Source organism: Stigmatopora nigra, chromosome 13 (genome assembly GCF_051989575.1).
Source record: "Stigmatopora nigra isolate UIUO_SnigA chromosome 13, RoL_Snig_1.1, whole genome shotgun sequence".
Classification (NCBI taxonomy): Eukaryota; Metazoa; Chordata; class Actinopteri; order Syngnathiformes; family Syngnathidae; genus Stigmatopora; species Stigmatopora nigra.
The window spans coordinates 7,675,618-8,215,000 of NC_135520.1; the positions used below are offsets into that span (position 1 = coordinate 7,675,618).

General features: G+C 40.6%; 40 protein-coding genes and 6 long non-coding RNA genes across 88 annotated transcripts in view; 21 read left to right on the forward strand and 25 right to left on the reverse strand.

Moving 5' to 3' along the window:
• Positions 1-1,048: 1,048 nt before the first annotated feature.
• On the reverse strand, positions 1,049-4,534 carry LOC144206233 (eukaryotic translation initiation factor 5A-1-like). The gene is made up of 5 exons (XM_077731070.1): positions 4,451-4,534; positions 3,278-3,440; positions 3,062-3,166; positions 2,171-2,302; positions 1,049-1,988 (listed from the first exon to the last, which is right to left on the reverse strand). The coding sequence occupies exons 2-5, from the start codon at positions 3,434-3,436 to the stop codon at positions 1,926-1,928; spliced, it is 459 nt and encodes a 152-aa protein (XP_077587196.1). The 5' UTR covers positions 3,437-3,440; positions 4,451-4,534; the 3' UTR covers positions 1,049-1,925.
• Positions 4,535-4,679: 145 nt separating this feature from the next.
• slc2a2 (solute carrier family 2 member 2) lies at positions 4,680-8,409 on the reverse strand. The gene is made up of 12 exons (XM_077731069.1): positions 8,346-8,409; positions 8,173-8,268; positions 7,574-7,785; positions 7,362-7,486; positions 6,927-7,042; positions 6,699-6,861; positions 6,441-6,547; positions 6,292-6,372; positions 6,091-6,195; positions 5,902-6,003; positions 5,634-5,837; positions 4,680-5,202 (listed from the first exon to the last, which is right to left on the reverse strand). The coding sequence occupies exons 1-12, from the start codon at positions 8,358-8,360 to the stop codon at positions 4,996-4,998; spliced, it is 1,533 nt and encodes a 510-aa protein (XP_077587195.1). The 5' UTR covers positions 8,361-8,409; the 3' UTR covers positions 4,680-4,995.
• A 776-nt stretch (positions 8,410-9,185) lies between these two features.
• On the reverse strand, positions 9,186-44,839 carry tnika (TRAF2 and NCK interacting kinase a). 23 transcript variants are annotated; one of them, XM_077730547.1, is made up of 36 exons: positions 44,490-44,839; positions 38,893-38,958; positions 27,417-27,473; positions 26,901-27,026; positions 26,299-26,409; positions 25,140-25,230; positions 24,707-24,837; positions 24,566-24,620; positions 23,941-24,019; positions 23,681-23,856; positions 22,346-22,412; positions 22,064-22,262; positions 21,491-21,607; positions 21,220-21,306; positions 20,368-20,556; positions 19,273-19,776; positions 18,119-18,277; positions 17,611-17,832; positions 17,408-17,514; positions 16,740-16,855; positions 16,238-16,335; positions 16,108-16,131; positions 15,748-15,816; positions 15,315-15,421; positions 15,095-15,197; positions 14,887-15,033; positions 14,630-14,726; positions 14,386-14,556; positions 14,157-14,300; positions 13,613-13,747; positions 13,438-13,538; positions 13,209-13,358; positions 12,691-12,708; positions 11,791-11,950; positions 11,561-11,700; positions 9,186-11,043 (listed from the first exon to the last, which is right to left on the reverse strand). In XM_077730547.1, exons 1-36 carry the CDS (start codon positions 44,544-44,546, stop codon positions 10,960-10,962), a joined length of 4,464 nt encoding a protein of 1,487 aa, XP_077586673.1. In that variant the 5' UTR covers positions 44,547-44,839; the 3' UTR covers positions 9,186-10,959. The 23 variants fall into 23 exon arrangements, with proteins under 23 accessions (XP_077586673.1, XP_077586671.1, XP_077586677.1 ...); XM_077730545.1 differs by having other exon boundaries at positions 21,211-21,306; XM_077730551.1 differs by lacking the exon at positions 21,220-21,306.
• Positions 44,840-45,294: 455 nt separating this feature from the next.
• On the reverse strand, positions 45,295-60,215 carry pld1a (phospholipase D1a). The gene is made up of 26 exons (XM_077731076.1): positions 60,056-60,215; positions 55,399-55,608; positions 54,927-55,096; positions 54,550-54,692; positions 54,117-54,228; positions 53,929-53,994; positions 53,688-53,746; positions 53,262-53,354; positions 52,608-52,760; positions 52,376-52,525; positions 51,792-51,875; positions 51,621-51,702; positions 51,325-51,435; positions 51,074-51,259; positions 50,780-50,972; positions 50,573-50,701; positions 50,156-50,274; positions 49,703-49,816; positions 48,967-49,077; positions 48,766-48,854; positions 48,543-48,656; positions 48,069-48,118; positions 47,809-47,943; positions 47,487-47,640; positions 47,034-47,151; positions 45,295-46,954 (listed from the first exon to the last, which is right to left on the reverse strand). Exons 2-26 carry the CDS (start codon positions 55,571-55,573, stop codon positions 46,730-46,732), a joined length of 3,135 nt encoding a protein of 1,044 aa, XP_077587202.1. The 5' UTR covers positions 55,574-55,608; positions 60,056-60,215; the 3' UTR covers positions 45,295-46,729.
• Positions 60,216-62,257: 2,042 nt separating this feature from the next.
• ghsra (growth hormone secretagogue receptor a) lies at positions 62,258-65,416 on the forward strand. The gene is made up of 2 exons (XM_077731074.1): positions 62,258-64,249; positions 64,760-65,416. The coding sequence occupies exons 1-2, from the start codon at positions 63,421-63,423 to the stop codon at positions 65,068-65,070; spliced, it is 1,140 nt and encodes a 379-aa protein (XP_077587200.1). The 5' UTR covers positions 62,258-63,420; the 3' UTR covers positions 65,071-65,416.
• Positions 65,417-68,779: 3,363 nt separating this feature from the next.
• Positions 68,780-115,983, reverse strand: fndc3ba (fibronectin type III domain containing 3Ba). Of its 3 annotated transcripts, none has more exons than XM_077731916.1 (27): positions 115,791-115,983; positions 100,610-100,755; positions 98,325-98,400; positions 87,028-87,104; positions 85,427-85,658; positions 85,177-85,345; positions 84,668-84,795; positions 80,329-80,387; positions 79,709-79,860; positions 79,531-79,590; positions 79,296-79,440; positions 79,022-79,075; positions 78,824-78,948; positions 78,247-78,421; positions 78,067-78,153; positions 77,488-77,623; positions 77,080-77,151; positions 76,881-76,999; positions 76,468-76,573; positions 75,719-75,891; positions 75,539-75,652; positions 74,679-74,828; positions 74,149-74,429; positions 72,899-73,120; positions 70,453-70,619; positions 70,231-70,358; positions 68,780-69,948 (listed from the first exon to the last, which is right to left on the reverse strand). In XM_077731916.1, exons 2-27 carry the CDS (start codon positions 100,724-100,726, stop codon positions 69,622-69,624), a joined length of 3,651 nt encoding a protein of 1,216 aa, XP_077588042.1. In that variant the 5' UTR covers positions 100,727-100,755; positions 115,791-115,983; the 3' UTR covers positions 68,780-69,621. The 3 variants fall into 3 exon arrangements, with proteins under 3 accessions (XP_077588042.1, XP_077588041.1, XP_077588043.1); XM_077731915.1 differs by having other exon boundaries at positions 84,668-84,798; XM_077731917.1 differs by lacking the exons at positions 100,610-100,755; positions 115,791-115,983 and adding an exon at positions 98,525-98,679 and having other exon boundaries at positions 84,668-84,798.
• A 2,601-nt stretch (positions 115,984-118,584) lies between these two features.
• Positions 118,585-147,796, reverse strand: ppp2r3a (protein phosphatase 2, regulatory subunit B'', alpha). Of its 5 annotated transcripts, XM_077732052.1 has the most exons (15): positions 145,846-146,293; positions 145,569-145,641; positions 131,674-133,771; positions 130,679-131,595; positions 123,733-124,020; positions 123,469-123,572; positions 123,298-123,400; positions 122,991-123,065; positions 122,680-122,923; positions 122,223-122,271; positions 122,039-122,128; positions 121,250-121,425; positions 121,069-121,187; positions 120,801-120,907; positions 118,585-120,729 (listed from the first exon to the last, which is right to left on the reverse strand). In XM_077732052.1, the coding sequence occupies exons 3-15, from the start codon at positions 133,130-133,132 to the stop codon at positions 120,633-120,635; spliced, it is 3,828 nt and encodes a 1,275-aa protein (XP_077588178.1). In that variant the 5' UTR covers positions 133,133-133,771; positions 145,569-145,641; positions 145,846-146,293; the 3' UTR covers positions 118,585-120,632. The 5 variants fall into 5 exon arrangements, with proteins under 5 accessions (XP_077588178.1, XP_077588175.1, XP_077588177.1 ...); XM_077732049.1 differs by having other exon boundaries at positions 130,679-133,771; XM_077732051.1 differs by lacking the exons at positions 145,569-145,641; positions 145,846-146,293 and adding an exon at positions 147,719-147,796 and having other exon boundaries at positions 130,679-133,771.
• Positions 145,736-160,295, forward strand: nceh1a (neutral cholesterol ester hydrolase 1a). Its single transcript, XM_077731585.1, is given in 15 exon segments — positions 145,736-145,956; positions 146,043-146,162; positions 148,329-148,534; positions 148,944-149,178; positions 150,443-150,512; positions 150,583-150,754; positions 151,016-151,271; positions 151,274-151,324; positions 151,405-151,469; positions 157,555-157,758; positions 158,332-158,575; positions 158,647-158,716; positions 158,786-158,957; positions 159,104-159,413; positions 159,488-160,295. Coding segments are annotated over 13 exon segments (2,295 nt in total). The 5' UTR covers positions 145,736-145,956; positions 146,043-146,162; positions 148,329-148,396; the 3' UTR covers positions 159,796-160,295.
• Positions 151,493-154,841, forward strand: LOC144206860 (uncharacterized). Its single transcript, XR_013328458.1, has 5 exons — positions 151,493-152,856; positions 153,692-153,780; positions 154,218-154,299; positions 154,511-154,598; positions 154,675-154,841. It is a non-coding gene; the product is annotated as an uncharacterized LOC144206860 (long non-coding RNA).
• A 1,662-nt stretch (positions 160,296-161,957) lies between the features above and the next one.
• LOC144206859 (tumor necrosis factor ligand superfamily member 10-like) lies at positions 161,958-165,461 on the forward strand. The gene is made up of 6 exons (XM_077732057.1): positions 161,958-162,151; positions 162,890-163,015; positions 163,555-163,600; positions 163,688-163,795; positions 164,621-164,874; positions 165,033-165,461. The coding sequence occupies exons 1-6, from the start codon at positions 162,035-162,037 to the stop codon at positions 165,240-165,242; spliced, it is 861 nt and encodes a 286-aa protein (XP_077588183.1). The 5' UTR covers positions 161,958-162,034; the 3' UTR covers positions 165,243-165,461.
• Positions 165,462-166,210: 749 nt separating this feature from the next.
• Positions 166,211-170,830, reverse strand: LOC144206857 (E3 ubiquitin-protein ligase MSL2-like). Its single transcript, XM_077732055.1, has 4 exons — positions 169,826-170,830; positions 169,045-169,350; positions 167,727-168,796; positions 166,211-167,528 (listed from the first exon to the last, which is right to left on the reverse strand). The coding sequence occupies exons 1-4, from the start codon at positions 169,998-170,000 to the stop codon at positions 167,223-167,225; spliced, it is 1,857 nt and encodes a 618-aa protein (XP_077588181.1). The 5' UTR covers positions 170,001-170,830; the 3' UTR covers positions 166,211-167,222.
• On the forward strand, positions 170,293-175,053 carry pccb (propionyl-CoA carboxylase subunit beta). Its single transcript, XM_077732056.1, has 14 exons — positions 170,293-171,365; positions 171,975-172,094; positions 172,162-172,230; positions 172,307-172,363; positions 172,429-172,542; positions 172,625-172,735; positions 172,811-172,919; positions 173,006-173,126; positions 173,370-173,451; positions 173,530-173,653; positions 173,730-173,938; positions 174,021-174,119; positions 174,205-174,304; positions 174,624-175,053. Exons 1-14 carry the CDS (start codon positions 171,144-171,146, stop codon positions 174,743-174,745), a joined length of 1,659 nt encoding a protein of 552 aa, XP_077588182.1. The 5' UTR covers positions 170,293-171,143; the 3' UTR covers positions 174,746-175,053.
• A 287-nt stretch (positions 175,054-175,340) lies between these two features.
• stag1a (STAG1 cohesin complex component a) lies at positions 175,341-193,751 on the reverse strand. Its single transcript, XM_077731472.1, has 33 exons — positions 193,571-193,751; positions 192,803-192,909; positions 183,764-183,950; positions 183,560-183,680; positions 183,135-183,281; positions 182,966-183,062; positions 182,780-182,856; positions 182,510-182,714; positions 182,280-182,431; positions 182,121-182,194; positions 181,895-182,018; positions 181,725-181,823; positions 181,576-181,655; positions 181,132-181,239; positions 180,938-181,052; positions 180,730-180,847; positions 180,528-180,631; positions 180,044-180,136; positions 179,671-179,964; positions 179,538-179,608; positions 179,277-179,445; positions 178,854-178,946; positions 178,606-178,780; positions 178,378-178,517; positions 178,097-178,198; positions 177,878-178,026; positions 177,667-177,795; positions 177,393-177,595; positions 177,146-177,314; positions 176,870-176,986; positions 176,574-176,688; positions 176,402-176,482; positions 175,341-176,176 (listed from the first exon to the last, which is right to left on the reverse strand). Exons 3-33 carry the CDS (start codon positions 183,790-183,792, stop codon positions 176,153-176,155), a joined length of 3,774 nt encoding a protein of 1,257 aa, XP_077587598.1. The 5' UTR covers positions 183,793-183,950; positions 192,803-192,909; positions 193,571-193,751; the 3' UTR covers positions 175,341-176,152.
• Positions 193,752-197,092: 3,341 nt separating this feature from the next.
• LOC144206732 (solute carrier family 35 member G2-like) lies at positions 197,093-202,812 on the forward strand. The gene is made up of 2 exons (XM_077731859.1): positions 197,093-197,383; positions 200,590-202,812. Exon 2 carries the CDS (start codon positions 200,614-200,616, stop codon positions 201,961-201,963), a length of 1,350 nt encoding a protein of 449 aa, XP_077587985.1. The 5' UTR covers positions 197,093-197,383; positions 200,590-200,613; the 3' UTR covers positions 201,964-202,812.
• A 1,103-nt stretch (positions 202,813-203,915) lies between these two features.
• On the reverse strand, positions 203,916-205,967 carry LOC144206696 (pentraxin-related protein PTX3-like). The gene is made up of 2 exons (XM_077731799.1): positions 205,728-205,967; positions 203,916-204,892 (listed from the first exon to the last, which is right to left on the reverse strand). Exons 1-2 carry the CDS (start codon positions 205,867-205,869, stop codon positions 204,438-204,440), a joined length of 597 nt encoding a protein of 198 aa, XP_077587925.1. The 5' UTR covers positions 205,870-205,967; the 3' UTR covers positions 203,916-204,437.
• A 2,773-nt stretch (positions 205,968-208,740) lies between these two features.
• LOC144206695 (endophilin-B1-like) lies at positions 208,741-213,171 on the reverse strand. The gene is made up of 11 exons (XM_077731798.1): positions 213,103-213,171; positions 212,757-212,968; positions 212,249-212,390; positions 211,984-212,112; positions 211,789-211,922; positions 211,561-211,653; positions 211,389-211,475; positions 211,300-211,323; positions 210,705-210,794; positions 210,510-210,610; positions 208,741-210,315 (listed from the first exon to the last, which is right to left on the reverse strand). The coding sequence occupies exons 2-11, from the start codon at positions 212,811-212,813 to the stop codon at positions 210,057-210,059; spliced, it is 1,116 nt and encodes a 371-aa protein (XP_077587924.1). The 5' UTR covers positions 212,814-212,968; positions 213,103-213,171; the 3' UTR covers positions 208,741-210,056.
• Positions 213,172-214,030: 859 nt separating this feature from the next.
• Positions 214,031-229,337, reverse strand: atr (ATR checkpoint kinase). The gene is made up of 48 exons (XM_077731784.1): positions 229,165-229,337; positions 228,422-228,513; positions 228,082-228,234; positions 227,321-228,004; positions 226,955-227,133; positions 226,715-226,836; positions 226,484-226,657; positions 226,217-226,380; positions 225,949-226,101; positions 225,637-225,838; positions 225,223-225,470; positions 224,829-225,019; positions 224,620-224,720; positions 224,381-224,552; positions 224,089-224,244; positions 223,816-224,010; positions 223,477-223,662; positions 223,303-223,398; positions 222,993-223,123; positions 222,763-222,906; positions 222,553-222,646; positions 222,069-222,194; positions 221,557-221,763; positions 221,303-221,416; positions 221,077-221,192; positions 220,822-220,942; positions 220,412-220,549; positions 220,170-220,329; positions 219,887-220,053; positions 219,491-219,655; positions 219,319-219,410; positions 219,020-219,111; positions 218,776-218,953; positions 218,402-218,572; positions 217,989-218,148; positions 217,739-217,918; positions 217,514-217,656; positions 217,289-217,386; positions 216,973-217,202; positions 216,768-216,902; positions 216,231-216,434; positions 215,979-216,122; positions 215,540-215,690; positions 215,323-215,479; positions 215,104-215,257; positions 214,660-214,811; positions 214,457-214,562; positions 214,031-214,387 (listed from the first exon to the last, which is right to left on the reverse strand). The coding sequence occupies exons 1-48, from the start codon at positions 229,215-229,217 to the stop codon at positions 214,214-214,216; spliced, it is 7,725 nt and encodes a 2,574-aa protein (XP_077587910.1). The 5' UTR covers positions 229,218-229,337; the 3' UTR covers positions 214,031-214,213.
• A 319-nt stretch (positions 229,338-229,656) lies between these two features.
• Positions 229,657-243,473, reverse strand: pls1 (plastin 1 (I isoform)). Of its 3 annotated transcripts, none has more exons than XM_077730522.1 (17): positions 243,153-243,473; positions 234,905-235,457; positions 234,387-234,462; positions 233,848-234,008; positions 233,641-233,770; positions 233,345-233,477; positions 233,187-233,268; positions 232,619-232,784; positions 232,039-232,181; positions 231,824-231,919; positions 231,562-231,757; positions 231,413-231,491; positions 230,947-231,061; positions 230,716-230,849; positions 230,502-230,625; positions 230,245-230,378; positions 229,657-230,075 (listed from the first exon to the last, which is right to left on the reverse strand). In XM_077730522.1, the coding sequence occupies exons 3-17, from the start codon at positions 234,454-234,456 to the stop codon at positions 229,898-229,900; spliced, it is 1,941 nt and encodes a 646-aa protein (XP_077586648.1). In that variant the 5' UTR covers positions 234,457-234,462; positions 234,905-235,457; positions 243,153-243,473; the 3' UTR covers positions 229,657-229,897. The 3 variants fall into 3 exon arrangements, with proteins under 3 accessions (XP_077586648.1, XP_077586649.1, XP_077586647.1); XM_077730523.1 differs by lacking the exon at positions 243,153-243,473 and adding an exon at positions 238,533-238,624 and having other exon boundaries at positions 233,641-233,761; positions 233,926-234,008; positions 234,905-235,596; XM_077730521.1 differs by lacking the exon at positions 243,153-243,473 and adding an exon at positions 238,533-238,624 and having other exon boundaries at positions 234,905-235,596.
• Positions 236,404-239,664, forward strand: LOC144205927 (pituitary tumor-transforming gene 1 protein-interacting protein-like). The gene is made up of 7 exons (XM_077730524.1): positions 236,404-236,599; positions 237,505-237,557; positions 237,846-237,954; positions 238,540-238,642; positions 238,900-238,965; positions 239,110-239,156; positions 239,252-239,664. Exons 1-7 carry the CDS (start codon positions 236,515-236,517, stop codon positions 239,287-239,289), a joined length of 501 nt encoding a protein of 166 aa, XP_077586650.1. The 5' UTR covers positions 236,404-236,514; the 3' UTR covers positions 239,290-239,664.
• On the forward strand, positions 239,998-242,818 carry LOC144205928 (small ubiquitin-related modifier 3). The gene is made up of 4 exons (XM_077730526.1): positions 239,998-240,166; positions 241,079-241,207; positions 241,337-241,408; positions 241,667-242,818. Exons 1-4 carry the CDS (start codon positions 240,146-240,148, stop codon positions 241,727-241,729), a joined length of 285 nt encoding a protein of 94 aa, XP_077586652.1. The 5' UTR covers positions 239,998-240,145; the 3' UTR covers positions 241,730-242,818.
• On the forward strand, positions 243,232-253,972 carry tspeara (thrombospondin-type laminin G domain and EAR repeats a). The gene is made up of 14 exons (XM_077730520.1): positions 243,232-243,499; positions 246,952-247,143; positions 247,898-248,106; positions 248,174-248,499; positions 249,517-249,607; positions 249,745-249,916; positions 250,580-250,711; positions 250,778-250,851; positions 250,917-251,081; positions 251,244-251,439; positions 251,547-251,779; positions 253,037-253,215; positions 253,313-253,414; positions 253,586-253,972. Exons 2-14 carry the CDS (start codon positions 247,056-247,058, stop codon positions 253,737-253,739), a joined length of 2,121 nt encoding a protein of 706 aa, XP_077586646.1. The 5' UTR covers positions 243,232-243,499; positions 246,952-247,055; the 3' UTR covers positions 253,740-253,972.
• On the forward strand, positions 243,433-246,046 carry LOC144205924 (U3 small nucleolar RNA-associated protein 14 homolog A). Its single transcript, XM_077730519.1, has one exon. It carries the CDS (start codon positions 243,583-243,585, stop codon positions 245,731-245,733), a length of 2,151 nt encoding a protein of 716 aa, XP_077586645.1. The 5' UTR covers positions 243,433-243,582; the 3' UTR covers positions 245,734-246,046.
• A 361-nt stretch (positions 253,973-254,333) lies between the features above and the next one.
• On the forward strand, positions 254,334-264,517 carry usp40 (ubiquitin specific peptidase 40). Of its 2 annotated transcripts, none has more exons than XR_013328409.1 (31): positions 254,334-254,939; positions 255,007-255,074; positions 255,453-255,566; positions 256,397-256,561; positions 256,634-256,780; positions 256,874-257,017; positions 257,096-257,224; positions 257,299-257,418; positions 257,490-257,597; positions 257,897-258,067; positions 258,136-258,271; positions 258,336-258,417; positions 258,520-258,691; positions 258,767-258,851; positions 258,937-259,007; positions 259,359-259,744; positions 260,104-260,236; positions 260,316-260,364; positions 260,450-260,503; positions 260,705-260,793; positions 260,884-260,970; positions 261,125-261,161; positions 261,658-261,722; positions 261,823-261,897; positions 261,963-262,148; positions 262,236-262,351; positions 262,790-262,855; positions 262,934-263,144; positions 263,236-263,326; positions 263,410-263,504; positions 263,655-263,707. XR_013328409.1 is itself a non-coding variant. In XM_077731742.1 (31 exons), exons 1-31 carry the CDS (start codon positions 254,756-254,758, stop codon positions 263,761-263,763), a joined length of 3,750 nt encoding a protein of 1,249 aa, XP_077587868.1. In that variant the 5' UTR covers positions 254,334-254,755; the 3' UTR covers positions 263,764-264,517. The 2 variants fall into 2 exon arrangements, 1 of the variants encoding a protein (XP_077587868.1); XM_077731742.1 differs by having other exon boundaries at positions 263,231-263,326; positions 263,655-264,517.
• A 281-nt stretch (positions 264,518-264,798) lies between these two features.
• LOC144206615 (fatty acid-binding protein, brain-like) lies at positions 264,799-266,390 on the forward strand. Its single transcript, XM_077731677.1, has 4 exons — positions 264,799-264,966; positions 265,307-265,479; positions 265,963-266,064; positions 266,176-266,390. The coding sequence occupies exons 1-4, from the start codon at positions 264,894-264,896 to the stop codon at positions 266,224-266,226; spliced, it is 399 nt and encodes a 132-aa protein (XP_077587803.1). The 5' UTR covers positions 264,799-264,893; the 3' UTR covers positions 266,227-266,390.
• A 1,085-nt stretch (positions 266,391-267,475) lies between these two features.
• Positions 267,476-281,960, reverse strand: LOC144206556 (uncharacterized). The gene is made up of 26 exons (XM_077731586.1): positions 281,804-281,960; positions 281,115-281,270; positions 280,964-281,047; positions 280,757-280,861; positions 280,535-280,690; positions 280,246-280,401; positions 279,627-279,770; positions 279,150-279,368; positions 279,003-279,074; positions 275,995-277,686; positions 275,638-275,697; positions 275,437-275,550; positions 272,203-275,250; positions 272,044-272,082; positions 271,885-271,953; positions 271,770-271,817; positions 271,442-271,477; positions 271,313-271,351; positions 271,183-271,251; positions 271,007-271,060; positions 270,876-270,926; positions 269,213-269,257; positions 269,112-269,147; positions 269,011-269,040; positions 268,894-268,920; positions 267,476-268,828 (listed from the first exon to the last, which is right to left on the reverse strand). The coding sequence occupies exons 1-26, from the start codon at positions 281,811-281,813 to the stop codon at positions 268,743-268,745; spliced, it is 6,645 nt and encodes a 2,214-aa protein (XP_077587712.1). The 5' UTR covers positions 281,814-281,960; the 3' UTR covers positions 267,476-268,742.
• A 633-nt stretch (positions 281,961-282,593) lies between these two features.
• Positions 282,594-284,306, reverse strand: LOC144206557 (E3 ubiquitin ligase TRAF3IP2-like). The gene is made up of 7 exons (XM_077731587.1): positions 284,275-284,306; positions 283,979-284,118; positions 283,690-283,778; positions 283,524-283,592; positions 283,063-283,167; positions 282,919-282,993; positions 282,594-282,824 (listed from the first exon to the last, which is right to left on the reverse strand). Exons 1-7 carry the CDS (start codon positions 284,304-284,306, stop codon positions 282,654-282,656), a joined length of 681 nt encoding a protein of 226 aa, XP_077587713.1. The 3' UTR covers positions 282,594-282,653.
• A 2,224-nt stretch (positions 284,307-286,530) lies between these two features.
• Positions 286,531-299,730, reverse strand: LOC144206613 (tyrosine-protein kinase fyna). The gene is made up of 12 exons (XM_077731675.1): positions 299,434-299,730; positions 293,824-294,098; positions 292,372-292,468; positions 291,770-291,868; positions 291,492-291,595; positions 291,239-291,388; positions 290,982-291,146; positions 290,719-290,898; positions 289,817-289,893; positions 289,336-289,489; positions 288,868-288,999; positions 286,531-288,383 (listed from the first exon to the last, which is right to left on the reverse strand). Exons 2-12 carry the CDS (start codon positions 294,086-294,088, stop codon positions 288,175-288,177), a joined length of 1,632 nt encoding a protein of 543 aa, XP_077587801.1. The 5' UTR covers positions 294,089-294,098; positions 299,434-299,730; the 3' UTR covers positions 286,531-288,174.
• On the forward strand, positions 299,079-335,532 carry LOC144206617 (uncharacterized). The gene is made up of 6 exons (XR_013328404.1): positions 299,079-299,720; positions 300,269-300,355; positions 314,952-315,027; positions 329,503-329,585; positions 333,139-333,277; positions 335,344-335,532. It is a non-coding gene; the product is annotated as an uncharacterized LOC144206617 (long non-coding RNA).
• Positions 302,082-305,741, forward strand: LOC144206689 (uncharacterized). The gene is made up of 2 exons (XM_077731790.1): positions 302,082-302,494; positions 304,303-305,741. Exons 1-2 carry the CDS (start codon positions 302,393-302,395, stop codon positions 304,879-304,881), a joined length of 681 nt encoding a protein of 226 aa, XP_077587916.1. The 5' UTR covers positions 302,082-302,392; the 3' UTR covers positions 304,882-305,741.
• col10a1a (collagen, type X, alpha 1a) lies at positions 308,108-312,903 on the reverse strand. Its single transcript, XM_077731900.1, has 3 exons — positions 312,610-312,903; positions 312,253-312,398; positions 308,108-310,589 (listed from the first exon to the last, which is right to left on the reverse strand). The coding sequence occupies exons 2-3, from the start codon at positions 312,380-312,382 to the stop codon at positions 308,755-308,757; spliced, it is 1,965 nt and encodes a 654-aa protein (XP_077588026.1). The 5' UTR covers positions 312,383-312,398; positions 312,610-312,903; the 3' UTR covers positions 308,108-308,754.
• On the reverse strand, positions 332,246-337,127 carry fhl5 (four and a half LIM domains 5). Its single transcript, XM_077731676.1, has 5 exons — positions 335,230-337,127; positions 334,313-334,487; positions 334,000-334,169; positions 333,736-333,922; positions 332,246-332,949 (listed from the first exon to the last, which is right to left on the reverse strand). Exons 1-5 carry the CDS (start codon positions 335,389-335,391, stop codon positions 332,798-332,800), a joined length of 846 nt encoding a protein of 281 aa, XP_077587802.1. The 5' UTR covers positions 335,392-337,127; the 3' UTR covers positions 332,246-332,797.
• Positions 335,598-341,015, forward strand: LOC144206616 (uncharacterized). Of its 4 annotated transcripts, none has more exons than XR_013328400.1 (9): positions 335,598-335,721; positions 337,623-337,683; positions 337,764-337,974; positions 339,317-339,510; positions 339,701-339,769; positions 340,374-340,451; positions 340,535-340,641; positions 340,791-340,840; positions 340,927-341,015. It is a non-coding gene; the product is annotated as an uncharacterized LOC144206616 (long non-coding RNA). The 4 variants fall into 4 exon arrangements; XR_013328403.1 differs by having other exon boundaries at positions 340,535-340,629; XR_013328401.1 differs by lacking the exon at positions 335,598-335,721 and adding an exon at positions 336,936-337,445.
• Positions 341,016-341,328: 313 nt separating this feature from the next.
• LOC144206262 (uncharacterized) lies at positions 341,329-342,538 on the reverse strand. Its single transcript, XR_013328322.1, has 3 exons — positions 342,425-342,538; positions 341,718-341,761; positions 341,329-341,634 (listed from the first exon to the last, which is right to left on the reverse strand). It is a non-coding gene; the product is annotated as an uncharacterized LOC144206262 (long non-coding RNA).
• A 2,468-nt stretch (positions 342,539-345,006) lies between these two features.
• Positions 345,007-349,453, reverse strand: fut9a (fucosyltransferase 9a). 2 transcript variants are annotated; one of them, XM_077731131.1, is made up of 3 exons: positions 349,098-349,453; positions 347,269-347,406; positions 345,007-346,683 (listed from the first exon to the last, which is right to left on the reverse strand). In XM_077731131.1, the coding sequence occupies exon 3, from the start codon at positions 346,679-346,681 to the stop codon at positions 345,605-345,607; it is 1,077 nt and encodes a 358-aa protein (XP_077587257.1). In that variant the 5' UTR covers positions 346,682-346,683; positions 347,269-347,406; positions 349,098-349,453; the 3' UTR covers positions 345,007-345,604. The 2 variants fall into 2 exon arrangements, with proteins under 2 accessions (XP_077587257.1, XP_077587256.1); XM_077731130.1 differs by having other exon boundaries at positions 345,007-346,687; positions 349,098-349,450.
• A 517-nt stretch (positions 349,454-349,970) lies between these two features.
• manea (mannosidase, endo-alpha) lies at positions 349,971-353,638 on the reverse strand. The gene is made up of 5 exons (XM_077731129.1): positions 353,353-353,638; positions 352,576-353,089; positions 352,399-352,508; positions 351,847-351,923; positions 349,971-351,143 (listed from the first exon to the last, which is right to left on the reverse strand). Exons 2-5 carry the CDS (start codon positions 353,045-353,047, stop codon positions 350,510-350,512), a joined length of 1,293 nt encoding a protein of 430 aa, XP_077587255.1. The 5' UTR covers positions 353,048-353,089; positions 353,353-353,638; the 3' UTR covers positions 349,971-350,509.
• A 1,049-nt stretch (positions 353,639-354,687) lies between these two features.
• On the reverse strand, positions 354,688-359,845 carry LOC144206118 (serine/threonine-protein phosphatase PP1-beta catalytic subunit-like). Its single transcript, XM_077730871.1, has 8 exons — positions 359,699-359,845; positions 358,295-358,426; positions 356,708-356,938; positions 356,536-356,640; positions 356,380-356,451; positions 356,045-356,196; positions 355,843-355,977; positions 354,688-355,756 (listed from the first exon to the last, which is right to left on the reverse strand). The coding sequence occupies exons 1-8, from the start codon at positions 359,748-359,750 to the stop codon at positions 355,652-355,654; spliced, it is 984 nt and encodes a 327-aa protein (XP_077586997.1). The 5' UTR covers positions 359,751-359,845; the 3' UTR covers positions 354,688-355,651.
• Positions 359,202-361,025, forward strand: LOC144206120 (uncharacterized). The gene is made up of 3 exons (XR_013328299.1): positions 359,202-360,253; positions 360,500-360,633; positions 360,726-361,025. It is a non-coding gene; the product is annotated as an uncharacterized LOC144206120 (long non-coding RNA).
• plb1 (phospholipase B1) lies at positions 359,945-369,008 on the reverse strand. The gene is made up of 41 exons (XM_077730872.1): positions 368,945-369,008; positions 368,816-368,879; positions 368,696-368,730; positions 368,475-368,538; positions 368,363-368,411; positions 368,215-368,280; positions 368,031-368,084; positions 367,698-367,750; positions 367,539-367,590; positions 367,363-367,461; positions 367,247-367,291; positions 366,595-366,648; positions 366,450-366,521; positions 366,285-366,345; positions 366,164-366,222; positions 365,739-365,812; positions 365,625-365,668; positions 365,326-365,434; positions 364,947-364,998; positions 364,623-364,703; positions 364,490-364,555; positions 364,316-364,416; positions 364,044-364,125; positions 363,696-363,800; positions 363,502-363,597; positions 363,346-363,417; positions 362,918-362,995; positions 362,771-362,831; positions 362,652-362,710; positions 362,512-362,579; positions 362,347-362,390; positions 362,172-362,271; positions 362,050-362,101; positions 361,842-361,922; positions 361,662-361,727; positions 361,512-361,606; positions 361,348-361,429; positions 361,125-361,229; positions 360,870-360,965; positions 360,718-360,792; positions 359,945-360,645 (listed from the first exon to the last, which is right to left on the reverse strand). Exons 1-41 carry the CDS (start codon positions 368,997-368,999, stop codon positions 360,433-360,435), a joined length of 3,039 nt encoding a protein of 1,012 aa, XP_077586998.1. The 5' UTR covers positions 369,000-369,008; the 3' UTR covers positions 359,945-360,432.
• Positions 369,009-371,134: 2,126 nt separating this feature from the next.
• ypel5 (yippee-like 5) lies at positions 371,135-372,780 on the forward strand. The gene is made up of 2 exons (XM_077731953.1): positions 371,135-371,311; positions 371,438-372,780. The coding sequence occupies exons 1-2, from the start codon at positions 371,171-371,173 to the stop codon at positions 371,660-371,662; spliced, it is 366 nt and encodes a 121-aa protein (XP_077588079.1). The 5' UTR covers positions 371,135-371,170; the 3' UTR covers positions 371,663-372,780.
• A 3,046-nt stretch (positions 372,781-375,826) lies between these two features.
• lclat1 (lysocardiolipin acyltransferase 1) lies at positions 375,827-382,292 on the reverse strand. Of its 2 annotated transcripts, XM_077731999.1 has the most exons (7): positions 381,965-382,292; positions 381,087-381,272; positions 380,371-380,538; positions 379,868-380,066; positions 379,659-379,805; positions 378,635-378,751; positions 375,827-377,776 (listed from the first exon to the last, which is right to left on the reverse strand). In XM_077731999.1, the coding sequence occupies exons 3-7, from the start codon at positions 380,536-380,538 to the stop codon at positions 377,256-377,258; spliced, it is 1,152 nt and encodes a 383-aa protein (XP_077588125.1). In that variant the 5' UTR covers positions 381,087-381,272; positions 381,965-382,292; the 3' UTR covers positions 375,827-377,255. The 2 variants fall into 2 exon arrangements, with proteins under 2 accessions (XP_077588125.1, XP_077588124.1); XM_077731998.1 differs by lacking the exon at positions 381,087-381,272.
• Positions 382,293-386,129: 3,837 nt separating this feature from the next.
• Positions 386,130-394,716, reverse strand: lbh (LBH regulator of WNT signaling pathway). Its single transcript, XM_077731858.1, has 3 exons — positions 394,463-394,716; positions 389,385-389,487; positions 386,130-387,467 (listed from the first exon to the last, which is right to left on the reverse strand). The coding sequence occupies exons 2-3, from the start codon at positions 389,460-389,462 to the stop codon at positions 387,255-387,257; spliced, it is 291 nt and encodes a 96-aa protein (XP_077587984.1). The 5' UTR covers positions 389,463-389,487; positions 394,463-394,716; the 3' UTR covers positions 386,130-387,254.
• A 26,518-nt stretch (positions 394,717-421,234) lies between these two features.
• bmp4 (bone morphogenetic protein 4) lies at positions 421,235-430,058 on the reverse strand. The gene is made up of 4 exons (XM_077731668.1): positions 429,737-430,058; positions 425,192-425,314; positions 424,410-424,777; positions 421,235-422,225 (listed from the first exon to the last, which is right to left on the reverse strand). The coding sequence occupies exons 3-4, from the start codon at positions 424,768-424,770 to the stop codon at positions 421,375-421,377; spliced, it is 1,212 nt and encodes a 403-aa protein (XP_077587794.1). The 5' UTR covers positions 424,771-424,777; positions 425,192-425,314; positions 429,737-430,058; the 3' UTR covers positions 421,235-421,374.
• A 31,512-nt stretch (positions 430,059-461,570) lies between these two features.
• On the forward strand, positions 461,571-472,736 carry ddhd1a (DDHD domain containing 1a). 2 transcript variants are annotated; one of them, XM_077731533.1, is made up of 14 exons: positions 461,571-462,558; positions 463,879-464,058; positions 464,858-464,959; positions 467,309-467,437; positions 467,562-467,709; positions 468,387-468,496; positions 468,581-468,687; positions 468,778-469,040; positions 469,279-469,354; positions 469,428-469,577; positions 469,666-469,730; positions 469,844-470,016; positions 470,112-470,312; positions 470,518-472,736. In XM_077731533.1, the coding sequence occupies exons 1-14, from the start codon at positions 461,898-461,900 to the stop codon at positions 470,703-470,705; spliced, it is 2,553 nt and encodes an 850-aa protein (XP_077587659.1). In that variant the 5' UTR covers positions 461,571-461,897; the 3' UTR covers positions 470,706-472,736. The 2 variants fall into 2 exon arrangements, with proteins under 2 accessions (XP_077587659.1, XP_077587660.1); XM_077731534.1 differs by lacking the exon at positions 464,858-464,959 and having other exon boundaries at positions 461,572-462,558.
• A 1,169-nt stretch (positions 472,737-473,905) lies between these two features.
• fermt2 (FERM domain containing kindlin 2) lies at positions 473,906-498,049 on the forward strand. 5 transcript variants are annotated; one of them, XM_077731502.1, is made up of 17 exons: positions 473,906-474,130; positions 475,379-475,537; positions 483,630-483,863; positions 487,830-487,958; positions 489,385-489,417; positions 491,439-491,664; positions 491,748-491,850; positions 492,194-492,301; positions 493,206-493,340; positions 493,567-493,616; positions 494,198-494,322; positions 494,394-494,500; positions 494,579-494,797; positions 496,003-496,023; positions 496,787-496,911; positions 496,992-497,133; positions 497,205-498,049. In XM_077731502.1, exons 2-17 carry the CDS (start codon positions 475,381-475,383, stop codon positions 497,376-497,378), a joined length of 2,088 nt encoding a protein of 695 aa, XP_077587628.1. In that variant the 5' UTR covers positions 473,906-474,130; positions 475,379-475,380; the 3' UTR covers positions 497,379-498,049. The 5 variants fall into 5 exon arrangements, with proteins under 5 accessions (XP_077587628.1, XP_077587631.1, XP_077587632.1 ...); XM_077731504.1 differs by lacking the exon at positions 473,906-474,130 and adding an exon at positions 474,211-474,312; XM_077731505.1 differs by lacking the exon at positions 496,003-496,023.
• Positions 498,050-503,941: 5,892 nt separating this feature from the next.
• On the forward strand, positions 503,942-529,183 carry stxbp6 (syntaxin binding protein 6 (amisyn)). 2 transcript variants are annotated; one of them, XM_077731839.1, is made up of 7 exons: positions 503,942-504,176; positions 509,554-509,754; positions 522,513-522,643; positions 522,728-522,893; positions 524,340-524,438; positions 526,061-526,218; positions 527,939-529,183. In XM_077731839.1, the coding sequence occupies exons 2-7, from the start codon at positions 509,601-509,603 to the stop codon at positions 527,960-527,962; spliced, it is 732 nt and encodes a 243-aa protein (XP_077587965.1). In that variant the 5' UTR covers positions 503,942-504,176; positions 509,554-509,600; the 3' UTR covers positions 527,963-529,183. The 2 variants fall into 2 exon arrangements, with proteins under 2 accessions (XP_077587965.1, XP_077587967.1); XM_077731841.1 differs by lacking the exon at positions 524,340-524,438 and having other exon boundaries at positions 503,950-504,176.
• Positions 529,184-530,103: 920 nt separating this feature from the next.
• Positions 530,104-539,383, forward strand: part of LOC144206633 (uncharacterized) — a 40,832-nt gene continuing 31,552 nt past the window's right edge. Inside the window, exons 1-2 of the long non-coding RNA XR_013328406.1 lie at positions 530,104-530,217; positions 532,098-532,246. This is a non-coding gene — a long non-coding RNA (uncharacterized LOC144206633). The remainder of the gene's footprint in view (positions 530,218-532,097; positions 532,247-539,383) is intronic.

Below are 539,383 nucleotides of genomic sequence, written 5' to 3' on the forward strand. Positions count from 1 at the left end.
AATAATACTTTCCTTAAATGATAGGTTTCAACCATTGAATGCCAAACTTTGCCTGATTGTCATGTAATTCAAGAATCTGGAACACATACACACAAACAAAACAGTTTACCATGTTTTCATGCAATATAAAATGTGAACTGACCTGTTATATGTACAGCAGGTATTGTGACACCTCTTACCATTAGTTTTATTATATTATTTACTGTTACACCAATACTGTGAATTCAAATAACGAAATTCAAGCTTCCAGTCATATGACATAACAAGACTCCCTCACATTTTATGTATAAAATTGTCAGGAAAAGTTACAAAATAACTCCCTCCTGCTTCTGTTACCATCAAAATATCATTTCTGGAGAACATGGAGGGGGGGTCCTTGCACTTAAACATAACTGAACAGAGGACCCTAGTGGCCACAGTCAAGGAAATAATTGCAAATCTATGGTATCCAATGATTTACTTCACCAAACTGCACAGCAGTGAGAAAAAGAGGAAATTTGATATGGTTTCTGATCAAGTAGTTCAAATAACTGGCCTTTGCTGCCATCTTGCGGACATCTGCAGTAGTTTTATTGAATGTATGTAACTCATTCTCTACCATTGAGGGCAAGTCAGTGTTAAGATGCTTTTTGCCATCAATGAAACGTGATAAGTCACTGCGTTCAAGTGAAATTGCATTTTTACCTGTTAATGAAAGTTAACAAAACTTTTGAGTCTTAAGTATAACTACTTAATATAAAACACATTACAGGCTGGTATTTTGGCATCTTGCATTGTTTAGGCCTTGGGGCAAACGGATCGGGTTGCGGTGACTGGGCCGGCAGAACCTGACATGGAATGTTCTGGCGTTGGACTCAGTTTACCAACGGACTAGTGATTATTAATCTTTTCTCTTTGGCTACCTTTTATTTCTCATTGCCCAATTTCACAAAGCAACTGTTGCCATCCTGCAATATGAACCATTACAAAGTATGTTTGTTTAGGTATATCACATAAATGGTGGCAAAAATAGTATAAATAAATCAATAAAAATCCGAATTTCACATAGTACTGGAGTAACTACAAATCTTTATTTGTATTTAGTAGGCATAACAGTGGAGACATCCCAGTTGATTCTGGCATGGAAATAAATGTAAACTTCAGCCAAGGTCCAATAACCATGCAAAACACCACAAAAAACAGCAAAAACCAACTACTAAAATATTAAACAGTCAAAGAACACCCATCCCTTAAGTATTCGACATTCAATATGTACGACTAAATCTCCCTCCCTCCACCCACAACCTTAAATATAGATTTTTTTTAATGAACGTTGGAAAACAAGATTTCAAGCTCTAACTGTGCTCAGTTGGCATTTCATAATTACAAATTAAGACTATAACAGTGGTCTTAAGTTAAAATTAACCAAGTACACATGAAAAACACTGCTATTAAACAACAGTTGACATTTTGATATACTTTTTAACACATGACTCGAATTTTCTGGTACTCAAATTTCCTCATATGGCAATTTAAAGTGGTGGTTTGAAATTTCCTGTCCATAAAAAAGAAAATATCGAAGCCCAGGTAACCTACATGTAACTCTTATTTAAAGGCGAAATGAGAACAAACAACCAATCAAAGGGGCTTGTAAAAACTTGTTAATTGTCGAGCTTCTGGAGCTTTCTTTCAACCCTGGCAGTTATGATTTCACATGAAAATGTGGTACACAAATAAGTCCATAAATGGTCTCCAATAAGTGTACGAATTGGTCGGATACCGAAAGATAAAACCCCATACCTCAGGTGAAATGTTATGCTTAGTTCATTGATTGCCAGTCACTCCAGCCCAGGCAGTGAGGTTTTAGAGGAACCCACCCCAATCCAGCTCCACATTTGAGGTAACTTTAACATGGGAGAATAAATGGTGAATGGCGAACAGTCAGTTCATTTTGTGTGCATCTTTAGACTGATAACTTGTTCCTCATCTAAAGCCTTCAGCACTGTGATCTAGAGGGAAAAAAAACAGACAACAAATTCATCAGAGCTTGCATTCAACTATCCAGACTTTGGCCCATTATAAATTGACATTACACTATGTAGCTACAGTAAAGCACATGAGAAGACAGCCAGGGAAACATTTGGTTTTCCGCACAAAATAAAAAGCAAGATGAAAATAGAAAAACACTTACCGTGATCGACTCATCATCTTCGATTTTTTTATTAATGGAGTCGCCCAACTCGCCTTCTGGCAATTTAAGGTCATCTCTCTGCTCTGAATGTTCATCCAGCAGGGTCAAAAAACCATCATTATTACCAAGGACCTAAAAAAATAGAAATAACAAAGGGATGCTTCTTTGAATTGAAAAGTTGTGTAAAGTATGAAAACTTAAAAAGTACACAAATGTCTACACTCACTGTTTTGGAACTATATTTAGATCGCGAAACATAATAGTTTTGTTCTCAGGCTTTTTAAAAGATTGAGCAAGGGTGAAGAAAGCAGTGAAACTAACAGACCAATCTGGCAAGGCTAATAAGAATTTAACCCATTTAAAGATAAGTTTCAGCCTAAAAACGACTCTGTATCAAGTCATTCAGAATGATTGCTGCCGAGTTTTCCAGGTCAAGTCAATTGGGCGTCAACGGGAACCAATGAGTAAAAAAATAGATCCCAGGGATTTACTGCCTAAGAACCAGTTGACAGGGCTTGTTAGCCGAGAGGGAACCTGTCCAACAGGTTTCCAACCTGTGCATTGCAATTTTGCACAGATAGAACACACCCTGTGAGCAATAGTGCAAGCATGTTCAATTTAAACCAGGCAGAATACAGCTTTAATTATAAAGCGCTTTCCATGCACAGGAAGAACAAGATGATGCCTTACGGCGTAACGCCAATATATGGCTGTATGTCGCCTGTGTAACTAACTTCAAATTAATCCATAATCATTAAGCACGGGAAGCTTTTCGAGCAATGTGTCAGCATTAAAGCAGTTGCACTCAATTGGCAATTCGCAAAATTGCAACTAAAAGAGTCCCAATTTTTGTACCAGACCTGATTTTGCATTGATCGACCGATATCTTACCATGTAGTCAGTCCTCAGCACGCGAGGGACATTCATGTTATGAGTCGATGGACAAATATCTTCATATTTCTTGCCAGTGAAAATGTCAAGTCCAACAAGATGAACCTATAAAAAGAATAATAGACCTTTTGTTTTGTGTTATGCGCCATTTTGAGCATTCTCAATCATTTAAAGCACAAGACAAATGCTAGTAAAAACGATTAACAAAAGTTTTACCTTGGCATGCCCGTGTTTGCCAGTCTTGGAGGTAGACATGTCAACTATCTTACAAGGACGGCTTTTAAGCATGACAAAGCCATTCTTCCTCAAGGCAGAAGCCTGCATGGGGTATGTGGCAGATGCCCCAGATGATCCAACTTCAAAGTCGTCTTCCATGATTCTGCTCGGTGAACAAAACAAAGTCAAATGCCTCTTCGTTACCACAAATTAAAAACAAGAAGCAAAACAACAGTGAGGTCAAATAAACTGACTTGAAAGCACCCAAATAGGTCGGTAGGTTTCAAATTAATGGTCCTGGACATGCATCATATGAATAATTGGTTACACAGGCACTCATATTAAGTGATATAAAACACACATACATATTTCAGAGATGAAATAATGTAAACCAATCCAAAGGAAACGAATATATTAATTTAAAAAAAAGGTGTTTTTAGTCTAAAAAGACATAAAACAAAGATTAGAGGGTAGAAGTCCCTAAATGCTCCGGTTAAAAAGGGAAAAAATGTACAAAAATAAATAAATACATTCCTATAATCCATTATATTGCTATTTAATCCAAACCCAAATGATTTACAGTACAATAAAGTACTTCAAATAGTCAAAATGGAAACTGCGTCCATTTTGTGACGTCAACCACCTAACCAGCTGAGACGCGACACTTGTGAAAGGTTTTGTATTGATGTCGATCCTTAACCTTTAATCCTTTAACACAATAATATAATGAGTGAAATGTCTTTCATCAGAACTTTTCCGCACTTTGCGCGTCTATCGCTCCGCGCGCGTGACTCATGACAGGGCGACCGTGTAACCCGATCGACGCTCGTTGTCTCATTAGAGGTATGCTTTATAAGCCATTATTACAACATCATCAATATGGAAAACAGTTGTCAATATAATGTCACAAGGCAACATATACGTTTTGACCAATTAAAACCTGAAGCGCTACTATTTTAAAAACACAAGAAAAATGGGTACAATCGCCGTCTCGTCGCGTCGGGGACAACACCCAAATTACATAAAGTGCTAAATATTAGTCAAAGACACGCTTCTAAGTCACAAAGCCACTTCCGGGCCAAGTTATTCATTAACAGCGATCGTTTTAAAGTCACAGACAGGATAAGATAGGACGCATTTGCTTTAGGATCGCCATAAATAATATGCCCTTACCTTTGTTACCAGAATAAAAAGAGGGCGCACCCTGCCTGCGACAAAGTTTTTGAACGGCGGAAGTCCAGGTAAATTCTCACGTGACCAAAGTGGGCGGGTGTAGATGATCACCTTACGTCTCTTTGGGGAACTGGTGACCAAATATGGGCAAAGAGAACAAGCATTTTTGAGGGAATTGGATTGGAATCATCTATTCACAGCATGAGAATAAATGACTGAGAACAATGAAGCAAGTAATCTACAATTTAATGTAAAAGAAATGTTTTTATGACATTGTTAAAAACAAGTCAAATGGGTGATATTGTAAGTAAAAGAAATAACTACATATAACACTTACTCCTTTTTATATTGTGTACACTTATAATAATACTTCATTTATTCAAAAATAATACAATTAGATTCATATGATATACTGTTGGTAAACTGAGTTAGAATGATCACTCAATGTGACCCCTCTAAATTCAAATGGATGAGACATCTATTGCCATCAATGATGGCAAACGAGTGAATAAAATCCCCAAAACTATAAATTCGTGAACCATCCTTCAAGCGGTTACCGGGGTTTTGAGATGCTGCAATTCAACGTCGTCGTTCTTACTGCTAGGCGCCGCCTTTTTCCCATCCTTCTGGAATAGGATGGCAATCTCCTCGAAGCTCTTGCCTTTGGTCTCCGGCATTTTTAGGTACATGAAGACGATGAAGCCGAAAAGGAGCCCGGCAAATAAGACGAAGACGTACACGCCCAGCCACTTCTGATGGGTAAGTGATAAGTGACATGCAGTTTTAAAAAAAAAAAAACATTTTGTTCTATATTCCACTTGCTGTCATGGGGATGTAAATAGTCAGTATCCCACAATGAAGTAGTGCTTGAATTAGAACCACATTTGGCTGTATTTTTGGCAGCAGACAAAAATAAAACCAATCAGAAGCCTGTATGTTCGTAGATCAACTAGCTATGCTGGTATTAATAGGAATATAATAGAAAAACTTACCCATGTAATTTTAGGTCATAACAATGTAGAACTATTAAAATTGGTATATTATATCTGCAAATTTGGGATTCCCCATTAGTATTCTTGATATCTATGTACCTTTTAGAAACTGCCATGTTTATTTCATGTAACTTTGATAACAGGTGTTTATAGAACATTTAATATGGAAATATACCTTGTAAACATCTTACCTGTATGTAGGCAAAGGTCATCCCTACGATGAAGTTGCTGGTCCAATTGCAGCAGCCTGCAAGAGCGATGGCCGCCGGTCGGGGCCCTTGGCTGAACAGCTCAGCCACAATGAACCAAGGAATGGGACCAGGCCCGATTTCAAAGAAGGCCACGAAAAGGAAGATGGCCGACATGCTGACATAGCTCATCCAAGAGTATTCACTCTGGAAGAAAAGCAGCAAGAGTAGAAAAATGGTCGCCGTTTTCCAGGGTCGGGATCGAACCCACCTGGTAATTGAGGCCAATCGTCATGATGGCGGCGCAGAAGCACATTCCGCCGAGGCCAGTGAGCATCAATGTTCGTCGGCCTGCCCGATCCACTAGCGCCACCTAAGATACAGTCAAAAAGGACATTGCATTTAAGAGGTTGTTAAAAACAGGCTGTAAGATGGCAAAAAAAACAACTAAAATACTCACAGACACCAGAGTGAAGATGGTGTTAATGGCACCAACGCCAATGGTGGCATAGACTGGCTGACTGACGCCGGCTCCAGTGAAGATAGCCGTGGAGTAGTAAAAGATCTACTAGAGAAATTTGACTTCTTACCCAACTTAAGAGGGAAAATAGATGCTCAGCACTCTGACCTTTTTTTTTTCAAAGCACTGAATGTGACCTACCGCGTTAATCCCCGACAACTGCTGGGACAAGTGCATCATGAGGGCCACAACGAGCTGCCGCCTGTATGCCGACGAGCGGATCTTGAGAGAGAATACCCACGTCATGTGGGAAAATTGCCTCGGTCCAAATGTCGGAAGCGGAGACCAACCAAAGACCAGATGGAGACTCGAGGGACCTTGTCTGCCTCCTCCTTTTCTCGCCTCATTTCTTCCATATCTGCCGAAGCGTCGTACTGGCCCTTCAGGCGATGGAGACCTGTTGCAAAATACGCCATTGGGTAAAAAATACCATCTTTTCCTATTCAAATAATTGATTTTTATTGAATCTCATGTTTCTATTCAAGTTTATCCAAGTTAAAATGCGAATACAATTTGAAAAAAACAATGAAAGAAGAATTACTACATACTTTCTTTAGCCTCATCTTCCTTTCCCAGCACAATATACAGATAACGCGGGCTCTCGGGACACAGCGGCAGCAGGAGGGACTGTAACACGGCGGGGGCCCCCGAGAGCCCTAGTAACAGGGGCCACATGTCGTCATTACCCAGGATGAAGTCCAAGCCGATGACCTGTAAATGCAGATTACATCAAGTTATCGTCATCATGTGTGTGTATTGTGGGTGAGATCATGTACCTGGCTGATGAGGATGCCAATGACAATAGCCAACTGGTGTAATGTTCCCAGAGCTCCTCGGTAAGCTTTTGGCGCTATCTCTCCAATGTACATGGGCACCAGGCCAGATGTCAAGCCTGAAAACACACGACATGTACATTAAAATTGGTTTGGAAGGTTCAAATGGACGACCCAGTATGCAAGTTATGTTGTCACAGTTTAACGAGAACTATAGTAAATTGTACGATTTAAGAAACATCATGTAAAAGGTAAAACACCATGAAGGAAAAACTGTTATTACAGGAGTACATTTTGATTTTCATAAAAACAAAGCCATAATATAATGAGGTCCATGTAGAAAAATAGCTGTAAAATTACAAGAACAGGAGAAATCATCTTTTTCTACATTAACAGAGTTAAATTAGACTTTTCCTGAAAGAATGTGCTAATGTTTACCGCAGTAGAATCCCATGATGGCACGACCGGCGATGACCATGATGTGAGGCTTCCACATTTTACACAATCCCATTAGGAGGCCACTGGCCACAGCCAGAACATTTACCACCAACATGCCTTTCACCCTGCGTTGAACACATAATAAATAGACCACATGCGTACAATTTTCAAGAGCACACAACTGCAAAATCCCAAACCGCACATTTTCTCACCTGCCTCTCAGGTCGCCCACAAATCCCACCAGGAAGGAGGAGAGCACGCCACCGACCGAAAAGATGGCGACAGACAGAGACCAGTATATGACTACGTCGGGATGGGTCATTTCTTCTGGGATGCCTCGAGTGAGGAGGCTTTCGTTTGATGACATCCGGGCGGCTTCCTGGGGCAGCACGCCTAGAGAGCGCCCATAGTGTCTTTCAATGACCTAACATGCAAAATTATCCAAGTTCAACTCCAGATTAAGTCACAATAATTTCAAAGTGGCTTTTCAAACTATCTATTTGGTTTAAAATCAAAGATAAAGCATAAATATCCCCAAATTAAAATGACTTATTAAAATTTAAATAACAAAAAAAAAATGCTACTTAAAGGTAGATAGGCTCGTCATTGTTCCTGTATTATTTCCCTTGGTCTTTTTTACACCGAGTCAAAAAATTTTGCCAAATGGAAGGCTACTACTACCCCCCACCCCCTCAAATCTTATTGATTAAAAAAAAAATCAGATGAAAAGAAAAAACAAACAAACTGGGCACCATGCACTGCAATATGATTGAAGAAAATGGCAAAATCTGCAAAAGGTATTTGATCTTACTCGTTGAGGCGCGTTGATGACTCCCATGCTGTATCCAAACTGCAGGGAGCCCAACGCCGCCGTAAATATGGCAAACGCCAACGTGCCCGTCACCTCCTGCAGAAGGACAACATTTAAAACCAAACATATTTTTTTATACCGCAAAGACACATTTTGGAAGAATACATGCTTACCTTCCCTGGCTCCATTATCAAGAGTGCAAAAGTGTCAACGGGCAGAGTTCAGGCTGCAGGATAGCTAATCATCAATTACCATTGACCAGCCCCCAAGATGTAATGATCCATGAACACTACTAAGTGGATATACTTTTAGAAAAAAATATAAAACACTGTATTAAAAGGACAAAAGTGTAAACTAGCATTCCAAATTAAATCACTGGCTGCCATTGACAGTGTCAGATGTCTAATTCTGAGAGGCTGGCAGCAAATGATCACTGCAAGATTATTACCCTAAAAATAAAAAATAAAAAAGGAAATGTTGAGAACTAAAATTAAGAATCTATTTTCTTTAATCTACATAAAAATTGTAAAGATAATTTTGTATATATATATTAAAAAAGAACTGAAATTCAGAAAAAAGGTTTAAAATTAGAAAAAAGAACAACAAACATGCTGTATTCTATCCATACAACCTAAACTACTAATTTTTATTAAAATTCAAACAAAAACATGGAAATCAGTGGAGTGTAATGGGGGCTAAATTATACTGATATGAAAGATCCATAATCAATCACAAATGATGTAAACACAACACTAAAAACAAAAGCAAAATGCATGTTTAATTTGGTAAAAAGGCTTCAGGGGGGAAAAAACAGTAGCTGACACAATCAATCTTTTAGTTAATGATACACTCACAAGAAGAACTGTGTGCTTTGCACAAAAACACTCCACATGGCTCAACCCTCTTATTTCTCTTAAAGTGCTACCAAAAAAAAAACAAATCCCCATTGAAGGATAATGACTTTCCCCCCAAAAATAAGACAAGAACAAAAAAAAATAACACACGCATATAAATTAAAAGATTACAGTGTTTTTTATTTATTTTTGCGAGTCCTCAGTGTAAATGCCTGGAATGGACAAACACAAACTTGCGTACACACGCGCACACACACATAGACGTCATTGTTCCTAAGCCAGTGACTTTCTCAAAGTTAATGTTCCTGACAGCTTATTCCAGCAAAGTCATCATTCCAGACAAGTTAATTTCCATCTTATTGATCGATTAATTTAGCAAACAGGTTATTGTTGCAATGATTGCAATGCAATCTGGCAGAAAGGAAAAACAAAAACAACAACAAAAACATACACAAGGCAACGTGGCTCTACTCTTGCATTTATTTCTCTTGCAGTGTGTCCTTTACAAAATAAAACAAATCCCCAAACAGGATGTTTAGTCTTTTTGGAAATAAAAGAGGAAGGAGAAAAAGATTAGCACAAATACAAAATAAAAGATTAGAGTGGTTTTATATTTGTCTTTGAGAGTCTTCAAGTGTAATCGACCAATACACGCACGCACACACGCACAAAGTGGGAAGACTGCTGGGCTTTTTATTGCTAAAATGTCAGCCTTTTTGTGCATCTACAGCCTTTTTTCTTCTTTTTTTTTTTAATACAGTACACGACGACATGTTGAGGTGCTCGTTAGTTCATCTTCACTAGCGATATTCACAAAATAATAAGAAATGTGTCAAATTAAGATTAAAGAGTTGGCCACATTTGTATGCAGACGTTATTCACGTTAAGGTCAATATCCCGATTTTTCTTGAAACTTTTAATAATTACATGCGATGGCACAACAACTGGTCACTTTGGGCTAAATCTCACTACCTCTATATTTAATAAAAGACCTCAGGATGCTGATTTTTAATCCAATTTGTATTGTTTATCGGCATTTATTAAACAGTAATGACGTCTTCCAGGTATGGAAAGACCAAGTTTCCTTACAAATGGAGCATATAAAGATTACATTTTTCCTTGTTGACCTTTCTATTCCAGTACTTCATAAAATAATTCTTTTTAATGATATTTATTTGCATAATAAGGTTAAAAAATACTTTGAAAGGGTTATTGGCTGCATGTAAATGTGGCCAATGTTACTGAGGTTTGGTCATGTTCTTGACCAGCGACTGATCTTGTTCTTCATAAGCGACTTTCAATTGCATGTACATTTACAGAATTATTATAAAATGGCAATTTAGGAAAAATGTATGATTCTGAAAGATTTGAACCAAGTTTTTTTTTTGTTTTTCAACTGACGGAAGCAAAGTTTTTACCCCTGATTGATTAGGAGTGAAACCTTTCAAGGGAGAACAGACAATATCTTCATCCTGTGAATCTCAGTGGATGGAATGTCTTTTCTAAAATTCTTCTTAATTGGGAATTTAACCAATGAGGTCAACTCTCACAACTGTTTTTTTTAAATGCAGGCATATGATGAAAAAGTTACAAACTGACGCACTCTGTTGATTGACAGCTGAGATTTGATGCAGCACCTTTAAAGAGTGAAAGGACGACCGAGAGGAGAGACAGAGTGAAGAGAATCGGAAGTGTGCCATTTGTTTCTTAAAGGGACCCGGACGACATCTTTTCAATGGGTGGGAGGAAGAAAAGGAGGAGGAGGAGGAGGAGGAGGAGGAGGAAGAGGAAGAGGAGGAAGACTGTGGAGCGGTCAATGGGCTGCCCTGGAGTGGTTCAAGTCATGAGGGCGGCGCAACAGGAAAAGGAAGAAGAAGGAGGAAAAAAAGTGTGCAAAGAGAAGGGAGGAGGCTCTGGAAAGGGGGTGGGGCTATCACCAGTTCATCATGGAGCTCCTGTTGAGGGTCATGAAGAACACTTGGCTGCTGCCTCCTGAGCGCACCGACGCAAAGAACACCTGACAAGACGTACAAAGAGAAATTATTGGCATGTATACTATGCTTTGGAAATGTTTTACTGATATGCTGTGTAACAAGAACTGCTTTCTTTTACTTGCAGATGAGCTGCGTGGGGAAAAAAAAAACAATCAAATATGGTTTGGGGCAAATTCTACTTGATTTGGGACTATAGTAGCATGATTCATGTTCCATAAAATGTTTGTGTTTTTCTAAAAAAAAAAAAAGGTCTTGTTTACTACAGGTTCCATTAGCAAATCTATTGTTCTTGTTCCTGACAGTTGATTTTAGTTTAGTTATTAATACCTGCAGTTTTCTTTAGTATTATACTTATAGTTTCTGACAGATGACTTTATCAAGGTTCTTGTTCCTGTATGTTAAACACATTTATTTTTCCTGACAGTTGACTTTAGTAAATGTATTGTTCTTGACAGGTGACCTTGTTAGTGTAAAATACTTTAACAAATGACATTTGACGTCATTTACATTCCACCCTCTCCTCATTGTGTGTTGGCCTACCTTGTCGTTGCGCTCACACAGGAACTTGAGTCTCTGTGCCCGCTTGTGCATGAAGACTCCGTCCAGGTGACCCGTCTCCACCGAGCGGATCTCGATGGCTTTTTCGCCCCAACCCATGATTTGATTGGAGTGAATGTAGGCTGAGGGACATGACAGTGAGACTTGACTTAATGGCGCTAAACGAGCAAATATGGCTCATCATTTTTGGATGTTGCTGATGTTTCACTTACCGACAGAGGTGGGCATCTCCCCCCACTGCAGCACCACATCTTTGGTGATCCTGCCGTAGGTGTTGACGTAGACGCCCTCGTCTTCGTAGCACAGCAGCATCTCCATGCCGTCCGTCTTGGGCAACACCACGATGGCGTGCGGCGTCACCTGGCTCTGAATCTAACACGCATCAGAGGGAATCAAAAGCTGTCAACTGAAATCATCACCCTTTTCCGATTAAAACGCCCTGCCGGGTATTTAACGGCCTATTTGGTGGCTTTAATCCCCTGTAAGTGTTGAGGCATCAGCCGCTTAAATGCAGCATTAAAAGCCAAAACCCAAATGTGAGCAGGTATTACATAATTATTATACATGGAGGAATTAGTAGGGATAGCTGACAAAAAAAAATAGGCACAAAAACGTTAAGTTTTACCCAATCACAAATCAGTAACAACAAGTAAAAATACAGCCAAAAAACTCATCTCAACCCATGAAAATTATAGCAAAGCATTATTCTATTTATGTGTATTTTACAGTCATAATGACCCGTTTTATTAAGTGTTTGCCATTTTGTGAAGATAAAATATTTGACCAAAAAAAAAAAAACATGCAAATTGAATACAAAGAAATGGGATTTAAAAAAGTAATGAACTCAAAGTTAAAAACAAATACATTATAAGTAACTCACTGAAGAAAATAAGAAAAATACAAGACCCTAAACATGTATCAGCGCTTTGAATTACAAGCTTTTGCTTTAGGGTTGAAATGAGTTTGATGACATCGCTATTATTCTGTGCTACGTTATCTACAAGTGGACAAGTGCACATGGAAATGTGGCACAACTAGGGCGCTTTTGGACTATGTCACTACGCATCTACACAGACTACACAAGAGGTGGATGGAGGAAGGCAGCGGGTCACCTTGCTCTCTTTGGCACACTGCAAGAAAAAAGAACAGTTGGCAGGGAAGGAGTAGGAGAGAGAGGGGTTGTTTGTCAATAAAGCAGTGGCCTCACATTTCACAGCACTCCATTTCAACTAGGAGGCGCCAGCACTGACAGATCATCTTTCAATATCCACTGACAATGATAGACATCCAAGCCTTTTGACAGAGTGGCGATCATTCGCTGCCATCTCTCCCTGACTAAATGGATTTAATGTCTGAATGGTATCCAAAGAGCAAAACTGTTTCTGAAAACTGCTTTGAAGACAGTTTGGAGTAGTGTTTTATTTCATAAGGAAAATATATACTATTATCTGTATTATATGAGTGAAAGTAGACCAATAACCATGATGAAACTCAAATGGGTGTAATTTAAGGAACAATTATGATAAGTTATCTTACTTTTAATTCTTGAAAATTTCAAGTAAACTTGTATTTGCAGGTGCTGCAGTGTCATTATGACGTTAATGTTTTCGTTCTTTTGCCGTGAACTTACATGCGACGGGATGTAGATGTCATAGGGGTTTCCCGAATCCACGTCGATAACGTGGAAGCCCACACTGGAGCCATAGATGACTTTCAGCCTTTGGCCTTCCTCCACAGTCAAGTCCACCAGCTGTGGACGGTGCTGCAGCTCGGCAAATGACTGTCAGAGCAAAAAAAAAGGCACAACTTTGTCTTTTGTTGTTTGGTTTGGATCATACCCATCTTACTGTCTAGCGTACCTTAAAGGCCATGAACTTGTGGTACGGCTTGGGAGCCCACGCGTAAATCTCCACCGAGTTCTTCAGTGCAATCACCAGAAACTTGATCCTCTCGTACTTAACTGTAAGGCAATATGCATGTGTGATAACCTTCCTAAGTTTGCCAACGTTCAACGTCGACGTGGCTTGCGCTTACCAACTTTATAATGCACACATCCCTCGAGCTCTCCCACTGTGATCCAGCCTTGCTTCTTCTCCACTTCTGGATCATTGTGCAGTATTCGGTTCCTCAACCACGACAGGTAATAGACGCGTAACTTGTTCTTTTTGCCTAAAACCCAAGACAAAAAGACACAGTAATGATTTTATAGACCATTGAATGAGTTCAAAATTAGCATAAGGTTTCAGCCCCATATGTGGTGATCTTTAAATGTGATATTTACACATTTATACTGTATTTACCAGACTTTAAGTCACACTTTTTTATATTAAGGCTTGGCCTAATTTATATTAAAGTTCAAATTGTGTCTTTTTTTTTCACTTTGACTGCCAACAATGCATGTTGTGCTTTTTAATGTAATAGTTATCCAAAAAGCTGTTAATATATTACATTAACTTAATATGATGTTCCTAGTACTTTAACACATGTTCTATATCCAATTCGGGAATTTCCCAAAAGGTAAGTTTGTGCAAGTCTGGGCTAGAATGTCCCATTAAAAAGGAGCTCAAACGAGGCCTACCGGATATAGTGACGAGCACATTGAGGCCCTCCAGCACATCCATCTGAAGAAACCGCCGCCTGGTGATTAGGTTATAAACTTTTCCCTGACCACTTCGGTCCAGCAGCATGAGGCCGTTCTCTGTCCCCACCAGTAGATTCACGCCTACATGTTGTTTACACATATCAAGTGTGTAAGTCAAGTGTGTAATGTCGGGGAGCAGTTTTGGCACTTAAGGTCGCAGACATACCCCATAGCGCGGCGCAAAGGATTTCCGAGTTGAAACGTTTCTTGTACTTGCGGATCTCGGGCGTGTCACTGTGCGGTCGAATGTTGGTGGGATTCACATTGACCACCGAGATTTTTCTGGCTTCGTTGAGCCGTGCCTGTTCTTGCCGTAGCAACTCGTTGGCAAACATGGCTGTGGAGACAAAGGATAACGCGAAACGGTAAATAGGGGAGTTGTCTTTTTGGATGCTACGAGTTGACCTCACCAGCTGCGGAGTTCTCATTTTCATCATTTGGGGATGTTTGATAGACACGAGGGTCAACGAATGGGGTGAAGGACGCTTTGGAGCCACCCAGACCAAACTGGAAGGTAGAAACAAACATGACAGCGATGAATGTCAAAAGTCATTTAAACCCACTTGCTGTGTTCTCAATGCAAAAAAAAAAAATCATTGATAGAGCAGAACTTGTCCATCCATGACTTTAGATCTACTCATGTGTTGAAAAAAGAAATAAGAATAACCTCGGGCATGTCACCCAATTCCTGCAAGGCAGAGGGCACAGCCGTGGGTGAATTACTCTGCCGCACCAGGTCGGGCAGGTTGCCGTGGTTACTGTGATTCCCAAAGCCGTTGCTGTCGGCGTGGCCGCCTCGCCTCTTCCCCTCGGCCTGCACGAGAGAAGAAAGGTTAACCAATGGCCGGCAGTCAAAAGGTCACATCTTCCGTCACCTCTCTCACGACCAGCGTGCCGTCCTTGGAGTTACTGTAAGGCTCTCCTGGGGAGTCCTCGCTTAGTCCTTTGTATGACTCGTTGCTGCTTTGCACTGCTGGCCTACAGCGCATAACACAAATTCACACACCCACGCAAGCCCATAATATTTACAAAGCCCAAATGACAGTGCCCAGCAAAGCTGTAGTAGCAACAGGACATGATTGTGGGTCAGCTTACATGATGCGAGGGATGTCACTGACGGCTACAGTGCCATCATTTCCCACCGTCTCGCCATCCTCGTCGCTGCTATCCGACTCCTCGCTGGAGGATGAATAATCAGTCACCTAATTCGCCAGAAGAATTATGCAGACATTTTTTGAATTGAAATGACAAGTATTTTTGGCTTATAAATCACACTGGAATGCAACAATAGGGAGAAAAGAAAAAATATATAAGACAACACCACACAAAATGGTGGTCTGTTAACGTAACTGTTATTCCGATAACTATAGCCGAAATAGGACAACATGACTTATTTACCAATCTCAGCCTGACTTGAAATGATTACATCCATTTATCCTAAGCATCTTATCAACATTTCAGTGTGAAAAAACAACTTAAATAAGTGTAAAAAAATAGGGTATGTTATTTCTGTTATTGGAAAGCTCACCTTGACTGGAGGCCGGCTCCCCTCCTCAACCCTCAACTCTCGCAATTCCTTCGCCAGAGCGCTGAGGTCCTAGAGGGAGACACACAACCAAAGTTGATTTACTTTTCCCACACCTCAGATGACCCATCGAGCACTTTACATGGTAAATATTTGGACCATGGCAACTCCTATTAGAAAGTTTTTCCTGCCTGTGGTGAAAGAATAAGAGAGAGAGAGGGGTTGCAGTGGCAATTCCGACAATACGGTGAAAGATATTCACAGATGCTCAGATTCCCCATCTGGTACGTGCACATACAAACATGCACCCTCTGCTCCTCCTTAAAAAAAGGGGAAAAGTGGGGAACTAAAGTGGAGACTAACCTCATCTATGGCTTTCTTATAGCTCTGAAGGATGGCAAGAGACAGACAGAGAGGCAGAGAACAGATTCGCTATAGAATTTCCTACAATAAAGCGGAATTGTTTCTTAACTGTCATTGTATTTGGACTCACTGCAGGCCTGCTGGGTCTGCTCGATTCACGGCCCTCCTCCTGCTTGGGTTTGGCCTCCTGATTGGCTCCCAATGGTGATGCTTCCTGTGTGTTCTGACCTGTTTAAATGAAATGATGTATTGTGAATTCGAAAGATACCTTGAAAAATGAACAAAAAAAAAAACAAATGTTTCCAATCCTAATTTTCTCATCAATACAAAAATTGCAAGAGACATTTTTTTAAATAATCCGCAATAAGCTGCAGCAAAAGCTTACCCCATCTGTCACTGTCTTTCACTTCAAGCGTATCGCCACAAGCCCCTAAACTTTTGTTTGACATTTCCCTCTACGTTTCCATCTATCTTCTCTCATTTCCTGACTCCTCTTTACCCCCACCCCTGAGGCTGACTGACTGTAACGATGCAAGTCGGACAGGTTGATCCAAGCAGAACTGAGAGAAAATTCCGATCAAGGTGAAAAGAGGGCTTGGAGGCCATGATGTGTACAGGAAGGGAAAATGTACCTCTTCTTTCAACTGAGCCTCCCTGAGACGAGGGTGAGGAAGAAGAAGACGAGTTGGAGGAAGTTCTTTGCAGCATGGCGTCCAGAGAGAGCTCGGAACGGTGTAGGTCTGGATTGCTGAAAATAATAGAAGGAGAAAATTACTTTAACTTGTATATATATATACACATGTATAAATAATATATATATATAAAAGAAATATATATATACACATGTATAAATAATATATAAGAAGAAAAAAATATATATATATATAATTCTTTCATTTTGCTTAGTGGCATGATGTGTCATAGTGAGGTTGACGTATTAGATAAAACCATTTACCTAACTACACTCGCGCTTGAGTACAACAGCGTGTATTTGAGTGCATGGTCCAATTCATCTTTAGCTCTAGCAATGCCGACTTTCTGTCGAGATAAGAGCTACAGTTTGCTACAACAAACCTGCTATGCTTTGAAGGTTCCAGCCAAAACTGGGTTTCGGTATAGAATAACAAGTTAAAGCTAGCCACGATTGAGTGCTTCTGACAGATATAAAAAAAATGGATGTCCACTTTGTGTGAAAACTGTGCTGCTCTGCTCAGGCTTGCAGTTTGCCATTTCATCGGGCACTTTTGCAAAAGTAAATTGGAGACTATGAAGTGTACAATATCAGGCTAATGATGTTCACCTTGCACGAATAAGATGAGGGCCCGTGCGAGGTCCCAAACCGACACCTCCGTTGGGGGAATCCTTTCTGACCAAAGCTGGGGAAATGGGGGCGGTCCTCTGAGGGATCTGAATGGACCGTTAATGGAACGAGAATCAGCATTTTATGTAGAGAAACATTTCAAGGTACCCCAAGCAAAGTCATAGCAATAGGGATTCTCTGACCTTGGGCAGGAGGTCTTCCTCTCTCTGCCAGGCGGTCCGATCCCGGTCATTGATGCGTAGAGGCGGTGTTTGAGTGTCTGGTGTCGGGTCAGAGTTCTGCCTTGGAATGTCGGACCTGGGTGAGCCCGCACCCTCGCCCAGAGCAGATACTTTCTGCTCCTGAAGGGACTGAGAACCCGACATGGAGCTGGAGTGCGTCTTGACTGGAACAAGGTGGGCCATCTGAGGTATGGAGAAAGAAGCGAGTTAAATTAAGAAGGAAATATAGTTAAAATCAGGGTGGAACAAAAACCTATTATTGTCCGAACCCCAATAAAAAAAACCTGCAAAAATAATAACTTTGGTTAAGTCACCTTTCAGAAACAAGGACTTTCATCATTTGCTGAAAACGCCTCAGCAATTTGATCAACCACAAAGCGTCAGTCAGGTATTAAAAACCAATCAAAAGATCACAAACTGGTCATCCTCAAGGCACAAGTGTTCCTTTCGCACACCCACACACACACACCTGGGGTTCGATGGGACGATGGGTAGGTGGAGTTCGGGTGGCTTGCATGCTGCTGAAGGACTCAGATCGGGAAGGGAGGGAAGGGTCGGAGATCCGGTTAGACACTTTGGGGTGCTGTGCTGGAGAACTCTGTCTGTTCATCTTAGACCTTTCCTCCACCTGACACACATACACACATACCATTGTCACTAGTATCCTAGCAGTGTTTGCTAGTAGTGAAACGGGATTTGGGGGGAGTAATTTCTGCTCCCATTTAGTTTCAATTGGCAAAATGAAGTCCAGGAGCCATTTGCATTCTAACAACCTGTTCCATCAGAGCACTTTAGCAATTTCTGGAGTCATTCAAAACCCTAATAAGACTGTGAAGACAGCTTTACTAAGCAACATTACACTTTGTAAAGATATCTGTCGTACAATAAAATCTACAGGAGCCAAGCCTGAAAACAGCAGGTCAGCAATTCTACTTCAAGGGGTTATTTTAGTCATTAAAAAAGCCATTACAATGAATTTTTTCCAATATATAAATCAAATACAGAGGGTCAGATTTTCATCAAAGATAATGTGTGATGACAATCTTCTGTATCTTGAGTCAGGGCTCTGCATTTGAGTCCTGCCTTAAATTATATTGCATGTGCAATGTGAACGATCCCCTTTGGAGGATTTCTTTAAATCCTTATGAGCTCATAATCTATTCAGGGATTATTCAAGATAATAACTTGGGTCATCACAACTACAGTATGCATGCGGCTCTATTCATGAGTCACAACTACAGTAATAGAGGCAGGGGACAAGCTCTGAGAAAAAAGATTGTTAGCAGTCAGGATGAAGGAACTGAAAGGGGAAACAAAATGTCAAAAGGTAGAGAGAGGGTTAGCATCATCACCTACAAAATTAAGAGAAAATTGTGTAAGTGCTTGTCTATTGGAAGCCTTTTGGGTTTATATTTCCGTGTCTTTGCACCCAAAAGATTTGTAAAAAAAATGGACAATTACATCTTTGGAAATGAGAGGGTTTAAAAAAGCAATGCTGGTACTAAAAGAGTAGAAAAGTTCTTGATTAGATGGTCTATAAAGGTTGACGATTTTCTGATTCTACGTCTACGTCTATTCTACGGCGGGTAGTGAGTACGAGCTGCAGCGACGGTGAGCACTAACCAGTTTTTGGACCTGCGGGGGACCCTTACTAACAACTTGGGAGATGTCGGCGTGATTGGGCGCGGAGAGGGGCCTGCCTGGGGACCTGTCTTTAGGATGGTCTCCAGGGTGGTCAGCTGCAGTGTTTGACTGTCTGACAGGCACACGACTGGAAGATTCTTTCTCAGTGTTAGCAAGCTTGGTGCGAGGGTCCTTATTGTCTTCCTTAACAGCAGCCGGGCTGTGTTTCCTCTGACTGCGTTTCTGAGCCCTCAACTCTCGGACCTGCTGACTTATCTCCTGCTTTAGCTGTGGGTCGAGAGGTTCCCCTGGGTCTAGCGCAATGCGGATCTGAGGGACGTGCCCGGAGAGAATCTGAGCCCCAATGGACGGGGTACGTCTAGGGGTTTGATTTCGAGATTGGCCCTGTGAGGCCGGGGATGACGGCGGATGGTTGAAAGACTGGTGGTGGCGTAGGTTAGAGCGAGGCGGGTTACCGCGTTGAACTTGAGCTTGCTGCGGCACCTGGGTGTCAAAGTCAGAGTGAGAAAGCGGACAATAAAATCAACAGAAGTTAGGGCAGAGTTCCGAGTCCTGACGATTCCTGTTAATGAAAATTGTTAGCATTAGAGAAGGCCACAGATAAGAGTTTGGTCCTGATCGGGGCAAATAAGTACAAAGCCATCACATTAAACTGTGTGCCGGGTACTTCTACTGAATTGGCTCCTTGCATTTTGTCAAAATAAAACATTTTTTTGCAATACAATGCAGCTGCTACCTGGGGCTTTAGGTTGGGTAGTGCTTTTAAAGGAGTCAATCATTTTGTCCTGGCAAAACTGAAGTCTTATTCTACACACCTTTGAAACACTAATCCAGTGCCTTCATCACATTTCGGTTGGATTACTGGAATGCAATTTCCATTGGAGTCAAAAATCCATCCCTCAAATAACAAAAAATGGTTTGAAACACAGTGGCTTTCCTCACAACTTGAACTAGACTCCTTCTTCCAGCTGGATGAGAAATCTGAAGTTTATTTTAGGATCAAGCCTGGCCTGATATCGATCTGATATAACCTATTTCTGTCTCTTTATATCTATGAAGCTTTTGATCACATACCTCTTTCGCCCAGTTTGGCTTGTCATTGGGATTAATGAGGTCTTTGTAATGGTAAAGCTGTTTCTTCTCCGCCTGCCGTCCCTCCTGCTGCTGTTGCTGCAGAGACACCAGGTAGGCCCTCTCCTGCTGAAGTTGCCTCTGCAGACGTTCGGCCTGCCGCTGCTCCTCCACCTGCTTGCGTTTGTACTCCTTTCAAGGAAGGAAAATAAAATGTCAAATGCAGATAAATAAAAAGGGGACTTAATGGATGAACGACGGGATAAAAAAAGGGAAAAAGCCACAGAGGTAAAGAAGATACTGTATGGATGGGTGGGTGGGAATAAGTACAGTATTTTCTTGCACTAACTCCTGTGCAGTTTATATGGTGACATTCTTATTTAGCTTTTACTATGATGTTTAATATTTGTTCTTCAGTTGTATGCAGCTCCAGTGTGGATTTCCTTTTCATGTCTTTTTTGATGGCCAAACGTACTCAAGTAGTTAAAAAAAATCGTGTAATCATATGATTTGATCGCACAATATCATTGGATGTGACTGCAAAACCTAATGAGATTCCATTAGAAACAGCTTTCAGTATGAGACAGATCAAAATTACAACCACAGTAATAAACATGAATCGCCTTCAAAGCTTAACCTCTCTTTTATTGGAGCTCATTAGACTAGTGATTCCTGACATTTATCGCAGGGCATAGGTCACATTAAAAATAAATCGTGCGGCATGCCACTAAATAAAATCATTCGGTTCACTTCCACTGTCTCACTGTCTCAATCGTAATAACTGGCTTGCTCTCGAGGTGGGGGGCAAACCTCTGGAGGGTGATGGGCATGCAATCATTGATTGACCTGGGTTACCATCAGAAGCGCTTGCTCCTGTAGAAGCTGTTGCTGGAGAATCTCTAACTGCCTTTGCTCCTCTTCCAGCTGTCTACGGATATATTCCTGAGCAGCGTGCGGGGAAGAACAGCAGTAACGTTGAGAAATGGTAGCGTTAGTGACATCTAATGAGGGGGACAAGTGAAGAAGGGGGACGTGGTCTGGAACTTTTGGGCTGGAAACGGGTCATTCTAAGGTGAGAGTTCTAAAAATGTCTACGCAAGGCAGATTTCTGTAGATTGAAACCAACCTGCTCTCTTTCAGCATGCCGCCGTTCCTCCTCTCTGCGGAGCTGCTCCATTTCCTCATAGCGCCTCCGCTGTTCCCTTTCGTGTTGCTTTCTCAGCTCTCGCTCGCGTTGCTGCTGCTGCGGGGGTAATTATTGGGCAACTCAGGAACAAAATACGGAGACGTGGGAAATTTGTTCGGAGAAGGTCATTTGTGAACATCCATTGTCGTCAGTAGCAGTAAATGAGTTCATTCGTATGTAATATTTTTGTCAATGGGGATAAAAATTGATCAGAAATGTCATTTTTAATCATTCTTCACAAAGGATAAAGAATATACTGTCGCTCTCATTTGTTTTTTCATGTTTTACAGCCCCTCTATCTTTTTTTAAATTACATTTTAATATTTCTTAATACATTCCTTTTTACTTTACTTTGTACTTTTTACTTATTACTTTAATGATGAGTATGTTAATACTCGAGTCCTTATTTTCTGTTTCATATGTACTGTTAACGGATGCACTTTTTTATATGTATCGTATCTTTAAAGTCAATGTGGCCCCCGGGCCGAAAAGTTTGCCCACCCCTGGTCTAACCTCCTCAAGGCGCCTCCGCTGCTCCTTCTGCTCCTCAATGCGCTTCTGCCTCTCAGCCAGTAGCAGGCGCTTGTGCTCTTCATTCTGCTGCTGCTCCAGCTGCTGTCGTCGTTGCGCCTCCGACCGCTCCTTATTGGCCAACTGCAGGCGCAGGAAGTCACGCCGCAGGGTTGACTCGCCGGGGATGTTGATGATGGAACTTGAGGTGGGAGGAAGCAGCGAGATGACGAGTGATGAAACACCACTTCAGAAAGAGTGGGGGGCTTTTCCGTTGGCACTGACCTGGGTTCACCCGTGTCTCGTTCCTCGTCTTCTTCTTCGCTGCCACTGTATTCGTACTCGGTCTCATCTGACGAGAGAAATACACATGCAGAATAAAATTAGTCACCTGCTGAGATCAAAGCGGAGTTCTTGTTCACACGCTCTTCACCGAAAGCCAGAACGCTTCTAACATTAGCAAATCCTCTACTCAACACTTCTTTTTCCATTTCAGAATACAATGATCACATTTCGCAGCGTAAAGGGCACAAGACAAGGACAAATGGACAAAAAAGTGAGGTTTTAACTTGATTTTAGCTTTTTTAGTCGTTGGTTTTATGTTCGGACATTTTTTGCCAATTGTTTTACATCATAATTTATGTGATGGGATTTTGGTACTTGGTACTTATGTTTTGTTTACAATTTTTCATTGTATGTTAACTTGTTACATGTTTTGTATATCTGTATGTGTTGCATTTTTATTGAATGCAATTACATTTTTAAGGAAATAGTTTGTATTTTTTGGTCTGTAATATTTCAGTAGGTTATTCATTTGATATTATAAAACAAACATACTCAATACAAAACATTTTAGTCATCTTTTTCCTATTATTGTGATATTCTAATATAGTACTTATGTATTTTTATACAATACTTCAGGACATCAATCTATTATCATTTTTGTTCACCATTTTCCGACAATTCGAAGTCTTTATACAACATTCTCAAGTATTTCTTTTCTTATTTGTTTTATCCACTTTGTGAGCAATGTACAGGGGGGGAAAAAGCTTCTGCAATGAAAATAAAAAATAAAAAAATCTGACATTTCTATATATCATCGACCGGCCTGCAGCGCCTGTGTTGTGAAGCGATTAATCTGCTTGGTAATGACGCAGCAACGACGTGTGTGGCAAGGCCATCATTCGGAGCATTTTAAGCAGAACTGAGGTCTGTCGTTGGATATTTACCGTGTGACAAAGTTTGAGTCCATTATGTCGTCTTCGGGGCTGCTTTGCTACAATGAGTCTTAAAAAACATGTTTTTAAATAAACATGAATTTGTTACTAAGGATAAGTGGTTTAGAAACACTGATTTCTGACTCCCAGCCTTCAGAAAATGACCAATTTTAGAGTGATCTTATGATTTTAGGCTCCCTATTGAAATTCAGTTAAGTGAAACCTTTAGTGGGCAAGTGTCTATGTTCGTTCATTCATTCATCTTCCATACTGACCATTGTCAAATGAGTTGACACAACTGTCTTTAGGCGAAAGGCAGACAAAACCCTAGATTGGTCGCCAGTAAGTGGTAGGGCAAACAGAGAGACAGACAACCACTCACACATTATTCAGCAAATCTCACCTCTTTCGCCTCGCTTCTTCTTGGTGCGATCAATGTGGTCCTTGAGCTGAATGCGGACCTGCCTCTCATTGGGTAGGTCCCTGATGAAGGGGTGCTTGAGGAGCTGTTCTGTGCTGGGTCGTTGGCTGTGGCTCTTCACCAAGCAGCTCTCGATGAATAACTGGAACTTCTTTGACCTGTCCACACAGGCCGTGAATTAATTTGGGTATGCAATAATCCTGAGTAATAGTTTAAACAGTGCAGTTGAATGCATTTCTCACCATTTCTTTGACTTGAGTCTTGGTGCTGGGTTTCGTGGGATGAGGAAGAGGGCTCTCATGGGGTGCATGTCACACAGTGCTGCAGGGTCACACATGAAACAGCAGAATAGTCAGTCATGGTTTTTGGTGGTATGATGGTAACCTGCTTAATTCTGACAAAATCTTTACTACACAACAGAATTTGAGCATGTGAAGCCATCTTCTATCCATCTGCTAAAATAAGTCATAAATATCAGTTAAAAATACAATGTTTTGTTATTAACTGCCATTTGTTTTAATCAGCATCTTTTTAAAGTTGTTACTAGGCAGAAACACTATTGTTTGCCTATAGTGCAAAGTATTTACTACAGTAAAATATCAAGAACAAATACAGAGTGTCGACGCACTAATCAGTTTTATATCAGTTGGAATATAAAGTACACAATAATAATGATTCCTATATTTTGCAGATTGGCATGGCAGAGCAATTCTCATTCCAAAAGCCCTTCAAAAATGACAGACTTTAGACCAATCCAGTTCAAGTAAAATTATCGTCAATGGCATTGAATGAGTTAATGAGAAAACAAATAAGCAATGGCCTTGCATATGGAACATATAGAAGACTTATAGAAGGGACGTTGCTTACGTGGTGCTCCTTCAGCCATCTCGATGGCCGTGATGCCCAGTGACCATAAATCACTCTGCAACGAGACAACCACATCAGTCCAGAAGGTGACCCCCATCACGCCATAAACCGCAAGTCCAATAAGAGAGGCCGCCGCAGCACCTTGAAGTCGTACGTCGCGTCGGGATTCTCATCGCAGGCGATCACCTCCGGCGCCATCCAATACGGCGTTCCAATAAATGTGTTCCTCCTTCCCACCGTACGATCCAACTGAGCCGAAACGCCAAAGTCCACTACGAGGAGACCTTTACTGTCATTTTTGGGCTATACATTGTTTCATAGTTTGGCTGGTCCTACGGCTTATGTATTCTCTGGTGTGAATTATATACAATTATTGAAATATGTTCTTCTAGAGTGACATGTTTTTTTGCCCTTTTCTTCATGATGCTTATATTTACTGGTGGAAGTCACTTCTAGATCACAGAAAATGGCACCACCTAATCACATTAACCGTTGCCTTGCACAATTTTCAAAGCCTATTTATACCACTCAGCCCCAACCAACCCGTGAGGGGCTTTTACATGACACCACCCACCTAGTTTGACTTCGGCATTCTCCGTCAGCAGGACGTTCTGCCCCTTGATGTCTCGGTGGATGACCTTGTGCTGATGGAGATGAGTCAGGCCCTGAACACACAGACGTGGGTGCACACACACAAACACACACACACACACACACACACACACACACACACACACACACACACACACACACACACACACTCATTTAGTGAAGGACGCCAGAGCCACGAGCCAAGTGGACATGATTACCAAGATGGAAAGAGCCTCATTTTCAAGAGGACCTCATATCCTTGTGTCCCCGACCGACCACTACCTGAATAAAAGCTTCACTTAACTCTTTCGCTACCATTGACAGTGAGTTTTAGCATCCCATTTGACATGGCAGAAAACGATCACATTTTAGAATGATGGTGATAGGCGTCCATTCCATTTTGGCTGGGACGGAGGGGCTTATCTTTACATTTTTTTCCCCTCGCATAGACACAATTTTACACAATGAAGTACAACTTCATATTTTAGGAATTTAAGTTCTCCCAGGTAAAATGTGACTTACAAGACTCAAACTAAGGACCAACAAGCTTATTTCTTTTTCTTATTTCTAGGCTCCTAATAGATTTGGACAGAGAGTGTTGGTTCAAAATGATTATATGACTTTTTCTTTCAATGGCAGTAAATAATTCCAAAAAGGTAATGACAGCAATCTTGGCCTGGTGAGCCGATTACTTTTCGTAAAAGGCACATCAGTTTTCTTGAAAGGAACTCTACTGCAGTCACAGAGCGATAAATGATGCAGTCAGTAACATCAAACACTGAGAATAGTTCAGAAAAAGATATATATGACACACAGAATGAAAGTAATGTGTGTGTGTATATATATACATATATATATCTATGTATATATAAATATTTGTGTGTATATACACAAATAGATATATACACATATAGATATAGGGGTGAAAAAGGAAACGGAAGCAATTGTAGACAGGCAAGGAAGAGGATAGATAAAAATAAGAAAAGAAAGCCGCCAGTGTTTGAGAAAAGATAACTAAAGAGATGTGGCGGCGATAACGCTGCCCTCAGCAAAAACAAGCCAGATGAACATCAGTGAGTCGCGCGCCGCACCGCTCGCCGTCAATTACGAGAGGCCGTGGATAAAATATGAATGACGCGCACCCTGAGAATCTCTCGGCAGATGTAAGCCGTCCACTCTTCTTTCAGAGAGTTGCCCTTGGTGTTCTTGATCAGATCTGTCACCGAACCGGCACCGCAGAACTCCATGACCAACTGAGGACAAAAACAACAACAAAAACACAAGAACGTTACCTAATTTGTCAAGTATCAAATTCATAGTAGGTCGCAAAATCAAAAGCTCCTCAAAAGGACAAAAACTGTGCTGTTTTTTTTTTTTTTCCCCCCAAGCGAGATCAGCGTCACATTTTTGCCAGCATTAGCGGCTGGCTCAAGGGTTGTGTTGTTTACACACAAGAGCTAATCCGTGTGGTGTACCGTAGGGACACTGTGTAAAAGAACAACTTAACGCATTTTCTTCCTGGAGACGTCGTGTCCCAATTCGGCCCCGGCCGAGAAAAGAAAAGAAATCATTTGCTGAAGTCAATGACTTCTCTTGTTGAAGAATAGTAAATAGTTTTAGTTTCTTGACTTCATTGCTTCCGTGATACCTTCGCGGGTCAGAATTTTCATAGTCTTTTAAGCGCACAAGCTTCCTTACTTTTGAAAAATCATTTCAGGACAATATTTGAGTAGGAAAAGCTCACCCATAGCTGATCATCGATCCCCGGTGGGTTCTTCTTGATGAAGGCACCATAGTAGGTAGCGATGTTACGATGGTGGCTGTACTTTTTAAGCATGTTTATTTCTGCTTTGATCTCTTCTTCCTCATCCTAAAATACACACAAAAAACACATGGAGGGTTAAAAAAAAAAGAACATTTTGTAGCAGCCAATACCACAACTTAGAGTGACTTTCAACTAATTGTCTGCCACTGAAATCCATGCTGGCACTGAGTAGTGTTTTTTGACTATAAATAAGCTTGAGATCTAAATGTCTTGCTTTACAGACAAGCTTGAGACCAAACTGCTGGCCTAAAAGCGGCAGATAATATTACCATGGTGATTGGCCTGTCCTCGTTTTCTTCGCTGCTACTGACTCATCGCTCTTAATTAGATGACACGGTAGTGGGAGATGACGGTTAATGTGAGAGTGTGTGAGAGTGTGTGTGTGTGTGTGTGTGTGTGTGTGTGTGTGTGAGTGGGTGGGAGTGTGTTTCTTACGCCAGTGACATCCATGACCTTGATGGCCGCCAGCTGTCCTGTTTTAACATGGCGACCCTGGAGAAAGGACAAAAACAAAAGAAATTAATGACATAATGGCAGAAGATTTGTGTTTAGCTTTTGAAATTGAAATGGAATACTAGAACTATTCAAATTACAATTTTTTTAAAGTAAAGAAAGTTGTTTTGGGAGAAACTCAATGTATTTTACAGTAGTTGTAACTGTACAGAAAAATACAAATTCAGTTCAGAACATATTTGAAACCATAAATTCACTATTGTTGGATTATATACGTTGCGTGCTACTAGGTCAACAGGACGCCTGAGTTATGACGATTCTGATCCGACCGCTCAGTCAGTTAGAAAATGCCTGGAAGAAGTGGGCCAGGAGCCTCATCAAACGCTCTTATAACCAAACAAGGACAAGACTGTTATCCAGGAGGAATTGCTCAATGGCAGATGGTATGGTGGGGGTCTAACTCCAATGCACCCCTTGAGGGCTTTCACCCAAGGGTCACTGTGATAACGGGCCAATGCAGAGTGGGCTGCCCCAGTTAAACAGCAGTGGGTTGTTCTGATACTTTGCAATTCATTCATAAAAAAAACAAGCTACTGTACTTGAACGTTAAATGGAAAAAGTGATTATTTTCTGTACTTTTCCACAAAAATTTAAATTTCACTGCTCTTTTTTTTTTAAATGAAGCATTATTATCATCCTGGAATTAAAGTGCAAAACTCTTTCAATCCTATTGCCTCCTATTTGTGCTGTCAGCCTCCATAAAAAAAGCAATAACTTGGTAATCAATATCTTTCTTGCTTCTGTACAAATAGGATTTGGAAACTTTTTGAATAAATGACTCCAAAAGTCAGGCTGTCAATTTGAAAAGGTAGAGATAAAAAACCCTTTAAAGACAGCAGATAATATTTAAGAATTGAAGCAGTGAGCAGGATGTTTGACGGACTACGTTCTCACGCTAAAAGAATCTGAAAGAGGAAAATCTGAGCAGGAATTGCTCATTAGGATCAGACTGCCCCAATTCCAAGGGCACAAGGGCTGTCTTTGTTGGTGGCCGACAAAGAGAATTGCGTCCGCTTAGAGGCCAGTTTTTTTACTGACTTGTACTGGACATTGACCAGACAAACCAAAAATTTAAATCTGTCAAAGTAAAACTGTGGTTTCAGAGCTATCAATCTGCATGTCCAAGCAGAAAAAAAATAATGTTAGGAATGTTTTTTTCCCCTTAAAATTATTTACACTCTTCAGTGAACCAAATAGTACTTTTGTGAATGTGGCAGAGAACTTGTGCTCTATTGAAATCATACTGCCATGTTTTTGCAAAACAAAAACAATTTAGTCTTCAAAATAAAACTAACAATCGACACTCTAAATCCCGAAATTTGTAGGGAAAGAGCAAAGCAAAGCACTCATCCGCAAAGCTGCCTATACTCATAAATCCCATTTTAAAAGAGTTCACACACACAAACACACACATACACACACACACACACAAAAGATAAAACATGTCAATGTGTTGAATCCTGTGAGAAAAACTCAGCGTCTGTATCCATCCAAATCTCTGGCATCGACATGTCCTCTGCCTGACCTTGAGACCTGCAAAATAACATGTCGCACGCAAATGATCTCCTGCCAGGGTTGCCTGGCTTGAAAAGCACATCACTTTCTGCCAGATGGAACAAGAATGATACTTGCTGGGGCCGATCTTAATATGTATGGTTCAGGGCCAGGTTGTTACCTTTATAGGTGTAGTAGAAACCATTTTTTTAATAGTTTGGCTGGTTTTGACTTCAGGTGTGACTTATTGTTTTCTGTCGAGAATTGATATTTAATATGGATATATAAATGAATTAGTTTTTGAGTTGGAGTCAAAGTCAAATAAGATATAATGTGTTGTTAAGGTTATGTGAATAAGTGTTAATATTTTTTCTTAGTTTCTGCTGCCGTCAAATTCTGTCTAAAATAAGAATTATGCATTTTTACTCCTTTTGCATTATTTGGCGGGCGTCATTTAAATTATAGTGTGATTTATAGTCAGAAAAATATGCTAAATAAAAAAATTGTGCATGCAGAATGTAGGATATATTCCAGTTCTTGTATTGGATTACAATAGATTGTATTGCTTAATAAAAGGCATATAATGGAAAAAAATGGTAGCATGCAGTATTAATATTGGCCATCTCTCGTCCCAGTGCAAAGAGCTTTGAGGCTCGTCCCCATCCTCCACCCGTTTGTGACTCTGTGACCTAAATCTGCAGTTTTTCCCTCTCGCACTTATCCCACTGATTCTCTCTCATTATCCAACCCTCTTAACCCCTCTTTATGCCTTTGATTATCGCTTGCTTCCATTCCTCTAAATGCCTCGCTCATATTTCCAGCCGTTCTTTTTGTGTCGCAGCTCAGAGGCGACGTCTCGGCCGGACAGACGCTAAAGCCTGCGAAAACAACCGTGGGCTCAGAGCTGTCCATCTCCGATTGGGACTATACTTGTGTGTAGACGACCAAAACAAAAACACACACACACACATCTGTTTCACTCCTCCGGCATCAGCGTCATCAACATCACCACCGTCATAACAGTCTGTCCAATTCTCCCTTCATTGTTAATCAAACACATTGAGAGAAAAACATGTCACTCCCACATGATGACCAAAAGCAATGCAGAGGCTTGGCAGGCCAGGTGTATTAGTGTGATAACGCAACCAATTGGAAATGTGGGTTCCGCTTGGATGACTGCGCTTGGGAAGCAGACAACAAACTGATAGCAAACTGATATTCAATCAGCCTCCGGGCGGCGGCATCATAGGAGAGTCAATACTGCAGGAGTTCAAGTATAAATAGAGGTACTGAGCGGACATGCCTCAACCGCCATTTGTCTCCAGATGGCATTAAGGTGACTGTCAAGCATTTTGTCTGAACCATAAGTAATTTAAAGCAAAATGACTGACTTATTGGGACATTTTTGGCTAAAAATGGCTACCAGTTTTCATTTGCATTATTTTAATGGTCTAAAAATATAGATGTAGGATCAGAATCAGATCAGCAAAATATATCACAATAAAATGGGATCAATTATAAAAAAAAAAACAGAAGAGGACATCCATAAATAGAACCAATGTGGCTTTTTGAGACTTTTTTTGTGGGTCTACTGTACGAACCAGGTTTCACGTTTCCCAAGTCAACCTGACTTTAAGGCCTGTTTTTGGGTGTGTTTTTAAAAAGGTTACTATGGAGCCAAAATGGGTACATTGAACCAAAACGCCCATCTTTTCAACCATGGCTTCTTGAGACTTTTTTCTGAGATTCTATACATGATAAACATGGGTATCAAGTATCACGTTGCTAGGGCAAAACTGACTTTTAAAACTGCCAATTAAGAAAAAACATGCAATGACTGGTATTCAGCCATAATAGTTACTTTCAACCAAAATAGCTGACACCCTCTTTCTTGCTTACTCATAATAAGCATGCGTACCAAATTCTCCGTTACTAGATCATAGATGACTTTTCACTATATTCTTGTAAACCACACAGTATGCAGAATATACAGAATTATTTCCCCTCTAACTGCTTACTGTATAGACGTAAATGACTAAAAGTGGTAGTACAAGGATGTGTATGAGTGTGTGGTGGTATCATGGGATGCATAAGATGAACACCAGCGTGTGCACATGATGATTCACTTTTACGAGGTGTCCTGCTATATGGGGAGGTTGAGGATAATATGGTCACACACACACACACACACACACACACACACACACACACACACACACACACACACACACACACACACACACACACACACACACATATATTCATGCTGCAGGCAATGGAATGAAGGATTTCTTCATCATTCCCAGCTTGCAGCTCGACTTCAGTGGGACTGGGATGCCTGCCACTGCCTTAATATAACCTGCTGCTGGATATCAGTGCATGTATGTGTGTGTTTTCATCGTTGGTGTGCACGACTGTTTGTGCCCTTGCCAAGTCAATTACACACAAAACACACACACACACACACAAGCACTATCAGCAGGACACATTTACAATGCAGGACACTTCCTGTGGTATCTTAGCAACAGTGTTGGTTGGGCATGAAACTTAAGGACACACACACATAAAGAGGAAAGCGGGGTGAGTATTTTGCATGAGAGATCACTGTCCTGAACCTTGACATGGTTCTAGAATGCGGCAAGGTGAGGCTGTGGACAGGAAGGAAGGAAGGAGCAACAGGAAGAAGCACAAGAAGTGATTTTTGAATGACAGGAAACTTTTACTTGTTTATTTCCTTCCTGGCTTGTTATTCTCAAAGACTCACAACAAATCACTTAAACCTAACCAGATCTGCCTTGAAAAATTTAAGAGTTTTTGTATGACCCACATAGTAATACAGATCAACAACTGTCCTAGTTTTAATGTTATTTCATATCATCAATTAATTCACTGATATTGACAGTGATACATGAAGCAGATTTGCTAAAAAAAATAATAATAAAATGGCGAATTTTATGCTGTTGGAACTACTTTTATCTTATTTCATAAATGAACTGGTTTTCTACTGACAGTGATAGCTGTCCAATCCATTTGGACTGGGAGGCTGCTAGACATCCCACCTGTCCCAGTTTAAAATAATGATGAACATTACTGTGATTGAATAAATTGAAATTTCAATCTTCACATCTGTCCTTCTTTTAAATGATTGTCTTGAAAAAGTATAACCATGAATGAACACGCACGCTTGCAAAACTTGCGGAAATTCTTTGTCAAGAAGAGGAAGTGGGTTACACCCTAATCCTAATCCTAATCCAGGCCATCCTGATAATCCGTGCATACAAACACAAACACAAGGCCACATTTACTGAAGGGAGCGGGACTAAGGTAACTAAGATTTATAATGAGCTATCCAAACGGAAATTGCTGCCAAAAAAATAATACAATGTTAATTTATGACATTCTAAAAAAAGACATGTTTTGCTATGCATTTTGTGATGACACGTTTATTTTTTGACCTTTTCTTTCCCGTAAGCCCCAAAGAGGAAGTAGATCTCTATCCGATTTTTAGACAGGAAAACAAGCCAAAACTCATCAAAGCGTAACCGAGAAGTGACAGCAATGTTTCAGCCTTCACCCCCGAGCGTCAATACTGAACTCTGTTGACCTTCACTCCCATCATACTCGGCAGCAGGTGCTGGGAATTACAGCCACTTTCAACAAAAGAATGGCCCAAAAAACACTGTTCTGCCTGGCGGAACGCAAAGAAATAAGGGAGCAATCAAACTCCTTGCCGCAGTTAAAGACACCTGCAATCTTCCCTCCAACACACACGCGTAGCCACTAAACACACACTGCTGTGGAATCAGTGAGGCAGTAAATAAAAGTGACAAAGGCCTCCATTCCAATCTAATACTGCCAAGGAAACACAAGAGTTGGCCTCAGGCGGCTCACAAGAGTGAGAAGAAAAGAGATACGTTCAAAAAGGGGAACTCGGAGAATATAGGCGATGAGAAAAGACTGAAGAAAGGAATTGTTCGGCATCTTTTTTTGTTGATGATGGTTACAGGTGAGGGAGGGCAGACGACGAGGCAATCGGCACGTGTTGATTGTGTTATCCACTAAAGCCTCCTGAAACTGTAATCCGTCAGCGGCCCGTGATGCGCACTCGTCCGAGAAGAAAATGAGCAAGGCAGCGGTTGCACGATTGTTCAACAAAATCCAGTAAAAAGAGATCTCAAAAAAAGATATAGCGCATTCGGTTTATTAGAAGTAAAGACGAACAGGTAGAAATGTGAAAAAGAGACAAACATGGCCAAGAACAAGATATAGTCGAGAACAAGTGAAGTATATTTGAGTCACATAGAGGTGAACCGTACAATAGAATTTTAAAGTTTTTTTTATAGAATATTGGTTGGTTGATTCTTTGTTTACATCCTTATATGGGACTACAAAACAGAGGTGTGCAAAAAAAGTATTTTTCACTACTTGATTTAAATTACTAAAACCCAAGAAAAACATAAATATCATCACCTTGAGATGGATTTTAAAAAGCTAATGTTATAGTATTTTCTCTACCAAAGAAGAAAAATTTGAGACAAAAGTAATGAAGAACTTACTCAAATATCATGCTACACACAATCACTGCCAGTCCTCCCTTTCAAAACGAATTCTATCACCGTCAATGGCTGCCATGATACTACTGTCTTACTACCATGCTTTTCTAGCATTGTACTAACACGGTACTACATCAGTGACTTGCTAATTCATTTACACAGATTAGGTCACAAGTGTGCTCCCTTTGTAATTCACTCACTTAGCAAGATGACCCATCCACTTATCCACTCATCCCCGACTTGGAACCCACCTGCCTGATTTCTTCTACACCCACGCCCACCGCAACAGAAAAATGAGAAGAAAGAGGAAGGAAGACAAGGGTGGCGGCGAGCAGAGCAGAGCGGGGTGGGTGGATTTGACGTGCTGGCGTCACGCTCCTGTGCCATTGAAGAGGGCGGAGATGTATACCAGGTATATATTGGATGGGAAAATGGAACGGATAAGTGTAATGTGTGGCAACAAAAAGAAACGATAGTAGTGAGGGTTGAGCAATCAAATTCATTAAAAGTGTATTGCATTAGGTATTATTAGGTACATGTGGGCTATAGGGAACAAAGTGTCTTGTTTTAAATATATTTTAATACACAACAAGTATAATTTTGTTGGTTTTGTTTGAATTAACCTCAATTATTATGAGATGAATGGCTTGAAAACCTTTATAGCTGTTTTCTTTTTTAAGGTCTGTAGTCAGGCTCCATTTCCACCATGTGTGATCAGTTCAACATCTCATGGCTAATTACCGAAATGGACCTCAAGTTTTTCAATCTCGATCCAAAATTCATTCTGGCTGAGGTGAAAGCTATCCAGAATTGATGTAAGAGAAGTAAAAGGTCGTTTACAGTGTAAAATTTCCATTTAAAAGTTTGACAAACAAGGTATCACAGTGCATTTTGGGTAAGTGGGGCGTGAGGCCTCGGGTCAAGTCAGAGCTAGTGAGGATGTCCGTTAATGAATGTGCTGCCAGGTGCTCGTGTGCGTGCGTGTCGCAACAGAATGGGCACATCTGCTGTTCCCACGGTAACAAGCGGCATCCGCCTCGGTCACGGTTCAGGGAGCTCGTCCGTGCGGACACCGGAGATTCAAGTGTGTGTTCATGCATATGTGAATGCGTGAAAAAAAGGCAATAACGCGACAGCATTGTGGGGGGGGGAAATGACACGGTGTCACTAGACATCAAGAGGCGGACGGGTCCAATTGTTGTCAACAGTACTTTTTTTGCTCGCGATCCCAATGGTGATCATGACAGCATCTAATTACCCAGTGCTATTTATGGATGTTTTTCGATGCAAGTACGGATGTACTCTCTTGCATAGGAGGTGCAGTAACACATTAGTTGCTCATTACTGTTACAGCTACAAAAATGTCTTGCTATTATCACAATCAGAATCATTGTATTGGTTAAGTGCTGTATAATGGAAGCACAATGTGAAATTTGTCTCCACCGGATTACTTTTTTTTGGTTTAGGATAATTGTCATTTTAGGGTTAATGTCAATTTTCAGTTAGGATTAGGGTTCTTCCTTTTTGCTTATTGTCACAAGGGGCAAAGGGCAATGATAATCATATTATGTACAGAACAATGACTTCTTCATGACTGTTAGACAATTGCTCCTCACTATTGTTACTTGTTGACCCAATATTTTACTGCCTTTACACAACCTTGACTTCTTTTTTGCATCTACTTATGAGAGCTACCGTAGACTGGTGTAATACTTGATCAAAATGACCCACATACAAATAACCTTCCCGGCCTGTTCGCCACTAAGTAGGCACCAAAGAGCTGCTCTTTGTGTGCAAGAGGGAGAGAAAGCAATCTCTGAATATTTAAATAGCAAACCCGGCGCCTCGCCCTAAGAGCCGACTGAAAGTGTCTACCATCGGGAAGAAAGGGCGGAGGTGGGGGGGGGGGGGGGGGGGGGGTGGGGGGCGATCTGTTACTGCATGGAGACAAACGCGTCAAGAAAAGCGTGTGAAATATGCAAATGACTGGCACACGAGTGACCGACATGTTTTGGCGCGTAACTAAAGGTGAGCAGGATTTAGCCGTCGGGGAAAGATGGCATTCTTCACGCTCGCCAGTTGCTATTAGTCGTGCTCGCCACTTGTCCTTGCGGCCATCAAGAGAGAAAGATGACTTTCCCTGCAGGAATGGCCAAGCAGAGAGCAATTAATCAATTAGCCGATCAATAAGTCGCCTTGCTGGGGGGAGTACAGCTGTGTTTTTCAGACATTGCTATGGCTTCTGTTTTCAACCAGTTAAGACATTTGGAACTTCGAACATTATGCACACTATAACATTTTATTTCTGATATGATGGCCCCATTATATCCTTCTGGATGAGATTTTTTGTAGTTTATCAGTTAATTAAACCCTAAATATATGTAGTGTAATCCTCATCATATTATAAGTAATAGTATTTTCTATTGCCAATTTTTTCCCTTTCAAACTGTTTAAAGTTACATTTCTTGAACTAAAACTGCCCTGTATGTCTTTAACATTTTCTTATAAGAGTTATTTTGTGAAATGGAAAAAAGAGGAAAACAATCCTGCACAAAATACAATTATTTTAATAATCTAAATGTAATATTCTTCAATAAAATTGATTTTTTTAAGTTAAATATTCCAAAACAAAAAATTCTCAACCATCTGCATGATAAAAAAATTGACTAGTACAACTGACTGATGATTATTCTAAAAAAAAGTTTGAAAAATACTATTGACAAATAAAACGACCCCAAAAACAGATTATCTAACAAAAATACCCTTAGTATTTTATTGTTAGAAAATATATGGATTTCCATGCAACTAAATCTACCAATCAATCTAACCCCTTCAAATCAAAAAATGTGTTTTTTTCACTTTCTTTTATTCCTGTATCTCTTTACCACACTCTTAATAGTGTTTTATTAGGACACTCTAGCAGCTCCACTATTGATTCATTTCATTTACGTGTGAACATTTTACCGGTTTCCCATTTTCGTGTGAACGTATTGACTATGAGCCGTCGCGGGAGAAATTAGACGAGAAAGTACGAACGGGAGAGGACCAACGGGAGAGCTGAAGATAGAGAAAGCGTTTAATTATTCAACATTACTCGTGTTCTCTATTTATGGGTCCTTTTAGAGCCAGGGGAATCTATCCATCCATTTCTATATCCTAGATATACACACACACACATTCCCACTGTGAGACCCTGCAGGCTGCTCCCTTTAGAAGCCCTCACAAGGGAGGATTCAACCCCTGAAAAGTGGGGAAAAAGGAAGAACAACCTGATTACTTATTGATAGCGAGATGAACAGATAGAGCAGGGATGAGGAAGAAAAGCTCAAATGATCTCAGATGAGACGTTTGTGCCGAATGGAATGGAAAGGAGCAGACGTGTTTCTTTTAAGTACACGCGCGTACAGTAGCTGTTATCGCTCACGCGCAGGCAAACACAAAGGCAGCTATAGTCAGCAATTGGTGCATTATAGGCCTGCTGTCACATCAAAACTCTAACTGTGCCTATACGTGTATCTATAGCAATCTTACAAGGGAAAAAAAAGATACATTCTCAGAGATATTTCTGCAAATGTAGGACATGCTATGGATCTAAAACTCAGTGTATTGGGAATTGCGGTTCGGGTGACTATGGGCTAGATCAGGAAATCATCCTAGAGATTAATATTGGAATATTTTATGTTAATATTGTTGAGTGGCCTGGCGGATGAGTGGGTAGTTAGCGGGTCGGGCTAACAGTTGTAAGATCCTGGGTTCAAATCCAGGTCGGTCCACCTGTGTGGAGTTTGGATGTTCTCCCCAGGCCTATGTGGTACTTTGGTTTCCTCCTACATTCCAAAAGCATGCATGGTAGGCTGATTTGAGACTCTAAATTGCCCCTAGGTATGGGTGTGAGTCTGCCTGGTTGTCCATCTCCTTATGCCCTATATGTCAGCTGGGATAGGATCCAGCACCCCCCAACGACCCGAACAAGGATAAACCAGTTCAGAAAATGAATGAATGAAAAATATTGTTGAAGGAATATGTTACTTTTGGACAAAAGTTGTCTGGAATCATTATTTTTTTGAAGAGTAAACCTTTTTTTGAACACAATCACTTTTTTAACAAATTAAAAACAATAAATTCTTACCAACTGATGAGCCAATCAAAATGCCCATCCGAAAAAACATCAATCATAATACAAATGTGCTCATTGGATCCCACTAATGAGCGCCGTGGAAAATCAAACTCTTAATTGTAAAAGCACATTCCTCAAAGCATTTCCACCCAATCAGAGGCTCTTAGAACAACTTAACATTCTATTGATCTCTACTGAGATAATTAAGTCCACTAATATTTCTTTTTTCCCACACGCAGTGTCTAAAAATGGTTCGGCGGCAACACTGGTGCAACACTCAGCTCATGCCCGCCAGACTGAAGGTCAATTCCTCTTCTCACACTCTCAGATTGAGCTGCTAACAGGATGATCATCCTTTTTGGGTTTATGGGGGCTGAGACGGATCCTTGTAAGCGTTTTTAAAATAGAAGACTTTTTTGCCGCTATATCGCCTCTCTCTCTTTATCGCCATGACGAACAGACTCTCTTTGCTCTGGAACTTAGATGAATAAACAGTCACATGCCAGAAATAGTACAAAGATGACAAATTGGCTATGCAGTAAATCCATTCCATAGCCCGAAAAAGTCTAGCAATAATGTTTTTAATGCTTTAGAGTAAAGATGTTCCAGATCCGATAATGTGATCGGAAATCGGGCCCAGATCACGTAATTTTCAAAGGTTAAAAAAGATGGGGTCTTTGGGATGTATTTGTTTTAAAGTATTAACTTAATGATGTTGACAACCATTCAAACTCACAATCAAAGTCAAACGAATATACCAACACATCATCAGAAATCGTATAAAATTGACAGTTAAAAAAGACAACAACAAAATTTGAAACACATTTGAAACCAAAAACAAATCAGGAAAGGAATCAACATCATATGAATAACCTCCTTAATCGTAGTTTGCATATTGTTACACTTCAACGGGCATCGCACTGCTCCTTCCAGTGTGCCATTTGGCCACCAGGGGACAGTATAAGGTATAGGCTTTCCTCAGTCAAGTCCAATATTGATTCTCTGTGGTGGTTATAGTCAGCAAGGACATGAGGCAACAGGCTGTTGCCATATCCCTGCTGGGTAATGCATAGGCAGTAAATGAACTGCGACTTTCAAGCACACAGCAGATATGAAGCGCAATGTTGTGACACAGTACCAGCTGAGCTCAGCCACTTCCTGTATCACGCGTGGACACACACTTCCCCTTTCAGCCTACTCATCAAAGACACACACACAAAAGACATTGTCTTACCTTATACACTTGGCCATAGGTACCGTTTCCCACCAGCTCCACCAGTTCAAAGATCCCAGCTGGGTCCTAATAAAAAAAATAAAAAAACATAACAATATTTAGTCAGCAGCAACACTTTTCAGGTTTTACATCACACCCAAAGTGAAGAAAATGTGTTTTCACTTCATGTTTCTTCCTGAAACTAAATTGATATTAACAGAGTGTTGCAAAAATCTTAAAATATTTGTTTTTATGCTTTTTTATATTGAAGGTTGGAAAATATTTCATGCAAAAAATGTAAATAAAGATGAATAAAATCATTATCAAAATAATTAGTTGGGGATTAGTCAGTTCATCTATACCTAAGTTGGTTAAGGAAACTATAATTGTGATGGGGCCTTTGAGAAAGATGTATTTGACGCCTGCTTGAAGTAGATGTGGATCCAAGATGTCATTTGACAGTAATTACTCATTTCCAGTAATAAAGGCATAGCAAGAAAGAGGAATAAAGTTGAAAGGTGGTCAAAACCATGAGATCAAGTCCACCAATTTTCCACTTTGTCCTTTCCAAGATTATGTGACACAGTCACTGGAATGTAAAAGGCAAAAAGTGTCTTTCACAAGCACATGAAGACATTTCACATTCATACTTAACAAGTAGACCACATTTTTAATAAAGATGAAACACTCCCAAGGTTTAAAACACACAACCAACATGTTGCCAAGATTCAACACAACAGTATGAGAAACCCAGTGACCCCCCAAATCACACTTACACCTCCCCCTGCCAATCTGGTGCACGTTGCTACGGCATTCCAACAATAGCTGGTATTCGGCCTCTGCTTCCTACTCAAGTCCATCTAAGGCTCTCAATCACAGCTGTTGTCAAGTTCAACTCAATAGCTGCCACTGACAGCACTAGACGTCCAGTCCATTATGCCAAGTTGGGTGGGCAGCAAATGATCTGTGCCGGCAGGCCTCTCCCAGTCGAAATAAACTGAACATTTAGCACCTTCAATGGCAGCCAATGGCTTTTTTAAAAAAATATTCTTTAAACAAATTTAACATTGTTGTGCAATGTTAAGTCTTTAAGTCATGTGATTGGCTGGCCACCAATTCCAGGAGTCCCCTGCCTGGTGTCCATAGTTGGCCTGGAATAGGCTCACGCACCCCCGCGAACCTTGAGGATAATCAGAACGAAAAATGACATAGTTGATTAATTTTCAAGAGTTTTTGGTCAGGTTTTATTGGGAAAAAACTATTAGATTTATCAAAGTAATGAGAAGAAGTAAAACTAATGTTATAAATTATTTTTAGCTCTACATTAAAATCATTACAAAAGCAGGATTGTTGAAGCGGATGTCATTCCATGGCATGTGCGCATGTTTATTTGAAAGATTTCCCGTCCTTCGTCTCTGTAGGTTTGTGTGGGGCTCAGCAAGGCTGTCAAGCTGTCAAGGCCCTTTTTTTCTTCTTTTTCCCCTTCCTTTTTATTCTTTGTCTCCGCTACATGACATCTTGAACACAAAAGGCGAGCGGGTCTCAAGTACATCCTCAAATCGGTCTTGCGGCGAACACCACACAACGACATTCAGACGAGTGTTAAATGTACGTCAGCGACAAAATAGGACAAAGCGAGACTTCATTTTTTTTCTCAGGCCACTTTCTGTGTCAGGGCAAACCTCATTGATTTTATATAAATGCTCAACTCTTGGTTTTCAAATTAATCAACTATTTTGACTCAGGATTTGTCATTAAGACACAGTCAAAATCTGTTTTTTACAACAAGGATTTCCAAACCCATGTCAATTCAAAAACCTGAATTTGCAGAAAAGAAGTCTCTTTAGAATTCCCACCACTACCTCCACCCATTTGTCATTGTGCATTCCCTTGGAGTCACATGACCTCAGCAGAGGAATCAGACTCTTGATTAATAGCCTTAATTAGAGGAAGGGCAACAGAACAAATTGAATGCCCGGAGAGAAAACTGACGAAATTGGACGAATGGTAAACCACGATGAAACTTTAAAATGTAATGTGGGACGATAACAAATTTTGGGATTTAAAAAAAAAACCAAAATACATGATTTCAATGGTCCGTTTGAAAGACAAACATCAAAACAATTCAAAATATAAGATTTTTTGGTGATAAAAAAGTCTGAAAATCACCAAATTTGAAAATGAACTGCAAACCAACTCTTGTCATCGAACGGGGATTTTATCGAGGACTGCAAAAAATAAATAAAAAACACATTGACCTACTAAAAAAATGAGGCGTGAGACACAACCGCCGCAGCGCTTGAACTTTCTTCTTTTTTTATCTAAACAGGGGATATTTGTCCCAGGGAGGCATTAGGGAGAGGCCATTATGAATAATGGTTTTCAGAGTGCAAGCCTGCAGTTCTTGCCAAAGCCACTTTACGTGAGAGTGACTGCGCCTCAACGGACCCTATAATCCCTCCATGTCAACTCTTACCTAACCCAAGGCTCTAAGATTTCATCTGTTCTTACCAAACAGGTCATCAAAACCATTTCATGCAAGAAAGATTTTTTTTTCGTGTGCCTTTCATGATAGGCCGGCCACTGTGGAGTCAAGTTATAGGCAATATGTAGTAATTTTACCATTTATTAGACTATAAAATGTCTGGGTACCTCATGATAGAATTTCTGATGCAAGGCTCACAATAAACTTATCTCACGATAGGGCTATACAATTACAATTATCGATATAGGAGTTGGGAAATCAATCTATATTATGATGTGGTAATAATAACATCAAAAAAGGGTTTTCTCAATAGAAAGAGTTCATGTTTTTGCACTTTTTCAGGCAATCTTGATATTAAAAAGATGAAACCCAAATTCCATTTTAAGGTTTGTTGTGTTAGGCAAAAAAAATAAATGGCAATGACGATAAATTTTTGAAAAGTTTATCCTTACCTGTAACCTGTGAAAAGTCACTAGAGGTCAAATCATGACTAAGTTTAAACTAGAGACATATTTTTAAGCATTATCTCCTCTTTCTCTCTAGATAGTGAATTCCACACAAGTGGGGTGGATTAAATTAGAGACCTTAGAGAGGAAGGAGGCTGTCATAGTAGATGGTGGGGGTGCTGGGGTCCAATCTTCACTTAGAACACAAAAGCCATGTAGTGCGAGTGTAAATTCCCAGCACTTCCCGCCTACATCTCGCCGCTGCATTATTCATCAGGCACGAGTCGAGTCTTAATCACACATTTACAAGAAAATTTGGTGTGATGCACCCTTGGTTGGCCTGTAAATGATCATGTTTTACTGGATGTATCTTGCCATCAATTGAAGCCAATGAGTGAGTTAACATGGATATGTTCATGATAATGTTCATTAGTATTAAACTAGGCAGCACTAGCTGCGAATCTTGGGGAATTAAAGTTCACATGGGACAAGTCGGCTAACTGAACTGAAATAGGTCATTGAAAATGATGAAAACAAGCAATTCAACTATCCTAGATATCTAACTAGCTCCCATTGTCGGCAAAAGAAATCAAATCCATTTCAACAGACAGACTCAGTTAACATGGATTGGACATCTATCATGGTCAGTGTCGGCAAATGCTGTGTTCATGCTGATAGCAAATGTTGGAAGAGGGGTTAGAAATAGGTCAAGTGGAGATGGGATGGCCGAGTGAAGAGGAGGGAGGACAGACTTCCATACAGTATATAGACAAATCATGAATAAGCCTTGTGTAAGCCCCCGGGCACTGACGTGGCCCCGTTACCATGGCGTCTGCGGTGCGAGGGGCAGAGGAATGCGGTCGTGGTGGGCAGCGGGCATTGAGAGGGTGACCTGGAAGGGGGGCTGCACTTGACAAGTGTTTGCCTTGAACTACTTTAGTCGCTGGTCACATCATCACCTTTACGTGACAGCAATTAACTCATCGTGACAATATTAGCACGCCGGAGCTAATAGAAATGTGCACAAATCATGCTCAGTCAAACGATGGAGTGCAATGTACAGAGCCACTATGAGATGAGATTATTATTAATTCACTGGTCAACAACTCATCAACATTTGGATTAATCTACAACTATTTTGATGGTTGATGATGAATTTGTTCCTCTTTTTTTACCCTTTTTAGTATTTTATTTATTTATTTTCATTTTCCATTCATTCATTCGCCATTTTGCTTATTTTCACAAGGGTGCTGGATCTTATCCCAGCCTCCTTAATTGGATGCCAGCCAATCGGAGGGTACAATGTGACAAACAACCATGGACGTTTTTTGGGGGGGATGGAGTACCCTGAAAAAAACCCACACAAGGATGGTTAACTCTTAATGTTGTGATTCCTGTAGTCCTGAATGAAAGGGATCAATACAAATGACATATTAGAAAAGAATTGTTTTTGCTTTGCAAAAGAATAGGACAGTACATAAATTATAAGAGGCGATTAGTCAAATAGGAGCAAAAATAGTTGTTGATTATCTGATGATGAATCATTTAGGCAGCCCTTGGTGTCGCTGTTCACATCACAATATTTAACTGATGTAACTATCAAGATTGATATATGCGGGTGATAGATGCTACATTAAAAATTGCATAAGGGCACACATAAAAATCCCTAAGACATCAAAGAGCAAAATCGACTAGTATCGCCGACTGTGTTTTTTGCATCTTTGTGCACAGACATAAAAATCTCACAACCCCCAAACCAACACAACTAAACCCCCTCCCAACCCTCGGCAGACCCAGCTGACCTACTTCCTGTCTAGTCAGTGGATGACTGTACACTCATCTGACAGTGTGTCTGTGATTGGGGGGGGAGCTTGTTGTTATTTGGGTTTTAAAAGCCAGCATATGCATAACAGCCGAGCCTGTAAACGATCATGTTTCAAGTCCATTGACACGGATGGATGTCCAATCTATTTCGACTAAGAGGGTCTAGCAGCGGATGTACAGTGAAAATGGATTGGATGTCACCAATTAGCTTGTGCTTTGAAATGAATGCTCTATTTTTTTAGGTCAACAATGTCTCTTAATTCATCGACTCTCAAAGCAAGTGCCCAGTAATTTGATTCAATTAGTCGTTGATTAGCCATGGCAGTCCTACTTGAGATACAAGTGCAAAATATAAAAGACCCACATCACCACTATCGCCTGGTATTTATTCTAAGGGATTAACGTAATTTCTATTAACAAATCGGCGCTGCGATTCCTCCCAGTCAAACAGTATTGGACGTCCAATGCCGTCAATCGTACTGAAAGATGAGAATTGCCCATCAGCCATCTAAATCAATTGGGCATCCATCCTTGTCATGATGAAAGATGACTTGAGATAAGAGCAGGAGACATGTATTAAAATACAATGACTGGAATTAGATCAGAGTTAAAAATTAGATTGTGGGAAAATTGCATTTTAGGGTCGTTTATAAACAACAACAACCGGAACACACAAACACGCGCGCTCACACACGCACATGCGATCTCGCACACGCACACGCGATCTCACACACGCACACGCGATCTCACACACATATACACACACACTTTAATATTACACTGTATTATTTGATCATGGCACCTGCAGTTCGAGTGTAAGGTGCACCCAAGTAGTAAGTAGGACGTAAGAGAATGTGGCTCACCCTCAAAGCAGACAGGTCGATTTCATCCAGACTCCGAGCCGGGGAATCACTCGCCATGACGGAAGGACTCGAGTCATACACACCCCAAAAAAATATCCTTTAAAAAAAATAGATCTCTTTAATGTCCGACGTAATGCTGGTGATCCTGCCTTTGACAGCCGCCCCGCCGTGTTTGATTCGCTTCCGGTTAAAGCGAAGGAACAACGACGGCGGTCGCTTTCCGGTGCATATCGGCGCGACAGAGGCGAGAACGAACCCGGACTTGTGGTCTCGTGGGTCGGCGTTGAATCTGACTGCGAGTCGCCACCGCCGTGCGCTGTGACACCCAGCCTAGCGGATGAAGAGCGGATAGGGCGGAGTTTAAAGGGGCGGGGTCTGGCAGCAGGGGGTCTCCCCCTCGATGAGTTCTGGGCACGAAGTCTCCCGAAGTTACTCGGCTTTTTCCGGTCTTTGACCAAAATACTACATCTATTCCAAGTGTTGATTAAAATACTGTAATCTCCAGTGAGTATAAATACCATTAAAAGTACCATTGTTTTGCTATGATCTATTTTCTTTGCATTTTAAGAATAACATTCTGAAAAGAAAGTGATTTAAATGCATTAAAATGTTAGAAAATAATGACAGCAATATTTGAATTGGAAGGAATGTTACTAAATTGTTATTTTACATTATCACTATGGATCACAATTGGAGTTTTTTGTTCAAATTCAATAAATGCTCAATGAAATAAATTAAGATCTTTCTATAAAATTTTAATGAACTTAAAATCCAATTTTTCCAGAAAAGCTCCAAGCATCAGTAGTTTGATCATTTGATTTTTATTTGTTATCTATAACAGTAAAGTACAGTGAGTGCATTGCAGAAAAAAGACTGTCCTGTACAACCAATGACAGATAAATTGAAGTTAAACATCCTTTACACACAAAAAATACCAAGCAGTTGACCGCTCGCAAATGAAGATTATCACACGTAAATAAAGATAACCGAAAAACACACAGTTCATGGTCCCAATTAAGAAATAATTAGTGTAAATAGTTATTACATACTTCTAGAAATTCACTCTTCTTTCCAGCATCTTAAAAGCAGCTGTTTTTGTTTCACACTTGTTTACACTACGTTAAAATTGTGGTTTAGAAGTGATTTTTAGCATTCACATTGAAATGGGAAAGGGAAAACAGTCTGGTGTTAAAAGTTACATTATAATACAAAATGACCTTCCGCAGCATTCATTCATTCATTTACTGCCTTTGACGGCAATGGACTTCCAAACTATTCCATTTGGAAGTGATGGGAGAGTGATCAGTCTTTATGTCTCTCCCAGTTCAAATAGATTGGACGACCATCGCTGTCAATGGTAGGCAATGATTTAATACACAAGTTAATTATAATAAATGGTGCAATTAAAATAGAGCATTTTCTTCACCGAGATAAGTTAAATACTATGTTAAAGTGTACAAATTGTACTTGTAAGAAAACGGCATCACCTGCAGAGCAAAATATGGAATTGCAGGAGGAAAGATTGTCCTGATACTTTCTCATACAAGCCGACGCAATAGTCCAGCAAAAACACATGTTCAGCTCTGCCGTTCCAAAGTGGGTACAGTACATTAAACTTTCCTTTCAAAGTGCCCCAAATAAGGTGGTTAAAGGCAAAAGTTTGCCATTTTCCAGGTTTTTCGAGGGAATTTCTGCCCCTGAAACCACTTACTGACACAACAATTGGTATGTATATCAATCAGGAGTAATCCCACAAATCAGTCTGAAGAAGTCATGCCACAAAAGATAAATATCTCGTTAAAAGTGCACATTTAGGGTCAATTTCCATCATGTCAAGGTGTCCTGCAAAAACCAATTCAGATCTAAAAAGCAGTTCCACTTAGCAGTTTGACATTCAGTCATCTATTCCCTCATAAGCCAATAAAATGCAGCGATTTGAAATGGATGGTATGCATGTCTATCGTGAATAGACTCGCAAAAAGGTTTCAGGAAACCATACCCAAATATAGACGTAGGGTTTTGGATTGAAATGTCTGGATTGCACCATGTTTTTCAAACGTCAGCCACAAAGCCAGATAAATATCCAATCTAACGCCCTCTCAGCACAACATAGCCTGTAAACTAAGAACTGGTCCCATTGTGGAAACATGGCTTGTCAGGAAGTGTCATCCCATCATGCATTGCACCTCGGAAACGCTGCAACTTCCAGATAGCGTGGCAGTATCTAGCTTATAATAGACCTACGTCCATATCTCTGTAGGCACCATGGCTTCCTTGGTCCCGACCGAGGGCATGAGGTTGTGCTCCGACAGGAAGTCCAGAGGAAACTGCACCAGGAATCCACGGATCTTGCGCAGCTCCTCCTGGGCGCGGACCTGGTCGGTCTGAGCCAAGCCGGGCTTAGACTGGTAATGCTCCAGTTCAGACATGTTGCGCACCAGCGAGGAAGGAAGGCAACGAAACACCTATGGTGGAATGTTTTTTTTCTCTTTTAATCGGACAGTTTTAGATTTAAAAGCAAAGAAGAAAAAGGATGTCTCCCACCTTCTCGTAAATGGTTGCATTCCGGCCAGCCGTGGTCATCCACACCTCCTTGTAGAAGCGGTCACTAATCGGGTCAGACAAATCGATGCCGACATCACTATGATCGCCCAAGATTGTCCTGGAAAGAAAATAAGGAACCATTATAGTGAAAAAGAGACTCCAGCACATTTTGAAGTGCTTTAGCTCTGATCATCAGAAGGAAAAACTCCTGAAAGTGTGTTTGAATTCTTTCGCAAAATGTGATGATAAGCATAGAAGTAGAAAGCACTGCAACCCAGTAGAATAAGGGCAAAAGCAATGACAATACACAAAAGTGTTCTAGTATTTTGGCATGTTTTTAGGCAGTGATGTTAAAATAAACGTTGTCATTAAAGTTCTGATTTCATTCAGAAGGCTATATTATATATTTGTCTATGGCGTCCAATGAGGTAATGTGGGCGATAAATCTCTCACCGAAAGCACTCCATACGCAGGCCAAGCGCATACGGACCAGCCTCGTACTCTTGCCCGTCCATCACTGACGCCACTTTCTCCGTGTCCTCCACGATGACCGCCACTTCGCTGTCACGCTTCCCCAGCATGCTTCTGTCGTTGATGTTGGCAGAGCCTGGAAGGCAATGGATGACGTGTTAATTCAAATCATCAACCAACCGCCATGCACTCGCTTTTTCTAGCCAGTAGGTGGCCTAAGAATATAAAACTATAGGCCTTGAGACAGTCATATTATGCAACCGTTGACGGCAGTGCACCGGTGTCTAAAATAGCGGCGACGCACCAATGATGACGGTGTGGTCATCAGCGATGAGCATCTTGCTGTGGACGTAGATGAGCTCCGTCACCAGGCGGCCTTCCAACTCCGCGTGCGTACGCAAACCAGCGAAGGAGATGTAGTTCATCCAATGGTCATCCACTGCAGTGGGGGGGATGAACAGAATATCAGTCTCCAGCGTCAAACAGGAAGCTGGGAATAACTTCTCCCTGTTTCCTTGTTATGGGAGTCATGATATTTAAGTAAACACATCAGCCAGTACTTACTCTCTTTCTTCAGTTGGGAGATAATGGAGAAGTCCCCACGTATCATGGTTCTTCAACAAAAAAAAAAAAGGAACAGTCATTTGAAACACTCTTTATGGTAATAATCCCAGTGGTTCATCTAAAAGACTAGAAAATCCCACGAGCAGACCATTGGATGAAGAAATGTAAAAGATAAATATGTGGACACGAATCTTAAAATTATGCCCGTTATTAAAAAGAATAATTTAAATAATACTTCAATGTGGAGCCTACCAAAAAAAGGTAAAGTCTTGAAATATAATCATAACAAAAAAAAATCCAATTAAATCTAATGGCAAAGAGCTGGCATAGGCTTATTCACATATCGACCATAAAATGTCACCATTCCACTTTCACATGAATCAACTGAGGCGAATAAAATATGCATACGTTATGTACGGAATTTTGTGACACAATTTTAAGCCTGGGTGTGTCTGTATCAACATGGTGATTTACCTGTAATTGAAGTGCATGACAGCCTGGAGGGCGCTTCCCCCACCTGTTGTAATGTCCCCCTCAAAGCCAGGAAGAAGGGGCGTCACCACATACACTCGATACTTCTTGCCCTCCCTGTCAATACACATCAGTTCTCATAAGACTAAATACTCCATTAGGTACTGAAATTTCCATCGACATGAATGGCACAGAAACATGATCATTTAAAAATGTTTGTAAGTACTTGTACGCTCTGAGGATCCTCTCGATTATGGCATCGCCAATCTTGTTGTACACTGTCCGGTTGTCAGCACAGCTGATGAAGAACTGGTTCTGAGATTACATAATCGTGCTTTATTTATCCATACCTGTACATAATGTCTACTGTACACTGAAGTAGTTCTAAAGTAGAGACCTTTTGGTGTTTTTTTTGTTTGTTTTTTACCTCAATGTAGATGTAGTGTTTGCTCTTTGCGATGACTTGAATGTATGCGTTGTGGATGGACTCTTCATGGTACTTTATGCCGGCCGACCAATCGGCTGCTGACCGCAAAATCTAACAGAGGGAAAAAAAAGGCAATTGCATAGTGTTTAATCCATGTACAATCCTTTAACACTTCAAATTATAAATATAAGTAATTCTTTCAAACTAAATACTTGCAGCAGACAGTACAATTGTGAAAGTAGGAAAATACCCAGTGCACTTAATTTCTCATATTAATGGCCACAAATGTGTTACACAAAATACTAGCAAGTTCATGTGCCCTTAGATGTAATCAAGACTAGTTATCATTTGTGATCCACTGATCACTGTTCCCCCAAAATGTATGAAATCCACCCTGATCGATTGATGTACATCAAAATTAAATCATGACAGGCACATGGTCCAAAATAAAAGAGGAAAAAAGTAGCATATTGTCAAAGAAATGCACTAAGTGACAAGAAAGAACACAAAACAAGCCTGCTTGTTTTTTTTATAGTAGTTACATAATATTGCTTTTGCCCTACGGGCTCCCTTTTGTCCTTCCAGCAGCTCTTCCCGGCATGCCTGTAATGCTCATATTGGAGCATAATATAATGCTCTATTAAGGTTTTTTTTTTTTTTAAATTGTAGTGATTACTAAACACACAAATGCAGCACTGCAGCAGTGAAATTGGCCCCGTTCACACCCTTTTCTTACCTGTACTTTGGCCTTGACACAATCGGGCACTTGGTATTTGAGCTCAGTAGCGGTGGAGTGAGACTTTGGCAGCAGGAATGGATAAGACAGGGAGCGGTACTTTGGCTTCATGATCTAGAGTAGAGAAAGGTGAGATTGTGTGACCTCACAGTACACTGGAAAGAGAGTTAACGTGAAAGTGCTTTTTCTACAATCATAGTGAAACATTCCTTTGTATCTAATATTGACCTCTAGTCAATGATTATCTGTTGTGCAATCAATCCATTCCAAAGAGAAAGAGGGCAAGCTAGTCACCCATATTCTTCAATGTTTTGAACTCTCATGTTTAACTCTTCCACTGCAAAATTGACGCAATGGAGGTCCAAGTGGTTTGGAAATTCCAGATGAATTGCACACCTATTAATGCCAATGGCAATGAAAGGACATTAAAAAATGTTGTAATGCTGCACTTGCCTTAGTAAAGTTCCAACGCTGAATGAAGTGACGAGCCACATCTCTTGCAGCTCTGCCATGCATTGCTGAGGCGATGTCATGCCATGGCATTCTTGGAGTGGCGTACCTGTCGATGAAGTCTGCCAAGAAGAATTAGAACAGGCCAAAACACCATCAGTCAATGGTTGACTTGTAAAAAATATACACAAAATATAGATATTGTTTTCAATAGAAGTGTTTTATTTTGATTTGTCCAAAACTGCATTTGACTAAATGTTTGTGATTGTATTCTGACAACAAAAAAAGGTTATAATGCATTTTTTTTTTTTTTGGATTGAACACTCAAAATTAGATTTTTTTTGCAACTGATGTATTTTGTCGAGCTGTACTTTTCTTTTTTTAGTCATTTCTGGATCATACACAAAAACTTGTACTCACCGTCAAATGGTTTTTCCAGCTGGATCCAGTCCTTGTAGACAAAGTTGCAGTAGTCTTTTCCATGCCAAAAGCGAGTGTTCCCCTGCAACTCTCCCACACCCGTTTTGAGGCTTCGCACTGAGCCACTTCCTGTTAAAGCAAACGTATCCAATCACAAATCTGGGAAATTGAGCGAATATCCGATCTGAATGAAGATTGGTGTCGGACCCGAGCTGTCCACACTGCTGACACTTTCCGCGTGCTGCAAGGTGTGTTTGTGCAGGTGCCGATACAAAGTAAAACGAGAGCGGCGACTGCGGCCCACGCCCTTCAGCTTGGGCAGGTCGACAGGGTCTCCGGCCGACGTCCCCCGTCCGTTGCTTTGTGGCGCGCCGTGGACATGGGTGGTTGCCTTGCCAGCCTGAGAGTTGGCACAAGAGACCCAGAAAGGAAAACGGATGGATGAACATCACAATGCATTGTTTATTCTAAGTTAAAATTCTTGTTTTTTCGGCATGTGACCTGTTCTAACGCCACGGAGCGCGTCACGCTGCCAACATCAGTCAGCCGATGCTGCCCGTCATCCCAACGACCGTACGCCAGGTCGATCCCGCCCACAAAGGCCACCGACTGGTCAATGATGACAATCTTCTCGTGATGAGCCCACAGGTAGACAGAGGAGGAGACATGGTCCGGATGACGCATCACCTGACAAGCAAAATACACTTGAAAAGGACATAAATGCAATAGACTCATTTGTTGGCTAAACTTACCTTGATATTGGGGTGCAAGTGCATCAGTGTTCTCTTGCTGTAGCCTGAGTTGATGCCCAAAGCCAGCTCCACCTCCTTGTACAGCATCACAAATATGTGCACTCCTTGTTGCTGCCAGTAAACACAAAAAATATGGTCAAGAGTTTTTTTCTTGGACAATTAAGTCTCACTACTTTTGGAAATATTTGCTTATAAAGTGGCTTTTCATCCCTAATTACATTTTATATGGAGGGCACACACTATGGCAACAAGTGTTAAAAAAAACACGTCTCATTGACTTGGTGTACTTTACTTACCGCTTTTCTTTTGAGGATACAGTCCAGCCTCCAACGATTCCCCTCTACTACAGGTCTCTTAAGGAAGATCTCTGGACTCAGCCTATGTCAAATATTGGAATAACATTTCAACATTTCTTGTTCCACAGAATGGTCGCTCCCGTGTGCAAACAAGCGCCTGGAGTGACTCACCACCAGTCAGTGATGAAGATTTCCTCTCTGGCCTCTTCCAAAGCATCAGCCAACTCCTCCATGTAAGCTTTTCCATTCACGTACCTGGATTGCAACATTACTCAGTCATTTACTACCTTTGCCTAGGCCTATTTATTTGAAATTAAAATGGGCCAAACCCACCTGTTTTGAGCCCCCTAATAGCAAATATATACTGCTTTGCTTTAGGTGCATTTCTTTTACTTAAAAAAGGAAAAACTAAGTATGCTGAGGAACTAAGGAACATATTTTTTTAATTTCAATTATGTTTTTAAACTAATAAACAGCAAACACATGCCGTGTAACTCCTCAATGAAACCAAATGTAAATGAGGTATTAGAAAATCTCCAACTTTTGCCAATATAAATGTAATTGCTGTTGATATCAAACAAAGAGGAGTTGCTCTAAAATTGACAGTCAATGAGTTAGGGTAAGATACTGTAGGGTACAAAAACTATATAAAATTTTAGATGGCATGTGGAACACTGCAAAAAGGGTCTGGCCAGCCAAATATGTCGCTGCCAACCCTCCCAGTCCATTCATTTCAGTCGTGTGGTTGCACTAACCATTTGGTAGGAATGTTTTCTTGCTCTTGTGCAAAAGAGCCAAAGCGGTGATCCCGCAGGAATGCTTTTCCGTGATTCCTGACGAAGCTCTCGATGCTCTGACCCCACCAACGGGCGTGTCTGTAGCTGCTGCATTTGAACACCAGCGTCCTACAAGTAACAAATATCCTGGGCAGTCAGGCATAAACTCATTTTGAGAATTACAATTGTCTTTGGGAATCTAGTCATTCACCTGGAAAGACTGTCGATTCTGACCCCGTGCCTAGTTTCGGTCTCTTTGGAGTCCATTTTGATGCTGAAGTCTTTATCCATCAGCATTACAAAGGAGATGGCCCCCGAGTCGGGCTTCATGTACAGCAGAAAGGAGTCCTTCACTACAAGCCACCTAATATGCCACGCAAACACGCCAATTATCATTGTGTGTGGATTTGTGTCCACTCTACTCCAGTAGACTTGAGATCAATTGTTTATGTGTTGTTGTTTTTTGCGAAGCGTGGACCGTGGGAAGCCACTCATCGCGGAGCCGTAGGAGGCTTGTCGGAGCCTTCCAAATGTGTGGGATTATTGCTACGCGTCTTCTTGCATTATACATTGTAAAAATGCTCATATAATCTTCTGGTTGTGATAAACAGAAGGAAGCAGCGATTAAATTGGATTAGACGAAGAGCTAAAACAATAACAATAATTGAAAAAAAACCCACTCTCAGGGTGTATATCTCTATAGTACTGATCTTTGAACCCTTCCCTTATATTACCCATTCTGGAAATTTTAGTTAAATGCGAGATATTGAACTGTACCCACTAATAATAAAAAATATAAATTTGCATAAGTGTGTAAACTGAATGGGAAATAAACTGGTTTATGGACAAAAAGAGGAGCACAAACCGTTTGGACCAGCGGTAGCATGCTCGTGTGTGACCACAGCAGTTCATGCCGGGGATGCGATGGCCCCCGGAGCGCTTGTAGATCATTCCTTCCCTAAGACACATGCAAAGTAAGAGAAAAGCACACATTAGAATAAAATGTTCAGTGTAAAAGGCAGTCATTGCGCCATTGTGTCATTGCTTTGGATCAGTAACACAGGTCAAATAAAAACACCTAAAATAAGTCAAATAAAAAGGTGCGAAATACATTTAAAATTAGCTATTGACATACAACTTTTGAGTAGAAATTACAAATTATTCATTAATATTGGCAAAGTGCCTATGTAGGGTGAATGAATGTATTAATTGAAAATAAAACCAAAAATCTTAAAATTTGGATTTAACACAGATTTGTTTCCATTGAGAATAAAAATGCAAAAGCACACACAGTCCTTTGGGTCCCAGATCGTGAATGAAGGACAGCTGGCTGACGTCAATGAACTCCATCTGCAAAAAAAAACGAGAGATGACGGCATCACACTGAGTGGAAGTTGTAATCCTGCTCAGGTGTTAAACATTGCTTTTAATAGGGCACCAAACAGATTAATTGACAGTACAAGCGTGAACATTACTAAGACAAGTGATGCCTGCCTGCATCCACTTGCTCATGTGATGGAATGAATACTCACAGTGTGGTGATATTTGCGGTACAAGGCCATTTTTAGCAGCTTGTTCAAATAGTCTTCCAATTGTCTCTGGAAAAGAATAAAAAAAAAACATGACATAATCGTATTGCCATCTTTTTTGGACCAAATCACTTAGCCCTAATCCAAACATGTTGTCAATTGTGCTTTATTTTTTTTGTTTTTTGACATACCCGCCGACTAGAGACCTGCTCATCCCGCACCAGCTCGTCACCTCCACCCCTGGGCAGCGAAGGCATCTCCCTCACCTCACTCTTCCGTACCGTCCTCCTTTTAACCGTGTGGCTGTGACACAAGGACAAGGCCGGTGAGAATCCATTTTATTTGCTCATTCAAAGCATTTCTGAGGTGCAAGGCAACAGTGAGTCAGTTCGTGACACACACGTACTAAACATAAGTCAACAACACCAAGAAAACTCAATGTTGTTTTTTCCTAGTTGCCTAACCATAAATTGTGGGGGGAAAAATCATTGGAAGTTTTGCACGTTTAAATAAAAATGATCCATTGAGGCTGCCTGAACTAAATAAAACGAATTGGATATAAAGGAGAAAAAGTAATTTGTTGTTTAAATCTTATCAATATGGATAACTAATATGTTGTGCAACCTGCGTGAAGGTAAAGGTATCCTCATGAAGGTCTTGTACGTCCTCAGCTCTCGATGCAGCTCCAAAAAGTGCTTTTCCTTCCTTTTCACCATCCAAGTGAATTCACCGTGCTTCATTTCAATCTTGAACACGGCGGGCATACTCTGCATGGAGGAAATTTATGAGCTATGACTTAATGATTAAATTTGTAGCAATAGTAATAAAGTATAGTCATGTTTCGTTTAGAAAATGTTCAAACATCTTAGACAAGATTATTTGACGTTTACATTATTCCTTGCAATTTAAATTAGGGAAATGACAACCATAGACCAACCCTTTTAATGGGATGCCAGTATACAATTGACCACCATTGTTGGTAATAGAATATGCGTCTTCACCTTATTGACGCTTCTTTGCTGGGACATGTTGAAGCGATCTTGGGCTGCCGTGAAGCGCTCCACCTCCAGGATGCGGGCGGTGACGGACACTTTGGGAAGGAAGACCTTGGCATTGCCCTCCTTGAAACCCAACGTGCCGTACACGGCGTAGAAGGGGATGCGGCACTCCCCTGGGAGAAGAGACGGCAGAGAGAGTGTGAGAGAGAGGAGTCGTGCGCGTAGGAGGTTTTAGTGAGTGGGATGCTTCGCTCAACAATCTTGGCTTTCCATCTGAGATTTGGAGACTCTCGATGCTTCTACGCTCGAGTTAAATTGGCCAAGTGTCAATTCTCTGCAACGTTATTTTTCTCTGCTAAAGTTACCGTCGGATTGATGAGCTAAGTAAGTGTGAAATAAAGGCTTATATAGAAAAGTGATATAATATATGTATATGTATACTTATAATCATGTGTTTGTTCCCTAGTAGGATTACCCAGGCAGCTTCCATCGTAGTCCGCTTCCTCCCAATCACCGATGTCCTCCAGTTCTCGGGCATCTAAGCTCTCCACCAGTTCGGCCATATTGACTTCGTCAGTAATCTCGTGGTCTGAATTTTCGGCCTTCACTAAATCCAGTTTGCTGGTCGTAGGTGGTGCCTTCGCCAGCATTCTCAGCAGCCGTTACCGCCAAGAGCAAGGCGTGCCTGAAAAGATGAATGTAGTCGTCATTTGCTGAAATGTAGACCTCCACCATGGTCGAATCATAGTACCGATAAATTTGAATTGAAGAGATATTGAGGCTTTTAACAGGCGTGATCAGTGAGACGTGTTTTAAAGCTGCACCCAAATGAGTCAGAGACATGACTTCATTGTATACAGGCAATTGAGCCATAAGCATGGAGTTGTTCTTAAGATAACACACTGTCACTGTTATGCCCAAGGACAATAAATGGCCATACATATAGACACACACACACACACATATATATACTATATCATTCTTTTTAATGTAATTTTATTTAATGATTTTTAAACTAACCCATTTAAGTTGTCTTGTTTTGTCAGAATTAACAGTATTTTTACTTTATTTTATAAAATTAGAGGATTCTTTCTCATAATTAATGAAAAATGGAAAATCCGTATTGTAAATTGTCAACCCTGCACTTGTTTTTGTTTGTCCTAGCATCTATTTTTAAAAGAAATAGTTATAAAACAGCATCAAGTCATTGGCTGCCAGTGTCACGTGATTGAGTTTTGGATGGATTGGACATCTATCGCCGTCAACGGCAGCCTAAGAGCTGACGGAAGCTGAACAGTTACATTTCATATTAGCCAATGCTTACAAAGCACACGGACACTTGTTGCCATTACCACATTAAAAAAAAGGAAAAATAAACAGCTGTTTCAGTAAAGGGGGAAAAAAGACAAGCATAAATAAAATAACAACTGCCAATCCAATCATAAACTTCCAGTTCAAATGAATTGAACGTCTCACACCATCAATTGTTGTTTTTGTTATTGTTGTTGTTGTTGTTGTCGTTTTTTAAACACTTGAGATACATGGGAAAAGTAAAAGGAGCGTGGGCGTATATTAAGTTTCATTGTCATTACCGGAACAAAGATTAAAAAAAAAAAAGGGCCGTCTTTTCAACATTAAATAGAGCAGAAAGAGGGAAGGGCAAAGAGTAATATTACTTCAACACAAAATGACACAAACTGATTCCCACGAGAAGAGCAGTGTAATAATCTACTAGTTTGACCCTGGGAAGTGGCCACACATTCATATTCCTCTGAATATTCAACACTAAATATACCTGCAAATTTCTCTATATGCCAAAAGGCACAACAAAACAGTTTGGAAATAAACATTCCTGACTTCCAGACACGTTTAGACACGTTCACAACACCTACTCAGTCTAGAGTCGCGTGGTGGTAGTTAAATCGCTCAGGGTTCTCAATCAGTGCAAACTTGTTCAAGTGATCATTGGCTGCTACCTCATGAAGTGCAATTGAACACTATTTTTTAATCAAATGGATTCTTATGGCCCTAATTTAGTGCTTACTTTGCCCACAAAAAATAATAATAATTGTAAAGTAATTTGCACCTTGATTTGGCTGTGTATGTTACACAAAGGCAATGAAGATTTGATTCTATATCTCCTTAATTTGAGTTAAAACTGAATAAAAAGTGCATACACAGTCCCTGCAAATATTTTTGACAGGGCTTCGTTATCTCCCTACTCTAAATATAACAGTGACCTCCCGTCTACTGGACCCGCCTAGAGGTTAACTCCTGGGGGTGCTGGAATGCTGGGCAAGGTCTTACTTACCATTCCACAATAATAATTAAAAAAAAAGTACACACGCATAACCTGGAATTCCACAACGTTTATGAGGAAAAAAAAATGGCTTATCGTTCAAGTTCTGTGACTTCCTGCTTCCTGTCTTGTTGGCATGGCAATTTACAGTTTACAGTGCAATCAGCTTTTCAGTTCCACATGTGAATATTCCCAACACATACTTAGAGGTCACCTGCAGGGTGTTAAAAGACGGGGAATAAAGGTTGAGCGCTTGACTATTAATGGTCTACCGGTGGCCAATGTGTGTCTTTCGAGTTGTGATGATAGCTGATAAATCTAGTCAATGTTAGGTGCCCCGCATGTGAAAAAGCAGGATTGTTCTCTTCCAAAAGCTGGGTGGAGAGTGTTTATATATCAACTGAGCTCCACAATACGATTCTGCTCCACTGCTTCAGGACATCCTGGCGACGGAGTAAATGTCAGAGGTGGTCACACCCCTTCACTTACTTGCATACGGTTTGCTACCCCAAAATGTGGAAAAAAAACAACTCTTGGGCTGTTTTTTTAGTGTCAAGCAGGGGGTCACCAACTAAAGTCCTCAAGTGCACCTATCCAGGCTTTTTTCTATATCTTCCTTCTCCAACAAACCTGAATCAATGAACTAGGATCGTTATTAGGGGTCTGCAGATTGCTGAGGAGTTAATCATTTGAGTTAGGTCAGTTTCAGGAAGAAAACATGACTGTAAATGGACTAATAATTGTGGTAGCCTCAACTGAAACAAAGAAGACAAGACTGTCAATGGGTTTTCTGGGATGTCTGCTTGTTATAGGTAAGCTAATTAATGGCAGTCTTCTTGAAATAAACCGACTACAGTGAATCATCATGTTCCAGTCCCATTGACACCATAAGAAGCAAATGGGTTCATGCTATGGGGTCAATAGGATCTTAGTGTGCATCACATTGTTGCACAATTACACATAGCTCCAGAGTTACAATACAGAGCTCATCAATGTCGCATTAAGAAAGCGTGCAGTGCCAAGCTCTGCATGGCACAGATGGTACTAATGGAGAAGATGGATGAAAAAAAGAAGGAGGTCTCTGACACCTCTCTCTCTCTCTCTTTCTCTACCCACACTAAAGCTGCCTATTATCTAACCCACGGGCAAAAAAAAAAAGAAGGGTGGTTGACAAGGACGCTCGAACACAGGCGCCAGCAACAACGAGGGAGTAGTTATGCTCGTCACTGTAACGGTGCCAACACAAAGAGCCATTGTACCGAAAGAGGGGAGGGGGGGTAAGGCTCGTACCGTCTTTTCGGTCATCGTGGTCGTCGCTCATGTCATCGTGACTGCGACGAGCCAAAATTTAAAACCCCGACGCTGACTCTTTAGGGATACTCCCTGGTTACTGGAACATAACAGTGAGTGTGAAAAGCTCTCTGTTTAAACGACAACAAAAACTAGTTTGACCCATTAGACTTTTTAGGTAAAATATATAAATAATGTCTTTGAATTGATTGACGATTTGATTGATGTTTCAAGGCATGACCTTGCACTGACAGCAGCAAAATGTCGCAAGGTCTTGCAATTTTAGATAAATCTCCAGCGCTTGCCTTTCAAAGCATTTATCGCTCTTCTTCTGTGGTACAAAAAGTTTTCCATTTTCAGCTGGACATCTGGAATACATTAAACTCAAGTTGCTTTTATGAGATCCACATATTCAGCCCCATTGAACATATTGAAATGAACCATTCATCCTTTTTTACAGTCTTCTTGTCCTCTCTAAAGAAATTAACATGCAAGCACAGCACAAGCTGAACCCCAGATTCGAACTATCCACTACTCCACTGTGTCACTCCTCCCATAATAGCAAAAAAATGACGGCGATAAAGTAAATACAATGAAATTTGAAAATAATATTAAAAACTGTTGGGTGTAATTTGGAGGCCATAACCATTATAATGCATTTCCTATTTTATTCATTTTGTTTTCCTTAACATTTCTTTCAGCCATTTATCTTCTGTGGAGTAATACTTCTCATGAGGGTTGCAGGGGTGCTGGAACCTTGTTCACTCAGTCTATCCAGCATGTATTTGGGATGTGGGAGAAAACTGGAGCACCCAGGGGAAACCCACGAAGGCAATGGGTGAACATGCAAACTCTGCTGGGGAAGGGGAACTATGACAATAAATATTTATAAATACAAATTATTATTACTATTATACTACCATATTTTACTTGAAACCCACATAAACGTCACATTTTGGCTCATCTAGTCCAGACTTGACCCAAAATGTGATGTCCACATATGTGCATGCTATCTCTTTATTATTATTTTTCTTTAATGACCAAAACGAATCACTTGCTTAAGAATCCATATGCTGGTTTGTGAATTTACAAACCAATCATAACACAGAAAAAAAAATCTAGCAGAATGTTGCTGGATTGGTTGCAGAGACATACTGGTTTTGCTGCTGCAGAAAATCAGAATATGCGGGTGCAGAACATCTGAATACACTGATTTTCTTAGCATAGCCTAAAAGTGTTCAATCACATGCATGCAATAATAATAGTTTGGAGCTGAAGTAAGAATGCATGACTGTAATATTCAGTATTCCCATGACATTCCAGCAATTTGATTCCCCAGAGTGAGCAACTGGGGAAGAGCAAACACCTGTGGAATCTTACACAACTTTTCACACACGCAAATAGTATAAAAAACAAAGCTGCATGAGCAACTGGACAATTATGACAGAACATTTTCTGCAGCAAAGGTGTCCATTTTGAGTGACACCCCCAAAATAGAACTACTACAACCACCAAACGAGAAATCGGGTAAATCTTCACCAACCTGCTCTTTGGGTGGACGCGATGTCCACATTTTGGCTTTGTATTCAGTCCACTAGTTGAGAAAAGACACGGTGAAAGTAAAGAACCGGAGAATGCAGCAACTTTTAAGCTGCGTCCCCACTTAGGAGTGTCAGTAAAAAGTGTGACAAGCATCAAGAGTCAACTGCGAAAGATTCCTCCAAGGGGGCGTGACGAGGAACTCCAAGCCAATCATAGATGAGAGGCGGAATGTCGTTTGTCTCCCCAATCAGAGAGGAGCGCTTCTCTCAGGGAGTCAAATACCGAAGAATTGGGAGGAGCCATTAGGAAAGATGAGAACCGCAGTTATGTCATCTCGTCAACTCTTCTGTTTTGTCCACATCATTTTATTATTTTTATGTGTAAAATTACTGGGTTAGGGGTTAGGGTTAAGGTTAGGGTTGGGGTTAGGGTTAGACTCTAACCCTAATAACTCCAAAATGACACTAACAGTATACAGAAAAAAACACAAATTGTCCATTAAACTCGACTCGACAGTCTAACTCTACCCCATCCTTGCATTTAACTGACCTGTTACAGTAACAGTTTGTTCTCGACTTATTGAGAACTATAGAGATGAATGATGTTGTCAGCATTGGTTGTAATTAGTAGCAGTTATTTTTAATCATTTATATAGCAAGTGATTATATTTGAGCATTTAAAAAACAACCACTAGTGTGATATAAAAGCTGGAGAATGTGCATAAATGCACATCACTTCGAGCCTACAGGCAAATATATAAGTGCACAATTAATAAATTATCTCTTGTGCAAAACATAATAAATGAATCAATATGTATATGTTCCTTATCCTTGAACATACTTTGCATGTGCCTACTAAATACCATCATGATCTGTCAGGAATAGCCCATATATAGGCCACAATATTATGATAGGGTAACAATACTAATAAAATCGTATTTGATATCATTTTGAATTCATTCATGGGGATCCATTTTATCATTAAAATGGTAAACAAAATACAGAGTAGAAATGTTCTAAATAAACAGCACTTGTAATAATTTTTACAACTGCTCTCTTCTACCCTCGTGTGGACACAGTTCCACACTGTATACCACTCAATTGCCTTCTAAAGTAGTTTTAATATAATATATTACAAATATATAATAATATATATAGATATAACTTCAGTTCCCTACTATTCCAGCAACTCATAAAAAACATGTCCATCATATGAATTCAAATATATGTGGAACACATATTTTCAAAACATTTTTATATAATAATATTTAAACACCTCTCACCACACTCATAGACAGTACAACTAGTACATACCAATATATAAAGAAAAAGTCTCTTACCCCCAAAAAATATAATATTATATCCCAAATCCCCGGTTTGTGCTGCGTACGGCTATCCTGTCCGTGTTGTGAATCACTATTACACTGCTCATAAAGATATATAATACGCCCAGCTGTAAACTGTGCAAAGGCCACATTGATAAGCGCTCATAGCTAAAGCATGAAGAGCCCATATGAGTAATACAAAAGGTGGATCCTTCCTCCTATCTCCTCTCTTTGCAAGGATTCACTCTTTATTAAAATATCTCCATTCCTACTACAAAAGAGAACTACTATTGTGATGATGGAAGAGGAAGTGGTGAGTGAACATGAAGAATTTACATGGGTAAATTTACTAAAAAGGAGCAATGCAAAATGACTTTTGGTTTAAACTTGTTTCCTTTAATGAGGATGATAGACTTATAATCGAATTTAAAATAAGAGAGTCAAAATGCAATGCCTGGCAAAGAGTTAATTTTTTAAATGTTTTCAATATCATTTGTCTACAACAACACATTTCTTGTACACAAAATGAAGTAAAATATTACTTGCAAGTATTTTGTAATAATAAAATGAATGAATTATCTGAATTTTGGGGGCAAAAAATCTATGATTTAAATAGTAACTAGATAATCCATTTTAAAAACTAAATAAATTAAAGCATAGCTGTATAAAAAGAAATTAGTCCTAAAGATATAAATAATTTAGTAGTAAAGTCAAATGAATTTAAAAGAAAACATCCACTATAGTGACCACTATCCCTGATAAGTATAAGTACAGTTTAAGGTAAAGTTCATTACATTGAAGTCAATGACGACAAAAATTTAAATAAAACAAAAGCAAAATAATAGCGTTCATTTGCTTTGTCCAAAAGTTATTTTTATTGATAATTGCACCGGGTACCCTGTAGGTGGCGTTACAACCTCGACCTCCCAATCGATCAACCCCTCCCTCTGCAGTTTTGGACACGCTCACCGATTAGGGTTGTTTTGGTGCACATGCGAGATGCGCAGGAGTCAGAGAAGCATTGACCTTCTTTACCTGCTACTATGCGTCGCTCCTACGTCGTACTGGTGACTTGGATTCGAGTCTCTCCTCCTTTTCCACACATCTTGTTTGTGTTCACCATCGCTGTGGTCTTTGGATGACTTTTGGAGAAAACTCACTTTTGATGGATTTTGTGGATTAGTCCAACAAATTTTTATTTTTTATTTAATGTCTTGGGAAAAGTCCAAATCTTGTCTTGTGCTGCGTATTTGTTGGATTCTTAAAGCAGCAAGCTCTGATGATCCATCCATTGTGCGAATTTAGGGGGATTTGGCAATTGGACGCACTGTACTGGCATGAAATGTACTGTTCTGGTGTCTTTAAAAAATCTTCAAAGTGACTTTGTTCTGGTGGAAAATTGTTCCTGAATGGGGATTGGACTTTGATATTATTGTCTTTCCTTGTGAAGCTAATAACATCATAATGGAGATTTGGGGTTAGAGTAAGATGGACAGTCAGAACGACTCAATGACATTTTGACCAGTTTGCTTTAAGATGTGAATTTTAGCTGTGGAAGGCATCCAAATTGATACTGAAATTGGCAGTGATGCTTGAAATGGGCAGTCTCTAAACTGCTTGTCATCATGACGACGAAAACACTCATCAGAGAACAAACAACATGGGTAATTATTTATTTGCTATTTTTTTATTTCCTCACTATCATTGCTCCCTGTAAACCATTAAATTGGATTAATGTCATGTTTACAATAGTGTCTATGGAAGGTTTTTGAGACCTCTTCTCGACAGCTTGGTGTCACGATGCGTCTTTCTGGATTGATATATTGATTGGTTATTCTTTAGAAATTGATCAAAGGTCAATTTAGGTTCTCAAACCTGCACATATTATCGTATTCAATCGATCAAAGGCAACAGACTTTGCAATATCTACAAATGCCAATGAACAGACATCATATTGTCATGAAATATCATCATTCCCACCCATACTAAACCATCCCCGTCAAGTGATGAGAGGACGGTGAGGACCACCGCTGCACACCAGCATGCCAATGTGGCCCAACGTGTCCTCCTGCCTCCCCCTAACCCCAAACTGCAGCCTGCCTGACGCTGACCTGGAGGCGGCTGACCTGAACCCTGACCAGGGTGTCCCGCTAAGTTACTACAGCCTCCCCCTGCTGGCCCTCATCACGGCGGCGTGCACGCTTCTGTCGGCAGTGGGCGTGAGCGGCAACGTCTTGACCATCCTAGTGGTGGGCAAGTGCCGTGACATGCGCACCACCACAAACTTGTACCTGTGCAGCATGGCCGTTTCGGACCTGCTCATCTTCCTGTGCATGCCGCTGGACCTCTACCGAATGTGGCGCTACCGTCCATGGCGCTTGGGTGACGCGCTTTGCAAGCTCTTCCAGTTCGTGTCCGAATCCAGCACCTACTCGACAATCCTGAGCATCACGGCACTGTCTGTGGAACGCTACGTCGCCATTTGCTTCCCACTGCGTGCCAAAGCCCTGGTGACCAAACGGCGGGTGCGCGGGCTCATCCTGGCCCTCTGGTGTGTGGCCCTGGTCAGCGCCGGGCCCGTCTTCGTCATGGTGGGCGTGGAGCGCGACCATCCTGGCTTCGGCGCTAACCACACCCAGGCGTTGGATGACGACACACGGGAGTGTAAAATGACGCACTACGCCGTGGAGTCGGGTTTGATGGGCGCCATGGTGTGGCTCAGCTCCATCTTCTTCTTCATGCCCGTCTTCTGCCTCACCGTGCTGTACAGCCTCATTGGACGCCGTCTGTGGCGAAGGCGCCGGGAGACTAACGTTGGTTCATGCGTGGCGCACCGGGACAGGAGCAACAGGCAGACTGTCAAGATGCTGGGTGAGTGGCAGACAAGTTTTCTTTAATATATTGATGTAAATGTTGATGGTAGTGACATCACATCATACCTTTTCTCTCTATGACTTGCAATCAAACCTGCTAACACAGATTAGGATGAAGTGCTATGCATATATAAAAAAAAAAACTTACCGCATGAAAACAAAGTACTATGGGACCTGAAGCAATCCTGTGGAATTGGTTCAGTAGTCCACACCTGACGACCATAATGAGCGGGTTCAAGCCCCATTTGGAAAAGAGAAAAGACAAGGGAGAGCTGCAATGTTCTCTATATTAGATACTTTTTTATATCTATTGATCTAAAACAACAGTTTAAAACTTTTATAGGTATAATTTTGGTTGGGCAGGCAATTGCCAGCCTCTCACAGCTAAAATGGACCTTCAGTGGTCGCCAAAGGTTAAAGACTGCCCACTATTTTTTTGCTCAGCCAATGAGTAGAAAAGAACAATAATGCTTGTTATACATATGAATAGTATGTTATTTTTGTGCAGTGGTGGTGGTTCTGGCTTTCGTCCTGTGCTGGCTTCCCTTCCACGTGTGCCGTTACCTTCAGTTCCGCTCGCTGGACGCGCCGTCCCCACTCCTGTCCGCCGTGTCCGAGCACTGCAGCATGGTGTCGGTGGTCCTCTTCTACCTGAGCGCCGCCATCAATCCCATCCTCTACAACACCATGTCGTGGAAGTACCGCGGGGCGGCGGCGCGCCTCTTTGGCCTGGGTGACCAGCGGCTGCCTAGGACCCGCACGGCCAGCACGCTTAAGGCTGTTGCGGATGGATGGTTGGAATCTAGCACCAGCTTCTAAAGTCATTCGAGTTGACCATTTGGATCCGATTTGGCTCTTAAAATAAGTATTGCACCGAATGTATTTTCTGGATGACATTGGAAAGCACTGTAGAAGTTGTGAATTTGTTTTTTTTTTATATGGTGTCAGTATTGTTAAGAGTACTGCAGTATTTGTTTTGCATTAATGTTCCCCTTGTGTCACTGATAATCTAATAATCTCATAGATTTTTGGATTCTTTATTGTAAATAAAATAGTGAAACTTGGAAAATTGTTCATTGATGTACATTCCACGATGCCTTACTATATGTGCTGACTAATTTCTTGTAAAAAGATGCTGTGCAGTGATTAAAAGGTGTAAACATGAGTTTCATTTGATTTCCTTTTAGCAACATAAACACTCCACTTCAGAAAAAATTAAAACATTTATTGGGCATAAATATATTATATATACGCTACGATACGGTTACGTCTTACATACATAGGGTAGTATTTGCCAAAAAAAAAGACCTATACATTAAAATCGATATGGCAGTTTCTTTTTATATAATGCATATGAAATTGTCTAACATTTACAATAACAAGAAAAAAATGCATGAATTTCTCTTTCAAAATCTCAAATTGGTAGACCATGACAACCTGGAATGTTAACTCTTAAAATTGTGAGGTACAAACACTGAGTTTCTTTTAAAAAGTGTTTTTCTTTGTGTGTGTGTGTGTGTGTGTGTGTGTGTGTGTGTGTGTGTGTGTGTGTGTCTGTGTGTGTGTGTGTGTGTGTATGTGTGTTTCCGCACCCTGTGGCCAATTGCTCAGTCCAAAAAAAAAAAAAAAGAAATAGATTACGAATTGTTAAAAACAAACAAAAAGAAAACAGAAAACAAAAGAAACAGATCAGAAGGCACAGGTGTATATGTGTGGAAAGGATTGTAAAATGATTTTTCCTTAAAGTGGAATTAACACAACAGGGAGTAACCTGTCATCCTCCATCACTTCTATGTTCTTGCACTCAACTCACTGGCTACCAATGACGGGGATGACCAAGTCAAATCAATCATGTCAAAGGCAACCAATTGGCAGTAGTGTTTTGGATCAAAAAGCAACCCCCACCATTCAAGACTACTAATGCTCATGGTGATAGAAAAGTGCTTCAACTTAGGTTAGTCGTAAATGTACTTACCACCTCTATAGCTCTATAGATATCTCTGTACTGTATATCATCTCTTAGCAAAAAAAAAAAAAAAAAAATACAAATACTGGATACAAAACACTCACTATTACTGGCTAAGCCCAACAAGATCTCGTCGATAAACTCGCCCGCCTACGCTCGTGTGATTGATTGGACCTTTTTAATCCCCCTTTTCGTTAGTCACCACCCTCCTTATTTCAAGGGGGGGATACGACGTGTTTCCACAATGGCACATTTTGCGCAACCCGAAACAAGAACAGTCTTAAACGCTAATATTGAAAATAAGCATAATCACAGATCAAGTTAATGTTTTTTTTTTGTCCTTTTCGTCAGAGGATAATAGTAACAATAATAATAATAATAAAAAATAATAATGCTGCTGTGTCGTTAAAGAATATCACAGAACCCTTGGTCAGAAAACATTGAAGCCTGCGCGTTTTTTTTGCTTGAAAAAGTCAACCGGCAGGAACATTTGCGTTTGCTACATGTCTTTCTCTCTCCGAGCAATTTGAAAACTACGACGACTCAGCCCAGAGATGACATTAAAATAATAATTAAAAAAAAACAGTACATACATATTTGGTTACAAGATTTATAACTGCGGGATCCCAACAACTGCATGAGAAGTACTCAAAAGGTTACTGAGGGAGGAAGAAGGAATGCTGGCCTTAAAAATCATTCTAACATACAAAAAAAAAAAGCATGCTACCAGGAAGGAGAGAAATTAGTATAGAACTACACTTAATCTTTTTTAACAATAAATAAATGAAGATTGCACTGTAATTGGCATTGTAAAGTACTGTATGCAAATATATAGTATAAATAAAAAAAATACTAGAAAAACTACCATCATTTTCCCATAGACTTTGGCAAAAAAAACAAAAACAAAAAAGAAAAGGCATTGAGCGAGTAAACCTGCTGACGAGGCACGACATCATCCAAAGACGGGAACATAAGCGGAAGACGAGATGAGCGAGCGGCGGCTATAAAAGGGAAAGTGTGGGACGGGGGTCTTTTTTAACCCTCCTGTACTGTAATGAAGCCTAAGAACAGCAAACAATAGCTAAGAAACTTGCAGTCTATTCATGAATTAAATGATTTAAATGGAGGCATTTGCAATAAATTGATTGGTTAGGCAGAGTATAATGTTGCAATATTTTTTTGTGCTGTCAAATTTTTCATCAACAAATGAAAATATTTTGCTTTAAGATACTTTGAGATCTGCAATACAGTTAGGTCTATTTTTTTAAGATAAGTGGCTCAAATTGACCCATTTTAACTCTCAATTCATCCTGTTAAAAATGTTAATTGACAAAAACAGCTTTTTTTTTTAATTTTTGAAAAATCAAATTGACCCCCAAATATGCTGTTCATGACTAAGGAAACTAACAGGAGGGTTAAGGACCCTTATTTATCCTTTTTTGTCTTTTTTTTGGTCTTTTTTTGTATTTTTTTTTAAAATAAATTTTGTTTTTCTATTTCCCTGAGGTACGGTACAGGCCTCATGTGCGGATTCCACTTCTTACGGGTCGGGGTGACCTCTTTGGACTGCGTTTCTTGGCTTTGTGTTTTGTTGGAGGGAGGATGCCCTGCATATCATTTGAGGAAAGGTTTGAGAGGAAACAAAAAAAGACAGTCGGCTTGATTGAAAAAGGAAAACCACAAAATGGTAGTCCGACGGAGCGGCCAAGGATTTGGGGTGCGAAAGCCATTATTGGTTTAACCAAAGCAGGTGAAGAGAAACAACACACAAGGTTGTAGACCAAGTTCACCCGGTGATTTTACGCCTTTCGAGGTAGTAACAGAGCCGTCACGTAAGGAATGCCAGAAAGGCGGCTACGTTTTGGTGAAAAAAGGTGGCACATTTCCATCTTTCTGCCATCTGTAGCTTAGTCAGTTTGGCAATTTTCCGCCTTCTGAGGTAGCATCAGAGCCGTAAATGCGCATGTAAGGTTTTGGTGGTGAAATTCTCACATTGATTGACAGGAAATTGCCAACATGAACGTGCAAACTGTTGTGGCGATACACCATCTTTTCTGCATTCTTTACAGAATAGGAGCAAACTCCTACCTCAGAAAACTTCACTTCAAGGTTTACATTCTAGAGTTGCGATTGTAAACATTTACTGCAAGGGCTTCTAGATCATCTATGTTTTAACGCCATTGACAGAGAGATATACGTACAATTCATTTGATATGCGGAGGATAGCAAAGACCCTCCCATATAAAATGGGTTGGACGTTTATTTCTGTAAATGCCGAGGAATGAAGAATGAAAAGCAAAAAAAAAAAAAAAAAAAACGGGCTAAATGCTGGGCTTTCTGTTACGGCTCTGACACGACAGTTTTTGAAGGACATCCGAGTACAAAAAAACATTAGCTAATGCTAGGATTTTTTTTCTGGATTGGATATTTAAGGCAAAATTACGATAAGAGTAGACCCCTGTAATAGTTTACATTGACAAAGAATGCAGGGGTCCACCGTACCCTCTCCTCCTTGTGTCGAAAGTAAGAACGCCGTCGCATCGAACTGACAATGAGAAAAAAGCGCACCGAGTTGCAGCAAAATCCCGACGTATTATGGGTTGAAATAATAACACCCCAACGGGAGAGAAAGCGAATATAACAAGGTTGCAGGGGGATCTGCGTGGAAGGGCCCAAATAGCAAATGGAGGCTGTGAAACTGGGCTCCAGTTTAATGCCCCAAACTTGGCTCTGATCTGATCCAGAATCAGGATATTTGTTTCAAAAATACACATTAATTTCTGCTCTGTGTGTGTATGTATATCTCTATATATTTCTGTCTTATATTTATATTAGATAACTGGTTTCCACACAGAAAAATATGAAAAAAAACATAAATCAAGAGGATAGCAGCATCTTACATCATACGTGGATTGCATCACTTTGGCGAGCGTAAGCGTGTGCGAGCGTGACACCGGTTGAGTCATTGTCCACGCACAAGTGTGTGTGTATATTTGTGTGTGTGTGTGTAAATGTATCATTCAATATGCTAAAGCTTTGAATGCCTAAATTAGAATATGGCTGAGTGAATAAAGACTGCAGAAAACAAACAAAAACGTAAATGTAAAAGAAAACAAAAATCAAATAAACAACGAACCAGGAAATATACACGCCCTCTAAAAGAAATATGATTTTTAAAGAAAAACAAATTGAAGACAGTCTGACAGCTATTTAAGGCTTGTGGATGAATGTTCTCGCCGTCATTGCGTAGGTTGAGCTCAGCTACAAACACACTAGAATAAAAGCCTTAAGAAGAAGAAGAGCGTCTTAAGTGTTTATCTTGACGATCTGATATAAAAAGTTTCTCTTGGATTTCGCTTTCTCTTTCTATCCTGTTGTTTAAAAAAAAAGAAAAAAAGATTCCCTCACTTCATGAAGAAGTACTGCAGCAAGCAAGCGATGAGGATGGAGAGGCCGGCGAAGGCGCACACAATCAGCGCGGCGAAGCGCTCGTCGCTCGACATCAGGCCGGCCGCCGGACGGGCAAAAGGAGCACAGGCTCCACCCCCTGCCGCCCCCGTGGACGCCGAAACCTCCTGGCGTCGCGGCGTGAACTGCGACGAGGGGCTGAGCGGCCCGCACAGTTCTTGGCTCGAGTCCTGGCAGCGGCGGCAGGCGCCCACGCGGAAGCGGTAGTCCGAGTTGCCCTGCAGGCCCGAAATCTGGAAGGTTCCGTCCTCGCCCTTGAACACCTGCCACACAATCACGGGGTCACTAATTTGCCGCGTTAATTATATCGCAGCCAAAATTTCTAATCCAAAATGATTAGTTTTTTTGGACTAACACTGCACTTCCATTTTCATTATTTTTATCTTCTTTCTGAGGACATTGGTAAACAGTGACATGCCTGCTAAGAATATAAATGAACCAATCCTCTGGCAGACTTTGTAACATTGGCAAATATTGTATCCTGTCCAAAAACTTGTTATAGTAAAGTAAAAGTATGCTCTTAGTTAATGGTCTGTAAAATGTACCTGCTTATATTCTGACTCACGGCCCACCAGCACTTGCAACACGTAGCTTATGGGGTCTCCCCTCATTGGCGGGATGGTCTCCCACGTGACTTCGCACATGTTCCCTTCCAGTTGTTGCACCTTGGGAGCTGTCATGTGATCAATATATATGTATCAATACGATGCTGGTGCATGGAAACGTGAGTGTGAAGAAAAGAGAAGTGGGATCAGGCAGGGTTTTACCTTTGAGGACGGGCGGCAGGGACTTGGTAGTGCAGAAGGTGTAGCTGTTAGAGAAGGGCCCATCACCGGCATCACTGAAGGCCTGTATTCTGAAGGTGTAGCTGCTGGACTCTGTAAGCCGCTGGACCTTGTAGGTGCGACTGGGGCCCCGGTAGATGGTCACGAACCTGCCGATAATATTTTCAAAATTGGACATTCTCTGTGGGGTTCATTTCAGGGAATTCATTTGGCCAGGCCTTTTATTTTTGTGTTGCTTTGTTTTTGTATTGTTATGTTGCTGCAAATCTTTTAACTCATGTTTAGACTTTGATGGCTATGTAATATACCATGATTTTAATTCATAGGGTGCCCTTGGCATCAATCTGCCTCCAGTCTATTAAAACTGGAAGGGTTGAGATTGCTGGATATTGATTGATGTCAATGGTAGTGAATTCATACCTTACTTATTCTAAGATATTTGCTTGTGAAGAACCGTGAACCATTTTTCTGCAGTCACAGTGCTGACTAATGCTGTTTTTTTGTTTTGATTTGTTGTTTATAATCTTCCTCTGTGGACTCATTTCAACTCACACTGCCAATTCTTTGCTATAAATACTAAATCAGTTGACACCATTCTAATTAGATTGCAAATGGGCTTTTTCACTGATTGTAATGTACATTTCATCTTCCTTTTGAATTGTATTCAGCTTTATTAGGTGTTATACAAATAAAGATAAAGGTAATAACACTAATAGAGCAAGCAACTACTTAAAAACGAAACACGTTTTAAAATCAATTATACATTTAAAAAAATAACACCCTTTGACAGTTTTCCCATAAAATATTGAAATGTTTTTAAAGATTAAAATAAATACAGGATTATTTAAAATTAAGAGGGCCAAAAGAGAGGGTTTGGAACATTTCATCCCAAAAAAAGATGTCTATTAATGTGTTAATGAATAAATCTGGGATTATTTGATTAAGATAGCCAGTAATGGAGCACATCAATATTAATTCTGATATGTGACTGTGGTAAACATAAACAAACAAACAAAAACATGATGATACAATTGATGCTATGCCCTCATACAAAGTCAGGTGCTTAAAATAGACAATATATCTATCCCAACCTCATCTGGTAAACTATCCATCATCATCACGTCACTGATTAACACCCGACTGAATTGAGATGAGATATTTAACAAGTCCTTGACTGGAGGCCAAGCTTGCCTGACTAACCGACAGTAACTCTGATGTGAGGCAAAAGTAGGAGAGCAGAACGAAATGTTATTGTTATGTTATATCAGTTGTTTGTTATCATCCTCGATTAAGTTCTACCTGCAACAATCTCTCAACGTATTTTTGAACTCAGAAGGCTTTTAGTCTGGGTTGCCATGGAGCTTACAGAAGCGCAAAGGAAATGAGAAAAATCAAGTCGTGGGATTTTGAAGGCCAGTAATGAGATGGAGCCAAGCGAGGAAAGAACAAATATAGTAGAACATCACAACACATACATACAAGATATATCTGAACTTTCCACAGCTGTGACAACATCAATTATTTGGTATTTACCAATTTCAGGAATAGTAATGGTATGCTATTTTAATCTTTTTTTTCCCCTCCAAGATAAAATACTACTACTACATTCCATGTTTACTTTATGCCATGGGATAAACACATTTCAAAATGTGAACCATCTAAAACAATATTCATAATATATTTTGAACACACACCTCTTTATTAGATTCTGCAGCAAATTAGATTTTCCTAAAATATGATTAGAGTAATAAAAATGCATGAGGTGGCACAAAGAGTCAATCAAATAGGTTATTAAATGCGACTTCCAAAGCCCTAAAATTACATTTTCACCATTTGCATCCAATCATTCGATATGTTTGCATATATTTTTGCCTGGCGTGTTACTTTCGGGCATACTTGAAGCACGGTGAATTATGTTTTTTTTTATTTTTAGCAAAAGGGCAAAAGAAATAGAAATATTCTGTAACTATAGGTCTACTGCGCAACACCACATAATTGAGGATACCTCTAAAAGAGGAAGTGAAGCGAACATCGACCGAAATGGTTTTCCCATGTTTATCTCCTCCTCCTCCTCCCTGACTGAGCCTCAACGTGACTCCTGTGTGGTACATCTGGTTACATGGCACACACTCGGGGCTTTTAATGAGCTGCTCATGATTTGAGTGTGCTTTCTGTGTAGTATTGACGTTCCTGCGTTTGACAAGAAGCAAGTGGAGTACTTGCTTAACTCGACTGGTCATTTGATTAAGTACAGCTGCAAAACCATAAATCTAAAACAAGGGAATATACTGCAATATTGTTCATTCTCTGTGGGGTTCACGTCGGGGAGTAGATTATCATTTCAGTGAATCTAAGTTCGTAAATTTCAAGACAGGTTGAACACATTAAGGTTATTTGCTGTATTGATGCATAATATTACTAATCTCACCTGTGGTTTTTATCCTGCATCTGTAGTATGTAGTGAATATCGTCGGTAAGCAGGGATGAGCGAGAGTTGCTGGCGTTTTCCCCCCACTTCAGCTTGAGGCTCTGTGGCCCATTGGCGCCGCACTCCAGTGGGGGCGGGGCCGGGGGCAGGGGTCGAGTCCTCACCAGCATCGGTGGGCCGGTTGGACCACAGCCGATGGCGTTCACCGCCCGGATCTCCACGCTGAACGGAAATAAAAACGTTAGCTTATTCAAATGCAGTTGTTACTTGTTATACATATACATGATAACTAAAGGCTTTTTTTACACATGCTTCACAGTGGATAAAATTACTCTTTTCCTGGCATAGACTGATGAAGTGATTAGCATGGGAGGCGAATATCATGACAGGGGCACACGTGACATTTGGATGCTAATGTGGTTGACCTTTGATTGAAATTGACGACACCACGAGCACCTGTTCGTTGGCATGGTGATAATGAAAAAAAATCTGAGCAATTGTATTGCTGCTACATAGTCTAAATTCTTAATATATATATATATATATATATATATATATATATATATATATATATATATATATATATATATATATATATATATAACAGAAAATGCCTATAGTGAGGCCACAGACTTATGAATCAAACATAAAGTACCCCTCTCATTTGTAAAACTTCCATACGTACTCACACTCTACCTGCCATTTGTTTCATATTGGCAATATTTGGTCATCCATCTCAATTTTTTTTTTTAATCAAATATTGAACCACTTTTTGAAACACCATCTAGGTAGTGCACCACAAACAGGAAAATCATTGCGAATGGCGCGAATATTAAGATACTTTTGATGTATCCATTAGCTGTAAATAAACAAGAACTACCGTCAGTGCCACGCGAAAGGACAGGCAGACAAACATGCACACAGAGGTGTGCTTCAGTGGCAGCCATTACGCAAGAGAGCAGAGTGACATGGGAACAAAAACAAGCTGAGATTGAAAACACGACATGCAGACACACAAACACAGGTACAGGTAATAACAGAATGGCTTATGAAAGAATAACAACAGCAAATTGTCATTCACAGGATGAGTTGTTATTTAGTGCAGGATATTTTGTCCTTGAATGTACTTTGACAGACTACTACAATTTGACTGATCATCCCTCTCAGTCAAAATGTTAGATGTTTATCAATGTCTATGCAGATGAAACATGATGGCTATTTGCCATTTTTGAGTTAACCAATAGCAGTACCTGTACTCGCTGTCCGGCTGCAGACCGCTAACCAGGTGACTGGTCGCCGGCTCCACCGTGATTGTTCGTTCGTCCAGGGAAATTACGTACGAAGAGATTTCCGCTCCATTGCTGCTAGGCTCCTCCCATTTGAGAAAGAGGCACGTGGAACGCGAGTGGCCCGACTCCGAGGAGGACGGCAAGTCCAAGAGGCCGAGGGAGGAGACTGCGTCAGGAATGGTCGCAGGCGTCTGGAAATTGACCTGCTCGCTGTGAGGCCCTGCTCCGGCTTGATTTACAGCCTGAAAAGAGAAATCCAAGGGTCAACGTTTGGAAGAAACCTGCTCGCAAGGTTATGATGGCCTTATAAGAGCCATAATAATAATAATATAAAGAATAAACTGAAAAGTAATTAATGTCAAAATGGTAAGTTTTCCATGCATGAGAAGAAGATGTAGTTACATCCATATTGTATTGTCGATATACAACTATCTATTCTCAGTGCTCTTAAAGCCCGACAAATTAAGTATAGCACGGCGGTGGCAGCTTACCTGTAACCTGCAGCAGTAACTGGTTGCGGGCGTAAGATCGGAGACTTCGCACTGCGTGGCCGAGCCGCTGTAAATGAGCTCCATAGGCTCGTCTTCCCGACCCCATTCCAGACGAAACTCTGATATGTCGCTGCCGGACCCCTCGGGACTCTGACGGGAACACACATAAAATTAAAAAAATAATTATAATCTATTACCCACCTTGTTGGAGTTGTATATGTATAGATGTATGTACCATATGTATAGATGTATGTACTATATGTATAGATGTATGTAATATATGTATAGATGTATGTACTATATGTATAGATGTATGTAATATATGTATAGATGTATGTACAATATGAATAGATGTATGTACTATATGAATAGTTGTATGTTCTATATGTATAGATGTATGTACTATATGTATAGATGTATGTACTATATGTATAGATGTATGTACTATATGTATAGATGTATGTACTATATGTATAGATGTATGTACTATATGTATAGATGTATGTACTATATGTATAGATGTATGTACTATGATAATAATAAATAAATAGAAAATGTAGAATTGGATTTAACTGAAAAAATGGATTCATCCATAAAGAGACTGACTCCCAATGTGATGTAAGACAAATTGCCGCAATTAAAGCAGTGAGCAAGCTGGATTGCTGTGACCATCGCTTGAGTCAGACAGACATTGTAAACAACATTAGCAACCTTATTTCATGTAATGATGGGAAAAAAATCTCTCGGGAGCTCGGTTTCCACAACGACGGAACCGCATTTTGCAACCTTTCTAGTCACCCTACTCACAAACAATTTGCATCAAAGTTAGATGCAACATTTCATTCGTCAATGTTTCTTACCTCCCAGTTGAGTGATACGGAGGTATTGCTGATAAGCATGATTAACGGAGCCCCACACTGGCCCGGAGGACCAGCTGCAGTTGCAACCACAGTTGGGTCGGAGTACTCGCCAAACTAAAAAAAATAATGACAGGGGGTAAATACCTTGTGTAATTTACATTGGAAAACTATTTTCCTTACCCCAGCTTCATTGGCAGCCCTCAGTCGGAAAGTGTAGGTGGCGCCGGGCAGCAAACTACCCACGGTGCACTGCAGTTCTGGTCCCTGGAACACTTGGGCCGGCCTGGCGTCTCCCTCGCTCATTTCCAGGCTGAACATGTACGGCTCGCTCGTGCCCTCGGTAGTGGGGGAATCTGTTAAAAGAACAACAAACAATTAACCAAAAAAGAATAATAATAAAAGAATCTAAAAAGTATCACCCCATCATACATATAAACACTGAAACTAAATAATGATGTTCATTCATATAAAGCTAACTTATAAAACACTCCCCAAAAATGTTAAAAACTTCAATGCAAAATGTACACAAGAAAATAAAAATAGAATTTAATTGAAAAGGATAAACAAAGTCATTTCTCATTGTTATAATAAATAATTCATAAATGGAATGTGTTTTTACTACAAGCAGCTACTTTTTTTGATTTGAATGTAATTTGTTCAATTTCATTATATCAAAAGTGAATAAAACGGGAGCTTTCAGGGGCTTGACTTCTTGGAAAAGCGCTTCTGCCGACATCCGGCCAGTGCCCCCAGACGACACGTTATTCTCTTAAATGAATTCCCGATTAAGTGGTGAGCGTGCTTTGACCGCCGAGTGTCCATTAGAGCGGGCTGGGAAAACGCAGTAGAGGCAGCCAGAGGGTGATTAAGCCAGCTGACAGCAATAAATCACAAATAATCAACCATCCAAACGCAGTGTGCGCGCTCACCCCATTCTAACTGCACCTCCTTGTGCTTGGCTTTACCCACAATCCTTGGCGGCTGGCAGGGCCCAGGTGGAACACTTAACGTGCGTACGGGAACGCTGACGGTGCACTTGAGGGGAAACCAAAAAAAGTGTTAAGCCATGGTAAAAGTCATGGGTGCGATTCATTGACTACCTACCATTGATGGTGATAACACTGAATCAATTTTAATACATAATTAAATGACAACTAAAAATTTCTACATATGACCTTAAATAAAAGGTGCATACAAATACAAAATTCACAATTACAATGTTTTATAAAAATCTTTAGTTCAGGATCACATTTTAAATTTTGGGGGGGTTAATTGTTTCGTCAGTGCCATCCGTCCCAGGTTAAATGGCTTGGGTATCACTGTCAATGACTTAATTGTGTACCTGACTGTGTCCCCCAGTGGTGATGCTGCACACGCGGAGGCGGTACACACTACCCGGCGTCAGCCGTTCACACACGCACTCAGTCGCCGGCCCGCTGCACGCCACTTCCCATTGGCCGGCTGCAAAAGTGCGCACACACATAACATACAAATTTAGAATCTTGAATTAAAAAAAACAAAAAAAGCAGGGAGATTCGTACATTCCGAGCACCCTTCGCTGATCTCCAACAAATATGTTAGTGCCTCAGAGCCGCCATTGTCCTGCGGGGGATCTGAAAGACATGCAGAAAGAAAAGACAGGTTTGAGAACGTTAACGCAATTGATTTTAACCGCGGGCCGTCCCCGTCTGGTACAATGAGAAAATTGACATGCATGCTATTAACATTTGCTGGGATTAAGAAGTCAACTGGATACACTTGATACAATATTACATACAATTTGCGACAAATGCTGCAATAAACATTAACACAATTTGACTCTAATAGCAAAAAAAATATTATAATTTGCTGTCCATTTGAATTAAGACAACGCCTGATTGGAGGTCCACTGAATTGGAAATCTATTGTCGTCCATGTCACAAAATATTTTTAAAATGGCTCTTCCTTACCCCATGTGACTGTGAGGGAGTAAGGCGTGGACACCAAAACGCACGGTGTGGACGGTGGTCCCGGCTTGTCGGGATTGGTGGTGCACACCAGCACCTCGCTGGGACTGCTCTTGCCTTCCATGTTCGACGCAATCAGCTGTGTGTGAGATAATAATGGCATTTTTAGTAGCCATAGGAGAAAATGGTGCATTTATATGCGCTGTATATATCCCGGCTGTCATTATATGTCATTACCAAACAATGTATATAGACTCTCTCTTGTCGGAGGTACTATTATGCGAAATAATTTCGCCACAAATAAGAGCCCATGGACAAAAGAAAAATAATAATAATGCCGGTAAAATAAAATACCATAAAACCAAAAAGTCAAATAAATGAATAAATGCATTAACATTATATTAAAAAAAACAGCCTGTATACTTTTAAAGAATTGGTTTTAGTACTCCACCCCAATATCAACTGATTGGCTGCTCTTTGGCTGATATCCAAATCATTTAAAAATTGATTGGACTACCCTGATGCATTTTTCAGGATAGTTTTGTAGATGTGTTGTAATTTCTATGCAAGAAATTAACTCACCCTGAATTTATACTGCGTGCTCCTTTTCAAGCCTTGTACAGTACAGGTCAAGTGTTCTCCAGTGTACTTCGGATGAAAGTCCACTCCCTACAACAGGTTCATTAGCTATAACCTGTTAACTAGCACTTCATCGCACATTTTGAGATTTCACCGCCATGAACAAAGAACCCGGCTACTCACGCTGTTGTCCTCCTGGATCTCCAGAGTGTATTTTAGCTGCTCCTCATTGGGGCTGCCCTCAGGTCGCACCCACTCCAGGTTCACCCAGGATACGCCAGCTCGCACCAGACGGGGCGCCACAGGCAAAGCGGGCAGGGTTCCCATTGTGTAGAACACTGCTTCTGAACTAAAGCCGCTACAAGCAGTATTTAAAAAAAAAAAATCGTGAAGAAGGCCAGTCCCTACTATAGGAAAGCAACCACAAAGCTCAGTTTAAATTGTATTCCTCTGTTCTTGAAATTATTTTTTAAATAGTCCAAAAATCAGATCTAGTTCAAATGGATTGGATGTCCTCAATGGGACTCATTGAGTTAACTTATTAGAAGGGTACTTCATTAAAATTAGATAATTGTACGTCCTTACTTTTTGCGTTGGAAAACAATTACACACCTAAATAGTTACATGATGTTCATAATACAAGTTATATAAAGGTTAAATAAGGTGATTGATTTAAATTGATTAGATGACTCATTGCAGGATAGCATCCATACGGAAAAATGTCTGGTCACTAATCACGAGGCTTTGTTGTTGCTGTTACCTTGTGCCCATGTCGTTGTGTGCCGCCACCCTGAATGTGTAAGCGCAGGCGGGGAACAGACGTGTCAGCTTATAGTGTCGCTGGCTCCCAAAGTAACATTCCCGGAAAACACTGTTCTTCTTCCCCTGCGTGGCAGCCACAAAACAAATGAGCAAATATTCAACAGGTATCATTTGGACAAAAAAAAATTGTACTCACCTCATCCCACTCGAGAAGGTAGTTTGTGATTTTAGAGCCATTGTCACCTGGTGGCTAAATGTGGACAAACAATAGATTGGATTGTAAAAATAAATTTGATTTTTCTTTACAGTTAATAACTATTTTTTGAAGGAAATGTATTAATCCCATCAAACGATTAACTTGTCAAATGACTTAAACCATTGATTTTACCAAAATATGTCAATACTTCACGTATGCCAACATCAAATTTAGTTAAAAGTAACATTCTAAAAAGCAATTATGGTAGGATTACCTTCCACTGTAAAGAAAGGGTGCTTTTGGTGCGATGGGAAAGCTTGGGCGCCAGCGGGACGTCGGGAACGCTGACACTGCAGTGTGTGGTGAAGGAGGACGCCTCGGAGCTCGAACCACGCACCGAGTTGTACGTGGCGCACACTCTGAAAGCCAACGCACACACATCAAAAAGGTCATCCATCGGCAGATTCAACCTACCAAAAAAATTGTCTTCCATAACTGAGCGTACATACCGTACGTAGTAGTCGGTCGCTGGCCTTAAATCTTTGAGATGATACTCCAGTTCTTCACCACTATGAATCATCACAAAATGATTGTTTTTAACAATTCATGCTAAATCTTTTTGCTTTTCTACCCCTAAAAAACTTTCAAAATGAATCATTTTCATGTTTTAACCAACAAGGAGACTACCTGTAGATGAGGCGAAACTTCCCGTCCCGCCCTTTATCCGAGAGGGACACTTCATAGGAGCACGACACGGGCATGCCGTTGCTGTGCCTACTTGCCAGGCCTGTGGGCGGCGCCCAAGATAGGCGAACGGCTCGTGATTGCAGATTGGACACCTACAAAATGGATCCATATGTTTAATTATATAGCTGTGTTCAGAATTCTTCTTTCTGATACATTTTTTTCAGTCGATTAAAAAAAAAAAACAGGAGGCTTAGTATTTACTATTTGAAAATTAGGGAGAATTTTTATTCAACTAGCGATCAGAGTCGTTTTCAATTGATTTGCAATTCAATTTGCTGTAAGTGTAATGTTTTTTTTCTGACATTGTATTACAGTGCACCCCCACTTAGCTTGAAATATAATGGTATGTTGCTCTCTTGTGGACACTTAGAGTTCTACAGCGACCCCCAATGCAAACTCAAAGAGAAAATAAAAAGAAGAGTTTACGATCCAAGTCTTATTTTCCGGGCCTTAAGCATCTGATTTTTCCGTTAGCAATAGAGGGAGAATGGAAATACGGGAAAAAAAGCCATCATAAGTCGTCAAAGAAAGTGCAAGACGAGGAGCTGAGTGACACCAACCTGTGGTTTGTCGATTGTAGACAGCATGTCTTGAACACGTTTCGCCTCTGAATCGTGATCTGGAGAAAGAAAAGAAGTGTTTCATGAATACGCACAACTTTTCAAAAAGAGAACATAACTCATTCTTAGTTTTAGAAAAAGTTAAAAACACTATTTGAATAGCGAGTTCGACTGGAACATATTTAAAAAGGTAAATGTATTACAATATATATTAAATATAACTACCAAAATATTTCATTTACAATTCACACAGCAGTAAAATAAACAATACTGCATACAGAAGTGTTTCATTAATGTAAGTTAAATAATAGAAATAACATTATTAAAATAAATGTCTTAAATAAAGTCAATACATTTAGGTAAATACAAAAAAATATATATATTATTAGAGAAACCTGAGGCGGTTTCAGAATTAAGGTTGTTGAACCACAAAGGAAAATACAGAAAAATACTTCCTTAAAATATTTTGTTTTGTTAAATGTATATAAAGTTAAGCATATTTTATTACTTTTACAACAATAGCATTTTCATTCATTTGAATAAATAGAACTTTTCACCTTTTGCATGAGGAATTTTGTATCTCATAGCCCGGTAGTATTATTCAAATTATAATAGATTAAATCATTAGCAGCTGCACACGTAACTGACTGGGGGACCCCCGACTTTCCCAAGCCCTCAAGACACTTTCCATCATCACTCTCTGCACGGGGTCCCCCAAATTTTCCAAGCAAAAGAGGCCTGCCTTCTCACTTTCCAGCTTCAACTACTGTAAATCACAATGTGCAATTTGTGTGTGTGTGTGTGTGTGTTTGCAGAGCTGCCTGGGGCGACACATGTGAGTCATGGCAACCGTGATGTCATGGAAGTTCAACCTCGGGTTGACCTCACTTTGATGCCAGAGTGCGTTGAAAAAACTCACAGCAGAGCTACTGTATGCATTTCACCTGTTCCACTAGGGATGATCATGTGACAGTGTTCCAAAACAATGGTCAAATTATCACATTGAGGAAGAAAAATGTCGCTTTTCTTGTTTTTTTTTGTTTAAAACAAATTCCAATTCATATTTAAATAAGTAAAACTACTATCTTAAGATGCGTAGATGCAACGATTTAAAGAAAGACAGAAAAATGTTAAGTGTTGTGATTTGCGGTCACTGAGGGCAGCTGTTAAAGTCTTTAATAAGAACCACAAGGAGTCCAAGGCACACACAGAAATGTGTTCATATGCTGCCCACACTTCCTCTTTAGTGTCTGACCTCACATCCTGTCGGAGCGTAAGACGATAAGCGCGGAAAGACGTTGGCAGCAGGAAAATGTGGGAACATTTGTGGTGGTGGTCAAACTTCAACCCCAACCAAGTCTTCAATAAAAGGAACTTGTATTGCTAACGTTTCCACTGGATCTCGCATTGACGTAATCTTTCATTTCTACTGTCGAAATAGTATCAAGCCACCTCAACATGCCCAAGCATCAACAGGATGTGCAAAAAAGGAATTGTGCAAACATCAAAAGCATGTTAGCCACAAATAGACAAGAATTAACAGGAAATAAAACCAAAATGTACAGCAGAATGCCTTAAAATCAACAGCAAGTAAACTACAAGAGTTTTTTCAATCTCATTTTGTATTTGTCAGGCAATTCTGCCTAGCCAGTCTTCCCCATTCAAATAGATTGGACGCCATCATCATCAATGGCAGTCATTGAGTTAATTTGGCTGTAAATTAACCTAGGAATGATACCAATGTAATTCTTTTTGCGGTTGGGCTGGCACCATATTTTATATTTATATACACACACGGAGGAGAAGAGAGGAATAGAGAGGAGGGAAGAGAGGTCACATTCCTGCAGAATGACGGCCTGCAGCTCCGGTTTAGACTCTGTCTGGGCCTAGACAGAAAAAGACCTTTAAGGCCTGGAGGGGGAGGGAGAAAAATGTGAAAAATGCAACCGTGTAGGCACGCGCTGCATTAAGAAAAAAAAATGTGAAATGATCTTTGAGGTCTGTAATCGATGGAGAATGAAGTTGCTCGGTCAAGAGGAAGGAGGCGTGAGGATCACAGCAATTATAAATTTAAAAAAAAAAGGCCAAGAAATAACAAACTCGGCATGTGTTCAACAGCTGGGCCACAAACACAAACATTCGCACACCTGCAATGTTGGTTGTCATGGTGACAGTTTGCTACGTACATATAAAAGAGGAGAGTTTATGGTCCAAAAGATGTTTGAAATTTTAGAACTGTAATCTTTTTGTTAGGCAAAAATGAAAAAATAAAAGATCCAATGTAATTCTAATTGTTGTCATTGAAATAATGCAAGTGCAATTACATTTTTTAACTACTACATTTAACCATTCCCTTTGTTTGCGGATTAGCTGAGCCAAACAAGATGCTTGGCATACAGAGTCCATTTCCCTTTAAGAGTGCAAATCTGCATCCTATTAAAGCTGCAAGTTTCGTGATGTGGAATGGAGAGCCCCAAAAAGATCAGCGCCTGTGAGCCATCTCCACTTAAAAGGAGCCCACAAATTGTGTTCTTTCTGTTTGCGACTTCCCATCAACAAGCAGGCCCTTCCCCTCGCGCATCCAGGGACCGCGGGAGTTGGCTTTCCCCGGAACCCTGACCCCATCCGACCCCGCTCAGCCGGCCCGCTTTACAGTACTTAAGAGAGAGAGAGAAATAAAAGCAGTTTGTCATCAATGGCAGCCAATGAGTTAGCAAAATTTTGGGGGGAGGAAAACTATGTCAGCAAACTGAGGGGTCCATTTCTTTTTTCTCACTTGTTTTGAACAGTGACACCTTTTTAAAATGATGTATTGGTATAGAACAAAGTATTCTGATATTCCAGTTTGGGTCTAAAAAAAACAATTTTGAGGACATGTGAATATTGAGTGCTAATCTGATACCTTGGAAATAAAAACTGAGGAAATCACAATTCAAATGGTAACTATTTCCATATTTGGGACATTATCACTCTTAAATGATGCTGTCATAATGTTAGCTTTCTGTCACTAGCATAATGTTCTGATTTTGCGTAGTACAATGTTTTATTTTGGTTCGTTTCTATTTCTTGCCTTTAAAAAAAATGGCCTGAACCTCTGAAATTAATGTGATCAGGCCCAGTTTCCGGCCACCTGATTGGATCAGGGACATCCCGACAACTACTCTATTTTCTGGACTATGAGTCCCACTTTTCTTTTCATCCAATCCAAATCACGACAAATCAACAGAATTTCCGTGTCAACCATACTCGGCTCTAACTCAATGCACCGTGATTGGCAGCAACAGCCGTCCTGGTTTAACCTAACACATGATGTCATCATTTTTCCTTCATATTTCTCATCTCATCCGTGTCATTGCTTCCTCCGGCCCTCGCATAGCCCTATTTGGAATCCGTGGGAAGAGTGCAGACATCGGCCCGGGATGAGATTATCGCCATGGCGATGCACATCCAAACAAGGAAGGGGGACGAATGGGAAATTGGGGGGTCTTAAGATGTTAATATGGAAGTATGAGTCAAGACTTGGTAAAAAGTTGAGTAGCACGAGTGAATGACGATGACATCCCAGAAATAAAGATGAACTTTAACTTTTTTTCATCACTGTATTTGTCACTATGTGAGGCAATCATCTTCTGGAGAATAATATGATATCTTAAAAATAGTTTGCAACTAATAACCCTGGATTCTTGATCTTGGAAATATTGCATATATGTAAGTGTTTTTCTGAGTTTATTCATTCATTGATTTTCTGTGCTGCTTAACCTAACAAGGTTTATAAGGGGTGCTGGAGCTTATCCCAGCTAGTTCGGGCACCAGGCAGTTGAAGTTTTGCTGTGATTATTTTCTAATGAACCCAATAGGATTTCAGCACAACACATTGTATGTTCAGTACAAATAGATTGGACATTATATCACCGATAATGGTATTAAATCAGTTGGAGAACAAGCACAACCAGAAACATCAAATGATGTTGATAACACAGGCCTCCTCAAAACAAGGTTTCCTTCATCTCAGGTATGCACAACTACTATGAGCCATTTCTGAGACTAAAGACCCCCCCCCCACCCTCCTCCATCAACAAGGCGTGTATTGTGGTTGGTGGTAAAGTGATAGCGCTCTGGGATGGCCTCAGCTATGTGGCTCATCAGAAAAGCCCCCTTTTTTCCCACCCGGGGATGCATTCATGCAATCTTGAAAGGAAAGGTGCGTTTTAAGTCATCAAAAAAAGGGTCAGTGAGGTTACTGTTGTTACTTGAGGTTAACTGTTGTGATGGCTGTTTTTCAAAAAGTGGACTGTGAGGGACATCCTCTTGATTAAATGGAAAAATGCAAATGATGTACCTTGCGTGTGGGGCTCTGGTTCGCCATTGCGTGGGCTGCTGCGAAGTCGCCGCTCTGGTTTCTTGCCACCCGGACTGCCGACTCCGCCACCCGGACCCACCGACCCGAGCGTGGTCGCGTGGGACTTGCTGCTGTGACAAATCACCATTTTGAAAATGTGGAGAAATTTTCGTAAGATTGTAGAAAATAGCAGCTTATTGTATATGATTTGAATAATTCCCAGTCATAATAATTGCATTTCTATGTTCAAAACGTAGCCTTGGAAAAAATCCTTTTAAGGCACCACTGTGTAGTATTTTAAATACCACTATTAACTGTGAGTTGTGTTTACTTGACTTATCACATTTTAAGGCAAAGGTGAAATCTGTACATAAGTACAATGTGGAATGTTAAGTTGGAGAACTTGTGAGAAGTCCAAATGCCTTCAAATTTTAAATTAATATTTGAAGTACTAACTTCATTTTGATTTGAAAGTGTACTTGCAGCATAAGGATAATAAGCGTGGTCACCTGTAGCCATTGTGAGCTGGCCCCAGGCTGCCTTTATAAAGCGTGGAAGGCGGCGAGTTGAGGCGGTTCTGTCGCTCCAATTGCCTCTGTTCTTTTATTTTCTTGGGTGGGGGCTTAGTGTAGGTCTCCTCTCGGATATAGTTGGACATGCCGTAGGCCGGAATGATTTCTAGAAAGAAAAAGCATGGCGACTTAGTGCTCAAATCAAAATTAAGTGCATTTTTTAGGGTAGGCCGGGTGGCGTCGGTACCTTGGTCGCCGTACATGGGGGGGAGATGGTGCTGGTAGTATTGGTGGTGGGTCAGCTCACCCGGGCTGACTGGCGGGTAAAACGAGGGGGAGTTGTGAATGAAGTGGGGCGGGGCCAGGTAGGGGGGAAGGTGATGCGTGGGGGACAATGCAGGGGAGTAGGAGGGAGGATAGCACTCCGGAGACTGAGGGGTCACCACCACCCGTCGGACACCTGTGGTATCTTCCAGGACCTGCACAAACATATCACCGGGTTGACAAATCTATGATCAATTTGCCTATTTTGGCAATTGTTATAAAAACTATTATTTTGTCTTTAATATGCTTGTTGATTTTAAAGTACAGTTCAAGTAAATTCTACATTGAAGACAACTAGGGTTTCTTTTTTCTTCACTCATTTTCTGAACCGCTTTATCCTCACTAGCCGTGGGGGTGTTGGAGCCTATCCCAATTAGAGTGTTCAATCAGCCTGCCATGCATGTTTTTGGGAAGTTGGGAGGAAACCGGAGTACTCGGAGAAAACCCACGCAGGCCTGGGGAGAACATGCTAACTCCATTCAGGTAGACCGACCTGGATTTGAACCCACGATCCCAGAGCTGTGAGGCCAACACCCTAACCACCCAATATGGAACACAATATAAGATTAATTCATTTATATTAATTTTCACAATGTTATATTAAAATTAGACGCGGGAATGAATCTATTTGCTGATCATCCCTGAACTTTCAGCGATGTAATAAAGAGTGTTTGTTTCCAATCTATTTTGAATGGAGTATGTGTAAACTTAAGAATAATTGGCATTAAATAATCACCTTCCGCTTCCAACAGGCCCTCCTTTCCCCAAAAAAACACCCCCTTATGCAGAAGGGGAGTCACCCCAAAACCAATGAAAAGGGGACCCCAAACATGACAGTGGGGGAAAAAAAGATCTGAAAATAACAAACCCTCCCAGTCTAGTATCACTCTGTCCACCAGTAATACACACGCAAACACTCTCCGTGTTTACAAAGGCCAAAGTCCGAGAATGACTACATGTGGACTCGACCTCATGCAATATTTACTGGTCACACGCACACAAAAGTACACAAAAGCACACACGGCATAACAACCCTAGCACCCTGTGTGTGTGTGTGTCCTATCAGACGTGTTTATGTAAGAGTGACAGTGTTTCCCGCTCACACCCCCCCCCCCCACCCCCCACATATGGCAGGGCAATGACCTGCCTATCTGTGGCTGAAATGCAGACCACACACTTTACTTAACTGACCTTCATGTGACCATATTCTTATGTAAAAGACCTTCTAACCTGTTCATAGGTAATGAGACATTCTGTACATTCTTCGTCGCTCAGCCCACCGGGGATAACCGTTGTTGTGTTTATTGTACAATGACGCTTATCATATTAACGCGTGTCGGCCGATTTTTGCCAAGGTGGAATTTAGAGGCCGATTAGTTGAATAATTCAAAGACTCTTTCGTATGTGGCATTCACTTATCGCTGAAAAAAATGGCACCTTGTAACTTCTGTGCTTGAGAGTTATTCATATTTTTGCATTTATATCGACGGCAAAAGACTGGGGAGTATAAGGATATGACCCAACCTGTGAGATGTATCCTGGGGGGACGTGGATGGGTGGAATGGAGCCGTTGGGGGACATCATGGGAACCTCGGCAGGACCTGCATAGGAAACACTGAGTCAATTGAGTATAGATTGGTGATTTCTCAGGCATCTCTGCCATTGACATTTATAGAAGTCCAATTCATTCTACTATTCCTACTGCCCAGGGTTGGGTTGGAATAAGCTCCAGCACCCCCATCACCCTTGAGAGGATAAGAGATCCATAAAATGAAGGAATTTTTAAAGAAAAGAATTCACAGACCATGTTTAGGTCAATGTTTCTAAATGATTCATTGACTATGAAAGAAGTTGTCATTTGCTAATCCATTTGTTGTCAATTAGTTCCTTAACTGTGGCAGCCAGCTTGGCCAACATCATGGAATGAAACCATAACTGCAATGTGGCCCGTGACAGTTCTGCCTGAAACCATTTTCAGCACAGCTGCATTTCATTAATAAACAAATAAAATAAAACACTGCAGCAGGGAAAGAGACACATTCTGTTGTTCTCAGTATCACCGTGTTCAATTCCCATGAAAAACCAAGGCAAGAAAATATAATAGAAGGAACAGATTGAATACGTTGATTTTTCCGCCCTTGCCTGAAAACACAGGCCATCTCCTCCTCCATCCTCGGCGAGATGGAGGTCTGGTTCTGGTAAAGTCATCGGCATCCCAGTGGGAACGTTAGACGGAATAAATCAAGTGGGGGGGGATACAGACTCTGAATGCACCCCAAATTTGGTGAGGGGGTTTCAAGCAGCGATTCTCCATTGCTGGGTCAGGGACAGGTAGTAAAAATATGACAGGCAGACCCAAGTTTAGGAATGAGTTGCCTTCCCTTCCAGCCATTAGTCACATCCTTCGTATATTACTCACTTGGTCCTCCATCTTTTCCTTCCTTTCATCCCTGAACCATTCCCTCTTTCCCCTCCTTGCTTCCAGTCAGGTTGACGCACTCACACAAGGGTAGTGTGTTGAAGTGTGTCAGTGTGGTGAGAAGGTCACATGTAGCGTGTAGACAGACCTCCTTCAGTCTGGTCTGCTCCAGCACCGCCAAGACTGGCATGAAAGTCCTCTTTGAGGTCAATCAAACACACAGGCCCGAAAACACACCCGGCGATAGCCTTGTGCTCTTCCCTCGGCAAACAGCAGCATTCCTTGAAACACACACACATTCCCAACCGCGGCCCCCTGGACTGGACCCAACAGGCCCGAATGCCCCCCTTCCAAAATACAAGACACTCTTTGTGAGCTGCCCATCACATACACACACAGCTGTAAGCCACATGCCTTCTTCCTGCCATTTAGAAAAGCGCAGCATAATTGACTGCTTGTATGGATGTGTACGCGCGCGGGAACGTACGTGCACTTCTAAACAAACGGCGCGCCCGATGCGCCACGATGGTCACGTCACTTGTTGCACTTGCCCTTTGAGAGTCCGAACTTCTTGTGCCTAATCCGGGTGGAATTCTGTACAGTACTACAGAACCAAGGCGCCTTGGAGGGACCCAGATGGTATCAAGACTAAAGAACATCCACTCACCACTTTGGGACAACCCCTTAATGGCAATACCCTACTTTTTGTTCAAATTTAGAGAAAATCATCGGGTGACAAGGACCTCGAGGAGGAGATACCAACTCACATCTTTAAAGATGTGCTGTGTTCAGAACCAAGTCTGAAAATGTCTTGGTCATCGCCAAATAGAGATTTTTGATCACGGAGACTTAAAAAATAAAGCTAAAAATAAAGAGAATAATGTAATGCCGGCTGGCATGTATGCTTCATGTTGCAATGTTGATGTATTGAGTGCTATGTTTTCTGAACTGTTCCTAAACGACTGACTCAAGTGGTTGTGTTGAAGAGTAAATAACGATATTTGTAGATGCAATACCATCGCTTTCCTCTAACGTTATTCAAGGAAATATAAAAGGACTGTACATCCTTTAACTGACACCCAATGTAATACAGGATAGTCACGTCTACTGTCTTTGAACAAACAAGCCTGTGATCCTGCACAGCTGTCTTACATCCATACTTCACAGCACACACACAGAAGAGGTGATGTAACATTTCATCAGACATTTCCTATGATGCAGCTGTCAAAGCCAGCTGCCAGTGGGCCCCAAAATCACAACACACACACACACACACACACACACACACACACACACACACACACACACACAGGGAACCCAAAAAGACCCTCACACTGTCTGTCTGTCACCACAGTGTTAACACACACTCGACTCATATTACTATGGAAGGTACCTATTCATTGTATTAATATGTCGAAACTCTTAACTGTATATGATCATGTTTCAGGGCCATTGACGACAATAGACATCCCAATTATGAATGATTGTTCTACTGCTCTTGATAATTTACTTGCAAATATAAGTCCAGCATCAATTAATCAGCTCTGATACCAAAACTATTCAAATAGGGATCCGATAATCGATTGTTATTGGCCCATGCCATATAGCAAGTTTCAAGACTATCGTTTTGTGTAAAACGGAGGAGTAGGATTTCAAAGTTAGTTTCCATAAGAACAAGAAAAACAACTATTGGAGTGGCGACTTGACAGGACTTCAGCCTGTAAAAACATACAAACACACGCACACCCTCAACAGGAAACACGGGAGACAGCTTTAAAATAGTCGCATCACATCCCGTTTCAAACATTAGATCCAATTTGGAGAGTTGAATCCGGCAGACATCTTTGCTGAGGGCAGAAAAGTGTGGTTTGGGAGGAGGGGGTGCACCCAAGGAGGAAGTGGGGGACTTCCTGTGCGCGCCACTGCCCTGCACTGCTAACAATGCAAAAGAGCATGCAAGAAACTGGCAGCATATGCGATAAAGGAAAGACAAAATAAAAAAGAGATAAGTTGGCAGTCTGAGCCAGCCCCTGATTTGGTTGGGAATGTAAATCATAACCTGCAGAGTTTGCACATGGAGTCTTACGGTAAGCTCACTACTGTAAGACTACCTTCTATTGTGTGTGTGTGTAAGGTATGTGTAAGCACATTCCAGCTTGCGAATGGTTTTCATAACATAACCGCGTCACAGCTGGCGACCTGAGCAAAGCATCCTCAGTGACTTTTTGCATAGCAGGGAATTAAGGTTACAAAATTACCGGATTTTGCAACATGGGACATTTTCGATGTGTAGTCATTGGAATAATGGGAGGAACAGGAGTGTGTATAAATTGAGTCAGATTTCTGAAAAGACTGACCTGGAGTATGTCATTTTTATGTTCCAATCAATCTTGTCTTATTATAAATTACCCATGAAAGTTGATGAGTTAAATAAACCAAAAAATATTGATTTTTTCATTCTATCATTGAGCCGCAATTTTGGGCAACAAATTGAATGCTTATTGTAATTGTGATTTTCTAGACTTTTATTGTGTTGCTGGACAGATAAATAGTAGAGTACCCTAATATGTATTTGTATGAAGCTCGCCAAGTTTGCCCTTACATGATATTTTTGTGGTATTAGTCATTTCCAAAGAACCTAAGCTAAATATGTTTTCCCCTCATGACTGAATCAGCACAATCCGTGCACCATAAAAATGATATTGTCACGGATGTGTCACTGCCACTCAGTCACCGACCGACCGGGCGGACTTTCCAGGCAAGGCTCTGGTTGCAGGCGAGCAGCAACTGCTGCTCCTACGAGCCGGGGGAACAATTACCACGCAAACGGATGTAAATTTTTACTTTCTGACTGGCTTTAAAGCGGGAAAGCTGCATCCAGTTTATGGATTTTGCTTTTCTTTGTATTGAACCTGCAGAAGTCATATCCTCTGTAATTTAATCATATGAGCTCTCGTAGGAAATCAACCTGTGTTTACTCAGGTTGAAACGCTCTGTTTTGTAGAAAAGGGAGAACGTGAAGAGAAAAGTTTATTATGTGAACATGATTTGACGGGGGCTTTTCAATAGTCCACACACTTGACCTCTGGAAGGAGTGGAATACCAGAAAGGTGGGGTTCAGGAAATTGAAGATATATATATTTTAAAAAAGGAAATTGCAGACATTATTATTGTTCCTATAATACTTAAACTTACAGTATGTAAGTATATAGAATGTAAAATGAGAAATAACATTAAGAAACTGGTTAAAATTGGAAAAATTGTAAGAACTTATTGAATAAAAAATAAATTCAATCTATAAAACTAATAATATCAACACATACATAAATGCATGTTAAAATTAAAAAAAAATCAATACCAAAAATTTAAAATATATGTAAACGAAACTGCGAATTGTGGGGCATAGACACAAGCATCCAATAAAAGAAAAATGTAATTCACTGACAACAAAAGATTGTTGCCAGCAGTCCCAGTTCAAGCAGATTGAATTTCCATTGCTGTCAATGGTAGAATAGGAGTTAAAAAAAAAAAGAAAATAAAAAAACACATGCCAGGCCACATCCATCCAGGGCCAGAATCTCCAAGTCCCTTGCCCCACCCTGAGCTGGCTTTCTGCAGACCGACCTAGTTGCAGTGTTGGTCCAGCTCCAGAGTAGAGCAACGTAATGTCTGGAGGGACTTAGCCACTCTTACTTTGTTCTCTCAGAAACACACAAATACACACACACACACACACACACACACCAGCCCAGCTGCACACACACACACAGATGTGTACACAATTGAGCATGTAGAAGCTCATACACTAAGACAAACATGTCTGGGAAGAAAAAAAATGCAGACAAAAGCAGTGCAACACCTGCACACTTGTGCCTAAACTCTTCAAGGAGTCACGCTGACACACACACAAACACATGCAAACACTTTAATTTTGGAACATGCTGACATTTGTGAAGTTTACACTGAAAAAAAAAAACACAAATGGCTGACTTCAAAAAACCCAGAAACACACTGAAAAGTTTCTCGGAATTATCGTGCTATTCTCTGAAAATTTGAGGCCCAAAGTCAGTCTCTGTTGATCATTTTTCATTTCAATGACAACTTTTATATTCCTTCCACAAACAATGAAAAAAAAATAAACTTGATTCATGATATATACCTAATATTTGCAAATATTCCATTTTTTTCTCACTGCAGTTGTTATTGTTTTATTTGTAAAATGGAAACAGTTTGACACAAATTTAAAAAGAGTTAAAATTGGCAACTTAAGTCCGACTTAAGTCAAGCGACTCAATCCCCCCCGACTGCGGTTATTCCGACGTGAGGGGATATATGTATGTTTTGCCTGCGGTTGCCAGACGACGGCGGGTGGGTGACACACTTCACTGGTCCCCCGCTAGCGACACGGCAACTGTGCTTTGGCGTGCACGAGGCCCAACGTACACAAACCAGATGACTATGACTCATTATATCCATTCGCTAATCAGACGGGCGCATCTATCGAAGAGGCGCAACAGCTGTCGGCGAGTAAACACACACGGAGGAGTCTAATAATCGTTTCCTGCTTCTCCTCCTCAAACCTTGACCCCGTAAAAGAGCAGCTTTTTGTGTAAACCCCGATTCCTTCCCCCCCATTCCTTTAGGATGAGTCACGGCCTTTGACAAGCATTTTACAGCTCCACTCTTCCCGGTTTGATCAAAAGTAAGCGCCAGCTCTGCTCTCTCACAACACCAATAGCCCCGTTTCTTGGTCAGTACAAGTTCTACATGAGCAGGGGACTTTCCCAGAATCCCCCAACTGCTACCAATCTCGCCATCTACCATTCAGCATGCAGCTTCAGATGATGCGGACGGTTATATTTGCAAGGACAACTGGGGAACGACAAAAAAAAGTTCATGCCATTACGGCCCCTCCCGCTCCATCTGTCCAATGGAACGCTCGCATGTAAACAATTTAATGTGGGAACTGTCAAGAATCCCAAAACATTTTGGGAAGAGGTCAGTTAACCCTATACACAGCCGTGAAGGCATATTTAAAGTAAGTAAGTGTTATTATAAGCATCAGAATCATAAACTAAATAAAGTCATTCCATCCTGGCACATAAACAATTTATAATAATACCTTAATTTTAGTAGATTTAAATGAAAATCCTAAAAAAAATGATAATAACATGGTATATTTATTGCAATGTGGGGCATGGTTTTAGTTGAGTAAGTTCTTTTTTAGCTGATTTTTTTGTTAGAAGAATCCAAAACTGATGTCATGGTTTTCTTTCTTTACTTTTGGATCTTTATTTTTTTTAAACAAGTTAAAATATATATTTTTTAAAGGGTTTACCGGTTCTCACCAGTCATTAACAATGAATTAGTTGAGATTAATTGCGTCATAAGCATCAATATTTCATTAAATTTGATGCACAATGAATTGAGTGATCACATATGGAGTATTGTTTACTTGTTTTGTGTGAAAAAGAATAAAACCAAGATGACAACAAGGAAGTCAATGAAAGGATAGAAAAGGAGAAGAAACAGGAGAAGAGTCCACTGCAGACAGAAAGCCAGTCAGGAATTCCAGCCCTGGAAAAGACTGCCCTTTTTTTTCTCTCCTTCTGGAAAATTCTCGCCTTTTTTTCCCTCACTCACATTTGAGAAGACAGATGCAAATCCTTCTCTTTCTGATCCCTGATCGCTCCCAACACCCTGCTGTCTCTGAAAACTTCCCGACAGCGAATCGGCGGGGGTGACCGGGGTCAGCTGGGGTAAAAAAAAAAAAAAAAAAGGAAGCGGCCTCGCCCTGAGCGAACGCGGCAGACACGACCAGACACGCTTGGTCTGATTCGCTCCCTTTTACTGTTTACCTTTACTCCTTCTTTCGTTTTTATTTCCACTTGCCTGCCTCACCGTTGCCTCTTCATGCCCCTCACGGTGAGGGCATCGGGTTCATATGTGAGCTGGGCAGGGCATAATACAACAATGAACGCTATTTCTCTATGCAGTAGGTGGCAAAGCTCAGATTCTTAGCTCATTGGCTGCCATGACAGTGATGGACAAAATACGTCTCCTCTAAAAATGAACTTACATTGACCACAGAGTAATTTCAACATACTACATGAAGAATCATTTTACTATTGTAATACATTTAAGATAATTTAATACATTTACTCATTGGATACCATGGATCTATTTGGACAAAATTGCCAATAGTATAAAGACTCAGTTCCATTCAAAGGCCTTTAATGGCTTTAATGCAATATATGTGCAGATTATTATGTTATGTTACAACGAAAATGAAACTTTTTGGGGAGGATTCTTTTTCTGGAAGATTTTAGATAGTACTAGTTCTCATTGGTCCAATTTATGGCGGAAATTGTCAATAGCACCGACCCATGATTGTTCTCTGCCAACCCTCCCACTTTAAATAGACTGGACACCTATCAAAGCAAATGGCAGCCAAAAAGTTTTTTTGTATTCGTAAAGTGAACCACGCCTGGTCATTTGAATGCAGGGTGCACTATTTGGTGCAAAAAGTCTTAAGTGCACAATAACTGCCTGGGGGAGGGGTTGGTTTGGGGTAGTGATGGGCTGTGGGTGGGGCGAGGGTGAAGCATTCCATCGCACAACGCCTGGAGTCAGGGATGGTTTCCAGGGCGACCGGTGTTTCCAAAATGAGCGAACACTTAGGACGCACCCGTTAAGAGGTGGGTCGCTAAAATAGGAGCATCAGAAAAATTATATAGTCTTAATTTTACCCGAAAGAATGTGCTTACTTTTTGTATTTTCTCAGATAATATGACAAAAATCAATAAAATTGGGGATTTTTTTAAATTTAAACTAACTGTTGAATTGAAATTTATTGTTAATATACATTCTTCAAAAATGTCATTCCGTTTTTGTTAAGGGGGACCGCAGCTGGACCACGGGCTGTAGTTTGGATACCACTGGTCTAAAAAAGGTCCCATTTGCATACTGTAAAACTGTATTTCACATGTTAATTTAAACTAAGTGTTGTCTTTTATTTTAAAATGAGAGCACAGTAACAATTGAGCTTTTGATTCTCCCTTGCTGACACGTCGTCACGGGGGATCGCAAAGGTCATATTGACACTAGTTCGAATAATTAAAAGACTGCATGCGCGCGCCTGTAAGCTGTGAGGTGCGATTTATTACATAACTGTCATAACAGCAGCAAAATATAACCTTGTTCACTCGCACCACAACAGATGCACGTGCATTTTCACTATTGGTATTGCAGTCCAGTTAGGGCCACAGACCTTCTAGTGGCAGAGAATAAGTTAACATTTTTGCCAAATGCAAAGAAGATGAGCAGTGCGATAAGTTTAGTGCACTCGTCGCGCCACCTTAACGCAGAGCATCATCTTTTCCACAATACGTACATCTCTCACTAGCAGCTATTTCCACACGTCCTATCCAAAGCCACGGAGGGGCAGAAGTGCACACTCAGGCAAAAAAAAAAGTGAGACGAAAGCGAGAGCCGTCCAGCCAAGTGAGACAAAAATAGAAGAAGACTAAATATATTAAAAAAAAAAAAAGTAGGCGGAGATGAGACAGGCAGACGCGTCCACTTTAAAACTGAAGGGAGCAAAACATATTGCACAACCAGATTCCAATTGTGTTTTTTTTTTGTAGGATTGTTTCCTGACACGTCAGTGGACAATATATGAAATATAACATTTTAAGAGAAATCAGGATTTCCCTTTCGGAAACAACACACAATGAAATGAAAACCTAGCAACAATTGACAAACAAGGAAATGGGACTTCTGAACAATTCAATTTTGAGGACTTTTATTTATATAACTCATTTAGGAATTGGAATTTTCGATTTTTTTGTTTGTTTTGGATTAAAATAGTGTTCTTAAATTGAGACAAAAACACCATTTAAAATAAATAACTCAAATTATACAGTAGTCGATCAATTGGAAACTAATCAGTGATTATTAGACTATCAAAAAAGTCATTTAGAGCACCTCAAAATGGAATTTATCAATTTAATACAAAGCACTTAACAATGAAGACAATTATGTCACATTCTGCCAAGTTGGCTGCAGTTTCCCTCTCTCCCGCATTTACCCCCGACTACTGCACCCCCATCCAGGCCTCATCAACCCGCAAAAAAAGTCCAACAAAGAGCAAACAACACAGTAAACCAACACAGCCTTGTAAAACACACACACACGCGCACAGGCGCATTCCAGAGCCGGGTGCTCGAACACACCCTCCAGAGTGTTGCCCTTTGATGTGAGTGTGGGAAAGCTCTGGGGAATGGTCTTGGGTGGGAGGGGGCTGATTGGGAAGAGGGGGTTCAGGTTGGTGGGGAGGGGGTAACCCAAAGAGTTGGGGTGGGTGGTGATGCTAATTAGCAGACAGAGAGCCAGAGAGGCCTGAGATGGAGACACATTTCTAACTAGGAGTCATTTTGGAAGGGAAAAAAAACTTTTCAGTCTCTGCCAATTCCAGGAAAGGAGCAAAAGAAGTCTATAAATCTAAAATGAATTTAAAAATGCCTAAAGAGTGACATTTTGATGGCTGGCATTGATGCTGATAAATGTCTATTACATTTGAACTGGGAGAGCTGGACAATCTAATAAACAAAAAATAAAAAGGGATATGAACTTTTAGCTCCTGATGTCCAATGTCAATAAAAATAATAAATGTTGGAGTAATGTAAGCAAAGTCTAAAGCTTATTTATGAAGTTAACTATATTTATGCTGTTAGCCCCCTGAAAACCAATAAAAACTAAGCAAAGAAACAATTCCATCCAACCAAAAACCAACAAAACCATTCACTACAGTCAACGAGGGATAATTTGTCAGGGAGGGGGGGCTTCTCTAGCCTGAGGGTTATGTTTGAATGCACGTATTATTAATGTGGAGGGCCACACACGCACATACACAGTCTGAGGAGGTCAGCAAGTTTAAAAGGTAGGCGTTGGGGGGGTTGTCGGCATCAGTCAAGGCAAAACCCAAACTGAGAATTCAGTGTGATGCCTGAAACCTCCGTGTTTGCACACACAGTTGTGTGTTTGCACCCTGCTGGGAGACAGGGGGGTGGGAGGGGGTACCTGGGGCGCACAACCGAGGCAGCAACTTTTTATATAAAATACCCTCTGTTTTACATGCAGAGGTGCACAGACTGATGTGGATGCTCTACAAACCAAGCAGATTTCTTTTTGTAATCCCAATAACATACACACAAAGTGACACATTGCCCTTTGGCCCCGCAGCTCATTACCGATGAAAGGCTTGTTAAAACTAATATTGAAAAGAACATGGATTTTTATTCTTCACTCCGCCCTAACAAACACGCAATTACATAACCTGGGGGGGCACTTGCAAAGATTTTATAGGCAAATAATTCACTCGTGCTTGTAAATATTGAAGAAAGAGGGAGGGATTTGAGTTTTTACAATGAAACGGGTTCAGCCGGCAACACTTCACTTTGTCTGAGCTCGTAACTCAAAACAATTCTGGTTGAAATTGTCTTTCATCACCATCTGTTCCAACTCCAAATAACATTTTTGTATTGTGTATTTTGACTCATTGAATAGACGATTAATCCATTTCAAAGAGCGCTCTGAAAATCTGCTGACATCATCAACATGAGATCCAGTGATGCAAGATTAAGGGGAATCCCCCGGCTTACGTTTCACTTTTTTGCCCTCCCCCGCACAAAGAAAAAGTGTCCGAGACTTTCTTTGACTTTGGCGCGCTTGGCACAAAGAAAGCAGTTACTGTATTGTACTGAATGGACAGTGTTCACTGTGTCTACTTGCATGACTGCCATGCATTCAAGGTGTCCTTAACAGAGATTTTACTCAAAACCAAGTTGGGGAAAGTTGTGTTTTTCCCACAAACGCTGATAGACATCCAATCCATTTGAACTGTGAGGTGAATCAGGGCAGCCACAATTCATCAACTAATCACTTTTCAAATGAATAGAAATCAGAGTAATCATTTACAGACACATTCAAATTAATAATGTCCCAAATCCTGGATAGAACTTCATCATTGTAAATATTCTTTCACTCATTCATCATTTATCATAGGAACAGATTGTCCCAATACTATTTACTCATAAAGGATCACTTATTTATTGACATAATTTCTATTGTTTACATTTTTTAACGTTAAAAAATAACCGAACCTAACTGAAATTTACATTTACTGTTACAATCCTAGTATACCATAGAAGAAAACGACAATGGGACTCAATGAGTTAAAAATAAATAAATAAATAAATAAATAAATACGATACTAGTACTTTTTAAAGAAAAGGACAAACTGCTGTCTTTACCAACTTCAATCTATTGTACTCAATGCGAAGCAAACCATGAACTCAAAGACACACTCAAATCACTATGACAACCAGCAAAAGATACTGACCCTGGATGCATTGCAGCGAGCCGTCCTCTGCCCGGATGGTGAACGTCTCCCCCGGGTTCACCTGTACCAGGATCACCTGTGTCAAAGCACAAATCCCACTTAAGATGTGTGGAAAATATCCTAATTAAAGCATTGATAGGCACCAATAACATGACACAACCATTAAAAGCTACGCCATGCGCCCCACGTCCCCGCCTTACCGTCATATTGTCGGCGTACGGGTGGTTAAGCGTGTACACGTGGCTGTAGACATGAAACAGGTGACCCTCCATTGCACGCACGCACGCCGCCTATGCGCTACAGGTGTCCCTCCTTAAGAAAAAAGCCATCATATCCTGCCTTCGGAGTCAGCGTGCTCGCCCATCACAGCGCCAAGCCGCTCCTCACAATCACACACTTTCTGCTCTATCCGCTGCAGCAGCGGTAGCGGCAGCTGGTGTTGCTATGGGAACCACAGTCGAGTAGAGGGCGACCCGCGTTCGCCAAGGACTGAGAATACCCCTCTGTCAGACCATGTGAGCGCACTTCGAGACTGGACTTAGTTTTTTATATAAAGAACATATTTTGTTCTTATTTCTTTTATTTCAATATTAAAATGGTAATAAAAATTGACTAACGAGGAAGATGCTGCCTGTTTGTTGATTAAATTGACAGTCTTTCATTGCTGAAAAACTAGGGATGTATATGTATGTATGTATGTATATATATATACATATATATACGTATATATATGTGTATGTATATATGTGTATGTATATATATACATATATATACGTATATATATGTGTATGTATATATGTGTGTGTGTATATATATATATATATATATATATATATATATATATATATATATATATATATATATATATATATATATATATATATATATATACACATACACATATATATATACATATATATACATACAAACATAGTATATACATTTTGGGATAATTCATAATTTATAGCTAGTTTTTGGTAATCTGAAGGCAATTCCAGGTCACTTTGACCTGGATTTTTTTAATAAGAGCATGTAATATGTTTGCCAATTCCTGAGTCCTGATTTAGAAAGGCCATCTCGGGAAGATGACAGACAAGCCTTCAGACTCAACACACACATGCGGAGATAAATATGTATAATCATTGGTCTCCATCTCTGGTTGCACACTAAGTTTAGGCTGCAGCGCTTTGGAGTTGAAAAATAAAAATGACAACAACAAAAAAAGCCCTTTAAGTGCTAGCGTTATGGTGCCAAAAACACCCCCATCACCTCTAACCACCACCATCAGTGGGGGAGAAGATATTCTGCCTAGAAGACGTGGCCTACTCCATGTTAAAAGTAGTTTTTAGTTCAGTTTAGTACACAGACTTGGAGGTAGAATGAAGTCATTGATTAAGTAGCAAAACCCAATAGTAGCAAACATGACACAAGCGCTTAGTCAAGAAACTAAAAATAGCTATTTTATAAATGTATGCATATGTCAGTGTCCCACAGGATGTGACTCAGCTCCAAGTGACTGTGCTACATGTGGGAAATGTGTGTTCTGCTAAGTAAGTCAGTGTAAAAGACACCCTTAACGCCCAAACTTTGATTAGCTGAACAATATCCAACCTTTTGAAGTGGCTATTTTGATTTACACAAGAAAACTTGGTGTATTTCAATATTAGGATGGGTAACACTTGGCATCTCCCTACTACCCAGAGGGTGTAATAACCAAAAAAATGATTTGTTTCTCCTACCCTATACTTTAGACATCAATCAAAATAAAAGATTTCATGTAGTTAAATGCTGAACAAAGTAACCACTATTTCCATCCAGGAATTGTGTGCAAAACCTCTGTTTTGAATTGAATCTGTCTGTCCTCATTGTCTCCTATTTGTCATCCCCCACAAATATTAAATTATAAATACAGGCAAAACAACAAGAACTCATTATTCTCGCCAGATTTCTATTCTCTCTAGTGCACTCGGTTTAAATCTTAACATTTGCACTAGATGATTCATTGACAACTTCATCACTATTAGCTTTAAACACATGATTCTTTCCATTTTTTAGATGAGTACATTTTTCATGCATTCATCTTCCTATCTACAGTAATAAAGAGAACTTAACACTACTCTTGCAATCAAGCAATAAAAAAAATGAGCGGTTCTCTTTAGTACATACAATGGACCATTTTTGCTAAACCCTGTGTGTTCTGTTCACATTTTATTCACACTTCATTAACACTGTATCTTTATGTCTACGTAAATGTTACAAGCTGAGGCATTGACGTGAATTTTTACCTGTTGCGCTGCGTCACCGTTAACCATGTGCGGCATGAGCGGGACCTCCCCGTTTAGGAGAGGCGGCGGAGCCAAGTCCAGTGGAATCTGGTCTGTCATCATCATTGTGACGTACATTCATGGAGAAATTCACTCAACTGCCCTACCTGGAAAATATGTACACAAAGAAACACACGTCAGATACGAAGGTATGCAAAGCATGACATTTTATGCCAAGTGTATTTCTCTTTACGTCATACATTTAAATATGTTCCCATCACTGTTAAAATGTTAATTCATGAATCATTATGATTCTACAACTTGAATTTTTTGCAATAATGGAAAGTTATGGTTTTCTTAAGGATCTCCTGATGCTGATTATCCCAGGTAAAACTCATTTTCTGTCTTTGGTTGTCAATGGCAGTGAAGGAGTTAAACAGGTGCCTCATCTGCAGTTTAGCAAATAAACAGCACTTAGTCGAGGTTAGTAATGCGTATAAACAGCACATTTATCATTATGATAGAAGATGACACATACAAACACACACAGCTGTGTGTCACTGCCCATCTTCGCTTTCAACCTCACATAATCTCGCACCAACAAGTCTTCAAGGAGGTTAGGAGATCACACAGCTGTGGCTCGCACTGTTGCACCATAAATACACGCACCCCACCGTCACCCTTGCCACGCTGGCACCGCCTCCGCCGTTTTAATCGCACGTTCGGCCTCAAGAGCTGCTACGTTTCTTTCTCCGGCAAAGCCACGCTCCCAGCTCGACCTGGCCATCCTGCCTCGAAACACTTGCATGTTTATGTCGTTTCCCGGGACACAACGCCGATAGACACTAATAAAAAAGCGGTGCAACCAGGAAAAAGTAAAGAGTAAGAACAGAGAAGATTGAGAAAAGTTGTGGCTTATAGCCTGATATGTGCAAATGTGGCATAACCACAACAAAATTATGTTTAAACTCAGTAAATGTCCAAATAATGAGTTTCCTTTAGTGCTGAACCGACCGATACATGTCTGCACAAGAGCAATACAAGGTATAACTCCAACTAGAACCATTCAAAATGCCATTGATATCTTAAATGTGATTTCCCAGGTGGATAAAATGTTCCTTTGAGAAAAATTCCACCAAGCACCATCAATCCCCCGCTTGATGTGAGTAAAAGTAACAAACACACGCAGACGTCCCAAGACGGCCATGACCTCAGCGCACGTCTTACTCATACAAACAGTCACACACACATTGAGTGTAATTTAAATATTCCCAAGCAAAACTGCACGTAGCAGGCTAAAGAGCTTTGTTGGCCAATTTTAAGAGCATTTACAGCAAATAGAAAAAAAGGTTAAATCCAACTTAGCCTGGAAATGAATAGGTGAGCATTTGTCTGGTGGAGGTGCAAAGCTTGCTCTAATCTCATTTTTGTTGTGTCTTAAGCCATTAGTGGCCTTCCAGGAAACGTGCTGATCACTGCAAATGATGCGGTTAATTTACGGACACGCTCGGCAGTAAATGAAACTCACCTCACAAAAAGCAACAGGTTATGCAGATAGTGCACATCGTTTTGGTCTACTTTCAGTCATTTTCTGCCAAAATCTAGTTCATTTGAACTAGTGGGCTGGCAGTGAATGATCTTGTTTCAGTGGCCTGGATAACAATAGACGTCCAATCCATTTGGACTGGGAAAATTTAGTAACAAACTATCACTATTTTCAATTTCACTGCCCGTCTCACAATCTTCACGCAACTAGTGGTTTGGCTTTCAGATTACTTCAGATTATTCAACCCAGTCACACTACATATCGAGTGCATCATTCACCTATTGATTAGCACACTTGACTTTAGATAACACGTATGTCAAACTCACTTCCTGTGTGTGTATTGCTCTCAGGTGTCACTGCCTGGAACTCTAATGACAGAATGATCAAGTCAAATGCACATCCAAATACACCCATGACAGTGATGCATTAAAGTCCCTTTAACATCCTTTTATCAAAAGACAAATTGGAATTCAATAAGCAATGGAAATGTATGCATGCATGTGTGTGTGTGTGTGTGTGTGTGTGTTGCAAAAAAAAAAATAGGAGTGGGCGGCGCTACTAAATATGGTGGGAAACTGCCACTGACACCACTCCCATTCAAGCCTGGCTCCTTTTACAAAAGGTATTCAGTGAAGGAGGGACCCTCTCTCACACACATACTCGGATTGTGTGAGTACCTTCTTAGCAGAGGTGGTGTGGAGGAGACATGGAGATGCAGTGAAGGGGGGGTTGAAGGGAAAGCAGGGTGGAAAGGAATGCTTTGCTCAAGTGAAAACACACACTAGGGCAAGACAGAGGGAGGATTTAGAAAAGATGGAGCTTTTCCCACATAGGGCAGCAGCCCATATGCAGCCAGTGTGTTTGCATTGGGCAACTAAATAAGTGTGTGTCTGTGAATGTACTATATATGCGTGAGTGTGGGGGTGTTACCATCCTCCTGCCTTGTGATTGCAGTAATGATACGTCGTCTATGTTGAAGAAAGGGTGGCGCGGAATGCAAATGGACACGCAAACAAATAAACACACAATCAGGCAAAACTCCTAAAACCGTGTACCAACAAGCACCTTCTCGGACTGGACTAAAAAACCCACCTCAGGTGTTTGCAGCTCGTGAGATAAGAACGGAACACCAATCAAATGTAAGGAAGGTGTTCCATTACCTCGTTCCCTGCCATTGATATACTGATTGCTGTCTTAATTATCTCCGAGTCAAAATGGATTAAGATTTCTTACGCCGCCAATGGCCATCCAATGAGTTCCCTACGGAAGGAATAAACTTGTTTTGACTTTTGTCAGGAAAAAAATTGTCAAGTGAATTTGTGGAGGGGGAAAAAAATGGACATTATATTTTCAGGCTCTTAAATTGTTTAGGCATGGTGGAGGTCTATGTTTTGCTGCATCCACCCTAAATGAGTGGGCGCATTTGCATGCAGTCAGAGAGAAATACTCATTTGTGGTAGGAATGTGTGACGGGGCCCCACAAGTCTGAGGTCCCTTGCTAACTGCAATGGAGATTGCAAAAAAACCTCCCAAGTTCACCTTTTTTGTCTGAAAAAAAATCTAAACAGTTCACTTTATTGTCTAGTTTATCTAGAAAGTACGAATTAAATACACTGCAGTGCTTCTAAATTACTGTCATGAAATTTTCCAGGGTGTCCACAGTTCTTTAAAAAGCCTTAGCTATCCTAAAAAAGAACAAGTAATCCTTCAATGTGCCATTCAAAGGTCCAAAGAAATGCACAATAAACAATGCAGCATTGGTTATGGTTATATTCAAGGGATGGGAGGTGTTAATCTGATTAAAGTGGACTTTATGTCTATAAATGGAATTGACAGTGATAAGTGTCCATTTCGTTTGAAGTTAAAGGACTTTTAGTGAAAAAAAATTGGATTTCTATCAGAATGAATTGGGCTGAAGAAGACCCACTTGGAAATGATTATCCGAGTTGTTCAAAAGCTGCTTCTTTGTGGCTGGAATCAGCCACGTCAAACACATATGAGGGGGGAATGGTGAAGTTCCAAGGACAAAATTATGTATTTTGTTTTTGGTCGTGAAAGATCTGGCCCTAGTTCTGAGGAAGTGTTCGGTTTCTGTTCCATTCTCAGTTTCAGACTCCCACAGAAGATCCGTAAGAAATGGAAGTTAATTTAACCCAACTTTTAAATATGTGGCTTCACATTGTTTGCAAGTGGTCTTCTGCAATTGATTTTGTTCTTCAAACGTCAAGGAAGCTTTTGGATAATAAACAATGCAGCATTGGTTATGGTTATTTTCAGGAATGGGAGGTGTTAATCTGATTAAAGTGGACTTTATGTCTATAAATGGAAGTATGAATGACTGATCTCTGAATTTCCAGAACTTCTGAGAGATTTTTCTTTTAACAAATGACTGACATTGACAATGAAAAATGAACCAGATCTGCTCTAAAAATGAATTACACTTTTTATATTGGCCACATAGTATCTTTTAAAAAATGCATTTAGTTGGTTTAACTCAAATTGTTGGGGTTAATTGGCAGCCATTGATGGCAAAAGACATTTAATTCACTTAGATTCAAATGGGCTTGTTGTGATTAATTATTTTTAAATCATTCTAAATTTACATCTATATCAAGACAGAAGAGTTGAGTGTTTATCTTTTTAGCCTTCCCGTAGCCCGAATAAGAAGCTCTCAAGAAAGGTGTAACAGACTCGTGCAGGCTAGGAAGTTGCACACAAATAAACGTACCCACGCTCATTCAAAAATAACTTCCCTGTTGGAGGTAACATTGTCCGTTTTTCAAACCCCAAAAAGTTTATCGCCTTTGCAGTTGACTGGTCCATAGAGGAACATTCCGGAACGCAAAGCTGCACTGCAGATTAGAGGGAGTCTCAGTCGTAGCAATTATACTTTCCCTGGATGACTCTTTCATAGGGCTTTGCTCTCTGCTTGGCTCTTTCATTTGCTGCCTTTTTTTTTTTAGACACCAAGTATTCTGAACAGTCGGCGGCCGACAAGTCAGGGCATGAACTGATTTTTTTTCCCTTTCTTTTTTTTTAAATGATGTCCTCAAAACTTCTGTGCCACTTTTGGACTGGTAGTAGAGCATGCACTACTTTCACCAAGCCTGGTTTCTAGGAATATCAACATACAACAATGTTTTTGTTACATTCTAAAACAGATTGTGCTTCTATGCGTATCACATGACCTTTAAAGGAAAAACAGGACATTGTTAGACCAGCGAGGGTGTGTACGTTTCTTTACCACCTTAGAAAAAAAGTATCCCACATCCAATGCAATGCTCTCATTAAGCCTGGTTTCCTAGGATCCTTTGAAAATAATTTTAATTGCTTACATACAAAGAGCTGGATTTCTGAAGTGCCCAACCAGTTGTTAGACATAAAATTAATCATCTCATTTTGTTGAATTACCTAAGAAATCTTTTAAGAAATGACTGGAAAATTTGCTAAATTAAAGCAAGAAGTGTGCCAACTATTAAGGTGATATATTGTTATTTAATGAATTAACCTACTGCCATTTGCAATTAAAGACATCTAACCCATTTTAACTGGGAATCCTGGCAGCGACCAATCACTGAAAAAACAGTAGAAAGGCTACTTTCCAACAAAATAATTCTACAAAGAAGATTTTAAAAGCTGCAAAAATGGCGATTATTAAACTATATATATCGGTCAGAATGTATTGGATGTCTATTGCCATAAATAAGGCTGAAACATAACCACCATTATAAATTCTGAAAGTTAAATCCAACATATTTCTCTTAAAAATCTCAACCTACAAGTAAAATTCTCCATCGCAGGATGCAAAAACAGAACATCATCTTCCTATTAAAAGCCTGTTTTTTCCAGGGAACCAAGCACAACCAAAAGAATCCCGGATCCCTTTCTATTGCCATGCACTTCCTGGAAAGACCCCGCCTCCTTCGCATTCCAGCTCCCTGTCAAAACACGGCGCTCTGACTCCAAAACGACTGCCGGGAAAAAAGCCTGTCGGCGGGGCCTCAACGGGCTGCCGGCAGCGCCAAAGAAGAAGAAGAAGAGGCAGTGGCAATCTCGCTCTCAGGAAGAGACGACGGTTACATAACAGAGAGTGAGAGAGACGTTCTGGACAACACCCTCCACACACATACTTAAACACATATGGAGACAGACTTTTGGAGCTATTGTCCACAGTCACATGAACAGAACACGGTCATTTAATCACCCACAAAAAGCCCACCGATATCTCGTAAATCAAATGGGCAATTTCAGTCAGTCACATGCAAAGGAAACTTGGAAAAGAAACCTTCCTGTTTCCCTCGGATAGGCGTCTCCATAGGAAGGAGTGCAATGAACACCAGCGTAGAGTGATAAGTCATTTATATCTCGCTTGATGTTCTAAAAATTACCCGCTAAGGACAAAATCTGACAAGTAATCACAATGACTTTTTACAATTACCATGTCTTAAGGCCCTAAAACGAAAGTTACATATATGTGACTACAGTACTATGAATGAATGACAATGAAATCCAACCCATATAACTAAAACAGTGTTAGAAGAAAGAACCTTTATCTCAAGGCCCAAAACAAAAATGAATATTCTTTAGTATATTTTACTTTCAAGTTAACAGAATGCCCAGTTGGTTAAATGACGAATAGAACTCGTGCCATTGTATATTATTTCTACTTGACAGCATCGCCAACAGCTATAAAAAAATCACAAACATAACTTGGCGGCAGTCTGCCTTCTCGACGGGATCTCGGCTTCAATGCGTGTGGAGTGAGAAATGCGAGGAATCCTAATTGTGTTATTGCTTCTGCGCTAACATTATTTCTGCCTTTCTCAGTGCAGACTGTCAGCAAGTCTATTCGTCAATCAAGGGTCATGATAATCAAACCTGTGCTGACTGACTTCACACTTATGAACGCCAAAAGGCACAGAAGACAAAATGCTTGAGATAGAGGAGAAAAGGAATAAAGATAATAATAATAAGAGTTTAAAGAAAACCTTCAAAAGAATCAAGACGGGATGATATATGAACTATGTCGTATGGAGGATGAATAAAGTACTTCTTTAGGACCTAGAATTTTTAATTTGTGTTTTTATATGTTTTGGGTATGAATGTTCCAACATGAATGATATCAATCTCTTGTACATTAGCTTTAAGCTTATGAATTTTCATGAGCAAATAAACGCCAACTATGTTTTGCACCTGAACACACACCAACCATGTATCATTTTCCCTATGTCTGTCTAGTTTGACAATTTATTTCAACAGGAGTAGCATTAACAGCAACAAGGGACTCTTAGCTATCTGCCCCAAAAAAAACTAGAAGGAGAAAAGAAGGAAAAAATTGCCTAAAAGGAGGACAAGTAAAGAGTTATGTAGGTCAGCGAGTGGGCGTGGAGTCATCCAAGTCTAAACACAACATGACAAAGTGACCTAACAACAACATTCATTCAAGCACAAGTCAGGTTTCCAGCTCTTACATCAGCCAAGACCACCCCATCCGTCCCACATAACCCCACGCACGCTTGAGTCCAGCTATCAAGCACCACTGATGCCCCGACAACCTCTGTTTCCTGTCATCATGACCACTACTTGTGTCCATATTTGGAAACAATTACTGTCCTGCTGTAAGATCCCCAGAACTCCTGTACTCTTCAGGTGTTATTGTTGTCGTGTATCTCCAATGCAGAAGTAGTGACAGCCCCAACCAGCACATGATCATGACTCACTGGGAATTATTCTTTCCAGATTGTCTTCCCCTTTTCAGTTCTCATTGAAATCTAAACTCTCAGTTGTCTACAAATACAAAAGAAATGCAACAGTAAAATAGAGAAGCTACGATTATAGGTAGACATAACTCAAATTCTTCAGTCATTTTAGGTAACTTGCTGGATTAAGTATTCCTAACACATTAAATCAAGTGAATATTGGGAACTAGATCAAAATACTTGTCAGATTTGAGCGCCATACTTAATGTTCGGAACTTTTGGGGGCTTGGCTATAAAGTGTGGGTCATGTGTTTTAGGGTAGAGAGGTTGGGGGTGGTCCGGTAAAGTGGATTTGGCAAGTTCTTAACGCTAAATTGTCCCACATGGACGACCGTGCCCGGTTTAAACAAACACAGCCACTTCCTCCTCAACACGCCAAGCCATCACAAAAGGAGGTTAGGTCCAAAACACAACTGCATGTACATACTACAAACATATGGTAAATGCTATATAATATGTGTGTGTGTATGCTGGCAGAGAGTGAGCAATCTTCCACACAGCTGAGGGCTTGAGCAAGAGGAGTGCACACTCAGCATTTTTGCAACATATGATTTGGAATCCACTTTTTGACACCGAGCGTGCAACAATAAAGCTCACAGCTGACCGACTCGCCTGTGACTGCCATGCACCGCAATCATTGACCGCCAGGTATATACACACATTGAATGTTACAATTATTGCCCTTATGCTTATTTGTTCAATAAAAGCGAATATGTTAATTCAGCCTATTAAACCGCATTCAACATTGTAGAGTAAATGTTTATTTTTGGTGTAATGGATTTTTTTTTTTTAGCCCTAAGTAATGGCCAGCAGTAAATAACATGTCATTTATACATTTAGGTAGATTTTTTAACTTCCCATATAATCCAAATCCAAAAGCCATAGTTTTATACAGTTAGAAAATGCAATCAATAGATGGCAAATCTTTTTTTTCTGCATTATATTGAGCCCTGATGCCAACTTGAGAAATGTTCTATTCCCAACTATTACACAATGCTTGGATTGGTCTTCTATCACAGTCAATAGCCCTGAAACATCATCCTTCCCAATGGCAGCCAATTTTCTAAAAATGTCTAATCCAAGACCTGGGATGGATAAAATTAAAAGCTAAGTAAAAATTAATTACAAACATTAAGACAAACCAAACAAATTACCATCACATCATAAAGTTATTTAGAAAATTACTATTGACGTGCCAGGCAGCTCAGCAAGGCCTCATTGACCTCCTCTGCCCGACACCCCAAAATAACGCCATTGTTTCGTCTGCATTTCAGTGAAACAGATATGCTCCAATGGAGAGCGTACTGTACGCCCCTAAGCCTTGCCTGAAGACAGACATGACGGTTGGACTTTTCCGTGCCGTTTATGCAGAGCGGCGAGGCGGAAACAGGGGTGGCTAATGATTTTGTCGCGCCTTCGTGACACGGCTCTTAAGATGCCCAGTGGAGAACACACGCGCAGTTTTATGGACCGTGAAAAAGCATGCTCACTTGTTCAAAAAAAGGCTGTTCGCAGTTGCTTGACAAACACGCGCAACTTGCTCTAATAGGGTGAAAGATATTTTTCTTCCACTGGCTTTAAAATCATGAATGGTTATTTACAAGCCTCAGTCTATGACTAACTCCTCCTCCTACTGCTGATGCTGTGTTTATGAATGAGAGTGTGTTCCTGTGTATGTGTGTCAATCTATGGAAAATTCATGCGTAGCATTTTTCCACAACAGTCGACACAGCTTTGTTGTGGTAAAAATGTGTATGAACCTGTCGCAGACCCATGCACAAATACATCTAATAGCCCAAGTACCACCCCCCCCCCATGGCCTTGGGGTCACAAGGTTGCACCCCCCCCCTCCTCAAAGCACCTCAGGATTTCACAGTCATACAAAGATGTCGCTGTATATTTCCGCCAAGCACACCTGTTACTAAACCTTTCCTGTGATGCTGTGATTGACTTAAAAGATCAAAATCATAAACCAAATTATCAGTATAAAAGTAAAGTTTAAAATGATTTAAATGATATAGTTTACATAATAAATAATAAAATTATACAGCAAATAAGGTTGGTTCCCCAATGTGATGAATTGAGCTATTTTAGTCATGATTTCTAGAATTTTTGGGGGCTTTGCTCAACATTATGGAAGATTTTATTTTTCAATATTAGTATGAATACAAATATATAAACAATGCTGTGAATATAAGTTTTGTAAGTTAAGTGGATTATTTTGTTACGTGTCATTTTAACTCAGTCACTGCTATAAGAGTAATCAGAGAATACTTAAAAATCTTAACAAAGACATTTTTGGACAGGATATTTCAGATAATTAGACCTGAATCCCATGTCATAGTGCAGGGCAATGTAAGAGTTTCAAGTGGAACTAAAGGAGAGCCTTTTGAAGGCCAAAAGAGGCTCAAGGAGTAGACTTAAAAAATGACAGGTATGTGGGGATGGGAGTGGTGGGGGTGAATAAGGACTGGGGGCACTCTAGTATGCATGCCTCAGAGGGGGGAGGATGGAGGATGGGTGTTGGAACAAGGGAAAGCAATAAAACAAGTGGCTTTGCATTCAATAACAACTACTTCCTCCTGTTGCATGAACACTCAACCCTACCATATAATGAGAAGAAAATAAGCATCAGCAAAAGGAGGAAGATAATGGCTTCTGAGTCTGAATATGTATACATACTTGGACAATCATCTCCATTTAATATATGTGGTACTTGAATAACAACCACAGTGTTGTGTATTTGTACACAATATACATAAAATACATAAATAAACACAGGTTTGAATGAAAGCAAACGTTTTTATGTTGACTAGTGTGATCAAAAACTGTTGTCAATTATTTGGACAGTGCCAACTAGTCAAAAAAAAGAATACAGAATACATGAATAGGTTTTACAGGCTTTTGAGTCACAAACTAGGAAGTATAATTTTTATTACACACCACTAATTTGGGGATTTAAACAAGGGTGTGTAGATTCAGGAAGAAGTAGCCCATAATTGTTATGCACCAGCAATCTGCTACTTGATAAAAGGTGTCAAGATTTCTGATAACATTTTTTACATTCTTCATCTGGTCACACACAAAATAACGCCTCTTTTCCCATCATTTAATTGACAAATATTTTTGAAGAAGTTTTTATCATACACTCTCAATCGTCAAGTGCAAATAAAGTCATTCATAAGTGCTTTCATGTTCCATTACGGAGGGGAAGGAACATGAAAAAGCTTCTTTTTTATCCCCCCCCCCCTGAACTGGTGGTCAACAATGCAGGAAATTATCGAGGGGGGCCCTGTGGGGAATGTGCAAGGGGGTGCTATGGTGGAGTCGAAAAGAAAGGCGGAGGAGGGCAAACATCGCAGATCGGTGCCAAGCAAACATGAGATGCTGGGATACTTCAACACAGCACAAGAGGACGCTGGGAAATGGAAAGTGAAAGCAGCGGCAAGGTTATCAAGAACACACATTCAGATACAAATGCCCTTTTCTTTCTTACGTAGTCGGGTTTTTTTAAGGCCAATATCACCCATAGAGCCTCTCCTGTTGCTTTCTTTCACACCAGCACACTTGATATCCAGCACGGGATGCATTGTCTTATCCGCGAAACCCGAGAGCTGCTACATCTTCCTTTCCTGACAACACATTAGCAACTAACACAAAGCACTGCTCGGCTTTGGATAATATGTTCTAGGTTACAGGCGTCATCGCAACCCCTCCCTGACCTTTTTACCTGCGCAACACACAGTAAGTCTTGGGAAAACATTTGGACAACTTTGGTGGGGAATGATAAACAAATGTAATCCTTTATAGGGGAATTGTTGAACTCATTGGCTGCTATTGAAAGTCCTAGACATGCAATCTATTTTGACTGGGAGAGGTTGGAGATGAATGGCATCGTCAATGGCATCGTAAGATGAGCTAGGTCTCCCAGTTGAAGTGAATTGGACATCTATTGTTGTCAATGGCATGCAGAGTACAAAAGTATGCATTAACAAAAATAATTTGGCATTCTTTGGAGGCCATCTTGTAAAATTAAGGTTTTTTAAAACAGATATTATGATCATTTCAGACATTTAGTTTGAACTTTGTGGTTTCCATCAATTTAAACAGTTTTTAATAGTCACTTTTACTGCATTTTTTTTTCTTGCGAGAAGCCACTGCCCATTTTAACACAAAAGAAAATAAGCGGAATCAATTTCACATTGTTTGTTCTTGTGAACAAAAAAAAAAGCCCAGCATAGACAGAAGCCAACACTAGAATATATTCTGACAGAAGATAAGATTTAATCATGATTCCTGATCACCATCTAAAAAAGTCACAAATGAGAGCAGGCGGCATTTTAGCTTAGGAAAAGAATTAAGACAAGACAAACCTTTTCCTGTACAAAATATCTCATTTACATTTCTTTGAATCACAGCAAAAGGGTTTCCGAGGGCACTACGACCTCAGTGTCATTTATCACCCCAAATGTTGTGTTTCTATTAAGAATCAAGGTTGCCATTCATTTGCGGCTCAAAACGTCCGTGCACAGCTTAAGCAAACAAACGTCGCACGGACTTTTCCAGACCTCCCCACAAGGGTCGCATACCATAACGCTGCGTGTGTATTCAACACTCTCAGATTATGCTATTGAGTAGTGATGTCCAAACTACAGTCAGCGGGCCACCTGTGGTGACCAGTTTTTATTGGCCCGGAGCAAATTATGAAAATATAATTGAACATGACCAAAGAAAGCTTACGTTCTGTTGCATTTTTCATTGAATACTCAAAATGCCATTGATGGCGCTAGTAGGGTTAAAAGATCACATTCAATGGCAGAAAATGAGTTATTATTGTTACACATAGAATTCACAGTAGACATTACTACTTATTCTTATGTCAAAAAAACATAAAACATATTTTTAAGACCACTTACAAAAGAGTTAAAAGCAAATTCCAGAGCAAATTTCCCAGCCGGCAGCGCAAAATATAAAAACACACCCGTAATTCTGAGAATGTCAGAAAATACCTCGAGACATAATTTCTTGCAATTGAGCCCAATTTCAAATTCAAGGAATCTAAACACAATGACATTAAATGAAATTAGATGAAATGAGTTGTCGAGTTAACTGAAACTAAACTTAATATGCAGAAAATACTTTCAAGGGCCAAATAAAATAATAAAAAGGATAAATCTGGCCCCGGGCCTTGAGTTTTACGCCTGTGATCGAAAGGGCAAGCTTTTAATCGCTCCGCCTGTTAAGTTAAGTTGCTAGATATCCGTAAAATACTATTTGAAATGCATTATTTTCCAACCAAATGGGTAAAATGGGATTTGTGAAAGGATACTGAGAAAAGGGATTTTGACAGAAAAGCATGATTAATGACAGGCTTCTTAGTTAAAATAGATTGGACACCTACAACAATTCCTAAAAAAAAAAAAAAAAAGTATAAAAGTGGAGACATTCATTCATTCATTTTCTGTATCCTCACAAGTTTCGCAGGGGGCGCTGGAGTCTACCCCAGCTAATCACAGGCACCTAGCGGGGGACACCCTTAATAGGTGGCCATCCAATCGCAAGGCACAACGAGACAATCAGCCCGCAAGCCGTAGTTTGGATAGCTGTGATATAAAATTAAGCCACGCTGCCCACTCAGCACAACAAGGGAGGGTGGCTACAGAACTCAGGTCGTTGACTTATATAAAGTGTTATTCAACCCGCTGACCTATGCACACTGAAGAAAAAAGGCCAAAGAAATCCGACTCCGCCGTGAACAGCAGCTTCTGTGCTCGTACCACAAAAAAAAGGAGGTAGATTATTATTATTGAAACGTTGCGTACATCCTGCAGCTGTACGCATTCCCAGCTATGCCGCAAAAGCCAGACCATACTGGAGACAAAAAAAGGTTAAAAATAAATAAATAAGTCACGCTCAAAAAAGTTTCAGCAAGCAGATCCAAGCATTCGCCTTTGTTTACATTACGATTGTGCAGAAATGCTGAAGTTTTACATCAAGACAAAAAAAGGAATTACCCGAGGCTCCTGAACGAGGCTCCTTCAGTCAGAGCCAAGATCACTGCGGTGACAATAATTACTCTTAAAGAGCCACAATATTAATAAGCGGTTGTGTCAGAGAGGTGCATTGAAACATCATGTAGACACGCCGTCTTTATAATATTTTGATGTTATTCTTCAGTGCCATTGACAGCAATGGGTGTCCAAACCATTTAGACTAAGATAGCCTTGCATCAGGTAATCCAAAAGCATTGGACGTCCATTGCAGTCTATGGCAGTGAAAGAGTGGCCCAATAAAACTTTTTATAAACACATTTAAAAACAATATCCACCCATATTGGCTTGTCTCACCTGTTTGATTACGCTTTGACGCAGCTGCAGTAAAAACTTGTCACCAGGAAGTAAACTATGAAACTACACTAAACCCTAAAAAGTGAATGTGCCATAAAAAAGCAAAACAAAGAAACAAGTATCCTAGAAGCTTCTCGAGAAACTAGTCAAGTGACAGATGTCCCAAACAATTAGACATTAAAATACATTTACATAAAAGCACAATGACCTGATGTAGAAATTCCAGATTGATAAAACATGATAGCACATTAATTTATTTGCCGTATTGAACATAATAGAAAGACATATGACATTGCACGTTTCTTGTGAGTCTACAAAAAAAATGCCTTACCTCACTGGCTGCCATTGACAGCAATAAACGTCCAATCATTAAGACTGAGAGGATTAATTATGATGTCTGTCACCATCAATGGCATTCAAACATCATTCCACATTAGCTCCCCATATGAATTTCTATCAGAAAACAATTACTTTGTTACATCATCATCATCCTCATCATTATCATCCCCTTTCTGTCCCCCATTTTAGTCTTAAACTAAGAAAAAAAGGGCCCAAAAAACAGCCACATCAGCCTTGCACCTAAGGAATGTCATCTGACGTCATGTATTTGGGATCAGATTTCTCCTTCTCTTTCTCCACTGACAAACTTGTGCATGCGTGTGATTTCTTTTCTCCAACGTGCCCCCTGGATCCAGAGTCCACTATTTAGCAAGGGGAGGTGAGTTAAAAAATGGGCTTCTACTTGATAAAGAAGATTCCCAGATTTTTTTATTCAGATCCAACCTCTAACATATACAGATTTTTTGCATCATGGTTTGGTTTTTGGGAGAATTTCTGCAGGGAAATGAAGGACAGGCTTGAAATAAGCAGAGGGATCGATTGATAGATGTGAGAGTTGGTGCACAAACAGACACGTAGTCGTTTCTGAGAGGTGGAGGCAAAAAAAAGAGAGAGGGAGGCTGGCTGGAAGGAATGCTAGGATCTGCTGGAGTGGAGACTTTTTTCCTTCCCTGAACGCCTCATTGTGCATTGGAGGGGGGAAAAACCCAAAGTGACTCCAAAAAGAAGCAGAGAATCGCGATTAAATCGCCCCAAAAATGATCAGAGATAACCAAATGATGTTATGTAACAGTTTGATGATCGATTCCAATTGATTTGACGCACTGAGGGAATCTCTTTAGGAAAGTTTGCGTGTCTTCAAATAGTAAATTTGCAACAAAAAACGAGATCTTTGGCTCTGTCAGCATCTTGGACGCAGTCGGGTTGACTTTAAAGCAAAGGAGTTGAAATCTATGACGATCTTGCTCACTCTCCATCATATACTAAAACAATCTAAAGTTGCAACAAAAGTGCACTTTTCTACACTATTAAAAGTCATCCAAAAGTAACTTTCTTCGCCCCCTCTTTTCTGACAGTACACTTCAAGTAAGTGAGACTGCCGGCGTCAGCGCTACCGACAGACTCGCACGCGCAAGCGCACACACACGCACTTTTATAAAAGTTTCCCTCTCCAACATGGCTTCCTTTGTTTCGACAGAAATGAAACTTACCTCGCTGCGAATGAAACAACGTGAGGCGCGATGTCTGTTGCTCGGAGGGTTTCGGTCTCGTGGAAGCTGGTGGATGGCTGGGTTTTTTTTTTTGGTTGTTGTTTTTTTTTTTTTTAAGTCCCAGGCGCTCCAGGTCTCGCCTGCCTGCCTGCCTTCTCGCCTGTCTGCTGGCGCGGCGCGACGCGGACTAGAGCGAACGAAGCTTCGCCATGTCAATCAAACGCCAGACTCACATGGAGGGCTGGGACCCCGCCCACAAATTTCCTCCTCTTTTACCGTAATGCCCACACTAAAAAAAGCGCACTGAAGGAAGTACCGCTGTAAATCTATGTCAGGGTTTACGAATAAGTTAGATCCAAAGAGCAAACTTTTTAAACTGACTGTTAAAAAGCTACACCACACAGTGACCTGCCAAAACAGACAGACACACACACACAAACACACAATGAAAACCATATTATTCCCCATCACACTTTCTTCCCCTTTACAGAACATTCATTGATTTTTAAGCACTTTTTCCTCACTAGGCTTGCAAGGGGTGCTGGAGCCTATCCCAGCTGACTTTGCAGGGCACGAGGAGACGGACCACCATTCACTCTTATCCTGTAACGTGGCAAAAAAGCCACAAAATATACACAGAATATGATAACAGCAAAGATAATTAGTGATAGACGGCATTGAAAAAGAATATATGTCAAAAAAAAACATGAATAAAATCTCAACATTTTATCAAAATCCCTAAAGTCAAGTAGTGAAACATCAACCAAAACAGCCCTCATCGCTGCCAAACAAAATGAATCGGAAGCCAATCCCCATGAGGGGCAGCCAACAAGTGCATAGGTCAGAGGTCACCAACACCGGTGTAACTGCAAGGCGTCTCGTGGAGGAGGGTGGGGGGCGCTTGTCAGGAAGTGCTAAATGAAATTCCACTCGCTGCAATGATCATTGTCAGCTGACATATGAAAATCCTCAACATAGGTCATGTACACTTAGTGCTAACAAGGAAAGTCTCGTGTTCAGCCAAGACAGAACATCAAATAAGAATACAGCATATGAGATAATCAACCAAAACACATTGATATACCTCAAATGCATTTGAAATGAATTCATTTAAAATTAGGAGCGTCCCGCTCGAGTAAAACTGTTTTTTTGTCTACTAGCATCAATTGCAGTAAAAGAGTTGATGTTTTGATGCATTTAATATCTTTACATTCTGCTGAATTCTAGTTTTCCTTTAACTCCTTTGCTGTCATGGAAGACAATTGACGTCCAATCTATTCACTCGTCAAAGGGCCTGGTCATCTATTGCAGTCGATGGCAATTAAACACGATCATTCCCGATAACCAGCCCTCGGACAAGACCTGAAAAGGAGGGAGAGCGGTTGCGGAAGCTTGGGTTCTTGGCTTCAATGTCAACTAGCGCCAGATGTTTAGTAGCCATCCAGCCAGCTGCTCGCTTGCTCTCTTTCGCTCGCTCTCATTTTTCAACTTGAAAGCCGTCCGCTTCCCTATAATCAACAGAGCCGTATTTAACTAAACTGAACATGACTTGGAGTGTAGATTTTATTTTCAATAGCCTACAGAATGTCAGCTTAGAAAGTGAGCAAGTTTTTTTTTTAAATTCACCAAAATTTAAGAGAAAAATCCATCGCCAAGTTTAAGAGTTTTGGGGAAGAATTGTATTATTTTCTTTTCTTTAGGGTGCCTGCATATTTGTATGTACATGTATATCCCTACAGGCCGTGGAAAGTTAAATTATCTCCGCATTTTGCTTTTAATGACGCCCTGAAGCCTGGCCGGTGTGCGTGTTGAGTCTATGAGGGGTTGTGATGCGGGACCGCCGGCTGATGGACGATAACGAGGTCGTACGAGTGTGAGCTCAAGATGGAATTTTCACTTCAAAAGAGTCGAGCAAGAGCGGGCATGTGTCTATGCTCTCTTTCTCTCTGTTTTTTTTGTTGGGCTTGCTAGAGCTACTTTTTTTCTTCCCCATTGCTTCTGTTAATGGAAAGATGGCATCATTGATTAAGCTAATATTTGCATAACGACACTAAAATATGAGCAAAAACTGGCAAATCTGTCAATTTTGGGTTGGAAATATAGTTAGTTCAATTGGAAAATTTCTCATTTTAGCAAGTCCACCTTGATTAAATGAATTGGGATTGCTCACAATAAGATATTGGAACAAATTTGAATATGGGCTACTTCAAATCTTAAGTTCACATGACTAATAGGAAGTTGTATTTCAGGCAGTGTCCTGGTCTAAACTTCAGAGGAGATGAAGGAGGCAAATATTTCCTCTTGGAAGTGCGCCTCTCCCTCCTGGTGAAAGGTGGCACATCCTTGGCTGACTTCTCACTGGGTGTGTTGCAAATCAGCAAAAGGGTCACTGTGACGACAGTGTGCGGACAACAAGCAACAATGCGCCACATTCGCCACTTCCTGCCTTTGGTTGGGTGCGTTTTTTTTTTTAACACGCCTTCAGCTGATGCCAGTGTCGGGTGACTCAACTGCACACCCACTTACAGACATTTGTATGGATCAACTGGCAATGATTTGAGTTCATGTCTTTTGGGAGGGTTGAAGAAAAGCTTCCTGAAATTAGAATTCAAAGTATATATGTTGCCTAACATTGCTGTTTGAATGTGTATGATAGGAGGAAAAACCTGCAATGGTTGGTCTTTTTAAAAGAGATTCTCAGAATAATAATAACAATAATAATAGTAATAAAAACGCTTTATGAAGAGACCTATTTTATCAAATTTTAAACTGGACAAAAATCCACAAAGAAATGGACATTTTAAAAATGCGTCTACAATTTTCTTAAAATGTTTACATTCCAATCTATAAAAATAAAAGCAGGAAAAGCTTTGAACATAGCAAAAACCCGACTTTGTTTTTATCTTTATTGGACTTATCCAAAAGCAGTCTAGACAGAAAATTCAGGACGCAAAAGAAAGGCACACCCACAATCGCCAACATGGGAAACTCCTCCAAAATAAAAAGCTCTCACAGTAGTTTCAGTCTAAAACCCCTTGTGTGACATAACTTTAACAATACTGACAATGTATATTAGTGTTGGTTGTCATAGCGATTGTCAGTTCCACACTTTAAAAGGTAAAAGAACCTGAGCCACACAGTGGCACTGCAATACAACACGTATCAACAAAAAAGGCATTTACAATGGCTTCTTGTTACTCCTATTATTATAATAATCAAGTTCAATAAATACACAGCCTGACAGATTTACAGTGACTATGTAACTACAAAATATGACACAAGAATGTCAACACAAAATGAAAAATCACATCATTTTTTTTGTATTCTATATATTTAAGTGTCTAGCTGCATTTTCCATTGAAAGTAGCTTTAAAAAAGTTAAAAGATAATTTGTGTTGATTTGTGGGCAATAAAAATTATATTTTATCATCAACAGTCCTTAGAGGTAATTGCAAAGATTTTAATTAATTTGATGTAATTTAGAAATAGTAAGTTCATAGCCATTAAATCTAAAAAAGAAGAATTCTTTGGCAAAAATATGAAGAAAACTCAAATTTTGGGAGAAAAACACGTGCATAACTTTTGAGTTTGAAGAAAAAGCTAAAGAATTTTTAAAAGAAGTCACACACAAATAGTTATATTTTGGCAAAATAAACACTTTTTAAAATTCCGCTGTCATCAAATTCATATAAAATGGTGAAAAAAATGTAGAAAAATATAGAAGTAATAGCAGTAGAAAAAAACTATATTTACCACTTCCCCCCAAAAAAAATCTGACCTGGCATAGGTGTTTGTGTCACGGTATTTTATCTTTAAGTGAAGGTTTAAATGTATATAGTAATTATTCAGTCCATGTTATTGCGTTATTAATACATTGGTGATGCCATGTTGCATTCCAAATGTCGGCAGCTACCATGCAAGCTGGCTGTGTCTGTATACAACCTTCCGGGCAATGCAATTAGCCAGCGGGTCTACACTCCGGTAAAGCCGCACTAAGAATAGAAGGAAAGAATACTGCATGGATGACAACTTCTCGGAAGGGGAAGACGGAATTTTTTCGCTTGCAGAAACATAAAGTAGCCACAGGGAGGCACTTTTTCAAAACTGAAAAAGAATTTCATTACTATTTTTTCAGAGGTCAATGCCAATTAAATGTAAAGATGATGAATAATGATGAATTTTGCTATGTTTTGCTTGGGACTGGGATTTTTTGGTGATTTGTTGTGATTAAGGTATTTTTCTTAATTGTTGTATACTGACAACTTGCAAACTTTTGGTGTCATATGATTATGAGTCTGATATATTATTTCTTTTAAAAAGAGTTGTCGATTTTTTTGAGAATTGTAATCTTTTTATTCTGCTAAAGAACCAAACAATTTATATATATTTGAGTTTTTGAGCTACGAAACGCAAAGCTTGTGATGCTTTGGTGGGTAGGGTCTGCTTTCTGAGTGCTACAAAATAATACAGCTTGTTTTCAAACATTTTATTTAAAATTTGCTAAACTTTCAGAAATGTTTAAAAAAATAAGTTAACATTGCATGTATTTTTTTCTTTTCTGTGTCATGTGATTGTCTATTCTCATGATTGTCGTATGTTTGATCCAAAAAAACAAATCTATTACCTTTATATTTCCTTTTCTTCAATGATTTTCTAATAGCTTATCAAACAAAGGCTGCTTCTTTGTCGTACACGTGTGAGACGCACCTCCACACGTACGTCAACATGAGTCCATTCTCGCTGCAAAAAAAAGTCATCATAAGACAGATGTCCTGTTTCGCTGAAATGTCCTTTTCTTTGGCATTTTTCCATTCAAAAACATCCCATAAGGCAATCTTGTTTTCACGCTGAAAGATCCGAAATAATGAGTTTTTCCATCTTATTCCCCATCTCGGATGACACCTGAAGATCGTCCACTTCGTAGTCGTCCTCAAACGATCTGAAATTACATGGAGCACGTTGAGCAAAAGTCCTTGAATGAGTAATTTGAAAAAAAATAACTTTTTGTACCCTTCGTGAATCTGGTCGTTGGCAGTTTCCTCCGCCACCAGGATTTCGTACTCTTCCGAGGCGTATTTGTCCCAGTCGGATGGCTCCGGACCGTCGCTGTCCAGGTCCTGAAATGCCCAAGTGAGTTTTAACAAACACATGAATGGTAAATAAGTCCAAATAGATACCATTTTTTTCCAAACTTTTTTAAAAGGTGACTTAGAATCGGCTCGATGGACAAGCTTCATATTGCTAAGTAAAAAAAGTTTGGTCAATATTCCCTGCCCACCTTCTGTACTGCAAATGGATCTCTCTGTTCATGGTCCAAGTACTTCTCCAAGTTGAAAAACGTGTCCAAGAAGATGTGAGCCATGCGGCAGCGCTTCAAGTCACCCAGCATTATTTTGCCTGCCAAAAGGAGGTGGGTGTCAACCAGGGGCCTGGGGCCATTTGAAGGAACAGCATTTTACCTGGACTCTCCGGCTTCACCAAGTCCAGCATTTGGCACAGCAAGTCTTGGAAGGGCAGCGGTTCGATGCCCATTCGCTCCATTCGCTCGCACTGCTCCTCGTAGAAATACTCTAACTCGAACATGGACAGGACGCCGTCGCCGTCAACGTCCATGCAGCGGAACCAGTACTCTATACTGAAGGAGTATAAAATAGTATTATAGTATACTGTATACACTACATGATATACAGTATACTGTATACACTACATGATATACAGTATACTGTGTACACTACATGATGTACAGTATACTATATACTGTACACACTACATGATATACATACAGTATACTGTGTACACTACATGATGTACAGTATACTATATACTGTACACACTACATGATATACAGTATTCTATATACAGTACACACTACAGGATATACAGTATACTATATACAGTACATATTACATGATATAAAGTATACTATATACAGTCACTACATAATCTACAGTATACTATATACAGTACAGACTGCATGATATACAGTGTACCTACCGTTCAGTATACTGTGTAATGTATACACTACATGATATACAGTGTACCTACCATACAGTATACTGTGTAATGTATACACTACATGATATACAGTGTACTGTATACACTACATGATATACAGTGTACTGTATACACTACATGATATACAGTGTACTGTATACACTACAATATATACAGTATACTGTATACACTAGATGTTATACAGTGTACCATACAGTATACATACACTACATGAAATTGACTTTAGTAGTCACCTGGTGGGATTTTTCTTGTCTTCTTCAGATATGAGAAACCAGACAAATTCAGCGTAGCTCATGCGTCCTTCCCTCTGCACTGCATTTCCCCTGGCGACCAATCAAACAGTTTATCGCCTGAAGTTTTGGTTGCATCTATGTGTGATGGGACTGATCAGCAGACATTTGTCCCTTTAACGCTTACCGTGTGACAGCGCCTGAAAACAACCTCTCGATGATTCTGTTGGATGACGCTACAAAGGAAACCACAAAACACATGTCAACAATGATGACCATACTTGCCAGATTTACGCGGTTTGTGAGGGTTTGAATGATGTGGCATTGAAGTCTGGGAAGTGGTTTATATATATTTTTGGTCAAAAAGGAGAACAAGAGTTCATTCGTAAGTTTTGAAACATTTCAAACCTGAAGAGCATTAACATATTGGGGGTAAACTTTTTTTTTAAATCAGGAAAAATCTATGAGAACTTGAGAAATTCAAATAAAATACAAAATATTATTGTTATGGTCAAATGTTATGTATAATAATCATAATATTTGCTTAAGGCTGCCATTGACAGCAACAGAATTCCAATCCATTTGAATTTAAATGGATTGGACGTCTACTAGTCAAAAATTCATTTTTAAAAAGGGGGCAGTACCATGGTCGTTGTAGCGCGCCAGGTCCTTTTGGTCGATGTACAGGTCATGGTCGCCGTCCAGCTCCCAGAACTTGCAGTAGATGACATAGAAGTGCTCATAGGAGAAGTAGTCGGTGATCTGGTTGATGTCGTCCTCCTCCTCCAGCAGCGCCAGCGTCTGCAGAAAGTTGCTGCGCCGGAGCTCTGTGGTGGACACGCGACCCGTCCACGAGCGGTTCACCACGTAGAAGATCCGCTGGATCACCTGAGTTGCCAGCGCACATTAGTCAACTTTCATATCGTATGTCTGTCGTCATTGGCGTTTGAAATACCGTTGTGATGTAGCGGGAATGAAACTCGGGCGCGTCCTTTAGAAAGGTGAGCCCTGGATGCGTGTCCACAATGTCCTAAATAACACAATAAGGTTCAGTAAAAGAGGACTAAAGTTCATTTTGGATTTCCTTTTCTCTAATATCGATACATTGCAATTTCGAAAAAAGCCAAACAATTTAGAAGAATTCTAGATAATCTGCCAAATATTAACATTCACGATAAGTAAATAGGCATGAAGTTAAATACATACATAGTCATTCAAATGTAAAAAAGAAATATAATATTTAGTAATGGATTAAAATGGACCTGCAAAAGAGGAATGAAGTCCTCCTGCTCGAGGTATTGACAGCCAGGTTTGGCCAGCAGGCTGATGAACCTGGAGGCGTCGTCGTGGCAACCGTGCAGCAACCTGCAGGACAATGAATTTACATCTTTAGCTCGTCAGGTCGCTTCAACCACGGTCGGGTGGTAACCTACTTCCTCCAGGTGGCGACGAAGGCATGAACTGACACGAAGCCAGTTCGTTCGCCACCGGCTCCATTGAACATGGCCGCCTTCCAATAGAGTGGGCATTCGCATGCCTGCAGGGGAAGAAGATTCTAACCTGGTCATGCGGTTCCTAACACGCATGTAAGAATGGGTCATTGTACAACGTGGTTAAATTTTCGAATTGGGACATCAAGACTCAGGATATACAAAGTAAAGAGTCATCTGAACAGCGTTCAAGTTAACCTTTCTTACCTTAGCGACCTTTCCCATCTCATAAATGTCAGCCTTCTCCTCTTCAAACTCGGAGAAAGAAGCTTCAATGGCGGCGATAGCAGCGTCATGGTCAGGCAGTAGGCCCGGGGAGGGGAGACCGCGAGGGTAGTAGAACCTGGGAATGTTGATAGCGATGGGAGGTGGAGGAGGTGTGATGACAACGGGGGTCAGCGGAGGTGGGACGGGTGAGACGGCCTGTGGTACAGTAGAAGCCTGGGCAAGGGACGAGGTTGCCAGGTCAGGTTTTTTCTCCGCTTTGGACTGGACCTGAAGTGAAACAGATCATTTCAAAGCATTTATTTTTGCCTGGCTTCCTGCGAGTGATGCCAATAGATGTCCAATCCATTTAAACTGATAAGCTTTTATTGCTCCCTTCCAGTTCAAATGGATTGGACATCTGACCAATGGTAGTCATTGACTTAGGTACTTCATCAGAAAAACATTTTTTCGACAATTTTCAGACAATTGGTTAATCATTTATGTTCTATGAGGGTAACAAGACAAGAACTTGTCAAAAGATCAAAATTGAATTCCTGCGCTTCATAACCCAAACAAAAGGACAGGAAATTGTTAGGAAACAAAACTTCCTCCCGGAAGGCCATCTTGCATAGGACACATATTGAACCTGACAGCTGTGACACCCCCACCCCCCTGCAAGAACACCCTTGCCCTCCTTTACCCTTTGCATTCATTCTATCACTCTATTCCTGCACCATCTATTAATATCCTGCTGGTATCTGCCCCGGGATAGTTTGTGCTTCCCAGCAAGTCCGTCAAGAAAGAAGCTATATTTTAATGTTTTATTTTCTTATTCCATGTTAACTTGTCATAAGGCCTGTTGCTCCAACTAACCTGCTGCTGTTGTTGTTGCTGCTGAAAAAATTTGAGTCTTTTCTTGAAGCGTGACGGCAGGACAAAATCGCAGCCCCGTGCCAGAAAGGCCAACTCGCCCCTCAAATCGGGGTCCTGGCGCAACGACGTCTCCTTGATCATCATGGTCGGGGATCCAAAAGATGCCCCCCACCTGGCCACCGAGATCTAGTTAGATATCCAACCAAAGCTCCAGAAAGTATGGGAAAACTTTCCGCCGTGGTAGTAATCCAACATGTGAGAAAACCATCTAAGCATGGTCCAGCAAACTCGGAGTTGCACCCTCCCTTTGCACACGGATTTTCAGGTGGTTGCCACTCCAAAAACTGGACTCGGATGCGAGCACACTCAGAAAAATGAGCCACGAGGAGTCGGGCAAAATGCACATACACAGAGTTTACCAGCTGAGGGGGAGTGGGGGGTATTTGGAAGCTGTTTCTGTGTGAGTGGGTGGGGCTGGCGCAGGGCGAATATTTAATTTTAGGATGGCCTGATCAACCAGTATGTGTTCATACTGTGCTTATAGCTATATATAAATATTGGATGATATATACCATGTTTTGTTACAGGATACTGTATATTCCAATATGAAATACAGGTGGAACAAAGTATTAGTATTAAGATATTGCCTAAGTCAATAATGTGTCCATTTGTAGACTGATTGGATCATGTATACAAATAAGTATATGACACATTTTTATTAGTTTTATTAGATGTTAACGCCCCCAGGGCCATTGTAAACTGACATATTACTCTGTACTGATTAAACCCAATTATAATGATATCATTTGTAAATATATTTAATAAATATTAAAAATATAGTCTAATATGAAACATTGTGGAAAAATGTCATATATCTTTAATTTAATTTAACAATGCCTTAATCCCAATTGGATTAAATAAGCAATATTATTATAATAAACGGTTACCATTGCACTTTGTAATATTTCTTCAACTACTGTTTTGGAGACTGCTGACAGCATAAAAATACTTTTTGAAGATTATGACATTTATGTTGAATGCTTCCCCCAAATTCGGATCCAATGACTTTATGAAGGGGTTCCTAAAGAATTGGCCTATTAGAGTCCCAAACATCTGCACTGCAGCTGCTCGCACATTCCATAACACAAGTAAAGTTTCTGGAATAAACATCTTATCCTTCACAAGGGGAAAATGCAGCGCCTTCTTGCGGGCCTAGTGATCACTTTCACAAATAGCAACATCTCTCTTATTGTCCAAAACAACCCATGAATAATTGTTTTGTATCATATCCTAATTATTTTGCAGAATGTCTCCTGTGACTTTTCCGGATACACACGCGACTGTGGTGTGTTTTTAAAGAGTAACTCCAGTGTGTGCACCCCTGCTGAATTTTTTGGAACAACTCTACTCTGTACTGAAGCCAAGGTCGCATACCAATCCCACGCACACACACACAAACACACACTTTTCCTGATGTGCTGCAGGAGGAACCATGAATCAGTGTATCTTTTGACTATCAACAAAAGGCGACCTGCAAAAACGATGTGATACCGTCGCTTTTATTAAAATATAACCAACATTTAAAAAATAAAACCATAAGGCCACCCTTAAAATACTCCCCAAATAGTCACCACTTATAAATATGACATTTGATGGTCATATTTGTGTATATGAACAGAAACATGAAGCCATTCCCAAAAAGAAAAGCAAAACAAGCAATCTATTTTGGCTTGCTTGTTGTTTGTTTTAGAAAAGTCAGCCGCCAAAGCATATTTAATATAGCAACTAGAAAGGTGGTCGTCATTCTTTTCAATAGAAAATCTAAAAAATAAAAGTCTTAAGAAGCCAAAATGGAAGACATTTATAAAATATCCATTTCATTTTCATCACTTGTGGTGGTCCCTCAAAGATGGCCTTAAAGAATGCCACTAAATTGTGAAGAATCTGCTTTATCATCAGCTAGAGTGTCAAAAAATTGTTCAATAGTTAAAACAATAACAACTGCAAAGTGATTCAAAGTCAAAGGAATTATATGGCCATCTGATTCTAACAATTGTTTTGTCCAGGTAGGGCCTTAATGGAGAAGACGGTGGACAGTTTGATAGTTTATTCAGACTTTAACTGCAAATGTACCGAAACCGCACTCATCAAAGAATTTGGTGCGGCTGTTGCTTGCAACTCGGCATGCACAAATTTTCCACAGTCTGTATTAAAGTTTGACTGGAAATCCTTTGTTAAAATGCAGACCTGCCACAAGATAGAGCTAAAGACCAGCTCCACAAAATTCATTTTATCCACTAGAAGGCAGCAAATGACTTCTCGGGAAAGAATCCATGATGTAATATAAAGCTTTGAATTTAGGACTTCTCTCCCAGAGTGCCTCTGCAATTACAATTTCACTAGTATAAACTATTCTATTCTTTTTCTCTGTTTGTTTTGTATATTCCTGAAAGGCCTGTTCCATATTCTTTAGAGTAAAGTATGTTAATGTATGTTTATGGAATGGATTACCGTGAAAAATGAGGGAATACTGTAATTGCTATTGAAATTTCAATTTCTCATTTAATATACTAATTCTTTTTAAAGTTCACGATGTTTTTACTGTGCTTTTTTTGAAAAGCTTTGCATACTTTTGATATTATATGATATTTTCAAACTCTTAAAAAACGTTTTTCCTTTTTTTATTCTTTTGATTAACTCATTGTTTGACAGCAATAGGCTTCTAATGCATTCCAACTAGGAGAGAAAGTAAATAGTATGTAATTGCGACACTATATGAATCAGAGCCAATGGTAGATCAGGCCAAAACTTTTTTTTTTTTGCTGTATGCATGGACCATGCAAAAAAAAAGGATGTCCTAGATTTAGAGGCTTTCCTTTCCCCTCCAAAACACTGTTTGCAAGCTCTCAAGGGGGAGTCTCAGCATTGTGCAAATATTATAACACGGGGAGTCCCATTTAGCCTCCCGCCCACCTCCTGTAATGCCAAAACATGTTTTGGTGGTTGTCATGGTAATCCAGCCTCCAGCTAGGTTAAAAGCTTCCAGATGAAAAGGTGACTCGCTTACAAAAAAAAAAATCTTAAATAAGAACAGCAGTTTGGAAGACATCCCAGCCTGCAACGATGATGTCATCGACTTAATAGCGACCAATCCGAGGAGTGTTTCATCTCAACCACAGGCGAGGGACACCCTGAATCGGTGGCCAGCCAATCATAGGGCACAAGGAGACAACCATGCACACTCATACTCATACCTAGGGGCAATTTAGAGTGTCCAATCAGCCTACCATGCAGTTTTATGAAATGTCAGAGGAAACTGCAACACATAGAGGAAACCCACGCGAGACCAGGGAGGGAGAACAATCAAACTCCACACAGGTGGATCGATGGACTGGATTTGAACCCAGCACCCAGGAGCTGTGAGGCTGACGCGCTAACCCCTCGCTCACTGGGCCACCATATTTTCTTAATCATACAAAATAAATGAGTAACTAATTTCCGTGTTATATCAATGGTAGTAGTACTTTTTATTACTAAGGGAGGGCTATTTCAAAGCACTATTGTTGGCCTGCTTGTCTTCCCCCACTTGGCTTGCGTTCCTGCTGTGACCTTATTTCCTGTAGAAGGAGTGATGTCATTCTCCAGCGAAGCAGAGTCAACAACTGCACAGTGTTGGAAAGCCCCCCGCCCACCTAAACTACGGCGACCCCACCCATTAATCTAACTCTCTGTTATGGAAAGCATATTTTTTCCCCAAAAAACTTTAGCTCTAACTGACAGAGATTACTGTCATATCTGCATACTTTTCTTAAGTCTCCCTTTCATCCCAACCCCCAAAATCCTTTGTGCCAAAATGCAGTAGGCTTTTCTCTGACATATCAACAGTCTGAGAAAAGCAAATTTTGTATTATAATGCACAGGGTGTGATATTTTATGTTACTTTTGAATCATTCTTAAAGGCTAGCTATGTATATGTATTTTATTTTTTTATTTTTTTAAATGCCTTGTAAAATGTGTCATATTATTGTTGAAAGTGTCAGATGCGGTACTTCAAATTATGCGACATAGAGTGTTAGCATCAATGCAATACATTTATGTTAGCCAGTCTATTTAATACTACTTCACTCATCTACTACTCTAAAACAGCTCATATCCTGATAACCTATTGAATTTCACCAGCACTGAAATGCACAGGTGTCACAATCCTACACAGTATGTGCTTCAATCATCTGTGCATTCATTCTTGTATTCCAGTGCGCTGATCAAGTTCAGGGTCAAAGCACTTAAATCCACCATGTGAACCACTATACCCACCTCTTCAATTCCCCCCATAAATCCCAAATGTGAAAGAGGGGCACACAGCGGCCCGAGATTTCCACGACTCCACTTACGAGCTCCCGCTGAGTGGGGCTCAGTTGGGCCTACCTAGAATACTTGCTCACAAGTGGGTGTCATTTGACATGTGGAGCATTGCACTAAGTGAGGATAGCAACACTGCAAAAGGCTTTACAGTCATCCCGAGCGGTTCAAAAGTGGCTAATTAAGATTTTTGTACAGTTGGCATTGAGTCAGAAAGCTTGTATCAAATCAAGCTGTGATCATTGGTATAGTGATGGGAAGTTGTGGCTTATTTTATTGTTATTATTGTGGTTATCGATTGATTGGCTTTGAGTCAGGGGATGCGTCGGTGTGAGTTTTTTCCTCTTGTTGCTTGCTGTTGGGCATGTGTTTTATTAACATGTTTATATTTTGTTTTTTTTCTTTGTGTGTAATATAGATAGAATTTGTTTTTGGTCTCCAGCTCATTATGGAAAATCTACACATTATAGAAAATAAGTAAGCAAAGGATTAACTTTAAGAATGTGTGTGCTGTGTATTTTGGTTGTGTTCAAATATTTTCATAAAAACTGTATGCGAAAAAAACGGCAAAACATAAACAACAACATACGGAGCAGGAAAAAAACGCGCGCAAAACCCAAGCAGGTCATTTTACCCTGTGGCGACAGAGAGTCTGTTAGCGGGATTCCATAGTGTGAGGGGGGTGGACAGATTTAGGCTCCCCCACACACACACACTCATGACTCTTTTTGCCAGGGGAGGAGGCTAACCATACAGTTAACACTCATGGTGCCAACAGACACCCCCTGCTAACCCCTGCAAAGCCGCCGCATCCTTTAACAAGCGCCTCTCATTGGGTCGAACTGCCTGCACGGCAACAAGAGTAACTCAACACACCCAAAATACTAGACAAGTAAGGGCCAATCATAGAACTGGACCATACAGTGGGCAAAGGTGCTGCCATTTGCCAAGACAATACAGATGCTTATTGTCTTTAAATCAATTGAGATGTTCATGTTTCAATGTATAGAAGATAAAAGATGACCAATCAATTTTTTATATATATAACCACTCATTGTGAGCCAACCTACCATCGTTAAAGGCAGTAGATGAGTTATATAGTGCCTGCAAGTAACCATGGTAACTTAAGAAAGAGATGCTTTTTACATGGTGCTTTTCAGAACGCGAGCTGGCACAGTGCAGTAAAAGACTTAAAGCTAAAGAAAAATAATATAATGGTTGAAAACCAAATATATTTGATGCATCCGTCACACATTCTGTTCAATGAGTCAAAGCGCAAACGGACCGCACTGACTCATCAACACACTTAATTAACGCAATTCAGCAGCAACTATCAATTACATTCAACAACCCTGTCGTGCAATGAAAAATAATTATTCCTCCAGGCTGTTGAACGTTGACGTGTTTTACAAGTTTTTTTTCTCTCTTTGACCACATAAAGCCTTTTATGTTGGGGGTTTTAGGCTATAGTTATTCAAAATACTGAAAAAAATTACATTAACAGATGCATATTTAGGCTTTTTATATCCATTTAACTATATTAACTTTAAAGTTCATTTGTTCTTGGTTTCTAAACAAACAAAAAAAATAGTCCTCCCTAAAATGCAACTTATTATATACTTCCCTCTAGCATGCATTATTTGGTTGGTTAGACTTATACACAGGGTCAACTTATAGTCCGATAAATACGGTAAAAAAAAATGTTGGGGCCTACCTTGATTACTTCAGGAGTCTGTTGGATGAGCAAGGTCGAACCAGTGTCTCCCAAGGCTGGCGTGTCTCCAAAAGCAACGGAAGGATCTCTCTCGATAACTGTAGGCAGGCTGGAAGTGGTGGGCGGCACTTTTAGCACAACATTGTTCACTAGATCAGGATGCAAGCTCACAAGTCCAGGAGTTGATCTTGGATGAACCTTAAGACATTCTGACACAGTGTTTGTAGCTGCTGATGTAGGGACGGAGGCAGCCTCAAGTGTGGCTTGAGGCTCGGATTTAGCTACGCACAACTCTTCAGATGCAAGTTTTTGTGTGAGAACAGGTGTAGCAGAGGATGTTCGGATAAAGAGCTTTGGCGGTATGGCTGGAACTGTTGCTGCCGCAATGGTTTCCATTTCACTGCCAGGTGGAACAATTTTTACATTCGTACCATGCGCGGGGGTGTCAGGCCTACCTGTTGAGGCCATAGTGCCCTGTAAAAGCTTCATCACCTCACGTTCCTTCCCGCTGTTTCTCTCAGCACTTCCGGAACTCCCGGCCCCCGAGTCTACCAGTTCCTGGGCAAAATTCTCTATACTCTCCAAGATTCTCAAGAGCAACGCTCCATCCTCCTGCGCCTCACCGCCCGGAGTGTTGCGCTTGTCTCCCAGGGGGGCTTCGGAAACAGTGAGGTGGCTTGCAGGGGATTTGACCTGGAACTGGGGCATTTTGAGTTGAGACTGAGGGTCTGTGGACAAAGTCCCCAGGCCACCTCGCTTGCGGGTCTTGACCGGAAGAGGTGGTTCAGTACTCTTGGGGTTGCTCATACTCTGAGACAAATTCTCTAGATCCATCAGCAATTTGTCGATGTCATCGTTTCGGTGTGGTTGCGTAGAGGGTGACGCCTTCGTTGGGTTGTAAACAGTGCTTGTAGTTTCTAATTGAAATGGATACATGGGTTTACTTGATATGTTTTTGTGATATGATGTATAAGTAATTGGTTGGGACATCTTACCCATATCTGGCTCCTCTTCTTCAATGTAGAGTGCCTCCATGGGGGATCCTGGAGGGGTGTGGGTATATGGTGGTGTAGGGGAGATCCGGAGATGGGACGGAGAGGGTGTCGAAGAGTGATTACAAGGCGAACTCGAGACGGAAAGATTGTGAGGAACGACAACAGTTGACGGAGGATGGGAATGCTGTAGGCCATTGGTGAGGGGTTTGGACGGGATCCGGACGGATACGTAAGGAGTGGAATTGGGAGCATTCTTTGCATTAGGAGGCGACTGTACAACATCCTCATAACGAGGAGGCTGCTCGCTTCCAAATATTGGTGAGAAGGGTGCCTTCTGGAGCGAGTGTAGACTGTTTACAAGCTCCACGAGATCGCCATGCCCACTTCCAGGTGTGCCTTGTCCTATCCCCTCCAGATCTAGAGGTAGTCTCTTTAGGTACATGCTCAATCGGGTCATCAAGGCCCGGTATACGCTGTCCGGGCTGGCCCCTCCATCCTGAGGCCCTCCTTTTCGTCGAATACACTGCTTGATGATGTCAGTGCATTTCTTCAGGTCTTCTGAGCATTTGAGCAGGATGTCGAGGCAGGCTCGGATATCCTCTCCACCGGCACCCCCGGCGGATCCCTCTGCCCATGTTTTCTCCAGAAGACGGGTAATCAGGTTCTCATCCCCGAGAGTATTGCGATAAAGCGAGGCTAGAGTGTTCATGCTTTGGTCCAATGAGCTGCTGCCACTCGTGGAACCGCTGACTTTTGTAACATTAGAGAGACAGCTCGAACTGCCATTGAGTTTTGTCTCCAACAACGGCAGCGTGTTGTCAACGTTGGTAGTGGTGGCAGTACCGTTTGTTGTGGCGTTACTTGAGCTGTTGGAGCTATAGTGGCCATAGATGATCTCCAGATCGGTGGACCGACGGCTGAAAGAATCAGGGCGGACCTTGCGGCCTTTCCGGAAGGTGACGTGGCTAGATGAGGAGAGACGAAGCTTGTCAAAGGAAAACTCTTTGAGCTTACCACTGGCTAAGTTGATGGCCTCTTCAGTGATGTCTTTTAAGCTACCATAGGTACCACAGCTAAGACTTCCCATTGATCCTCCGACACTGGTGACCTTTTTCCCCCGCCACATGTTGCTCTCCTCCCCTATGAACAAATTGCTACTACTCCCAGCTCTCTCCAGAGCACCACAGTTGTACCCCGCATCTAGCGTACCACTTGTTTTACCATGGTGAGGAACCTGACACCTGGAGTGTCCAGAAGGACCATTCAGGTAGGGCGAGTCTGGTGCAACCAGCAGCTCGGAACAGGTGCCATGATGTGCCACAGCGCACTCCAGTCCCTGTGCGAGAGCTCTGCAAGGGCCTGAACAATAGTGTACGGCATGAGAGTAAGTACGCCGATCCACCACCACACTGTTGTAGCAGCTTACACTGCTCACTACTACACGGTAGGCTGCTGCCATGGTGACCAATGTCGCCAAACTAATCGCTCAGGGCATGAACCCCAATGAAAAATCAAAATAGTTCCATTTTGCAGAGAAAAATGAAAGGTCTTCTTTAGTTTTGGCCAAAGTATCTGATTCTGCAGTATCTGGTATCCTTCAAAAAGTCTTGTTGCAAAGGAGAGATGAAAGTATTAATAACAGCTGCAATGTTCTTCCCCTTCGTGCCACAGGCCACTTCTCTGCTTGCTTTCTTGCAGTAGCTCGTTATCCACTAATGACAGCTAAGCAACACGGTGACAGCGGAACAGCCAGCTGGGCTATCAACCTTCCCTCCAAAGAAGAACCCCCCACGGGCCTCAACCACTGCCAATGAGGTTTTAACATGGCTACAGATTCGGCTCATCTGAGAGCTGTGGAACGCTGCGAGAAATTCTTTATGTCCTCCTGCTTTTAAAAAGTCCCGAAGCAGCTGAGAAGTATTCGCCGACTCGGACGCAGCTGCGGAATAGCAGGGGACGCAACACAGATGGCCCACTGCCCTTTTCTAGCACATGCTTGTACTGCATATGTTGCGTCCGGATGTCTGCCGCCGCTCTCTTTTCTCGAGTCTCTCCTCTGCGGGTGGGTGTTTGACTTTTTGGACCGGAGGGATGCCACCTGCGATTCAGGAAAAGGGAGGGCATGGGGGGGATGTGGAAAGAAAAAAAGAGAAAAGAGAAGAGTAAGGAAACCATTATTATCACAAATATACTGAATAGCTGAATCCACGATAGTACAGAGCAGTTGAAACCTTGAAATCTTTGTTTTAAAGGAGGAATGTGAAACTCCACTTTGTCCCAAAATCTATTTAGTCAACACAGACATGTGAAGAAATACCTGAGATGTTTTGCTTTGAAACTCAATCGATAACAGATGCCATGTCACCAGGGTTCTTTTTTTACCTCCTGACTAAATAATAAATCACTGTTGATCTAAAGTCAGACACATTTTAAAGTCAAGGAATGTGTTAATAAAGTAACAGTGACAAAGTAACAAGGTGTTACACCATCTGTGCATTGAAAATTATTTAACCGTGGCGTAAAAGAAATAAAGTACCCTCCAAAGTAATAAATAAAAAAATTCAGTTATTGTACTGAGATTCTTGCACCATTTTCTTACAGTTGCCTTGACTCAGCACATTCCCATACATAATAAATCAACATGAGTAGTCCTTACAGCTGCAGCAAGATGATACTAGATATTCAAGTATCACAAGAAACCTTCTGATATAAATTCTTCATTTCTCAGGACGGAACGCAAACAAAAGAGAATTAAAAAATGTATTTATTATATTTTTTTCAAATTGATTGGGTGTCTTTCATGGTCAATGGCAACCAATGAGTTAAAAAGGTCCAGACACGTGAGATGGAGAACATTGAAAGCAGAGTTATGTTGACCATGAGAGTTATGAATCCCAGCGTCTGGGCGCACAAACACTTTGTCGTTAGTTGTGACAGCTGCATGCTGCTGATTCATGAGCTGAAAGTCACACTTCCTGACAACATACCCTTGAATCATGACAGACGCACAGGAGTCGACTCCTACGGAATAGTAATTGCATGCCCGTGAAAACCAGACAAGCTTACAAAACACACTAGCGAGAGAAATAAAGAATTTACAACAACAACAACAACAACAACAAATATTAGTAGGTAAATACATTTAAAAAAAATAAAAAAATAGGGTTTTTTTTCTTTCTTAGGGGCTTAAGAAAACTGAATTAGGTCCATTTTTAATTGTTCAATATCTCAAAGATTCAGCACTGCAACAGCCTTAGTTGAAAAACATAATAGTCCTCCAAAACAAATAAGATTTGAGAAGCCTGATCTAAAAAAGTAGCCAATCTTGCAAAAAAAGGCCCTATGGAGTTGCCTTATTTAGACATAGTGGAAACAAAAAGTGGGACCTCCTTTAATGGCTCATTCATTTCTAGTTGGCCCCTCTTTTCATTCCTTCTCAAAGTTTTTCATTCAGCCTGTTCTGAACCAAGAAGTACTAAATCACATCCCTCCAATCAAGTCCATGCCTGTCTACCTCTTGTTCCACTTCATCCATAACACTGGGTCTTCTTTGTTGGGGTGTCGAAAAACAAACAAAAGTATTGACACATGGAACAACTAAAAACACTATAATCTGAACAAAAACTGCAGGTTTAACCTGAGGTTACATTATTTAAGTGCATTTCTGAATCTTTAAGTTGAGAAAAAACAAAAAAAAATGAAATAAAAATGATATTTGCAGTAAATTCTGCGTTGTTGTTGTTGTGAGTTCCCCACCTTATGAACACGGTTTTGACATCACCTGTTCCCGTGTGAATAGCTCCACACCTCGTTATGAGTGTGCAGTCTTTAAAGTCCGGCTTGGAAATTCACACCACATCTAGCCTTTGGGGAGGAGAGGGGGGCAAATTAGAGGATGTGTGTGCCTCTGAGCAGGCAGCTGACTCACAGCTTCTTATCTTGAAATGAAACTAAACCTTATAAGGTGCTCAGACACTTACACAAAAGACGAGAGCATGTGAAAAATTATGAGTAATGGTGTTTTCTTAAGAGCATATAGGCAATGCTATTGACAAAGTGTCCCTAGATGTCCCTTGTGGAGACAGTCTTGTCCAATTGGGGGGTTTTGTGCTCAACACTGATGCGTATTTAGATGCATTTTGATGAATACATGTTAAAAAGATTCATGTACACATTTAACTGCATTTGCAATAGCTTAGTGAAAAGTAAAGACGATTTTCGGCAAATTTTGCATTTAATTGCGACTCAATTTGGGTTTCCATTGCGTTCGTCTGCTATAAATTGAAATTGCTCAGTTGAGGAACAGATTAGGGTTTCTAACCGCAAACCCCGGTCACCGCCACCCGACGGCGGCAACCCCCACTCCCACATCGTCAAGACCACCAACTGAAAATCTAAACTGGGACTCTGGAGGGCCCCATCACCTTGCTAGCGCCAGACTTCTCAGCCATTTACGATTGGATCATGATACAGGAATGCTGCCGTCACGGGATGATTCACTGGGAACACTTGCATCATCAAGTGACCGCCTGTCAAGGATAAAGTCCAGCTTTTGCTTTTTGCCTTAACTCTATCAATCCCCAGGGACAGCGAGCAACGTCCAATTCAAATAGCCAATCACACACTTCCATCGAATGGGAATCGACCACAGACCCTAGAACCATCACATGGCCAATAAAGTGTTTTTTGATCAAATATTTCCATGTAACATCTATATAAATATCCTATATTAAGACAACATGTGGCTTAAAGTCAGGTTTGGTGTATTTATGTTTTTTTTCTCTTAGATTTGGTGACATTTTGGCTAAGTGGCATGAAATTATGGTACATTTAAAATCAAGAAATACAAAACATAAACTTTTGACCTGAGGTTTTATGCTGAGCTGAGTAGTTTTAAATCAACCTGACAAAAAGGTACGAGAGACTCCCACTGGGCTTAAAGTTAGCCTATGCTCGAAGCTGTTTAATGATTCGTTTTGTGAAGCAAAACTGTTGGGCGTATCGTGTTTACAAATTATTTCTTGTGGAAAAAAAATCCCAGAGGTAACAGTTAAATCCTAGAAGGTATAAAAACAAAAGACAGACTTGTTTTAAAACATCCCTCCTCTACACCAGCTTATCTTTTTTTGCAAGGTTGTGCTGGAATCTCTCAGCTGACTTTAGATGAAAGGTGAATATAATAAGAACTGGTGGCCAGTCAGTCACAAGGCACTTACAGTGACAGCCAAACATTCTGACTTTTTTTTACAGTTCACATGCAATTATGGTGTGAACTGAAATGACATTTTAATCCTTCCGTTTGCTTCGGTATCGACTTTGATATTGAGGTTTTGGGGGATTTCGCAAATTAGATCTTGATTTTCTACACTGTGACAGTAATTTGCACATGAAAGGGTTTCATACTTTGAGGTACCATTGTATATATGGTGTTCCTAAATATTTGAACATCGTTTTAAAACATCCAATATGAATCTTTTGAGTTTTAAGAGTGAACCATACTTAAAAAAAATGCCAGAGGCGGTGAAGTGTTGATATAAGTGAGAGGACAAAAGAAGAGGAATGCCCTTGAGGGGCTGTAGTATGACAAGAGGGGAGATGCATTTCTGTGATACAAAGCTAAAAGGTGTCAACGTGGACCGCTCTCTTAGGATGAACACACACGTATATATAACACATAACTTGAGATGAAAAGCCAGACGGGCATTTGGCCATGGGGGGGTGCGACTCAGGTCACATGCACAAACACTAGTCCGAGAATAGCCTCTAAACACCGGGGAAGAAAATAGCCCAGTAACAGAGAATGTGGCAATTTGTGCACGCGCATTTGTGTCATCTCTTTATTCCACCAGTTTCAAAGCTTGCCTGTATGAAAGTTTTAAAAAAAGTATTTCATCTTTGACTGCATTGAATCCAGAAGTGCCTGATTTAATATTTCACAAAAAGAGAAAAAGAACGTCTTGATTTGTGTGCGCTAATTGTCACCAGTAGACTTTTATACAAGTTGTCATATGGCATATTTTCCATCTGAATATTTTAAAAAAAGCCTTTAAATTTTAACTCAAAACACTAGTTTCAGTGACTATCAGTGTTTGTATACCTTTTCATGACCAAACCAAAGTTTTAAGACCAATTCTTGCAGGGAACAAACTATACTTTTGTCTAAATGGAGATTGTGTTCAATTGTAAGGGATTTATTATTCTTTATCTGCCAGTTGGAAATGTTTTAGCACTGACTCACGGGAAGCGTACAGTAAACGGACAGCTCATATGGCTGTGGGCTGCACACATCTGTTTGTAATGCGTCCGTGCAAATGGCAAAGATTCACAGCGTGAGATGTGTTGGCTTATTGAGCGCCCATCGTGTCACTTGAGGACTCTAATCACACACACACACACACACAAGCTGACCTCATGCAAGATACAGTATCTACTGTATGATATATATGTGAGGGTAGTCACTGCCTTGGATAAGATGTATTTGTGAAATCCATCACTCCCTAAATTGGCTAGATTGAATGTCTACCACCAGCAATGGCACTGAAAAATGACCATCCATTGTCATTGTTGTTATCTGTTTTCCTGTTTGAACTTCCTATAGAAGACTTGAAAAGGAGGAGGGAAAAAAAATCGCTTGGTAACAAGATTTTATGAGAAAAAAACATTTTATTTTACGGCCCAGCGGCAGTACACAATTATTTCAAATGCTCTAACTCCTACGTGAGGCTGAAGCGCAAACACAACACCCACACACATAAATTTTGTGGACTATCCAACTTGTAATATTAGCATCAAGTCAAGAAAAGGCTGTAATTTGCACACTTTAAGGAGTCATCACCATGAACTCCTCCCTTACCCTAGTCTTGATGGTTTGTTAATGAAAAACAGCCTGTACTACACTTGGTGTTTAAATCAATAGGTTCTTTTTAATTGATTTGTGAAGGTCCCAACTAAAGGAGGTTTTCTATGCATTGTCATCAATAAGCTTCTTCCATCAAGTGCTTTCTACAACTTTCTCGGTAAGCACTTTTAAGCCATTTAACCAAGTTGCATATCAATTCAAATCAATTGTGCCCTTCCTTTTAAATGCAAAGAAAAATTGACTGAGGTTTGCAAATATTTAAAATTTATGTTTTCTATCGTAGCCTTGAATGGTCGACATATGATCGATTCTAAGTGCTCGGGACAGAAAATAAATAAATAAATCCAGCGGCCAAACCAGTACGACTGCTGACTTCAGCTACCTTCAAAAGGATCACATATGTCATAACGCTTACTAATCAGTCATGTGCAGATGCTCGCGCTCACACACAAGCACGCCTTTGATCCTGATGGATTTTGGTGGCGGCCTGACTATTGCATCTTTGAAGTAGAAAGTCGGCGAGGCCTGCCTACATCCAATTCATCAACTATTTAAAAGCTCCAATCCAAAGTTGTCATCCTCTCTTGGCAAAAAAGTTGGACTAGCACATGTGGTTTATTTATTTGAGTTACTTCTCTGACTAAAAAGCACTGTTTGGGATTAAAGTCGGGCGGGAGATGGTTTTAGCGTCAATGCTGGAATTGACAAAGCCTATCAAGCTCAGCCAGTCAGACGTTATTAGGAGATGGAAAAAACACCTTGTCTGAAGAGCTCCTTATATTCCAGATTCTTTCTGGCGGGCTCTTTAACCGTGGATATTATAGACTGTAATAAAAAAAAGTAGACAGACTCTAAGTGACATCAATCATAGTGTTAACTGGCCTCCATTTGCTCCCATTTCTCAGGGCAAGGCACAATAGGTACCATTTTTTCTATCCATTTTCTCGTCCCGCGATTCAACGAGGTCTTAGTTCAAATTGGTTTGAGATCTCACCAAGCCAAAGGCATGGAATCATAATCATCCACAAGCAGTTCAAATGTTGTGTTGCTGAAAATGATCCAATGAGGCACTGCATAATCAACATCTAACCACAATGAAATTACAGATTCAACACACAAGCCACGTCGATGCGGTCGTTGGTTCTTTCTCTGTGCTTCGAGGCCTAACCTTTAATTAGCATGCCATCAAAAAGGCTGCAACAAATAACCATAAACTTGTCATTGTAGATTATTCTCTTAGAAAATGCTCAAACGTGGTTCTCAGTACGCACCACAAACATAAGGACGTAATACGTTTTGGGTCGAATAGACGCCAATACCCGAGCACACAACATCCGAAACAATCCCGTTTTCGTTTTCCCACAATCTCTGTTCAGCCGCAAGCGGTTGACCAACCATCAGAGCAGGCAAGTCAACATTCACGCAACAGTTATTGAACTATTCTTTGCCATTGACAGTGACGACCCATCATTTTGTAAGGTTGAAAATGTGGGGAAAGACAGAATGACTTATTAAAGGGACTTGTGGTTGCCTTTACAAACAGCTGGGTATTGAGGGGGGAGTAATGTTTCCATCCAAATGCCGGGGGGATTTGAAAGAAACTTTCCAAATGTCACGGGAGTAGAAAATGCTGAAAAGTCTGGAGGCCCTGAAACAGCTGGGATAAAACGGACAAAGAGAATGGAAATATGAACAATTTTGACAAACAAAAACATGTACGTACAGTCTTTACAATTACTGTATTTTCCACACTATTAGGTGCAACCAATATGTGGATCAATATTGGTTAATCATTGTGTAAAATTGTAATTTACGTCTAACACAACCCACAACTACTACTACCACTACTACTACTACTACTACTACCACCACTACTACTACCACTACTACTACTACCACTACTACTACCACTACTACTACCACTACTACCACTACTACCACTACTACTACTACCATTACTACTACTACCACTAATTCAGCCCCATCTAGTGGATGTATTCTTTTAGAATGAACGATTTATGTCGCAAGTCAAAACAGAAAGCGCGTCTATCTCATTCAATGGCCGTGAGCAAGTTATCTAAGTGTCTAGCTCGAGACAAAAACAAAGCAAAGGAGCTTTGTGTTAGGGTTTCATAATCCTAAAAATGACTCACTGGAGAGCCTTCAAAGTTCCTCTGATGCTCTCGCCTGACGTCGGTGTGTATGTATGACAAGGGGGAGATCCGGGAGTGTCTGTAACCATGGTAACTTCAAGGATGCAGGATTTCAAACACATTGCAAAACACACGCAGACTTCCCAGTGCGACACAAGATTCTTCCGTTGCTGCTTCCTGTGGATACCTTTTGTCCTGTTATTTTTATAAATATGTGGCTTGGCATAACAGAATGAGTCAGAAGTCTCACAATTGATATGGAAAAAAATGCTTCACTACTTCAAAATGGTTCAAACAATACATTTTCTGATCAAATCTCTTATCTAAGAGCTAAGTTTCATTATCTTGATATAGTTGCCCGGTATTTAAAAGACCAGAAATGATCTCAAAACTACTGTTCATTTCCTTGCCACTTTTTTTTAACATCCACATCAGTATTTAGATGTAGATCCCCATTTTGTAGCCTATCTAGTTTAATTTCTGGGCTACAAATGAATGGCGGTAGACTGAACATTGTGGTCGTATCAATTTGAATGCCACTTGCCTTTCAAAAGCTGACGAGCTAACTACTCTGTCAAAACAGTGCATCTACATACATCCTCATGCGGAAAATTGCAGTATCCCCAATCCTTTTGTGCACAAATCTCCCGCTTGAGCGTCTTTGTGTTCATGACAGCATTAGTGTCCTCTGAATGGTGGCCGCGTGTGTTTACTGACCGAGATAAAGGCTGGCGCTCTTATCTTCCCATCGGCCCGCTTCTGCATTCAGCCAATCGAAGCAATCAAAGTAATTAAGGCCCTGCACTGTGTCAAAGCAATCTTCATCTGGTCAATAAAAAGCCTCTGAAATGTGAAACTCTCCTCCCACTTCATATGTTAATGTACTTAGCTTGTATTCAGATGCTGACTGGCACATCCCAAGCGGACCTCTGTGGTGAAGCAGATTCCACCACAGAGGAGATTTACTGTCTTTCAGAAGCCTTTCCTGTTCTGTTCTATCACTCTTCATTTTTATCCTTTTTTTGGGGGGTGCCATCTTTTAGCTGCTGCGGTGGAAAGTAAGACGAATGGTCTACCCGCAGCAGGCAGTAAGAGCAGCCCGTGGACTCTTGCCGTTTTAGACCAGACGGTCAAAGCGTGTCTGTAACTCAACTCGGGATGTGGTAAATGCCGGTCCATACGTGAAAGTCATAAAACACAATTACCAGTGGCGAGAAAGAGGTGACGGTGTCATGGTAGGTAACATAATGGCTGCCAGTCATGGGGATAGATGTCCAAATCGTTTGTATGAGGTTGAGCTGGGAATGCCAGGCCTTCCCGGTTAAAAAAAGACTGAAGGTCTATTGCTGTCTAGGTCATAGAAATATGATTTTGGACTGCCGGGCTTTCAAGGAAAAGCGTATTGGACATTGACTTTACAAATTTGATTTTGCACTGGTAAAAAAAAAAGTAGGCAGGACTTGAAATTGCAAGTCAAACAATGTCAAAAAAGTTATTCATTTTTTAATCAAGTTGGATTTTTTTCGAGTCTATTCCGGTCACTTGAGAGAATTAACACGTTTTTCCACTCGATTTTTTCGAGTAGTCAGCAACAATTGAATTACGCTCTTATGAGCTCACAAAAACCAAGTGGGAGAGTAAGGCTCACTCACAAAGCAAAAAAAAGGCAATAAAATATTTTTAGCTGACCGTGCCTTAAAGTGAGGGGCCACAGTGAAACCACACCAACATGACCGTGAATGGTACTGCTATTTATTGCCGTCTTTTTTTTCCTTCTTGGCAAGTGGTGGCCTAAGTGGGAGGAATGCTGGGTTCAGATACTCAGTCTGTGCACCCAGACAAAGAGCGCCAGTGTGGACTACAGAACACAATCAAACGCGCGACACACAGCCGAGCAACTCATCACACGTACACACACCAACGAACGCATTCCACGGCGCAGGGACGAGAAGCAGTGACATTCAGATGCCACCAACCAATCGGTGCATTCCACTACGTTCACAATGGAGCCAGTCAAGGAAGGAGTGGTGATTGATTTTGGGAGTGGGGGGCTCTGAACATCTCCCAGTCACACTTATTTACTTCGGCACTCTTTCCATTCATGTATTTTTGCTTTCCTTCAATGTCTGGCGGTAGATCTTGCAGTAGTGTCAATGTGTTTTACAATAAGGCGCCGAGGAGTCTGTTATGTTACAGCTGGGGTGTCAAACTCATTTTTTTTAGCTGTTATGTCTTCCAACTGGGCCTCAGAATTTAATCAATTATTGGATTGACAGCTTTTCTGATTGTGCTGATCAATAAGTCATTTTTGAACATTGAAATTAGAGCAGATCTGCAGTTATGTATTTAAAAAGGGGAATCACAGGAAATATTCCCTATACATCTATAATCTTTATTTGAATTTGATCAGAAAACTTTTTCGAGTGTTACAGCCTGTTATGTTGCTTTATTGGGATAAAGTTATCTAGAAAAAATGGTTGGTTATATTGACAGATCTCTATTTAGCCTCTTGTTCTCCATTTTACTATTGTTACTTTAAGATTTGTCTTTTCTTGGTTTCTGATAAAAAGAAAAAAACAATTTGTACATTTCCACAACCACACAGAATCTTCCACATGCATGGACTAAAAATGATTCAATGATCTTTGATTGCTTTTAACACCATCAGATTTGACATAAAGCCCCAAAGATATAAAGCAATTTTGACATCTCCATCTGAAAGATATTTTCGTCAAATTTCTTTGTATCGTTGCTTAACCCATGGGTTTAATGATGTTTCAGCATTACAGAAGATGGATGGGCCTTACTGAGTAAACTGAAGCGTGAGCCGAGGTAAGACGATTCGAGTACATGTCATGACAGTGTCACGAGACGATTATAACTGTATCATTACACCTGTCCGTGACCATGAATGATTGCTAATGACAGATGCCATTCAGTGTTGTAATCCTAACCGTTAACCCTAACCCATGACATTTGAAACAATGTCAACTTTATATCAAAAGTGATATGAATTACTAAATGACAGATTAGGACATCTGTCATAGGCAGTTATTTCTTCTGATGACAGGTCTCCTGTTTTGATGATGAAAATCTTTCTACACAGTCCAAAGAAGCACTCAAATTGCAAGCCAGATCAGTTAGTTATTAAATTGTTTCCAGCCAGAACAGTCAAGGAATGAAACAATTAGCTTACGCCCACATTTAACTCATTTACCACGTGTTGGATATCACTCCAACTCTTTAGAAATTTTTGCAAATGCTTTTAAATAAAAGGCAACTGGACAATCTGACAATTTCAACCATTTTGCATTCTTTCCAACAAAGACCATATGTGTTTATCATTCCAACTGTACACCAAAGAATCGCAACCTTGGCTGTCAAAAGAACAAGACAAACACATGCTCAGCCTTCGCTCCTTGACACTCACTTTCCCTTTTGCATCTTCATTTTTAGCAGCCAGCAGCACGACATGGAATATGACACGACCACCCACACACACATACACATACGCTGCTGGGAAATGTGAATGACTGTATCCTTCCCTGAAAGTGCCATGTAGATGCTAGACACAATAGTAGCACTGTGCTGCGTGCTGTTGACCCCCCCCCCCCCCCCCACAGACATGCAATCTGTTCATGCGTGGGTGCTTTTTGCCCAATTAAAATTAAGGAAGCAAAAGTCTTACAGTATCCACGTGAACGTGCCTCACAAATTATAAAAGGGAGGAGGTCCTAGGGGCTAAATTGTAAGGGTGCGCCTTCCATTTTTAGTTAAAGAAAAGTGCCCCACCTCAATTATTTCCCCAATTACAGCCAGTGTTATATAACATGTTGCCACCGCATAAGTTGCAGCAAGTTGGGTGTTATGTAATAAAAATAAACAAATGCACAGTACTAATAGCTCAGTTTAGAATAGAACATTTGGGATTAGAATTTCTTCAGAAAGCCACCTTCAGTTTTCTGATTTATACATTACAGTATTAAGTGTGAAAGACTTGATTACAGCAGCACAGTTTGGAGATCAATTGTATTTTTTATTTTAATATTTGGCAGAGTTACAGAGTTACAAAATCTGTCCTAATGTAAACTTTTTCTCCAAGTAGCTCTTTAAATGCTAAGTGCACATCACAAACTCTGGCATGATGTGACAACTGGTTCTTTATGTAGAGAAGCGACGTTCAGGATGATCCATACGACATGCCAGACATCACTCTCCCAAAATGGATTGGACGTCTATGGCCGTCAGCGGCTCTGAAACATGATCGTAAACTTCCCTTAACACAACATCGACCCATTGGTCCTCAAGGCCTTGATGGTCGAGCTTGGGTTACAAAGACACAAGTTCCCCTCACTGAAGTTCCCATCATCACCAGACACTAATTTAGTTCTTCTTTTCATTGCGTCTAAATGTGTGTGTGTGTGTGTGTATACGTGTGTTCATGCATGTGTCTGTTCATGCATGTGTGTGTTCATGCATGCATGCGTGTGTGTGTGTGTGTGTGTGTGTGTGTGTGTGTGTGTGTGTGTGTGTGTGTGTTTGTGTGTGTTTGTGTGTGTTTGTGTGTGTTCATGCATGTGTGTGTGTGGAATCTATTCTAGGAGAATTCCACAGAGACGACCTAGTGACTGACCCCCACCACACAGGATCTGACAAGAAATCACTCTCACGCACACACACGTGCACACAGACACACACACACACTTGCATACACACGCACACACCACAAATGCAACATATAATTGAGGGAAACACACATTAAGAGGACAGTTTTTACAGTATCACAACAGTGAGGCGTTTGAGTGTCGCAAAAACGAGTGGGATTTTCTACAACCAGTACTCAAACCCATAACTTCATAGAGAAACAATATACGAGCTTTTACCTGAGGTGTTCTCCAGCAAGTCATACGTTACATGTGATGGGTTCTGCTCGATCAGAGTGCAGTCCAAAGTTACCTGAACATAACAGGCGAACCCCTCATTTCAGTGTCACGGAGATCTGAAAGCGTGATTTCCAGGCAGAGTCGTGACCCATAAACTAGCAAACATTGTTAGGAAAAAACGCGACCAGGTGTTTTTAAATGATTTCCGCAAACACGCCCAAAAACACACTGCAGGTTTGAGAACGAATGCAAGGTAAAACACACCATCGCCATTTACCTCTTTTTCCTCTTCGTCCTCCTCCACCTCTACCGGCGAAGCTCTTTTCGGCCGTGTCACGACCGCCGGCAGACGCGCAAGCCGAGCGGCTGGCAGCGTTTCGGCGAACCGGTAAGAACCTTCCCAGATCTGGGCTAACGAACACGCGTGGGAATCTTTTCAAGAGTGGGTCCGTGCAATGTTTGTGTGCCTGACAGCTCCCGGAGCAAGTGAGCCGAGTGAGAATGAGGAGAGCCGGGGGAACTTAGGGGGAGTTCCCGAAATCAACGCGTCGGGGCGGGGGCTCCTCCAGAGCGACAGGCCGGTCAGCTTGTAAGGTAAACTGCATAGTTCTGATCTTCATCCGTAAAAAAAAACCGATACCTAAACGTGCATCCGCACGAAAAGTGTATTTTCCTTTGGGTATGTCTATATAGATTCGGATTAGGGGTGTCCAAACTATTCCACAAAGGTGGGTGCAGGCTTTTATTCCATCTTGAAACAATGAGGTTTCTCCATTCTCCAGCAGATGGAATGAAAACATGCATGGTGCACCCATTGCAGGCCCTGAGGACTGGTTGCAGATATGCATTATCTAGATCAAGAGTGGGCAATTAAATGAAAACTTGCATGATGCATCCACTACAGGCCTTTTGGGGCTGGTTGCAGATACATGGTGTTGGTTGCAGATACATGGTGTTGATCAAGGGTGGGCAATTAGTCCACAAAGGGCTGCCTGCAATGGTTGCAGGTTTTCATTCCAACCACACAAAACAAGTCATTTTTACCAACCCAGAGTTTTAAAAGTTGAATTGAGTTGATTGCAGACAGGTGCTATGATGTTAAATTGTTGTCAAAACCCACAATCGTAATTTGAAATAACTAACGTAAGTTTAAAATGTGTTCCATTATGTGGAAAACCCACATACATATTCCATCTGTAGTAAATCCATGTTTGGGGAAAAATTGCTTGCTCAATTTTAAATGTGGTGATAAATGGTTCAAAACAACAACAAGGCCGATCGGCATGAAATTGAAAACCAGAGCATGCGCCTCCTGCATTTAAATGAGCATTAAGTGTCATTCCAGTCAATGACACCAGAGAGGCCTTCCCTTCATACCACAGACTGAAAGCAGCGCCATTTCTAATGCTCGGCATGCACACGGTATATCACATTTAAGTTTATACTCTGCATTCTGCTGACTCTCTTGCTCAAGACACATTTTTGGCATGGGATTTCCAACTTGATGAAATGGATCCCAAGAGCAGAACATACTGTCATTTAAGGTTTACATAGACGGACGCTCCACGCAAATATTGAGCATGATTTGCTTCCTTTTTCAGCAGATTTCATGACGTTTCATTGGCTATTCTCACTTTTCAAGGACACCTCCCTAGGGAGCCCCAAAGGTTAATCTGACACGGGTCAGTCGGGCGCGCTCGCCGCGGCTTGTTTTGGAAAATCTGTCCGTGACGGGGGTTGGGTCCTCGACCCGGCGCTGTTTATGTTCTCACAAGGGAAAGCGCGAGGAACGAGTATCCGCGTGAACTCGTGGGAAGAGACGACCCGAAGGGAGCGGGAACGGAAGACTGCCACATGCTTTCTTTGCTGTGATTATAGTAGTTAGGTCACTGGGGAAAGAAAAAAATAACTCTGGACCAGACTGACAACAACAATCTAAATTTAATTCTTGGTCCCCCTGAAGAAGTAATGACAACTTCTTTTTTTTGGATACATGTCCTTAAAAATGTGCTGTAGTCTCACATCAGAGTAAATTTACAAAGTAAACATTATTGTAATTTTTCGGATTGTTTTCGCAGTACACTCATACCTCTACCTAAATTATTTGGTTACAGAACTTTTTTGGGTTAAGTTGAAAATTTCAATCTTACCATGCATGTCTTTGCAATGCAGGAAGACACCACAAACCCACGCAGGCCCGACTGACTTACTGACAACATGCAAACTCCACACAGCTGGACATGACCTGGATTTGAACCCAGCACCCCAGAGCTTTGAGGCCGATGTGCTAACCACCCACACCACCCGACCGCCCCCTACATAATAATATAAACAATATACTAAAAATGTTTTTAAAAAAAACAATTTTTAGAAGTCTCAACTCTTGATATCTCTCAAAAAACACAAAACCTTTTGTTTTTACTGCAAAATCGTCTCACATATTCAACTGCTCACGCCCGCCCTCCTGTGGCAACTAAAGAACAATGCAACTCGCTCAAAAGTTCCCTTACACTCCTCCGGATGTTTCCTCGCCTTTTCCCCAAAAATATAAAAGCACACAGGTAGAAAGCTAACAGTCATCTTCCTCCAAGTGCATATAAACCGTTATCGACCATCCAAAGCACCATTCTGCTTTTTGAAACAAATATGTCTTTTTTGTATAAAATAATTAGACAATGGACATTTTCAAAACTTGCTCTAGTGCTTCTTCCTGTCTTACCACATTCCCCATTTTGACCTTTGCCCCTTTTCCCCCCTCAGTTTAACTGGTCCAGGGGAAAAAGCACTTGTTTATCGGTGCTGGTGGAAGCCTGAGAGACGAATTCAAAATGTGGCTGCTGTCAACCGCTGTCGTCGTGATCGTGGCTGTGGCTCTCCGCTACTTGATGTCGCCTCTTCCTGCCAATATTCGCCAGAAATGGAAACTTTTGCTATTGGACGCTTATGTCAAGATTCTAGTGAGCTTTGTAAGTATGCCAATGGGTGGCCATGGTGATGTGCACCAGTTAATTTATAATTGTCAATTTTATTTGCACGTCTTCTTGCGCCCTGTGATTGACTCGCCACCGGGGCAAATTTGCCACAAACGAAACGTGCAGAACAGGTTTTTCAGTCAACATATCATCATAGCACTTGATATACTCTTACGCTTAAGTGAATGAAGCATGATAATAGGGCCCTTTGTTTAGATAGTTGGAGGATTTGTCTTTTCTTTTTTTTTGCCAATTCACACGTTACACCCAATTTACCAAGATCTGTGAAGTGATGCAAATGTAAGACCAAGGGAGAGCAAAAGTAGCCAGGAAAACATTTTGGCTCTTTAGACTCTGGCTTCTGAAATGATGAGTTGACCGTTTTTTTGCCTTTTAACCTCAGGCTATAGTGATGGAGTGGCTGGGTTTGGGGAACCACATCAAGCTGACCCGAGAAATGGCCCGGAGGCTTGAAGACCCCAAAACTAAAGCTGGTGAGGACACCATGGCGATCTGCGACGTAAATTTCAACGGCGTCCCCGTGCGAGTTTTCCAGCCTCCAGCGACAGCTGGCGAGAGTCGCCACAAGAGGGGGCTTCTGTATATTCACGGCGGAGGCTGGGCCTACGGGAGTCCAAGTAAGTTGCACCCATTTTGTCCATTAGTCCAATTAGACCGATCGGTAGTCCAAAAAAAATGCAAATCCTCTATATTGAACCTCACATTAGCAAGGATATTTCTTTATTCATGAAAGAGGACAAAAGTAATATAAAAATGTACAGCACCTGATAATACCAGGCCAGGATTTGAACCCACGCATCCAGAGCTGTTAGGATCTGAGGGCAAAGCACTAACACTCAAACCACAAGATCCCAATGCTTCTCACATGCAAAGTGAGAACTCTAGCTTTTGAGCTAATTCCCCTTAGTCCAATTAGACCAATCGGTAGTCCAAAAAAAATCCAAATCCTCTATATTGAACCTCACATTAGCAAGGATATTTCTTTATTCATGAAAGAGGACAAAAGTAATTCAAAAATGTACAGCACCTGATAATACCAGGTCAGGATTTGAACCCACGCATCCAGAGCTGTTGGGATCTGAGGGCAAAGCACTAACACTCAAACCACAAGATCCCAATGCTTCTCACATGCAAAGTGAGAACTTTAGCTTTTGAGCTAATTCCCCTTGGTAACATAAGAATTTACAGCCCCTGGTATTCACAGTCAGTCTGCCATCTAAGTACTAACCACAACCAACCCTGCTTAGCTTTAAGCAACTAGACATGACAGGGCATCTTCACAGTAGCATGCCACAAGCTCAAGTAGATCATTAGATTTGATATTTTGAGTAGCACCTATAATTTAAGCAAAAAACAACTTTTTTTCCTGTTTAGTGCAAATTTTTTATTGAGTTTGGCCAACAAATTAAGTGTTCAAGTTGGTGCCTTTTTTGCAAAATTTGTGAAGATGGGATGCTGCACTGTCTCAGGTGACTGAGTCCGAGCATATGGCAACACGCAATCATTCAAAGTGAATGGCATTTATGAATCTGAAAAGGTAGATATGCCAAACGTTACACACAAAAACTTGAAACATTTCTACCCAAGTTGTGAAAATTTGAGGTCTTTCCAACAAAAATTCAAATCAAACTTATTGGCCCACGAAATGGGGTCAAACATTTTGGAACACCCTGCATATGCATGCACACACACCATTTTTAAAAAAGCAAAAAATACAATAGATGGGAAAGGGTTTCTGTAATAAAAACAGTAAATAAAGTGATCTATGCATATGAAATGAACTAACTGCTCACTATGATGAACTCATTGCAAATACAATTGGTGATTAGGTGACTGTCAATCCTGGTTTCTCTGTGTATTAATATCAATTGTGATCCACAGAGGTCAACGCGTACAATTACGGCTGCTGCAAAATGTCCAAAGATCTCCACATGGTTGTGGTTTCTGTTGAGTAAGTTGGAAATATCTTGCAAGATTTTCACTACAAGTATACTGTGTTGACGTCTCGTCCACCCTCAAAGTTATCGTTTGTATCCCGATGTACGATTCCCGACGCCGTACCTGGACTGCCTCACGGCCGCCAAGCACTTCTTGTCCCCGGAGGTCCTGGCCCAGTACGGCGTGGACCGGCAGAGAGTGGGCGTGGCAGGTGACAGCGCTGGTGGCAACATGTCAGCGGCAATCGCTCAGGCAGTGAGTGGTCTCCATTTAAGAAACGGGTGGAATAGAAAAAAAAGAGATAAGTGGTGGTTTCTCATGAAAATTTGAATCTAATACTTGATGATGAGAATACTTTGTTTTAAATTTGCAGTGCATGTTTTGAAGATATGTTGAAAAAAAAGAACCAGGTCAGAAATATGCTGCTTTGAATTTGGGTGCCAAGATGAAAGTCTGCTCTCTCAATGTTCCTCTAGTTTAAATTTGAAAATAGATGTCCATGTATCCGTTCTCTAGATTGCCACAGATGACAGCATGAACATCAAGTTCAGTGTGCAGGCCTTGATCTACCCGGCCTTGCAGGCCTTGGACTTCAAAACGCCGTCCTACCAGCAGAATGGGGACATGGCCCTCCTCACCTCGCCACTCATGGCTCAGTTTTGGCTGCAGTACCTGGGCGGCGACCTCTCTCTCAAGTCACGGCTCCTCGCTAACAAGCACAGCGGCAAGCTCGCGCCAGAGCTGAGGTCTCGCCTGGACTGGACCGTCCTCCTCCCCCCGAGTACCGGGAAGGCTTCTTTCCTGTGCGTGGCGAGGAGATGAAACGTAAGGAAACGTTTAATATTCAGTTTGCTACGAAAGAAAACATTTCAAACGTGTGCTATTTTGTGATGTGAATCTCGCAGGAATCCAGGATGAAATTCCCAATTTGCTGGACGTACGGGCATCCCCCCTGCTGGCGGGATCGGAGGTTCTGGCCAAGTGCCAGACGTCGGGGTCAAGGTTTTTGATGCCTACCTCCGATGGCTTCGTGATAATTTGTAGTTTGAGCGCTATGATGAGAAATTGTCCAGTTTAAGTGCCATTAACATGCTGTCACAATGCCTTTGTGCAGAGGATAAAGGACATAGGCGTATTGTTAAATGATTCATCTACAGGTTTTGCAACACGGTAAGTCTTTTGTTTCACAAAAATAAACAGCCCAAAACTGTCTTTTGGAGCCAAAAGTGATCATGTTTTCAACACACGTCCTGACACGCTGCCATACTTGAGAAGGCAAAGGAGACTCTCTCAGGGTGATAATTTACTCTGCTGGGGCAATACAGGCATGGCAGAATGCGTAATGATAAGTCATTCAGTATTAAAAAGAGAAAGAAGACGCAGTATCGGCAAAAGCTTGACTATATCTGCCGTTAAAGTTTAAAAAAAATAATAGCTTACAGTGTTTAAATATTTTCTCATTATCATAGTCCAAAGAAATTCTTAACTTGGGTCAGTATTCTTTGCACATCCTTTCACATAAAAGTTATTGGTACCAAAAGATTACCATGGCTTTAAAGGTATCATTTAAATGTCTAGAGATAAAAACAAACACTAAAGTGCATGTCATCACTATGTTCATAATGTGCAATACTGTATCTTAAAGGATTAAAGCTCAACCAAAAAGTATTTACAGCTAACTGACTAATGCACATTATGATGAAAACAATGTATTTTTTGAACTATGAAAGTCCAGTCAACAAGTATTTACAGACCCGCCCCACCCACTGCTTAATGCGTGTTATTATGAAAACAATGTATTTCTTTTTTTTAAGGATTAAAGTCCAATCTAAAACAATTTAAAGACCCTCCAGCAGACACACACACACTTACTAATGCACGTTATTATGAAAATAATTTGTATTTTTTGTGTGTCTATTTTTAATAGGCGTGGCCGAGTCAGAGTTGAAATAGTCGACGTCAAACTCCAAGATGGCTGATCGGCCGTTATGCTGCACGGGCGTGCGTTGCAGAGCAGCTCAAAAGTGACGATTTTCAGAAGAAAGCTTGACAAGCTTCTCACAAAACGATGCAGCACATTCGCTATGTTGTCATTTGGGGATTTCGAAGCCCCCGTTCTCGTCTTAAGAGTGAATTTTGACGGGATCAAGCTTCGATCGCGTGATGTAGCCACATGTGGATGCAGACATAAAATGTTTGCAAACAATTTGGCTACATTGCGTTACCGATCGCTCTTTGTTTAAAAAGAAATAATTCCTTTGTGTGTTTCAGTCCCTCAACGAGCACAAACTGCTGGGAAACCTCAAAAATGTGGCTAAAACGACCAGAAAGGAGCAGCTTGTCGACGCCATAACAAAGTGAGTCATTTTAAATACCTAGCTCCGATTTTCTTTATCCGTGTAATATTTAAACGTCAGCTTTCAGTATTCAAGGCTTTGCGCAATTGGCTCGTTTTTTTGTCATGATACATTCATATTTTGAATGAAAACACTACCTAGCCTGGTGTTTTTAATAGCCAAAACCTGTGGATAAGTTATCCACAAATGCTATTAGTGGATGTGTAAGGAATAAACGGCAATCCCTCGATTATCGCGGTTAATGTAGACCAAACATGGCTATGATAAATGACAACCTGTAAAGTGGGATCAGCCCTAATGAATTTAATTTAAAAAACAAAATACTTTAGTGACAAGTGAAGGAGTAGCTTCAATGTGGATTTCACATCTTTCTGAACTTGCAAAGAAATCTGCCATGTAGTGGAACTATTTGAGGGATTACCATGCACTTAAATAAATTGTATACTTTTACCCCCTTAACTTTCTTAAAGACCTCGGCTAGGACCTTTTCATTTTTAGTTTTAAATGTGGTTTTGACAACCTAAGTGAGAGACTTATTCAACAATAGTGCAGATGTCATTTTTCCCCCTTGGTACAAGAGAAAAAAATGAAGCTTTTTAAGATGATTTTTTTTAATTACTGGATTTGAAATGATTGACTGAAAAACTCAAGGCAGAAGTAGTTTTATTTCCATGTAATGTGGACCCCAGTCCAGTATGTTTTCCATATTTCCCACCATATCCTGATTTCTTCTAGGAGGAAGACATAGAAAATAGTGTCTACCCTTCGGATGTTTTATAGGGGGAAAAAGCTAAATATATTATTTTTATGCCTTGATCCTGTTTTTGTTTTCTAGAATTCCACCCGTGGGGTACAAGGTCTGCTGCCTATGTAAAGAGGCTCAAGCACCTCCACAGCCAGTCTATGGATTTTTAAAAATAAAAGGTAAGCCCTTGCGAAGCCTTTTTTACCCAACTTTGTGTATCGACCCCTTTGTTGTTTTCCAGAATCCACCCAAGGGGGACCAGGTTTCCTGCCTATGTTGAGATTGGTTCTGCCTGAGCCTATCTTGACATGGGCAGGAAACCTGCTCCCCTTTGCTGGAATTCTGAAAAAGGGGGTCAATACATAGAGTTAAATGAAAACATTTCCTAGGTCTTAACTTTTATTTTGAAAAAACTCATTTGTTCTGCCTGAGCATATCTGAGTTTTTTCAAAATAAAAGGTAAGACCTTGTGAATGTTTTTCATTTTTCAGAAATCCACCAGGTTTCTGCCTATGTACAGAGGCTCAGGCACCCCCATCTATGCATTTTTTCAAAATAAAAGGTGAGCCTTTCCCAATGTTTTTTTTATTTAACTGTATTGTCCCCTTTTTTTCAGAATCCACCAGGGGGACCTGGTTTCTGCATATGAACAGATAGCCTCAGAAACCCACAATCTATGAAGTTTTTCAAAATAAAAGGTGAGCCCTTCTCAATGGTTTTTTATTTAACTCTGTCCTAACCCACTTTTTTGTTTTCCAAAATTCCACCAGGGGGGAGAAGATTTCATTTTTTATGATGCTGGACCACCAATGGGAACCAGTCTATGAAGTTTTTCAAAATAAAAGGTGAGCCCTTCTCATTTCTTTTTTATTTAACTCTGTGTACTGACCCCTTTTTTTTGTTTTCCAGAATTCCACCAGGGGGTGGAGAAGATTTCATTTTTTACGATGCCGGACCACCAACGGGAACCAATCTATGAAGTTTTTCAAAATAAAAGGTGAGCCCTTCTCATTGTTTTTTGAACTAACTGTGTACTAACCCCCCTTTTTCATTTTTCGAATCTTCTCCACCAGAGGGTGGAGAAGATTCGATTTTTTACGATGCTGGACCACCAACGGGAACCAATCTACAAACTTTTTCAAAATAAAAGCTGATTTCCTGTTTTCCAGATTTCCTGCTGGTGACTAGAGGAATTACTTCATTTTATTTAAGTTTTTCAAAATAAAAGCTTTGAAATGTATTCATGTGTTGGTCTTTATCTAACAAAAAATGCAAGTCACAATTGAAGTTCAAAAAATTTATTTACAAGCAAACATTTGAAGTTCAGCATACTTAAAACATTTGTAGATTAACAAAAAACAGCAAAATACTTAGAAAATAAAAAGTTAACAAGCAGGGGGATAAACACTTAGAAAAAGAATTGACAAAAAAAAGAGGGGGATAAACACTTAGAAAAAAAATTGACAAAAAAAAGAGGGGGATAAACACTTAGAAAAAAAATTGACATAAAAAAGAGGGGGATAAACACTTAGAAAAAAAATTGACATAAAAAAGAGGGGGATAAACACTTGGAAATTTTTTTTTGAAAAAAGCAGGGGGGAGGATAAACACTTAGGGAAAAAAAAAAGGGGGATACACACTTGGAAATTTTTTTTGGAAAAAAGCAGGGGGAGGATAAATACTTGGAAAATAAAATTTGAAAAAAGCAGGGGGGGATAATTAGGAAAAAAAATTGACAAAAAGCAGGGGGAATAAATACTTAGAAAATAAAATTTGAAAAAAGCAGGGGGAATAAATGCTTAGAAAATAAAATTTGAAAAAAGCAGGGGGGGATAAACGCTCAGATAATAAAATTTGAAAAAAGCAGGGGGGGATAAATACTTAGAAAATCAAATTTGAAAGGGCAGAAATATTTGGAAAATAATTTAGAATAAACATGGAAAAAATAATTGAGCAATAAATACTTAGAAAATAAAATTTGAAAAAAAACTAGGGGCATATACACTTGGGTAAAATAATGGGGAAATAAATACTTGGAAAATATCATTAGAAAGATACGGGAAATCAAATGTGAATAAACACTTGGAAAATAAAATTAGAAAAAAACGGGGAGAATAAACACTCAGAATTCCAGCTCCATTAAATGAGATTCTTACCTTAAAGATCTAGTTAAAGAGTTGTGGAAATAAAGGGCCAGTGAAAAGTCACCATAATGATTAAGGCTTTTATTTAATTTGGATTTTCAGAAGTACAGACAACATATGATGCAAGAGAGACATCAAGTGGGCAACCTGCGAGGGACATCTCTTTCTTGAACCTGTTGCGTGCACACACAAAAAAAGCAAATGTTAGAATATATAAAGACTGGAGATTCAACAGAAAGGTTTAGTTTTTTTTAATTGATGCTTAACAGGGAAAAAAATGATTTAACCAAGGTAATTGAGGGTTGCTAAACAATACAGGATAGAGAAATCTAACAAGAAATTGAATAAACAATCAAGCTAAAGAATGAAAATAAGTTAGTGAGTATTAAGTGCTATTTTCCCTTTTCCAGACAAGGCGATCCAATATACAGACTGACGTTAATAGTTTTGCACAAGTGATTCTTTTGTAAAAACAGAACAATTACAAATCGCAATAGGGTATTTAGCACTAGCAATAAAAAATATCATTAAATACAACAGCAGGAACTAAGTCGTGCCTCTGGATGGCATTTCAGAAATTTAGAGCGATCATTTACCCAGCAAACTGTCGGTTGATGTCACGGCGTTGTTAGATTAAATGTAAAGTCTTGCTACACCACTCAATAATAGAGAGAAAACGGACAACGTACCTTTTAAGCCAAATCGTGACGCTAATGCTAACGAGTTACATACGGCACACAGAAAAAGAAGCCGAAACTTAAATCGCCGACGGTGTGTTACACCTGGCATTAAAGTAAGAGATTTGTTGGCGTTTTGGGTTCAATTGATTGCTTAAAAGATCTCCCGATAGTTTGATTAAAAACGCATTTAGGCCAGTAAATTGCTAGAAGCCTTACCTTGCTGGCGTGGTCGTCGCCGGTCAGCGTGGGAATGAAAAGAAAGACCAATGCGCATGCGCTTACTTAAATCACATACGTCATCAATCCACGCCTATGTGTTTCCGCCACATTCAAAGTGGAAAAGATGGTGGCTTGATTACCGTATTCCAAGAGGTAACTTGTCCTTCTTTTTTAATCATTGTCTATGTTTTGAAGATGACGTAGTAAAGTCGTGGGTTGATGACGTGGAAAGTTGTGGTCCTGATGCGAGAAAACAGTACGTATTAGTAAACACATTTCACCAGATATTGAGTAATATTTGATTAGTATCTTATTTACATCAACTCACCATTATTCCAAGCCATCTGACGCCATTAGAAGTCTAAATTTGACACGCAAAGAATGCTTCATTGACTTATGTTTATTATATTTTATGTATATATAATATATTTATGATGAACATTTTCTTGGAAAATGACCATGTATAGTAAGGCTTTTTTTCCTTGCAGAAATGACCATGTATACTAAGGCTTTTTTCAAGTATTCATGGACAAAATATAATTAACATCAGTCTGTGATTCAAATATTTCTTAGGCCAGCAGAGAAGGTCTGGAATGCCCTGACGGGACACCACTGCCTTAAACTGGAGCATGATAAGTTTTACTATTTTGTTGTCATTATTCCATTTTGCTTGAATGTTTTTGAAGTTGTGTACATGTAATCATTAACCTTTGGATGTGTTTGAAAAAAAATATGTGGGAGAATATAACCAAGCAAAATAATAATATTTTAGAAGCTGTTTAATTCTGGTAATGATTAATAAGACATGGCTTTGTTTGAACTGGAAAGGCCGGCCTTAGCCCCTCCCAGTCTTGGGATATTTACCTCTGTTATCTTTGTCCCAGTTAAGACAATTATTACACTTTCATAGTGTCAGCGGGGCAAACCTGCACTACGAGAGTACCTCCAGTTTCCAGGATGTGTCTGCTCCCGTGCTTGCTGTCGGCGGCCTTGGTCGGCAGCCTGGCCGTGGCTTTCCGCTACTCGCTTTACAAGCCGCTCGCTGCCTGCTGCCATTCGACAGCAGGGGAAGATTTTGCTGCTGGACGACATACTCCGATTTTTCAAAGGCCTGGTGAGTGAGCAAGAAAGTGGTCTCTACAAAATGCTGTTCCACTAATTAGCTGCTTTGGATTGACAGTAATAAGACCAAATAATACAAACATTACCAACTATGGCACTACTAGAGCAAATTTACCCTGAAAACTGAATTTTACCACAAATTCAGACATAAAGACGTGCTGAAAGGGTACATTTACAAAGAATGCCGTTTATTTTTCTGATTAACAATGCAGCAATGGCAGTTAACATGGGGACAGATGGTCACCTTTGCTTCTCGTGGCGACATCGGCTTTGTGGTTAAAGGCACAATTAGTCAAAGGTTGGGCACTCTTCTAAATACCAGATAAATAAAAGAAATAATAACAAAGAAATCCTGTTAATCAAGTTTCAGATTGATTTCAGAATGTTTTAACCCCTGACCTGATGGACAGACAATGCTTCAAGTGACAAGCACCCTCTAGTGTTAAAACTAAGAATTACAAGAGAAGGCAGGCTGAATGGAGGCATCTTGTGTGGGCCAAATTCAAAAATATGTTCACAAAATAAAATATCCTCCGATTTTGGCATGGCCTTCCTTTTGCTTCAGGGTCTCGTTTTGGAGTGGCTGGGTATTGTAAACCACGTCAAACTGACCCGTATGAACTCCGAGACCCCGGGCACCATCAAGAAACGGAAAACGCAGACTGATAAGGATGGAGGCTCAGTCAGCGATGCAGATTTTGATGGCGTGCCCGTGCTGGTTTACCAGCCTTCGCCAGAAGCTGGCCAGGGCAGTCTGAAGAGGGGGCTGATGTACATCCACGGAGGAGGCTGGGCTTATGGAAGCCCTGGTTAGTCACCACATCTCACCTTCGTTCATTTCATGCTATTTGTGTGAAATCTATTCTTTTTGTTTTTGCAGCTGATCAAGAATACGATTACAACAGTCGCCAAATGTCCAAAGAACTCCACGCGGTCGTGGTTTCGGTCGAGTGAGTTTAAAATTGGCTGCGGAGTTTGAAATATTTAGTCTCATGTTGACATCTTATACTCTTGCAAAGTTATCGTATGTATCCCGAGACACGCTTCCCGACGGCGTACCTGGACTGCTTGGCGGCTGCTAGGTTTTTCCTTTCCACCGAGGTGCTGGCCCAGTACGGCGTGGATCCGCTGCGAGTGGCGGTGGCCGGGGATAGCGCGGGCGGCAACTTGTCAGCGGCCATCGCTCAGACTGTGAGTAGCCTTGTGATGAAGACCTCTGATAGGGTTAGAAAAGTCAAATATGTTGAAATTGCCTATGACATTATACACATATACAATGGCAGAAATCCACCTTCATAATATTATAAAATTGGATATGTCATTTCTCTTTGTTAAAGGTTGCTACTGATGACAGCATGCCCGTAAAGTTCAGCGTTCAGGCCTTAATCTACCCGGTCCTTCAAGCCTTGGATTTCAACACTCCGTCCTACCAACAAAACCGTGACATGGTCATCCTTAGCCGTTCCTTCATGATGCAGTTATGGCTGCAGTACCTGGACGTCGACCTTTCCCTGGAGCCGCGCTTCCTCGCCAACGAAGTCATCTCCGAGCTCTCGCCGGAGCTGAGGGCCCGTGTAGACTGGACCGTCCTTCTCGATCCCGAGTACCAGAAAGGCTTTCTTCCTGTGCGGGAGGAGAGCATGAAAAGTAGGCAAAAATATATATATTGAGAGATTCAGATGAATAGAAATGATGTGAATCCCATTGCAAATTTTGCTTAGTTACCCGCAAAGGACTCCTGCAAACTATCCCGACTCTGCTGGACGTGCGCGTGTCGCCACTTTTGGCAGACGCCAAAGTCCTGGCCAAGTGCCCCAAGGCCTACGTCATGACGTGCGAGTACGACGTGCTGCGAGACGACGGCTTGATGTATGCGCGGCGCCTGAGGGACGCCGGTGTGGCGGTCACCACCGAGCACCACCTGGATGGCTTTCACGTGTGCTTCAGCCTTACAACTGGCTTCTTCAGTTTAGACATGGGGGCGAGGTCCTTTAACTCCTACCTCCGATGGCTTGGCGACAATTTATAGCCACGGCGAGTGAGTTCAAAGCAGTGTGCTGTAAGAAATCCAAATTGGACAATTTTATTCAAAAGTCCCAGTATGTGAATTGAAGGCACAATTGAGAAATGTCACATTTCATAAAAATATATTAATAAATAATTTTAAAAAATGTCATACGAATCAGTGATAACCATTATTTTATAGGTTGAGATGTTTTAATGTTTGTATAACCTGAATAAAACCTAACCGGGACTCAAACCACTTCTTCTTTGGCGGCGTAAGGGAAACTACTACATTTTAAAAAACATTTTTTCTTAATGCACCAGATACTAATGACTTCATTTTAGTCCCGTATCGGTTTACTTTCCGATACTAGTATCGGTGCACCACTTATCATTAATCAGTCTGCAAGTGTTGCGCCACTATTTGTGTTCCTCCATCAGTTACAAAAAACTCCCTCAAAGCTTACTATCTTAATCTTTCTGTATAATACATATTTTTCAATTAAAGGGAATAAAATAAATGCACTCATGTGACCCTGCCAGAAAAATGACAAGTTTTGTGGGCGGCAAAGCAAGGAATGTCTTCTTTCAATTGCATTAAGCACCTAGTTGTTATTGTTTAAGGAATACATGTGCTAACTCGCTGCTATAATTTGGGAGGCAGGGTGGGGGGGCCTCTCTCAGGGTGTCAACTTCCCTCCCTGAGGGGAAACAGCCTTTCCTTCAGAAGTCAACAACTGGAGGCCATGACAGATTAACTCTTTGTCTGCCATTGACAGCAATTGACAACCAATCTCTTGACAGGGAGGATTCAAATGAGCATTTATTTGTTAATTCGCTCCTCCCACTAGAAAGGGATTGGACGCCCAGAGTCGACAATGGGATGGGAAGGTTCACATTTAACGCCAACTCTCCCAGTTGTGTTCAGATTTTCATTTTTTTTGCCTAACATTGTAAAACTTGGTTGTGTGTGTGTGTAAACTTTTTAGAAAAATGTTGGAATTCCCTGTTTGCACACTTTGTACCTTTTTTTGACGGTTCCCCTGCCAATGATAACTATGGCGACCACCCCTAAACAATGTCGAGGTCATTCGGGAAAAAGTTGTAGATCACAATTGAAGGAAGTACATTTTTTCCCCCCCAAGTACTTTTCATTCTGATGTGAAAATGTGCTGCCTTTGCACCGCAGACATAAATCTACGTTCACAGAAATTACTCACAGACGACTAACACGCATGAAAGAACTCCAGAAGAATTAAAAAATAAAAATAAATAAATAAGGGAACGTGCGGTGTATATTCAAGCTGACATTAATGATTATTTTTTCCAATTCGTCACGGTGTCTTATGAACTCGTAAGAACTTTTAACCTTCCAAATCGTAGGAGTGTAAATGACTTACACATTGCTCAAAATATTAGTCAATGGAAAACATTTGTCAGTAATACTTAATTATAGTACAAGTACAGAAGAGGATGGGTTTTAATGACATCATGATGGTGGGACATCTGGAATTCACATCCACATTTGAAGGAAAAATACAATCATAATTCAGGTCTACGTACCTTATTAAATAAGATGAAGCTGTAATCTCTTTCCCTTTAATTTGCTGCTCGCCTCTCACTGGAAAAACAGATTGGACATCATTCAGCATCAAACGTACCCCAAAAAAGGATGTGATTTATAGATTAAAATGTGCCCTATTGATTCCAATGGTTAATATTTTTTCCCATTTTTTAATTGCATTATTTTTTGGGTGAGTTTATCCAATTTTAGTCACTGCTTTCAAATTTCCCACCATTTTTTTTCTATAAACTTTCATCTTCAAGTAATTGGCATTTTTCTACATAACATTCATATTTTTTCAGTCTTCTTGCATAGTTTTATACATTTCTCAGAATCATCAATTTATATAGGCACACTTTGTCATTTTTCACATGATGGAGAACTTTGGCTATTTGTTGACTTTCTTAAAAAATATTGCTTTAAACTCTTTTTTTTTTACATTCCTCCAAATATTTCAATCTTGATTTGCAGGAAAATCCAAACTTGGCTGCCTTAATTCCCATAACGCCTTTAAATCTTCGCCTTCCTTCCAACATGAATTGCTATAATGAGGCAGTCAAACCCCAAAGAGTGACACCCTACCGCTGCTCCTCCTCCTCCTCCTCCTCCTCCTTCTTCTTTCTCTCTCCCTCCTGTTCTTCTTCTTCTTCTTCTTCCTCCTCCTCGTGGCGTCCGCTGGACTTGGCGGCGCGGCATCGAAATGAGCACTTCCTGGGCTTCCCCGCACTGCTTCTGGCTGGTGGCCCTGGGCGCCGTGCTACTGCAGACCCTCGCCCTGGTGGTCAGCGTCGTCTTCTTCAACAGAGTCCTGCACACGGTAGGCGGATCCTAACCTTCCTTCCTTCCTTCCTTCCTTCCTTCCTGCTGGACTATATGAACACAGTCAAAGTGCGGAAGTTAAAGGCGCTGTCATGAGTTTCACCTCATCAAACAGGAATGCAAGCACTTCGCGGAAAAGGGAGCGCGTGGAAGGCCATCTTCAATAGGACGCACAGTTTTTCAGGAAAATGTCAAGATTTGGATCATCAGTTCAAGAAGCTCTTTGGTTTCAGTTGAAAGAATTTAATTGGAAGCGTGTGTTGAAATTAGGGATAGTATCATTATTTTGATAGACGAGTCGCACAATGTTTTGGTTGACTAACCGGCTCAAATAAATGAGCGGGGCTTTACATTTTAGCTGGAAATGTTCATTAGAGACAAAATTGATCGTTTGTGGGACTGCAGAAATTTGAGAATGTTTACCTTTTGCCTTAAAGTATGTTCCTAAAATTTAAAACAATACAGTAATCCCTCGAATATCATGGTTTATGTAGACCAGACATGTCCGCGATAAACAAAGTCAAATGGATCACCCCCATAATGACTACCACAATAGAACTAAATAAGTATTGTTTTCTTAACTTTGTTTTGGCTGACTTTACTTTGAATAAGCTTTTAAAAATGGGGGAATAATTGGGAAATACACTTTTAAAGTCTAAAAAAAGAGGATTTGGATAATTTGATTATTGACGATCATTGAATGTTCGATAAGGTTTCCATTGACGCTTGTTTACAGATGCAGGACGGCTTTTCCGAAGGGAGTCTGTCATGTTTGACTGACGTCGATCTCAACTTTCCACCCAACCAGAAAAACGACCCCTGCTGGCAAGTCCTGCAACAACTTCGCTACCACATTGAGAAGGTTTTCTTTCCGTTTTAGAATAGTTTTGTTTCGAAATGATTGCATTACACTCAAAATAGCTACTTGAGTTTTTGTGTGTGTGTTCATAGTTTGGGTTCAATCCCAGGTTATCAGCTAACTATGTGAAGTACACATGTTCTCCCCAGGGCTATGTGGGTTTTGTTTGGGTACTCTAGTTTCCTCCCACATTCCAAAAACATGCAAAGTGATGACTCTTCCAAAACACGGGTTCTTGAGACTTTTAGTAGTAGTCCTGTTATGATCAACATTCAGATTTTAGAAGCCTTATTTTATGATGATGACTCAAACTAGTGGGTGGAAAATGTTTTCCAAACCTTTAAAACGTGGACCCCCCCCCCCCCCCCCCCATGCAGTTTGCTTCCAACTAAAATGGCCAATTTCCTTTTAAACAAGATTGCCCCAATTTTATAACAATCAGTATAACTGGTGACAGGAGCAAGTTTTTTCTTCTTCTTAAGGCCTCCATTTAGGACATTCTTCTTTAGTGCTAAAGTACGTGGTTGTGGTATTTGTTGCAGGCGATGGCGACGAGATTAGAGAAGGAAATATCTTCAGGCGTGACAAGTAAGAGCTTATCCGGCCGGCCTTAACCCAAAGAAGACAAACGATCTTTCCCACCTCAACGAATTGGCGTGATTGTGTGGTTGGCAGATAAGCTGACAGACGTCCTGCCTTTCCTTCCCGATGGCCACGTAGGCCCCTCCGACGTGGCGGCCCATGTGACTGCCACCGCCACTACTTCTTCCCAGACGCAAGAAGGTAAAAACACTGATGTTTTTTCTCAAGTACTTTTAAAAGTGAACTTTTGCACGAGGTGAAGAATGGGCTGGGAGCTTTTTTTGATCTTATCTCTTTACAGCCTGCGGCTAAGTTGCACAGTCATTCGCTTCAAATTTCTTTCTCTGTGGGAAGTTTGCTGGGTCACCCGGGGGAATCTTTTTAAACCGTTTTTTTTTGTGAAAATGAAAAATATATAGATTTTCTGACGTAAAAATGGCCCAACTTTGACGACAACATATATTGTGTTATTTTTAACTGGAAACTATTGATCCAATGAACCAAAACAGATATCAAATATTACGTTTTAAAAAGTCTTATATGGGAAAACAAGGAAAAAATGACTATTTTTAAAGTCAAATATTTTTTGCCACATTTTTGTGCCTTTTAAATATATTTTTGTCGAGGTTATTTTACCTTTTGTTATTTAAAAGGAGTAACTTTTTTATTTAAAAATATTACAAATGAAATGAACAGTAAATATTTTCTGATGATGTTGATTAATGTTTTCTACAAGTAACTATCTTAAAGATCTCTTAGTTGTTAATAGTTTTTTGTCATTTAAAAAAAGTCATGATTCTTAAGTTTCATTCTTCAAATGTTCTATAATCAAAAAAATTAAGAACCACCATATAATGGATAACTTTGAAATATAGGCTCTATTCAATTTGACAGGGTAAATGACCAAATACATGGTTTGTGTGCACTTAAATTAAATGATGGAAGTATATGTGGAAAAAAGAAGTAACCGGCATTGAATGAAAACTAAACATACCCAAACTTAAAATTTGAAATATTGGTGTGCAGAGGTCACGAGAAGTTACCTGGGCGAGCGTGTGACGATATGGGAAGGTCGCCGAGGTCAATCCTTCTTGCACAATGTGGAGTTGAGAGGAGGAGAGTTGTTGGTGCCCCGGGCCGGTCTCTACTTTATCTATGCTCAGACCTACTTCAGACTCTCCTCGGACTGGAACAAGGACCAGGAGGAGGAGCAGTACCAGGAGCAGGACCAAGACCAGGGACAGGATGGAGCCCAACTCGTCCAATATATTTATAAAAAGGTTAGAAACAGAATTCACATCTCAGTTTTTATGCATACTAGTATTGCCACAATTGAGTCAACATCATTAATATCAATTAGAGTAATCCCTCGTATACTGGGGTTTATGTAGACCAAATAAAATACCATGTTTGAAATGTTCCAACGTGGTTTCTGTAGATGAGCTCCTACACGGCCCCCATCTTGCTCATGAAGTCTTCTCGGAGCGCCTGCTGGCCGCGGGGTCGGGAGCCCGGGATGTTCTCACTGAATCAGGCGGGCACCGCCTTCTTGCAGCCCGAGGACCGCCTCTTCGTGGCAGTGGGTAATGCCAGTGCCCTGGAGGCCGACGGCAGGGCCAGCTACTTTGGGACCTTCCTGGTGGGTTAGACTCGCAATCGGGACTCGCCAATGAAACACAAAAAAAACCACATTACTTATAAATGCTCACAAAAGATGTGGTTAGGGCTCCCCGCAGGCGGCGTGAGGAACTGCTGGGCACAATTTCATGGCGGGGGAGCTCAAGGATGCAAAAAAAAAGCAGTTTTCTTGAGTTGCAAAGGCACACAATTAACTGGACTTGCAAAAGAGGAAAAACTTTTTAAGGGACATTTTTGCTAGTTTTTTTTGCTGATCAGGAGGTCTAAGAAAAGGGGCTTTATCTCTTGAATTGTTGGTTGAAATTGTACAGTAATACCTCTCCATTTCACTCAGCACTGATATGGGTGACCCTGCTTCGCAGTTATTCGATTATTGCGGCCATGTGTGGTCCACATTAACCGCGATAATCGAGGTATTACTGTAGTTTGCCTGGATGGCTTGCCAATATCAATGACCCAAGGGAGATAATTTGAGTTGTATATCACAAATTGACTGACGGTAATCAGTGCACAATGTACTTTGGCTTGTAAACACAAGTGCGGTAACAAAAATGTACAAGCAGCACACTAAGGCACAATAGCGATGTGAACAAATCCCAGAGATCTGTAACTGCAGTGAATTGTATTTTGGTTTTATTTAAAACTGTATTTCAATACGGCCATTTTGTAAGACTTTACGTTTAAGTATTGTTAATAAATGGCTTCTAATAACAAATACTTATCATCATTTCAAAATTTGTCAACGTAAGATTTTATTTTTCTTTTCTGTACTTCCTGTAACACCAGAAAACCTGTAACATTAGAGCAGCCATAACAGTAAGAATGTTATTGATGTGTTACTAACTGTATGTTAACCTTCAAAGTTCAATTCTAATTTGTCTATCACCGGCAATGTCAGCCAATCAGTTAAGATTTTTCATCAATTTTCATTATGTCAAAAGACTGAAATCAGACAACAGAGACGGACACACACACCTGTGAAAAAGTACAAAACTATTATTTAATTGACGTGTCTTTCTTACTGAATGTGTCCATGTTCTTATGGCAGTGAATATTTTCATCCAACACTTTTTGCGATACAAAAAAAACCAAAAACAACAAACTAATCCGGCTTCAAGTAATGCCCAAAAAGACAGACACAAACGCACACATATGGGAATATTACATTATATATGTTGAACATTGTTATGTCATTACCCGCTTGCTACCTATGGGGGGGAGATGCTCTATTTTGCCCAGAGTCCTCACTCTGTTATTCATTAGCAGTCTTTTTTTTGTTGGTTTTTAATTCATATTTTGTTGGTCCCTCATTTACTGGACCGATACAGTGATGACGCACTAGGACGCACAGGCGCACACACACACACACACTTTCTTCCACAAAAATAGTGTAAGGGGGGGAAATAAAACAGTAACAACAACCTACAGCTTGGGTTTTCTTTGCTCGTAATCAAGTGCTTTGATGTCAGGGTTGCCTGTATGTTAAAAACTATTGCCTTCGAGAGGGGGAGTTTAATGGGGAAGGGGAGGAATTGAGACCGTACACTAGAGGTCTTCAAACTGGTCCTCGAGGGCTGCTGTGGGTGCAGGTTTTGGTTCCAACCAACCCAACACAAACCGTTTAACCAATGAGGTTTCTACTGAAACAAGAAGTACTTGACTGCAATCCACTGATTGCACTTCTAGGATATCAGATTAGTGGAAAGGTTTCCTCTTAAAGGTTGGAACGAAAACCCACACCCACTGTGGCGGCGGCCCCTTCTGGAATAGCTTGTGGACCACTCCCGTACACGATCTAACACACGCAGGCACGATACAGGAGGTTTGGCAAACCCACACTAGTCGGATCGCAGAAGAAGAGCAGCTGCCGTAGTGTGCCCCCCTTCGGGGAGGGGCAGGTGTGGCGAGCGGCCATAACATTCAATGAGCACCGGGAGAATTTTTTTTAAAAAATCGAAATCAACGAGTCTGGCCCACCTCCTTTCAGGCTTCAGCCGATGAGCAGCTCCAGGCTGTCCTCGTAGGCGGGGTCCCTGGGCGGGCTGCTGGCCGATAGGAAGGCGGTGGCCACCGGCGCGCCGGTCGCCGTGGCCACGTTGAGCAGGGTCCCGGCCCGGAGGCCGCTGCCCGTTGGGCTGCGCAGCGCGGCTGCCGCGGTGATGCTGGTCAGGTTGATGCCCAGCGTCAGCCGCGTCTGCTCCAGCGCCTTCTCGGGAACAGCGAATGCTTCCAGTTTTTTCTCGCCGTTGGCCATGTAAGAGTTTTGGCAGCCGCGGCAGATGCAGTCCAGGCACGCCTGCGAGAAAATACAGTTTTACAAAATTCCATGCCAATTAGATCAGGGAATTGGGATTTTGGTGAAAATCAAATTTCCAAATAAAAATGTATTACGAACGTCCTTCTGAGCCTATAAAACGTGAAAATCTGAATTATATGATAAGTAAATGACAGAAATATTTTCAATACGGCTTAGCCTTGCCTATATTCTTCTTACCTTGCGGTTGGAGTAACACGGGCAGCGCTGCCCCCTACAGGTGAGCACTGAGGGGTTCTGTGTGGCACGTCCACACTTGCAGCCTTTCTTTTCCACGGGTTTCTTGTAGGGGGGCCGCGGCGGCGGAGGCGGCACCAGACAGCCCGACAGCTGTAATCGCTGTTCTTTGCTGCGTTCCTTACTCTTGCTGCCCGACCGTGCTTTCTTTTTGGCGCTCACCTCACCGTGCTTGCGCGCACCTTTGCTGTGGCTGTGGTGAGGGTGGTGGTGATGATGATGATGGTGGTGATGGTGGCGGGGGGGCTTGGACGGGGCCCCGTTGCACAGCGACGAGTAAGCGTGCGGTGGTGCCGCAAAAGAGGGCGCCGCGGCGTGCTGGGCGTGGGGGGACGGCGGCCCCTGGAGGATGGAAGCGATGGGGAGCGGTTTGACTTGCTCGCGGTCACTCTCCGATCGCGAGCGCTTGCGTTTGTGACGCGACGACGAGGGCGAGGGAGCGAGAACGGGTGGGGGGAAGGCGGGACTCGCGTGTGTCCTGTCCGTATGTTGCTGCGTGTAATTGTGGGCGGCGTCCAGCTGCAAGTACATGTGGGCTTGGCGGTCTTGGGGGGCGTCGGCGGGTGGTTGCAGAGGGTCCAGAGTCTGCAGGACCTCTTCTACGCTGAGGAGGAGCACCTCACCCTCCTCCAGTTCCCTTCCGCCAGGTGCGGGGGTGAAGGCCCCCGTGGGGAAGGCGCCCGTGGTGAAGGGTCCAGTGGTGAGACTGAGCTCCAGCGTAGCCGTGTCAGAAACGGAGAGACCCGTCGGAGGGGGCGGCGTCTCCTCCATCAGTTCGCAGACTTCCAGCTCTGGTGAGGAGGGCTCCAGGCTCTCCAGGAGCGCCCCGTTGCACTCCCCGGGTTCCAGGTAGAGGTCAGCGGGTTCGCGCAGCTGCTCGACAGGAGCGTGCGGGGAGTCGGCGTCCGGCTCCAAGTCACCGTCCTCCATCAGGCCGCCATCTATCAGGTCACTGTCCATCAAGCTTTCGTCCACCAATTCACCGTCCTCGACTGGCTTGCCGTCCACGGGTTCTGCAAATTTAAAAAATGATAATTCAACACAAGCCATTTTAGTCCGACCTTTTAGAAAAAAAAGAATTGGGAAACTGCCAAATTGTGGGAGCTGGTTTAGACCACCCCAAAATGATTTCAATTTAGTGAACAAATATTGTGTGTATAATATAGATGGGTCTAGCATAGTCATGATTTTTTTAATCAAATGCCAATCAAATGGTAGGCAGAGCGGTAATGACAACATTAACTGCAAACATTTTGCCTACTTGTGCAGAAATCCAGGGGGTCCGATGATTCCGCATCCTCCGTAGGTCCCACCAGCGCCTCCTCCAGCAGCGCCATGAGCTCAGCGTTGGCGCTGACGCACGGCAGCAGCCCCGAGTGGGCCACATAGACGCACAGCTTCCGGTAGAGCCGCACCAGCAGGTTCAGCTGCTTGTCCTCCTGGAAGCCCGTCGCGTCCCGGCAGCGGAGGCACGCCGCCCGTCCCACCTTCTGGCCCCGGCACCCGAGACACACATGGTGCGGACAGCCGGGGTGCGGCGCCGACCATGGATCGCGGACCAGCTCACCTGGGGAACAGCAAAAAGTTTGGTTTGAGCTCAGTGGCTGCAATTGATGCTCAAAGATGAATAAAAGACACTTAAAGCATGAGCCGTTTCTCATTGGGTAGGATGGAAGCCTATCCCAGGGTACAGGGAGGCCAATCCCACTAATAATAAATAGTCAGCTTTTTTCCAAGCATTTTTGACGGCGATGGACGTTCAATCAAATAGATTGGACCTCCATTGTCAATGGCAGCCCACGACTTAACACAACAGCAATGATCATAAGAATCTATGGGCATTTATTAAAAACAGAAATAACAACATAGGGGCCGAGTCATGCTTTGATAAAGGACGGGGGGGGGGGGGTAGTTTGACAGGGGCAAAGCATCGGTTGCCCGGGCGACGAGGAATTGTGTCAAGCGCCGCCACCACCGCCGCATACACGCCCATAAATAACAGACAAATATAAAGTGAATGTAAGAATGAGATCGGTACTCACCACAGACCAGACAGGCCAGGGACTGTCGGAAGAAAGGCATCAGCGTGTACATGTCCGAGAAGGTGTGCGGCTGCCGCGGGTCACACTGCAGCACGGCCCGGCTGGCGGACACGTACAGGGCGGCCGCGTTCACCGGGTTCATTGCCGCCTCACCGGGGAGGATTTGGGTTTGCATGGGGGGAGAATATCCAAAGAACGCGTTGGGGCGAGTTACGTTTTACTCTTCAGTCCGATCTCGGGGAAAACCACACGCCGCAAACTGGGTGGTTTAGCGTCCGCATATGAATGAGAAGTGCTCACGATCGCGGGGAAGCTAACATGCTAACAGCACTAGCATCCCCGCTCAGCGTTATGTATACAAATACAGAAAATCGGCGCTCGTTATGGAAACGCTCACTCGTACATCGTCATCATTATTACATTATTATATCGATCGTCCGGATGAAAGTTGTGGTAGTCGAGCCATCTTCAAGGGGCTCGTGTTAACGGAAGCTGGCGTGCTAGTTTAGCCAACTAGATCGCTCGCGATGTAGTCCTCACTAATTTCCTCGCACGGAAAGAAGCCAGGCGATGCCATTAATTTTCTTCCCGGCAGTACTAATGCGATCGCTAAATTTCAATACCATCGGAATACGTATGTGGTTAGATCGACTCGGTTAGCATCAAGTTAGCGGCTATGAGGCGCGCGCTCCATGTAAACAAAGCTAACGTTAGCCTCCCCCCTCCCCGAAAAAATAATAGCAATCGGAATTGTTCAAATTCCCCCCGGGCTTCCTCGTAGATGTGGTGGTTCTGGATGTCTGCTGAAGCTGCGGCGGAGGTTTCTTTCGTGCAAGCTATTGCAAAGGCCGGCTGCTGAAAAGACACCTGACGCTGATTTTGCCTTTTTAAAATTTCACCAATCATATGATTTCCACTTCCTCGCGTCAAGCATAGTCCCTGGATGTAGCTCCGTTTGCTCAAACACAAACAGAGCTCACGCGAGACTTTGTCAGTTACCGTGGTGACAGATTTCAAGGGCGGAAATTGCTTTTTCCCGTCACAGCGCCCCTTTTGAATGTTATTTAACACTGCCACGACGCCTCAAATATTAAATACTGAAAAGAATCTACGATTTAAATCATTCTCAACACGTGGACTTATAAATGCTCTTACATTATTGCAATAGTAACTAAATTATTGCAGATATATTGATCAGAAAATAATACAATTAGGTCAGTTCCCGGTTTCTTCTGCAATTCAATTGGTCGAAAAGGACCCGCCCTCGCACGCCATTGGCTTAGATGACCTGTCTGACACCGGACAAACACGCACAGCCATGATGGCGGCTTACGGTGTTGCCCGGGCAGGCCGAGGGTTGTTCGACTCATTTAAGCTGTCGCTAAGGATTCTGACACCGATCAAACATGGCTCACCGACACTGCCGACAAATCGATACTACTCGGTCACCCATCTGTCCGTCAAGGAGCGCATTGAACAGAAGCGCAAGGCAGCGCTGGCCGGAGGAGGTCAGAAGAGGATTGACGCTCAACACAAACGCGTGAGTACAAACTTTAAAACTTTTCACCACGTATCTATATTCCTTCATGGGGCTTCAAGTGACTGCAGCAGACGTCCAGTCTTTTATTGACTGGATGATCTTGCATTGATTTTTGCTGGAAGCTCGCCCAGTCAAAAAAAAAAAGGTGTGGACGTCTAGTGTCGTCATTGGCACTGATAGGAACATTCACAGTCGCCCACAGTTTAAATTAGTTAGACATCTATTTTTGACCATACCATTTCTAAGTTAAACGCCATTAAATTAAAAAAAGGCTTATTGGGGGTGATAACATTTTGTCTGTATGTTTCAATTTGATTCATTATTGTTACTCGTTTAGATCATTTAAAATTACTACAATTAAAATTCAGACCTGGAGGTTTTTATGAAGATTAATTAAAAAATACTTTGCCCTCTAAATGGTTAAAGTTGTCACTTACAAATTTCTTGGGTAACTCCCAACATAACATTACACAATCAGAAAACAATCTCAGATGTGAAAATTTCCCTCTTCAAACATGTAGTTTTTCACTCAAAAAACTGAAGTCGCTCATAGTTTTCAAACTTTTGAAAGATGTTATAAAAAAAAATAAAATAAGTGTGGCTGTGCAGGGAAAACTGACCGCCCGTGAGCGAGTGCAGCTCCTCCTGGACACTGAGTCCTTCGTGGAAACGGACATGTTCGTGGAACACCGTTGCTCCGACTTTGGCATGGAGCAGCCTCAAAACAAGGTAATTATCCCAACCCACCTTCCTCCTCCTCCGTGGGTGAGATGTCTCACCCATCTTCTGGTTTTAGTTCCCTGGCGACAGCGTGGTGACGGGAAGCGGCAGAATCAACGGTCGCTTGGTGTATGTCTTCAGTCAAGTAAGCATTGATATGAAAAGAGTTATGCTACGTTAGGAAAACACAAATTGACTTGGAATATGTTTTTTGTGTTCAGGATTTTACCGTGTTTGGTGGCAGTCTATCTGGAGCTCACGCACAGAAAATCTGCAAGGTAAGTGAGACGGATTTCCAGCAGATGTGTCATAGGTCCAACTGGTTTTGCTGGTGCTTTTTCAGATCATGGACCAGGCCATGATGGTGGGCGCGCCCGTCATTGGCCTCAATGACTCTGGAGGTGCTCGCATCCAAGAGGGTGTCGAGTCTCTTGCGGGATATGCCGATATATTTCTGGTAAAGTACACACCACTAAATTAAAAAAGTCAATATCTTATAATTAAAAAAAAAACTAATTCCCATTTTTTTTAAATTCCAGAGGAATGTAATGGCATCTGGGGTTGTCCCTCAAATCTCCCTCATTATGGGACCGTGTGCGGGGGGTGCCGTTTATTCACCTGCCCTGACGGACTTCACCTTCATGGTCAAGGTATAGTGGGTAAAATATCTTAAAGGGGCTTGGCTACAGTAGTTAATTATAATTAACACACACACACGCATGCAGGACACATCTTACCTTTTCATCACTGGTCCTGATGTGGTTAAGTCCGTCACCAATGAAGATGTTACTCAAGAGGAGCTGGGCGGAGCCAAGACACACACAAGCGTATCAGGTCAGTTCACTTGGCATATCTTGCTTGTTCTTCTTAACTTCTGTGGAAATTTAGAGTGGTTATTTATTGATCTTTTTTCTTCTTAGGGGTTGCCCACCGTGCGTTCGAGAATGATGTGGAAGCGTTACTACACTTGCGGGATTTCTTCAATTATTTGCCACTCAGCAATCAGGACGCTGCGCCAATCAGGGAGTGTCACGACTCCAGGTAGACAAATTGGCTTGTTCACTGTTTTTAGATGACCTGCTAATTAAAACAATACAAAATAACAGTAAAAAGTGAAAATAGGATAGGGAGAATCTGGAAATTGACGTGTTGTGCTAAGGAAATAAGAAGAGCATTTTTTTAAGTGGAAAAAAAAATATCTGAGTCTTTTTTTTTTGCATTGGAGCACTGGTGCAATTGTCTCTGATTGAAAATGTCGGTTTATTTTTCCTTTCCTTTATTCAGTGAGCGTCTTGTCCCAGCGTTGGACACAATCGTCCCATTTGAGTCAACGAAGGCCTATGACATGTTGGACATCATCCACGCTGTAAGTGCTAAAAACATCATGGGGAATAAAATCTATAATTATCGCAGGTCACGTGACTCCTTCTGTGATTTTTGCCAGATATCGGATGAGCGTGAATTCTTCGAGATCATGCCAGATTACGCCAAAAATATTGTGGTTGGTTTTGCCCGCATGAACGGGCGCACGGTGGGCATGGTGGGTAACCAGCCTAAAGTGGCCTCCGGTGAGTCATCGCCCCGCCTCCCCCTTGGGAAAAATCACATTGCTTAGTAAATAGCTTTTTTACCTTGGCGTTAAAGGCTGCCTGGACATCAACTCGTCAGTGAAGGGAGCTCGCTTCGTGCGCTTTTGCGACGCCTTCAACATACCCATCGTGACCTTCGTTGACGTGCCGGGATTCCTGCCGGGCACGTCTCAGGAGTACGGCGGCATCATCCGACACGGAGCCAAGCTGCTGTTTGCGTTCGCCGAAGCCACCGTGCCCAAGATCACCATCATCACCAGGAAGGTGGGGAATTTCATCCCCCTTTACATTGGCTATATCAACATAGAGATTCTGATCGTTATGGCACATACGTGTGCCACTGTAGGCTTACGGTGGCGCATATGATGTCATGAGCTCCAAACACCTGAGAGGAGACGTCAATTATGCTTGGCCCACAGCAGAGGTGGCAGTCATGGGCGCCAAGGTATGGAGCCATATTGGCACTTGAAATGATATGTTTACTTAAATAGCCAGGAAAATAAATGATTATTATGTATTTTGTGTGGTAGGGAGCTGTTCAGATCATCTTCAGAGGGAAGACAAATCAGGCAGAAGCTGAAGCAGAATATGTGGAAAAGTTTGCCAATCCTTTCCCTGCTGCAGTTAGAGGTAACAAAATACTTGGAGTCACATTGTCTCCATTGTTGGTCTGTTTTTTTGGGCTATTTTTTAGATGCCAATTATATTTTGATTAAAACATTGTTTTGCAATAATTTTACATTGCATTTTTTTTAATATCTTATTTCAAGAATTAAAAAAAGAGTTTAGAGAAAGGGGTAAGATCAGATTTGGATTCAGCACCCCAAAATACAAACACATTTTACTGGATTTAAAGAAAATATTCCAATAAAGGGTGAAATACAAATGACATTTGACCATGGATGGATTTTTCAATCCAATTGTTTTATCTCTCCCTTACTTGTGTCAGGTTTTGTGGATGACATCATTGAGCCGTCCATCACCCGCAAGAGGATCTGCCGAGACTTGGAAGTTTTGGCCAGTAAGAAGCAGGTCAACCCATGGAAGAAGCACGCCAACATTCCTCTGTAAAATTCAACATGGTTGTTTTTACCTTGTCTGTGGAAGCCTGGAGTGTATAAAATATAATCATCCCAACCTCAGATTGCATTTGTACAATTTTGCATGTACTCATCAACTGATGCATTTGATTTGTAGCAATATTTTGTCCAGTTTTTAACCCACTTTCAACATCACTCCAAATGTATGGATTTAGGTCAAGCAGAAATTGTGCCTTTTTAATTGTAATTCAATAAATCGACTGAAGCAAAAAGTGCTTTTTTTTTTAAGTGGAAAAATACTCTCGTAAAATAATACATCTTTGATTTGTGAAAAGGAAACTTACTTACCTTGCCATATTTTTTGTGCAACAGAAACTATGAACTGCAGGAAAAAAGGTTTAAATTTTGGAATCATTAAGCCAAAGTACATATATAAAAACATATTTTGGATCATTGTCTAATAACGTTCTACAAAATTTACTGGTAGAAAACGAATTATTAGACTTAAGGGATAACTTAAAGAGAGCAAAAAGTAATAGTCATGACTAACAGTTAAACATTTTCTGGACAGGAAAACCAAACCATCTTTTTTTATTTTTGGTGTAAAATGAACACAATTTACTAAATTGAGTACGCATTTTATTTTCTTAAAAACGAAGGTTGACAAAAAAAAAAAAAGCACGAGGCTTTTTAGAGCACGTTAGGGCTCCGCGCACCGTATGTGATATTTACACAAAACCCGAAGACACATTCAAATAACATACGTGATGCACAGACACCAGTCAATCACTGTCTGCAGGGAAAAAGGAGCAACAGCAATTACTGAAGCAGTGACGGGGGGAAAAGGGGGAGAGAAAGTGAAACGGAAGTAATAAGATCCAGAAGAGAATGTTTTTGTATGTAGGCCACCAATTGGCAACAAACAATTAAAATACACATTCGAGAAGAAAAATGCTGTACAAACAAACGAACACTTGATTTTAAAACTTTTCGTACTAAAGCTACAGAATTCAAAATGTCTATTTTTGTTTTTTGACATGACTTTACAAAAAACTCTTATTTGTGTGCAGAGTAACTCCGAAGTGGGAACAGTAACCCAGGAACGGTAAAGAGAGGGGAGTGATAAGAGCACATATATAGAACATGTAGAGTTGACGTCCACTCTTAGAATTGAACTGGATGGACCAAAGTGCGACAACAAGTGAAGGAAAGTACGTGGGCGGGGCTGTACAGGGTGGAACACCAGAGGAACGCTTTCTCAAACTGTCTGAGCGAGGAAGAAGTGGTGGAACACATGTCCAGAAGTGACATACTTGTACAATCCCTTCTTAGTAAAAGACTGATTGACACATTACGTAGAACACCGCTAACTGGCACTGTCTCTGTTTACTTCCTGATTAGGAGCCGCAATTCTTTTTTTCCCATAACTTTGTCCTCATCAGAACATGGGCATGCTGAACCCCTGCAAGGACACACACACAAATAATTATTATCATAACATTCCAGCAAGTAAGATTAGCCTGTGTTTTGCTCTGGGAATTTTATTTCATCAATTACCAATACATTTTTACTTCGTATACTCTGGCTATTAAAAGAATTGTACCTAAATGGATGCCCTATAATGGGTTAAGAGTCATGAATTTACTGGTTGGTGCATAAATCTCAGTGCTAGATTTGAATTACTCACCGATTCGTCCTCAATCATGGCCGCTGAGTCAAAAAAGTCTGGTCTCAGTTCTGCTCTCTCACGTCTGTTCCTCGAGGGCGGCTAGCAGAAGTTATAAACAGATCATAAAAAAAGTAAGGAAAACAATTCCATCAAAGACCGAAAGAACAAATTGAACAGGATTGTCACCGACCAGGTCGATGACCATTGTGTCTTCAAATTCCTCATTCATGTCCTCCAGTTGGCCTCGCGACGACATCATTACGTCTTCAAAGATGGGCTCAGCGTCATCTTCCATCAGCCCGCGCCTGAAATGCATTCATGATAGGTGATGATGATAATGTGGGTAAATGTGTGTTCAATGTGACAACAACTTTTGTTTGTTCAAAAAAAGACCCTTCCATAGGGCATTCAGTTAATTTTTCAGAATTTACTACAGTCATATAGAGATCTTGTGGTAAGTTTTTGTTGTTTTACAATCCAACCTACACTGTCTGCCGGACGCCCTGATTGCTGCGTGACTTGATGTAGTTCATGGCCGTCCGGTCCTTCCTATTCACCTCTTCCATTTTCTGCTGGCCGAGCCAAGACATTTGCATCTGAGGGCTGCAGAAAATGTTTTGTTCGACAAATTTGTTTAATAAATTTGCCTTTAACAGTGATGACCATCAAATACATCCTAATTGGCATGAATGGCATTGAATGCTTATGTTTCAAAGCCACTGGCGCCAATATAAATCTAATCCAGCAATGTCAAACACTCACTTGTGTACAAAGTCGTTCTCCGAGCCGGCTTCCGAATCCGGGTCGGGCATGTGTTCCGCCGGCCGGTTTTCCCGGAGGACGGTGGAGGTGAGCTGAGGTGTTTGCAGAGTGCCGGGTGTCTGTAAGGTGTCGTTGCGCATCATCCACGAGCCCTCCACGCTGCTCTCCTCTGCTTATCAGAAATGAATTAAAATCCCCAAAAGTCAAAGCATTTGAAATATAAGGAGAACCAATTGCCCAGCCTTACCCTCGATGCGCTTCTTATGGAGAGGCGGCCGTCCCTTCTTGCTGCGGACGGAGCCCGTCTTACTGCTGGAGCCTGAAGTGACCGACATGTGGTCTTCGTCGCCTCCCGTCAACAGGCTGTTCCTGTACGAGATCAGGGGCAGCCACACGTCCTCCCGCCGCTCCGACATGGACTCGGACATGAACTTTTCCAGGTACGAGTGACTGGCGAGACCAATGGCGGTTTAGTATTTATAGAGTGAAGGTTTGTTCCCAAAGGTTGGGTGTTTACTTACACTGTCTTTTTATCTTGGCGAATGAGCTTGGAGGAAAACTCGCTCAAGACCTCCAGGAAGGCCAAGTTGATGGGAGGAAACTCAGGTCCTCGAGGATTCTGGTACTTGAAGGCAAACTCGATTCCATCTCTGTTGAGTCAGGAAGACAGAATCGTTGTTGTTGGGTAACGATGACAATAACAATAATATATTCTTGATCCATTGATCTTACTTGTGCAGTGTGGCTACCGCCTCTCTGGTTTTAATCTGATCCAGGCCGAAAGTGAGAGCAAAACGACGAGCCAGCTCCTTGATTCCGCTCACATGCGAAGACGTGCGGTCTAAATTGGGGCCCTGGTCCTGTAGTAACTCATTGAAGAGCTACAAAAACATACCATGAAACGGTTTAAGTAAGTGTTTTTAAAAATGGCTACTGTACAGAATATCGGACCTGCTGCAGACTGAGGATGAGTGTCTTGGCACATAGGATCTTGTCAGTCTGTCTCGTTTTACTCAAAGTCTCCTTGATGATGTCGCCGTAGTCGTTATAATACTGAAAGAAAATAAACAAAAGACTCAGAAATTACAATACATTGACAGCATAGTTATTCTGACATGTACCACAAGTGGCTGCGAGTGGTTATGTTTAGCAATCATTTGCAGCAAGGATCTCCCAATAGAAATAGACTGGACATCTAGCACTGTCAATGTCTACCAATGAGTTAAATTTACCTTCATGTAATGTTTAAAGATGTCGGCAGCCGCTGGCATGTCGACGATATCATAAATGATGAGTTTGCAGAAAGCTGCTAGCAGGTTCCTCCTTTTGTGCAGGGCCTCAATCTTGTTGGCCTCATCTTCCTCATCACCCTCTGAAAGCCAATCAAATTCATTATGAGGATAGCTTTTGTGGATTATTATTTTTTGCTGTGTTTGTGTTTCAACTTCCCTCCCCCTCACCCATGCTCTGGTTCTCGTCGTCCTGGTCGATGAAGACGTGGTCCAGTACAAAGTTGAGCAGCTCGTTCTGCAGCGCCCCGTCAGGGTTAAAGACAAGTGGTTGGAGGCCCTCCCGGCCACCTGACGTCAGTTGGTGGCTGAAGATCATTAGCAGGTCGCAGAGGAGCATAAAGGCCTAAGCGGGAATAGACAATGTAAAGGTTTCAGAAACACTGACATGAAAAAAATTCCCTGTTTTAAAATTCTACCTGCTCTTTGACGGGCGTGTTGACGTTGGACAGGCACTGCTGGCAAACAGCAAGAAAAGACTTGACCACTCTCCTTAGGGCCAGCAAGTCATCCTATATGAATATAAAGTAGTAACATTAAAGATAACATAAACAAAAACTAACCCCCGCTTAACTAGTTTGACCAGGGAAATAGACTATCTATTTAAATCTGACTGGGAGGGATGGGAGTGAACAAGGCATTTTTTTGTATAGTTATTATAATGTAGTTCTAGTCATATATCCAGGATAGCACACATATTTGTACAGTGTGCAGTGTTCCCTCGATTATCACGACTTCATTTATCGTAAATTCACTTCCTTGCGATATTTTTTCTGCTATTAAAAATAAATACATATTAATAGTCCACATTAACCGCAATATTGGAGGGATTACTGTAGCACCTTGCTGGGCGCGCCTTCTGTAATCTTGACCAGCTGCCAGAGGATAGAGTAGTGGGAGCACTGCAGCGCCTGCACGGCTATCTGCTCCGGCATGGAGCCCAGCTCGATGCCCGCCTTCAGCAGTCGGTAACAGTTGGCGAACAGATCCCAACGCGTCAGGTCGTGAGCGCTACGTTTCGGCAAGAGGACGCCGGGGATTAAAAAAAAAAAACACTAAACATTCTGAACTCTTCTGAAACTGTCAGATGAGAGAATCCTTACTTGTGGAAGGCCGTGAGTCTTTTCAGTGTGGATAAAACGTTGTAAATGTCATCGTCGTCGGCTTCTTCGGCCTGCGAATCGACAAATACATGACAAATACAGGATAAACAAAAAAATGGTGCTGCCATCTCACCTCCTGCAGAAGTTCCTCTACGGAGTGCGCGAAGCGATCGGTCATCTCGTCAATTAGCTGCGAGCGGGCGATATCCACGCGGTTCATGATGGTGTACTCTTCGGAGCAGAGGATGCTGTAGGTCTTGCTGCACGCCTCCAGCACATCCATCTCAATGTGTTTCTCCACCACCAGCCGGATTTGTTTGAGCAGCGCGTCCAGGTGTTTTTCCATGCGCCCGGCACTGTACACGTCCAGGTCGAAGAACTGCGGGATTTGCAGCAGGTTGGCCACTTTCTCGGAGTCGGCTTGGTACTGTGGGGAAACGGTGAAAACAGCAGAGTCAGTGACTGGAGATTTTCTTGTGCTGCTGTAAGCAATGTCCGTTTTCTACCTTAGACAAGAGCATTGGCAGTGCCATAATGAAGTGTTCCGTCAGTTTGTTCTTATCGTCAATTTGGGTCTTCCGCTCCTTGGCTGTCAGCACCTGGTGAGTACAACAGAAGGAAAAAAAAAGTGAGCTGGTAAAGAAAAATCAGTAAATGGTAAATATACGTGCACCAGCCCTCACACAACAAGGAAGTAAAATATATCTCCATTGTTTTAGATCTCCAAGCACACCTCATCATAATAGCGTTAGGTGCAGTTCAAAGACTAATCTCTGAGAGGCAGCATGGTGCCACAAGGGAACACAAAAAACGGAGCACAAGGTAATTGTTCTGGATCATTTTTAAGCGACACGTGACAATTGGGCCTTTGTGATTGAGGAAGCAGTACAGCTGGGCCTACACCTCAATAATCAAAGAAAATACATACCATGCTTACCGTGCTTAAACTCAAAATGAAAATCACCGCAATTCTATTATGCTGTAACTCACCCGTTTGCCAGTGCCTCTGCCCACAGGTGGATGGGCCTCTGCCGCCTGTCGAATGGTGCACACCATTAACTCTATTAAAGCGCTCTCCTGTCTGTCGGACAGCACTGCAGAGATAGGTTGTTTGGAGAAGAGAGCAAAGGGCAATTAATTGTAAACAAAAAAAGCAAGCAACTATAGAAAAAATAGGAAATTAGGGTCTTACATTCCTCCCCTTGCACAGGCTCCTCCAATAGCAGTTCAGTCATACACTCCCAGTCTTTTAATAGCTCCTGAGAACTTTCCCACAAGGAGTCCACCAAGTAGGCTGCATGCTCGTGAAGCTACAAAAATAATGTTTTGCCATGACATTCTCTGATGTGTATATCTTAAAATGCAGTTATAGAAATAATGAAAAAACATTATGGCAATACCTCACTCTCCAGAAAGAAGAGGACCAGCATGCGAATGAGATTCCCATTGGGGCTGCTGCGACCCCTGCGCTTGGCCAGCGCCTCTTCGGCCTGCGGGTCGTGACGACTGAATAGCCTGGCGGCGGCGATGTACATGTTAAGCCAAGACTGTAAAATGGCATGTTACCATCGCATTGAAGTCAGCACAGACTCACTTTCGGTGCAGAAACTCGCCAGCGGCCAAAGCCACAGGCCTGTGGGCAGAGTAGACCAGATGGTAGACGTTTTCGCAGTCCTCATTAGAGAGTGCGTCTTCGCTGCCCCTGTAGAAACATTGCCATTCAGTCAGCAAGTGAAATTTATCAAATTAAAACTGTTAAGAAAGAGGGTAGATTGTTGAAGTTTCCTTAGTTTGAGTTTTGTAGGTTTGTTATATGCCAAATTTACTGTGTGGTTAATGTAAAAACAATACATTTTTACTAGCATTGATTAAAAGTGTGGCAAGAATGTCAATTTTCTGAAAATACTGGCTTTTATTTACATTTTTACCAGCATTACACAAGAAAAATGAACTTCTTTCAATACACTAGACAAGACTCTGTACACTGGAATGTACATTGAGGTACTAAAAAACATTAAAATTCAAGGTTACTACTTACTGAAGGATAAGAGTCACCAATCTGATCGCTTCTACAGCTACATCGTACTCCTTGTCCAATGTCATTGAAACAATACGGTCCTGTTGAAACAAAAAAAAAATAGGATCAGCAACAATGCTTCTTGTTTTTCCACTTTGTTGTGACATTACCTTGAATCGATTGGTAAAGAGCTCTAACTTGGGGAACAGGTCACGGTTGGTGTAGAGATTCTGGAGAGCTTTCAGGCACTTAAGCCGCACCTCGCCTTGCTGGAAAGCCGATAAAGCAGAAAGTGAGCAACCATGTAGCACGAATACAGCATGGTTTACCGTGAACCCACCCGGTCGTGCAGCGTCCAGCCGACGTACTTCAAGTAGCTGTCATTTAGGAAGGCGTCGCTGTACATCTTCATCCATACGCCAATCTCCTCGATACATATGGCTCGGATTTCAGCAATAGCATCTCTGGTAAGCAAGAATGGGAATTCATTGTAATGTCAACACCAAGTTGAGCCACATACGTTATGATTGAGATGAGGAAACAAAACCATAGCCATTCATTCCCACCTGTAGCGATGCACAAATATGCCTTTGAAGATAGAGTTCATCATGTTCTCGATTTCATCCTGGTTTTCTTGAAGCTGCATTAGGACAAAAAAGATTATAAATATTTTTTACTGTATTAAACACAGGTATTTGAAGCTTTTTTAAATGTTTTTTTCAGACCTCCTTCCTTTTCTGCAACAGAAGCTCCAGCTTTTCATTGGCCCGCTTGCCGACCATCTTGTTCCTCTCTGCTTCATACTGCCGCTGCGTGTTATCCTGGTGGATGCTGAGGTTGAGCGCCACATTCACCAGCGCCGTCATGAGCTTCATGGCTATGGCCGGGGCAGATAACGATGAAGAGTTAAACCTAGCCATGTGGGAATCTATAGAAAATTTGTCAGTCTACTTACCAGCCAGCGTGGACGTGTGCCTGAAGGCTCGCACCTGCGAGTCGGACAGCCCAGTGAGGAGCGAGATGACAGTGTCCATCATGTATTCGTCATAGATAATGCTGTATTGACACTGGCGGATCAGCACGCAGATGAACTCGCAAAAATTGTAGCGGAACTTCTTCCACATTGGCCCCGGCATAGTGAGTGGGTAGTCACCACTGTCCTGTGAGCCGCAAATAGGGTCGTGATTAATAAAGTCACTGACAAAGTATCTCGATCCTGACTTACCTCGTCAAACTCCTCCGTCATTTTGCGAATGATCTCGGCATTTTGCATGTTTCGGAACATCTCGATCCTGACGGTGCCTGGCGAGGGTAGAATTGGGAAGTTTTATGGATGTGGACGATGACGTTAGAGTGCACAGTTGTCAAACTCAACCTTGGCCTCCCATATAAATTGATATTAATTAATAACCTTTGCAACCGGAGCATTGAATAAAAAAGTTGATCAGGTCAAGTAGGGCCATGTCTCTGTCCTGTTTGTATGATTCGATCCACTCGTCCACCACTGACTGCATAGTTAAATCAGAAAAAAAATTCAGTTAGCCATTGCCCTTAATTGAATATTTTATCATTGGGCTCACCTGCATGGCGCTCTTTCCCAACTTGACTACTTCGAACAGCGTGATGGGTTCCGAACCGTCGCCATTGTGTTGCGCCACTCCATTGGCTCTGCCTCGCCCCCTCAAACCTTTGTCCAGTGGCACCTTGCGGGGTTTCTTATTGGCCGTCTGTATGAAGAGAAATAATCATAATCATAATGGTCAAAAATAAAAGGGGTTCCTGTTATTGCTGAGCTATATGCTAAAAATCTTCTATCATAATATGAACCAGTTTATATCACACTTGGTTTGCCACATTTTTTGTACACTGTTTAATAAGCAACCACAAAAATTAGTTCCTTCCATTCTTAACTTTGCAACCTTGTAATTCAGCACCAACATAAATTGAGGAACCCCCACTTGAGGCCTACAAAAATTCAAACACAATAAGATGTTTTTGGTTTTACCTGTGCTTGTTTCCCTGGTCTCCCTCGTTTCTTCTTGCCCTTCACCTCAGGATCCTCTATGTCCGCCATGCTTATACTGAGGGCCACTGCATCTGTGGCCCCTGACTCATTGGATGAGTCCCTGGTGATGTCAAATGAGTTTCTTTGTGAGAGTGTTTTTCCACTAGTACAAAGAACAAGTCAGATTGTAAGAGAGTTACTCACTGGAGCACAGAAAGCTCTGAGGTAATCATCCCTGCAGTTTCGGGGTGGCGATGAGGCGTCCGAATTTTGCGTCTCTCAGGTCTCAAGTCACGATGAGGTTCGGATGGGGGGTAAGAGTCGGAGGGGTGGGAGGGGGTAGAAAGGCTCCAGGACGGATTGCGCTCTGGCTCTTAACTATCTTCTTTATCTGTAAGGGTGGGTAAACAAAAAAGGGGTAAATGATTATGAATTACATTTAAGTCATTTTAAAGATATAAGTACCATTCAAGGAATGGTACAGGTATAATGATGAAAACAGGGTGAAGATGACACCAACTGGCTACTTTGGAAACTACAGAATGAAATTATTATAAACTATGAATGGATTACGTTGGGGAAATGTTTGTTCAATCTTAAAAGGGAAAAATAATAACATATGGCTTAACCACATTTTCTAAAAAGTCAAATATTCAGATACCATGAAGTAGGAAACATATTCTTATTACATGTGAGCACAAAGCCGGTGCAGTATCAACGTACAACCACTATAGGCAGTATAATCCACAAAGTCTATCAACCCCAGTCTGTCTCTGTCTCTCAACTACATAATCAGGGAGGTTAATTGGGGTAAAGTGACTTTAGAAAATTCCAAAATGCTAATTAGACCTCCTGGAGTATTTCAAATGCCATTCAACTTGCTTATGATACTTAGGGTGTGTAGTTTTTACCCTGGAGTATGTGTGAGTGTATGCACATGTGCATGAAAGTAGACGTGGGCAACAGTAGGGGGCAGGCTAAGAGAGTGTGTATTTAAATACTGCCTCTCACATTGTGTTGCTATGGAGGCAATGGAAAGTGCAAAGGGCTTTAGTGGTTCTGATTGATGTGTTAAAAAAAAGAAATATGAACTGATATTTAAAAAAAAAATGAAAAAAAATTGATGCAAAAAGAAGTGAAATTGTTTTGTAAATACAACTTTACTAATATACTAAGTTGACAAGACTTACCATTTTGATGGTCAGTGTTTTCCTATTTACAATTCGCTTTCTGTTTATCAAGATTGGAATTTGTTATGGCAAACAATTTTGGTGTGCTTCTGTGTCTGTTGACATGCATATGCAAAATACAAATACTATAGTATTGCTTGGTGAGACTGGCACTTTTAAATAAAGAGGGGAGTTCTAAAAAAATTACCCTGAATTTATAAAATAACATTAAAGCTATCAAAACAGTGGAAAGGTTGTTGATCTGTATTCTTAGTTTCACTTTTGTAAGTTATTGTGTGGTCAATGTAGATAAATGAATTAAAAAGTCAATTTTTAGAGCAACCTTGGCACTTTGCAGCATCAAAGCCCCTCAGTAAAGTATTTACAGCAATTTAAGATAGCACCGCTTGCTGAATGGTTTAAGATGACAATAACCCTCAATCCATATTCAAATGAGTTCAAAACCCTCATTCAACTGACAAAGCCCAATTTCAAACTGTCAGGCTTCCAATTAAGATGCAAACCCAAAGTCTCCCAGACTATTTGTTTTCATTTGATAACAAGACTTTTCATGTGAACAAATTTTAGTCGTTTTCACAGCTGAAGAGGAAGAGGGAATGTGTCTACATTTGTGCATGGCGGATGTTTAAACCTCTTCTCTTTCACATGCAGTAACATTGAGAAAAATTGGCACTGAGACATTAAAAGCACAACTGAAGTGTGTGAATGCTCTAATGCCCTATGCAGGCTAACACTGGACCTACAGGCAACAATAAGTCCACCTTTTTCAATTAAAATAAGTATGTTAAATTTGAGGACCAGTGCGATCCTAGTATACACTTGCCAAATCTGATTGTGTGATGGCTCTGTGATATCAGGCTGAGAATCTAAAAGCTGCACACAAAATGTGTTGCCTAAAATGAATCTGATGAGAAATCAATAAATTTATGTCCAGCGCGTGCCACTGTTGCGGCCATAAACGTGAAACCTTCTCTCAGCATATGGTTGTGTGGTTAGATTTGACTCTGCCATCCATGTAACGCAAGAACAAAAATCATAAATCTCAGCCAAGAATACAACAGAATTATCCAAATCTGCAAGAACTGTCTTGAGTGTGTGCATGTGTGAGTGAGTGTGTGTGTGTGAGTGTGTGTGTGTGTGTGTGTGTGTGTGTGTGTGTGTGTGTGTGTGTGTGTGTGTGTGTGTGTGTGTGTACAAGACAAAGAGAGAGCAGCGCCTCCAAGGAAGCACTTAACATGCACAGCGTTTTCTCTGGGAGGCAGGCCCTCGTTGCCATGGTGACCGGCGCAGATCATAAGCCAGGGGCTGAGGGTTCGTTTGATTGGGTGGGATGTGGGGACGGGAGGGACCAATTTGACAAAAGGGAGGGCTCGAAGGGCAGATTATATCGTACCGTCACAAAAATAAATAATATAAAAACAACAGTCCCCTTCAGTTTTATTGTGAATTATAAAAACATGCCTTGACAATACAAGTCAGCCCGCTGAGTAAACAAGTGCATAGTGTTTTGTTTGGTTGAGTTAGAACTTGAAAGGCCTTAATGGCATCACCAACTCACACAATATAACATAATAACATCCCCAGCACACAGAACAAAATTAAGTAAGAGCCAAAAAGTGTAACTGGGTGTTGTTAGTGCTTTAGAAATGGCACCATGCCAATGTGATTACTGCTGGACTTGTCTGTATTGTTCTGTTTTTAAAATAATAATGTTCTTCGTTCACACCCACAGGGGGAAAAAAGCCTCCTGGAGGTGGCCTCTACTTGATTGTAAAATGCCCCACATTAAGCATATAGTCTAATAATAAACCATTATTTAAATCTCGACATGTGCATTTTCTGCTGTTTAGTACAATTGTTTAGTCACACAACCAGTTTGCGTTTTTGCCACTTTTTTGTATTCTTTAATTTCAAACTTTGCCCCCACTGGGAGGCATTTTCTAGGCTTGAACCCCAGCAAGTCGACCTCCTTGCCTTGTCCACAGCATTATTCCATATAGGGAGATTTACAGGGTCAGTCGCACTTCAACAATAATAGCAGCGTTTAATGACTTTGAGCTTAAATTGTCCCCTTAATGCCCCCTGGAAAGCACCCCTCCCACCCTGCATTACAAATAACAGCCATAAAAACTACATTTCCATGAGGAAAACCTCACCTGCAGCCCTTTCTGACCCTGTCAAAATTCCAAACTGCTAACTGTAAAATTGTGGTCCAGTGGCAACTTAACTGTTAATAAATTAGTTGACACTTGAGAGTTTAATGAGTGGTGACTGCAATAAAATTACACCGCACACCATCTGTGAGGTCGATGCTGGCCAATATTTCACAATGTCAAGAACAAGTGTTTTTCATAAGGAATGTCTTGACATAGCGTTGCGAGCAATGGTGTGGGCCACTCGACACTAATGAATGTTAATACAATTAGTTAAAGTATTTGGTGAAACCATATGCCCAAGGAAAAGGTATTTGATGAGGAAGTTGTTCTAAATAGAAACAGGAATTACTCTACAGAGCATATTATCCCAAAAGCTTGTGTTGGAGCAAAGAGAAAAGTGCATGGCTAACATCATTGGCATTGACAACCAATAGTCAGAGCAAGCAAGACATTTTCTACACACAAAAATAATCAATCATTCCTCCTTGTTTACACTTCGAAAACTCTCTTAAGGCAAAACATGTATTCCAATGACACGCAATTCAGTTATTATACTAAACTCACACTGCACAGATCTACAAAGTAATATTACCCCTTGTCCCACTTTGGGATGATTAATTTTTACACCTGCGTACGTCAGCTGATTCCATTATTCCATTGCAAATGTCGAAACAAATGTTAAAAGATGTCAGAGTGACACTTGAACGCAGGATTCATCTTATTATAAGGTCGGTTTCCATGGCAACGCACCTAGCACAGAACTCCAATGAGGTGGACCCCCAGGCCTCCCCCTACCTTTGACTGTCACTAGCATTAGTTTGGTGGTGTGAATTTCCTTAAATGGCTCTCAGCTGTTTCACGGCGATAAAACCAGACTTTGCTGTCTGGGCTGCTGGGACATATGGATTTAAATAGAAACAGTGAACATGAGTCTCGGTTGGCCTGTTTGGCCTGAGGCAAAGTCACATGACAGTAAATTCAGCTGGTCGATGGTTTCAGGGTCTCAAACAAACATGACCACCATTGAAAATATGTTAAGAGCATGTGTAAATAACACATAGTGATGCATACAAGCTCTGGGTTAGAAGTCAAAACATAGCAACCTTTATGTCACAACTGCACAATTATGCACAAAGGACAGTTATAAAATGTCTCGTTCTGTGTTCTAACAATGCCAACTGTGGTAGCCTATTACAAAGAGTGAATATACAATATCTGAAAATCTGCTTGTGATATGTAACAGTTTATAATAGAAGTACGAGAGTAAAATAAATGATGCATCCCCACATGGACTTCTTGGTCGTTATTATTTGACATGATGATTCATCTCCCAATAAAAAAAACTATCTCTCGGCTTGGCTGAAACTGTGAGGCCAAGGCTAGCCGCCTTTGGTTTTCCAACAGATTAACTTGAGAAATACTCATCGCTTGAACTATCCGAGTTAGGAACGCCATATGCCATTTTATTTTGCCTTGTAGCCCAAAAATGATAAACCTGCAGCCTTCTGGGGCGGTCTGATACCATACGGCTGGTTATAGCTGGCGTCAAAATTCATCCCAAAGCACCAGCGAAAACGACTGAGTATTTTCTAGGGTTTAAGAATCAATTCTGCGATATATCAGGACATTGCATCGCATAATTTTTGTATCAAATCAAAATCCATCTGCAACACAAAGCATGTCCATTTTTGGTGGAAATCAACGATATAGTGCCTGCACTTTCACTCAGTTTTGAGCTATTATTATTTTTTTAATAACTTGTTTTCATGTTGAGAATCTTGCATTTAAGCAGATTTGGACTAAAGTAGGTTTGCACTAATGTAGGTCCACACAAAAAAAAACAGAGAAATTACTTCCAAGTCAAACAATATAAAAAATCTTACTATTCCAGAACACTTTGCAGCACAAATGCTAAAAATCCACCATTACAGACGCATAATCCAGAATGGCCATTTTAAATTACCATCATGAATGTTAACAGGGTTATTTCCTGCAGAGCTTTATTAGCCTGGCAGGCCGCCAGGCTTTTTTTGTCCATTGCCTTCAATTGATGTTTTTAAAATAAATGTTCTTTTATTAGATACCAGAACACATACTCTTTGGATATTATACATACACTATAAGTAGGCCTGAATAATATTTCTGGCACTTAAACAAAAACAGGACTCGACTCATTGTTTTGACCAGTTTACAAAAATGCCATTGCCATAAAAAGAAAGACTCCAAATGAAACCTTCATCACCTTTTTCATATTTTAAAGCATCCCCTTAAGTCACATTTTCCCCTTGACAGCACACCGGTTTATGTTTTATTGCACTAGCATCAATCACGCCCCATGCTTGCTGCTGGATCACCTACGCTCACACTTATTTGCTTTTTCTGACTAAAGGAAAGCAGCAGCTGATTCGCACACCGTGCCGATCTGCAAAATCCATCAGTAGGACGGACAGAGGAGAATAAAATCACAGAGGAGGCAAAATGGGAATGTAAGCATTTGTCATGTAAAAATGACAGTAAAGCATGTAACTTAAGCACTGTGATTAAAGCGCTGGACTGAACCCAAAGCCCATAAGTCTGAATACATTTATGTAATTGTGCTGGTGTGAGAGGTTTAACAGAGAAATATTTCCAATTATAGTTCATGGACATCCATGAATAACAAATCAGAAATTTTACACAGTATCCTCAATAAAAAAAATTAAAAAGTGACCTGTTCAGTAAGGTTTCATAGTAGGGTTAGTGTCGGTTTAAGAGAGTAATATAATCTAAATATTCTCTGATTGGTGGAAAATGTCAAGAACAAAACAGGGGATTTTTTAAAAGGGCTGAGCAGTGTAAAATGTAATTACAAGATTCAATTTCTGTAAGATTTTTGCCAATTAACTGTGACGAATCACTGGGTCATACATAGAAAGCAGTGACAAATTAAAAAGTAGTATATAAAGACCAAGCCAAAACTATCTTGAGTTCCCTCTTGTCTTATTCATTAACGGGTTGGATCTCCTCAGTATATTGTAATGCTAATTATAGCAAAGCAGCATATACAAGGAGCACTCTAACTAAACCTAAAAAGATGCAACCCTGTCTTTGGTGGGCTTGACATTTATGCGCTGTATAAATGTAACAGGCTGTAAAATAACTCATTCACTACCAGTGATGTCAATAAACAATCCATTTCAACTCATTGAATGCCATTGACAGCAATACACATCCAATTCCTTAATTAGAAGAGTAAGCACTAAGCAGTGATGATGCAATATGATGCTTCATTTGGTGTTAACTGGAGCAAAGATGACACCCGTCCTTTTCCCCTCTTATTATGCTTTTTTTTTCTAAAATTAACTTCTTTGGCTATACAGTATCTCAGTGCGGCGGGGGCAGGGATTTCATTTTTCTGTGGAGATCGTGTCACTTTGTACAATTCACACAGCATCCTTCCTCCCCCTCCTCTTCCAGACTTTGTGTGTAGCCAAAAGAATGAGCGTACAGTAGTTTGTGGCAGTAGCAGATGGCTGTGTGACTATGTGTGTGTGTATGTTTGCACTATGAGTGTGTCAGATTGCTGATCTCCTGTGTGACATAGTCCTAATCTGGTTAAAGCAGGCCTCGCAAGTGTCTTTTCAGCGAATGGGTTTTTCTCTCAATGCGTGCCCAGATTGTAAGAAAATAACTCCTGATGCCTTGGCAGGGCTCCAAGGACGAAAACAGGTTCTGCGTCAGAGCACAAAAAGGTGCAGACTGTTCCACGTGCGTACTTTTGACAGATGTCGGCTGATTTTAAAACAGTGCTCTGGGGAGGCGGCGCGTACATGCAAATGTCTGCGGCGACCAGAAAGACCAGGTGACGACAAATAGTGTTGACATTTAAACAAGACTGCTGTTTCAGGCAGGATTAACTGTGGTTCGATAACAGCAACAAAAAGCATGACCACTATGTTGTAATATAAAAATCATTAAATCACTATACTGACAGAGAGCTGATTACACGGGTATGATAAAAGAGCATTTGAATATTGACAGTAGCTACTGACTTCATATTGTGCAATGGAAATTTTGTTCAAAGTACGGCTGGACAATCTAGGAAATATTTTTAAAATATAACCCACTATCGTTACTTTTCAGAATTTTAATGAACTTGTTTATTTCAATGTCTATGTCATTAACTTACAATAAAATAATCAGTAACTTATTTAGTAATAAAGATATCAAAAAACAGGCCTCCATACTGAACCAACCAACTCTTTGCACTAATGCTCAGAACTTCCTTTGCGTTTTAGGGTCGCAACTGGAGACAACAGGTAAACACATCAATATTGAAGTGAAACCAATACAAATATAGCATCAACTCAGACACGGTGCTCAAATGCAGTCGTTCAAACTGCCGAGAGCCACCTGACCTGATTTAATAGCATTCTAAAGCAAGAGCTGCTCGCCTAGCTTAGGCCCCCCAAAAAAAAAAATGGTCAAGCGACACAAAATTACTGATGATTTTGTTGTTTTTCTCAAGTGCAGCGCATTGTGTCAATGTAAATAAAATTAAGACAAAAAGCTATAGAATCTGATTCAGTTCCTCTAGATGGGACCAATGCTTCATTCTGATGTGTATTAAAATCTAAAATTATGTGCAAAGGATACACAACGTAGTAATTGCACAGATGGAATAATTGAGCCGATTCCAGCCTAACATAAGTGTCGAAACAGACCAATGTTTTTTTCTTTTTTCAGGGCTGACACCTACTATTAGTGTTCACTTACTAATTACATTTTTAGAGCCAATAGTCACATACTGTAAAACTGAAAATATGTGTCAACATTTAGAACAATACAAACTCCCAACACGATGATGTCACATAAAATCTACATTCAAGTTTTATTGAATCAAAATGAGTCATTTGGAACACTGATTTAAATCCAGCCAAAATGACTGCCTATGTCATAAACAACAAAATCACCAGTAAACAAGATGGAGCTTCATATTGACGATCCAAAAACTGTGACACATATATTACGTCAACAATGAGCCACTAATTGCTTGAGAGCGGCAATCACCTCCCCAATGCCTGTGGAACAGGAATGACATAGTAAAAGAAAACACTGACGTTGCCAATTTCAAATACAAGTTCAACACACGGTGGCCACACACACACAAAAAAAAAAAAAATATATATATAGGACCAACATAAAGACAATCATTTCTTCCACTAAAAAGGGTTCTAATTTGGGGTGTTTGCAAGATGCAGTTTTAAAGTAGTGATAAATTACCGGGAACAGCTTTTTTGTCAACAAGTAGCATCCAATTGCCTAAGTCAATTATTAGTGTGTGCAATGAAGTTGATGCAAAGCTTTTAGTTAAAACCTGGAACTTGTCATAGTAAAGACAATCAAATGTATGTAAAAGTTGCCCACAATGATTGGACATAACTATTGCAGTACAATAGTTATGTCCAAAGATGAAATTCTTTCAAAATTTGTTTTTGGGGAAAAATATAGTAAATGTTGTTTTGGATGCTGCTTTCATTTAAGTTACTACAATTCAAACATGATTCAAGTTTTATTTTTTTCCTGAGGAAAAAACAAAACCATGCCAGAGGGTGCTAGAACTCTTCCCAGTGAAAGTGGATTGGACGTCTAGCGCTGTCAACGGTATTGAAAGATGAGAATTTGCAGCTAAATGAATAACAATTCATCAATTATATAATACTCATCATCATCAATAGTAATGTGATTAACATTTCTGTTGAGCAAGTACATGAACACATTTTGCATTGCATTGCACAATACCTTTTGGCATATGACACTTTGGAGTGCGTCATAGCTCAACATCTCATCTTATCGGCTAACTTGCATGCATACAGACTGTAAACAAAGCAGTTATGTAACCATGAACACACACTGACCCACTCTCATCAGTCAATCTAGGTCGGGTGATCAGGATTCAGAGCCCCCTGTCATCAAGGCTAGTTGGTTGGTGGATTCTCTGGATCATCCAAGACCAAATACAAACCTGTTTGGCGGGAAGATAGACAACAATATTGGGGGGGAGACAGGTGAACAAATGGGCATCTTAATATGCGTTCTGGAAGGAGGATGTAAAAACAAAACTTTGATGGAAGGAGAAAGCTAATATTAAGCGGCTAATTAGAATCGCGATCGTGATGTCAAATTTTAACAGGTATACGCCCCCTAATTCATAACACAACGCGGACATTCCAAGGCACCATATTACGCATCTGTGCAAAATAAAGTGAACAGCACACGGGGGTAAAACTCCAAGGCGGTGTACGCTGGTTGCAAAAACAGCGGAAATGGCACATAAGACGTCAAGCTGCGTGGCAGCTAGTGTTTGTTGACAACCCCAGCGACAGGTGGACAATGGTGGAGGCGGAGGAGAGCCACCTTCGAGAGCGTTCCACCCGCGACATTTTTGGGTTTTGGAGGGAGCCTAGTTAGCTGGCTAGGCTAGAATAGCTGTGGCTGGGGTAAAGGCAACATCAGATTGCGTTAGCCACTTGTATAGCGCCCTTCCCCCTCCCCACCAACAACCTAGCAGCACGGCAACCTTCCCTTTTTCCAGCGAGTCCACCATCTTGAATCTGTGCGCCGTCTTCCTCCCCCACCCCCTTTTTCGCCTGACAAAAAAACAGGACAAAACAGCGGGTACTCACCTTTAACGAGCATCCCCGGGTTAAGCTTCTCCTCCCGCAGCAATGAATCGATCCCCTTTTTATTATTTGGCGTTATTTTATATTGGGGAATTGGCCCGTGCGAGCGGAAGGTTGCCTCGTAGAGAAGAGCAGCAATCCTAAACCGCCATCTGGTGGTATTTTCCTCTCTGCGGTGCAGCGGGTGCTGCGCAGGCTCACGCCGGGACGCGACTGCCCCCTGGCGGACACTCCGCGCCAGGCGACCGCTGCGCTTCTGCGCGTGCACGCTGGAGGCTCTCGCCCCCCACTCACTTCTCCACAAATTGTATTTTCTAATTAGTATTTTCATACCAGTCATCAAGCAGTGTATAATCCCTTTACCTTGAACATAAAAATAATTTAATCAGGTTGTTAAAATGAATAGCACAATTAAATGACATCAGTTATTTTATCCATAGTACAATCTAATTGTTTTTATCTCATACATTCTTGCTCTCACTACAACATATAATTTTATTCCTTTAATACTTAAACTATTTTTTAAAAAACTTTAATGATGGAGTTTTAAAATAGTCACTTGCCCTGCACTGTTAAGAAAAACAGCTAATATAATTGTCCCAAAGGGGAAAATAGATTAAAAAGCAACATACATACTGTATTAATTATTTTTTTCCATATAGCTCATATCATATCTTAGATTAGAGAATACAATTTCTGGAGAAGTTATATGGGTTAACTGATGCGGGTCACTTTCTGTTGAATTTGGAGAATTTCTGGGTCACCTCTTTTTTATTTTTGGCCACTTTCTGTTGATATTGTAGTGTTTCACACAGACTAACATGGGTCAATATTTGTTTTTGGGGCATCGTATCTTCAATCACATTTAAATGTGCAGAATCATCTCACATTTCATCGTATCATTTTGTACTGTAACTGAACATATCAGGTCATATTGTATCTCCTATCGTATCACATTGTACCATAACGATTCATATCTTAACATTTTATCTTATTGTATCACACCGTCTTAAATATAATGATCTTTGTTAAGGCGGAATGCTTGACACAGCTTTTGCATCAGTGCTCATTAAATGGTGCAAGTGTGTGTGTATGTACTTCTAACAGACACCGCGGTGTCCACGCAATCCCACGAATAATCGGAGAAAACATCAGCATTGCAGTATTTCAGTATAAACTCCACATTTTGATTTTTTTCTAGTTACAAAAGAGTTTTTTTTCTGAAATAAAACCAATAAAATAGTTTTTCTTTGACTTTCTCACATGCAGCATTATGTGAATAACCAAGGCCCATCCATTACACTGTGCTTTATGCCAAGGCTGTAACCATGGCAACATAAGCATCAGCTTTTTCCAGGCCGTGATCACAGCTTCTCACTCCCAAAGTCGATAACGGCGCAGATAAGCATCTCATCCGCGGACAAAATAGGCCGCGCTGGAGGACAAGTAATGCGTAATATGGAACCTTTAAACGCTTTACTGGTCTAAAATCCATGTTTTTCCCATCCAATTAGCACAAAAGCTTTTGATTTTCTTGCACGTCATGTTAACTTGTTGGCGGCCACAGAAGGTCAATCCATTTGCTAAAACATGATTGTACTCTGCCCTTTACTTTTTCTTTTTCCCCACCGCTTGTATTTTACAATACGTAATGGTGGACCTAGTGGACCGTAACCTCCCTCGCCATTTAGAAACGGTGACGCGAGGCTCCAGTGTGATTCTGCTTGAAATGTTTGTTCAGCTTCGGTTCTGCCCTCGTAAACCAGTGACGGAGGAGTCAGACGGGGGAGTCGTGTTTCGCTGTACGGCTCCGGCGAGGCTCCTAAGGTCAAAAGTATGTGAGGGTGAAAATTGGTCCATGTTGGGCCAATTGAAATTAGGGCTTATTTTCGCCATGAGGCCACTTGTGGGCTCATGTTTTAATGGTGATTGTTGCTGTTATAATACCCTGAGCGCAATATTTAATATAGAAGTGGAAAGTAAAAACGATGCGCTGAAAAATGTTCTTGCATGAATATGAAGTAGAAGTGGGCTTTTCTTTTCCAAAATAAAATGTCATATTGTTTTGATTCAATACAAAAATCATGTGCTTTCATTGAGGACTTTAAGGATATTTTCAGTTTTTTTCCCCTCTATGCCTTCCATAATAAGAGAATATATGGAGTGTTTTGTCTTTTACTTTTAAATATTAAGACAAAAAAAACACAATTTTCGTACAACAATGTCCAATTAACAATATCTTCCGTTTCATATTATACAAGTTAAATAATAATTCCGTTATTCGTTCTTGAGTTATCTTTACACAAACAAGCAAAAATTCAAATGTGAATATATAACTACTCTTGGAGTGTCCACATAGATACATTAGTAGTATTTGAATGAGTGGGTTAAATAACTCATTCACTGCTATTGTTGAATGATTGCTGGTAGCCCCACCAAGTTGAAATGGATTGGACCTCTAATGCACTCAATGACAGCCAAGAATTACTCCCTTCTTCTTTGAGGTAGCATCATACTGACATAGACATGCACACCACGTTAGCTGCAAAAGTCTGCATGTCATTTTTTAGTCTCGCGCCCAAAATAGGCACGACCATTGCCGTGTTCCTTTTTCACCGTCGCCAAGGCAACGGAAGACAGATCATCCTCATTTTACTGCCTAAAACAGAAGGAGGAGGAGGTCATGCCGGGCGTTATATTATCTCTGGCCACCAACGTCCTGTTTAGTCTCGGAAATCCAATTGGAATGAAGAACGATCAATGATGGTAGACTTAGTACTTTTTTCCACTTGCTTTTTTTCTTTTTGTCCCATCTTAGCATCTTCCTTTCTACCAGCAGCCAGCCTCCCGTAGAGTCAATGAGTCAGCTTCCGCTCCTTTAAATATAAGCGTTTCCTGCGTGGGTTGCCCATCTGTGGTTTGTCAGTGTGACAGCTCCGTCCCTAATAAATGTTATTGAAGTCAATGGCGCTAATTTAGTACTGTAGCCGAACTGTAGGCCTGTAAGAGGGATAACAGGAAAGACTATGGTATGACAGGGCAGGGTGAGTGTACAAGTGCACCCCCACTGCCATTCATAATCATGAACACTGCACACGAGGGTGATCTTGTGTCATGTTTTGAATTAAGATGTCATTTTATTTGGCGATAGAATGTTGATAGACGTCTAATGCATTCAAATTGGGAGGGGGAATATAATCATCAGTGTCACCATCACAAGAAATTTGATCCAGTAAAAAATGTTAAAAAAAATCAGTTTGCTCTCATTTTAACTTTGTTTTACGCAACTAAATTCACGTCAAATGACAAATAATAATCTAAACCACCGGTAATAGAATTTTAAAAACTAAATAAATTGTGGAGGGCTCTCGTCTACGTTGCCCATAGCAAAAAACAAATTTAGGTGAGACTGCCACTGACTGTGATACACGTTTCACTGCCAGCCAATTCATATAGAGTGGATTGCCATGTTGACGCATGCTCACAATCTCGTAAGCTTGGCTCACACTCCTCTCTCTCTCTCCCTCTCTCTCTCGTTCTCCATGTAAGGCGGAGCATCCTCCGCATCAGACAGTGATGGATGAGCAGCAGCAGGTTACCATAAAAGACCCATCTTCCTCCTCCTCCTGGTTCTGAGCTATCCTTTTTTACGCTCCCATCCCAACTCGACAGTACCCAATTCAGTTCGAGGTAATTCCAGACTGCCGCATGCGGGCAAAGGCAAAAAGTGGGGGCTGGTGGCAAACAAATGGCCAGGAAAAGAGGCACCGGATGGGAGGATGCGCAATGACTGAATGACCAGCTGCTCATTTGCAGGTGAGTGAAATTTCCAGAGGAAAAAAAACAAGTAGAAATATGCATGATTTCCAGGGGTAACCTTGAGAATGACATGCCGCCGCCCCCACCCCGCTGCCCATATGAGCAAGACTGTTAGACAGTCGCAGATTTACATAATGGCACGCCTGCTCCGGGCGCACACACAAACGCTGACGGCATTGGAACATATTGTACCATTCACTTCTCAAATTCTGCACGAAATGGGAGGTGGGGATGGTAGCGGTAAGGGGGCACACAGGTGCAAAATGGAGGATTGCGATGGGAGAAGACAAGAGGAAAACACCAATGTGACTACTGAGGAGCTTCTCAAATGTCAATGGAGAAATCGGGAGGCTTTTGTGTCAATAGGAGTTTAAAGTCCATATGAAATAAATCATGATGCGTGCTTTGTAAAAAGGGTTTGTGCCATTCAATGAGTAGAATTTGGATTATTTTTTACATGAAAGTTCATTGACTTGAAATTTGCATTCAATAATATTTCCAAAAGTGTTGCGTATGTGTTCAGTGTATATTTAAATTTAAATTTTGGAAGTAAATTAGAAAATATTTGTTACTTTGTACATTAATGGTCAGTTCAGTTGTACGCAGTAGTCTTAAGATGGATTTTCAAATATTTGCTGTCTGTATAATGATGTTTGTGGTCTACATTACAGTACTTAGATTGTTGTTTTATTCATTTTCTAAAAGCTTTTTGCAATTTTATCAAAACAAATGTTCCTATCATCATAATACATTTCAAAATGCGTAGTTACGTATCCCCATTATATCCAACTCCATGAAGCATTCATTTGTAAATCTGTTCTAAAGTTAGACTTCAATCCGAACGAATTAATGATGAATAATTCAATTTGTTCTCAAACCTCACATGATTATCCTTGACCTACCGCATTTTCTCGCACATAAGCCCTATTTGTTGCAACAACAAGAGAAAAAGATGACTGAATCCAGGGTACGGCTACCTGCGTAATGTGTATCCAATGCTATTATTGCACCCAAAGACATGGTGAAAAGTAGACCGCTACGGACACACTTCCTGGGTGTACTGCTCTGTGTGAATTCTTTCTTGAATTTGTCTACGTGCAGGCAACAACTTTTCGGAACACAGAAAGAAAAGATTCCATAATAATCATGGTTGGAGAAAAAAGATCAAGAAGAATGTCTTACAGAACTGATTTCAAGCTGAAAGTTGTAAGGTATGCAGAAGAAAATGGCAACACATATGAAGCAGCAAGACACTTTGGAGTTGATGAGAGTAATGTTAGAAGATGGAGCAATGACTCAACACTTCAATCTATGCAAAAATCCAAAAAGGCCAAGAGGGGACCCAAAACTGGCCAAAATCCAGAGATGGAAAAAGCCCTCCTTGAGTGGGTCCATGAGCTGAGAGAGAAAGGTGACAAAGTTTCAAGTTTGGACATCCGCTTTAAAGCTTTGAAGTTGGCAAAGTCTGGCAAGTATCCAATGGCGTCATCTTTTAAAGCTTCACTGGGATGGTGCACCAGATTCCAAAAAAGAAATGCCCTCACATGCGGCAAAAAAAACAAATTGCGCAAAAGTTGCCAGCCGAAACTGATGAAAAAATCCTGAACTTTCAAAAATGTATCATTAGCAGCCTGTTGATTATCCCCTCTGCAGAATTGGTAACATGGATGAAAGGTTACATGAAGAGTTATGGATCATCAACACCCAAAAGGATGGATGGATGAAGATAATGAAATGATGTGGCTGAATAAAGCTTGAAGCCGCCAAAGTGGAGCATTACTGAAAGCCCCCTCTTTATTTGTATGGGAGCAGTCCAGAGCTCATATGATGGACAGAGTGAAAAATCATCTGAAGTGCATGAAAACTGTCCAGCAGTTATTTCAGCCGCTCTCACTGGAAAGTTGCAGTCAGGGGATGTAAGTTTAAACAAACTGGTTAAAAATTACACAAAAAAGCTGTGAACTGAATGGATGTTGGAGGGAAAGGCTGAACTAACTGACTGCTAAAGGGAATTGCAAACAGGCACCCTTACCCATTGTGTTAGAGTGGCTGAAAGAAGCCTGGGAGGCAATGATGAAAAAGTCATTCTTAAAATGCTGCTTAAGAAATAAAATGGATGGCACTGAGGATGATATTCTGTGGAAGGACAATAAAGGAACAGACACACAAAAGATACAAACACAGCAGAAGAAGGTACGGATAAACAGATACAGAAGTAGATGATGTTCAGTACTCAAATGAAGACTGGATTGAATTGTTTGGCGATGAAAATGAGTCTGAAGATTTAGATGCATGATTGTACATTTGTGATTATGAAATAAAACAAAATTCTGCTTTGATTTTTTGTTTTGTTTTGTTTCTTGTTCGAAAATGACAACTATTGCAGTAATATGAACTATTGAAAGAAATGAGATATTTCGATATTAGAAGTAATATGGTTGCCAAAATATTGTAATCATCAGGTTCTCATCAAGATAGACATTAATTTGCTATTTTGCATTTACAAAGACTCCCTTATGCGATTGACCCAAAATAAAGGGCAATCCATAAGATGATCCTTTTGATCCATATAATATCTCAAAAATACCACATGCAAATATTTTCCACCCTGTGCGAAATTTTAAGGCAATTTTAAGGGTACGGCTTATACGCAGGGGGCGGCTTATATGCGAGAAAATACGGTAAGTTACCCAATTCAATTCCGAGAACCCCCCCTCCCCAAGTGTCTTTCCCGCTAAGCCAGATAAGTGCTTACATAAGTGTCACTGGCAAGAAAGCGTCTCCCACATCAAGGTGAAGTTTTTATAAAAGAAAAAAAAGATTAGTACTGATGAATTGCAGCTCTTCTCTAGAGACTCTTATCGCAGTGGCCAAAGATTTTGACTCCCTTCCAGAACACTTGGGAGGCCGAGACAGCACTCTCCTCTGCTATTATTATCACACGTGCCAGTAAATATAGAAATGTCCAGCGCACGCCACACAGGGAGATGATTGGATTAAATATGTATGGATGACGGATCTGGATTGCGTGGGGGTCGTTTCAAAATGTCCAACTATATGTGCCTCCATTGCTGACTGAATCTTACCAATCCTCCCTTTAAAAGTTATCTGCTCGAGTATCATGATACACCATCATGGTGCCCAATGAGTTATTCTTTGTTTCCGAGATTGGACGATTGCCTAAATGAAGGTTTGTCCGGCAGGTTTGTCCTCCAGCAACATCCACGATGGAGTCTACCCATCTCCTGGGCAGCGCTAAGAAGCGCGTAAAGATCCACCCTCACGCCGTCACAGCCAAGTACGCCACGCAAGCCCCTTATTCCCCGCAAGCTGGCGTCCACACGCACTTCCCCCAACCCGGCGACGAGGGTTATGACGACGCGCCGTCCTTTGAGGACTTTGGCTCCTTCCTGGAGGAGACGTCAGACAAGAAACGACTGACGGAAGCTAAAAAGTGGCCGCTCTCTCTGTTCGCTTCTAAAGATAAAGACAAAGACAAGGCCGCGGTGCCAAGACCTCCAGTGGGCGGTGAAGGAGGAGGAGGAGGAGCTAGGGCGGCGAAAGGAGTCGGGGAGCAACTGGCCAGTTTCGGAGAGGCCTCGGTCTCGGCGTCGCGGCTCACCTGGGTCGGCTTGCTGGGGGCGGCGCTGGCTAACAGCTGTGTGATCATTCTGACTCAGATTGGCTCGGAACGCTTTCGCCTGGACCCTCTTTTTCTCCTCTTGGTTCGGTCCGTGGTGCAGCTTCTCTCCGTGGCCGTACCCCTGCACAAAGGAGAGAACCCGTTCGGACCAGAGGGCTACCGCCTGCGCCTGTTGTGTTATGGCGTGGCCTACTCACTGTCCTCGTGCTGCGCTTACTCCTCGCTGAGCTTCACCTCCCCGGACGACGGCGCCCCCGCTTGGCGCCTGGCTACCACGGCGCTGTCGGCCACGCTGGCCTTCCTGCTCCTGGAGGAGCGTCTGGGCTCGGCGGATGGCATCACCCTTGCGGCGGGGCTGTGCGGACTGGGGGTGCTCCTGCTTCCCACCGCTGAGGAGAGCAACGTCGATTCCCCAACAGACCCTGCGATCTTTTGGAAGAGCGCCTTTGGCTGGTCTCTGTCAGCTTTGGCGGGGCTGTGGATGGCCCTGGCATTGGTGGGCTACCGGTCAATGAAAGAGAGGGTGGGCGTGGCCACAGCGCTTTTTACAGTGAGCTGGACGAGCTGTGTGCTCACCCCAGCCGCCATGGGCCTGCTCCAGGAGGGATGGTCCTGGCCGGCCGAAGCCGCTAGTTGGTCCGTGGCGGCGGCCTGGGCGCTCTGCTCCACCGCCGCTTTCCTGGGGGTGACGCACGGGTTGGCTCGCATTCACCCGGCACTGGTGTCCGCCAGCCAGAGCTTGGAGGTGCCCCTGGCCACGGCAGTCCACCTGGCCATCCTGCGATTGGCACCCGCCGCCCCCGAGGTGGTCGGAAACGCCATGGTGGTCCTGAGCGTGGGCTGGTTGCTCACTGTGAAGCTGTTGCCATCTCGCGCGGCCAACCGGCGTCACCGGGAAGAATACGAGGAGATTCTAGACTCGCCTATTAAATGAGATGCTCTCATTCACATGCGCTTTGTTACCTCCAGCAAGCACAATGTTAGATTTGGGTGGTTATTTCATGAATTTGCTACTTTGAAAAAGATACATTGCCATTTCCCATGTATTTTTGGAAAAAGCGCATTCCAAATTTAGACCAAATTTACCTGAAGCCAAACACTAACATTCCCAAGGACCAAGGTTATATTTATGGATTTTTTTCAAAAACATTTTATTTTACTTACTTACGAATGTATGTTTTCGTTAGTGATAATTTTGATTATTATTTTTACAATAATAAAAATTATTATCTGAAGTAAAACTACAAGTTTTTTTATACTAACATCTGAATACAATAGGAGAAAATGATTTGGCTTATGTATTTTAGCTTTCATACTTTGGGTAATTTTTTCACGTGCATGGTTCAAAAATATAATAAATCTTAATAAAAGGAAATATTTTAAACAGATGAACCCACTCTTTGAGTTTTGTAAATAAGAAGATCATAATCATGAAAATACAAATGCATTAGTGTTTTTAGTTACAAAATGGTTTCTTTTGGTTATTGATAACCTTAATGCCAGCCTTTTTAATTTGTTTTTTTTGCCTTTTCAGTGACACAGTGTGCCATGAACGAATCCGAACAAACTGTCAAACAAAACATGGCTATCCACTTGTAATTTTGTCCACTGTTGGCCTCAGTGGAGGTCTTGGAGTGCCATTCTATTGTCATTTGTGATGGTATCTTTATTTGTTTGTTTGGGGTAAGTAAGGTGCAATGTGTCCATGTGGGATAAAACAAAAAGTGCCAACATGATGTCGTCTGTTAATGTCTTGACAATAAAGTCTGAAAGATGAACAAACGACTTGGCTCTTAAAGTTGTTAGCAATCAATCAGGTTTCCTGAAGGGGAGGTGTATATTTACAAGTCTCAGTGTATAGTATTGGCTTGAGTTCAAATGCCACTCTCCTGCCAAGAATGGACTATCCATTTCAGGGCTGGAATGGTGTTTGACAACCCTAATGAAGGGAAGGAAGAGTGATTTCTCAACTAAAAACGACAAACTGAAGCCCGCTCTTGTACTTTCTCTTATTATAAACACATATGCAGGCAAAGCTGACAATAAAGCTTCATTTTTGACGTGGGTTTTCGTTTCCTTCAAGGGGGGCTTTGTTATTATTATCTGTATATAACCAAATAGAATGTGATGTTAACATCAAATTTGACACTGTGTGATGTTTATGAGAAGGAAACAAGGCAGGGGACTAAATTAAAGCAGTTATAAAATGTTGTCAGCTATTCAAATGACAAAAAAATAAGTTGAAAAATATGTCTGTCACAAAAAGTGTCAGATTATGGACACGTGTTGTGTCATGTAACGTGTGCGGTTTGCTATGAATTTTGCTTTTTGATGATCATACACACGGGGGGTCACGTTGACCAGGGAACATTTTTTGGTGTAGCAAAGAAACAAACGTAAGAGGAGGGTTGAGGTCTAATCAGAATCACATTCCTTTTTTTTCTCTCTCTTTTGGGTCAACTAAAAATAAATACGTACAGTGAGGTGGAGATGAAAGTCTGTGTGTGTGTGTGTGTGTGTGTGTGTGTTTGTGTTCGCTTTCATATTTAAAGTATAAACAATTTCATTCATTTTGGATCAACAATAAGAATGAAATCTTTCACAAAACAATCATTTAACAAATAAATAATATGTACATACAAGCTCCTTCAGTGCCACTGTGGTCCAATCACGCAGCGTCCAATCATTCTTCTGCTGTAAAAATCCAAAGGTCCATGATTAATAATTAAAAATATTCAATGAAATATTATTTTTTAATGAACAAAAGTAACTTACCCTTTAAAGGTCAAAGGTCTAATGCATCAACTTTTGAATTGGCAGATAATGTAATGTTACTGTAGTAAACACTGTCCCACATAGGATTAAATCATGAGAATCAATTGCTGATTACAGTTTAAATAGTTTTTATTCATAATAAAAAATAATAATAATACTGAATGTAAAATAAAAACATGCATCTTGAAAATACAAATTCACAAGTAATATTAAAACAATTTTAAGTAAGTTTAAATCTATTTGTGTTCTAACCTGGCCCATGTGACCCAAAAAAAACACCAAAAAAAATAAATCAAATGCAGTCCATGGGCACAAAGGTTTGCACACTCATGGACTCCAGCACAATTAGTTGCAACTTAAAAGGGAAAAGCCATTTCCACAAGGCCAACAGTCTTCATTTCATTCTTTTTTTTCTTACTTCAAATGCATCCAGAAGTTCAAACAAGTTCAAAGACGTGGACAATCCTTCATAAGCATCCTAATGTGCAAATTTAAAATGGGTGGTTAGAAGTCTATGCACCCAATTCAAAGGTTGTTGTTTTTTTTAGAAGGATTCATTTTTTTTGTTCTTTTTTTGGGTGTGTAGACTTTTCCGTCACAAGGTCTGAAGGCGCTCCATTATGGGGAGGTCTCTCAAGAGTTTCCCCTGTCCTTCCTTAGGACAGCGGCCTGCTGCATGACTCGCCCAAGCTGTGCGTGGAGCCTTTGCAGCTCTCCGGCTACAGAGCTCAGAGCATTATCCGCGCCATCAGCAGGCGCATAGGTGGCTTCCTGCGAGACTTCCAGCTCTGCCTTGGAGCGTATCAAGGTCTGTAAGCTGGCGTTAAACCTCCTCTCACGTGCCTCGCCTTCCTCTCGCAGATCTTGGAGGGTCTTGAGGACAGCCTGCCAAGGCGGGCATTGTCGGGATGCCGTCCGGGCCAGGTGCTCCACCTGCGCCCGGAGGGCCGTGGCCGCTCCACGGCAAGACTCTGACGAGTCTAGCAGCATGTTCTGCCTCATGTGAGAGTTCTCCAAGGCCATGAAAAGCTTGTCCCAGCGGGAGAGTTCGGCCGCCTGGCATGATGTTTGTGCTTGGTGTGAATCCGCTGTGGGCCCAAGGCAGTAAAAAAACAGTTAAAGCAAATTGGTGATGATTTCATGGGTTCAAGTATGAATCATTTTATTTAATGTTTACATTAGAGAAGTTTGGCTATGTTCACTGGATATTTGTTTTTTTTTTTCATTAAAACTTATTCAGAAAATGACAAAAAATTGGATAATATTCTTGATATCAAATTTCATTGTATAAAAAGCATATCATATTAATTGAATGTTTTTAAGCAACACAAATGAGAAAAACTGTAAAACAGTGAATAAAAAATGAATATTTAAATGTTATTTTTTATGTAAATACTTATTTTGATTCATTTTTTTCTTTAAGTTAAGTGGAACAAAGCTTTAAGCAAGGAGCCAGTGGCAAAAAATTGTTAATTTTGCAGAGAACAATTCTAAATTATTATTATTATTATAAGGGATTCTTGATCTGAAGCTTTATAACAGTTTTTTCCATAAACAACAAGTTAAAATGAATTCAAACCAGTGTAAGAATGTTATCTCTCATGGAAAAATTGCAATACCAAATCACTGCAAAACATTAGCAATAAAATATAGAATTTGATGGATTACATGCAGTTATATGGTAAAGAAAAGTTAAATACAACTGAACCAAACATAGACCATGCTTTTTCATGAACCACTAGGGGGGGGCAGAGTTGTTTACACTTTGAGTCTCATGTACGTAAAGAACATACAAAATACTACAGTAAAACTATTTAAAGCAACACTGACTATAGAATTGGATATTTTTTTTAAATTTAAGTACATTTAACATTTTTAGTCATCCTAACGGTTATCCAAACAAACAAAAAGTTGTCAAATTACCTTCATGTTGCTCTCTGGACACCTCATTGTCGTAGACGTCGGTGTAGTCCACCTGGCCGAGGAGCGGCGACGTGCTGGCGTATCCCATCATGCAGAGCACCCCCCATATCCTCAACACCCCCCATACTCTTGGAGCGGCCATTTCTTTGGGGTTCAATATAGATAGTCTAAGGAGCACCTGGCTTTGGCTCGGCGCAGTAAAAAGTGCTCGCTTAGAGCCCGAGGAGGCAGTCTTATAAACTCCACCAAGGGCGGGAGGTCATGGGAGGGAGGGAGGGAGGGAAGGCGTTTTGCAGTTTTATTTAATGCAACAGTGGAAGTCATGTGTCAAAGTTCCTGGGAAATTTAGGCATCATTTAGAGCCCTGAAATCCTAACAATAGAATTCTTTCTTAAAATTAGTAATTAGTTTTTAAAAAGATGTTTTTCTACCATTTGTGAGCACAACCAAATTATATGAATCATTGTTTTTCAGTCTACTAAAATCATTAGCAAAATATATATTTTTTAGATATTTATTGATATTTATCTGACATTTAATTTGGCAAAATCAGTTCCAAAAGTAGGTTTTGTAACCAAGTACTATGAAGCCATTTTGGGACAGTGATCACTACAGTGGGCGAATATTTAAAGTTGACACTTAAGCAGAATGTATTTTTTTGCCATTTTTTTTTTAAATACGAACAACTATTATTTTATGAATGATATCATTCATGATATTTCATTTGCTGTCAAACCTTCTAATCGCACAAACATTGTGACAAACTAAAACAATTGGAACTTTATTTTTGAGAATTCCCCATTGCAGAAGGCAGGATGACTTTTTCTGACTAGGCACTGATACAAATAGAAAGTATTTTATTTTACCTTTGGTGGCAGCAGACGTGGTCTGAGGTAGGGAGGTGTTGGCAGTTGCCACAAAAAAATCGCACACTCAACATCCTTTGTGGACATCAATTGAGTCCAAGGGAAGAGGAATGAGATGAGCATGAAAAAAAACAACACTATTAAAAACACATCAGCACAATTTGAGGGCGTTCAGCATATTTTCATTCACCATATCTGTTGAGGTTTATCTTTCTAGTTTGAAAATTTCTAAACATTCATTGAATGTGGACATCTCCCCAAAGATGTTGCACTTTAAAAACTATAGAAGAGAAAATGTTAAATATCCACTGAATTTGTATGGCATTAATCTCTTTGTATGGGGGGTTAAAAATAAAAAATAATAATAAACCAAATGTAAAAATGAGTATAGGATTTACTAGTTTCTCCTTTTAAATACAAAAAAAACAAAAAACAAACAGTAAATAAAATAAAAGTTATTTACTAACATAAATGTAGACATGTTTATTTTTATCTTAAAAAATAATACTTCAAATGCATTTAATTTGAAAAACTAAAACACATTTTATATTTCTTTTCATTTTCAATGTGGGTGTGGGGGAGTCCACATAGTTTTGGGTAAAACTATTTTTAATAAATAAATATGTAATTGAAATGTGTCTAAAATGATTGTTTCAGACCAATTCAATAGCCTATTTAAAAAAAAAACTTATAATACATTGTATTTTAAAAGTGGAAACTGTATTGGACAAATTATGTCCTATTTAAAATGCGATAAATATTTTCCCAGGTTTTTTAGCCCCCTTTTTTAAGACTTTGGGGATTGCCTTTATATACACCGCATATACACTTAAAGGCGGAGAATACGGTGGGTTTTTGGCACGAGTGGGACCGGGGGGAGTTAAGTGCTGACAGCAAGAGCCTGAAATCAAGTGTCCAAAGTGTTCCCTTGCGTGTGGTGTGTGACGTCGCTGCACACACAAGCCTCGGCATTGTGTAAGAAACTTGGATGGATGCTTCTCCATCACATAAAAAAAAAAAAAAAATCAATAAGACAATTAGCATGTAGGAAAGGAGCAAACTAATCTTGACAGATTCTACAATATAAGCCACTGAGAGATTAGAGTATGTTAACTCCACTTTTGTCATTATGTAGGAGAGTGAATTCTAGTTTTACGGCCAGCACTAAAATAACTTGAATTTATGGACTGCAAGTGACAGCGAAAGACATCCAATCCTTTGGAATTCTTCTCCTTTTTACTTTTTTGGGGGATTCTTGCTCTTTATTAGAATGAAGAACAAATTATTGGGCTTTTTGTTGCACTTTTTTTAAATGAAGAAGTAATTATTGTGCTTTTTGTTGCACTTTACTAGAATGAAGAAAATGACTGATAAGATATCCTAAAAATGTCATACGAAAGGCTTATCTTTTCTTAAAAATAACATTATAAATGCTGCAATTTCCACAAAGGAAAACACAATTACTTTTCCTGTGCCTTTTTAAAATGAAGACAAACTATCAGTTTTATTTACCCAAAAATAAGACAATCATTGAAGCTTTTTGAAAGACATAATGTCCCACTTTTGTATGACAAACAATTATGTACCATCTCCTAAATGGAAGACAAACTATGGATGTTTCACTTACCTAAAGACAACCGAGATTGTTCTTTCTGAAAAAGTAGACATTGAATTGATGCATTTTCCTAAAAAGGAAAAAAATAATGTTATGTCAGTAATGCTAGTGTTCCCATTCAATCTTGTCCATGAAATATGCATACAATATTTGTCATTTTGAGAACGTGTCAGTCAAAGGGAAAAATGTACTGCAAGCACTTTGCATTTTTTTTTCTCTCTTCATGTGTTCCTCATGACACAACAGATAAGCGTCGGAATTCTGGTCATTCGCCATCCTGTTCCCGGCCTGTACCCAATGGTGAACATGCTGAACCGTTGATTTACGACCTTATCGGCAAACGACTAATCTTCCAAAAGTACGCCTTCAATACATTGCTGACGGCGGTGGAAGAGGACGTACCTCGTGGTAATCCATCTGGTGCTTTTGTTCGCATCTGCTCGGTCCCCCGACGTGACGACAAGGCATCATTTCCCTATTTTTGCAGGGTAGTGGCGAAAAGTCATTTATCATGCATTTCATTCTTCTGTAATTCACTCATCGTGACATATTTTATTGTCCCTGTTGACTAACGGGAAGACAATTCAGCATTTGTTTTGTCCATAGTTGGCATTGAATTTTTGCTTGGAAATAGGGGAAAAAAATCACTAATCAAAACACTCAGAAAAAATAGAAAAATATACTAGATTTTTAAAAAAATTAAATGAATGACTTAAGTACACATACCATATTTTTTGGGCTATAAGTCGCACCCGATTGACATTTTTTTAATTAAATAGAAAAAACACATTGTATTTTAAAGTTAATACTATATAAGTTGCATATGAGTACAAGTCACATGCCCAGCGAAACTATGTCTTTAAAAAAATTGTGACTTATATTCTATAAAATACGGTAATATAAAATTAAATTTAATTAAATACATTATATAATCATATCAATAGAAGTTTATATTGCATTAAAACATACATCATATAAAATTAAAGCAATAAAAATAAATCCATGATGAAAATAAACATATATTGATATAATAAAAACATAAAATCTAATTTTTGAGTGAGTGATCATGTTATACTGCCATTGACAACAATAAACATCCAATGCAGTTTGACTGCATTCTATGCTAACACCCTCTATATAAAATAGTTTGCTGTCAACGTTAATGTGTTAAACATCTTTTTTAAAGTGTTGGTCAATCCATTTTGGATGTCCACAACACAGTTTGCATATATATTTCTAGATTAAACACATGCCAACCCACCGTCGACAACTGCTACATTGGCCTACATATACACGCAACAACATCCCTTTACATGATGACATCATCTACAATCATCATGTATGGTATTTCCCTATGCACCCCATTACACTTCACAACATAGGCTCTAGGAAGGAAAGAATGAACAACATCTGGATGTGGAAATTGGAACCCATTTGACCTACTGGGACCACTGAGGGGGTGAAACAGTGTGTGTGTGTGTGTGTGTGTGTGTGTGTGTGTGTGTGTGTAATGATCCTATTTCACCTTACTTGGCTTCAAAATACACAGGGTGCAAAATAAGTTGAACTGTATGTTTTTGTTTTAATTTGGATACTATTTGCCTCTTTGTCTGCAATCAGATGATGGCTGTCAGACCTCCCACTTAAAATGGATTGGACGTCTAGCACCGTCAATAGCAGCCAAGGAGTTTAAAGAGCGGGCTGTAAAGGGTTAACAATGGGCACTGTACCGTATATGACTCGCGAGCCATTGTTCATCCAACACATGAAATTGTATTGACTTCTTAAATAGTAAGTAGTTATTGTCCAACTTCACCTGTCCGCCACTCTTGGAATGATGTGTCCTGATTAGTCGAGAGAGGTAAGCTCCAAAGATGGCGTCCGGTCCCGTTCTGATGTATGGGTGTGGTCAAGTTCCCGGTTGCTATTGTTGTTGTTAGTGCACGCTTCAGTCCCCCAAGAGTCTTGATGGAATTCCGGAAGGTGATGGACGACCACGGCAGAGTCGAGTTGATCCTGCTCTGCGGGGGATGCCTCGCTATGATGACGAGACGCTCCGTTGGTGATGGATGACTGCCACTTGTTGGAGCACAACACTGCCGGGACGCTAAAGCGAGAAGAGTGAACAGGGACTTTTTTCTTAATTTCAAATGACTAGAAGCCACAATGGAGTAAAATGGAAGCTGAATGAATGAATCAATGTTCTTTGAGTGTATAGCAAAAAAACGATTGAAAAATAAGTTCTATTCTGTGAATTGAAGCAAATATAGACAGTATACATGCAAGCAATACTTTTTCAACCTGTCTAGTTGTTTCTGAAGCTCCATGGCGTGCTGTTTGCACTGAGCGTAGTAACACATCTGCGAATCCACAAAGTCGTTAAGGCTCTGCATGTGCTTCTCCTAACAAACAAAAGCAACAAATAGACCACAACAATGGCGTGCGTCCAAGTGGTTGCAAAACAATGGCATTGAAAACACATGCGTTCGTTCGTACGTGGGTGTTGTTAATTTCTCCCAGAAGCCGTCGCGTGACCTCCGTCTGGCGATGGAACAAAGTTTCACAAATCTTCAGCTCTGTCTCTGCCTGAAAGGATGTCGTTAAATAGAAAGTAATTAGAAAGGATTCCTAGTGTGTCATTTTTATACAGACAGTTATTCCCCAAAATTAGTCATTTCTGTTTTGCCTTAACACTCGCCTCTGGAATCATTTAATATTTGATTTACTCTGGTGCTTTATAAGCATTGAACAGCATTGTATTTTTATTTTTGTTAAACTTATTTCATTTTTTTTGTATTCTTAATAAATGGCCATAATCTCAAAAGGCAAATTAACATTTGTATTTATTTGATTTTTTTCTAAACCTCTCTGTTTTCTGTGGTAAAGTCTGATTACATTTGAAAATGTATTATATTACACATTTAAAAAAATACATGTGAAAAAATATCTACATTCTGAAGACATTGTTTAAGAACTTAAAGATAGAAATGGCCTATTGTTACTAATACAAGTTCAATACCTTTTTAACAAGGCTGTTAAACAATCAAATTAAGAAGAAATATTAGTAGCAGGGTGGTTTCCCCTTCCTCACCTGAGAGATCTCCTGAGCCCACATCTGATTGGATGAGAGACAACCAGTCAAGATGATACAGCGACTTTAACACGGACACACTAACTCACCTTAATCCAGCGGACACGCATGAATCTGAACATGAAGGAGACCTGAGACGAAAAGTAGTCATCCTCCATCGGGTTTGCGTTCAGGTTCTAAAGGAAAATTGCGTGAGCAACTTAATGCTTCATATAAATTTTAATACAATTTCACCGGCCCAAAAATTTTTTTTGAACTGACCCTGGACTCTTGTTCAGCCTCTTGTGCTCTCCTTAGTCGGTTCTTGGCAACATCCAGGTCCAGTCGCTTGTTCAGCAACATCCTGCGCTCCTCCTGAACATAGTCAACTGATTATAATTGATACTGAGAAATACCGGAAAAAATTAGATGATTTCACATAAGCATTTATCTACAACAAATTCAGTTTTTATTTGATTTAGCCTTGGTAATCTAAATGAGCTATAGTACCTGCATAGTTTTGTATTCAATAGCTCCAAAGTGTCGCAGAGGAGTGAGGAAATGGATGTTGGCGCTTTGGGCGAACTTTCTCTGGGCCTCGCCGAGCTGCTTCTGAGCCTCGCCACACTTGAGCAACGACGTCCCTGAAGCCCAAAATACATTCCTGATGTGACGACGGGACCAAAACGACGGTGGTGCACACACCATAGGGGCTGTTGGTTCCCAACTCCAGTCCGGCTTGAATCATCTCCTCTCCCAGGAGCTCTTGAGCTCGAGGTCGGGCGGGGGCTGGCCAGTCAAGATGCTCGTATAGACGCTCCTCGAGTCGCGCTGCTGCTCGCCACGACATACAAAGTACATGAAATTGGAAGAATATGGCTCTGATCAGAGATGTGATTTAGTTTTTAAAAAAAGGATATTAACATTTTGGATGGAAAATCTTTGAAAGCTTCTAAGATACTCCACTAACCTGTGCTGGGCTGCAACACTGCTTCCGTCTGTGACACGATGAGGTCAGTCCAAGTCTTAGTGGCATCAATCTGCTTGACTAGATCCTCCAGGCCGGGGTCCAAGTTGGTCTTGTCAGCCTGGCCAAGACTCTCACCCGTGTACTGAAAAAAAAAACAATCAACAATGGTCACCACACCAGCTATCAATAGGCAGAACACCATTACACTGCTCACTTTTACCTATACTGTACCTGTTCCAGTCAAATATGACATACGTTGACTATTTGACAGCAATAAAATTATGTTTTTGTAGGCTTACATTTTTGTGATCTCTCCCTGAACTAAGCCAAAGTACACAAACATGACCAATTTGGTCAGATAATCATGATATTATGATACAATGATGGCGTTTTTTTTTGGACCAGAATCATGCTGAGTAAATCTGAGTAAAATAAAAGGTTAAACTCAACATTTACATTTATAGTATTTAGATTTTTTTGGTATTAAACCATAACCCATATAATTTACCTGGACAGCCCGGTTGATGAACTGTCCGGCGTCCACCGCTAATTGCGTCAAATCCATGAGGAAGTCGTACAAGGTCAAGAGGAGCGAGACACCCGTGAACCCGAACGGCACTTGATGGTCATTTGTCCCCGGTGACAGGGCTAGGTGAGGCGGGTGAGTGACGACCAGCCACCCGCTGATCTCGCCATGTTCCTTCGGGTCAAGATTACCTACTAGTGACGAACGAAAAACGACGTCATCGTGTTGTTTTTGTCCTTTAAGCCTTCAAATTCCGACAGTCTCTTCAATTATTTGGCTGTATATATCAACAAATAGTAAATGTTATAGTTAAATATTTAAATTGAACCTTCTGGTGGGCGAGGTTGATGGACGTTTCCAGGAGTCACTTGACGCTGATGAATATCGATAAGGTTGGTTCCTGTATGGACCGCCAAAATAAAAGCACAACAGGGGTTTACATATCAATCATGTTACTGCTCGAAAATCTCTACAAATGTTGTATGGATTTTCATAACATAGTTTTCAAATATAAGTAGTATTTCAAATTTGTCATGCTCTGGTGCCTTACTTTTAATATAAGGATCATGTTCTGAATAAATGGAGTATATTCAACGATAGATTTACGCAAAATATTTCTGAGTTTGACGTATCATTTCTGGCTACAAAAATCTCACATACTTCAAACTGATTTTTTTTAAATAAATCATTCAGCAATATAATGGGGCAAAACTCTGGCTAGTTTGTACAGGGATTAAATAGAGCGGCTGACTCTGATTCTTAAAGAGGGTTAACAGATTACACCTGAATGGCCCAGAAAGTTTTTTCATCTAGAATGTATATGTATGTATGCATGCATGTATATGTATGCATGCATGTATATGTATGCATGCATGTATACGTGTGCATGCATGCAAGTATATGTGTGCATGCATATGTATGTATGCATGCATGCATGTATACGTGTGCATGCATGCAAGTATATGTGTGCATGCATATGTATGCATGCATGCATGTATGTGTGCATGCATATGTATGCATACATGTATATGTATGCATGCATGTATATGTATATGTATGCATGCATGCATGTATGCATGCATGTATATGTATGCATGCATGTATATGTATGCATGCATGCATGTATGCATGCATGCATGTGTGTATGTATGTCTATATTAAATAATTATATTTACATAAAATAGTCCTAAGAAGAAAAATCCAAAGGAATAATTACAGAATTACAAATAATTACAACACATTTTTTTATCAAGAACTAAAGCAATTACATATTTGTTTTATTTTTAATTGATTGCATTGATGGCAGTATAAATCCATTTAACAGGATCAGTGAACATATGAATGTATTCCTTTAACAACAGGAACAGAAATATCAGATTCCAGAAAACAGGAACTGTTTTGGATAACAAAGGTTTGCAAATGTGCAATAACAATGTGCTTCAAAGGTAAGGTCCCCATCCCAGGTACATTTGACAGAGCAACTGGTCGTCAGTGGCCTCCTGAATCAAATAGTGCACGTGGCCCTCGATGGACAAAGGAAGTCCAAGAACCTTGTTTCGGCTCTTGATGACACCCTGGAGACGCTGCTCAATGTCGCACACGTGCGTTTTGGCCTGTCAGAGAGAAGAGAAGCTGAGCAGAACGTCGTTAAAAAGGACGCATGCAAGGTTACGTCAACGTACCTTTTCGTTGACAATCTCTCCGGTTTCGTTGGCCTGCGTTTTGCAAAGTCCTTTGCTTTGTTTGCTCCATTCGACCAGTGGGTCGTGAAGGAAGGTCTTCAGTACACTAGAAATAAATAATGGTTAGTTTTTTTTATGTTATACATAGATAATTCAAATATTTTAAATTGCCTATTAAGTATATTTGTATTTTTAATATGTACCTCATGAGTGGCTCCCTCTGGTCTCTCATCAGCCTCAAAGTGACTTCGCAGGCCTGCCGAAAAAGCCCCTCGATACCCATAGGCCCCATGGCATGTGCCAAATTTTGAGTGAGACGGAAGGGAACCACCTCGGGCACCTCGAACGTTTCCCCCTGGTAAATACATTTTAGTCACAATTTATTTCCCAATTTGAATTTTGGGTGAAGAGCATTAAAACTTTATAGTTTTTGTACTACTGCATATGCATACATATTAAAAAGGTTATCTATAAAAAATATCAAAAGTGATAATCTGTTTCATAATTGATAATAAATCATATTGGATGCAACAGACGGTGATAATTTGCTGCCAGGCTGTCCTACTCAAAATAGATGAGACATTTGGGGCCGTCAATGGGAGTCAATGAGGGTTTTTTAAGGTAATGTAATGCAAAAAGAAGCAAACTTTGTTAAAGAGGCAGTTGAAGTCCACGTGCACACACTCCCCCGTGAAGGAGTCAAAAAGGATGTTCTCGCCGTGGCGGTCCCCCAGGCCAAGAATGTAGCCCACCATGGACATAACTGCAGTAGAGCGGCAGTAGGCAGAGCGACTGCTGTACCTATAGATGTCCCAAAAATAGTCATTTACACCTGTTGGCATTTTTTCAAAGCATATGTGTCGTACCATGACATGGGGTCAGGGAAGGTTCGCAGGAACCACTCGTAGAAGATTGGCGGGTGTCGAGCACAGAGCACCTCCTTGTGGACGCGAAGCTTCTCCTCCAGAGGAGCGGTCTTGGGTAGCATCAGCTTCCTTAGTTCCTTGCCAGATAAGTAAATGCCTGAAACGTGGACTCGATGTTAGTTTTGGTAAAGATGGCACATGGGGGGGCTTGCTTTACCTCGTTCTTTGTACAGCTTGGAGAGAATGTGGCGGAGCCCCCCTGTGTTGTTGACCCATTCGATGATTCCGCACTCTTCGTTGAGGGGAATGACGGCGTAGGTGCGGATGTGCAGCTCGCGACGGCGTGACTCGGCATCTTTGCGCAAACACTACACACACGCACCGGCACAATTGAAGGACATTAAAACCATATTAAATAATCCATGTATAAAACCTCTAAATAGGCTTGTCCTGAAACCAAACCAAAGAAAATCAGAAAAAAGAAGCTAAAAAAATTAAATAGTACCACTACTACATTAATTTGTTCCACAATTGGTTTTGTAGCCTGTCTTAATTACATTTTTTGGGGTATTATTGGTTTAATAGCCTTCTCATAACAGCAGAAATTTGTGGAGGCAAAATGTCCTTCAATTTTTGAATGAGCCCTCAAAGTTGACCTTATTGATGAGGCAGTTGAACTCCATGAGCCTGCAGTCCTTCCTCAGGTCATCTTTGGGCTTGCACATCATGGTGTAGCTCCGCCCGTCCGAACCTGTAAGACTTATCTTCTTGGGTTTCTGCAAGGAGCTCAAGATCTCCACCTACGAGAAAAAAAAACATGTCGGCTTAACTTGGAATGATTCCTCACAGAACTCCAATTTAAAAGTTTGACTGATCAAATCAAAACAGGACAACAACAACAAACCCACCTGGTTTTCGAAGCAGGCCAGGTAGGCCCAGTGTCCCGGGAAGGCGTCGTGGGTGTCAGTGTTAGCCCCTCCGGTGCAGGGTAGCGTGGGGATGAGCACGGACTGCAGTGGGATGAGAATCTGGCTAAAGGTGGGCTCCTCTACCAGATTCTTTAGCAGCTTAAAGTGGACACTCATGGTCAGTGTGCTGTTGTTGCTGTCCACCTAACAACAACAAACAAAAGGGGCATGGCTTAAATATGATCTGATACCTGTAGTCCGAAATGAAAGCAGCTGCTTATCTTTGAAATTAATAACAATGAGATAGTTGTAAAAATCTGCTTTTGCTATGGAAAATAAGAAAATAATATCATAGCTACATAATATTACCCATCCACCTTTTCTCTGCACACAGTTTTTTGGATTAATACAATAAACTAATAAGGCCAAGGTTATCAACTAAAAAAAAAAATTAGTCAACAGTCCTAATTCATATTTTTGTGGCTTGGCTATTTTCCAATAAAAAAAAATACAACTACGTCCTTATTCTAATCTTACTGGTTTGTTACAGAGCTCCACCAGTTTGTCCGTAAGTCTGTTAGCATCATGGATGAACTTTTCCAGCGACGGTTTGAGGCTGATAGCTTTCTTCAGAATCTGACTGCAGCGGTTCATGCGGGTGGGATATGACGACTGAAACGGAAGCAAACAACGTCATCAGCATTAAAATAGAGTCGGCGTTAGCGAACACCTCCACGTGCACCTTGGACACGGCAGTCATGAGCCACATGGCCTGCTGCGGGTAGGCCAAGAAGACTTTGGCCACGATGCTGGTCAGGACGGAGAAGACATCATTGTTCGAGTGGCAAATGCGGGAGATGAGCTGCGAGAAGGCGGTGAGGAACTGGTAGGGAGCCAGTTTGGCGCACTGCTCGCCCATCACAGCGTTGATCTTGGAAAGCTCTTGACGCATCGTCCTGTCGGCCCGTCCGGCTGCATCCCAAAAAAAAATGTAATCTTTATTATCTTTTTCAAGTTGAATTGGACGTCTATTGCCGTTAACGGTGTTGACTACGCACCTTTCTCGCATTCACATACTTTGGCTCCAAAGTCAAGCCAGAGGGAGAGCATCCGAGGCATTGCTTGGTAGATGTACTGATTCCCAAACTGCAGCGCTCTGGGTGGGAAATAAAACAAATATGTCTGACAACGATTGAAGAAAACAATCCATCATGGAGGCTTCTGCACAAAAACACAAAAGCTTTGAACATTGAATTTCAAGGATAGTTTTCAGTGAGTCTTACGCTCCAAAGTAGAGGACGATGTATCTGATGAGGTTCCCTTGCCTCTCCAGCTTGTTCTCAGTAACCATGGGCATAACTTTGTCGTAGTACTTGGCCAAGTAGAAGTTACCGTCCTCCCATTCAGGCAGAAGAATGATCACATCCTAAAGCAAAAAAAATACCTGTGAATCTTGAATGACTTTGGATTTGACATCTATAAATTATTTTTATTTCAATGATGACAACCTTGTAGGTCTTCATGATGGCATTGGACTCAAAGTTGGCCGTCTCCTCCATGAAGCGGCCCACCAGTAGCATGGCTCGGCCTTTGGTCTGCAAGTGGTGACGTTCTGATCCGGACTTTGCGTCGGGAAAGCACTGGGCCACGCCCTTCTGCAGCACAATGAGCGCCTGGTGGACGTCGCCCTGACCGCCAGGGGAAGAAGAGAAGCATTATTCATGCACATGGTTATCTGCCCTGATGCTAAGATCCTACCTTGGACCAAAGCCACTTGGCCTTTTCAGTAAGGAGCTCAACCGGGTGAGTGTTCTCCACGTTCAGGAGAGCGTTGAAGACAGTTTGGTGGTGTCCGGCTTTCCTGGCCACCCGGGCACTCTGAAGCCAGCATTCGTCCACCAGCTTCTGGTTTGCGGGCCTGAAAATGTCAAAAGAGTGTTAAAATGTTATATCACACCAGTCCATGGCAAAAAAAATAGAAGTGCTGGACCAGGCTATTTTCCTAATAAAGTGTTTTTGCATATCAATAGATAAGAAGTGGTGCACTTAATATCAGACTGTGAACTAATTGATAGTCAATTCTCAAATGTATTATGGGATATATCATATAAATTAATAAAAATAATCATTCTAATGATTCAACGAGTTTAAAAAATGAAGTGTGTCATTACTTGGAGTGCAGGCTGAGCAGTGCACGACGAAGGGCCAGGATGGGTTCCTTCGCCCGGAAGGTCTTTTGGGTCATCTCTAGCCGATCAGACCAATGGGAAGGGAGCTTACTCAAGGCAGGAGCGGAGCCACCCTCTGTGAATGTGTGCTCCAACTCACTCAACATGTGCAATCTGATATAACACACAAAATTGATGGAACGCTAAAGACAAGGTTTTTGATAAGTATTTTTTGCTTTAAATGGGACACGCTGAAGAAAATACATCCATTTTAAAAAAGTAAGAAGGGGCAAAACAGTTAATATTCTCTTTTTTTCTGTCATGTACTTAATTTAGAAAAATCTGCAGGATAAAAAAAGAAAGCAAAATGAACAGACCTGACAATGTACTCATATCCTCTTTGGTACGTTCCGCATTCATAGCTGGCTGTCGACAACGGGACCACCTGCTCCTTACGGATGAGCTTCAACTTCTCAAAGAAGGAGGCATGGTCTTTCTTTTTGGCTGCCAGTAGCAATTGGCCCAGTTGCATTCCCCAAGTCCTGGACTGGAGGTCTAAAGGCATATTTGGAAGCTCCATTTGAGTCTATCACAAGTGTATTTAATCATTTCTTTCTTTACCTGAACTCAAATAGTCCTCCAGCAGATCCCATTTGCCAAGCTTCCAGGCAGCCTCCACTCTGTAGGCATTCAGTTCCGACGTCCATTGCCGCCTAAATTCCACAAACAAATGAAGTATCTTTCTACTGAGGTGATATAAAACGAAAACCAGCGTGGGCTGTAGGCATTTTTGAAATGTTCCTAAAGCAATGATTAGATGACAGCTCAAAGTACTTAAGTAGCAAATGGGAGATTTCTTAGACCCTTATTAAAAGAGAAAATATTTTTTTTTTTCAATTCATCAAAGGTAAAGTACATACTTGTCTGCTAACACTCCGTTGATCTGAGTGATGACTGTGGAAAGCCGGCCCAAGCCCAGCAGAGATGTCATGATGCCGTGAAAGTGGCCAATCTAGACGAAAGCAAACAAAAAGGTCACAAAAAGTGGCCGGTAAAACATTGAAAGATAGTCATCCAAGAATGATGAGGTACCTGGTCCGAGTCCAGTTGAATGGCGTGGTCGTAACACGCGGTGGCGTCCTGCAGCAGGCCGATGCTCTCGTGTTCTAGGATCTGTTCCCTGAGTGACGGGGCCTCCCGCCGCAGTGCGTTCACCCCTCTGACACCATCCGGCTCGTCCATAGCGGCGTACACCGTCTGCGGGAAGTAAGTTGCAGATTCTTTCAGCTTACATTAAAGTGAACTACAATGACTGCAAATGAATTTGCAAGGAATGAGTAAACGTAACCGTAGCTCACAAACTAGGATCTTTTTAGATGTACAAATGATGAATTTAGAAACTAATCAGCTGCCCCTTTAAAAGATTATAAAGACACTGCAGACTGTAGCAAATTTACATTTCCCCCGATTATGGTTCGCTGGTCTCACCTGCAGGAAGGTGAGGTGGTCCTGAATATTTTCTTTGTTCTCCATGATGTAGCCTTCAAAGTACATGAGGGCACGCGTGTAGGCCTTGGAGCGTAGTGAGGCCTTGGCCATAACATCCTGTGGGATGCTCTTGAGGAAGGCCATCACACGCTGGTATTCACCACTCTCTAATACAACCGTAAAAATTGAATAACCTCTCGTGATACAAAAATAAATAACCTGATGTATATAGTAAAGTCCATTTTCAACAAATGGGAATAATCATTTTCTTTGAAATAGCTACCATTCTGTTTGGGCTTGGTGTAGAGGATATGGCGACTCCATTGGCTGAGGTGAGAAAGCATGCTGAAGACAGTTTGAGTGCTGAGCTGCCATCGACCGGAGTGCGCCTCCTCGCCATGCCCATGGTTCTCCGTGAGTACGGCCAGCATCTCCTCTGTCACCTGCATGCATACAGAGAGATATCTTAAGATACTGTAATGTGTAATGAGGATACTAAATGAATGTTCTGAGGAGAACAGTCACCTCTTTCTGCTCAGCCGGTGTGCAGCCCAGCAACATGTAGAGCAGCACGTGAGGAAGCAGGTAGATTGTCACCGTGTAGTCGTGCTTGACAATAAAACTGCAGCAGGTGAATACGCGACTGGCAAGCTCGTGACGCACCTGTGCGGAATTGACAGATTTTTTATCTCATATTAGGTCATGACACATTCATGCAGTATAATTTGATTTTCTAAATATATCTGTATTGCACAACTTTATTATATTTATAATTGAAAAAATAAGGACTAAATTGGGCTTCCCTTTGTCACTGAATCTGTTCATAACTTTAAACAAAACAAGTATATACCAGTACTTAGCTTTTTTTTCTAATAGAAAAATGTAGTTAATACACATAAATCGATGTTTACAACCATTTTTAAACAAGTTCTCACTTTACTGATGAGGTAAGCGGCCCAAGTTGCAGCCCAGTCAGAGAACTTGCCACCCTGATTACTTAGGAAGATGGGCTTCTTCAGTTCTGACCAGTTCACCTCCTTTTGGCTGCTTTTGTACCTGCAAGAGTGGCACATGGTTGATATGGAAGGAGGACCACTCTTACGAATGGACAATATTAAATATAGGTGCCGCAATATTATTGCAATCTCTTCTCAATCTTAAAATGAAGACTACAACATTTCCTGTCCTACCTGCTGTTGAGATGGGGCTCAAGTATCTCCTGGACTTGTTCTGGGAATCTCCTCCACAGTCGCCGTCCAGGTGAATCCACCCGACCCTCGCAACACTGGAAGATGGACAGCAGCTCCTGCACAATGGGAGGCAAGTCAATTTCAACACACAGTTAACATTAAAAAATATCCAATTAAAAAAATACGCAAACATGCACAAATATCCAACTGTGCGACGTGACCGTACCTGCATGGCGTAAGCGGCCGAGTCCTGCGCTCGGACGTTGTCGGCGTAAGCCAGAAAAGTTCGGGTCAGCGCGGTTAACAGGTCAAAAGCAAATTTGGGGTCCTCCACACCGCTCTGGTTGAATTTCAAAAGGGCCATTAAGTGCAATTGTTACTTATTTTCATCCAATCCATTTTAACTGAGACATCCCTCTCCCAGTCAAAATGGATTGGAAGCATAACGCCCTGAGATATGGTATTTTCTTCCAGACATACCACAAAGGTGTTGCCGTCCCCACGGGTGTTTGCCGGGGAGAGATCCAGACGGCCGGGATCCACGGCGCCAAGCTCGCCAAGACACTCGCCGCACAGGAGTCGGGCCTCGGGCGACGAGTCCTGGCAGCCTTTCAGGAGCACTGACACCAGGCTGGAAATGACCGGTTCCACTGACTCACTGGCGCACACCTGCTTCAGTAGCCACTCCTGGAGCACAAAATTTTATCTTTTTTAACGCTTATGGGAAGAGCCATTTTGAGATATCAGTTATGCCCATGCACATTCACAGATCATAAAATTAAAATTCTCTGCATTTTTGGATGAATGTGAATGATGATCATGAAGCATAGAAATGAGGTGCTCACATAGGGGTGTGTTGATACGAATAATGATCTGGTTAATAAAGAGATTTGTGATCAAGCCAGTCTTTCTGTGTACCATCTTTCTATGCGAAAGGCTCATATTAGATAAAATACCTGTGCTCAATTACTAAAGCATGATAGATTGGTGACCTGGTTGCTGTGCATGACGTCTCTGAGGCTGGTCAGCGCGTGGATGCGGACATCTACGTTTTCATGCTGAACAGCTCTCATGGACAGCTGAAGCGCGGAGGCCAGGTCGCTGTTGCTGGCTGTTAGCTGACAACATTGGAAAGAAAAAAATGATTTGTCCTGCTTTTATATTCAACGGAGAAAAAAACATCATGATTTAAAGATGTGAAAACACAAGAATTACAACTATTCTCAAATTACTACATTTGATCAAAGATCTGCTTTTGATTTGGAAAAAAAAAATATATATATATATATATACATGCATATAATTACTGATAATATTTAACGTCCAACTTTTGTCAGTGGATAAATCTTAGTTCTTGTGCTAACTGAAATGTATAGCCGAGTAATATAAATTAGAAAAAAATGAGTTTTAATAAGCCAAGTCTACTCATTCCAAAAATAATCGATTCAAGTTTCGACTCTTGTTTTGTTTGCTGACCTTTTTGTAGTTCTGAAGCACGACATGGATGTCTTTAAGCTCAGGGTGGTCCGGAAGGAAGTAAATCTCATGAAGGTAGTCATTGACTTCTTCCCTGTGTGATACATGGAGGAACCCAAATACATAAATGTATGATGCCCCTCACAATGATAAATAGATAAGTAGTTATCCATTGCTATGATTGGTAGTGAATGATCTTTAAAGGCTAACCGGTTATCCAAAATGAGAAAGCGAATGATGGCGGCGGTCTCCTTTGGCTGCTGGGGGATGAGAGGCAGGAGAGCGACAATGACATGACTCAGCAAGGGGCCCAAATGCGCCGGCTCCACGCTTTTCACGAAACACTCCCATGTTCTGGAGGCAATACATTTCATCATTTTTTTTGTCTTCTAACGCAGACTTCCAATATTTGATCTATTCTTATTTTTTTGTTAACTGACTGGCAGCATAGGAGAGGAAAGTCTTCTCGGTAGCGCAGGCCAGTGCGCAGCGTGGTCATCATTTTTACCCGCACTAAGCTGATATGTTTGGAGCCCATAAGCCGCATAAGAGCCATCACGCTGGTGAGGGCCTCAAAGACAAGAAATACACAATTAGTACTATGATCAAGGATGATAATGTTACAATGCACCTTGAAGGTTTGAGGAAAAATACAACCAAACAATTTCTAGAGTTCAGTCCATAAAATGTTTTAGATTTCCTTAAAAAATAGCTTGTGTTTTTCCAATATGCAGTTGAGATTTTGCTCACTAGCTTCTTCCTGTCCTTTTCTCCAGCACTTGAGCTGAGCAACTGCATGTTGAAGAAGGCAAGAATCCCCAGCAACTTGGGCTGCAGGTAGTCTACCTGTGGTGAAAGAATAAATAGCATTTTTGTGAGGTTCAAAGGGTGAGAATACCTTAAGCAAACAGCCAATGGTGTTACCATGCGCTCTGGGGTGGTGATGTCGCGAGGACCCTGGTAGGGGTCGTCGTGGGACGCAAAGGAGGCCAGGATGGCCAGGCCATTGAAGACCTGCTGGTAGTGCTCGCCCAAGCGCAGCAGCAGCTCATTGTGAAGACCCTGGAAGTCCTGGCGCAGCAAAGAGCCCAACTCCAGCTCTGTCTCACTCTAAACAATACAATTTTGTCAAACCAAAATCATCAACATCTACCCTTGCCAGTATATTGGTTTATACAATTATGCATCTCATATTTTATTTGTGTATGATGCAAAACCAGATAAAAATGGATAAATATGAATTAATGAGGCATGACTTCCTACCTGCAAGTAATGAAAAGCCTTCTCCAGTTCTTCCTTGGTGCAGGAGCAGACCAAGTGACTAAAAATATACTTGAAATTGTTGATCAGGATTTCCCGTCGATTGGCTTTCAGCTCATTAGCCAACGTGCGGATGAGGGCGGAGCCAGTCACGCTGGCTTTGGCGGCCAAGTAGGGCAAAAGCACCTGCAATGTCCGCTGAATATTGCACAACGTTTAATACAGTCAATTCCGCAAACTTCTTTTTTTAAAAGCAACATGCAGTATTGTACATACAGAAAGGAAGCGTTGGAGGTCCGGGAAGTCAAACGCGTGTGCAATTTGAGCCAGAATGCCAAGCGCCAGCTCCCTCTGACTGGCCGACTCGCTGCCCTCCGGCGGCGTTCCGCGCTGTTCTGACGAGTGACGTGAGTGCAGAGACTCCACAAGGAACTAAAACACAAAAACAGTCACGCACTTTGATTAAAAAGGAGATTCCAGATGTTGCTGGCAAAAAAAACAGACGAATATTCATCTAACTAGTTATAAAATAAATCAAGGGCAACTGTTTTGATGTTTTCTTGTTTACCTGACAAATTGAGTTCTTGTACTGACTGAAGAGTGTTTGGAGTTTGATTCCTTTCGAGGTTGCCAGCGCTCGGATCTCAGTGTAGGCGGCCACTGACACAGGCGACGACTTGGACAGCAGGCAGTGAAGCAGACGCAGCAGGGAAAAGGACACCAAGTTACCCTCAGATGCTCTGGACCAAGAAGACAAGAAAGTGAATAACAGTTGGTTAAGCATCTCTACCGTGTTTGAAACCTGACCTGCCGATCTCTCCGGTAGTGAAGATGAGCGTATGGCGCAGGGCGTCGTCCCTGTTTGCCTTGGCAGTGTTGAAGGCCTCCTTCAGTCGGGCAACCAGCAACTGAAACGCATGCATGTTCAGATGAGGCTCACACATCGATAATATAGGCTATAGTATTATATCATGTGGCAAACTTAAGGCTCAAAAAGAACAATAAGAAGCGCTCACTTTGCTCACAGTGTCGTCATCTGAGGTAGCAGTGGTGAGCAAGAAGCGTACAGATTGTCCAAGGCCCGTTCTGACTCCAGTGTCCGAGTCTTCCATTAGGCTGACCAGAGTGGAAAGCAGCTTGCGCGAGTCATCGCCGCCATCGACCAGACGAACGTGTCGGCAGAGGTGAGGCAGCGCTTTCAGGAACGCTGTGTAAAGGAATAGAAGAATCTTTGTTATATTTTAACAATGGAAAAAAAATAGACATACCGTATTTGCCATGCAATAAGTCAGTTTTTATATAGTTTGGCTGGGCCTGCGACATGTTTTTTTTTCTTTCTGACCGCCTATCAAGTTTTTTTTCTAGGTTATAGTCACCTGAAAATTGCTTATTTAGTCTTTAGTATAATACCTTTTTTCACTTCACTCGGGGCGTGTACTCCCAGCAGAGGTAGAAAAGGTTTGACAAATGATGCCGTCAGGGTCGGGGAAACACCATCGGGGTGCTCGTCGGTTAAGCGGAGACCCAAGCAGACGAGTTCTTGGGAATTTGTCGCGTCGTCGCGAAGCAATGAGAGCCCCGACTGGACACAGCTCAGCTGGCCTAAGATCCCAGCGAGTTCCATTTGGACTTTCTCTGAAGTGTCTTCCAACCTGGAACTGCAAAGACAAATGTCATTGTTTTTTCAGTTAATCCAAATTTGTTTTAACACAAAAACATGTTTCTTATCACACTGATCGACAAAACACTTGTTGTAATGTAATTTGAGGGGTTCTAAATCCAAATTTCATTTTGTAAGACACACGAATCAAACATAACACGTACTGTAAGTCTGTGGTGGTAACAAGGTTGTGTTTGGCGTTTGGCATGTGGTGGAGCAGAGTCGGAAAGGCCCGAACAGCTGCCACTCTCAAGACCTCATCCGGACTTTCCATAGCCGTCTTGAACACAAAAGCACGCCAGGTTTCGCACACCCCTCCTCGTAAATACGCCACCAAAGACACACACTGCGCCTGAACCTCGCTCGCTAATTAAGAGTAAACACAACAGATCAATAATTAGAACTCCAAATGCATAATCATTGTTGTAAGGGACACTGTACAACTTGCTCGATTATATATTTTGCAGTTGACTCACAGAAGCAAAAGTGGAGCCTCTCAGCCAAAGGGACTACCCAGGAGGGGAATCCAGAACTTTGGTAGGCTGAACTCATTCTGTGTTTTGGCACCCAGGGGAGTGTCAGGAGTGCACAAGCTTGCTGCTGGAGAGCATCCTCACTCTGGTTGCGCACTGTGTACCAAAAAAGAGAATTCAGTCTTATTTTTTTGCCACAATTTAAAATATCTCTGGATATGATACCATAATAAATCCACTTCCACATTATGGTTGTCATAGGAATGCTTACCAGTCATGTACAGGACGCAGTTAAGTACTCCCAAAATCATTTGGAAGGTGTCGGTGTAATACTGCTGGTTGGAAATGGGGTCAGCCCCTCCCTCCAGCACTCGACGACAGATCCGCAAAGTCTGGCGCAGATTCTCCACAGTTAGCCAGTGGATAGAAGCTGACCTAAAAAGGTAGAATATTTCATATATTAATTAGCAATTGTGGTCCTCTGTATCAATCAGTCAAAACATTTTCTGGAATCTAAGAGTGTGTGTTGGCGCCCCACCCGGTTGACGAAGAGCAAACGGCGGCCAGTTTTAGTATAAGCCCGACGCCCTGCAGTGCGGCCAATCTGTGGGTGTTCCCAGCTTCACCGCCATCACGGTTGAACAGTGTCAAGAGGTCCTCCAAGCGACGGCTGAGCGTCGCCCAGACCCGGCTGCCGCCACCGAGTTCCGACCTGGTAGGAAATGGGTTAGACGTCTACCTTCGTCAATGGCTGCCATTGTCGACTTACATTTTTGGTTTACTGCAAGATACTTTGCGGACTTTTGTTGGTGGACTTGGCTCATCCTCAGCTTTTTGCAGCAGCGCAGTCACCTCGGCTATGAGCGCGGCTTTCAGGAATCCTTCCGCACACTGACACAAGCAGAAAAAGAAATCAAATATTGCCCAGAAAAGTTACATTTGTTGTAGTTAAACATACAGATTAGTAATGGGATTCCATTTAAATTCAATCCTTCTGTGTATACTGTACCTCTGCTTGATTTTCCGTTCCCAAGGTGCACGCCAGCGTCTCGCAGACCTCGGCTACTCGCCTCTTCAGCAAGAGGGCGGCGCTATCAAGGCCGTGCGCAACTGACAGTCCCAAGGTCAAAGCGTGACACAAGGATTGGGTTACCTCTGTCCCCAAGGGGGTCCAGGCCTCCAGTGATTCTATTAGGGAAGCCACAAAGAACCAATGTATACATTTAGAAATATATTAAAATCCATTATTTTACTCTCAAATTTTCTGTATGGCACATGTAAATTCTGCTTATGCTTAATGACTTCAAACCCTTTTTACACCCCAGATAATAAAAAAGAAAAAGAGAAAAAAAATAATAATAATTAAGTTCCATACTTGCATCAAAACACTGGGCCTCCGCCAGGGTGCAGACGCACTCGCACACCTGCACCAGGTACGTGGGCTCCAGGTGGGGGCTTCCCGGGCGAAAAATGCACCGGGTCAAACCCAGCAGCTCCCCCTCGAACCCGCCTGTGCACGACTCCAAAACGTGAAGGTAGGCGGCAAAAAACAGGTGTGCCCGTGCTTCAGGGAACCCCTTCAGCTCCACCAATTGCCTCAGTGTCACCATGGCAACCGTCCTCAGTCGGGCATTACCATGAGCCAGGATGTCACAAGCGGTCTCCCAAGCCATTCTCAGGTCCCGCGGCGAGATCACGCCTCGGATAGTATTAGCCATAACATGCAACGTGGCCGCGGAGAGTGACTCTAGCGCCGACGGGGAGGAGAGAACCAGGGGTGTAGGGGTGACGTGGGCGCAGGGCGGGGAGACGGAGAAGGATGGGAGGTCGGCGGGCCAAAGGCCGGCTGAACGGGTGGTCACGTGGGCACGCAGGATGACGCTCAGTTCACGAACAAGGAGGAGGAGGTCGTGAGTGAGGCGGGCGAAGATGAAGGGCGCTCGAACCAGCAGGGAGTGCAGCAGGGAGCAGAGGGCAGTACGCGCCCGGACGTGGATGGCGCTGCAGTCCGGGGCGGCGGCCACACGCAGCAGGCGAAGCGACACCCACTTGTTGAAGTCTGGAGGAAAGGGAGAAAATAACAAGAGGAGCCCAGGTTTTGGAGACTAGGTTTCCCGATTGGACGGCATTCATTACCGATGCAGCGGCGGGTGGCGTCCGGGTAGTCCGCAGGCTGACAGGCAGGATTGGCAAACATGAGCGACGATGACTTGATGATGTGCTGCACAAAGTCCAGCAGCATGACGCAGGCAGGTTCTGAACTGGACTTCTTGTTCAGTCCAAGAGAACCTTGAAGGAATGATACAAAATTCTTAACTAGTTGTATGGTGTTGGCGTTGATAAATGAATTAGAGTTGCCCTAAAAATGTGCTTTTTAGTCATCAGTGCAATTCATTCAAGTTTTTTCTGATACTTTTATAACACGACAACTATTTTGGTTGGCGTTTGTTAGTTGTATGATTTTTTTTTAACTTACCTGCATCAACATCAGACAAAATCCTGTCGATGAACTGACACAGAATCTGCCGTGGTTTCTTCACAGCTTCGTCATATTCCCCTGGGCTGGCGCTGGAATGACAAACATTCATTCATTTTCTGAACCGCTTATCCTCACAAGGATTATGGGGGTGCAGAAGCCTATCCCCCGCTAACACAACCTAAATCGTACCTAGAAGCAATTTATAGTGTTCAACCAGCGTACCCTACCATGCATGTTTTTGGGATGTATGAGGAAACCGGAGTACCCGGAGAAAACCCACGCAAGCTCGGGGAGAACATTGAATTAAATTAAAATGAATTATTATATAGTCATTAGTATTATGATATTTAAATCTGCACCATGAAGTGCACAAATAACAGCAACAAACAAACAGGTAATCAATAAATATAAGTAATCAATAAATAATGCATACATATTCAATAAATAATAATAATACATAAATAATCAATACATAAGTAATAAATAAATAATTAATCATCAACATTATAAATTATAGGTAGTTAACAAAGATAATAAGTTAACATGAATATGTGGTCCCATAAAGTGACAAAGTGGCTGGAATGCAAACTTCACAGTGGGAGGGGCCATCTGGGATCGAACCCACGACCCCAAAACTGAACATTTAAGTACAGTCAGTGATTGTGCACAAACTAAAGCAGACAAACGCGTTTATGGTTGAGGATAGCTCCGCATGTTAGCCATTAGTCGATCAAAGTTACCTAGCGAGATCCTGAAGCGCCGGGATCATTGCAGACATCTCCAGCCCCTCCATGCTTGACAAAGTCAACGTGTTGTGTCTTCAAAAATCACTTTTACGTCATTTTGTTGATCAGATGCGGAGAGTTTCAACGCACGCGCGTCAAAATTTCCGCTCAGTTAGGACGTATTGTTGTCACTGCTACGGAAAGTCCCAAAGCTCTAAAATATGTCAAGAAAAAAGACTTTATTGGGGGGAGAACGGTCGAATTGATCAAGTATTTAAAAAAAAAACAATTTTCCAGTCATAGTGATGTTTTTCCTTAAGATCTTCCTTAAACTAATTTATGTTAAATCATTTCTTATTTTAGGGGATGAATAGAAACAGAAATACACACTTAAAAGATGGTTTTCATTTCTGGACAGCATTTAAAAGGATGAAATATTTTGAATTTTAATCAAATCTCATCCAATTAAAATATAATTTTAATAAAAAGTCAAATTAACAAGTTGAGTTTACTTTATGGATCATTTTATTTGTTTCTAGTCAGTCTAGATTATTTAAGGAAATAAAGCTTCAATGTGGACAAAAAAAAAAACATGATATACATTCATTTTATCCCCTCCAACTTTCTCTTTGATAAAATACAAAGTGGGTAATCATCAAAAATAATATGCAATGAGATGTGATTCAATGTATTTCTTGTCATTACTGAAGACAATATGAATGAAGATTCAAGCAAATGATCCAACAAATTATTTGATCGAATATTTCTTTTTGTTTGCTGGTTGTTTACTCGCTGGGATCTTTTTCATGCCGTGGCCCATGAGACAGGCAAAGATTGTCAACACCATTTTAGGATTCACTTCCACCAAGTCGTCAGGAAGAGCGTAAACACGAGCACCGATCTTGCGAGCTAATGAGATTGCATATCTGGAAAGTAAAGAGAAAAACCCAAAAGGTGGAAATATTTGTTACTATGGACGGCAAAGATGTCCAATCCATTTGGACTGGGAGAGGAGAGACTGCCAGCAATCAAATTCAAATAGACATTCCAAATCAATGAAAACCAGTGAGTTAATGCATGATGATGAACATTTACTTGGCATTGTTGTGTTTGTCGGCGGTCTTCATCACGCCACTTTGGTTCCTGGTCACCGCATCCCACTTGACGGTTCTGGGAGCGATGGCATCAATCAAATCAATCACTGGCAGGCTTGTACTGATGTGAAGGTCCTGCACAAACACATTGAAAATCAAAACATGAGTGTTGAGTACCTTGAAAGTTGAAAAGTGCCAAACAAGTGTATCCCATTCATTGAAATGAGCATAATAACAAATTGTCACAAATGGACTCACTCTGAAGCTACTGATCTGTGATTCTTTATGCGTTTGGCTTAGCGTAGTGTTGACCCAGTTGAGAATGATTTGCTCTCCCACACGTTCGCCATCGCCAAGGTCGGATAATACCATCAAGGTGTACCTGTGGGTCAAAGGGCAAGAAAAAGCCACATGCAACATTAAAAAAAATCTTTACAGTTACTGTAAACACATATTTTTTGACCCAACAGACCTTGTCATGAGTTGCCACACCAGCGCCAACGTGTGCATCGGGCTTCCCTCATTGAGGTTTTCACCACCTATACCTACCAGGGAGAAGTGGGCCACGTTCTTTCCCAGGCTCACAGCATAGTTGCAGTTCTCTAGCTAAATAACCAAAAAGACCAAGTAAAACTTCATTAGCCTGTTTTAGATTATACATTTGAATTGGTCCAATTGCTATCATAATAATCAAGAGTTGAACCTTCTTCATATTAGTTCCCAAAGCGGGATATGGGGGCTGGTTGACTTTCTTCCAGTTAACGGGAACGTTGACCTTCTCGTATAACTGCAAGATCACCAAACCGTCACAAAGATCACTAAAATACAAAAACAAATATTTTATCATTAAACATACTGAATCTGTACATATCCAGTTTATATTGGGATCACTTGCAATGCCTTATTTTTGACAGCTATAAAGCAGACTAAAAAATTTAAATTCCGCTTCTGCCTCCCAGGTAAGATTTAATGCCCTAGAGCAGGGGTAGGGAATCTATGGCTCGGGAGCCATATGTGGCTCTTTTGGTGGGTGTATATGGCTCTCTGCCTTTTTAAATCATAATTTTTCTTCATTAGACTCTTCTGCATGCATACTCCCAATGATCCACATTGATTAGCAACAGTGAAATATTTTTTTTGACACCACTACTCTGTCTGCTTTGACTTACTGGAACATGTGGTTTACGTAGGGATTGACACCCAGGGAGTTCATCCAGTTGCGGAAGGTCTTCTCTTCTCTACTCTCGGCTGCAAAGACAATAGAAGTTTGCTACCTATCTGGTAGACTGAAACACCATCAATAGTCCCCAGTTCTCACGCTCCAGCCGGGCGTCTTCCAAGCCGTTGAGATCGCCCCTCTGCAGGGCCGGGTGCGTGTTGAACAAGTTGGCCACGAAGGCCAAATTGAGCTTGGCGTTGCCAGAAGTGACGTCTTGGGCCGTCACGAACTGTCGGCAGTCTAGACGGGACGCCTGCTGCAGCATCAGCTCCGCACGTTGGTTCAGATCGTGCTCCTTCCGGGACCAAACCACACAGCCGGTATGTTTCAGAAAATTGACATCTTATTTCAAGAGACTCACATTCATGCCACTCATCTCGATTTTGAAGTTCATGTAGTCGTCGCGCTCTCCGCGAGGAGCGATCTGGTCCAAGAGATGGAAGTAAGCGCGAGAATCCTGTAGAATAATATTAAAGGGAAGGACAAGGTTATCACTCTGCCATCGTGATTATTATTATCAGTAATGACTCGACTGTCAAAATAATGGTTCATGGCAGATGTAGACATTGGAAAAACCTTGATATCCTCGCTGAAGTTGGCGATGCTGTGGGTTCCGGCGTTGTGCAGATGGTAGTTGACCCAGCGAAGTAGCAATTCCTCGGGAGAAAGAGACATCAGGTGATCCAGACTCTCGTCCTCGGTCAGGAGGCAAATCATGCCTGGTAAGCACAGACAGGCATTTTTCGGACTAATGTTTTATACATAGACAAATATTATTATTATACTGAGTGGCATGAAAAACTGCAAGAAAAAAACTGCATGTTTTACGTAAATAGTTCATAAGAGCTATTGTAATACTTATTTCAGGAATATTTAGAATTATATCAAATGATTCCATTCCTAACCCCTAACTTTAGTCAAAATTTTCTGTTTTACTTTAGCAACAAATGACACATTTTCTCATGTGTCCTTTCATTTATATAGAAAAGAATGCATACACATTTTGTTCCAAGATATGAAAGAAATTCAAGTTACAAAATAGAAAATCTCCCAAAAATCAAACATCCCCTGAAATGTAAATACATACACTGATAAAATACAAATTATATTTATGAAAATGAAGAAAAAAGGAAAGATTTTGTATGTGTGCACTGACCTTCATTCCGGCTGATTTCTATATCAGCAAATAAACCCACTTTGATAATCTGCCAGAATAATCCCAGCACCAGGTGAGGTTTCCCAACCATCAGATCCAGAGCGTCAATGTTAACAACCGTACAACCGATGGCTGAAGCTGAGTTCAGTGCCAGAACGAGGTTTTCCTACAAAAATATTTCATTAATTGGCAAATTTTGAGGCTACAAATCACACCAGCAGAACATGTATAAATCACATTTGGGGGGTGGACTTAATTCATGCTAGTGCCTTCAGCCCATACATCCATATTAACAGTTAACAACAGTCAAAACAATAACAAAAATTAACTTAAACATTATATAGCATGACCTACACAAACAATATTTTTCTTCTTAAATAATATGTTCAATAATATTTGTCTCACTTGAGTATAAGTGACTCAGATAAACCAGTGGAAAAAACATGTCACGATAAATACATTTCCTCTCCACCTGTTTAATCAACAACGCCTGTATAAAGTCCTATTCACATTTACTATCCTTTTTGGCATTCATAAAAATATGACTTTGCCCTTTGATGGTACTTACAGTCATTGTGAAGGTGGTAAGCTTGCGGGTGTTGATAACTCGCTCGTCGATGGTGTCGGGTTGGGACAAATTGATCATTTTGCTGACGGGTTGAACACAAAGTACAGCCACTGTAAATTATGCTTGAAAGTGTGTGTGTGTGTGACAGAGTGATTTACCAAAGCAAGATGCCATCACGGACTGAAGTGAAGAGGCTTTGATCATCAGGGTTCATGGGAAGAAGGTGGCGGCAGTCAGGATCTTTGGCCAATGCTTTGTTGATCCAGTTAACAAATGCCACTTTCTCCTCATCTAAGCACAAAAACACAATGAACCAGAAATGGAGACTTTATACGATTGTACTGTATTGTATTGTGGTATCATACAAGTGGTGATTTATACCTCTACTAGCAACGGTGCTATTATTTGATTCTATTCACTGATGTGGAGTTTGCATTTTAGTGTATTCTCCCACCTGAGTAGGAATGTTGCGTCCCCACACTGGAAATTCCTGACGTCCCTCCGAAGGAACGGATGCCATCCTTCCTGGTGATGGTTTTGCGGAAGGTCTCACTTAACGTTTTGCTCTTCAGATCCTGATATATCTAGAAATAATAATAATATAAATATTTTTTTAAATCCCCTCTATGTGTCGTCAGGTGATTTTTGAGCGCAAACCTACGGAAACAAACTCCTCAAAGCTGATCTTCTCATCTTTGTTGGTGTCACCTGCCACAAAGGTCTCCACAATTTCCCGCACTTGGTAGCCCGGTAGGGAGAACCTGGCCTCGCGGAAGAGCTCCTGCAGCTCAAAGTCGCTCACATAGCCACTGTTATCGATGTCTGAATAAGCAAATGCAATCATATGTTGCAAGACGAACCAGAGTTGCTCTAAAAATGTCCACACAGCAACTTTGACATATTAAGATCTACAACACTGAAATTACGGAAACATTTCATCAACCTTTCTGTTGTTGCAACTGTTCTAATGTTATTTACATTTTAAGAATGTGACATTACTAACGTAAAATGTTACAACATGTGATTCTGAATGAAAACACTTTTTGGCGACTGTCATCATATTTGTCCTAATCTAGATTATTGAAGATTAACTGATTGGCAGTAATTAGCCATGAACATACACATACTACACGTGCCAAGTGAGCAATAAAAGTAAGACTTTTGACTTTGCTGCTGACTGAAAAAACTGTGTGAACTTACCAATTTTATTGAATGCCTCCCGGAGATCTTCCAGATCTTCCCGTGTAATTTGGGTGGCATGTTTGTCCATGGCGGCCTACCATGTACAAATGCCAGAAATTAATTATTGCTGTTGTGAATGTGTCATTCCGTCTGATTTGTTAAAATGCATTAGCACAACATAAAATAAATAAGTTTCAAATGTAAGTTTTCATCACTCAAACATTTAATGACGTATAAAATTGTATTCATAAATTAAAATAATATATAGGTTTAAAATATGCTTATATGCTTGTTTTACTATTGTTTTTGGTTGTTTATTTTATTTATTAATTAATTTTACAATGTATCAGCCATTTGTTAAATTGATGATCTCTCAGTGCCATTACCAATGGTGGACGTCCAATCTATTTGGACTAGGAGGGTCCAGCCCCTCCCAATTTAAATGGATTGGACGTCCACCTCTGTCAAAAGCAGCCAAAGAGTTAAAGACAGGAAGGATGACAACCTCACCGAATCATCAATAAACAAGTCTTTACCTTTACAGATGGAAATTAAGAGCTGTCGCCGGACCACCACCAAAGAAAACCAGATCGGTGGTGTTTTGACCTCCGCAGACGAGGAAGCAGTTTGGAGAGCAGCTTATCACTCCGAAGGAGAAGACCTTTGGCCCGTTTGGACCCTGGGATGGGCGTAGGCTACATCGTTAACATTTAACACCTTGCCTGATTCCCTCATGTCTCGCCATGACATGACCAAAAAGACACAGGTGAGTACTTGTGGGCAAATATAACAGGGATGCTTAAAAAGACACCAATTGTCACCAATTTAGTTTCCATTTAAATGACACATCTTGAAATTTCACCTTTGGATTTTAAATAGAAACCCTATTCACATTAAGTCATTCAAACTCAAAATCGTTCCTAAACTGGATTTCATCTGGTCATTCATTCATCTTCCATACAGCTTATCCTCATCAGGGTCATGTTTTTGACAAATGAAACTCATACCTGAAATGTATCCAAAATAGATCTCCATACCTGCATTCACCTTTCCAACACAGAAAGCCTTCCATGTTTCTTATCTAACCTTCTGTAGATTCATGATGATCTCCTTTGTTTAAGGCACTCTCTGGTTACAGTAGCTGATCCCAGAACAGTAGCATGGATGTAGAAGTAGTCCAGCAGGCCAAAGGAGTCACTGCCCACCTTCTGCATTATTCACTGGCCACCTGGAGCACAAAACACACCATGGAGAATTAACTCATTCAAAGCCATTGAAAATATAAGGATGCAGTTTTGAAAAAAATGTTTTTTCTTTTCTCGATATTAGATGATGGACACCAAATTCTCTCATCTCATCTCATTTTCTGAACCGCTTCATCGTCATTTGGGTCGCTGGGGGTGATTGAGCCTATCCCAGCTGACTCGGGGCCAAAGGCAATTATTTGATATTTTGACTAGGCTAAATAATCGAACAATAACTGCCAGGCTCCATCCAATTGACGGTGTGAAGAGGAAAAAAAGCAACAAAATAACCCAGTGGGATAAGGATAGTATTTCTAAATATTTATGTTATATTTATTTATACTACGTACTACTGAAACAAACTGTGTAGAAAAAGAAAAACTGTGTAACGATGCCACCCATTGGCCATAAATATAAGTACTAGTACTACTATGTAGTACTATGTATATTCACAGTAGGTAATGGTCATCATTTCTATTAGTTATTTGGGTTGGATGTTCGATTTAATCATTCATTACCAATCATTACAGTTAAAATTGATTGCAAAATACGTTTTTTTTAAATCAGGATGGACATTTTACGTTTTAAATGAAATACATGATTTTCATATTCAAAGTGTTATTAGTTTAGTTATTATTTAGTTTTATGACTAATTATTTATATGTCCACTATACGCTGAAGCTTTAAGTGTCATTGTACATGTATAATGACAATAAAGGGATTGAAAGTGATTTATTTCCAAAGTACTAATCGCATATGCACGCCTCCTATTTTGTGTGTGGGAGATGATCTTGACTTGTGACTGGTTTCAGTCGGCAAGTGCGCGTCAAGAAGTCGAAACAGACGCTCCTTCCCCTCTCTAACTGAACGTAAATTGCACAACTTTTAGTCTTCGAACCGAGATGAATATAAGGAATTTGGCCCCAGTTCTTTTACTTTTGTTCGCTTTGACGACGGTTTTCTCCCAAACTGCCGCACCTGGTATAGGTAAGACCAAACTGCCTTTTACTCCTTGCATTTTCCTATGTCAAGTAAAGGGGCTTTACTTGTGTAAATAACAGGTCGTTTTTTTGGGGGGCTAAAATAATCGATAAGAATCTGAGGAGAATTTTTTCCCACTTTCTATCATTTGCTTGTTCTGGTGTTATTTTGTCAAAAAGCCTTTAAAAGTTAAGCATTAACCCATGTTATTATTGCTGCTCATATTGTCCGTCATTTTAAGGAAACAAAACTTCTCATTTTCAATTCCCCCTTTTATTACAAAAGAACATACTACCGGTATTGCATTGTATGTCATATACCAAAGTGCCTTCTTGAAGTAGTAGTCAAACAATTTGCCTTTCCATGTCATGTCCTGTGTAATAGCACAATAAGCATTGGAATGGGCTTTTCCATTTCAAAAAATGTATCTTAAATCTACCTCTGGTTTCACCTTTGACTGAAAACAACCTAGAAACAAAGTTGTACCTCCACGCTTTGTCTCCATTGAGAAGTTTCCATTAGGATGAGCACGAACAAAGACCCCAGAGGTCTAATTTAGCTCTCCCAACAGTAATAAAGAACCAAGTGTAAATAAATACCCTGAAACTTGACAATACTTTTACCTGTTTCTGACATTTCAATACTCCCCACTTAAAATGTTCCACTTTTCTACCTTAAAGGTAAACAAACCACTTTGACACTATTTCCACATTCAGTAACTTGCTCAGACACGTCAACATAATAACCAGGATGAGGGAATTCAACTCACAAACTACCAGAACTATGCCACCCAGGACATTTGACCCCCATTCTATCTCACTAAATCTACACAGTTTCTGTTTTTGATTTGGTAAAAACAAAAACAAAAAACAATACAGTATTTATTTATGATGCTATTTGTTTTGACATAGCTTGCGAAACCAAGAACGGGACCACCTGTGAAGAATGTCTAAACAACGTGACGGTAAGCAAGCTTGAAAAAAAGCCTTTGTTTTAATTTCTGTGTTTGTGTCATCCAAGTCGAATTAGGCCAAAGAATAACTCCACCTTGTACCCGTTTGACCGGTTTGGGCACTAAGTAACTGATCTCATTCCTTCCTGAAACCCTCCCCCTCTTTTATCCCCGATCTTTTAAATTCCTCTGCAGTTACCAATCATTCCAATGTACCTCATTCGTCGATGTTGACAATGATAGGCGTCAATTCTGTTTTGCCTGGCAGTAAATGATATTTATGAATTCATTTAATTACAGTGTTTATGGTGCATTGCAACCAAGACGTGTGTGACGTATCCTGTGAGGACAATCCTACCACCTCATTCGCTGTGTCCGCTCAATGATGCTCGCTGGGGCTTATGTTGGAGTAAGATGATACATACACTCATACAAGCTAAACACACTCACGGGTTACCACATGAACTTCACACACTCAGGGGTGACCAATTCCTAGCTGTGTTTATACCTGCCAAACAATATAAATACATATCTCATTTGATATACTGTATAGAAGACAAATTGAATGCTATACAGGGGGGGATCCAGACTCATTTTTACTGGAAGCCATATAGCGCCTAAACTGTAATTTTAATGTTAAAAAACTAAATATGTAAATGATCTCATAATGTAAACATTCACATTTCCATATTTGCCATATTGTTGCTGTTTGCCTCTGGGGTTTAGCGCACAGCAGAAGGTTGTCATCCATGGAAAATATTTAAATAGTAGTTCAAAAGTAAATGAATTAGCAGTATTACTGGTTAGGCAAGTGTAATTAGATGACAAAATGTTCTTGCACTAGGTCAATTTTAAAGGCTAAATGTTACATTTAGTAGCATTCCCGACAACTAATACCTGCTTCATTAACCCTTTCGATCCCCCTTTTATCGCACATTATCAGCCCTTTTAAATCAGCAAAATCTTATGAAATTCTCTTTTTCCTACCACATAGTGAACTTCCAGAACCTGATCATCACTCTTGCGGTGCTGGGTGGCGTCATCATCATCGCCCTGCTTATTTGTCTCTTCTGCTGCTGCAAGTGTGAAAACATTGGGTAAGTCTCACAACTGAGCTCAGAAAGCATGCGGGAGATAAATTCCACTTGAGTTCATCATAATCATGATGTCATTATGCCACATTCATGATGGCCTGAAAAGTTGGAGCCTGCCTTAAATTTTCCTTCTTAAAAAAATTATTTCCACATTCACTATTAAAAGTGGGAAATGCCAATGTTGCTGGATTTTGTTTAAAAATATGGAGTTGGTGTTTGAGGATGTATTTGGGTTCAAACTTGGTCTTTTTCTTTGCCAGATCGTCAAGGTTCTTGGCCAATATGGAGCGGCAGGTTAACAAGTCGAAGACCAAGCAGGAGACGAGGTAACAATTTAAATTTTGAATAATAAGTACCTTTTTTTAAACATATTTTCCTGTGTTGACATCTGCCAGGCATGTTGTGTTTTCCTATCTGAAAACCACAAATTACTCCTTTGTGGTCATGATTTGTCATTTGTTTTTTTGTAGGAGAGCTGAAATGAAACAGAGACATGATGACATTAGGAAAAAATATGGTGAGTCTTGCTGTTTATACTTTTTCATAGTGTCAAGTTCAACAAGTTTATTGAAATTCCCATTAAATCCCCTAATTCTGTTCATTTCCCACCAGGCTTGAGTGGACAAAACCCTTATTCCCGATTTGGATGAGAGGATTGATTTCCCCATGGAACTTAATTTAGCAAATGTATTTTTATTTATGAAGCAATCCATTTATGTACACTACCATTTAATGATTAGGAAGTTGAAGCCTCTGATGTCATAAGCCGATGAACAGGAATGATGCCTAACAAGCCAATTGACTGTAAAATATCAATTATTATCATATGTTTTAAGCAATATTTGAGTTTAAAATTAGAGTGTTAGGAACATATTTTATTGCACTGTTTTCTTTAAACTTCTTAGTTTCAGGTGCATGGGAGTCATTCAGGTGCGCCTTATTTTTTTATATTTCATAGTTTCAAGGAAATGTGTGTCATTTGGCCATGCAGTTGATATTAAAAAGGCTAAAAGTGACACAATTCACTCTTTGTGTTATGTTTTTTTTTGTGTTATCCCTGTCACCTTTAGGTAAGGTTCTACTTGTACATTTACTACTACAATAATCTATATATCATTTCTAGGAGAGTTCTAGGACCTAGAACATAATTGTCCACATAAATTAGACGTCTAATGCCATCAATGTCACGACCGACCATTTGAATCCTGTTAATGGCCGCCTCTATTTCCAATTATTCCAGGAGTATGTCTTCAACTGTTTATTAGGCTCCCCGTGCGCGTGACCGAGGATTTTGAGGGAGATTGCGCGCTCCCGTCTCCGCGCTCCCGTGATTTAGCAGTCACGTGTCACTTGGCATCCAATTAGATCTCTTTGCGCGCTCCCTTTAGCGGAGGAGGAGAAACCGAGCACAGGAGCAAATCATAGAAAACACCTGAACAGTTATACACTGATTTTTTTTAATTATTATTAATTTAGCGAAATCTTTCCCCCCGAAATCCGACAGCCATGTCAGAGGAAAAGCCAAAGGTGAGCTTCCGTGTTATTAAAAAAAAAAGAGATGTGTCAAAGCGTTATTGTGCCTTGGGGAAAATGGCCTGGGTTTTGCACATTTCTCACAATTGGCGCAATGTTTGTTTAGCAAATGAATGATATTTGTATCCCTTAATCCTTGAAGGTTTGTGAGCGTTTTACTCCCGATTGGAGACTAGGAAACCTTAAAATAGTGCGTTATTGTATATTTTTTGTGTCTTGGTCCTAACCGCACCACGCCATTTGCGCAAATGCCGCAAAACATAGCGGCCACAATGGGTACGACGAGCGGACCCGAGCAAATTAACTCCGAATTGGATACACTGAGTCGCAATTTTGAGCTATTTTACTCTCTGCTGGGCTATTTGTAGCTCATTCGGGCACAAAGAGCCTTGTGGGCAGCTGAACCGGCGGCCACATTGTATCGTCTGGAAGCTACCATGCTAACGTAGCTCTGGCCTTCGCCTTAATTGTGTTTGATATTATTTTATTTGCCTACGGTTACTACCATCTATCCCTTCTAACGCATAAATGGTTACTTTGCTTTGCCACGTTTCTCTTTCCTCTGCTGTTGTCACCGAAGCCTTAAAGATGAGCAGGTGCATGTTTTGCAGAACACTATGAGAATTTGAGAATGTGGTGATAACACCGACACTCATCATCTGGCCTGTTGCACCCCCTTTGTGAATAATATATCCATATAAATATATATTTTGGTACATAAGTTGGAATCATTCCATTGACGACGAGAGATGTCCAAAATTTGACGGGGACATTGCCAGCCCGTCCCAGTCAAATTGTGTTGTACATCAATTACTTTCAATGGTGATGACTGAGCAGTTGACTAGTCTCTCTCTTGATGGGAAATATTTTGACTCAAAATGTCCACCTCGCATCGGATGTGTACAGGAGGGTGTCAAGACCGAGAACGACCACATCAACCTGAAGGTCGCAGGGCAGGATGGCTCGGTGGTCCAGTTCAAAATCAAAAGACACACACCCCTCAATAAACTAATGAAGGCGTACTGTGAACGACAGGTGAGATTCAGCCTTTTTTCTATTTTACAATTATTCAGAATGCAAACTAGGACATAAAAATAAACAACTGTTTAAATAATAATAATTTTCCATTTTGCTTGAGCGCTATTGTCTCTCTCCTTCACACAGGGACTCTCAATAAGGCAGATCAGGTTCAGGTTTGATGGGCAGCCAATCAATGAAAATGATACACCATCGCAGGTAAGGAAGTGTCTTGCTCTTTGGTTTGTCAATTATGTGATTTCTGAAGTTGAACAACTAGAAAAATCATTGATATAGATGAAATTAGGCGGAGATTGTGTAAATATTTCCACGGGGAAAAGCATTAGCTTGTTGCTAAGCCCTTTTAAACTGAGAAAATACTGAGTATGATCTAAAAAAACATCCTAGATGACTCTTTTCTACAATCATGGACTTTTCTGCAGATTCTCAATGATTAACTCGGTTATGTTCCTCTAGCTGGAGATGGAAGATGAAGATACCATAGATGTTTTCCAACAGCAGACGGGTGGCTGCTGCTAAAGCCCCTTCATCCCTGTTGACTGCCACTCTCAAACTCCACACGCAATCTGATGCTCTCTTCATCATCATCCTTCTTCTTTTGCTTCCCTTAGCTATTGTTATTATTATTCTTGTTATTATCCATTTCAGCTACGTCCATTGTGATGTGAATTTTTTTTTGTAGGTGTTTTCTGATCCTGACTGGGCATCGGTTTTGGACCACCAATGCAAACAACAAAAATGTGTGAAACAAGTGAACTTTTTTGGAGCGAGTTAATATTTTAGGTGGCACGCGTGAGCCTGCTGCCCTACTCTAATTTATTTTGCTTTTTAGCTACTTTGGTAAAAACAGCTTTATTTTTTCCAAACTGTGTACAGACGTAGCAAAAGGGATGTAAGTACCGCAATTCCAAAATATCAAAACGAGGCATTCATAGAAAGTCTGTACTTTTCACTTCCTCACTTTTATTTTGCATGTCCTTGAAGGAGGAAAAACTTTCTCTACCACCAAGTATTTATTCGCACTGTAAGAGAAAGACATGGGCGAATCGTATATTAATATGAACACCTTTATATGATTTTTTTCTTTCTTTCTCGCTTGTATGTAAAATGGCCAATGATGAAGAACAGTGAGTGTGAACTTAACAATTGTGTAATGGGTTTGCCCATCAGATCTTAAAAGCTAGGGTTTCAGGTTCATTTAGACGTGTTATGTAATGGGGAGTAAAACTGCACGCAAGTTTAACCTTACAGGTTTCAATGCTTCTTAAGACTGCAATGACGCCCAACCCTTATATTGTTTTATTTTTAGAAATAGATTGCCCCTTGTGTATTTTTGTGCATTCCACACAACTAAAACTGAAACAATATTGGTTATCCTCAGTCATTGGCTCCTTTTTCTCAGTTTTGTTCCATTAAAATAAGAGCACACTTTTTTCCCCACCCAAAACAAAACAAAAACTCCCCTGTAGTTGAGCTGAATTGGCTCAAAAGAAAACTTTAACACTTGGGCCCCAGGTCTTTTGTCATGTTATTTGTTTCTCTACTGATTTGTACATTAATTTGTTGTCTTTTACTACTGTATACAATAAATATAGTTTGGTACTCAGATTCATTGATTTTTTATTAATGTTTGCGCAAAATGAATTAGCACATTCTTTTATGCTTATTGTGAAACAGGCTATCAAAATAGTTATTAAACAATTTAATTCATTCATCTTCCGTACAGCATCATATGCTCATGCTATGGGTAATATTATTTTTGACAAATGAAACTCATACCTGTAATGTATCCAAAATAGATCTCCATACCTGCATTCACCTTTCCAACACAGAAAGCCTTCCATGTTTCTTATCTGACCTCCTGTAGATTAATATTAATTAATTCAAAATACATGTATAGTAGGTAATTGCATTTGATGGCCTGGGAATGCATGGGACTCACTTGATGGCGACTGTGTTTTGCCCGTCCACAAACAGCCGAGGCTCGTTTTAGTATAGAAATTGTCTATGTGTCAGCCAGCCGATCGACCAATCGGTGGGCCGGCTTTATATGTCTACGGTTACATACCGAAACCACGTAGACCAGTGAAAGTTCGGTAATAGCAATTAAATAAACCATTGCAAGTCTATGAACCCATTTTCAAGTTTCTAATAAGTTGTGTGCAAACGATAACTCAGTACTTGACTCTTCTTTAGAGTTATATGGCTTTGGATTAGTACTACACAGCCGAAGTAGACGACGAAGAAGAAGAAAAAAAGAAAACGAAGAAGACATAGGAGGCGGAAGTTGTAAGTAACAGGACACAGACGCATCACTGCACGTGTTTATACGGTCGTCAAGAAAGCTAGCCAGCGACGTTGTTTACTCCATCATGGCTAAGGTTTTGACGAAAAAGCGCAATACGAAGGCTAAAAAAAAGAGTCCAAGCGTTAATGTCACCGCAGAGGTAAGCTACGATTACGAAGATGACATCAACGAGGTTGGTGAGACCGTCGCGAGTGAGACGGAGGAAGAAAGTGACGATGAACGAAAACGGATAAAACTCGTGGAGGCTATTCGTTCTCTCGCAAGTGGGAAGTGTAGGAATAAGCTTACGGAGCGATCGGAGCCGGCCGTACAAAAGTCCGAATATACTGTCAATCCCGATGGTGAGGGCGTCAAGGTAGACTTGAAGGAACTCACCCAGTCCTTCTACAAAATACCGACCGTCTCGTCCAATACCAAGAAAATACTGAAAAACCTGCAGGGGAATGTAAAAACTGTCAAATGCCCCCTTAGTAAGGAGGCAACAGAGCGTATCCAGCGTGATGTTTCCTATCAAAAAGTGTCAACGGAGGTGGGCCAATGGCAAAGTCTGGTTCAAAAGAACGAGCAGGCCGATCAGCTTGTTTTCCCCCTGAATCGGCCGTCCTTTGGCCCTCAACCCTTGGAGAGAGTCGTCACGTCTTGGAAGGCGCAAACCCCCCTTGAAGAGGAAATATTTTCGCTCTTGTCTCTCAACAAGCAACCTATCCATGACCCAATTCTAACCCCAAAGGAGTACAAGACCATGCAGGCCATGAGTCTGGCGGAAATGCAAATCCGCCGCGCCGAACTGCAGAAAGCCAGGGCTTTGCAGTCTTACTATGAGGCAAAAACCCGGAGAGAGAAACAGATCAAGAGCAAAAAATACCACAGAGTCCAAAACAAATCCAAGCGTAAAGAGTTCCTCAAGCAATTTGACCAGATGGTCAAAGAAGACCCGGCGGCTGCCTTGAAGGAGATGGAAAAAATGCAGTTGGGCAGGATGCAAGAGCGAATGTCGTTGAAGCACCAGAACAGCGGCAAGTGGGCCAAGTCCAAGGCCATCATGGCGAAATATGACGAAGGCGCTCGCAAGGCGATGCAACAACAGCTGGAGGTGAGCAAAGATTTGACGCAGAAACTCGTCCTCCCTGAGTCTAGCGACGACGAAGAGGAAGCGAAAGGCGCGGAAACTTTGGCCGATTTTGTAAGCGAGCTGCCGGAAGGACACGACTCGAATCCTTGGATGAGAGGAAAACTCTCCGAAGATCCGGCTGAGACCACGAAAGAGACGGGGGACGCCGCCCAACCGAACGTCGGGTCGACTGGAGCTGCAGAAAATATGGAGGAAGAAGAGGACAGTGAGGTGGAGGAAACTGAAGAGGAGTCCCTTCTGCGGCAGTTTGATAGTCGTCGGGAAATGCGGCAGGCTCCCGACGCTCCTAAAAATGAGGATGCGCAGATCTTGAAGGAGCATGAAGACAACTCTGTCAGGCTGGTGGAAGGGGATACGGCACAAATGGAAAATTCGGAGTACGTGGAGCTCCTCAACATGGTGGAGTCGCTTCCACCCGAAGAAGTTGCCATTGAACGGCAGCCGTCGCCGGTTGAACCCAAGGTCAAACGCAAAAGAGGAATAGAACTGAAAGAGGTTCTTACCAAAGGGACAAAGAGCATTCTCGTTCCGCTCGCACCAACCGCCGCCGCCACGGAGGACGCAGACGAAACGCTCGATCAGGCCAAGCTAGTCCACGAAGCCTTCGCCGGAGACGACGTGGTCTCGGATTTCCTAAAGGAAAAGAAGAAGAAAGAGGATCGCGAGAAGCCCGCCGTAGTGGACTTGAGCCTGCCCGGTTGGGGTGAGTGGGGGGGCTCGAGCATCCGACTCTCCCGCGCCAAACGCAGGAAATTCATCACCCGTCCGAAGCCCACTGCACCCAGGAAAGATCGAAACAATGCCGGCGTCATCCTCTCAGAGAAGCGGAACAGCGCGATCTGTCTTCACCAGGTGAACACGCAGCCCTTTCCATTCAGCAGTCACACTCAGTACGAGAGCACCTTGCGCACGCCCCTGGGACGCACCTGGAACACGGAACGGACCGTTAAGAAGCTCACCCAACCCAAGGTGGTCACCCGGATGGGTACCATTATTGATCCTATGGCTCGTGAGGACCTAGAGAAGAACCAGAAGAACCAGGTGGATGCGAATGAAGCAGTACTGAAGAAAAGGGTTATATAATAGACTCGTGTTCTGTGGGAATCCAACTTAACATGGATTTGACATCTAGCGCCGTCAATGGCAATGAACAAGTTAAGATGTAACCGGCCAAAAGCCTGATAGTAGTAAACAAACGAATAACATTTGAAATTCAAAATATGATCCTAAAGATATTTCCTACCACATTCAGCTTTTAGTTTTAGTTGGATTAATTACTATCTTGGGTAGTTCGTGAAAATAACTTGTAAAAAAAAAAAAGCAAACAATTATGCAAAAATGGAAGACATGTTTGAGCTGTGTATGAATGAACATGAAATAAATGCGTTCTGATAAAGCGGAATGGTATTTTCTTTTCTGATACAGAAGGTGGCGCTCATGCCTCATTAATTATGATGACTACTACAAGGTAATACACGTTACCACCCTCTCCCAGTCAAAATGGATTGAACGTCTAATGCCGTCAATGGTATTAAAATACGAGCATTGACTGGTAGTCCTTCCCGTCCAGATGAATTGGACATAAATTGTTGTCATTGAGAGCTAGTGTGTTAGACCATGAAATAAAAAATCCGTTCACATAAAAAAAAAAAAGAAATAAAATAATTACAATTGATACATGTCCACATAAATAGACACCTGCTTGGGTCCTTAAATACTAGTAGTCAGTTGTACATTGCCTGCTTTAAAATTAATTTGTGCATTTTTGTGCAATTATATTACATGCTTTAAAATTTTATTTACTCCAAAACGGAGTTAAGACACTGGTGTATATTTTCCTACTCGACTCATTGACGACAATAGATGTCCAATCATTGCACGTCAGCTCTCACAGGTTCAAATGGATTGGACGTCTAATGTTGTCAATGACAACCAAAGGGTTTAAGAAATAACATGAAAGCTGGTAAGACATTAGAAAGACATTGTTCATGTTTCCTTATGAGTGTTATTAGTAATAATATATACCGAAGTTACTGTTTGGTCATAAATTATAGTAGTCACAGTATTCTGAAAAACTTGCACAGTTTTGTGTGTGGGTGTGCTTTCAGGTACTACCAAAAAAAGGAGGTGGAATGAATGACAGGCTCATTTGCATGGCAGGGGCCCCTTAAAAGGGGGCTGTGCAGGTGCACCGCTTCCCCACACACTTGAGAGGATTCCTCTCCATACACACAGTTCTCTGGGAACATTCGCTCTTATTACCCACTCTCAACTTTGGAATTTTCTTCTTTCTCCTTCAAGAATTTGGACACTTGGAATGACGTGAAAGATGCTTTTTATGAAGCAGCATCCCGCCAGGAGACGCTTTGTTGGGGACCACGAGTGAAGCCCAGAGCCTTACGGTGATGATGTCACCGTTGCTACTCTCCCAGCTCCTTTTGCTCAGCCTCCGGGCCGCTCCCACCACGGCTAATCTCGGGGAACCCTGTCCAGGTAGAATTTTTCTTCCCCTTCTCTCACATAGGAGTCGCTCAACATAACCATTAGCAAGCGACCTTTGACTTCAGGGAAACCCCCTCCAGCCACGAATTCCTCTCGGTAATGCAGCACTCACATTAGGAAGCCAATGGGTTGTTGCCAAGATTGAGATGCCAATTATTTGCACTTCATTTAATTTTCATCCTACGCCAAACAAGTACAGACGCGGAATGAGGTTGGGATTACATTTACAGGGATCCTCCCTACGCACGGAAACCCGACCTGTTTTTTCTCCACTTTGTGAGCAATTCCCATTTACTGGAAAAACAGCAGCCACCCAAGGTTATTGCTCACGCGGGAGGAATTCTAGCACACTACAACATTTTTTTTAATGCGTTAACGTAAGTCAACACAAAGGCTAGGCACTCCAATATCATGTTAGGGGCTCACCCCTGTTAAAATCAAAGATAGTATCATTTGGAGCTATCATCATTAAATAGCAACAAGTCCATTGAGAAAATAGTAAATGGGTACTTGTTTTTCTCCAATTTTTAATTTCATGTTACAGCTTACAATGTTTATTTGGGCTATTCTCAATTAATATGATCAATGCTGCCTTGGGATAATAGACCCCAAATAGGGAGGTCCCTGGTTATTTGAATAATATATTGGAGATTTTGTTACTATCATTGCTTTTTTTCTGAGTTGATTTGTTGCAATGTTTTATTCTGTTGCTTATGTTGTGTTAATGTCTATCAATGGCCTCCAGATTTGGTTCCCGTAGACCTTCTAAACGCTGCCCTTGAGAAAGATGTTGGTGGACCGATAGCGGGGGTGCATGTGAGGTCATCCGGAGGCGTGCGTGGTGTCCAATTCTCTGGGCCTTGCGCGCCTATAAACCTGCTATCCAACTGTGACAGTTCTCCCAAAGACTTTTCTATTGTCGTTACGCTGAAAGCGGCTCGCACAGCACGCAAGGTAAGCCAATGGTGTTTCTTCAAGATTCCTATAATATTTAGCATCTTTTCTCCATTCCACTTTGCAGAAAAGTGAGTACATTTTCGCAATGATGGAGCAGAAACGTGCAGGGCCGGAGAAGGCAGAAGAAGAAGAAAAGGAAGACAGAAACAATCCGCTTGTGGATAGTGTTAGAAGAAAAGCAAATGATAATGCAGAACATCGTCACGTTCTTCTGGGATTGAGACTCGCCGGGAAGCGGCTGCATGTGCTGTTTAGAGGACAGCGAGGGGGCACGGAGCAACGGGTGTTCCAGGGCGCTCGACTTGCCGACAACCGCTGGCACACCCTGATTCTGTTCATCAGCGGGCATCACGCCAGGCTGACGGTGGATTGTGGCTCGCCGAGGGAAATGTAAGCTTTTTTTCCAAGGCCCAGACAAAGATCACGGTAATGTTTTAGCTTTTATTTAATGGTATTACTAATATTAGAACCCCCTGGACCGTAAAACAATAATGTACTTAGTTCATTATTATTGGTCATTTAGATTAGTTCTCCTGGATACTTTTTTTTTACTGAATGCTTGATATTTTAAGTGACATTGATCCATCTTATCTCAATTGCTTGAAAAAATAGAACAAACAGGTTAGAAAAGAAATTGCTGAGACAGTAGTATCAGTCCAAATATCTATAATTGAGTCATTATTTCATCATAGATGAAAATTAACTTACTTGTATTATCATGCAGATAAACAGGGATTTTAGCCTCTTGTTTGTTTCATTTCTGCACATAAAAAAAGGACAAGTGAGTTATTCCACTACAGTATCTTCATTTTAATCAGGATTTTAAAATAAAATAAATAAATTTAAAAAACAGGCATTATGTGCAATGAGGCAAACTCTTTAATTTGATGTAGAATACTGTCTCATATTGAGGTCAAGCATATTATTGAACCTCAACACTTTGTACATCTGTGGGACTATTTCAGACTAGTCTTTTCCACTAAAAGCCTTTTAACCTTGTCTTTTGTCTGCTGCTTGAATGGGTGAAAGACAAAAACTGCCTAGAAGGCATTGTCAACACGTGCTCCAAAATGATTGCAATCATGCAGAGAGACTAAAGTCCTCATTGGTTGCAAATCTGTAAAGTTGTTTGAATCCTGACTTTCCACCATCTATCCACCTCAATTTCCATTCCGTCTCCTTGAATGCGCCCTACGGGGCCTAAGGATAATAGATCATTCACCGCATTACATCAGCGAGACTGCAAATATGCTCGCAGCCTGCAGCCATACAGTGGCGTTCTGACAGATGGCTCTTCCCTAAGCAGGAATTCCGTATTAGTACACATTAAGATGTCTAGGAGAATTGTCGGTGACCATTCACTTGTGGAAAACAACTTAATGTATATTTATCTTTTTTGACAAACAGCCTTCCCTCCACGCCTTTCTCCCAAGATCTCAACTTTCACAAGTCCAAATTCCATATTGGCAGTAGAGGCAGGTGGAAAGGATTGTTTACGGTAAGACCCACTCTTCCAATGTTTACATGTCATCAGCTGCCGGTCGTACTCTGAGTGTCAGTGGATCATAGGGACAAACCAGTATTTCCAGGGTTGAAATACTGGTTCATCCCTCTGATCCGCTGGTTTTTGTATAGGGCCTATTGAGACAGTTGGTCCTGGTACCCGGTTCAGATGCTACACAGCAGATATGCCCATCAACCCACCCTCAACTTGCAGCTCTATTAATTCCGCCCTTGCTGCTGTCCGATTTTTCTGCCACCGGAAGGAACGTTGCGACTCACCCTTACGGTTCAGTTGATGCAACAGGTTAGTACAAACCCTCGAAAAAAATATAGAATCGTTAGTCTCAGAGGATGTTCACTCATTTGTTGAATTTTGCAGGGAAAAAAAACAGTTCATTGGCAGGACCCAAAATGAAAGTCAGACACATTTAAGTTCTAATTGGTTATTACTAATGACAACTTTCTGGCTTTAGGAAACACTAAATGAAATGTAGATGAGGTTGTGGTAGGCAAGAAAGTTTACTTTTCCTGATGAAAGGCAATGCCACGGCCCTCAAATAATACAGAGCTCAATCCAATTCAAAATTTGTGGTGGAATTTCACCAAAATGGGCCATGACAAGGCGCCAAGATTCAAAAGTAAGGCAGCTGCAATCATAGAACATTGGAGCCAAATTGTTGAGGGTCCATGCCTCAGAGATTGTAAAACAGGGGGTGTTTTTTGCCCTCAGAATTGATTTAATCCTTACTATTTGACCTCTGAATTGTCAGAAAAGCAAATGTTATTGAGTTTCACCATTTCTACAGATTTCTTAGTGTCATTTCAATCATTGGCTTTTTTTCTACATATTAAAACAACAGAGTGAACATCCACCAGGACATGTGATTCCAAATTTCTTTGGCAGGATTATTAGAATATGTCTTAAAAAGTCAACAATGTGTCATTCTTCAATTTTGTCCAACTCAAGAACCTGATGCAAGAGTGTTAGTTGGTTCAGAGCGGACATGCTCGGATTTGTTCCGAGGCCAGATGTGGTTTAATCCACTGAGGATGGCTCTCTACCTCTGCGACGGTACCTCGTGGATTACAGTGCTTGAGGGTGAGGCGCCAACACCATAATGTCTCTGTCTGGAAATCGAACGAACGTCTCGCTTTGTCTGCTTAGATCGTAAACAACGACTGGACTATGTCGAGGAACAACAGGTTCTCAGCACCAGCTCAGAGACACATGACATTGAGGTAAAAAATTGTAGATCTGTTAAAGTGAAGACTAAGTCAATTAGTTTTTTTGGTGTCATGTTAAGATCTTCCAGGTGCAGGGTATGGGTCTTATGGCCGCCATGGCTCATCGCTCCTCAACATCTGGCTCTGCAGTATACCAATGGAGTCCACATAATGGCTTTCAGCTATACCAGAATATCAGCACTCATAAGGCACTGACATGGAAGCACTTCAACATGGGGAAGAAGGTATGACTGAAATTAAGAGTATGAGAGAGAATATACTAAGTAGTTGTCAGAACTATAAGTATTCTAGTAGTGTACAGATTAGGTATTTTTAAAAATGGAGCTACTCACAATAGTATTTACTATCAAATGTAATGCTATAATATTCCTGTTCTTTTGTTGTAGACATTTCTGGTGGTGTCCAACTCTGATTTAGACACCAATATAGGGAAGACGTTTGACTACTCTGTCATTTACAAATGGAGCCGGAAAAGCAAGCACTTTGTGCAATTTCAGACTTTGCAGACGCACTGTGCACGTGACTGGGAGGCCTTCAAAATCCAACGGCACACGTATCTTGTAGTTGCCAATCACAGGATAGGTAAGACCTAGTATCATTCAATATGGTGCAATTTTAAACCCAGTCAGGACTTTGAGACTTCATTAATTGTTCCATCCATCATAATTTGTGTCAATCTCTCTTGGTAGGTAATAGCAACCACACCATAGACAGCATAGTGTACAAATGGAACAGACCAACAAAGTCCTTCGAAGTCCACCAGAAGCTGAGAACGTCAGGGGCTTACGACTGGGAGTTCTTTAAAGTGGGACCTTACCATTTTCTGGTGGTGGCAAACGCCTTTGATGGAATAACAACGTCAGTTGATTCGGTGATTTACGTTTGGGTCGATGGGAGTTTTCAAGTCTTCCAAACCATTAAGGTACATAGAATACTTAAAATACTAATGAGTCGCTCCATAGCCACTAAAATATACTATACAGACTTGCATTGGAAATATGTTATAAATGTGTAGGAGACAACAATACAAATCCCAAAAGGTCAAAAACATAAGTTTTTTTCCCCAATAACTCCTGCCTTAAGAATGTGACTCTTTATTTCTTCTAAGATTTATGAGATAGCGGTCTGAAAGACAGTAAAACAGTCCCGTCGTAACCCTTGAATGCAGAGAAGCAACCCAAACGTGAAGAGATGAAAACGATGTAATGACAGGGGCCAGGAGAAAAACATCAGGTGTGTCCTCACTGCCCAGAATAGAGCAGGCAGCCTGTAGCCCACAGCGAATGTCATATTTTGACTAGAACCACACTTGTGCTGAAATGTGTGTTGACATTTTGATAGGTCCATAAGGAGATGAATGTGATTTAGGGGAATTCCACACATAGATGTTGTGAGGATTAGTCAGAAAAGACCCCTTTAGGGGATATGAATTAATCATCTGAAATCACCCAGAACGTTTCGACATAGTGTCACAACTAGCGAGAAGGGTATGCAGAAAGCATTTGTAAAAGAGGCGGATTCAATTGATCTTTTGCAAACTCCCCACCAACTATGACCATTGACCAATCATACGTCCTAGCAACTGTTGTTAAGGGACAGCATCGGCCTCTGTTGTTGCTATGCATATTTTTGTGGACTGAAAGCATTACCTGACGGCCAACTGCCGTACGACTTAAGTCTTAAGGGAAAGCATCAGTGAGCAGCCGACGTCCAAGATGGTGATGCGCCATCCCTGCAGTATGTATGGAGTATGTATGGAAAATCAGAAAGGCATCCCAAGAAATTATCTGGAGGGGTGTAGTTCTTTCCCTTGCCAAAACAAATTCCTTCTGTCCCACTTAGGAGGATATTGCTTTGGTATTCCTCCAAAACAAGTCACTAACATATTCCCTTATACGCTTCCCTGCCATAGACATTCTTGTCGCAGTCACCAAGCGTGATAGAGTAGCAAGAGTATCTAAGTGGGCAGAGCTTTTAAGAAAGGTCAATTCTGTCTTGTGATTGCAGTGTAATCCTGTTATTGTTTTATTTGGTGGGTGTTACATTGTATTTAGATAGTGTTTTGTTGAAATATTTACATTTTTCTCCTCTTTACAGCGGCATCTCAACTTGGGTTCAGTCGAGCCATTAAATACTTGTTTACACATGTCGCAGATGACTTTCTCATATTTTAAAACAGACTTTCTGTGCCACTGACTGGGAGATGTTCCAGATTGGCAGACGAGTTTTTCTGGTTGTTGCCAATGGACACCGGCTGCACGGTAGTGGGCCAGGAGAATATGCCATTAATTCCACAATCTACGAGCTGGACATGACCGCACAGTTGTTTGTTCGCTTTCAGGACATTGTCACTTACAGGTATTATTAAATATGGCAACCCACAGAATTTATGTTTCAAACCAAATATCGACATTAAATTATCAGAATTTAACTAATTTTCCTTTTCTCACTGAAGCGCTGTGGATTGGGAGTTTTTCAGCCTCGGGGAGGAGTACTTCTTGGTTGTTGCAAACTCCTTCAATGGCGAGTCATACTCTCTGAACAGCGTTCTCTACAGGTACTTGCCTCATATGCCCACTGCAAACCCTTCAAAACACATTTAATCTAATGTTTTGAATGGATTACGGTTAAATGGTGTTGATCCATCATATTGAATTATTTTCATTTATTATTAAATCCTAATTAAATGTTGTGAATTGCATTATCTTTCCACTAATGTGGGTTCAAGGTGGCAAGGCTACGAGGGCTTCATTCCCGTCCACTACCTTCCGACCATTGGTTGCAGCGACTGGGAGTTCTTCAGTGTTGGCCGTGACTCTTATCTGATTTACTCCAGTGCTAAAGTGCCTCTCGCCAAAGTGTTCAAACTGAAAATGTATTAAGGTCGTCCCCCACCATGTTTATGTCTGTTGATGCATGCATTCTCTCTGTACTCGGGGTCTTCAATTGAGAATGTCTCTATTCCTGATTTCAAGACATACATTGTGTCGGCAGACTTGGTTCGCATAAGAATGACTGTAAATTATTCAATGAACAATAAGATAGTCATCTTTTTAAAAAAAGCATCTCTGTTGATGTTGATATTTTGCACAGAATTAAATGTATGTAGACATTCCCCAATTGTTTTTATTTTATATTGAAGAGACAGACGTGTGGATAGTGTTCATTATGCATTTATTCAGCAAAATTTGATGTATGGAAAAATACCCCACACTCAATGGGCTTCTTTAGTGCAAGGTTTTCATTTTTCCAAGTCATGCTTTTGGATCCTTTTTAAAATTAATGGTTGTTCACTGTCATTCCTCCCATTCAAATGAATTTGATTTCTATATGTTTTTAGGGGACCTGCATTATAGACCCCACAGCACATACTATTACTCTAATTCCTGTTCCATGTACATGGTACTACAAACCAAGGTGCGTTGACTATACAACTACACTACCCACCATGCCTCACAACAATTTTCATTGCGGAGAAACAAGATGGCTGCTCACTGTTCACCGACGGTATTTGTTTTCACGTTTGTCGCTTTAAGATCTAAACGAGAAAGGAGGGACATTGTAAACACGACTGAATAGATCAAAACGTGTCTTTCTTAGTCATACGCCGGCACTCTTGCTCCATTTATTTTCTTGCCATCGTCCATTACCTGCGGACAACTCTTTAGTATTCATTTTCGCTGAGCTGTGGAGGAACCAGGTGAGATCTGAACCTGCGGATCTACGTCATTTTTGACCCGTTACGCCCCCCTTTTGCCCGCTATGTTCATCCCCGTCAAGTCGTCTTGCTTCCGCGTCAGTCCAGCAATTGTCAACAGAGAACTGGGCAAGACCAAGATGAGATAGCAAGAGGAAGTGTGGCGCGTTTACAAAACAGCATCAAGGCCAACGAAACGTCATGTTTGGGAATCTTTTTGAGGAGGAAAATGGCTTCATCACTGGAGGTGGGAGTGCTCCCACGGTGCTTGACGAAGCCGCTGCTCCCAGAGGAAGAAGCAAGTTGAGCGGTATTAAGAATCAGGGAGGGACGTGTTACCTCAACTCCCTGATTCAGACCCTCCTGTTCACCCCCGAGTTCAGAGGTGAGGTTTCACGGATGATGACAACCATCCAAACAACTATCTTATTCATTTCTCCTTCTGTGTGCAGAGGAGCTGTTTGCATTGAGGGCTGAAGAATTGGGATGTCTTGAGGATAAAGACAAACCAGATGCCAAAGTAAGTGCCGGGAAGTAGGAACACACCTGAGGTCAAGGGTCAAGGATGGGCAACTCAAGGGCTACTGTTAGTGCAGGTTTTTGTGTCCATCACTGATAGTTTAACTAATTGAGTGGTTGCTGAAAGAAGAAAGATCTGACTGCAATCCGGTGATTGCACTTCCAACATATTAAATCACTGGCTTCCATTGACGACGGCATCCGTCTCATCCACTTTGACTGGGATTGGACATTCATTGCCGTCATTGGATTGGAGGGAAACGTGGTTGAGCCACAACTGTAGTCACTTTTTTTTTACAAAATGCAAAGGGGCAAAAAGAAATGATGGACAAAAGAGCAGAAAATAGTCAGTGGTTACAATATGTGCTTCTTCCGGCAGGTGCGTGTAATCCCGCTGGAGCTCCAGAGACTTTTTGCTCGTCTTTTGCTGGTGGACCAGCAGAGCGCTTCCACAGGTGACCTCACTGACAGCTTCGGCTGGAACAGCAATGAGGTATGTTGACATATGAAAATTCTAGGCTAAGTTTCATTGTTGCGTTCATCAATCACAATGTATGCTTTTATGAAAATGTTGTTTTTTTACTAGTAGCATGAGTATGTTGTATAAAGTCACATAGGCTAAAAGTTTGACAGTGAGAACATGCTGAGGTAAATGTGTTCTTGGAAAAAGACGTAAAGAGCCTTATGGAAGCTCACTCGGGTTACTTGGTGGTATGTTTTAATAAATCACTGTCTTTTGCCATGATGTGTCAAGCCATGCTGGATGCAATAAAGAGGTCAGGCCTGCTTAGTGAAGGAATTTCCTTTTGTCCACAGGCAGACCAGCTGCATTGGAGGACTCAATATGTTACCTGGTTAAGATTTTCCACTTAGCTAAGAGGGAAAAAAAGAACCAGGTTTACAATCTAACTAACTATGGAAAATTGAGATGAAAACAAACACATTCTGAACTTGGAGTGTAGAAATCCAATGGAAAATGATAGGAAATATTTATTTTGAATTTGTTTATTGATGTATTTTTAAATGTTATTTTTTATGCATGCAGTTTTTTTCTTTCAAATGGGTGACATTTTTCTCAAACACATACACACACGGGCAAAAAAAACAACAACTTAGTTTTACGATTCTCGGATTTCGGTCAACGTGAAGTCGTAAAGTATATCTCAGTTTGAAAGGGCATAATAAAAAGCACGTTAGTAGCGACTCATAACACGTTGGGGAGGCTGCAATAGAGCAGTTGTGACCTGTTGAAATGTGAAAATAATGAGTCTTTTAAAAGCAATAGCTTTAAGAGTTTTTGTAAATGTTATGTGAAACCTACAGGGAACAAACCAGCACGACGTACAGGAATTGAACCGGATTCTGTTCAGCGCCCTTGAGAATTCCCTAGTGGGCACATCTGGCAGCACGCTCATTCGCCGCTTATACCACGGCATTATTGTGAACAGCATCACCTGCAAGGAGTGCGGCAACGTTAGCCAGCGACAGGTCAGTGTGTTTCATGTTAAGAAGACCTTTTTCTTTCAAGTGGAGCTAATCCCTTCTTCCATCCTTTAACAGGAGGACTTCTTGGACCTCACGGCGTGCGTCTGTGGCATGTCCAGTCTTGAGGAGGCCTTGTATAACATGTTTGTGGCGGAGGAGTTATTCGAAGGCAATAATCTGTACAGGTGTGCAAGGTGTGATCGACTGGTCACTGCTGCCAAGGTAAAATCTGCCTTCACTGGCATTATTCAATAAATACAGGTTAAACTTCTCAATTTTATTGTTATTTTTTTAAATGGTTGATCTTTTCTGCAGTCGGCCAAGTTGCAGAAACTCCCGCCTTTCATGACCATGTCACTATTGAGATTTAGCTTTGACTTTGTCAAATGTGAACGCTACAAGGAAACGGGCCGTTACCATTTTCCGCTCAGTATTAACCTACAACCATTTTGTGAGCAGGTATAGCATTTTAACACACAAGATTGGCACATGGAAACTGAAGAAGCTTTAGCTGAAGAGCGTTTTGCATTGTTTCAGACAAGGGGAGACGACGCTGATTATTCGTATGAGCTGTTCTCCGTCATTATTCACAAGGGTGGATGCTATGGTGGCCACTACCATGTTTACATCAGGGACATAGAGTGCCTCGGCTGCTGGGAGCCGCCGGTGAGAGGCAAAACTGCCATATTGCAAGATTGGGTTATAGAATTAATCAAATCTCCTTCATGGCTTTTTTTCAGGAGGAAGACAACGACAAAACAAAATCTTCTACCAATGCCAAGCAGGAAGTGAAAGTTGCTTCCGAGACCAAGTTTAACAAAAATGACCCCCTGTGTGTCCTGGCTGGTATAATTGACCAGGTATAACACCTAAAATAGCTAGCAGTTGTGGTGTTTATATGTTTTAAAAAAAATTTAAATTTTTTTTATAGGAGCCGTCAAAAAATGTCCGATTGGACCAGCTAGGCCAGAAATTCATAGAGAAGGTTGGTTCTTCCTGGGGCAACACCTTCAGGCAAGATTTTGGCCCCATTGGCAAGGTGATTTATTTTTTCCTCATTATGTGCCGTTGACAACAATATATGATCAGTTTATTTAAACTGGGAGCAAATTTCTGCTGGGTTAGGGTGAGAGTTCAATGTTTTGATTCATTATTTATTTATTTTTAATTGACAACATTTAAAAAACATTCCTTCTTCATACAAAGCATCTGCTAACCAATGTTTTGTTTCAAACAAGGTGAACAAAATAAGAAAAATGGAGGCCAATTCTTCGTGCACTGTTACAGTATGTATACAATCTTAATGACATGTCACTTATTTGTTCTCTTATCAAACAGTTCCTGCGGACACATGATGATATTTTCATATTGCTGTCCAATGATACTCGAGTGGCACTGAAGGGTGCAAAAATTCCCAGCCCCATGAATGAGTCCCCTGGCCCCATTGTTCCTCCTGCAGCTGCAGCCCTTGAAGATGGTTTTACGACAAAACCGGAACTGAAACAAGAGGTCAATAAATGAAAAAAATGCATGAAATGATGTGGTCTGGATGTTAAGTCCGTCTCATGACTCTGCAGGCTAGCCACTGGTTTGACCTTAATGACTCCACCGTGACCTCTATCAGAGAATCAGACTTGGAGAAGCAGTTCCAGGGTAAAGAGAGTGCATACATGCTGTTCTACAGGAAGAAGCAGCTGCAGCGCCCCAGTGAAGGTAACAAACAAAAAGAAGAGGGAAGGACTCCCCAAAAAAATTCTGACAATAGCCTCCTTTGCAGCACTGAGCAACCCTCACTATAAAGTTCCTCATCACCTCATCCAGATGGCTCGGGAAGAGAACATTAAGTTGCGGCAGACTCGGTACAGATATTCATTTTACAACCCCCATCACGTCAAATACGTCGATGGAAAAATCTGGAAATGAAAACAAAAGCTTATATCTGCAATGCGGGTCATTTCCAGTGAGGAGTATCAGGCCAGCAATAACCAGGTAGAGCTGCATCTCCACCTGGCTTCATCTTATCGCCTCATTAATGGAGCCCTGCGGCCAATCAGCCAAGAGAGCGATATCAGCACTACATTTGCTTTTGATCGTAGAAAAACTGTTGGAGACTTGAGATTAGCCATATATCAGGTATTTATTTATCTCTAAAAAAGTCCTGTATTTGATGTTCAGCATAGGAAATAAACAATGTTCTTGTATCCCTAGCAACAAGAACAATGGGAAGGTGACATGGTTCTGACCATGGCCAAGACACTTCCTGCAGGTCTCCACCTGTACAACACCCTTACAGGTGAGAGACACTGTAGTATAAAAGGCTTTATGATTACTAGGGAGTATGCATGTTTATTTTAAAGGTGGATGTTACCTTGTTACAGATGATAATGTTTCGCTGTGGAGTGCAGGTGTCGCTACAAATACTGACCTGTTTATTTGGAACGGACAAGAGGTGAGGCCAAATTGTAAAATGTTTTACTAAATAATTTATTATGCCAATTATGAGATCTAGATCTTAAATCAATAACAACATATAAATGGCTCAAAATGAATTAGAAAATCAAAAAGTATATAAGTATATATATGTTTGTATATATACTATATATACATATATAAGTATATACATAATTACATATGTACATATAGAATAAGTACCACATAACAAATTTTAGTTTCAACATAGTAGTATATTTATATTGAAGTCAACCATTACATTTTAATTTTGCAACCAACAACCTATTACTATTGAATACATTACCCACCTGTCTAGAGGTAACAAGTTAAAGGTGAATTGTATTCATAGGTATGTGGTGAAGGTGTTTTAACCGGAGCTGAGTGGGAGCCGGTTCTGCTCACTGTCGTCCGACCTTGCGTCGAGTCATGTGGCCAATCGGAGGACGTGGCCGCAAAAGAGACCGGCGACAGCTCGGACGGTGGAGGGCTAATGAAAGAGGCGCGAGCATTCGCGGGTGGCGCCACCCTCACCCAAGTACGGGAAGCCTTGGGGGAGCCTGCCGACAGTCTACTGTGCCAGGGGCAGACGCAGTGCGAGTTGGGCGCAGGCGAAGGTGGAGGAGCCAGCGCTTGGCGAGTCTTTCCGCCCCATGACATGTTCCGAACTCTCAAGGAGCTGTCGCTTAAAGATGGAGACACCCTGCTGGTGCTGGAACCACAGTCCCTTGACAACAAGTTAGTCATGTTTTTTCAATTTTGATGCATTTAATTTTCCCCATTAGGAAGACATTCTATATTTTCCACATTTACATAATATTTGTCCTTTTATATCAGAGGAGGAAACTTAAAGCTCAGAAGGGCAGATTAGGCTATCTAATCATTTTGTGTTTCTAGCTATTTTGTTTTTAATTTTTCTTTTTCAAATGACTTATTTTTAAATGGTAAAAATATGAACATGTTTCCTTTTTGCGCTTAAAGAAACAAAAGAACATTTGCTGTTTTTGTCTTTTTTTTTATTATTACTATTCCAAATCAGTACTATTTAATCTCAGAATGTTTGTATCTCCTGACTGTTTTCACTCTGTTTTGCTCAGCATGTTTACTATGAATGGAGATGTGATCACTGTGCCAACACCGTTTGACTGTCGCTGGCTTCAAGTGGAATTGCAACTAGACGATAACATGGAAGAAAGCCAGACAGTTAAGGTTCCTGCTTCAGGAGATATGGTTAGCTGCCTCCCCCTTTTGTTTACTTCATCATATTGAACACAAAATATTTCACCTCAAAATATTTCTGTCTCCACAGCTGCTTTGTGAGGTTAAAGAAAGGGCCATAAAAGAGCTGCAACTCCCTGGCAAGATTTTCAACATTTCTACACACTTTGTATTGTATTGAAGACTCAATTGTAATGCTAAATTTCCACTATTTTTTTCATGCAGGTGCTGAATACTGTCTAAGACAGATGGACAAAACTGGGAAACTCCTTCCTCCAGGTAATCTATTTGAAGTGTTTTTTTCATGGTTGCACTCAGCCTGGAAAATCCCACCCGCCCCCCATTTAGAAAAGCCATCTTCTGCTCTGTCATTGTAGCCCCCTATTAAATTCTTAAAAGCTACGCCTACCTTGTAATTTTCTACCTTTTGAACGCGGGCGGAGTCGTGACGCCTCTTCTCTTCTGTGCTTGTGTGAACAGTGTGCGAGGAGCTGTGCGTGCGTGATGCTGGCGTGCGGCTCATGACCACCGTGATGCTGTGTCAAGGCCGGGCCCCCAAGGCATCACAGGTTTGCTTTTTTCCCCCCGCTTGTTTTGTAGATGCAGGAACCTCCCCACTTCTTAGGAAGTGGTGGTTGAATGGAATTTCTGTGTTGCAGCTTTTCTTGCACTTCTCTGTGGGGGCAGCGCCACCTACCGGAACAGAGATGGACATTAATGTAGAGAAGAATTGGACCGTTAAAGAGGTTAGTTAGAAAGGGTGGGGTCTCAGGTGTATCTCGGCACTAGGACCCTTCAAATTGTTGCGCAAAGAGGCATCATTGAAATAAATTTAAGTGATGATTAATCAATTCTAATGCATTACTTTTTAGCTCTGTTTTTGTTTTTGTTTTTTTACAGTGCCTGCAGGCAATGTTGGATGCGGTTGGAATTCATGGTAAATTTTATACTACCTTTTTATTGTTTATTTTTTCCCCTGGCTGAACATCCAGTTACCGTTCAGGTTGTTTTTTGATGGACAGTAACTTTGAAGTATTACATCTCTGTCTTTCATTGAACCGATCTTGTTGAAACTTGGTAGCTATTAAATATATTTATCAGACCTAGGCATTGTCGTCATCATTGACTTGACAAAAAGCCTAGTAGTCATCATACCCTCAGCTGCGTATGACGAAATTGTATATTGCTGGTCCTCCATCCCAGGCAAGACCCCTTAACTGACATATTCAGACTCCGGATGTTCTTGGGGATATCGACAGTCAGTCCGAGCGCGCCGCCATCTTGAACTCTCCTTTCATAGACTACTATTAGCATGGGATGGTTTTACTTGGTCCTTGAAGCATGTTTTTGGAGTTTTTAGGGTTGATTAATAAATGGTAGACTTATTGGAGTCAAGTTTGTATCACTGATTTTTGACGGTGTAATGTTTGCAGACACTTGTTGGCACTTGAGAAAGCTCGACTGGTGCGAGGAGGTGGGAGAGGCACTGATTGATGAGGTGGGTCTATCGTCATCAATGGCAGCCAATCAAATAAGAAAAATAAGTGGTGCCCAAATATAAAATGGACTTCCGTTTCTGACACTTCTGGATTTCCCAGGACTCGTCGCTGTCGGACCTGAAGTTGAACAATGGGGAAACATTGGTTATTTCAGAAGGTCGACTTCCTCCCAGGGTGAGTTCATCGAGTCTCGTTAATAATTTCTACTTTGCCTGCCTTATATCTTTTTCCAATGTCAGGGATTTATAGAGATGTCGGTTTGGCTGTATCAAGACCCCGATGAGAATCATGTAGACAATGGCCACATTGAAGAAGAAATGGGAGGTCGCGATGCCGATCAACTCAACTCTAATTTGTCAGAGTTCAGACGTGTCGGTGAAGTGGAGATATCAGTGGAAGTCAGCCTGAACGACCTCAAAACTCAGGTTATTGTTGGCGTTGTGCCTTGGATTCCCAAAAATATATACATATATAAACATATTTTAAGCATTTTTCAATGTCTTGTGTGCCAGGTGTTGACGCTTCCGGCTCTCCAGGGCATGTGTGTTCCTGCCACCTGCCTGCGTGTTTGGGAAATGGAAGGACGCAAGCTGATCCGCATCCTCAGAGGAAACCAAGTCCAACTCAGGCATGCACAATCATATTATAAGTTTTCCCAACTTTGGCTAAATACCTTGCGTTGTCAAAGATTTTCAGCTTCAATTATTTGGGATTAGATTTATCCCAAAACCTACATTTTTAGTGGGGAACAGGGTTAAATGTCAATGTTGATATAACTCAACCAACAGAGGACAGTGTTGCGCTGAATTACTATTGAAACGATCAGGGCGATAAAACCATTTCGGATTGTCAAGGTCTGGTTTGTAGATTTCTTCACGTTAGTATTAAAAACTGTGAAGGCAAAGCTTGAGTTTTGAGTTCAATTCTCTAGCTAGATTCTTGCTAGCTGTTTATTTGGCTTTTAGGCAAATTAGATTGTGGTGGTCAAGGGATTGAAATAATTTGTAATGTCACTGTAGAGGGAAAAGTGTAATTGTTGTTCATGCTTTTTCTCCTCCCTCTTCAGGAAGTTTAAACTAACTGGCGGCTCAGATATTTGTGTGCAGCCGCTGCCAAAAGAGGAAGACCTCGGGTAAGATTAGGTTTCCCTTTGCTTGAATGCTTAATGCCACACATCATTTGGTAATCAAATTTCTGTCTTCTGTCAAAGCCCCAAAGAGATATTGCTGAATGTTAAGGTGGGAGTCCCAGGAAAGCGCTTTTACCAACCGGCCCAGGAGATCATCTGGGACATGTCGCGGGATTCGTCTCCTGCCAGATTGTACGCCTTGGTGGCCGAGCACTTTGGCTTGTCGGTGGATTCGGTTCGACTGGCCAAGCACCAGCCGCACAAACACACTTGGGATGAAATCTCTACCTGGGTGAGACAAGACTAAAGTATATACACATATATGTACACACTACTATTATTAATTCATTGGCGATTTGGATTATATTTTCTTTAAAGAGCAGGCAGTTGTCCAAGAAGAAGAAAAAGAAAAAGACGGACTCGTTACTCGGAGCACCTTTTCATCTCAAAGATGGTGATGTTATTGGTGTCAAGGTAAAGGGAAAAAAAGCATTTAGAAATATGTATTCTCAATCAAATAATAATAATGTATTTTGCTTTTTTATCCCTTGATTCAGAATATTTTGATTGACCAAGTGAACTTCAACACTTGGGAGGATGAGGAAGGCCAGCAACAACTTCGAGACAAGAAGCAACACCATGGCAATGAGAGGTAAACATATACATAGTTAACATATGTATTTATTTATGTTTTTATTGACTGCTTTAAACAAGTTGATTGGTGCATTTCTAATTTTAATAGATGAACTAAATACAGCAGTCGTCATCATGATGAGTTATTCATTTTGAACATCTTTTTCAGGGAGTTGACTGGAAGCACAAACTGTTCTGGATCTCAAAGGAAGGCGAGAAAGAAGCCTGAGGTGGCGCTGTCGATCAATGTCGGCGTCTTCAGTAGCCATTGCCACTAAAGCTCGATGGATGGACGTCGTCGTACAAACAAATGCGCAGGTGCCATGTTTCATTAAGGACAATCCTCAGAAATACCTTGAAAGATCAGCGTTTATTATTATTTTTTGTTTTTGTTTTTTACTGGCAACTTATTGTTGTAGATAAACTGGTTATTCTTACTTCAATTCAGATGACTTGATGCTCTAAAATGGAGAGGGCAGAAGAGGCCTCCCTACCTCATGATACCTCATTTTTCTTTGGCTTTTAGTCTACCTCTGCGTAAACCCCTTTTTAATCCATGTTAAACTGCCAACAACAACAAAAATCATTTATTTTAGGGTTAAAAAACAGAAACGGTTTCAACTAGCAAGGGGTACTACTGTTGTTTATTGTTTTTATTTTCTACTTTATGCTTATTCTGCTGAACCATACTCCTATTCATCATGGAACAAAGGTACTTGAATGTTTTTGTTTTGTGTGTAAAATCCTCAATGGGAAATTTGGCAGAGGAGAAAGAAGGATTTGTTATTTTTGCTTTGGTCACTGACTATATTTTTGCCCTGAAAGTGCCAAGAATTCCCACAAGGCATCCCCTTCCCACTAATAACTGACAAAAAAAGATCTGTCAATTATTTAAATTTGTACATTTCCTCAGAATAGGTTTTACTGTAAAAAATATTTTCCAAAACAACAATGAAATTATGAACTAATTGCTAATGCTCATGGGTTAAGTATTAATTATCTTTCAATAAAATTATTTTTAATTATCTTGTGCACACTTTTGAAGATGTTAATTTTCTTTTGATATTACAACTTCCAAAGCTATTATATTACACTATGTAAAGAATTTGACCTATTATTATTACTATTATTATGACCTCACTTAACACCCTTCCAAAAGATATTTTGTTCATAGTAAAAGCAGCCTTCAACATAATCCACCATTGACAGTAATTCCTCGGTTTGATCCAATAAGAGGCCACGTCTCTTATAGGATTATCCAATAAGGGTGCCTACTTCAACCTCAAGTATCCGCCTCCCACTCGTGTATAATTTGACAGAAGAGCCCACACTGCACAGATCTGTACAGCTGGTGTCAGATGGTGTTTCAGAAGATTTTACATTATAAAACAAAAAACAAACTGACAAAATGGTTGATGCATTCTGCGCTACATGGAAACTGGTGGACAGCCAGAATTTCGACGACTACATGAAGGCAATCGGTGAGTAAATGAAAAGGAGTTTGTGCATGATTAGTACACTTAGTCTCATTGTATGGATAGACATCATTTCAAATATGTTTTCAAATGTTTGCATCTATGAGAAAATGTACAATGTGCATGTAAAATGTGATTAAAATGACTTCTGGTATTATGTATAGGTTTATGTAATATTTATGTAAAAAAAATAGGTGAAAAGTGCTTCACAATCCCATCTATACATTGTATCATTCTGATAGATGTCACTTTTTATGAAATGGGAAAAAATATCAACACATTTTCCACCATATATATTATTCATGTCTATTCCTCATATTTTTAATCCTAAAAAAATCTGCTTTAGGTGTGGGCTTCGCCACAAGACAAGTGGGCAACGTGACCAAACCCACAGTAGTGATCAGCCAGGATGGTGACAAAGTGGTAGTGAAGACCCTCAGCACCTTCCGAAACACTGAGCTCTCTGCCAAACTGGGAGAGGAGTTCGACGAGACCACCCCTGATGACCGACATGTCAAGGTAAATATGACCACCACACCAAAGTCATACTAACTAGTTCCATAGAAATTGTAAGAGAATTGTATGGACATGCTTTCATTGCGTGTCAACACGCACACGCACGTGTTGCTTGCCGTGCTGACGTCTGATGATTTTGAGTCAATTCCTTTTATGTTTGGGGGCATTTGAGGTCACTTCTTATTGATTTGTGGTCAGCTTGGGACAAAAGTGGTAGAGGAGTGAATCTGTAGCATATTTTTTTGTCAGATGAGCGTGCATAAAAGTTTTAAAGTTGTAACAGTTCATGGACACAACTAAATGAAAAAAATCTGTTTATTTTGGGTGATTTCCAGGTCAATTTGACCCATTTTTTTGAAGGGAAGAGTTTTCATTTGGAACATTTCAAATTGGGCAAAAAAACAACAACCTGGGTTACAGGTCAAAGACTGTTATGCCACCATTCCATTATGAATTAAACTAATGAGTTCTTTTTTTCCTTTCTAGTCCACTTTTACTATGGAAGGAGACAAATTTATACAAGTACAAAAATGGGACGGCAAGGAAACCAAATTTGTCCGTGAGATCAAAGATGGCAAGATGGTGACGGTACGAAAAACATCCTTATTGTACAACAGTGCTTTGATTTATGAGCACTGTCTCAATATCTATAGAATGTGTTTTAATATACAATGTTTATTTCTTTTGTTGTCTTTTCAGACAGTGACATTTGAAAGCGTGCAAGCCGTGCGCACATATGAGAAAGCCTAATGTAATGTATCTTTGCTTAAAAAGGAATGCTTGGCTTTTTATTAATATTTTTCTGCACTTATAATTGGCATAGCTTTATAGAGTGAAAAAAATTGTCTTAAGTTCTTAACATGATAGCATTTAACTCACAAATGTTTGCAATAAATAAGAAGACAAAAACTGTTGATTGAAGAATAATTTCTGTTAATGTGTTCAAAGGATGCAGCATAATCTTAATATCTTCATCATGGGCTGTATTATAACTCATTGTCTACCATGGACGGCGATGGATGTCCAATCTATTTTCTCCGGTAGGCCATTCGCTTTTCATTTTATCAAATTTCAGCAAAAATGTAAATAACTCCATAAAATGCAGATAAGATAAATAAATATTGAATTAAAAGTACCCCAAAATAAAAAAAAAATCTCTAAATATTTGAACTAGTATTGAAATAATAACACTTGGACACCTAATTATTTTTCCTTCTGAAATATTTTTTAAAAAGTCATCCTGGGGCTTCATACATGAAAAGAAAAGCCTGAAATAAACCACATTTGTCCCTTTTGAAAGACTGTGGACAGTGCGGCCCCTGTGCCCCTGCCAGGTGACAGCTGCGGGGGCCAGCACGACTGGGCAGTCTAAACGACCTGCAGTGAACTCAGTGCCCCCCCCCCCCCCCCCCACACACACACACACATGGGCCGAGGGAGCAGTGATGTCACTAATCTGATTTAGGCAATGGTGTCATGACGTGGACGCAACACGCGACGGCGTGGACCAACCGTGATCGAATGGCGTGACACGTATACAAATAGAAAACAAAAGCCAAGTGTGATGGACAAATGGACAAGTCCAAGCTTGCTAGGCGACATAATCAATCATCCTCCGCCAAAGCGGACGATATTGGGCCACAAGGAGCTCTCTTCTTTCCACTGCCAACTTTGCTTTGAATGTGCAAACAAAGGATGTGTGCTAACTGGAGTGGAATTCAATTGCATTCAAAGTGCGCTTGTGTGGACTGGTTATTATGTTCTGCCAAAATCTGGGCACAAAGTAGCCAAACTCTAAGAAAGACACAGTTAGACTTTTAAATAATAACTGAAAGCGGATAGAAATAATCGTTGAGCGGAAGGAGATGGGTGCCACTGCCTGGGTTGTGAATATCATTTTCTTCCCTTTGCCTACCAGAAAAGGCTAAAAATGAAATAGATTTGATTTTTACATTCATAAAATGAGTGAAAACTATTTTAAATTGGAAGCTCTGACCAAACTCTTTTATTAATTGTCATATCTAAGCAAAATGACACAGTAGTGCTGAGTGGGAATCAAACCTATATTTACATAAACAGTGCATACAAAAAGTTTACACAGCTCTGTTGAAATACCCTGTTAATATAGGTTAAAAGAAATTTCAATCATTTAAACAGGGGCGTGCAGACTTTGTAAATCATGTGTAACATTCTTGTTCCTATTCTCACTTCAATTCACACACACATGCAGATTTCAGGTCTTCGAATGACCTTCCCTGTTGCACAAGGTAAAACTAATAAACACAACATTTCATAAAAGAAAATCCAACATGTAGGAACAATTCTACAAACATGTTAGTATTGCTATATTTCTACACTTAGACATTTTCAAGTTCATGCTCCTTGTGATACTCAAAGTCCAACTCTCACTTCAGGGAGTTGACTTTTCTGGATTCGATTTGACTTGAATTGGACTTGACTGAGCCACAGCCCAAAGTTCTTGTATAGCCAGTGTTTCATGTGTATTAATTCTTCCTCCAAGAAACTCATCGTTTCATCAGAAAAATGTAACAACGTTAAAAAAAATCTGTCATAATCTGGTCACCAATTCAGCATGTCCCCTCCTGGTGATGGTAGTTAGCTGTGATAGGCTCCAGGACCCTTGTGAGGATAAGCGGTATGGAAAATAACTTTAAAAAATGAAATAAAAATAAAAAAGTAAAAAAAATGAAAATAACACAAATAAATGGCTTCATTTCTTTAAATAAATTAAAAAAATAAATAAAATAAAAAATGACTGCAACCACATAGGTGAGCAGAAATTAAAACTAAATTAAATGGCCCTCCTACCCAAACTCACTAAAGAGAATTAAAAATAAATAAATAAATAAATAAAAACCTTATTTGTCTTACTTCTCCTTTAGCTGATTTTGGGCAGGATTTGGGCTAGTTAATTAAAAATACAAATAATTTGGGAGTGGTTAGCGTGGTAGAGGCCCTGAGTTCAAATCCAGGTCGCTCCACCTGTGCATGATCTCCCTGCATGGGTTTTCTCTGGGTACTCTGGTTTCCTCCCACATTCCATAGACATGCATGGTAGGCTGATTGGACACTGATTGTTTGTGCCCTTGTGCCTTGCGATTGGCTGGCCACCAAAAAACAATGACAAATACAATAGGGAATGACATCATTGGCTGCACATATTTGTCAGGAGAGCTCAACCATATCTACAGTCCAGCTGGTCACAGTTCCCCGCTTTGAAGATGGCCGCTCTCACCCATGACGTCTCAAACCTGCAGCGGCGAGAATGCATAGAAGGGAAACTGGGCTTCGTCTTCGTTCACGTAGAAACACTGGAAGTACGGAAGCTCATCTGTGGGAATAAGATGGTACGTATGATGTCATATCGCCACATGTCATGTGACATCACGACCTCACCTTCTGGGACAAAGTCGTCCACTGTGGCTGCAAAAAATAACAACATTTAAAAACATTTTCAATGAAGATTTACATGCACACACACCAAAAATACAGTATTAAATGATCAAAGTTCACCTTTTGGTTGATCCTGCTTTGCAGATTTATCTACAACAAATTAACATTGCAAGTTAGCCAAGAGGCAAAAATAATGACGTTAATCGGGTAAGTTTACGTACTTTTGTCTTGGCTCTCCTTAAGAATTCTTCTTTCATCTGCTAATACAAGTAGAGAATTAATGATGATAATTATAATAATGATGATGTTTTTTTTAAAGTACCTTTATGGAGCTCATCATTGGGTGCCTTCTTCCGCACTTCTTTTTCTTAACAAAACAAACACATTCATTTCTTAATATGAAAATTGAATGGTACAAAGAGAGAAAAATGAGAATCAAAAATAAAATTAATAAATATTCTAAGCACAGAAAGTGTAACGCATGCTTTAGTATTTCAAGCCATCCGGCACTTGCCATAAAATAAATATATGAAAAACTATTTTAAAGTGATGACAGATCAAAACAATTAAATGCATGCAAATGTTTTCTCATGGCGTTGTTACACATCATTGAAAATAACTAATATTATAATAATCAAAACACTCAATGCATTTGAATTGCATAGAAATATTAGTTTCAAAAGTAAAAAAAAGTGCTTGAGTTGGTCAATAATCAAACACTATGGAATAGAATCATTATTTTTTTGGTTTAATTTTGTCAAATCTAGTAATCTTTCTTAGTGATTTCATTTCATGATAAGTTTGTGTATTACCTCATGTATCTTCTTTGAATAGGAACTAACAATTGGTTCAAGAAAAAAAAAAACATCTGCAGGTGCAAGTAATTGGAAGACACCCGAAATCAAGCAAACATCGCGTCCACCACCGCCACGATGCGCTTTTGTGTACTTGTAAATGAAAATGCCACAGAAAAACAAACAACAACGGACTTTTAACCGCCGTTTACGCTGTTTCAACACCAAAGAAGAGAGATCTAACCGATCCGAAAGCCAAACGAGTGATTCCCACCCCTGAAAAGTCGCTCAAAGAAGTCCGATGGATTGAAGTGAACGACGAGCGCACTGAAAAGTTTGCGAAATTTGCCGATCGCATCCACAACCTGCTCGGAAAAAAAGGTGCGTTTTTTGTTTTGTTTCTCAAACGTGAAAGGATCGGATAACACACAAATATAGCACAAGCGATCGCTAATAAATCTGCAAGCCCAGAATAGAAATGCATTCTTTTTTTCCCTATTTTTCCCCCTCGCCCAACTTTCACATGCACGTTGTCCTATTCGGACACGACTTGGAATGAAGTGCGTATCATTGCTGGTGCGGACCAAGCAGTGGTCTTGTCAATTTGGGGGGGCTTTCTTTTTTATGCATGGGAGGACATTCCAAAAACTGAGCAGGACATTGTCTCTAGCGTGATAGTGGTCACTGATGGAGAAATCTGGGCCAATTGAACTGGTTGCTGACCCAAATGTTGTGCAACATGATCAATTTGAATGCTGGAAAGTGATGAAGATGATAATGGCATAGACAGATGAGGAGGAGGAGGACAACATCAATGAAGACTCCTTAAGACCACTGGGTGAGTACCAATCTCAGTTTCAGGGTATTTGTGTGAAAAATAATAATGTTGGTGTGTACACCTGTGTATATCTATATATCCACAGTATTGCTATATATCTATATATATGTATGTATACATCTATACATCTATATATCTATGTATCAATTTATCTATAAATCTATTTATATGTCTATTCATCTATATTTCTTAATATCTATGTAACTGTGTGTGTGTGTGTGTGTGTGTGTGTGTGTGTGTGTGTGTGTGTGTGTGTGTGTGTGTGTGTGTGTGTGTGTGTGTATAAACATCAATATATATATTTATTTCTAAAAAATTTACAGTAATATATATTTGATTTAACCATTCAATACCTTTTGTCACCGGTGTGGACTTTTGGTTTTCTTTGGAGGTCTCCTTCTCTGCTGTACAAAAAACCCCCAAAAGATAGTAACACTCTTAAATTTGACACCATCACATTGTTACTCAACAGTATACAACGTACCTTTTGTCTTTAAGAGTGACGGAGCCTTTCTCCTCTTTGTTTCCGGTTTGTTATCTGAAAGAGACAAAATGCACACAAAAAAATCACATTACTGCTGCAAATACAAAAATGGACAATGTATAAAATACTTCCTTGGAAGTTGACAATATTTTAATTGTGAGTATATTTAAGCGAACCTTTCTTCAGTGGCAACACTTTGATTTTGTCTCTGGTTGTTGATGTATTTTTGTGGGTCAACTTGGCTTCTGGAAATTATAGGAAACTTAGTTTAGGTGTATGTTTCGGGCCAATTCCAGCACTTATTACCTTCAAAAGCGCCCTTCTGCTCGGTCCGTGGTGGAGCAGCTTCAACCAACAACAACAAAAAAAGGGTAAAATAAACAGGGTAATATTATTGAACAGGCTGTAATAAGAAATCATCATAAATGTACGGACCTTTTTCCCTCGTCTTCAATTTGATGTCCTCCGTAGCTAATAAAATATTTTCAAATATAACAAAGTGAATGATAACAAATGCCTGAATAGTACATTAGTGGAGCCTTGACTTGCAAGTTACATTTGTTCCATGATTAAGATAGTATATCAAAACACTGCTTTTTAAAACGAGCCTACTCAATGAAATTAATATGAAATTTCAAATCTACAGCAATATCACAATGTAGCAAAAGAAAAAAATTGAAATCCCCCCCGAAAAACCCTTAAGTCAAGGTCCCACTCACTGTATATTCCCGTAATATTCGCATTTAAGAGACAGAATGCATACGTGTTTTTGCAGGTGATTCCTGGACTGTCTTTACTGGCCCTCGGATAACTGAAATACAAAAAAGTAAAAATCAATATACAATTCCATAAATTAGAAAAAGAAAAGAAAAAGAAACCTTTTTTCATTGGTACTATTTTCACTCTCTCCTTCAGCAAAGACACATTTTTTGCGGGGCCTTCATGTTCTGCAAACACATTTGAAAAAAATGGATAAACATTTGGTATGGAAAAGGCATGAAAAACAGCATAAGAAAATGTGAACTGTAAATAGATACCTTTCTTTGTAAGTTCTGGTTTAGCCGTCACTTTGGGAACTTTCAGGGCAAACAGACAAGAAAACAAACATTTAGTCTGTATATTTGACAAAACGAGTAAGGATATATATTCATATCATTTGGCACAACTATGCAGAGTATGTCTCTTTGCTAACTGACCTGTTTTTGTGGGTTCTACTTTGGGAGACTTCTCTTTTTTGCCCACTTTGGAAGTGTCAACTGTGTCTTTGATGGTCCCTGTTCTGTCTTTGAAATCTTTCAAAAGCACTCTAGACAAAGTTGGGGCTTCCTTTTTGGATTCTTTTAGAATATCTTTTGACCGTTCCTTTTGCTTCTTGACTAGTATGGAAATGTCTCTAAGTTCTTCCTTCTCCTCCTTCTTGGGAGCTTTGCTGACTTTTTCCTCCCGCACCAAGAGTGCAGGTTCCCGCATAGATTTTCTCGCTTCTCGTTGACGTTTTTCTTTCCTGGAAGCTTTCGTCTCTCGATCCTCTGGTTTGAGGTGCGGCTTTGCGGCTTCACTTGGTTCTTTTGGTGCAATCTTCTCCTCTTTGCCTTGAGAAAGTTTTCTCTCCTTTGCAAACTTCTCCACTGTGGTCTGTCTTTTGACTGATCTTTTGACTCCCATCTCCTCTCTCAACAATTCCCTGGCGTCTTTTTTAAGTGGTGCCTCCTCTTTTTTGAGAAGTACACTTTCTTCTTTCACAACACTGGGTTTTATCTCCATAAGGACTTCTTGGACCGGTTTTAGAAGAGCTTTCCTTTCTGTCCTTGCTTTCGAATCCATCTTCTGTTCTCCTATTGGAGATTTCTTTCTATCGTTTCCCTCAGAGACTTTACTCTCTTTGTCCACTTGTTGCCGTTTGATTGGTCTCAGAACCTTGGCCTGTTTTCTGACGTTTGTCTTCTTTTTACCCAGAGCAATAGACACAGTTTCTACTACCTCGTGTTTTTGCGGCTGAACTGTAGAGGACTGAGGTTCTTTTTTCACTTTGGGAGGTTTCTTGACTTCTTGCGTTTCATTGGTAAGTTCCTGTTGTGGTTCTTTGGATGTACTTCTGGAAATGAGCAATTTTTCAACAGGTTTTTCATCTACAATCGCATTTTTAGTTGCGTTCTTTGCTTCTGTCGCTTGCTTTTGGACTTGGACCTTTCCTTTAGAGGGCTGTCTCTTGTTTTTGAGACCCCTGATATGGACACTCTCCCTAGTTGGTTTCCTGGTTTCAGACTCATTTCTATGGGGCTTCTCAGGTTCTCTTAGTTCGACAGTGGGAACCTTTGCTTCGGTTTCTACTTGGACAGGTTTACTTAGCTTCATGGGAGGTTTCTTCACTTTTTTAGGTTCTTCCTCGATGTACTCCTCTTGGACTTCTCGTCTTTGAGGCCTTTGTTGCTTTGGTGTTTTCTTTTGTGCTTCTTTAAGTAGTTCACTGATGCTTCTTAGTTTTCTGTGTGGTTTCACGCCAGTTAGTTTTTCACCTTCTCCTTGAAGAGACTCTACAGCCTTTTCATCTATGAGAAGTTTGTCCTCAGTAGATTTTTCAACCTTCTCTATTTTTGGTTTTGTAGTTTCGGTCTCCTCACTAGATTGTTGTTTGATTTCTTTTGGAAGTTTCTTGGCTTCTTTTGAAGGTTTTTCTGTGATTTTCTCCTCTGTTAGAAGTTTTTTAGCTTCCCTGGGAAGTTCTTTCACCTCTTTCGGGGGGTTCTTGTCTTCCTTTGTAGGTTTTTCTACATTTTTTTCTTTTGGAAGTTTTTTGTCTACCTTGAGAAGTTCTTTGACTTCTTTTGGAAGTTTCTTGGCTTCTTTTGAAGGTTTTTCTACAATTTTCTCCTCTTTTGGAAGTTTCTTGATTTCTTTTGAAGGTTTTTCTACAACTTTCTCCTCTTTTGGAAGTTTTTTGACTTCTTTTGGAAGTTTTTTGACTTCTTTTGGACGTTTCTTGACCTCTTTTAGAGGTTCCTTAATTTCTATTGGTATATTTGGAGTCTCTTTGGCTATTTTTTTAGTTTTCATGCGCTCGACAGAAGGTTGTTTGACTTCTTTGTCATTTTTCAGAGGTTTCTCGGCTTCCTTAGAAGGTTCTGTGGCCTCTTTCTCTTCTTGCAGAGTTTTCTTGACCACTTTTACCTTTGTAGATGGTACTTTTACTACTCTAGGAGATTTCTTGGCTTCTCCTGTAGGGTTATCACCTTCTTTTGAAGCATCTACAAAAAGTTCTTTGACTTCTTTCTCTTGTTTCTGTGGTTCTTTGACTTTCTTAGAAAATCTTTTGACCGCAGTGTCATTTTTTGGTGTGTTCTCGACTTCCTCGGACGTTCCTATGACCACCTTGTCTTCTTTCAGAGGTTTCTCGACTTCTTTGGTCATTTCTTTGACTTCTTTCTGCTCTCTTAAATGTTTCTTGGCCTTCTTTGCTTTAATAAATGGTTCTTTGCCTTCTTTCAGAGATTTCTCACTTTCTTTTGAAGCTTCAACAACTCCTTCTGGAAGTTTCTCGACTTGTTCAGAATGTTCCTTGACAGTTTTTTCTTTTTTCGGAGTTTTCATGACTTTCTCTTTTCTAGAATGTCTTTTGACCATCTTCTTTTCTTTAGGAGGCTTTGTGACCTCTTTCTCTTCTACCTTCATTGATTCCTCAACCTCGTTTTCCTCCTGAGGTTTCTTGTCTTCAACTGAAGTTTCCTTGAGCTCCTCCTCAGATTTTTGCGGTCTCATTACTTCTTCTCTTTCCATCCCTTCAGGTTCTTTCACTTCTTTCTCAGGTTTTGGCAACTCCTCCTCCTCCTCTTCCACTATATTTTTGACCTGTTTTATAAGTTTCTTTGCTCTTTTAGGAACTTCTTTGACCTCTTTCTCTTCTTTTTGCAGCTTCTTGATATCCCTGTCTTTTCTGGAAGTTCCCATGACTTCTTTTAGAGTTTTGGGGGTTCGCTTTTTTACTTCCTTTAGAGTTTGGCGGGTCATCTTCTTATGTACCGTCTCATTTTTTATTTCTTCTTTTGACAGCTCCTCTATTATCTTTTCAGGAAGAGGTGGCTTGCCCTCTTCTTTAGCAGATGTTGTCATCTTCACATTATCTTCTGCTGCTTTTTTGGCCATTTTCTCTTTGTGAATTTTTACCACAGATGGCTTTTTTGCCTTCATTTTGTCCACAATGGGTTTTTCTTCAACTTGCGCCTTCACTGGTTTCTTTCTCAGTGGTTCTTCACAAAGAAAGGAATAAATATTAGTTTATGGTAGTAACATGGCATTTTTTGTTGACCAATTCCAAATACAAATTAAAATGTATCTACTTACTGAGAATATGTTGCAGCATTAACAATGAAAAAAACTTCCTATAAGTACATTATGTTTTACTTTTAAAGGGTATTTTGATGAAGTGTCATTACCTTTTTTTGTCCTTTTTTTAAGGTGTTTAGCAGTCGCTTTTGGTTTTTCCTCACTAAGAGATTCCTTGTGTTTGACCTCTGTTTTCTCTTCATGTGTTGTCTCTTTTATAAGGTCTGTATATGGCAATACCATTTGATTAGTATGGATGACACTTAAAAAAAATCAAACACTTTGATCAGTTTATACATATAAAATATTACCTTGAGGTAGAACTTGAACCTCTTTAGGTACTTGTTGTATTTTTATTTCTTCTTTGTCAACTGAAAAAAGTACAGACTATTGAATCATAATATTTTATGCTGTCACTTTCATTAGTACGTTCATTTATTCATTTTATGAACTGCGTATCCTTACCGTGTGGTGCCCTAACGCAACAGGCCAAAAAATACAAAAAATACAAAACACAACAATAAAACCGTGACTGATGAACAAGCATCATTTTGATTGTCAAGCATCACATGATTTGACAATCATCACATATAACACACAAGTTTTTTTCATGATTTGACATGAAAAAAATGTACAGGGATGGAATGAAAAATGACTTTTTTTGGTACCTGCGTGGCTCTCCGCAGGAACAGGGTCGCTCTTTGGGTCCTCACCCAAATCATCTTCCTCGTCAGCATGATGGTCCTCTTGCTCCTCATCCTCACCGACAAGCACCACTGTAGTTGGCCCCTCTTCTCCTATAATTCTTATGTCATCTTCAGCATAGTCTATTCTCAATTTTTCCTCATCTTCATCAGGCGTGTCCTCTTTGTCATCTGATGTTGTTGTGTCATCATCCTCTAAGTCCACTTTTTCCTCGTATTCATCTAGTGTTGTTGTTTCATTTTTGTCATCTGATGTTGATTTTGCATCATCATCATCATCATCATCATCATTTGTCATTTTTTCCTCATCAGGCATTATTGTCTCCTCTGTAGGATCTGATGTTGTTGTGTCATCTTCATCCTTTTTGTCATCTGATGTTGATTTCTCTTCATCATCCGCCATTTTCTCCTCATCTGGCGTTGTTGCTACCTCTTTGTCATCTGATGTTGTTTTCTCCTCTTCATCAACAACCTCTTCTTGCTTCTCCATATTGGTCATTTTCTTCTCTTCCTCATCGTCCACATTAATATGTACAGTTGTTATTTCATCATCCGACGTCTGCTTTTCCTCATCTACAATTGTTTTCTTCTCATTTTCATCTTTTATTAATCTAAAATGCCCCTCTTCACTCTCCTGCTCCTCATCTAAGTTTTTCTCCTCTTCCTCATCGTGATCATAAGATGTTACTGCCTCCTCCTCTTCATCATCAGAGGATGCTTTGTCAACATCTTCATCATGTACAGTTGTTATGTCCTCATCTTCCTCCTCGTCCAAAGTCATCTCCTCTTCATCATCATGATCAATTACTGATGTTGTCTCCTCCCCTTCATCAGTCAAGGATGTTTTCTCATCATCTTCATCATCAAGTACAATTAGTACCTCTCTTTCTTCTTCCTCCACTTCTTCGTCGGCAGTTGTTATCTCCTCATCTATCTCATTTAAAGTCTCCTCTTCTCCGTCATGATCGTCATAAGTTATTTCCTGCACTTTATCAGGTAAGGAGCTTTTTTCTTCATCTTTCTCTTCCTCAGATAATAATAGGATGCCTACCATTGTGGTCTCCTCATCTTCTTCTTCATCATCACCTTCTGTTTTGGTCTCCTCTACATCATTATCATCATATATTGTTATCTCCTCATCTTCCTCTATGTCGTACCTTATTGCCTGTTCCTCAAGCTCGTCATGATCAATTTTAGTCGCAATCTCCTCCTCTTTTTCAGATATTTTCTCCTCATCCTCATGAGTAGTTTTTTCTTCTTCATCATCATCAACTACTGTTGCGATCTCCTCCTTGATTTCCTTGTAGTCATGTGCAGTTTCTGAGTCCTCAGTTTCGTCATCATCCTCATCAGCTACAGTTAGTTCCTCCTCTTCCTGGTCCTCATCTATTGGAATTTTGTTGTCCTCTTCCTCCCCTTTTCTATCATCTTCTACAATAGTAGTCAACTCCTCATATTGTCCTTCCTCCTCCTTTTGGCCAACTTCACTTTCAACATCTGTGGTGGCATTGGTCTCTACATCATTGTCGTTTTTCTCCTCATCTTCATCATATAATTTGATCTCTTCCTCTAACTTGTCGCTGACCAAGAGATCTTCCGTTGTTTGACTCTTTTCCTCCTCCTGCTCCCTCTCTTCTTCTTGGGGGTCCAGTGATGCTTTGAGGGCAACGCCTTCCACTAGTGATGTGATATCGACATAAATAAATCTCTCCTGGTCGTCACTTGTTAAGTTGTACAAATTGTCCAGATAGTATTCACAGAGTTTTATTGGTTCCATATTTTGTTGTCACAGCTGTACCCAAATCTAATTCATTTCAGAATCATCTGTTTGTATTTTTATTCAGAAGGAAGAGTTAAATTGATCCAATTGTGGAAAGGGGCAGTGACTACAAAATATGGTAAAAAAGCGAAACATCTGTGACTACTTCTAGGTGTAGTGTAAATGTGACGAAAACATCAAATACCCTGGTCTGCCTCTGACGCCTTTTCGTCTTCTTTGCCATCTTTGACGGCAGCGTGCATCGTCATCGTCACTTCTGGAACTGAACCACCAGCTTGTATTGTCACTTGTTATTACACGCGTTTTACAGGCAAGATGAGGTGGAATGGGACACACCACTGCATGTTTATTATTCACATGTATGTAGTAGGTCGGTAGTATATATAAAAAAACACTCAGTACAAGCTGTTGTACAAAAGATGCTTGAAAAAACGCAATGCAACATTTTCAAAGTACACAAAATATTGTAAAAGCAAAGGTGAGAAAAAATAGGACACATCAATTCCGCATTCACGTTTGGCATTTTGTAACAACAACCATTCACACCAGGGCGCGTCATTTTCACTTTGTGGGTGTACTCACTTTTTATTTTGTCAGCGGTTATCTAATTTTGTGTAGATTTATACTGTGTATTTAGCATTGTTGACATGTGACTTTTGTGAAAATACTGACAAAATGAAAAAGTGAATAGCATTCAGTTCTGATTCATATTAGGCCCCTTTTTCCTGCTGTTTTGTTGTTTTTGTCAAAAGACAACAGGCAGCTTTATCAGTATTATTTTCAATCATTTTACATACATCACCAACCCTCGGACGACCTCTCGTACTTATTAAATGTTAGGTCTTGTCTCCGCATATGACAATGGACATACCAAGGCACTTTAATTCAATTAGTATAAAAAGACAATAACTCAAAAGATACATTTTCTGCATGCATGCTTTTTATAATGAGATAAGAAACGTGGTCTTACCTTTGACAAATGTTGGCAGAAATTCACCTGCATTTTAAAGATCAAATTTGTAACTAATATGAAGTTAGCAAGCCATATTTTAAGACATGTGACGAAGACAAACGTCCCACCTTTGCGCCTCACCATTTGTCTCTCTGAGTAAGATGGCGTTTTTTCATCTAAAGCAAGACGATAACAAAATAGCATTAAAACACGTTTCTCTTTGATAGTTTAACAAATTACCATTTGACAATACAGGTTTATAAAAACCTTTTTCACGGATGACATCCTTAGGGACCGAAGAGACAGGCTCAGCTGAGAACGAGAAAAATGCCAATCGCCTCCATTCAGTCAACTTTGAACTCAATTGTATCGCACTGATGGCTTTACCTTGCCGTCCAACGATCATGGCCGACACGTAGCCCAAGAACAGCTCTTTCTTGTCAGTCAGAACCAATGCGGCATCTTCCATCGCTTTGGCGGGGTCAAAGGCCGCGTCGGGCAGGACCCCCACGATGGCGTTGACCAGCAGTTGGTACTGCTCCGTGACGACTTGGGTGGTCCTGTTCAGGGCGGCGGAGGGGCTGAAGTACGTTGCTTCCCGGATGTCTGATTCAAGACAAGTCATGTGCAATAATTGTGATTAATTGTCTGCCGTTCCCAGGCGACAGATGTCCAATCTATTTGATCATTTTTCTTCCATTTTTAGAAATGTGAGTATTGCCATGCACTTGATAACTAGCATTTTTAACTTGATCAAATTAATAAAGAGAATTTAGGAATTTGAGTTTTTCTTAAATTTCAATTTAACATAATGCACATAAAGTTATATACTGTATATATAAGTGAAGAATTAAAAGCACAAACCATTGATGATTTCAACCACGCCGTCTGTGGCGACCGCCATCACTTCCTGAGCACTGTCTTTTATTTTGTTGACAGTGTCGTTTGCGATGCTGACAACGTTGGCACCGAAGGCCACGGGGTCCACAAAGTTTAAGTCGATCCTTCCTTTAAAACAAACATACAAATAACCAGTTATGCTTCTTTTTGAGTCTTGCCGTTTTTCAGACTAAAAATATACTTGAATGTAGTCAAATCTATTTGCAGTCTGAACAAATATGTGGTCAGGAAAACAAGTCAGGAGTTTGCAAAATTGAATTATTTATGGCTAAAAAATACAAGAAATGGATCCTCAGTATGTCCTGAGAATTTTGTGAAAATATAAAGACAAGTCCAGGTTTACAAAAATCTTGAAGGATCATTCAAGACGGTTTTCTCTTTTTGAAGTCCCAGAGGAACGGGCATCCTAACTTTCAGTTTCCAATTTCTCAAAGATGCAACGTTGTAGCCAAAAACTAAGCTCCTACATTCATCTAAAGCCCACTCCAGGACAAAAATGGGGGACCGTGACTCATTTGGCCATGGCAACTCGCTCTTCTTTTGAGAGCAAGATTCCTTTTTAAGTCAACAAAGAAGTAAATACCTCGAATTAAACGGAGAACCGAGTCCAATATGCCACAGAAAAACTCTTGAATGGAACCCAGCAGGCGGCACACAAAGTTATTTGTGCAGGAGACGAGTCCTCGGCACCAGGGAACCGGATCCATGAAGCTCAGGTCAATTGTACTCGAACTCAACACTGTGGAAGGACATCATCTTTCCAATTATTATGTCACAACCCTTTAAAATTGTGCCGCTGACTCATCATCAAAACAAGAAATTTGGCATGCTTTGGTTACGAGTGTAGGATATGAACATTGTCATTGACCCACCTTTATAGATACGCCCCACAGCGTACAAGACGGCGTCCACAGCGGAACAGAGCGCGTCTTTGAGGGCCGCCGCCATCCCGGACACACACTCATTGGTCGAATGGAAAAGTTTTCTACCCGTCACCACTGGATCCACATAACTCAGATAGAACACACCTGTGGTTCAGGAGCATCATTGTGCCATTAGGTCAGGGATCATAATTCGGAGAATTTTTTAAGTACCTTCTTCGTCGGAGAAATACTGCACGAAGGCTTCTTTAGCTCGACCCATTTCGTCCAGTACGTATGCTCCAGCAGAGGCAGGGTCGCTTATATCTGGTGCGCATTCTAAAGGAAGGAGAAGGAAGAAAAACAAACAAATAATGGAATCAAGAGGGTGTTGTGTGTCCTGTGCCATTCATTGGAATGAATGCTCTGCCAGGAGGTCACCTTGAAACTTGTTGACAAGATGGGTTACTTCCTCCACGCCGTCGTATGCAGCTTGGATTGGGTCAGATATGATGTGCTGGATGTCTGGATGTGGAGAAATTTGTAGCGATTAGGAGCCGATAGCGCAAATATGCCTAAATTCATCACTTACCTGGGACGGTTTTGTACTCAACAAAGTTGAACATGACCACGCCCACCGTCAGCCAACACAAGAGAGCGGCCAAAGCGATGAGCAGCTCCACAGACACTCGAAGCTTGTTCAGTACCATCACAGCTTTGGACTTGAGCCAGCCACGTGTTGTTTCTGCTGCACAAACAATTTTCATAAGTACACCTTTTCACCTTTACATTTCAGAATGAATCAATTAATCAGATTAATTGTTGGCCTACGAGGCTCCTTGTTTCTGCCTGTATTTACAGCCCAGGTTTCATAACACAAACCTCATTTAATCAGTTTCTTTCCAAACAAAATAAATTGTTCTGTATAATAGAGAGTTAAATGCAAGCGTCACGCGGCTCCAAAGCCTCACGCTAATGCCACCGATATGTGATAGCTTGTATTTTTAGAGACAGCACTTTCAACACATTAGGAGATGATATTTGCTGTAATCAGATCTAACATGTGAATAAATAAATACAAATTAATGCACTTTTACCAACTCTAACACCATTGTCAATTCAATTCAAATATTTATTGTGACAACTTCTCATTTGAAAAAAATGTCTTATTAGTATAACTGGATGCTTGTTATTAATCTTGCAGGCATTTGGATCATATTTAATTCAGTTTAATTGCCAAAAAATGGCACTCACACGCAAAATTAAACCAATCAAGCCTACCGTCAGCCATGTTGACCACCTCTTGTAAGATTCCTTTTGATTTTGATTAAGTCATTTATTCCATTCTGGATCACTTCTTTGGAATTAAAAAAAAAAAAGAATAAAAAGCAGAAAGCTCAGTCTACGAGTGCATGTGGAGCTGCTAGTGTGGAGGTGTTGACCGAGGTGGACCGGATGGGGGGGCGCTGAGGGACACGTTTGTAACTGTACGCCCCCCTGGTCAGTTATTATTAGCCGGCAACTCTCACACACATTTTTGGGAGGTCAACGTGGGGGGAGGCGGGGGATGTCTTACATGACAGGAAAGAGAACCCTTGGTGAGGTAAAACCAGGGATCAAAGATATTCAAATGATTCATTGGCGGTCGTGGAACGGTCAGTGCTTGGCGTCCAATCCAAAATGCCAGTCAAAATGGATTGGCGGTCGAGCAACGTCAACAGTAGCCAATGAGTTAACAAGGGATTTTAATGATGTGTGAGTAGATGAAGTGTTGTGTATTAATAGGATTCAAGGCAGGCCCAATGGGAAATTGGGATTTACTGTCATCACTTGAAAATGGAAACATGACACTAATTCATAAAAGGCATTTTTTTTGGTTAGGTCTGACAACTGTAACATTTATTTTTTTGTGTGGAGTCGAAAACTGATTTCAATGTTTGTTTTCTATAGCACAAGAAGTTATATATATATTTTTTATTTAATTATTTTAAAAGGCAAAAAAAACAATGAATATACAGTATTGATATAGAATGAGATTGCAACTTTTATTAAGTAAACTGTGTAAGAAACTGCAATTTTGGAATCAGCATTTACATTTTACAATCAGCATCCAAATCTGCTATTTTTAATATTATTTTGAGGTCGAAGGTGCAGCAGCCACCGGCGTAATGACGACGCTGAGCTCCACAGGTACCGGAGGAGGGATAAACCTCTCCTCCTTCAGCAGACGTAGCAACAGGTCGTCCTTGTTTAGCGGCCAGCGGTACACATGCGTGTTCTGTAGCCAGCCCGGAATGTCCTCCTGTACAGTGATACGGTTATACAGAAAGATGCAAACTCTAAAGAAGAGGGATGCTGGTTGTTGGATTATTATAAAGGGGAATGTATGAAAAAACCTGGCATGCGTCCAGAAAGAGAACCGGGATAAAACGGAAGTTCAAGCTGCCTTGTTGGATGAATTCAAGCTGCATCTGTAAAACAAAAGATCAAAATATTTGATCAGAAGTGTGTAGATTTTAAAATCCACTTCCTATTCTTACCATGGAGTGAATGGACTTAGTGTGTAGGCTGCAGGAATTCCCAACACAGCGTTCAATGTCCAATTTGTAACGCGGACTGATGGCCACAATGATGAAAGTGGATGGCTGTGGGGTAAATGGAGACTATTATTGAATATATTTTAACTTCTCTTCTGTTTACTAATAGCTCAGTGACGGCTATTAACAGAGATAAACGTTCCGACCGTTTGATCTGACAGGGCTGACGGCAATTATTTGCAGCCATCTCCTACCTGTTCAAACAGGTTGGATGTCTGACGTTAAATGAAAATGCATGAAAATATTAAAGGTTTTTCCACTTTTCAATGTGCTATTTAAAAACATATATCCATATGTGATTTAATATATTCAAAGAAAATGAACACAACAAATAATGTTTCAATCAAAGCGCATTTAAATACTTGCTATACTATACCGTATCTAAAAATTATGAGTACACTTGCGTCTTTAATGAAGGAGTCTTCCCCAGTGATGATGTTCATATTTGTAAGGTGTCTGTCAACAGTGTCCATCTGTGCCATTAACATTGTTTTGGAGCAAAAAAAGAGCAATTAGATGAAAATACAGTTATCATATTTGCAATCATAGAAAAATAAGTTATATCTTTACAGTGGCCTGGAAGCCATGTTTAGACAGGACGTCAACAAAGCCAATCATTTCATAAAATAAGTCTGAAGAGTAGGTGATAAAGATGTTTCCTAAAAAGACAAAAAAACATTAAGATATATTTCAAAGCAATATTGATTAATGTGTCCGTGTAAAGACATTGATGATATAATTTCATCATCAATTATTAGTCATAATTTCTTTTGCTATGATGAGCAATAGTTTTAAGTCACAAATCAAAATACTAATGACTTGTGTGGTAATATGTTAAGCAAAGCACAACATGACTCACTTGAATGCTTTGGCAAGCTTCGTCGTGTCTGGTAGTCAGAGAATGTCGCAACACTTCCGGCTCCTGACGCCATTTCCTCGGGCGGCACAGAGAAGTGCGGCACGTTCACCGAAACGCTCGGCCACTCCCAACGTTGCCACCTGAGGCGTGGGAGACTGTGGGGTTAAAAGGCCAACGGTTGCACTAGTCAAAGCCTTCAGCCCACATTCAAATCTTTCTTGCAGTTTTAGCTCTAAAAAATCCTCTAATCGATACAGTAAGAAAATATGTATTACTAGATATGCACAAGTGCTAACCACAATGAAAACTGCTGTGTGCTCTTACCCATCATGACTTTTCCGTTGTTGAAAATCACAGTGGTGACTTAAGTCTTGATGCATTGTAGGAGGGATGTCTGCAGGTACATAGTCTGTCAACAATTGGCTTGTGGAACAGAAAATAAGAAAAAAAATGCCCATGGTGATAATTCACCTTAATTGACATTATCCCAAACACACTTTACACTGTAGAATTCAAAGTTTCTGTTCTTTGCCCTGTTGGGGATTTTGCTTGCTTTTTTTGGGATCCCGATCAGTGTATGTAATAATTGGTGGTCTACTGTGGGCTTGTACTCCCCTTTGGGATGTTAGCTGTGATTAAGGGCTGTATAAATAACTTTACCTTGACTGATCAAGTGGTTATTTATGGTCATTTAAAACAGCGGTCCCCAACCACCAGTCTGTGGACCGGTACCGGTCCGTGAGCCATCAAGTGCTGGTGCGTCAGAGTAAAAAATAATAACGTTTTCAATCTAGCGCTCCATATTAAAATGAGAATTTGCCTGGCAAAGACACGGTGTTCATATTGGCGGACATCAGAGTTTTTGCGTCATGTAGGCCACAATATTAACATTTGGTATTGTACAAGGGCTTGGCCAATGAGTTGAATGAGTGCACAATTTAAAGTGACACTCCTTCAGGCAATTTTGTGTGTGATATTTGCATGAAGGGAGTAGCGTTGCAGGAAGTGAAAATGTGCACTTTCATGGGGTTTGTGCCAATCATTTGTCACCACCCTCTGTCATAATGCTAAATGCAAATGTATGCGACACTACATTATTATATAGACAAAATCAGCGGGCAGAAATATATAAGTAATACCATTTTTTTTACTTAATTATGTACTTTCCAAAGTTTTGTTATTTCATTGTTGTCTGTACATTTGCTTCAATAACCATAATAGTGTAATTAGTATAAAATAAATAGTTATTTTTTTGGCATTTAACTCACTGGCTGCCATTGAAGTTGATAGACATCCAATCCATGTTGGATAGGAAGGGCGGATGAAGGAATATTCACAACACATCCTTTCTTCATCCTCAGTTTTAAGCGGCAAAGGAGGCTCAAGTTGCTCTTCTTCTTCATTCCAAGCACGTCCATCCTCCATTCTGACCAAGACAGAATTTATGAAAACCCAAAACACATCATCATCATCATCATCATCACACTCCTCAGGTAAGCTCCTTCCTTACCTGCATGAAGAGATCGCTCAAATTTGTGAACCTTCACTGCACGACGCCCGTCGCCACCCTGACGAGCCTCCGAATTCTTTACACGTGCTTATGTAGTGGATGCTGCTGTTTGTTTGCTATGTTCTCAGGTATTCCTATATGCAAATTCTTGACACCTGCAAACACCTGAGCGTGCTGTCAAGCCAGATTGTCTAGGAATGCTTCGAGGTTGGAGACGAAGCCGTGATGTTATTTACTAACATGCCATCTAATTACAACATGGGCCCGCTATGACGTGAGTGTTGCAGCTTATTTGGCTTTCTACTTCTTCTGAAACACTGAGAAATAGCTTCATTCCCCGAAAGTTAAATAATAATATGAAAAAAAAATCTTATCTTATTTTTTTTGCTGTGAAATGAGACAAAAGTTTAAAATTCAATGAGTCACAGCAAAGGAACTGTCTTGTGCCTCAACATGAAACAATGCTTTTTTGGTTTTTGTGATTATTATGTTTTAAAACCCCATCAATGCACTGAATTCATGAAAAATGAACCGCAATGGAGAAGGGTTTATTGGGTTATGCAATGATGTGAGGTTTATCGTTATTCATAAGCTTGTGGTAGGTTGGGTCCTTAAAATGTAGATTAAAAAGTAGCACCCCCTGCTCGAGATGGTCTCTAGATGTGTGTGAGTGCGAATGATTGTTCATCTCATTGTGCCCTGCAATTGGCTGGCAACTAATTCTGGGTCTCGAAAAATAGATAAATAAATGAATGGAAAATAAAGTACATATGCATACATTTTCCAAACTTGGCATCGGTACAGAGTTGGCCTATACCTCACAGCTAGGTGTCGTTATTTAATCGTTATTAGATATGACATAAGAAAAACCCATGACCAGTCATGACAGGCAATTAGGTGCCATTCATCTTTGCTATGGCTGATAGACGATTTGCAAACAGACTGCAGTCTTGTTGTCTTTAAGTGACAGATGATGACACCTTAGAAGCAGGAAAACCAAATGACTGTAAAAAGAAGACACACATGCTGGCAGATGACAAAGCTGTTTTGTTTTGTTTTAATTTCAAACCATGTTCATTTAATAAGACAGAGACAATAAATTATAACAACGGAAAAAGCAACGTAATAGACACACACAAGAAGGATTGGCATGGAACGCTCTCAAGCGCTGCAGGCGTCAGTCAATGCACAAGGTTTTCTGAAAGGATGTAAACATGTTTGGTCTAGAACGCATGTTTGGCATTCTTTAAGTGGCAGTTTTTCCTTTTTTTTGTATTATTATTTTTTTTTGTATTTATATTTGCTTGCATGGTTGCTCAAATGCTTGCATTTGCACTTTGTGTTGGTGGAAGAGTTCACTAGGCAATTAGTAGAAGGCAGTCCCTTAAGGCAGGGTTGCCCAAACTGGGGCGACTGGGACTGAAAATGTTGCGCCATGTGGTTGATAATTTTTTTGTCTTTTACATATATACTCAATTCACGTAGGTATCCAGTTTGTGAAACCCTGCCTTACAATAGAAGAGTCCATTTACAGAGGAAAAAGGCAAGAACAGGTGTTATAGTATGTCATAGTTCCTTGAGAAAAGCAGGAGGAGCGGTAGCATTAGTAGTAGCATTACTATTTCATTAACCTAGTAGAAAACACCCCAAAAAATGGGCAATGGGAAATTTGATAGACGTGTATTGTGGACAGACCCATAAAAAGTCTCAGAAGCCATGACTGAAACGAGACGGGGGCGGAGGGGGCAATTTTAAGGACATTTTGGTCATTTCTAGAAATCCTTCAGACAGACGTGCTTAGAGATTTGGATTATTTAGCCCCAAAACAAAAATCAATTTGGACGATTGATGCAAAATTATATGGGGTTTGAGTTTTCATTATTTAAAAAAAAAAAAGCACAGCAGGGCTGTAAATTGTAACTTTTGGAACTCAAAGTAATTCCATTTCGAATCATTATATATCATTTGAAAATGTCTCTTTGTGGAGGTCCCAATATTGTAACAAACAAATAGTACTATATCGGGTTTGATCAACACCTGAAAATTTCAGGAGCGCCCAGATAGTTAGATGTGATAAATAAATAGTACATGAGTCAACAACCCTTGACACCAGGTTCAAAAAAAAAAATTGGACACGTCTGTAATTTATCCGTCTTTAAGACATTCCTCCAAATTCCAATTTGTGGTAATTCTGGTCCTCATACTTTGAGAAATCCTTCTAGAGAACTTGGCCAAACAGTAAGTTAAACAAGGCATTAACAATTTCACACAATTGCAGGGATTCTGTAAGTAGGAGGAATTCTTCATCTTACATTAGGATGATATTATCAACGTCAGCTGAGTTTTCAGTCCCCCGACAATCTTTTGCAATGCATCTCAGATGAATTGTTTCCAAAAATATCAAAAAGTAGAATGCGGAATGAAACCTATAGAAATAATAAGTAAACAAGCCATTTTTATATTTACACTACGTACAAGTTACACCGCTCATCATCGTCTTTCCGCATCCATAGCAGGTGTCCATCTCCTTTCTGATAGTCGTTGGGTTTTTGTGGGTGTATTCTATGGGTGGGTGTGAAATGACGCCTGGAAAAAGCGCTAGACCAAATCCAAAGTCATCTTCCTGCGAGAATCGGGGATAAGAACGGTGTGTGCTTCCCTCCGGTGGCCAGTTGGGGAAACCCACTCAGAGGTTATCTCCCGGTTGGTATTGAGGCTCTGTGGCGGTGAAGTAGTCCTCCAAAAAGGCCTGAAGGTACTCAAAGGTGGGCCTCTCCTCGGGGTCTTTCTTCCAGCACTGTACCATCAGCTCGTGAAGCGACGTAGGGCAGTCCTGCGGGCAAGGCATACGGTAGCCCCGTTCCACTTGCTCCAGCACCTCGCGATTGTTCATGCCTGTGTCGAGAGAGGGTAGTCCGTGTCAAACCTTGACCTTGAGTTAATAACTTATCATTCACTGCCACATTGCAACCTTGTCCCGATTGGACCAACCGTGTCCAAGGCATCGTAACTGTGTGATTTCTTCCGAGTCGGGAATAAAGTGCAGGAGGTTTTATATTTAATCATTCATGAAAAACTCACTAGAGCGCCGGGCGGAAAATGGTCCACCGTCTATTTTTAGAGGGTTGAACCGCTTTCGGATTCGCTCGCAGCCATTTTTGGCAGTCTTATCTAGTACCAGAAGGAGAGCAAATAACAACTAGGAATGGGGATTAACACTAACATTTACCTGGACTACGAACATATTTTTTTATCACGCGAATTGCCTTGCATTATGCAAGATGGTGGTTTGTTTTGAGCAGCCCATGCTTTGTTGGATTTTAATGTATGAATATGAAAAGAGGCCACATAAAAAGAATAGATGCCACGCCACATGTACCTGGATAAGGCACCCGGCCCTTGGTTACGAGCTCTGTGAGCAGGATGCCGAAGGACCACACGTCGGATTTGATGGTGAACTTTCCGTAGAGCGCCGCCTCAGGTGCGGTCCACTTAATGGGAAACTTAGCACCTAAAAAAACAAAAAACAAACAGGAACTATTTTAACTCATTAGCCTTCAATAATGCCAATACATCCATTTGAACTGTTAAGGTTGGACAGCAAAGCATTTTTAAGTTAGTCCATGTCCGCAATGACCCCCAAAAAAGCATTTCTTTGCATCTTTATAGACACAAACGTGCTTTTGCATTTATTTGTTCAGTTTGTGGTGCATCATATCTTCAAACGTGACCAATGACAATCTCATTTGTAAACATATAGTCCAAAAAACGCAAACATATCTTCTATGAATCCCCCTTCATTTTCACGAGAAGGTTATACGAGTCCATTTTCATCAGCGTATTTTACCTTGCCTGGCGGTGTACTCGTTGTCCTCAATCAGCCTGGCCAGACCAAAGTCAGCAATCTTACAAACCAGACTGTCTCCGACGAGGATGTTGGCAGAGCGCAGGTCTCTGTGGATGTAGTTCATCCTCTCAATGTACGCCATGCCAGCTGCCACCTGGGAAGTCCACTCTTTTATTTCCTTTCATCGTATCAGGGAAAGGCTTTCAAAGTATTAACGCTGAAAACCTTCACAAACTCAAACACAGACTCTCTCTTTTGTTGTTGTCAGACTTGGGCTTTTAGAAGTAGTACATAAATGGCCAACTATTGTTATCTATCCAGTTGTGCATTGTATACAGTATTCTATTAGAAGTGCATCAGATTTATGGTTTCTTACAATAGTTGCTGGGCTAAGCCAAATGAGTTCAAATGTGACAGAGGTATTTTAGTATATCCTGTTTTGCCTCACATTTAGAAGAAAGTTGTAATTATGATGTCATACCTGAGCTGCCATGTCTACCAGATTTGGAAGTTTCAAGCCTCGTCCCTCTCCGTCTTTAAGGAAGTCTAACAAACTCCCTGCAATTCAGAAAACATAACATATATTATCTTTTGTGCTATTATACATATAATGTCCTCAGACTTGTCATGCATATTTTACTATGTGACACGTCTTGACAACTCACGTAATATTTATTCTTTTATACCCAAAAAGCAAGTGCAAGGGGTGGGGAAAAGCTAAATTGATAAATAGACAGACACAGAATAATAGTTAACTTGATTTGAAAGGTGTTTAATGGAATGCAACTCGTCACTGTGTTTGTTCCCTTAAAGTTCCTCCACAGCACTTTTTTTTTGACTTGCTAAATGATGCCATATGGGAAGCGTTAAAATGTTCTTGACTGCACTGTACATTTCCATGACCTCTCCTCAGCGTGCTCCTCCCTGACACAAACACCCTCCCTCAATTTGCAAACAGACGCCAATGCTTTACAATTTCTTTGACTAAGCCGTATCATATGGGATACATTTCAATTGACACGGCTGTACCGTCCATTATCCATTTGCCAAAACATAACATTTGCCTGCTATTGAACTTTTCAAAAGCTACCATAACAGATAGCCCAATATCAACAACAAAAATACCTGTACACTCATTTTTCTGTTCTTTTACTGGTTCGCCAGCAATCAAAGCTGCCGTGAATTTAAATTCACCTTGCGTGCCTTTGAATAAAAATACTTGGGAAGCCCACCTGCTTCCATCGCTATAGTCAAGTCTGTCTCAGCGCCGTTCTATATGCGGAAGACCCCTACTGCTTGCTTCGTGTGCTTCCATGAATTATGTAGATAGATAACATATGGGGACGAGCTCAACGATATAATATTGATGTGGTTATGCCCTACCTTTATTCATGTACTCTGTGACGATGTAGATGGGCTCCTCTGAAACCACGGCGTACAACTGGACGAGCTTGTCGTGCCGCAGTTTTTTCATGATCTGCGCCTCCTCTAGGAAAGACTCGGGCGACATGGTACCCGGCTTTAGGGTCTTCACCGCCACCTTGGTGGTGCCGTTCCATGTGCCTGGGAAATTACAATGATCTCAGATTAGGAAAGCAAATACAACCCCAGCAACAAGCAAAAAAAAAACAGTAATTGTCACTTACCCATCCAAACTTCCCCAAACTGTCCGTTACCGAGACGCTTAATGAGCTGTAGCGACTCCCTTGGGATTTCCCACACGTCTTTGGTCTTGACGGACAGGTCTGTCAGACGGGGCATGCCTTTGTGGCAGGGCACGATCAGCCGGCAGCACAAACCCGCCGCCCTCGCTGCCGGACGAAATCAGGAAGGAGTCACTCATGCACAAGGGAAGCTTTTACAGTAATTTTGGCGCCAAGGCGGACTCTTGCCCAAAGCTCACCTGAGTAATGGTGCACCAGCTGCTGAAGCGTCTCGAACTGGGCTCGGGTGGTGATGTAGTAGCCGCCACTATCCAGTTTGCGGATTTTGTAGTGTTTCACATGGTCTCCCTTGATGTCGTCCCAATCCTGAATGGAGAGGGAGTAAGCCCCTGGAAACGGGAGCACACGTAAAGATGGGCCTTTCATCCGATATCAAATTAGAGCTCATTAAACCCGTGGGGAGCTTAATAGGTGGCACGTGGTGGTTGGTACCTTTGGTTGTCTCACTTTCCCGAATGAGGAACGTGCCTCTGGCGTTGCCGCTGGACAGCAGTTGTCGCTCCGCATCCTTCCGGCCCAGTTTACCAAAATACCAGCTGGGGAGAGATAGACAGGCTTTTTAAACATCTTTCATTTTTCATTGCAGATGTTAGATGAAACCTGAAATATTAATGACAGGCCAGGCTATGCCACTGTCATAGATATATGTATGTATGTATGTATGTATATATACATGTCCATGAAAGAGGGGAGAAAATAGTTCTACTTACTCCTCGGCTTGGATGGAGTCCACCGGAGCGACATAATTACTGGGAATATAACCAGTTCCACCTGTGGTAAGGGAGCGCGCCTCCCACCAGTCGCCCTCTCTGAAGGGAATGATGAGAGACAGGAAGTAAGCGGCGCATTCCCTGGTTTACTGACAGTCAACACATAACCTATGACAGACTTTACAGTGCCATATTAGAGCCGTTGTCTCACAAAAACTAAGATTGGCATTCAGTTGAAAATAAATGTGCCGTTGTGGGCTCTTTTTTTATGCCGTGAGTGGGCAGACAAGCAAATGCCAATTGTTACACTATGAACACTGCCTAGCAACAAGCGGAAACATGTGATAAGACCAAGAATAAAAAAAATGCTGAATTATATGTCTGAAAAATACGGTATAGTACATGACATTTTTATCCTTAACACTGGAACAAAGATACTAAAAATGTCCTCTAATTCTTGAAGATTGCATGTAATGTACAACTGTTTGGTGATGAGCACATATTTTTTAATCAAAATACATCTGCTTGTGGTCCTGTCCAGATTGATCACGCAAAAGGAACTCCGCCCTGCGTTGCTGTCATGCAGATGTTTGTCAGCTTACGTGCTGTTGAGGATTTGGAACCTCTCCCCTTTCCTGAAGCTGAGGTCATCATCAGTCCGAGCTTCGTAGTCGTACAGAGCCACGAACAGCGTCACCCCTGTAAGTAGAACAAAGCCAAGAGATTAGTGATTGATTTGTAGATGTAGAAGTAGTATTCCATCTGGGGCAGCAGAATCTGGACCTCCTGGAGTAGCTGGAGGGCATAATTGGGAAAAAGCCAAGGGTGGTCTGAGTTTAGTCTGCTGTCACTTTCATGGGGTTTGTGCCAAGTCTGTCCTTAGCATGTTAGGCTTTTCTTGTGGTTTTCAGTTATTGGGTCAGTTCATATGTTAAACATATGCGGGCAGCACTTGGTATGAAATGCCAAAGCCTCCCATATTATTTTTCTTTTCATCTCATTTTCTGCTTTTCTTCACAAACTAAATGTGGCCTATGATTTTTACTACTATTGTTTCTTTTGATCACATGGCTATGTATATATATATATATTTTTTGTAAGTGATTCAGCAGGTGTTTAGTACTACTGAGGCCATGTCATCTGGTTGTAATCGTCAATGAAAAAGCAACACACACTTTGGCAACAATTGCTTATTAGGGACAGTGTTAGAGGGTGCTGTATTGATTTATTCATACGAAATAAGGATGTATTTGATATATGGGTTCAATGTTTTTGAATCAACAGGATATACACGAGTGCCTGAAAATTCAATGCAGTATTGTGTATCTGCTTTTTGGTTCTCCGATTTGCTTTGCGGGGCTCAAGCGATCATTTGGGTCATGCTACTTCTTGTTAAATCGCAGCTAGTGGACATCTGTCTTACGCTGGCTCGATGAATCTATTTGGAGAGGCAGGTCGTGACAAAACAAAATATTTCTCCTGTGACGGACCTTGTTTGAGATCATTTGTAATCCCCCAAAGTAGGCCAGAGTTTCTACAAGGCGGTGCTGAAAAGGTTAAAGTAGTTTACAAGGTGCTACTATATGTAGAACATGCTGAGAGAAGGCATTTTATTTTAAATTTGTAAAGTCAACATGTTTTGCCTGATGTGCCTCCTCCAAAGATATTTTTTTTCTGCCTTGAGGAAGTGGTTGAAGCAAGTATAAATAGGAAACCCAGGCCAGCATTTTTGGTCTACGGGCAACACTCTGATTCGGGTTTGGATCTGACACTTGGTATATAGTTTATGGTTTGGGTTTATGCTAAAACACAAGACTTTAAGACTGCCTTGAAACATTTTTAGTCCATAAATTTATATGTAGTGGTGTATTTTTCATACTCTCATTCAATGAAAACTATGTTCTCTAAAGATTGCCTTAAAAATTCCTCAGTGTGCAAAAAAGAGGCAAATTCTTGGGAAGAGATGAGTATTTGTTTGTACCTGGTGACTGCGATAAGGCAGGAAAAATTGCTGTGAATGCAACTGGAGAGCGTGGCTGCTACTGTAATCTCACCTGTTCCTCCTCGTGAGCGCAGAGTGCCCGACTGCGAGGATGTGTGAACACCCCCAAAGACGGTGACCCCTTGCGGAGCGCCGCCGCCGCCTCCTCCACTGTGGAAGTTGTTGTAATTGGGGATGGTGGTGACCCCAAAGCTCGGAGGGTAATGCTGCGGCGTGGGCTCGGCGCCATAGCGGTAGCCGGGGTGGTGCGAGAGGCCGGCGTCGCGCTCGTCCGTGAGTTTGGCTGCGTCTTTATCCTTGCATTGGACGCAGCCCATTCTCTAAGTTCTGGGGAGGAAACAGACGTGGAATTGGGAAAGAGGGGGGAAAGATGGAGCATTAGAATGGTTGCCAAACGCCAGTGGGGAAATTCTGATTCAATATTCCTTCATTTCGGCGCCTGACTCGGAGGCTCGGCGCTGGTCTTTGGAACAATCTTTCAATTAGCCTGAAATTAAACTGCACGACTAATTACACAGTATAACATATTGTGGTGGGAGCTGTACTGAATCATCCTTTTCGTCCCATCATTCTCTTTTCCTTTTTATACAGTATTTAGAATGATCACAGCGTGCCTTCCTAGTAGTTAAATAAACAACAATTGGTAGACATTAGTGTCACCAACTCCTATTTATCAGTTTGATTCAGAAAAAAATCCACTTTGGGCTGCACTTGGCTTGCTTTTAATTTCTAGCAGCAGAGCCGCACTCACTGGAGGACTTTACATTGCATTTAATTTTGTTTATTTCCTCCTATTTCGCAGCCACATACACACCGGTGGTGGGCACATGGCTGCCACACTTGCCAAAAACACGTGGACTTATACGAGAGTGTGTTTTTGCATTTGAGCCACTTAAAAAAACTAAAAACGCACATGGCAGACAGGTCGTTTGTCTTTTATCAGCGTTAGCAGCCGGTTGAACTGGCTAATGGCAAATTGTTTACAGTCGCTGAGGATGGAGAGGTGCCAACCTGAGTCCGTCTTTGATTTAAACTCGTCTGTCAAAGGGTGCAAAATAAAAAGCATGATAATTTATTTCCTAAGTGTTGCAAATTCTTAATGTAGAGGAATGTAATTTAATTATAGAGGAAATGGATAAGTAGCCCTTAGGATTGTACGAGGAATGTCCTGGGTGACACTGGAGCCCCAAAATGGGAGTTAGTGTTTGAGCCAAAAGTAACATTGTGTGACTGAATTCCTTCAGCTCTGTTTAGCATTTACAAGGGAAAACCAGCCCAAAATCGCCCCCTCGACCCCGTTCCATGCACACCCCAGGGGATGGTGCGAGGGGAAGGCATAAAGCTGGCTGCCATTTACAATGTAAGAGATAGAAAGAATCCTGAACTTTACAACTGCATCTTAGACAACACAACTTCAGGCTTTCAACATCGGGAAGGAAAAAGAAATGAGAGAAACGGAAGAATGCATAGTTCAACTCTCTTAAAATTGTCATAAACGAGTTCATCTGAACAAACAGTTGGTAAAGTGATGTATACTTGAAACTAGCAAAAATAACACTCATTTGAAATGTATTGAGGATACTCTATTTTCGTGGTTCAGCACCATTATATGCAGGAAAGTGCACTATGCAATGGACAAATTCCTTTCTAATTAATTTGAGCTTTTCTCCCGGAAGAATTGGGCCTTATAGCTTAAGGATAGCAATGATTTGATGAGTTTAGAAGCTATTAGATACAAAAAAAAAGCATGTATTCCTTCCAGAAGTGGTACAATTCTATTCTCAAGGTCAAATCTGGAAATAGAATCATACTCAAGTCTTAAAATGTTACGCATCCCACTTGACCTCTTTTCAGATAATGAACTATTTAGGGTTTATTGACATTGGTATGACTTTACATGTAAATGTATGAAGTATTTCTTCAGAAATACTGTATAGTAGTATCCAGGAGATATTTAGTTGGTTTGAGACTTGGAGATCAACGTTTTGCGACGCTTTCATTGAATTTTATGTTAATTTCAGTCAATCCTGTTTGTGATATTCGACAAACAGCCTTGCATACCGGAATGACATCGATGGCAATAAACAACAAATCCATTTGAAGTGGGACAAATGGATTGGACATTTAATGAGGTGACTCTCTAAAACCAAGAAGAAGCCTGAAAAGAGGATTATGTTTCATTTACGCCAAGAGCCCCTTTTACTTTTTACGCTGCAGTTCAACTTGAGTTCACCAATTTACATTAATTCTAGTTGTGTCTTTGTTGTCTGACAACGATGTCTGTAAGTACTCCAGATGACAGATGTTGTCAAAAACAAGACTACAGGATCGCCTATTTAGTTTCAAGCCAAGACAGATTTCTCAGCCTTTCTCTCAAGAATTAAAATGGAATTGAACTCACTAAAACAAAAGTCTTAATTTAGGCATGAGCACATTTACACACACATGCCTGGAACTGTAACAAGATACATGTCCATTTATAGTAAATCTGTGAGATCAATATAGTAAATTAAAAGGCGAGTCATGAGCAGTTCACACAGCATGTCTTATTTATACTGTGTACAATACAGCACACTAAAATAATTTTGTGTTGGCGTAAAACAATGTGCTGATAATCTCATTACTTTAGGAATTATGCCAATGCACAATTTAACCATTTTATGATGTCGCAAATGTTTAAAAGTCTCCAGATTTGCCATTAGGCTCACTAAAAGATAGTTTTCCCCCCCTCATTGAATCAAGTAGAGATCTAGTTTCCATTTTATATCTTATCTTTCTATTGAACTCTTATAAATGATGACTTTTTACACTAGATGTTAAATAAAACAATATCAAAAGGCGCCCAAAAAGCAATATTCCTAACTGTGTGCATCAGTTTTATTGGTTACCCTCTAAAATAAGAGCAAATATTGTTGCAATTTGCTCTTTTCAAATATACAGCATTCATCCCGAGGCATTTTAGAGTCCATAGCTTGAAGCAAAGTATCCCTTAATAATGAGGTCACACCTCCCACACCCCACCACTCACTGACGTCAAACGTGATCTTATTCAACTCGGCAATGCAAAGTCAAACTGCGAGCGTCACTTGTCAGGCCGTGTTGACACGAAACCACAATCATCTCCATTATGGCGGTAGCGCCCAGCCGAATAGTTACAATATTTGCTTGTGTCGGACAAGCGAATTCATTCAGTGTATTAACAAGAAGACAATGCTCGTAGTTCACCAGGCTACAAGATTAGCTGGACAATGCAGGCCAGTGTTGCCCTTTCTAAAGTGATCTCTATGAAAAGAGAAACTCATTAAAAAAAAGAAAATGCTCAGCAAAGCTTCGCACAAAGTCGATGTGTGAGAGCTTGACGCTCTTTCTTAAAGTGCGTGAAATCTACTGTCCACGTGGCAACATTAACAAGGACCATCCTATAATACTAAAAACAAAAAGAAGAATGTAACCCACACAATTACAGTAAATTGTATATTGTAAGGCCTATGTAACATAATGCACGGTTTAAAATTGAATTTTACCATCACCCATAACTATTAAAAACATAGGAAATTATTCGTTTGAATAGCCTTGCACATAAAATCCAATTAAAATTAGGGAACAATATTTTGAGAAAACAAATAGTTGAAAAATTCTACATAACATTATTACTTAAGCCTATCCCAACTAGCTATGGGCAGGAGGATGGGTTAGGGTTAGCTTGCTAGCCAATTGCAGGGCGAATGGAGACAAATGACCATTCACACTCCAATCAGTGCCCAATCAGCCAAACCATGGGAGCAAACACACATAGACAAGGGGACAACACGCAATCTGCAAAATGGAAGGCCAAAGCCCAGAATTGACGGTCAGGCAGAGATGCTCATCTTCAGTGGCAATGCATTTTGCAACTTTATTATATTTGTAGTCTTTTCTTCTTCTTTTCTTAACAAAACAATGACCAAGCAAGGATAAAAACCCAAAAAGCACTCACTCGGTAGTGATTGTTAGTTCTAATGGTTGTCTTTCTGTCTGTCTTTGTGCTACGATTGTTTGGTGACCAGTTCAGGGTGTAGTCCACTTTTTTCTTGTTCAAAGTCAGATGGGATAGGCTCCGGCACCCTGTGGCCCTAATAGTATTGAAAATGATTGCTTCAAGGATGAAAGCATCATACCATACCACAAGGGCTTTGCGATTAGTCAATGGCAAAATACTTTACTATACTTTCTTCTGTAAGACATAAAGAAAACAAAAATGGCCCATAATAGAAAACCATTGGGAGGCAAATGGGAAAATTTCCCCCTATTTTTCACAATTAATTCCAATGCTGGTTTTCACTGCAGGATTCAAATTTATTTCCAGATCTTCTGCCAGTAGTAGAGGGTAATTGTTCTTGTAGTAATACATTGGAAATATTGACGCACTGCAATTCGGGCAGTCATTATAGGGTATACAAAGCAAGGAATGACGTGCGGGAAGTATAAGTGGGTCAATCAGATACTCAGTCTGATCAAAATGGGAGTAGTAATCAATTAAATGGTTTGAAAATTCATGGATTGAGTGGAATTGACTGTTGCTAAAAACATGATGACAACTTAGATGAGCAGTTGCGTGCCGGATGTGCTTGTATAAGAAAGTAGTGACACATGACATTTGGAAGTTACAAACAAAGCAGTCAAATAGATTTTTTTATGTACTTTTGGCGCGTAGATATGCAGGTAATCCTTTGATATTTTCAGAATTAAGGTCACCTACGAACCTAACAAGGTCAAGTAGTAAAACGTCTCTATAATAGAAGTACTGAATCATTCAATACCAGTCTTCTCGTCAATGGCATTTTTTAATGGGAAGAGTCAGATGCTGCTTCACGACTAGGTTGAAAATAATTTTATTTCCATTCTGTCACCAGAAGATGGCATTGATTCACCAATTTGAATCAGGAATCAGTCTTGTTTTTGAATCTTCACTGATATGATTAAGGGAGAAATGGCTGCATTTTAATTATATCACACATTGCCTGTTAATTTAAAAAGTGAATAATTTGTAAATATAATCATAGCACAAAAAGTCTGTGACTCTTAACAATAAGACAAACAGCTTTAAAATTATTGGCATTGAATTGCAAAGTGTGAACTTCAAAATAAATACAAATACAAATTGAATTAGAACTATCTCCAAATCCCCTCAAGCATCGCATGTGTGTATTTTCCCACACATCCAATGTTTATGACTGCATGCATCTTTCAGGCCATCAAGTCATCCTCCTCCTCATCCTCCACCTCCTCCTCCGCTTCCTCATCACCATCATCATCATCCTCGGTGTTTTGATTCCAGTTTAAGATGGACGGGCCGCCCTTGCAGACACTTGACACACATAACCCGATTAAAGGCTCGCTTTAATTGGCCATCAGAGGCAATTATTTGCTACTAAATCAACAGGAGGCTGTCTGCGGGGGCCTTGTTTTCTACTGTTAGTGCGGTCAGCGCGGCTCAGACTGCAGTGCATCCATCCCAGCTGCTGCAACACAAGAGCCCCCCCATCCACGGAATCCCATTGCAAATATATAGATATAATCTAAAATCCCCAGCTTTCGCTTAAGTCATCCCGATACAGGAAAAAAATGGTGGCACCAATTGAAATGCAACTCGCGAGTAGGAAAATAAATGAAACGTGCTTACCGGAGAGGAGGCTGGGTTGGTGGTAGTGGTTGTGGTGGTGGTGAGGAGGAAGGAATTAAACTAATCCATTGGAGTTCCCGGCTGGTGATTATTCGTCTGCTTCCTCTATAATGTCTATATTTTTTCTTTTTTCTTTTGCTTTCTTCTCCTAGATGCGGAGTAATGGAGGAAAAGGAGACGGAGAATGAGGAGGAAAGAGGATAGCGGTGCCCGTCACTGCCGACTTGGGAGCTCCCGGAGCTGCTGCCGTGCGTACATACGCCCGTGACGAGGGCGTCAAGTTTGCGGTAATTACCAGCATCATTTCCGGTTTTTCCTATTACAAAGTAAAGGCATGCGAAAATAGGAAAGGCTAGCGAAGAATCAAGCGTTCTGCAGTTAGAATCTACTTGTTTCGAATAGTGAAGATGTTTAATAAGATTAAAGTGGGAGAAACAAGTAGATAAGAATGGTGAAGACGATGTTTAAGCACTGAAAAGAGGGGCGGTGATTTTACGTTGTAAACTCGCTCCGTCTTTGGGTTATCTTGCATCAGCCTCCCTTGTTGTGGATGACTTTGATTGACAATTTGATTAGACCAACCACGCGTTACAACGACGAGTAGACCCGCCTCTTTTCCACTCCCTCGACCTGATTTGGAGTGACAGAATTCAGGGCAAAGCTCTAGTTTTCTTTTAAATAGCCAAACTCTTGTATAACAATGTTTAAAATAAAATGCAATTACTCAACATAACAATAATTCTCACCAGATCCAAAGGCAATTCCATAAGGTATCACATCTATTCCTGTTGCACACAAAAATACAGATTTTTAACTGCATCTTTCTCTCTTCTAGTTCCCTAAAGTACTATAAAAACTTCAAAATGACCCCAATTTTACAAAATGGAGGAAATCAATCATTCTCCCATGCTGCAAGGATCTGGTAAGTCTTCCAAATTTTACATAATTTTGCACCCACTATTGTATTTGACATATGTTGAGGCAGAAATTTGAAAATGTTGTGTGTAGGGATATTTTGTGACATATCGTGTATACCTTTTCTAAATAGTATGCTCTGATGCTGCAAAAATGTGAATATTATAAGTCTACACGCCCCTGTTTGCAGTGTAGTTGGTCATATTTATAGTGTATATTTACACATTTTAAAGGACCATATCAAAACTATTTCTACCATTTAAACAAAAGTTATATTTAATGAGGAGAAAAAACAAGCCAAATAATTCTCCTATTTAATCGTTTATTTTGCACTGGAATTAAGTTTTTTTTTAATAAGGCGGTAGCATGACTAAGACTCATCTTACGTGCGTTCGTATAGATGTGAATCCGTGCGTCAAACCACCCAATCTGAACCAGCTTTGTCCAGCATTCTCCCTCCTTCATAGTTTACATATTCATGCGGCCGCTTGGCGTGAAAATGGCAGCTTTGCATGTCATCACGATAGGACAATAATGAAGTGTGGCCTAGTTCGCCTGCACAGTGGACGTGGGAGGGCGGGAGCAGAAAAGTCACCCTAATCCACTCCTCTGAGCCCTCAATGTGCCGGGTGCCATTTTGGAATGGTTACCATGGAGATGTGGGTCACGTAGCAATGGTAGCTGCTGCCGGCAAAGTCCGAGCGCGGAGGGCTGGCTAGGTCAGGCTGCTGCGTGAACTCATTAGATGTGGGTCACTGGGAATGTCCAGCTGCAACAAGCAGATAAGATGCTTTTATGCAAGATGAGACAAGTTTGGGGCATATGCTATCATACATTTATCATATGTACATAGCTTTAGAGATTGAAATGTCCCAATAGGAAAAGATCTACAATGTGATCTTATATACTCGACAAACTCATTTTTACCCATATCTTGTAAAGTTGATGTTATTTTCAATCAAAATTTGTGTGGTTTTCATATACATGTGGTTGTTTCAGATATAATTTAAGTTTCTATGTTTGTTCATTTTCTGTACCAATAATCCTCACAAGGGTGATCAAAATGCCAGATCCTATCCCAGCTCACAATGGGAAAAAGATAGACCATACTCTGAAAAGGTCAACAGATATATGTGATATACTGATTTAGGCCTGTATGTTTATATATGTACAATACTATAAATACAAAGAGAAGTTCTGCAAAAAAATGTCACTACATAGTTTGCTACATAGATTTTAGTTCAGGCTTTGACCCCTGACCTAATGGAAAGTCAGTACTTAAGTGAGTGGGTACATCTAGTGTTAAAACTGAGAAGTGTAACAAAATGTAGACTGAATTCAAACTTTTTGCGTGGGCCATATGCATTGATATATTCACAATTTGCAGAAGGCCAATAAAAAAAACTAGTCTGGGTTCTGTGGTTTTGACACCACTGATGTCCCAACCCATCTGAAACACTAGTTTTAGTAATAGTAGTAGCATCAGCCTAGATCGTTTAGTGTGACTACTGGGCTGCGAAGCCACGGTTAAAATCCTCGGGAAAAAGTGTCCAAACCGGATGCGAAGTCACTCTAAAAGTATAAGTTTGTAGACGTATGTGTGTTAGCCATGTTGTCTTCCCTCCTATTGTCCTCTCGAGCCCCGCTCCAAGATGGCCCCCCCTCTCGCGCGCTCGTCTATCCGCTTTGTGATTGGTCGGCTGTGACGTCAACGCCCGAGCGCCCATTCATCTGCTGCTTTGGGCGTTGTACTCCGGCGCATCTCATTCGCGGCGGGGCCAATTTCTCCGCTTCCCAAACTCCTCGCGACCTACACACAAAAAAAGGAGAGAGAGCGAATCGAGATTTCGTCTGCGATTTTTTTTTCTCTCTCCCGCCGCATTTCTCGCACGTTTACGGCTAAAAGCTTCACCGCAGCTTTTATTGCCCTCGCTAGGAGAAGTAGGACATCGCCGCGTTTTGATTGTTTCGAGAGGCGAGCAAAAAGCGTCCGCGGTTCTTTGTTCATTCATTGCATCGCTCGGGTTCCCTTTGTTGAACCAGCATGGGAGCACAAATCTCCAAAAACGCCGGAAAGGAAGAAGCTGCGGTGGAGAAACCCGGCGAGGCTGCAGCTTCTCCTGCAGCTGCCAAGACTAACGGACAGGTAAGGTTCATTTTGAATTATTTAAAGCCTTAATTGTGATGGGGGGCAATGTGTTGCATCAATGGCGTGCTCCATGTTGGGCTCGCCGGTATCAGGAGAAAGTGGCCACCACATTGCTCATTTCACCCACTTTTGTCATAGGCATTTTAACGCCACTCGTCATTAAAACACTATATACACCCTGATGAGCAATTATTGTGACTATAATTGGCCTATTTAAAATGAAAATCCAAATAAGGCTTAATTGCTTTTTAATTGATCGCCCCCCAAGGGGCTTGGTGGTTTATTAAAGCCATCGGAATTTTCTATCTATTTTGTTGTTTAAAATGATTTGCGTGGGGTCTTTCTCTGGTAACATGGCCATTTTTTTATCCACGCCACGCCTTTGTTGCCAGATTGAGGGAGAGCCACGTTTTGTTTCCCATTGCTCCCAAAATACTCCAACTGCAATGTTAATTCCTCACCCCGAACGCCAGAATATGCTTTTGATTGGATTTTTAATTGAAGATGAATGTGTTTATTGATTGAAACGAAAAGGAAAAAGCTTAAAACACCTTATTTCGTCGGGCCTCGAACACGTTAGACGGCCACGAACTCCCCCTCAGTGGTGATAACGTGGTACTGCAAGTGAAAAGAAACTCCAGGATCTGTCGTCACTCTCCTAGCAACAGATGTGCTGCGGCTTTACCAGCTTTTTTTCCTATTGGTCGAGAGCAATCGCTATTGGAATTAATTTGCAACGAGCGTGGATGCTAATAATTGTTCATTATCAAAGAGATTTCCTTGGGAAAATGCTAAATATGAACAATAGATTTACCTCTAACTGATTTTATCCTCCATACACCCCAATATATTTAAACATTCAACATTTAAATGATTTCCCCCTGTGGGTATTGATACCGACCTTACCAAAGCATTTCTACCAACATTGGCATTGGCAGATCAATACTCAAAACAGAATCTTAATTCTTGTATTGATTTTGTTGTTTTTAAATCATCAACAAGTCTTTGCCCATTTCAAATTTAGTGTGCACTAGATGATTAACAGCCACTGGTACCCTCCTTAACCTTTACTTAGTGTATATGAAGATTCAGAATCAGAGTATATATGCAGTATATATACATTGCATTAATTTTTTAGGTGGAAAATTCAAAGCATTGCCATATTTGACACTGCTTGCTCATCCCCCTAAAGGCCAACATGCTTTCTCTTACTATATCACAAACCCTGACAATGTTTGTTAAATAGGCTAATCCGTTGTGAAGGGATCATGATTTTCCTTTTCTGACCTGAGTGACCCCAAATTTTCTCCATGTTAGTCTGTTGAAGCAATACATGTGATGGCAGAGTGCAGGCACCAATTTTCCATAAATTATCAGCTTTGAGGCCCGTTGTTTATTTGATTTAATAATAAGGCTTGGGACTTTGGAACGGCAAACATTACTCATTGGCCATTATCCCATAATTTATAAGCTACTAATGTATATGGTCACAAGTCCACTTCAGTTACTGTCATTTAGAGTCTATTTGTATTCAGTTTGTGGCTATTGGCATTTGTTTCTGACTTTTGCAAAGTGGCTAGAGTATGCAAATTCTTTCACTTCCTGGCCACTGTACAACAGACCCCCCCCAGTCAACTGAAAACAATGTCATCAGTTCAGGCAATAATAAATGGCCCTGTTTGACATATTGCATCAAAAACATTTGACAATTAATTCAACCGCTTTTGAGTAGATGTCGATTTTTTTTTTTAGTATACACTAGAGTTATTGTCATCCCGTTGAACTCTTCTAATTTTCCCTCTCAGGAGAACGGCCACGCCAAAAGCAACGGCGACGCCTCCCCGGCAGCCGAAGAGGCCAACAAGGCCGACGTGCAAGCCAACGGAAGCACTCCTACCCAGGAGGCGCCCAAGGAGGACGGCGACAAGGCGGAAGAAGCCGAGAAGGAACCCGCCGCCGCCACAAATGGCGAGGCGGCCGCCAAGCCCGAAGAAGTGGCAGAAGACAGCAAGCAAAAGAAGAAACGCTTCTCCTTCAAGAAGCCCTCTTTCAAGCTGAGTGGCTTCTCTTTCAAGAAAACCAAGAAGGAGTCCGAAGAAGAGGAGAAGGCCGAGGGCGAAAAGGCAGAAGGGGAGAAGGCGGCGGCGACCCAAGAAGAGGGTGCCGCGGCAGCCGTGGAAGAGGAGAAGGCCGGAGGGGAGGAAGCGCCGGCAAAGGAGGAGGTCAAAGAGGAAGTCAAGGAAGAGGCCGTGCCCGAAGAACCCAAAGCCGAGGAAGTGGCCAATGAGGAGAAACCAGCAGAAGCTTCTTCACCAGCCGAACCCGAGGCTGCCGCCGCGGCCACCAGTCCAGAGGCCCCGGAGACCCCCGCCCCTGCCGAATAATCCTACTGAAGAATACCCTGGAATGAAGGAGGCCCAAGGAAGCCCATCTGAAAGAATGCGAGGACTGAAACCAAGGATTTTCTTTCTCTTTATCAATTTTTTTTCCTCTTTATTTTCTTCTACATTTCATCCATAATGACTGCAAGGTGGGTTCTGGGAGGAGCCTGTACTTGCATTTGTGGGTGAATGTGCGACTGTGAGAGTGAATGGGTTTTTGTTTTTTTGTTCTTTTGTTTTTTTTTTTTCTTTACATGCTGACATATTTAACTCAAGTATTTGGTGCTGGGCTAATTGGATGTAGCAGCTAAAGCTGTGCAATGTGCTGTGCAGCGAAACAAATAAAAGGGAACAAAAAAAAAAGCCCTCAGCCGAGTCTTAAAAACAAAATGTCGTCGTTTACAACTTTTGGACCACAAGAGTTCCGCCCTCCGCGGAACTCCATTTCTTCACCATTCCAAACAATAACATAGGTGCTCATCACTTTCTCCTCTGCCGTTTTAGAGTATGCCATTTCCTAACTGTAGTAATGCACGTTGTATAGACTTTGATATTGCTGGTTTTATGACTGAATTGTACCTAAATGACATTTTTAACCCATTGTAAATGACTGTTTTCTTGTTTTTTTTTCACCATTTGTAAGACTGAATAAAACTGGGAGATGTTTTAAGCAAAAACAAAACAAAAAAAACTGATCAAGCTGTGATTATTATATAACACTTCATCTCTAGACTAGTACATTTTAGATAGGATTTCCCCCCTTCTTTTGTACATAAAGATTGAATGTAACATTGGCAACAACATGGTATTTAGGTGTTGACTTTCTGTGAGCACTGAAGAATAAAGGAAAGTGAATTGGCGCACTCCGTTTGTTTGTGTTTGTTGACGTCTCTTGAGTCTAATTTGGTGCTTTCGCTCACTATATTTCCTAACATATCATCCCGAAATCCTTGTGAGGATCCATGGTACAGAAAATGAACGAATAACTGTCTGTCTGGTATTTGCGTCTTGATGTCTGCTTTTCATATTTTTAACAAATGACTTCTTTCAATAATATTTTCAGCTTTCCTGCAGCATGTAGTTCAAATCAAAGCATTCTTCTTACTTATACCTTTGAAAAATTTATATAAGTTTTTATTTTTTCAATCTAGGTTGTTCTGTACAAGATATGGCAGACATATCTAGTATATACACTGGAATTTAAACATGTAACTTTAGAATTACCTTTGCATGCTCCAGAGTCTGGATATTTTTTGTCAATAGCAGAAGAAATATCCGAAAGCACGTGTGTGCTATTGCAGGCTGAAGGCTGTCGGATCTTAGCTCTAACCCGTCACCTAGTGGCCATTCATAACCTACAGGCAACAATAATTCTGCACTGCCCTCTACTGGCAAATTACACACGTAATCTACTGTATATAATCATCGACAGGTTAACAGATTATTATAAATGTCATAAGAAATCAATCTATAATCACTATGATACAAACTTGGCACAGAATTTGACAATAACAGAATATTTTGTATGGCTGCACTCTAATGTGGTTATTGTGTCATATCAGCTCAATTCTTATTGTAGGGGAAATATATAACCAATTTGTCAGAGGTTTTTGTAGGTAAAGTATGCAGTAAAAGCTGCAATTCTATAATCATGAGAGTTTTAAAATTTAATATACTGTAGGTAACAGTTTGCCTTGACTTTATCAAGATCAAGGAGGATAAACACGTTGATAGGGGAGTTACCTTTTACGTTTTTTTTTTATTTTACTGCATCAAGTAGTATATGATTATACGTTTTTTACATTTTTCCCTCAGTAAGAATAACACAATTATGCAGCACTCATTTATAAGTCTAAACTATACTTTTGGATGTAGTATCATAAATCACAGCGTCTGGGGTGTGAACCTTTTTTTGTTTAGTGGAACGTCTGTGGTTGCGGAGAAATTTGTCACCGTCTTGTCAAGGTTGGCATTTGTGTATAATGAATTGATATAAATATGCGCCCCCCAAAAAAGAGTGTTTTTGAAAATTGCAGGAAATGACTTCCGGCGTGTTTGTGTCTACCCACAGCACACACCCAAACTTCCCACGTAGTATCCACTTCCTCTGCTGTGGCCTTAAACCCAGCTGTGGGATGGCCACAAAAAGCAGGATGTGCTTTTTACATCATATTTTTGTTTGTGCTGTTTTGGGCTGCACAAAGGCCAACTGACTTTTGATAAACACTAATCTCGAGGTCAGGTCTGCACCCAAAATGTTAGTGAACTATGAAATGTAGGCATCGTACATTCCAGCCAATTTAAATAGTTGCAAATGTACTGATGCGGCTTGTGGGAAAAACCAAAAGTTAAAGCCATGTCTGCTCCTGTCTTGTCTAGAGTGCACCGAGCGACCACAGTGTCTCGTCAGTTTACAACAGCCAATTTTCTTCCTTTTTTGGTTCCCCAAAGGGATTGGGGGAGGCTAGGCTACATCAAACAAGTCTCATACCGCAGGAAGACATAGTGGCTTTTGTAAATTTACACAACTGAAATGAACTCCTACTTTTAGTTCAGTGCAACTCGAGTATTTACAGCCCTTCACTCTGCATTGTGTGCAGTTATTTTTCCCTTCATAATTCACAGGGATCGCGGGTTTTTACCCCTTATTTCAATTAGGAAGACATTTTTTTGACCCTATGATAAATATAAACAGGAATAATTACTGTCCACCACGTTTTTACAGCTGCTAATAAATACTTTTTTCCAAGGAGAGATGATATGAAAGTATTTTAAATTCATACTTTATAGTGCAAATTCTTCCATGCATCAAGGTATCAAGTCTCTTGAATTGATCTGCCTAATTCCATTATACATACTTAATATTTCAAAACTCTCAGATTATGTTAATTGACAAATTATCATTCAATTTGCCTTGCACAAATATTCTTGCAGTCCAAAACATTTTTTAGATACATTAGAAATATAGTAACATGGTAAATCAATTCAACTGGCTAATGTGATTTACAATGATGTCATTTTTTAATCTATCTTTCAAACTTTTATCTTTCATTAATTCTGAAACATTCTCTATTAATTCTTCACAATGCACATTCAAAACTAAATAATATTTTTAATTCTTATTTATCTTAAATTTGCCATCCACAATATTTAAGGTAATATGAGAAAATGTCAATATGTACAGTATACCCTAGTTAGAAAATGAAATAGTTCTTCGGAGACAGAAAGATATTGTTAAGACATCTTTTTATTGTGTCAATAATGCTTTACATGACATAATGCATTTTCAGGGATATAAAATGGCACTTGCATTGCTCATATGACAATATTCCGGTTAGTACTTGTTTTTATTCCTCACGGTCAATTTGACCACTTTCCCATTTCACAATATTCAAGTCATATACAGAAAACCGTTACAACAGAAAGTGTTGATGTACTTTGTCTTGTTTTTTAATAAGATTACTGGGCTTTGGGGCAAGAAACATATACATACAACAACAACAAAAATCGAGGTTGTGCAAAAAAAAAAAAAACAGACAAACAGTCAGAGTCTTTATAAAGGTGTGGAAAAGAAAAGAGTGAAGAAAAAAAAAGACACAACACAGATATAAAACCTCGGGTTCACATGCTGTCTCCATTCCAAAAAGAATCCTGCTGGCCATGTGGTGAATTGCTTTCTCCATCCCTGATCTCCTGTTAACATAAATTAGATTTTTCCTTCTTCTAAGCACCTAGTTGTTGTGGAAAATTTCAAGTCGACATGCTTCCATTGCTCAAAGACAAGAGTCGACAGTTGGGTTGACACTTGGTTGGAGCAATAGAGAGCACATATAGTTGGTTGGCTGTTGGCTTTTCGCGTTCTCGGTGACCGACTTATCACGTGGAGGCGATCAGGAAGCCGGAGAAAGAGCAGTGCACGTTCTCGGCGGCAAAGACTCCATTGGCCTCCTCGTCGGGGATCTGGACGTATACGGTGTCTTGCTCGTTCAGCAGAAGCACAGCGCTACCGGACATCTGGTCGAGGAAGCCCTTGTTGTACTCATCGTAGGAGAACATGACGGGCTGGTCGTTCTTGTACAGGGCCACCAGGGCATGGGCGCCGTTCACGTGGATGCTGTAGGAGAAGTAGTAAACTCCGGGCACCTGGCAGGTGAAGATGCCGGACTCGGGGTCATAGTGGCTCTCGGCGTTGTAGACGATGTGGTCGAATTTGATGGGGCTGCCAGAGGCTGGGTAGGGGGTGGTCAGGGCTGCTGTGAAAGCAGACATGGGGGCCTTGACCATCATCTCGGTCATTCCCATTCCCATACCCTTCTCAAAGACCACCTCGCCGGGAGGTCCGGGAAGACCGGGGGGACCAACTGGGCCGGGTTGTCCATCAATACCACTCTCACCGGGAAGACCGGGGGCACCCTGAGGTCCAGGTACGCCTTTGGCGGTCTGGCCGGCGGGGCCGGGAGCTCCGGGGAGACCGGGGTGTCCCTTGTGACCGGGAGTACCAGCGGGACCCTGAGGTCCAGAAGGTCCACGAGAACCAGTGGCTCCAGTAGCACCAACGGCACCAGACTCTCCAGCGCGGCCGGGCAGACCTTTGGGTCCGGCGGGTCCGGGAATACCTGGGGCTCCTGGGGTACCAGGGGCACCGAGATGACCCTTCTCACCAGTGGCTCCGGTGGCTCCTCTGGATCCAGCGGGGCCAGCTGGGCCGGGGTAACCCTGCTTTCCCTGGAATCCTTGTGCTCCTACATCTCCCTTGTTGCCCTTGGCTCCTGGAGCTCCAGTTGGGCCGGAGTCGCCTTTGGGACCGGTTGCGCCGGTCTCACCTGGGAAACCTCTAACACCTGCTGGGCCCATGGGGCCAGTAGCTCCAGTGGCACCGGTGGCACCGGTGTATCCGGTAGGACCTTGCTCACCCTTCTGGCCAGTGGCACCTGGGCTGCCAGTAAATCCTCTCTCTCCCTTCTCTCCATTGGCACCTGGCTTTCCGTATCCTGGGGTTCCTGGGGCTCCGGTGGGGCCGGCGGGTCCCTGGTGTCCCTTAGGGCCAACGGCACCGGGCAGACCTGGTGCGCCATTCTCACCGGGCTTGCCGGCAAAGCCTACACCGGGAGCACCGGTGTGTCCTTTGGGTCCCATGGGTCCAGTGGCGCCAGGGGCACCATCTCTACCGGGGCTTCCTGACTTTCCTGGCTCACCGGGCATACCTGACTTTCCTGGCTTGCCAACTGCAGACTGGCCTGGAGCTCCAGTAGGTCCCATTGGTCCGGTGTGGCCTGTGGCGCCCTGGGGTCCTTGGATTCCCATACCTCTCTCACCCTTGGGACCTGGCAGGCCAGGAACACCGGGGTGTCCTTTCAGACCGGGCTCTCCTCTTGGGCCCATTGATCCAGGGAGACCAGTAGCTCCGGGTTTGCCAGTAGAAGAGATGCCGGCGGGTCCAGGGCTTCCTGAAGAACCGGGAGCTCCTCTGGGTCCTTGGGCTCCGGGGGCACCGGTGTGTCCTTTCTCACCGGGTGCTCCGGGAATACCGGGTTTGCCGGGTCCGCCGGGGGTTCCAGATTTGCCAGTGATAGAACGGCCAGGAGCTCCAGGAGGTCCGGGAGGTCCGTGGGGTCCGGGGTAGCCGACTCCGCTCTTTCCTTCGGGTCCAGGGGGTCCAGGGGGACCCGCGGGACCAGACTCACCTGGAATACCAGGCTCACCTGCCACCACTGTAAACAAAAGAAGAAGAAAAAAGAACCAAAACAAAACAAAAAAAGTCAAGATCAGTAATAAGAAATGAAGAAACAAACTGTATTGTTGTAGTCAAGTCAACATACAAAGTTTGGAGACATTAAATTGTAACTAGATGCCTTATTTAGTAGCAGTACTAAAAATAGAGGAATGGACTACATTCACGGCTATGGAACTAAACTACAAACAGGTTTATGAGACCATGACAAAGTTAGGCAACATTTTGCTGACAGGAAATACTGCACATATTTTATTTGTAGTGTCCTTGTAGCTATGTTGAGCTATATGTCTGTGTGTGTGTGTGTGTATATGTATAATATATACTGTAATTTGTGAAACATTTTGAGCATAGATTTGAGATCGAGTATCATTTATCTGAAAAATGTAAGTGTGGAAATCACTTTTTCCGCATTTAAATGTTTTGCTAGTATATTTGATACACATATGTACTCCTATGAAGGATGTCTTATTTATTTCCTTAGTTGGCCCTTTGAAAAAGTCAATCAATTGAGAACAGATGAGTATGTTGATATCATAGAAGTAAATGGCTGATGGCAGCAATTGAATTCATTTAGTCTTATTAGTTGTAGTCTTCAAAAAATGAATGCACAAATGAACAAATGCTACTGGCATAGACCACACTTGTCAAATGCTTTTAATCAGCAGTCTGCATAATGGGGAGTGCTGCTTTTTATATGATGTGCATGGCTTAATTTCTGCCCCTTTTAATGTGGTCGGAATAAAGCCTGGCAGATGTGTTCTGTTCCCTGGGTGCCACGCCCAGAAAAACAAACCACAGTGCTGCTGCTGCTGCTGCTGGCAAACTGGGCTCTCATTTGCCAAGGCCAAAATAGCAGCTAAACAAGCTGCTGTGCCATGATCAGGAAAGGGTCATTTCTCCTTCTTTGAACCTTCTGTCCACAATTATGCATCTGCATTTTGCCTAGAGTTGTGTACAGCAGGTGCAAAAAAATAGAAATGAAAGTTACCTGGATTACAATTTTCTGATCATGGCTCATTGCAGTTCAAATTTCGAAATATGGATGTCCAATCCATTTTGACTAGAGCTGGCTGGCAGTAATAGCTTACAGTTAAAATAGATTGGACAGCCAATGCCATCAATGACAGTAAATTAGTTTTTCAAATGACCTGTCAAAAGCGTTCCTGGCCTAAAATATTTATCATAACCAATATGTATTATATCTTGCTAGGAGGATTTACATTTACAAAATTACAACAAATGATTTAGGTAAATATTTACACTAAATATGGTAAAAATCACGATTATAACTGTGCTGTATAAATCTTTTTATAATTTGTAATGATATCCCTTGGTTTAAAATTCATCACTATTTTCCTGAATAAGCCTTCCCTAATGTCTTTCAGAGATGTAAATTAGAATAACTATCTTATCATATTTTTCCTAATTTAGTGATAGTTAGCCATTCTAATGTAATCGTATTGATGACCTGCAAACATTTTTTCTCAATAGGCTTTCTCTCAAAAATGCCATCCTGCATTTAAAAAAACAAAACGATTCTAACCTTTCCATCATATCCATAAAGATAAACAGAAATAAAAGCTACAACTGTAAGTTTTATATCTAAAGCAAAGTGAGACATGGTTAGCCATTTTCCTTACCTTGGCCCTTAACGTGATAAGGCTCGTATTGGGGGGCGGCCTTCACCACTTTCTTGACCACGTAGCTTTTGCCGTGGCCTGCGACCAGGGCGCCCATAAGGAGGACGATGCATGCGACGCGGATGTCCATTTTCTTTGGTCAAAATCTGCAAGTGATCAAATTAAGATTAAGAAAACAAAATACCAACAAACAAAAAAAAACTTGCACATCACTTGTATTGCAGCTAGAAAAAAACTGTTGACCCTTTGTGATCCCCCCAAGTTGAGCATTACCCCAACAATACTACATTAACACAGATCCAAGAAAGAGGCTGGCTAAAGCAAATGCATCCCTAAAACAAATAAGTAAACACTTACCGAGACCAAATTTTAAGGGTAAAACCGAAAAGAATCTCCTCAGCACCAGTGGGCTTCTGGCGCTTCTGTATATCCTTTGGCTTGGAGCACAACTGAGGATATGCTGCTTTCCCCAGTAAACTTGCGAGTATTTATACCATATTGGCGCATAAGCATCATTACAACACACAGAAAAAATAGTAAGAAAAAAAAGCCCCCACTATGCAAGTACCTCCCTCCTCAAGAAAGTAGAGCTGTAATTAGCAGGCAGGTCTGCCCAAAAACGGGCCTGTCGCATCAGGGTGCCTCCTCATTTTGAAAAAAAAAGACAAGTACATGATGATTATCACTTTTTTGTTTCTAAGAAATTCTTCTTTTGAACCTTGATGACAATGCACAAAGAGCCACAGTGTTTATGGCAGGTTTTTAAGTTTTATGATACTTTTTAAAAAAAATCTTAATCAGCAATTTGACCTTTTCATTGAGCCCTTTATCTTGTTTAATTTTTTTTTTGCTGTTTATATCGGTTCATTCTTTGATACTTCAAATATTTATTTCATGTATTTTGTTCTTATTTTATTGGGTTTTTTTGCTCCCTTGTAGTATAAATTTATTTGTATTTCACTTTGTGGCAGTCCCATAGCAAAAAGACTGATAAACAGTGAAAATATGTTCCATTATAATCATATATTCATCTCTTAAAAAAATGATCTTGAAGTTTGATTAGTTGTTTTTTAACAATTGTTATAATTGATCAAGTCATCCATTTGATATCCATAACTCTCAGCCTAATAAGGCTCTATCACATTTAATTTTGTTTTATTTCCTCAAAATTGCATTTCTAAAGCATTATTTTTGGTTGTTTATATGTCATTTAAGCTCATGATTCTAAATTTCTAAACCCCATTTTGATTCTTCACACGCTATTTTATTGATGTACATCTCACGTTTTAATGACTTTCCTCACAAATATTTAATGAGTTTTCTTTTTATTTGTCCACTTGCATTAATGATTTCCCCCCCCCCTCCTAGAGTTCATGTTTACCGGACTCCCGCTGTATAAATACACCAATGTCCGAAAATACTAGCCACGAATCTCTTAGAAAATAAAAGACAGCTCCAAATTAGTAGCGGCCCGTTTGTTTATCCACAAAGCCAACATTTACTATATATACACAGGGTCTGCAACATTTATTTCAAGAAACTCTCTGACTGTCTGGACTCATTGGGGCCTGTCATACAAAATATATTATTTTTATATAGTAATAATGAACCATTTTAACTTTCACATGCATGCAGATGTATTCATATTTAATGTACATTTGTTTAAATCCTGGGAATAGGCTTGTCAAATATAATTCTTGCTCTCTTTGGCGTAGTAGCCACGTTATCCACAAGAAGGCAGCAAAAGCAGAAATAGGGTTTCTGTCATAAATTGAGAGTCCAGATGAAATCAAAATAGGAAAATAAGTCATGTATTACTCAAGATACCCTATTTAATTAATTCACTTTCACATGGACCCTCCAAATATACTTTGTGCATAGATAGTTCAACTAAATTAGCCGCTTTTACTGAAGTATCCGCCCAAATAACCAGATTTTACACATCCATACAAAATAAGATACACAATGACCGGGTAGACTAAGTAACTTTGATACAAAGACACTTCAAATTGAACATGTTTTATACAAAGACTCCCAAAAATAAGCCACTTTCCCACATTGTGAGCCCAGGAAAAAAAGCCTTTCTTACACAAACATCACTCAAAATGTGCCACTTTTATGTATTGATTTGTGTGAAATAAGACATTTGAACACAGAGACCCTCTGAAATATTTGGCCTTTTTTTGCAGCAACCACTTCAAATAGGCCAGTTTAATAGAGAGACCCCTTCAAATAAGGCACAAATGCAGTGCAAAATTGCACAGGGAATCCTGGAAAAACTCCCTTCTGCTAAATAGGAAACCAGTTTATTGCTCTTAATCAAAACAAAGGTCTAAACCAGGGGTGGGCAAACAGGTCCTTGACGGCCACTGTTTTTGTTGTAACCAATCCTGCAAAGACACTTTAACCAATGAGATTTCTGCAGAAAACAAAAAGCATCTGACTGCAATCCACTCATTGCACCTGTTGGTGAAAAGGTGTTCTCTTTATGGGATGGAATGAAAACCCCTTTGTGGAATAGTTTTCCCACTCTTAGTCTAAACTAAAGGTTTTTACAGGCCCAAAATGGACAAACAATTTGGTTGACTTTGCAAAATCAGCCACTTTTTAACAGGAACAGCTTCAAGTAAACTGTTTTTAGGAACACGATTAGGTATATATTGTACTTTTCTTATAACTACTATATTTTTATTTTCCAGGTAAAAGAACTATGGGGGCGGTTTTCTTCATCTTGTTGACTCCATGTTGGTTGCTGTTCAAGAGTTCAACTAAAAGGTGAGTCAAAGTATGATTTTTGTCTATTTTGAGGGTTGATATCGCCGCTGCGAGGGGAAAAAAAGCCAGTGTGAGTTGGTGGGGGGAAACGCCTTCAATTACAGCCTCATTTCTGGCGCTTTGCAGTGTTGTGTTTCTTGCCGCCGTATTATCTTCGTTGGTCCTCGCTGTGCTTTGACACAGTCCAGCTGTAATTTCTCCATTTTGGAGCGCCGCCGCATAGGAAATGTCCACACCCAAATAATCACATGTTCTAAAACACACAAGTGACCATAAATGATGCGTGTAGACTTTTCCGCGAGATGGCTAATCTATTTAGAGTGCATGCCCCTCCGCCCCTGCCCGACTTCCCCACTTGTTCTCATGGCTTTCGACATGGCGTGCGTTTACATGACAGCCATCTTTCTTCAGCGGCTTAATTAAAGATTCTCCGACAGTTTTGTTTACGTAAATGAGGGCGCATTATCCGCAATTTTGACAAATAGCTACCTTGCTGACGTACAGTAGGGGTCACATGGCATCGGCTAGATCTAGATCGAAATTAAATACTAAAACCGACTAACGTAACAATAAATTCCTGGTCGGACCCCCAAATTGGACATGGGTGGGTAGGTATTTATAAAGAAACACACAAAAATGTGCTGTGTTACTTAATTGCTACTCATCAGTTTTCTTTTTGAGTTCTGAGGAAAAAAAAAACAATTTTCCAGCAGAAAGCTGTATTTCTGTTTGCCTAAAAAAAAAAAAAAACATTAAACACTATCACCCCCACCCCTTAAGCCACCATTTTTTTATATGTACTGTTTTAAAATAGTTGAAATGACAGAGAAGCAAAGGGTGGAGCAAGGATTTGAAAAAGTAAAAAAAAAAAAAAAAGAAAGAACCCCTTCTGCGTGTTTATTTATGCGTTCAAACACGGCAATGGAAGTTGTCCGTTTTTAGGCCTTTTAAACATTTTTTTTTCAAGCTGAAAAAACAACAACAATCCGCATTTGCATGCCCCAGTCAGTCTCCAAAGGGACTTTTATGCTGAGATGTGCAACCCGAATAGAATTAAATGTCCAACTTGTTTTTTACCCGTCGTCCGCATTTATTTTTCCGAGCAAACAAGGTGGTTCCTTGAAGAAGAAAAAAGAGAGGGGAAGAGTGTTGAGAATGTACATGGCCGAGCTCACTCAGCACAGGTCATTACCAGAGCAAAGGTCTTTTCATGTGGTCTTTAGGCTTCATTGTGAAGAAGCACAATAGACTAGGTTTGAAGGACAGATAAAGGCTTGTAAGACCATCTCCATACAGTGTCCACTTACATGTTTTGTGACTAAAACCATTCAGGAAACATCCTACAGTGCCACATGAGATTACACTTTTAAAAGGATTTTAGTATAAACTTTAGAATACACGAAATTGGTGGTGCTACTCCACAAAGTGCGTTTTCCAGGTAAAAAAAACACAAATAAGTAATATAAAAATATAAAAAGTCACATGCTGGCAAGGTGAATTCTAAAATATTGTGCAATCTAATATATTGCACATTGTTATTGCACAAGTGCACATTAGAATTTATGCAATATGGCATCAATGTTAACTCATTGGCTACCAATGACACTGATGGATGTCCAATCCATTTTAATTGGAGGAGCTTGCAGAGAATCATTACAAGTTTTATAGCATAAAAAAGTAACAGATGATAATATAATGTTTTTTTATGGATTAGATTAAAGTGCAAGAAAACACTTTTTAAATCTTTTGGTATTTCATTATACAAATAATGAATTTTCTAGATAGAGTATGATGGAGAAAATATTTTTTTAAGAAGAGAAAAAATGACACTTAGTGCCATTTAGTGATGTCACAGTGATAATGGGTATTATTGACATCAAGTGAGAAAACAGGAATACTCAGTTGATTGGCTAAAATAATACAAGCATTGATCAAATTTCTGCCCCCACTTACAATAGTACTACCCATTAGAAATTTACAGCAGAAAGATGATTGGATGCCATGAGTAAAATTACTTTACGAGTAGAAGTATCAAGTCAGTCAGCAACTTGGGAGGTTGCAACGTATGTGTGGCGATTTTAAGCCCTGTGGAAAGATAACAGGCTCCTCGAAGGAAAGGCTCTCTCGCCTTTTGGGTCCTGTTTTGGAGCGCTCCATTGCACAGGAATGGATGTTTCTGGTTTCTTGTCGCCGGGCTGACCAAGGCGCAACCCACACCCAGGAGGCACATATAATTGTCGGTTGATGTAAGAGGCTCGACCAAAACCTAATCACGTGAGCCCAGTTACGGCTAAAGATACACGCTCTGTCACAAATTTAATGTTTCAATAAACTCTGTGGACCGCTAAAAGCTACTTTACACTTTATGAATGGCACACTTGACAGGGGCCCTGGCAAAATTACAGGCTCCCGGACACAAGCGTGGACCCGACCGAATGAGGCCGGAAGTGTTCAAAAGGCCTTAAAAATGGCGGAGGTGGTGATATGTGGGAGGTCAATCTCTTTGGGGGAGCTGAGGAAAGGAAAGTACTTTTGAGTTTTTCATTCAAGGCAGGCTCTCTTCAAGAAAGCTTGAAAAAGGACAAAATTGTTTGTGGATGGTGCTATGGTTTCTATAGTGTAGAAAGATTCCATATTAGGCATTGCCTATAGTACCTTGGTAGGAATGTAGAGTAGGCTCATAGTTCTAAAATTGAAGGTTCAATTCCTGGGGAGTTTTGACCTCCCTGTGTGGAATTTTCTGGTTCTAATCGTGCCTATGTGGGTTTTCTTCAGGTAGACCAGTTATTGGCTACCACTTCTGGGTGCCCACCATTGGCTGGGATAGATTCTAGCGCCCGAGTGACCCTTGTCAAGATAAGCGGAAGAGAAAATGAATGACTAAATGATGTTTTCTAAAATCGTAGTTTTGTTTTTTTGAGCCTGATCGTTTGAATGAAAGTTTCATAGAAGTAAGGTATTGAGTAGAATATATCTATATCTATTTCTATATCAGGAAAATACTGTTTAAATTCAGTTTTAAAATGAATGAATGCACTTTATTTTTAAATTGAACGTTCAAATTGGAGAAAAAGCCTTTTGTTCAGTTCACTTTTTCTAAACTGTATTCAATTGAGGACAAAGCAGAACTTACAATAGAATTTATGTTACACTGCTATAAAGAAAAAGAAAATCCCCTTACCTCGTAAATAGCCTGTTTTAATGTTGTAATACATATATTCTATCTGGCATTTTAGTATTTTTGAGGGCCAATTGTGCATATATTAGTATTTGGCGTTACTAACCAAACAGAACCGCCCTCATATTGGCCTTTGCTTACTCTACAAGCAATCTAATTAATGACTCATTTGACTTGTGGTTTTTCCTAAATGATTGACTCCCTATCGTAAATTGCTAACTGAGAGATTCACCAGAGAAGCACGCTGGCGATGAGAAAGTCACTTTGGAAACTCCCAACTTTTAATTCAGCATTTTTGTCCAAATCCCAAAGTCCAAACGGGATGAAAATAGAGCCGCATGACGGCAGACGTCGCTCGCCGGTCGAGCTTATCGCCACCGTGATGATAAGTTTTGTTGCCACGCCGGCGCTTGTGCCAAGTTTATTCCGGCAAGCGTCTGACTCAGCTGCTTAGGCTAGAAAATATCAGATTTGCAGCAGCCAGAGACTCGTTTAACTAAAAATACCACCACTTTTGCTCATATAATACTTAAAAAGAAGTCTGCGTGTGGCTACGAGAAATGTAAAAAAAAAAAAAGGGGAGTTGTCTTTTCCTTGATGGCTTCCAGAAGGGATTTGATGGAAATGATGGGATGCTGATGCTGTGGCTTATCTTGCTTCACTTGAACACCTCCGCCAGATTTACCGCTGACATTTACTTCCAACAAGCTTTTGAAGCCAATATTCTTAAATCACGGCCGTCCTTGCATAATCTTGCACTGTGAGATCCAATTGTTTACACGTACGTAGTTCCATTTAAAGTATTTATTTCATCTTCAAGAACTCAGCGTTTTTAAAATCCATAGGTACATTTGTTCTTTATTTTTAGGATTACTTCTTTAAAAGCATTGCTTACATTTAATGGATACAATACCATAGTTGTATTATTTAAATATTATTGACATTGAGGGACATAAATGTATATCTTACAGTTATTTATGTGAAGAATCCAAAATGTTCTCAATCAAGTTACGTTTTTTGAACTTTCAGATCCTTTTTTTAATGCAAAAAAATACTGTACTCGCCATTTGTGCTTGTTTTATATTGAAATATCAACAAACAATAACATAGGATAAAAAGCAGGTAAGTTGCCATTTTTATAAAACAAAGTTGCATTTTTTTTACTTAGGAGATGACTACTATAATTAAAATATTGTGTAATTAGTAACAGCATAATAAATAGGTAAGCTGTGGAGGAAAAAAACAATACTAGAACAGTTTAAAAAATAAATAGTACTTTCCCTGTTTTATGGGTATTACTATAGTTATGACAGTACTTGAGAAATGTATTTGTAGGACTCTACTATTTCATATTCTAAAAAGGGTGTGGCAGCCTTACAAAAATGTTCACCTTTAATTATCCACGTCTTATCTTTCAAAAGTCTTTGTCTCAAATTAAAACAAACATAATTGAATCACATAGTTCTCTAAATGTTAGAAAATCCCTTATAAAAATGTCAGTAGGTGATTGCTCCTTGCGGGATTCTTTTAAAGTCAAACAAAAACCACTTCAATTGGTTTTTGGTGCTTAAGTGTAGGTCGGATTGGCGTCTTGTATTTTGGGATAATGACTAATCGGCAACATCAAATTTCACGGTTTGACTGTCAGGCAACATCAAACTTTTTTTCATATACTCGGCAATGACCCAAAAATGCCAGCAAAGTGCTGTCTTCTGCTTTCTGGATTTTTTGGGGGGCATTCATGAACTTTAAAGGCCTCAACAAATCGAGTAATCCATGCAGAAAATGCAGAAATATGAAATTCATGGATAAAATTGCTGTCTTAAGAAACTAAATGCAACAATAGCGATATATCCATTTGAATTTGACATGCTGCCAATGGCAGGCAATGATATAAAAACCTCATTTAAGGCTTCAAAGTACCCTTTTAAAACCCAGTTCAGCTTTTCCAATTAGAGTTTCAAATGATAGCTTCAAAGTGGGCTTTAAAAATACAGTTTTCACTCATCTTGATATGATTTATTTATGCACTGTTTATATTTGATGGCGTAGTAATTACATTTTGACGTTGTTAGATTTCAAGTGGACCCCAAAAATGTTATTTACAGCTTATTTTTTTTCCAAAATAATATGCCTACATTGTCCTCAAAACCTGGGTTGACAACAATTTGAGTGGATTTTTGCAACAATACTTTCTATTTACGTTACGGTGCATTGTTCAATTGGGATTTATGGCGACTCCCGTCACCTCTCAAGGTACTACATCGTTAACGCTTCACCGCACAGTTTTGCAGAGCCCGGCGTTGTCTTCGCGTTCTAAATTTGCTAAAGGTTTCTACCTCTAAATAAACCTTGGCTACCCATCGCTGACCGCAAAATGCACATCACCCATGCTGGCAGTTTTTTAGACGTACAATGCCTTCCCTGGACAATAGTTAGTTCAGGGCATGTGGCTTGCAGGGGAAGCTGATGTTAGCAGTATTCTATAGTTCAGTGAAAACGCAGCTCAAAATAGCCAAGCCATTCCCAATGTGTTCTGTTATGTAACATATTGCTGCCTTCAATTACATATTTAAAGGGACAGTCAACACCCAATAATTGACTTCCTGAGAAAGATGGTTGAAACATTCTATGATGATTTCATAATAGACCATTTGGGAAATAAATGTACTCTATTTGATGTGATCCTTGTGAGGATAATGGATGAAGGAGCAAACTATATACTCATTGGGAAGGCCCAATGCTGCCTAGTTTAAAAGAAAAATTGAAAAAAATTCAAATGTTTGGTATGTTTCAGCAAGAAAATATCAAAAATATCAAGATTATTTTGCATTATTTTCTGTTTTGTTTTAGCTGCAACGTTGTGTTAAATGAGGCCACGATATTGTAGTTAATCGACCAAGGCACTTCAATCCAATTCAATGAAATTGTGGCAGACTTTTAAACATTGGCAAATATTGTATAATATCCCAAAGAATTGATTTAGTATCATATCACTATGAAATTAGTAACCAGTAACTTTGCGATGGCGGGCGGCCCTTGTAATGGTAGAAATGGGCTTACTAGTCATAACAAGATTGGTCGGAAAGCAACACAAACAAGCCCAAAGGCTCAAATCAAACAAGGCATTTAGTTATTTTGGCCTTTTTCAAGTTGAACTCAAATACAGTCCTCAAATACAAGGTGAATCATGAATGAAGTGCCGCAATACAGAGGTGCGCAAAACTATTTATTGACTTTTGCGGTTTGGCCTCATGTCAACAGAAAGCAAACGGATGAAGCCGAAACATCCCGTGCTTTTTCTCACTTCCGTTTTTTTTCTCTCCTCCAATATGGCCTAACTAAATTGTACTTGTAAAAATCAGGAAAAGAAACTCTTCTTTTATTTTCCGAGATTTTTGTAGCTCATCCAAGAACTGGCATGAAGTCACAGGAAAGAGAGGGAGGTTTCTTCTGCTTTTTTTTCTGTTTTTGGGAGCTTTCCACTCAACCAGATTTCATATTTACAGCAGAAAGTAGCAGTTTTGAAAGCAAAAAACAGGCAAGATACTCTCAGTAACGCAGTGGGTGCCTTTTGCTGCCTCTCTCCACTGATGTTTTCATCTCGGGAGACCAGTTTGTTTTGACCAATGTGGAGAAAAATAACTCACTGGCTAAAATCAGCTATTTGGCAAAGCACGGAAAAACTCGGCCAAGTGTAAATTATAACTGTCATTTCAGAAATATGGTTGACAGCGACCCACGTTTGGAAAAATGAAACTTCGGTCAGGGCGGAGAACACTTAAAGACAACTTTGAGCCAAACCAATGGACAACTAATAAATTATTCTTTTGAATTAATTACCACTGATTATGATAAATGTTCAATCCATTTCGCACTGTGGTCCAGTTTAGGGTTTAAAAGGCAAGCAGTAGGGGGCGCCTTTAAATTCCCCCCCTGGACTTTTTGGAGTTGACGTATTCGTTTTCTCTTTTATTAGTTTAGTCGTCAAATTTGATGGTATTTTTCCTTTCTTTCTGATACGTGAATCCAAGTTTTTGTGTATTTTATCTATATGCTAACTCTCAATAACAAAAGAAGTGGTGCATTGTTAACTCTTCAATATAAAACTTAAGATAAATAGTTTTCAAACTTTTTCTGGCAAGATACAATTTAGGAAGGCAAAGCTGCGGTTAGGAAATAAACGGCACGTAATTATCTATGTTTTATATTTATTTTGACACTAAATTTCAACTGGGAGTGGCAATAAACAGCCTGAGGGATCTTTTTTGAAGAATTGTTTATTATGTGGCAAAGTGCTACTTAGGATGAGGTGATTTCAGTTCATTGCCAACATCAAATGCTTGTGTCTCAAAACAACAGCTACTATCTTTAAAAAAAAAAAATTAAAGAAAAAACCTCTAAATGGTAGTACAATTGGATTTTTAGGAATTAGAAATGCTCGATTAAAAAAATGGTTCATTTTATGCACTTTTTTACATTGAGTGCAATTCACTGTCTTATAATATTCCTAACATTGCATATAGGTTGCCAAATCCAAATTATTTTTTGTGTATTTTGAACAAACTCTGTGATGAGAAAACACTAAGCCCTTTGCTCAAAAGTAGCTAAACATGTGGTGGACCTATTAACTATATCTGCATGTTCACATCGCTCTCAGTGGTCAGTTATAATAATAAACAGTTGTTGGTGGTCTTGCCGTCGTGTCACCAAAAAAAAAGCAACAAAAAAAAAAAATCCCGGAAGACAAACTCAAAAGAGTTTACCGCGTGTTTCTCATGGCGGGCCAAACGTCACAAAGTCATTGTACTCTGTAATTTACTTGCATTGACCATGACGTACGTTGGACCTGTACAAGCAAGGCTAGCTCCACATGTAAGAAACAATAATAACAGTAATGCAGTGGTTTGGGCAATTTATAAAGCCCTCCACGGGAGGGCGGGCCGCTGACCTCCTGTTTAGGTCAAATTTGACAGTAATACAAATGTCTTTCTTTCAAAAAGGATTAAGCATCCTTTGAAAATTAACATCAGAAAGCCTTGTAGTTTTTGTAACCTGATGAATATTAGGGCAAAAGTACTGCTTTTATTTGTGTATTTCAAAATGGGCTCTCCAAATGTGGAAGTCTGAGGTGGCGTGGTTAAGAAAGAGACTAATACAAGTTTGTTCTGTGGTCAATGCCCAGACAGATTGAGTCAGACTCTCTGGAGCGTCACCTTTAAACACTTTAAGTCCACCGCCGTCTTTTCCGTGACGTCAGGGGACTTTATTGTCGTTAGCTTGACACTGACATTTTAATTGTCATTAGTAATAATAAGGAAATTGGTTCAGGTCCGCCCTTTATTCAATAGCAAGACATCATTTTAAATTAAGAGCGAAGAGAATGCATAAACATGCCGTAAATCGTTTTTTTAAGCGAGTCATCGGCCTCAAAAACCGCAAGTTTAACAGCAGTTCAGATCGGAGAGCAGATGAGCATGACCCCTCTTTTTTGAAAGAAATTACCTTTATATTATTCCACGTGTTTGTTCATAACTTTGATACTTTCAGGGTAAATATACAATGTATACATAATAATGAAATTTAAGAAAACACATTGAATGAGGTTGTCCAAATTTTTGGTCTGTATTGTAAATCAGTTGCTCCCTAACTTAAGTATCTAAGCAGAAATAATGTATTTTGGTTTTCAAATCTTAAAAGCAGATGTTTTTGTTATTCTGAAACAAAGTCTGTCAACTTACTTTTATAGAGAACTGCAGATAGCTGAGGATTTGGGTGATTTCAGGTCAAACAATAACACTAATAATAATAATCTTTAATCATTTAAACCATTAGTTATTTAATAATGGATTAATTGTTGTACATACACTATTGTATTTTCACTTTGCTGTGAGAGCAAGCAATTGATCTGTGGGGTAATGCCAGAAACAGGAGGACATTTTCAAAGAATAATCATCTTTGTTGAGAAATGAGTCTAAATGAGCACACAAAATTGAAGTCCTTATAACAGAAAATTGGCAAATAACTTCTATAAGTAGTAACTACTTTTTGTACAGCTATAAAAACAAATTCGTTATTTTTATTGTTATTATTATTGTTATTTTTTTTATCGGAAAAAGGTGGTAGAAGGGTCTGATAAACTAACCTCGGACCAAAGTTTGATATTTTCTCTATTCACAAATTGCCAATGGACATCCATTCCAATTTGGCTGGGTGGACTGTTGGTTCCCATTCTTTGTCGGCCTCCCAGTTGGAATAAATTGGATGTCTATAGCCGATAATGGCAGTCAATGAGTTCAAATGTTAGTAGCCTCCGTCAAGGGTGTGAATAGAAAAACAACCCTGGATGAGATTTAGATTAACAAGCATGGTGACTGCAAAGTCCATGTGGAAAGTTGACGTTTTTTTGTTTTTTAAATGGTATTGGTGCATATCTATATTTAACAAACAGACGTTTATTTTATTAAAAAGATTAAGGGGTATGGTGTGTCGTGCTTCTATGTAATTGAAAGCAGGCTCCAAATAAGTAGGATGGCTGGCATATGCCCCTGAAATGCCCAAATTTGAGGCTTCACACTTCCACAAAGCAATGGGTGGCTGAGTCCACCTCTTTTTACAAGGTCCTTTAAGCGTGATTAAAAGAGGGGGAAAAGGGAGGCAGGTGGTGCTATAATTTGGATGGAGATGTTTAATTTGCAATGGGCAGCTTTTTTCTTCGTCATTCTCTTCTGGTCTGACCAGAATGACTCCATGGTTACTGTTGCCATGACAGCTGCCAAGCTCAACCCAGGTACCTCAAAGAGGACACGTTTCAAATCTAAAAGAAAATGCCAAAAAGTGCCTAAGTGTACTTTCATATTATAGGGATTTTTTTTAAAGATAATTTCCAATTTTGCCTAGTTATTCAGAATTTTTTCCCAGTCAAATTAGACTCGGCATGTTGCTTCAATGCAGATTTGAAATCATTTGATGATGCACTGGTTTGTAATTAGGAGAACAGCTTCTGTGTTGTTGCTATGGTGACGCCTAATGACCTGCTTTTTAGAGTTCTGGAATGATGGCGGCGGTAGTTTTGAGCTCCAGTGTTCATCTTATTGTAGGCCTGTGTGGAACTGGGATATTTTAGAAATAGTAGTTAAATTGAAGGAATTACATGGGAATTGCAGGTAATTTTACCTATCACATGAAAGCATATACAGTTTATTTAATCACAAGAAGGTTTTGGTAAATGAAGTCACCCCTATAGTCTCATAAAATCTAGTTTAGTTTTATAGTATGGTAGTAATAATAGTGGTGATCGTACTGTGCTTTTTTTCGATTATCGCGGACATGTCTGGCTTATAAAATCCACGATATTCAAGGGATTATTGTATTCTCATTTATGTTTAATTGGAACATTACATCTTTACAAATTTGAATTGAAATGAAACCCTACGCCTTACAAATATACTTGTCAACACTATCGGAAGAACCAAAAAAAAAACAATAACATCATGTCAAGGTTTTCTTTATATTTATATGAATGTTTTCCCTCGTTAGTCCATAGACTGTGTATAATGACAAATTACATTAAAATGTATATTTTCTACATAAATAGGACATAGAATCTATTTGGATTTAGCCTATAGCAAAACTAATCTTTTAGTTTTTATACACTTTGCTTTGCGTAGTCATGGTATTTTTTGTGCTTAATTTGGCAATAAATTAAACATTGACAAGATATAGTGATCCAAAGTTCAGGGTTTGTGTTTTTGAGGGGGCAGTTTTTTGGGCATTGTAAAGATGTTTTAGTATGGAGTGATCATTTACAGTGCCCACAAGTGGTTTTATGATTTATTACCGTGCATGGCTACCAAATGTGAGCATTAAAATACAAAACAACAAATAGTGGCTAGTGGAGTAATATGAAGAAAAGAGGGTTGTTTTCCCTTTTTTTTCTTTCACACGTCCTTTAGTCTGTGCATTGGCTCCTGAAATAAGACTCAAGTGTGGCTCGAGTGCAGCCACAAAGTGCAGAGCAGCGCACAATCGTCTATTCTTACTGTGGAACTTTTTGATGGAAGCCTTGATGCTGTATTCAAAATAGAATGGTAATTCTATGCTCAAACAAATGATTACACCCCCCAAAAAAATGTGCTCTTCTGATTGCCTGAAATAGCTCTGAGTAATCTGTATTTCCTTGACTCCAACAGCGGAAGCTCTTATTAGGCCTCCATTTTTGGGGCATTTTGGTTTTACTGCACTGAGGAAATTGTGCAAAGGCTTTTTGACTAGGCAGGCGGGCCATCAAGGTTTTATGATGAGAGATTTTTAAGGACTTTCCTTAAATATACACATGAAATCATTCTCCATATTTATGTCATGTTATAATCCAATGCCTCAGTCCTTAAAACTCTTAAAATTAAAGATGACATACTGGATTTTGCTTTAATATCAATAGGTTAAGCTTTTTAACAAAAAAAGAAGGTATTTACTATTTTTTGTCCCTTAATTTCCTTAAGAAAAACTAAAAATTAAATCAAAAAGTGAATGTTTACCGTATATTTTACATGTAAAAATAATCGAATAATAAATTGACCACTTTTTCTAGTGTGCTGATCGATAAATCATTTTTGGACATTCAAATGAGTACAAATCTATTGCAATTATTGATTTAAAAAGAAGAAATATTCCCTATACATCTATCACCTTATTTGAATTTGATCATAAAACAAAAGTGGGCACTCATCATTTACTTTCTCGGGCCGTGCAAAATAAGACAACGGGCCAAATTTGGCCCACGGGCCGCCACTTTGACACCAATGGGTTAAGGGGTGCTTCAAAGATTGACTCCATCCATCTCCAGATTAACTTTTAGTAACGTGAAATTCAAAAAGCATGTGTTTCGCAAGTAGACCCACATGGAAGTTTGAAAAAGCCATGCCTGAAAACACACTGGAAGTGGTCCAAGTTGGTGGTTGCCACTAACCGTTCGTTTACCATATGTTCTCTCTAAGTTTTCAAGCAAAATATGACATTTAGCAGAAAGATGCCCTTTTTCTCTTTTAATTCCAACTCCCATAGGCTGGTGTTAAAACATCTATTTATGCCCAGCGTGTTTCAGCCTTCTTTTTCTTTCCCATGGCGCTCTCCACACTCTGTAATCAAGTCGCACGAGACGCAGCGTCACCGATAGAAGGCGGCGAGAATACAAGACGACGTTGTTAAACCTTTCATTACGGCTCCTATTCACACGGGATGCAACATGCAGACATTTTTATAGATCTTATTTTCATCACCTGCATATTACCAAGCATCCCTTAGAATTACCAGAGGGCCTACTTTTTGATTTACGACCTAACTTCCATTTGATTTCATAATTATTTACTTTTTTAAACCACAGTAAATGGTACTCAGGCTTAGTATCATTATAGGGTTTGCAACAATACAGCAAAGAAAGCTGTTGGTTTGTTTGTTTTTGACATGCCAAGAAAACTACAGTGTTGCTTGCGGGTCATTTTTTAAAAGAAAATTTACATTTCTTTACCAAGAAAAATGTTGATGGCAAAACAAAAAATGTTGCTTTAGGCACAATTGAAATGTTTCCAACACTTCATATCCACTGGGTTTGAGCCCTGGTTGGTCCTCACTATGTGGAGTTTTGTATATTCTCCCTGGGCATGCGTTGGATTTCTCCGGGTGCTACGCTTTCCCTCCCTATGTTTTCAAGTTCCCATGTGTTTGTCACTGTATGTACATCGACGTCAGCACTTTAATCTGCTCGCCACTCGCGTGCATTTCGCTATTTCAGCATTTCGTGCAAACCATACATGTATTTTTACTCTTGTACTACCCCTCAAATATGATTTAATGCATAGTGGATCCATGTTTGAAGACGACAGCTACTCCATGTACTGTATGTAGACCACAAGTACACGCGTGCATGTGTGCTCACGGGCAGCAAAGTGGGTGTCTCGTGGTTTCGGCCTCCTGGCGCCCGACTGCCCGACAAAATCTACCAAAACCCCACCGGGCGGTACTGTAAGTGAAAGCCGGCATCAAAAAAAAAAAAAAGATGAGTTTAAAAAAAGACGTTTTGATCATCCTCCTCTCTCAGGCCTCCCGTCTCCCGCCATACTGTCTGCGCTGTATCTATAGAAATTGTCATTACGGCCCATCCGATGGCTTTGAGATACCTTACCATTATTGCTAATTGACATCCTCCTTGTCTTTGGGCAACCGCCGGACCACTGAAAAATGCGTCACTAGGGACAAGGCTGGGTAATTTGTGGCTACCTGTGTATGCATATCACATGATTGCGCCCCAATGTGTGGTTTTGTTTCAAAGGTCAAATCTTAGTCGCCTAAAAAAACCCTTTAAAATCTCATGATTTTATCTTGTCATCACAGTTGAATAGTAATTAACATATTGGTCACCATAGAATTATTATTAATGGATATATTATTTCTAGATAGGATAGAAATAATGATTTCCCAATGTGTCAAACACATGATTTTTTTCCCCATCATGAAAAATATGGAAACTGGCCTCATCCATTCTTTGTAAACAAATTATGGTGCCAACATAGTAACGGTTACATACTGTATGTACATAGGCTTCAAAGATGAAGAAAAAAAACATATTTTAAAAACTATTTACATCATAGACATGTTTTTTTTAAAATATACAAATACATCATGTCAACAGTTGTACACCACAGTCCAGACATTTGAATAAATTTAGAAAAGCACACGACAGGATATTTATAAGCGGACACCAAAGCATGCCCAAAGTGTGTGATGTGTGTGTGTGTGCTCTTTGACTAAAATGACCATCTGGACAACACCCCCGCACCCACAGGTCCGAGTGGGCACGTGAGAAAATACAGCAAAATGCTGTTAGCAATCTAGCAGGGCTTTTCTTCACATTTTGTTATGTTACTAAATGTTTCTAAATGGGAAATCCATTTACTTTTCTGCATCAAAAACTATACACCTAAAACCTCATTATGGGAATATAATTGTTTTTTTTTAAATGAACATTGAATGTCCAAAATAATTCAACCCTTGAGTTTGTTTTATTTAGGATTGTAATTGTATTGTTTTGGTAGATTCATCATTTTTTTTAGGATTTTCCTTTGGAAGGGAAAATGATGGATTAGTGCATCATCTCTAATATAATTTAAGCCATTCGACTAAATCCATACACTTGGTTTAAAACTTGATAATAAAATTTTCTGTTATCGTTGTGTTTTTTGCATGAATAACTGACTTATCATATTTTGAAAACCACTCAAAAAGATATTTATTTTTTTCAGGTGTTTTTCTTCAAAAGGTATCCCTGCAAGACCACTCTCCAACAAAATTTAAGGACATAAACTCTGAAGTGAAAGTTTCTGAGGTAAGAGTTTATTTTTAATTTTTGAATATGGCACATTTCTGTTTCCCAGCCACTGAGTGCAACGTAAAGGATTTTTTTTAGACTGTGCAGTCATCAATTAGACAACCATTGTTGGTCAAGCTGAAGACCAAAAGGCAATTTTCAACATCATGGGACCATTCCCGGCACACATGCATCATCACTCTAGACGTGTACAGTAGTATATTAAGAGGAGGGATTCCGCGTAGCGTGCATTAATGTGCATTTATGGCCTAAAAGAGACTCGACAATTACGGGTTTGAGGAGGGAGTAATGTAAACAGGCTGTTGGCTAATTTTATAAGATTGTACGTTTTGTGCACAGCAGATGAAGTCAGAGATGGGTTTTTTTTCTTCTTTTCTCCAAATTTAGGTAAAAGACATATCATTAAGTTAGAGGACACTAGGATATATTTGTCTATTCCTTTCATAGCCCAAGATAACTATGATGCCTGTTTTTTTGGGGTTGAGCATTGCAAGTGTGTTAGAATAATAATGTTAGAATAATAGTGTTAGAATAGTAATTCTCTCACAATAAGCACTCACACTATTGGATTTACTGTAGCAGTAAACTGACTATTTTACGGTTTTAATTGTGTTTTCTTTATGTGTCATACATATATATTTTTTCTATCCGTTTTAGCAGAAGGACCCAATATTGTGGTCATTTTTTTTAAATAAGGTTGCTCATAAAAGAGGAAAATCAAACAATATTATTGCGTAGCTTTGGACCAAATGACATTTTGGAGTTCAAGCACATTATTGCACCTTAAATTACATTGAATTATATTACATTTTTTTAAAAAGACGTCTCAATAAGAGTATGGAAAGCCATCAAATACAATGTAAGCATTAGGCAAATCAACCTAGTGGTAGGTAATCCACAAATTATTTTAGTTTTCCATTTTAGGGGAAATTTTCATTATACAAGCATGCTCCCCAAATTATATCTGCCAATATGTTCCTTTCAATGAGTTTGATTCCATGTCACAATACGTGTCTTGACTCCCCAAAACGTAGGAGACACCAGTACTCAAGTACAAGTCAGATTTATGCAGTATTCTGACAAAGATCTGTTGTGGTAGTTAGTGGTAGAGAAAGACACACTAGATTCCCAGTTCGACGAAAATCCACAAGAGAGCGCCGTCCACCTCCTTTTCCACTTACACCATGCCCCTTCCTTGTAACCCTGGCTACTGTAAGGAGACAGGTGGTCTCACAGGGAGGCCAGAAAGACAAGATGCCCACTCATGTCACCCTGTCTGGAGTCAAACGAATGATTCCATGTGAGAGAGCAAACATATATATTTATATTGATATAGAAATTCATCAATTTGACTTGATAAATTGAAGTGGCGTGTCTTATAAATGTCCCCAATGAAAGCAAGGTTTCTTAAATGAACCACGACAACCCAGAGTCTTAGAGTATATTTACTTGAGAAATCCACAGAATGGCACAAGAATTGTTCGTTTCTCGACGTGATGCATCTCGCCATCTGCTGCTTTCACCGGCCAATTGGAAAGTGTTAGCCAGGCTTGCACACCTGACTGACGCTCAAGCTGCTCCAAAGCCTGTGTGACAAACCAATAATATCGAGATGTGTCCTATATGGCGATGAACCAATTCTGCTTCCAAGAAAGGAAAAAGCAAAACAAAGAAACACTTCATCTAAAACAGATAATGTCTACAAGATACAAGTTGTTTCAAATACAAAATTCTTTTGTACAAGTCGCTCACAAGCAGTGAATTTGTATGCAAAACTTACAATTTTGCCCTCATTTGATTCAATAAATGTCTTTGGCGTCATAAAGTGGAGCAGTTCAAAGGTTAGCCATGCAGCTACTGACTGTGCACAGAATTGCCTTTTAAATAAGCCAGACAATGCACTGTGCCACTTTGCATGTGAGTGCATAAAAGCCAAAGAGGCTTAAACGGCAGTCATGAATAACACATGTCCTTTTCTCTCTCGTTACATCCATTGATAAAAGGGCCTGTGAGTGGGTGCCTTTGTTCCCACGCTGACCACAGCGCACAATGAATAAATGCCTTCCACTGATAGTGCTCTTTTATGAACTGCGTTTCACCGTGTATGACTCACTCAGCTTGGCAGCTCCGTGGTCATTCCGGTTAGGGCCGCTGCCTCCTTCGGCCTTTGGTGAGCTACAAAGATCCGAACCTGGTCCCCCAACTGCGCTTGACCAGTGCCATCATTAGTGAGCTTTATTCTATCGCCCCCTAAGTCATTTGTAGAATTAATATTATTATTATTATTGTAGAAAGATTCATATATGTATTTATTTTTGACAAAACATCAGCAGTTCTCATTACTAAAAAGACAATTTATAGTAAGGCCTTTATTTGTTCAGAAAGTGACTATCTATAGTTGGGCTATTTTTTTTTTGTCAAATAAAAGACAATGTATCGTAAGGCTTTTATTTGTCAAAAAACAACATTTAGTAAGGCTCTTATAAACAACGAGCCCATGCATAGTAGTTTTTTCTTTAAAAATGATCATGTAGAGAAGGCATTTTGTTTGCTTCTAAATATTCTGGCCATGTATAGTAAGGCTTTAATAAAAAAAAGGCTCTTTTTTAAAACATCACTAGATGTTTGCCGTGTTTCCAAAATAAGTCAACGTAACATTTCATAAAGCGTCTTTATTAAACACAGATTTGGATCACATACACTAAATGACAATCATATCTCTTTCCTTTTTTCATCAACATTTACCTCTCCTATTTAGTAGTTATGTTTTACCAGCATTGTTCTAAAGCCTCTATAAAAGTGTACAATTTGATGTTAAGATGCTGACACTTTGTTTATTATTATTATTTTTTTACAGTTGCTTAGGAGCACACAAATGCAGAAAAATATCCAGTGGATATATTCAAAAGGAATACAAAATAATGTCACTAGAGAAGAGCGGGTGTGCCAGTGAAGATATTAAGCAGCATTAGACAGTAGTGTAAAGTTGCTATGTAAGAATCCTATTCTATTATAGGTAGAGCAAAGCAGACTAAACTGTGTACACTATGCAAGCAATAGAGAAAAGAATGACTTGCGTGTGCAACCAACTAAATTCTAAAGAAAAAAGTTTCAGAGTGAAGAATAAGATTCATTCCATTTAAGGATATTTCGTTTAATGTTTGTCCTAACTCTCCTTTGTAAACACAATCCGATGATCCTGATCCGTATCACTTCTCGCGTCCGCAGTCGGTGCACAGGATGTTGTCACGTTGGGTAAGGAAGCCTCGGCCCACCAGGGACATGGCACACTGCCCACATGTGAAGCACTCGCTGTGCCACTGACGTTCCTCGAACGATATGTATTTGGCACCGGCCAGACCTGAACCAAAAACAATATTACCATTAAAACAATGGGATACAATAATAGCGGGTGTTTCAAATTGGTTGACCTCATTTCATAGGCCAATAATTTCGACATTTTTTGTTGGGATGACCTCAAATTTTCACAGATTGTGTAGAAATGTTTCGAGTTTTTGTGTGTAACATTTTTGCATTGCTATCTTTTCAGGTTAGGAAATGTTATTCACTTCAGCTCCATAGCTCAAGTGCTGGAGCGGCTGCCTGGCAAGTGAAAGGTCGTCGGATCAATACCCGCGTCCTGCAACTAATTGCACTTCTTGCCTTTTTAGGTGAAATTGGGAAAAGAGGTAAATCAAGGATGTCAGACTATTTAGATATAATATTTAGATTTTTTTAAATTGATTATAAGAACTGTATCAAAAGACCTGAATATTCAAATTTTTATAGATCTAAAAAATGTTCATTTGAGCTTATTTTCTTAGTGAGGGAACATCTTTTTGAATCATTATGTTCCATATTCAAGTGGAAAATAGAAAATGTTTTTATATATTTTTACATTTTACAAAATGATTTTTGAACTAAAAACACAAAAAAAGATGGATGTAAAATTGCAATTATTCATTTAAAAGGGGGAAGTGAGGAAATGTAAAATAGATCTATAATCTTCATTTTAATGTAATCCTAAAACAGAAAGTCGGCACTCATGATTTACTTTCCCGGGCCACACAATATGATGCAGCGGGCCAGATTTGGCCCCCTGTCTGCCACTTTGACACCTCACTTTGTGAGGTAAATGATTGCTTACTGGTAATGGGCTTGGTGCAACCCACACACTTCTTGGCATAGAGATCACTGAAGCACTCCAGGCAGTAGGGAAAGTTTTCCCTGGAGGTGAAGCGCTGGCCGGAGAGCTGCTTCCTGCAGCCGATGCACAGGAAGCACTCACGGTGCCATGGCTTGTCCTGGTATGTTACGCCGCCCGTGGTGATGGCCTAGGAGAGAAAAAAGAAAAAAAAACATGCACTCTCATACATTTGTCTTTGCATTTCAAGCAGGCATTGAGCCTCACCTTCTTACAAGCACAACACTGGTAGGCAAACTGCTTCTCAAAACAGTTTACGCAGTAGTAGCCATCGTCTTTGGGGATAAAGGACTTTGTTCCAATGGGCTGCTGGCAGCGGTGGCATAAGAAGCAAGTCTCATGCCAACTGTTGCCCTTGTACTCCATCTTACGGGAACCTGACAATGTAGTTCAAACTCGGGAATGAGCTAAAACTAGTGTTTGCCACAGATGTATTTTGTGTTTAATGGGACAATTCTGTGCTCTTGTGATATGAAGCCATCTGTAATCAGAGTCCAGAATGAGGTGACAGTGGGCGTACCTGGCATGACCGTCTTCTTGCAGGTGGTGCACTTAGATGAGTAATCGTTGGCATAGCACTCAGTGCAAAGCATCAACTCGTCCTTGGCGGCAAAGGCCTTCTCCACAAGGGATTGGCTGCATTTTGCACACTTGAAGCACTCCTCGTGCCAGTGCTGGTCCTTGTAGGACAAGTCCTTGTCACACAAATGAGTAGTTGAGCAGGAGAGAACAGGACATTGGATTCCATTTTTTTTCTAGGACTTAATGTTTAAAGGCAATTGTCATGTGGGAAGCAGTCATTTGCTTCTACTGTTGACATCTTAAAGTCACGGTTTTAATTTGCAAGAGGTACTCTTCTTTTCTTAGTGATTTCTAACAAATAGGATCATATCATGTCAACAAGAGTTTACTTCTTTTGTTCCCTTGGTGACTTTTGATTGTATTTGGTCAAATGAAACCATCATTGTGTAAATAATTTTGTCTCATTGTTGCAGTCATTTGCCATCATTGTTTTGATAGTGACTAATGAAGGCATTTGGATGATCAAGTCAAGGGCATCTTTTTAACTTCTAATGTTGACCTATTATTCGCCATGTTTGTTTTTGTTTAAGTGCGGTATCTATGGACTCAATATCACCCCGACCCCTTGCAATATGAAGTCTAATATTAAGTCTAAATACTTGGAAAGTCATCATTAACTTGCACTTCATACTAAGGACTATGGCTATCATTTATTAGAGAGTATTTATCAGTCCAACATACAAGAAATGTATAAAACTGAATAATTTTCAGTCTTTCCTTGACATATGATTTTAATTCCGAAATCCTCGTATCTTATATAAACTTCTGAATTAAACGAAAATACAATTATTCCAACACTAAGTCAAATGAGTCAAAAAAAACCTCCCAAAACTCATTTCCACGTTATGGGCCTACCTTGGAGTTGGTGCCAATGGGCTTGGTGCAGCTCTGGCAACAGTTGGCAAATAGGCTTTCGTAGCACTTGGTGCAATATTGTGTCTCCTCTTTCATGATGTACTTCTTCCCCAGGAGGGAGTCTTTGCAGTAATGGCAGTCGAAGCGCTCGCTGGTGGACATGCTTGTTACTGATTATTGCTGTAAAGCAGTGGCCAGGTTAGAAAAGAAGAAAAGCTTGCAGCACTTAATGGATACGCAGGAGGAATAAGGATGAGCCGCCGAGCGCTTTTGGTTCAGGCAGTGCAGAAAAAAGGGTGAGGCATGGATTAGGGGGTATACACTGTGTTCTTGGGGGGTGTCTTCTATAAATACTGCTTCTCTTATTAGGCGTAATCTCCGGGGGAGGGCTCATGTGCCCCTCTGCATCATTCTGCACCTTTTAAGGGAGACCATGTCCAGCGCATCACTAAGCCTTCTCGACTCGGGACCAGAAAAAGGCCCGGCGAAAGGGTAAGATAATCCATTCACTATTACTACTAGTGAGGGAGGACAAAGTCATACTGTTATGTCACACTGGCCAAAAAGCTGTTTCAGGGTTCTTCTTCCACACTAAATTTATCCAATCATGTCGTATGATCTAAGGTCCTACTTTTTGCCGTTTCTTGAGTAATCAACAGTTTAATGAGTTAACATCTTAACTGTGGCAGCATAAACATTCCGGTATTGGGTGAAATATGCCAACTACACATCACATACAATACTGTATCTCTGCAAACACGTTATGTCCTTGAGTGTAAAAAAACAATCCATTTTTTGGAATGAAAAGATAACCATTAGAATGAAAATATGCTGATGATTTCTTCTCATTGTCTATGTCAATCAAAACACAATAGTTTAAACACCAGTTGTTTCAACATTCACAACTACTCCAATATTGACACTAGCTCAGCAATTAAGTTTCCTATTATGTGTTATTATTGAGCTAGTTGTCTTTGGAAGAGCCAAAAAAAAATTCAAAAGCAGTGGAAATTTAAAAAGAACTAAACCTCTCACTGCTTAGTTGATATAGCAGTACAGAATATGAAGATTTTGCATCATCGCAAAAAATAAATAAAACTTCCAAAACAACACAAATCCTCTTTTTGTTGATGTGCCACATCAAACCAACGTTTGAGTCACCAAATTAATTTTCAGTCTCGGACTAATGTGCTCCTATCGTTTTCCCTAACGGATTAAGGAAGGCAGGCATCTTCATAAAAATAGCCTCGGGAAGACCACCGACTGACTCACGGTGTAATCCCCCAGCACACACACACACACACACAAACGCCCACATGGAGAGGTCAGCGATGGGGACGCCACCCAGCTGAGATGAACTATCGCCTGTCGACACTTAACATTCCCTTTCAATGCAATAAACAAGACGTCTCAAAAGAATAACTTCCCATGGCTCCGATTTGAGTCTATTTTCCATTATTTTCTAAGAAGATTACACAAACACTCGGATTAAAGTGCTGAATTCAGCAGATGACAATAACAAAAAAAAATGCAAAGACCTTAAAATGCCAGCACCGTCTTAAAAGTCGGGCGAATGGAATGCCATTTTTTTAATCCTTGTCATAAAGCTTTGATTTTTTTTTAGCTTTACAGACAGACAACAGGTGTTTCTGGAGTATGCGCGGCTTTAAAAAGGAAATTTCGAGAAAAAAAATCTGCTTAGGTTTAGCATTGGTAATCCTCTCATTTGGATTGAGCAGGGTCTGCCGCTGCCATCTGATTGTCTGGCCAAGCAGATCTTTATTTGACCCGGACCTCAGTGGCGCTCTTATCTCAATGTACTCAGACTTCTTTGCAAATCCACAATAGCTTCTCTGAAGTATTTGAAGGCGACGACTTTTTGGAAAGAGCGATCGACGGACACGTCAACGTGCCACAAAGGCTTCATGGACAGCTGGTTGGCATGGCGATGACACTCTAAGTGGCAACCAATAGATGAGGGACCACTCTGGAGGTTAATGGCGTGCCCACCTTCCCTGAGGGTACAGACTGAGCGCCAACCAATATGGCAGGAACCTTTCACCTTTTCAGGGTAGACCAATTAGAGATACCTAACCTCCATCATCATGCCTGACCTACTTTACCCCAATTTTCACCAAAATAGGGCATGGTGAGAGAGGAAACCTGACATAAAGATGGGACAGATGGGGAACGAAAAATGGTTTGGAGGTTTTAAGGTGAAATGCATTACCAGGAATTTGACTGTTTAAAAAATGGGAAAGTTGGGAAATGTACAATGTCAATTTAGTTACTGTAAAATGTTGTATTAACACAGTTGGCTATTTACAACCAGCCGGTCTGTTGGTGACAAAACTGCCCTAATATTTTTTCATTTTTCTTGCTCTTTCTTTTAGGTTGGTGATGGTAGTTGAGCGTGCTGACCACCGAGCGAACAGCACAGAACATTTTCACATAGTAAGGATGTTTTGATATTGCATACATGCAGCATTTCGTTTATCTGATGATCATCAGTGGGTCTGCACACAATTTTACAGACAAATGACACCATTTTGCTGTTGATCTACAACGAAAAAAAGGGACTCTAATGACAAAGCCTGAAGAGGAGGAGGGCGTGTATGGTCACTCAATACTGCGGCTGAATTATGAGAATGCTCGGCCTCTGCGGCATGGCGCTAAGCCGTTGCGCCCCTGCATCGCACACACGACCAAAGGGTTGGTTGACGAGTGTGAATGGGCAAGGAGGAGGTAAGTTGATGAACGGCCTAACAAATATGATTAAGTAACAAAGTAGGTTGAGGGATGAAGGTTGCTCGATTGGTAGACCAATCATTAATGCACGAAGTTAACTCATTGCCTGGCATTGTGGCAGCCAATGGGTTAAAGTAGGTTAAAAAAACAGTTTAATGTTAAATGAATGTTTAGAATGATCCAAAAATGTGTGTTTGGTTCAATATTGAGACTTATCTACGTCACATAAAGTCACACTAACAATATTTTGACTCCTTCAGAATGATGAGACACTAACGCCGTTACCTGAGCCTTCCCATTAATCCGGGAATAGCATCAGTGGATTAATAGCATCACAGTGTCACGCGCACACCACACACAGCACACATAAAAGAGCTTGATAAAGTACTTTGTACTCAAGGAGAAAAACAGACTGCAGTAATGTTGGAAGTACTGTTCAACTCCTTTGCTTAAGTATTAATAGTTGAGCAGCTTGCATAAATACGGTAGATCTTGACTTATTCTGGCCTCTCTGGCCGTGCACATTGAAAGATAGTTGGAAATTTGTCTGTTTTTTTTGGGTGGATTGGAATAGATGAATGGCATTTGCATTGATTTCTCCAGAGTGTAGTCAATGAATTGTTTTTGTGTATCAAGTAAAATACAAATACCTGTCAAATTACTTTAACTAGAGTAGGAAAGTATTTCTACTCTGCTATTTTTCACTACTGCACAGCGGATAGGGGTGGAAATACAAATGGCAGCGTGTTTGTGAGGGTCAAGTTGTAACTAACAACAGGCGGAGGATTGAGGCGTTACTACCACAACACACTCTCCTCACCATCATCAATCACTTATCTTGGCTTTTCCAAAGCTATTTATACTGGCCTGCACGCATTATGTTGCACTCTGTGTGTATAAGTGCATATGTATATGTATGTGTGTATGTGCGTGTATGTTTGTGTACGTGTGTATAGGTGCATGTGTGTATAGGTGCACGTGTGTATGTTTGTGTACGTTTGTGTGTATGTGTGTATGTATGTGTGTGTGTATGTATGTGTGTATGTATGTGTGTGTATGTATGTGTGTATGTATGTGTGAGTATGTATGTGTATGCATGTATGTGTGAGTATGTATGTGTGTGTATGTATGTGTGTATGAATGTGTGTATGTATGTGTGTATATGAATGTGTGTGTGTGTGTGTGTGTGTGTGTGTGAGAGAGAGAGAGAGAGTTTATGTAGGGGGGCTAACAAATTGTAGCGAGCTGCATTATCAAATATCTTGTTGTGTTGATTTAATAGCGTTTTTTCAACCTACTGTGGCTGAAGGGGAAAATAATGAAATTATTATGGTTGCAGATCTTCCGTCAAGGCCATTTTCAACACGGACGTTTTTGATATGCACACCGGGTCAGAGTTCAAATCGCCGCCATCTTTCAAAATGGCAGATGACCCATCAGTCAGATCAGAAGTGGACTGCAGTGCAGCTCAGATGTGACGATTTACCGCAGAAATAACTGAAAAAGCTCTCACATGACAATGCAGCGCATTCGGTATGTTGTCATTTGGGGATTTCGAAGACCCTGTTCTCATTTTAAGGCTGCTTTTTGACGGGATCGAGCTTCGATCGCGTGATGTAGCCACATGTGGCTGCAGACATAAAATGTTTGCAAACAATTTGGCTACATTGCGTTACCGATCGCTCATTATGTTAAAAAGAAATCATTCTATTGTGTGTTTCAGTTCTTCAACGAGCACAGACTGCTGGGAAACATCAAGAATGTGGCCAAAAAGGAGCAGCTTGTCAGCAAAGTGAGTCATTTCTTTAAAAAGTATTTTTTTATCTCTATCCGTGCAATAATTAAATGTCAGCCTTCACTATTCAAGGCTTTGCTCAATTAGATCGTTTTTTATTAGGATATATTCAAATTTTGAATGAAAACTGCGTATAGTCTTGTGTTGATTTTTAATAGGCTGAACCTGTGGATTACTCACACTCATAAGTGCCATCTAGTGGCGTTGTAAGGAATAAGCAGTACGCGTATAGAATATACCTTTAACCTAAACTTGTTTTCCCTTTCTTAAAGAACTCCTAGCTTGGACCTTTTCAATTTTAGTTTTAAATGCGACTTTGACAAAAACAAACTGAAAGATTCACTCAATAGTGCAGGGGTCATTTTTGACTCAAGTTTAAACACATGGTAAAATAATCATTTTTTTCCCCCTCAGTTTGATGATAAGAAAAGGGAAGCAATTATGACTCTTTGGGATATTTATTTATTTAACAAAAAAGGATTTCAACTGATTGACTGGAAAAACTCAAGGATGAAATAACATGGGAAATCAATGTGGGTCATTTGTGCATCAAAACGGTTGAACAAGCAATTGCATAATCATTTTGTTTTGTGTTTTGCAGAGGTTTAAAGCCACGGCGACAGTGGAAGAGGTGACAAAGCTGTCAAAATCATTGATGACGACAGAAGTCGTGGATGAGGTGGGATCCAAGTGTCGGGTTATTTAATTTATTTTCATGTAATGTGCACTAAACTGTGCACTTTGTATTTTGCTTCTCTTCAGGGTCCACCCAAGTTTACAAGACATACTACTTCAAAAGGTGGACATTGGAAGGTTGCATTCTCTACACCAACATCCCCTCAAGGCCTCCAACTCTGGTCCTCAGTCCAGTATGTTTTCCATATTTCCCACTACATCTGAATCAAATGATCAAGATCTCAGATGTGTTGGTGGACATGGAAAATACACTAAACTGCTGAGCAAAGTCAACTTATGGGTATGTTTTAATTTTTTCACTTATTTTTTCCTTCTTTTGCAGTGAGAAGATAACTGGCATTTGAAGGTCTAAAAGGAAGATGGGTGTTTCTGGTAAGCATAATTGTGATGCTAAAAAGTACTTTAAAAAAATTTTGCCAATTTTTTTTTTGACTTAGTCTTTTTTTCCTCCCTTCCAGAATTCCTTCTACTGGTGACTCTTTGATGGACTCTACAAACACCTGGATAAATGTCAACTATGTTGAAAAATAAATATTTTCAAAATGTACATATGTCTTATTCTTGACATTTATATAGTGAAGTGAGTAAAAATACATGGAGTAAAAGAAATTTTATTGTCAGGAAAACAATTTTGCACACTTAGACATTTTTATCACAAAAGTTGGTCTGGTAAAGACATAGTAAAAAACAAATTTCAGAAAACACTTAGTAAAATAAATTAAAAAAAAAAAAAAATGAAAAAAAGACCCGAATGAGGTCTAGGTCTTTTTTCCCCCCAAGTATTAAAAAAGAAAAAAAAAAGACCCAAATAAGGTCTAGGTCTTTTTTCCCCCCAAGTATTAAAAAAGAAAAAAAACCCGAATGAGGTCTAGGTCTTTTTTCCCCAAGTATTAAAAAAAAAAAAAAAAAGAAAAAAGACCCGAATGAGGTCTAGGTCTTTTTTCCCCACAAGTGTTCTAAAAAAAATACATGCTGCACAAATTTTTATTTAGGGGTTCAGACACTATAAAAAAAAAGGGGGGGGGGGGGCATTATTACTAGGATATTCCACAATAAAACTTTAACCTCTAAGAAGACTGCCAGAATTTTCCAAAACGCAGAGAGGCATCATCTTCAAGTGGGCAACCTGGAAAGATCATCTGGTCCTCCGGAGTCAGTACATGGGCCTAATGAATGCAAAAAAGGAAAAAGTTATCATAAATAAAGACTGCAGATTCAAGAAATAGACTTGTTTTTTAACATGTTTTACCTTGATCTGGTCCAGTGTCCTCAAGAAGGAAGAGTTGTACCTTGCTGCTAAATAAGAAAAACTTGAATTAACCAAGCTATTTGGGAAAAGACAAATGATTATTAAAGGAAAGGGGAATCTTACAAGAAATGTAAAAACGATCAAGATAAAGAATGAACGAAAATGTTAGTGAGTGATCCGAGATATTTTCCCTTTTACAAACGAGGTAATTAAATATTGACTGGCGTTAACAACTAGGAGATAGTTGGTTTAACAATTTTTGTGTAAAACAGAACAGTTACACATTGGAAATGAGTGTTGAACACTATGAAAACTATCATTACTTACAAAACACCAGGAACCAAGTCAGGGCTCTGGATGTCATGTTTGAGTGAACCTTTACCCAGCAAACTGTCCGTTGACATCTCAGCTTTGTTTGATCAAATTAAAAATCATTCGGCACGACTAAATAACGGAGAGAAAACAGACAGCATCCTTTTTAAGTCAAACAGGAAGCGTCTTCGTGAGGCTAAAGCTAAGATAGCTAGTCACATGTGACAAACAGCCGGATGGAAGAAAAGCAGCCGAAACTTAAATTGCCGATGCAGTGTTCGACCCAGCATTAAACTAACAGATTTGTTGGTGTTTTGGGTTCAATTGATTGCTAAAAAATCTCCCAGTAGCGTGATAGAAACGCATTCAAGCGAGTAAAATGCTAAAGACCATACCTCGGCGTGCTGACCGCACGTCTGCATAGAAAGGCTGTTCTAAGGGGCGCGTTACTGCGCATGTCCCTAATTTAAGCACCTGCGTCAACAAGAGGCGCAACCACGCCCATATTGCCCCGACATATTGAATGTGGAAAAGATGGTAGCTTGCTTACCGTGCTCCAGGAGGTGATTTGCCTTCTCAACTTAAATCAATGTCTATGTTTTGAAGATGACGTAGATTAGTCGTCATTTTTGTAGTCTAGATGCTGTAAAACAGTATGCGTTAGTACACTAATTTTACTAAATATTGAGCAACATTTTTACTTAGTATTTTACATCAACTCACCTTTATTCCAGGCCACCTGAATCCATTAAAAGTTTAACATTTGAAACGCAAAGAATGCTCTATTCTATTGTATACAATAACTTAGACTCATGTTATTTTTTTTATCCAAATGTCCATTTTTTGGTCTTGAATTCAATTGTGTTATTGTTTACAATGTACATATGATTACAATACCTACCACTACTACTACCACAACAACAACAACTACAACTACTAATACTACTACAACTACATATGCCTACAATTATCATTATATCTTGTGACACCAATGCTTCACTGCTCTTTATTTTTTTCTTTGACACTAGTTGACACCTAGAGTTCAAGTACAACATTTGGCAAAATACAGTGATTTGGCAAAATATAGAAATTAAAAACAAACAAACCCTTGATTGATCCATTTCCAATGCGTGAAATGGTGACATTTGACACACGCGTCAATCTCGACTTGTGTGTATTCCGTGAAGGACATTACCGACACATTACATTCGCACACACTGACGCTGCACGTATTTGGCAAAAGAAAAGACAAGCGAGTGGACATGACACACACACGCACACACGCGCGCGCACGCACGCACGCACGCACACAAACACACGCCCCCCCCACCCACCCACACACAAACAAACACACACACACACACACACACACACACACACACACACACACACACACACACACACACACACACACACACACACACACACAAGCGTCAGGTCATAAAAGCTCAGTAAAAGGTACCACGACACTTCCATCCATGTCAAGGTGTGCCGTGAATACTTAAAAAATATGCACAACTTGTCATTCCTCTTGTGTCCTGTGACATCATATTTTTTGCCCGCCTCCCTCTTTTTTTATACATACATACAAATTTCACGATGGCACTCAGCAAGAATGTATTTTTCTTTGCGCTAGGAGGATTGTTTCACACAAAGATAATTGAGTGCTTTGTATTTGGTCATTTACACTTTATAATGAATCGCATTTAAGTAGTTTTTTGTTGTTTGTAATTTGGTGTGATTAACAGTACATTTTATATATGTATCTCATGTAACTCTAAACCCAAACTGGAAAAGGAATGGAAAGACTGTCTGACCAAAAACTTTCCTTAAGCGCTCAGTAATAAATTAGGAAAAATGCAAAGGAAACATATAGATAAGAAAATAAAAACATTGTTCTTTAGCCATTTGGCAGGGGTCCACCCAAGTTATCAGAAAATATAAAAGTATCATTTGTATCAGTATTGGCGTTATTGTTCCTTCATTTTTTAAATATCCCCTTGATATAAAATCTCCTAATAGCGCGCCAACCCTTTCCAGTGCACGACAGAACATTAATATCATTTTGCATAAAAGACTGAAGATGGTGGCTAGTCAGGTTATTATTGGTCAACAGTTGTTTTGAAAAGATCGGCATTAGAGCTTCCCCAAGCACTCTCAATGTAACTTTAAATCCTCGTAAAACAAAAATACTTTACTAAATATGTGAAGGAATACCACCCACCAGGAGTGCTGTCTTTGAATGATCATGTTTCAATACGTGGGTTTAGTGCGGTACACACATACCCACATTTAGATCTAATTTGATCTTTGAGAAAAGGCATTCACATTTCTTGTTTTGGTGAAAGTAAAAGACACCCTCAGCAATCACTGACTACCATTGACGTCCAATCCATTTGAACTGGGAAAGGCTCCCCAATTCAAATGGATTGGACGTCAACTAGTGACCTACTAATTTGAAGACATAAAGGATGAAAACAGCGGCATGATTGAATGTCAATCGTCATCCATAGCACACAGAAAATGGTAAACGTACAAAAAATGAATTGGTCCGATGGAATAATAAGAATTATAACCAAAAACCAGGTTGGAAAAAGTCTCTGAAATGCTCATCAACTCTGTTGCTAACCAAAACAGCAGCACTTGTAGTTTGTAAAAGCAGTCAATGCTGCTAATGTATTGGCAAGTGAGTCTGAATGTACAGCATTTCATGGTTCCCATGGCAACCCTCCATCACAAGTGTCAGATAGAGAGTCTCTATTGTAAGTCTATACAGATGGTTTGGCGCTAATATACAGGGCAATGCAGAATTTCAAGTGGCAACAAATATTCAAATCAACAAAATTACATGGACATACACAAACAAACATGCATTAGGAATTTAGGGAAAGTCATCTATATTTATATACAGTAATCCCCCGCCACCACAGGTTTGCTGTTTTATTTTATTTTACTTTTACTTTATTTTAGTTCACTATTTTCTCTGCCTTTTTATTTATTGTAATCCTGCTGTTAGGCAGTAGCAGGTGACTAGTGGTGTTGGAATTGGACTTAAAAAGAAAGGAAAATGAGAAAAAGTATTGAAAACGTAAACCCTGCGATGGAAGGCGGATTACTGGTAAGTGAAAGTCTCACAGTCAACAACATCCAGTCCCAAAGGATCACTCAGTCGCATCAAAAAAACAAAACAAGAAGTGTGGGAAGTTTTCTTTGGCTTTTCCTGTGGGCGAAACATTTCAAAGGGCGTCGTCAACAAGAGGGGTGACAAGAAAAATGGATAACCAAAAAAAAAAACCCAACCATTTTCTTTTTGCATCTTTTAGATACTTTTCTAGTAAGCAAATTGGATTAAATGTCTACGGCGGCCAATCGATTAAAAGTTGTCATTTCATAGGAATGAAAGAAAAACAGACTGTAAACGTCACTTTGCGAGGACGAGATAAATGCAAATAGTCTTGAAAAAAAACGTGTTGAGGTGACAATGAAATCAAAGTCACGGAATCAATGCCAAAAGTAAACGCGCAGGCCATGGATAATGAAATGTCCCAAATACCTTGATCCACGCACAGCACATTTCATCCCCAGAACCACTTATCCAAGTTCTTGACTGTTTTGTACTCTTTGTGCCTGTGCAGATAGTCGCAGGCCAGGCAAGTATGCTCGGCCCAGAACTGCGCCTTTTTCACCTTAAAGTGCCTCCTCCACTCAAAGTATCTGAGATACATCTCTTCGTTCTTGTCCAGGAGTAGCAGGTAGTCGGCCAGCTCCTTGGGCGACGCAAAGTCATCCACATGTATGAAGGCGTCCCCCTGCACAAAGTTCTCGTAGTTCTGCCGCGAAGGTCCCAGGACCACGGGCACGGTACCCACGCCTAGCGGGTTGTAAAATTTCTCAGTGATGTAGTCTTTGTGGATGGAGTTTTCAAAGGCCAGGTAGAACTTGCAGCCGGCGATGGTGGGGAAATAGTCTTGGTCGGCGATGTACTCGCCGAAAGCCTGGCCGTACGCGTGTACTTCGATGTGTTTGTACAGCTCGTTGTAGTATTTGACGCGTACGTGCTCCTGGTTCCAGTTGCTGACGATCCAGCAGATCAGCTTGTTCTTACTGGGCGGGACGAAGTCATCCTCGCTCTCGGAGGCCACCGCCGAGCCGTAAGGCACTTCGATGTCGGCGTCGCGCCGGTAGTTGAGCGTCAGGTTGAAGAGGTTCTCGATGCCGGCCAGTTGGGACGAGTGCGACGGAGACTCCAAGTTCATCCAGATCCATTTTTGGAAGGACGGACGCTGGACTGGTGGCAGGTTGGACAGGTCGGAGAAGATGTCGCGGTGGTGGATGAGGACGCCGTCCGACTTGTTGTAGAGGTTGCGGTCGGCCGTGACGAAGCAGTCGATGTTGAAGAGCGAGGCGCACACGTTTAGGTCGTACGTCTGTCCGAAAGGCCAGAGCCAAATGAGCACGGTGGTCACGTTGCGCTCACTCTTGGCGTAGAAGACGCCTTTGAGGCGCTCGCCGGACGGGGTGGACTCCGCCGGACCCGACAGCCAGCCGGTGGACGGCTTGAAATACATCAAAAAGAGAGTCACGAAGCACCCTAAGATGAAGGTGCCCAGGAAAAGCGGTCGCAGGATCCTGTGTACGGGTGCCGATGACATTACTGTCTTGGAAAGGAGAGCACAACAAATGTTGACTGACATTTCCTATTGAGAGAACTTTTTGTCAAATAACATGTTGACTGCTATACTTTTTGAAGTAACCAAAAAGGATGTTTCAGTCTGAGACTTTGCCCAATAGATGTCTAAAGTGTCATTCCAAAGTATCTATGAAAACTTTGTTATTTCCTTCAGGTTGGTAGACCCAACACTTTTCAAAACAAGCCCCACCCCAACCCCACCCTGGAAGACCATTTTGCTCTTATCACTAAAATATGGAACACAATAGGCTTCTTCTTGTTCTCTGTTAAAATTGATTTCTCACCTAAAAGTGCGACTTATACTCCAGTGTGATTTGTTTTCCCTATTTGGACATTTTGTCTGACTCATTTGTCATGTTTATAGTCTGAAAAATAGGATGTAGTAGAAGGACATTGTGCTCTAGCTTTAATAGCGTTTTGGGGGTTTAAATGTTGAAAAGTGGTCAGAAATTTGCTTTGAATCCTGCGGGATAAACAAAGAACGTACCAAAGCCGATGGAGGAGGAAAATATGTCTGTTTTGCTTTTCTGGCATGCGCCTGGTACCAACCTGATGGATTTAACTTGCAGCTGAAACCCAAGCGAAACGTACGTCATCGGCCCATCACGACTGCGTCTTGGCTGTGGCGCTCAACAAAAGCGGCCATGCAACGGGTTGTGTTGTGTCTGGAACAACTTCTCTTAACGCCTGTTTTAACGCCGAGCAGAAACAGAAAGGAGTGTCATTATGGGATGGAAAAGGGGGGAATGCTATTGAAAAAAGATGAACATGATACAGAAGGGTACTGGGAAACACTGTTAGTGTAAAAGACCTAATTTTAGATTTAATTCAAGATTACATTTGAATTTGTAATTCATTTTTCTTATTTTCTGTGTAAGTGTTTTGATTCTATTAATAAGATTTCTGTAAATGGATATAAGTATATGTCTATATTCCTGCATGACTTTTATTGTGAAGGTCCCAAATTTAAATGCACAGCCTTTTTTTGGGTAACTGAAATATGTTTCATCATTCAGGGGAATAAAAGAATGTCTAGATATTTAGGGACCCAAATGTATATTGTCAGATGAGATTGTGGGAACATGCTGCCATCTTAAGGCTGTTGGGAAGAAGGAAAAAAAACATACATGTTCATGTATTTTTTACTTATCTATTCTGATTTAGTAAATTATGGTATTATCAAAATGATATTCATCACAGAAAGTGGGTAGTAAAATGCATTATTTTTAATGGCGTCCCACGCCTACTTCAAAAAGCAGCTCACAAAAATACTTTTTAATGTCAGACTGTGTCATTAAAATTAAGGGTGCGAATAATCCATTTTGGGTAGGAGGTATCACTTACATAATAATGTTATACTTGGGAATATGACAAAGTCTGCCATGATTTGATTCTCCTACTGAGACGATAATTGAGTCTGGCTTTGACACTCTTTGAAACTCTCTGGGAGTCACGTTTTCCCAACCAAGCCTCAAAGGATGACCTCAAAATGCTCGTCAGTGGCTCAGTAGTTAGCACGTGTGACTGCCAAGATAACATTGCTCCAAATCCAAATTGGAGTCATGATGATAATGATGTGAAAATGTATGACTTTATGCCTTCATCATTAACACTGGTTATACATACGTATCAATAACTACAAAACGGAATCATTTTTACCACAATTTTGATATCTAACGTAGAATTTGTGGTTACTAAACCACTAATATACCATTTTACATACTAAGTGTGAACATTGTGACTCAATTCTGGCAAACAGCTGCCAGTATTTGACCTTTTTATTCATTTTTTACATTGAATTAGTCAATGTACGGACATATATTGATATTTTTGGACTCCCTGCATCCTATTTAGGGTGATAAACATGTTTATTCCATTTCGAGCTGGGAGGGGCAGGCAGTAAATGATCACTGCCACGCTCTCCCAGCTCCAAATAGATTGGACGTCTATCTCCGTCAAGATCAAGGCAAATGCGGCAAGGAACAAAAAAAGAGGCAATTCATCAAGTTGAATCGTTGCCATGGCGACCGTGCTCCAAGTCCTCGTAATTAAGATGAGGCCATTGTGAGTCATGCAGTCATTCTGCCTCGCAATGTCGAGGGCTCGTCATTCATTCATTCCCTTGGATGAGATTTTGGGATACGCGTCGAGAGGCGAGCTGCACCCCGGCGGGAGGACACCAATCCCGGCGTCACGATCGCGTCGACCCGCACCTCGGCGACGGAGCTCCGGAGGTGAAGGTCATCGACGGACGACGCGATCGTGATCGGACAAACCGCTGGACGAACGTGCGTGCGCGAGAGCTGCAAAACGCTCTTTTGAGGAGATACAACGGGGGAAGAAGCAATTTTAAGAAGAAAAAAACAAATGGGACTCACCATCTCGAGATCTTGCAGTCATTCCACCCGCATGGCGACGATGTGGTTGGAATGAGCCACCGTCGTGTGAGCGTCACACCAACCGGACCATCCCGCATCCATCCATCCTTCTTCCTTCTTCTTCCTTGTGCACGCGCGCGTGTGCGCGATGCACCTTGATGCTGCAGTAGAAGATGATGGTTTAGATGTAGCATATAAATAGTTTTTAAACATCCAATTCTAATCATTCAATTTGCCGCATTGGTGCCTGATTGTACCCTCCTGAAAAGCTGTGATGTGCAGGCTCGCTAAATTGTTCCTTTTATCACCACTACGGGGCTCCACTGTGCAGATGTGCGTGCGCGTGCGTGTGGTGATGTGATGGCTTGTTTATCACCACTGCGGGGCTCTGCTTTATGGAGTCTGTTTTCATTCTTTTTAAAGACATGTGACATGTATAACATCTAGTTTTGCTGGAACAAGACAAGGACAACAACAAAAGTCTATCAATAAAATAAAATGTCCTAACATAGCTTTATAAATAAATTAGAGCAAGTTATACACAGGCAAATGCATTGTCAGGAGGCAACCCATTAGAAAGAGTGTTTCCTTTTGTTCTTATAAAAAAAAAGCATACTTAATCCTCTCCCAAGCGGTATAGAGGGACTTCAAAATATAATTCAATTCATTTTAGACAAATAATAATGAAGATAGCCTCTGGTAGAGTTAGCTGTTGACCTCCTATCTATACGGCACACGTCCTTTTTGTTTTCTGAAGGTTTAGGAAATAATGGGAGACAAAACAAAGCCTGAAAGTCTCAGTGTGCACTAATAAAATCAGCAAGTTTTTATTTTTTAAAACACATACATATATATGTATATATAAGTATCTCAAGCTAGTAGACAAATGATTAACACCACTATTTAGTCAAAACCATTTGAAATAGGTATGATCATTGCCAGTTTCTCCCAGTTAAATTAGATGGGATAATCATTGCTGATAATGGAATTGAAATACTACAGCATTTCTTTTATCAGTGCCACCAATATTACCTAAGGAGAAGCACACCATCAACTCTGTTGACAAATAGTACTTCAATTTTTGTATAGGTGCAAAAACATGCAGTACTGTATATAGTAATAACAGGGTCAGATACTACAGTGTAGTACAGCAGGACGGTGCGAAATTATCCCTGCACCTCATGTTAATATTGTTAAGTTGAATTTGCAAACAGGCAATTGTATTGCAGGCCAAAAAGTGCAAACTCCAAAAATAGCTCTTCACCACTATGGCTAGTTTATGCGACATCTCACTCCTTGACCTTTTACAACCCTGATACACCTTCAAATCAGTAGTTTGGCCCAAGTCATCTGTGTAAGAGGGTGTCGTTTAATACACAATCAATGTAAAACTGTTCTTCATTTGGATGGCCTCACTCCCGCCGTCTCCTGCGCTCACCACCAAATATGGCAGCCCATTTCCTCGTAATCTCTAAATAAATGGTGGGCTTGTTAGGCAAATAGTCCAGGTAGAGCGTCGGACTACGTTTGGGGACGGCCATCTCAATTTGCGTTCCCTCGTGCCATTCGTTGAAGGATGTGACGGAGATCAAGTCGGGTTTGGCTTCCAGCGCGGCGCTCAGCGAGGTCTCGTAGTACTTCCCGTTGATGCGGTTGCGGGTGTTCTGGAAGTTCCACGGCCGCACGCCGGTGTCCACGTAGCCCGGCCCCACGCTGGGGACGAACAGCAGGCTGTTGTCGTCGCAGAAGGCCCGGATGGCGTCCCAGTTGCGCTGCGTGGCGCCGTAAGTGAAGCCATTGGTGGCAAAGTAAGTGTAGATTCCGTCGAAACCGGCCGTCAACACCTCGCGTTGATGTTTTTCCTCCACCAACAGGGCCAGGAAGACACTGTCGTACGGCGTGTCGCGGATGCTGGCGCTCTCCGTGTGCCGCAGAAGGCGGGCCCACTGCTCCGTGTTCAGCAGGTACGAGTCGTACACGTAAAAAAGGGGCAGGAGCTTACCCGTGTTAGTGCGGAATCGGTAGAAAGCCGGGTGCCCGCCATACCTGTAGTAGAATGACGGAATATATAGAAATATTGCCCTCAATACCATTGCTCACTGGTGATCGATGGCAGTCCATATCTAATTTATTTCCCATAATAAGGCGATCACCGTCAGTGGCAGCTCATTTGAAATGCTCACCATGCCCAACATAGAGATTTCCAACAGTCTATCTTGGGGGTGATAATAGCGCAAATACACTTACACCTAGTTAACAGTTCAAGGTGAAAAAAAAAAACATTTTGATAAACAGCGTGAATCTGTTTGTCAAATGTTAAATGGCTTAAGATAAAAACCAAGGTTTCTGACATTCAAGGACAGCAGCAGGGCAGGTCAAGGACTTGTTTACAGCAAACAAAATGACTTGTTTTGAAATCATTGAGCCTTAGAAAATTGGCTTTCAACCTTGTCAATCTAGAAGAGGGTGGACGGTGGTCATGCTCCGAAACTTTTGCGGCATATAAATCCGAACATCAGCAGAACAATGAAAAGAAAGCGGGAAAATCATATTAAATTAACAAATATTCTAAAATAAATAACTATTGTATCAACATTGCATTCGTCATAAATATTTTCCTATACATTTTCAAACGTTAATGAACCCGAACCCTTATCTTAAGCAGGTCACCAGGCAATGAAAAGTAAAATAATAAATAGAAAAATAAAAAGAAATAAAGATTTTTTTATGAAAAGCATTTTGGACTTACGTGTCAATGATGTATTTAATGTTGGTGTACATGTTGACTTCATCTCTTCCTTTGTATGGCTCGATGTGAAAAGCCACCTATGGGAGAACAATTCATCAATTTGCTTCTTGTGAATGTCAGCTGCCATGACTAATATTCACAAATATTTCAACAGTCAATTATTGGTTTAGTTATTGACCAAATTTGTTGTGTGAAATATTAGTCTACATTTTCTTAAGAGCACCAATGCCCAATGGGCAGGTGGCTGAAAAAGTTCATCTAGAACCCTGAGAATGATCATCTTTGTTGTGCAAAAAGGCCTTTACAGTGAAAATGTCAAACCCAATAATTAACACCACAAAATTGATAAAATAAAAATGAATATAAAAATAGGTAGTGGACTTTCAAAATAATGGCGTGACACTTGTACCAGTGAAGATAATATCCTTTCCTTTAACTGCTTTAACTCATAGCCATCCAATCCATTTCAACAGAGAAACGCCACCAGAGCTGCCAGTTTGCCCTGGTTAAAATAAATTGGACGTCTATCATTGTCGATGAGTTCCTGCCCACCTTAATGTTGTAGCGCTGCGCCACGTCCAGCAACAGAGGCATGATGTCGTCAACTGGCGCGCCATTGTCATCCTTGGTATTAGGTGGGTACCAGGAAACGGCAATGACACCTGAAAATTGATCCATTATAGCACACACAAGCGCTAAGTCACCCCAGATTGTTACTTTTCGACTGACCTATGGCAGCTGTCCGCAACTGCTGCATGTGCGCCTCCATTACAGCCGGGTCCCTGGAACTGTAAGCCCCTAGCGCCGGGTAGAAGTTGGCCCCCATATCATCGGGCGGGCTGTGCCTGTCTTGTGAGTACTTCTGAGCCACCTTGGGATCCCAGTGGGTCAGCCGAGGGTGGTCCCAGTGGATGTACTTGCTGTCAAAGTTGGGATTGCCATACCAGATGTAGTAGAAGGCATGCAGGTGGTAGTTTGGAGGGGGGAACTTGCTGAGTGGGGCTGTTAGTTTCACCACCTCATCCGGTTGGGGGGCTAGGCTGGTCCCCTGTGCATCTCCCTTCAGTTCCAGCAAGGGCGCGTTTCCACGGGTGAACTCCGATTCTTCCAGTGTTAATGACTTGAGCGCCACGGTTAAGATCAGTACGAGCAGGAAAAGAGCCAGCAGGGTTACGCAAGCCTTACGCCGGATCCGAGCCATTCTTCACCCAGTGCGCCAAAGTACATTGTGGGATCTGAAAATCTGGATAGGGAGATGGGATCCGGTTTATGACAGATACACTTGTATGTTGAACTTAGCCAGGGTGCAATACCAAATACTACCACAAACTATTTTTATTGTTTTTGTACAGAAGATGGTAACAAATCGATGGGAGATCCTTCAATCTAATGGCAACAGACTTTGTAATATCACCATTAATAACTTTTTCTTACCACATAGCTCCACTATTTAGGATCACAGGGGTAACAGCTTATTTATGCATACAGGCTGCAACTTAATATTACCTGCATTGATGATGAGCTTTGGAAGAGTCACCACCGCTGGCATCGACCGACAAGGGGGGATGCAAACATCTTCTGCTGTAGTTATTGACGAGTTAAACTTCACGACAATAGGACATGAGTGATTTCAAGCCATATTTGACAATATCAGCAACCATCTGGACTTCGATTGCTGTTAGGCTGATGAGAAAGCAGCAAGAACTACAAATGGAAGAGACGGATACACGTGTCTCAAGCAGTTTGTTTGTGAATCAGCGCAGACAACGCGCTTCTGCTTGGGAGGAATGAACACTGCTCCTTTCGTCCAGGAGTTGTATTACATCTCAAGAACCAATTCAATATTTGCTGCAGCTAATATTTGCCTTCTACAATTCTAGACCATTCATCAACTGACTATTTTTGGTAACAATATTAATTCTTAAAGAGCAGATGTCCACATATACCTAAATATATATCTAAATAAGTAATTATAAATCAAGTAGAGAGAATGATAATATCAAAATAAGGCATAATAGAAATACTCTAATAAAAAAGGTAGAATTTAATAGCAATAACAATAGATGCCCAATTCATTTAACCCTTTGATGCAATACCTACATCCAGGGCCACCTTATCCAACAGGACAAAGTGGGCTGAAAACTGTGAAGACCTTGAAAGCAAACAAAAATAACTTTTTTTTTAAGTTTCCATCCATTTATTGACTTTCAAATTCGTACAAATTGCAAAACCGGTTGAACACCTCACTCATTTCAATGCTGTCATCATCATTAGGAAATAAATTAAAAAGTATGTGACTAGCGGAAAACAAAAAATCAAAACAACCACAGAAAACTGCTCCAAAGAGCAGGGATATACTTTAGTACACTGCATCTAAACACCAGGTGGCGTCACGGTCACAATAGCAATGCCAGGTTAGGTGCCAGCTAACGCCCACTCCCACTCTCTGCCAGTCACCTTTCTCCAAAAAATATGAGAGACGAGGAGGAATAGGAGTGGGATGGATGGATGGGCAACGCTTGGCTTCAAAGCTCCCAAAAGATGCCATTTTGCGTCAACACTGAATTCACGTTACCATTAAGTATTCTTTTTTAAACACTGACAGGAATCCACAAGCTGGTTTTAAGCACTTATCATAGACATGCCGCACATCTCTGTTCAAAATAATGATGTCAAAATACTGACCATCAGTGGAAAAAAAGAAAAAAAATCAATAGATTTGCTGCCATGTTTCATTATAAAAAAAGAGGATGTATATTTGTAGGGAGATGATTTTGATATAAAAAGGAGCAATACATGTAGAGGAAACCTATTAATAACTGTTGACCAACTTGTGAATTTCAATTTAGATTTTTTTTCACTGGTATTGAGCATTAAAAAGCTCTTTAAGAAAGAGCTAGATGTTTTCCTTTAAGATTTTAAATTGGACATTGTCAGTGAGGGAGGTTCCACTTTTGTCTGTGGAATCTTTGAACGCAGAGGCACTGTGGAATTCAAAACGGGTGGTTCAACCTTTCAGAAACACCGGTCAATTTACATTCCTTCTAACTCAACGAGGGAGACGTTTCACTCTGTTGGCGTTTTAAATGCACGTACCATAATAATTGTGTACGTTGCGTGTTTACAGGGTTCATCTGAAGAAAAAAAATCAGCTAAACAAGTGACGCTCATTCAGCAAAAGACTGATTTGATGTCTTTGGAAGAAGAAAAAAAGAGAAAAACAACAACAACAAAACAAACGAGCATTTCCTTCCCCCACAATAACGTGCGTTATTAATACGTTTAAAATATTAACAAACAGGCAAATGATATAGTAAGTGTAAATATAAACAGATTGGTCACAGCAAATGTATGCACATGTATACATTAAGAAAAGAGCTGTCAATGAAGAGGGAAGTGGGCTGATGTCAGTGGAAAGAATTGACAGTTTAATACAGTGGAACCTCCGAAAGGGGAACATGTTTTCTTTTTTTTTGTGTGATGATACCAGAAAACGAGAACTAAAAAATAACCCCGTCCAATAGGATCATTAAAACCGAGTAATATTAGCAGGTATATGTTGTTAATACCCTTTGCAAAAACTCTACAATAGGATATGTAGCTATTCTGCAGTGTTATACTAATAAATACATTTGATTTAATTTCTGAAGAGAGCATTTTGGAAATAAAAACATTACCTTTCCAGGTACCACTGTATCTCTGTGGAAGGGGGTGAAGAGTGTGCGGTATTACTGTGTGTGTGTGTTTATGTGTGGAGGAGGACGGGGGGAAATCGGGGGCACGCAAAGGTAATGAGGCTGGATGTTCACCTCTTCTTTGGGGCTTGAGTGGTTCGGGAAGGAGTGACAGGTCGACCGGAATTGACCCCTCCATACTGATATTTGGCCTTCTTCTCTGAGGGCTTCAAGATCTATTAAAGACAAGAATGAATAGACATTAACATAACATTAGATAATAACCATGAACCTCAAACATGACCAGACTTCAGCACCTTACCTGGAAAGAGCACATAAGAGATTCGTCCACGCTCATCATACCGCCGGCATTGTCGAACTCCCCGCAGTAGTTGGGCGCCGAAAACAGCGTGACGAGCTGGCGCTTGGCAAAGAACTCGTATCCGTCCTCCACAACCTGGCAGAAAGATGAGCATTTATTCTCTGCGCAAAGAAAACACCTCACACATGCTGCTTATGCTCACTTGGTGGGCTCTGCAAATGAGATCCAGGTCATGACGGTTCAGGAATTTGCTGACCACGTCGGCACCAAAGGTGAAGGAAACCCCGCGGTCGTTTTCGCCCCAGCCTTGGACATCCTTGTCCGGGTCGGACCATAGCAGGTCGCAGAGTAGACCTGAATAAGTAAAAAAAAAGTCAAATACCAATGTGTATTTTGTTGGAAGAACGTTTTACAATCACTCATTGACAGTGTTAAACATCCAAGCCATTTGAACTGGGAGGCTGACAGCGATCAGATAATAATTGGACGTCGAAAACCAACATTTGTGGCCAATGGGTTACCGTCCTTAAAGCCTACCTGTATCAGGAACATCAGTTGGCCTCATGATCCTACGAATCTGCTCCATTGACTGCAGGTCTGGTGAAAGTCCTTAAAGGTAAGAGAAAAAAAACATTTGTCACATTTATGTTCATGTTTTGCATACAATAGTTTCTTTGTCCGTGATTAACAAACCTCCATGGCAGCAAAAGATCTTCTCATCGATGATGGCGGCAATGGGCAGGCAGTTAAAACAGTCTGTGAAAGTCTTCCACAGCTTAATGTTAAACCTTCTCTTACCTGTGGCAAACATAAAGAAATGCTCAATGCATGTTTGCAGACGGCCGGGTGTTTTATCAAAACGTACACTCATCGTAGAAGCCGTAGATGCGGTTAATGGAGGCGCATTCGTGGTTGCCTCTGAGCAGGAAGAAGTTCTCCGGGTACTTGATCTTGTAGGCCAGCAGCAGACAGATGGTCTCCAGCGACTGCTTGCCTCGGTCCACGTAGTCACCCAGGAACAAATAGTTGGCCTCCGGGGGGAAGCCGCCGTACTCAAAGAGACGCAGCAGATCTGTGTACTGCCCGTGAATGTCACCTGATGGCATCAAAGAGCACCTTTTAGCCTTTCCAGTCTATCGGATACATTTATTCTGATGGCGCCAGCACAGCACTTTTAGTGTAGCCAGAAATAGAATTATACAGGAGTTCCTTCTGTCCATCACTTGGCCAAGCCTGGATTCCTTTTACATCCCAGGGTAAGAGCTGCTCTAATCCAGGCCAAGAGCTCCATGCCGAAGGTCAGGACAGTAATAACAGGCTGAGTTGTGGTCGACAAGAGTGCCAGGGCCTTTCCGGCAAACCATCAAATCAGGCCACCATGACACAAATCCACCCCCAAAAAATAAACTAATAACAGGCCAGGTTAAGCCATGACCTTACTGAGCCAAATGGTCAAAATTGCAACTCAGTTGCGACTACTTGTCTTACGCAGCATCCAATAATATAGCAGTGACTAAGGGTAAAACTGTCCCTGGCACAGAAAAGAGACGTTACCACGTCTTATTTTTGCCCTTTTTTTATATAGAACACTAATTAAAATTAAACATGGACAAGGGGAAAAATTAAAGATGTGGCAAAGAATATCTTGGTGGTCTTCACGGACATTTCTCTCACTGCCAAATTGATTTTCTCATGGAGATGGTTAAATTAGCTCCATTTAACATATAAACACTTAGTAATCTATGTATATATGATGACTAGGTTTATTTTACAAGTATTCACAGTAGAGTTAATATTTACTTCATATACTAATAAACATAAAGGAAAAGAAAAAAGTTTTTGGCAGCTAATTTCTCATCTGTAACTGTTTTGTGGCAATAAAAATGCCATTGCCTTTTTATGATTAATGTTCAAAGCAACCAGGAGTTGAAAGCAGTTAAAAGAAAGTTGTGGCTTTATATAATCTTAATTACATGTCCTGTTTACTTCTTTCTGACTAAAAAGACCACCAGCAGACACATAAGAGAAGCGAATAGTTGTTTGTAATATACGCCACAACTCCTTTAAGTGTTGGAATAGGGACAAGACCTTGTAAACATTGCTTCCTCTGCAGAGAGTGACCCAAGCGGGCGTTCTGTGATGCAGGGTGATTATATAAGACAACTCAGAACTGCAGTACACGAAATAGACACAAACACAGAGTGGGAGGTCCCCGGTGGCGCAGCCAAAGACTCACAATGCTGCTTTCTGCATGAGCAGCACTCTCCAATGGACGTAATCTCATTTGAGAGACCCTTAACACAATACTAACTCAGAGATTCTTAAAGTGGGCAACAAGAAACATTTTTAGACAGAATTGATTTCCAGTCAAAACTGATTTGATCTATCGGCTTGAGAGGCGGCCAATGGCTTCAGAAAAACGGACAAAATAGGGCTAAATGAAAGGACTGACCGCAGATCTTGAGCGGTGCCTCCAGTTCCAGGAGGATGGGCTGGCTGAGGAAGATCTCACGGGATTTGATGCACAGGCCCCGCACCTCTGCTTCGGTCATCTGCACGATCTTGCCTGGACGACATCCCCTTACTGAAAAGCACAAAGATGTTTCAAAGCACTTTAAAAAAAGAACTTTATTGTGCACAATCAAATGACTAAAAGAGGACCTTGACCCTTGACCTCTTCTGTTGGGATTGCAATAAGCTTTAACTCATGATAGGGAGCTAAGAATGTTGCTAATCTTAATGTTTTTGTTATTTGAGGACGCTGTATTATTTACATTTTAGGGAAAGGTATTTTTATCTTTCATTCAACTCTATTAGTAAAAGTGATTTTCACACTAATATTCCATTTCTCATTATGAAGCGCATTCTGATTCGTAGACATCACCGGGTTATGTTGCTTATGGAAAAAATAGGCGTGTCCTTCCTGATGATGACCAATATGTGTGCAAGATGGAGTGGTTTTGCAATCAATGTTTTCATCAAGGCAACAACTCAGAGAAATTTAATTGCCGTACATTAAAGTGCCCCAAGGACATTTTACACCATGTCAAAGCAGCTCCATCTACTCCCAGTAAAATAACATGTATATCACATCTGGGAACAGCAAGGTTCTCAATTCAAAGGATGAAATAATCTTTATTTTTATTGAGATCATAAATTGGAAGTTGTCTTAATTTTGAAAGAAAAATGAAGACAACAAGTGTCAGGTTGTCTTTGATTGACTTTGATGACAAAGCAACTAATAAGAAAAACAGGATATTGAGATTCCCTGTAATGAGTATTCATTATGTCATTTGAAATATATTCAGGAAATGTAAAAAATGTGACAACCAACCCCACTCCCCAATACTAATTGGTCATTATTTCCCATTAACTCTTGAATAGAGATCCAGAATGATTGGTTGATTTATAGTAACAGTAGTAGTTGGACATTGGAATTTGCTACGTGCCAAAAGTTTGTAAATGTAAACGACGAGTCTTCTCCGGGGATCAAAGTAAGGCGAGCTATGCCAGTTTGGAGTTTTTAAGGAAAGACGTATCTGCCACTCCTACTTATGTCGGATCGTCGTCATATTAATCGTATTACCAATGTAAAAGTGGGCTTGATAATCGAAAGTTATGCCAAGTACGCGACGAACCCAAATGCGGCCAAATGTAGGCGTTCACCAGCCCACTGTTTATAAACACCGTGAGGCAGAGATAGCGCTAAGCTCACGGGCTAGCTAGTTAGCATCCACCGCTATTATGGCGACGTTCTAACAAGGCGGCTCCAGTGGTTTGGGGAACGATCAGACCAGGAAGCCGACACGAGTCAGGGCGGCGAATTTGTGAGCTTTCGTTGTGGGATTCCACTCACCTTCTAGAAGGCGAGAGATAAGGCTGTCCACGTTCAATTCGCCCTCCGCCATCTTCACGCTCTTGATGGGAGTAGCACTACTGGACGACAGTGCAAAAGGCGCTGCGTTGCGCGTCCACACGAGGTCGCTGTTGTCAACACGTGAAACCCTCAAGAAATTTATTGATATGACATGACAGTAATATATAGAGAGATAATTTTGCCTTTGAAGATGAGAGAGCAACGTAAAAAACGAATAAACGATCATCAAACATGAAGCCTTTTATTTGTTCAATTCTTTATAAATGTATTTATTACATTTTCAGTAGAAAAAAACAGTTCACAAAATGTTCATTTAAAAGACAAAAACATCAGGACTTGCCTGCCATTGACAACAATGGACTCCCAATTCATTTCAACTGGGAGGACTGGCTGTGAAAGCTTATGTTGCAGTGCTTGTGACAGCGGTCACCTGGGAACTGCCATCCGTCCCAGCCAAACAGGATTTGACCTCTAATGCTGTCAATGACGACCCCTGAGCGCCTTGTAAAGGGTTCAACGCAGTAAATGCACAAAGTACTAGTGTTATTTCTTTTTATTCCAAAAATTCTCTCTACAAATATTTTTAGACCAACTGCAACATTGAAACATTCATTTAAAAAAAGAATAAATACATTCCAATGATCATTTTCAGAGTTAAAAAGGGGCAGAAATGAACGGCAAATGTTACTGGACTTAATTTGCCTACTCCTGATTTAAAACGCTGAGGATTTCATCTCTACCATTAATTCTCCTTTCCTCTTGGTCTTCCTGGTTCTCCAGGTGAACATCAGGCAGGTGAGAGCGGAGCCAAGAAGGAGAGCACAGATGGCGGGCACCACAGTTAGCCAAAGTGGGACGCCCCTGGGGCATTGACTTCTTGGCAGATTGCGTCCACTGTTTACCCTTGTGAAGATGTAAGGATGTTCCTGCAATGACATGGTAGACATTCAAACAGGGCTGTGTTAACTTTTTATGGCCAATGTTTATTTGTTTCTTACCTCTGTAGGACACTTGAGGCCACCTCTTCCACTGGTAAAATTGTTGAACGTTTGCTTTCTTCCCACGGGTTCCAACTTGTGAAGAACCAGTACTTATACTTTAACTACAGGTCCTGTATTTAATCAAGTATATAGTAGGTCATTTTGCTTACCATGTTATTCCACATGGCTTCCGCCATGCTGGCGTGACCCCGCTCGCTGAAGTGGAAACAATCTTCGGTGAAGTAGGACGTGTCGGGTCGGCCGTCCTGAAGGGTCAAAAGTACACAAAAGCTTGGGAAATTCGTATTGTTATGTTGTATAAAATTGTACTGATAAGATGCCTTTAGTACATAAAAATAAAGCACAAAGTGAAAGTACTTAAAGTAAATGTGTTTGTCTGAATGCACAACAAAGAGGCTACTTACAGCATTCAAAGGGACAATGGAGTTTTTCAAGAAGGGTTGCACCACAACTGCAAAGTCTTCTCTGTCATCATATCGGCCGCCATAGGCCACATTCTCCATTTCAATCTTGAAGAGAGGTCATATAAGTTGTTTTTTTTTCAGCCAAATGTTCCTGAGTTTTCTATACTGCTTCCCCTCCTCAAGGGAGCAATGTAGAAATGTGGAAAATAAATAGCGCTATCACCTGTACTTCCCGATTCATCCTTTTAGCTTCAGCCAACTCCAGAGAATCTACTCCTGGTAGTAAGAAGCACGGACACGCCAATCTGAAAAGAAATGGTCAAAACAAAGTACTTCAGCACAAGCCAGCAAAAGGTTGAGATACTCAAGATGATAATTTCAGCATACGATTGAAGAACGTTGCACCCAAGACTGTCTCTTTTAATCCTACGCAGGTCTTCGATCTGCAAAATCTCCACAACGTTGACGATGATCCTGGGAACCTAAAACGAGGTCCTCACTTAGCCCCACGTATGGTTATAGTACGCTATAGCTCACCTCGTTGTAAAGAATGTCCAAGCTGGTCATTAAGTGATGGCTGTAGTTCTGAGGCGACAACGAGGCCTGTGGACAAGACTCGTTCATTCCAATGATGAAGTAAGATTTGAATTTCTGGTTGATCTAAGTAATGTAGAGGTTCATCTAAAACAGTTGCACCAAATTTATCTTTCTACTCACACGGTCGTTGCAGTACTGACACAAATCATTTCCACCAATGAAAAGTGTCACCATCTTCCAGTCTTGGGCAAAATCTAATGTCTAATTCATTTGGCAAAAGTGGACAAATATAGAAAGAAAGTTACATTTTTGTCTCATCCTATTTTTGAACTCTAAAACTAACACAAACTATAAAAAACAACAACAATTTAATAAAAATCAAACTTACTGTGTCCCTTTTTATTGCATCAGTCAGGTTTCTAACTTGTTCAGGAATTCCACTGCATTAAAAGCATTATAATATTATCAAACGTGCTACAGAAACATAAAATAAGGTAGAGCTGAACTTACGCGACTTTAGCTCCTGATATAGCCATGTTGAAGCCGGTCTTCTTCTTCCCTTGACCCTCTGACATTCCCTTAAGGTCAGGATTGAACTTTCGGAGGATGTCTGAATGGGAGAAGTACAAAAGCTGACTTCTAGTGGTAACATGTTTACATCTTAAATAAGGTTACGATGTCTTACTGGGTAACGTGGTAACAGTCTCCAGATTTTTATCGCCACCAATACTGTGAGGGGAAAAAGAAAACAATCAATTAAATGAAAGCTACTGGCTTGTGATGAAATTGACGGCCTCAAGATAAATATGATTATCATAATTGTAAGAGTAACCGCAAAATGATGTCTCACCTCCACGACACTCCTCGATATTCAGTTCTAAGCTGCAATAGATTCTTTGCCTTTGCGCCGAAGCCTGCCTAAAACACACCAAAAACATTTGTAGCGTCATTTTCAGTGGTTCGCTTGGACCTAATTTTAAGCAAACTTACTGTTATAGAGTCCCCGAGAGCAGCCACCACTTTGATGTCAGCAGGCCGGACCCTGTGAGCTAATGTGACAAGACCGTTTTTAATTTTTTAATGGCTATCCATCAGTGTCAGGTGGTTACCTGAAGTAGGTGGTGAGTCTGAAGGTTCAGTGTTAAGACATGAGAAGTCTCTTCCCCAGTTCTACAAAACATTTCAATAATTTTTAACCTCTTCAGATTGTGAATCAACCAATTGGGAATAAAAAGGTAATTCTTGAAGATATTAACCGGGGCAGCAGTTGGTGGAGGTTCAGGTCCTGGAAATGTGTAGTTGCTGTTCAAGGCTGTTCTGAAGAATGGTGTCGTCTAAAAACAATTATAGATATGAAAAGGTTATCAGAATCATTTAACTACTCCATACCAATGAAATAACTTATACATTTTGGACCAAATATTTGTATTTCTGAGTACTCAACATGAAAATGCATAATCCAGTTCCCATTAAATTCAAAATAAATTATTAAAAATGAGTATTATCTATTTTTCTGATTACTTATTGTATATTTTTTAGGGTGACACATCACATACTGTACCACTTCTTGTACAAGGGCTTCCTCTAGTGGCAGTAAACAAAATAATTACAGATATATTGGTTCAAAAGTTCATTATATTTGCATATTATTATGTTTTTTGTCTATTCACAACATGGTCATTACCTCAGAGGGGCACTTCAGATCAACTCCGGCCATAAAGTCTTGCGTGTAGGTCTTGTTTCCCACTGGCTCTAACTGCATGACACATCAGTACAATAAAATACAATATACAATACCATAAAATACAATAAATGCAAAAAAAAGACAATAAAATCATACCATGTTGTTCCAGAGTGCTCGAGCCATCAGTGTGTGAGCTTTCTGGCTCAGGTGAAAACAGTCAGGTGTAAAGTATGAGCGATCTGGCTTTCCATCCTTAAAGGCAAAAGATTTTGATTATTATTCACATTAGGCAGAGGAATTATGATGATCATTTATATTTTGGCATTATATAAAAAGGGATCAACTCTAACTTGTGATGTAGGAAGGAAAACCTCCCTGAAGAAAGGCTGTAGGACGACGGTAAAGTTCTCGTGGGAGTCGTACAGACCAGAATCCACGAGCTGTCGCATTGCATGCTGGGGGGAAAGGCAGTCAACTATCACACTTGTTGTAGCATTTCAAGTGTAATAAAGGGAAAATAAAGCAATGGTCAGATTGCAACCACTGAAAACTAGAGTATGCTGGCTCTCTTTTCGCATAAAAGATACACTGCAATAAGTGGAAATTGGAATAAATATTTATAACAATATTCATTTGAAAAGATTTTTTCTTGACTAAATCTTGCACCTAAAATGACAACAATCAAGTCCAGCACTAACTTGATAAGCTCTGTTGAATTCTCTCGTCTTTTGGAGCTCCAAAGAGCCATCTTTCGGCTTCACTACACAAGGACATACCATCCTGAAAATTCAACAACAAAAACATGCACAATGTCTCATTGGCTGCCATTGACAGCAATAGACATTCAATCCATTTGACTGGGAGCACTGCCAGCAAATATTTGCTGCCAAGCCCTCATAATTCAAATAACTTATACATCTATTGCCCTCAATGAGTCTGAAACATCATTCAAATAAACATAAAGACTGACCTAACAAACCAGGTGGGGCATCCCAGAGTATTATCTTCATGCAGCTGACGCAGCGGTATAATGTCTAACAACTCTACCAGGTTGACAAGTGCGCGTGGCACCTAAAAGAGAATAAAACTTCACATTAAACTTATCATTCTGGGATAAGGATGTTAATGTGTTGTGTAGCAATACCTCCCGATGAAGTATGTCCAGAGCTTGGCGGATGCGTTTGACCACGTTCCTCGGTGAAAAGATCACCTGAATTTGTGTGGGAAAAGCACATTATGGAAACCTCCTTTTACAGCAATGATAAATGAATACTCACAGTGTCGGTACAGAAGTCGCATATGTCATTGCCCCCTATAAACATGGTGATCACTTTCCAATCATGGTGGAAATCAATTCTCTGCACCAAAATAAAGTACAAACATGTTACATAGTTGAAATATAGCTTTCACAGTTAAATAATTTTTGTGGGTTGATATTCTTTCATGATTTATTGATAATTTTGTGATAACATGTCCCAATTTCTTTGGAGTGAGATTGAAAATTTACCAAACAATCCTCTTAAAAGTACAATTTATATCCAAAGTGATGAATAGTCCAAAAAATACAGTAAAATGTGCATGTGTGTACATATATATACTACCGTGTCATTTTTCATCATATCCACTAAGGTGCGTACTTGATCCCCCAGATCCCTGAAAAGACAAAAGACAGTTAGAAATAGGGTAGCTCCAATAATATTGGGGTAAAAGTATTAAAAGAAGGCACTGATTGATATAATGATCCAGATCCATGTATATGAGATATACATGGATCTGGATCAATATATCAATCAGAAGGTTTTTTGGGGGCACTTTAGTGAAAAAAAAAGTTTTCCCATCCAAATGCCTATAATATTTTGTGAACAATGTTGCCCAAAATGTCAAAATTGTTCATCCAAGTTTACCTGATTTCCATGAAATTATATAATAACTAAATAAAATTAAAACAATTGATAATGTATATGAGTAGCACAAACGTACCAGCTCTTGGCTCCGGCCACGGCCTGATTAAGAAAAGCTGCAGGGGAATCCTCTTTGCCAATTCCCTGAGAGAAGCCAGTCAGGGATGGGTTGAACTCTCTCAAAATGTCTGCACAACATTCAAAGTTTACATACATTGCAAAGCAAATAGACAATTTTCAAAATGTTAATATTTTTGCCTCTCTCAGTAAAACTCATGGTTACTTAAAAATTCACAATTGTTGTAGGCGTATAACAGTTAAACAAAAGCTTGACTTGAGAAACTTGAAACTCAGTTGTTAAGACTGTGTGCTACATACTTGGCAGAGTGGTGACTGTTTTAATGTTTTCATCACCGCCGATACTGTAAGTGTATCAAACAAGACAGTTACGCTTCAAATGAAACACAATATTTAATACGGATCTTGTATTACCTCCAGGACAGTCCTCTGTACTGATTGATGACCAGCAGAAGGTTGTTTGACTTTGCACCTACACCATTTCCAGCCTATGGAAGGGAAAAAACAAACAAACATGTGCACAACTGAATCAATAATTCCAGAATTGGAAGGCCATCCAAGTGGCTGACATAAAGTTCTTAAAAGCTAGAAACAAACCTTTTGTGAAAGTTGAGTTTCCACTTTCTTTTGGTGTTTTTAATGTTAATAATGCCACAGAACACACCATTGATCTTAATAACCACTTTTTTCGTTCATGAGTTAACAGAAAAACATAAATTTAATCAGCCCCTGTGACCTTTTTACCACAAGATGCCAAACTGAATCACTTCCCCTTCATATATAATAAAATATAATTTAATAATAATCCCTGTATTGTATATAAAATTGGTCACACTTACGGTAAGAGAGTCGCCAACTGCAGCCACCACCTTGATGTCAGCTGGTCTCAATTTGTGAACTACACAACAACAAATGGCCTTAAAAACAGATTTTTTTCTCCATGCAAAATATATTTGTTACCTGAGTTTGGCGTATTCGGAGATGGTCGCCGGTCCTCGCAGGGGATTTCTGTGCCCATAAACTACCAAACATTCAAAATGTGATATCCCCATACTTGTACACAGGCTGTTTTTTTAAATTACCAAAGAATAGCCATAACAAAGTTTTTAAAAAATCAATAATTACCTCATTTTTTTTCCAAATGGCTTTGCTGCTACCCTTGGGGGAGTTCACCTGTGTTCTGAGAAAGGGTCGCTCCTTTGTGGAATAAATGGGACGGACATGTGACACTTCCCATTGAAGGTTGTATTTGAACAATTTCTTTGCTCACCTGAGTAGGACAGGCAATAGTGATGTCTTCTGATAAAGTGGATGATGGCTGAAGCTGAAAGAATTGGATTGGTTGGGATGTGTTTAGAATGCAAAATGAACAAGATTTGCCTAGGAATTGCATTATATGAGGAATTTGCCTTGGAATACTTTCATGCTGATGGTGACTTTTTGGTTTGCAAAAATGACCTTTTGATTCAAAAGGAAACCATAGGAGTTTTTTTCATTTTTTTTTCATAGGTCTACCCTTTCAGTTTGTTTTATGTAGGTCCGAATTGTATCACTGACTATATCTGTTATGGTAAATGTGTACTAGGAAAGGAATGGAGGTGTTCCTGAAAATATTTGTTAGACCTGTGTGTTGGTGGGGTGTTTATTTACTTTGATTGAATACATAGTGTGCATTTTACTTAAAACCTTTTGAATTATTTTCCTATTTGTTTTCACTTGACAACAGGAAATTTCATAAGTGACCAAATACATAAAAATGTTTTCACAACCCAGCAAAGTGGAGACACTCACTTGTGCTTTATCATGTTAATCTTTACATCTTGTTTTATCTAATCTTCCTGAAAGGTCAATAAAATACACCTTCCTTTTAGCAAGGTCAAGATAATGTCATAACCATAAGCATGTGCACAATGTACTGTTACCATATTTGTCCAGAGCTGCAAAGCCAGTTTGTTGGCCATGTCCTCCTAGATGGAGACATAACAGAGAGTTTATATCCATTTGAAGTTATGTCAAAGATGCTTTATTGTGTGCTTACCTGTTGGGGAGTGTCTTCCAAGATGAGTGGTATTGGCTGCAACACTGCAGTGACGTCGGGATGCCACTCCACACGTGCCAAAACATTTTGAAGAGAATCCTACAAGTACAAAGAATAGAACAGAAAATCATGCAATCTTACATTCCAAAAAGTGAATGAATAGGCAATGGTCTTACCAGCAACTCTTTCACACGAATGGCCTTGGTTAGTTTGGTGCTTGAGCTTGTGCTATTAAAAGAAAAGACATTTTTTTATTGTGTATTTATTGCAAATGATACATATAGTATTGTTTTTTGATTGGCAAGAAAACATTAACTGGAAAAAAAGAAACTCACTTGTTTGGTGGATCGGGGCTGAAGACCACAACATGAAGTAAAGTTTGGCGCATCTGTGAATGTTAATATTAAACACAGAATAAAAACATGTACTTATATAGTATGATGTACATTTGTAGTTTTATTGCTTTAAAAAAATAAAAAATAATATTAGTATCATTCTTTTCATCTGTATTCAATGGCACTTACAATGGGTAAATTAATTATAATAAGTGTAGAAGAGGTATTACATATTTAATATCAACCATAAAAACAATATTTTCCCAGAATATAAACCCATGGGACACTACATTAGGAACCCATTGTACATAAATAAGTTGTACAGGGCAATACCTGCTCTTGTAATATTTTCAGAGCTGCTTCCACTTCCTTTACGATGGCATCAACCTGCAACATGACAATAACCAGAGAAATTGAGACCTACGTCCACTTTAATCCTTTTTAAGTCAACTCATTGGCTGGTCGTCAATCTCTCATTTCCCATTTTGTGCAATACTTATGGAATAAAGACTTTTACCTGTGTTGGGGAGTCCGATGTATGATCCATGGATACCAACAGCAACAACATCTTCCAGCCTGAAACCTGCAGTGGTACAAGACATTCTAAGTTGACTGACATAGATCAACAAAAAACACTTAAAAAGACTTTAAAGAATTATGTGTACCTGAGTAGACATGGCTAGAGAAATCTCCTGTGCTTCTTGCTGAAAACTCCTGCAACACATTAATCATTAATTAATTCTATTTGATTTCCGTGCGCAAGTGTGTCTGTTTTACCAGGATTGCGGATGGAGTTTCACATTCCTGGTGACCAGTGCAGCGTTGAACATGGACAGCAGTTCTGCTCGTGAAAGCAAACGTAACAGATGTAATTGTAAATTAACTTTCCAATCCTTTTGACATTAAAAGTTTGATTTTTGGTCAAATATTGGCTATAGGCTAAAAAAAAGCCCCTTTTCTGAGTCACCATAGAAACAAAACTCATGTTTTTCACTTACCGGCCACGCGACCGACAATCTTCGAAGTCACATCCCTACACATAAAAACAGGAATCTGTTAGTGAGTGGTTAAAGAATGACCAAACAGTCATTTGTCCTCTTTGCTGCACGTGTATGTACCTGTCAGAGAGCGACGTGCTCAGCCAATAAAGCGATGAAAGATCCGCAGGACGCACAGTATGAACTTCAATAAGAGGAAACCTTGTTAAATATCAATTTCAAACTTGAAATTGAGTAATATCTGCTTACCTGAAGAAGCAGTAAATGTAGCAAGTGGTGATGAGGAGGAACAAAGAAATGGCATGTGATTTTCTTCCTGAAAACACATTTTACAGTACATGGTCATTAATAAGTATACTAAATATATATAGTAATAAAACTATTAAGGCAGATAGTAAGACACACACCTGGTATATGTCTAGTATCTCATTGGTGACAGTGCCTAAATTTGGAAAATATTTTTAAAAACAATACATTTATTTATTTTTTTATTTTTCGTGCTATTATTTGTTTCTGAAAGCTTTTTGTGTGTGTCTTACCTTTAATTAAAAGACCAGCAAAAAGGACAAGTAGCTGAGCGAGGAGCATAGGTCTGGGCATGATGATCAACTTATTCGCGTCTGTCTTCCTCTTTTCTACACGCTCAGCCCTCAATCTGCACTGAATATATAACTAGAGAGTTTGATGACACATTTATGGCATGTTGAAGGATGGAGACCAAACACTAAGAAGCTTTTCATACATATTCAATTAATGTAATAAATCAGGATATTGTATAGTTATTGTACTACTATGTGTTGCGCAGAATAGTGGTGGCATAACTTTCAGGTCTCATAATTTAAAATGTAATTTATCAGTTGATGTTTAACTTTTGTTCATAAACTGTAAGTGCTGGTTTGGAATATTTCAACATGTTGCACAATTCAAGCGTAATAATCAGCCATTCAAAAACAGTCAAATGGCGAAACTCCAGACGAGTTTTGGAGATGGTGATGATATGATATGCTTTATGACATGAACAGATTGGCTCAGTTGATAGTTTTATCCTTGGAATGATCCGGGAAAGATAGTTAATCTTAATGGTTTGCAACGCCTGCAGCTTTATGTAGGCATGTGCAATGGTGCATAATAATTTAATTTATTATATGAATATATCATTTCCTTCAAAAATATACCTTTGTTGTTTTATTTTTAAAACACTTTTACTTGGATTCATCCACAGTATTTCCTTATATTACATTCATTTAATTTAGCATGGAAAATGTTTTTTTTGTCGTTGATGATGTGTACTAATGTCATTTAATACGTTTTTTATTTATTTGCAATGTATATAGTGTCCAAAATGTTCAAAGATGTGTTTTATTAGTATTTGACTAATTTCCCAATTTTTCCTCATTGGTTTGTGTATTAATTACTCTATTTAATAATAACACTGCTTGTCAGTTTTGCCTAGCACTGAAACAAGAGCATTCATAGTCAGTTCTACCAATTTAAATGAATTGGACATCCATCGTTGTCAAACAATGAGTTACTAACTATTTAAGCTATAGTTTTTTTATGATGACCTTTAGCTCGACCTATCTCACTATACTTGCTATCTGTGCTTTTTGCTGCTCTCTTGTGGTCACTCTGACACATTGCTTTAATTCGCCTTTTTGCGGAGTGTGACGACATGGCCGGATGTTGACAGTCTGCATTCTTCGGACACAACGTTAGGAACAGCTGAACGCAACAACAAAACATCAGAACCAAACAAACCCACGACATATTGGGGTAAAATCCAATCCAGTCAACCCAATCGGACGAAGGGGGCTTTTTGTATATTTCGAACATTCCGGTAAGAAGTCGACAGTGACGAAAAAGATGTATTTTTCCAAGCTGATTCTCCGTTTTGTTCTCTGTCGTTAGCTCAAACGGCTAGCGCCATGAAAGATTCCTTCCATTTCCATCATTTCAGCAGGCGGAAAATTACGTAAACAGTACTTCTATGCTCCAGAAAGGATCATCCTACATAGCATACACATAAGACAATGTTCGATCGGTTTAAGTGAATTGCTTGATGTGTAAATAAATGACTGATCAGGACTAAATTGAACAGAAAATATGTAAACTTGTTAAAAACTACCTCGGCTTTGTATTCGACGCTGATGCACAAATTATTCCTCTTATCCCAACACGCACTGCACTTGGAAGTCAAATAGAGTTAAAAGTATGCAAATGTGCACTGCACTTGCAAAGACACTCTCACAGTGTCAATATTGTTAATTGCAAACCTGATCCAGGTAGAATTAATTTTGAAACCCATCTGAGAATTAGGCAGCAGATGTGAAATATATTTGTATCCAATTATTGAGAAAACTATTGTGGGTATGTGGAGAATACACAATACATTTGAACCTTTTATGCTTTGTGTGGCTTGATATTCAAGTATCGTACCCTCAACCATGTCAATTGGCTTCATTGCAGGTCGTCAGAATGGGTCGCATCTTCCTGGACCACATTGGCGGGACTCGCTTGTTCTCTTGTGCCAACTGCGACACCATCCTGACCAATCGCTCCGAGCTCATCTCCACCCGATTTACGGGCGCCACTGGCAGAGCTTTTCTTTTTAATAAGGTACAGTAGCCCAATTTTTAGGTGTATGTTTGAGCAAGTGTGTAGGAAAAGTTTGGAGTTGCATCAAATGAAGATTACGTATGTGTGTGTAGTGCACATACTTTGAAGAGCCTCCTATGCCCACAGGTGGTGAATCTTCAATACAGCGAGGTCCAGGACCGCGTGATGCTGACTGGGCGACACATGGTCCGAGACGTCAGCTGCAAGAACTGCAACAGCAAGCTGGGCTGGATCTACGAGTTCGCCACCGAGGACAGCCAGCGCTACAAGGAGGGACGAGTCATCCTGGAGAGGGCGCTGGTCAGGGAAAGCGAGGGCTTTGAGGAGCACGTGCCCTCGGACAATTCTTGAATGTCGCATGCAATCTGTTTGACAGACAAAACATTTTTCTTTAAACGGCGGTGCAAAAACAGACAACGCTGATACCATTGCCGTATTTGGATTCCACTGCGCAGGCGACCAATTTAACGATGGTCTTTTTTTTTCTTTATACATTTCTCCCCCAGTAGAATGGCTTTCTGAATGGTGTTAACAAACACTTCCATTAGTTACTCCAAGATGCAACTAACTCATCGGCTTTATTTGAACCAGAATTGCTTTAAGAACACGTTTGTTTTTTTTACTTTGACTAGTGAGCGCATGGTAAATTTGTCAATTTACCACAGGAAAATATGGCAACCTTCCTACTTTTCTAACGACTTTAAAATTTTTCCATAAACGGTGATAGTCTATTCAATTTTGACTGTGACGCACTAGAAGCCTTTAAATGAGAAGTAAACATTTGTACATGATTAACAAAAATTGCACTAGTTTTTCTCCTGTTTTGAAGCAGGCGAGGAAAATTGCATCCATTCATCAATAATGGATCTATTGTTAACAAGGTGACATGAAACACATAGATTTCAGCCCTGACTTTCCTTTAATTAGCGCCAATGAAAAGACCTTTGACGTCAAGGTGATTGTTCATTTCACGCTGCGTTTAATTATGTCGCATTCTTTTTGCCGGCATCCGGTCACCATGGAGAGTAGACCTTTTGGGCTTTGTATTCTCGCAGTAATGGACGACATTGTCGGAAGGCTTCCTTCGTTTAAAAAAAAAAAAAAAGTATAAGCCATTGGATAAACATTTCCGAGTGGAAGCAAGGAAATCGCCCGAATGATTGCTTGCATTTTGTAATCCTTCATTTACGTGTATCTCAAGGATGATTTCATAAAACAAAAGTTGTCTGTTTGTAGATATTTGATGGTTACTATTTTTAATTTAGGCTTATTGCATTAATCTTGTGTGCATTTTCACAATTGATAAAAAGGTGTATTGTGCTCTTTTTCTTTTGTGTTTTTATTATTAAAAATCTCCAAAGTAAACTCAATTGTTGACTCTTCCACTGTCAATTTTGGCTATATGGAAGTCCATCCCCAATATTATTATTGCCTTTTGCAGAATCATTAAAAAATTGGATTTCCTACCATGTCGCCTTGAAAAGTTTATTCTCGTTTAGACCAGTAGGTGGCACTGTATCACCACGACTTGCGTCTGCAGTGCCTGATGTTGATGTGACGCATGCAGCATGGGTTCTCTGCAAAATGCACGTCAGTCATGCTGCTCTCTGGAGGCAAAGAAAATGAATAGGAAAATGATTTTTTTCCATCCCTCAATCAACAAAATAGAAAAATATGGTCGGATTGGGTTATAAATAGGTATTTACAATGAGTCACTCAAATCCACTCACAGGGGAGAGATCCAGTTTCCATGTTGGGGAGGAAAATTTGCTCCTCATCCCTTTTAATGGTACATAAAACTACAAAAATGATTATTGGGGGGGGGGGGGGGGAGTGACAGCATTTTTAGAACGTGAAATTGTACTTGTATCCTCCAGAAAGGAAAGTAATTAGAAAAATTCCAAGAGCTGTATTAGTCTAAATATAATATGTGGTGTTTCTGGGGGGATTTCACATCATCTTTAGTGATAATAAGGATGCTTTATTTAATATGTGACGTATTCATTTCGTTCTCATATATAGGCGCTCGTTGTGAGGATAAGCGGGAGGAAGATGAATGTTTTAATCCCAAAACAAGAAGCTAACATTTCAGTATTGCCTTTAAAGTGGAATCCATGTGTGGAAAATGGAAAGTGTGTCAGCTGAACAACACCCCACCCTAGAAAGGAAAAAAAATGGAGTGTCATCCTGCTTTATAATTCATTAGTCTTTTTCTTATTATCCTCACATAACCTCAACGAAACATGTGGGGTGACAAGATGGCTCAACGTGTTCGTTAACCCATTAATTTTTGTGATTTTAAAAAACAATTTGAATACTAGAAATGTTTTTTTTAATAAAATGTAAGTCATTTAAATAAATAGGAATAGTTTTACTTTAACTGTTTTCTTCCTTTTGTAAAAAAAAAAACAATTTTGACTCTCCCAGTGGAATTAGTCTGGACATCTAGGTAAACTATTAGAATAGAAAATAAATTCAATTAATATAATTTTCATTGACAGTGCTGGATATCCAACCCATTTGAATCGTGTTAAGGTGAACTGAATGACTAAGGTTGCCAATGGCAACCATTCAGTTAACGGCCCGCTGACCATACGTTGCCCACCACTTTCATGTCGCAGTGTGTAAAGATGTAATAATAGACGTGGACGTGCATTGTAAAATGATGTGCAGTGTGATGCATGACACATCTTGCCTTAGTCAAATTTGAGGTTGCATCCAAATGCGGAGGAGGATGATCCTGCTGCACATCGGCTGCCAAAAAAAGAGCCAACAGCATCAACTGGTTCCCTTAATTGGCACATGATTCATCATCCCAGGGGGGATATTTTAGCTTATCGTCGACTCTTGGGGATGTCAACATCATAGCCCCTTTTCCATTCCCTTAGCAGCTCGCACACACAAGAGGTGACATTCTGTAAGCGGGGAGAAAATAGCATGCTTTCCATTGACATCACTTCACATCCCGTTGCCAGACGACAGCGGAGACAACATTTGTTACTATGGTAACCGTACTTCACCTTCAAAGCGCTTGACCTTTCTTCAGGGAGGGAAGGGGAACGAGACCTTTGCTGTTGTGTAACACCAGGACACTCCCTGGAGAACCGTTCTAAGAAAAAAATTATATAAGGCAATAGGGAAGAGAATGAAAAGAATGGTTAGGAAAAGCAAGACTTCTTCAAATAATTTGATGAATTACAACCATAATATATGAATAAATACAAAAAAAGGAAATGAATACAATGCAACATTAAATAAACAATCCTTTTGGAAATAGTTCAATAAAATGAAATTGTCTAAATAGAAAAAAAGATAGATACTTTGAAAAATGTGCATGCAAAACCAATTAAATGCATAAAAAATAATTAAATAGTAATCATTTTGGCACAAGAGGAAAACAGATTATATACATTAATTAAATCCAAGTAGGAGGTGCCCCCCTTTGAAAAAAATAAAAATACCAAATTCATAAGCATTATCTTGATATATTTTTGTTAGAATAAAAGTCTATAGGCCTAACTAGTTAACTTTGTCCAAAACCTCATCTAAAAAACAGTCAAATATACAATTAAAAAAATACTCTGTGGCCATTACGTATAAATTGTAAACAAAATGCCTTTTTTTGGTCAACTGCAAGCTGCTTCTTTTAGTGTGCTTGACTTGGCTGCATGAGGGCAGCATAAGACAGACAGAATTACTGTTCACTGAGGCGATATTAGGAATCTCACTGGAATTCTAGGCAGGACAAACCCCCATTGGTGCTTCTGTATTCAAACCAGTATTCTGGTTTTATGAGTGATATTATCCTCAGAATGATTTTGGGGTGGTGCCTGGAACAGATGAATTGTATTTTGATTCACCTCAATAAGGAAAAGTGATTTACACTCGGAGTGTATTAATTTACAGGAAAATTTTAAATGTGTGCTTCAAGGAATCACTGTGAATTAAGGACAAATAACATTAAATGGCATTATTCAAAGTAGGTTAGTCTGATTAACAATTTGTCAGTGGAATAAGAGTTAGACAGATGAAACTATCACTGTTGACGGTGCAGCCATGTTGGATAATGTAATTCATTGTTTAAAATGTATCAAATCCAAATCATGCAATATGGCAGAAAACACTGTTTTCCGCAATTCATGACGACTTTTAACACAGTAGAATTAGAGTCTGACAATATTAGTGCCAGCATATACAATCTAATGCAAATTGGGATACATGTTCCCCTTAAAGCCCTGAAATGTAAAATGAAGTAAGACTACTAACCCTCAAACAGCATTGTGTTGTCATCTTCTCAATCACCCCGTAGAGGCAACGGCATTTTCCTGCAAGTGTTTCCAAAAACTTCCAGCCAAGTCAGAGTTGATGTCAATGGATGCAGTCATTTCCCCATCAACTCTCCATGTTTACCTATGGGTAGTAATTTTAACAGGTCCAGCATCAGAAAAAAAAGAGAACAAACAAATCACAATCATCATTAAAATATTTTTCAAAAAAAGACACAGATACTTTGAAGCTGATTTGCCATGTTTAGTGACCATTCTTAGTCACAGTGACTGGAAAGCTCAGAGGTTTCAAATTTGATCTTCCCAACAGACAATCAGTGCAATTCCTCACACTATAATGCCCCCTATCTCAAAAAGATAACCCTAATTAATCCAGAGGATCCGAATTTAAGAATAATTACAATTAATCTTCTCTTTCCACTGCTAAAATACATCATTATAACGCCCACAGGTGAGAAAACAAATGTCCATGGCCATAATTTTAGGACATACAACAGCCTGGCTTGATTACAATGAAAAGATTGTTTGTCGCCATGTTGTTTGTCTGATTTGCTCAAGACTTGCTACCCCCCCGCCCCCCCAAAAAGGGGTACAAAAACTGCGATTCAATACTTGACACAACGGACGCGGCTTTCCTCTCAGCTGGCATGTTGCTAATTGAGTTGAGCCACCAGATCAATGTCGCATGGAGAAGTGGGCCTTAACGGACTTTTTGGGGGATTACTTCTTCGGGGGGGACAGTTTTCCACTCCATGTCTGGTGGTCCTCCAGTGCCACCACTGTAGCAGGAGGGGCATGTTGTCCCAACATACCCAAACCCCTCCCACAAATGACTCCCAATAAGGACATTTGCTTCAAGCATAAAGCAACAACAACAACAACAAAAAAAATAATAATAATCTGCTTCTAATTTTCAGGAGCTAGTAAAGCCAACTCTTTTCAGTAAGTATTTACTTTTTGGCTCACATTTGGCTTTTGTACAGATTTTTCTCCCTGGCTGGGAAAACTGCATTTCTAGGTTTTGTATAAAAAAGATAAATTCTACCCAAGTAAGAGGTATTTCAAAACATATTTAGATGAGTACTTGTGGAGAGTGTGCAGTTTTTATGGCTTTTGCTCCATCATGTGTGACAACTGGGACACACACAAAAAAATGACAAAAAAAAAACACAAAACAACAACAAAACACAGATTGGAGCCTGACACTACACTTCAAATGAAAGCAACCAACGTTGTGAGCTAAGTGACAATTGAGGTCGGATCTCTACCAAGGTAAAAAAAAAAAAAAAAAAAAAGAGTTGGATGACTACAATATTTCTTTTTTTTTAGATCTTCTCACTACAGGAGAATTCCTTAAGTGCAAGAGTTGTAGTTTCCAGCTGCTTTTTTGGGGTGGAGAAGGGGAAAAAAAACAAAGAGTTGGTACTGGGCACTGGAAAAAGAGCTTGCATTTAAATGATTGTTTCTGTCATCTTGCAATAAAAATGTCTGGTGCAACTCATGCTTGGCAGAGGTAATGATAAGCGAGACAAAATGAGGGATATTGACAACACGTTCTTCTTTAAACCTGGTGCTGAGGTCAAGCAAGCTGCCGGGAGGTAAACACGTCTTCTAAAGAAGGACCTTGCAAAAAGGATGCTCAGATTAGTATATTGTGATCATGGTTTCTTTCCATCCACCATCTTGTCCTTTCCATTGGCCGCAACGGAGGTCCAGAAGCGATGGCAGGCCAACTCGAGCAGCTCCACCCCGCCTGCCATCTTCTGTTGTACTACGTAAACGCCCACCATGAACACTAAGTACAATCGAACGGGAGCCCATAGCCAAATGCTGGCGAAGCACAGCACGATGAAGGCGCTCCAGTAGAGTAGCGAGGCGGCTTTAATCAGTGCCACACGCAGCTCCGACTTACACGGCGGCACCCGCGCCACACCCTCTCGGTCGAAGGCCCGCAGTTTGCACGAGTAGAAGTCCCGTAGACGTGACTCTTTCTCGGCCCAGCGCTCACGGCACCATGACTCCAGCTCGGTGGAGGCGGTGGGGAGCGTGGAGACGGGGTAGCGCCGCACGTGAAAGTGAATCTCGCGGGGGAAGAGGCCTAGCATGAGGTGGCGCTCGGTCTGGGGGATGTTCTTGGGATAAGCTACCGTGATATCATGCACCGCATCCAAGTTGTCACCTGGGGGAAAAAAAAAAAACAAATTTTAGCATTTATATTTAAGCGTGAATTTGACACAATACCACTTTTAACTTCCTATTGATGTTTAAAACTAGAAATGTTTCAAAAAAATGACTGGAACATTTCAAGCTTTAAAGATGTACAATTTGTAGTTTTATTCTTTAAAAGGGAAAACTTTATCATGTGTATCCAAGAAAAAAGACTCTAGTTTGATTGAATAACTGCAAATTTTAGTTATCTGATGTGAAATAATAATAATAATAATGAGATTTTCTGGGAAGTGGCCATTTTATCGATGCCGTTACTATTTCTGCAGTTCAGAACTAAAATGATGACCGATCGGAAAAAGATCCACACCTTTTATTCTAAGACTGAAGGGATTATACCTGCTAGAAAGAACCTGCCCATATCCCAATGGGCCGTAGAGCAGTAAAAATAAATTTGGGACAGACATGCAGAGGGGATTCAAAACCACTATGTTGGTCCATCACTGGTTCAGATACGAACAAGAGTGAGACCGACTTAGACGGTGAGATCACACACACGATTTACAACACCTGCTGGAATAGTTAGTGTTCAGCCAAAGGTGGTATTTGAGAAGTTTGGAGGAGTGCCATGATGATTAGCTCATAGGAAAAAATTAGCAGCTGTGAGTATCTCTTTAGCTATTAGAAGATGACCCATAAACATACATATGAACTCAGAGAACTTGACTCAAATTGATACAAAACTTTAAAACACTCAGCGTAGATGGCTCTGAATTAGTTTAAATAATGTTATATTTTAATAAATAGTTGGCTTTTCTAATATCATTACAACACATATCATCTTAAGTGCGCATCAGTATGCATTACAAACCTTTTCGTAGTCGCTCCACAATGAAAGTGAAGCCAGTGGTGCGTGGATGCAGCACGTGTTGATATTTTGGCAGGTCGTGCTGTTCTGCAAACTTGTCGCTGCGCGCTCTTGTGTTCTCTACGGAGGAAATAAAAGTTTACAGATACCTTCGTGCCAAGGATGGACACTTAATCATGCAATACAACGCTGCCATTCAGTTTGTTTTAAACATAACTCGAAGCCAAAATAAGAACGCTGCGTGTGACAAGGCGAGTAACAATGTACCAGCCCATAGAAACACACATTTTGCCAAGGATAGACACAAGATGGCAAGAGACGAGGCAGATAAACAGAAACATACATAATTGTATACTCAGCAAACATTTCCTGGGAACAAACCCCGGTTAGTCATTAATCATGTTATGTAAGATCTCCTTTGGCCAAGACCAAAGGGAGACAATTCATCTGCACTCATAGCTTGCGGTTCTTACAAGAAGGTCCATGGGAGATTTAATGAGTACATTTGTAATTACCACTACTATGCAAAGCCAAAGCTATTATCATTGTCGGACTCAAGCCCAACTAAAATGGACTGTTGTCAAATGGAAAACTATTCTGTGCTAAGAACAGCATCTGTGAAGGCATCATTAAAAACTGATCTATATACATACAGATTTTGGATAGAAGATGGCATATAGTGTGTCAGAAAAAACACACATAGCTTCTGGTTAATTGTGATGTCACACACTAGACCCCTCGCGATGACATCATGACACGCAAAGAGAAATTGAGCGTTGCCGCTCATAAAAACAAGTGGGTGGTGGGCTTTGCTCAGCTTAAGGGAGGCATTTGAGTCTGCTGTATCATTTGACATCAGAGCATTCCAAGAGCGTGATGACAAGCATTTGGTTATGCGTTATCACTGTACAATTGTGTTTACATAAAAGTGTCAGCGCAAAGCGCCGAGGCAGGTGGAGTTACTTTTTGCAGTTTGATAGCTGCTAGGTGGAAATAAACCAAAATGGCCATCACAGCACTAGTTCACCTGTAAGGTCGGTGCCCTCCGGGAAGAGCAGGAGCTGCAGGGGTTCTCTAATGTCGCAGAAGTAGTCCAGCATGTTTCCCAAATGCTCTTTGTCTTTTTCCCAATGCCGGTGGATGAAGACAAAGCAGGCCACCTGCATGGCCCAGCCTAGAAGATTTGATAGTTTACAATGTGCTTTTTTATTTTTATTTTTTAAAGGTTTGACATACCAAAGCCAGGTACAGTTTTAAGAACTGCCTTGAGACATATCTTCTCCAATCGCAGGTAGCTATAGCGCAACAGGCAGCACCATAGGAACATCCAATCCAGACGTGTGCGGTGGTTCATGATTATTACGCTTCGCTCTCCGGGTACAAAGGCATCTCCTGTGATCACAACTTTTACTCCGAATACCAATTCCAGCAGGGACTGTTGGGAAAGAATCAAGAATCAGAAATACATGCAATTAATGTCATGTTATTTCCTTAGCCTGGGCAGAAAGTAGCATATAGTACACTTACTGTTAACTACCAAGCTATACATTTTTGGAGAAAATATATGATTGGTATGTTGTTTGGAATTCTATTTTTTACAATAGACTTGTTCTACTTCAAAACCAGGATGAAATAAAATGGAGCAAAAAACAAACAAACCAGTAATTCAGTGATTTTAAGACCAAAAATGTCAAGCGTGCTGCAAATATGCCAAGTAAGAGCCGATTAGCTCAACGCACCACGGGCAAGGTGAGCCAGGTAGCGACGATGCGATCAGTAATCCAGCGGTACCAGGCGGGGGACAACAGCATGAGAGGCAAGACTGGACCAAGCATGAAGATGCTACCGAAAAAACTGGCTAAAAACAGCATGAGCAAAAAGTACAAACCCCTCACTGACACAGCCATCTGTGGAGATAAAAACAAAGAGGCATCTGTTAGGATCGATGGCTGAAGTAAAACAGCAAAGTAGGTTTCTCAGGCTTTGTGAAACACATGATTGATTACATACACTCAACTAGGTTCTGTTGCTCTTTCATTATATTTTCCCACAAACAGTGGAAAATCCAGTGCGGACATTCCTCGAGTGGAATGTAAATAAGCGGGGTTGTTCTGAATGGGGCTACGTATTTGTGGGCATAAATCTGGTCAAGCGGATCAAGGATGTTTTGTCCAGGTATTAAAATGAGAAATGTTACAACATTTCAAAAATACATGGTCTTGTACCAAACTAATTGGACCAGATAGAATAAATACAATTAAATCCTTTTTTCACAGGCATACGAAAAGCCTCCACATTATAGTCAATCACATATAAGACAGGTAAAACACGAGAAGTTCCACTCCATGCTTTAAAAAAATATCTATCCGGATTTAATTTATTTTCCCCAAATTACTATACCCACATAAAAATGCATAACTTGCATGTGCACCAACTATTGAAGGTTTCAAATAACCTTGAGCAGTTGTAAACGCAGAGGCGCTGGCAGTCAATTATTGCCGAGTGTGGGTGAAAAGGGCCTGCAGAATGTTGAGTTGATAAGGCCTCGCTGACGCCGGAGACTCCAAAGCTGACGCTACAGGGACTTATTTCATCCAGCAGGTGCACATTGCAGCCTGCACCTTTTCCACCTCAATTATTTCTGAGGCACACACACACACACACACACACACTTTAAGCTCCATGATGTTGTGAATAGTCTGAAGTTTTATAATGCAGCGGAAAAATAAATTACATGCATGCAGTACAGACATAAACAATGGATAATGTGAACTATGAGCAATAATTACCTTGCATCCCCACACGTATGCATACGATATTATTATCCGGAATAGTGTATATTACAGTGTATTTGAGTACAGATCATTGTTATTTCCTGCTAATTGAACGAATACTTGTGTTATAGTGAACAGACGGACATTTTTAGACTTATTTTTAATCATTATTCCTAATTCCTCCTATAGCATTCGGATGCATTGTTATCTTTCAACTATAACGCGACAACAAGCTGTTTTAAAAAAGATAAATAAAGTTGAAGCCCCACAGGTGGATAGAACGTGACTTCACATGCAGCCAGTGTTACGGATGGGGGAAGAAAGAGCATGCCGGAAAACTACAGTCCTTTTTTAAGTTTATCACTCGGTGCCATTCAATCTGATAACTCTGGTTTAAATTATAGTCATATTCGAACCTGGCCTGACCCCGAATGCTAAGCTAACTAGTGGAGTTGATCTCTGTAAAAATGGTTTATTACACCATGCTACTCATTGATCAACATGTCCGATGAGCAACATACAACACTTAAGTCAAATTGGCATGCATGGACATACTCACCTTTTGTCGTGCTCTCTGGCGCCCCAACAAAATTAGATTTTTAAAAAAGTTCTCAAGCTAGCACGGCTAGCCGAGCTGAATCCGTCCAAATACTCGCTTGCAACATAGCAACCTGCTTGGCTAAACGGATGCTAGCTGGCCCCTCCATACAAGGGCAGCTTCGTCCGGAGCTGAGAAAACTGCCGAATGCCAGTACAGGGTTTCTCCGAGGATTTCTTGCTCACTACAAGTTGTTATCAAGAATCTCAAATATAAATTCTCGCAACCTAACCACGTTGCTAACACGACCTCTCAACCTGACGCCTTCCAAGTGTAATTACAGCAAGCCATCGAAAGGAGGTGCCGTTTCTTCTGGTGCCAAAATGAGACTTTACCTGCAAAACACGCAGTCATGAATGGTTGATGTATACCTTAATTATTATTTAAAAACAAATGGAAACCGTATTTTATATCCTATATAACCACTCTTTTTGAGATAAAAGCAAGCTCAACATCCAAAGTCCTGGTGTCTCCTCAAGATGACTTCTTTTACTATGTTCAAAGCCAGTAGAGAACTTTCAAGGCCTTCTATGCCCCCCCCCCCCCCGCCCAAAAAAAAATCCACAAAAGTATTGCTCTTGAAAAAGTATTTTATAAAGCAAGTAGTATTATTTAAAAATACATTTTGCATCAAGGTGGCCTCACAGCCTCATGGGCCTCACAGTTCTGGGGTTATGGGTTCGATCGAGGTCGCATGTTTTCCCTCAGCTTGCAAGGGTTTTCTCTGGGTAGTCCACTTTCCTCCCACATCCCAAAAACAAGAGTAGGCTGGATGAACACGCTAAATTGCCCATAGGTATGAGTGTGATTGGTTGTCTCCTTGTGACCTGCAATTGGCTGGCCAGCGATTCAGGGTATCTCCCGCCTGGTCCCCGTAGTTAGCTGAGATAGGCTCCAGCACCCCCGCCACCTTTGTGAGGATAAGCGGGTCAATAAAATGAATGACGGAATTCATTATCTTGTCATCGGGTGTCATCAAGTACATCAACATATTTGCTCCTACAGTATCTGTGATTTCATCATCTACAATGTCAAGTTCAAATGAGCAAGAAAATGGTTTCTCCCTCCAAAAGTAGTATATTAGCTCATCAAAATTTTCAGCCTCCAACAATTTGTCGTTAGCTGGCTAATTTATCAGCTATCTGAAGAAAGGTCAATCTGTGTGTGTTGATTGGAAAGTGGCAGGTGAGTCAACCAGTTTGTCGACCCAGTTTGAGTCTTGTAAGTGATAATATGTCATAGTACATAAATGAAATGTTTCCTTTCACCAAGAAGTAAATACAGGATTACTTTGGTCACCTGAACTGTCTTTGTAGGTTCACGGTGCGTTCAAAGTGCAATGCTTTTTCGCAGTGGAAAATTGAGCTGGTACTTTGCAGTGGAAAAGCGACATAAAGACACTTGTACATTATTGAGTAGTTGTGTCAGTATTATGTACTGGTACGTAATAGTAGAACCCAGACTGAAAAGCCATGTGTTGATTTAAATAGGCAGCTTATGTCTTCGCCACACTAATCCGTTTTACTTGGAGAGTATGGAGGGGTGCATGGAGGGACACGGGCTAGATAATTGCACGGATACAGGACCTGGCAAAAAGTACAAAGTGATGCTTTTAAAGGGAAACAGCGGCTGTGGTATTGCAGGTGTAAGGCCTGGGGACATGAAAAGGAAATGCGGCAGTAAGACGAGAGAACTTAGAGAGGTCGTGAAAGGGAAGAATGTTAAAAATAACACACGTTTTTTTCCCTCCTTCTCTCTGTCTCTCCAAAGAAAAGTTCAAAGTGCTATCAATAGACCTAAAGGAGAAGAGAAGACATGCCCAAAAAAAGTCACATTTTTTTCTTTCCCACGTTGAGTTACATAACAAGCATGTCCAGTCCAACTTGAATTTATGCGGCTCTTCTGCATTTAAGATAAAAATGTGTTTGGAGAAAAAATTTGCATACATCAATGAGGCCTCATTATTTAAAACATTTGTAAAATATTATGATGCTTATCATTATTTGATATGAGTCACTCAAACAAACACAACCATGTTAGTCATGGGAATAGTCATCAAATTTCCGACATATGCATTTAGTATGGCTGATGACAGATAGCATTCATTTCTTAATTTCCCATAAATCTTTTCCTCACAAGGTTTGCGGGGGGTGTCGGAGCCTATGCCAGTCACCTATGACACCTTCAATTGATTGCCACCCAATTTGCAGGACACAAAGAGACAGACAACCAGTGGTCAACCAGCCTCCATGCATGTTTTTCAGATGTAGGGGGAAACCACAGTACCCACAGAAAACCCACATAGGCCCCGGGGAGAACATGCAAACTCCACACAGGAAGATCCGAACTCAGAACTGTGGAATTACTATTCACGTAAAGTTGAACATGAAGTGTTTATCTCGAAAAGATCAATTACTAAATAAATACACTCAATTTTAGTGCCTTAATTGTCCACAGATTCTGGAATGACCTCTTTGGGTTCACACCAGTCTATTAAATAGAGTGCATGCCATGGGGAACAGGGTCATGGAAAAGTCTTGAGTTTGACTAAGTGCTCTCTCTCTCTCTCTCTTTACAGCCTGTCTGTCAGCCTGTGTCTTTGACACACTCACAACATACACACACACATCGATACATGCTGACGTCATGTGTAACATTAGAGTGGTGTCGTGGCGGCAGAAAAAATAATTGACACCCAGTACTTCCAGTTTCCAGTCTTCCACATTAAAATGGATTGGATGCCTATCGCTGTCACGGGCAGTCGAATGTGTTCAATTCAGTGAAATCCAGTTGGCTCTTCTTTTCAATACATACCAAAAAGGGACTTAAGGACTAATGTTTCACTGATGCTGGCTCAGAGTGCATGTGTGTTTAAGAGAAAGAGATTTTAATGTGGACGATCAGTCCCAAATTTCGTCCACTGGGCAGGTCGAACTTGGCCGACACTGAGGAATCAGCATTAACATTGTTTCCATCGGAAAGAATTCTAAGAATGAACAAGAAGCTCTATCAGTGACTGACACACTTACAGATGCATTCTACATATTAACTCAGTTGGAATGAGTTGAATTACCGTCAAAGTTTCCAATATAGAGTATTATTAACTTTTTATAGCTACTTATTTTGCTAGATTGGTCACCCAACTTGATAACTGTACTATAATTGCAACTTAATCTTAGTACTTACATTAAAACAAAGTCTAGAACATGGAGGAGAAACATTTGAAATGCAATTCTTTCCGACAATTAAAAATGGTACAATATGGTCTTACATAATATTCCATAACTCCAGGAACTTGAAAATATCTTACTACTTTACAATGGGACCCTGGGGACCCTACTTCCTGATAGGAAAAGAACAGGAACAAAGAACAGCCATTTTAGTCTGCTTTCTTTCCCTGGAAAGAAAATGGCGGTGTGTGGGGGGTTTAAAAACCCACCAGCAGGTCATGCGTCCTTGCTCAAGGGCACTGCTTGAATAAACAATAATAACAAGACAACAATAAACAGGCAAAATGAGCAGAATGATTTGTATCCACATTTTTTGTTGTTGCAAAGAGCAAGGAACAATCTCAGTGTAGTGAAATGACCTTGTCATTTGGGTTGGAGAAACTATTCCACAAAGGATGTTTGGTTTTCATTCCAACCCATGAAAAGGATAGCTTTTCAACAATTTGGTCTCCTACAAGTGCAATCAGTGGATTGCAGTGGGGTGCTTGTTTCCGTGGAAACCTCTTGGTTAAACTGGGCTGGATGGTTTGGAACAAAAACTTGCACCCAGAGCGGCACTTCCACAAAACCCCAATTTTATGACTTTTCTGTCAATGTGATGTCTATTAGAAGCACACCATTGTTATGTCCTCTCTTACATTGCTGTGGTATTTGCAGACTTTCAATTTACATGAATTCATCTGCCATATTTGATTTTTTCTCATTTTAATTGAAAATCTTTATTTTCTTTGTAATCTAGTCAGTTTTTTTTAACTTTATAACTGATTTAAATACTTTCTGCAACATTTAAAAATGGTCCAACCACAGTTTGTTTGATGGGAAACTTTAAACCAACAGTTAACTTTCCAAATATTTTTGAGGGGAGAAGAAAACATGGTAGACCAAATAGCACACAGTTGGTTTAGCAAATTCAAGTTTATTTACATACTCTGTAACAGTCAGAGAAAAAAAAAAGCGGTCTGAATACAATGACTAAAACAAAATGATGGCAGCTATTCTCCCTGAGCTTTACAAAAGACAATCTTGGTTAAACGATAAAAAAAAAAGAAAAAGGGAAAAAAAAGTGTTCTGTACACAGCCCTAACGCCAAAGACAAACAAAAAAACAAACAGAACTACAAGTGGATGAAAACATTTTTTTTTTTTGACATTTTAGGTGGAACATGTTGAATGGCCTTGCATATCAACGCTATGTGATGACAAAAAGTATGGTGGCTTGAAAAGAAAGTTGGAAGAATAGAAGAGCATTCACTTGTGACGGGATCCATTAGTTATACGACCAACAGTATTAGCTCAATGTGGAGAAAACAACAACAAAAAAGTTATACAGTAACCATTTTTATTTTCACGAGTCATAAGGCTTTCCGTCTGTTGAGCAATTAGGCCTCCTTTTCCATTGCTCACTTACTTAAAACCTTCATCTATGCAAACAAAAAGAACAGCCACTAATTGACTAACTCACAATTTTCATCAAAAGTATAACATACCATAATGTTTCAGGACATTTCTAGCAAGGCTGTCAAATGTCACATTTCTCTACTCCAAATAACTAGTGAGGCAAAAAAATTGTGAACTATTGGATGTCCATTTGACAACATTAAACAAGACCATTAGTTAACATCTAGCGCTTCACATACAGTACGCAGATGTCAACTTATAACCAGAAAAACAAACCAAAAAAAAAAATCCTCATTACATTTGACACGCATGATAAACAAAAAAAAAAAACGACTAAGCAACATTGACAAATACTTAACAGCAATCCAGAATGTGAACACGCAATTCTACGGTTAAAAAGTTATTTTTCTGGTAGGTTGCCATTCTTGTGGACCCAATACAAGTGCAGTCCCAACACTCAGTCTTTTTTTTCAAGTGTGGAAAAGGAGTCCCATTGAGTGGCAGTGCGACAAAAAACGGTGTATTGCTTCGTTTGAGTTGCGTCAGCCGGAAAGCTTTAAGGTGCAGCGTGACCAGGTGAGGCGTGCAGAGGAATTGTTGACATCAGAAAGCATGATGTAACTCCTAACACTGGGAATTGACAATGGCTTGGCCGTTTTGGACGCCATTGTGGTTGGGCTCGTCGTCGTCATGGTCATCATTCCTCACCAGAAACTCCTCAGGTGGCCAGCGGAGCTCGCCGCTCTCCACCTCGCCGTCCGTGGGTTCGACTACGATGGAAGGCAGGCGGTCTTTGAGCTTGCAGCAGCGCTCAAAGTCGGACGGGTCGGGGAAGATCTGCCGAGGACAGAGGGCGACATTAAAACGGGTCATCCTCCTGAATTAATATTTGTACAAACACTTCATCGTAAATGTTAGCACTTTAACAGTCGAAAAGCGAATTCACCCCCAAAAAATCCAGGTTACATCAGTAGCAAATTAAACATGTCCAAAGACTTGGAGCTAAAATGCTGCCATCGTGTCTAATCTAAAGTGCTTTGGAGGCAGGTTGCCAAGCTGCTCACAGCTCAATATGTACTCTGTTACAGCATGGAAGATTATCCAAGGGCATAATATAGTCAATGATTCAATTGGTACAAGTTAAAAAAACCCAAAAGACTGAAACAACACTTGTTAATAGTCAAAACAAGTGTTGAATCTTATTTGAAGGTAGAGAAAGTGATCGAGAAACAATGTGAGATTTTACCAACTTCGACTTCAGTACATTCTCAGGAATCGGCATAAAAGCCCAAGGGATGCGTGGAGGACAAAAAGAAAAAGAAAACACTAGGTCCAAGAACAGCATTTTTGTTTGGACAAAGTAGAGGAATATTTTTAGCCCAACATATTTCACTCCGAGACGTTTGAGGGTGGTGGGTCAGCGTCTGGGCAAGATGCCGAGTGGAAAGTAAGCATTAGATGAGACGAGAGAGAGAAGGGATGCAGCTGTGTCCAAGCCTGCAGGAATTTCATCAAACGCATGAGAAGACGGCAAATATCTTCTGTGTGGACCTTGAGAATTTCTCAGGTTAGGAAAACAGAGCCTATCACCGGGAGTTTATTCCCACCAAAATGGGCGGCCGGGGGTCCTGGCGGTTAATGACTGTGCCATTGGACACACGTCACAACTCGTTTCTCTGACGGGGGTTGAAAGTGGCAATGGCTGCTATTTTGGGATTGTTGTGTATCCACGGGACAAAACCGTACTGATACGGATATTGAAAAAAACTATTGCAAATACTCAAACATTTACCCTGCTAACAATGTTGTAAACATCCTATCAATATATGTATACAGCCCATAGTATACTGTACTATTTTTACAGGGTGAAGGCCTGTAAAGCTGACTCATATTGTTAGGGTTGTGCACACTTTTGCTTTTTTTTTGGAATTTAATCCTCTATTATTCATGACCAGATCAATTAATTTGTGGGTAATATATACATTCTAAAGATTTATCTGCATTAATGAGAAGGTCACAGTTAGGAAATATGGCAATGCTTTGAATTTGGCAGCCTAGGCACAATGTCTGCTCCTCTAATTGTAGTCTAGCAAGTATAAGAAGTTAAGCATAGACTGCTTCTTGATGCAATGTTTCCTACAAGGAAAGTCTGGAAGCTCGTGGCAGAAAACTATGACACAGTGCTCAATTCAGCTCTCACTTCGCACCTGTTTCCCTTGCATCCGTTCCAGCCTCTACTCAAACAGATGGTGTGTGAAAATGTGAAAGGAAGTCTGCTTCTTCCTCAGTGTCTTCACGAGACGGACATTTCATATGAGCAGCGGACGCAATGTTGTCGTTCCAGGTCATAAACGCGCGGTCAAAAGAATCCTTAGTGTCTACACTGTGTACAAAATGTGACAGCAGCTGCGCGTTGGGATGAACTTGTTGAGCTGACACTGAAACAAAGCTTGTGGAAGGCGCTTGTCAAGACCACCTGATGGCTGATTATGTCTGGCTTTGGCCGACCATCAGGCAGCTGCACTGAATAACTGTACAAATAACTGGCTAAACAAATGTACTGTAAAACCCTGTTCAAAACCTACCTCTAAATGCTTCAGAGTTCTACTAAGTCAGCCACAATGTAGTATTAATCTTGACTAATTAGAGCGCCTCAATTCACCATCCTCAAATGAGTTTACAGCTCATCCTTTATATATTTGTTACCTCTATGAAATCTAAACTATACACCGAGTATGTGTGTTAGAAACGTACCTGGAAGGAAAGTCTGTCCTTGGTGGGACTGAGCCTCATGTCCTCCATGGGGGTGCTGGTGATCATTACCTCAGTCATATCGCAGACGGACACAAACACTGAACTGTTGAAAAAGAAAGATAAAATGACTTTAACCTTTTATGGAGGACCAGAAGAGTCTTCCAATCAAAATGGGATTGGACATCAGATGCGGTCAATAGCAGACTCCAATGAGTTAATATGTATGCAGTAGTATATATATTGTTTTCTAAATGATAATACTGTGGCCAAGATGAACAAAAAATGTCATGTGAACCTGTGGACACAAAGTCTTGGGTCTTTTTTTTTTAAACTAAAAATAGTCGCTAGTCTGAAAAAATGTCAAGGTCCTGCAACATCACAGTGAATCTTTGCACTGCATAAGCCACACTGTTGTTGCACTGCACCACAGTCATTGTGAATGCACTAGGAGGGATGTGACAAAGTGGGGGCTGTAGTATGAATATGGAAGGAGCTCGATGCACTCTTGTACCATCCAACCCAAGCGTACCGACTAGCACGAGGTTGACTGCAAGTTCTTTTTTTTCTTTTTTTCTTTTTCTTTATTTTGTTTGATTATAACGATTGGCAGCGGTACTAGCCACATGCAGTCTCGGGACTGGATGCTCAGCAGCCTTCTCACGCCGGCTATTTAAAGTATGTGCTTGACGGCAACCACGAGCTTGGATTTTTTTTTTCTTCCGCTGGCTGGCTGTACAGAAAAAAAAACTAACAAGATGCTCAACATGAGCTGCCTGAAAGGAGATTTGGCCTGACCCACTTTAAATCTCAGACGTGTTTGAGTATAGACGTGAGGTTTGTGATTAACACATGGTTTACTGATAAGTACCATTATGTAAATGGAAGTTACGCTTAATCAATTCACCACAATCTAATACCATTGAAGGAAATGTTCTTACTACTTTTATTAGGACAACTTTGAACTGCCACAGTAATCTTTCATGATAAGGCCTATACATTTTAGATGCATCCTTCACTCTTGACTATTAGCTACAGGCACCCATCTCTTAATGAGTCATTTACATAAAGATGTTAGAGAGAAATATTTGAGCCAAAATATCTTCATGAAGCAAATAATCATGTAGAAAGACATAGCAGAGTCCACAAAATACTATGGGCTTATAGTGCGAAAAATACAGTACATTTTACGACAAGCCTAACACTAAAAAAATGTATTACATCATGAAACATATCCCCCAAAGGAAGGTGACGCACAGGTCTGGCTTTTGTCAAAACACTCGGAATGGATCTTCCACTTTATCAAAATGTCAAGGGAACCACTGCAAATTTAGGTACAAATAATTCACTTTTTTAACGCTTTTATACACGATCTTAAACTTGATTTTTAAAGAAACATAAAATACATTTAGAAAAGTACACAACAGTCATCTTTGTGCATGTGCAGTTACATCGGAAACTACACCTCTACACCTCTAAGACCTGATAAAAAAAGTTTAAAAAATCGTTGTATTGTGGACACATCCACGAGACAGTGTTTGACCCATTCAACCACTTGTATGAGAGACCATGTGACTTAGCTTGAGCTGGCCTGCAATAATAACTGATGACATCTCTACGACTTCTGGCCCTTTACCCATGAGCCAATAGGGACCAAAATATCACAAACCACTGTGGCTCACAATGACATTTCATGCTTAATTCCACTGCACAGCAGAAAGTGCATCGAGGCAATATCTGATAAAACAATCCTTTCATTGCCACCAAAATGAATAGCTCATTGCTTGCCATTGACCAGGCTCAAATCAATTTTCTAAAGGAGGGATGGCAGTGATCATTTGTATTATTGAAACATTGGCATTCTCACAGTTTAAATGCCAAACCATGTGCGAATGGATTAAAGTAAAAAGTATGTTTTTAATCATTAAGATAGTATCTTTTGTAATATTTTTTTAAAACCTTTTTTCTCTTGAGTTTTAAAAAATATATTTAAGAAAATACCTAAATGGATAAAAACAAAAGATTACAGTGAGACCTAATTCAAAAACAGGGGTTTCTTTGGCTCAAACTTTCTCCCCGGACAATATATTGCATTATCAACAAAGAAAAATATTTGTGTTGGGACCCCAGAGCATTCATCTGAAATACTAAATGATAATGACATACAATATCAGCACTCCAAGTAGCATTGGGACACGAGGACATGCACGTTTAAGCTCCAAATTATCTATTTCCAGTTCAAGAGGCCACTCAAATGAGCCCCTCAGTGGAGCTTGGTTAATCACATGACATGAGTCATTAGGTGGCAGCTGATTGAACCCAAAAAATGAAAACCAAGTGAATTAGGAAAAAAAAAAGTCTAAAGTTACTAAAAAGTAGAGGAACGTGCAAGTAAGCAGACCTGTGTCAAAGCAGTCAAATTCAAAGCATCACCATATTTGGTAGATTGGGCACTAGACCTCAAACCCTCTCAGTTCAAAAGGATTGGACTCCCTGAAAGTTATATTTACAGTAAATAGAAAAATCCTTTAAAGTTATCAAAAAAAATCCTTTTCAGTTCACTGACCTCATTAGCTCAAAATATAATCACCTCTTCCATTTCATGTTATAAACAAATCTTTGAAAGTGGATAATCCTTTTTATTCATTCTTGAGTTATCTTGAACGCAGACAAACTTACAAAACGGACTTACATTTGGGCTGAATTATAAGGAAAAATCCACAATGATAATGACTTTGTCAGGACAATTAACACAGTACTAGGAACACAACCCCTGCCATCCCATGCTCACTGCTTGGTACAAAGTACGCCAGCAGGGACGGAATTTACATCACAAAGTCAGCTGTATAAGTCCCCGTGACGTGACTTGCATTCCACATGAATGCAGTTACTGTATATACAGACTCCTCTAGTCATAAGATATCAGCAAATTACCGTTTCACGGTTTGATATTACGGAAGTTAAGCGTCGCAACTTGCTTCGATTTCCTTTATTGAAAAAAAACTTGTTACTTTCCTCTCAAAGCATTACAATATGTAATGAATCAACAATTTATAACTACAATTAGCTTACCGAGGCCTCGTATATTTATTTTACTTCATTCCAAGTTGACTTACACTACTGATATCAGATCAAGACATAAGAAGCTCATCACAGAGCATGTCATTTCATCCTTGAGTGGGATACAGAAGACAGCCAAGCAGGCATGCAAAAAGCAGAGGGGGGAACGAATAAGGGGGGAAATGGAGGGATGCTCAGGGAAGTGAGACAGTGACGACCTGAGGAGCGGAAAGAAAGATAAACAAGCAGTCCTTGCCAGTCATATTTCTATGCAAGGATTGTATAAACATCCTGCTGGGCTAAGAATAACAGAACATTGGGCTAATAAAACAGAACGGTGGCACAATGAGGAGGAAGTGTGCATGCTCGCAAATAAGTCCACCTGCCACAAACTTGCACTGTTGTCAAAACAGTACAGAAAGCCATAAGAGCATTTATCTAATATCCAACTTCTCCATGTACTGGAACACTAATTTTGATGTCCAGTTAAAATGAATTACATGTAGTACATTATGGATTCTTCAGATGGCTCGCTATTTAGTATGTTTATTTATACTACAAGAGTCATGCATGACCGAATAGTGCGTCCCAATTGGTAGACTGCAGACAGAGTGCCCTACATGTTTCGAAGCTGTAAACGGATTACATGAAAACCTACAGAATATAGAACACACTGGTGAATGTCTGAGTCATGACCCCACACAGAGTGACTTAATTTAAAGTGAGCTATGTGCAAGTCAAATCCTCAACATCTTGGCCTAAATAGGATTAAATACAAATGCTATAGGGCAGACTTTTAAGAATGGTGACAACATTAACGTACGCAGTATACATTTATAGACAGAGTTTGTGATTTTAATAGTAACTTGATTCCACATTCAGAAAGTTTGATGCATTATCATTTTGCTACATGTTATATGTATTTTTAAATGATACAATTATTGAATTCAGTACCTCCCACAATACACAATCTGAAGGGGAATTAAACTTAATAATTTTATTGTTGTTTACCATGACCCGTTTCTAAATGTTTCCTGAAATTTTAGGTTTTGGCTTTGCCTCTGCAAGCCTGCAATAAATCTCAACTCACTGCTTGCTGTTGATGTCAATAGGAGACCAGTCGATTTAACTGGATTGCCACCAAACAAATCGGGTGCCTATCCCAGTCATTGGCGCCCAATTGAGCAGTCAAAAGTAAAATACTGATCCTACAAATACCAATCCGTTCCGTTCACTGACCACACCTTACCTGCCAAATCTATCGGCATCCCAGCATGTTTAGGTTGCACTGTAAATACTTCAAAATGTGGTTACATCAAAAGATGTTGAGTTCAAACTTCCTGGTAAGGCAGCTACCTGCACAACAATTCTCGCCAATCAAAGACAAAAAAAAGCAACTCACACATCCTCCCCAGAGACAGGAAGGATGTTTGATGCATGCACATTGAAGTCTCAAAAACCACAACAACATTCATCCAAGTTAAATTAAGGTTGCCACAGGTCAAGAGACAGGTAAGACATTAAATCAACTTATAATGCATCTAAAACTCAAAGTCTAGTAGACGAGTCATGCAAGTGCATGATATATTCACCAAGGAGAGGCAAAGATGATGCAAATATCAGGAACTTGAGCTGGATATTAATTATATGGAATAATACCCAGAAGGCTTTGCATGCACTTGTGGCAGACTCTTTGGTGGCTGCACTGCACCTACATTATACAATATGGAAAGAGGATGGTCCCATAAGGACTTAGCCCCATCCCAAAAATACATTTATAACCTTACTGACAATGTACAGGAAAAAAAGTGAAGACTATTTTGACACTAGTACTTTCCTCCTGCCTCCAATGATGCTCACTCACATTGGCCTCAGAAAACGAGTGTGATTATTGAGTAGAGTCACCTGTTAAGTCATATTGCCCTAAATCTACTTTTATAAATCACCAGAACAAGAGCAAAAACAATCATCACACACGCTGATTCAACATAATCATAAAAAATTAAAAATAAAAAACTCACCTGAATTAGATTGAAGAAATAGACATGCATTCGAATTGCACCTGCAAAGGATCTTGTGGCTTTCTGGTCTAAACTTCACGTCAAAGTGTCACATTTAAACCTCCCCATAAAACGAGTCAAAAGAAGATGCTTACAAGCCACTAAACAGCCAAGCAGATCGTGCAAACTTGACTCCTCTCGCCCTTGACAGCTCTCTCCTCCACAGCCACTCTCCAGTGCACTTTTATCGGGTAGGCGTGTGCACGTACGTCGCAGTCAAATTCCTCAATGGCGAGTACTCCGCCCCTATAAAGTCCCGAGCCAATCGGGCCACCGGATGGACTAGACGTCAAGATGTGCGTCTAATTTTAATTATATTTTTATTTATTTGTATTTTTATATGGGGGCGTGTCTCTGGTGTAGAACCCGAAGATGCTGCAGCAGGATCAGGTCTGTCAGCAGGTCTTATGAAATAAGTATGATTATCCTCCTGTACTTATAATACTAAACCTACAATATAGTACTCCATTCACTCAACATGTAATCCCCTTTTTAAAGGAGAATTATGTAAGATTTGGATTTCAGACATTTAAGTTTTTTGGGGAAACTATTCTAATGCCCATTTTAAAAGATGATTGGCATCCAGGAAAAGTTCATTCATGTCTTTACAATGCTCAACCATTTCAGGGTCGTGGGGTGCTGGAGCCTATCCCAACTTAATTTATACGAAAGGTGGACTACACCCTAAAGCAGATAAGAAATAGTGCATGTAAGGAGACTGACAACTATTCAAACTCACCATCATACCACCAGTGAGAGAATACTCGGGGACCCCAAGGACATGTTATTTTTTTAATTCTGTGTTTACAATGGACGGCTGTCCTTCACCATCGGCCAATTACGAGATCATTTCATTGTTTCTGTCTGGGGTTCTCCTTCTTCTGTGAGCTACATAAACAAAGGTTGCACACACAGCGACAAGTAGATTTACGATGTTGTGTACCAAGAGAGTAAAAAAAAAAGATGACTAACAATAAGATCACACCGCCTTTCTTGAAATGTAAAAATAGACAATAGAAACATGATAAAAACTGAATGTTGTGTAGCATTTGTACCCATTGACCAGGGCAAAGATTGCAGCGGCCAAAGTGCCATATAAAATGTATTGCTGGTGCAAAATATCTATTCCTGTTCCCAAATTTTAAATAATCCAACAATATAGTACTCCATTCAACCAACATGCAATCAGCTGCAAAAAAAAATGATAGCATTGTTTTATAGAATAAAATAGTAAAATATAATTCATGGCCTTCGGGGGGTGGAACCACATCCCCAGGCGGTCCCCCCCATTCTGGGAAGGATGCTATCGATTTGTCATCTGTATGAGGCAGAGGAGAAAAGGAACAACAAGATCTACAATCCCAGCATGTCTGGAATGACAAGCAGACAGTTGATAAGGGTAATTGTGATGCCACCAAGCCATGCATAAATATTTTCTTTTCTCAGTACAAAAACTAGCACCTCTGTAGCATTTGGCAGCAATTGCACCAGTAAAATGCAAAGATTCCAGTTGTGTATAATAGCCTGGCGTGCATGACCTTCACGCCTAATAAAATATCCACTAGACGACACCTCACCCAACGAATATGGCCGAATTCAGGGGGAGTCACAGTAGTAAACTAACGCAACTCTACTGGCACTCTGTGGTCATTTTAGGTGATGCATAACTACACACGACTATACAGACAATAACTACACGGTAATTTTCAACAGGTGCTTCAGAATTCATTTTTTTTTTGTTAATTACATCTCATCTCATTTGGGTGGACTGACCTGGACTTGAACCCAGTACCCCAGAGATGTGAGCCATACGCAATAACCACTTGTTCCATCGGATTGCCTTAGGTAATTACATATGAGACAATATTGCAAAATAAAAATATATATATTTTCTGAAGGATTTCTGAATGCCACAGCTAAAATATAATGGAATGTAAATGGTGTCTGCATGCAATGACAAATTAATTCACAGGGTGACGCTGTCGTCTTTTAAATAGTCTTAGAATGCTGCTTGAAAATTGTGTTTTGTATCACTTATCTTGAGAGAGCAGAAGCCAGCTACTCTGCATAAACAGCTGCCTCTGAAAGGCAGCAGGTCTTTTTTGTTTGCTTTCATAAGAAACGACTGTTTTCATGGGCTTTGCATGCAATGCACTTCTTTTATGTCTTTATTATAAGCTCTGTTACAACTAGAGTGCCTAATGTCATTTGCATGCAAGCTTTAGGCCTCTTAGAAAACGGTGGAATTTGGAGTTGGAATTTTGAGGCTCACTTGGCTCGCAGAATGATGCTTTTGAATCAATACCTAGCTTTTTAGATCCGTTCTACCACCATGTATCTCTCACAAACTGACTATCTCCTATCTCACACAAAGGCAAATATACACAGGTGAGTTTGATGCCTTGCATCTCTCCCTCTGGGTTCACTCACTTGCTTTCCCTCTCGCAGGTGGTCCATTCGCAGAGCCAGACTGCATATTTCATAGGGGACGAGCGCGCCCCTGGACGCTATCATTGAGGCCACATGTCGGCCCCGTGAAATATGCGGCCTGCCGGACCACCGCCGACGCCGCCCTTCTTCCACCGCTCCGCACCCGCCATCTCGGTTTAACTGTGGGCCTCGTAATTAAAAGACAACTGCGGCGAGCACGCTACAGATGTTGGCAGCTGTTTTTAACCCTTTAAATGTCAGCTAGTTCATATTTTGTGTGTGATCGGTGGCTTGAATGGTTAACAGCTCTGGGGTCCTGGGTTCAAATCCCGGTCGGTCCACCCGTGTGGAGTTTATATGTTCTCGCCGGGCCTGCGTGGGTATTCTCCGGGTACTCCGGGTTCCTACCACTTCCCAAATACATGCATCTTGGCTGATTGGGGTATGTGATATCGGAAAAGCGCTAAAGGTCACAGAGGTCAAAAATATGGTGATGCTTTGAATTTGACTGCTTAGGCGGAAGTCTACTCTCTTAGTGTGCTCTGCTAATTTGGTGGTATCACTGGTAAGCTTTGCAAAATCACAAAGTCAAAACAAAGCTCTTCTATTGTGCAGCTTTGTTGACTTTGTCATAGAACACTGGCAGTAGCTGGATTGCATTTGCCGTTTGTCTATTATTGTTTATTTTAAAAGGGAAAAAAAATCAATTCCACCTCAAAAGAGAACATGTTGAAGCTGTTACGAAATCATTCCAGATCCTAAACAGAGCAGTTTGGATTGTACAATTCTCCCTAATTGCACATTTATACACACGCCTCACCACTTCCCTCTTTTCTCTCCGTATTACAGCAAAGAGCAGGTGAAAATTCACAGATGAAGCTCTGCGCTCTACCAAATTATCAACGCACCTCATCCTGGCAGCTTTTTCGTGTTGTCGAGTTTGTCCCCGGGAAGAAATGGCTCACTTCATCTACGGCGGCAATAACTCTTTCCAAATATATAGTGCACTGCCAGGGTGAGCAGGTGAAAGGAGAGTTGTCACTCGCCCAGGGTTCGTATAACGTTTTAACACGCCGGCCCAATGGGGAGCCTGCGTCAATAATGCTGTCAGCACCTCATGTGAGTGCAGGCCCTGTGATGTGACGTCAACATCTAGCATCCATGGGAGAGAGAGCAAGGAAAACATACAAAGGAAGCCCTAATCCCATATATCACACATGCTATTCAAATAGAAGGCTTACCTTATTTAGCACCATGGGAAGGGGCACTGTAATAAAAACAGCTTAGTGGAAGAAGTAGTGTACATGTGGTTGTGGTAATAGTGGAAATAATACCATGGTGTGGCAGAGGGAAGTGAAAGTAGTAATATTGGTGCGTCATTGTGGTGGAAGGCAAGTGTGGTAGATAGGATTAGTAGTGGAAATTGCACTGGTAGTAGTTAAACTGGTAGTCTTCATAGTGATTGGTCATAGTAAAGATGTTAGTGGTGGTAGACATGTTAATTTGAGTAGTAGTTGTGTCAATGGTAGTAGTAGTAGTCAAGGTGGTAGTAGTAGTATTAATATCGTCAACATTATTTAAAAGTGTGCATTTGAAACTCCCACTTTTTATTTCCACCGATAGACAGTAGTAAACTGGAGATATGACTGGTTGCTTTTTATGGTACAAAATATGTTTATCTGCTAGAGGCCATTCATGCTCTTGGGACACGATGGGTGATGTTTCATTTCCGTATATTTTTACAGTCGGAATTCGATGATTTCATGCCTTAAGATGGTCATGAAATAAGTTATTGTATAATAATGACAGTTCATATAGATGTTCTAGAAAGAAGAAAAAAATATACACCAGTTTCTTACTAAAACAGTAGTTTCACTTCATGCAAGAGTACTCCTTGACCCCTCCACTTCAATTTCTTGTCAATATAAAAATAGACTTTTCAATGGGAGTATATTGAAGCCAAAACCTGCCTTAAACATATTATTTTATGTGGTTCATGTTGGCATGAGAGATGCAAATATTGGACACAAAGGACCCACTAAATTCTATAGAGAGCATCACTTTATGCTTGTTCAATCTATTTTTGAGCCCAGTAAGTAAATACTATATGTGTATTTGCACAGCAATTATCTGCCTCCTGCATGGAAGTGAAAAAAAAAACAAAAGTACATTTGATTGGGCTCTGACATGCAAACGTACTGCGGCACCATTTACTATTTACATTTGAAATCAAGTGTGAAGCCATCTCTTTATTTATGTACATTTCCGGAGCTGCTAAACTTGTTTCAAAGTGACCAATGACTGATTACACGTAGCATTCACTCATATATGTTTGCATATTTGTAATTGATGTATTTACCCAAAATGTACATATTATGTACACGCAGAGTAGGTCATGAAGCAGCTGATACAAAAATGGTTTCTTTCATTTTTGTGGCATTTTGGAGTCAGTTCCTGTTGATTTAAGGGCATTTCAGGGTCCATTTATGTTCATATCAGCTCACTTCTTATTGTTTTAGAGGCATTAGGGGGTACGGTTTAGGTATATGACATAAATGGCATGTTTGATGACTACTTTGTATTGTCATGTTGGCCATGATGGTGGTCCTTCTGTTTGAAAAAGCCCTCCTTAGAGAGTCGCCTGGATAGATAGCATTCACAAAGATGTAATGCAAAGTATTTCAATGATGTGGAGCATTAAATGGTTTTAAAAGGTCAAAGGGAGCCTACTTAAAGGTTTGTTGTCTCACTAGTTGAGTGGAGATGTCTTCTAGGCTTTGTTAGGAGGGAAGTAAGGGGGGGTCTTCTGCCATTCTTCAAAGGGAATATAGCCAAACATGTTTGCGTCGGCCATGGAGGGAACTTTTGCTTTCAGAGGATAGTCAGCCACCGTGGAGAAATGGCTAACATATTCGACTTGATTTTCACTTGCCATTCAAACGGACTGTTGCCTTTGGGAAGCACATTCAGCCAGTGTCTATCTTGAAATGAGAGGAAGCAACAGAGCACGGGTTTAGGCACGAGTTAGTGGACTTGTCAGTCTCCTGTCATTCGGCCGTCACGCACACATGGATACGCGTTCCCTCCCAGCCTTCTTCTGCTTCTATACGCTCGGAACGTACATGTTTTGATTGCTGGCGGCCTTGTCAGGAGTCAAGTAGAGCCTCTTAAAATGTGGCCCTGGGCCAAGGGTCATCCACTAATGAGTAAAAGCTTCTCCATTGTCGTTAGGGAGGGAGCAGGGAAATGTGCTCACTAGGCGGTAGGGAGGCCAGCAAGGCAATGTGTGAAGGGATGGACAGTGGCAGGGGAGAGGTAAGGTGAAAGGGCCTTCCATCCAGGCGATGGTGTCAGGAAGTGGTACGTAAGAGTTGAGGTCTCAGGTGAGAGGGGGTGGCAATGCTAAACATTTTTGGAACGCCTTCTCTAGATTGTTTAACAGGATGTAACACTTACAAAGGTGAGGAACAAGGACATTTAAATTCATGACACTGATCTTGATATGAAGTGCCAGACATCCCTCAGACAAAAACATCAAAATTCATGAGTGGCTTTTTTTAGGAAGTCCTCTTTTCAAGGTAGAAGCATAATAATGAGGGCAACCATCCATTCTTCACAGGTCATTTTTCTTCTGGGCTACAGTACTAAATTATTTTTATCTAGGTTTTTTTTTATGGTGACATTTTGACCAGAAAAACATTAATTGTTTTTCCTGATTTACACCAGTCCAATACATCAATGCGTATGGGCATTTGCTTATGAATGTGTGTGTGGGTGTATGTTTGTGGTGGATGGTGGGCTGTTTGAAAGCGCTCTCCACAAAGCCTTTTTACCCCATGTGCAATGGATGAGCTCATCCAGATGTCACAGCGATTTCCCCCGAGCGGGATGTCTTCTCCTGTGTTTAGATAAGAAGAACAAGAAGGACCATGTTCTAATTAGAGATGGCTAAACAGTTGATGTAAAAGAATCTAAAGTTAACATTAACAGGCCTCCAAAATCCCTGCTTTTGACCGATGGCCTAAATTCTCTATCACTAAGTGTGCTAAGTGCTGAAAACTTGGAAGTATGAGACCAATGACTCCTTTCAAAATTTCTTTCGTGCTGGAGGAATGCAAGTCAAAGCTTAACAGGCAAGAAGAAGCAACAAAAGGTCAAGCTTTTACAGTAAATACAGTATATACCATATTCCTGGTGTGAAGTTCCCACACTATCATTAAATGCAACAAAAATAAGTGTAATGCTTGTATTATCCATTTTAAAAAGGATATCCAAATGTTGAACAGAAAAAAAAGTGGAAGGACCATCCTGGAAGAAGGGTACTACATTTTATAATTTTGCAATTGTTCTCGTGCCTGTGTGACTTTTCTTTGGGTACTTCAGTATCTTCCCACATCCCAAAAACATGTTTTATAGTCTGAATGAGCGCCCTGTTCTCTCGCTTTTCAATCTCCACTTGATTGAAATTGGAAATTGATTTGTGCACTTGACCAAATGGAGACCACCCCTTGCCTTGAATGCTGCCATATAAGCCTCACATTGTGTTTAGTATACCTCAAAGTCTAACATTTGCGACCTGTGCGAGCCACACTTAAGCTGTGACCTCATTTAGGTCAACGGAGAGCAAACAATTATCCCATTAGTGCTGCCGCTCACCTTTTTTTGTGTGTGCCGGGGGTTCCCACATGCGATGAGGACCACAAAAGGCAAAAGGTGGACCGCCCCACACACACCTGGACGGACCGTGAGAGGGCTTCAAAGCCACTCTGCCACCTGTGGAACACAGTGAAAGAGGCTTAAATGTTAAGTGTAGTGACTGGATGTCTACTTATCTGCATAGACCAAACAAACACTTAAGGGCAAAGTCACACAAGGAACTCCATGGTGAGGCTTGGGAACGTGTGGGTGTGGGGATGCTGTGTAGGAGCTGTTTGAAGCCAGCTGTCTCAACCTGACAGCCTGTTGTTTTAGAGGCCTTGGCTATGGCCGAAGGGGGCCGAGGGGAGAAAAACAACACTAGGAATGTGTACAAGTCAGGACCCAACAGTAAATCCTTCGTCCTGCTTCCTTTCTCCCGACGCCCAGCGACCGGAGAGCAAGGCGGCGGGAGAAATGAGGCGAGGGGCAATGAGGAGAGAAGCCACTGGACATTAGAGCGCCCTCTTAGGTCCTTTATTACGCCATGCCAAAATGGCAGGCTCATGATCAGCATTTGTGTTGCTTTCTTCCATGGTTTTTATTTTGGAGCTTGTCTCAGATCCTTTGCTCCCAAAGCTTGGAATAAAATATTTAGTGTTGCCCATAGGGTTTAAGTCTGACGATTGAATTTGCAATTCTAGTACCTACCAACTCACTTGACTTTCCTTTTATTACAGTAGGTAACATTGATGTTCGAATTTAATAAAGTGACACCTGGTCATGTAGCAGATACTTTTGTTTGTCGCCTTTCCCCCCCAGCTATGTCTCATGGACCACAGTTTGAGAATCACTGGCATACAGTGTGCGTCATGCCCGGAAAAGTTTAAAGTACAAGCAGTCATTAGGAAGTAAGGCCTTCTGGAGTTTATTATGGGCTGGATATTGTAAGTCTTAAAGTCTTAAAGGCATACATAGCCTGTTATCGCCATCAAGCTTGACAAGGGAGAAAAGTATGGAAGTAAAATAAAAGTATTACAACCAGTTTTTCTTTTTACTGCGCACATATTCTTGTGCTGCTGTTGGATGTAGTAGTCGTCTGTCAATCATGTCAAATGCTGACAAGGAGAGTCCGGGTGGGCTTGGCAGCGCGCACTTTGCAGCATCACCAGAAGTTTGCAGCAGCAGACAAACAAACAAGGTCTAGCGGAGAACTCATCTGTGATTTGGATCTTCAGTACCACAGAAACAGACTTTTCCAGGTTTTGTCTGGCAGAGGCACAGTTGAGTGCTGAGAACCCAAAAATAACCTAAAAACAACATCTGGATAAGAGAGAGTTGGATGATATGACCTTAAATAAAACAAAAATGCACATATATTATAATGGGTTGTAATGTTAGAACATCTTTACCAGTATGATCATATTTTTTCAGTCATTTGGTTTACTTTTTGCGATTCCAAAAAAACTTTGAAACATGACCTCCTTACTTGCCATCATTGGGGAGTCACCATGTTAATAATCATCATCCACAAAACATATTGTACATGCCAGTCGGTACTTGCACTTCTTTGTCTTAAGTTTCTCATTTGTACCTACTTTATCATGAGCTGTCTATTTAATTACCAGGCTTCATTTCATCCTGTGCAGACCCGTCATTCACTTTTTAGTTGCTGTTTCTATAGAGATCACTTGGTCATCATGTCAAACAACATATATCAGTGTTAGTACCCTTCTAAAACCTGCGTAAAACCTCAACCTACATTGCTCACAGAAATGTACACATTTCCCACTCCTATGTAAAGTAGTGCAATATTGTTTATTTTTACTCTGCGCCTCACCATACGTCATAATCACATCCGAAACATTATTAGTACAAGTGGGTAAATGGAAATGATGCACTTTGCAAGTGTACCACGTGTCAACAAAGCCATTGCTGTAGCACTTGAGCACAAAAAATGTCTTGTTACGTTAAAAGAAGAGTAGCACCACCACACTGCGGTCGGTCACAGTCAGCAGCTGGGACAACAAAGCCTTGAGAGGGAGAAGCTGCTTACGACTCCTCCTTACTTCTCACGATGAGTTAAATCTCAATTTTTCGTGAACTTCAGCTACGATGTGCACTCTCCAGGCGACCGTAAAAACAAAAAAAGCACTCTTGACTTGAAAGAATCCCCCGCCATTAACCAGAGGAAGTGCGACACCTGAGAGGTAGTGTTTGAATGACGAATGTTACATGGCGGGCTTCTCGGAATCCCAAATATAGCTCAGTAAAACACCCACCTGGGGAACATTCCTGCCTTGAAAGGTTTATTTGGTTATCTCTCCACATGTCCCAAGGAGAAATATACTGTTGGGTAAACTGAGTTGATCCAAACCAGTTGTCGGTGTACGAGAGTGAAGACATCTTGACCCGACTGTGGAACGCTCATTCCAAAACCAGATGGAAAACTTGAAGAATGTCTTCTGGTTTATATTTTGCTATTCACTTGACTTTATCAACTTTCGTTGGAAACATTGGAATGGAAGATAAGGTGGTAAAAGCCTCAATTTCTGTGTGCAAAGTTTGAGAACCCCTAAATTAATAGGAAATAGTACTTTCTTTGGTTCTAACTAGTGTCCATAGTCTTCTTCAGGAGGTGCTTACGTGATGGGTCCAACCCTGCATACATGGCTTTGCCAGCCAATGAGACGTCTTTCCCAGAATGGTCTCGCAGGTGTGTGATTCTTAATACGTTATGCTTCTAAAGAAGGCTACAGGAAATAGTCAAAACTAATTAAGCAGATAGAAATATCATCCCTAAAAAGAAATACAATTGTCCATTAACATTCTTCAAAGACAGTATAAACTTCCTGCTTTTGGCAACCACTAAAGTAAGCTACACAATGTGTGTCCTTTTAAGAATATGCTCTGCTGGATCTATGTGGATAATTATAACTTTATGGATTTTTTTTTTTAATCTCCTCCCTTCTTTACGACCACATCTGCAGCCGAGGCAAATCATCCAGGGCCAAACTAGCTTTCCTTTTCTCTCTTTCCATCCCATTTTTATCTTCCTCTTTGTCCCAGACCTCCAACGTGAGGTGGGACAGAAAGGACTGATGACTCCAGAAAACATCACTGAAACTGCCTTTTTTTTTAAAAGAAATAAACTAATAAAAAGATGTTCTATAGTTGGTACACCCCATGTCCCATACTCCCTAAAAAACAATCCTAATCCCTGATGAGGGTTTACCGATTCGATAAACCAAGAAATCCCTGAACAACCCTTTCAAGCTGTCATGTGACATCTCAAGGAGTTTGTGACAACGTGTCTTATCGTGACACCTGGAGAGTTTATCTTTCGGCACGATAAAAACGCCTCTGCTGGTTGATTCTTTTCGCAACCACTGGCATTTTTGCCAGTAGACTGTAAAAATCTTTACATGAGAACATCAGATTAGTTTCATCCTTCCAAATCGGATAAGAAGCAACAAGGCTATGGAATTGCGTCACAACACTGAATGACTTGAAACTTAGTTGTACAAATCAAACGTGGATAGCTCTTGATCTTTTTTTTCATATGTTCAGTCTCATAATCCGCTGGTGTTTTATTTTCAACTCCCTGATGCTTCAATGGGTACACGGGCATCTTATCTCAATTTGCCTGCATCTTAGTAAGCATGTAGTTTTACAGCTGACCGCCCATTATCTGGACCATAGCTTGGCAGATACGTTGGCATGCAGGTTGGACGCCGGTATGAGATCAGACACTTCTCTACGTTGCCTTGCTTGCTAGATTGGAGATACTGGGCAGAGAGAACATGTGTAGTTAAATGGAAGATTTTTGTTTCATTTAATGGTTCATCCTTTGGTAAAATTCACACTAGGAAAGCCCATCGTTCTGGGCCATGCAGAGCAGCCATAAGAGCCTTGTGGTTGCCTATTGAGTTTACATTTTGCGGCTTGCTCTTTGTACATTTCGAAAAGAATACAATTTTTGCCTTTTAATCATGTAAAAACCGCTCATCGGTCCGGATTTGGACCGCGGTTCGCCAGTTGGGCACCCCTTAGCATTAAGAGGACATTGAAATAAAGTATAAATCAAATGAACTTAAGCATTGTCCATCCCGACAAACGTAAAATGAGCTCAGCATGAGCAGTCGCCATCCAATAAAATCGTGAAACACCTTGCGAAAAATGTCATGCGTAACGCTCATTACAAAGTGTTTCTTAACCTTCAACTTCTTATTGCAGCCGCGTATCCGCTTGCATCCAATAAATGCCATGACGGGTCGTGTTTGTTTGGATGAAGCGCTTTCGGAGCGGGGGTCCTGTCTTCACTTAAAGACGCCCACGTTACATCGAGGCTACTTTAGTAGTAGCTTCCCAGCAGAGTTCCCCATTGGAGTGGATTACTGTGCGTGAGTCACTTTTTTTTTTTTTTGTAGGTGACTCACCCGGATGAGATTTCCCGTTTTTCCGTACAACTCAAAGCTCCTCGTTAAGTGTCCGCTTCCTTAATTGACTTGCCTTTGATGTTCCCTGTTAAAGGTTCAGTCTGTGTACTGTCACCCGGCGGGGAACCTGAACTTACCACAACCTCATGCTTCTCATTGGAGACTTTTTTCCTAACCATTATGACAAAGGCCTTTAATTCATGATATGATGACTACTCCTTAGTGGAGATATTCGGACCAGAGCCAGTTCACATGCAGGTGAATGACATTTAACCGCCTTTAATGTTGTTTTTTAGTGACTCAATGCCAAAACAAGACAATACATTCTTTACATATGCCTGCAAAATTACACCTGTGTAATTGAATAACACCTTTCGCAAACCTGAATTCACTTAAAACGAGGCTTAGCAGCCACATGGACTAATTTTACGATCCGGGGGGAAAGTTTGTGGAAAAAGCTTGGGATGATCTTTATTTTTAAATAAATTCATCCATCCTTAATGACAGAGTGGGATGAAGTTCAGAAGGGGTTCAAGTTGGACACACGTGTCACCAACCTGGAAAAAAAAGGCAATAAGTGCAACAGTAAACAGGCGCAAAAAATCACCACCACCTGTGCAGGACGCCACAATGGCCTCCTTTGTCAAGGCCTCCATTGTTGATACGGTCTCCGCGGCAACGTCAGAGGCGTGCCGCACTGTAATTTAGTCCATGCATTGACTTTTAACTTTTCACGTAACCTTTGGGTATCATAGTACTATATACCGTACAGGCTCACATATAGTTTGGAATCTAAACACACGCACACGCATGATCAAAGCCAGCAGAAATTATAGCCTGCGTCCTAACTGGGGCCTGGCATACCCTTTCTGGCTTGGAAATAAATGCAGCCACAAATGCAAAACAGGCAAATAGGAAAAAGCAAAGAAACACATGTTGCCCTTGCCGCGTACAACTATTGTCTTTCATTTATATGCATGTCATTTTTTTAACTATTGGCTGCAATTGACGATAATGTCCATAATAACGTCCAATCCATTTAAGCCGCAAAGCGGGAGGTCTGGCAGTGAATGAACAAAGTTCAAAAGGGACGCCTAGTGCGGTTAATGTGTTCAAATATGATTTTTGGACCACACATTCACCTGCTGTGCTGTAACGATACCTGCGTGCGTGCATGTTCGTTCCTTCTAACTTGTTTTCATCACGTCAAGCCCTCGGAGAGTAGATAACGCCTCCATAGCAGACGTGTCGCTATCTGGCTTTTGCCTGTTAATCTTTTAAGGAGTGATGTTTTCACTCCTCAAATAAGAGGAATCATATTTCCAAGGATTGTCACAATTGTTTTCCCCCCCCAGAGGGACTGTGAAACAAAATCATTCCGGGGATTCCTGAGGTATTATCTGATTTTAGGACCACCATGGGTGAGTGCTAACCTACAGATTTGTCAAAGCATTTCATCGGTGCCTTAATTCATCAGCTTTTCCGAATGTGGACGGGAAATAGCGTGTTTGTTTGTATAAATGATTAAATTCCCCTTGTTGATGACATAATTGTGGCCAGCATAATTGCATTACGCCAGCTTTTTTCTCCTCTATGACATCCCGGCTGACCTTTGAACTTTGGGAAAGCTTTTGTTTGTTTACAGCTCCGGTGAATTACTTACTGAATGATGCAGTGCTAACAATGTGTCCTGTTCATAAAAACATGAGTTTTATCTGATTTAGACACATTCCCGAAAGCTTTGTTAAAACCTTTGAGCTGTGTGGGCCATCAGTTCGTATTGTTTAATTACATTACATGTGTCTCTGTGAAGTGGATTGTTTTGAGTCAAATCATCTGATCTATTTATCACAAAGTCACGTCATATTAAGAGAGACTAAACCCTGATGTGGGCATTTTTAAAGAAAAAAAAACTCCAGAAGGGTTGATGATGTTATTTAGACATTCTACATCTTGGAGTTGTTCTATTTTCTTGAAATGTCAAGGTCTAATAAAGGCAAAATGTCTAAACTGACAAAACAACATATCCGTCATTTTCCTGTGCTTTTGGTCCTGTTAGACACAAACAATTGTTTGTTTAGGATAGTTGCTAAAATGTCCACAAAAAGTCGTGGGAATTGGCTATCAATAAGCCACCGTGTCTTACCTATTAAAATGTCATTGGGGTTTGCTGACAAGCTTAATCATCAATCACATGTTAGGTGTCAGTGGGATTTGATTTGGGGGATGAGTGACGAGTCATGGATTTGACAAGGCTGGAGCATGTCGTACATGAGCACATGACACGGGGTGGCTGACTGCTAAATTCTTTGCCCTCGACCTCACTCCATTCTTGACTTGGACTAAGTGGTCTTGACTGCAGCCCATCTGCAGAATCACTAATCATCCATCATTTTTTTTTCAGGTGAATAATGAAAGCGGGTCCTGCGATATTTGACAGGTGGTTCATGGCTGCCGCGCCAAGATTAGTTCTGTGGGCAGACATTGACCCATTTGACCACCCCATGTGCCTGTTCACAACCCACATATTACTGTATTTTTTTTAGACTTTTGTTCTGGATGGTAACAAACAGCTTGTCTTCAAGATATCATGAGGCACCATTGTAACTCGTACACCACATGTGACGGGAACGGCCCATTAGGGGTCTCTCGTCAAGGTGGGGTTGGGGGAGTGAAGGTAAATACGCAGAGCCAAGTGTCAGGGGGAAAAAAGTCTGATCTAAATTAAGCCGGGCACAGATGCATGCAGGTTACAGTGGAACAAAGCGCCTGAAAGATGGTTGTAGTACTGTGTGTGTGTGTGTGTGTGTGTGTGTGTGTGTGTGTGTGTGTGTGTGTGTGTGTGTGTGTGTGTGTGTGTGTGTGTGTGTGTGTGTGTGTGTGTGGAAATGAAGAAGGGGGAGAGCGGTAGGGTGCGACCGAGCTCACAGCTGGGAGAGTGGTGTGCGAACCCTGCCAAAGCCTGAGCACATGACTCCCACCACTTGTCAAAAAATCACCATGTGTGCAATAATGTGATTACAGTCTGGTTACTATTATGATTTGAAACAACACACTTGTGCGGAATGGTGATCAGGGTTGAGGTAAGGGGAGAGAAAAAGGGGGCATTGTGAGGGTGAGCTTGGGGTTGAGACAACGGAGCAAGAGCTGGGGCCCGCTGGGTTCATTCCCCCTCGGGTTCTTTCGTCCCCTGCTGATGGACGTGGAGGACAGAGGTGACTTTCTGGGGTCCTGTCGTGGATTTACAAGTTAATGGGAGCTTTACATAACCTCTCTCAACCCCTTTCCTTGTCTCATTCCAGGTTATACAATCAATGGAGTGCACACAAGGGGTTGTCATCACAGGTGCAAACACAGATTGGCCTGGGCGAAAGAACGTAGTATTCACTTTATGTTTTTCACCAGCTCGTGTTTTTATGTACCTCCTGATGATTGTTCATTTAAAAATACGTTTGCAAAACCTCAGGACGAAATTGCAGAAAGTTGCCGCCCTTCCTGTACTGTACAAGTGGAGTTTACTACCATTTTGGCCTCCTGGTTTAATGGACTTTTTCTGCTGACCTGAGAAAAAGATGGAAAATTCACCCATACATCGTGATTGCAATCTAAATAAGAGTGAAAAGTTGATTTTTATTGTTGTTTTTTTCATTGTATTTAACTCTTTACACTTAATCACTGCCTGTCTCTTCAAGTTAAAAGAGATTGGATGCCGTGTGCCATAAATTGAGTGCCTAACAAAGGGTTAACAGCCAAACTAATCCAAACAAACGATAGAGGTATAGAGCAATTACCAGACTCCACAAATCAGGGAGTGGAATTGCTGCGGCAAAAGTTAAAATGGCAAAAATATCTACCCAAAATGCCCAAATATCTCCCCACTTCATATTTACCCCGTATGGAACTGGACCGAGTTTGTCATTGTGCGTCCCCCTCTTAAGTCAACCCAAGTTCTCGACTGCCCCTTGGCTCACTCCACAGTTTTGACATCATCATTTTGCCAAAATGCGAGCATCGGGCCTGTTTCTAATAATGTCCTTTTTTCCGCCGGTATAAAGGAAACAAGGGGGAACCAGGTCGTCCAGTGGTGTGTTAGAAGTTGGAATGGAGCCACGCAATCTCTGCTGGGCATGTTGGCAGCACTAATTAGGAAATCTCGAACAAGGTGGAGAAAAATTCTTCCGGTGATCTTCAGCTTGGGTCACCTCGGTCATTCTACGCAGTTTTACCAATCCGCATCATGCCATGTATCAGTAAGAGAGTAAGAAAAGTAAAAAATAAACAACACCTGTTAAGAATTGACATCATCTGTTTTAAAGACTCAAATATTGCAAGAGCAGAGGTGCCACTGTAGCGCATTAAACCTGCAAATCAAATTAGGGCTTCCCACAGATGGACTTCTGCGACTATTTAGTAGGTTTGTTTGCCATTCCTGGAAGGAACGTCCTCCGACTTCCTCGCCGATTAATTTCCAGGATCATCATAGCTGCGGCTGATTTATCCATCTCTCTTTAGGTCATAACCCGGTTCCAAATTGGGGGTAAGAAGCATGTCACATTCTGTAGCAACGTCCCCAAACGTCTCCGAAAATATTGCATCCAAATATTCAGCTTCAATACATTGCATCTCTCTGCTGGGAACTAAACCATGTGCCTGACCTTCAATCCTTAACTAACCAGGTCGTGTGTACTTTAGAATTATTCAGTATACAATGTAGCGAGGCCTCTTGACCACAACATGACTTTAATTCTTTCACCAAGTCCTTCCGCACAAGCCAGGACAAAACCCAGACTCCTAATAGAAATACTCTGGAAAAGTCCCTGTTGGCTTTTTAAGGAGAGAATGCTTTCCAAGGCGTATGTAAGGTCGTGTGTGCAATGGGCTTTTTGGCAGGGGGGCTTTATGGCCTCTTTTGTGTCCTGTGATGAAACATCTGTGCGCAAGACTGCAGTTGGAGAGCAGCGGGTGCATGCTTGTCTCATGTGTACGAGGTGCGGCCCCAGCTGTTTACATCTGCACCAAGCCCGCCGCGCTGGTGTTTTCTCATTCTGCACTCCTTGCTGATTTGGACGTTCTTGGAAGTAATACTTCATAAAAGCAACTGTCCTGTGTACATTTTACTCATCATCTTCTTAGTAATACATTGTCCAATCATCAGTGACAAATGATGCATTTACACAAATCTATATATCCATATTTTCATTTATTAGCGTTTTTTAAATGCAATTGAAAAACCCAATTCAAATAACCAGGCTAAGGACGTGAGCATGGTTTAGGTTAGCATGCACCGGTGCCTGTTGGGAATTGCGGCATCTGTCTGAGTTAATGATGAATCACAAGCACCTGCACATCTCACGGAAGGATGGCGGGGACGAGGGGAGGTTTGGAGGGCTTGCGTTTTTTTTTTCTGGGTTTTTTTCGGGAATTGGCAATGACAGGACTCACCTGCTACAAGGCAAAAAGCAATGGAAAAAAAAAACATCTGTATTCTGCATCTTCCCTTCGTGGAGTCCATCCCTCGTTCACTATCAGCTACCATCAAGTATGCACTCGCACACGCTACACAGCCAGCTGTACTGCATTTACTCAACATGTTTGTCTTGAAAATGCGGGGGATCTTGCAGAAAATGGGGACTGCACAGGGATTGACTGGATTGATAGCCAGTTTGTCTGTGCTTTACTTTTATTAGCTGATGTTTGGCAAGAAAAGAAAAGTCCCATTCTTCATTATTTGGGACGTCGCGAATGGAGGGCTTGAAATGAAAAAGAAATTGAATGTTGTGAGAGACAAATGGTACTTTTAAAGGAAAAAATGAACATATGTAGTGGTGCAGTCGAATGAATGGAAAACTAATAAAACTGAAGAAAATCTTAAAAAGCTTCGCCCAAAGAAAGCAATCTAACAATATAATGAAATAATTAAAACAAACCTTTTAAGGCTTTTTATTGTATTGAGAAGAAATCCACATTCCAATCCAAATTAACAATAAGACAACAAAAATAGTTGAATTTTAACTGGAAAAAATATCACATTACGAGAAAAAAATGCCTTATGAAACACTAAATCACGTACAAATATTTCTATAATTTTGGGAGAACACAGCTGTGATGTTTCAACAGAACGGATGCAACCGTTTTGATTTAATTAGAAAAAAAAGTGGTCATTTGTAATGTTGGGAGCATTTTTTCTCTACTGTGGGTCAACTAGACTAGACTATATTCTTGGCAGACTGGATGCACTGGGATCCAAAAATCAGACTGGATGGATGGTCTGACAGAAGAGGCAACTATGCGAGAAGACGAGGACGATGATGGTAGAGCGTGAGACGGGGGAGAAAGCGTGAGAGGTCAGGGATTGTTTTACAAACAGAATTCCTTTAATTAATCACCTTGTTTGAACAGCTGGACCGCTCAAGACAGGTCGTAACGGGATCCCGGCGTGGAAGTGCGGATTACCATCGTGTATCGGACGGAAAAATATTAGCTGTCAAACGTTGCGGGCCGAGACGCGCGGGAGAAGGCCCCGGCTTCCTGGTGGTGAGAGAACCGCGCTCAAAAACACGGGCTGGCTAACATGGTTCCCAAGGGCGTCCCTCAGGGCACAGCCTCATGTTCCAGTCTGGGAAAGGGAGTTCATACTCGGGGTCAGGCTTGGGATTGGAAAGATGGGGAGACCCCCGTGTTAGCGCTCATGTACAGGGAGCACATAAACAATCTTCTGTCAGGTGGGCTTGAAGTACATGTTTATTATTGATGGAGATTGACATCATACTTGAGAATGCCTCTGTAATACTTTGCTGTTCTTTGGTGTTTTTTATGAATTGATTCTTCAAGTGGGTCATTGGACTCAATAGCGTTATATAAATGTTAATGACCACAGATGAAAAAAACGACTTGTAAGTCCAAATGTTGTGTTGTAAATCAAAATCATGAAATTGTGACTTTAAGTCATGATTACAAGTGATATTTTGTCTCCAAAAGTTCGACAAGGATGCGACAAAACTGATGGGCTGGAAATTGGGGAGTTTTACCCCAAAATAGAAAACATTCTGTCATAAAAACACTGGTAAAACATTTAAAATTCATTAAAATACTTGATCTTTTTCAGGTCTAACTCCTTTTCTCTCATAAAGTAGAATTTTGCTTGATTCCACTCTCCCTTTTTTTCGTGCCTGAGACTGAGAAGGGAGTATTGTAGTATCAGGTGCTCGATTGTCAAAGTGTATTTACACGTATGATTAGAGAGGAAACTAATGTTTTCTGGTCACACATACACGCACACCACTAATATGTAATTGTAAAAACACCTATGTTGACCTTCAACTTCACTCCCCTTGACCATGATGTCATTACTAAGGCACGTAATTAGTCATTGAGTAAAGCACGACTGTTTTCCCTCCACAAAAAAATAAAGACGAAAACCCTTCTTCTCAACATCTGCTTTGTCCTATTTCTTGAGGACCATAAAGTTTTGATGCTGACTTCTTCTGCGTGTCCCCCTTGCTCCCCGCATGCCTCCAAGCTGCGGGATGGCGACCGCTCGCTCGCTCTCTGAACCGTGATCCACTTCAAAGAGAATGGCAAAGACTTTGAGGAGTGTGTAAGGAGTGTGATGAATAGCAGGCCGGACCACTGGGGTTACGCCTTAGTGTGCCCACTGAGGCCTTTAAAAGACCCATCTCATCTTCACACATGCACACAAAAAAATTATTGACTCAACTGTAAATGGGGGAGGTATCTATTGGTGGGTGGTGAGACGACATGACTTTATTTCATTGTTACCATCACAAAATGAACTGATTTATGCAACAGTCAAATGAATATGATACGTGGAATACATTTTTTGGGTGGAATTGCTGTTTTGGACTGCAACCAAGATCAATTGAGGTTCTACAGCTCGCTGTTGGGAACAACATTGTCTATTATTGTCTATTATTTTAGTAAATGCAGCCAATTGTAACATTTTTCCACCTTTCCAAGTCAGATTACACATTAATTCTGTACAAATGAGTGAAATTGCTCCTGATTTTTTTTTTTTTAACAAAGTCACAGTTTCGCGAGAAGTCAAACTTCAACGGACCATCCAAGCAAAACCTCTAAAGGTATTCTGGGATAAATTTTAATCTACAAGGTCAAAACGAGGGCAATATTGCCCGTTGTGTTTGTTTGTCTATGCATGCGTCGCTCAACTCGACGCTGCTGCATGCACTTAGCGAGCATGTTTCTTGCACATGTTGTTGCCATCCACTAAAAGTATATGGTCGGTATAGTCTTACACAGCCGGGCGGTCCCTACGGGCTCGTGACTATGGGTCTTAACTACCTCAGACCACATGTTCATGAGCTCACTCTGCAATGCCCAAAGCATTCTTTGGCTAAATTGGCTAAATGTATGCAGTTGTGTATGGTCATGCCAAAAGCAACACACAGCCTCTTGACAATCACTGAACTGGAAGAGGTTGATTCAAGCTTATAGAATACAAAATGTGGATCAAATGAGCTGGAATATTTGGACTCTCTGCTTGCTCAAATACACACAGGCACTTGTGGCTGGAATATTGCCCACTTGAGTGACTATTTGGCAATGGGGGGCAAGTGTGTCCCACTAGATCTCGTTTTTGCATTGGATAGAAAGCAGTGAATTGCTAAAATTTTCAATTCTGGAATAACTGCACTTGTGCATCCAGCATGCAGTTTTTCAAAATTTAAATGTGGCGCATTTCAGCACCAAAGTTGGCTCGGCTGATCCAATTGATCCCTCATGTTTACTGTTTATCTTTGGCTTTTCATGTAATGGGCATCTAGTGATGGCAAAAAATGGTGGGATGAAAACCTGTGCCCAACAAGAGGCCTGACCAGGAGCAACACAATTGCAACCAGATTGCTGAAGGAAACATGGCGGTTGACCTCACAATGTATGAAAATGCCATAAAAGTCCACAAGGTAACAGTAACCCTTTGCAGACCTGTTCCTGTTACCGCTCTAATATATTAAGCTAAACCAAGAGTAGTTTTAGTACTATCTTCTAGTCTTATACATTAAACAGATGGTGCTTGACCGTTGATGTGAATTTGACTTTTTGACACAAATAATTATTGCACTTCGCGTAGCTCTAAACACCTGTTCATGGTGGACTTGGCATTTGAACTCTTCTTCGACTCTGATCCATGCACACAGAAGCCGTGCCTTTTCATATGGCCACCAGAGGGGCCGTTCATGCGGGCACAAGCGCACTTAGGATTGTGGTAAAATCCCCTTTCTCAGGCAAAATATAGCTAGATTTTAGTGTCTTTTATTCTCGTTCATTGAGCTGCAAAGCACAGCTACACTGTGAATAAACGTGTCAAATGATAGAATGTGACGATTTCCGAGCATATTTGGAGGAGAGTATAACAGAACCTCCAGTCCTTGGACTGGCTACATTTATACTATAAGTAAACTATAGCTTTTTTAATAAGAAAAACAAAACAAAACAGTAATGGCCCCCATATTGCACATACCAGAAACCGCCACTGCATATGAGTATTAATTTATTATCAGAAAAAGAAATACCTGAAGAATAGCTTTTTCAGTGACCCCCAGGCCTCAATTTATTTCCGAGTAAAACCAGCCTTTAAAACTCATTCACAGATTTCCCACCCCCAGCGGAGCTGGCCCTGGTCCCTAACTAGCGGCTGACACATCAAAGCTTCTTGTCCAAGAGGGAAGTCCGTCCGGGAGGGTCTGGGGGAATCACGGGAGACAAAGGAAGCGATTAAGAGATAAGGATCACTCTGAGATATGACATTTCATCCCAGCCAGATCCGGTAGACAGGAATGGGGGGTGCACTGGCTGCCATTTCTTTCCCTCTTCTATCCACATGTTGGATGCATACCCCGCCCTGCTTGAAGACAAATAACACCAGCCAGAAGCATCCAACAAACACACCCTCAGTTAGGTTTGAGTTGCTACTTCTAATCTAAAACGGGTGAATATAAGTTTTAAAAAAGTACAAAAAAGAGAGCAAACTAAATTTGACGCTACTCTTTGTGGGCCTAATTGCCTCGGCGTCACCTTACGTCTCCGGTTTCCCGCTATCGCTTTCAGCACAGTAAAGCAGGGGCGCAGCCCACCTGAGATCCGTGTACAAAAGAGTCAGGAATAGAGGGAGTTTGTCATTTGTTTGCAAATAAACTTGTGTTAGGATTATTAGTTTCACACTAACAATTTGGTAACTCTGTAAATAGGGCCCCACCTCTTTTGTTATAGGAATAACAAAGTCAGTCAATATTTCAATGTTATCACATTGTATAAGAAATTCAGTCAATATCCAAAGTATACAGTGTGAAATAACCCCCCATGACTTATATACTGATAACCATTTCTCATAAATATCAGTATGGACAATAAACTGAGATTAAAATTGCACAACAACCACTTTATTCTTGAGGGATTCCTAGAAATATAGGAATGGATGACTGAGGGGGGTCAGGCAAAATTATCCGTACTAATGCAATTAATGCGTATGTCCTATGTTAACATAACCTCCTCTGTGTTGGGACTTCGAATGAATGTTGCTCAAACAAAGCAGCTATTGTCTAACTTTTAATTGCGCATATTTTTTAATGCTTTGCAAAAAAATACAACTGCTAATATTAAATTTGGTAACTTATTGCTATATTTTTACTAATTATTTCTAATTCTTATTTCTAACTTCTTCTTATTTATAATCTAGGCATGAGGCTCACAGTGGTTGGACATTGGGAAATTCACCTTGAATTGAACTTAGGTTCATCTACACAGCAGCTGCTATGATGACAGTACTAGAACTCAGCTTGGCAATTTATACAGGTAAGTCAATGTTATTATTATTATTTTTTTAGCTCTGGAATTAATTATTCCTGTTTCCATTCTATCTAATTGGGATAATTGCATTGACTCCGGTTTATGTTTAACCTTAGAGTGTTCTTGACTGCATCATGTTTTTGTACTTTGGTTGGTCATTATTGAGCCTAACATAAATCAAGGATGAGGAAAAAGATAGTTCAGCGTGCTCCAGTAATTGCTGAGCGGTTGTTACAGGCCTACACCTGTCAAGTAGGCAAGGCGACCGCTCTTAAAGACCCAAGCCATCTTTTCATAAGCCGTATCTAATGAAACCTTGTGGTGTTCAGGGAAGAAAGGAAAGAGAGCCACTGCGGGGATGCCCTGCCAAAAAATTCTCCTCGCGTTCACTCGCACAATAGAGGCGAATTCCGTCGGCTAAGTGACAGAAACACTCGACACCAAATTTTTAAGTGCTGCTGCAGTGGACATTTCCAGTATGAGCCCTTCCGCGTTGGGGAATTGTTGTGGGAGACTAATGGTGGGGGGTAATCACATACAATTGAGCACACACCTTCCTGCCAGAGCAGTTACCAAGATTGAAGTATCTGATACTCTTGCTCATCACTCAAGAGGCAGTTGAGGTTAGGTTGAGGGCACCTACCAATCTTATGTCCATAGTCACTCCTCTGACAGGTCTCATTAGTTAATCATTAGAGTTAACACTTGCTTTTATGCAGTGGAGTGTTGCATTTTCACCAGTTGTTCCAATATGTGGTCTACCATATTTATTTCAGGATTGAACGAAAATGTCAATTCAAATCAATATTCCATTGATATCAGTAAAACGTCCTCTTTGTTCAGTAGCTGAATCTGAAAATTATGATATTTGTGTTGTGAATTATATTTGTTTCACTATCTCTCATCTTAACCAATTTCCTGCTCATTTACTGGCAATTCAGACAATTTACCTTGATGGATAATGCCATCCCTAACATTTGACCAGACCCACTTAGTGTCGTGTCACCATATCAAATGGTGAAGTGACCCCGCCCACCTCGGCTCAAACGAGCCCAGTCCGGATCATCTCCCTTTGTTCCCACGGGGAGGTTTACTGTCTATAAACACTCGGCTTTTTACGGTGGAACGTCCGTGTAAAAAAGCTTTTTGAAGACTTCACCCAGTCAATTAGGGTAGCAGTGTCAATAGACCCCGGCAGATAATGACTCACCTGTTATGGCGTCCAAACGAGCACATACAGGAGACTGAGTGGCACGTCACAAAGGAATGAGCAGGCCGTCAATCTTTTTTTTAAGGACTCCTGCAAGTGAACCCCACCCCTTTAATGCCCTTTACACACACACACCCGTGGTTATCTTTTGGGTTCCTGAAATTCTTGCCATGTACATGAAGCATCATGAACATGGCAAGAATTTCAGGAACATACAGTACATTTTTGATGGAAAAAAACCCAAAGATTGAAAACGTACCTGCGTTTAGTAGACTCTAATCTTACATAAACATCCATCTTAGGGTCTTGAAACGAACATGCCCATCGTCTTTGTATGGACAGGCAGAAAATTACCATAACTAGCTGATGTTATCTACACTTTAAAGGTTGAGGGCTGGGGGGGCAGTTGAAATGTTGTAATTGCACCGTCAAACAACCCCCCCCCCTCACACACACACAGCAGTTGGTTCCCATATACATCCCATGTATGTTCCTCCTCCCACCCCTCTTTTTCCACCCCTTTCGGCCTTTAGCCACTTCAAAATGAAATTCTTCTTACTTTTTTCCCCCTCCTGTTTTGACACTGATATGCTAAGCATCAAAGGGATGCCCAGTAACCATTAGAGTGCCCCCTCCCTCAACCCCAGTAGCCTCCAACGCCTTCATATAGACGCTCTAGGATGAGAAAACAACAAAACTAGCATAGTGTTATGTTTTTTGTAATTTTGATGTTTAGGTGGAATTAAACAATTTAACCCAAAATGGGGTGTATTTGCAAATTGTGTTTTATACACGAATATGTATAGGTATGATAAATATTTTCATCTGGAACACAGTGGGGATCACATCATTTTAAATCTTGTAGTTTTGAGTAGAAATAAAGCAGATTTTTTTTTTGGAAGTGTGTCAAGTAACCTTAATTTATGCATCATTGGGTCATAAATGTCATCTTTTCGTATCTAAGTCGCACCTAGAGACCAACTCCGTCTGCTAAAACTTATGCAAATAATTCTGAGTTGCTATATTTTTGGTGGAAAAACAATATTCAAAGCATTCATTGGACTTGAGGAGAAAAACTATATGAACCTTTGGATTTAATAAGTGGTTGCCCCTCTTTTGATAGCAATTACCTCAACCATATGTTATATTTTGTAGTAGTAGACTGAATCTCCAACCATTCATCTTGACAAAACTGTTTCAATTCTGCATATTTTTAGGCTGTCTGGTGTAAAATGCTCTAGTTTATGCCACAATATTTAAATCTGGCTGAGGTCAGGATTTTGCTTTGGCTACTCCAGTAGGCATATTTTCTTCAGTAGAAATCATACAGTTGTTGATTTACGTCTGTCATTCGCTGATGTCCTCCAACATCCCTCATCTTCTGCAAATCCTCAGTTCACAAACTGATGCTTTTATTTCCAACCGCAACATGCCTGGGTAAACTTTTGCATTCATTTTTTTTTTACTTGGTGGTCCAGTCTTGGGCCTGAGGTTGTAAATTGGTCCCAATTTTATTGCCAATGTGCTGTAACTTCTTCCATTTCTGGATTTATGAAAAAAAGATGTTAAATGTGACCCGAAGAACAGCAAGAGTCTTTCAGGATTGTTCTAATTTTTAGGCATTTGAACAATTTGTGACCTATTCTTGGTTTGTATCCGACAATGCTTTTCCAGCAATGAAAACTGCTGTGTGCTTTTATTGGGTAGGACAGCTTTAACCAACACCTCCTTTCTTGTCACATTGATTAGACACTTGCTTGGCTGACTCCTGACTCCGATTAGCTTTTGGAGAAGTCGTTAGTTGAGGGGGCTACATACTTACATACCGACCTGCACTGTGAATGTCTGTTAAACACATAAATCCACATCATAATTTGTGTGGTATTCATTTCAGGCCTGCATGTTATTGCTATAATGTTGCTGAAACTTAGATGATGTGCATATCATGTTTTATGCCATAAAGTGGTATTTTACAGTACTTTTTTGGATTATTTATTATTATTTAACATATTTATTTAATGAATGAATATTTTAGTCCACATTTTGTGAATTTATATATAGAAATGTACAAAATGTGGACCGATATAAATTTAGAAATATCATAGAACAGTACATACTGATGACATATATTTATTCAAATTGCATTAATACCAGGATTAGGACGTCATTGTTGCAGCATCATAACTATCGTCGGCCATGGAATTTTGAATTTGAATCCCTTCCATCGAGTGTTGAATTCGTTTAAGATTGTGATCAAAACGAAGTGCAGAGATGGCCTGTGAGTACTAACCCTCTTCAAAACAATACAGAACCTCCAGTGGTGTCTCCCCCTCCTCGATTCCATTAGCCCCCCCTTCTTCCCAGCAGCAGTTCAAAGGAGCGGCTCTCTCCAAACATTATCATATAATTTGGGCCAGCCGTCGGCTTGTAAATAAGTGATGTCGAGGCCCATTGTGTGGCGGGGGCACAGGTTGGAGACAGGCGTCTTAGCAGTTGCCGGCACGAGACAAAGGCAGGAGACAGAGCGTCTAACCTTTTGATTCTTCAGAGGATCGCATCGGCCCGGGACACATCGCCGGCAATCATGCCCCTAATGCGGGGACGCGGGGTAGGAAGCGGGAGGGACAATAGGCTCACCCTCTCCCGCAGCCCGTTTGCAATTGGATTAGCGGGTGTCCCAGCACATGTTAGTCTAATTGACATTAAGGTGAAATGGGAGAACAATAGGCAACCTAACTAAATGCCTACTACAGTCTTTCAAATGGAATTAAATGACCGGAGCAGCAATTTCTGAGACGAGGAGAAAAAAAAACTTTGGGGGCTAAGAAATTGCAGGGAAATTCAAATATAATCGTACCTGAATATATTTTATCTCCTAACTTGTTGGCTACTATTGATTGTGATAGACGTTCCATACGAATGGTCGCTGCCTGTTCCTCACAGTCCATCAAGTGGATTGGGATGAGTTAAAACTAGTGTAGTGTGGTGCTCAATATAAGTCAAAATAGAACATTTTTAACAGTAAATGAACTCCTTTGGTATCTTTTTGCTTCTTTACTTTTTCATCAATAAAAAACATACTGTATACAATCTAATGTACATGATGAAGTTGTACAGCTTTTTTTCCATGTTTAAAATAAGGACTCAATTTATTTTTTATATGTCGATATAAATATATATTTATATATTTTGTCAAAATATATGATCATATTATCAAGGAAACAAAAAACAATATGAGACAAAAGTACACCTCAATGTAAAAGTTATAAATAAGGGTCCAAGCGAAAAACTTTTTTAGAAAAGAGTTGTTTAGTTCAAAGTCTGGGATTGGTCGCTCATCAGCGGCAGCCGCAGCCCTCCACCACCATTTCCTGGTAGTTTTTCAGCACCACCTTGTCATGTTCGTCCAGGTAGAGCATGGAGATGGCGCTCAGCTCGGTGGGCACGCAGCAGGCCTTAGGAATGTTGTTGTTCACAGAGTTCACCAGTGTCTGGACAATGGCGTGGTTGGTGGAGTTGAGGTGGTCTGCCAGTGGGAAGGGGCATTCCCCATGGCAGTAGTAGGCCTGATAGCCAGGGGGCGCCACTATCCAGTCATTCCAGCCCACGTCGCTAAAGTCGACGTAGAGCGCGTGGCGCCGGCAGTTGCGGTTACGCTTGCGCCCGCGCTGCTTGGGGCTGCGCTTGGTCCGCTTGGTCAACGGGTGACCTTTGCCGTCGTTGCCGAACGTCACCAAGAGTGGCCGCATCTGCTCCCAGTCCTCGCCGGGCTCCTCGTGGAGCGAGCGGCTGACGCGGACGTGCTCGCCCCGGCGCCGCTGCGTCCCGTCCAGGTGTAGGACTTCCACGGCCAGCCCGTAATTGGGGCGGCGTTCGCGAGTCCAGCGCAGCACGGCGGGGCTGACATCGAAGCTCTCCCACTGCGACGCGTTGTGGCGCACAAGCCGTGTGTCCAAGAGCTGCGTGATGAGCTGACCGGGTCGCGGGGCTTTCAGAACCTCGTACACGTTGATTCGTTGAAGGCCCGCTTTGTCGTCCGCCACGTCGCTCGCTTGGGGCATCTCTTGCCGGTAGAGGCGCAGTTCGGCAGAGGACAGCAGCTCGTCTTCGGGTATGCTGGTGAGGTTGAACAGGAAACGCAAGGGCTGGGCCTCGCCGTCATGCAAATCGTGCACTCTTTCCATGTGCTCTGAAATGGGAGGAAATAAACAATGGTTATGACCATCATGAAATTGAATGATGCCATTATAATGCAACATAAATTTTGTCTTTCGAAACCTGCCTGCTAGTTTAATACTAACAAAGAATGTAACTTTTTTCAGGCGCAGACAATAATCTTAGTTAAACTTTTGGAGAATAAACATTAACACTGCTTTAAAATAGTTTTTTTTTCATGGACAGGTCATATAACGACATTTAAAAGCAAATGCATGACTGTAAAAAAAAAAGTCATCAAGAAAATGTTCTCATACAAAAGGTGAGTACATTGTAGATAGTACCAGTGTAGCTCTTGTACCCCAAATTTCTCGCGAAAAGGAATGTTGTGTCTACTATTTTCCTGCTCAATCCACCCCTGTTATTTCACACATAGACCCTAATACCCAGGTGGTTCCCATTATTGAAAGCCTCTGTGGTTCTAACGGCGCACCACTGTTTGTCCACCTAAAATATATTCATCAGTTTATTTATTGATTTCTATCAACTCAAGTCAGCTAACTTGGGCGTTCACTGTGGTGGATAAAAGAGGGAGTGAAATGTCAATTGTATTGCACAAAAACAGACCTGAAAGTGACCACTCCCTCTCAAAAGTAGTCAAAACATACAATTAATATCATTTAAACCCTTATGTAAATTGCCAGGATTAGTAGAGTTAAATAATAATAATTAATAGGGATGTAGAAACAGTTTTTGCATGCAGTGTGTTGCAAAAAAAAAGACCAGATTGTTTCTTTTCTATTTAGTGTCACAAATAGTTAATATGTTGGAATTAGCATGTTGCCTTAGGGATGTTAAAGTCCTTTTGATGACAGTTCCATTATTATGCTTTAGTGTCATCAGAGCATACCTTTAAATCACTATCTTTTACACTGATAGGTACAGTGTAAGTTTATTCTAAGCGTGTACTCTGTAAAATGATTGCAGGTTGATGACGTTCATTGCTGTTCATTGAAAAGTAAACTCATGGGTCTAACTATCCTATATATGTGCGTGTTGTATGTAAATCAGAACAAATCTGATCTAATTCCATTTAAAACCAAGGTTCCCGAGTTCAGCACACTTGATTACCCTTTGGTTCAATCGTTTCTTGAGCCTTACAGATTTATCCGACTTGTTTAAGGCTTTCCAACCACAGTTTACCACCAACAGATCAGTCAACCACAAGTTCCTTCAACATTAATCGAAAACCTCCAGCCTCGGTCACCACAACGCCGTTCCGTCCCCCTTTAGGTCGCACGGGCCTCTGAGACAGATTTTTCCATCTCTTTGCTCCCAGGCACCCACATTCTTAGCCGTGGGCATCTTTATTTAGAACTCGGTAGAGTAGCATTAAAGATAATTACACGTTGGGTCCCATCTCCACATAAACTAAAGAGTTGCAGTCCAGTTTTCCGAGTTGCTCCATACAGGCAGGATGTGGCTAGACGTAGACGTCGGTAATATGAAGGTATGCTTTTTGCTTAAGCTGTTAACCAAACTACTTTAGTCCATTGAAGCTCATGAGAGTTTTTCCTGCAGATTCTCACAGCTTGTCAGGCAACATTTGGGGTGATATTCACATTTACATGTAAATGAATAACAGAATGCATACCTACAACAAACTGTGTCATCTAAATGCATGTTAATGTTAACAATTATATGATGTGTTTTCAAGGACTAAATTATATATTAAAGACATTTTTATTGTTGGTTTTGAAATCAAAACTAATACCAAGATAACACGATATCCTTTGCTAAATCTTTCTTAAATTTGAGGCCCTTTTGGACGTCAGAGAATAGAACATTATATTTGTTTAACCGCACTTTGGCATCCAAAAAGCCAGTAATGCTCCTTTGTATTGGGTAATACCCCCTTCACCAAATGCATAAAAACAGGATTGTAGTAGTATGAAAAGGATTTAACTAAATCTCTATTAACAGACCACTCAAGTATGGAGAGTCTCTTGAGAATTCAGGGTTTCTTAGCTCAGCATTTGGTGACCACATCTTTAAAAAAATCTTTGGTTATAGTGAGCTGGGTGGAGCCGTCGTCCTCTTCAAATATTTTTTTTAAATTAAAAAAAATATTGCTCCCTTTATGAGCTTCAGTGTTAGCCAATTTTGAGGAAATCCCAACTCCCTCCTGCACATGTTCCATTTTTTTTTCCATCCTTACCTTCATGATGGAAGCCCCTCACAGTGTTGGCTCGGCTTGCCGACCTTTCCGGGTACTCGAAGACCATTTGACCATCAGCCCCCAACTCCTCTCCCTCTCCAGACTGCGAGCGATACAGGTCCAATAGATAGCGCGGCACAGCCGTGGAGCGGGTGGGCCGGGGCCGCCTCTTGAGGCCGAACATGTGCAGCAGGGTGGCCTCAAAGTCCCGCAGCAGTTCATGGCTCTGAGCGTCCGAACGAGCCTGTAGGCCCGGCACTTTCTTTTTCCCTTCTTCAGGTATTAGACTGGCATGGTTGCTCTCTCCCAGCAGGACTTGGCATATGAAAAGGACCATCAGCATTCGATTACCAGGAATCATGATGTCTCTGACGGAGAACACACGTTTACAGACAGAATAGAAATTAGAGTTTGACCTGCTCGGAGACAAAGACTTCATAGCCACCCGCTAATTGCTTATAATGATCCCGTCTGGCTTGTTTACAGTAAAGAGGACCCTCTTAGATCACTTGCATTTGGTGTTTGGTGACAGACTTCAAAGCTTTGGCTCAATCTGATCACGGGCCATTTTTCCTCCATTTATTTCTTTTTGTCGATAAAAGGGAAAAAAGGACTTGACATTTTTTAATATCAATATTAAGAAGAAAAAATGTGTTTATAGTAAAGAAGAGTCTTCTATACATACAGTTGTGTTATGATGAGGTATTTTGGGAGGGCCATACATTAAAAAAATAGCAAAACTATGCACTCTATACACATTAAGAAAGACACAGGCTACTTACAGACAGAAAATAAAGCATGGGAAAACAGTCCATGTTTGTTGGGAGCAGGCGGCGGACACGTTCTTCCAGGAAATGTTAGGTGGCGTTGGGTGGCTGCAGGAGAACGGAGGAATGAGCCTGTTCCTGGAAGACAAATGCACACAAACAACTTAGAAACTTAATTGCAAACATTTAAAGGCTCCATTTTTAATTTAAATGACCATGTGTGTGAAAATGCAATGATAGGAAAAAGGAAATCTTTTCCCTTTTAAAAGTTGCCATGCAGTCAATGGGAAACTATTAGTAGGTTCCTGTTGCTTCTCATTTAAAAATATGCCCCAAACACGAGTTGTCTCCTTAAAAACTAAAACATAACTATCTAAACGTTCCAAAAATAATCATGAAAAGTACAGAAAATAGTTCCCTATGCAATTGCACATTTCCCATATGCAAAATCCCAAAAGAAAAAACATTTACATGTCAAAACAATGAAATCTTAACTAGACCCCCCCCCCTAAAAACCCTGTACTCATAATTACACAGCTTGTCATAAAATATACATCAAATCTGAATTGTTGGCCTGTTTCTGCTGTAGAAGAAATATTGCCAAATGGAGCCATCTGACCGTGTAATGTAGAGATAAAACCATCATGTTTGAAAAAAGTTGCTGGCAGTTTCCTGTTCCAGTAACAACAACTTACTACGTACATGAGCCCTATCAGTAAAGTTAGGTTTTATTTCATTCAAGCTCATTGGCTGCCATTTTGTCCATCCATCTATCATCATCAATAGCTGTGAAATAGTTCTTGTATTTCTACATTTCAGGGAGAAAAAAAAGGCATCAAAAGCATGTGACTTCTAGGAGTAGACTTCTCCGAGAGAAACTTGAAAACCAATCCGCTGTGGTATTAATAGACTTGTTAAGTGAAGCAACACGTGTGAAAGTATTTCGTAAGGTTAGGTTTGATTTATTACACATTACGCCGTCTGGCACGAGGAAGAAAAGCAGTGCTGGGTGTGTTTCTTTTTATTATTTTTTTTTAGGTGATCGTTAAATACACCACAGTGTTGAATCACAATCGTAAAAGTGTTTATTAAGGTTACACTCAGGAGTGACGTTGGTGTTTGGTCATCATTTTAGATACTGACGCCAAATACAATCATAGAAATGTGTTTGTGTGGACCAGGGTTTGACTGTATTTCATTTTGTAACTTACAGCGCTTTCCAGACACAAAACTCAAAACTACTGAAATATTCAGTCAATAATTCACTACTTTTACCAGGTACTCTGGTTCACTCCCACATCCCAAAAAACATGCAGGGTCGGCTGTTGGTTGAACACCTAAAATTCCTCCTAACTATGAGTGTAAGTGTGAATGGTTATATTTCTCCTTGTGCCCTGCTATTAGTTGGTCACCAATTTAAAATGCTCCCTGCATGGTGCTCGTAGTTAGCTGAGATAGGCTCCAGCACCCCTCCCAAGGATAAACAGTTCATATATCCTCAGTTTACAGGATCGTGTCAGGAATGAAATTAAATTTCAATACTGTCTGATACTCCAAAAATTTGATTGGATTTTTTATTTTGGTGAACCATCCCATAATACAATATGGACACCTGTGCCTTATATCCAAGAGTGGCTTATATATGAATGAATAGAGTTTTCATATAACAGTTGGTGGATTTGCTTTACTCTTCATAGATTAGAGGAATTAAATAGTTTAAATGATATGCTATTAAAACCATGTCTAGATTGTTATTTTCCGTTACGTTCAAAAACAAAGAAAATTTGCCTCTGGCAATCACAATTTCTCAATGAAAGAAACTTGTTACCCAATTATTTTATTTGCCTGGACCAGTCTTTTCACTTATTGAACTGTTAAAATCATGGTTTTAATGCCTGCAAAGTTGGAGCTAATTCACATTCACTACAAGTCTGCATCATCACTGAACTTTTTAATGATCGGATGATTGATCATCCTACTCATTGCAACTCTGGAACGTACAGTAATATTCCAGACTCTGGGGGAATTCAACTAGCATGTTTTCCCAAAACTGTGCTCTCACCTGTTGGATTTACTTTACTTAGTGTTGCGGGCCAATATTTCGGATTCAAACATACAAATAGAAGAAGACACATTAGACCAAAACCTATGTCCTGGAGCTTCCCAGATACTAATCAGAAATGTTGCTTACGTCACCTAGTAGGCCGCACCTCTTATAAAAAACACATTTCAAGTGTGCAGTTGTTGTGGCTTTCTCTTCATGAAAACTTTACACAATACAGTGCTGTTTTTCATTATTGATAATGCTGTTTTAGGACAAACGGAATTTCTATTCAGTCCAATGCGGAAAATACATGTAACATTCAAGTACACTTAAATGTTAGATTAGAACATCAGTCAAGGAAACTTGAATTTTTTTAGAAAATTTTAACCCAGTATTGACCCTCAGCTCACTAAATGCTGTTGGTGTTTTGGCACTTCATTTACGCACATGCGGTGCAATGCATGTTTGTGAGAACAGAGCAAACGGGGACGGTTCGGAACATGATCAGCTCTATTACGAACGGGGAGGTGTGTGTGTGTGGAGAGGGGAATAACGTGTGTGTGTGTAGAGGGGAATAACGCTAGTGTATGTGTGTATGCACATCAGTGACAACAAGCGTTCATTGTACAGATAGATAGAGACGGGGCCTCTCCCATCATTATATGAATCGAAAACATAGCAACCCTAACTAGATAGTAACAACATCATGATGGATAACTTTGAGGTGCAGGGTTTCTTGCCATTTTAGGACTATTTTTCATCGTATTGGTAGTATTATCATTGTTATGACGTCGACACACGAGGTCCCGCGGCGGACATTTTGCGACGGCAAAGTTGAGAGCGGGCAGAAACTAGGAAGCTGGTTCTGTGAAGCAGAGATAATTTGTTTCTTGAGGAATTTGACTTGTGGGGATGGGTTGCGATGGCAAACAGTAATGGCTAGCCTCAGATTTTTATCGTTTTGCTTATTAGGTTTGCAGTCACAGGGGGAGAGGCTGGTTGAAGGGGGACATGGATGTTGCGAACAACATGTTTTGTCGTGGCTATTTTACTTCAGGACGATTTACATCAAAGGCAGGATGACGTCAAAGTCGATAGAAAAGTCATGCGTGGTTTTCTTTGATGTTGTTGGTTATAAACATATGAGCAGATTCATTTTTTTCAGTATTTATATTCAGATTTTATCTGCTAACCATTGTGGGAAATAATGAACTCGATTTGGCTCACTCAAGACATTTTTAATGAGTCCTGTGAGAGAACTGTACAGCATTTTTCATTAAAAAAAAAGGTTTTATTCTATGATCACGGTTGCCCAGCCATATAATCTACCATGTAATAATTTAATTGCAGAGCAGGACTGCAAGGCCAATAATTAAAGCTGCAAGCAATAATGGGAAGTGATAATAATAGTAAACATTTTAAAAAGGAAAAACTTCCCAACAAAAAATGTTTCGGATCCAAATACTACATTTCTGACTGAAATATTCCTTAATAACACACACAAAAACTATGTTCCAAAATTGTAAAATAAGAAAAATATGGATGCACTGTAAGAAGGAAAAGAAAAACAAATATTCCTTTAAAAAAAGGTATGTAAAGCCAACAAAAAGACATGAATTTTCCCCACTGTTATATAACTATTTGCATGTTTAACCCATGCTGTTGTTGCTGGAACTTGCTTACACGTCATCATATACGTATGCATGTTTGTCCTTTGCTCAATGGAGACATTTTACACACACACACACACACACACGCGCAAGCCACAAAATTCTTAAATGCATCCACACTTTTTGACTTAAGAGTTTCAAATTTAACAACACTCATGTGTTGCTCACAAACAGCAGATGTTGCCCGACGGCTTTGCAACGTGCACGACTTATGGGAACAATTGATGACGTTGTCATTGACTTATAATTCCATGCCTGAAATGCATTATTAACTCTATTAAGCGCAGTCATTTAACTCCTCAGCTGCCATTGACGGCACCACACGTCCAATTCCAAGCCAGCCCTCCCAGTTTAAATGAAATGGACGTCTAATGTTTTCACTGGCAGGCAATGAGTTAAATTAAATTCTATGTCTTTTGGAGGCCATAACCATCATATTCCTTTGACTTTTATTAGTTATTAACATTAGATTAATTCACAATTTTATTTATTGATGAAATTATATTAAGATATAGATATAATTAACGAATAATTGAGATCTTGCGTCCAAGTTTGTGATTATCCAATGACCCAAAATGTAAAGTTCACATGCCATGCTTTTATAGGGTTAAATTTTTGTTTTGTTTTTATCGTCTTCCAAAAATTGCCGTAAAAGGGGTTAATTCGTTCACTTCATCGTTTAACAGGGCAAAGTAACACCACAGTCCCGTGTCGTCCGACATATTAATTTTGTAAATCCAACTCTTAAATTAAACCGATAGTCAAAATAGTCAATAGTCGCAAAAAAAAAAAAAACACGCACCAAATGAACATGTTAATTCGAGCGAGCGTACGAGCGAGACTCACCATCAGTAGTGGTCCAGGTTCGATCTAGCAAGTATCAAGATGGGACGGAGTTTCGCCAATAAAGTCCAGGAAAAGTTCACAAGTTTCAAATGGGAAATCGGACGCCTTCCTTGCTCATTAAATCCCTTTCGAACGACTGTCTCCCAGCGATGGGGCTCCGATCGGCAGCCGGCTGTGGGAGGGCCGATGGATGGGTGGATGGATGGAAGGATGGATGGATAGATGGAGGGGCGGATGGGTGCGTGTCGGAAGGCAAGTCAGAAGAAACGAGACGGTGGTTGACGGGAGGGACGTGTTCGAAATGAGACAGCATCCGAGGCCCCGTGCACTTTTTATGTGTCCGCCCAATTTCAAGCAGCCATGCCCAACCCAAGCCAAGCCAAGCCGACCCAAGCCTCCTCCTCCTCTTTTTTCCTCCTCCTTCCACGCTCGCTTACTCCCTCCTCCGTGCGCGTCCCTCACCCTCAACTTCATCTGTCCCAAACACCTTGAATAATACTCACCATTATGTTTTTGCTTATTATGCTGTGAAATGAGCATAGAAAACCTCTAGTTTTTGTTGTGTATAATTTTACTTGGTGAAGTGTCTTATATCAATGTCTTTTGCGCTCATATGCAGTCACGACTAAATAAGGGCAAAATACACATTTTTAATATTTTAAAACTGAATATGTTCATCCATCGTTTCAGATGCAGACCCCCCCACCATTGTGTACCTATTCATCCATTAGACAATTAATGGCAGCCATCCCACCCATCCATAAGTAAGTCTTACATCCAACAATCTGTCTATCCAATTGTTTATTCTATTCACCTTTCAGTCAACTAATCGTCTGTTTTCCTTCAATTTATATCTGCTGCGCATCCAAAAATCTTGAATAGTGTTTGAGTTTTTACAAGGCAATCATTTGACGTCCACTTGTCTGTCCAGCAACCAATCCGTCCATCTAATAGTTATTTATGAACACGTTCTCGTAATCTTCCATATTCCGAATGTCCGTGTAGTCTGAACGCTCCCTGATTTACAAGACGTGGTCGGCCAGAGAAAGATACTTTCTCCATTCCCAAATACGAGCCTGACGTGTGCCAAACTATCACAACAGAAAGATGATGTGTGAAAGTTGCAGATTTTTTACAGCTGTTGGCTCCACTTGTCAGGTTTGAATAAGCACTCCTGAGCAGGACCATGTTGATGGACGAGCCATTAAGGCTTGGAAGTGCACTGGGTCAAAAAAAAAGTTTAAAAAACGCGTACAGGCAGTACCCCCTGGCTCATTTTCATGTCGTTTTTCATATCTCAGTCAGCCTGAAAGGTGGGAATTTTTCCCCTTTTTTCACCCCGAAGTTGATCCTCCCGTCCTGTAGTAGCATATTATTTTTAGTACCAACTTTTCAACTGCAATATATTAAACTAATAGGCAAAAATAACTTCTGTGTGGGACAATTTCTCTTTGGAAATTGATGATATGATAAGAAATAATAATAACAGAGCATCATGTAAATATAGCTTTTCTTGAGAAGGTACCACCAGGGCTCACTTTAATTGTACAAATTGTGTTTATCATTTAATGGTTGGTTACATTATCTGTTTTTTGCATCCTTTTTACCAGATGAAAAATTCATTTAACTTCAGCGTCCACAGTCTTCACATTCAGCCATGAGCACCTACCTTCCCATTTGTCTTACGCCACGTTCCGCACATGATTTTACTTTGAAAGCGAAATTAAAAGCAGATGAAAATTGTGAAATAATCCAACACTCTCTGGACGCTGTCAGGAATGAGAGACAGTTATAAACGTTTGGGTCGAAATGTTTTGACTGAAGGGAAGGCAAATTAACACATCTCTGACATGTACGAGCAAACAATGAGACGTAATCAAACCTTGTTATTGTAACACAAAGCAGAGGGCGCCGCTGATGCTTTAATGGGATGAATCAGATGTGATGTCACCTCAGAAGCGTCAAAGAAAAGCATGGAGACAAGGAGATGTAAAATCTCTGATGTCACATAAAAGTGATGGAGCTATTTGTTATGAACTGATAAGTAAATGCTGGCATGTTTCATGGGGAACTGTTGCAGCTTGTCTTCAGCTAAATTTCATGCTGGTGATATACTGTCTTACATTCAGATAAAAGAAAAAGCTCAACATGAAAATGCTCTGTAAATTCTGATACAGTAGATAAGTAAATGTATGGTTAGTATTGTGTGATTTTGTGCTAAAAGTCTGCTCACCCCTTAAGGCACCTTTTACCTTTTTACCCTTTCACCTCTAAAGGCACGCCAGAAAAATGTCACAGTGAAGCTTTCACTTACCATTGGGAACATGGTGGTCAGGATAAGAGAGGATGGTGGATAAAAAAATAGTACAGAAAAGTTTAAGGACAGATTGGACAAACTAGTTTAATCCCTGTAATGGAATTGGCATGTAAACTCATATGGCTGAAAGTAAACAGAGGGAAAATGGAGAGGGATGGATGAGATTTCCAAAGGGAAAAGTTGTGTTGAAACTCAAAGTTTGTATTCCTTCCTTTGCTTCTTCCCCCACCAACCCCCTCAAAGCGAAAGGACCACAAGATACTTTAAAACCTTTTCCGGACCATCTCTTGTCAGCGCATTTCCCAGTTTGGATAAACACGGCAACCTTATGGCCACAAAGAATATTTATGCTCAAACTGGAGGTTTGCTCTTAAAGCAACAGTAAGGAATTATAATTTTATTATTATTTTGCTCCTAGGTTCCCCCTGCTGCTATGGTTATTAAGTCATGTAAGATATCATCTTTTTTTTTAAATTCACCTTTACTCTGGTTCAAAAAAATAGGTTGGAATTCATTAACCAAAATGTATTGTTAAAGAAAATTGTACTTTTTGGTTGGGTGTGTATTGTCCTACCAAGAATTTGTAATGTCTAAATTTTAGTCCTTTCCATTACAACTTGTGTCCAATTTGAGTTCACACATACACACATTACCATTCAAAGTGCATTTATTCAACCTCATCTAAAGTTCAGCTGTTTTGTAGGTTCTGATTCACTTAAATGGTAAAGAAAAAACATTATTTTCATCTTTTTTTTCATCAAGATCACAACATTTTGTAATTTGAACTTTTTTTTAATCATAGCTCGGAACATTGACAATGAAACAAGGCCTTGTCAAGTTGTCATCTCATGCTACACCTTGATTTTTTGGGGGTCAGGGTAGAGGGGGAGGCTTTTGACCGTGGAATCCATTAGAAGAAGCGAGTGTCACCGGCACTTGGCGTCCGTGAGTTTGCCAAGAGAGTGATGCTGCTTTAATGTCTTTCCATGTGGTTCTTATGCTGCTGTGAACCTGCCCTTTGCGAGATGTTATCAGTAGAGACTGGTCAAGTGAGTGGTTGGTGGTGCTGGTGTTGTGGGGAGCCTTTTTTTAGGTCTTCCTAGAATTTGAACATTGTCCAGACCCAGCCTGAGTGGACAGGAGGGCAGGACTTTGGTAAGGGAGGAAACTTTGTCAATGGATGAAAAAGCTTTTTTATCATCATTTAGATTGGCACTTGAAGATAATGCCTTCATCGCTTAGGTGGGCGGGGGTTGTTTGGCCACTCCTACCAAACTAATGCAGAATATCATGTTGTCCCGAAGTTACACTCCTTTTACTGAGTTCAAACAATGAAAACAGTAACAATTATAAAATGATACAGATGTCACAGTCTTGATGAATTAGTATAAGTTATATTCTTTGATATTTATTGGCTGACTAATTATTTTGAAAAGATTGATATTTGACATGATTTAATATCACTCATTCTTAATAATAACATACAAAACTGGTAGCCTTCCACATTAATCAGTCCCCAAGAAGTACGTCTGAGCTTCAAAAAGGTTGCTGACCCCAGATTTAGAGTATTCAATCAACTGAACATGCCTGGTTACGGAATGTGGGAGGAAGCTGGTGAACACAAAGAAAATACGCAAACTGGATGGATAGCTAAATCTTGGCACCACTTGACAACGTTCCCTCACCCAAAAGGAGAAACATTCAAAAACCTCCACCACCGTAAATCATCTACTGCAAAGTGAGACATCAACACAACATTTCTACCCGGCAGTCAGAACATCAAATATAATTCCGAACACACCAACCTCATGTATAACATTTCTATCACCCCCCCCGAAGCTGTTGCGGCATTTCAGCGGATTATCAACGCCGCTCTTAAACACTTTCCGAGTGTCGACAGTACTGTTTTTTTTTTTTTTTTTCAACCGTGACATTTAATACGCTGAGTAAATCACTCCGGGGACCTGTTATTCTACCAAGAATGCAATTACATACTTTCAAATAAAAACTTGAAAGGGCCCAACAAGTTTTAAAACGCAGTGTGCGCTCGCGGGACTTCGGGCCAGGAATTCCAAGCAGTTGGAATATGCTAACATCCCTTGTGTGGGCGACGGGGGAGTTAGGAGGGGGAGTCTATTTGAAAGGAGACTCTACTAAAACGCCTAGTGACGGCCTATTGAAGTTATCAGGGAGGTTCTCCATATTGCCATCTGCAGGCAGCTTGACGTTAAGCATAAACTTTATCAGAAACCGGCTTTTCTTTACGTGTACTAAACTACAGCAGGGGTGTCTATCCGTAAGTTTTTATTCATTCACAGCGATAGATGTGTAATCCATTGAGGTTGACCCCAGTGACCTCGTGAGAATAAGCAGTAAGAAAAATTTGTGAAAATGTATGTAAATCAAAATGCTTAAATTCTAACGTTTCCTACAACGATTAGAAATAATGGAGAGGCCCTGTCTAAGTGACTACATCCATTTAGTGTTCAATATTTCTGGGCTATATTGAATGATATTTTTGCTCTTTTCTGTGGGCCAGTCAAAACATGGCAATGTTCTGTAGTTTGGTGGACAGAAAACAAAGTGTAGAAGCTACAATTCACACTTTATATGTCTTCTAGATTAAGCATCTTCCCGGTTTCATGCATGGAAAAACTCTTTGGCAGTCGTCACTTCCCGGTTCCACCCTGCACCATATTGAAGATGTAACACATTGATAGGAATAACCTGGGGGGAATGGTGTTTAATTGCCAGAATGGTTGGCGTTGAAGCCGCGGTCAGAATAACCTGGCATATCTGAGAAATTCACAGCCTCGTTGTCAAAATAAATTTCCAGCTTTCACACCTCCTAATATTTTATCGCAACACATGCCCTAAACCTTCGTCTTTTGAAATTGTTAACTTTTCTTTTCGTTATCTCAATGAGTCACGGATTAATCTAACATAACGTAATATACAATCGTTCCTTTCATGTTTTCATCACATCTTTTTTTAAAGGCTTGACCTGACTGTGTATTGATTTAAGATATTAGTGGGCTATATTGGATTTAAATATGGCAACACCCGAAAGAAATACATTAAGTTAGGCTTGGTAATTACTGAGTTTACGACTTAAATATCCTTGCTTTAAGCTTGGGTAACTACCAAACAACAACAATAACAGGAAGAAAGAGAACATGGTAGCTATGACTGCACATGTGGGCTGACTGCTGGGAAGCTTGTAAAAGTGCTGAATCGTGTTACCTGCGCTACCAAATCCATCTGAGATGCAAAATAAAGGGCAGCTCCACGTCATTTTTGTTCCTTTTTCAAAAACTCAAAACAGATCTTCTAAGTAGAGCCACATTTCCCCTTGCAAACCGGTGAAAACCCCGTGAGGATTCATTTTGTGACATGACACAAATTTTCCGCTGACACCGAAACGAAAAAATAAGCCAACAATTCCCAAAAAACGGCTTTAATGCTGATTCTGTGCATTCTTCCTTACAAACAAAGACGCCCGGAGGCTTATGGCTGGGTTAAGCAGAGCAAATGGTACCACTAACAATTGATTTTCCTTTCCGGCAAATGCTCTGTAAGATATAAACCAACATGACTGTTAGTTTATTTATTCAGGATTCGGTGTCACTTTATCATCCTGGAAGAAAATTACTCAATCGCTCATGTTAACACGTGGGATTTACTACACCTGCCCATTGGGTAAATGCTTACATTGTAGCAAAACAAACACTTCACTTTAATTTGATTACGGTTTGACTCATTTGTAAATGTTTCTGAGAGCAATGTTTAGTTTATTCAGCTTACCAAAAAAATTCATCCACATATTTTTTCAATTTTTATTCCTTCCCGAACAAGACCCCAAGAGAGCTTGCCCCTTTTGCCATGGCGACCGTTGAAACATGCCATCGTTTGGCATGGTTGGTCCGCTGCCAAAAAAGCGTTGCCTCGCTCTGCCTGCTTTCCCTCAAGTACCTTGCCCCCCACCCTCAGGGAGTCTCGTGAGCAGCGAGGGAATCAGAGTGGGGGATAACAGGGAAACTAGGGCAACCCGGCGATTTAGCCTGACTTGTATTCTTCTTTGGGTGCGACCATGTTCTCAAAGGGTTTAAAAGAAACAGAATAGGTGCTTTAGTTGTGACCATTCACATTAACAATAAATGAAAGGCACATTTTTCAGATTCAGATTTACCTGGAGTACTTTATGTACTATCTCGGTCTTGGTCTTGACTCCAACAAATCTTGTTCTGGTCTTGGTCAAAGCCTGACCTTTCTTAAGAAGTCAAGCCCAATTGTCAGGTGGTAGTTCAGCTGGACATGATTGGTCGTTCATTTCAGGAATGGCCAAATGGGACAAGGAAAACATACAGAAGCTGGTTTACCTCTTTTACAGAACAAGCATGACATCAGCCGGCATCCATTTTGCTGCTTACTTCTGGTTCTCTGTTATGTTTGAGTCTGCCGGGCTTTTAGCAGCTCAGGAGGAAGAGCAAAGCGAATGCAGCCGTTGTTAATATTGGCTGCATCTGCTCAAAACTAAATAACAGCGGGTGGTCACCTTTCATCATAGAATGACGGGAATGGGGGGGCAGAGACAGTGGTGTTGGGGGTGTGGTGGGGTTAAGAGTCCTGTTGTAAGGTGAAACCCTGCATGCTTATGTATGTCTGTGATGTCATTGCCTGAATGTGTATGCCATCAGAGAAAAGCTCTAGAAGCTTTAAATCCATGTTCTAGGAATGTCACGTTTTCGAATTTGAGGGATGGGCGTATGTATTGATTTATATTTCTAAATGTTGATGTATGATATGACAGACAAATGCACATGAAGCAGAGTACTGTCTCCAGTCTGACAGACTGTGGTAGGCAAAGATTAATCAATCCAAAACTCAGGCCTCTAGGAGCCGGAGTTTGGAGATCAACTACTCTAGCTTTTGAATATTTTGTCTTATTTAAGGGTTACATTTTCCTGAGGCAAATATCTATATGTATGTAGATTATTGGCCGTGGTTCTAGGAACAATTGTCTCCCCTATGTGGTGCCTGGACTCCAAACCCCTGGCTTAGTGATTTGTACTGCATTTGGGATTGGCAAAACAACAGAGTACCGGTCAGCAGACTTTTGTGTGTGTGTGTGTGTGGGTTTGGGTTGGTTTTTTAGTGCTATCTCACAGCTGTTCCACTTGGGACAGCAAGGTCTCCTGGCATAAATTTCACTGATATCACCGCCATCAGAGGCCCATAAAGCTGATTTATTATAAATAGAACTCTGGTGTGTTTACGGCACACATTCTTGAGCTCGCAACATCTTTCAAAGTGAGCATTTGCAGGTGCTCTGGCTCAGCCTCCATCGGGCAGAAAGAAAAAGGAAGGAGAAAGGGGGGGGGGGGGGGCAGTGGTAGAAAAGAGCAGGATAAACCAGGAAGGTGATAAGTTCGGGAAAACATGGCAGCTATTACGACAACGATTTTACTATGCATCAAAGTATTTACAGAGTTTATAAATGTAGTACTTTTCAAAGCTCTCGGTAATCAAATGCAGGTGGGAGCTTTGCAAGGGTGGAGATGCAACGTTCTATCTCTGGAGATTGGGTTCAGGATCAGGCATTGCATCAATAGTTCTTATATATTTCAACCCTGGGCTGTGGGATAGATCGCTAAATCTCACCACTCACACCGTTCACATGGGATAGCATGTATTAATGTCCATTACATTCAAGGATAAACGTTTTGGCCATGATTGTAGAAGGAAGGTATGTTTAGAGCAAATTTAGAAGATGGGTTTTCTAGCCACAAGACTTATATTGGTTGTCAGCCAATTGCAAAGGCATAAACAATCATTTACGCTCAACTTCACACCTATCATGGTGGTCAATCAACCTACCATGCAGCTTTTTAGGATATTTAAGGAAACTAGAGTACCTGTAGTAATCCCACAAGGTGTACTTCAATGTGTATATATTTATAGCTTGGGACTAAAGCCTTAATCCCCGAACTCCAGGGCGACATACTAATCAGTCATTCACCCATGTTCCTCTATACATCATCATGTGGGCCCGGATGCTTAAGTTGAACAAAAGGTCCAGTTCTGGGAAAATCTTGGCTTCTTTACTTAAATTGCCTTATACAGGGTTTCATACGTATAATTCAAAGATGTTATTGATTCAACCAAGTTTGTCTTTTTATGGCATTAAGCTTGCTCAATATCCTTGGCAAGCATCTGTGTCCAAAAATCTATTAGTGAAAATATTGGTATTGACATTTATTTCACCTGCCCGGAAGGGAGGAAAAAATCATTAACCACATTGTTGCACAATTGTTCCAGAAGCACCTGCTATGACATGCAATGTGGTCCAGCTTGGTATTTATTTACAAGGGAACACATGCACACGCGCACACACATGCACATAACACACACAAAGATGTCAACAAATACCCACAATCGTCCACAATCTGGCTTGGGTTTGCTTTCTGGCTCTTTTCTTTCACCGGGTGGAAATATTTAGCCCTGATGAAACCTGCATCTGGACGACCACAACCCCTCAAATCAAATAAACCAAGGAGCTCTCGTCTTTTCTCTTTTTTCCTACTCCCTCTTCCATAAAACCCATCAAGAGGAATGCTGGTAATGCATGTCTACTCCTCCATCATGTCTCTCATTACCAGCCATATTGTTCCCATTTGGACTCAATATTCTTCGCTTCTATCAAGAGAACAGAACAAAACGTTAAGCCTTTAGGGGTACAATGTCTTGTCACCCGGCTAGTCGTCTCAAACTACTTTGCTACCCTTCAAGACACAAACCAAATTCTCCTCATGGGTCACATAGTTGCCTCGAGTTTCTTCCACAATACCCGATTTTAATAAACTTGGGATGTTGGCTTTGAAACACAAGAAAACCAGTATCCTTATGTCTTTTTTCCCCTTTTAAAACACAAAATATTATATGATTATTCTTCTATTTTCCCTTCAATACTGGCATGTTTAAATACTTCCATAGGAAAAGTTCACCCACCCACAAAATCCACCATTTTCAATATTCACTACTGACATACAAGATCAAGATTAAGGAAATATCCCGATAATTGCTGGGTTTGACGGGATGTGAACCTTGCTGCCGCATGAACATGATTTGACATTGCATGTGCGGCAGCACTGACCTCCTTACCACTTCACTCCATCGACTTCAAGCCAGTGCCTGCATTTTGCATCGGAACTTTGAACAACAGGGAGTTTCATAGTGTGGTTTTGGGAAAATCCCCAGATAGTTCTCTGATGTGGAAGCTGTCATATCTTATTTTAAGCTCCTACAGCACGTTGTCCATGCTCGTTGTTATGGCAATCTGTCACGTATATTGTCAATGCCATTCTACGGTCTATGCATTTTCTGACTATTCCATCTTTCCGAACAAGGTTGTATGTTCAACCACCACACTGCAGCTATTCAACGCTATCTGAAACAGGATTACAGTAGAAATATGTGGTATTGAAGGTCATTTCCATAATAGTGGTAAGCAGCTATTAGAAGAAACCTGAGGCAATCCCAAGATAGTACCTGGGGGTTCCCAAATTCAATTTCAAGAGGACACCTACAAGTTGGTTTTAGGGTAACTGCTATAATACAAGCTCTTCTGCACCAGTGTACTTTCTGAGATACTTTTTGGACTATAGGTTGTGACAATTTTATGTTCTTTAAATTATAGGTTTACAATTATGAGGTAGTCTAATCCCAGGAACATCATCAGTAAAAGTAGCCAAACACACTGCACCAGGCAGCCCGCACACATGCACGCGTGATTCTCCCCACATCTGGATTGACATGGCAAAGCTCTTAAGCTTGTGAGTAACTGCGGTTCGTCATTTTATTTTGAAAGTTACCACATGTGTCCCTTCTAATGGAACCGCATCACTTGATCTTGGTTGAGAGTGGCTGGATTCCAATTTTAGGCATCCACGTAAACACAAATTTAAAAGAAGAACCAGTGCATGTCACTAAATTGTAGTCTAGAAGCCTGAAAAATACACATTTAGTTTTTCTGAAATCGTAAAGATCTAAAAACTCAAGTTCTATCAGTTACATTTTTCAAATTAAAAATATTTTATTGTATTTCTTTCTGCTCTTTTTGTACCGATAACTAACCCAACTGAGCACTTCAAGAAACCGAACCGAAACTACATTTTAGAGTGCCGTTACATTCCTAGGGGCTATGGAAGGTTTCCCAGGGATCTTTGCACTACATTGAGGCATTAGTAGCAACTTCACCAGTTCTTGATTTTTGTGACTGGCCTTACCCTTGCAGAGTGGCAACCCAAAACAGCAAGAAAAACACCAATACACTTTTATATTTGAGCAATTTTGGGGGAAAACTTGTTACTTTTACATTTTCTTTCATTCAAAAGGTGGTTGAGTGACTTTTTTTGGGGGGGGGGGGTAATTTGAAATTAGCTTTAGTGTCTCAGCAAGCACTTATTAAGTTTAGAGTGTACGTGTGTGGTAGTGTTATTCGTGATGTGCGGTGGGGGGTAAACTTTATTAACCTGGCCCGCCTTGAATAGAAGACACCTGCTGTTGGCACTTAGGCTGTCATTACGGCTGTCGAGAAGTGCAGGGAGGGTCCAGGCCGTGCCCGCTGCCGCCTGCTGGTACATTGTCCCGTCGCCCTTCAGCCAACAATCAAGTGCCGCGACTTTTACAATGAGATTGTTTCTAGGCTGCTATCGTTGCTAAGCTCACCAAACCTTGCTTGTCAGCAATCAAAATTGCAAAGTGGAAACCAACTGACTTTGGGATAAACGGGGGTGTTGCCTTCCACTGACTTTCTTTTTTTATTTGGCTGTTGCTCTCGGAGCAGTTGGTAGTGATGAAAGAATGAAACGGGGACTATACAATGGGGACAAAAAAGCAGCAGCGCTCGGGACGGATAAGGAGCTCAGATGGGGAGTCATTGTCAGCTTGAAGTGACGTAGTAGATAAGCACAGCCCTCCTGATTTCACTCATATCCCTGTCAGCCAGGAATTCTACTTCCTGTCACTTACAGAAGCTCAGTTGCGAGCCAACTGTGGGAACACTGAGGGATTATCCCAATTAATTGCAATTTAAATCCTATTCTCCGAGAAGGGAAGAACTCTAAGGCTGGAAACAGACAACAGATGGAAACCTCAACAGATGTAAATGTCACTGTAACAACTTCTCAGGGAAGTACCAAGACATTGTTTGACTGAAAAGGGAAAACAAGCCTCGCAAATATATACTCTATGTATAAATAGAACCATTGCTTTAAAAGACTGAATGATTGGTGTGTTTCTGTTTTTTTGCTGACTTCATTTTTTTAGTTCCTGAGCTGTCACAAACAGTGAAAGAGTGGTTAGTATGTTCGTCTCACAGTTCTGAGATCTGAGATTGAGGTTCTGACATCTTCAGTGGGTTCAAAACTTCCTTTGTGGAGTTTGCACCTGTTGTGAAATTACAATTTAGTCAATACATATTCAGTGAAAACTGTGCTTGGGGCTGGACACCATTTTTGGTTATTCACTCAGCTCATTTTCACCATTTTGCCCAAAAAGGTTTGCTACTATTTTAGAGAAATCAAGCAAGTCTCATTAAGTGGCGCTGTCAGTGAAGGTCCGAGGGGAGATGAATGGGTCCCTGTAATGAGTGACACATCCTCTAAAGTGCATAGTGTCAATGGCTGACTTTCAGCAGAGCAGATAAAGGCACAGCTTTCCCCGGCTCTTTATCATCTTTTCTGCCATTATGCCGACAGCAGAGAGGTGAGCTTGGATGCTTCAGCGCGTCCGTTTCTAAAAGGAGTACGTGCGCGCCCGTGCAGGATAAGAAAGAGTGGGGGGGTCGCCGGTCTCGAGTTTGTATTTATTTTTTTGCTTCACTGCAGGAAATTGGGTAACTAGAGACTCTCTTGGTTGTTTACAACTAAACATCTACAAATATACAAGAGTCAGCAAAAAGGTATTCATTTATTTACTGCATTCTGGGAGTTTTAGCGATACAGTTAAATACTCTACACTACAACTAACAACCAAAGCATAAAGTAAGTAAGAGGCTGGCAGTGAATGCTTGCTTGCATGATTTTTAGTTGAAAACGTTGTTTTTAACATGTAACAAGTTTTTACATGACTATAAAGGCATTAAATTTTATCCTTTTTGACAGTGAGTGTGTGGATAATATGGATGGACCGACAAAAAATGTGTTTTATATGTTTGGAGAAGGACTGCAATAGAGATTAGCCTCAGTTGGTCCCTGTCTATTTGAGTGTGCGTGCGTTTTAATTTGCCTAAACGATGTGATGTCACCCCCAGGCCCTGCCTCCCCTTTCAAGATGCCCTGTGCAAATTATAGGGCAACTTTTACAATAAAAGCCAAGAAGAAGGTTTGGTCTCTTTTAAAGTGAGTCAACTTAATGTAAAGAAAAACAGATAGGGATGCATTGGGTATTGACAGTGACGAACTCTTTAATGGAGATGAGGGGGTGTGACTCAACTATCATAGAGTATATTTCTCTGCCAGAGTTGGATTCAAGATCAGGCTTGAAGGTTGAGCCACCCACTGGTTCCCTTAAGAAGTTTCTTTGAAACTGAAAAATGAAATGTACACTTAGGTAAAATCATTTCTGTCATAAATCATCTGGGGTAAACCTCTTTTAAGACGATGTCTTCTGATGTTCATCGGCCAAACTTTTCTCCCTTCCTATCCTATGTTTAATGATAGCTGTCCTCCACGATGATTACATGTTTACTCTGGCAAGGCAGCTTTGCTGCTGCCTAACCCACTACCACGCACTCGGTTGCTACCTTGAAAATGACTACGACACTGTAGTAGTGTTTGAATGTATCAAGGAAAATTCAATTCAAATTAAAAAGATGTATAAAGATACAAATGCAATTAGTAAAGGCACACAATAAAAATTATGCAAACATGATTATGATCCCTGCATGTGAAAAGTAATAGAAAAGGCTAAACAATAGTTAAGCAGACTTAATAAAATCATGTTGTCTGCAGGACGAATGGTGAAGAGTTGCAAAGACTGCAGCTGGGCTAAGGAGATGGCACGTTAATCACCGTCATCATGTCAACAACAAAGGGTGCGCCTCAGTCAGTGTAATGATAGCACACCAATCGCCCTAAGTCACGGTGGAGGTGTGTTGAGCGGCAAAGCGGGAGGAAGTGAAGGCACGTCGAAATGATGCAAGGTAGGCGTAAAACGGACCCCCAAAAAAGCCTTCTTTTATTGCCTTAATGGTATATTTCACATATCCTTTCAGCATCCAAATGAAACTGCAATAAAATATCACGGCGCAGCTCAGGTGAGTCATACAACATGCCTCTAACCAGAAGTAGTACTTTAGCGCTTGTCACATTTTGCCAGTTGTTTAGTCTTTTCAAATACCTCAGCATGAATAAAATCAGTATTTTTCTTATGTTATCTCTGTATTTCCAATATATCTTCTGGCAAAAGCTTGATCAAACACAACTTTGGGATGCAAAACTCAAAGTGAAGGTTTATTTGTGATTCTTTTTGTTCTAAATCCTTTCCTCTTCACTTTTTTCCTTATTTATGTGAAACTGAAGCTTTTTGGTTCAAGTTACTGCGTCAAATGTTTCTCCTCTTAAAGCAAACCCCATTAGGATGTAAGAGTGCATTGCACATTTCCCTCGCGTCCTGTCCAAGCACCTCACCGGTAACAGCTCCCGTACCCCGAGCCAAGGCCACCACCTTTGGACTCGACCTTCCACCTCCCACTTCCAAAGACGCTAACTTGAGTTTCACGAAAGGCACTTTCCCCCCGTGCCCTTTTGTCTGGAGTGTGTCGGGCCAGGCAAGCTGTCTGATCTGACACCCGTCCTGATAATGGTGCCTTGCCAAAGTGAAAGCCCAGAGAATTTCTTTTTTTTTTCTTGGCAGCTATCGTTTTCTTTCTCCATCTCCCTTCTTTTGAATCTGCTGCCAAGAAGTGAAGGCTCCAGCGGAGACACCACTACGTGATGCAGCTGCTCAACGCCCATGTTACTCACCTGCAGATTAAGCAAGCTCTTTATCTGTACATTTTGGTTGGAGTAACCTGACTGGCTTCAGTAAAAGTTTGGTTAAATCTGACCTCAATGTATAGCCTACATGCCATGGACGTCAGGGTGACCTACAACCTTATTTTTTGCCATACTGGCCTTGATTTTATTTCTGTTTTGCACCTGAATGCAAACAAACTCAAACTTTGTTTGCCAAGACCAAACCTACTGTCTTACAAAATGAAGTCTAGTAAGTCTATGGAAATTGGCCACCGTTTTGGACACATTTCCAACTGCCTGAATCTGTTATATGTAGCCCCACAACTTGTAACACTATGTTATAGTCATCCTGTAATGATCAACATCTCTTGGAACCACAGTATTATTTTATGTAGAAAAGTGTACTAATGCATGTTGCCATTTTTCCTCACTAAATGCCAAAAAAGATCCTCCTTTTTGGTGTTGTTGAATTGTTCGCCCTTATGCACGTAGGCAGCATACTGAAGTTAACTGTTAAACAATATTACCCCTCATTTTACAAGTCACGTCAAGAGACGTAAATAGTTGAAACATGCTGTGCGATACGGTCTTATTTCTTTGTACAGATAGGATTCTCCTCTGGAATGACTGAGGGCAGGAAGTAACGTCCACTCAGTGACGTTAGGCGGCAGTTGTTTTGAATTGGCTGAGTGAGGACACAGCGAAAGGAGGGGAACAAAAGTAATTCGATTAAAATCCTACTTGCCTCTGGCGGTATTTTCACTGGTAAACATGTCTATCCCAAAGCCGCCCATGTAAACACAGCGTGCTCTTTGACCTCGGCAGTAAACACGTGCATCGGGGATAATGTGTCTCGGCCGATCCGGCATGACGCTGACAAATATGCTTTTAATCAGCCAAAGCAACAATCGACATGTATTGTCATTACCTGCCGAAGCCAGCAAGTAAACACTATCAGCCCTATCGCATTTAAAATAGTTTAATTTTGTTGCTGTTATTTTTTTTTTATGATTTCAAACAAATGTGATAATGGCCCAAAATTCCTTCTATGTCGAAATATTTTCAACTAATGTCTATGACTTCGTAGTTTTATATAAATGTATTTCAGTTAAATGACATTATGAACATTAGGTAGACATATTTTGGAAACATGTTTTATTCTGCTGGAGTAAAGTCCTAAATATGGGAATGAAGTCAAGAATTAGTTCAAAATTATTGTAGCTATAAATTTATCATTTGTAAGGAGTCAAGAAACACTTGTTTTTGCTGGAATTAGCTGGAAATATTTATGAAAAAATATTTATTGTTCTAATTCTGAATTACATGACATTGTATGTGTTGGCCAGCTCCACTGTATTCATAACAGTACTTGGTTGTAGCTTGTAAGCATTGCAGCCTTATCACGTTCACTATCACATCCCCCATCTGTTGCTGCTACACGTCCTGCACGTTTGCATGAGATTAAATGCCTGGAGAGATACAGGGAGGTAAACGATTGGGAAGAGATTGAAGAATTAGGGTCGAGCGGCAGCCGCTAGGTCCGGGGCCTGAGTCTCATAAAAGGTCTGTAGTCGGCTGGACTGGGGGTAGTGGGCGAGGAAGGAGGCAATTTAAGTCCCGCTAGAGGGCCTGACAGTGGTCTCTGTATTTGTTTTTTTTTATTCTTCAGTGCTATACTGAATATATTGTACTAGTATTGTAATTTGTGACATAGAAGCAAGATAGAATATGAAAGGTGATTGTAATGGAAGCCACAGTGTGAATGTTGCATTTGGGACAACACCGGGACATGGGATTACCTACCAAGACAGACGACTTCCTACTGTAGTTTGATTATTCCCTGGAGGCTCCTGTAAAAGACTCCTTATTAAGAGCAGACCATTTATGGGAGATGGAATGAGTCAAGGCTACTACAAACAAAGACTGATAAAGAAAATGTCTACTTACTTCCTAATTGTTTGTGGTTCCTGTCTCAGCATCTCCTTGCCCCCAGAGATCTTGACAAAGGTACCCCAATTACCCGAATGAGGACTTAAGAAATACAGATTTAGAGGACTAAAACCTTAAAACAGAGAACAAGTCAAGACCAAACATGAAGGTGTCAAGACGAGTGAGGTGTTGCAGACAGTCTGTGTTTCCACTGTGCTTATTTGTATTAAAACAAACTTACCTGTTGAAATATAAATTACTGTTACTCCCTTCTTGCTCCGTTCCAAACAATTTACCTCACCTAACACATTTTTGGCTGATTATTCATGCGTTCAAAGTACAAAGTTAAAGAAATGACATTTATAACAGGTTCTTGATCCCCCCCCCTGCCTCACTAAATCATGGAAGGTTGTTTACTAGTGGCACAATCACAGCGTTTGCCAACTGGAATGAGGCCTGATGTCATACTGGGAAGGTATTCAGCACCTGGGAAAGACAAGTTTCTGGCTGGAGGAAGAGAAGGAGGAGGACGTGGTGAGTAGTAGGAGGAGATGCTGAGTTGAGAATGCCAGGAATGTCCACCCCTGTTTACAGCCTGGGCCGGTTCACACCTGCAGGTCAGGCTGCTATCAGCGGCCTCACGGCCCCCCTTCATCTTGCTGTCCTGCTTCTCCTTCTTATTCTTCTCCTCCCTCCTCTCGTTCATTACAAGGGGGTCAAGCTTAGAGGTGACCTAATTAGAAGCTCATTACAGCATGGACATACTTCATTAGCATGCCAAGGCACCCTGTTAATCCATTAGCACAGTAGAGACCCCCCCAATGTGGCCTTTGCATTCCTACGCCAGGGCCCCAGACACACTAACAGAAAATAACAATTTCTAGTGCTAAGGGTTCAGACTTGAGTTACAGGGCCTTTACGCCCAATAAAATTAGGTGCACTCAAGACACTCTATCATTTCTTATTCTTGTTTCATGTTATTAGAAATGGGTTTGCTTGGTTCTGTTGAAGATTGTGACATGAAATGGCCCTTGCCTTGCATTGCCTTTGGTTGCCTATATTTCAGACATTCTGTTAGGGTTCCCAGTAGGGCTGTTTCATCAATAAATCCATGAAATTTATCAAGATGATCTGGGATGGATCTACTATAGAACAAATTATAGATTCATGTGTGAAATAAGGACCCTGTGTACTGCTGTTTTTGGAACATAGATCTCCATACTATTTTAGCTACCTGATATCAGCGATGAGGTTTTCAGAAGTAAAAAGGTACAACACTGTTTTCCACTGGGTCTTTGTTAGATGCCTCCAGGTGCAGATGGCAGGGTTTCGGTGCCCGTGCGGGGTATCCATCTCCTCGCTGGGGACCCGAACCTCCTCCGCCTTGCCTTTGAAACCTCTCCCGTCTGGTGACTGGCGAGCCATACGAGCACTCAGAGCTTTGTAAGTGACTCCATTGTCAGGGGCCGATTGAGAGGAAAGAGGGGAAAAAAGAGTGTTGTGGGGGTGGGAGGCTTAGCAAGCCCTTGGGACAGGAGAGCAAGGTGAAACAAAAAGTCTGCTTCTGTGGTCTGAAGAGGCCAGGAGCCCATCAAAGGCCCATGCAGTGACCTGCGGCCTTTGTCCGGCAGACAGCCCTGGCTTCATTTAACCTCTCTCCGGAGACTGCCAAACCCCACCGGGATATCACGCTTACACGCCACCCTAGTACCCTATGGGAAAATCTAACCCACGACCCCCCTCGGCCTGGGACAACACCACAGGTGAAAGTGGATGGGCCGAGGTCTCTGTCTGTTCTACATCCCGACCTGTCTATCATCTGCCTCAAAAGGTAGTTGGGCCTTTGGTTCCTCCCCCCGGATGCCTGGCGGCCGAGTCTTGGCTTACGACAATAAGTTTCGTAGCTTCTACCCCGGCGGAGAAGTGCTTAGCTGCAGGATGGTAAACCTCAGCTATGTGACAGACAAAGGTGAACTTAACAGAGCTCTTTGCCATTGTTTAGTTCTGGGAAGGTAAATCTTTTTAGCTTTAATGAGTTCCTGAATAGGAAGGATTTTGCTGCTATGTGGAACCCTGTAATAGGAGCACCAGGCTGCATTTTGAATTGCACGCTGCCAGGGGTGTCTATTTTCTGTAAATCTTTACTTTGCAGAGTTACTAGAGACTACTCAACTGGCTTAGGATAAAAGATAGAAAATGTCCTGAACAGAAAAGGCCCGAACCAACCACATATCCTTGCTGCTCCTCCTTTTACAGGTGGAGGCCCTTGTAAAGATTTCACCAGAATACGGTCAGGCAAGTGCAGCAATTAATTTTAATTGTGGCAGTTTATTAATGTTCGCCGACAGATTGGGTAATGCTTGGAAGAACATCAGCCTGTTTATCAATGGGTGTGTTCTTATTAAAAGAGGGGCAAGAGAACTTTCCAAATATCCAGATTAGTTCGGCTTCAATTTTTTGGTATTTGCGGAACGAGATCCAATGAATGTGCTCAAAAAAGATTGTGTGTACGTATCAGATTTCTTGACCTGTGTGTAGAAAATATTTATATATTTTACTGTACAACCACCTGTTTACTATTGTTACATACATCCGTTTAAGATACTATTTTGTCGCCGTCCAGATGACTCACTATGTGGTCATGTATATTCCTCTGACTCCATTTGGCACATGCCTTCTCTATGTAAATATGGGCAATGCCTTGAGCAGCAGCAGCAGGGAGACAAAGTTGGAAACCTTCACGTGGTGTCTCCTGAGAGGCCGCTCGCTGCGGCCTGCGAATTCCAACAAATACCACTCAGAGCTGCCAACAAGGACCGTGGCACCCTACGTTTTTCATCCAGCCGGAGACATTTGACTGCCCCTCACCTCCGACTACCCCCCGGATGAAATAATCCGCGTTCCAGTGGCAGCTCTAGCGCTATCTGAGGGCAATCCTCAGGCGCTTGTAGTGCAACAACAACAACAACAACAACAACAGCAGCAGCAGGGGGTTGTAAACGCTGTGTAAACGCCTGTGTGGCTAGATATAATTTTGGGTGTGAAGTACCTTACCACTTTATCCCTATTTGTGTAAATATAGCCATAGTGTGATCACCTATTTTCTACCATTTAGTATTCTCATCTGGATCAGGAGTGAGACTTTTCTTGTAGTTTTGTTTAGCTGAGCTTTAATAGACAAGCATTATGAGAAGTATGATCTGCATCTCAGTTTAGAGGTCTGGGCCTATTCTACCATGGCCTTCTAGTGGTAGAATGCTAAGGTAGAATGAGGGCGTACCTGGGTACTGGCGCTGTGGAATGGGAATGGGTCAAGGGATGAATGCGACCAAATTGTACTGCTTTCATTAGAGCGCTGAGTGAAGCCTCTGCAGAGCCATCGATTCCCAAGACTCTCGGATAACAAGTGGCTTCCCACACTAAGGCTTTCTGTTTTCTCTCCTTGACTATAAAACCGGCCATGGAAAGAGTTTAGAAGGAGACGACAGAACGGCAAGAGTGATAGACGGCCAAGGAAACGGGACCCCTGCTGTGGTTTGCTGTTATCTGTCATTTTTAAGGTAGTAAGGGGCCACAATGAATGGCTGCCGACAAGGCATTTTGGGATGTCTGTGATAAGATATCCCACCCCGAGTGCCCGAACCCTCTCGCAACTTTCAAATAAGTAGGATAACTGTCCCTCTAATGGCTGCTACTGAAAGAAAAAGTTCTTGGACCCGACATAGCAAATATTGAAGATTCAAGTGAAAGCGGTCGATGCGAAAGACCGAGACAAAAACCTTCTGTGCTGGCTATTAGGGGCCATTTTACTCTCTGTAATGGCATGTTAGAGTTTAGAAAAATATACGACCAAGAGAGTGTTAGGTGAGATTTGAGAAGGGCTTTGTGGCCAAAACTGCAAGGTATTAGTGGATGGACATTTTTAGCCATTTTCAAAGATTAACTGATTGTGTCACATTGTAACCAAATTTTCACCCCGTATAATAAGCAGATGAATGACAGTAAATTCCTAAAATATTTGGTTATTCTCGTTTGACGGTTTACCATAAAACATGAAACTAATAAGCCAACTCTGTGAGATTATAGCTTTGGAGAAAAATGTATAAATGGACGCCACATGGCTCAGTGTAAGGGAGTGGAAGTGTGTTCTGTCCAGTGTGAGGTTCTTTTCTGGTCGCTGCAGCTGTGTTGGGAATGTTGGGTTTGCGTGAGGAGGCCCAGTCGCGGTGGTCACGATGCAAACACGCACACGCCGAGGCCGCTCGGTTTATTTAGTTGCACTTGTTTAACCAGCTGCCCTCATTGCTGTACAAGAAATGTCTATTCTGTACAGCCATGGTAACTATAAAAACATCAAGAAACACAGCCTGGTTTCAAAGAAAAATGGTGAAATTGGTCACTATATTAAGTACCACATAGAAAAAGAGTTGATGAGCATATAAGAGTCCTTCTTATTATGAAAAAAATTAAGTTAAAGTGCACTCATGAACAATCTGTGCTTGCAAGTTTTAGTACCTAAAAAAAGATATATATCTGAAGGCACCACTGTTCTGGCTCATATTTAGCCAAGCCGTAATCTTGCATCCATTGTTTATGTATTGTACGTGTGTTTTTGAGATGGGGGTGGGCAAGGGGGTGTCAGGGGGTCCCATTGGGTGGCGATGCTGATAAACTGTGACCTCCCGCTCATGCCACAGGCGCACTAATGGTCACTGCAAGCAAGCTATAAGTGTTTGCTTCTCTAAATGGAAGAGGTATTTTTATCCCCCAACACACACGAGTAGCGTGCGTCACATCTGGGCGCACCACAGGGTGAGCGAGCGGCTGCGGGTTGGCATGTAGAACTGGCACCGCTCAAGTTCCTGATAGCCTCCTTTGAAGTTCTTTTTGCACCCCAACCCCCTTAAAAAGTCCATACACCTCCCCTCCCACCTTCCCTCACACACTCTCTGCAGGAAATTGCATTCTGTCCTCCTGACATGGCAGATAAATGAGGCAGGGGAGCGGCTGCACACTGTCACCGGCCGAGCTGGCCTGTCTCTGTGCTGTGTTAGCCATGTGTGCCGTTAGTTGCGTCAACACACTGTCAACCAAGTCTGTTCCACGCAAATTGACCACCGAATTCTCCACTTTGGTTTTCACACGGAAGCCAGCAAAGCAGGATTTTATCACAAAATTGAGTGCTTTTGCAGAACATGATTTTTTGCCATCAGAGGCTGAAAAGTCATTCAAGCTGGTTTCCTCCAGAAATAGTGCAAATTACACTAGGATTCTGCATTGGGTGATTTAAACAGAATCCAGAAATTCCAATACATTGATTCATAGTAAAGCAGAAAAAGTCCATGCTATATTTTTATTTTGCTGCACAGCATTATAGGGACTCTCAATGGCCAATGTAGGCTCACCAGATTGAGTAGCACTGTTGCACAATGAATTGAATTGCAGGCTTAAAACAAGATGTCAAGTTTTATCACTCTGTGTTCGGAAATGGTGTACCTTAATAGCCTTCCAATTTATTTTTGGTGGGGAACACGATGTGAGATATGGGTGGTCTGGTTTACAAGTGTTATCAGGGAATGAATTCAATTCATATGTTTCTCAATTCATAGCTACATTTCACAGGGTAGATTGCATTTGTAATGCGTTTTCACAGTATGATTATTATAATGAAATTGCATTATCAAATGCCCAAGGACACACAATCAGTTATAAAAGTTTTAGCCCTGTTTTAAAGTGTCCAAGCTGTTTTTGTTTTGATTTTGTTTTTTTGCTTTTAATCTGGTCTGGGACACAATGTTTCCCGTGCAATTGTCAGTTTCCTTTCAATACAGAAAAGAGGAATCAGACACAAGCATTTATTTTTGAATTCACTTGTTCAGCTGGAGCATCCCATAATTTAAGTTAGGCTTAGCATTAGACAAAGATTACAACAACACGGCACGTGTCGGCTAGTGTGTCACGTCAGATGACATCATGGTTCGAAGACATTGTCTGGGAATGTCACTTTAGAAAAATAGCGAGGCACGCAATGGGCACAGGGGCCACCTCAAATGTACAGGATTTGTCCCTGTGAACATATGTGCGTGGGTCTGCATGTGTGAGATCATGTTTTGTTGGTGTGAAAGCTAGGACCATAGGTACATCTTGACGTCATTCTTCTATGTGTAAGGTGCTGGCCCAAGGCCAAAACCTATGTTTGATTAGTCCACTGCAGGAAAATGAGTTACAGCTCAGTAGGTGATGTCACTCATAGTGAAAACCCAATGGTACCACCCCACCCACTATGACGAGCTCAGTACCAGTGGGACCTACTGCTGGTGCTTAGCTGTTGACTGGAGAAACTGTTTAAGTCATTTTCCATGTCCGAGTAAATGCTCTTGAGTGCTTTAAAATTGTTTGAGATACTTAAATTGCCTCATTCTCCAGGGATGCTGCGGTTAATGTTAGGGTGGCGTAGGTCTACCTGCCAGTTAGGAGTGTAGAAATTATACACACACACACACACACATCCGTGAAAGCAAGGAGCTGCTGCTCTTGTTCAAGATTGCGTCATCAATTATTTATAAGTACATTTAACATAACTTAGAACCTAGGAAGTAATGTACTGTATAGTTTTTCCATCGTAAAGCCCCAAAACATGTACCAACACTTTTTTTTTTTAGCAGACTTTCATTGTGAGGCATGTCGTAGTGTTACGGTTCATTTGTGTGGGGGTGTAGTTTGACACGATGCAATCATTGACAAGTCATTTTGAATGCAAGCTGAACACCAAGTGGTTGGGTTTGGTTTACTTAGCTAGAGCCTGCCTGATGTTATACAGTCATGTATTGAACTTGAAGGCCTTTAGGAACCCAGTAAAGTTACATGGTTGTCTTGGTTTGAACAATGTTTGTTTGATATCTTCTGACTGTAGATGCTCTGTGTCTGTGGATCTGGGGCCACCAAAATTCAGACTACTTCTACGAGTTGGGCCTTCCAAGCTGCCCTTGAGTGAGTAACCACACCCAAAACAGATCCACATGCTCTTATCCTGGCATTTTCTAGTATTTCCCACTGTGGATGCACACTATAAGAATAAAAATGATATAACACAGCAGTAGCTCAGCCACCAAGGACTTGGCTTTTAAAATCAGTATAATAGAGAGGCTTTCCCTTATAGTTCAGGACACAATACCCAGTCGTTTAGGTCTTTTGAACAAGATTTCTCTACATCTTCCAACATTTAGAATCTTTTTTCATTCTCCTTTGAACGTATGCATGCCTTAAGAAAGAGAACTATAAATGGTGACGTTAACTAAAACGACTAAACACTATCAAAGTCAAACAGAGTCAAAGAGTCATTAATCATAAAACAGTTAAACAGCGATGGGATGTTTCACATTCAGGAAACTTTATCTCGGTGGGGCGATTATGGGAAGAAAGCTTTGCGACAAGCTTCCCTCATGTCCTTCATAGAAGATTCTATCAAATTGTGGCTTTTAAAATACGTTCTTACCCTCCTACCCCTTCCCTCTTAATCCTCCGTTACAACCGGCAGCTCTCCCCACACACCATCACACTCTCCAGTCATCCTTCATGTGCTGAGTGAAGAGAACAAGGACACCATGTGGCCTCCCGATCTGCGTAACACACAACACATGCCCCTGGCCCCCATTACCCACCACCGCCGCCACCCCCTTGTGACCCTTCATCCTCCGCTGAGCTGTAGCAGAGACCCCATTACACATCAGCAGGCTCCTGATTGACAGGCCGTGAAGATACACCAACATGGTCTCTATTTAGCTCAAGTACCGCGCCGCCATCACCTCGGACACACACACCTCCCGCCACCCGGACCCCCACCCACTCCTCTCCGGGTCCCCGGAGAAAACACACTTGAGCCGAAGTGTTTCGGAGCAGGATGTTTCCTGGGGAGAAAAGGTTTCGTCTCGGGTCAGCGTGCAATGCGGCGATGGAGGGTGGATTTTCACAAGGATAGAAAGACTGGGAGGGGGGTTGGGGGGGGGGGGGGGGGGGGCGAAAGTGATGGGTAGGTTGGAGTGGATGTTTGATGAAGCCAGCCTTGAGCAGGTAGGGTGGAGCTGGATGGAGACGCTAGGGGTGTTGGGTGGAAGTCGGTCGTTATGAACTTTGGAGAGGTGCGGCGGCCTGAACGGGTGGGGGTCCGAGGAGGGGGTGTTTAGCCCGGAGAGGAAACATTAGCAAAGCGAGGAGGAAAAGCTGCCAAATTAACTTCTCACCCTTTCAATCACACCCCTGAGAGTAGTCCGTTTCTGCTTTTGATGCCTAAACCTTGAAGGGAGTAGACGCCATAGCGTATTCGGCACACGCTGCTTGTAACCTACCAAATTATGCTGAAAGAACAACATTTTAAGACCTTCATTAGCTTTACGGAAATTATACAGCCTAAGCCCCCAATTCTATTTTTTTTAAATAAACAGTAAATGTTAAGAGTGAATCACACATTAGATTTCCGCATCAGTACTAGGGTGAAGAGGGGGAAAATAATAAGCACAATTATTCGGACACGTATAGCTCCCTCTTTCTCTCTTTGTATATATTTATATATATGTATATAGTGTGTATGTATGTGTATAGTATGTATGTATTTATGTATATATATATATATACATACATTCTATATACATACATATATATATACATACTATATAATACAATATACATATATATCCTGTGTGTGTGTTCACGTGTGTGTACAACGGATACTCGATTTACACAGGAACTCAGTTTCTACAGCAGCAAACAACCATTTATCTTCATGACACCCTTGATGCTGACAGGGGCAAGGTTAATAGTATTCGTTGTCAGCAGTGTACAATTACAATTTCTTTGCTTCCAATAGTTAGAATGACAAATCTATTCATTTTGTTCTTATGTATGAATAAATTGCTTTGAACCAGTCTTATCTTTTCATAGGATTTCATTCTCAGGTTTTTTTTTTTACATCCTCATAAAGCAGCGCCAATGAGACGTCTCTTCTATATCTATGCGGTGCCACAAAGAAAAACAATCCCTCTTTGCACCCCATTATAGCCCTTTCTAAGAAAAATAATAATAAGAAGAACGAGTCCCTCCAGCCCATTACAATGTTCATCCTCTCAACGTTTGACAGGTGGAAGTACAATGTCGGGCTTTATGTTTTAATCATAAAGAATTCCAGATGTGAAGGATGGGAGGGGCAGGGGGCTCATAAATTAAAAGCAGAGCTACTCAAATGTCTTTTTTTTTTTCAAAGGGACCAAGCAGGTCAGCATCTGCTTCTCATTGCAGCCAGTGTTATTAGGACTACAGAAAAGGCCGAGTCCTGTGTCTGGCCCCTCAATAATTGACACTATTAAATGTGCCTAAACAGATTTAGAGCATCCAGAAAAGTTGCATTTGTCTTCCACGATGACTCTAATCATCTATTTTCAGATGAGAACAGAGACAAAGCAGCTGCGCAATCTGGTGCAAGATAGCGAGGGCCTTGCTGGAAGCAAAAAATGTGCACCCCAAAAAAAAAAAAAAGATACAAAAGGAAAAAAGGGGTGGGGTGAGCCATGGAAGGAATTTAGCATGTGGCTAAAGCTGGAGAGAAGTGAGCAGACAACAAATGGATGGCATTAGAAAAGCAGCATGAGAAACTTTCTGATCCACTCGGGTGATTTTTTTCTTTTCTTGCTGAATTCCTCAAACAGATCGAAACAATGTCCTCCCACAACAATTTACTAAGAGACAATTTCCCCAACTTCCCAAAAATACAAATAAATAAAAAAAATGGGTTAGGACTGGGACAGGCTCTGGCACCCCTGCAACAACTGGGATAAGCCCTTTGGAAAATTAAAGAATGAACTGCAATATATGTTTTTTTATTAATAGTGTAATATTTTTATTTGATTCAATTAAATTATATATATAGAAAAATACAATAATAATCAATCATAAAAAAGTTAAGTAATTTTGAGGTCTGTTTTCAACATAAAGGACATCAAATTTTCTAGGCCATCTTGTACACCAAATGTTAAAATTGTGGCCTAAATGAACCAAAATGTCAGATGTTTACCTCCAATCACTATATTATTACGCAATAGCTCGCCTGGTAAAAATACACGTTAAACAGCTCAAACCCAGCAAGACCATATTGTTTTTTTTCTCCTCCACGTTGCATCTTGTAGGGCTTCAAAGGTGTCTTCACAAATCTCTCTCATTTGTCCCCTGAAGACTGTGAAGACGATGTCCCGTCGTGTGACTATAAAGCAACATAGTGCGCAGGTGTTGGGCTGTTAAAAGCCGACTTGAGTCGCTCCCAACATTGACATTAAACACACATGTGGGCAAACTGAGGAAACGGAAGGATGTCAACAAGATGACAAAAAAGAGAGAGGGAAAGTGCTGGTGAAATCAGGTGAAGAGGACCAAGGAGGGGTTTTGGAACAGGAGACGTGAGGGCAAGCGCCTTTGTGGATCATTTGCAGATAATGGGCTGGTGAGGCCAAACGTAGCTTAGCAAAGCTCCGGCACTCTAAACAAACACAACGGTCGCTGGGGGTGGGTGGGACAGATTTAGGGGCCCAACATGGACAGAGATATAATGAGACCCTCTGCCCCCTGTCCTATGTAGCCAAAGGATGGTTAGGGGTTCAAATGCAGTCAACCTGCTAAACTCTTCCATAGTGGCCGTTTATATAACAATTGAAAAAAAATGCAAAAACATAGTCACTGGGTTTCCATGTTGTGAAGAACTGTATTTTTTTTTCTTCACTTTTTCGTAGAATTCTTGTTGTGTTAGGAAAACATGCAAATGATGTGTTCTTCTCCGGTCAGTGGTTGCCGCTGGCTTCATGTATAAAAAGAAGTGTACACGGAAGTTAACCACAGTAATGATTTCCTCCTGAATTCTTGTTTTTGCCTTTGTTCTTCCTCGCAATTTTTAACAATACCATCTGACATCCATTAGAGTGATGGTGATGGATATTTGCGGTGCCATCTCTCAGTGGATGTCCTATTAAAAAAAAAGAAGAGAAAGGATGAGATCAAAGAAATAAAGACATTCACACTCACAGTGTCTTCACCACATCTTAAGCCGCCACCACCACTTGAGGACCAATTCAATTCTTTTCTTTCCCCAGGGACTCTTGTATGCACGCACCGAATAACATGGCAGTCACTCTTGTCTGGAGCATACCCGTCCATACGGGTCCCCCTCTGGGCCGTCCTGTACAAACATTCCAGGATTGTGTCTGCAATCCTAGGGAACCTCGCTCAGATAAGTCAAGACCAACAGTGTGAAATATCATCTGAGATGAAGGTAAGCGAAAAGACGCTGCCAAGAAATGATGCATACACGAAATACAGTAAAATCAGTGTGTATTTCAGTGTGTATTTAATAAGCAACATTAAGTCCAACCACATAGGTCATGTTTTTTTTTAACTATTCTAGACAATGCCACAATGAAAAGCAAAATATTTTCAATATTTATATAGGTAAGTGAGTTATTTCACTATTTTGAAATACTAAATACCACACAAAAAAAGTTATATTTTAGCAGTATACTACCATAGAATTGTTTTTTATATTTATGAAAAGATATTGGTATCATAGTTTACCCAACTTCATTTTGGCTTGGGGATAATTGTTATTTTTTAATTTATTTTATGTGCAGCAAGGCATAGTCGAATGAAACGTGGGAATTGAACTGGTCCCCATGAATTCAAAAGCTCTCTTTTCGACAAAGTACAAACAGTCAAGAAGCGGAATGAGCATGTTTATCAATTCCATCCAAAGCTTTTGGTAAATATTAACTTCCACGTTGTGTTTTTTTTTAATGAGCGTCATTCACTTTCGCATTGAAAATAAATAAATAAAGCGTTAAAGCAGAGTGCTAAGTGCCACATAGATTGATGAGGTGTGTCTTTCCCCTCGTTCACACTGCCCTGCTTGTCATCCTTCTGTTTGCCTGGGTGTGTTTGGAGTGGGACTAAGATGCTCAAGTAAACAGAAACTAGTGCTGACAGTAGGGAGATTTTCACCGCTTTGTACATATCAAAAAATAAGCAGAGACTTTACTCTTTTTAACCAATTCTTAGTGCGAAAAACACAAAATCGATCATACTTTATAATAACAAATCATACCTAGCTTTAATTTCTTCACTTATCTAAGTGGCTAGGATGGCCCACAGCACAACATAGATAAGCAATGTTAGATTAAAGTAAGCATATAGCAAAAGGAAAAAGGCTATTAAACAGTTTTATGCAAATAAAACTAAATGGTAAAATATGCAAGAGTGCAGTTTTGCAACATTCTTGCATTATAATGCTTTTTATGTACCTTGTAAACATTGTAAACATTTCCCCCTAATCATTACATTTAGTTTCAACTGTGAAAGTCTTCGAATGTTTTGATATTTTGAAATTAAAAACAGAATCTGCATGACAGGCACTTAGTCAAACTCTTAGTTTATTGCCATAATGCTATGACAATTGTCTTATTGCTACTACAGTGTGATTAGTAGCGAGTGTGTGCTTTTGAAATGCCTGGGGAAAAAATAACAACCACAATTCAAATTTAAGGCAGTAAAGTCCATCATTTAAATGGTCACATTGTAATTAAATTAGGGCCTCGCATAAAGAGCTTCCATCCCCAGCCAGCCGTCAGGCAGATCGGGGGCTCCGGTGTATCAGACGTTGCATGACAATAGCTCTGTTTGCCCTGGAGGAGGTCGTTACAGGGGGGCAAAGCGGGGAACGACGAGCCGCTGCCACCCGGGAAGCAGACATTCGGGAAGGGGGGTTTGGTCCGGCGGAGACGCTCTCACCATTGCGGCTACAGGCTGCTGGGGTGGAGGCACCAGACAGGGCCAGCTTGATCCATTACCTCCCCACCTATGTATATGGGTGGAGACCGAAGGGGGTCTTTGGGATGGAGTGGTGGTGCTGAAAAACACACATTACATCATGGAGAGTGCCGCAAAAGAGGGGTGAAAGGTGAAGGATTCAGGAGTAAATGAGTCATGACCAACACCAAAGGGCTTGGACAAGGTTACTTGAATGGGTGTGTACACACGCACACACAATTGCGTTTGGGGTTGTGAAAATCTTTGGACATTTCAATTGATTTTTACAGATTTACCCAAGCGAACCTGTTCAGGTTTTCTGTGATTTTTAGCAATGGTTGCCAGAGGATGAGTTGTTGAAGGATAGTGACGTGTCTGAAACTTAGCATGCATGACATGTTGCATGTTGGTTTTGGAGAGTTTTTACAGATTAAATTCTTAAAAAAAGACATAGGGTAGCAAGAAAACAACATAAGACTGCAGAGTGTAACAGAAACAAGTTTAGTGACAAGGACAAATACACCCATAGGCCCAAATTGGGAAACTCCTTCACCATTAGACATGATTGTTACAAATTTGCTAGATAATCTGCAGAGATTTTCCACACCCCTCCAACATTTACCGTACTTAATGGTTGCCAGAGTTGGAGATTATTATGTTATAATGTCACAACTTACTACGGACTGACTGTCGATATCCCCAAGAACATCCGGAGACCTCCGGGATCTCTGAGGATATCCACCCAACCCAAAGTACGCCGTAGACGGCGAAGAGAAAGGAGGCAGGGGAGCGGATGTCGGGCGGCCATTGCGGTTGGGCTACGACAACAACCACTCCGAGCCCCGCTTCCTAGTATCTTTTTGACAAACGCCCGATCCATTACCCACAATTTTTGGCGTGGATCTGCCTTCTACAGGCGAACTGAGGGAGGGTAAGTAAAAAGACAGTGAGAGGTAAGCACTATACAATTTCGTCATACGGAGCTGAGGGTATGATGACTACTAGGCTTTTTGTCAAGTCAATGATGACGACAATGCCTATGTCTGATTTTTTTATTTGCTATTAACAAAAAAAATGCAGACGCCTTTTTGTTGGTACTGTTTTTTTGGTTGGCTGCCAACTACAGTTTGAAAATAATTTGGGAGCGGAATCTCAACTGACTTAATTGCTTCCTCTTGGCTGACAATGCGGCAACAAGAGATTTAGGCATCTGTGCACGGTCAGCATCACCCAGTGCAACTGGAAGTGACACTTTTGGCCTTGAAACGTGTTTTGAAACGCCACTTTTAGGATTATATAGAGGGAAATGGCAAAAGAAAACATAACGCGTTCAACGCGTGTTTATATTTGTTTCTAATTTTGTCGGAGAGGAACTGCGGTGAGCAAAATGGACCCATAGTGATTATCGGTCATCAAATTGGGTCAAACTATGGCCTTTTTTTTTCCTTTCGGAACTGCAACGAACAAAATCGGAGGATATATGTCGAGACGCTTGGTTGCGTTTTTAACTGCTGTCTATTGGAGTGGAGACATCAAGCACATTCCAAGAGTCCCAGGGCCCAATTACGGGCAGATGAAGGGCAAGTTGTCTTTGTCTAAGAACAAAGGCAACAAGTGACAAGAGTGCTCTTTAAAGGGAGAGCTCTATAAGGACAGCAAAGGAGAGGTGGGGGGTAGAGGTGAGCAGCTGGTTATAAATATCTCTTGGCTCACTTACTGGAAGGAAAATGGGCACTTTGTTGCTCATCCACTCATGCAGGTGCTTGCAAAACATGACTAACCGCAAACGTTTTGCAAAAAAAAGGAAATGTTTTCCAACCATTCCAATGCCCAAAGGTTCAACTCATTTGGAATAATCCAATTGCAAACTTCCATGAAATACTACAAAACATCTGTAACATTCTCATCCCAGTTTATATTGAAATTTTGAGAAAATCATTGTATATTCTACCATTTATTCAAACCAGTCCAATGTCAACTGTTATAAAAGTCCCACAAATGTCACCCTCACTCATAATAACACATTTTCCACACAAATCTAGTCATGCATTTATGTAACAGCAATGCTTTAGAATAGTAAATAGTTTTTTTGTTAGTTTTTTAACAGGTGCATAAATGTGTGGGGAGAATCCTCAACCTGTTTGAACATGTTTTACAGTACAATTATTGTTACCTGGAACTAGTTTAGTCGTTTAGATGGAAGAAGCAGGGGAAAAACAGGATCTTTGTTATCACAGAAGTTACACATTTATGAGATTGGATGTTATAACATTGACATCTACTGGCCTAGCATTCTCATTACAAAATGTTCTTTTTTAAATTAAAAATCTGGGATTTATTTGAGCCTTTACTCCATCATCATGTCATGACAACTGTTTCAAAATCACACACTCAAAATAAAGAATACCTTACACCAGTGGCAATAATTTGATAGCAAACATGCACATTTAGGATTGCTGGGATGCTTGCATATTGTGCAAGTGCTTTCTCAGGGCCAAAATGTGTCTGTTTATCCCTCAAATAACAACATGAGCCCCTCTCAGAGTACTCCACTTGTTTTATGCTTGTTCTGTATTTATCATCGTTCAAACGCTTTGTCGGCACCTAGTGGAGAAACATTTTACTGCATGTTTTCCCCGCATTCGTCACCATTGATTAGTCTCTTTCGCCATCTGGCGAACGGAAGGTGACGTTGGAGGTTCAGACCGTTTCGACGTGCGCGCTCCCGAGTCAATGCGTCAGCTGTCAAATCGTGCACGCGCTCGATCGGCTGCACTCACTACTATGGACAACACTACAGCAAATATCACTACCACTGGTATTGCTTTCGGATCCCGCAATAGAAACTCCGTCATTTAATTTCAAAGTAACATGATCGCCGAGTGGCCGGCAAGAGGACTCCTTCCTCGGGGGAAAGTGCTTAAAAATCGGGCTTGATCTCAAATAGAACCGTATAAAAGAAGACTCGCAATAAGCTAGCCTCGGACTTGTACCGGCTTCGTTAGCTGCGGCTATTTCGTTAGCCACGTAGCCGGAGTAGTGATGCGAAGTGTCTCAAATAGTTATGGACAATTATGACTTAACATCCGTGAAATCGAAGCAATGTACGCCGGAAGGAGTGACGACGGCTAATAACAACAATCAAAAGTGGCACTCTGCAAGGAGCGATGGATGTGAGGGCTGTCACGACTTGAGCCCCGCGGACGAAGCTGTGCTACCCGGGATGTCGTCCGTCCAGCCCGGACTAGATGCGCTGGATGTCCGGCTCCTGGAGGACCTCGCATGCCCGCCATCGGGCGACGTTAACGGCGATGGTCCGCTGTTCGAGAGGCGGAAGCGATCGCGATCCAACAGCTCCAGGCACCACTTTGGGGATGTGGTGGCCGAGCTGGGTCCCGAGGAGGTGCGATGGTACTATAAAGAGGACAAGAAAACGTGGAAGCCCTTCGTGGGACACGATTCCCTTAACATCGAGCTCATGTATCGCAAATGCGGCGAGTTGAAGTCCACTGCGGCGAGCCCCAGCAAGGTGGAAGACCAGGGCGTCAATGGAGAAGTGTCCATGGAGACCCCGACCGTTGGCGTCGTCGGGGATCAGGCGCCTTTGGACACTGATATCAGAGATCCTGACAGCATTTACGTCCAAGTGGAGCCAGTATGTGTGCGGGGGGGACTCTATGAGGTGGACGTTATAGAACGGGGATGCTACCCTGTTTACTGGAAGCGTAAGTATCCCTTTACCCGTGCATATTGTTTGTTATTGGCATTTTTTAGGGTTCCATCGTTTCTGGTGCATTAGATAGTAACACAGGTAGGTAAATCTATATAAGTATATAGTATTATGTCAAATTATCTGAACCACTTTATCCTCATTAGGGTCGCGGGGGGTGCTGGAGCCTATGCCAGCTGTCTCCAGGCCAGAGGCGGGGGACACCCTGAATCAGTGACCAGCTGATTGCAGGGCACAAGGAGAAGGACAACCATTTACAGTCACACACATACCTAGGGGCACTTTAGAGTCTCCAAAACAGCCTACTGTGCATGTTTTTGGACTGTGGGAGGAAACTGGAGTACCCAGAGAAAACCCACACAGTCCCAAGGAGAACATGCAAACTTCACACAGGTGGACCGACCTGGATTTGAACCCAGGACACCAGAACTGTGAGGCCAAAGCGCTAACCACTCTTATCAACTTTCAAGATGTTTTTTATTCATTTATTTATTACACATTTATGAACTTTGAATGCACAAAGAAAATAGGTTTATGAGTCCATATCTTGAAGTTGGATAAAAAGATACATGTGAATAAACAGTGTAGGCACATGACTGCATTGTATTTTAGTTGTTGGGGGAAGGCACAAGGAAGTGGTCAAATGACAGTATTATTGTATATTACGTAAATGTAGTATTTTCAACAAGGAATGGATTTCACAAAATTGATTCAATAAGTCATTGTACTACTGTCTTCTTTAAGGTATTTAGTAGAAGATATTCATCAAGAGAGCAGATGTAGTGGCAAACCCACCTTGGTATTATCTAATCTGGCCTGCACACATTTTCTTAGGCTTCTCTACAGCCCATCTTGTTATGACTTGCGCGGTATCTATCCGGTTTGTGCTTGTCCAGTTCATCCACCCCATTGTTCTCCTTGTGAAGATAGGTGATGAATGCAGATTTGGGTCATTTAAAGATCCTTTGGTACATGAGTATCATTAATCCCATCCTTGTCATAAATCACCGCAGCAGTAGACTGACTCATGTGTAAGACTAATCACAGCTGACCCAACTGTAATTGCCACTGAGAATCGTCCCTGCTGGATATATCTGATTAAAATTACAACCTTTTCCGGTGAAGGCGTGACAACCAATTTTCACATGTGGTTCAGACAACCAAATAAGTGCTAAAGATAAACAGTCTGATTCTACATCGAAATGCTAAAGGCTTCTGAAGATAATAAATTGATCCCCAAGTACTAGTTTATCTCAATCATCTAATGACATGAACTTTTTGAGATATTTTTCTTTTCTTTTTCTTTTTTTTGCAGAGCAAGACCATATTCCAGTGCTGCGAGGCCAGTGGTTCATCTACGGCACATGGTTACCTTTAGAGGAAGATGAGAGTGACCTCATCGAAAGTGAGCACCTTGGCCACTTTCGTGGGCAGCAAAAGCAGGATCCATTCGACGCCAGCGAGATGGTTGTGAAGACCGTCGACAGTAAAGACGGTGAGCCATTACGCTATGAAGAAAAGGCTAAACTCATGTCTAGCGACCCCAGTAGACTTACATATTCTTTTCTAAAATTTCAAATACTGATATGTGACCTCACAGTTAGTGTTTCGGGTAGATTTGTGGAATTCATCAACTCTTTCATGGCTTTTAGAGCAAAATCATTTACACCAGGCGTCTTAGATCCTGTGCAATCAGCAAGTCTGTCTTTCTGCCTCCTCGTCAGCCTTTTCACTTCGGCGGAGGAAGACGACGCTGACACTTATAAAAATCTACCAGCCAACTTTACATGGGAATCAATGATATAGTCGCGCCTGGTATTCCAAACTTGCTGATTGGTCTACAAAATGCTGGGTTAGGCCTTTTTAAAATATCAAAACCAGATAGTATCTCCTTGCAATTTAAGTAGAGCTAATAGAACAGGTTGAATGCAGTTCTACCAAGTATGACATTACTTATTTATGTTATTGCATCTCTACGCCTCGAGACCAAGATCCTAACTCATTTTATTAAACTAGGAACTTTCATAATAATGAATTTAAAAAAATCAACTGTTCATTATACTTTTGAATTCATAGATTAATTGGATTTAATTTTTTAAAACTGATTGGGTCCTATCCATTTGAACCTGAAATATGATGCTATGTATGTATTATTCTAAGGTCTACATTCACTACCCCGGTCACTTTGAATTTCTGTCATACCCCTGGTCGTAATCTGATAGCAACGCCACTCAACAGCATTGACCGGGGTAGGCAGTGTGTGTGGTCGTCACTCACTATCTCTTGGTTGTTAGTCCTCTCCCACCTGCCCCCTTTCTACCTTCCCTTTCTGTTCAAATGGAGCGGATATCAGACGACCGCTAGAGCGACATGTCACAAGCGAAAACGCTGCCAAGGTACTGTAAACAAAAAATTAGGAAAAGACCAATTTTCCTCTGTCTTTTCACCTCAAACCTACTAGATTCTCTCCACTCTAGTCCCGTAGACCCTTGAACCTTATGGGACTACATTCCCTTTAATTACACTGGATCTAGTATTTAGATCTAGACCTAGGATCAGTTGTCCATTGTGGCTTTATCTTGGACTAGTTGTTAGTACTTCCCCTTTTGTGCTGTGACCTCTGGTTTGATCTTGCTGTTATTTCTATCACTTTCCTTGGTTTGATAGTGAATAAACCATGGCAATACTTAGTAACTCAAGTCTACATGACATGCACTAATATGATTACATAGAAAATATGTTATAAATTCATGTAGCTCACATGATTGCTAAAAAAAAACACCTGCTGTCACATGCCTGCATGGTAGTTTTATATTTGATCGCTTTAAGTACATACTTTCAGAAAACCTGACATCTATCAGACACAATTTACATACTATTTGATGAAGAATAATGAAGCATTTTCTCCAAATGACAAATTGAGCTATACCTGGTTTTAGCTGTCAACTTACATCACAGCTATAATAAACTTCTCTCACAGCTCCCCTTCTAAAAGGAATGAACAAAGTACTTGGTTGTGATCCAAATACACGGGAGGAATGGAACAGAGTCGCCTTTGTGACTGTATTGTTCAGCCTCGTAGTGGCCTACTTCTGGAGAGACTGACCTTAAATGATGAGAGGTCTCTGGGTTATTTTCTCCCATTGGAGTAATTCTTTCGTATTCTTTAATTGTACCAATGTGGGTTTGAATCCTGGGTAATGCACATATATGTCCATTGTAAAGCTCTTGTTCTATTCCTTAGCACAGTTAGGTGGAATTTAAAATGAGAATTTGAGACTTCAGAGATTAGCAGACTGGAGTCTACTTCCACTTTCCCAAAGAACTTCTTCTAATTTGTGGTCCTGCAAAATGACAAATGGGATGTGAACTTTTATGTTGCTGGCTGAATGTGAGACTTTGTCCAACAACTGTTGCGTTTCTAATTCTAATGCCTTCTCTCATACTAACTTTTAGCTGTTTATGCATTAGAGACAAATTTAGATGTTTTAATTTTCTCCATTCTTTTTACAATACAACATTAAGTGAACTGTTAAATAGAAAGTGCAAAACTTTCGATCAAAACTTCTGTTTGCTAATTACCAACTCATGCATGTCAAATTAGTATTTGAATAACATAATTTCCATTAAAATTGTGGCTTCTCTGAGGGCTGTAAATTTTCCTCAAGACTCACAAATGAGTGTAGACTTGGAAAACTCAATTTTCAGTATTTTCTTTTATGAGTGCAACACTTATCATGGAAAAATTGGAAAGAGCTGCTAAATCATTCCTGAGTCTTAAGATGGTCACGTTAGAGTGCTGGTGTGTTAATTGCTATGTGGTTTCTTCTTTTGCTGGTGAAAACTATACTAAATTGTGTATCTTGGCAAGAAAACAAATGCACATCACTGCATGGTTTCTTCTCTTTCTGGTGAAAACTACACTAAATGGTGTTTCTTGGCAAGAAAAAAAAACTGGCCATCACTACATCTGACTATATTCATCCTCCTCACTTTATAACAATTTCGTCTATTGTACTGGTCACACTCTCTGAATGGTCTGAATTGGATGTAGGCATGCTTGGTTGTACTCAAACTTATTTTTTTGCTACCATTATGATGGTAGCCAACAAACCCATTGATTGTTTAAAGACATGATAAATCAAATTGTAGATTATGCCCATCCTATGCCCAAGTTAGTTTCAAAATACATTCAAAGTACATTCAAGTTGACTTTTGCTTATTGGCAAATTGTTAGTTGTCGTTAGAAATACTGCATTGTCCCTCAAGCCCTTCAACTTGCTTTAAGGCCTTCATTTCTCAAATTGGTTCTGTCATTGTACAAGGCAACCACTGGACCGCTGCCAAAGTCCTCCATCAATCTCATTTATGTGATCTCTCTGCTGCAATACACAACATCCAAAGGGCGTATTGTGCAGGGAGAATCGACCAGTTTCATCTTTCCTGTTAGTGTAGATCTCACTTGCTCTTCTCCATCCATTACAAGCACCTAAACATTAAAATAAAATCCTTGTGTGAATGGACACGAAAGCAAGAAGTGACTGTCTTGATCCATCCTTCCTTGCAAATGCAGATCACTACCCCAGACTGCATTTGACAAAACCTAAACCTTCCAATACCTCCGCAACTCTTTGGATTTGACTACCCTTGTTGTATTTACCCTTTCCTGTGTATAGAAAAAACAATAACTAATTTTCTCAACATGTTTTGCTTCACTCTGCTCTCTCCTTGACCCGATCCTGCAGCCATCCACAGCCTAAAACTGAGTAGGACGCATGTGGACTGGCACAGTGTGGATGAAGTCTACCTCTACAGTGACGCTACCACGTCCAAAATCGCTCGCACAGTGACACAGAAACTGGGCTTCTCCAAAGGTCTGTCTGGAATATGCTTTATTTTTGTAGTATTATGTATTTAAACCCCACCCTGAAATCCTTCCTATTATAAAGGAAACATGTGAAACCACGCCCCTAATGCTAGTATTGCATTCTCTCCCAGCGTCTAGTAGTGGAACCCGGCTGCACCGCGGCTACGTAGAAGAAGCATCCCCGGAAGACAGACCACCACAGACCACTCATATTGTCTTTGTGGTGCACGGAATCGGGCAGAAGATGGATGAGGGACGCATTATCAAAAACACGGGAATGTGAGTTTTATTCCTCTTTTACAGTGCTCTAAACTTACACATTTATTCATTTTTTTTACAGTTATCAGTGGTTAAATAATTAAATGTCAGATGGAAGAACTCGATCTGGGTATATTGAGGCTGTTGCAGAATCTGAACCATGTCATATTGCTGGAATAGTGGTGCTAAATTTCACACATAGACAAGATGCCACACATGTAATAAGAGTAAGGATTCTAGTATTAGGGTGCGAATGTTCTGCTTTGTCTAATTCTGATTGACAGGCATCAGATGTAAAAAGCGCAAATAGGCATTTGGCTTTTCAATATAACCTCTGTGTCAAAATGAACTCCCAAGATTTAATTTTAGAATTTTTCAGTTATGTAATACCACTGAAGCCTGAAATTGTTTAAATCAAAACCCCTAAAAAAAGTTCCTTTCTAAAACCAATGTGTGCCTCTGCGTCAAAAAGATAGCGAGGTTGTCGTTTGAGGCTTAGCCCAGCTAAGCAAGTAAAGTAGACCAAGTCAAGCCATGTTGCGATTTAAGCCTTAGTAGCGGCTACATCGGGATTATGGTCCACAAACACCTTTTACAGCCAAGAAGAAACGTCCATATGTAGCGTCAAACCTCTTCCTGTTGTTCTCATACTGTCAAACCTCCAAAATACAACACAATCTGTTATGTGTCAACCACAGGTTGAGGGAAGGTGTGAGGAAGATGGAGGAGAAGCACTTTTCGGAGCACAATGATGAGCATGTGGAGTTCCTTCCTGTAGAGTGGCGCTCCAAACTGGCACTGGACGGAGGTTTGCAACAAAATTGTGCATTTTGGGGGTAATATTTACGTTGATTTTGCCTTATTTAATGCTTGGTGGGATGTCTCTGTATAGATACAGTAGACTCCATTACACCAGACAAATTGAGAGGCCTGAGGGACCTTCTCAACAGCAGTGCCATGGACATCATGTACTACAATAGTCCACTGTATCGTGATGAGGTAAGTGCCAGGCACTGGCCTATAGACACTTTTCATACATTTTACTTATGTGATAGGACTCAATTAAGTCATGTTTTTTTTTCTATATAGATTACTAAAGGACTGACACAGGAGCTGAACAGACTGTACACCCTGTTCTGTTCACGGAACCCTGAATTTGAGGAGAAGGGAGGGAAAGTGTCCATCGTGTCGCACTCACTGGGCTGCGTGATTACGTATGACATTATGACGGGCTGGGACCCCGTACGATTCTGCCTTCAAGAGCACAACGCCGTGGAAGAGGAGCTGCATTTACACTGGACATCGTACGAGGAGAGGCATTTGCTGGAGCAATTGCGCCACACCCGGACCAGGTAAAAAATAATGATGAGTGTAAGGCTGTAAGTATATATAACTATTGTAATTATAGTCGGGCATTGGACTCGTGAGCAAATTTAGCATATTATCAAGAACCCAGCATTTACTTTATTAAAAGTACAAATCTATTACTTGTAAATGCAAATAAATGGAATATTTTGAAATCATATTATTATTTGACATCAAAAGTACTGTTAAAATGTATAACAAATCTAATTTATCTCTGTTTTACAGATTAAGAGAGCTAGAGAATCAACTTTTAACACTGGAAGCCTCTAAACCATCTGCGCCTCCCCCATTAAAATTTAAGGTTTGGCCACTTCAATGGTGATTCACCCAAAATGAATTTAAAATGACTACTCTTTTTCCTTTTCTTATTTTAGGTGGAAAACTTCTTTTGCATGGGTTCTCCTCTGGCCGTGTTCTTGGCACTGAGGGGCATCCGTCCTGGAACCAGTTGCCATCAGGACCACATCCTCCCCACGTCCATCTGCAGCCGCCTTTTCAACGTCTTCCACCCAACAGACCCTGTGGTCAGTTGCCCTAAATATTTGTAGAAATGTCATAACTTAGTTCCACTGTTGGTTATTAACATCTTTTTTTTCTGCTCCTCCTTTAAAGGCCTACAGATTGGAGCCCCTCATCCTGAAACACTACAACAACGTTGCCCCAGTGCAGATACATTGGTAAGCCTTTTGTTACAAGAATTTCTACCAAGTTCTCATTGTTTAGTACATGTGACTACAATCTTCAGTCTTCAAATGTCCCTAAACATGGGGGAATGTATTTTGGTTTGCAGGTGTAGTGCCACTAACCCGGCACCTTATGACGAGGTACGGCCCACTTTCCTCAACCTGGCTAAAGAGCCAACATCCGACACAGAGAGCATCCCTAGTCCCAGTACTTCTCCTGTCCTGCCCCGAAGACACTACGGAGAGTCCATCACAAACCTTGGCAAGGCCAGCATCCTGGGTAAAATCGTATTAGCGCCGTATTATTCCATGCTGTCCTGCAAAGGAACCACCAAGGCTTAGTTTTCTCCTCTTTTTCTTTTTTTTCTACTCTAGGAGCGGCAAGTATTGGGAAAGGCATCGGAGGGATCCTCTTCTCACGCTTTTCGCGTTCCAACAGCCAACCCTCGGTCTCTTTGGGACTAGAGGGTGGGTCCAGTACTGAAGAAGATGAGCAGCAAAAGCGCACCGAGAGCCAGTCGGCTTATGGCTTGTCTACCATGGCTCGGCCCACTTCACCCACTGTAGATGTATCATGTAAGTTTTGAGCATCCAATGCATTAAATTGGTCCATGGTTATTTATTAATTTGCAAATTTTAGGGTGACATGTATGATACAAAGCCAAATTTTGTGTTTAGAGTCAATGACCCACATGAAAAAAACTTTTTCCTCATTTTAGAAATACTATTCAACCCAACAAAAAATAATTTGGCTAATATGTGTGTTTGTCTTTTTCCCCAGTGGAGCTTGAACGTCGCATTGACTTTGAGCTGCGCGAGGGCCTGGTGGAAAGTCGCTACTGGTCAGCCGTAACGTCGCATACGGGCTACTGGTGCTCACATGACATAGCACTCTTCCTGCTCACTTTCATTTATGAGCACAGGAAGACCAGCTCTGACCCTGAAGAGGACACCGCTGAACCTGACTGAACGAGCGGCTCCTTCTCAGCCCTTTTTGTCGTTTCTTAGATTCATATTTTTTATGCACACAGATATTTTTCCTATGATCCAGTTGAGTGGACTAATGAGATGGCTTTGATTAGTTTCATTCCAGTTAGAAGCTGACTGGAGGGATTTTGACTCCTGCATCCCATTCCTTCCCCTTTTCCTCCTCCCTTTTTTTGACTTTTTTGATTGGCTGGCCTTTGTGATCCATTTACATAGACAAACGGAAACAGTTGTTGGGGGACTTTTGTATCTTGAAAGTGACTTTTGCTCCCACTCCTACCAAGTGTCATACTTTATAGTAAAATTAACTACCAACTTAAAGAAATTACAGTAAAAAAGGCCAGCCTCTAATTTCACAACAGTGGAACTTTCAAAGTGAAACATTACTTTCCATTTTTTTTCACCACAGAAAATCATTTAAAATTGACTTCCCATTTATATCAGGAGATACTTAATTACCCATTTGTGATTGAACACATTGGCAAATACTATACTGTTTAAAAAAGTAATTCTAATAAAATATTTAAATTTATTAAAACCGTTTTTCTTACCCGTTAGCTGTCAAATTGTATCATACGGCATTTAGTTGATTTGCGTTCTGTAACATGACATTAATCACTCAAATTATTTTAAAATGCTATGATGTAGACAAACTATGAGGTAAATTATTCTTCATAATTTAATCAATTACATTAAAACACTTAAAAATGTTCGAGATTTAGGCTTAACTTCTATCTGGTCAAATATTAGAATGTAACAGAGATGTTTTCACAAAATAATGGAGAATAGGATCCCCTAAAGTGTAAACAGTGTATACAATAAAGCTTTGTGGGAATATCAAACCTGAATTCCCCTCTTTTTCTATTTTTATTCTGAAACATTAATGAAAAAGTCCACTTTAGAGGTTCCACTGTATATAAGCATATTGTTAGTATACTTAATCCGACCTGAAACAATAGCCATTATAATGACAGCACATGCCTGTCTGCAGCCATTGTGGCACAATTACCTGGTGGAATGCATTGGTTTACCTTTAAAAACAAGCCAAAGCTTTTTTTTGGATGGAACGTAGAATTTTTCACTGTTTGCAAACATGACATTTCTGCCAATCAAGGCTGCCTCAGAGTCATAAAGGGATGTTTGATTAAGATGCAACCTTTGTGTTTAATCAATCAATCTTCGCTGGCTTGTTCTGTTCATATGCAATGACAACGAACTCCACATCCTTGTAATTTAGCTTTGCATGGCTCCTTCTCATTTGAGGTCCCATTTCACGAGCAGTTGGACTTCATTTGAAGGACCTCTTGTGACTATTTTGCCTCCCATTTTTCATTTGTTGTTTCATGGGCTGAATTTTAAACATTTCCAAAAATCTGTTTTTGACGAACCCTTTGAGTAATTAGTCTCAAATTTCTACTTCAAGTTAAAACTATAGATTCAGTGTCACTGGGAGAAAGACTATCTTTGTGAAGGGCCTCAGAAAATGTCCAAAATGACTGTAAAATTGCCATTCTAAATCAAAACTGTATCTTTTCGCAAGTTTTTTTTGCCAACTCCTTAGAACTTGTCCACCAAATTTCATATAAGAGAAACTTGATTGAAGGCCAAATTTCCCAAGTCTGTGTTAAAAGGAAAGCATTTTTTTGTGCTGCTTGAGCACAATCAAGGGCTGATTGACTATTGTTTATTAGTGTCATAAATAATAATTGTATGTGTTCTGTTGACTAAAACCCACACTGCCTTTCTTGGTGTTTAATCAAAGCACACCAGTCTAATTTATATTTTCTACTAACAGCGACACACTAAACTAGACACTCCCTATTATTTTCACTGTCAAGAAATAGTTGTCGTTGGATGGGCTTGAAAGAAAGTTGTGATGAATTGTGATTTATGAACCTTCCCCCCTTAGTGCAATAACTGAAATGACTGTAAATGGATCTAACCTCCATTAAAAGCACTGTTACTATTTATTCCCTGTCATTAAAGGGCATTCCTTATTTTGGAATACAACCATTCATCTCCTTTCATTTGCTATTTTGAATGATAACTACATGACTCCCATCTTTCCATTGTCAAATCTTCCTTGCCTCCATCCCTCTCTCCTACTTTCTTTTAATGTGAAAGTCTGATTATTTGAAGACAAAGCATACGTTTGTGTGCTAAACATTCCATCCAAGGCACGATGAGGACAACAAAGAGGTTTTTTGTGTCTGTGAAACATCTGCCTGATTCTAAGGGTTCCTGCAATTCTGCTCTGAGCCACAAGACGTCAGTAAAGTATCGTTAAAGAAGATGAACAATGGCTCCTATTGAACCATCTGCTAACAGGATGCTTCCCCTGCTGTTTCCATTTATGGCCCCTTGCTCACTCACGTGAATTGTTGGAGAGCCAGTGTTTTTTTTTTCTTTTAACATTCAGAACTAGCTATATTTAACCATTTGATGCCCAACATATGCGCACCCCCATCTAATGCACAACCTGGGTAAAAAATGAGCCCCATTCTATTGTTATGAAAGTCCATCTTGGATGAGTTTTTCATCCATCAGTCAATCTTCTAAATTGCATTTACTTTATGATTGGATGTGTCAAGTATTCTTTAAGTGGCTTGTTTGAATGATTGCTGATCAGGAGTTAGTTTTCTTTTCATACATTAGGAGAAAACAATGTTTTTATTTTACAATAGAAGGTTTACATGTGTCAAACATGAGATAGAAGCGCTTATATGTGTTTTCATGCAAAATAATGACATACGAATGTATAATGTTTTTTTTTTATTCATAGGGGATGATTGCATGATGATGAGATTAGGTTTACTAGTCTGGATTATCACTTTGAACTATAATAGTCAGAATACGGATTTTTACTAGTAGATTTTAAGCATAATTATATGAAATTGTGGTGCTTTTTATCAAGGCAGTGTTTTAAAAGAAAAATCTTAAATGCCAAGCCTTCCTTCCGTTCTGTATCTTCTATAATTATTACTTTTTATCATTATTCCTCTTTCTGATGTTTTCCAACCCTTCTCCATCCTTCATCCGCCCTTCTCCCTTCCTATCATCATCTTAAATATAGTATAATAGGTAGAGAGAGAGAGGAAAAGTGGAATTCGAGCAGTGACGTGATTTTATGCAGGAAAAGTGACGAGGAGGAGGAGGAGGAGGAGAAGAAGGAGGAGGGCAGAGAGGAGGAGGACAGAGGAGGAGGAAAAGCGGACGCCTGGACTCCATTAAGACGAAGCCAGCCTGCCTGCTGCGGAAAAGTGCCTGGGAATACGCCACTTCTTTTAGGACGATCGCAGTCAGGAATTTCTCCTTTTTTGCCGGTACCCCTTCTCTGCATGTTCTGATCAAGGACAAAGCACTTTTATATCCGTTCGTCGAGGGTTTGAGGGTATTTTTTTGTCAAGGTAAGTGATTTTCCCTGTGCATTTTTTTAGCTGTTAGCATGCAACTTTCCCAGCCACTCATTTCAGCATTTTTGCTGACGTTTAAAGTGCTGATCTTGCGCGCGATGGTCAATGCGTGACTTTGTTTGGAGCCTACGTGCGTGGAAGTGTGGTGCACAGTGCGGACCGTTACTTTCCAACAGGTGAATGAATCACGGAAGCAGGTAACAAACAATCTGTGGCAAAGGCATCGGGAGTTCCACCCCCTTCAAGCCGGGCGAGAGGCTCCTATTTCGGCTGCGATATTCCGGTGTAGCCCGCCCATACAAGCCCACAAACTCCACTCTCCCATCGCCCGATCTGCTTTAATAAGTGACAGATCGCCTCTTTTCATTTCCCCCCATATTAGGGTGCGTCTTATTCCGCGATCGGTCGGCAAAATGTATATTCTGATCTCATATGGTTGTGTTTGACTTACGTCAGTGGGTCCCAAACATAGAAACTGAAGCTTCTGTCGTTTAAAATAATTTACCATTTAAAACACACTAAAAAGTTTATTTAGAGGGCCACACTGATGCTGTCATCGCATGATCTTGCATATCTTTCATAAGAATATAGTTTTGTGATCTGTGCAACAACCCGGGCCAAAAATATTTTTATAACTTCCATATGCACTTCAATGAAAAAATGCAATGCCTATTAAATGGATGTAAGATCAATATTATTTTAAAGAGAATGCAAACTATTTGGGAATTGCAGATGTTCAGATGTCTTTTACATCTAATCTGTTTTCTTTTTTTTTTAGATGTATTGCTGATAAGACTCCTATTTTTAGCCATTTAAAATGAATACAAACAGTAGATGACAAATCACTTTATTGTATTAAGAACGCTCTTGTATTTCCTCAAAATTCTCTGTTGATAAATATTATGCGATTATCTTGCCTGTCTCATACTCCAAAAATAACTTTATGACTCGCCAAATGCTGCCGAGTTTCAGATTGGCATGACAACTCCCTTCAACTTGCATCCTTGATCCAAAGATGCCGAAATAGGCAATTATTAACGGCTCAGGTTTCAGAGATAAGAACCAGTTAACCAGAACCAATGTATGGTTCACTAATTTTTGTGTTTCCTACTACCATGCCTGTTTCAAGGCACCCTTTGACTTCTGATCCTTATTTTTGTATCCGTGATTTCTTATACTTGTCCACATTCTTACTGTCCCTGTCACTGTGTGCCACTTGGCGTTTTATTTCGGCCCTTACAGGAATGGCGCTGGACGGGATCCGGATGCCCGATGGCTGCTACGCTGATGGGACGTGGGAGCTGAAGATGCATGTTACTGACCTCCACCGGGACGTATCGCTGAGGGTCACAGGCGAGATCCACATTGGTGGCGTCATGCTCAAGTTGGTTGAAAAATTAGGTGAGATATGACCATGTAAACTCACATAATGTTGGAGCCCAATATTACAAGCCTATTCATACTGCCAACATTTATGGCGTTTGTTAACCAGATAAAAGACATCCTTTTTGCTCTGTCACAGAAAAACATGCCTCTACTAACCACCACAATACATACTTTGTGAATACTTACCACACTTTTTCCACCACCGCGTTTTACTGGAAGTTATTCATGATAAACATCACCCAGAAAAGACTTTTGTGCAACTGTAGTTTTGACAAATGAGGCTAAGAGCAAGAACTAAGAGTACTACTGTGTTACAGTTACTTGAAAAGTGGCTTGTTTCTCAAGGGCGGCAAAGAAAAGAGCTGTGTGATATTTATTTTTTTATATTCGGGGGGGGGGTGACAGTGTGTCGTGTGTGGGGAAGGCTGCCTTCCCGAATGCCCGACATTCCTGCAAGGCTGACAAGGCTTTTATTCCAGGCCTACGCTCCCACTTTTAGCTGTCCTGTCCTGGGCCACCTCATGATTGAAGCCTTTGTTCACTGTGCTCGTTTTTAACCAGTCAAATTACAGCAAACTGCTAATTAACAACATGTCTTCCTTAAGTATCATATTCCACCGTCTCCACACTTGTCGCAGCGCTCCCTATCGTTGCTGTTCTGGAAATTGACTTTCCTTAGCTTAACATGCTCATTGTGTATGTTTATTTTTAAACCTAAAAGCACCTGACGCTCCGCTCATGCTGCAACCACTCACAACTGTGCCTTGTACATATTCCCCACAGCCAGACACCAATGAGTTGACAATTGCAGCTGTCCATATGAAATACGTTTCTCGCCGCTACACGTTTTAACACACGTGAGCGCTGCCCACACTATTGGATGGACGCTTGCCTGCTTTAGCCCATCAAGTCTCTAGTCCCGCTCTATCACAGGCTCAGATGGCCTTCAATAATGGATTAAATAGAGAAATGCCAGGAAGGCACTCAGCTATTGATCACAGCTGTACATCCACCCCCATGGTAAATTCTTATTTAAAGCCACCCCCTCGTAATGCTGTCACCTTTCCAGCAGTTGTTCTTTGGTAATGTACTGACAGGGTCTGCAAAGATACAGTTAGTATTACAACTATTGCCCTAACAGTTGTAAGTGGGAGATTCTATTAGATTTTTTGGGCTATTTTTATTGAATGGCTATTTTCAGGTGTCAAATTTGTATGACCCGTTGTAAAGTTGGCAGGTAAAAATACATTACACAGTGACTTTGTACATCATATATGTGTACATTTCTATCATCTACATACCCTTCTTCAAATTCTGGGTTTTTGTAAGAAAAAAAGTGAGGCTGAGCAAAATGTGGTCTCAAAACTGGACAGTTTAATTGCTAAAAAAATAGACTTGAAGTCAAATAATACAAAATTGTGATTGCCTCATAGTTCTGAGATCGGGAGTTCAATCCCTTGTGGTTTCTGACCTTCCATGTGCATTCATGTGTGGCTTTTCTCCAGTTAATACAGTGTTAATGCATATTTAATGTAAACAAATTAGGGAAGCTTGTGCTACTGAAACCTCCCTGCATGTACCAGCTGTGTATATTACAGTGACGTGGGGGGCGGAGATTGTGTGAGTGGTGGGTGGGTTGTCACATGAAGTAACAATAGGGAGGGGTCGGATACAGGACCTCGGCAGGCACATTACTACTAGAATTCCATAAAAGTCTTGGATGAGGCAGGAAATGACTTCCAGGGTCTGGCATGTTTTTCCCTTGTCGCTGCCGTCACTGGTGCATTCTCAGCCCCCTCCCTCATTAATACAGTCACGGCACTTAACAGTATTCTGTGGACATACAAGTAATTATAGTCTTTGGTTATTTGTGATGGATTAGTAGCACCCATATGACACTAATAAGACTTTTTCGTCAGCTGTAGTATACATACTAAGGTATTTATTGTTGAAAATCAGGCTGCTGGATAACTTCACCCATGCATCAAGTTATTTTCAAACATCGGGTTAGTTGTCAATCTTGTCTGTTTCTTTTCAAACATAGTAGCCACGTGCACAACTTAAAACAGCCAATGGATACTAGGTCAGGTCCCGACTGCCCAAAAAGGCAATGCAATGGGGTGCTTGCTTGTTTGAATCATCCACAAATCTCTTAATCTTTTTGTGGACTCACTCACCAGGACATGTTCAACATTCTGCGTCCTGCTAGGAACTTTGTCGATTTGTCTTTTTCCAACAGTGTATAGGATTTTGCGAGGAAACAGATGTGATACGCCACAGGATACCCAACTTCCTCACAAGTTTTTATACGTGCTTTCTTGCTTCTCTTCTGTCACATTTGTCTCCCCCCTGCCTCCGACACAAGTGGTATAATTTTGAACACCTCTCATACTCTTAAAAAACTGTAATGCTATTTTCAACTGTTTTTTTTATGATTTCTCTTTTATGAATTAAAATGTAGCCCCAGAATCATCCTACCACCTAATCTCCCAGATAGGAAGTAGTTAGCCCAAATAGTGGTCCTGCCCAGTCCAGCGCTTTCCTGTTTGACTTGCAAGATGCTCCGGGGCAGTGATTGTGCTCTCCTTTGCTCAAATGCTGACTCCACATAATTTTAGCCTACAGTAAATCTACAGTAAAATATCAGTCTTCAGCCAAGGATACCAGTAATATTGAGATGGGGCCATTGAGTAATAGTTAAATATTGAGAGAAAAACCACATTAACTCGAGATACAATATATCAGCCATATTTTCCACTACAATACTGGTATTTTACTGGTATTATTGGTGTTGGTGAAATATCTTATTACATTTTTCAATTACCAACTGTATTATAAATTCCCCTATTTACTGATTGCATTTCCATAGGTTAACCTCCTGTGGTTTTTGTCCCTTCCCTTTCACTTGGGGGTTTTTTCGTGACACAAGGACTCCACTATGAGGACATTTTAGAACCATTGGCATTGTTGTTACAACACTGCACACCTGCGTCTCATTGTAGTAAACCGATACCACGCTATGCTTTTTTTGTCAAGTTTTTAGTCACTTCACAATGGGGACCCAAAGAGATTGTGGTGTTCCTTCACAGCCAACGAGTCACCTGAGACGGTGACTTAACTGGATATTTATTCTGATCGAGTATAGTTTCATTTAAACTCTGACTTTATTTATTCTATGCAAATTTTGCTGACCTAGATTGAAATGATTTTCATTTTAACGTCATAGAAGACTAAATACAACTAGTATTAGTATTAGTACTAGTAAAATAGGAGACAAAGAATCAAACATGATCTCCTCCTTCGATACGATCGAAATGTGGTTTCCGCTGTCATCAATTTTCAATCTAGTGGCACAGTTTCTAAGACACTTGTTGGGATTGAGTCCAATTTTTGCTATCAACTGATAGAAAAATCGAAGGATGTTGGGGGCGGGGGGCATATTGCATATCTCTGTCATTGATCGGAGTCCTCTTTTTGCTTTCATGGTAATGTTATTATTCCACAAGGTCTCTAATTGTATCAAGTTATGTCAGGGTGAAGCACTATAGTGTGCCAGTGTTTTGCCCGTATTTGGATGATGACATAAATGGACACAAACTACCTGTCTCTCAGGTTTACACTAATAGACATCTTGCTGCTAATGCTTTGACGCAAGCACTGGCTGTACTTGTCTTCTTATTGTTTTGTGCTATGAGCTTGCATTCTGCCTACGCCTTCTAAAATGTTTCAAAGCACAGACAGCCCATTAGTTTATATATTCTAGCTGATCTGGTTATGTTGTAACTTAAAAATAGCGTGTTCTAGATTTTAGGGCTTCTATTGACGATACAATCAATATAATTTTGACACCTATTATGCATATTTTATGCATGGATTTTGTCCTTTATGTCTGTGCTGCATTAATTTGCTACACAATAATGTTGTTCTTCAAAACCTATAATTCTTTGTCCAGTTCTGCAGTGCCCTTTTGAAATCAGAAGCATTGAAATTTTGCAGTAAAAATGTTGAGTCAGATGAACGAGTTTTGCTTCTTTTGTCACGCGCTTGTGTTTTGTATCACTTCAATCAGCCACACTAAACCTCTTTGTTTGTATGCGCTACACAAATATTGTAGTCACCTGTCTTTATCATGCATGTTGCAGGCCTGTTGTCTATTTAGTGTTGATGGTATCGCTCGTGAATGGAAGTCTACTATTGAGACTGTTTGTCTTATGTTTTGTTTGTTAGCTAACATTGTCTTTGCATAAACTGGTTGCCCGATTCAGGAAAACAAACTTGCAGATGTCTCTTGTTTTGTATGGTAACAAAAAGTTGGCGTCATGCACCGTCAAACTGGAGTAACCAAAGAAATTGGCAGTGACAGCCCCCACCTTGTTATAGTTTTATCAGCTGAAAATGTTGAACTTTGCTATCATGCCCTTCAGAGCACCTCCCTCATAGCCATTGGACCTTTGGAAAATCAGTTAAGATTGCGCTGTGTGTTTTTATGTGTGCGTGCAAACATAGCGACTGGCAACATGTGTCAGTTTTTATCCTTCAATGTCATGAGTCTTGTGTTTTGCATGTGGACTCAGCTGACTCTCCCTGCTGTTTCTATTTATCTCTTCGTTCTATCACACTAGGCATTTATTATCAACAATATCTGTATTACGGTTGTTGCCAAACAGTTTAAATTTGAGAAATTATTCTTATTTATCACAAAATCAATCACAGTTGGGTTGAATGAAATAGGAAATAAATGGAATGGGAAATAATCAACATGCAGCTCAAACTGTTGGTTCAAATGAACTCCTGACATGATCCATGTCAATGTTTTGTAGAGGTTGTTCATCAAAAAATATTGAAAATGGTTAGTTTTTGCTCTGGCCTACTCATCCACTTATCACAATGACTCCTCTTATTGATCCATTTCATTTCCCCCTCCTCCAATGCTTGCATTAGCATCTAACATGAACACACTGATGGAAATTGTTTGTGACACCCCTGAACCTTTTAAATTTAACAGTTTTCAGCACTATTCTTACCTGTCAGCAACAACATAGCAGCCTCATTGGAGTGTTCACACACTCTTCATAAAAATGAATCATTTGACCAGAATTTATGAATTAATGGAGCTTGTTAAAACATGCCCACGTACCTAATGTGGTTAATGGATGGATAAGAAAACAGCACACTCGCATTCAATCTCTGTGGCTCATTTTTTCTGTCCCGTGGAGGTCACAAAACGGCGCCTCTCCGTTCTGCTTCCCAACACTTGTCTTTCAAGACACACTCCCATCACTCCAACAAGGAGCCCACGGGTCTACGTTTAATGCACCCAATTACTTAGAGGCCCCCCACAGCTACCCCCCTCCGGCCTCTTCTCCGGGCTCCCGCATTACGTCATGCTTGGCAAGCTGTATTTTTAGCCTCCCCGTTCACATATATTAAGTTACTTCTGCATTGCCAAAATAACCAATTGAACAGCATCCCCCAAATTGGAACGCAGAGTGGAAGATTTTTGTCCAGGATGAGGTGAGTTAAGACAGGCCAGGACTAAAAGAAGCATGGAAATTAAACCTTGCTGACATGAAGAGCCTGCAAAACCACCTCTGAGCCAAGGACAATTGGGAGTCAGAAGAGCTTGAGAGTGACTTCAGGCTTTTTCACTGAACAATCTCGACAAAATTGAAAAAGTTAATGGTTTGAAAACATGACTTTGGAGCATTCCAAAGTGATATAATTGGACGGTAATTAATGCTTTCGCTTTTTGACACGAAAGGTCATTATAATAGTAAAAATAACGGCATCCACACAGGGTGGAAAATTCCTTGGTTGGCTTCTTCGCTGTTATTCTGTATACAGTAAACGGCACAGACGAAAAGAGCGCTTGGCAGACAGTGTGAAAGGGACTTAATGTGCAGTTATGGTTCCTTGCAGTCAGCATAATGCTGAAGGTAGGCCAACTATGAATGTTTAGATATTCTGATTTCTATAGAATTTGGTCTGCGGTGAAATGTGACTAAGTGCTAGCGTTGCTTTTGGACATCAGCAATTACATGTCTGTGAAAGGAAAAAAAATCTTTTATGAAAATACATTAGACTATTTTCAGTATAACCCGCTAGCCTCCATCTTAATTTGCCTTTTGTTCCTATTTCAATACTTGCTCTTCTCTGGAGACAGCTGTTGTAAAGCTGTACTATCCATCCTTCTTGTCTTGCTTCTGTCACTTTAGTTAAATAGTTACTTAGAAACTTAACCTCTAGAACTGGATGAAATCTGCCATTTTAATTGGATCCCAATGGGTGTCTTGTGGTCCCAAACCTTGCCGTGTGCAAAAAAACTCCTAGTTGCACTGCAACAGCTTAAATGCCACAATTAAGTGAGATGAACTTATCAAAGCTGTGCCTTCTGGTAGCAATAAAGAGGTGGTGCACAGCTGAGACATCAGGAAGTGTTGATGACAGCTAGACCCCATGCCGCTTCTAATGCACACAAAGAAAGCTATGGAATGTTTTCACTATGCTACCAAGTGCTTGCAACTCTAACGGCGTGGAAGCAAGTACTTCACCAACATCAACCCTCAGTTGGATAAGGACATCAGCATTTTGAGGCCAGTGGCCTCTCTGCTATTGAACTTTCTTCCCAGTCCTAATCACCTCTGTAATCACTTCCCCGATCAGATTTGCTACGCCTGGCATCACAGTGGTCTTGTTTACTAATTCTAAGCAGCCAATCTGTTGCTTTACCCTCATAATCCTTTCCATTCAGCCATTGGTGATAGCATCGGCAGGAGGGCGACAACAGTTCAGACGAGTTCCCTTTTCAAGGGTTTAGGTTTCTATGGCATCCACTTACTTTCGTGATGAACATGTATATTTTCCCTTTTAGAAGAGACGGAAACAGTGAGTCAGTCATTTCTATTTTTGAAGAGAACTGCACAAAGTCGATGACGACTTTCCACTTTTCTTACTATGCATTCGTGCTGTTGTGACATTCAGTGCCACTTTTGGCTTAGGTGTTGCGCCTTGAATGATAATGAGAAACTGTTTTCTGGTTTTCAATGTCCTGGAGCTCTGGATAATTCTCTGACACTTATGCTTGGTTGTCTTTTTTAATGAATGTAAAACCTTGTTTTGTTTGTTCTGTATAGTGTATTTTGTTTGGAGCCACTCAAGACTCATCCACTGTCTCGACATCAGCTGAACTGATAAGGGATAACTTAATAAACAGACTTCTGCCTCCAAGTAGTGACTCAGCATGTGGAGGGAGAGACCTGCAGGGAGACCGTGTATGGACTGGACAGTGTCTAAGGACTACGTGGGCGTAGGAAATGAGACACCACTCCTTGTATGATGCTAGAAGTAATGACATCACTACTCGAGGGGGAAATCTGAAAGTATAATTAATCAAACTATTCTTTTAAGCATGCGTTCAAGAATTCCTTTATAGTAGCAAGTCTAGCTGACTTTTTGTTGGAACTTCAAGCGGGGCGAGCTGCCAAAACCGCTCCTTTTCAATTTCGACCGATCTCTGGGGTGCTCACCTTCCACACATTGTACACAATGAGAAAGGGGCTACATTATCATTGTGTCGAGTGGCAGTCGAGCAATAGCCTGGAAGCAATATCGGGTTTTGGGTGGCTTGTCTCTGTATTGCAGTGATCACAGACTGGTACAATTTAGCAACAAAGCAGCATGTACGAACCCGATATCTCTCCTCTGGGTTCTGAAGGCTGCTATGTCTTTGATAGAATTGCTGGTGTCTTCTTTGACTTCAAATTACTCATTGACAGACCCCTAAATGTGATCCTTTGCCCAGAAGGGGCACATTTGGGTGACATAATGGATAATTCCTGCCATGTCCTTGATATATGCATTCCAATGGATAAAAGGTATTGCAGAGGAGTCTAACAGACCCCTTTTTTACTTTTTCCGACTATTGAATGCATATGAATATGTTTCCAAAGCAAATAATATGCACAACGTAAATATTTCTTGCAATTTGTAGGCAATAGACATCAAATGAATTACTTTAATTGTTGAAAAGTAGGAAATAAGGTTGACAGAGTTTATCAAATCTAACAGCTTTGTTTTGCATTCTATTATTTCATTTTTTCACTACCAGATGTAAAAAAGGACTGGTCGGACCACGCGCTGTGGTGGGAGAAGAAGAAGACGTGGCTACTGAAGACCCATTGGACGCTGGATAAGTACGGCATCCAGGCCGATGCCCGACTGCTCTTCACACCACAGCACAAGCTCCTACGCCTGCAGTTGCCCAACATGAAGCACATGAAGGTCAAAGTCAATTTCTCCGACCGAGTCTTCAAAGCAGTCTCGGATATCTGCAAGACTTTCAGTAAGTGGAGTGCTATCATTCTTTTCCTAATCTATTGCCAAATCATGTATTATTGTGGGCTTCCTGCCACTTGCATTTACCCAACAAGCTCAGTATGCTTTGCTAACTAGTGGCTCAATGTTTATTCAAGACTCATCCTTTTTGAAAACCAGGCTCCATCTTGCCTTGTGCTTATGTTTTGTAAACTGACATGGTCATTTTTGGCCAAAGTACAAATCATTCATGGATAACACACTGTTACTCACTGGATTATTCCCCAAAACAAGTGCATGTTATTACTGTCTAATGTTTAGGTAGCTTCTCATTATAGGAAAAAATGCAGTTTTTGACACTACAGAACAGAAGAGCTTTGTATAAAGTGACAAATTTAACACCAAAGTTACAGTGTTTCACACACTTCTTTAGGAATTTTTGTTTTTGACCTTTGGACTTCAAATGTTTTGTAATGCAGTTTCAAAACACTGTCTGTTTTCCACCGAATCAAATCATCTGACAATAATTAGAAACACCTCCTTGCACATTTGTCCAGTCAGACACGGGCTCGTCTTGTCTAGACATCTCAGCGTTAACTTCAGTCACCTTTCCCATGTTATAACCCCACACAAAGCACTGTTGTCTACCTTCTCAGAGAGCGAACACACGCTCTTCACAAGTGACTAGCTCATGACCAGAGCTGGGAGTCCAAAGGTGGAGCCACAAAGGGGGCTTCTATTTCCCAGCGGAGTACCACCACTTAACGTAAACAAGAATCAGGTTGCTTCACTTAAATACCACATAAAGAACGTTGTCTAACGTCTGTGCTATTACTCACATACACGGATGAAAATACCTGTAAGCAAGAAGTAAATGCAATATTTCGTAGAGTGGAGGACTTTTATCTTTATTTTGAGTTCAAAACAACTGAAATGGATTAACATTCAATCAAACTGAATGAAAGAAACTCATGGCAGTATCAGAACATTTCTTCTGGTGTGTGGAATAAGTAGGAATGTATTGGACGTCAGGCTTGCATTTTGGCAAGTTTCAGTTATGAATATTTTCCATCTAATTCGGAGAAATGGAAAAAGAAAAAAAAACTATCATCTTTTACGCTTCATAGCACGATATGACACAATTTATGGATGCATGTTCGTTGGTCCAGCACATCTAAGGTGTCTGCTTAGGTTGACTGCCGTCTATTGTCATAACAATGTGTTTGGCCTTCTGCAGAAAGTCATATTTTGATCATCATTATTAGCCTTTTTGCCTTTTTTTTAGCTCTTGCTTGTACATTACATTGCATGTTTTTCTTTCTTTTTAAAAACATTTTCTGGAAATGAAGGCCTCTTTTAAATATTCAATTCAATCTTATATAAACTGACTGGAATCTCTCGGTCCACATTTTATCAACCTCAACTTAATTAATTCCAGTGCTATTGATCCACTCACAAGAATGCTAGCGTGTCGTTCCCTTGGCCAGCTACGGTATTTAAGCGAAAAGATGCAATCGTCCCACATTTTACACCATTTATGGCCTTTTCATTTTTAACTGAGCCTGTGCACTCGCCCTGTAAATTTAGAATTTGACGGTGTAGTGATTGGCCTTAGTCACTGCAGTGAATCATGTGTTCCAGGGAGCACAAATCTCCAGCCATGCTTTTATTTTTTTCTTTCCCCGTCATTGCTGGAACTCCGTCAAACCCTCAGCTCTGGCTATATGCCTACTTACTCCCACAAGTCTGCTGGATGTGAGATTGACTCCTCTTTTGGAGGTGTCAATTCCACTAATGGACTTTATTTTTTTTTATCTTAAGCGTCAACATTTTGCCGCAAATATTGGTACTTTTTTCCCCACTAGCTCATGAAATATTATGAACCTATAATTTAACTTTGTGTAACTGGTCTGACAACATTGAATTACACTAACAGGGTGCAGTTAATCATATGTATCTCCATTTTTCCCTCTTCTAGATATATTCTGCTTCGGCTTGCATTTTATCAGATTTTCCTCTGCAAGAAACCCATCCTAATCATTTTATCAAAATTATCAATTACTTCTTCATTCATTCAATTTTCTTTTCTAAAAGATACTATGCCAAGTTAAAAACTAGAATCTCACTAACATACAAGTAAGTATTGCTCATTACTTTAGGATACGTATCCAAAATTTGGTTTGTGGCAAGAAAAAAAATAGGGTGTTCATTTATTTCGGCTCCATTATTTCTCAGTAGTAAGTTAAATGCCACGTGGCTCTCAAAACACACTCGCACTTAAGTGTGTGTGTTCATGTGCTGAAGCCCAGCTCAGTGGGCTTGAATCTAGGCAGCACGCCTACAGCTCACATGGCTGTATAAGGGCAAAGGGATTGTGCTTTAACGCTGCGGCAAAGTCAGAAGAGGAGGAGAGAGTGAGAGTAAGCGAACTCCCATCTGGTAGTTTTTAATACCCCTGGAATGCTTTTGCTTTAGTTACACAAAGCAAACAAGGAGCTTTTCGGCTACCATGTTTTTGCTCTGTTCACGCTTCCCTAAACAGTGTCTTCAATCACACACATCACACTCATCCATTATCATAATGTGTACCTCAGCCAGAGGTTTAAAGATTCTATGTTCGACTCTCATCTCTGGCATACCTTTTGTGGTATTGGCTTTTTTTCCCCGGGCTTGCATGGGTTTGCTTAGGGTAACCAGTTCCTCTGACATACTAAGTATACAAGCATCTTTGTCTCATTATAGATTATGGGCGTCTTCAAAGAGACAAGGGTTTTCATTCTGTTTTGTTATACAGCGGTTACATTTAATACTTGTATGAATAGAATATTGTTATGGGGACATCTGGTAATATATTGGTTCTAACCAACTATGTTGAACTGACAGAAGAAAGTTCATTTACGCAAGACTTTAACCTTGTTTTTGCCTTCTTTAAGCAATTACAACACATTTGAGGCAGGTGTCTATTCCTCGTGGGTATTCACTATTTACTTTACATCTGTAGCCATACATTTTGACATTCTTTTCTTGCCTCATATATCAGATCTCAATCCCTGACATGGTTTAGACCACCTCACCATTCCAACTAAGGCTCCTCTTCTTGAGACATGTCTGCCTATTCTAAATGATGCTCCCCTTACCTCTGAGGATTGAGGAATAGGCAGTAAGGGGGAGTGGAAATAAGCGGATCTGTTTTAGTCATTATTTCAAATGGTAAACGCTTCTTTAAACACATATACACAAACTTAGATGTGTGAAATTGTCTTCAGCAGCAAACCAATAGCATGACTGGATATCTGCGTGCAAGTTTGAGAAATTGTTAACGAATGTAGAGATGGGATGGTTGAGGTCGTGTCTGGCCCGTCTCACTTTGAGGATTACACTCCAAGCAAAGATTTGTGGGGGCCCTGAGAAAAGGGATTTGCCATTTTTCCAGTGCTCATGTGCACCAGCTGTCTCTGCATTTCTTTCCTTGTCACGTGCTGACTCTCTCTCTCCATAGTTATTTTTTAACACTAACATTTAGTTGTAGTCTGTTGCCTATAATGCTCAGAAAGTACTAAATTATCTTTTTCATTTTGTTGGAACATCTAGTACATTCCAACAGTGTGCACTTTGTCAATCATTTCCAAATGTTCTCATAGGAAATATTATTAAATAGATCATCTCTTGGTTAAGACTTCTTCGTAAAACCATGAGACAATGTTTTAACATTTTTTACTTTACAATGCACATCTGCAACCATATTAATGGTCATCAAGCCCATATTATTATGGTTGGGACTTGGAAATATTTAAAAAATTGTTCAAATTACAATTTATGGGATTCCACCAATGTATAGTTGAATTTTCTGCACAAAATGGCATCACTCTTAAAATTAGATCAATCTCATTTATTTACATGAAAAATGATTCTAAGATTTTAGCTATTAATCTTGTCCTTAATCCTGACTGTTGCCTTGAGGTTTAACCAATTAACCTACTGTCTTCCCTCCCAGATATCCGTCATCCCGAAGAGTTATCTCTACTGCGCAAACCACGTGATCCCAAAAAGAAGAAGAAAAAGTTGGAGGAGGCCGAGGACGATGATCTGGAGATAGAGGGTCCACTGTTAACCCCGGGATCAGGTTAGTCACTAAACTTAGTTTCATGTGCCACTGAAACATCTTGGGTATGTTGTGATAAACCAAAATGTGACCATTTAAAATGGTCCCCAATGTTCCATCAATTTTTAGTTTTAGACCTCAAGGCACCAAGATGCACCGATTCAAATATACGAGCCTGCTTGGCTTCTGTTGGTGCGCCTTCCTTGGAGGGGAGGATGACGGATAGTTGAGATTCCACACATACTTGGTCACGCTGCCATATTTAACCCCGTCTATTCTCTGCACCCCCTGTTGTACACACCCCCACTCTGCTTGAGTTCGCCTAAGCTGAATTATGACCCAAGTGGCCGGGTAAAGAGTGACTACACGGGGGTCAGGAACACTTTTAACATTTAACCCATGACCTAATAAAATATACATTAATGTGTGAAGTGAACATATGAAAAAGAACCCAATGCAAGATGGCGCCAACACCCAAAACGTTTCGTCATTATATTTTCTCCAGGGTGTCTTTTTCTCTTGATGGACAGATATATGTTTTTTTCTTTTGATGGTGCCAAGGAGCACTTCATGACAAGAATGTGCAAAATCTATTTCCCCTCTACAGATCATATCGCATAGTATAGCTAGGCAAATTGCTTGATGTCATTCTGGCCTGGCTGGTTAGCCTGTATCTCCTGAGGGAGGAAACTGTGTAATTACTACTAAAGCTATTACTCCTCATGCAGACTTAATGTTCTGTATAGTAGCAGGGATTTAGTTTTTTAGTTACTTTTTTTTTATTCGTAATGGGCAAAATCATTAAATTAATGCATTCCAACGTTAGTTTTTCCCAAAATTATTGAATTATTGCCTGACATTGACAACAATTGGCGTCAAATTGATTCAAACTGGGAAGACTAGCTGTGAATTTTTATTGTTCAATACCTTAGACCATGGGGGCAGTTTGATCTAACTTAAAATGTGAGAACATTTTGGTTTTATGCTCTCATTGTGATTTTATCCGTAAATACAAAATGCATTTGGTGGTCAGCTCCAAAGTTCTATGACCAAATATTTCCAGTTGGAGGCTGGAGACCTCTATCTTTTGTTAATGGAGAGTTCATAAATTGTCTTGTGCCAAAAACATGAGAATGAGTCCATTTTAAAACTTGAGCTTATTCCTCTTGGGTTTTGCCTAGCATGCGGTTACTCGTTGACGTCTGGGATTGTCACAATAGCACCTCGCCCTTTCTGACTCTCAAAATTGGCGTAATTTCTATTCTACGCCTCTGCAATGAGGATAACTTGAGTCATTATTACTATCATCTTTAAAAATGACCAATATCATGTCCTTTTTCCTTTCAACCATTCCTTGCCTTCTTGAAAAAAGGTTTCCTAAATATTCCCATGAATGTTTTTCCTTGACTGCCCTCTATTTTCCCTTCCTTTTCTTCCTTCATCTTAGCCTCTGAAATAATATACATCGGACCTGTCAAAGGTAAGCTTTTCCCTCTGTCTTCTCCTTTTTTGCAGCACTGCTTTCTTGCCTTCCCTCTTTTTTTTTTCATTTCCACCCTTGCCATTGCTGCTGTGTGAAGATCACTTGACATCCCTAACCTTCACAGTCTGGCTCCTAGGGCCACCTCATGAGACCCTGGGCCTCTATTTAATTGGGCTTAAACTTTGTATCATACAGTTGCAGTGCTATCCAGTCCTAAGTGCTTCTACTTGAAAGATAATTTTCCAGCTTTGAAGGACTTATCAGTCGTATAAAAGGGCCTGAATGATAAAACCAGTTGGAATAAATACCGGAAAGCCTGTATGTGGGGGTGAAGTTTAACACCTTAAATTGTCATTAGTAAATAAAATTGTATCACTTCAGAGTTGTATACAGACGTCATTAGGCGTCTAGTGAAATAGGATGTAAATGGATTCCAGAAACTTTGTGGGACAGTTGCTTCTGCTTCGCTTATTTAAGATCGCTGTAACAACTTAACTACATTTTTGGCTGAAAAAACTGTCTGTCTCAGAAGGAATAATAGGAAGCCAAAAAGAGGTTATGAACTCTGAGTTCTTCCTTCTTATTGTGTGAAAAAAAGTTTCATACCAGACACTGACGCAAAATTGACGTACTTCTCATTCATCTCTTATGAACAATTTGTTGGTCATTTGATTTGTCTTTCTCAAATGGCGCTAGATATGTCAGCAAATTCATCCACTTGAAATTAAAAACACTGACCTAATTGTACAGTGTATGCCCAGCTTTTTAAATGACAGTTTTGAGAGAACAGTCCTCCAATTTATTTAACACCTTTTCATAACCTCTGCTGGTCTGTCTATGAAAGCCATGTGTGGGTGTTTTAGGGAGGTTTTTTTTTTATGCATGTAAGCTTCTGATGTGACTTTTACTCTCTTATCAGAACGCTCTGTAAACAGGATGGAGGAGTTGTTTTTAAACCAGCTTTTTCCTGGTTCAACACAGTTTCTTGGATTCCTCAAGAGAGTCTTGTGGGAGAGACTTGTCAGGCTCTCCCCGACCTACTGAACTCGGGCATTAGAGAAAATCCGCCTAGAAGCGCATGAATAACACCCTTCCCTGGTGAGGATGGGTGGCCCCCCGCGCTAGCACCGTGTTCTCATGACCTCTATTTGAAACAAATCAAGCCCACTTTCCTGATTTCAGAAAGAATTCAGTACAGTGTTGCTTACAGACGCTACTGAAAGAGTTCCTGATTAAAGGTGTAATGACAATTACTGAAAACAACAGGAAATATGAGCTTCAGACACATACAATTTTAATATTTAAGTACTTTGGCTCACATCAATGGAAATCGTTCTCCTTTCCCTTTGTGCCAAATAGTAGTGTGATTTGGTTTTCTGTGTGGAGTGCTCTCCTGATCCACTTTAACTCACAATGAAAGTACACACATAAAGGTAATCTGGTGAATTTCCAGCATGATTTCATTCAGGCCCCCCAAAGGCTGAAATTATCCTATGTTTTCGAAGCAGCCATTCCAATAGTTGGCATTGCGCATCCCGTAGAAACAATGAAACAGACACACGACAACTCTTCTTTTTGGCCTGGATTTCATTATTCTTTGTGTATACGCCCTTAAATTAGTAAAGGCTGATCAGTATGTGCATGATGATCCACATAAGTCCCACCAGGACAATATTATTGACCCCACTCATCTGTCACGTGTGGGGCTGGTTCATGGCTGGGCTGCTAATTGGCGTGAGAGTGTTCACCATTTATTGTCCATGTACACTTGAAGTGGAGTAGCTGAATGGGATTTATGAGCTGTCATTCAGGGAATGATACAAGCATGAATTGCAGTAAGGATTTAACCTTAAAATGAGTTTGCGTTGCCTAAGGCCAAAGACGACATTTATTAGTCTCACAATAAGGTTGTCTGGCTTTATTTTTATTTTTGTATCACCCAATTAAAAAAACTTGTAGTTTATCTGCTCCTTCATTAGTTGGTTAGTAATGTAAACTCCTCATTGGATGGCTTTCAGGAAGCATCTACTCCAGCCCAGGCTTGTACAGCAAGACCATGACCCCCACGTACGACTCGCGCGATGGCAGCCCTCTGTCCCCCACTTCCGCCTGGTTTGGCGACAGCCCCCTGTCGGAGGGCAACCCTGGGATCCTTGCTGTCAGCCAGCCCATCAGTTCCCCAGACATCCTGGTCAAGCTTTACAAACCACAGTCTCTGTTGGACAAGGCAAAGATTAACCAAGGGTAAGGCCAACTTAGTAACCTAGTCACTCGGTGTGCAATATTTTGGGGGCTCCAGTTAAGATATTTTGTCTGTCTTTGTACAGGTGGTTGGACTCTTCCAGGTCTCTGATGGAACAGGATGTCAAGGAAAATGAGGTGTTGCTGCTGAGGTTTAAATACCACAGTTTCTTTGACCTCAACCCAAAGGTAAATGACCATTTTTCAATCAAGAAGTCATATTTGGTGTATTATAAGATTTTTTATGAATACTGCTTGACATCTTTTGGGATGGAAAAAAAGTATTATGAAAGAACTGTATGAAATCATTGGCTGACATTTGCAGTGATAGACCAAACTTTATTTGATTGAGAAATTAGTCTTAAAAGGCCTTACATATCACTTGGTGAAACCTGCAAAACTTATTTTATTGCTATATTTCCATTTTGACAATGCTGAATCCCAGGAAAGGAATGTACAATCCTCCCAACTTGCAATATCTAGTACATATCAGTGTGTATTAACCCCCACATATATATATCTCCCTTTTCAGTATGACGCCATAAGGGTGAATCAGCTTTATGAGCAATCCAAGTGGGCCATCTTGCTGGAGGAAATCGAGTGCACGGAAGAGGAAATGATGATGTTTGCTGCGCTGCAGGTAAAGCTGATTTAACTCTCGGTCTAAATTGTTGCACTTGAAACAAAACTGTCTTTCATAAAAATGCAAAGTCTACTTCTCAGTGGGGGTACGACACATGAGACTATATGTAGAAAATCGGTTCTAATCTGAGCTTTTTCCCTGGAAAATCACTGTTAAAAAGCACTTGTTATGTATTCTTCACTATTTTGGACTCGATCCTGAGGACGCCAACATGTCTTCACCCTCTTGGGAGTTAATTATAGAGCATCCTCAGGCCATAGGATGCGATACTTTTTGGCCGCCTGGACCATTCAACGACCAGCAGGACACTGTTCTCACTCATGACTTTCATCTACATGGTTATAATTAACTGGTTTCCTGTTACTCCTCACTCAGGAGAGACGCTAATCCAACTTGGATGTTTGAAGGCTCCCTGCTGTTTGATACTATTTTTCATCCAGGGTTGCATGAGCTAACGGTGTTGGCTGAGGTTTCACTAGAAGGGAAGGTGGATACCGAAGGCTAAATAAAGAGCAGGGTTACCCGCATTCAGTACGTCGCTGGCTACTGTTGGCAGCACGTCGAAATGAGATAATCACTCAATGTTAGAAAATAGACTGGGCTGGCATTTTGAACTTTGCATCTAACAAGAAATAAGCCTATTAGGCCTTACTTGAAAAGTGAGCCATTAGTCACATAGTGCTCTTTGTCCCAATTTGGCTAACCTTAACTTGGAAATTGTGGCTGTTTCTCTTGGGTTGAAACCTCCTGTTCATTCAAATGGGCATTAGAAATTTGGCTTTTCAGTCTGTGTCAATCTGTGAAAAAGGCACAGCATTTTGAGAAGCCACAGTGGGAAAAGAGGAATTTAAGCACATTAACCACTGTTTTAATAATGATTGCCATTCCTCTCTCCCATCAGTACCATATCAACAAACTGTCCATCATGTCATCTGACAACCACATGAACAACAGTGAAAAGGAGGTGGACGAAGTGGATGCCGCCCTCTCGGACCTGGAGATCACACTTGAGGGAGGAAAGACATCCAACGCCTTGGTAGGGGAACACTCAAAATTAGAGTTGTCCTAATACACATTTATTTATTTGTTAATTTCCGATCAGATTGCTATACCGATCTGTCACCCAGATTTGTACACAGTTGAAAATAATGCAACCATGACATCATTGCATTACCCTGTTAGTTGTTGGGATTTTGGTGGGTTTGGCTAACCCCATTTGAATTTGTCCTTTTTTTTTCCTTTTGCCCCTTTCTTCCTTGCAGGGTGACATCACGTCTATTCCAGAGCTAGCGGACTACGTCAAAGTCTTCAAGTGAGTCTACCGCTAGCTAGCCGATACCACAAGACCGCCTCCTGTTCATTGAGAAAACATTACCAAGTGTGGGGGCAGGGTAGGGCATTTATCCCAAAAGCAGGAAGCAGGAAATGGCCTTAAATAACTGTGAACGTCAAGGCCTGTTTAATATCCATGTTGACTTGTTTGCCAAGAGCCTTTCTGTTAAAGTTTGAAGTTTAAGACAAAGCAGCACGTTTTAAAGCACATTCAGCCTTTGGCGTTGTGCCTTTGCTGACTGGCTGGTGAAGCTGGAGTTGGAGGATGGTGGGGAGGGGGGTCTCATAAAATGATTAGGGCTGATTTGAACATTCATTTCCTCTTTGGCGCTATTATATCCAACCTCAGCCTGCCCCAATTCTCATTATACTTAATCACTGCAAAGCTAATTTAGCAAATACGGTGACAAAAATTCAGATCAAATGTGGATTTGAAGGTAAAGAAAAATACATAACGCTTACATAAAGCTGGCTATCTGATAAAGAGAACAATTATTTTAGTCCCCAGGTGTGATTATGAGACAAACATGAATTAACTACTATGTAAAATGTGTTTTCCAGACCCAAGAAGCTGACACTGAAGGGCTACAAGCAGTACTGGTGCACATTTAAAGACATCACAATTTCTTGTTACAAGAGTAAAGAAGAAGCGCACGGGACGCCTGCTCATCAAATGAACCTCAGAGGTGCATACGGATTAAAATCTTTCACACTTTCACAGTATAACGTCCAAATGCCGCTGTTGTCACTTCTTCAGGGTGTGAGGTGACCCCAGATGTAAACATATCAGGTCAGAAATTCAACATCAAGTTGCTAATCCCCGTGGCAGATGGCATGAATGAGATCTGGCTGCGGTGCGACACGGTGAGACCACCATTACAAATGTCTTGGATTTTTTTAACATTTTGATTCACTGACATAATCGTGGTACTTGTTCTCCAGGAAAAGCAATATGCTCACTGGATGGCCGCTTGCCGCTTAGCCTCCAAGGGGAAGACAATGGCGGACAGTTCTTACAACTTGGAGGTGCAGAATATCTTGTCCTTCCTCAAGATGCAGCACATGAACCCTGACCCGCAATTCATCGAGCCCATCACCACTGACATCAACCCAGAGTGTCTTGTGTCACCGCGCTACCTGAAAAAGTACAAAAATAAACAGGTAAGTCATCAAGAACAGTATGTTCCAATATCCTGTTAGCAACCAATGTGTGTGTGTGTTTGTGTGCTCTCAGTGAGACACCAGACGGGTTTTGTTGAGGCTTTGTGAGTGTTGAAGTGAGCTTATTGACTTGTTAATGACTCTGCTGGGTGATTGAATTGGAACAGTGTCGAAGATGCTACCTACTGGCATTAGCGTTACCCTAGAATGCGCTCCTATCTTGTCTTAGGAAGTAACCGATATTCCTGTGGACAAACATATTAGAAAGTTGAACAACTATGTTAGTATTAGTAGTATTAGTATTAGTACAAGACAATGAAAATAATGACAAGAATCTCATCCCATTAATTGCATTTAAAAAAAAAAGTTGGTTGTTGCCCTGTCCTAATAAACATCCAAGTTCTGAAATCTGTTAAAGCTACTCCAAATACAGCAACAAAGTAGTTCAAACCGCTGTTCTTTGTGCCTCACATGACCTGTCAAATGTAAGCCACGATGAATTGCGGCTTTGCATGTAAGCATCAGTTCTGTGTCTGTGTGTGTGGAACAGCTGAGTACACGGCTGCCATCAATGTGTTAAGAGAAGGGTGAGGTGGTCTTCATCGTTGACTCATTCCATGTGGTTTCGTTTCAGTCAAAAAAAAAAAACGTGGTCTGGAGTAAAGTACCATTACTCACATGACCTGGTGTCTTATAAAGTGAGCGACACACCAAATACCACAGTATTGGGGTCATAGAAGTACAAGGAAATGGGAGTAAAGCACGGGAAAAGTGCTTGGGAAAAGCAATGTCAGCTTTGATTCCCCTACCCCCCTTTTTCAAAGACGACTTCCTGTTTGCAGAAACCCCTGAAGGACACACACACACACAGTGGAATTTCCCATCCAAAGCACACACATGTTAAGAGAAGAGAAAACAACAGAATAACAATCAACTTCCTGGGTGTGTGTGTGTGTGCATAGAAAATACAAATAGCAAATGTTCGGTTTGATATTTGGCCTACATTCCCCCCTAGTGGATCTTAGAAGATTTGCAATATTGCAAATTTGTGGGAGACCAGTCATTTTTTTTGACCAAATGGAGAATAGGCAGACAACTGTTCTTCTCTTTCCAACATGACATATGACTTGTGGCTTAACTCCCCACGTCCAAACTTTTTGACTCTTTCTCTTCCATTTCCCATCCCCTCTGTCTTCACTTTCCAGCAAGGCATAATCAGGGATTTGGTAAGTTTATCATGAGTGTCCACTGGGTGCATGTTTGATAAGTAGTGGTAGTAGCCTCGTCTGATGTAACCGCGTCTTAGTTTCAAATAGTGACCAGCGTACTAGATGTAGCTCCTAACACTTTTAACAGGCACCCATCATTGTGTTAAAGGACCGTCGACTATATACATATTTAATGCACAAGATCATCCGCATCATTGATTAATTCCCCACTCTCGACATCATCGATTTGGTTTTGCTCTTTCCATGTTAATGCTTGAGAAATGTAAAGTCCATTATTTGGAGTACAACTTTCCACTCTGGAGTCGTTCTATGTAGCTTGAGGGCCGGAAGTGTTTTTTTTTTTTTTTTTTTTTATTGATGCAGCTATGTCACAAGAGGGCACAGAGACTCTTTCTTATGGGTATCTGGTGTAAAATGTCCAAAGATAGAGTGGGATAAAAGTAGAATGTATGCTTATTACTCAGAAATTACTGAAAGCTGGGTAGATGGAGTTCTCAAGAAGGGTTCAAGTCAGAGGTTGTTAAATCCATCTTTCTTGTGGGCCATGTCGTAGTTATAGTTGTTTTGCTCCAATCTGGGCCTCAGGCCTTGGGTTTGACACGTGTGGTGTAGAGTGCATGTTTGCAGTGTTGCACTGGTTGGAGTTTTCCTTGAGTCCTCAGGAAATCGGTTTCTCTGATGAGCCTGGGTTACCTCTGTTTGGGTCTTGGTGATTGACCATTAAACACAAGTGGAGCGTTCACTGTCTAATGATTTTCAGATCTCTGCCCGCATCCTCGAAGCCCACCAGAACGTGGCCCAAATGAGTCTAATCGAGGCTAAGATGCGCTTCATTCAGGCGTGGCAGTCACTGCCTGAGTTTGGAATCACTCACTTCTTGGCCAAGTATGATTTAATCCATGAATCGCCACACACACACACATACACCCATTCCCTACTCACTAATAAGAACTTTGTCTATCCAGGTTCCAGGGCGGAAAGCGTGACGAGCTAATTGGCATCACATACAACCGTCTGATCCGTATGGACGCCGGCACCGGAGACGCCATCAAAACTTGGCGCTTTAGCAACATGAAGCAATGGAACGTCAACTGGGAAATCAAAATGGTAAAAAACGGGGTTGGGCTTTTGCAAGGTTTGGCTTTCTATATATATATTTTTGTCTGCCGCCCTTGCAGGTTACCGTGGAGTTTGCTGATGAGCCCAGCCTGTCATTTATCTGCGCTGAAGTGGACTGCAAGGTGGTCCACGAGTTCATTGGTGGTTACATCTTCCTGTCCACTCGGGCCAAGGACCAGAACGAGACTCTGGACGATGATATGTTCTACAAGCTCACCAGCGGCTGGGTCTGATGGACCTCATGAGTAGGACACACACTCAATGGACTCACTCACGCACACTACAAGCTGACTAGTACAAGTAGTTTTCCTACTACATAGGACAAGAGGCATACATGTACATGGACCTTAAGATGACTATTAAATATATAGTACACGGTATAGTATTTATTCATTATTGTTGATTTGCAGATACAAGTAAATTAAGACAGTTTGCCATATTACTGTTGTAGAATGACCAGGGAGAACTAGTAGTAGGAGAGCTACTTGTTAGTCGTGAAGCAAACCTACTAGTAGGTTAATTACATAGGCCTACTGTTACAGTATATGAAAAGCTCTTTTTTTTCCACTAGTCAGACATTTTTTCCCTTTGGCAAACATTACACTGTTAAAAAAATCCCATATAAATCATGCAAAATTAAGATTTTAAGTAATCATACTGCAAATTCTTGTTCTTTCATAACTTATTTTGAGTATTTTCAACTCATTTTCATCAAGTAATTTTCAGCTCTAACTATTCGTAACACAATACTGAGTTCAATTTACGTAACATAAACCTATTTTACTTAAAATTTGGAGTTTTCTGCAATACATGAGTGTTCCATCTGAACTTAATTTGAAATTTCATGTTCTTTTAACTTTTTTTCCCCCCCTGAATAACAGTACAGTAAAAAATGATCACCACAGAGGCTCATTCAATTTACCAGTGCACAGAAATGTCTTGCTAGTGAGGACAAAGGACATAAGTAAGTAAGTAAGTAACGTAAGTACCTGGACAAGTTGGTCCATCACTACGATATGACTTAAATGCGCCTATGGCCTTTCTTTTTAGCTTGTCCCTTACAACCTGAAACTCCCCAAATTTTTCTTTAGCACTTGAACCACATAACATTGTATTTGGAAAACTTGGATTATAGGTCACACCACACAAAGAAATCATGAATTATCTTAAGAAAAAATATCCAATATTAATATGTGCATTTTTTTCTTATTATTTCGCAAGTGCTCTCACAAAACGGATGTCTAAGTAATCCTAATATTACCTCTACCTGTCTCTCACGCCACATAGTATTATTCTTTTTGTGATTTTTTTTTTTTAATGAAAACACCAGCAAAGGTCACCACCCCATGATGGATTATGCAAGCAAAATGAAGTATTATTATTATTTTTTGTAACTAATGTAAAAACACAGCTTTTATAGAATTGTACAGTCTTTCTCCTCGCTGCTTTGAGGGGTAAATATGTTTTGTTTGTTTTCGCACTCGCGCGTGTTTGTTCTTAACGTGTTGACTGAATGCGGCTTCCGCTTTTATCAGTCACCGCATTAAAATGAAAATATCGTAAACTCACAGAAATACATGTTTCTTTTACTTAAACACTACTTTTTCAGCTTTTTGTAATTGTCTGATAAGTGGTTTATGATATATGAAGAAACTTTTGTTTGTTTTTTTTCTTTTGTCTGCCTTTTTTTTGTGTCCCAAACGAGGGTGCATGTCTTGTTGTTTTGGAGTTATTTTTGACTGTAAAAAAAAACAAAAAAAAAAAACATGCATTTATTTTAAAAGAAAATAAAACTAATTTTTATTTAATGGCTCACTTCTTGCTGAATTCTTTTATTTTACTTAAAAATTCAAAAATTAGCTCAATTTACATCATAGCTTTTCTTGGAACAATATATATAAAAAAGAATTGCTCAAAAAATTTTCAATTTTCAAAGACGGCCTGTTTAAATTAAAAGACATACATATAATGCGATATTTATTCCGTTTTTCTTCACTACAGATTGTGTATATATACATATATATATATATATTATATATGTACTATGTTTATGGAGGAGAGTAAGCCAAGCTTTGAATTCTCAATGTGGATACTCTTCCATTTCATAATTTAAAAAGCAATGTACTAACTACCCTTTTCCAGCAGAGGGAAGTGCAGTAACTTGGATTTGGCCTCCATTTCTTTTCGTCCATTGAATCAAGGCCAACAACAACAACACAAAAAGGTGAGATGATAGAAGAGAGGCAGATGTGCCTTTCCATTTGCACCTTTATATAAGTCGCCCTCTTATCATCGAGAACCAATGCAACACCTTTTTAGCCACCTGAGACGAATATAAGAAAGAAAAAGAAATCCTATTCTGCAGCATCTTGAATGAAGTCACAAAATATACACATTAAATGAAATAATAACAAGAATGACAAAGTTAGAGTGAAGTTTTAGTATGAGGGAAAACAACATAATTAGTAACTGGTTGAAAGAAATATCAAGACACACCTTGAACCTTTGTTGAATATGATTGTAAAGATTGTTGAAACTAACGCAGGAAAACAATGCACGAGCCAGAGTATTAACAGCAAATTACACTTGATCTCTTTTCGTCCTAGCCAGATGCTTAACATCATCTTGCTGTGTCACTTGAGAGGAACATCAAAAAAACAGAAATCACAATCTTTCCATGAAACATGACTTAACGTGATACAAGGCCAAAATGCTATTGTTAATATCTTCAGTCCTTTGTCACAATGTTCTCTAAAATGTCTTTTTTTTTAAATTCTTTCCAACAATTTGTCCAACCTTTTCTCATCTGCAAACGACGCATTACAAATCTAATCTCTTGGTTGCTAACATGCCAGTAAGGACCTCATCCAGTAACATCATGTCACATGATGACAGCGCAAACACGGAGTCTTGTATAGGTTTTCAATGAGATACAAAAAAAAATTAACCACAGAGTCACTTTTATATCTGGAGGTACCCAAGTAGTATTTATATTCCCGGCTAAGTTCTCAGGAGAATATAATGTTATGGAAATATTCTTGGAAATTTACTTTGTGTAATGTGGAATTCCAATGCAGCGGTGACGAATCGGCGTATGAAAGTCATTATAACGGTGTGCTCCTCTCGCAGACATGATGGATGGCTACTTTAAATCTCCCTACAAAGGCTTTCTAGGCCATTCTTAAACCACGCTTCAAAACTGCCGTCAGCAGGAACAAAGCAAAAAGGAATACTAGTTTGGTTTGTCAGAGCCTAAAAAGGTCACGTTTAATTCCGATCATCTGTTGATAAAACCAAACAATGTTGTTTTGACAAGCCTTAAAAAACAAAACAAATGAAACTGCCTTTGGAATATTGACCAAAAACATGGTGTATTTTGACATCACATGTCAATTTTGTTATGAAAGGCGCAGATGACAAAAATGGAAAGGCTGTTTTGAATTTTATCTTTGTCCATGTCATCTATCCATGTCATCCCTCATTCCTTAGTCATCGTGAGTTCCATGTTTACCCTGCTCACCATAGGGACCGAGGCAGCTCGCTCCTGCCCCCACATCTAAGCCCGCACACAGTCCAGGCTCGTCTCCATGTGGCCCAGAGTTTACATACGTGTGCCAGGATTTAGGAAGAAGGGAGAGTAAAAGGAGTAAAAGCCTGACAAGATAGCCGAGGGAAAAGACGTTCCAGGTAGACGTCAGATAGCACCTCTTCCACAAACTCCTCTGGGAGCGCTTTCCATGACGGAATGCCAACGGATGGCCAATTAACCTCTGAACTTCTGTTTTTTTTTTTTTTTGGTGGCTTCTTTCGTCACTCGCTTGAGTAATGCAGACACACTTTAAGATGGCTCTTTAAATGTTTTCTTTGGAAGCACTTGACAAAATTTACCAGGAGATGTTCTTCAGACACACTCATCAAATGTTGTCTACATTATGGTAGATTATATGGGAACTTGTAAATACCATCCAAAACCAAGGTATATCTACTTATTAACCCGATAGTTAGATGAAATTGTCCTCATAATGTTAGTGGTATTGAAAATGGTCAAGTCACTTGAAACAATATAATTAAGTAACTAAGCTAGCAATACTAACTTTCCTACAGGAATCAATGCTGCGAAATTATTCACACTGAAGGCATCTGGAATTAAAGTCTAACTTTATGTTGTTTGTTTTCAACACATGAGCAGTAAGGCATTTTCATTGCCTCCAAATAACAGGATAACCTCAATTTCTGACGTATTGAAATTCCTTGTGTGCAGAGAACATTTTTAAGAATTGCCAAGTGTAAAGTAGGCCTTTTGAGAGGAGTAACAATACTTCCCTGTTTTATGTGTGTGTGTTTAGCTTTTTTTTGCGGTCTACCCCACTAGAAAACAATGACTCATTACCCAGGTTAACTCATGTCTCAGAGGTTTCACTTCTGCTTTTCCAGAGTGTTTCCACAACCGTCTTCTTGTTGTCCTTCCCTGCAGACGTCGTCCCCCGCCACCGCCCACCTCTCATCCACATTTACGAGACAAGCTGAAATCAAAGTGGACGACCTCAAAGTAAGCATAAAAATCTCAAAGGGAAACATTTGTGTCCCTCCGGATTCTCTAAAAGAAGCGTTTCCACATGCTACTGCAGATGGTGGAGCAGCTTGCTAGATCTGTGTTCAAAGAGTCAAACAAACTGTAATTTGAGACACTTAAACAAGGAATAGTCATGCTTCATTATTGACGATTTCCAGCTGCCAAGTAGTACACTGTTTTATTCACGTGAATTAGTGAATTATTTCTAAGACTTCCACCAACAAGAGGCAAACTGAGTTTGTTCGTCTAGTGGGATTTTATTGCAATATGGTTTTGATGTGAACACATTCAGAATACTGATATCCTCCGAGACTGTAGACGGGTGAGTTTCTGTAACCCAAGAAAAAAGGTAGTTGAACTCAAATAAGTGTTACTGTGATGTCTAAATTTACGCCTTTGTGGTTTGGCTGTCAAAACCTTTTTGTGATGAATTGTCGGAAGTATTATTTGCAGTTATTTTACATCGGGCAAAAAACCTTTATATTTCCCCCCCCTTGTCCAGTTCCAATTAAGAATTTTTAGGGCTAAAACGTTTATGTTATGCGCACCACGTAGCTAAGAAACCAACCTGAAGACATGGCTATGCATGTTTGAAGTGAATTTTTTCACCAGGCAAGCGCCATTACCTTTAGTACTTATGAAATATACAAACTTTTTGCCAATGCCAGTGTTAGACTTAAGAAAACTAGGGCTAAAACTTTTATGTTATGCGCACCACATAGCTAAGAAACCAACTTTAAGACATGGACATGCATTTTTGAGATGAAATTCCTCACCATCCTTACCTATGGTATAATACAGACTTTGTCTTCACTATTTTCTAAGCATTTCATTGTTTTTTCATAGAGCCTTCAATGACTCATAAAGCCTGAACTGGCATGGTAACCTTGTCTACAAAAAAAAAAAAAGATCCACAGCCAAAACAATCAGGAAACATTTCCGTAGCAGAGCACAGGATTGTTTTTGAAGAGTCACAACTGGCCAAGCAAAGCACAAGACAGACTCAAACACACACATTGGAGAGGTCGCCTCGGGTGGTCCTGCCATTGGTGCGGAAATAAAAGCAGCCGGCAGCTGAAGACTATCATAAATACAGATACCTCCCTTAGAAGTGTTGAGGTAGCCATCATGAATTCGCTATCATTTCAAGGAACCTTCCATGGTGGCTGAGCTAGTTACTGTTCACCCAAAAAATGTGGAGGTCAAGCTACCGTGAGCGAGTTATTGGTGCTTTGAGCCAAGCATAGGATAATTAAATCGTAAAATATTATGTTAGGCACCATTACAAGCTAGGAGGCACCGCGGAACGGAATTGCTTTATGGCCGCTGAACATTGTCATACAACTCTGTCACGTGCAATTTGTTTCATACGTGCAACCAAATTTCGTAAAACATATGAGACAGAATTACATCCTGTTGCAGATATAGTACTACAAAGGGTTTAGGGTCATTTTTCATAATGGAAGCAACTCCATGGCAGCTAAAAGGACCCAAAGGGGTCTCTAGAAGGGGCATCCAATTATTTTCTGGTTTATAAGCCTCGGGAGTACTGTCCATTCTCCAAAGCGATACTATTACGAGTTGAAACCGCTTTGGTGGTAGCTGCAGTGGGCAAAGTACCCTTAGTTTTCATTTTTATGACGACCTTGAGGAGTTTTCTTTGTGTTTGAAGATTTTCTCAAAAGTTTCAATACTATTGTTCTAAGACCGTTTTTAACTGTATTTTTTCAGAGCACTATTGCGTGTATAGTTAAACCAGCGTTGTTTCACAGGTAATGTTCAATGTTTTACGACAAAACAAGATGGATGTGAATGACTCAGTCTGCCATTGACGGTGATAGACGTCATGTTATGCTGTCATTTTAAGTTATTCTACCACTAGTACACCTCAAATCTATTTATTTTGCTTTAAATATCATTATTCTTGTATAATGACAATAAAAACATTCAATTCAATTCAAGTGGGCGAGGCTGCTGCCCACCCATTTCAAATTGATTGGACGTCAATACACTGTCAATGGCAAAAATGGGTAATCGTCTAGAAATTATGCCATTTAAGAAATCAGCTTTTACTAGGCTTGTATTTTTGCTTCTATTTGTATGTTTTTGGAAAGGAAATGCCTCCAAAACACGACTGTTTACATGTAATGACTGCGCGCGTATGTATGTGCGCGCGGGTGTTTGTGCGTGTGTTTGTGCGTGTGCGCGTGTATGTGCGCGCGTGTGTTTGTGCGTGTGAACCTGTTCCTCTCTCTCATCCAAGCAAGAAGACGCTCACTCACACAGCCGCAGGCAGACAGACAAGGACGCTCGTCTCTTTCTCTCGAAAAAAAAGTCGCTTTTCTCAATCAACCGACTGTGGACGGAAGACAAGGGAAAAGCGGACATGTTTGACAAGACAAACTAGCATTTTGGATCTTTTAGGGCAGCACGTGGAACCCTTCCAGCGTACGAGTCGGTGAGTAAATGACGTCAATGAATTTCTACGTGCTTTTTTGGTGCGCGTTTTTAAGTGTGTGCTTTTTTGGGCACTTTACTTTAGTGTTGTTTGGGGTGGTATATAAATTCGTTTTAATTTGCTTGGAGTTGCTGAATTTTGTGTGCAGATCAACCCGAATTTAAGTCATTTTAATCTGATTTTGGCGACGCTCCACCTGCTGATTTGTTTTGTTTGGAAGTTATGCAGTTCAGTTGTTTTAGCTGTTTTTGAAATTTACTTGAGTATTTATAGGGAATGAGGCATTTAAAAAAACACCCAAACTGCTTGTTAATGCTCATCTTTCAGTGCCATTGAAATTGGAAGACGTCAAAACTTCTATGTTTTTTCCCCAGGTATTCATAGTGCTCTCAAATCTGGCTTTAATCCAGAACATTTTTCAACACTGCTTCTGATCTTTCTTTTATGTAAAGCAAATTCCATGTGTTGACCATCTGCATTAAGATTTGCAGGTGCAGGCACTGAACCATTTTAACATGAACAATTGCACAACTGTTTTCTGAGTTGAAAATTGACTTTAACACACTACAAGATAATCACTCAAAATAATCTTTTAGATATACATCTGACAGTTGGAACATTATTGATTTTAAAGGGTTTAATGTCACCCTGGTGCTACATTTTACAGTATATTAAGTACAGTACAAAATGAATTATGCTTCTCGTAAGCATTTGCTCCAAGTCGGTGGACAGCTTACTTTTTCCCAAATGAGCTGTTTACTAACAGTTTTCCCTTAATCCAATAGAGGAATAATGTAATAATATTATTTGGGTTAGAATACAATGCAGGCTTTTTCCCCCAGTTTTTTTTTTACATTGCACGATAGTTTTCCAAAGAAATTCCTTTCATTTAATAGCACTAAACAGTTCTCGAGTTGCAATAAAATATCAGTATATAGTTGTACATGTCTGTTTTATGTAAAATGTTAAATATAATTGGTTGTTTCTTCTTTTTTTCTAGCTCGTATTAGCTCAGAGCCTCCTTATCTGACCTGTGTTCCCCGTTGTGAGGCCCAACTAAGCCACTTACTATAAAATATTGCTTCTTTCCTGGAAGGAGTTTAGTGTCTACGCTTAATTGGCTGCGCTGCAACATAAAAGATAAGCTCATATCGTTCTCTTTGTCCACTTATGTACATCCACCATCTTGTCTACAAGTTGGCTTTACTCCTAAACTGTTTTTACCAAGTTGGTTTAAGCTTTTGGTACTTGCATGGTCCTATTTACAAGTTCCGGAGTCACCTTAAAAATAATCAGTAACTTGTTATTATTGTATACACTTAATGTAGTGTGCAAACTGTCAGGTTTTGCTGCACATGAGTAGTTTCAAGTCAACACGGACACATTTGTTTGCCTTGCCTCGTGTTCGGAGTTGCCAGGGACGTCACAAGCACAGTCAACTGTGTTTATTTATCTATTTTTTTTTCCAAGGTCTCACATGAAAAGTGCCTCTGTTCAAGAAGTGACAAGGTTTGAAGCAACATGCACAAGTCTAAAAATGTTATTTCACTTGTTAATACTAAATCAAACACTTTGGAGTGACTGGAAAACAAATGAAATGTTATTTTGTAGTGCATTGAATTCTTCCCCGGCCTGGATAAGAATTCCTACCTTTGTGCTTGTTTTTCTCCCTACTTTGCGGCAATAAAATATAAATGTGTTGCTTTTTATGCCAGGAAAAAAAAATGTTTTTACAACACCGCCTCAAAGGGGATAGATTTGTGCTCAAGTCCCCAAGTGTACATTTGGAATGATGCACTGTAAAACTGCTAAAAAGTATTGTTAGACATTCATATGACCCTTGAGTAAGCAAAAGGGAGTTTTTTCACAACTTGACATGACTGGGAGAGTATAGTTGCGTCAAAAAAGTCGAGTAGTTACTTTCTGCATGTTAGGACTGCGCTGGCTGGCCACCACAGGCATGTAAATCTCACCCTGACATTATGGGATGCACTGTATATTCTATCCCCCAATGTGTGCACGTGGCCATGCTGAATATACTACAGCTGCCCCGAAGAAGAAGTTGTGAGACGTCACCCTCAAAGGCTGCCTGGGGTGTAAAATCCAAGCCTGTGAGTCATTAGGAAAGTCATATCCATGCATTTGTTGTAATTTAACAACCCTGCAATTGTACAGGATAGAGAACAGCAGTTTCTCTTCTGAGTGGTCGCTAACGTTCATGTCGGGTAAACAGTTAATCAAACACATTGGTTTCATTGCCCAAACTGTGGACAAACTTAGCTTTTTCCAGAAAGCTAGTAATCTAGTCTTCTGGAAAAAGTAACCACAAGACTTTTATTTTTTTAACTAAAGATGGGGGAGGTATAAACTGGGACTTGAAGAACTGGTATTGTAATTACTGGGAAAATGTAGTCTCTAATATTTGACTTATTTACCTGTTTGCAGTGGCACCTTGAATTATAAATGTAAGTAATTCTCTTATTAAAGTGTAGGGACATTTAGTGTATTCTAATGGTAACTTCGTTTAACAATTAGTTGCAAGTTGTCACTAAAATAGTCATTTTACGCAGATCTTATTGGAAAAACAACGTAAATGATAGAAAAGGTATCCCACTGCAGTGGCATGAGACTCACAAACAAGATGGATGTTACTTTACCTCCGCCAAATGTGGCTTTATAGCTTTCTAATGAAAGCTAAAGATTTTTAAATGGTACAATTTCTCCATGTCATTAGCAGACTTGTCTTTTTCTAAGAAAAACATTTAGAGGAAAACAAACAAACGGGTGTGACCGTGCACTCAGGAGTTAACAACTTTTTTTTTTGCTGAGCGATATCCAGTCATGAAATTTATGTACGTGGTTTGGCTCCCACGATGGAAACGTCCCATCCGTCGACCATTATATAAGAAAGCTTGGAGTTGAGGTATTGTATGTAGTTGGCTATATGTCACTCGCCTTGAGGCTCCTGTCCATATCATCCTTTTTCTTTCTTTCTTTCTTTCTTCTTCTTCACATCCTCATTTTCATATGCTTGAGTGGGCCACCTGAGGGGGTGGTATGTGCTCGCCTGTGCCTGGTGACAGCTCACGGGTAGATGCCAAGAAGCCTTCATGCTCAACTGGAAGATGATGGCTGAAGAGGGTGGGGATTAGGGTTCCTGCTAAGAAAATTGGTCATGTTACAATGTGTGTTTATTTGTTTGTATTTATCCTCCTTTTCATCTCTTGCGCCTTACTTTCTTTCTATTAGGTTTAAAAATTCAACCAATTTAAGATGCTAGTTCTTGGTTTATATTTTGGAACATTTTTTTTTTTTTACCTTGTACGACATAAAGGAAATAGGGTGGGTCTACCATTTATCTCTATCTTAAATCACGCACTGTCAAGTTTAAAATAGCAATTAAATTGGATTAATTGGACTTCTGTTAACGCTAAAATCAATGAAACACTCTGGCTTGATCCTAATTGCTCAAGTAGATTTGCATCGCTTAGTGCAGTGAGGAATGATGATTGCTAGAAGCCTACTTCTTTTGTTTTGTTTCGCTTTAAAAAAACAACAACAACAACAATTTACACCAGTCTCTTGAACACCTAGTCAGCTCGTTGGAATAACTATCAAAAATGTAACAAATAAATAGATAAAAAACATTAAAAAAAACTTTTAAAATGATGAAGTCATTATTTTTTGGCAAGGTTGTTATTGTATTATGTTCTTATCTTAACTCCCCTCGTTGATACTGCTGTGTTCCCTCTAAACAGTCGTCACGAAAAAGCCCCTGAATTTGTGTGACTTTAGGGACTTTTGACTTTACATCTTCCAGAACAAATGATACGCCTTATAAGAAGTTATAATGGTTCCCCAAAAAGCAAAGCAGGGTATTTTATTAATACTAATTCTTCAAATGGATGTGAAGATAGTTGTGTGTTTGATATTTATGGCCATCTCTTTGGTGAGCCCCGTGGCTTAGCTGTGATGACAGAACAGACAGCCACACTTTTTAATGTTTCCTGTCAGAACTCATGAAAAACATAAATAAATCATGAATTCAGGACAGTTTATCCTTTGAGCAGTTTATGCAACAACTCACTGGTTCGCTGATTTATGAAGGACGAAGCTTGATAAGCATAACTAATAGAGTAGTTGGTGTCTCAGTGCAAATGAGGATGAATTAGCATTGCTTCCCTTGTGTGTAGGTTGTTTGACTTAGAATCTATTTGAAGTATTGTTTGGTCCTCCACAATGCAAATGTAAATCTTTTACTGAAGAGCTGGCAAGCAAGCTGAAGGAATGGAGATGCTTTTTTTCTTCTTTTTTTTTTTTTTTGCATTCCAAGGCTGAACACGTTGCCTTTACCGATGTCTGTCACTTGAATTTCCAAGGTATAATCATAAGCCCGTGTTATTGTCGTTGCCTTGTTCATTTCCGAGATTTTTTAGTCTTGACTTTTTCCTTCCAGAAATGCGCTTTAGTCCAAAGCCAGACTTTTTATTTTCCACTCTTTTTTTTTTTCTTCCCCCCTGTAGGCTGACGTCACCCCCGACACAACAATGACCGCCAGCCAACAATAGCCATCTTCCAGCCTCCGATGAGGCTAGTTTTGTTTGTGTATTATTTACTGCTCGACTTGTTTCCCGGCTCCCCTCGGCCCACTGCATTATTACTTTTGAAAGCTTGCCGAGCCAGAGCAAAACAACTGTCTAATTCTTAGGCCTGTTGTTTATTAGGGACTAGAAGAAGTTTTGTTTTGGGCTGACTTGTCCTCGCCACACAGTAGTTCATCCCCTGGTTACGGAAGACAAATTGATTCCTCAGCTGTCATGATGGCTTGTGCGGTTCGGAGTGTATGTGTGTGCCTCAAGTGTGTGGATGATGACATCATCCGATCTCAGGAGTGCATTTGGAGCTGATTAACCCACTTTTTTGCAGAGACATAAAATTACAACTACGTAGTGAAGTTTAGGGCTGGAGAGTTTGTCTTCTACTTTGTTTCTTCCTGTTTACTGTGACCTCTATTCAAAAGAAAAGTACGGAATTAATTACTTATCATTCAGCTAAGTATGCGTTTGTGAAGGAAATCTTTATTCAATATTAAATCATGTGTAAGTGAACTTACATTATGGATAGCATGTTTTCTATTGGTTGTTCTGTGCAATTCAATGGCAGGTCAGTATGATTGACTTATATATGATGAACCAATAAATATCCCTTTTGTGACATCTTTTGAAATAGTAATCTGATCGATCACATTTCACATGATCATAAATCAGATTTTTAATGAAAACTATCATTGAAGGTATCACCATAGGTCAGGTTTACATGTTTTGATCCATCTCATCTGACATCTACCCCTTGTTTGTTCTTCTCTCTGCTGACACAGGCTGAGAACCCACCTGAACTCATCGAAGCCCCCTGCCAGCTTCCTAGATGAGTTCGAAAGCCGCCATCAACAAGGAGGTCTTTGTACCCCACGACGAGAAGATGCTGGCAGCCGTGCAGGTGAAGCGGAAGACTAAGAAGAAGATTCCTTTCCTGGCGACTGGTGGTCAGGGAGACTATCTGACATTCATCTGCCTCTCAGGTCAGACTCATTTACACGTCTTCCTTGATTCCCACTCTGATGTCCTCAATGATGAGCTTGTTTTCCTCTGCCAATAAAATGGCACGGTAAATGAATTACATGTTGTAGGTCAATGCAGATTGGATTAACTCTCTAAATGAATCATCATTTCTCAACAAATTGAGATTTTGTTTTGGTTTCATTACCTTTTAATTGGATTGGTCGTGCATAGCATTCATGGGTGGAATGTCAAGGACCGGCTCATTTGTTTTTCCGCAGATCATTGAACTTTGACGTGCTTATGCTATGTCCGTTTGTTAGGTTTTGTTTTTGTGCCATTTTCCCTGCTAGGACTGTAATATTTGTTTAATTATTGTTACTGAACTGTAGTGGGTACCTCCCAAGCTGATTGAGTAATAGACTTTATTATAAAGGAGACTCGAATGAGCTAAAATATCCGTATTCCAAGAATAATTGTAAGTTATTACAGTCTAATTTGTAACAAACATCGCTTCATGTGTTAAGTGAAACGGGATTCAGTTCTTGAAATTCTAAATCCAAATACTCCATTCGAAAACACTCTAAAAGTACCACTCCCCGAGACTACCAGTAGTAGTGTAAGATTGACGCCCTCAGGTCTCACAGTGGCCCAGTTGTGTAATATTTGGTTGGTCACAGCAGAAGGAAGCCCACTGTGTGTTGAGCGAGATTGTGGAGGTGGCCACATGCAACCTAGTACTAGGACTATAAAAAGAAATTAACACAACATCCAAGTTGACATGGTAGCGAGGCAGCAAGAACACGGCTCGTCCCATATTATTTGAATGCCGTAAAAACAGCAGCATAGGAGTGTTCGCTGGAGCCGAGCCAGCAACTCAACATGGTCTAAGTCAGTTAGCGAGCATTGTCTTTGATCACTGGAACCCATGTGGTGCCTTCTAGCAGTACCTCTGAGTTGAAATGCAGCATCGCCCACACAATGTTTGGCAAGTGAGAGACGAGAAGCTCGCTGAATAAGATAAGAGTGGCGAACGTTTCGTTAGCATGGAGAAGAAATTGAATCTCACAGAATCGCTCGTTTTTGTTATCACGTTCGCACTGTGCGAGGTAATCGCTCGTGACAGATAATCAAAGCTAACTGTTAAAGTGTCCTCACATAGACAAAAGATTCGGCATTAGGTTTGGGTTGCTGCTGTTTCCCTTGAAACCTGTCTGTGACATTGATTGAAACCATTTCTGACAGTCAAACAAATTAACAAGTGTGTGGGAGTAACTGTACTTGTTGGTACTGATGAGGCTTTTCCTATTTACATCCTTCACGAGTATAGTATAGCGTAGTGAAAGTGATATTACATTAGGCAGAGGCCTACAGATTTTAAAAAGTGTAACTGCTCCACATTTTGGCAGAATTTCAGATGTATAAACTAATACAGCTCAGCTTCTGTCTAACCGACTTCATAGCATGTGTTATGCTTTTGGCTGAATGTATTGCTCGTAGTTTTTAGGGTTTATTTCAATTTTGAATATCTGCTAAAAAATCAGATACTATTTCCCCAAAGCTAGGCAGTTCTTGTTTGGATTTTAGTTCATTTACTGTATCAAAGGTCTCAGAGTATCGAGTTGGTTCAGAAGGGTATTGATTAACTTTTGTCAGTAAGTCAAAGTTCATGAACTTAAAGTGTGTCTCTTTCTGCTTGTTAATTTGTTTTGGGGTGCCTATATTGTGACACCTTTTGAACTACACACTTATTGAGTGTATAGTTAAACAAGAACCTGTGCATAAATTCTGTATTTACTAGGAGGTCTGGCAGCAAATGATCACTGAAAATAATTTAGTCGTCTTTCTATGACAATTGCAGCCAGTCTGCACTCAAAAAACGCCTCATTTCCCATGGAAAGGTGTTTCCATTTTCAATAGTCTCCTTCAGCAGCAAATTTTGTCTATTTTTCTCCTGGCCGCCACCTGGTAAATAAATTCTGTGCTAACCCCTCTGGCCTCTATATTCCAAACCCTCCCTTGCTGTTTTCATCATCAGCCGGCTGCCTGGCGGCTATCGATTACCTTGTGAAATGGATGAGCTAGGAGGCTTGTGTAACTCACAAGTAGATTAAGCTTTATTGGCCAGATAAACTTAGGTCTATTTGGTCCAAAAAGACCTTCGTTTGACTTTCTGCATTTTATATTTTTGCTCTTCATTCACTTGTAAAAGTTAAGGTTTTTCATTAACCCGAGAAAGTTGTAAACTTCGAAAAAACAAAGGTTTGGATCCATTTGTTTCATAGATAACTTTACAGACCAAGTAAGTACACCTCAACTAAGTGATATAACCAAAGGTCACGGACGAATGATTGTTAATGATTCGAAACCAGACGTGGGTATGTGGGCAGCCTGTGTTCTGAACAATGTTGACTTATGTGGGCTTCTCGCATGGCCAGAATATCACTTGCAATTGATTTGAGCTTCTAAGTATTCAGACAAACTGCCCACTCACACAACATACATTCTGTGTCTATGTGCACTTGTTTATGTGTGCAATCCCACCCTTCTACCAAGGCAGTCTTCATTCATATTAATTAGCCTCGCTATAGATACTTTTCCAAAGAGGACCGAACTCCCACTGGCTCCCCACCCATTATGAAAATCTTTTGCTGCTCCTCCACATCGTTGACTCCCATCCCACTAGAGCTCAAGTGGGTAAAAGGAGGTAAAATAAATTGCCTGGGGCAGATTAAAACTCAGGTGCAGTGTAGGTGGGCTCAAATGTTTACAATAAATGTGAGGGAGGTTTTGAATCCCTATAAATATACAGTAGTTCTGTACGTTTGCAATCCATTCGTGCGCTGACAGTGCCGCAATCCTGGTTTATCTCAAACCCTGCATCGGCCATATTTATCAGCCAACCCCGAGTTTAAATTTGCTTCATGGACCAACTCATTATTTTCCTCCAAGAGTCTCAAACTTGTTTAAGAGACTATTCGCCTGGTATGTGTTAAGACCAGCAAATATGTGACAAGTTTTTTCATGGTTTGGAGGTAAAAGGGCAAAAGTTTTCTGGTGTACGTCACTGCTGTCGCAGACATAAACGTTGTTATGGTGTAATATAGCAAAGCTGAACTTACAATTTGAGCCTTTATTGTAGTCCATGTGAGTAGTTGGGAAGTCTACTGGGCCAGATGAAATACAAGACTGCAATGGGGGATTGGTAAAGCTATGAAAAATGTATACTGTATCGCTGTATTATGAAATGGTAGCTATTGCGGGTGGACCTCGATTGTATTTCTCCAAATTTAGTTTCACTCCAGTGGTCTCAATCAGGCCCCCGGCAGGCTGTTTGCTTATAATGGACGAGGGGGGAAAAAAGGATAGAGAACATCTGGCTAATCTTTGAGTGGATGTGAAATTGTTTAATTAATCAGTCCTCAATTAATGAAGGCAAAGCTTAGTGGACTGCTTGACTGCAACTAGCAGAGGGCCTGTTGAAAATGTCTCAATTAGTTGGTGTGAAAACATGGCATAAAATAATAATGGCGGAAATGTTCCCCTTTTTTAACATGGAAATTTCAACAGCATGTGTCACAAAGTGGGTGATTGAATGGATTGTATAAATCTCAGTCTCTGAGTGTGACCATGGCAATTTTTGGGATTGAAATGTTATCTGGACAGAATCGGATAAACTTGAGTACTTGGCGGATGAAAGAAATTTGGAACTATTCCCACCTAGGAGAATGCAAACATGTCCACAGGATGCGTGGCGTCACGCTAGCCGCAGGAAGATCGCGCAGTTCGACTAGCCCGCCGCCCCCTCCAAATATGCTTCCAGTGTGGACAGAGCAAGAGTCCACTCCCAGCAGATGAATGCAAAAATAAACATTGCACTCACATCTCTCGGCACATCATCGATTATATTTAGATTAAAGGAGTATGCAGCAGATGGTTTAATCCAAGAGATGGCTGGCCTCGCAATAAAAGAGATTTGACATTATAGTGGATGTGCAAAGGAGCCTTTCCACCTGGTGCCGTCTCGACATTTGCCAAGGTTATTACCGCAGAACTGAGGCGTGGTCCTCGGACATCTGAGTTGACGTTGAACAGTTTGCTTTTCTTGCCTCCTTGCCCGGATGACCTTTTGAACCAAAATGTGTTGATGGCATGCATGATCAGGAAATAGAGGAGGCAATTGAAATGACCACACAGTCACATGGTTTTAATCATATTGTGTGTACTATGAACTACTATTTGTTGGTGGTACTAGATCAAGCTTTCAAAACTAAAATGTTTTTTTTGGAGGATTGATGATTAGCATTCAGCCACATCATTTCCACTGTATGACTACATCATGATAGATACTAGTATCCTCAATTTTAGTTAAAAATTCACCTCCCACTGGAGGCTCCACAGCTTCCTCCTAAAGCCAAAATGACTGTTGATCATATGCTTAGTGGAAAAAGTACATTAACTTTATGGATTGACATGGCAGATATGACTTTGGCAGCATCCCTTATCTTGTTAATCTACAGGTGCAGCCCGTAAATCTGCTCAATCCGACTCCCCGGATGCTTCTATTTGTCAGGAAAGATTTATCTGACTTATTAGAGCACAGTACCTGCCCCACAATTGGGACTGGGACTAGGACAAAGATAGGAGTGGATTGTATCACAGGAAGCAGACATCTCATGAGTGCAAACTTTTTACAGTCTTGACTGGAAGGGGTAATAATAGTCATTTGTTCTCCAGGCGGAACAAATACGATTTTTTTTCTTTGCTTGAAATGGATGGTAATTGAGGTCGTAAAAATTTAATACAAAAGGAAAATGAGAGTTTTTCAGGCATATGATTTCCAAAACCAAAAATCAAGACACACGCTTAGTACAGAAAATGTCGTCAAACTCTGCATTTGAACATTTTTGGAGGTTCAATCATAACTTCCACATTTTCCAGCTACTAGACGTTCTGTCTTGCTAGACTGTCCAACACTTTCACCTTCAATACTTCCAGGAAATCACTTTAACTCAACTCTGTTCTATTTATATTGCACTTTAAGAACAACAGAACCAAACCCTAACCCATCAGCAACAAAGTGCTTTCCATAAATACAAATCAAACATAAAACAATGTCATTCAAAAACAAAACAACCATAAAGTAATGTGCTTTTTTTATGTTAAATACGAACAATATTACCAATGTTCTTGGGTGCGTTGGGCAGAGTTCTGATGTTAAAATTACTTTCCATCCTCTACTCCATAAACGATTTAATGTATTATTTCATGAGCTAGTTCACGGCCAGTGACCATGATAGAACTCTCATATTATTTTACAAAGTTCTCCCAATGATCATTCACCCCTATCAAAATCGATTGGTCATCTATCACCGTCAATGGCAATAAATGACTTGATGACTCACAAATCACCTAACCCTGAAATTTACAATAGAATCGGACCTCTTATCACTCAATTCAACAGCCACTGAATACCAAACATGTCATTGACTCTTAAAATTTATGAGTACAATTAATATAACTTAGCAAATTGATTGTTAATTCCCCCCCAGTGAATCAAGAAACTTTTGTATAATGGCAATCTAGTGGCAAGCCATTCATCTTTTATGCGCAAGTAACACTTCAAAAAGTTCTCGTCTCCCTCGACATCACAAGGCAGTTTTGACGTATTACATTGGAATTGGACTACTAATCCGATGTTTATCATTCGCTAGGTCGACGTCAATGCCGCAGCTGCACCCTTGTCAAGCTCTCTCTCCGTTATGATTTACAATCCCTTGAAAAATAGCAAAGGCATCTCATAGATGATGCCTTCTAAATACAATTTACATACCCGCGACAAAACCAGCGTAGAAATGTATGCACATTACTTTTATCCTGGTCACTATGTACATCTACAAACATTTTAAATAAGCATATTTGTTTGACTTTGCTGCCTGTAGGTCGACAGTGTGTGAATTTTTTGGCCATAACTAAACTTGGTATATACAGTATATTTTACTGTACGTTTTTATATAGTATTGTTAATATGCTATAAGGAGCTTCAATATGAAAAATATTGAATGCTAATTATTCAAAAAGGGAAATTGGTGCACTTCATCACTCTTCCTTTTAACATTTATCGGATAAAAACATTCTTTTGTGAGACCTCTTTTAAAAATGGGCTCTTTTGGACTAACCTCAACTTGTCTCCTTTGGCTACATCCTATCGGAATAAGACATCTATAATATGAAATTCAGATTTCAGAATGTTTTTCCTCACGAGCTGGGAAAAACAACGCCAAAAGTCAACAGGGCAAACTATTTCCCAGATACACGTTTAGTGGGTTTACATAACTCTTTAACCGACAGGAAGAGAGACATGTCTTCTTTTGACATTTGTCTGTCGAGTGGAAAGCAGGTCCTCTTAAACTAATTAGGCTTTCTCTTTTGTTCCCAATGCCACTGTGCCTTGGGACCTGATTAAGCATGTAGATGAATGGCTGTCTTTGGCAAAGAGAGCAAAGTGGCGCCTAATGGTCTCTGTTAATGATTGATTTGCGTGGGTAAAACAAACAAAAGTAATTCCCATTGCCTGTTGGACAATATGCCGATCATTCAGCCAGCTTCCCATCAAAGACTTCTTGGGATTCATTTAAAATAATATCAGCCTCATGATTTCATTGTAAAAAAAAAATCCGTAGTTGGATTTGGTGATACTTTTCAGCTCTAGCCATGTGGATCCCCATTCTTTCTTCTTCTCAGCATAGCATATGAAGTTTTTGAATGGCATGCATATTAATTGTAGTAATGAAGGTCACCCGGAGGAGCAGCTGGAATCCTCCTCTGTGTCAAAAAAAACAGCGGTGGCTAAGTACCCGCCTGCCGTGGTCCCAATCGAAGCAATCAAAAGCGCCATATGCTTCCTCGCCATCACTTGACACCTTTTTCCAAGTTGCCATAGCGAAGCTGAGTCAAAGAGCTTTTAAAAGGCTTGCGTTTTAAGATTAAGAATGTTAAGAGTAGCTGCTGGACCAAAATTGAACACACTAATGAAGAAATAAAGGAGATCATTTGACACATTTACCTCTGATCAGTGCACCAATTTGAGGAGAAATTGGCAGCGATTAGTTTTAGTCAGAAGGGATTGGACGTCTAGTGCAGTCAACGGAAGCGTGAGCATTCGCAGACACTTTTCCCAGTTTAAAATAATTGCCATCAATAACAGGAAAGTGGTAGTATTATCGTAATAGTACTATCAAATTATCAAACATCAAATGTTCAAATAATCCCTATGAATTCAAAGAGTAAAAGCAGACCGAAATCTTTTCCGGCAGTGGCCAAATCGTCCTTCCCTTTACAGGTACATGTTCATCAAATCGGTGTCATTAAGAAGGCACAAATTGCCTCTTCTGCTGAAATAGATCTTTCGCACTCACAGGAAAAGTTTCATTTGTTCGCCATCTTAGTGCTTTTCCCATCTGGTGTCTATGTGAGGCAGGAAAACAGCTGGCAGTGGTGCAAGGGATATTAATCTATGATATCATTCTTCCTTTGCTTTTGTGCGACAGGAAAAACAAGTTTTCTAAAAAAAATAACAAGACTAGTATGAGATAACTTTAATCATTTCCTTCGCCACTCATGTAAACTACAAAAAGGACAAGCCAATTTTCCCCTCTAGCATGGAATACCTAAGAAATTCTGCCAAAACATGCCTGAACAGATGTCAGGAAATCTTGCAGGGGGGTGGATGGGGGATCTCAGCCATGCCCTTAGTGTTAAATACCAGCGCAAAGCCCACCCCTGGTTGGAAACGGGAAGTTACAGCAGAATACCCTGGAAAGCCCAGCAGTGTACTGTCTGTATGTAGTTCAGTGACATCGCCTCCTGGGGGGAAATAGATGCCATGGTGCCAGTTACCATCCTGTCTAACCTTTTAAACCTTGATTGCAACCAACATAAAGTGGTGTGCGGATCTTTAGGATCTATTATCCCCTGAAATGTAGAGCATATGTGTATTTTTGAAATATATATAATAACGTGCTCATCTCATCACTTAAGTGAAGTCTCCCAAATTTTAGTAAGACTTTACAAACAATCTTGTAAACTAATAGCAACTTTCTCTTCTAGAGAATAGTCACTTGTGCAGTATTGTAGAAGGGCGTGTTGTTATTAAACATCAACATGGGGCCTCTGCCCAATCATGACATGAGATGCTGCTTGATGAGCGGGTCTGTCAGTTGAATGGAAAATTGACGAATGGAGTTTGCCAATTCGGTGACGTTACTCATCACTCATTGCATTCAAAACTTTGGAGTCCAAAACTTCATGCTGCTCTTCTAAATCGGATGGAAAAACAGATGATTGACGATTTGACTGCTGTGAACAAAAATAACTTAAGCCCAGTCAGGTGCTTCATCGCGGTTTGTCAGGACACATTATCTTCCAAAACAATACAGTGATTCCTTTGAGTTTAAAGTCTTGTTGGACAACTGTACTGCCTTGGACAAATGGAATGTTAAACCATGGCATGTTGCTAGATATATATCTATATTTATGGGCTATAAAGTAGAGTGGCAATTTCCGGTAAACAGTAATTATTAATTATTAAATGCTCAAAGTCATTAAGTGTTGTTTTGTCTGCTTTCTTGCACGTGAACTTGGTTAGAACATTTTTGCATCAAGGAATTCTGTTTATAACAGTATGAAAGCAAAATTGTCCAGAGCATACAGTATCTTGTTGAGAAATATCCTTGTTTTTCTGTGTTTACTGAATGATGACAACCAGACAGTTTTTGTTCACATTTTCTCAAGTGAAACACTCTCCAGAGTTTTGGCACATGGTGCGTAATGGGCATTTGTTAAGAAATCTACGATTGGCAGAAAAATAATCCTTGAAAGGACAATAACGGATTTCATTGAAATAACTATAAATGAACAGCTTCTTTTAGTAAACCTCCTCTTGCATTAAGTTAGTGAGCCAGATATAAAATGGAACATAAAACAATAGAGTGAAAATCTATTGAATCCTCCTGTAGAAGCACTTTCATTCCATAGTACACATCAAAGCAGGGAAGAATGCATGAAACAAAGTCAAAGGCCTAGTGTAATTAAATATTTGCCTGTATCCTAGAGCCTGATCTCTCGAGGAATGCATTGTCTGTGTGTGTGTGTGTGTGTGTGTGTGTGTGTGTGTGTGTGTGTGTGTATGGACTTGGCTTGGCCTGAATAGCAGCAATATTATAGGTGGCCCAAGGGCTGATGGAGTAAAATAGGGAGGGCATATGTGCATTGTGACTTCAAGGCCTTTTTTCCAGGTGTAGGACTATAACTTTGAAGCAAACAACTTTCTCATTGTGGATAACCTGATTTGTTTCTGCACATCTTCATTTCGTGACTCTTTTCATTCAATTTGCTGACTTTTTACATCTCCATCAACCAAAGTATGTGCTACCATGTGTTGGGTGTGTGTGTGTGTGTTAAATGTCACTCGACAGTCAAATCAATGCAAGTGTACAGTTAAGATGTTACATTTTAAAAGAGCTTTAAAAAAACAGTTTTGGGATGAGCCTGATTTAAGATGTGTAGGATGTGGTCATGTCACATAATCACTATCTATGCACAGGGCACCATCTCTGGATGTTCTTGAAATTTGACATTTAAAGGTTAGGAACACCATGTCGCATTTGAATTTGTGGTCACTCAAAAGAAGAAGAAAAAAAAACATTCTCTTACAACTTATTTCGTTCAGTTTTTTTACGGGAATTTGATTTACAGCAATGCTGAGGTTTATTATAGTTTCTCCAATGGCTATTTATGGTAGTATACCTCCGTTAATCTCCTGAAGGGCTTATTGTTTACCATGGTGTATGCAGTCCTATTGACTCCTAGTGTCTTGTCACTGCATGGTCACCATTTTTGCTTGGTAACAGACCTGGAAAACAAGAGTCACACTGTTCCACCCTTGTGAAAGGACTGAAGAGGCCTTTTGTTTGATGCCGTTGATGCTGGTCTAGCCAATGCAGGACAATAAATCCTCTTGGCATCTTCTTTGAAGACAACAGATTCAGTAGAGTGGTGCATGTTGACCTGTAATCTTAATGCCTTTTGATGACTTCTTTGCTTTTTGTTTTTCATCAAGCATCAACTCAGCTAGAAGTTTGTCGCATCTTGTAGCTACAGCTCCTAAGGGCCCATTGGATGAATTCACAGTAATGTTTCCCAAGCGGGTTGTACAAAAACACATTCCCTCAGCAATCAACTACTTGCACTACAATACGACACCATTAGCCTGTTTTATACAGAGATTGCAAAAAAATGAGCATCAGGGCAAGAACAGAAAAGCTGGCTTTTTAACAGCATGTCTTTTACACATAATATAGAAGCCACTTTGACTTGAGAAGGCATAACAATTGCCTGTCAACAGTCCCTATCAATGAATCATATGATGATAATAATGATAATGTAAATTTCAAGCTTTTTGCTTGTCACAATATACCTGTTATTCTCGCTCTCTGTCTTTTTTGTTTGTTTTTAGGCACACTATGAGCACAGTGTGATAAAGAGAATAGAACTGGCTTGTTACCCAAGGCGGTCAAGGATGTTATTAATATATTTTTCACTTTTACGTTAGCTCTAATGATGCCATTCCCAATTTACCCATGCGTTTTATACTCTCCATCTGTTTCCTGCGTCGCACCGTATTTACTTTCATTTACGATACGTCTAACAAGCTGGGATTCGTTCAGTCTGGTTTGATAACAGGCTCATTTGTCACCGCTTACCTCGGTCTCCCCTTCTCACCAGAAGGGTGATCATCTTTCCGTGTTGGCTAGCCGAAAGATTGTCACATTTTTTCCTTGAAGCTGCAATTATCAGGGCCAAACACAACAAGATACTAATCCACTGGGGGAGAGTCCCTGAAAGTCACCATGTGAGCATGGGAAAGGAACTTTTGACGTTTTACACATGCTACTTGAGCACTTAATATAACAGCAGATAAAGTTGTCACTTGGATGAACAATTTGATCTAGCATTAAATCCTTGTTTAGTATTCAAGAGGGCTGGGACACAAGGTGAAAGTCAAATATAAAAATTAATTTGAGAGGCTTAAAGTAGTCTGGTGCGTGAAGACCTCCTTACCAATGCAGGATTGTTCCATGACCTTCAGACAGACGTTTTCTCAGGTATCATGGGACTTCCTATTCAACTGAACAAAACAAACGGTGCAGCAGCAAAGCTGCCAGTGAAAATGCAGTGAGTAACATATTTTCACTATTACATAACAGTCTTTCTAATCCTCGAGCTCCAATGTTTGTTTATAAAACAGAGCTGGTACCGGTGAATATGTAACTACTGAATGTTTGGCCTTCACTCCATGACAAAAGTGTTTTGAGGCGAAAGTGAAAATAGATACAATTACAAGAAGATAATACTGAATAGTGGAATAATTTTGACAATGATTTTTGGGTAATTTAAGGTGGGTTTTTTTATTTGAGCTAAATGTTCGTGTTTTAAGAGATCCTGTTCCAAACATATTATGTTGTAAAGACAATTACTGAAAGGTGGGTAACTTGCGACTTGCTATAGCTGTCATAAAATCTTGACATCCAGCCTTTTCTCTTGTAAATTCTGGTATTTTTTTTTTTTTGGTCTAATAGCCCTACAACCAGACTACTACATTTTATAATGTTGCAAATCTTAGGTTTTATTACTTAATGTGATCGAATTTAAAGCTTGTTTGCGGATAATTCCAGGCTATACAAAGAATAATATGCTCAGAATTACTGAGTTCATGAAACAGATTTTGTTCTAGTTTATTTTTCAACTAGTTTTCCATTTGATTGCTCAGGAAGGGAATGCACCATTTATCGGTAACAGCTCCAGGTCTCATCATTTCATGGCTGAACACAGATGTAAGAAATTATTCTGTTGTGATTCTGTTCACCTGTCTTGTCGTCAACATTCCTCTCTGCTCCTTCATTAAATCCAGCTGTCATCTTTTCAGGCCCCTTGAATTCCTGTAGTGATTGCAATGTTATCGTCCACCTCATCCGTTTGCTCATGCTTGTGGATTTCCTTCGGCCATTATTCTTAACCACAATCACAGGCCAAAACCTCACGTATTGGCTACAGCTGTACAAATGGCCGCACAAAACATACCCAAAGATCTCACTAGCTCACCGGGGGAACTCGCTCACCGAAAACATCACCTGCCGCAACAATGGACCTTGCCTTTATTTGTTCAAATCATATCTAAAGAAACCACCTGCAGCGGTGATAGCTTCGACTCTCGGGAGTGGCGGGATGGCGTAACAATAGAGAAAGTGACTCAAACACTTCCTCCATCATATCACATTGGAAGGCGGAAGCGGAGGTCTACTCACCGGGTCAAAAAAGCAATAAAAGGAACAGGTTGTCTCCGAGAAGCTCACTATGAGCTTGGATGATCCATAAACAAACATAGACGGCCAAAAGGAAGTCTGCATGATCCTCTCAGAGAGGGGCCAGTTGAGGACAGCAAGTAGACAGAATTATACACCAAACAGCAGTTTTTTACTCACCAAAAAGTTTGGAAATACATTTATATCATGGATTCAGTAGATGAAGGACACAAGTTGCTGTTTTTGTTTGGATAACCCTATTCCTAAATGCTTTTTAATACATTTTATTCACAGTGTGAGGTATTCCACACTAGGGTATTTAGCTTAAAAGGATACAATTGTTGTCGTATAGTCACTTTTTCATGCTATCGTCAATTATGATTAAAGTTAACTGTATTTTTCAAACATTTCTTTTATAGTGACGAATAAAAAGCCAGTTCTCATCACCATCACCAAAGTGAAACAGTTCCCAGGATCCTCTGCGTTTGCCAAACGCTCACAGTGGACTATTGACCAACTACGACAGGTCAACGGCATTGACTCCAACAAAGTAAGCCACGAAAAATTCAATTTGATACTTTCCTACTTCTATAATCAGCAGTCTAAGCAATTCTCCCTTGTACCTTCTGCCAAGGACTCCCCAGAGTTCGACCTGACGTTTGATACCGCCTTTGACCAATGGGTCGCCGGATCCGCGGGAGAAAAGTGCACCTTTATTCAGATTCTTCACCACACCTGCCAACGATACATTCCCACCAGGAAACCAGAGTTTGTCAACTGTCAGTCCAAATTGCTGGGAGGTAAGAAATATATATAAATACTTTTTTTTGCCACTTTTCTTGTACCTCGTGCTCTGAATTTTGAATAACGGCACCTCACCTTCGGTGTGTGGAAGTGACTTTTCTTGTCTCTTCAATTAATCATTCAGCACAATTAATCTGAATATTTAACATTGTTGTAATTAGGAATGGGCTTCATATGAGATGAATTTATTCACTTAATAATTAGTTGTTGGATAATTAACTGGACTCAATTTTAAGGCAATATGCATTTAGATTGGCTGTATGGACCCAACCTGCTTAAAAAAAAATCCAGAAAATCTAGTTAATGCCCATCCCTAGTCTACTGTGTAATGTAAAGCATTAACATTTGAGCTCCAATAAACCTCTTTTCATTTAATTATTTTTAAAAGAAACATTTCATTTCCACCCCTTGGAATTCCTTAATATTATTACTCACTCGGTGGTCGTGGGAGAATGGCGATTTTCAAAGCTAAAAGCCAATTCAGTCATTTCCTGGCTTCAACAAAGTAAATAATTTGTCCATAAAGCCAGGAGAGAATGTAGCATCCTTTCTAGATAAATCAGATATTGATCTGTTTACTTCCAACTCTCATCTTTGAGCACTGTTCCCCTTTTGTATTATTCATGGAGTTGTTAATACAAACACATCTCTGACTTCCATCAACCGCAAGTACCTTGGCTATTTGTGCAGTCTTGCAAACAGGCAAACATGCCCAGTCACTTAACCTTCCCTCCTTGACAGAGTTAACTTGCAGAGTAAACTTGTCTGTCGTGAGTTAGATTCTGTGCTCTCAAAGGTGACACGTTGACTGGCATTATCAGCAATGGACTCAAAATCCATTTGGACTGGGAGGAATCAGTTAATTTTGGAGTATGTGTCCTAGATTCTTGAGTTTTGTCGAAATATCAACTTCTTTTTAAGGTCGATTTCACCTTTGTTTTTAAAAGACACAAAGTTACTTTGTGGCAGGAGCTTCGTGTCAGCAGATGTCAACATTGCTGTCCACTCCAGTTTAAGTCTCACACCAGTGCAAAACAAAAATCATGACGCTGCTCAGGTGTGGGACCATAACTGTGGTAGACTTTTCTTCGCCTGGAACTTCATCGTCACTCTAAAATTGCTTTGATGGCACAAAGTCTTCTTGTCTCTACCACAATTTTATATGCAACAATGTGTCTTATTTCCAATGACTAGCTTATTTTGGCTCCCCAATACTAATAACGACTTTGGCCCTAAAATGTGCTTCCCTCCCTACAATATACTAACATGAGTTTTTAATTGTTTTTAGATTATATGTAACCGCATGCCATTCCCAATTTAGTTCACTTTTGTCCTAAAGTGGTGATGTGGTAACCCAAAAACTCGTCTTAACTATAATTTACAAACCAAGATGTTGCGAATCATAAGAACGGATGATTACTATCAATATTTCTTCACTACAGAAGCCCAAGCAGTAGATTCGGTCATTGTCCGTTGCAAAGAGTTTATGAACAGAGTGAGGAAAGATCTGGTTGCGCAACATAGTCATCTCAGAAGACGAGGTAAGATCACTAGAAAACCCGAAGAATGTCAAGGCAAATCCTTTGTCTCAAATCATCCATCACCAAGTCGGTTACTACCAGAAAAGGGAATCCAAAAAATTAATATACATATTTGTCGGTAGCAGAGTCTTCAGAAAATTAAAATATATATTTGTGGGTTGCAGATTTCTTCAGAAAATTAATATACATATTTGTGGGTCGCAGAGTTCTCCTCCCTCCATTGCCACCGCTTGTGCTAACAGGTTTTCTGGCTTCTCCCTTTTGCGAGCACTAGATGTAGGTCCTCTGACAATACGCCACTCGTTAAAGGGATTATTTCGATGAAACCCGTTCAAGTGCAGATAAGCATGTGCTTGCGAATGTCTGAGCGTAGCCACTGTACAAAGAATTCTCTCTGCCCTTCCGCCCACATATACTCCAGCGCTGTACCCCCCAGCATTCTCCTTGCACAGCAGTGATAAGACACAATATGCACTTCCTTCTGGTGTACTGGGCCGTGTATGCTCCTCAACTCAACTGTCCTATATGATCCTTCTTGAAGTGTTAACATGGCTGTCTGATCATCGAGTGCCTCTTATATTAATATTTATTCTACCCAGCAACACTGCAGTGTGGGCACAGCAATGCCAATTGATCGTTTCCAGCATTTGGAATGGTTTCAAAGAAGGCTTAAATGTCCCATTCAGAAAAGAAAACCTGGTTGTAGTCCACATTTACAGTAAGCCACCAATTTGGGATTTTTACCAGTCGAATTTCAACCTTCTTCAGCTCACAATGTAATCAGTTTTCAGTCCAGACTGGGTAACTCATTGTATGTTTTTTTGCAATGTGGGAGGAAGACAAAGTGCACGGGAAATTGAAAAAAAGAATAACCCACACTCCAAAATAGGTTAATTGCATTTGTGGCATTAATCATTTTGCTGCTCAGTGATTTAAACTCTTGACTTGCTGAGATTTGTTTAGATAATGCTTTTAGTTCTATATTTTTGCAGCATAATCCTCTCCCACAAGCTGCAATCAGCTCTTTTTTCCCACAGCATCTCCATCATGCCTCTTCTATGTGCATATACATTTTTTCTCCTCCGGGGAAGGAAGCCCACGCGGGTGTTGACAAGGAGGCCGGGTGAATCGGAGGCAGTGAAAAGTCAAATAAGATGGAGATGAACACTTCTAGAGGGGTCAGAAAGGTTGGGAAGATTACTATGATGGGAGTATACACTTACTGGACTCCCTTGATGGGGTGCTGAGGAATCTGTCTGAGTCAGAATCCAAGAGAAATTGGATTTCTCCCCCTCAAGACAGGAAGTGGCAAGAATGTCAGAGCTCCTACTGGGGCTATACTAGCTCTCCATCCCATGTTGGAAGGTGGAAAATATCAGCACTGACTCGTCTTTGTTAAATGAAAGATGAAATTCCGGACAGTTTTGTTCTTAGCATAGCACGGTAGCTCCGTTGATGTCTTATAGGAGATATATTTACATTTGGGGCTTCTTTGATTTCTCCTCAATCCTCAAAAATCCCCATTCTATGTGTCTATTGAGCGTTCTGCACCGATATTGTTTGTTTCTGAAAAATTCCTGCCTTCTAATATGGCATTTTTGTGTGTCCCTGGTGGAAAACAGGCAATAGTATACTGCACTCGGCTGCAGACAGTGTGACAAGCGCCGTACAGAAGGCCAGCCAGGCTCTTAACGAACGAGGCGAGCGGCTGGGCCGAGCCGAGGAGAGGACGGCCGACATGATGAACAGTGCTGAACAGTTCGCTGTCACGGCACACAAGGTGAGTGTCCAGTTGCTTTTGATGTGCGATACGATACGTGACGTGGCTTTGAATGGCAAAAAATTGTCGCCCAACCTCATCAAATTTAGCTTTCAACTCAAAGTATCAAAATCAGCCTCAAGCCAGGGCTTGTATTCATTTTCTCTCATGGCATTAATGAGATTAATAACTAACTCAATGCTCCCCTCATTTACATTTGGGAAGCTTCCGTGCCCTTCTGTTCATTTCACATCTTCCTCATGCGCTTCACATGCTGTTCAGTTTATCCATTAACATACAAAATGACCCAAAAAGCCAATTTACTGTGTGGCTGATTATAATGGTTGCACAGCAGTTAGTCTGTGTAATAGCGCAATACACCACAGGTCACCCAGGCAACTCTTGTTTTTACTTTGGCGGGCTCAGTTATCTCGTTGGAATTCACGCACCTGCTGATGTTTGAATTAAACACCAGTGCATAACTATGGTGCACTGGAAAAGCCTTTGCAAGGAACTTTTTTTATGCAGTATTTGACGTGTATGGAGCATTTTCTTCATCAGCAACCAAGATTTGTAATTCCTAAGTGAACGAAATTGCCTTGAAACCAGCATGACGACATAAAAACAACACTCAAATTGTCATTTTTGGATGGAAACGTGGTCAGTGGCTTGCAGCCGTGACTGAATTTCTAACGCTTTTTATTATTTGCAAAGTCATATTTCTTCCTATTCAGACAAGACATCCAGAAAGAAGTCATTTCCTCTTTTCATTTTGTGCTTCCCACATTTCAAAATGTTCCTCGGAAGAATTTTCCCCTCTTGTTAATGGCATATCGGCCTCCCTGCTGCGTGAAGCATTTTAAGCAGCAGCCTCCCATGACAACTGCCCACGTTCACTTATCCCTGCCTCCCCCACAAGAACTATTCAACTCAATGCGGATATTTTGAAAGTTTATGCAATTGCTTTAATAAGGGCAGTCATACATCAGATGCAGACAAAGGGGTCACCATTTTTCCCTTCTCATCAAATCCCCAACTGCTTTTTATTTTTGTCCAATACTCTACTGCCATCATGTGTCCTAACTCTGCATGCCACCATTTCACTCTGTTTGTCAATGGCATGTGGCTAATAACTATTTCTAATCAAATTAATCAAATTAATCAAACAAATATTCTGACAGTCAATTGTAAAATACATAACTTAAACTGTCCAATTCTTCTTTAAACCTCTAAATAGTAAATATTCTTAATTTTTTATGTTATTTATTTATTTTCATTTTTTCCCAGTACACATTTACAGCCCAAATGCTAAGCAACTCTTCTTTAAACATCTCAATAGTAAATAGTCTTTATTTTTTAATGTTATTTATTTATTTTTATTTTTTTCCAGTACACATTTACAGCTCAAATGTTAAGCACATATTATTACAACAGTAATTAATCTGATTTATCTATAAGTCAATTTATCAACTCATTGCAAAATACCGATTAGTCAATTGCCTCCCCCCTTATCTCATATTGTCTCAATTTATTTAATTAAAAAATAATTCCCCAATGCTGTCAGGTCATTGGTTGCTTTACCTCATTGGCTAACCGTGATATGTATCCAATAAACAGACTTATCACGCCATGTCATCAATGACATATGGAAGCACGATCATTCACTGCTTGTATTTTAATGATCTTAATGATATTTTTATGATCTTTTCAAATCCCCACCCTGGCTCTGTTTATCTTATAGCTCGCCATGAAGCACAAGTGTTAAATCATCCACTGCCAAAGCCAACTTGTCTTCATGAGGGCACTGGAGGGGAATAACGGCAATTGTCGTTATCCGTCTAAGACTCTGGAGTTTTCTTGTTTTTATAAAAAAGACATTGCGATATTTGAGTTATGTGCTATGGAAGGAGCAAAACGGTTGACTAAAAGCTACCTTAATGGAAAGCTTTTTGGTTCACAATCCTTCTCATTTGTTCTCACAGCCAAGTTATGACTCAAAGAGGTGGACCATTTTCTATGGCGGTTTTACATGTTACTTATTTATGAGCACTCTCGTGGGTGGTAGCCACACACACACACACACACTCACACATTTCAAAGCCACATTAATAATGAGATGGCGCCCTTGGGGGAGAGACGAATCATTTCATCCGTGATATAAACCAAGAACATCTGTTCTCCTAAGCTTTGCGATCGATAAACCCATGAGTGTCCAACGGAGACTCACTATGGACTGTTGTGTATTGTTGTTGTTGTTGTGGTTGTTATTATGAATCATTCCACAATATAAGACACATTTTAAAAAAAAACATCAACAGTGCAACCACCAATTGTCAACACTGCCAACAAGTCATCATTAGAAGTTATTTTGACGCTTATCTACTGTAATCAACTACTAATATATTACGGAAATTTGGAAAATACATTCCGTTATTGATCAGGATAGACGTCCAATCCATATCAGGTGATTTGGACATCTATTTTTGTCAATTACAGCCTATCTTAGGGTCCATTGTAGGTCGCACTTATTTCACAAAGCCAGACTGAAAATATTTATTCTCGTTCATATTTTTATTTTCTATGAAACAGTCCTGCACTTGAAGAAGAATCAATTCTATTGCAGATTAGAGAAAAAATGCTTTCTTGGATTCGCTTAGCTTTTACGTGATAAAAAGCCAAACATGTCAATCTTCTCTGGTCCGTCTCGTGTAGCTGGTGACGCCTTTCTGCGAATTTCTCACTTCCAATGGCTGCATTTGATTCTTCTGTAATAGATGTCCAGCATCAAAACAAGCGTTTTCTTCCCAAAAAAAGACAGAAGTAGTAACTTCTTTTTCACTGCCTTCATGTAACTTATTTCAAATATATTTTGTAATTGATATTTTAACCCGCTCTTTTTTTTGCCAGAATCGTCAATGTGCTTTCACTCCTTGTCTAACGCAACACTTGGGATGTATGTTTTAATAATAAAAAGAAATATGTGAAATATGTTTATTTGTTTTTCCTCCAGGTCAATGTTATTGCTTTGTGCTCTTTATGTTCATATTGATTTTTTTTTTCATCATCAAATATTACTGAGCTCCTTGTCACACCCAATTGAAGGTGATGTATTAGGTGTTCCATCAATATTTTAATCGATTATTTTAGGAAGAATAGAAAGCATTACTGAACTGCTTGGATTTACAGACCAACATTGCCCTCATGTGGATATTTTTAAAACAATTATACCCCAAAATATATTTAACTAATTTCAAGTACTATAAATAGCAACGCCATTAAATGTATTTTTATATTAGTGAACAAATAAGAGATACATTGTTCTATTATAATGACATTTCTAGGTTTATCCATGTATTATTTTGCTTATCTTGAAAAATATGCCAAAACAAAGGATATTTTGTACACAATACTTTTGAGAGATATCTAAAACTAAAAAAAAGGTTCTTTTGTAGAGAGAAAAGAAATTTTGAACTCAGCATGGTCTCTTTGATTTGTATTTTGGGTAAGAATTGTTTTGATCCTGTTAGTGGTCTTTGAGTAGGACAAAAAATCTAAGCCCCCCAGCACCCTCCATCTTTCCCACAGGTATTGACCCCATGGAAGAGTGGAAACTCAGAAGACCTGGATCCAGACCCTCTGCAGCATGCCCACCTCCAGGTAAAAAAACCAATATTACTTCTACTTATGCATTTAAAATCATTAACCATTTTCTGGTCCCTGGCCTGAAAATAGTTTAACATAACTTAACAACTCTATTTAAAGCAATGATTTTCAAACCACTCCTCACAGGGCCATGTAGTTCCTGGTTGTGGTTCCAACCAATCCAGCACAAACATTTTAACCAATGAGCTTTCTTACTAAAGAAAAAAAAAGCAGCAGCACCTGGGTACAATCAACAGATTACCCTTGCAATTGGACAGATTGGTGCAAGGATGGCATCCTGCAGCCACTGCTGCACATTTTTGCAAACTTTTTGGATTTTCTGGTTTAAAGCAACTGGACATCAACAGATCTACTAATGTAAGCTTTCTAGAAAACTTTGCAATGTCACTAATTATTAATATCATCACTTCTCAGTCATTTATAGTGATTTACTGTGTGCAAACATGATAGGCATGGTTTCAAAATGGCTGCTTTGTTTTTCCCAAGGCCTGTTTGCAAGGGTTAACATATTGAAAAAATATCATGACCTTGTGTGGATAACATCTTTTTAATCTTCCATCCTGTGTACTCAACTGTTGCAGATGTGGTTGAGGGTTGAGGGAATTAGGATGCCATATCCCATGTCTTTGCCACTATATAAAATGTTTGAGAAAGGGGTTTAGAGGTCATCTGTTTTATTGCTCATGTCTATTTTAATGGAGCTGGTATTCAAGTTGAGCTTTGTGCATTTGTGAATGTCTGAGTAAACAGTTGACTTGCTTAAATGTTGATGCATTTTAGGGGGTTGACAATGCATTTTGATGCAGTAATACTCTTAACTCTTTTATCAGCAGATCACCAACTCAAGTGAGTACTATAATGAAATCTCTATTTAATTTAATAGTCAAATAAAGGGTGGTGGTTGTCCATTACATTGCACCTCCTATTTTCTGTACTCACCCTGCCATTAGACTACAACTGATTGTAAATGAATAGATTTATTTTTGGATTTTTTTGTTTTGGATGACACTGTTAACCTTAAATGGATTTACTACACTATTTTCTACTTGAATATAATGTTTCCTATTTAAACCATGACTTCTGTCAGCAGGCTCTTGGTGCAAAACACTCAGGAAATTACATTTTACCTCTATAAAACTGTATATTAATTTAATTTTTTTTGTAGAATTTGATACATAGTAAATGTGTGGTATTTCATATTAAATGTTCAAGATTTATTGCTGAAATAGAGGAAAGTTTCTGGTGTTTTGCCAAATTTTGGAACATTTTGTTGAGAATTCATGCATATTTGTGTAACGCAAGTGCTACCATCCTAGAGCATAACCCATTTAGCCTCTTTTTCCAGCTAATTCCGTTCGATGCAGCTGCCGGCCTTGCGGCGTGTGTCGGCCATATTGAGCCAGGAAACAGATTGGTTGCAAATATGTGCTGATGTGTAATCTTTTTTCCTTCCCCAGGGGTCCACTTGGAGCCACCACGTGCTTGTTTAGGAAACATACAATGGCGACTTCTTTTATCTGCATGATATATTGCATTTTTTGGGTGTTGCCTTGTCTAATGCTTGCAGCAGACTGAGGTGCTTTTAATATTGTAACAACAGCCTCAACTCAATGCATTTTCAATCCAAATCAAAACCAGAGTCTAGCTGGACTAATCCATAAAAGAGTTTGAACTAAACTGTTTTTTTCTGGACAATAATGGATTTTTGAATACAAAAAAAAAAGATTGTTTTTTGTGCTTAGAAGGCGTAACTCTAGCAGCATGTTTCTTCTCCATCTTATGCATTGCAAACCATCCATCTTTCTCACCTACATGTCTACCTCTATTGATTTTGTGTCAGGGGCCTTTCAGCCAGCTGCTCATTATAAATTTTGACTTCCAATTTTTGGCATGTATGATAGATGCACCACTTCCATATTCTTATGAAGGAAAGTATGTAAAAAAAAAAATCACAATTTATCTTTAATTGTGATCATTTGAACCAAATTCATTTTTTAATTCAATCTTTCGGCCGTTTATCTAATATGCAATTAACCTGCTCAAGAACAATGTCCCATTTTCAGATGTAATGAAGATAGTGGTCCATTATTTCTCTTGAAATTGTTTACTTTTTCCTCCCTCACCACTAGATGCCACCAAATAGCATTCTGTATCCCACTTTTAAAACTGACAATGGTAGCGACTTTAACAAACCTCTGAGCATGACCATTGCCTTTTTGTCACATTTTGATTTATAGCCATGGTTCTTCCCACGCCACGTGTTCCATCTCCAACCGCTGAGTGTCGTTGCTGCATCAGCCCAGCGCCTCCTGTTGGACGAACCCATGTGAACCCGCCTCTACCCGCTGAAGGACCAGTTGCAAAGCAGCCACTAACAAGTTATCCGGTATGCCTAATGTGCTGAGCCTGACTTTTTTTTTCTTTTTTTATACATCTTCCTTCTTGCTCTCTCTCGGTCGTGCTCGCTCTTGTTCGATCGTCCTTTTTTCTTTCTTGAAGACACGAGGTCCAATCCATCTGAGGTCAACCTAATCCCTCTAATTCAGTTAATCTAATTTTCTGGGTATGCACACTGCGGATTTCTGCTTCATGCTGAATTCTCTGCGTCTGAACACAGTCTTAAATATTCCGACAGACCAACTGCAGTCTGTGTGTTTTTTTGATTTGTGGTGCAGTGACCCTGCTTGTATTAGCAGGATATTTTATGCGGCATACTTTAAGGCTGGCCGTGATGTATGAAAGTAGCCGTACAAATCGGTTGGATGTTCTACTTGGCTCAAATTGTAATTTTGTCTAAAGGTGGTTATTTGGTGCAAGATAAAGTTGGCATGTTGGCAATGTTTCAAAGGGTAGAGTTTAATGCTCTGATTCCTTTCCGAGATCACAAATATGGATCCCAGGGGCGGATGGTCATGTGCCCCTGAATGGGATTCTCCATTCTAATGTATTGCTGTAAAAGACAAAAAAAAAATCGTATCTCAAATATATCAAAATATTCAGATTCTTGATCACTTGGCAAAGCCATTTGTTGGTGGATTTGTGGAGCACAATCATTTATCCCAAGTTGGTTAATTGAGATCTAATTGAGCCATTACCTCAACTAGGTTTGGGTTGCAACTGCCTTTTTAGCAAAACACAACTCAGATGGCAAAACTTCATGCTAAAAAGAAAAAAATGATCATTTTTTAGCATTGGGGCATTTTTATATATGTATGTGTGTATATATATATATTATAATTGGTGATTACTCGCACTCAACAAGTGTAACTAGACTGTACTTCCATTATGAGGTATTATGTGTCAAAGGAATCCATTTTTAACAAGAGTCCGTAACAGAGAAAATGAAGTGCTGTGAATACAGTTGAGTTTCTGGCAGCCTCATCAGTATTCATCAGCAGCTCCTCGTGTATATGCTATACATGCGTGTTTGAGGGATTAGCCAGCTCTATTAGCAGATAAGAGGGACTTTCTCAGTGGAAATGACGGCAGATAGACTATGTAGGTTAAACGTTGCTCGCTTGTTAACGACATTGACAGATAATGGAGCTCTTGCCACTTGTTCCAAACATTCAGTGGTTTCACTTCTACTTAAAAAAAGGGTATTAGTATGTAGTCATCTTTCACGTTGGTATTTAAATGTAGAGAAAATTCAGTTGGTGTCACTGAGACGTCTCAGGGAGAGGACGAGCGACAGGACGCATTTGGGTGTTTGCTGTCGGCTTGGGTTTCGTCTGCCTGGCAGCAGAGAAAAACAAAGCATGTCATGCTCATGTTGCCAAATAAAATTGGCTGGAAGGGCTGAATCCAAAAAGTAAGTGTGTGGGTGTTGTTGGTCCATCTTTGAAAGGCACCTGGACTCAGCCAAACTGATTCATTCCACCATGGCTGCTTCAAAGCAAAAATATTCAGCTTGTTGTGTCTTTGCGTCGTCCTTTGAGACGATTTAACGCCAGTGCCGTTGAGTGAGTAATGGGTTTATTTATGATCAGCGTCTGAATTCGTACTACTTTCAAAACAACCATTTGCTGCAACGTAGTTTATTTTTTTGGTGGATAATTCATCAATGAGTAAGGCACTGTTGTACTATTCACATTGAAATCCTCAGATCGAGCTTTCCCCCTTTATAACGCTTGGCGTAAAATTGAATGCTGATTTATTGATGGTGTCTTGCAGTGATCTGTAGTTTTATCATCCAACATTTCTATTCATCTTATTTTTTCTACTTTTTATGTTTCATCCGTGCTTTCAAAATGAAGTCTGGACATTGGCAGTTCATATAGGACCCCCTATCCTCCACTCTCAGTGGGCAAGCAGTCCTAGAGAAGACTCCTTAGATTAAATGAAATATATTCTCTGAAGAATCTTTCAACCAACACTTGAGTGTTAATTTGAAATAATAAGAATACAACTTTTGTAGCAGGGATAACATTAATTTCTTTGAATTATGTATTGCCTTTTAATGGACCCAAATGAATTGAAGTAGATGATAATAATTGGCAAAATCCATTTTGCTGTGTTGTGCTTAAACACGGACCATTCCAATTTATACTCTCAGGACCTTTTTAAATTTAAATATGGAATTTGGATCTCTGCCCCAAATGTAATCGACTGCAAGGATAATTAGGGAAAAAATGGGCTTGATGTTAACTTTTTGGCCTGGTATAGTTGGCGCAGTGTATGGCTATATAAATAATTGAGCTGTAGTCTAGCAATTAATTGGCAGATGATGAATTTGACTGCGAGCCATACAGCTAAAAGAAAGTGATGCTTTTTCCACCTTTGCAGACTTCACATAACATCAATTAGTCCAGATTTTCTACATCTAGTCCCATAGTGTATTTTTAATAGTGGTTGCATTTTGGTGCAATTGTAAGAATGTTTTTTTACGCTCCTTTTGTAGTACTTCACTTTAACGTTTCAGCCTTGACCTGCTGGATTCCACCAAGCAACCATGTCTGAGCTGACAGCTCACAAAACGGGAGCTTCTGCGTATATGGCTCTGTTGGGCAGTATAGAAAGAGCACAGAAAATACATTTTGGCAGAGAGGGCACTCATTGGCCGACATAGACTGTGATGGACGTCAATTGACAATCCAATATGGATGTCAAAGGGCACAGAAAGATTAGCATTAACAACCAGTCCTCCTAATTTAGGTAAGTTTGGCATCTATCATTGCCAAAAAAGAAAAAAAAACGTATTTGGGGCCAGAACCAGAGTTGTTCTTTGATCATTTATTTCAATTGGAAATGTTTTTTTTCCACTGGAAGATGTATTTTTTTTTTACAGATTCTGATAAACAGGGTTTACTGCATGTACTAGTGTATATATTGCCACATATCATTAGTACAACCTTATAGCCCATGCAAGGAATTCTAAAGCGTTGTCCTGCTTCCTGTAAGCCTCTCATTGTCTTCATTAGCATTACCACTCAATCCCCCTCTACTCACACCCCAGAGTCCCTCCTTACTTCTAATGCATCATTGCCTGCCTATAATTTGTTTAACTGACAAATTAAGCATGTGATGGCATTTGCGGACACTATGTAGTGTCTTTTACCGATCCAATAAAGCCCCACGCCCCCTTCATTTTCCTTTTGGGGGTGAGATTTAGAGCCAGGGACTGTAACACCATCCTGAGGCCTCCGCCCTGTGATTCAATCGCGTGCAGGCTGAGGGAGGGGGAGTGAAGGTTTTAGGCATTGATCGGCGCTGAGGGGGCTTCGGAAATATGCCTGGTGAGTCGCGGCCAATCAATCAAACAATTAAGCCGTCTCTCCGGAGCCGCCTGTTCTCCGTTTAAGTCTAACCTTCTCGCTCCCCGGCTCACTGAGCTCAAAATTAATTGCTTCTCACCACACATGCACACAAAATAAGCCCAGGAGCTTCACGTTGGCTCCCCGTGGACATCACCCATACTCGCTTTTCCCGCTAAGGAATTGCGGGAGGTAGCTGTGACTTTGCATTGTTGTACTAACAATGTCTTCTAACAGCTTATGCTTCTAGCTTGTGCTGTTAAATTATTCTGCATTACATGCCAAACTGTGAAAAGGAGCCAGTCAAACGGCACCAACAAATAATATCCAGCACAGTCGGAGACTTGACAGTTTAATTTTTTTTTCTACTGCAACTCCCATATACAATGCTCCAGTGGGGTTTTTAAAAAAATATATATGCCGAATTTTGCTTCTGGTAGCTGTAATTGGGTGTTGATTCCATTAAATTCAGTGAATCGACATGGAAGTGAAGCTATAATTTACTAAATTCCCAACCTTTTTTTTTTATTTATAAATGAGGCTTCTATATTTCTCAAAACTAAAATATGCAGGCAAATATATATTTATATACAATGCAGAAATGTGAGAGGAAACTGAAGTACCGGGGGAAAAAAAAACCCACACAGGCTAGAATAGAAAAAATTCCATTCAGGAAGGTCGAAACCCACCAGGTTTTGAACCCCTCAATCTCAAAACTGTGAGGCAGGCGTGCTAACCACTTGACAATGTCCTCCCTTTCTTCACTAGGGTTGCTGTAATTTAGTAACATAATAAATAGTCATGTCAGCTAACTTTCGAGGAATCGGGAATACTTCCAGGGGATGCAGCCAAAAAGAAAACTGCCTCCCGCTTCTTTCCTTCCGCTCGTCATACCTAAACCCCCCACCTCCTTCATTATCTCATAAAGATAAACCTCAACAGGGCAGTAAAATATTATCTACATACATAGTGTGGATTCCTTACAGCCCCATTTTGCCCATGGTGCCCAATCAGTGCCCTACATGTAAGGTTCTCCACCTTTTTTCAAAGAGTAGATGCAGGAGATTTTTAAGGCAACAAGAATGTCAGTGCAAATCACAACATGGATCACCCAAAGGTGCCTTTGAACCTTTTTCTATTTTTATTTTTTTTCTCTCAGCAAGATATCCCCATATTTCCCACACAGCCATCTGCTCTCTGATTCACTAGGTCACCTTCAACATACATGTTTTAAGACACATACGTTGACACAAATACTACATAAATAGCACACTTCAAAACCTCTGCCAAATGAGCCACTATGAACTACATGGGCCTACTATATTGTTCAGCCAAAAGGTTAATTGTAAAAATGAATCGAGAACAGGCGTATTCCGGAAAAATCCACCATCTTTTTAAAAACAAGTATCTGGAAGATCCAATCATAAGCCCCCCCCCCCCCCCCCCCCCCCCATACAAAAGACATTAGATCGACACAAACCCACAAATCAAATGCAGAGGAACACAAAGGCCCATCCTTCGGTTCTGTCTGCCTTGTCCACCTGGGGGCAGTATAAGATGGACACACAGTATTCCCGTAGCTCATCACTATTCCATGCTGCGTCGTTCTATGCGGAGGATCAAGAATATCTCATTTGTTGTACCCTGTGTTGTAACTGTCACCTAAACCCATTTGCGTGTAAAAAAATATTTTTAAAAGTTACCAATGATAGTTAAAAATTATCCTTAATTGCTCGGTAATGGCTTGATCATTGCAGTTGAGTAGAGCAGACTATTTCTATTTTCATATAATCCTATATAGTTTGATTTTACGGAAGAAATTAGCCACTCTATTCATAAATGCTAAAATAATATATGATTTTTAGTTGATAAAGCTACAATTTCTCTGCTCTAATGCCGATACGATTGTGACAGTGACTCAGCACTCTTGACATGATTGATGGTTGCATATGGGTGTGTGTGTGTATGCACAGAACTGGGCATGTCCCATCCTGAGACTGCTGACAGTGTGCAGCTCTGCAGAGGCGTCCCTCAGGGATTCTGTTCGGTTGCTGAGGCTGCACTGCGCACGCACGTTTCCACTGTACTCTAAGTAGAGGGGTTGTGTGGTTGCATTTGCAGGGGAAAAAGCACTTGTTCAAATCAACTAATATTCACATCAAATTTGACCTGATTTGATATTTGACAACAATGGGGAAAAAAAACCCTCTTTTTTAAATAAATATCAAAGCAAGCTTTGGCATTCATTGAGCATTTTTGTTATCTGATGGAAGTAACCGTATTCAAAAGGGGGACAATAGTTCAGAATTTGTTATGGATAACTAGGATGAGTGTGATGTATGTGCATAGAAAATGGATAGAATGTAAACCGGACAGAGACAATAGCTTTTATTGAACACCTCAAAAGATGCATTGATCGGGCTTGGAAGTGGTCCATAAAACAAGCCTCGTGATAATCAAACAGTGATCAATACATGACTCTGTTGGCTAAAGAGCAATCTATACGTAGGCTCTGTTTCATGGTGTAGCGATTTAATGAATGCTCTTTTTTGTATACCCTCCATTATCCGGGCGAGCACTCCTAAATGGCCGACCCCTGACATGTGGTCCTTTCTATAATGTAGTGTTGACTTGGAGCAGGTAAAGGATGCGTGTCATCACGCCGTATGCATGTGATCCACGGGAACAAGGTCATGTCATGTGATTCAGGCGTATGATGTCATTGAACTCCTCGAGCTGACAGGGCGACTTGAACATTGTGCGTGTGAATAATGTGCCTGTTAGCCAAGAAGAGAAGGAAGATGGTAGAGTCGTTGTGACTGTGTCCATGTATACAAGGAAGATTAGGCAAAAAGACCCACAAGTATTTACGGTCACTTTAGAAAATGGTCTTGTAAGAATGCATTGTTGTCAGTGATTTAGATTGGACATAAGACAGCCCTTGATTGGTCTTTAGCTGCATGTCTTCATGTCAATGTTGTGTAAAAACAAGGCGTCTCTTAGTCTCTTGCAATCAACCAAAAGTCAATTTTAACGATTCCTTTTGTACATGTCTGTATCATCTTCATTCTGCTGCAATGACATTTGGAAAAAGTTGTAAATATTAAAAAAGAAAGCAAAGTCAGCACGCCCTTTTAACCTTCATAAGCCCATTTGAGTTAACAACTTCTTGTACCAATCTCTTTGTTCATTTGACCACTACATGAAAGAGCCCATGTGCAATTAGATGCTATTGTTTCTCCCCAACTTGTACTGAAACTGCTTGTTGTGCGCTGATGTAAAAAAAGCTATCGATTCCCTTTCGTCCCCTCCCAGGCCCGATCAATAGCTGTCTGGGACAATGCATGTGAACACACGGCTGCAAATCAGGCTACACGGCATTTTAAAAAAAATGGCTTTTTTAATGTTTTTGGTAGAAAATTCCACTGAAAGGAGTATCGTACATAACGTTCACATTCCAAGCCTTTAGGTTGCAACCATTGAAGAAAAGCACCCAAATGACAAGTGAGAGTGATTAAATGTTGGAGTTAGCATAGTGCCCATTCCACAAAATATGGAAATGCTTTGAATTTGGCTGCTTAGGTTTAAGTCTGCTCTCGAAATGCTCCTAGAAGTTTTTACTGTCACAAACTAATAGGATCATTTTATTTTCCAATACATTTTTTTGGCTCTCCTTGTGCTTGTGTCTGTAACAACCTTAATCACAGCCATTGATGGCCTATAGACCTCAAATTTGGACTGAGTTGATAGTGATCAATCCCCCCCACCCA

Excerpts from the sequence above, each read along its gene's own strand:
- LOC144206233 (XM_077731070.1), bottom strand. The coding sequence starts at position 3,436 with ATGGAAGACGACTTTGAAGTTGGATCATCTGGGGCATCTGCCACATAC. Across the intron at positions 3,167-3,277 it reads GCAAACACGGGCATGCCAAG|GTTCATCTTGTTGGACTTGA; the intron begins GTAAAACTTTTG and ends TTCTTTTTATAG. Across the intron at positions 2,303-3,061 it reads TGCTGAGGACTGACTACATG|GTCCTTGGTAATAATGATGG; the intron begins GTAAGATATCGG and ends CTATTTTTTTAG.
- slc2a2 (XM_077731069.1), bottom strand. Across the intron at positions 7,043-7,361 it reads CATCATGGGATTCTACTGCG|GCTTGACATCTGGCCTGGTG; the intron begins GTAAACATTAGC and ends GTGTGTTTTCAG. Across the intron at positions 6,373-6,440 it reads GAGTCTCCATCTGGTCTTTG|ATCCGCTCGTCGGCATACAG; the intron begins GTTGGTCTCCGC and ends TTCTCTCTCAAG.
- tnika (XM_077730545.1), bottom strand. The coding sequence starts at position 44,546 with ATGGCGAGTGATTCCCCGGCTCGGAGTCTGGATGAAATCGACCTGTCT. Across the intron at positions 21,307-21,490 it reads GGCATGCTGAAAGAGAGCAG|GAATATATCCGTAGACAGCT; the intron begins GTTGGTTTCAAT and ends CACGCTGCTCAG. Across the intron at positions 19,777-20,367 it reads AGCCAAACTGGGCGAAAGAG|GTGCCGCAGCAAGCTCAAGT; the intron begins GTATGTGATCAA and ends TTTGACACCCAG.
- pld1a (XM_077731076.1), bottom strand. The coding sequence starts at position 55,573 with ATGCTGGCGAAGGCACCACCTACGACCAGCAAACTGGATTTAGTGAAG. Across the intron at positions 51,876-52,375 it reads GAAAACATTCCTACCAAATG|GTACGTGAATGGAAAAGCTT; the intron begins GTTAGTGCAACC and ends GTTGCAATCCAG. Across the intron at positions 51,703-51,791 it reads ATCTTCATCACTGACTGGTG|GCTGAGTCCAGAGATCTTCC; the intron begins GTGAGTCACTCC and ends TATTTGACATAG.
- ghsra (XM_077731074.1), top strand. The coding sequence starts at position 63,421 with ATGCCAATGTGGCCCAACGTGTCCTCCTGCCTCCCCCTAACCCCAAAC. Across the intron at positions 64,250-64,759 it reads GCAGACTGTCAAGATGCTGG|TGGTGGTGGTTCTGGCTTTC; the intron begins GTGAGTGGCAGA and ends ATTTTTGTGCAG.
- fndc3ba (XM_077731915.1), bottom strand. The coding sequence starts at position 100,726 with ATGTACGTCACAATGATGATGACAGACCAGATTCCACTGGACTTGGCT. Across the intron at positions 85,659-87,027 it reads CCCCAGGATACATCTCACAG|GTCCTGGAAGATACCACAGG; the intron begins GTTGGGTCATAT and ends ATGTTTGTGCAG. Across the intron at positions 77,000-77,079 it reads CAGCGAAGGGTGCTCGGAAT|CCGGCCAATGGGAAGTGGCG; the intron begins GTACGAATCTCC and ends GCACTTTTGCAG.
- ppp2r3a (XM_077732051.1), bottom strand. The coding sequence starts at position 133,132 with ATGGCAGCAGCCTACCGTGTAGTAGTGAGCAGTGTAAGCTGCTACAAC. Across the intron at positions 120,908-121,068 it reads ATCCATTTGCAGTACAGAAG|GACCTGGACAGCGACGGTCC; the intron begins GTGGGCAGGGAA and ends TGGGCATTTCAG. Across the intron at positions 120,730-120,800 it reads AACGACCAGATTCACGAAGG|ATCGTTTGAGGACGACTACG; the intron begins GTACAAAAAGTT and ends ATGTAATTTCAG.
- LOC144206859 (XM_077732057.1), top strand. The coding sequence starts at position 162,035 with ATGAGCACTTCCTGGGCTTCCCCGCACTGCTTCTGGCTGGTGGCCCTG. Across the intron at positions 163,016-163,554 it reads TTCGCTACCACATTGAGAAG|GCGATGGCGACGAGATTAGA; the intron begins GTTTTCTTTCCG and ends TATTTGTTGCAG. Across the intron at positions 164,875-165,032 it reads TCCAATATATTTATAAAAAG|ATGAGCTCCTACACGGCCCC; the intron begins GTTAGAAACAGA and ends TGGTTTCTGTAG.
- LOC144206857 (XM_077732055.1), bottom strand. The coding sequence starts at position 170,000 with ATGCAAACCCAAATCCTCCCCGGTGAGGCGGCAATGAACCCGGTGAAC. Across the intron at positions 169,351-169,825 it reads CCTGGCCTGTCTGGTCTGTG|GTGAGCTGGTCCGCGATCCA; the intron begins GTGAGTACCGAT and ends GCTGTTCCCCAG. Across the intron at positions 167,529-167,726 it reads CGTGTTACTCCAACCGCAAG|GCGTGCCTGGACTGCATCTG; the intron begins GTAAGAAGAATA and ends ATTTTCTCGCAG.
- pccb (XM_077732056.1), top strand. The coding sequence starts at position 171,144 with ATGATGGCGGCTTACGGTGTTGCCCGGGCAGGCCGAGGGTTGTTCGAC. Across the intron at positions 172,364-172,428 it reads ACGCACAGAAAATCTGCAAG|ATCATGGACCAGGCCATGAT; the intron begins GTAAGTGAGACG and ends GTGCTTTTTCAG. Across the intron at positions 172,920-173,005 it reads GACACACACAAGCGTATCAG|GGGTTGCCCACCGTGCGTTC; the intron begins GTCAGTTCACTT and ends TTTTCTTCTTAG.
- stag1a (XM_077731472.1), bottom strand. The coding sequence starts at position 183,792 with ATGATTACCTCAGAGCTTTCTGTGCTCCA. Across the intron at positions 182,195-182,279 it reads TGTTGCAGAAAAGGAAGGAG|CTTCAAGAAAACCAGGATGA; the intron begins GTCTGAAAAAAA and ends GTCCTAATGCAG. Across the intron at positions 178,027-178,096 it reads TCATCCTCAGTCTGCAGCAG|CTCTTCAATGAGTTACTACA; the intron begins GTCCGATATTCT and ends ATGTTTTTGTAG.
- LOC144206732 (XM_077731859.1), top strand. The coding sequence starts at position 200,614 with ATGGAGTCTACCCATCTCCTGGGCAGCGCTAAGAAGCGCGTAAAGATC.
- LOC144206696 (XM_077731799.1), bottom strand. The coding sequence starts at position 205,869 with ATGGCCGCTCCAAGAGTATGGGGGGTGTTGAGGATATGGGGGGTGCTC. Across the intron at positions 204,893-205,727 it reads GTCCAGAGAGCAACATGAAG|CGGATTCACACCAAGCACAA; the intron begins GTAATTTGACAA and ends TTGGGCCCACAG.
- LOC144206695 (XM_077731798.1), bottom strand. The coding sequence starts at position 212,813 with ATGGATTTGACGCAATTAGCGGTGGACGCCGGACAGTTCATCAACCGG. Across the intron at positions 211,476-211,560 it reads AGGCTGAACAAGAGTCCAGG|AACCTGAACGCAAACCCGAT; the intron begins GTCAGTTCAAAA and ends ATTTTCCTTTAG. Across the intron at positions 210,795-211,299 it reads GGGCTCAGGAGATCTCTCAG|GCAGAGACAGAGCTGAAGAT; the intron begins GTGAGGAAGGGG and ends ACATCCTTTCAG.
- atr (XM_077731784.1), bottom strand. The coding sequence starts at position 229,217 with ATGGAGGGGCTGGAGATGTCTGCAATGATCCCGGCGCTTCAGGATCTC. Across the intron at positions 221,417-221,556 it reads GGGACGGCAACACCTTTGTG|AGCGGTGTGGAGGACCCCAA; the intron begins GTATGTCTGGAA and ends AAATTCAACCAG. Across the intron at positions 214,563-214,659 it reads CAGAGGGAGCCACTCATGAG|TGTACTGAAGACCTTCCTTC; the intron begins GTACATATTAAA and ends ATTTATTTCTAG.
- pls1 (XM_077730522.1), bottom strand. The coding sequence starts at position 234,456 with ATGGACAAACATGCCACCCAAATTACACGGGAAGATCTGGAAGATCTC. Across the intron at positions 231,062-231,412 it reads TACGTAAACCACATGTTCCA|TGATCTTTGTGACGGTTTGG; the intron begins GTAAGTCAAAGC and ends TTTGTATTTTAG. Across the intron at positions 230,076-230,244 it reads GACAAACACAACAATGCCAA|ATATGCAATCTCATTAGCTC; the intron begins GTAAATGTTCAT and ends TTTACTTTCCAG.
- LOC144205927 (XM_077730524.1), top strand. The coding sequence starts at position 236,515 with ATGAATATAAGGAATTTGGCCCCAGTTCTTTTACTTTTGTTCGCTTTG. Across the intron at positions 237,558-237,845 it reads AATGTCTAAACAACGTGACG|TGTTTATGGTGCATTGCAAC; the intron begins GTAAGCAAGCTT and ends ATTTAATTACAG. Across the intron at positions 239,157-239,251 it reads TGACATTAGGAAAAAATATG|GCTTGAGTGGACAAAACCCT; the intron begins GTGAGTCTTGCT and ends ATTTCCCACCAG.
- LOC144205928 (XM_077730526.1), top strand. The coding sequence starts at position 240,146 with ATGTCAGAGGAAAAGCCAAAG. Across the intron at positions 240,167-241,078 it reads TGTCAGAGGAAAAGCCAAAG|GAGGGTGTCAAGACCGAGAA; the intron begins GTGAGCTTCCGT and ends GGATGTGTACAG. Across the intron at positions 241,208-241,336 it reads AGGCGTACTGTGAACGACAG|GGACTCTCAATAAGGCAGAT; the intron begins GTGAGATTCAGC and ends TCCTTCACACAG.
- LOC144205924 (XM_077730519.1), top strand. The coding sequence starts at position 243,583 with ATGGCTAAGGTTTTGACGAAAAAGCGCAATACGAAGGCTAAAAAAAAG.
- tspeara (XM_077730520.1), top strand. The coding sequence starts at position 247,056 with ATGATGTCACCGTTGCTACTCTCCCAGCTCCTTTTGCTCAGCCTCCGG. Across the intron at positions 248,107-248,173 it reads CGGCTCGCACAGCACGCAAG|AAAAGTGAGTACATTTTCGC; the intron begins GTAAGCCAATGG and ends TCCACTTTGCAG. Across the intron at positions 251,082-251,243 it reads ACTTCAACATGGGGAAGAAG|ACATTTCTGGTGGTGTCCAA; the intron begins GTATGACTGAAA and ends CTTTTGTTGTAG.
- usp40 (XM_077731742.1), top strand. The coding sequence starts at position 254,756 with ATGTTTGGGAATCTTTTTGAGGAGGAAAATGGCTTCATCACTGGAGGT. Across the intron at positions 261,723-261,822 it reads GAGAGGCACTGATTGATGAG|GACTCGTCGCTGTCGGACCT; the intron begins GTGGGTCTATCG and ends TGGATTTCCCAG. Across the intron at positions 262,856-262,933 it reads CCAAAAGAGGAAGACCTCGG|CCCCAAAGAGATATTGCTGA; the intron begins GTAAGATTAGGT and ends CTTCTGTCAAAG.
- LOC144206615 (XM_077731677.1), top strand. The coding sequence starts at position 264,894 with ATGGTTGATGCATTCTGCGCTACATGGAAACTGGTGGACAGCCAGAAT. Across the intron at positions 265,480-265,962 it reads CTGATGACCGACATGTCAAG|TCCACTTTTACTATGGAAGG; the intron begins GTAAATATGACC and ends TTTCCTTTCTAG. Across the intron at positions 266,065-266,175 it reads AAGATGGCAAGATGGTGACG|ACAGTGACATTTGAAAGCGT; the intron begins GTACGAAAAACA and ends TTGTCTTTTCAG.
- LOC144206556 (XM_077731586.1), bottom strand. Across the intron at positions 270,927-271,006 it reads GTCACTCTTAAAGACAAAAG|CAGAGAAGGAGACCTCCAAA; the intron begins GTACGTTGTATA and ends TTTTTTGTACAG. Across the intron at positions 268,921-269,010 it reads AAAGCAGGATCAACCAAAAG|CCACAGTGGACGACTTTGTC; the intron begins GTGAACTTTGAT and ends TATTTTTTGCAG.
- LOC144206557 (XM_077731587.1), bottom strand. The coding sequence starts at position 284,306 with ATGGGTAAGAGCACACAGCAGTTTTCATTGTG. Across the intron at positions 283,593-283,689 it reads AACATGGCTTCCAGGCCACT|ATGGACACTGTTGACAGACA; the intron begins GTAAAGATATAA and ends TTAATGGCACAG. Across the intron at positions 282,825-282,918 it reads TCTTTCTGGACGCATGCCAG|GAGGACATTCCGGGCTGGCT; the intron begins GTTTTTTCATAC and ends ATCACTGTACAG.
- LOC144206613 (XM_077731675.1), bottom strand. The coding sequence starts at position 294,088 with ATGGGCTGCGTCCAATGCAAGGATAAAGACGCAGCCAAACTCACGGAC. Across the intron at positions 291,389-291,491 it reads GGAAAGTGAGACAACCAAAG|GGGCTTACTCCCTCTCCATT; the intron begins GTACCAACCACC and ends TCCCGTTTCCAG. Across the intron at positions 289,000-289,335 it reads CGAGTACACCGCCAGGCAAG|GTGCTAAGTTTCCCATTAAG; the intron begins GTAAAATACGCT and ends TTGTTTTTTTAG.
- LOC144206689 (XM_077731790.1), top strand. The coding sequence starts at position 302,393 with ATGGGAGCACAAATCTCCAAAAACGCCGGAAAGGAAGAAGCTGCGGTG. Across the intron at positions 302,495-304,302 it reads CTGCCAAGACTAACGGACAG|GAGAACGGCCACGCCAAAAG; the intron begins GTAAGGTTCATT and ends TTTCCCTCTCAG.
- col10a1a (XM_077731900.1), bottom strand. The coding sequence starts at position 312,382 with ATGGACATCCGCGTCGCATGCATCGTCCTCCTTATGGGCGCCCTGGTC. Across the intron at positions 310,590-312,252 it reads TTATCACGTTAAGGGCCAAG|TGGTGGCAGGTGAGCCTGGT; the intron begins GTAAGGAAAATG and ends TTTTGTTTACAG.
- fhl5 (XM_077731676.1), bottom strand. The coding sequence starts at position 335,391 with ATGTCCACCAGCGAGCGCTTCGACTGCCATTACTGCAAAGACTCCCTC. Across the intron at positions 334,488-335,229 it reads CCATTGGCACCAACTCCAAG|GACTTGTCCTACAAGGACCA; the intron begins GTAGGCCCATAA and ends TTGTGTGACAAG. Across the intron at positions 333,923-333,999 it reads AGTGTTGTGCTTGTAAGAAG|GCCATCACCACGGGCGGCGT; the intron begins GTGAGGCTCAAT and ends TTTCTCTCCTAG.
- fut9a (XM_077731131.1), bottom strand. The coding sequence starts at position 346,681 with ATGTCATCGGCACCCGTACACAGGATCCTGCGACCGCTTTTCCTGGGC.
- manea (XM_077731129.1), bottom strand. The coding sequence starts at position 353,047 with ATGGCTCGGATCCGGCGTAAGGCTTGCGTAACCCTGCTGGCTCTTTTC. Across the intron at positions 352,509-352,575 it reads GTTGCGGACAGCTGCCATAG|GTGTCATTGCCGTTTCCTGG; the intron begins GTCAGTCGAAAA and ends ATCAATTTTCAG. Across the intron at positions 351,924-352,398 it reads CGCAGCGCTACAACATTAAG|GTGGCTTTTCACATCGAGCC; the intron begins GTGGGCAGGAAC and ends GTTCTCCCATAG.
- LOC144206118 (XM_077730871.1), bottom strand. The coding sequence starts at position 359,750 with ATGGCGGAGGGCGAATTGAACGTGGACAGCCTTATCTCTCGCCTTCTA. Across the intron at positions 356,641-356,707 it reads CTACGGCTTCTACGATGAGT|GTAAGAGAAGGTTTAACATT; the intron begins GTACGTTTTGAT and ends TGTTTGCCACAG. Across the intron at positions 356,452-356,535 it reads GATCTTTTGCTGCCATGGAG|GACTTTCACCAGACCTGCAG; the intron begins GTTTGTTAATCA and ends CTTACCTTTAAG.
- plb1 (XM_077730872.1), bottom strand. The coding sequence starts at position 368,999 with ATGCCATTTCTTTGTTCCTCCTCATCACCACTTGCTACATTTACTGCT. Across the intron at positions 365,813-366,163 it reads CAGTTGGCGACTCTCTTACC|GCTGGAAATGGTGTAGGTGC; the intron begins GTAAGTGTGACC and ends TCCCTTCCATAG. Across the intron at positions 362,580-362,651 it reads CTCTCGGGGACTCTATAACA|GCAGGCTTCGGCGCAAAGGC; the intron begins GTAAGTTTGCTT and ends GGTGTGTTTTAG.
- ypel5 (XM_077731953.1), top strand. The coding sequence starts at position 371,171 with ATGGGTCGCATCTTCCTGGACCACATTGGCGGGACTCGCTTGTTCTCT. Across the intron at positions 371,312-371,437 it reads GAGCTTTTCTTTTTAATAAG|GTGGTGAATCTTCAATACAG; the intron begins GTACAGTAGCCC and ends CTATGCCCACAG.
- lclat1 (XM_077731998.1), bottom strand. The coding sequence starts at position 380,538 with ATGGCTGTGTCAGTGAGGGGTTTGTACTTTTTGCTCATGCTGTTTTTA. Across the intron at positions 380,067-380,370 it reads CCTGGCTCACCTTGCCCGTG|TCCCTGCTGGAATTGGTATT; the intron begins GTGCGTTGAGCT and ends CTTTCCCAACAG. Across the intron at positions 379,806-379,867 it reads TAAAACTGTACCTGGCTTTG|GCTGGGCCATGCAGGTGGCC; the intron begins GTATGTCAAACC and ends CAAATCTTCTAG.
- lbh (XM_077731858.1), bottom strand. The coding sequence starts at position 389,462 with ATGACTGAGGTAATGATCACCAGCACCCCCATGGAGGACATGAGGCTC. Across the intron at positions 387,468-389,384 it reads AGGACAGACTTTCCTTCCAG|ATCTTCCCCGACCCGTCCGA; the intron begins GTACGTTTCTAA and ends TGTCCTCGGCAG.
- bmp4 (XM_077731668.1), bottom strand. The coding sequence starts at position 424,770 with ATGATTCCTGGTAATCGAATGCTGATGGTCCTTTTCATATGCCAAGTC. Across the intron at positions 422,226-424,409 it reads GAGGGGCTTCCATCATGAAG|AGCACATGGAAAGAGTGCAC; the intron begins GTAAGGATGGAA and ends CTCCCATTTCAG.
- ddhd1a (XM_077731533.1), top strand. The coding sequence starts at position 461,898 with ATGGACAATTATGACTTAACATCCGTGAAATCGAAGCAATGTACGCCG. Across the intron at positions 467,710-468,386 it reads ATTATCAAAAACACGGGAAT|GTTGAGGGAAGGTGTGAGGA; the intron begins GTGAGTTTTATT and ends TGTCAACCACAG. Across the intron at positions 469,355-469,427 it reads CTCCCCCATTAAAATTTAAG|GTGGAAAACTTCTTTTGCAT; the intron begins GTTTGGCCACTT and ends TTCTTATTTTAG.
- fermt2 (XM_077731502.1), top strand. The coding sequence starts at position 475,381 with ATGGCGCTGGACGGGATCCGGATGCCCGATGGCTGCTACGCTGATGGG. Across the intron at positions 493,341-493,566 it reads GAAAGACATCCAACGCCTTG|GGTGACATCACGTCTATTCC; the intron begins GTAGGGGAACAC and ends TCTTCCTTGCAG. Across the intron at positions 497,134-497,204 it reads TCAACTGGGAAATCAAAATG|GTTACCGTGGAGTTTGCTGA; the intron begins GTAAAAAACGGG and ends CCGCCCTTGCAG.
- stxbp6 (XM_077731839.1), top strand. The coding sequence starts at position 509,601 with ATGAGTTCGAAAGCCGCCATCAACAAGGAGGTCTTTGTACCCCACGAC. Across the intron at positions 509,755-522,512 it reads GACATTCATCTGCCTCTCAG|TGACGAATAAAAAGCCAGTT; the intron begins GTCAGACTCATT and ends TTTCTTTTATAG. Across the intron at positions 526,219-527,938 it reads TCGCTGTCACGGCACACAAG|CTCGCCATGAAGCACAAGTG; the intron begins GTGAGTGTCCAG and ends TTTATCTTATAG.